The sequence below is a fragment of the Aythya fuligula genome, chromosome 2 (assembly GCF_009819795.1).
Source record: "Aythya fuligula isolate bAytFul2 chromosome 2, bAytFul2.pri, whole genome shotgun sequence".
Taxonomy (NCBI): domain Eukaryota; kingdom Metazoa; phylum Chordata; class Aves; order Anseriformes; family Anatidae; genus Aythya; species Aythya fuligula.
Window position 1 is genome coordinate 80,669,623 of NC_045560.1, and position 576,716 is coordinate 81,246,338.

The following is a 576,716-nucleotide window of genomic DNA, read 5'->3' on the forward strand; positions in this document are numbered from 1 at the left end:
AAAACTACCAGTTTTTTATTACAGCTGAATGGATTTGAAACTACCATTGCTACATAAAATGGCTAATTGTGTTTTACTGCTTCATTTCAAGTACAATTCCATCTTGGTGCCAAATATCAGACTAAGAAAAATGACACACTTTATTGAAAATAATTGCAGTGAAAAAACATGTAGGTTTCTTTTGGCTGTGATTATATTACTGACTTATTTTTATTTTATTTTATTTTATTTTATTTTATTTTATTTTATTTTATTTTATTTTATTTTATTTTATTTTATTTTATTTTATTTTATTTTATTTTATTTTATTTTATTTTATTTTATTTTATTTTATTTTATTTTATTTTTTATGAATGAAAATCCTGAATAATTGTTTCTTGTCAATATCATCTGTCTTGTATCTACTTAGCTCAGAAAATATCCAGATATGTTCCATTTTATAGCCAATAAATTTTCCTGAGTTCTTTGACTTATTATTTTTCTCAGATGCATTTTGAAATCGTAAGTCTGATGGTTTTCTCATACATACTTAAACATCACATCACCCATTTCACTTGGAGGCAAGTGGTGTCTGAGAATGAGTAGGCAAAACAGATGCACAGAGATGTCCTCAGAGCCAGCGTGAAGCAGTGTGTGCAGATCACACCAGCAATTCTTTAACTGCAAATTGCAGGCATATCAATATGCTACAATCTCAAATACTCTCTAAACAAAACCCACCGGCATTCAATGAGCTAAATATAGAGAACTGAGAATAGATTTTTACTTTAGAAAACACCTGGGCTTGCTGCTTGGTGGCATGGCTACATGTGGGGAGAGCAGTAGGACATCTCTCATTCGCTCTGCTACTTAGCTGGGACAACTCCAGTCAGTCACCACACAGTAGGTGCTTTGCCAAGGGCAGAGCTGAGAAGGCTCAGAGGATGCTGTGGGGCCATAAAACTACTCAAACATCAGAGCTGGGGCACTCGGCTTTCATACCAATGTGCCCATGTGCTGCAGACCTGGCTTATTCCAACCCTTTCCTGCGATGCCAAGTCTTACAGCTTGAAATCCTGCCCTGCCTTCCTTGTCCCATGTGGCAGGTGTGTGTGATGCTGCTCTCCAGTGCCTCACTTACAGGATATAGGTCCTGACATTTACAAGGCATTTCCTAACCTCGGGCACTGGAGGCTGTTGTTCCAGACCTGTCAGTCTCACTGAGTTTTCTGATTATATTAATTTTAAGGTGTTGTGATAGGTGGAAGAAAAAGTCAGTAAGACAACACCATTGACAGCCCCCGCTCCTGGCTCTGCTTGTCAGACGTGGCAAGTCGCTCAGCAGAGCAAGCACTGCACCTCCATGGAATGCAGGTAACGACAGAGGATACTTCAGGTTCACTCTCATTTGTAAAATATTTTGAAGTCCCTTGATGACAAGATACTGCATAAATCACTATATTTTATTTGCAAATGTGCTGGTTTGGACAGCAGGTTTTATAGGTAATATATATTTTGCTCTGTTGCCTGGAAAACTCAAACTCTGCTGCAAAACAGTAGTTTAGTGAAATAGCAGTGAAGCCAGAACTCATGTATTTCTGCTGCTATTCTTCTTATAAAAGTATGTAAATACAACTAAGAATGTCGTTCTTTTAAACAGATGGAAGCAATTGTCTTCTGGGTAGATGTTACCTTGACTGTTCAGCTATTCCTAAAACTAGGTAGCACCATTTCTGAATTTGTGTGCGATGCACAATGTTGGTAGTGTTTGAGTGTGCGACTGTAACGTGAGGTGTGAAGCACAGAGACAGCTCCAAAATCCACTGAACTTAATCTGAGTCTTTTAGTTTACTTCACCGGCTATTGAATAACACCTATAAAATGTAGTTTATTGTATACAGTACATTTTGAACATATTCTGAGTTATCGTCAGTGGCAGTAATGGCAAACAGCTGAGGTAACTTCTGTTCTGGGGGAACTGCTTTCCAGCTATTCCTTGAAAATAGCTTTCACCATTTTTCATTGGACTTTATATGCATAAGAACAAAAGTGTTAGGGACATATTATATTGCCAGAATCTAGTGAACTAATTTTTCAGGCACTGATACAGAAACATCATATGGTTTTATTTTAGACTAATAAAATTATGTGGGGGAGTTAGTGTTTATGTCTTTGGCTTGCAAGATGCTGTCCACTTGACATGTCATATGAAGGAAAATAATTTGATGCTGTTTCTCTCAGATGATCAGTTAGCTGGAAGGGTGGAGTGGGGTGGGGGTATCTGTTTTTTCAAAAAACGTTAATTGGCTACCAACTGACTGATAAAAATCTGGTGTCCTAAAACAGGGACTTGAAAACAGAGTAGTGCATCGCATCCTGAAAATCCACTTTCTAGAAAATATCCGCTCCAGTTCAGACACTTTTCGACACTGTCAGATTTTCCACAAGATTTATAATAAGAGCTCTGTAAAACTCTGGCACCTAAGCTGAATACTAAGCATTTACAAAGCTCTCCCTGAGGATTTTTTTTGGACAGCCTTAGGGCCCAGGAGTACAAGGTCTTAACTGAAGAACCTGTGCTGCTCTGGGCTCTGTGCTGCACTGTGCACAGTGACTTAATCTGATCACGACTAAAATGTCTGTGCATCTTGCAGAATGGGGCCACAAAAGGAAAACATGGGATAAAATAAAGCCTTGGGTTTGAAACATTGGTTTAACACTGGTTTTCAATCCTTCTCAGGCTACCACCTGTTCAGGCACATTGTCTCAGTAGAGTTACGTGGGTACATCTCAGACCAGCATTTGGCCTCTGTGGACTCATTTCACTCAAGCTAAAGCCTTCATCAGTTCCACAGGGTGGATCCCAGCAAAGTGGCAGAAGCAAAGACTTACCTTGGCTGCCATGCAAAAATGCTGGATGTTTCCATATTTCAAAGAGTGCTTTGCATCGGCTACACACTGCGTCTGTGCTGTGGCAAAGCAATCTCCGGGAGGGCAGTGTCCTGGCCGCGACGGGGATATTGCTAGCCAATTCTTCACTACACTACTGGAGATTCTGCTTGTCCTAACACATCCTGAAATTAAAGCCAGATGAGAGGCAAAATTTATTCCACCTTTTAGGTGAGTAAAAATGGGCACTGAAACCTTTTGAGCATCAGAGGTGACTGGGAGTGTGCTGGGTCTGTCTGGGATGGAGTTTCCCTGAAACAGCCCATACAGTGCTGTGCTCTGCACTTGTAGCTAGAACAACACTGGTATCATACCAGTGTTGTATTTACATTCTGAGCAGTGCTGGCACAGTATCAGGACTCCCTCCAGACCCCCCAGAGCCAGCAGGCTGGGGGTGGGCAGGAGGTGGGGAGGGGACATCACCAGGGCAGCTGACCTAAACCATCCAAAGGGATATTCCATACCGCGTGGTGTCACACTCAGCAGTAAAAGGTGGGAAATGGCAAGGAGAAGGGGGATCTGGTTATGAAAACATCTGTCCTCCCAAGCAACTGCTACGTCTGTTGAGGCCTTGCTTCCTGGGATGTGGATGATCCCTGCCAAATTAAAAATATTTAACAGACATTGCTTTCTTCCAGAATGTTTCCTAAAATTTAAAGGAATTACGCTAGCAGTGTTTTGAAGCCAGCAGCCTTTGAAAGTGATCAAAAGCTTAGAGGAATAAAATCAGAAATATGGACAGATGAGTAATGGTCAGGCTTCTTTGCCCTGCTTTCAGACATCATCTAAGAGAAAATGCATAAACCTGTCCCTGGCTACATGAAAAGGGCACATGTTCTGCTCCAGTTGCATCAGACATCAGAGGCACCTGTCACTGAGCTGCTCCATGCCCTCCACACTGCGTGGCAGCTCAGTGCTGGCTTTCCGCAGCCAGAAAACATCCGTGACAAGCAGGTTGGCTGGGTGCATGCAGATAGCTTCAAACTGTGCAGGGTCTGGTGTTTTCTTGTTACCACAGAACTGATTTCCTGAGTCCAAATCATTATCCCAGGACCCAGTCAAAGCAGTTAGTTTGCATTTTTGTAGGAGGTTGCCTGGGAGCAGAATCAACACAAACTCTTCTTGCCATAGATCTGAATTAACATGCTTAAATTATAAGAACACTTAATTTCTCTCTGACTAAGGAGGCACTAAAGTTTCTCTGACTAATTTCAGTGGGTGGTGGGCACATCTGTAAATATTTTTAATATCCTAATTTTGGGATCTGTCTACTATTCCCTGTGTAGTCAAGAGAGAGAGAGGGACAAATAGAGAGAAAACCCAAAACACACGCTCAAGCATACTTCTCCACAGAGCGATCCAAGGGAGCAGCCTCTCTGAAGTTTATATAGCTGTAAATGTCAGACCTCCGAGGCATTTTTTTTCATACTGTGGTTGCAATTAAATATATATATATTTCTGCATAATAATATGACAATATTGTACTGTCTGTACTGTTTCTCCCTCCACATGCAGAGAAGTTATGAAAAAAAAAAAAAAAAAGAAAAAAAAAGAGCATTTGTTCAGGAGGAAAAGAAAAAAAAAAAACACAGTAGGGGTAGGGAAGCATCAAATTGTCATAGGTTCAAGAGCTGAACTTCTACCTGTGCTTATAAAATTTGCCTGAAAACCCCCTGCCCTCTAGTCAGTATCCGTTTTTAGTAAAGCCTGTTTTACATCCTTTCAGATAAGATAATGTTTTGCCTAACTAAGGGGGAATTTTGTGACATAACATAGCCATGATGACATGGTGTGCTATAAAGCAGCTACTGATAGGAATCTGGAACTCATAATTCACTAAATTATGAGTTATGACTTACAATAGTCTTCTCAAAACAATGATTCAGGCAAACTCATAGGTTAGCTGGGAGTAGATATCTCATTCTATGCACAATGTTGTCCCAAACCTCCTCTTTCGTGCTGCAGCACACAAAATGATTCAGTAGTGATGCTGAGAGAGGAAGGATGTCTCCTAGTGGTCCCTTGAGTATAGTCCTTGGAAAAGACTCAAGCATCTCAGCTGGACAGTGTGCCTGGAAGGAAGCAACACTGCATTCCTCCTTCCTCTCTATCGCACGGCTCCAGAGATGTAGCCCATACATTCTGATGAACATCAGAAATGCAGCTCTGCCCTGTCCTGACATCAGCTGTGCTAAATCTCCCTGTACCTCATGAGGGGCAGGCAGACTTTATTCCTGCATGACAAGGCTCGGCGTTTCACCTCAGATATTTCTACCTAAAAATGCCTAGTTTAAATGGCACAAGTTTATTAGGGCCTTGGCATTCCTCATGCCAGCCTGTACTAGTTCTCTTCAGAAGGAGAACATTTCAGGCCTTCACCATCACTCTAATTTGGATTAGGTCTAGGCATAAACAGCAAAGATTAAAAATAATCATTCTTACTGTTATCTTTAGTTATCACTCATAACAGGGGACCTTGTTAAGTATCCAGACACTTTCATGCTCAGCGTTCTCCAATACCCTTTCCCTCAAATTCTGAGGTGCAGCAAGCCAAGCAGAAAAAACAACAATTTCAATCACTTTTCCACTTTTTTTTTTTTTTGGCAGAGTAGAAGCTAAAGATTGAGACTTGGTATTATGTGTGACATTGGGTAACTCTATCAGATATATTTTTCATGTATGGTCTTGTTCTCAAGGATAGCTGTGTAAAAATGATTCTTCATAACCCAGTGGTCTGCTCAAGGTGAATTTTCAGCCCCATCCAGCCAACTTTATTTTATTTTATTTTATTTTATTTTATTTTATTTTATTTTATTTTATTTTAAATTAATTTAATTTAATATTTTATTATTTATTTTCTGTGTGAGCTGTGAGAGCTGTGGACACTTCTTTTGTTTTTTCATTGATAGAATGATTTGCTAAGATCCATCACCATACTTTGGTATGGTTAATGCCACTTAAATAAATAAGTTGGACAGACCATTTTTAGTATTTCATTAGCGTACATGTGATCTCTCTAAATATAAAAATATGTGAATAAATATGTAGACAGACCAAAAAATATATATGCTTTTTAAAGATTATTATTACGATATTTACTACTTGTGTCTTTGTTCCATATTTCCAGAATTTGCCATTCTGTACAGGCACAGAATGTGTATCAAGATCCACACCAATACAGAAAAGTCAGGAAAAAACTAAGATAGGGAGACAGAATGATAGAGTCATGAAAGTTGTGAAGGTGAATTACCACAGAAAGGAATTAATCACTTCTTGATATAGGTTGAAAAACAACTACTTAAAATTTAAATTCTTTGGAGTCAGAGGTCCAGAAAAAAACTGTAACTTCTTTCCTAAGTAAAGGTACAAGTAGGAGGAGACCTTGTAGGAAGGAACTGAATAAAAATCTACCTCAAAAAATCACATAGATAATAACAGAGAGCCTAAAAAGAATTAGAAGAAAGATTAATCAGCAAAGAAAGCAGCATCATGGAGGTCAAAGTGCAGAAATAAGGAAAGAATTACCAAAAGTCAAGCTGTGTTAGATCTTACAAAGGAAATAAAACTAATACCAAAAGAAAAAAAAAAAAAAAGTCAGCCATGTAAATAGGAACTGAACACAAAAGAAGAAAAGGGAACTGCCATGCAGTAGTGGAGATTATGACTTGGAGATTATGACTTTCCTACTTTCCTAAAACTGACATACCATGCTTTTTTTTTTTTTTAATTTTTTCTTTTTTTCTTTATGCACAAAGACATTGACAATGGGGGGAGAGACAATATGGCCAGAATCTTATGGTGATAAAAGCAGAACTCAAAAGTGCTACACCAAACTTATTTTGGAAGGAACAGGTTTATCTCCACACCAGAAATCCTGGGGAAGTGGCAGATGAAATCACCAGTTCATTACAAATCCCCTCTCCTGGACATTCACGATAGAGGAAATGACTGAAGAAGAGAAAACATCATATCCATCTTTCAAAATGGGATAACAAGGGAGAACGTGCTCTGGATAGCTTGGGGTCATTTAGCTTGCAACAACATGCAAGTCTGTAGAACAAATTTTGTATGAAAAAAAAAAAATAGAGATAAGCAGTAAAGTGTAAAATGCCATTTTCAGTCTGGTTTGGTCATAGTCTGGTCATGCCAGACTAACATAATAGTTTTCTTTAACATGACTGTTTTCTCTAGACAAAGGAAATACAGTGTTCTGGACTTCAGTGAAACAGTTGGTTTGGTGCCATGTGACAAAGTGTCTGCTTAGCTAAGGAAAAGGAAGATTAGTAGAGAAACTGTAGGATGGGTAGAAAACTGGTTAAAGCAGAGATGACAGCAGACTGTTGAGAGAGGAAGTATTGGGCTGGAGATAGGTTATTAATGGAGTTCCTCAAGGGCTGGTTTTGGCTCAAAAAGTAGGAGTGGGCTTATGAAATGTGTTGATGACACAAAGTTGGAAGGCCCTGTCAATTCAGAGGAGGACTAGAATACCATGCAGAGAGAATTGGATGGCCCTGAGGACAGAAGTAATGGAAATGGAATGAAAGTGAATAGCACAAAGTGCAAAATCCAGCCCTTCAGGATGAATAACAAGAATTTCTGATTGAGAAACACATCTGGAAACAATGGAGGAGAAGGAGGTATACCCGGATATACCAGTCAATTGTAGAATGACTGTGATCTCCAAGCTCAGTGTGATTGGGATCTTAGGATGCACCTGGTGAAATATTTCTGTGACAGGTGTAAGACAATTTCAAGGCTTCACCTGAAGTGCAATATATGGTTCCAATTACCTGTGTTCAAGTAAGATATATTTAAGCTGGCAAAGGTTTACATAAGAGGAGGTAGAAAGACAAGGAGGTAGAGAACCTATTTCAAAAGAAGAATTTTAGACACAAATAAAAATTGTGGCAGAAATGCCCAGAGTGGCCTAGTCCAAGAACTGAATCCTGTGCAGTCACATCAACAGAAAGGTGGCATAGCTGGACTCAATTGCTAGAGTGAAATGCAGCTTTATTTCTTCCAGGGCTCCAGCTAGTGGTGACATGGTGTGGCTCTGCTCCCTAGAGGCCAAACAGCCCAAATTAAGCTGATCTGCTAACTACAGTAACTGATGTACTAGAAGCAGTTATGTTGTTTCTTCATGTATAAGTGAGTAGAGAACTAGTTAGGCAGAAGAGGTATGTCGTGAGAGGCTGTGGAAATAATATGGATATGACATCCATGAATTTAGGCTGAAATAAGATTTCTAACAATCAAGACAGTCAGATACTAGAGTAATGGGGGGGGGGGGGGGGGGGGGGGGGGGGGGGGGGGGAAGAGGGGGGGAACAGACAGACAAAAAAACAAACCAACAAAAAAATCCCACAGTCTTCCTAGACATTTAGACTGCTTGTTAAAATGGAGAGACTGCAAAAGAGCATGTATGATATCATAGTGCCCACACTGTCCTGTTGCAGGTGCCTCTCTCCTCGGAGCTTCTTCTGCCAGGTGATGGTGCAGTTGTTATTCTTGTCCCTATTGGCTGGGAAGACCTTGTCCATCTTTTATTAGGAGGACTATCTAATCATCTTGATGGACAGAAAGGTAAGCTAGCTCTGAAGCATTTTGTCCCCTGTGATTCTGTAAACAGCATCTATATCCTGTGCTGACACCTCCCATAGGAGTACCCTTCACCACCGAGAAAAGGCTTATCTGTTGTATGTGTGTTTGGATTACACTGTGTTTTGTGGCAAGATGCTTTCTTCGTATTTCATCTGTGGTGAAACCACGAGGAGTTACTAACTGAACACAGACTTTTTCATACCCAGTTATTTTCTCATGCCGGGACTTTATAGTTCAGTTTCCAAAGGGCAACACATGCTAGGAGAATTGGCACTGACTTCAGACAATAGCTGGATGTCAGAATTTACAGTTAATTATACAGACTCTGTTCCTGATCTATCTATTAATGAAATGGTTACTAACAATTAAATTATGGTTGACATCATATTGCTGACCAGTGATTTCATTGTTTCATTAATTGCGAGCATCTGAGATAACTGAAACAGTGCTGAGGGGGGAAGAGAACAGCTCCAGTCTATACTCAGGACATGATCCTTGCTAAAGGCATCAGTATCTATCCAGAAGTGCAATTATTGCTCTCCAGGATTTGTTCTAGCAATACTTCTCCATGAGCGAGATGTTGAAGTTTTGTTCTGCCATTCTCTACAAATAGAAATGACAATCCTGAAAGCTCAGTTCTGCAGAGAAACAGGCTATCGGATCAAAACCAGTCTCTGCCTGGCTTTCACGCTCTTTCTTAGATCTTATGCCTTATCTGATATAGATCCAAGTTTCATGGTATCTGTTTGGAAAATAACATTTCAGTCAGAGTAGTGGTAGCACAACTGCAACACTGTATGTCAAGACATGGGGAAAAAACTTCAAGAACTAAGTAGAGCCTGCAAGCCTCCAGCTGACACCTTGTTCCCATTATGCAGTATTTATGTGTAGCATTTATGATGGGAGACAGCGTTTTGGCTTTGGGAAAAAAAGTTAGAATTTGTGCCACAAAATAAATGCTTGGAGCTGATTTTCAATTTGCCTTTTAACATGGTGCAGATTTTATATATTACGTGCCTGTGGAGCTGTACAGTGAGTAATGGTATCACAGTGTCATATCAATTGTAAATCACTGTGAGGTACATCCAAATGCCAAAAGAAGTCCATTCAAAGTGTTCAGACCTTAACCAGCCAGAAATTATCAGTCCGAGCAAATACTGTACCACACCACATCCTCAATTTAACTTTTGTTCAGGCTGCGAATGTATGTTCTGCTTCTTGTAACACTGCACTGACAGATCTTTTTTCACCTGTATGGTGTTTCACAGAGCCTTGAGACATAGCAGGGAAAGCCATGTGCTCAGCCTCTTTTCTGCCCAGGCTAAATTTCTTCAGACAGATGTCCCTTTCCTTTCAGGAGAACCTGGAGTCTAACAACAAGAGAAGGAGAAAATAAATGGGCCGGAAAAAACTTAGTATTTAGTTTAGTAATTCATTGTGGATTGGTTGCATATGCAGTAAACTGAGCACTCAGTTGTAACCTTAAAATATTTTCATATGGATGAAGTCTCACTTTGAAGGGGCTTGAATATCTCGCTATGACATGGCTGGGGTGTTCCAATCTGCTGCCTCCTTGGCAGGGGCAGAAGTCCCTGGCAGTGGGGCAAGGCTGGCAGCTGGACATTGTGGGGTCTTAAATTGCCTTAGGACCATTAACATGAACTCTTCTTTGTTGGATCCATGAGGCAGCACTTCTGTACAAGGAAGATTCTTCTGCTGGATTAAATAAATGCAAGTAGCATCTCCTTAACTCATCCGAAGTTTATATGCAGTATATATAAAATGAACTGGGCAAGGAGGACTTTTGCTCTGATGATAGAAAGTGCCTTGTCATGTTGTATCCTAATGCAATTCAGAGGAGATTTAAAGCAGCCATGAGGCTGTTCTGAGCTACCCATTCTGTGTCCTGTTTACAGAACCAGGAGCTGAAAGGCTAGAGGAGGCAACTCCATCCTCCTGCTCCTTCATGAGCAAGTCTTCTTCCTAGAATTGTCTCATTTACAAACATCCCATTTGCATGGTTCAAGGGATGATGGTACTGGTCCTGTTGTCTTTACCAGTTCCGAGGGTCTCCCAGATCTTGCCAATCCACCATTCTCTTGTTTGAACAGCTGGCAGAAGGGAGGGGGTGGTTTAGAGGAAAGGGATATTTTCAGTTTGACAGCCAGTGAGTATAAGTGATGCAAGTACAGTATAAATTAGCAACTGTTGTTGATCTATATTCTGAGCATCCAGAAGCTCAAAGGACATGAGCCAAGGCCTTTAGTTCTGATCTTTCAAGTTACTGTGAAAGACTCATTTCATAAGGCGATCTGGATCTGAACATATATCATAAATATAACCAGTTTGTGAGGGTGGAAAATATACTGGGCTAATTCCTGCCGATGTTGAATCTGATGTTAGCCACTGATTTCAGGATGCCTCGGGTCAGGGTGATCTTGGATAGAGTTTCAGATCAATCCAGGACTGGCCAGGATTCATTGGTGTTCCTGATGCAACATTCACTGTAGTGGAGAAGAGCAGTTTGGAGCCCAGAGTTTAAAGTTTTGACTGCTAAAGTAATTGAACCACTTCAAAAAATTTTAGCTGCATTCTTCTTCACACAACTAGCTCCAGGGAACATTTCCTAATGCATCCCCAAGCCTTTTTTATTTTAATCTTTTTGATTTCATGCACACTATAGAAAGTCCTTCCATAACTGATTACAAGGCTCCTAAAATTGTCATGCTTTTGTTGTAACCTGTCACTGTTTGGTTTAGTGAGTATGTATTGTGGTACTGCAATGCATTGCATTGTCATGATCCTCTGGTGAAAACAGCTGAGGAATTTGTCTCTGATGACCATTAGTTGGTAATACATTACAAATAAATAAACATACAAATAGGCAGTTCTGCAGTTCCTCACCCTCAACACTGGCTATTTTAGCCTTCTTTTTCTTAAATGACTCCTCTTAGCTGTTACATGGGTGGGTGGACAGATGTTTGCAATTATGTCCATATATGTGGTCCACAGGTATGCCAGAGCTGAGGAATCTGGCGCTTTGTTAAATATTTTCAAGTAACCAGCTGCCGCATTTCTCCGTGCAGCCAAACCACACCAAATGGAAATGTACTAAAAGAGATGGGTAAAGTGAAGTACTTTTTTAAAAACAGAAAAATGACTCATGCTCATAAAACATAATTACTGTAGTAATTCTTTAAATATACTGACCAATGATTGGGGGAAATTTCAATTGACCGTTCATTGGAGTAATTTTTTTTCCCTCAGCAAGGTTCTACATCCATAATTGATGCAGCCTACCAGCAGGCTGGAACTGGAAAAGAAGATGAGAAAGACCTACACATCTGTGAATGAGGGGACCCCAACCTGCAGCAGAACACCTCAGGTACACTCTACCTGCTGCCATGTCATGCACTGAGTTGGCAATCATCTGTGAGCAATGGCAGGCTGGGACTGAACTTTCTTTCACTAAATACTCTTCAGCAAGCTGTGGTGTTTAACATTCAGTCATGAGGTTCTCAGAAAGACAAATATGTTATGAAATAAGGAAAGTGGAAATTCCCGGATTTTATAAATATCTACTAAGTATACACTGATGACATGCTTTCAGTTTTGCTGGCATCACAAACCGCTATGTAATTTTTTTCCAGTATCTTGTAATGGTTCATAGTCCCCTGAGCTATTTTGGGGAAACTACCTAAGAAGACATGGGACATCAGCCCTCTATACTGAAATGTAACCTAGTTATTTTTCACTATTCTAGGCATCATTAGCCATCACAGTGTGCTTTTTGTCTCCCCCATTTACTTGAGCATACAGCAGGTACAAAGCAAGTGTAGAAAATGCAACTAGACAGAGAGGCAAAGACATACAATGAAGTGGAAGTAAGCAATGGGAGTTGAGATACTTTCACGTCCTACACATGTGTACACGTACATGAGCACACACGTGCTGCCTGTTTTCTGCCAGGTTTTTGAAAGAGAACAGAGTCCAATAGTTGTTACCCAGCCTCCAGGGAGCAAGATGTGTGCATTTGTGGTTGTATTTGAGAAGTGCAGACAGAGAAGAGTCTGTATGTGTTATACTTCTTGCTATGAGAAATTATAGTTGTAGAGCACTGTCTATTCAATAAATAGTTCCAGAACAAAACGTCAGCTTGTCAGACACTGGGTGACAGATCAGTTTTCTTCCTTTTTAGAATAAGCCATTAGGAAACTGCTTTCTTCTTGGGCACTTTAGAATCACAGAATTATAGAATATCCCAAGTTGGAAGGGACCCATAAGGATCATTGAGTCCAACTCCTGGCCCCACACAAGTCTACCCAAAAATTCAGACCATATGACTAAGAGAAGTCCAAACTCTTCTTAAACTCCGACAGGCTTGGTGCCATGACTATGTCCCTGGGGAGCCTGTTCCAGTTTAAATAATGTACATAATTTAATATCAAGATGCAATGCTAGTGCATAAGATTGATAGATCCAGAAGAGGAAGGCTAGTGTTCTGCGTTTGGTTTCCTGTGCCTGTACTCTTAGAGAGCAACAGACATAGGTATCCAGAAAGTCACAGCCTGAAGATTTACAGTCTGTATACCTAGCTGAAGCAAGATCTGTTGATTATTTTATTTTATTTTATTTTATTTTATTTTATTTTATTTTATTTTATTTGTTAACCAGGACTGGCTTTATTGGGTGCCCAAATTCATGGTCTCAGCTCCCTAGTTGAGCTCAATTTATTGAACTTTCATTCCTAAGCCATGACATTTTGTGTAGGAGTCTCTGGACTATTTCCATAAATGGTGTCATTCTCAATAGCACGATTGAGCTGTTTCAGGTGACTCTGAAAAGTGTTTGGGGATCTAAATTTGCACCACCAACACTAGCAGGAATTTTTTGAAGTGACTTTAACAGCAAGAAAACTACTCCCATTCTGATTTTATATAATAAAATGGGATTTTATCTTATTGTGAGGTATAGGGCTTTGTAATTAGACAGATAATATATAATATATAATATAATATAATATAATATAATATAATATAATATAATATAATATAATATAATAATTCATATAATTAATAAATAATTCAAATTAATATTTAATTAAATCTGGTAAGAGACTAATGAAACAATCCAGATTTACAAAGCTTTTTAAATTTAGATTCTGCATTATAAATGTTCTATGGAGGGCAATGTCTAGTGAATTTGTGTGTCCTCCGAGTGACTTGACCTTCAGAGTATTGAGACAGAATGATCTCTTAAAACTGAACCTTGTTATGTTCTCTGGCCAGTTACCTGAATGTCGCTACTCTCTAAGACCTGAGCCAAATGTACTTTAACTACAAATTAAAAAATAAAAACATCAAAAATACATAATCTCTAACGATATCATAAATCTTTGGGAAGCAACCTGTATTGCCTTTAAGCTGCTCGTATCATTTCAGGAGACATCTGAAAGTATTTGGGATGCAACAATGCAAAACGAATAGTATTACTTACTTTCATTTAAATCTTGGTATGAATACAAAATTTCTGTTGAATAGTCCAGAACTTGTAGAAACCACAGATGGTGCAAATAGGGCTTGAGGGAAAATGCTTTGCAATGAAACAATGACAAAATGACAAACAACACGCCCACGCCGCAGAACTATAATAAAATGATTTGACGGTGTGTGCTGATGAAGCTGACATTTTGTGGCAAAGCAGAACAGCTATGCTCCACACTTGCTGGCACGTTGTTTTTTTTTTCTTTTTTTCTTTTTCTTTTTTTTTTTTTTTTTTTGAGTGTAGCTGTGTGGGAAGAAGTTCTCTTTGGTTCCAATTATTAAACCAGTGTAACTTTAATAAACATAACAGAACCAAGTAAACACCAGAGCTATTCAAAAGTTGTCTCGTGAGACCAGCATTGATATGTTATAAATACCTAGCAGACACACCATGTTGCAGGAAATGCCATGTCTTTAGAGCATGTACCAAATTGCATGTTCTTCACTGCCTACAGTAAGGGCAGCCTTTACACCCTGTCAGAAAACTCTCAGCAGTTTTGTTTCATTTGGGGTTCTCTAACAAGACTAAGCATTGATATACTTTCAACTGCCATGTGAGATGTAAAGCCAAACAACAAATAATTGCATTTTATTTTCCTAATTTCCAGCCGCATTAAATTATTTGCACAAACTCCTAAATGTACTCTGCTTAAAAAGAACAAACAAAAACTGAGTAATGGAAGCCATATCAAAGAACTGTCCTCTAAAATATTTCCATTTGGCATTCCTTCTGAAAGCAAAATCACTTTTATTTGTGGTAGTGTGGGCCTGTTTTTTCCACACATTCCAGGAATGGTGCTTGAGGTTGCCTTACCGCACTCGTGTTATACCCGAGAGGAAGGTCTGATCCACATGCAACCTCGTGAGTACCAAGAGGTCTGTGTTCACTCCTGGGTGACCACAGGCACTGTGACGATGGGATGCACACACATGTGGCTGTACCCAGCACCTCAGTGCCCTGCCCATAAAATGGGAACCTCTCAATGTGGGAGAGGTGATGTGAGGATAAGAATCCACTGGCATTCCTGGGGTGGTAGTGAGAGAAGACATGTTAACCATTAAAGAATACTGTCGTTCAAGTCACCGAGCAACTTAAATAAGCTGCTACTGAGTTTTCTGGAACAGGTGAAATCTCTCTTACTACACAGTCAAAGGCATGGGTGAATTTTGTAGGGACCACTTAAAACCACCCCTCCACAGAGACTCACTTGGGTAGAAGATCCCATCCCACTTTTATGGATCTTGGTTATCACACGATGAAATGATTTCACATCTCAGAGCAGTTGCAGTTTCAAATAGCATTGCCTGCGTATCATGTTTTCACTTGTTTATTTTCTCAAATGTTTGAGAAATGTTGGTAGACCTGCCATCTTAGAAGAAACTTTTCTGCATTGCCAGTATCTTGGTAGAGGGACAAATTCAGCTGCTACAATATTAAAGGAAAAAAGAAGGGTGGAAGAGAATTTTACACAGGAAAAAAAAAAAAAAAAAAAAGAGGATCCCAGAAGAAAAAGGTGAGCAAAAGCCAAGCTATTCCAAATTGGACCATCCAGCTCTGCACTCTAGTCACTGCCTCTGGGAGCCGCTTACCCTCTTGGCAAATATCTCCCTGGCCTGGGTCAACTGGGCGAGGAAAAACATACGCTAAGATGGCTGAGACCCCTTTGCAAAAGGAGAAAAAAAAACCACACACCTCCTTTTTGGACAGCTTTTTGGAAAGCCATAAAATCAAATGCAGTTCATAACACATGCTGTGTGATCAAGCAGAGCTTCCCCTCACTTGCCAGAACTCTGCCCAGGGACCAAGAGGTCTTTTAAAAGCTGCCTGTGGTATTCTAATGTTTGCTTTCATACACATTGGAATAGATTATTCCAAGGAAATGAACCCCAAACATGTATGTGTTTTCATGTATCGTATTCCTGATTACTGGTATTTACACTAGATTTCCAAGAAGATTCTGCTCCCCTTGCCCCTTCTATTTATCAGACGCTTTATTAAAAATCCTGCATTTTTTCGATGACCTGTTTCCTCAGCAAAACCTTGAAAGTCTCAGATGATTACAGCATCCCGACCTTCTCAGACAAAGCTGTCTGCCAGCACAGCAATTAATTAACCTCGTTGAACAGCCATGCCCTTTTAAATATTTCTTCCATTCAAAAACTATATATAAAACAAACAGCTGATAATATGTTGTGCAAATGGAAATTTGTATTATTGCTTGCTTTAGTCAGCAACTTTTAAGCCTTACTGGTTTACTTACGTGGCTAAGCAATAAAACAAATACAAGCTCATATCTTAATAAATAAATCATCCTTGTGCTTGCCAGGTAGTTAGTAGTGGCAATGAGGGTCATTTGGTTAACTAATTGATGCCTTTTCCACAAGGAGCACTTCCTCTGGTAGAACATCCTGTCCAGACAGCAAATACAATGGGAAAACAAGACCACTGTAAAAGATGCAGAGCCTCAGGAAAACTCAAGTCTAATATGTCCATGAGCAAAGACATCTGACCTGTACTGCCCTGACAAGAAAGTGTTGTGATAAATATAGCTCTGCTCCAGGGTCCACCGTTGATTATTATTCAGTCTGATCTATGATTGTTTACAATACAAGTGAACCTGCTTACTTGGGTGACTGACCTTGGAAGGCATCCCGCCATGACAGCCAGAGAAAGAGATTTAGAAGGTCATTAAAACCTTTTACACCTTAGTCAATTTGATGAATGAGCCCTCGCAGACGCCCACATGCATAAAACTTGACATATCCTGTCTAGAAGTAATACCCACCATGCTTGTTTACTGAAAACTGATGGACATCCTTGTCAGATTCAAGACTAAACAATTTCATACGTGTCAGTTCCACCAATTAACTTCACTGGCTCTAGTCTATCCTACTTAACATTTTTAAAATATATGCAATCAAGAATGCTGTTTTCAGAACTGGGCAGATTTTAAAAAAAGAATAATATTTCAAATGTTTGTTTGCCTTTTTTTTTTTATTTTTTTTTTTATCCAGGTTGTTAGCATTTAAATAACTGACCTGCTATCTCAAGATAGCCCCAGTAGTTTTCTCTAAAACCTATAAGAAAAAACATAGTAATTTAGATTCACTGAAACCGGGAGGGTTATGAAAAAAAAAAAAAAAAAAAAAAAAAAGTATGTCTTTAAAAATGGTTATATTTCATCTAGAACCGCAAATATGGTAGAGCATCAATTATTCGAAAAAGTCAATGAAAGACTAAGTTAAAGTTGTTTGTGACCTATATCTGTGCATGCTTATAAAGTCTGGATTTCCTTGAACCAGGAAACTTTTTCCTGGGCTTTGGCAGTTAAATGCAAAAAAAAAAAAAAACTTGTGGTTTCACAAAGAAAGGTTTGCAGCAGAATACACACATCTCAACATATATTTCTTTTTCAATGTACTGAACTAAAAGCCTTCTGTACAGCAGAAGAGTAGGGAGGCCAAGTGTACAGCAATAGTCCATGCTAAGGACTTCTATTGTGTTTCCTTGAATGAGGGAACAGTGGTGGACAAGTGTCTTTCCGTTGAAAAGTGCCAGAGATTCCCTTTCAGTTGAACTACCAGAGATAGCAGATGAACTACATGAGATGGGCCAGAAAGATTGTAGTTTTTCACAACAACAACAACAACAACAACAATAATAATAATAAAGGTGATGATGTTGGGCTTCAAATTTCTACAAAGGAAATTTCTGGTTAAGAAATGTGTATTTCTAGGGGGTTGTCTGGTTCAAAAAAAGTGCTCTGATATGAATTTGGATTGACAGCATGACTGATTTCTCTTCATTTTCTTGCACAATAAACCTAAGTTTGGAATCAATCTCACCATGATAAATCTTGTATGTATAAACATTTCTAACCAGTATTTTATTAATGCAGCTGGAGGACTATCCAATAAAACAAAATATTTTGCCTTTAAGATATCTTTCATCCTGGAGAGCTTTACAACCCATATGTTATTTCTACAACTTTCCTGTTCTTGGGTGTGCTCAACAGACTGAACCCACAGCCCCTGGTTGGGATGCGGTTACATCCAATGCATATGCATCAGTGGAGTTAGAGACACCAACAGAGGTAAGGAAAGTTTTGTTTGTTGACAAGGTTGAAGACTTTTATTTTGCTGGTTATTTTAATGTTTACCAAGGTTAGGGATTTTGGCGGGGACAGTTGAACTTGCTATTGGTCTTTGAAAGACTGGTATCCAAATGGTTATTAAAAGCAACAGGGATCTTAAAGAACAACTCATGTCACTGTTGCACCTAAACAAAACTAGCACTTCTGCAAGAAGAAGCCAGAATATCACAGTATATGCAATGGTGGGCTGATATCTCTTTTCTTGTAGAAGTAGGAACTAGAGGGTAAGTCCACATGAGTATGACATTGTATGTGTACAGGCATTGTCACCTAGTGCACTTTGCATTTAGACAAGAAGCACTGGAACCTATGAACTGCTGAGCACTTCTTCTATGGCGTGCATCTCTTCAGCTCCCACGGATGGCAGTGTGAAACAAGGACACCATATCCTACACACAATATTTATTCAGGTTTTTAAAACCCAGACCAGGACCTTTGGTGGAGATAGGAGCAGAGCAGTCTTCCTGATCCATCTGAGTCAGCGTGTAACAGGATTGTTCGACAGGAAATAAAATGGTTAGAAAATGGGCATTGCAGCATTTCAAAGCATGCCAGAACAGCCCCCACACAGCAAATTGTAGATGACATAACCTTGCCAAAATAGGGATCTTCACAACTCTAGCAGAGTCAAAGCTAACATTGAGGGCAGCCACAAGGTAAAGGAGATGAGGAGGTATGCAGGAGCACAGTGGCCCCACCATCCCCTGGCACAGGATGTGAAGCACACTTGCAGTATGGAAATCCCCTTTTCGTGTCTTTTCCCTGCAAAAACTTTAGTCTCTGCATAAGGCAAAGACTGTGAAAAGTACCAAGCTGCTCAAACCTGCAGAATGAAAATCCCAGAGGAGTGAAACAGGGAGGTACTTCTGAAAATCCCAGTCAATGGTCTTTTGTGCATGTAGAGTCTTAAAGGACAGTGGAAATCTGTCTTTTAGGGGATTACGCCACCTTCACCGGGCAGGTAAGTATTCAAAATGAAACAGTTTATTAGGCATCAGCACTAAGCTCTGAGCGTGTTCGTTAACCAAAACACGGCTGGTTTCACGCAAGCAGCTATTAAGGCCTATGGTAAATACATGGAAATGTGCTTCTTGGCTGGGAGGGGAGCAGCATGGTCTAAGGGTTAGGACAGGAGTCTGAAACAGAGCTGTGGGTTCTGACTCTGGTTTGGCTGTGGCTGCAGCGCAAATCTGGGCAAGTCATTTCATCCCCTTGTGCTTCCTGGTTGGAGCCCATAGGCACTAATGTAACAAGAATAATAACAGGGAGCAATTTATAGTAGTTATTATTAAATTATGAACAAATGATTAGTTTTTGTTGTTGTTGTTGTTGTTGTTTTGTTTAAACCTTGTTTCTATTTCTCCTCTCACTTCTCTAAAAATAATCTGTTATGTTGTAAATGGGGAATAAATGAGTGAAAATAGTTGAAATGCTTAGAGGTAAAATACTGTGTTTCTCTCTTGTAAAGAGAATCTCAGTATTTTTACTGGCTTTCAGACCAAAATTTTAAAAAATCAAAACACAGAAGAATTACTGTATGCAAAAAATAAGAACTGTACCTAAGGTTTGTGAGAGATATCCTGCATATGCAAGTATTAGTTAGCAAAATGGATTTCTGCTGAGTTGAGCTTCTTAGTAAGAATTATTCATCGTCTTTCATCAGGGACAACTAGCAACATCATGAATGTGCACCTATTCATAACAGATGGTTTTGAAGTAATTGAAGCAAATAATTTCTGAGGGTCTTACATCTTTTATAGTCCATGTTTACATGGGATGTACCTACTTGCAAGAGAAAATGAAGTCACTGGGGTCAACTAAGGGGTCAAATAAGTAAATAAGATTGTTTGGGGTCTGTGCTCTGCCAGCCTTCCTCAGGCAGAGTGGGTTATTCAAATTTGCAAACAAGCCTTAGGAATAAATGAGAGCCACAGTGGAACCACGAATTAGAAAGCATGGGACATCCTGACTGCCACTGAACAAATAATAAACATGTTCCTCAAATTATATTGTTTACCTTCCTTACAGTGAATAGCAAGCAGAATTTTCAGTATAGTGAGCAATTTTGAAAAAACAAACAAACAAACAAAAACAACAACAACAACAACAAAAGCCAAAGAATGATGTATCTTATTTTGAAGACATTATCAGTTCTGTGTTATTACTTGTTTTTATCAGAATGCAATGATTGGATAAAAGTTGTTCCACTCAGAACACTCACAATGGGAAGTCACCTGTAAGCTATCTGACTGTTGTCAGAAAATAAAAAATACATGATTGTGAGGATGTGCATTTTTCAATACTATGTTTTTTGCTGGAGCAGTTACTTTTACTTGTTTGAATCTGCAGAACCTTTGAAGGAAAACAGGAACATCAACCTCAAAATAGAAAGGAAAAAAAAAAAAAAAAGGAAAGGAAAACAAAAAGAGAAAATAAAAAACAGGAAAAGAAACTGGAAAAGGGAAAGAGCAAGAGCAAGGGAAAAGAGCAAAGGAAAACAAAGAAAAAAAAAGTAAAATTAAAAGGAAAAATGAAGAGGAGAAGAAAAGAAGAAAGAGAAAGAGAGAAAGAAAGAGAGAAAGAAAAAGAAAAAGAAAAAGAAAAAGAAAAAGAAAAAGAAAAAGAAAAAGAAAAAGAAAAAGAAAAAGAAAAAGAAAAAGAAAAAGAAAAAAAGAAAAAAAAAAAAAAGAGAAAAAAACTTTCTTAGATGAGACCAGTAGGTGGGAGTATTGACTTTGTCCCAGAGCATTCACAACCTTAACATGAACTTTCCTTTTCTGTGAAAGGGCAATTCCCAAGAAATGAGCAAATTAATCTTATCTGTGTTTTGCTACTTTTAAAGATATTGTCATTTGTATCACATACCGAAGTGAGTCCTCTTTCAAAAGTACTGCATTGTTCATCTATTGTTTTTGGCACCATGTCTTGTTTGGGAGATAAAGGAAATTCTGATTTGTCAAGTTTTTGTTAACCCAAGTTCGATACTCACCACTCCCATAGGTGACTGGGAAACTACTGTTGGGCCTGGCAAATGCACTTCTATTTCACAAAAAATCAGAACAGTGGGAGAAAGGAGAAAAACATGAAAACATCTGCATTTTCATAGTGGAATTTGGGGGCAGGGAGAAATGGCAGCTTTATAAGTAATTATGTTAGTATTGGTTTTGAAACTTGGATATATTTTTTTGGAAGATCAGGTTCATTTGAAATGGCAGAAAGGGAAATAAGTGAAGAAATAAGGGAAGGAGAGCTATTTCTGTGCTAGAATGGAAAAGCTGTGCTGAGTAATCTGTAATGCCAGTGCCTCTAGCTCACCCTTCCTTTGGGCAAGAAGACACCTAGCACAAAGGTTCTCCACTGTGCCATTAATTTGGAATACCTGTGTTTGGGATGCTCGTGTTTATCTAGCTGTGAGTGTTAGCTGTTGTGGGATCACATAATAATTGAATCCATCCTGCTGTGATTCTGTGAGCTGGAATTTAGCCACTACTCTATGTTGCAAAACACAGCATTGCTGAGTGTATCTGAGCTCTGTATCTCTGCAGGGCCCCAAGGGCACTAAAAGCCCTGACCAGCCTCACGGGGGGCCTCCCCCTGTACCTTGCCCATGGCAGAGGCACCCTGTTCCATCTCAGGACTGGGCACCCATATCCTGCCTGAGCAGCATCACAGGTGTGTCTGTCTCCAGTCCTGCTTCTGGCTTTCTCCAGGCTGGACCTCAGGCCTTTGCTGTAGGCACTTTACCTTCCACATGGACCTTTCAGGCATGCACTGTATGTCATCTCCAGCCCTGTCTCTGGTCCTGTCTCCTGCTGCTTCTGACTGAATGGACAGATTTCTCCCTGTGGAGGGACCCAAGATCTGATTCATCGCCTTGCTGGGAATGTTGTTGATGGACTCTTGTTTCCAGCAGGCAAATGAAAGGTGCCCTCCACACTGCTGGGATCTCTGTCAGCAATGAGGGGCTGGAGTATCAGAGATAAAGCAGGAACAGGCAGTGGACCTCCACCAAAATGTTCCTTTTCTGGACCATGGGAGCTCCCAGGTCAGATAAAGGCAGTGAGAGCAAATCTTTGTTCAGCAAGTAAAACACACAAAAGAAATACAAACAAATAAGCTTGAAATACCACCTTAAATAACTCCACATTAGCAGATGTTTCAATAGCTCTGGCTTTAGCCTAATTCTTTTTCTTTTTTTTTCTTTGAAGTTGCTCAACAGTACAGAGGAGACATACTTAAGGTACTAGTGCCACAAATGAGAACTGAAAGAAACTATAAAATGGTAATTTATACTGCTGAGAGAGAGAAGGGTTCTGCCACCCCAATAGGGGTACAAGTGTCACACCAAAATATAGGAAAACCTTTTCCTACTGTCAGAGCAGTTCAGGTATTGCCTTCTGTAATGGGTAATTACCATGGGTAATTATAATGGGTCTACTTCTGAGAGCAAAGGACCTATTGTTTGGCATGATGGCGTTAATGCGCCCATACACCTCTTTGTCTCCTGTTTGCTGAGGGGGACAAGCTCTTCCTTGGCAATTGTGCTTTGCAGCTTTGCCTCCCCCTGGCATGGCTGATTGGTGCAGTGCCTGCGGGGAGCAGTGCCACGGAGCAAAAAAAAAAACAAAAAACAAACAAAAAACAAAAACAAAAACAAAAACAAAAACAAAAAAAAAAACAAAAAAACAAACAAACAAACAACAACAACAAAAAAAACAGAATTCCTGAAGAGCAGAAAGAGGAATATTCTGGCTACACTGCAATTTTATTCTCATCTTTGGCATTGCTCTAGCAGTAAACTTGAAATAACATGATTTAGAGCATAACATTTACATTTGCACTTAAGGCACAGAGAGAAAGGAATATGAATATTTGTGGGGCAGGAAAAGTAGAGAGAATAGAAGCGAGAAGTTCTGCACACAATGACCCATGGTGTTACTTTTGTACAATAAACAACACAAGTCTTCAAAGGCCTACTTTCTTCCTCTGGAAGCCTCCAACTAGTAAGGACAATCCAGCTGCTTGTTGAAACCTAGCCCCTCTACCCCTTCAAAGAAGCAGACCTCAGCATTTCCACAGGCATTCATTAGTGCATGGTTTCCTGAAAAGCCTGTGTGTTAGATGCCCACCTCCCACTGCAATTTTAAGCAAGCTGGGAACTGGTAACATCTTTGTCCACCGTTAAAGATTTACTCTTCATTAAGACTAAGGACAAGAGTTACAGTAACAGAAATCTGCCAATGTCCTCTGCATAAAATGGTTTGTATCTTTGCTACAAATCACCCGAGAGAAATATTATGTACTTCACAGTAAGCCTTTTAGACAAAACATAAAGTAGAAATATTTCAGTATGTAAGAAAAACTGCTCTTATTCCAAAAGAAAATAGGTCTGGTACTTCTTCTTGTCTATCTTTCCTTAAGCATTTGTTTAGGCTCATGTCTATTTATGTTTTAAATAAGTGTGGAGTACTTTTTTAAAGTCTCTAAGTTATTTCCATTTGCAAAGTCACTTCGGACTTTAAGACCTTACAACTGCTAGCCTCACAGGGTGCTACTTTACTGTAGAAAATTGAGCATATGCTCCTAATTCACTTACACCATTCAGAAGATGCTTATACAGAGTCTCTCCATCTAGGTTAAGGCTCTACTCCACACTGGTCACCACAGCATCTCAATAATACTTCCCAATTAGCCCACTTAATAGAAAGAGGACTCGTGGAGCCTTCAGGTGAAAATCTCCTGTCCAATCCAGATGGACCATCTGTTGTTTTTGCTTTGTTTTTCTGTGTTTTTTGTTTGTTTGTTTGTTTGCTTGTTTGTTTGCTTTCAGTCTTTCCAGTGCAGCTTACTTCTTTGACACCCCCAAAAATATTAATCCAGATTTCATGCCTGCATCTGCAATATTATTTCACTTTTCTACATCATTCATTTAGTGCTTTTCAAACTGTCTGTGGATGAAAAATTGGAAAATTGTAAGGGCTGATATTCCTCTAAAATAGCTCTTATATTCTCATATTCTGAAGGGAAAAAAAAAAAAAAATCTACTTACTGAGATTTTAAGTTCAACACATTGTTTTGTAATGAAATCCCGATTCAAACAGAATATTTTATCTCAGTAATATTTTCAGGGGTGAATAGAAGGGATTATGAACAACATGTGCTTTTTAAATTAAGGATAAAACACATTTCTGCACATATACCAAAAGCTATTTTGTAACACACATAGAAGCTGTTACATATTTCTTCTAAATGTTATCGTTATTATTCATGACTAACTACACAGGGAGTTTGACTTTTAGCAGAATACAGATCTTTTATACTCACATATTTTTCAGTCTGAGTTAGTTGTGATCTTGAAAACCAGATCTCTGAGTTATCCTCTGAGCAAGCTTAAAAAAAATGAAATCATTAGTCACGCATTATTTATCCATATTGCAAATTACAGATATGCTATTTCTTGTAGATCAGTAACCCACAAACCTCAGTGGTCCTTTGGGACTTCACAACAACCTGACCAAACAGCTACTGAAGTTAAACTGGTATTCATTTAAATTTCTAATGTATTTTCAGTTAGCTTTGAAGACTGGTCAATTGTGGCACTTTCTTGAAATTAGAGACAAGTTTTGCTTTTGGAGTAGAAGTAAAATTAAGGTTTTCTTAACTCTAGACTACTAATCTTTGCAAGTCTAGCATGGGAAGTTCACTAATACAAAACTACACTTGGAGAGTAGTTTTCAGTAGCTTACTGTCAAAACTAGAATGCTGTGCTGACTGGGTTCTGACAGGGATCAGCCCTGGAACCAGAACTATTCAATATAATCCTAAACAATCTGTAAGTTTAAAAAGTATGTGTTCAAGTGAAATCAGGGTACAGGGTGAGGGTAGGCGATGTTCACTACTGGGGAGGTTAAAAATTCAAAGCAATTTCAACAAAATGCAGAAATGGTCTAGAAAAAAAAAGGGGGGGGGGAGGGATGATATTCGGTGGAGCAAGTGCAAGATGTGGCATTCAGGGAGAATTCATCAGACACAAATGCAGGACAAAGAGCAAATGACAAGGGACATTTCTGTAGAAAATGGATGGAGACTACCTGTTCAAGATAAACCATGTGAAAATCAATATTTCATGGTGTTGTAAAGCAGAAAAACATGGTGACAGGTTGCAGAAATACTGGTACAATTTGTAATATACACAAAGAAATACTTTGCTCTGCCCATCATTAGGAAAGCATGGTGACAGTTCTGTAAGTGATACTACAATGTGGTTTTTGCCAGTTGTTTTTTCCTGAACCATCTCTAGTGAAAATCTTCAATGGTGTAAAGTATGACATGTATGAAAATCTTGAAATAATTGGGGTTGTTAAGCCTAAAATAGGGAAAACACAATAACAATCAGAACATAACAAGTTGCTGTAATGAAGAAGGGAATAATCTGTTCCCTCCATCTTTGTAGATTAGCATGGGAAGCACCTTGCCTGAACAGCAGCAAGGAGCATTCGGGTTAGACATTAGGAAATCTTCTCTTTTGACAGGGGTAGAGTAGCACGAGACCACAGCACAAAAAGGAACACAGGTCCTCCATCTACAAACAGGTGAGACAGTCACAGCAGGAATTATGTATCTGCCCTGGGGGTGAAGGATGGATATAATGAATAAATAAACGTCCATCCCAAGCAGTACTGCAAGTCAGATTTTCTCACAAAGAATAGGGATTTGTGTTCACTTCCCAGAGGAACTGCAAATATGGGTGTTGCAACTGAGAAGGCTGCAGGACAAGGTAGGAGCCATTCATGACATGGGAGGAAGAGTGGAGAGATGGAGGAGTGCCAGTTGCTTGAATGGAAGGAGATATCAGTGCAAGAAGGAAGCCTGGGGGTGAAAATCAGGGAATGGAAGGATGTTACCTACTTGCTGCTATTCAGTGATAGAAGTAAAGGAGATAACAGACTGGCTTGCACCCAACTTTGCATGCCAATAATTCACCAAAGATTCAAGATAATTTCAAGATAATTCACCAAATGGTATGCTGCAACCAGAATGGAAACATGTACACACCCTACTAATTTTCCCCAGTGGTAGAAATTTCTAAGCTTCCAAAACTGTAACTTTGTTTTGCCATGGCTTCCAGCTTTTTTCTTTATAATATTATAATACAACTTTAATAATACGACTTTATAATATTACTCAGAATACTGAAAGCTTTGGTGCTTTGTCAATGTTAAAAACTGCAGCTGACTTATCTCTCTGACAGGTCTTGTATGTTTTACAATTACTCTTTGTTTCCACCTAAAAAAAAAAAAAAAAAAAAAAAGAGGAAAAAAACAAAAATAAAAAAAAAAAAAAAAGGAAAAAAAGGCAGAATAAATGGAAGATAATCTGTTTGAATTACAAGACTCAGTCCTGAAGGGAGCAAAATATGACCTGACACTGATTTTAGGATGAAGTCCACCCTGAAGGAAGTGTTGGGTGTTGTGTATTATAGCCTTGGTATGACATGATGGTAGTTCTAACACAGAAGTTTTCAGAACAGAGTATTCAGTAGAGGACATGTATCAGCTGGAGCAACAGTAGTCTTTAAACATTGGATTTGTCACAAATGAACTGACCCATGAGTATGGTATCCCATTAACTTTTGAGCAGGCTTTTCATCAAGTCTGCCTTTTGGCCAAATTAGGCACAATTAATGACTGTCACATAGTTCTCAATCTTTGAGCAAAGAATTGGAAATGAGATTTCAAGAGCTTATTCCAAGGCAAGAAGCTGAGTTCTGATGGCTACTTAAAAGGCCAAGTTCATTATTGCCAGGGCTTTTGCTGTGTCAGTTGGACCTGGAAGCTACATTTGGGACTAATATAGTCTGTATTTCAGTATCTGTTTTGATCTATTTTCATGTTCTTCTCTTCAGGGGTCTTCTCTGAAACTTCTCTCACTCCTGAGTCAGCATGTGAGAAATTAAGCAACAGCTACCTGAAAATACTTATTAACTTTCTTAACTGGAGGTATTGAGTTAGATTAACATCCCGAAGAGGTTTTGGATGTATCTTGCATGCTCCTTAAGTACCGTGCTCTTTGGTTAGTGAAGGGCCTTGCCCATGAAGCCAGGAGTTCTCAAGTCGAATCCCAGTTTTTATTTGTTTCAGCAGAAGGAAGGAGAGGAAGTGGAAACTAATCCTGGGCCAATTTGTATTTGGACGGGATGTTCAGCCACTTCAAAAATGAAGCCAAATACAATGCAGAAGGGCAGTCTTTTACCCAACGAAAATACAGCCATCCGTCCATCCACACCTACGCACGGCTGAAGTTAGATAGGCCCCTCCAGTCTCACCAATGTTCTAATTAAAAAAAATATGCAGGGCTTAAATTCCATTTAGGATTGTAGAACTGGAGGCCAAAAGGGACTAGATTGTATGGTGTAACCTGTAAGTTACAGGCCATTAAATTTTACTCACTTGCCCTTTTGAGCTCAATAATTTTTATTTGACTAAAGCACGGTTTGTGTTTTGGCTTCCAGTAAGGCAAACAATCCTTGTTTGAATGATAAAGAGGCAGAAAACTGTTATTTTGTTTATGTGACTGAATGCATATGTTGGTACATGTAGGCTCTATTTTATTATCTGAGAACTGGGCTTTAGTTTGGAGGATACAGTCCTGCAAGAGAGTAAGTGTAACCCGCCATGCAGCTGACAAGACTCACAACATGATCAGTGTGGTGCTGGAGAGAAGAGTAGGGGCAAGATGAGGTGGAGGAATGCATGCAAACACCCACCAGTCCTAGTTCAGCTCTGTCTCACGCACACACGCGCCTTTCAAGGTTTCCATTAAAAACAAAACAAAACAAAATAATGGGTCTTGTTATTAATCCCCCTATTAATCCCATCTGAGGAATTTGTACAAATACCTCAGATATGTAATGTTTTCCAAACCACAGTTTAAAGGCTCACATAATTAACCCAGCAATATCAATCACTGCTATTCTAGCTGAAAAAAAAAGGAGATGGCTGGTGTTAAAATGAGATTCAAAAGCAAGAGACTTTCACTAGAGTGAATCACTCACACACATTGCATAAGTTGATTTGGATGTTTTGTTTTTTATTAACATAAGTGCATGCCAATTAATAAATTAACTAAAAATAAGTTATAATTGCTGATATATAGATTCAAAAGTATAAAAAACATCTTTTTGGTAAGCCAATTGACTAACTACTCTTTAAACAAAAACAAAAACAAAAACAAAAACAACAAAGCTGTTGCTTTTATCAGAAGTGGGATGCCTTGTGCTTTATACCTTTTACATCAAATCTTTTTAGAAATCCAGCTGTAATTTGCTATTTTACTAATACCCCCCCTAGGCTTTGCAACACCTTATGAAGCATGCAGAACTTCCATGCAGAGCATTATGAATAAGCACAGTTGAACAGCCACTGAAGAGCAGTCTTAAAGCTACAGTTAAGCAAACTGGTCATACTTTGGCTATATGCCAACAAATTCTTAACTCAAGCCATATTTCAATTGCCCATATTTATGAATCCTCTGCTGATTTGGATAGCTATTGTCTTCTAGGTTCTCTTCCTAATAGCTTGAGTAGACTAAAATATCTCCAGAACTTCTGGAGGAAACTTTTTAGAGCTGCATCCAGTAAAAGCTTGATACAAAGCCATTTAGCTTAATGAAAGTCTTTCCATTGACTGAAGTAGTTTGCTTCCAACCTCATGGTTCACAGGCTCACTGTTTAAATGACTACACTGAAGTTTTGGTTGGTGAAATTAGGTGCCTATGATGTTTATTCCTTTTTATTCAGTGGGCCAAGAAGTGCTTTGTTTACCGTAACTTTTGTTGATTATTTCTCTGATGAACTTGACAGACAATCTCCTTCAAAGATCATGGAGCTCAGGAAGGGTTAATTCTGGACCACTGTGTTTGCTGCACCATGTCTGGTGTGGAGTCCAGGGCTGCAATCCCTTCTTAAGTATGTACAGGTGCCTCCAGTTCTAAAAACCCAAAGTGCAAGCCTGTTCATGCCAGTTGTGCTGAGGACTGAGACACCTAGAGAATTAATTTAAAGGAATATACCAACCTTTCTCTCTTATGAAAAAGGCAATACAGATAAATTATTCATAGCCACAGATCTCCTGATATTTAAATGTTTCCCTGGGTGAAGTTTGCACCTGCCAGAAATTTGCCAGAAGAAAACCATGGCTAAAATGAGGGTGAAAAGTCCTGCTTGGAAATACGGGGACGCCCAAAATTTCTATATACCCCTTTTTGTTAAGATCCTGTCCTGTGCACTGTACATTGCTGGCCATCCCTTCCTTGTCAGTGGGAAGTTTTGTTGGTGTCAGGATTAGGCCTTTACTAGAAGAATAATGCAGGCTAGCAGTACAAGTCCAACAGCTTAGAAATACAATAACAATTTGGTTAAAAGTTCCAGGAGTCTCCTATGGGCTTTTGTCAGACCTCTGTGGTTTCTGTTTAAAATTACAGCAGATTTTTTCCAGTGAAGCATAGCAGCCGAATGTGCTAGCCCCGCGTGCAGAGTGGGAGGTTTCTCACATTTCCACCTTGCAGTCAAAAAGTTTTCTGGCAGCAAGAAGTGCTAATTTAACAAATTTCTTTCCAGTGCCTTTTTGCCAGCAGGCAACCAGAAACATCCCCAGGTATTCAAAGCAGAGGTGATGTCGGGAATGGAAAAAGGCAAACTTTACCCCAAGCAGCTTGAGGCCACTCCAGAGACTTTGTCCTGGGAGCCCCTGAAGGATTCTGCACAAAGCCAGTACATGGCCCGGTACAGGTATGCATCTAAATGAATGTCAGTTCAGCTTCCATCATGGAGAATAAAGTGTATGTACCATTTTGGGTGAGACCCTTGCATGTGCGACACAGAAAACACACCTTGTTTAATCCATTTTGTCCTGTATATACGCTTCCTTTTTGTTCTTTCTGTCCCTCAGTTCTTATTCTCCCAATAGCCAAAATAGTGCTCATACCAGAGTGGTGGCAGGAACCTTCTGTGAGTCTGATGAAATATATTTCCCTGATTGACTCATTTAGCATCCTTGTTTGAAAGTCAGGGCACGACTGCAAAAGCATTTCCTTATCCGTGAGCCATAAGGATTTCCGTACAAACTGACCACTGCCATTTGCTTACCCAGAAAAGACAGCTCTTCCAAAACATCCCTGAAGGAAAGGAAAAGAGGCTGGACTATGAGCAGGGTGGGATTCAAAGAGATTAACCACCAGAATTAGGCAGATGCTTCTGCTAACCATCTGGCTTAGCCACCTCAATGGACAAACTGATCCAGAAAGCAGAGACACTACCTCATAGTCTATAATGCATGAGTCAGTGAAAGCATCTGACAAAGATGATCAAGTAATTATAGTCTCCAAAACTGTCAGATTTGCTGGTAGGATCAGTGGTGTGACAGGCTTAGCTGATGCTGTCACTTCCTTGCACACATGGGCCAATTGTGTCACCAAGGCTGTAGTCAAACACTTCAGCATGACGGCTCAAGTACTGCCAAATACATTTTTCCTCACAGTTAACTACAAAAAAATGTTGGTTTCAATAGTCATGTAGAGATTATAAAACACAGATTAAAATACTGAACATTTGGGACCAGATTCTCTGGTGGTCCACTGCTGATGGACAGCCTGATGATGGGCAAGGGACTGCTATGAAAGCTGGTACAATCTTAGTTGTACTCAGAGAGGTTATGGGTGTAGCACTGGAGACTACAGTAGAGAAAACATGTCAGAAATAGAGTTGTGGTTAGCAAATCTGGTCTCTGGAGCCTACAGATGCAAGAAATGAGGGTATCAGAAATCTCACAGCTATCTCACAGCTGTCCTTTAAAACAAAACCCAACAAACCATCATTTCTTATGGTCATAGCTTTGAGATTATTAGCTAGTTAAAACCAGTCACTGTGATTGGAAATATGTGGTTTTTATTTATTTATTTATTTTTCCTAAGGCTGTGGCTTATCAGTAGCTTTTATTACATCAGCATGTGGCTATCCTTTAAAATCCAAAATTGGTCTGTGATTCTGGGGGAGTGCTCAGGAATTTGCTCTTTTGGTTCTGCACTGCCCTCCCCAGGGGTCTGGCTAGCTTGGATTTGGTGCCATTGCAGGATCTTAGATCACTGCTGTGGAAAGAGATGGGTGAGAAAAAGCTGTGAGAAGCAAGGGCCTCGTCTCCTTTGCTTTGTGCTCTGTTCAAGCTAAGGCATTCACCCTTGGTAGTTCCTTGAGCTACAATGCAGATGTGCCTATGCCTGGCCACGTGCCTCATTGACAGTGGCTCTGACTTGAAAACATGGCATCCTGGCTTGATCTCAGCTCTGCCTCACTGCGACAGACTTCTCTGGTGATCTGTACTTGGCCAACCCTAGTTACTGCCACAGGACCTGCTCCCCTCTTTGTTTTTGGGTACTGTAGTATTGGATGACTTCCTTGTCAGTGAGGCCACTGCCCTGGCAGCCTGGCTGTCACCCTCAGCTCCCACCCTCACCCCAGCTGCTACCTGAAACTGGGATTGTCATGTGTGTTTGTCCAGCTGTCAAATTTATTGCTGAAAAAACAAAGTAGTCTCAAGCAGTACGGATGTGGCACAATGGGTGAGGCAAAAGCAATTTATAGGACCCAGCCTCCTATTATCTGATTGCAGCTCTGCTACCTACGTGTAATATATTTACCCAAAATAAAAAGACTTGTCTAAGAGCAGAAGAAACTTTTGGTTGCAGTAGGATTAGCTACTGCTGTTTATGAGAGCTTGTCTGGCACTTGAAGAGTTGCAGGGAGTCAGTGGGACTCTTCAGCATTGACTTTGGGGAGGTCAAGATCCCACTCCTATCAAAATACTGTAGGGCTGGAGGCAATCTTGAAGCACCGGGTATGACACTGCTTATCCAGGGCACGGTGAGCTGTAGCAGGTTGTTCCTGACGGAACAACCTAGTCTATAAATCATAAATCATATTATCTAGTCTATAAATCAGAGAATTAAGATATGCCACAACCTGCCTATGGAAATCTGTTCCAGTGCTGTAAATCTCTATCTTTAAAATGATTTTCCTTGTGTTTAAAGCTACTGTGTCATGCACTATCCATAAGCAATACAGAGAATAGATCACTCTAATTCTTCATAGCAGCCTTTTATATATTAAAAGGCTGTCCTGGTTCTTTCTTTCTGGATGATATCACCCTTTCTCATGCTAAAAGAGCCCACTTTTTTCCCACCTTTCCTTCCATGTCATGTTTTTGAAAATTCTGGTAATTTTCATGGGTCTCAACATCCAGCACCAAAAGCAGGGCTGCTGTTGAGACCCTAACAGCAAATAAAGAACCAGGAGTACTTGATGCATTGTCAGATTATATATATAATATATAATATATATATATAGAGAGAGAGAGTATATCTATACTGCACTTGCCTATTTCAACAACAATATGCTGTTGTTGACTCCATTACAAGCTTTATACTCCTTTCTATAACAGTGTTCCTTAACCTGTTCATTTGAAAATGCTAAGTCCCCCACAAGTGCAGTATTTTGCATTTGTCTCTGTTAATTTCATCTGATTTCCCCCCCCTTCTTCCCCCCCCCCCCCCCCCACCCCCCCCGACAATTTATTTATTTTACCCAGATCATCTCTGGCGATCATTTTCACTTCTAAGCTAGCTTATTTGCATTCCCCCTCAGCTTCATGGAGACCTCTATTCCATGTTTCTATGTTGAATAAAAAAAAACATTAAATATGTTGTCTAGCCTTCCCCTTCAATTTACAAGTTGACTAACCCTGTTTTTCCTACTATTTATGCATTGTTCGAATGCTTTCGGTAGCCAGGATTTCTAGGAATAACATCTCATTTTCTGCTTTGGCCTCTCTGATGTTGTTTCTGCGTGCTGCTGAAGATCTATCTTTAGTACTTCAATATAGTTTCTACTTCCTGTATAATTTCCTCTAATGTTTGGGATCAAAGTGACCTAAACAAGCTGATCACTTACTCTACTTCCTGCCCATCTTCAGCAACTGGAAAGTTTGAAGTTGCACCTTTAATAACATTTATTTAGAGTTATATAATTTCGTTTGATTTCCCTCTTTACCTTGGATCAGCCTTCCAGGAAATCTTACCTAACAGCCCCCTGGATAACTGAAATCTGTCCTCCTGAAATCCTGTTGCTTTTACTGCAGCGTTGCCTCTTTCCAGTCCCAAGGAGATGTGAATTCTGTCATTTCCCCATCATGGGCACCCAAGTTACTCTTTGACCAGCCCCACTATGCGCCTCTGTTTGTTGGTTTGAATCCAGCACTCCTCTGTGGCAAACCAAAAGAAAGGCTGCAGGGGTCTGACTCTGTCAGCACCTAGCAAACAGTTAATGCATTGTAATAAGGGTAATAAAGAAGTAATTTTATGTATCGTTCTTCTGGTTTTGGTCACAACTAATCACAGAATGCTTTATCCCAGGCACACAAGCCTGGGAGAAAGCTTTTACCCACTTGAAATATGCATGTTAAATATAACAGCATTAATTCTTACCTTACCGCTTTGCCACAAATAAATGTAAAGGAATATATAAAGAGTGTGAATAGCATCCATCTAGCCAAATACATGTATTGCTACAAAAAACTTAGTTTCAGCAATGTTAAGAGTCCCCTCTGGTCCATATCTTTGGTTTCTCTTACGTTCTGCTACTGATTTGTTCAGTGACTGTAGAGACAATTTAGAAAAGCAACCACTGGCATTTTGACCCACCTTCTAAGAGAATAATCCAGACTACGGGACAGCAAAGTGATTTTTTTTTATTTCTCTGCTAGAATTTTTTATAACTTTCTTCTTGCTCTGCCCTCTGTTATGGTGCTGAGTTAAGTGACAAGGAACAGATGCTCCCTTACTGCTTCATTGCGGTTAATTCTTTGAATAGCTAATGCTTGCTTAATGCGGACTTTCTTAACAGACACCACACCACTCTGTGACTGCATTGTTCTTTTCCCAAGGTGGTCTTTTTAATAGTGTGAGAAATACAGTGTTGTTGTTTTCTTTTCTGATTAGAAGTATTTTGGACAAGATTTACACAAGGGCTTGTGTGTATACTGGACTATAGTTCTGCAAGGCCAGACGAAAGAAGAGAACCCCTGTACTATATTTTGATGACTTTCCAGACCAACAGGCTTTGATGTCCTCATTCTTGTTAGAGAGTAGAATAAATAGTTTTCTGAAATAGCCTTACCTGGGATTAACAGTGTGTGTAAACCCTGGCTTGTTCAAACTTACCCCCCATAAGGAAAAATGTCAGTGATAAAAAGATGACATTTGGCATCAGGGCTACAGATGGAGATACACAAGTGCATCTGTGTATATATAATGCAAATGGTGGTGGTTGTGAAAAAGCTGGCCTTCCAGTAGCTACTCATTTCTCTCTTTGGGCAGACTTTCAAGGCTTCCAGCATAGCAACTTTTAGTTCATTCTCTGCTATCCTCTTTAAAAATAAGATTTTAGCCAGACACATTTTTATGCTTTTCAAATGCATTTATTTCATTTCCACAGCATTCGTTGTATGAGGTATGTTTCTGTATCACTGCTATCCTGCTGGAAGCATTGCATCTACAGACCCACATGTGGAGGTAGATGTTTGTGATGGCTTCACGGTTGGGAACATCCTTTGAAACACACAAAGATGTTTGCAAGTGCTAACAATATTATGCTTTTACAGTTTTCTTATCTTTGACCACTGGACTTCTCAAAGAACTTTCAAAATGTCCCCTGAAAGTCCTATGACTCCTTGTACATACAGAAATAATAATGCCATCTGAATGTTTCTAGTCAGTCATGCACGGAGATTTCTCCTTCTCTTCCTGCCAGGAATCTGTGTCTTCCCTAAGGTGTTTAGCTGCATTGGCTCCACCCAGCTGGCACCAGGCTGAGGGACAACTGTACATGCTCACAAGCTGCTGGGCTTGACCCGTTTTGTGGTCATGGCTCTTTGCCCTCTCCTGCGAATGAGAAGGGACACCTATCTCATGTTTCTGACAGAAACAATACCCATAATTAGGTACTTCCAGCTCATGCTGAGGTACAAAGGAGCAATTGTTAATTATTTCCGTGTGCTGCAGGAACACGTTGCAATGAATTAGCTCACTTACAGACCACAAGCAGTGCAACACTAGACTGTCACTACCACACTCTTTGCAAACAAAACTGTTTTTCTTTTTGAGCCAGGGCTTGGCTTGTGTTCCTGGCTGCTATGTCCAAGCCCTGAGGACACCCATAGGCCTCATTTTTGCCAACCACCCCTGGGGCTCCCCCACAGGCCAGGCCCCTACATCAGCCCAGGGGCTGTCAGCCCCTGCCCCATAGAAGCCACAGTGGGGCAGGGCTCCACATCCCCCCTGCCTGGCCCTGCCTGGCCATGGGCCCCAGCATGGCAGCAGCAATTTGCCCACTGCAAAGGCACACTGAGGTATCAGGCAATGATACCTCGGCAGTAAGAGGCACCACAAGGTGCCAGCACAGACAGGCAGGTTGCATCTCATCAGATTCATGGAGTAATGTGACATTTCAGATGCCAGAGGAAGTTAAGGCATGTTTCTGTGGAAAGGGGAACATTCAGTCCCACCCAAAGTACTAAAATCCATGAGAAGCAAGGGGGAAGTGTAATGTAATGGCTGGGTTTTTGTAGGGACCTTTTCTCCTCTGTGAACCTCATAGAACAGGGAATGAGCTGCTGGCCTTGAAAAAAAAAAAAAAAAAAAAAAAAAGAAAAAAACAACTGCTTTCAGATTACACAACTTTGAATGTAAAATCTGATGTGGTGACAGCTGTCAGGCCAGATCACACTCCTGTGCTGCAGCGTGTGTGTCTGAGGCTACAAGGCCATTTTAAAGCTCCTCTTGACCACAGGAAATGTAAGCAAAGCTGAAAGGAGTTCTTCCCCAGCCTTCCTTCACAAAAGGGTGAACACAGGCAAGTTCCTTCCCATGTGCTGGGCTGGAAAGTGGCTTTTTTTGGAAGTCTAGAGGCACCAAGCCTGCACAGGAACAGCTTTGCCAATATCCCCATGTCTTCACACACAATCTGCTTCTGCACCAAGTAAGAGAGGGATCGAGAGTCCTGTGCCCAGTTACGGCCCTGTACCAGTCTTGAGTAAAATTTCCAGAAGCAAGCCTGTAGGATAGAAAGAAAGAGTGGCAAAAAAGATCAGCCTGGATCCTGCTCTTGCATTAGTTTTACTGCAGCATAGCATCATTTCACTGTAGTGCTGAGGATACTGTGAGGGTAGAATGGGGTACTGGCACTGTCTTTGCCTTTGAGACACCACACTACCCAGGGCGCTGAAATCACATCACAACACCGGTAACAGGAACTTGGCCTCTGCCTTTCAAAGGATGGATGCCTGCCAAGGGGTTAGCAAACATGGCCAATATTAACCACCCCTTCAAAAATAAGCAGCCAAGTTTTTGCAAAGAGGAAAGAGGGCTGCAAGTTCTTTGTGGGCTGGGCACAGGCGACAAATGCTGAATACAAGGAGCTCCAGCTGGGAGTGCCAGGATTCCCCTCAACTCCCAGCTTTGTAATGCTGAGTTGCAGCATAGATCTCTCAGCTTCTCATGGCTCTGCTATTTAGAAGGTCAACCTGGAAAGACATATGACAGCCTGTGGGGAGAGGTCTGCAATGCCAGATGTGTCAGAGGCATAAGAATCACCTGAGAGGCAAGGGTGGCCACAGCGTCGCTTACCTCCAGGCCTTGGTCTCAAGACTCACGGCCCAGTATGATCTCCTGAGCCCTCATGTTTCTGCTCCATTGCCATTGCCACATCAGAGCACCAGGAGTAGGTCACTCCACGTGCCCTCAAATGTTCAAGCCAACAGTTCAAACAAATATTTACAGGAACAGACTTCTCACAACTTCCCACTCTTCATTTTTTATTTCCCATGAGATCTGTCTCTCTGTCCTCTGTGACTGGTTACTCTCTAACACCTGCACCTTCTTTCACATTGTGCTAGATCTCCCATGGGCTCTCCATTCCCTCCTCTTTCACATCCCTTTCCAGATCTACTCAGCTCTGTGAGTACTATTGTTTTCTGTTATTCCTTTAAAATAGCAAAGGAGAAAAGAACCTTTTGTGTATTACTTTCTTCTAGGCCTACTACAGCTCCCTCACTTGCTGCCAAGTGAAAAGGGAAAAAAAAGAAAGAAAGGGACAAGCTGCCGGTTTTTCCCTATATCGCACTGAGTGATGCAGAGGCAGAGGACTATACTTGGTCCGATGACAACTTCTAACTCCTGTACGGAGCAGGATATACTGTTAACATGTCATCTTTCAGCAGAGCAGAATATATCAAAGTAATGTGGAAAAAGTATTTCTAGTATGAATAACACAATTAATGAAATAATACTAGGGATGCTTTCATTCCACAACGAATAAAAAGTTTGTTTTAAATCAGTAATTTCTACTTCTGGAGTTAAAGCATGGTTACATTATTTCTCTAAGTACTAACAAGGGATTCATAAGAGATTCTTAAACCTCACATAACTACCTTTTCAAATCCCAGTCAGCAATATGGACAAATCCCCATACAAATAACGAGGTCCTCAGGATTGCAATGTACGTGGTATTCAAGCATAACAAAATTTCAGTGTGTCTATGTTCTCCCTCCTTTTCCCTTTCCCTTAACACTTACAGTGGTGTTTTTTTGCAATCTAATATACTTCAGCCTTTTCCTTCTATTATTCCTTTCTTCCTTATTCTCGGCAACATTTATTTTCTCTTTAATTTTCCTTCCCTGCTTCCTTTTAGCTCATTTTCCATTATTTCCTACTTTGGTCATTTTGACATCAATCAGCAGTGCTTTCCATCCTTCTTTCTCTGTGATACATAATTTTATCCACAACCAAAAAGCAAATTTATCTGCATCTGTTCTCTCTCTTTCTCCCCAGTTCCTGGGGTGGCAGCTTTCATGTTAACACCATACAGGCTATGGCACATGCTTTTACTTTTATTTTTATTTTTTATTTTTATTTTTATTTTGGTCTCTTCAGAGATTTTCAGTTTATTCTCTGGGCTTAAAATTTACTTGACGCAATCTTCTCCTCTTACAGGGATTCAAGGGGACTGAGGGTGCGTGTGTATGTCTATCTGCTGTCTCCTCTTCAGTTAGGGCCTTGCCAATTTTAGAGGCCAGGAGGCCAGAGCCAGGTCTACAGACGCATGAAAAAGTGATTATGGTGTGGGCAGACATAGCTTTAAGTTAGGTAGCACATGTAATGGTACAGGTGCTGGAGACAGCAAGAAAGACATCAGTGCAGGCTAGCGCCCAGAGTACATATTAACCCCCAGATCCCTGGGGTAGTCCAGTTTTCAGCCTATCCTGAAAAATGCTGCAGTCTGTCATAAATTGCTGTCAACACCAGAGCAACTTAGGTAAAACCTAGTACCTGTGCCACAATCGAGCCTTCAGTCTCCTCTGTAAACAATGTACCTTGGAAGATTTTGGTGACAGAACGGTCTTTGTGCATTAAACCTGGAATGTGCCCCAGTGCATGCCAGGGGCAGATTTAACAGGATTATGGTAGCTGGCTAACAGTATCTGTAACTACCAGTGCCAGACTTATAAATGGAACAGAAATTTAAACAGGTTCAAGACATTTTTTGCTTCAGTCAGCTGGAACCTGAACTGAGCTACATCCTGTCTGGCTTCATCTGCCTGTTTCTAGTATTAGCATTGACTAAAAATACCAGTCTAAGCCCTGCAAAAGTGATCTCAGCACAGTCTGACTGAGATGTTCTCCTTGCATAAGTGACACAGATTGCAGTCTTTTGTTCTGAATCTCCCCACTCAGTGGGGAGTGCAGATGCTGAGTAGAAAGGAAGGCAATTGCTCTGAATCTGGGGAGAGCCCACAGTACTTGTCACCTGAGAGAGTACAGTCATAGGACAAGGCAGCCTTTCAGTTGATATAATTGATTAATCATCTGAGTTAGGAAAGGTGTGAGCAGGCTCCCTCCTTTGGTGAAATGCTTTGGAGAGTTAGTCAAGAAAAATGCTATATTTGAAAAAGAGTTCCAGTGGGTTATTGGACAAACAGGGGTAGACAAAATTCTGTTTGGAGGGTGACCAAAAAAAGCCTCTTAATTGCACATGGAAGCCCAGTGATGGGGGCTCTTGATCTAGTCCAGCTTCAGCCCTTGCACTGTCAGCACCTCTCTTTGCTTTCTTGAGCAGAACACAGAAAGAAGGCCAGCTTTACTTTGGAGTACATTTAAGAGACTGCCAGCAAAAGCTAGAAAAGATGAGCTTTTCTTGCCAGAAAAAAGATATTTCTTCATGCATCTGATGCATTGCTTTATGCAGCTCTGATCTATCAGGAGCATGAATTATCTATATAAACAAGTACATAAAGAAAGCCCGTTCTTCATTTTCTCTAGTGCTAATCCTAAGCTTTTAAATAAAAATAAGTTTTGTGCCTCATTCCTAGCATAAGGAGTCCTGCAGTTCTCAGAACTGTGTGTCTTTTTAAGTCTCCAGTGTTCTTTTAAAGCTGAGAAGGCAGAATTCATACTATTTGATCTTTCAGATCTGAGGTTGTACACCTATATTCAGAAATCATTACTGGAATGAAATCAGTTTGCAGAAGTAGTAGGCAATATTGTCAACTTTATAAAACTGCCTGCGTCTAGGAAAATTCATCTCCTGAACAGATATTATGACCATGTAATTCCTGAGAACAGCCAGCGTAATGCGTGGAAGAGACAACAGTCTGATTTTTGGTTTATTGCAGAATTCTCTCAGAAACCTTTTTAATATTCTTCTTTAGTCTTTTTCTTTCTTGTCACAAGTAAGATCAGTGCTGTTTTGTTTCACATGAGGTATAACAAAAACATTTTCTGGCAAGTGAACACTGTGTCTTAGTGACAAGAGTCCAATTTGGTCTCAGTTTCTTTGGTAAATGCTCTAGGGAAATCTTGTAAGTTAACCAGGCAGAAGTGTGCTACAAGAAGTTGGTTTTCATGTTTGCAAAGGGACTTTATCAGCTAAGTTGGTAGGCTAGAGAAGAAACAAACACTTAGCATAAAACTACATGCATAAAGCTGATCTCTCATTCCACTGCACTTTTCCACCACCTCCACAAAAGCTTCTCTTTCTGTTCTTTTATAGAGACCATGGCAGCCAACTCCCCTTCTTACCAGATACTGGCAAGGATAGCAAATAATGCTTGAAATGGCTAAATAGCGTTATATCATCTAAGTTGGCCAATCCTCTTAAAATGATGGGCTTCTTGTAAAATTCCCTGATGCCGCAGAAATGGTGTCACCGTTGAGTTACTCAAAACTTTGTTCCCAATTCTGGGAATGGCAAAGATAGAACATGGGGTGTGCTATCAAGCTAAAGATCTACTGGTATGTTAGTCCTGAAAAATAACTTAAAACTGTCAGGTCTTGCCTCATCCCGGAAAGCTTTGGAAACAAGATGCTGGAATGATACTGCTGGGATGAAATCTTACAACTGATTAACCATTCAGGGCAAGACAACATAGTGCAGGTACTTCACTCCATCCTAGATTACTAAATTGAGACTGAAGCAACAAGGAGATGTAAACTGGGAGTATGTAGGGACAGCGTGCAAAAAAGCTTTAAGGATTTCAGAGTATAGTTCCACTTGAAGAGGCTTTCAATGATGCTGAATAATTTTTGACCATGCACACTAATGACCCATAAAGAAACAATAATAATACACAAAACTCCAATTATTTGGGTATGTAGAGGTCCTGCCATCCAATCAAGTAATATGGAAATCTCTTTCTGACAGGCTTTGGAGATGAATAGTGAAAGACAAACAGGCCTCTTTTTATCGTTTATTACTTTTTAGATACAGGAAAGTAATACCTCAATAAAAGAGGGTACGTGTTCAGCGTTTCATCAGAATAAATGTGTATTATAAGCCCCATTTCCAAGAGCTCGCTCGCTCCAGGAAGGGTCATTTACAAACAAGCGTTTCCACAGGTAGGAAAGCTGATGGGGACCAGTTTTGCACAGCTTTATTTCTCTGGTGCCTGGATGCTCCCGTGCCTGATACGGAAGAGTTTAGATCTGGAGCTTCCTTCCGCAGCCGTGAGGCACTCACTGGCGCTTCTCTAAATGTAATTCTCTAAATATAACGTGCGCAGCCCTTCCTCCAGCGAAAGCTGAGGTTTTGTGGTGGCATATATGTGGCTGCCCAGTCTCACGAGATATGGAATTGTAGATTACTGACTGAAAAATTAGGGAGGCGGATAGGATGAGCGAGAAAACGCTAAAAAAAAAAAAACCAAAAAAAACGCTTCCTCAGCGCGGTGGACATCGCTCCTCCACACCACAGGGGGCGCTGTGACGCGACCACCCCCCCCCCATAGGCACGACACGCGGCCAGGAAGCCGGCACCTCCTCCGCTGGGTCCCTTTAAGGAAGCACCGCTGGCCGCCGATTGGCTGAGAGGCCGAGGGGGGCGGGGCGAGGCTAGAGGAGGGGGGAGGACAGCGGGGCGCGCTCCCGCGGCCGCTACTCCCTCCCTCCTTCCCCCCCCCCCCCCTCCTGCGCGGGAGCGCGCCTGGCGGGGCTGCACCTGCGGGCGGGGCGGGGCGGGGCGGGAGGCGCGAAATGGCGGCGGGGAGGCGGGCGAGCTGGTAGCCCCGGCCGGTAGCCACAGCCCATGTGCAGGAGCTGCGCCTCCCCCGGGCTGCCCCTGCTCCTTTCCCTCGGCGATCAGCCATGGCACGGGCAGGAGAGGAGGGGTGCGGCAGGAAGGTGGCTCTCATCACCGGCATCACCGGGCAGGTACGGGTGGTCCGTGGGGCATGCAGCCAGCCTGCGGGCTGAATGGGTTTGGAGTGTGCTGTGCTGTGCTGCGCTGCAAGGGGGTGTGAGGGGGGTCCCCGCGGAGCTTGCGGCTGTGTTTCCTAGGGAATCGTCAGCACAGGTGAGTGCTGAGCTTTATCAGAAGGCAGCTGCACCTGCTGGAGGCTGGTGGAGCTCTTCCAGCTGGAGCTGCCAGCGTGGTGCTGCAGGGCAGCCTGCCTCCTGGGTTGTGCCTTTGCTCCCTATCCCTAGCCATCCGTGCAGTCAGCATCACTTTTCCACCCAGGATGCATGATGCAAACAGCTCCCGAGGCTGCTTGTGTTGCCTTCCTGCAGGTCCGTCGCAGTCCCTGCTTAATTTTTGGTTGGGTTAATCATAGGGATAGCAGTGAGCTCAGCGAGGGAAAGGTGGCGTGAAAATGAAAGCGTTTGCCTTGCAGCATCTCCTGCTCTGTGAAAAAGGATGTGCCAGTGGTGAGTTTTAACCTTGGGAGACCTGCAGGACTGTTCGTGCACAGCATCTGCAGCTCTCACTGCCGTCAGGCAGCCTGGACGTTTGGTTGGACTGTGTGTCCACACGGAGCCTGACACTGCTGCATCTTTGCTGCCAAGTGGGTGCTAAATGAAAGTTGCCCTGGACTTCCTTAATCAACCTTACTTTGCAACATAGATGCTGCCCGCTATGTGGAAAAACAGCTCTGCTTGCACACTATTTCTTAGAACATGCTGAGTGACTTTTGCTTGTAGGATGTATCTTTTGTGATGGGTAGAACCTGTTAAGTAGGTAACCCGGAACAGCAAGCATTGTTACTTGTCTTAGAATCAGTGGATCAGCTTTCTTTCCCTTATCGTTTATGTTTAACCAATGACACATTCATGCGTGGAAGAACTTCTTCCCCTTCAATGGTGACGTCTCCTGTAATGCTCGAAGATCCATCTGTGGGGTACTGGCGTGAATTGTTTGGCCTGTGGAAAAGTGCATGTGAAAACAAGCATGTTAATCCTTTACTCTGCAATGATGTTAGTCAATGCTTCTGTCTTTTGTAATGGACCTGACCTTTGAGGGAATAAATCAAGTGACAGTACAGTGTCATAGCAGTTTTTGTGTCTTATCAAAAGGAACCTGGACTGTACTTTGAATTTTCATCAGCTGTTTTTGTTTTAGCTTGTTATACCTGTTCTCATGTGTTCTTGAAACATATCTTGGAGTCACCTTTTCTGATGGGTTAGTGACTGTCTGCCAAGAGCAGGTTAAGAAATCCTACCAAATGGCTGTTTGACAAGGAGATACAACTGAGTCTGAGAAGGACAAAAAGATAATCACCAAGTAAAAATGTTAGTGTATACAAGTTGTTTTTAGCAAGAGCACAGGCAGCTTTCCAAACAACTACTTAGATGAATAGTCTTCTGGTTCATTGACAGAAGTTATGTTTCTCTTATTAAAAAGTAAGAGGCCTCTAGCCATAGTGGTATTATTTTTTAGCGTAGTGTTCTGTGTGCTACCTTTCCTTATTCTCAGTGCAGCTCTTCCATCTTAGTTTAGCCTATGTCAGGCATATTTTTTCAATGTTGAAACATGCAGGGATTCAGAGCTAGTAAAGGCCTGGAATACCTAAAAGGTAGCCAAAGAGGTTGGGTGCCTTGGTGATGAGACTGCCAGCTCTTGGCCGAGGATGAAAGCTTTATGCTGAGAGCAACCTCTTTCTGGGTCCTATAGTTTCTCATTATTTTGAGATCTACCACTAGGAATAATGGTCTGTCGTCTGTTCTTAGGTGAAATTTAAAGAAAAGTTGCTCTAGTAGTTGTTCCTTGCCCTTTTTCTTACCTGTCATTATTTACACTTAATGACTGTTTTTGTTTGGAGAGGCCTTACCCGGAAATGGGAGATTTGGATTCTGTTTCTTCCTTATCTGAGAATGGGCAAAGTTGTGTGTCCTACCTTCCGGGAGAATGTTTTTAAGCTTAATTATCATGCATAAAATGCACAGACACATGAAAGTGGAAACGAGCTCAGGCTTTCACTTTTCTAGACAGTGACTTTAATTACTGGGCTAAACGGAGTTGGTCTCTCTCTGCATTCTTGCTTGGAATTGGAACTCTTTCAGGGTGCAGAAATAAAGGCCTGGATCCCTTCAGGCTGAGGAAAGCACAGAACAGCATTGGATAGTAAATTAATCTTATTCAAACTAGGGCCCTTCTGCTGCAGGATTCTTTTTCTTTTGAAAAGTGAGTTGGCACGGTTGTGTTATGTAAGGAGCCCGGCTTTTGTTTGCGTGTGGCCAGCGTGCTCAGAGGCTGTTTGCTGAACCAAGGCCCCACAGAGCCTGGTTCCTGGAACAAGGGTAGGTGGGAGATAATACTGAGCCAAGTGGACCGTGACAGTTCTAGGTGAATGTAGAGTTTCTCTTTTGTGTTAAGAGGTTAAATGAAGTGCTGCTTGAACTGCAGTGGCACCTCCTGAGTCAAGATGATGCCACAGTGGGCATACTTGATCATAAACATCAAGATCAAACGCCTCATTACGTTTCTGAGAACTTCCAAGTAGTCGTGAACATCTCAATTATCCTTCTCTTCTGCTGATGAAAGAGAGCATTTTCATCCTGTTATGATGACGAAGGAACTGAGCCCAGGTACAACTGTATTCTCATGATACAGGAATTGTCCTATGGTGCAGCATTTACTTGAAGTATGCCATGGAGACATGGCACAGCTGCATCTTATGAGTTACTCCCTTCTAATGGGACTCACAAGGCTTTGGAGGATGCCAGAAGAGGGTGGGCTATCTGCACATCTTCCTCTGTATAGTCAATGGAAGCTTATGTCATATGCCACCTTACCTGCACCAGTCCATTAAAAATGGTTCATGCAACTTACTTCCTTCATCTTGTACCTAAAGGAAGTACAGGCTCTGCAGGGTTCAATGCCTAACTGATAGGAAGGAGGTTGTGATTTTGCTCCAGATAGCAAAAGGAGGTTGCAACAACTCCCTCTGTATAGTGAATGGAAGTTTGTTATGTGCCTGCTTACCTGCACCAGTTGGTTAAAAACTCATCATGAGGATAACAGGATGAAGGAAGTACCTAAAAGAAGTACTGGCGCTGCAGGGTTCAATGTGTAACTGATAGGAAGGAGGCTGTGACCTCTGGCCAGATAGCAAAAGGAGGTAGCAACATGGGTGGTAAAGCCATAAGTGAAAACCAATTCTATAGTTGGCACCAGAATTCCTGATCATGCAAGAGCTGGACCATAGTATCTGTGAAATTATAGTATATAAATGAATCTCTATAAATCCTGCATTTACCAGCGGGGTTGGGGTGAAATCAGTGTCCTTCTACCACTTGCGTTACTGATAAAAGACTCTAGTATGTAACCCGTGGTGTCATATACTCCCATTGCAGCATTGAGATTTCCCTTATCTCCCTTCTCACACCACAGCAGTGGGGCAAACTGCAGTTTGCTGTTTTGCTAAAGTGACCTCTGGTCTGAGTAACTGCTGTATTTGGATGGATAAAGTGCTTCTGAAGTTTCACGTAGATATTGGTCTGCTGGTAGGTTACTTCTGAGTAATGTTTAGCACTTCTTTTCATGTAACAAAAAAAATAATTTTGTTGAAACATGCCTCTTGTGTGTATTAAAACATTTTTTTTTTTAACAAACTGTGGATTTTTTTTTTTAAGATGGATTTTTCCACAATGCAAAATGTGGAAAAATGCTGGATTTCTCAAACTTTAGTACTTTGAAGACCTATTATGAAGAACTATTATATGAAAATGAGATTTTTGTGAATCAAATAGCAGCTTAACTAACATTTACTACTGAATATCCAGATCTTTACCTCCTGTCTTGTCTCTTGTTTGGGGAAGCTGCTGAAGCAGTGCTTTCTGACAGCTTTGTTTTCTAGGCACTATGACTAAATATCTGTTGCAGTTGCATTTAAATAACTCTGGGAAGTCTGACTGCACTGCAATCAGTCTGATTGTCTTTCTGTGTACTGATGCTTGTAAGAATACTTAGATGTTTAATTTCTTGGAGAAATGCCAAAAAATATTCTGGCCGAATATCCAACAACTGGGTTATATTGATGTTCCCCCCCCACCCCCCTTCTGTCACTGGATTGTGAGCTGTGAATAGTGTCTATCTTGTATCTGGTGCTATCCTGCTTTACCTGGAGAGATGGTAAGATAAGAGTTTGTAGACCAATAGGATGATCATTTAACTCATAAAGCTAAGCTATGAATCACAGAATCATTTAGGCTGGAAGAGACCTCCAAGATCACCTAGTCCAGCCTCTGACCTAACAGTAACCAGTCCTCCACTAAACCATATCACTAAGCACTACATCTAAACGTCTTTTGAAGACTTTCAGGGATGGTGACTTCACCACTTCCCTGAGCAGCCCGTTCCAATGCCTAACAATCCTTTCAGTAAAGAAGTTCTTCCTAACATCTAACCTAAACCTCCCCTGGCACAACTTTAACCCATTCCCCCTCGTCCTGTCACCAGGCACGTGGAGAACAGACCAACCCCCACCTCGCTACAGCCTCCTTTAAGGTACCTGTAAAGAGCAATAAGGTCACCCCTGAGCCTCCTTTTCTCCAGGCTGAACAAGCCCAGCTCCCTCAGCTGCTCCTCGTAGGACTTGTTCTCCAGGCCCCTCACCAGCTTCGTTGCCCTTCTCTGCACCCGCTCAAGCACCTCCATGTCCTTCTTGTAGTGAGAGGCCCAAAACTGAGCACAGTACTTGAGGTGCGGCCTCACCAGAGCTGAGTACAGGGAGACAATCACTTCCCTAGCCCTGCTGGCCACACTGCTTCTTATGCAAGCCAGGATGCTTCTTGGCCACCTGAGCATGCTGCTGGCCCATATTCAGCTGACTATCAACCAATACTCCCATGTCTTTCTATGCCAGGCAGCTTCCTAACCACTCATCTTCCACCCTGTAGCTCTGCTTGGGGTTGTTGTGCTCCAGGTGCAGGACCCGGCACTTGGCCTTGTTGAACTTCATGCAGTTGACCTCAGCCCATCGGTCCAGCCTATCCAGATCCTCCTGCAGAGCCTTCCTGCCCTTGAGCAGGTTGATACATGCACCTAAGCTGGTGTCATCTGCAAAGTTACTGAGGGTGCACTTGATCTCCTCATCCAGATCATTGATAAAGGCCCTAGGACTGAGCCCTGGGGGACTCCACTAGCGACCAGCCTCCAACCGGATTTAACTCCATTCACCATGACTCTTTGGGTCTGGCTGTCCAGCCAGTTTTGATGAAGTAATAGACTAGAACTCATGTCAATACGAGGCCAGAGGCTTTTGCAAATTGTAGACAGTGAAATCAGTTGTGTTTCTGCTTTGTAAATGAGAGCTCATATAGTAGCCCTACTAGCAGCAGCTTCTATGCAGGTGCCTTCATTTCTGTCAAATTCATCTGCTGTTTGGCAAAGAAATAGCAGGCTGGATCTCACTGAAACTGCATAGGCTACATGTAAAGCTATGGATAAGCAGTTCTGCCTCTTCATTAATACAGGCGTTGTCTGGGTTGAAACTAGGTGCTCTCTATTTCAGCGGCTGTCTTTGAATAGCCAAGAGTTGTCTTGAATGAGACTTTCAGATGTGCTGAACATCCTTATCTTAGTTTGAGGCTGCAGAGAAGGAGGAACAGTAATTTCGGCTCAAATTGAAATATAAATTGATCTTGAGACAGATGCTTGTGTGTGTGCTTGTATTTTAAATGGTGAGAGTGGTCAAGCCTTGAAACAGATGGCATAGAGAGGATGTCTGTCATGATCTATCCATGGAGGTATCCAAAAGGAAACTGGATATGGCCCTGAGCAACCTGCTCTAGCTCATCCTGGCTTGTTCATGGATCTAGGACTGTGATCTAGAGGTCTGTTCATTCTAACATCAACTTAAGTGATTGAGTAAAACCACCACAGTATCAGAAGCTGAACACCCACAATCAGACAAGGAGGTGGTGTAAGTGCCTAGTTAAGTTTTGCAGCACATGAATAATGGCTGTGGGGTGAAACCCAAGCTTACCTAAACTGTAATTCCAGGTCTTTCATTTTACGGAGTATAAAGTATTGCCATCATGTTTCACCCAAAACTCTAGAGAAAATAGTCTTGGAAAATGTCAGAGTGAAACTGGAGGCTAGAATACTATCTGAAAACACAGGCCCTAATTTAGAAAATATGCCATAATTTCTTTCTCTCAGCTCTTCCTTTGAAGGGAGGAGAACTACCAGTTGCTCTAATTCACTTAATGCATTGACTTGTTATCCAAGGCAATTACAATTAAATGGTCTTCTGTTTTACTGCCTTTCAGCTGTTTCATGTTCCACAACTCTATGCAGACTGGCAGGACTCTTATCTTCTCCAGGAGCTGAGAGTCCAGACCATGCTGTCTGCGCCTGCTCAGAGGAGCCCAGCTGTATACCATTACCTGCAAAAATGCATAATGCAGTTAGTGGGGGGTGTTTGAGCACAGGTGAGCTACAACACATTCATGATAAAGTGTAGATGATACAAGGTTAGTCCATACACCTGTCTTGAGGTGTTAACTTCCTTTTTTTTTTTTTCTTTCCATCCTTGTGCAACTTTGCTCAGTGTTTATGGCTGCTAAAAAGTCTATTCTCAGGCTGATTACTGGAAAGGGAAGTCATGGTATAGCAGCACAGATAACAGGTGTTGACTCAAGGATCAGTGGAGAGGCAATCCAGTTCCTTGTGCTCTTGTGCTTGAACAAGATGCCCACAGGATGTGGGCTGTAAAACATTGTCAACAGCAAGTGAATTATAAGATACTGCATACAGTGATATGTACCTGGTATAGAAGTAGATAAACTTTCTGGAGTGTGTTCAGTACTTTACAGTGTTAAGGTATATTCTAACAGTGCGAAGATATGAGAAAGACAGAGGCATAGTACCCAATCTGTGTTCGGGAAGCTGACTTGTGCTAAGCAAGCATGCTAAATAAAGCATGAAGGTTTATGATGTGGATAGCCATGGGGAGCTATTGCCACTGCTGCTCAGATTGACAAGGGGAGCAGTGTATCCCATTACCAGCAGCATATGAATTTCTTAGTTTTGTTGTTTATTTCATTTTTTAAAATGAAGACTGGTGACCATCAGCGTAAACAGTTCCTGTATTTCTGTATTCTCTAAAATGTTACGGTTTGAGCATCTTTCTCTCTATATACCTACAGCCAATCCAAACTGAAGAGATAATTCCCTTCTTCTTGTGCTATAATGCTCTCTCACTAAGCTTTGGTCTTGTTTCTCCTCTGACCGCCTCTTTCACATTATTTTAGCTGTTGAGTTTTGTGCAGAAGGGAGTCTATTTCCTAGAAAACAGGTATCTATGCAGGAGGACAAGGAAAATGGAGTACTGCCTGCTGTGGTGGACTGTGTGAAGAACAGAAAAGTTACTGCTCTTATTCCTGTAATCCAAGAAAGCTGCATAAAAGGTTTTTCTGTGCAGTTATGATACTGGTGTTCATCCTATTGTTAATTCTGTTTTCCACATCTTATTTCTCTGAAGAGTGCCGTGACTGAGTCTGAGTTTCCTTGTGCTTACCTGTGCTTTTATTTGTTCTGTTGGTGAGGCATGAAATACTTTCTCTCTTGACAGTTTCTCACACCTTTAGCCCAGCTTCTTTAGGCATTTGAGTCTGGACTTGAATCCTGATTAAGTTATTTGTTCTTACAGACTTGTCAGCTCTGCTTCCCTTTCTATGCTGTTGCATTACAGCTCAGGCTTGTTTTAGAAAGCATCATTCCTTTGAACCAGAAAGTGAACAATGGTGTGAGAGAAAGTCGACGTAATGGTAGGTGTCTTAACTTTCTCTCACAGGTACATGTTATCTTGCTCTAAATCTCTTCTTGCTAATTTGCTTTTTAGCCAAATGAGCAAAATAAAAGCTTTTTCTTATTGTTTCTCACCTCATATGAATTCTCTTTTTTCAGTACCTCAGTCAAGGAATTCCTTTGGGTTCTGTATGTGTATGAGCCCATTCTGTCTAAAATACTCAACAAAGGAAAGCTATTGGATGGCAAGGTGAAAGAGTGGAATTCTCTCCTATCTGCCTTCTGTTATTAAAGTTCCTACTGTGCTTTTTTGTTTGTTTCTAGGGTGTGCACAGTTTTCACAATCTAAATCCATAATGAAGCCTGACAAACAACTTGATGTAAGCTGTATTGTCTCTTGTCACCTATGCCTTTTATGCGTCCTTAAGCAATTAAACTTCTTCACATGCAATATAAATCTTGTAACAACTTCTCTTTGTTCACATATGCACACAAGTAGTATACCTAAGTCGGGCTTTCTTTAAGAGTTTTTGTCCACTTTTTTAAGATATCAAAAAAAAAGAATGGGAAACAGTTTTGCTTTGCAACTTGAATTTCATCTGACAGCAAGCAAATTGTCTAAGGATGTGTCCGACTTTTATCTGGTTGGAATCTGTTCAGGTTCCACTGAATAGCATTTCTCACTACCAGGAGACAACTCAATTGCATTGAGTAATGGTGCAGCTTGCATCAGACAGTCAAATCGGTCAGATAAAAGTTGGTGGTATCACACCAGCTTTGTACTGATGATCAGTAAAATACAGTGATCCAACAAGTATGTCAGCTACAAAAATTACTTGCCTTGGGTGTGGGATGCTGCAGATCTTTGTTTTTTTGGAAAGTTTCCTAGAAGATAAACTAGTTGGTGCTATGATTACTATAATTGAACACATTTGAAATAATAGGAAGAAAAAATGCTTGATCTGGAAAAAGCTGACTCTTAAATGTGGTAAGATAGTTACCTTTCTATGAAAGCTTTTTGGTTTTAGCTGTCATTTGACCCAGTTATTGCTGCTTGAGAATTCCTCTCTACGGGGAATTCCTATGGTCTGTCATAAAATTTTGTCTGTTTGCAGGGGGGAATTGTCTTTTTGAAAGTCTGTTCAGGTGCTTTTGCTGTAATGAAAAGATACTGTGTCTCTGCTTCGTATCTGACACCTGCATAACTGTTAAAGACCTGCATCTCGGCTTTCTCATCGTTCACTTTAGAGGAGATATCCTTTTGTATGTGAGGTACATAATGCTCAATCTGTAAACTTCCACCTTTCAGGATGGTGCAAAAGCATGTGGCTGAGAGATGCACTGCCAGGTCTACTGTCTGTTCTTCTGTTCTTGGGTATTTGAAAGTATTTTGAGGTGGTATGTCACCAAACTGTATGGGAAGCCTTAAGAACATACAGCCAAAACAAACCAAAAACCACAAACACAAAAAGCAAAGTCACAAATAAAAAACAAACAAAAAAAAAAAACCAACAAACTAGCAACTTGAAAATAGGAGATTCCTACTCAGACTTAATGTATAGACCTATGCCAGAAGTAGCTTGAACATATTTCCCACTCATGAAATGGTAAATGAGCCTTTCCTAAGGTGTATAGAACAATATGTATGTGTAGAAGAGAAGAAAGCCCCAAATCAGGCAGGGAGTGCTTCTGACTGTTCCTATATAGGCACACTGTGAATGACTTTTGTTTCTAGTCTGATACATTGCAAATCCTTCTGACTGCTCCTCTAGTCCCTCTCTGTAAGTGGCTGGTGCTATTCTGGATCCGGGACACACCACTGGGCTGTTTAGGCTGCTACTTGTCAAATTGCAGGCATCCTATGGTAGGAAGTAGGTGTGCCTCTTTTTCTAAACACTTCATGCATGTGGGATCTCCTTAGATGCATTAGGTGTGTCAGGCTTCATCAGTGATGCCAGTGGTGATCCATAACATCATTTTAGTTTCAATTTCCTTTTTTAGAAGGGTGAACAGCTATTTTTTTCTGGTATACTTGCTACTTTTGTGATAGAAGAGATCTGAGATACAGTTCTCTAAAAGCATAAATATCTATGTGGAGAAAGCTGTTTTTTTCAGATGCTGAAATTTCTGGCAAAGTTTTCTGGATTTTGTACAGCTAAATAATTGTGGTTTTCATGTCAGTGTAATTTTTCCCATGATTATATGGTAGTCTTCTGTCAAAATATTCATGCCAAAACTCAGCATGCTGTTTGCTTCTGAAATGAGAATATCATTACAACTCCATAGGATGTGCGGTAGAAAAGGGACACACAAATCTTCATTCAGATTTGCATACAGAAGTCTATATTCCTTCATCTTATAGATGGTGTGCCCGTACCAGTAGCTTTGTGAGATGTGTTTCGTGGGAATGCTTAAGAAGACATGGCCAAGAAGCCTTTTTACTGAAGCTGAACTGGCTGTTCCTGATCAAATGTTGTTCAGCTGAGCCCCAAGCCTGGTCTGCACTGGTGGAACTTGGCAATCTCTATTGCTTACAAGTTGATATTTTTTTTTTATCGTGTCCTCACCTCCTCCCACTGTGCTTGCAGTGATACTAGAGAGGGAAAGAGCAGTTTTGGAATGACTGGCCTTTGAACAGCTTCAGAGGCTCTGCTGTTGTAGATCTGCAGACTCAGTAGCACCTGTCCTTTCATTACTGAAGCTGAAATAGTTGCAGAACTCTTCTTGAAGATGAGAAGGCAAGGAAGTCACAAAGACTAAGAGCTAAACTTCAGTTTATGCCCTTTCCAGCCCATTTTAGGGGAGTAGTCATACTCATAGCTGTTCCTGCATCTGTGGCTATGTGGTTTTGCTTCATGTATTTGATTTCTGTTTAATGCTTATCAGCTCATTGTAGGAAATTTAAGAAGTTTATGTTCCCATGTTCTTATTGCAGCCTTTTCTATTATGAAACAGTGCAACTGTTTCAATCCTTTTTCTCATTTTTGAAACTTAAGGAAACTTACGATTAGAATGAGAAAGTAAGACTCCTATTTCATTCTTTAATAATGAAAAATCAGTGAAAAAATTCCTACCTAATATTTGCTGCGCTTTTATTAATATTCTTTTGCAGAATGTCATGGTGTAAAAAAAAAAACACCATTGCAGAAACATTATGGTATGATTCTTTAATTTAGGGAGTGTGGATAGAATTTCAAATCGTTACACTGTCTATTGTGCTGCTTTTTAAACAGTATTTTTTATTATCTTTCTTTAAATTGGGAGGTAACACTTAAATGGGAGGACGCTGACTGCTTATTCCTCTTGCAGTCCAGTTCAGCTTTGCCACACGCATGCTGACAGTCCTTATCACCTCCAGTATATCACAGCTATCTGTTACCTTCATCAGTTAAAGGGAAGCATAACACGGATTTGGCAAACAGAAGGCATCCGGAGCCTTTACAGTACTAAAATTCCCTGAGCAATAACACTGTATTTGTATTAACACTGTATTTATTTTGATAAAACTGAAAACTGTAAAATAATGGTTTAAGTTATTGCTGATTCATAAATATTTTTCTTAACGTGGTGTCTAAAGAGTGAAATGTGAGAGAGTCCACGTGCATTTGAAATAATAGACAACCTCCCAATCATTAAATGTTGTAGCTGGTGTTTGCAGAGGCAGACGTGCAGCTTACTTTTGACACCAGTTAAGTAGGCTGAGTTTCTGTTGGAAATTCTTTGTGTGATTTACAGAAATGCGATGGTGAACTTGCACTAATTAATTGAAGCTGTTTCATTTCTTTCTTTGTACGAGCTTGTGTTACTAGTGGATGGATTCTGTCACTTCAAGTGGGAACCTCCTTGCTCACGTGTCTACATCTCAGCAAGTTTCTAGGCAGCTGCTTAGGTGGGTGAGAGTTATCTAGCTGATTAAGTTCAGAGTGCAGGCTTGTTTGATCAAGTGTGTGCTCCTACCTCAGAATAAGAAGAGTTGTGCTGTAACCTGTGTTGGCTACACGGATGTTTGCTCTGCTGACTGTGAAAGGTGCTCAGGGTGACCACCTGGTGGTACTTATGCAAATATTGCCCCACGTGGCACTTCATTCTGTAATGCGGAAGCAGTTATTTTATTTGAAGCAATCCATAGGATAGGCAAATGTGAGTTTGACTTGTAGTCTCTTTCCTTGTAGTAAGGAGAGCTTACATTACCTGGCCTCATTGATGTCTCATGTTACTCTATCACGTGTACTGTAACTTTCATCTTAAACCATGTGCATAGCCAAAAATATAATGGTTTTGCTTCCAAAACCCTCTGGAGAATTCAGGCATTTCTGTCTATTGGTTTACTGAGGCTGTGGCATTTCAATGTAAGCTAAAGTCTGTCCATGTTCCCCTCATAAAATGTTCCTATAACTACTTATAAATATTGGCGTCTACCATATGGCCTGTGTGTGTTGAAGGACAGGATGGGGCCGATTTATAGCCCTAGATGGTAGGAAAAGGGAAAGGGTGGCCAAAAATCAATTAGAGATTCCTTCTGAAGGAAGTACAAGCCCACCTCCTTCAGGAAGGTCTAAAATCTTTTGAGTGATTCAGTATGCTGAACAAAATAATACTGGCTTGATCCTGACTAGTTCTTGAGTTTCAATGACAGTGGTTTTGGTGGATTTCTAATTGCTCTCATTAAAAGGATTTGATCTTATAGGAGTGTAATTGGCTAGTTATCAACACTTGCCTCTCAATATGGCTTAGAGAAAGGCTAAAGATTTTTAGTTCAGAAAGTTTTTTGTTTAGTTCAGTATTTTTGTACCTTCAGCTTTCCCTCTAGTATGTCTTGGACTCTGAGGGACAGATGGATGAGAGAGAGGCTTGTAAATCTATGGAATGAAGTGCATTGCCTTTAAATCTTCCTAGTTCCCTGTCTTCCTCTGAGAAGAAGCTTCATTTTAATATGGGAAAAGGGAAGAGATATACAAAAGACCTGGAGGAAAAGCTACTCTATTGTTCCTACCTTTACAGTAAGACTGTACTGTCTTTAGCATTATGTAGTTAAGTTTAAAACATAGCTCTGGTATGTGTTTGTATACAATGAGAGGCAGGTAGGAAATCACATTATTAAAATTCAGTGTTTAATTAAGTAAATTGCTATATTACTGAACATAGCTAAGACATTACTGCTTTTCCTCACAGTTAGCCGTGTTAACCTTCTAAGGTAGCATTTAATGTTCATCATAATTAAACTTGGCTATTAAGTAGAATAAAATCCCAAATTCTTGTAATATGCCCGATGCATCAAACTATACTAGGAAAAAGCCTTTATGGAGTCTAGTTTCATTCATTGTGAATTTCTCAGGACCTTTTTATTTAAAAGAAGGTGCTCTCTCATTGCAGAATCTCTTCAGCAATATATCCCTGATGGGGTAATTGAAAAACTCCACCTTTTCGTTCCTGTGTACAACAGACAAGTCCAGTGCCAGCCTGAGTGGTGCTTTTGACTTTGCACAGGACTAGTCACTCAGTGCTTACTACTTACACATTTCCTTGCTTGAAGAATCTCAAGTGATGTCTTAAAAATAAATGTTATTGCTATTCTGCGTTAAAGCACACAGTGTCCAATTTACAAAGATCTATAGCTGTGAATTCTGTATTAGCACACGGTTTCTGTGGTATGCCTCTAATTCTTGAGGTACATATGCCAAAATAGGAAATCACACATTCTTATTTCCCCACTTCTTGCACTCCACCGTGTTTGCCTTGCAGTATTTACCAAACTGTCCTTTTAAGGTATAGTCCCGTTTGGCAATGATTATATCCAAAAACGACTTGCAAATTTTGGGTCTTATTATCCGGAGATTATGTATTAAAATTGACCCTTGCATTTTTACCCAGTGAAAACAGAAATGTTGCTCCCCATGGGTAGAGGCGTAATATGCTTGGTTCTACTGAAGGCAGTTTTCACAGCTGGGTGTTAAAGTCATGAAAATCAAACTGCTGACACAACCTGAATCATAGTGCCACAAGTAGCACTTCTTTGTTTTTGTGTGACAGTTTCATTGGTGCTATTAATAGTTGGCTCCTTACAGGTGTTCATGTATAATAACTCTTAGAAGACAACACTTGGTAAGTTTTCAAATGAATCATGTTAATCCCAGGATTAATTTTTGCAGAGAGGCCTTCTGACTCTTTCTTCCTTTTGGGGTTTTTAGTCATAAAAATCCGTATGTTGAAAATCCTCATTACTTTTAATTCTTGAAGTGCAGCTTTCTGGTAGGGAAGAGTAGAAAACCTGGCTTGCTTGTGATAATGGGCAGCCTCACTTGATCTGATGTTTCCATTGTCAGTCTCCTTGGAAAAATGCTGATTTCTCTAGTTTTACTGGTGTGCCATTGATACTCAGTTGGCAGGAGATCTTGAGAGTTAGCTACAGTACTACCAGAACTGAGGGAACAGCAGATCTGAGGGGAAAAAGCCTATGTTTCTAACACCAGCAAGGGAAATTGAACTGAATACAGTAGTAAAGATTTTTCTCAGCTATTGCTGGGCATATATACTGACAATGTCATGCGCTTTTAACAGAATGGATGACTGAATGCAAAAGCAGAGTTCCTGTTGCAAGGCTTTCTATTGCTCCCTCTTGGTTCTGGTTTATGTAGTGGTGTTGGGAGAACAAAGGAGTGACTGTGTACGTAGCTTGGATTTGGAATAATTTAGGTGGCTATAGTCATTCCTCAGACAGCTTGGTGAAATGCTCTCTATAAAACAAACTAGAAAACTGTGCTTACTCCTCTGGTTATCAATGAGCCTGAATTGAAATTAATTGAGCATTGGTGCATTGCCTCTTTCAGGTAGTGCTGATTAATGCAATAATGCACAGTTATCCTGACCCCTGGAGAAACTGAAGTAAGTTACTTGTTTGAGAACTGAGCAACTTTCTGTGTGGCTCCTGGCACCTATAAAGCAAACAAATCTTTGTTCAACTCTCGTTATAACCTCCTTGGGACTGCTGTTGAAACATGGCTAGCAGAAGTGGTATGGTACCAATACATTTCCTTTTCTCAGTCTGTGCCTGAGCTTGCTGACATCTGTAAAACACATGAGGCTTATTTGCAAATGATAATGCTTTACTATGGATTTCAAAGATGTGTTGGATACTGTAGCATGCATGGGTATATAGTTGCACCTTTAAACAGTTTGGGTAATGAATTATTTGAACTCCATCTAGCTGTAAGTTGATAGATTTTTAAGAGACTTTATAGGAGGAATGGCTTAATTAGCATGGAGACCAGACTTGCAGAATTAACACTCTTAGCATACTGCCATCTTTGTTAATACATTTAGCCACACTTAGTTCATTAATTACATGGAAAAAGGCTGACTAATTCAATGGAAAAATGATGTTGGGGAGGGAACAAGAGAAAGAGAAGGAAAAACTGTAAAGGTGAAGTTTCTGGTCTTGCTGCCTTCCAGTTCACGTTGTTCTGATGGCTCTAGCAACGTTACTGCTGCCTAGCCCGGCAAAGACCAACTCCTCTGCTGTCAAGAGACAGAAGACTGAAATTTAAAGATGTGATGATCCATTTCAATGGGAGAGTAAAATTCTGTACTTCAAAGATTTTATTTTTTTCAAGCAAGCTTGCTCCTGAGTTTAAATTAATTTATCTGCTTAAATAATAAGGGGGGGGGGGGGGAGAGGAAGGAGCATGAATAAACTTACTAATCCTGAAATAATGGTTAAAGGTGAAAACTGACAGGTTGCTTAAAGGTATTAGTGGTTGTTTAAACAAATTCTGACTTGATTCTCAATTTAGTTGATTTGGTTGTCATTCTCAGTACTTCAACTGTACCTGATTTTTCTTTAAGCTTTTACCTATCAGCTATTTCCTGTGAATTCCTCATGACAAGATACAAACACTAGGTGAAAAGTCCAGTGATTAATATTATTGCTTTAGTTAAGTAATGGGACCTTACATAGACAGAAGGTGCTTCAGGTATCCTAAGCATTATCAAGGAGTGCTGCTCTTCTGGACATCTGTGAAAGGTGTTCAGGCCTGTGGGAGCAAAACTCGAACAGGACTAAGTCAGCTCTATACTTTCTCTATTATTTAAAACTGCCATCAAACACATTGAAGTTTGAGATGGCCATGGAAATTCTTGTCTGCTTTGCCTGATCCTTGTGATTAGTGAAGAAAGCGTGTGCGTATGTGGCGATATGAGCAAGGAGATGAACTGTTGTTGAGATGGAGGAAAGCAGAATGGTTTAGGGAAATGAAGAAAGCCCAAGCTCAAAATCTGAAAACAGCACTGTTCTGAACAGAACATAGTGTTGCTCCCCTTGTTTCCCTGAATGGATGATCAGGATGCTTGCGACCTAGAAGTCCCCTAAAGGCTGTTCTGCTGGGTAGAATTTCATTTCTATGCTGCTGTTGCCTCCACTCGCGTGTGGTGATTTTTCTCTGCTGCGTGGACCAACGTGGACGCTTAATGGAGAAGTATACCCTGACAGACTGACCCTGCAGTAGTAGCTCTCCCCCTCCTATCCCAGCTGCAGCATGTGGGGCTGTGCAGCAGTGGCAGAGGAAAGCTCTCCACCTAGAGGGAGAGGCAGAGACTGCCTGCCTGTAGTCACTAGAGCAAGGCTGGCTGACCTGGTGGGAGAAGGGAAGTGGTGGAGTCACTATCCCTGTAAATCTTTAAAAGACATTTAGATGTAGAGCTTAAAGATATGGTTTAGTGGGGACTGTTAGTGTTAGGTCAGAGGTTGGACTCGATGATCTTGAGGTCTCTTCCAACCTAGAAATTCGGTGATTCTGTGTGAGATCTGCACTTTCTCCAAGGGAAAGAGTGGCATGGTGGTTTACTAATAAAAGAGAATCAAGTAGCTATGAACTTGTTTATTAGTTGATTTCATCCACCAAAAACCAAAGCCCTAGTCAATGAGAAATAATATAATATACTTGGAAAGAAATTGTTTGCTCAGTGACTTTTCTTTTGTCCGCTCCTTGATTTGAGAGCGGGCTTCTAAAAAGCAGCTGTGCTCCTTGCTCTAGCTGAAGGCACTACTCTGATAAATGCATTTCCCAACATGCTCTCTGGATGCATGGCTGCGCCTGCAGAATGGTGTTGGTTATGCCTAAACCTGAGATTTTTATCATAGGTGGAAGGACGCATGTGTAAGCAGTAAGAAATTGGCTTTCTGGTGTCTTAACTTTCTCCACTTTATTCTTGGGTCTCTTTTTCCCATTGGCTCTTTTGTATTTTGAGCTTTATTACACGACCATTAGCTGCCCACCTCCTGTGCTGTTGATTTTAGATTATTAGGAAAATCCCTTGCAGAATTGCTGTCACTGGCAACTACAGCTGCCGCTGTTTTTCCCCCCACCCTTTTCAAGCTTTCAAACTGATGGTTGACTTTAGAGCTGATGTCAGCACCTTAATTTCCCAAATTTGAGTGGGAAGGGAGAAAAATTCCTCAATGAGCAGTGTTCTGTCCAGATACAGAATTATGAAGCATGCGTCTTCCTGAACAGTGTTTCACTGTGTCACAGCTGGCGTGCTGTGCTGTGATGTAGTGCTGGGTAATGAGCAAAGTAATTCATGGTACTTCTATCTGTCCTTCTCAGGGACTTGAGAAATTGCCAGTTTGTTCCCAGACTTAAGTTTTTCATATGCCTGAAAAAAGCCACAAAGTTGGCAAACAACAGCTTTATTCTTTTTTACTTCGGACTTAGTGTTGTCCAGATGTTTCTTCTTCCACGCAGAAGAAACTGTAGAACTGTTGCATCAAAAGGTAACTTGAGGAGGTGCTAATATTTTTATCCGATCAAAATTATCTTGAAAGACTACTTAAAGTCAGTTTCTGAATATTTCCTTTGAAAAGTTTATGCATAAGCTTGTTCATTGGGATACAAAATAAGTTGCTGCAGAAGGAATGTATTGCTTTGGCTTAGTGGCAGCCTTTTTTAAGAATCTTGGATGCTGATGAAGAATACAAGTATGTGTTTCTGTTTTTTGGCAAAAAGTATATTCGCTTTGGGTCCTGCGGAAAATATATGTTAAAGATTCTTGTTCTGTTGTCTTGACAAAGATCTTGGTTTCATTCCTTGTTTTTTTGAGAAGGAAGTCAACTTTAATAGGAATAGGATGGAATCCTTGTGTTTTTACACATGTCTGGGAGTGTTTTTACTTAAGCATTTATTTCATGTTTTGTAGTAGCAGCATATATACTTTCAGATTTCTTATAACCTGAGCTGGTTTTCTGTTCCAGTGTCAGTGAGAAAGCTTTGCTTATGGGTAACTGGCAGGACAACCAAGGATATGGAAAACAAGGTAAACTAGTACTTCGACTACTTCATAGGCTTGCAGAAACTTCCTCCTGAAGACCAGTGTTTTGCCGCCTTTGTCTCCTGCCAGGTTTCTCTGGTTGATCCTAAAATTTCCTACAGCCATCTGTTCCATAACTTTTCAGTCCAAATGAGCCAACTGTAATGAAAAATCAAGTGTGAGGAGGAGGGAGGAAGTTTTAAAGGGTTGCATGATCTTACCACTTTGGGGTAGGGTCAGTAGTTTGGAGCATGATCTCAAATTCTTTTTTGAGATAAGGGCTTTTGTCTCTGGGCTATGCTAATAAAATCTTTTGAAAATGACTCTTCTTGGAGTCAAATAGGGACTTCGTGGTGTTGCCTGTCCGACTTCTGAGGTTTTTCTTCATGCTGGCCATGTTCCAGTCCTTACAGCTTTTTCTTTTGCTAGACTCAGCATCCCTGTGGGCTTGTGAAGTATTTTCCAGACTGTTGTATCTGAGGCTTGAGGGGGCTTTTCTTCTTCAGTGAGCTGAGATGAGGCTGGGAAACCAGACAGAAATCTGACAGTACCTCTCTTTTGCTTTGTGTTCTAGGTAGTTTGGATCAAGAGGCAGAAGAACCGTGCTGTAATCCTAAGTGAGGACTGTTAGGAGTGGGTCAGCATTGTACAGGAGAAGAGAAACAGGGACTGGAAGCCTTGAAATAGACCTGAGGCAGGGGTTATCTGCTGAAGTGGCTGATTAAAATTGTGCTGAGCATTTAGCTGAACAAGCGGCTGGACAAAAAGCTTGGCGCTGTGTGCTGGTGAAATGGAGCAGGGGCAGTCAGGAGATGTGGGGCAGTACGGCTGATTTGGGCTGAGCAATGGGGCTGTAGTAAGATTTTGGGAAAGGGATGGATGGTGTCAGAGGTGGGTGAAGGGCTTGTAAGGGGAAACTGGAAACTGGCATGTGAAGGAAGTAATCCTGGGAGACTGGGAACAGGTTTGGAGCTGGGGAGCATCCTGCAGCTGAGATTTAGGTAAGCAGTAAGAGGGGGGCCTGGACAGGGAGGAAGCTGTGAGGGTAAGGCCTTGAGGAATCTTGTAGAGGGAAGGTGGATCAGCAAACTGATAAAAAAAAGCTAGCAGAGAGAAAGATCAGCTCAACAATCCAGTGGAAACCTGACTTGCCTTTTAGTCACATGCCTTCTTGCATGGGATGCAGAAGGAGAGCAGAGGGCAGCCCTTTTGTGTCAAGTGTGGCTCTATGTTGAGGTTTTTGAACCTCAGTCAACAGAAGTTAATAGATTCCACATGTTTTTGTGTTTTTTTGTTTGTTTTTGAAGATGCTTAATACACTAAGAGCAAGGTTCCTTTAGCTGTTGCTTTGGCATGTTCAGAATCTTAACAAGTTAGGGGTGTCCTTGAAGCTCTCACCTAATACCTTTGGAAAATGAGGAAGGCATCATTAATGACTGTCCAAGTCTTATATGTGATGTGTCCAGCATAGAAATGCCATGGCAGAGATGAGGACTCCTTGTTGGAAAGGATGTGATATTTCCCTGCATTTCACACCCAGGTCCTTAGCATCCAGTGCTTCAGTTTCCCTACGTTCCTGTAGGGGGAAAACAGTTGAGCAAAAAAAAACTACAGCCATTTTTATTGAAATGTTTTAAAGCATTTTGTCCTTAAATACAAACTTCCTACAACACTTATTGCAATGTAATCTGTTCCCTTAATTCAACCCTGAGCGCTTTATACAGTACGCCTGGTAAATCTGTTGTCCAGTGCTAAATAGCACAATAGATGGTCCTTTTATTCGTTTTAACTGCCTGTTTTGATGCTGTTGATCTGAGGTCCCAGAGCATGAGATGTCAGTAGAGCTGTGGGTATCGGTGAGGGAGATGGGGCAGCACTTTGCTCTTGACCTGCCATGATTGACTGCAGCTATTCAATGCTCTGTTTTGACCATAGTTAAAAATGTTGCAATCAAAGCTGCCTGGGACAGGCTGTTCATAGGACTCCTTGATTTCTGAGTAACAGCTCTTGATATCTTTTAATTGCTGAAAACAATGACTGCTATTTCTATGCTTGAAAAAGAAACAGGCATTGTTTGTCACAGCTGAAGTACACAAGCTCTGTAAATGCCACATGCTATGATGATAACCTTCTGTTTTGTGTTAATGTGTTATGCCAAACATGGTCTTTGTGCTGCAGTACAATGACAGCCTTATGTTTTGGGGCTCTTAGTAGTGACCTTCTCAGTTTTGAACAGAAATGTGAAGGAAATACTGGATTTCTCCCACGTACATTGTGTGTGCTGCTGTTCCTGTAGGTCTTCTGTTAATATTTTTCAACTTGGAGAATACAAAATCAACTATTGCATATTGTCAACATGGAGCATAGTCTTTGGTTTAAATGTAATTCAATTCGGAAGTGACCCTTGAGAAATAAAGTATTTGCTGAACAGGCAATCAGGTGCTATTCTTCAAAGGTGTTTGTACAAAATTATAAAAATTCTGTGCAAAATAACAGACCTCTGTACTGTGTTTAATGGGCTGCTGCACCTCATGTGGTGTGTGGGCCAGATTCGGTTCTCTAACTTCTGTCCATCTTATTCCTCTGTGAGAGAAGGAAACGTGGAAGAACCAGGTCAGAGGGTGAAGCAGCAGGAACACTGCAGGGGTGCTGCAACTGCTATACTTGGTACTGGTTGTGGATGAGCAGCTCAGCAGGAGCTCTTTAGGAAGAAGTGTGAGCAATGTAATTAGTAGAAAGATGCTGCAATTCCCTTTCTCTATCTGTTTCCAGAGGTTGAGGACCTTTTCTGACTGCCTGCAGCTGAGCTAGAAAGGGAAAGAGGAAGGAAGGACTTTCTCAATAAGGTGGATATTGAATCCAGCTGAGGCTCTTTCCCTCAGCTTGCTGGTTCCTTTGTTCTTCTTTCTGTCAGCAATGAGGCAGGCATTTAATGTGTCTTGGTGCATGTGCTTTCCTCTCATTCATTTTCTGAGGAATAAACATAGCTTCTGGCAAACTTTTCTTTAAGATGCCTGGAGAGCTCTAGTCAGAGAAGCAGTCCTGATTTTTGAGGATGATCTGAAAAGCTCTTTCTCCCTTGAATGTTGTCATCTGGTGTCTCTTCCCCCTTGGGGTTGTAGGACACAGTGGTGTTGGATTAAAGAGATGGTGATCTGCTCCAGTGCACTGAAGAGACAAATGTCCGCTGCAAAAGCTTGTCAAAAAACTTTCCTTGTCAGAAGTGTATGTGTTGCTCTATTTTGGCTACTCTCTCAATGGAAAGTGAGAGGCTGGGGGAGGTACAGACCTTGGTGTCCTTATTGGTGATACCAACATCTGGTTCAAGTGGCAACTTGTCAGCTTAGCGATAAAATGAAGTCTTACTTTTAATGATTAAATTTGGTGTATGTGGTTTGTTATTTCACTGTTAGTGTGGAGATGGAGGCTGAGGTTTGAGCCCTTCTCTGTGATAGTTGCAGATGGACAAAAGTGCACCAGAGATCTCGTACTCTAATCAGAATGATGTCAGTCAAAAGCTTTGTTTTTAAGTGCAGACTTTAGCCACAAATACTTAAGAGCTCTGAACTGCTACAGGCATTTCTACACTAAATGAAATGAGGTGTGTGTATAGGTGTCTAATCAGTTATGATGGTGTTCAGAAACTGCCTGTAGATTTATAATGTTGAATCAAGTGACTGCAGTATGTTGGATGTGAATAAGACTTTGTTTAACCACAGAAAAGACCTTCACTCTAAATCTTGATTCTCAATTTGAGATTGAAAACTCTCCACAAAACTAAAACTTCAACAGCCCGTTCATAGGAAATGATCTCAGTACTTTAACTGTAATTAAAAGATGACATCTTAAAATCCCAAATTTCTGTTTATAAAAATCTTTCACTTTTAGTAGGAATCGAACCTTTATGTATTTCGGTTCATAGCAAACTTGTTTTTTGTACAAGCAGAGCTTCACGTGAAGGCTTTCTTAATTTAAGCCTGAAGTGATTCTTACACATGCAGTGCACAAACAGTGACTTATGTGTTAGTGCTCCCTCAACAGTACTTATTCTTTCTATGAATGCTAGCAGATTTCATCACAGGATTTCTCTCAGAAGCAACGACCTTATGAACTGCGTGAAAATGCAGTTAAGGGTTAAAAGGGAGTAAGAGCATTATAGAGATGAAATGTGTTTTTTAAAGTAATTTCTTCAGGTTAATGAAAAACTGACTCTTCAGTTTCTACCTTGAAAAGCTAACAGCTTTCAACATTAAATATATTCAAGGTAGTGTGGTAACCTGTGCTAGGTACGTGGTGCTCCAACCATGAGAACTTGTAGAGCTGCATCTTCAGTAAGTTAACGTTGAGGGAGAGTTTATATCTTTAACAAAGAAATAAGAGTTTTTACTAAAAAACACACAAACGCAAACTTTTAACCTTCTCTGGACTTCTCCACCAGCTGTTATTTAAACTTGTGTGCTCCTGCCTCATTAGGCTGCACAGCTGAGACTACTGTACTAGCCGGAAACCAGGGCATTTATGATTGAGTTCCTGTTATTGACTTGCTCTAGAGAAATGCCAAATTCCACTAGGCAAAGTACAGTAGGGCCACTGTGGGAGACTTGTGCAAATGCTGCTTTGACATTTTCAGACCAGGATTTTTATTTTTCTATTTCCAGGGTTATTTTCTTTACTTTTTCTTTTTTTCCAAGATTTTTAAGTCTTGCAAGCAAAAGTGACCAACATTAAACAATTTGTTAGCTGACCTGGGTAAATGGAACTAGAAAAGCATCAGCAAATCTTTTTGTAATTATTTGAGCTCTCATCTTTTTCATACTTTAACACTTAATGTTTCAGATAAATGACTTATTGAGGGGTTTTTGAAACACTGATTTAAAAAGTGATCTGCGGTGTAATCAAAACAATAGAAATGTGAAGTAAGTTTGCTACAGCTTTGTTACATTTATTATGCAGTAATCATTTAATCTGTACTTATTATACAGTAATCTGTATTTATTATATAGTAATCATTTAAACTGTAGCTGTAATCGTTTAAACTTTCACCCTTTCACCCATTCATGAATGGGTGAAAGTTTAAAGTACACTTAATTTTTCAAGACAATCTGTGGCTTTCCAGAAAGTGGTGAAGGCTTCCTTCATTTTAATACTTCTCCCACAACATAGCATTAATTCTAGCTTAATGTACTTTTTTCCTTTATCATGTGTTATGTAGCTCATTATGCACGGTGTTCAGTTTTTTCCTTTGAGTGCTACGCTGAAATCCCTTAGAACTGAATTTGTTCCTGAATGATTTAAATGTTTCTTTCCTTCAAAGCTTTTCCATGTGAAAATAACTTAGTTGTAGTGGACAACGGTTCCTATTATTGGGCAAAAGTAGCTTTGTTTATGGATTTACTTTCTTACAAATAAACATGTACAGATCTTGTTCTGTCTGTACACTTTCTTCTGATGTGAATGGTAGATGTCTTAGGGAAATCAGAATCTCTGTTCCTTAAAAAGTGGAGTGCATATTGAGCCAAACCAGTTTCAATCATACAATGAAAGGCTCTTGATTTTTGTCAAATTCTTCATCTTGACTTTTTTGTATTCCCATACTTCTTGAGAAAATGAGTTAATTAGCAAAGCCTGTACAGGAAAAAAAACCCTGTTTTTGTATGTGGTTTGTGTACATGTATTTATACAGTGCTGTGAACTAGTAATTCTCTGCTTGTCTACTCCATGATAATATTTTCCTGTGACTTGAGCCAACCTGGACTAAATTAAAATTAAAAACCAACAATTGGAAATCCTTTTACGTACAGCAATTTTAACTCTCCTGAGGGGAGAGGAGTGAAGATGTGGTTTCCAGCTCAGGATCTCCAACTGAAAGCAGAAAGGAAAGGTACTGCCTATCTGGTGATCACCACTGTTTTTAAGTGTGGTGGGCAGGGGGGGACTTCTTCCATAACCTGCTTCACTGCCTACAGCAGCGGTGGCTTTATGGTGTTCCAAGTGGAAATGTTCCCTCCAGAAAGTGACTGCAGGTCTCTTATTCCAATTTTAGATTGGAAAACTTGTTTGTCTTCCAAGTGTTCTGTTCAGAGCCACCCTGAGCTCTTAAAGAACTTGTTACTGAATTTAACAAGTCACGTTCAGGTGAAGAAAATATTCTTTGTGCACCTGCTGAAGAGGCTGCTGTTGCAAAGGAATTCAATAAAGCTGTCCTAGGTGTTGAGCTTCCAGCTTCCTTGAGTTCAAAGGCTCCTTGCCACCTTTCAAATATGTGGCAATCACTAGTCTGTTATTTGTGAACTTAAGTCTGCTATAATTAAACTAATTTTTAAGAGCTTCACCTGTATTGAACTGTATAATTGTTTAGAAACAGGGCATTTGTATTTAAACTATATCAAAATCCTTTTAAAAAATGTCTACAGGATGCTGTAGCGAGGTGGGGGTTGGTCTATTCTCCTACGTGCCTGGTGACAGGACGAGGGGGAATGGGCTAAAGTTGCGCCGGGGAGGTTTAGGTTGGATATTAGGAAGAACTTTACTGAAAGGGTTTAGGCATTGGAATTGGCTGCCCAGGGAAGTGGTGGAGTCACCATCCCTGGAGGTCTTTAAAAGACGTTTAGATGTAGAGCTTAGTGATATGGTTTAGTGGAGGACTGGTTAGTGTTAGGTCAGAGGTTGGACTTCTGGATTTTGGAGGTCTCTTCCAACCTAGATGATTCTGTGATTCTGTGACTTGTTCTCCAGACCTTTCATCAGCTTCGTTGCCCTTCTCTGGACTCTCACTAGTACCTCGATGTCCTTCCTGTAGTGAGGGGCCCAAAACTGAACACAGTACTCAAGGTGTGGCCTCACCAGAGCCAAGTACAGGGGGACGATCACTTCCCTAGCCCTGCTGGCCACACTGTTTCTGATCCAAGCCAGGATGCCGTTGGCGGCCTTCTCGGCCACCTGAGCACACTGCTGGCCCATATTCAGCTGACTATCAACCAATACTACCATGTCTTTCTATGCCAGGCAGCTTCCTAACCACTCATCTTCCACCCTGTAGCTCTGCTTGGGGTTGTTGTGCTCCAGGTGCAGGACCCGGCACTTGGCCTTGTTGAACCTCAGCCCATCGGTCCAGCCTATCCAGATCCTCCTGCAGAGCTTTCCTGCCCTCGAGCAGATCAACACACACACATAACTTGATGTCATCTGCGAAGTTACTGAGGGTGCACTTGATCCCCTCATCCAGATCATCAATAAAGATATTAAAGAGAACTGGCCCTAGGATTGAGCCCCGGGGGACTCCACTAGTGACCGGCCTCCAACTGGATTTGACTCCATTAACTAGAACTCTTTGGGCCTGGCTATCCAAATAGCTTTTAACCCATTAAAGCATATGCCAGTCTAAGCCACAAGCAGCCAGTTTCTTCAGGATAGTACTGTAAGAAATTGTGTCAAAAGCTTTACTGAAATCAAGGTAGACCGTGTCTACAGCCTTTCCTTTATCCACTAAGTGCATCACTTTGTCATAGAAGGAGAGTTTAGGCTCATCAAGCAGGACCTGCCCTTCATAAACCCATGCTGACTAGGCCTGATTGCCTGGTTGCACTACATGTGCTGTGTGACGACACTCAAGAAAATCTGCTCCATGAGCTTCCCCGGTACTGAAGTCAAGCTAACAGGCCAAAAAAATGGAACACTTCACGAATTTGCACATCATACACTGGATTGTGGATTTCTTGTCACAAAGTAACACATAGTCTTGCTCATGTCCTGATGTAGCCTGTATGGAGCCTTCAAATTGAAAAACTTTATTGGATAACGAAGTTTTGGGGAGTAAACTAGTGTTATTTGTATGAACTAAGTCTATATGTGTATTTGGAGTTGGGGGGAGAAATAATTTTAATCTGCTGATTAAAGTGCTTAGCTGTGCTGTTACGGGTGATAGCTTCTATTAATTCAGATCATATATGTACACTTTAGTAATTCCAACTAATAAATAAAAAGTTGTGAAACTTACTCTAGCACAGCAGATAACCTGTGACTGGTTGTCACCTGCTAAAGGCTCAGATCTGAGCACTGCCTTGAACCATGAAACTAAGACCCTTGTGCTCAAAAACCCACAACGTTTTTTTTCCAGTGAAAGTTCTCTAGTATGTTCCCATGAAAACGTAGTTGGAATTTTCCGTGTAAGAAACCCTTCTGCATTGTCAGAGAACTCCTAATAAGCTCACAAGTGGAGCTCTTCCTATGCCAGATGATAATCCCACTAGCAATAGAGTGACTATGCTAAATGGTACTTGTCCATAGAAGCAGAAAATCACTTTTGCCGTTTTAAAAATACCTGAATTTCTCTAACTGAATAGAATAACCTATCAAGCTAAATTACATCAAGGCTGTAAGCTGTAGAAAGTTTCAGTTAAGAAACGCTGCTTTTTCTATGCAGTTCTCTGCCAATGACTGCTATTGTCAGTATTGTTGCTTTATACAGCTATTAAATATAGGACGAGGCTGGACACCTCTTACAACCAATTTTTCTAAACTTTTTGGTTTTTAGAAGTATACACTACTAAAACATCTGAGTCAGACTCCAAAAAGATGATGATACAAGCACTTTGAGATATTTGATATGCGAGTGAAAGGTCCAGCGAATAAGGAGATAGAAAAATTGTTCTAACATTTGCTCTATGATGTGATGGCTGTGACTTTCCTCATGTTACTAATTTTCTGTGTTCATAGCAGCAGATAATACCTTAAATTTTATACAATGCTGAAGATATCCAGATCTGCGGCCAGAATGTTAGTCTTGAATTGCTACCTTTTGTTCTTACAACAGGGACACTACTAAATTGTCATTTTTAATGGTCTGTGAGCTGTTAACAAGTTAGCTGTTATGTCTTGAAGGTGTTTATCAGGTAAACATTCTGTTTCAGTGTTTCAGCAGTGCATCAGACACTACATAACGTGGAGCTCAAGCACGGTCTTAATAATAAAATGACTAGTTTAAAATGTCATGTATAACTTCAGAAACAGCTAAGATGCTTTAAAAAAATAGTTGCATGTTTGACAGGTCCCTTGTGTGCAGATTTCACTTTGCTAAAAAGTACCCTACATTTTATAAAACAGCTTATCTCTGATTTGAGCTGTCTCTATTAGATTTTTTTGGCAAAGAATTTTTATGAATACAATTGTTGTAGTAAACGTACTCTTGAGATATTCTCAAATTCTCTGACTTGGGAGTATACCAATGCTCTGTCACTGAGTTGTCTTTGGATAGTGCGTCAAAGGGAAAACATGTTTCTAGATTTCTGTATTCTTTACTACAGAATAAAAATACCTTTCCTTGTTAAAACACTTCAATTGAAAGTAAATCTGTATTGCCAACCTAGATGGCTCTCAGGTTACACTTGAAAGGAGAAATTGGAAATACTTTTAACTTTGTGTTAATTCAGTTGTTATGTTAAAATGAAAAGTGGTAGTGGAATATTAAAAGCTTAAATCTGATGCTGGAATATTCTCTAAAATTTGATCTGTATTTACAATCTAGCACAGTGGATTATCTCAGTTGACTTATAAATCAGCGTATTACTCTGGCTCAGTTATTAGTGTTCCTTTTCTAATGTCTATTGCTGATATGTCACACCCTTACTTCTGTGCCTGCATGTGCCTAGCTTCCCCCATTTCTCTGAGTTCAGTGACTGAATCATAATCTTGATCAAATTGCTGAACGTTAATGAATGTCATTACCAAATAGACTTTTATTGGCATGGGAATACATAGTCCAGAATACTTTCAGACTATAGATTTTCTGGTTTGTTCCTTTCTGTAAAAACAAATCGAAGTAGTCTTGCAGGGAATTTAAGTTTGAAATGTTCTTCATAAAATCATAAATTTCCAACAAACAGGTTCTAGGAAAATCTCAATTACAGAACAAAAGTAATATTTGTAGGTAATGTGTAAAATACTTAACATCACAGTATACTAAACAGGATAAATATTTATATAACTGTGAAAAGCAAAAGCCTACAATATGGTATTGTGTCACTTTTACATGAAACAAGTCATTAAATTTACCAAACTGTCACAGTGAAGGAGAAAATAAATAGTTGGCTTGTATTTACTGTTTTGCTTTCATGAATAAAACTACTGTATGAGTTTCAAAAAAAAAAAGTTAGATAAAAGAATTTACTGGTACATGTGTTCTTTAATCGAAATTGAAAAAGTGTTGTACTCTTTTTAAATTGGATGTCTAGACATGGGAGATGTATTTCCTTTTGCTGAAGAGAGCTGAATATTCTCTGAAGCTAGATTAGAGACTTTACAGTCAGATCAGATGCGGATCAGCTGCTTTGGAAAAGTTAACAGGGGTTTTTGTGCTGCCTAATTCCTTGTGTATAGAGACTCTGTATATATAAGCCCTTTCCTGAGTGCTAATACTATCTGAATTACAGATTTAAAGGCAAATTTCTTGCTTTGCCTGAAAGCAGCCTTCACAATGTTTGCCTGTGTTTTTGGTGATGGGAAGTGTTGATATGATTGGAAGAAGACAGTTAACCATCACCACAAAATAAGATTAAGTTTATGTACGTGACCGTACTTTGATTGAATCCTGGTATGGTATTCAAAATCTGTCTTCCAAAGTTTTAATTTAGGGCAGTCTACCAGCATTTTAGGGTTTTCTTTTTCTGTATTACTATTGACTATTCCTTACTCCTTTTTGACAGACATCATGCTATGCAATTCATACAATTACTTCAGTAGTTAACTGAAGGATAGCAGTCCTTTGAAAATAGCAAGTGATTATAGTGTTAGATCATTAGACTATTTTTATTCTATATACATTTTCCTTCAGTATTAATTGATTTTTTTATTACTATTTTTGGAGCAAGACTAGTACAGAATCCCATGCTAATATATTATGCAGTGTTTACATAACATTCGTTGCTATTTTTGAAATGTTCATGACGTGATAATTTAGACATTCTTAAATATCAGCATAAAGTTTTCAAAGTTTTCTGTTCCTCTAAGAATTAGCAGCTTCAGCTTTAACTTAGCCAACTTCAGGTTTTAATGCTTAACTATTGTAATGTCACTGCAGCTTTGCAAACCTTGAATATTTAACACCATCTCTAAACTTGTTCACTGCTTACACTATAAGGGATCCTGCTTGTTCAAAGCTTATGTTGTTGGCACTGAGGCATTTAGTTTTATTAAAATTGAAACGATTGCATTAGAATTAAGGGTAGTCCTTACCCAGAATCCATATAAGCGTATGTGATCTTTCATGAAATACAGCAGACAGCTAGCCAAGGTAAGATTTACTGTTATTGTGATTTATTATTTGCATCTAATTGATGCAGTATGTCACTACTCAAATTATTTTTATTATTTTATCAATTACTTTATCATTTTATGTAAATCAAAAGCCAAAAAGTGAGGTTTTTCTCCCACCACTAGTGTGCATTTTGCCAAGTTTCCTCAGGACAAATTGTCTGAGTCTGGTGATTGGGATGTAAAATGTCCATGACACCCTCTACCTCTCTACCCGCAGAACCTTTGAGAGAAGGTAAGGTGCAAATTTATCTTCTTAAGGAAACCTTTTTTAAAATTGTAATTATGTGGGTATTGCTGTGGATACCTGGCATATAAACTAAGAGGGAGATAGTGCATCTGTTAGTGAATGCATAAATGGCAATGCTTAGGCATTTATTGTTAAAACCACCCTGATAAAAGATATTGAAAATAATCAGCATGGTACAGGTTGAAAATGTAGGAGCATGCATTTTCTAGCATTAGGAAAAAGCAGTTTTTCGATATTAGCATTAAAGCCTTCGTCCACAGAAATGCTACAGATGCTCTCCTCTTACTGAAACAGTGTGACACTTAACTCTCTTCGTGGATTTGTTCCCAAGTGGTTTCATCCTGAATTTAGGCAGCTTTATTGGTAGAGGGGGAAATATTTTTTTTTCCCCAAACTGGTTGACCTAAGTAAGGATGTTTTGGAGAATTTCACTGCTGTAAATTGAGTTTATGAAAGGCTTTTGGAATCACGGAGGCAGTATCTGGATAAGATTGAGACTGAGGGGTGTCAGGGACTTCTCAAGCCCACCTAAAGACCTGTCCCTATTTTTAACTGTTGTTCACTTCAAAGCTTTCAAACAGTCAAACATGAGAGAATAATTTTTCTTTTGATTGAGGTAGTTCATTTCAGTTGCATGCTTTGAGCAAATGTGTGCTTTAGCTTTCAGCTGGTGCTGCTCTGCCAAAGTCAGGAAGGCTGAAATTGTAAAGGGTCCGGGGAGATTTCTGGTGAGGGGTGGTTGCAGGAAATGGATGGGAGGCTGTGTCAGTATTGCTCTGTATTCATCCTGTATTTTTCTTTCAAATTCAGATTTTTTTTCTAAGTCAGATTTTGGGGATGGAAGTTGATGTTATGCATCTTCAGTGTTTCTCAAGGCTATGTGGGAACTGGAGTCAGGATTACATCTTGTGGTTTCATAAAGATAGTATGGAAAACAAGGCAGTAATTTTTGTTGCTCTGTCAACTGTAGTACAGGTATTCCAGGGAAGGATTTGATGTGTCTTATCCTAATGATGCTATTATTAGTACTTTAAATTTCTGTGAAAAGGCTATAAAACCAGGTAAGGCATTGTAAATCTTCATTACTCCAAAACTTTTGGGGCTGATGGAAAGCATATGGCTTGCTGGTAACGTGTGGAAGCTGTCTATTTCGTTTGTCTAGAAGTTGAGTGTGTCCTTCCAGGATCTTGCCTGGCAGATCTGAATTTTTCCTGTGTTTTGAGGCTTGGAACTCATTTTAGCATGTCCGGCATGGTTTGTAGTTAGCATGATGATGTTTCCATCTCCCTCATATTATATTCATGATCAGTATGTGTCATATACAGCAATAAGCAAGGATCTAAGTGTCTCTAAGTGTGAGGCATTTTTTTTTTAATGGCTGCTGGCTGTTTGTGATATTGGAGGGGGCAACGACAAACTGCAATCATTCCAAAAAGGAGAATCTGCTGAAGTAATGGTTACAGTGCAGTGGGTGAGAAGATTACAAAGTGGACACTATATGAATAGTGACAGGGTATAGAAACACCCTTGTCTTTTGGGTACTGTCTTAAAATTTAGAAGTGGAAAATCAGTCACTAGAATAATAGGTAACCATATGATGGCTCACCTGCAATAACCAATACTTTGCCTGCCCTAGCAATAAACCAGTTAATAACCCCATGTGTGCAGAGTTTGGAGAGTTTGTATGTATTCCCCCCAGATTCACTAGTTCCTAGTGGTTCTGTTTAGTAGCAATGCTACTCTTACTATTTTTTGTTGTCTCTGCTTTTTGTTACATTCTGTTAAGCCAATGATTTCACAGCTAACCTTCAATCATAGGACTTAATTTCAAAGATAGCGTATGAGAGTATGAAAACTCTTGGATGTGAAAATCTCTTGGTCTTCCAAAAATGTAAGAATGCCTCTTCTTAATTCTTTTGGGGAGGAATTTATTAATCTGTATTTTCCCATATGATCAAGAGACTAGTTGTTTCATCCATTAGGAGTTCTGTGTGTACAGCTGAAGTTATGCTGTTAAGAACTTGTTCCTCACAAAGTAATCTGCTGTGCATTTGGCTGGAATTACCAAGTACTCAAATAATGACTGAGAGTAGGAGTCGAATAGTTTTATGTAGTTTAGCTTCCAAAACTCATGTTTTTCTTACCAAATGAGTATTGCTTCATGAGCATGCTGCGTTTCAGCTTTCTACTTTCTTTCTATGGGTTTTGTTGCCTGAATTTGATCAGTGAAACACTGTGACTTGCTAGGTAGCATTGTAATGCAACAAATATGCCACAAGGTGGCTCAACAATATAGTGCCTTAAGCATTTCTTAAATGTTTTTGGTTCACTTCGCACCACAGTATTTCACTGCAGCTCAGCACTAATGTAAAAACACTTGTTCTGCGTAGTGCTGCAACCTGCTATCAAGTTTCAAGGAATTCACAGTTCAGTGCATCACTGCACATTGTTGCACAAGTGCAGAGAGCAAGGTGTTCCTGTACGTACTCCTATAGGGTGGTATTACAGCAGATTTGTATTTTAGTCACTTCTTGAAATTAGTGAGTGGGGTTTGGGTTACTGTTTGTAGGGGGAGAGAAAAGGAAGTACCGATATTTTTATGATGCTGAAATGTGAGCTATTTCTAAAGAAGATTAAATAAAAATGACCATGTAGCTACAGAAAATAAAAACATATTTGGGATCCTAATTTTCTCAATATGGTTAAGACTAAAAACTTACTGTAAAAGCATCATCTGGTTTTGAAACAGAAATGGGAAGTTCTCAGAGAACAGGTTTTCTGTCTGCCCCATTCCCCATTTGACTTGATATATTTTTTTCATTTTAGCTTGGATACCAACATGAATTTTAAGACAGAAATTGGGGGTGCTTGAGCTAGAATATGCAGGAAGCTAATGCATGGAGGTGGGGGAGTGAGGTTTTCCACTGAGGTAGGGAAGAGAGGATATTGAAGATTCAGGCAAAACTGAATGTTTTCCTATTAAGATGGAGCTCTTACAGGTAGCGTGAAAATACAGCCTTATCCTGGGTTATCCTGGGAAGCCCTGGATTCCCTTATGTCTGCTGTTTGTCTAGGATGTCTAGTCACCTCCTGTCAGCGGATGAGTAAGTATGACGATCTGACTGTCACCAGCTGCTGATCTTTTTGGGACTGGAAAGACACGCCAGAACAAGCCTGACTGGAGGAGGCTGATATTATACAATTACCTGCTAAATCTGGAACTATTCTGAATTGTAGTCAGCTTTTTTAGTCTTCACAGCTGGTAAAAAATGAAGCTAACATTTTTTTTTTTCCTGTAGCAATGGATAATGGCCAGTGTAATCAAGTGATTGTGTCTCGTATCAGTTACCATATTAAGGGCTAAAACCATGTGATTAAATTCGAGAAGAAAAACGGGGTCTTGAATACTGAAAGTGTTGTGCTGTTATCCCAACATGCAGTGATGATTAACATGTTTCACTGATATCATGCTGACATGGCATGCTAGGAGTTGACTCAGAAGCAAGTGCTTACTAATCTGTTTTAACTGTGGTACTAAATGCACATGTAGTGTATATGTGGAGTTCATTGTGAATACATCATGAGGAATATTTTTAAATAGAAGTCTTCCTGAGGTAGTCAAAACTTAAGTAACATAGGGTTCACCTAGCACTTCTAGTTCAGTTTTATACCTGGAAATAAATAACAGTTGTTGAACTCTGAGAAGCTTACAAATACAGGGAAGACCGCACAGAAAAAGGCAGAGCTTCCATAGCCCTGTACCAGCTTGTTGGCAGGTAGCTGAGGTATGTGCAGCTTGGAAATTCAGAATAATTCTTGACAGCAGTCTCTAGAAGGTGTTCCTCGTGCCACTAAGGTTTTGTCCAGCACATTGTCATTACTTGAAGAATGATTGTGGTGCCTCGGTCAATGGCAGAATACAAAAACTACTTTGGCATATCGGATGTTTGGATGGCTAAGAATCAGTGGTGGGCCTTGTAGGAAACTGAAGCTGGGAACAGAGCTGGAGCCCCTGAGGTGGAAACTTGTTTAGGTTAACAGTGATCTGAAGTAGCAGGTCCCTGTTGGAGCAGGTGGATTCAGGATGCTTAGTTCTGCCTTTCCAAACATGGACAAAACCTCAAAGGGAAATCTGGCCAACACCAAACTGTACCATAGCTTATTTGCTTGTAGGTTTGTTCTGAGAACAAATTTCCCAGAAAGCTAGCAGATTTTTCCCTTCACAGCCCTGTGCTCTGGAATCTCCTCTGCGTAGCATACTCACTAAAAGATCTTTGCTGGAAGTAGGACCATACTAAAGGAAAGGGGAAATGCTGTGTCTAGACTAAACCACAGCTCTTCTCTGTCTGACGTGGCTAGTTCTACCCAACCCAAGTTTGTAACGGAGGGACTGGCGAGATGGTTGAAGGCTCAGGCTATTTTAGATGCTTGCTCAGGATGCAGGCAAGGCCAGACAAGTCTTGTACTTGCTCCTGTGTAATCACGTGCTTGTCCCGCAAATGAGTGGGTCTTGTGTTACCTGCCCAGGCAAGAGCAAAATATAGACTCTAATGGAGGTAAATGGAAGTGGTCTCTCAACCTAAGTTTACAAGGTTGGCAAGAAGTTTCAACTGAAAAGTTGTTTTATTTTTGTATCTGTTATGGTAGAAAGTGTTTCCTTTCCCCACTCATCTCGTATGAGGGTGGGGGAAAAGATTCATTCTCTTCAGAGGAATGTTGCTTGGCATTACTAACAGTTAAACATCCAACGAAGCCACAAATTGCTATTTCTTCCTATTAGAATACATAAGAGCAATTTCTAATATGGCTTTATTCCATGTAATTTAAACTCAAGTCATCCTTCTCTTTTCCCTCCCTCCATTCCTTTTTTTTTTTTTTTTTTTTGGCTAGTAGACACTCTGGTCCCTGTACAATCCTTGAACAGACTCATGCTAGGCAAACTACTTGAAATCTATCACAGGGTTGGATGAAAGTGTTAATGATGTTATAGTATCAATTTAACTAATTTAATCGTTACTTGGGGATTTTGGATTTGGAACAGATTTGGGCTTTTGATAGCAACGAGACTTGTATTTGTTTTAAAACGTACTGCTTTCTGTAAGAATGAAATTCTGAGCTTGGAACAGCAAATAGAGTTTCAAGAGCCCGAACTTCTGAGTACACCAGAGAATTCAGCTGTAGGCCACTGATATCTCCAGGTAAAAGGCAGCAGTGCTGTGGCGGTGGTTTCTTGTGAGACATCCCCCTCCCCAGCCCCTTACTGGGAAACATGCAAACATCTGCTTGAGGGTAGGAAAGCTCTGCAGGAGGATCTGGATAGGCTGCACCGATGGGCTGAGGTCAACTGCATGAAGTTCAACAAGGCCAAGTGCCGGGTCCTGCACCTGGGGCGCAATAACCCCAAGCAGAGCTACAGGCTGGGAGAGGAATGGTTGGAGAGCTGCCAGGCAGAGAAGGACCTGGGAGTGATGGTGGATAGTCGGCTGAATATGAGCCAGCAGTGTGCTCAGGTGGCCAAGAAGGCCAACGGCATCCTGGCTTGTATCAGGAACGGTGTGACCAGCAGGGCTAGGGAGGTGATCGTCCCCCTGTACTCGGCTCTGGTGAGGCCGCACCTCGAGTACTGTGTTCAGTTTTGGGCCCCTCGCTACAAGAAGGACATGGAGGTGCTTGAGCGGGTGCAGAGAAGGGCGACGAAGCTGGTGAGGGACCTGGAGAACAAGTCCTACGAGGAGAGGCTGAGGGAGCTGGGCTTGTTCAGCCTGGAGAAGAGGAGGCTCAGGGGCGACCTTATCGCTCTTTTTAGGTACCTCAAGGGAGGCTGTAGCGAGGTGGGGGTTGGCCTGTTCTCCCACGTGCCTGGTGACAGGACGAGGGGGAATGGGCTTAAGTTGAGCCAGGGGAGTTTTAGGTTAGATGTTAGGAAGAACTTCTTCACTGAAAGGGTTGTGAGGCACTGGAACAGGCTGCCCAGGGAAGTGGTGGAGTCACCATCCCTGGAAGTCTTCAAAAGACGTTTAGATGTAGAGCTTAGGGATATGGTTTAGTGGAGGGCTGTTAGCGTTAGGTTGGAGGTTGGACTCGATGACCTTGAGGTCTCTTCCAACCTAGGAAATTCTGTGATTCTGTGATCTCCTCCCGTGTTGCAGACAGCATGTCTTAGAACTGTGGTTAGATACAACCCCTTCCAAGGTTGGAAGTGGGATGGACAGAAGATAATACTCCAGTAAATAGACTGATATTTTGTTTTTATGCCATTTATGCAGAGTAGCCTTTGGTCAGTGATTACAGAGCATCTGTCTCCTTTGGCGCCTTCTGTAAATCCTTGCACCTTACTCACTGTGTTTTCATAACAAGTGGAAACACTCTTATTCAAAATACTTTTTTTCTCACACTTGAGCAAGGCATGCATCTATTATTAGTAGTACTGTCAGGCTTTTTTTGGATGAGTTGTGTATGTGTGCAGATGTTTAGGCATATAAATATGTGTGCTATTTTGCCGTTCTTCTGAATCAAAAACTTAAGTTTGAGGGCAAGTGGTGTTAGCAAGGAGTGCCTAGTTTGTGCACTGGCTCCTGGAACTAGAAAGGAAATGCTTGAAGTATTCTGGAGAAGCTATTTTTAAATGACTTCAGCTTCTTGCGTAACCACAGCCTTATGCTTGTGTTCTATATTATAATAGAAAAACTACCTTTCCTCTGTCAGCTTTAAAGAGAAAATAGAAATGCTCTCTCATGCACAGGCAACTGCTTAATCATGCCTTCCTGCCTTGTTAAGAACACCTGAAGATTTTAATGACCAGTTGAGCCATTTCTTACCCTCTGAGTGTGGGTGTCCTGTGCTGTTTTCTGTTGTTGTAGATGAAAGACCAAGAGTAGTGGCATGCATGGTTGGAAACTATTCCAAAACTAATGTTGCCCTATTTGGTTTTTAGTTTACTCCAGCTGTGTTAGATTTGCTTTGTTTTGATGCCCCTAAACAATTCTGATGGGCTAAAAGCTAATACAAGTGTGGTAAGTATGCATTGTTGCACTTGAGTATGTAGGAAGGAATAATTTTCCAGCCTCTACTGTCTGCTAAAGGAGGAGAAACCTTTTGGCAAAAAGAGAAAGGAAAAAGTTTAATTGAAAAGAGCCACTATTAAAATCATGAGACTTGAAAGAAATCTGTAGGAAAAGCTGAAATGAGGGAGGAAATGGGGTTCCCTCCTTCCCCTCCTACAAGGAAATTACTACTGTTCAGTAATGAAGGTGTCCCTCTCATTTTGGATAAGCAGGTTGGCCATTGTACTCTGTTAGGGGGATACTATCGGAATAAAATTCCCCTTTCACGCTGAAGTGTTGTATTTTTCTATACGATATTAACTTACATCGTTGCTGGGATGTGCCCATTGCCAAGTAAGAGATGTCAGTAGTCACTGTGCCTTCTTGAGAGGTGGGAAGAAGAGCAGAAGTTAAGACAAGTACAGTTTCATTGCCTAGAATGTGGTCTTATTAAAAACTAGCTTGTTGCCACATTCCCTGAAGAGTATCTATTACTGGGTAAATATTTGTATGTTCTGATACAGCAATGACTTGTTAGATCTTTTTCTAGTCCTGTGAAATAGTGTTCTTCTATTAGTATGTGTTTTAAAAAAAATAAAAAAAAATGCAGAGAAGTGTTGCAGGGATCCGGTGGCTCTGTCTAGTCTATCTCTAAAGGTAAACTAAGCATCCTTTCTTGTTTCAGAATAACACTATAGATACATGTATGAAGCAGTTAACCTTGCAAGCAAAACATTTTTGCTTTACTGCTCCTGTTTGCAAGGAGGATTGGCTATTTAAAGCTACTAAAAAAAAGTAAAGTATACGTTAAGTATGAATTTCTCTGCCAAGAACTTTAAGTAACCAGACTTCAGTTTTGACAAGGATGTATTTCTTTAATGAAATGTTTAACTTTTATTCATCGGAATCCCATGGAAAACTCATACTCTGTAGCTGCCAATTTTCTTAAGCTTTGTATCAGGCTGTGGACATCAACTCAGACCTTGACAAGTCTGACATGTGACACTCTGCTCATGAGCACCGTGGATCTTGGAGAGGGAGTCTTCTGCTTTTTTTTCCATGTGGACTTCTTGCTAGGATGGATGTCCTTTTGTGCTTGAAACCTTTAAACGATATCAGGTGTAATCTTCTGTTTTTTTTTCCAAACAGTTTCACTACGCTGTATCCTCACCTAACTAAAAGATGTGAGATGAAAATGGACTTAACAGGGCTTGCAACTGGTTCTCTATTCTTAAATTTATTGAAAGGTTGGTCAATGTAATGAAATATTATGGGTGTAGTTTATGCTGGAACCTAAATCTGTCTTGTGTGCTAGACTTGGATTAAGTTATTCTTTTTGGCTTGGCTTCTTTAATGACAGAGGAAGAGAATGATGACCTTAGGTACACTTAACTAAGACACTGTATAATTACCTACTGGAAAAAGCACATCTTTAGCATATTTTCAGATGAAAAGGTAAAGTTGATAAACTGTATTTGCATCACTAAAAAAGTGATGCCTGCAAACTACTCTTCATGATAGTAGTGGAAAGTTGCCTTTTCTTAAAACTCAATTGTTATAAATCTCGAAATTCTTCATCTCAAATCAGGTCAGTTAACAAGTGAGTAATGATTGTAAATGCTAACTGTTGCTTACACTTCTTCCATGTAGTTTTTTCCAGTAAAAATAGTTGGGTTGAACTGTAATAGAGTATCTTCTGACTGGCATTACTTTGTCTGGCATCTGTGGTTGTCAAGAAGTAGCATACATGTATGCTACACTAGTGTTTCTAAATCTAAATTTGTCTGCCGTGGTGACTTTGCATTTAAATGCAACCATATCCTTTACATCTAGTCCAGTATGAAAGCTGAAATCTAGTCTGTTTGGCTTCTGGCTTATTCTCAAGAATCCCTATTTTGCTTTGAAGGAACTAAACCTGGGCTTCTAGGTAGCTCTTAGCTTCTGCCCAACTGTTGCCTTATTTATTTTTTATTTTTATTTTTTTTAAACCTTCTGCTTCTCTTGTTCATCTTAACTTTCTAAGCATCAGGCCCGGAATTGCCTTGCTCTTTCTGCAGCCTTAAAGCACAGAGGTTCAGAGCACTCCTGGTGTTTTTGTTTGGCATCAGAGAAGACACAGAAGAAGGAAGCTGAACTTAGTGTGTGATGCATGGTCAAAAAACTTTATGCTTTCTTCTCTATCATGTTGGATTGCTCTTGAATGGTCTATCTGCATATATATGTATATACACACATGCAATTTCAGTTCCTATTTCAGTATCTTTGAAGTCTTTGAGGATGGATTAACACACTTTGTTTAGGACACCAAAGCTCTCCAGTCTTCATAGTAGTACTTGATTTTCGATAGTAAGTTCCTGTTACTCTTCTTTGATCTTATTCCTTCGTAGGAGGGAGAGAGTGGGTTTTCTTTACCTTACAAGCTATTAAACGCATAATTATGCCACTCTCTGCCATAGTGATTAATAAGCATAGAATAATTTGCTGTTTGTTCTTTCTGGAAGTCAAGTGCTTTGAGCAGTGTTTGTTAATACATCGTAAGATGTTTTAAGCTGCCATTCACTAAGTGAATTTGATATTTACTTACAACATAGGCAAAAAAGTGCGTCAATGTTTCTGCAAACTAACCCATAAAAGGCACACTAGTCAGTAAGGCACGCTGTCTGAATCTCGCACGTAAAGCAAGCATGTTCTGGTTGCTTGTTTGGAACAGGAGAAACTTGACGGTGTGATGTGACTTGCCAGTCTTGGAAGGGCCTTAAAGACCATTCAGTTCCAACACAGGCAGAAACACCTCCCACCAGACCAGGTTGCCCAAAGCCCCATCCAACCTGGTCTTGAACACCTCCAGGGATGGGGCATCCACAGCTTCTTTTGGCAACCTGTGCCAATGCCTCAGCTCCCTCAGTGTAAAGGATTTCTTCCTTATATCCACCTACCCTTTAATTTAAAATAGTTACCCCATGTCCTATCGCTACACTCCCTGATACTTTCCCCCTCTTTCTAGTAGAGGCCCCCTTTAAGTACTAGAAGAACTTCAGAGGAGTATTGGAAAAAACTTTTCTGAAAGGTTATGGGGTGTGATGGCCTAATTTCAGGTAGAGCCAATGTCAAATCAGTTGATCAAATTTTGAGTACTCAGCTCTGTGTTTTCACTTAAATTTCCATGCTCAACAAGCAGACTAAAGCTTTAAGGAATATTGCGGAAATTGCCAATCTTCTATTTTGTGGTAAACTACTTTCAGGGAGCAGTATTGTTCTTCACATTTCTTTACTAGATCTTATTCCCTAAATTACTGTTAACGTTGGCCAAGGGCAGATTTGTAAATACTAACTTCCCTTCAGAAGGATTTGTTTAATACCGTAAGAATAATTGCTGCATCGCTTTATTAAGTATGCTGCACTGGTGTGTGGCTAAGCAGTACAGCAAGTGATTTCAGTCTTGTCTTGTTTTTTTAAACAGTGTATGAAGAAAAGCAGTAATTGCCTAATAGGTAAATTTCTTAGCATATACTTTAACACAACCATTAGCTTGTTTGCTTGTAACAAAGTGGTTTCTATAATGGGCCTATTTTATAAGAATTATTTCTTTCTTAATTCTAGTTAGCATTTTATATCATTAGTTTGGCATGACTGGTTGGATTTTTTTTTGGCTGTAGTATTTTTGTTGTCTCCCCATCTTTCCGTTTGTCCCTGCCTTTTATTTCTGTCATGCGACTGGATATTAAGTCTGTTTTCTTGTGCTTTAGTTATCTGAGGAACCTCCAGAGTTCAAGTGCATTGCAAGAACACTAGTGGCTTGTCTTCTAAATAAACCTGAGTGGTTTTCTTTTTTTTTTTTTTTTTTTTTTTGAAAATACTGATGTTAAGCTGTATATGCTATGGATGTAGACCACATCCTAAAGAGGATGGCCTGGACAGTTGAAATAACTGTGGGCTTTCTTGCAGAAATGGTAAGAGGATGTTGTAGTTGGGTAATCCTGATCAGTAGGCTAAATTGAATGATTAAAACTGATCTAGCACCCCTAGTTTGCAGAAGTCCAACAGCTCTTACCAAGAGGTGGTATGTTTTGGCTTTAGCATGTTAACAATTTAATCTCATTTACAGCAAGTCATTGGATCCTAGTGTGATTGAGATTTGATTTTTCTTGGAAGCAAAACCTCAAAATGAGGAAGACTATAATTATGCTATCTGAAGTCTGTGGCCAGAGACCATTTTTGTTCTGCTACTGATTTTTAGCTTTCTGAAGCATGACAGCTTTGTGAGACTGACATGGCTGTCTCTTTTGTAACTAGGAGTCATCAGGGCACTACTGAACCTGATAAATCTAATTCTGAAATTGCTGCCATGTGAGAGTGAGAAGAGACATGTATGTGAGCTTTTAGTTTGGGAAAGAGGCTGACAGTGAAATAAGGAATGTAGAAATGCAGAAATCCTGAACTGTTGTGACCCTCTTCTAGAGAAAAATAGAAGTTTTTGAATAGTTCTGGTGTCTCTGGAATTAAAAAAAAAAAAAAAAAAAAAAAGAGTAACTAAAAGCTGTTTTAATATGCTTGGTAATCTTTCCTATTTATATGATTTTTATAATAAATGATTTGAGACTGATAATCTTGTTCTTCTGCACTGTGTGAACGTGCATTGAACCATACAGTAGAGTGGAAGTCGAAAATTGTATGAGTTTCTTTCTGTTTTAGTCTTATACAGATTAGCACCAGAGAGCTATGGCACACAGAACGATCTAAGGTCTTGGAAAGTTTTAAAAGGAAGACACTGTTGACTTAGGGGCTGTGAACCTTTGTCTTTAAAAATTCTTTGTCAAAAAAATTCTTTGGAATTTGTCTTCCTTAAATCTTAAAATCTTTAAATGTAGGAATTGAAGGAGTTTTTGTGAACACATTCTTTTAGTGAATGCCAGTGACAGAAACGTGAGCAATTTTTCATCACCCTCCCTCTTCCCTTTGTGGAAAGGGAATGTTTTAAGTTCTGCTGATGCTTTGTTCAGGGGTAGGGGGATGAAAAGAAGTCCCCATGCAACGCAATTTGAATTACAATAACCAGAAGGTTATTTTTAATGTAGTAAAAATGATAGCTAAGTGAAACTGCTTATTCACAAGAACTGAAAATAATTTACCCTATTAAGGTTAAAGGGAGCATTTGGTATGACATGTACTCCATTAACACCTCATTTTTCTTAAGGACGGATTGTCCCTGAGGTGGTATGTTAATTGAAAAAACAGTGGTATTGCTTAGGGTTTTTGTAATTAAAAAAAAAAAAAAAAAGTTGCTGTGAGACCAGTCTCTGCTGTCAGTTTGGATTCAGGTAGGTTGAAATATCACTCAATCTTCTGTTGGAATTGAGGAAATAAGAGGCTTCCTCTTAGCTGCTGAGGGAGTTGTTTATGAGGAATGTCCAGAAGGGGCTGTGAGCTCCTTGTCACTGTTTTCTAACAGGACATCCACCCCGCATTTAATTACTCTCGGCTACAAAATGTGGAAGTTCAGTTCTCTTTGGAACCAATCCAGTATTTTGATTTTCTTGATCAATTGCCAAATTAGTGAAAAAGTTTCACACCAGGTTAGAGTTCCTTAGTTCCTCCACTTTTCCTGTGTCATAATGTAGCTGGAGCAGAACAGCATCAAAGCTTTCAGCCATATTCTGTTATACAAGTTTGATTTCTTTATATTTATATACATGTCAACACAACTAAACGTGTACAAAAGGTTTAAGAGCATAATCAGCTTCCAGCACAGTGACAGTATGTAAGTTTTCCTGTGCAAAAGTGGTATTTCAGTCTGCAGGGAAGGGAAAAAGTTTGTCCTTTCTCCAACATCTGTGTTGGTATATTTGCAGGTGTGAGATGTCTGCAAGAGTAGATTAGATGGTGTCGCTTTTTAAAATATTTTTTATTAAAGTGATAATTTATAGCTAAACTTTGACTTGTGTGTTGGTTTTCTGTGATTTCAAATGATGACTGAAAATGTTGTGCTGCACCAAAACCGAAGGTGTTGCATCAAGTTGTAGCCATGCAGTTCCTGCTCTGGGGACACGTGAGTGAAGAATTACTGTTTCTCGTGATGGAGTGATACCTCTTTCAGCCCCTGCTCTACCACAGATGAAGAAGCTTAAAATCCCAAACACTTACCACATGAGATGAGAGAATATACAGCGGACTGATTATTTGCAGTTGAATCACCCTGTTGGTGATTATTCCATTAATCCCAAGTACAGAGGTAGAAGTGTAGAACAGTATAGGGGTTGGCTTGTTAAGGCTGGATCTTAAAGTTTCTCTTGTATGAGAATGATGCGATGTGGCCTTCATTTGCATCCTTTACATGAGAACATCTTTATTTAATGCAGTGGATAATCTGGGAAGTGTTTTTAGGGGTCTGTGAACTGACACTGGTTCTAAAATCTGTATTAGTCTCCCTGGTATGTGAGATAATCTGTTGTCAAGTCTGTTCAAGTTTTAAAATAGGCTAACAGCTTCAGATGTCTCGATGAAAGCCTTGCAGGAAGATACTTGCAGCCTCTGTTACAGACCTGTTAAGCTGTGCTGTGATCTGTAATTCCATCACTGGGTCTTCAGGATGCCTGTGAGGATAGCCAAGGCTGTACTCTACTATTCAGCTGCGAGAAGTGGTGTTTGTGTTTTAATTCTAGATTATTTTGGAGGTGGAACCCCACATCTGTATAAATAATTCAGCCTAACATAGTATTGAAGGATTCAGCGTTATCTTAGAATTGCCTTATACTTCGAAACACGGAGGAAAGATTCAATTACTTGATCTGAACGCATTTGTTCTGCATGGGGTACTCACATGTTGTGAGTGTTTTGTCTTAAGCAGGCAGACCAATGACCAAGATTTCCCCTGTAATCTGAGGGAATTTATTCACCTTGAGCTAGACATTAATAGATAACATTTTACCTAACATGGACTGAAATGTTTTCAGGGAATTATGAAGTAATGTGCTAATATTACCTACTAAACAAAGCACAAGCTCCCCTTCCTTTTTTTCCCTGCTCTGTTAGTTTTTTCGCAGCTGTGCTTTTCATGAATAGGAAAGTTAGTAACCTTCAGACAGCCCACTGATTTGCACCGTTTTGGAATACTGTTAACCAGTTTACATTTCAAGCTGTTATTTGTGTAACAGCAATTGGGAAGGTTAAAATACTTGCACTTAGTTGATGGAAATGTATATATTAGTCTTAGAATGGCTATCTAATGCGTACACAGACCTCCTGCTTCAAGCAATTTGAGTATATTTTTCAGTAGTGCAGATGTTCCTCATAGCTAATATACTCAAATCATTTTCAGTGGCAGAGATCAGATTTATTCATCTGCAGTTCACAGATCAGTAAACTTGGTGTGGTTCTAGAATTTGGTAATACTATAGTAATGCTATAGCATTCTAGAGATTTAATTCTTCTACCCTTCAGCAAATTCCATCTTCAGGAGGCATAACTGAAATGAGTTCTCCCACTTTGGAAAAGGAAACTGTGACTAGGCTATATAGCCTTCCTTTTCTGAAAGCCATGCAAAGGACGTCCATGGATCTGGGTTTCTAGAATTTTTTAAGTCAGTTTAGGATATTTTTATTAAAGAAACAAGTATCATTCATTTAATATGCATTCTAAAATCTCTAATTACTTGTGTTGTTTATCTCTAATTACTTGTGTTGTTTTTTCTTGTAAATTGTATGGTGTAAAGAAATCATAGAAGAAATCAATAGTTCATACCATAACATTTTTTTCCATAATTCACTGTAAAATACTACAAAACTTTCTGTGAACACCAAGTGACACACTGAAGTTTGGGAAGTTAAAAACAATTCTAAGAATAAGGCATTGCAGTTTAGCATCTATTGTACTTGAACTTCTGTACTTTCCCCTTTTGTAATAACTTGTAGCATTTTTTTTTTGCATGATAAAATAAACTCACTAAGGGCCTCATTTTCTCAGGAACAATATGTACAGTGGCATATGTAGCAGAAGAGTTATGTAAATTGTAGCTGGTAAGCTTTAATAAAATATTCCCAATTCGTGTGTATTGACAAATTGCTCATAAGCAAAAAAAAAAAAAAAAAGTTTTTAAGAGTTAAAAAGAATCTTCTTGTAAGAAATAATGATGAAAAGCCTAGAGAAATGTTGCAATATTTCCTGTATAGGCTTGAATTTCATATGGAAAAAAGATGTGGGAGGATTGCTTTAGACAGCAAGCTTAATTTTTTAGCCTAGTTATTGTGCATCTGGTGATATCAGGAGGAAATAATTTTATAAAGAGAAGGCCAGAGAAAGAAGCGATGAGATGCAATAGAGCTTCTTGCCAACTATTCTACAATGTACTCAATGGTTGTTGACAGGGAAGCTGAAGGCTTCTTTCTGAGCCTTTCAGTTGATTTAGTACTGCTCTCTGACTAGGTTACCCACAGGTCTGTCTTTGTTTTCATGTTCTATCTATAAAGTATTACTATTGTCAGTAGAATAATCCATTAAGACTGTGAGTTAATTAAAACTCTTCACATAAAACGCTGTCAAGGGTCAGTTAGCAGTCTTTGAATGAGTCAGTCAGTGGATCCCATAGAGGCTGGTGACATTTATATTACCTTAATAGTCTTTCCATTTTTCAGTGAAGCTTTTCTTCTGAATTTCAGTCAAATCCTGTGCAATTTGAAATGACTTGGTGCAGTGCCTGTTGCTTCCACTAATCTTAACATCAGTTCATTCTTGTTCTGTAACAATAGATTTGAATATGTCATTTAATGTTTCATGCAGGAAAAGTCTTCCCTCCTTTCATTCTGATGGTGTGAGTTTGCCTGAGTTTCTTCTGAAAAAAGCACTTGTATACAAATGTTAATGAATTTTAATTCTTGAATGTTAATGAATTTTAGTTCCGGATGTGTTTTCAGGGCTGTTTGCATGCATTACTATAGTACGTGGGGGTGTTTTATAACCAATCATTTTACACTTACAGGGGAAAAAAGCTTAAAAACAAAATCAGCCTGCTTGGAGGAGATCAAGTCATGCCAGAGGCAAAAGTCAAGGCACATGAGGCTGTTCTTTGCATGTTTTATACTAAGAATGTCAGTACAGCTAAGTCTTTGCCTTTTGTTATGACATCTTCAGAGCTTTAGTTCTTTTCAGCAGAATGACACAAAAAAACTCATCAAATTACTTTGCAATTTGTACTTTAACTGCATGGCATAAACAAGACAAATTTGTTTTACTTAGACACACTGTGTGTTAAAAGGGGGGGTAGATTGCTTTTAGTATCTTGCATTACATGTCAAGCAAGTTGCACTGTACGATGCATTTTTGTCAATCTGTAAATAAACACAAGCAAAATGAAATATTGTGAAAGTGTTATTAACCTTGTTATTAGCATCTAAGAAATTTGGGTGAGCATGAATAAATAAACTATTTTATAAGAATGGTATCTCTTCTTAGCAATGTGAAATGCTTTTGAGTGACCAGATAGGGGCCTCATATTCTGTATGTATGTGTGGGTATATCGAGAAAAACATATTAAGTACAAGGAAATATCTGAAACCACATATGAAATACCTATTTTCTATGGAAAGTAGCAGAGAAAAATGAAACTGTGACAATAGTAGTAACGTGGTATTCCTCACAGGAACAGATGTACAAAAACTTTCACAGAAACCAACACGTTTACCTCTCCTGCGTGTCAACAGGCATGCAATGAGCTCAACCTTTGCTGGTCCTGTGCCAGTAACTTTGGAGAAATTCTCACATTGCATTTCAGCATGATGGGCACCCCTCCTTGTTTGCCTGTGCATCCAGGTGGTAGTTAGCCCTCTCCCTGGCACCAATGCTGGTTACTTTCTGATGCAAACATCACTCACCTGATGGTTAAATTAGTTTGCCAGGCTCAGATTGCACTATAGAAGTACATGTGAATACCTGGAAACACTTTTCAAATTTGGATCTGAACCTGTTTTCATGTAAACCTGTCATGAGTAAAGTAGAAGTACCTGGAAAAACTGAATATTCACCCTGTGGGTCTAGGACTGTTGTCACTTCTAATTTTCTCAGAACTAGAAGAGTTCATATTCCTGCCACAAGCCATGCAGATATGCTGAGTGCTTGACCTAAATGTTGCGCAGGCATCCAGCTGAAAGGAGATTCTGGGAATTTTGCACCAGCTAATGCTGTTCTAGTCCTTCAACTTGTTGAGCTTCTCTTGAAGCAGCAAAGCCATATTGACAAACAAGACGTCCAAAAACCTGAAGCCGTGGTTTTTTGTTTGGATTTCTGCCACAGAAGCAGAATGGAAAGCTGGATGGCTGCCTGTATTTGTGGATGGTCTGCACACAGCAGATCGCACAGATGGTTGCAGTGCTAATCACAACTCTGGATGAATGAATGAGGCAGTGTTGTCAGATGGGCGGTGTGATCAGCCTCAGCGAGGGGAAAAAGGGAGGTAGCTGTGGTGCCTTAGATCCTGAAGGATGATTTTTATTTTTTTTTTAACCACTATCTCAGAGCAGTTTGTGTAGGATTCTTTCTGAGTTGTCATAAATCAAGTAACTTCCTACAAAAATCCTGCTGGTGTTAACCTTCATTTTCTTTGAGGGTGGAGTAGAGTTAAACCTAGCTGTCTGCTTGTATACACCTATTAGAAGCATCAGCAAATATGCTGACAACTGTTGAGACAAATCCTTCAGTGTATTTCCAGATGCCCAAATTCGATGCAGTCAGCCCCTAAATAGTAAGGATGCTCATCTAGGCAATCCCAGGTAGTACAGTTTGAGGGCACGGGTAATCTGTAATCTGGTGTTTAAGTCACATTTCTGTTACAGTGCCTCTTGAAACATTTCAAGTAATGGATAGTCCTCAAGGGTAGTGATGGGAGGAAAATGGATCATGCCCTTTCTCTTGGAATAAGGTAGAAGGGTAAGACGAATGTTTGATGCAGAGTAGCCTAGTTGGTGTGGAAATGACAAATCTTTAAAAGGCTGCTTAAATTAGTTTTCCTTGTGTGATCTAGTTCAGTGAAAACTTCCTTTTTCTGACTACTTTTCACATGTTTTGATTTGAGGAATAAGCATTCAAGAAGTTTCATAAGATACAAGACGCTATTTCTTGATGATGTTGTCCTGAACTGCTGGAGGGTGTTGTCTTAGCACAGGCAAAAGCCAGGTAGCAGCTGAATCTGCAAATATGAAGCATAAAAACTAATCTAAATAGCCATCTGCATGGTGGTGTTAATCTGTCATTTTTAATAGTGTTAAAAGGATGACCCTGGTACTTTATTTTAGGAACTTCTTTTTTGTGTACACACACACACACACACACACACACACACACACACACACACACACAAAATTATGTTTGTACTATGTTTTATGTGCATGTGATACATGTATTTAACAAAACCAGTGGAGTTTGTTTCCTGTGAATGATATGGAAATTCTAAATTTCTTTAAAAAATAGAAAACATAGTAATAAACTAGATACCAGTTTCTTCATGCTTTACTTCTTTGCAAACTGCTTTATTTGTTCAGTTAGTGTGCCTTCATGTCACTTGGCAACTAAACTAAGGAATTTTTTTGAAGATTTAAGCTGGTAATGCTTGTGATGCTGAATTGCTCGGCTTTGGTATGCCGTTATGAACTCAACCAGGAATAAATGTAACAGAACAGCTTACAAAGAAAGTTAGACAGGGAGGTTTCCGTAGTATTTCCTGTAGTTTCTAGGGCGCAAAGTGATTCAAACGAACTGCTAAGAAACCTTGAGATTAGAGGAAATTGCTATGAATACAGACAAAAATGACTAAAATGTGTCCTATGTACTCAGTCTCTCCACAGCTTGTAAAGTCAGTTAAATTTAACTAGTTTCAGGTTTTGTGGAACAGCAAATGAAAGAAGTTAAAGAAATGTTTGTGACAAGCTCTTTAAAGCAATTTGTTTTGATGCTTCTTAAAGACTTCTTTGTAGAAGTTTTAAATAGTTCTTTTGTTTTCAGAGATCTGTGTGAAATTGCATAATTCATCGGAGTAAAACCGAACTGGAAATACTTAGACTTTACGGTTGCTTTACCCTGATTATAGCTCTGCCCTAATCATAATTAAGAAGCCATTCATAACGGAGCTGCAGACCAGCTAGCTGAAAATTCTTCTGATAATTGTACTTGAACCTGATACTAGGGGGCGATGTGCGAACTCGGACTACAGGTGACTTTTAGTATTTTATGAATTGAATAGGTATTCTGTTGGCAATGTTGTAGTTGCCTATTCCAGATCCTGCTCATGACAGATAGGATAAACAGACGTGATTGCTCACTTTCCTTTTCTAAGTTCCCCTTAGACAAAAACCTTGGCAATTGGTGGAACTGCATGTTTTTTTTCCCCTTTCTAAGCTGACAGGGGAAAACTGAAGTTGGGTACGCAAGGCATTGTACAGGATCTGTAAATAAAAGATGACCTTCGCCAACCTTCTCTGAAAAAACATTGCATCCCTTTGCAGTCTATCGCCTAGATAATTCTTATCCTGCTCGGCCTGCCTGGCTCCTTGCCACCAGGAAGCTCAGTTCATGGGGAATCTGAGCACTTGATTAACAAGAGCTAGTCCACGTGGCCCTGTGGAAGAGAGGTGTCAGGTCTAATGTCCACTTTCAATCAATCTATTTTAATAAATATCAGTGCTCTTATTATATAATTAGGCATCTTCATCAGTGGCTGTCAGCACTTCCAGAGGAAAGCATGCACTGTCTGAATCGGTAGTTGCATTCATTGGTAAATTATGTACCTAATCAAGATGTACCAGCCATGTATTTCTTTATTTACAATTGGACTATAGAACATAACTGCAAAAAAATAAAATAAAAAAAAAATCCTAGACTATATAAAAACAAACAACAAAACTTTTTGAAGTATATTCAGCCTCTTGTCCAAAAATATCTTCAGTGCAGCTTCTGAGCATAATAAAAACGTGTGGCAAAACATGGATTTCAGAGTGTTGTCTTTGGAAAAACAGTTTAAAAGCATTCTATTCAAGTATTTGTAGAGTGTGTTCCTTTGACTTGCCTAATTGTTCCCAAGATTTTGTGAGGATGATCTTTCAGAAGGCATACGAAGGGCTTGTCATCTCAGGAGTCCTATCATTTGTGTGTCTTTTTCATTGTTTTGAAGCATAGCTTTATGTATTTAAGACTCAAAATACTTACCGTGCCCCTGTTTCAGGTAATAAAAACACCTGTAGAGTAGAGATTAAGGAACAACTCCTAATCTTGGTCACTGAAATATTTACAACAGTGTGGATAGTGTTGGGGGTCACCTTTTAAACATCTTGCTCACACTTTCTGATCTTTACTAATAATCCTGAAATGAAGAGAGAGGAATTACACAAACAAGCAGGGTTCCTGAAAAACTGTTTGTGCTTCAGAGGACGTCAGACCAGTGAATGCTGGGCTTCCACCATGCTGAATGGGAGAAGTAATGCCTGAGAGTGGATGATCAGCTCCAGCACAAGGGGTCTTATCCTAGTGTTTCAGATGTCCAGGAAACACTGGTTGCTCCTATGACTTGCAGACTGTATCACTGCTCTGCCAGACCACCCCGACTATGCTGCTGTATCAGTTTGGTGCTGCATGTATCAGTGCTGTCACTCAACCCAAGCAAATACTGCAAGACTGAGAGCTGTTGAAGCTCAGAAATACCAGCTGAGCATTCCTGACTGCATTTTCAAACTTATAACCATGGAAACACTGAAGAAAAATGAAGTTGGATTACTGCACGTTGCTTCTCTATTGCAACTGTAACATGCTTTCCTTCTGTTCTTCGTCTGTAAATAAATGAAGTTTCAGACTAAATTCCTATGTTCGTATTTAAAGCTGATGAGTACAGAAGATTGAATTCAGACCCTTTTTCTCCTATGTACATTCATTTACATCTCCCTCATTATGTTTGGTCTCATGCAAGTGAGATAGCAAGTGTTATGTTTGTGTTGTTTGTCTGAAATAATATACCTTGCAATCCTTTATTTAAAAAAAAAAAAAAAAACAAAGTGTGGGGACAATCAGAGGAGAAGAGGATTTAGGATAAAGTTAAAGTAATATATGCTCAGGCAGTGAACATCGGTGTCAGAAAGCCTACTGGATTGTCAGCAGGGGACTCTGGTGATATGATGGTGAAAGCAGCTCTAACCCCAGCAGCTGTCGTAGGAGGAAAAAAGCTCCATCTGGGAACAAAGTGGGTTCTCATCTGGTATGACACATGTTGAGCTATGGTCATGGGTTCAGGTGGCCTTGCCAGTTGCAGTAATAGCAAAGTTAACTGCTTTTGCTTTGGTGTCTCCAGGTTGTTCATGGTAAAGATGCCATGTTAAGATTATGGCTAAGACTTTGTCTTTTCCTCTTTGTGTCAGTTCACAAAATTACTTACGTGCTGTGATCATAACAGATGCCGTGTTTCTTCCAAAACCCTTTCTGGACTTTATGGCGTTTTTTCATTATAGCAATGAATCCTGACTCTTTCAAAATGTGAGGCTAAGATCCTTCTTTTCAGAAGCTGCCCTGCAGTTTAGTTCTGAGTTCACTGGTTTCTTTGCTCTGTGCAACCAGGTCTGCTTGTCCAGATTTCCACCAAGCAGTGTTTGGTCTTAGTTATTTTGCATTTGTTTGCAGATCAAGAGGTTTCAGCAGTAAGGTCTGGTGGATTAGTCTGGGTGCTAGAGGATGGGCATATCCAGAAAGCTCGTGGCTGCTGCTAGTGGGAATTGCTGCTACTGCTTTGGGAAGGTGAAGGACCATGAGGGTGGACAAAACCATCATCTTGTGGCTGTTAAGTGCTGCAGGTTTCCATTGCAAACACTACGTAGAAGTTTTAATTTTCTCGTGGACTGTCATCCATATGATTTGTGTTGCCGTGTTTATAGAGCTGTTTGACACATTCTTACAATCCCTGTGGTTTCACTAGTGAGACAGAAAAATATAGCTAGGTTTTTCTCAAATTTAGAGTTCGTAATTGGTTTACTTTAGTATACTGCCCACATTCATATCAGAAGAAAGATGTAATGTAGTATGGCTTATTACATGAATTTGGGAAAGGCTTGTTCTTTAAAATCTTTAAAGCTGCTTTACTGATACTTTTCCTCTTTACAAAAATAGTTCTTTGGACACATCTGAAAACTAGCAGTTATTTTTGGGTACCTCAATGTTTGAGTGTTTAGAGGGCATGATTTAAAAAAAAAAAAAAAAAAAAAGCCTGTCAAGCATCTGACTGTCTTCACTGGGAAATTTGTGGTAAGCATATTTGGAAATAACACATTAGGTATCAGATTTTCTTACAATCATTAAAAAACAAACAAACAAAAAAAAAACATACACACGTTAGTGTAATCAGTTTGGTGTAATTCATTTTATCCAAACTAAGTTTTGTGTTTTTTTTTTTTTCTTTTTGTATGGCAGCTGCAGGCTGTTGGATATCATAGAATCTGACTTAGACTGCTTTGATACTCAAAAATGTCTCACTTTTAATTAAACAATGTTTTTATTCTGTTTGTATTGGCTCTAGAAAGGCACAGTAAGTTTTTTAAGACAAGTGTCTATGCCCAGATTCGCAGTAAAATAGCTATAAATATTGATGATGTGGGTAACATTGTTCTGGATAAAGATAACTGCGAAGGGAGGAAGGAAGAAAAACTTTTTGCTGTTGTATGTAACAGCACTTGCGGTTCTTAATATAACTTAATAGTTTACCAGTGGAATAGCGTTGGAAGTCAGAAGGAGCTCAGACTCGGAAATAACATGGTGATTCACTTTTCCAAAGCAACTTCGCTTTTCTTTTAAATGACTCTTAATTGAAAAAGGACAGAGTAATGTAATTAGAATGCCTCTGATGTTGCTAATAGTTCTTCCTCATGCCTAGTTTTTTGTTGTACTGCATTTAATGCATTACAAAAACCTGCAATTGTGAGGAATGTTTAAAAAAAAAAAAACAAAAAACATTTTTTAACATTTATTACCTTTTAACTTTTTCTTTTTTGAGAACAGAAGGACACTTGTTTTCCTATTCTTACTTGGCCAGAATACGAATCTGAATAGCAAAATAGCTACTGCATTTGTAGGGTGGCAGCTTTAATAAATCAGTTAAAAACTTCAGAGTTCATAATTCTTCCTTTTTTCAGTATGGAGGATTTTTTTTAATGCATGCTTTAATGCTTTACCTCAAATGCTGCCTTGAAGACTTGAGACAAAGTCCAGCACTGTTCTGTTTATAGTAGCTACAAAAAATACTTATTTCCTCCATAAATCATTGAAAACGATTAGAAGTATGCATTTTTCAGCAAAAATAACATTACACTGTATTACTCTTTCAGATTTCTTTTTTTTTGAAAGAAGGCCGTTATGTCATGCTATAAATAAATGAATAGTTTTTATTATGGATTGTTATTAAAATCATTTAGATGTTGCTTTAGAATGGTATACGTTCACTGCTCCAAAGAATCTGTCACCGCAGTCCAACTTAAGTCACTGAAGTAGCATTAGTCTATAGTTATATGAAAGTTTAAAATGTGATGAAGCAACTATTTATTGTGGAAGGCTACTAGTGCCACCAGTTCTATGTATCTTAATGGAAGTATATATTATTCCTTTAAATCAGGATAAAGGAACATTGAGATGGTGCAACGTTGGTGGAAAAAAATCCTTTAATTAAGAAATAAAAACCCATGTCCTGTGTCTGAATTCATATCTCTTCTCTTCATGTTCCTTCCCCTGAACAGGCTAATTAAATCTATCAAAATTTGACTTTAGAGCACAATTCAAATTCTGGAATTCAAAAGGAGTTTAGGACTGTTATGAATGACTTTGATAATTGACACCATCTATATTTTGAATGGCCACGAACTCACCTTTGTAGCCTTATTCTTAAGGGTATGTCATTAGCCTTTTTCAACTGTGAACTTTGTAAGTATTAACTATCTTTGGTCTTTGTTGGAAAATTATGGCATTTTTTCCCAAAAGGAAGTCTGAAAACCTGGTAGAGGAGCTGCAGAAAGTACAGAGCAGGTCTATTAAGCATGTGACGTGGATAGATATTTCATCATACCCACTTTAATAATATGATAATTTTTAAAAAGATATAAACCTTCCTCAAACACTGCATCTGACTGAAGTTGTTGTGTTTTATGTTCTCAGGCTCTACTGCCAATATATTTGCAGATGGGCAGGCATTAGGAGCAAGGAAGACAGTGCAGTACTCAGACTCTCTCCCCTGTTATGTTACCCAATGATGTGATGCTTTTTCTATGGCTCTCTCTCTTCTGGGCTGGAGCCGGGTTTTGCAGGTTCTGGTTGATACCTACTCTGTTTTAGAAACAAGTAGAGATCTGGGCTGTTGGTGGACAGTTTCGTTAGGATCTTCAGCAAGATTTCTCTGTGATTTGAATGACTTTGTTATAAAATTGCATGTTTGTGTGGGATGTCATCTTCACCACAGTACTGTGGAGATGTTTCCTCTAAGATGTTCATACCCCCACCCCAATCCTCTTCTTTGAGAGTCCTTTCTTCTTTGTGTAATGGTTATAGTACATCTGCATCACTTGCATTAGGTTTTTAATTCCTTATCCTCCTTCTGTAAAAACAACAAAAAACATCTGTGTTCTTTCCCACAGAATTCGAGGAATTGTAATGAGAACTCTATCTCCTACTCCTGATCTCTCTTCACTTGTTTGTCTGGTGCTTTCTGCTTCTCTTTCTTTAGTAGAAAGGAGCTGTAGGGAAGGAGGATTCTTCTCTAAATTACAAACGTTCAGGTAGGATGTGTAGCTTAGTTCTTGATTCCAGGAACTCTGTGGGAGGTTATTGGAACTGGTCACATCAAAGGAAGATGTCTTGCATTTGGGATTGCTTTTACAGCCTTATCTGAATGTGTCAGTATGTTTGAAATTAGTCCATGGGTACGAGTGTGATTTCCCTGTGAAGAACAGTACAAAATAGAGGAGACGTGGATAGTTAAACAGGCTATTTAATTCCCCTTACTTTCAGTTTTCTGTATAAATGATCCTATTCTTCGCTCATAGATCAAGTCAAATGTTACTTTTATTTTAGATGTTTGTGGTAAGGCTCTAACTCTTGTATATGTCTCAATTTCTTTGCTCTGTTGGAAGGGGTTTTCTTTGATAGCACGTCAAAGTTTATTGAAGTTCTTGACATTAACTACTGTATTAAATATAAAATATTGCATCCTAAGGTTGTCTCACTCTAGTTTATATGACTGTTTTCTTTTGTCTGGGAATTTTACAGACATGTTGTAAGACAGCTGCAGTTGGAAGCCTGCTGCTGTGTATTGGAAGCCAGCTAAGTATCATTCTTTGCATATGCTTTCAAGCTTCTTTGGCTGAAGGTGGCGAAGTGATTCTTCAAGTCTGATATGTCAGTGTGCTGATGAAGAACTGCTTTAACTGAGGCGGTTTATGTAACCAGTCTTGTCAAACTGTTTTGACTGTTCAAAATGGTCTGGAGCCAGGTCTCTCTATGATTCTACCTGAAGTAGTTTATAGCCTATTGTCTTTTATTAAAATGGATGGTTTTTTTCCACAAAAGGAAGTACTTCTGTCTTCTGAGGCTTTGTGACTCGAAGCAAAAGCTGCTACCTCTAACAAAAATTGAACTTTCTTGCTAATTACCACGTTCCCTTAATGCTCCTTTCCTGGTTTAGTGATCCTGGAACGCTGAAAGCTCTGTAGTATAAGTCAAAATACATAGCTTCAGTACTAGAATTTATATGCATAACGTAGGCTTAAACCACTTAACAGAGCTTGCTTAATAATTCATAGCTCCTTGATCCTGTTAGGAAAAGATTGAAGCTGCTGTCCTTACAAGCTGCAAACTCTTAGGCACTTTGCTGTTCTGATTACCATTCTTACTGACAGCTGCTATACTGAAAAGAAAAGGAAGGGAAATGTGAAAGTTGGGGGCTTTCTGTGATAATGTGTCATAGTGCAGGACAGCTCGAATCTGCATTGTGTGCGATTAGCAGACAGTAAATCAGCTGTGCCGTGCTACAGCCAGAAACCAGTAGCTTTCACACTTGCTGCCTGTTTCCCACTCATTGTGAAGCCCTGCCCTATCACTTGATAGACCTGGAAAGGAAGCACAGAGGAAGCAAATGCCACTGCTGGTTCAAAATGTTCCAGTGCGATTGGAAAGTCTGAGCAATGGCCTGGGTGAGAAGAACAAGACCTTATTGACAGGGTTCAATCCTAGTCGAGTCTGTTTCACGTCAACTTCCTAAGCAATCACAGCCTTTCTTTCTTCATCTCCTTTGCACTCCCTGGGTTTCCCACTTTCACCTCCTTTTTGTTTAGTTTGGTCGAATGCATAACCAAGGGGTCTTAGGGAGTTTTCCCGATCCACCTCTGCTAAATCCTGGGGGATTTACTAAGAGAGACAACTACTTGAAAGGCTTTTGGGCCCAACCACATATTTCTCCAGAGTTTCCATTGCCCTTTCTTTGCTTCTCCCTTCAATGGGATCTTGTTCTGTGTGACGTCCAGGAGCACATACTGTTCCACTGATGCCATGGCACACGTGGCTTGTTTTGTTCCAGATCAACCAGTGCCATGGTCTGTTCTGGTTACAGGCACTGGGAAGTTGTGAGTAGGAAGCTGTGAGCACATGCACATTGTACGTACATTGGGAGGAGTACGTGTAAGCTGAGACTTCTGTGGTTTTAGGCTCTTCTAGGCTGTGTAAGACTTCGAAGCATTTGCACCATCAAGGCTTTAATTTCAGCAATGCTGGAGTTTTAAACACACAGTAGTACCCTGCACCCTGCCATGGTGTGTAGATTTAAGCATGATTTTGCCATCAATGTACTACCCTCCATAGGCCATCCTGCTGCTTTAGGGCCTCCTGGTGCTTCTCAAATTTCTTTCTTCATTATGTTATTATCCTTAGGCAGTCTGAGATGAGAGAAGTTCATTTAATCTTAGGTGAGAGGTTGCTCTCTAGAAAGATGGTTTAAAAAAAAAAAAAAAAAAGAGGACCGAAGAGCTGTGTGTTCAGTTTTGTACTTTGGTGTCTCTGGCCAGGATCATGTCAGGGCAGATGCACATAACACAGCTTAAGCATGTGAGCAAAGGTGGTATTCCATGTTTTTATGGTGTTCCTGAGGCAAGGCAATTGACTCTGGAATGCTCTCACATTATTAAAGGAAACAATTAATTCAAGAAAGCAAAAGAAACAGACTATGGGCACGACTGATATTCACTGCATTGGTTAGCCCTCATTCCAGAGGGGTGAACTTTGCTGGATTTGTGATGGTACATATAAATTTGAGGATAATGTGACTTTCTGTATTTTGAAATCCTGGCAATAGTGATGCCAGGAAAATCATTTTCTTTCAGGAAAACACGTGCTTTGAAGCATTTGCTATTGGGGAGTTTTGTAATTTTTTTTGACAGGCATTCAAAAGGGAGAGGAGAGAGGGGGAACACCTCTCTACCCTCAATGATATACAAATTATGGTAGTGGCCTGTATTCAGTAATATAAATATGAAGTGTGCTAGGGATGTTTTTTGAAAAACTCAGTAGGTCAGGCAGAATGATTGCTCTTTAGACTGCTTATGGAAGGAGTGTGAGCACAGAGATGTGTATGACATGGTGCTACAGAAATCTATTGGTGCATTGTCAGTGCACTAAACTTTAGAATGTTTTTCCTTCCCTATCTCCAAAATAGTTCAAATTCAGTAACTGCTGCGGTTAGGATATTTTGGAAAGATGTCCCCAGACACTTTATAATGGAACTTGGGAAGAGATTCAAGAGACAGGAGTTCTCAACCAGCATTTGTAAGCAAGTTATTTTAAAATATACTACTTATTAATCTAAAATTAACCAAAAAACATCCCTAGCATTCTAGGTCAGTGCATAAATCTAGGGAAGTCAAAGTATATGTTTTCTATTCAGTCAACTCATTGCAAAATTTTTCTTCCCTTTTTTTTGAGAGAGTAACCAGTCCAAATCTCCCAGGCCCATTCACTGTGTTTCTAACACTTTCCTATATCTTTCTCTTCCCAGGATGGATCGTACTTGGCTGAGTTCCTGCTGGAAAAAGGCTACGAGGTGAGTGACTCGGTGACCAACTGCAGGCTGATGGAATCACTTGGATGCCGCTGCTCTAGCTTCCTTTGCTTCTGTCCTCTGTGTATGTTTTCCATTCAACCCTAGATAACAAATCAAAACTCCAGAGAGGAATGTGCAACATGGCCTGTAATCATGCCAGCTTATTGTACTATTTATCATCTAATGTCCACTGGTGGATTCCCTCTCCTCCTCAGGGTATAGCTGCTTTGCATGTTTCCCGCCAACTCAGATAAGCAGTAACCTGTGTGAGCCAAAACCGTAAGGAATTAGGGAATAATTTATGATGCAATGCACCACATAAAGGAATAAGGATCTCTTGTTCTTTTTGTCTCTCTCGACACTAATGGCCCTCTTATTTCAGCAGCTGTACTTTAATGAAAACCTTGCATTTTGCTTTCGTTATATTCTTGCTTAGCAAATGATTTTATTGACCTTTCCCTTAAAATAAAGGGAATCGGATTATTTCCTACCGTGTAACTTAACCTGCCAATCACACTTTTTTTTTTTTCCTGTGGACCACCAGTGTAACAATCACATAATTATGGAATGATTCAGTGGGTTTGAACTGTTGTGGACATATGTCTGAGAATGCTAGCCAAATTAGTCATGAAAGATGCTTCCAGAGGTATGATAGTAGAAGAGAAAGGAAGAAAAGGGATGGTCAAATTAATCTCTTCACAATGAAGTATTTTCTGGGTCAGTAAAAGTTTAATGCTCACTAATATTGGCTAATTATGTCTGTGGTAACATTGCTTTGTTGCTTAGTAAGAAGACTTCTCAGCAGGTCAGCACTTGGCGTGCTTTCGCACATGGTTACTCTTGCCTTGCTCATTACATTCTTTCTGCTGCTTTTGTTGATTGATCCAATTCCTGGTTTTTCAGTGTTGTAAATAGATTATTTTTACTATTTCTCTATTCCACTTGGGGATGAGAAGTATCATTATGGTAGCTTCTGCTGTCTTACAGATAAAAGCATGTGCTCTTTTCCTAGTCCATGATGAAATGAGAACTGCTAACTGCAACTAAAATGAAATATTAATTGACCCCATATGGAAATATGTGGATCTTTTTCATAGTAGCAAGATTACAATAAGAGGGTAGAGGGTTTTTCCTTTTTGTTCCTCAAATCTCCATCTATTTGTTGAAATTCTTTATTGTGTTCCTAGCTGGAAACCTCAGTTCCTGAATAACTCAGTGCTGGGCTAAATGTGATAACTGATTGATTGCCTCCCTAACCAAGGTCATTTGTTTTACTGTTCATTTTTTTTAATTGTGATCTATCTAAAAATCAAGCCCTATTGAGGGAAAATCCACCGATCTTACATTCTTAACTAGATTAACCTGTTTGCACACATTTTGGCTTGTCACAAAGTTTGCATTTCACCTGTCCCATGCAGACAAAGGTACCTTTCATCATTTTTTACAGTAATATTGCTGTAATGGATTAAGCATTTGGCAGGCTTTCTTTCTCTTGTATGTGCATACCAGAAAAAGGAGTGGGAGGTTAAAAAAAAAAAAAAAAAAAAAAAGCTGGGGTTGTTTTCTTGTAATTGCTGGATGCAAGAGGCTCCCTGGATTTGTTTGAAGCATTTTGAAGTCCTGGGGTGATTGCATTTAACACATCTCATTGGTCAAATGTTGGTATCGCAGTCATTCAGCTGACTCAAAGCTCTTGCAAGTGCAATCTTTCATCAAGCGTTGAGCTGGCAAGGTTTGACTTATTGGTCAATCATTTGTGTGAACTTGATTTTCAGCATGATTTAATTCAGAGAGAATTGAGAGATCAGAGGCCTCATCTGGATTTTAGGCTAAAATGTCTGATTTTGCTAGGACAGTTGAAGTATTTTGGTTAACTTCCTTCTGAATAACTTGATACTGTAAAATGGTGAAGTCTGTTTTGCTCAGCAAAACAAGATGTTCATTTCAGTAATCAAAGCATTGCCAGCATCTTTTGCAAAAGTGAAGTTGTTATGGAGGTGTCATGTTTGAAAACATTTCTCTATACACCATATGTCCCTATAAATCGTCCACACATTCCATAAATTATCTTGATGGGGGTTTTAACTACAGAACTTAAAATGTACATTGATACATTCATTGTTTGGGAAACAATTTTTCATTTTTTTGTGGCCATGTGTCTTAAGTTCCCTGTTGATCTTCAAGAAATAGGTATTCTGCTTGGTTGCAGGATGTTTAGCGTTTGAATGCTGGAACAAGTTATATTATGAGCCTGTTGTGTATCTGGGCAATAGAAATTTAATGCAAGGAAATCGCATCATAGATTTGATGTGCAAGTTGTAAAGATGAATCTGTTCAGCTATAATTACAGACCTTGTCACTGAAATGTCATTCATAAAGCAGCAAGCTGGTCTCACTCTGAGGTTGTAAATACCTTTTATTTTTTTCAGTTAAATTTCAGACTTAAGATGGAATAAAGTATGCTCTGTGTAAATAACTGTAGCTTGTGCCATGTGTAAAACAAAAACAAAACACAAAACCAAAACAGTGCACCAGCTCTTCCTGCTGGTGTATTCTTACCAGCAGGAAAGTAAAGTTAGCATGAAGTGAGCCTGAAGTGGTGGACCAACTTAACCAAGCTTTGAATGCCTCAAATTGTAAAAGGATCACCCTCTGAAATGAAGGACGGTGAGAAGTGGAGGACGGTAAGATGTTGAAGCTTGGTTTCACTTGTGCAAACACAATTCCTACAGCAGGTAACCTAAGCTAACGTGAATTTGGCAGCAAGCATGGGGCTATCTTACATAAGGAGGAACAGGATCTGTGTTAGAACAATTTCTCTAATGTATTAGGCACAAACGGGCTTTTCTTTTAACATTAGTCAGAAGTGCTGCTTTTTTACCAACTTATTTATCGTGGCTGGTTAAAGGAAATTCCCAACCTGTGTTGCAGTCTTAGACTTGCCTGTGTGTCTTGTAACCCATCTGAGAACACTGACTCATGAGGTGCAAAAAATAGGACTGACTGTTCTGTCTGTTCTTCCAAGACACCAGAGAGTGAATAACAGCTGTTTTCTGAAATATATTTGGGCCTTGCTGCTGCTGCACTTTCTTCCTTATTTTCTTCCCTCCTCTCCTCTCTGCCCACCTTTTTCCTTTTCCTAGTTACAACTCCTGCTTTTTCCATGCCTGTCATCTTTGGCTCCAGAAAGGCTTCTCTGTAAGCAGGTAGAAGTAGTTATCCTGGGATCCACACGTTGCTTCTCCAACTCTACTGATGTTGGCGAGTTCAGCTCACTAGGAGACACGGTGCTCCTGGGCAATTCAGTGGGTTTTCTGTACTGTTTGTGATGCTTGGGCTGCTAATGGTGTCAACAAGGGAGAAGGTGAAACCGCTCAAGGGTACTAAAATAAATGACATCATCAGAACACATCTCAAAGTATTTTGTTAAGATTTGGACTGTAAAGGTCTGCCGTTAGGAATGGAGGCGAACTGATTACCTGATCAAAGGGCAAGGTACATCTGTCTGAAGGGAGAGATGATGGGTCTCCTGTTCTTAACATACCACAAAAATATAAACATAAAAGTTTTAAAGTTTAAATCATTTACCCCTCTTATGTTTACTACTTCCTTTTATATTTTTCCTTGTTTAACCCCCAGGTGCATGGAATCGTTCGTCGATCCAGTTCCTTTAATACAGGCCGGATTGAACATCTCTATAAGAATCCGCGGGCTCACACTGAAGGAAGTAAGACTGTGTTTTTATATTTAATGCTTTTTTAGTCTGCTTGTTTGATGAAGAAAGGTTCCCAGATGCAGGAAGGGAATCCCAGTTTCCTCTGACTGAATTGAATTAATGAGTAGTTATTTTTAAGCCATGCTTCATATAGGATTTGTTGTTTGAAAAAAACAAAAAACAGCAAACAAACAACAAAAAAAACTCTTAATAGCTAAGCCTCCTGTTATGTTAGCTTCTATCTCAGGAAAGTAATTATTTTTCTATGATCAAAATGTGGCGAAGTATATACGTTTGTGTCAGTGTATTACCAAGAGGGGAAAACATGAAGGGCACAGGAAGACACTTTCTGTTATACAGAAATACTGATGTGGTTCTTGCATAAATTGTAGCAATTACAAAGTGGCTGGCCCTCCAAAGAGCTATAGAAGTTTGAAAACATCGAGATATTGGAACGCTAAAATGTTTGAGGCAGGTATCTTAAACATTTTACCTAAAAATCATTTATCAATATGTTACTGATGCAGCTAAATAGGCTTTTGCATCACTGACAGCATGAAATCTCATGTTTAAATAGGTGTTTGTTTAATTGCTAGTTTTCTTTTAGTTTTGTCGTCTCCCTTCATAGTTTCTGGGCCATATTTTGACAGATGGATTTTGACTTCACAATGGAGCTAGTCCCACTCACACAGTACAAAATATTGTACAGTAAGAGAGACAGTAAGAGAATAACATGATATGTTAGTGGGCTCTCCTCAGAACTATTTCTAGAACAACTTGTATCAAGAAGATGCATTTATTTGGTTCTTCAGTTCACCCAGCAACCTCCTATTTATTACATGAACCTTCTTGGAGGGGTAAAATGTTATTGATGTTTTTCACCCCACTTCTGTTTCATCATGAGCTTCTTGGTATCTGATGGAAGTCTGAGGACAGCCTTATGTGACATAAATAAATAAAATGTGATCAGTTCTTCCTGATGACAGAAAGAATGAATGCTCAAACCTTCAAAATGTCACCATCCAAGGAAAGGAGTACCCATTTTTCCTGATGGAAAAGCATTACTCTTAGAAATTTGCTGAAAATAATTTACTGTGTACTTTGCTGATAATTTGGAGATCAGAAAGGATTACACTTTAGTGCACACTCGATTGTTTCAAGGTATTTTCCTGTAAGGAGAGGTTAACTCTTTGTTTAATGAGGAGAAAAATTATTGCATGGTTCCGGTTCAGCAGACGTTTGGAGGACTGAGCTTTTGAATGAAAATGTAGTTCTTCATGCTATGCACATTTTGTAAAGTTGTGCATGCTGACATTGCCTTAAAGAAAGCCTTCCCATTTGAGGTGTTATCGCTAAATATCTCTGTGCCATAAGCAAATCTCATGTCTTTTGAAGTCTGCTTCCCACCATGGTCCAACAGAACATAATTTAACAAATTATAACAAATAATGCAGCTTTTAGATTTGACTTGATTCTTTTCATGTCTCTTTAAAAAAAAAATGTTTTGGACATGACTTCAGTGGAATTCACTGTGAATAGTTACTACTTACTGTACATTGCTGCTTAAAATATCTTCATGAAGAATACTGAACCCTGTGTTTCCAACAAGAGAAACACAAGAACTGTATCCCATGACTTAAATTTATGGCTTACAAGGTAAAATCAGGCTAAACAAGTAAATAAATGAATAAAAGAGCCTATATATTGTGAGGACCATCTTGTGAGTATGAAAAGTGATTTGAGAAGAAAATGCATATCACAAATAGTATGCATACAAACATTTAAGGAAAGGGATAGAAGAAGGGAACAAAGAAAGCAGACCTGAAGTGTTTCACCCCACTTATCTCATTTTCCTTTAACTGAAGAATGTAGCCATGTGAATTGAAAGAGGAGGAATTGCATTTGGAATCTCAGGAAAGGCTGCTCCATGGCAACTGGCTTGAAACAATGAGTTTCCAGGCAGTAGCAGAGGAAGCAAAGAAGCAATAGTAGTTGATGTGAACAAACTCTAAACTTGTTTGCCATGTGTTCTTCCCATGAAGAACTGATTACACATCGCAGGGGGTAGATGATCTTCATAGACAGTGATTCTCTTCATCCCAAAAAAGCAGGAAAAACACGAAGGAAAACAAGGTTCCCAGAAGCAAGCCCTGCAGCTACTGCTTGATGAGGAGGCTTGTAGAATGGACAACTTTGTTAATAACTTTATTAATGCCTACCACTGCTTACCCAAAGGTGTTGATATTTAATCTGTATTTATAAGTCTTTGCACCCAGTAAACCCCATTTCTAGTAGGCCTTCCCACTTAGCATATCTTAGCATATTACTCTTGAAAGACCTCTTTTTCTCATGGGTCAGAAAATGAACGAGACCTACCCTTCAAAAAAGGCATTCAACCAAAAAACTTTGAGGATGGTGGTAGACCAAAATAGGCACACAGTGAGAGCTTTAAATATAAATTAACCATGGGAGAGCATCTCTGCTTAGCTCAACCCAGCTGGCAGTCCCCCTTCCCTTTGGGAAGCTCCAAGACTGCTCTCTGGCCTGGGGATGATGGCAGAAGTGGATGTCCTTAGCATATGAAGAGGGAGCTCTTCTGTGGCACCTCTTTTTTGCTCTGCTGCTGCTGAGCCTGGGGAGGAAGCCACTTTTTCAGATCTGGAGCCTCTTCTTGTAATGGCATCTTTCTCCAAAGCCTTCTCTCCTGAAGGCTGGTCCAGCGCTCAGGGAGATTGCATTTAACTCCCAGATGAAATAAGAAGAGGAAAACAGGACTGCCCCTGTTGCTTAGGGGAACCTTTCTTTTCTGGTGCATTTAAATTCTTCACTGCTCCCACCAGCCCATGGAGTTGTCTTGAAAAAAGTTGTAACTGCCATCAGAAAACGCTTAAGTAATGCTTGCTAGTGGTCTCTAGTGTTGCAAGAAAAAAAAAAAAAAAATGCAGCAGTCATTATGGTGATCTGAACACCAACAGTTTTGAGGATTACAGATTAACACCAATATCCAAATGTTTTTGTTTTACAACTGTTTGGGATGTTGTGCATGCTGCAGTCCATGGGCAGAACTTGAATTTCGTTTTGGAAGCAGAAGAGTTGAATTCCCTGCAAGTGGAAATATGGTGGGGTTCTTTCACGTAGCATTAGTGGCAGTAATGAAGGTAGTCCACATTGTGGTTAATGGATGTGTATACAGAGAGCTTCTTGCCATCCCTCAAATGTAGTCAGTTATTTTTTAAGAGAATGATAATGTGTCTTACTTGTTAGCCACAGTTTCAACTGGGTCTGAAGTCTTTTTCAGAACTATACTTTTTTTCAAGCAATGCAGACATACAAGCAGATTTCAGGAATATATTGTGGCCTGTTGGACTCTGACTTTATCAACTTGAGGAGCCTTAATCACCTGTTGAAACAAGAGGAATGTACAAAACCGAACACCTGAGAACTGTGACCTGTTACTTGCCTTCTTAAACTATTTAAAAGAAAAAGCGCCAGCTTAAAAACGCAACTGGCATACCTGAACAGTGTTTTAAAAATGGTAGTCTCTCATAACAAACCTGGAGTTTTAGTTTGGGGGTTGAAAGATGGTTACATCTATGGATGATATTGCCCCCAAAAAAGTGATCATCGTCAAGTGAGAAGATAGCTGAATTGTACTGAAATATGATGGCCTTATCTCCAAGATAAAAAGGAAATGTAAACATAAATTGAATACAATCAAAAACATTATCAAATGAAAATAAATGTAAATATGACATCTAAGTGTAAAGGCTAATTCATCTATAGTTGCAACATTTTTATTTTTTTGAATAAATATATGAGTAGCAGTGTGGTGATATAATTTGTATGCTTGTTTTTAAAGAGGAAAGTAAGATCTATTTTTATCAGAGTGATTTTCACTTTTGGATGAGGTCTTGACAGGTTAGTATGAAACCAAGGACAAGTTAATAAGCCATTGCAACGCGCTGTATTAATTTTTACAGGGGGTATACTCATGTTCTTATGCACTTTTTCACACACAAATTAGAAACTCAATCAGGAAAGATCTAAACAATGGCTGTCTGACTAACCACATCTGAGACTTGTGTGTAATGCTATGAAGAATGTTTTATTGATATTACAGTTTCTTGTGAAATAACTTTCCACTGTGTATCGAGATCTGTAAAATACAAAATCAGTTGTGCACTGAATTGTACATTAATGTCACCGTAATTGTACATTAATGTTACCTAAATGTTCACCTTACAGGAAGCCTAGGCATTTTTGTACCTTTTTTTGGTAGCTGTGTTATGAAATTATTTTCAGTGAGGGGCTTAAACATGGGTATCACTTTGGAAAGGAGGAGAAAGCTGTCATGTATGCTTAAGTTCGTAAAAATGTCTGCAAAAGAAGGATTGGAAGCCCCAAACTAGAATGCTCTTTTTTTTTTGTGTGTGGTTGAAATTCAGTATGACATTGATCAAATTTATTTAACTTGGGTTAATGAAGTGTAAGCTATTGAAGAGATGATGTAAATGTTGCTAGGTAAATCATATTATTCAAAAGATAATCTAAAATGATATTTATTACTCCTGCAGGGATATCAGTACAGTGCCTAAAGAAGAAGAAAAGCAAAATTTTACTTATCCAATGCTCTCTTAACTTTTACCGATAAGTGTTTATTTGGACTTTAAACTTGGAATAGGGTCTGGACCAAGAATGCTGTATTGTTTTGGCATTAAAGTGTATTAATGGTGTGTTCTTAAACTCTGAAGACATGAAACTGCACTATGGTGACCTCACGGACAGCACCTGCCTGGTGAAGATCATTAATGAAGTCAAACCCACTGAGATATACAACCTTGGAGCTCAGAGCCATGTTAAGGTAAGTAATGTCTAGCACTGAAAATCAAGAATGTTCATTACTGCCACTGGTGGTATACTGTTTTGATTGTTTTGGCCTGCAGCATTTGTAACAATTTTAACAACACCTTTACATTTTAAATATTGCCTTAAATCAAGATAGTTGTGTTTTCTGTGGTGCTGAATTATTGCGTGAGTTTAGAAGTCTGATTTTTCTACTATTTGAAACAACTTCTGCTGCACAGCATGCCACAGATCAACCCTAGTGGAAAAGTTGTACAATATATAGCTAGGTCAGACTATGGTTAGAACCACATTGTTCTATTTGCATTAAAATTGATGCATATATCTGTCACTTGCAAAAATGCTTCACGTATACCAATTATCATGCACATGGCATTTTTTGAAAGACTGATCTATAAAAAGAGAAAACAGCTTTGCTACCACTTACGGCATTATTACTACTTCTGGTTGGAAAGTCAAGTTATGTAAACTGAAACAAAAAGTACGTGACCAGGGCAAATACTGCTGTATCACAATGGAGTATAAACAGTAGAGCAAAAAACTTCCATTTACATTTTGCATGTGTTAGGCTATATTACTTTGTTTTCAACTCATTTCACTAATGGGTAAACTTGCAAAACCTCATTCAGACTCCATGTTGTGATTACAAACTAAAACTGATGGCCAAGTAGCAAATTGTTATGCTTACATCCTTCCTAAATGTGCGCAATAAGAAAGCGTCCTGGTTTCAGCTGGGATAGAATTAATTTTCTTCCTAGTAGCTGGTATGGTGCTGTGTTTTGGATTTGGGATGAGAATAATACTGATAACAACCAATGTTTTAGTTGTTTCTGAGTAGTACTTACACTGAGTAAAGTACTTTCCAGCTTCTCACGCTGCCCTGCCAGGAGGAGGCTGGGGCTACACAAGAAGCTGTGGGAGAAGGGAACCAGTTCAGCTGACTGAAACTGGCCAAGGGGATGCCTTGCACTGTGTGGTGTCGTGATGAGCAATAAAACTGGGGGGAGCTGGATGGGCAGGGGGCTGCTGCTGCTTCAGGACTGGCTGGGCATTGGTCAACAGGTGATGGGCAAGTGCATTGTGCATCTCTTGCTTTGTGTATTCTATTATTATTATTAATTTCCCATCCTTTTCTGTCCTATTAAACTGTCTTTATCTCAACTGACAAGTTTTACCTTTTTGCAGATTCTCTCACCCATCCCACCTGGGGGAAGTGAGTGAATGGCTGCGTGGTGCTTAGCTGCCTGTTGGGTTAAACCACAACAGAATGTATTCTTAAGCAGTAAAATTCCCTAGCCTCTCTTGAGGGGAAAACTGAAGGAGCATTTAGCTTTACGAAAATGAGTTTGGCTTCGGTTTTGTAAGTCAGCCTTCCTACAAAAAGCAATGTGTTGCTCTTATCAATCTGCAAGCCTGGAAACCCATGAGGAAATCATGCTGAAACACTCCAGTTATTGACAAGGCACACGGCAGAATATAGAGATGAAATAGGAATAATCTTGCTTTCAAATTGCTTGCATGATTGAATTATCCAGTTTGCTCTGTGCTACACATGGGTCTGGTTAGGTTTATTAGCTTGGGTACAGCATTGTAGGAACAAGGCTACATGACTCCAAGGGCAGCTCTGGTCCAGAAGACAGTTTATCTGCTGCTTTGCAGAATGAAACCTGAACCAGCAAACCTTGCAAGTTATTTGCAGCCTATGGTTGGGTGTTCCAGCACTTTGCTTCTTAAACCAGCGCGTTGGTTAACAATCTCTGTGGAATTGGCTTCTGCCCCTAGGGGTTGTTAACATGGTTCTGATGTTCTAGACCAAAACTATATCCATATGCTTGCTGCATCTGCCAGCAGCTCAAATCACAGCACTGGGAGGTAGCAAAGGGGTGGTGGTGGTTATGCAGCAGTAGGTTCTTGCATAACGCTGCCATGGGCTCTGGGAAAGTTGATTCCTCAAGTATTTCACTGGATGAACTTTCTGAGCCCGTGTGGATCTGGCGCTGAGTCTTGGTTTTTAGAGATCCAGAGTGCCTCGGAGCACAGTGAAGGGAAATCAAAACAGCTTTTTCAGAAGCTAGCTTGAATGCAGCAGACCAATATTTAAACAATGTTAAGAAGCCCTGCTGCACATAGGTGAAGTCTAGGCAGGGGCTTCTTTAGGGGGTGCTTATCGTGCTTCCTAACATCTCCAGTAATGCTTCTGCTTTTGTAGTTAGGGGAAGAACCTAGGTACTCCAAGCCTGACAGAGCTGACTGGGGGACTGCACTATGGTACTGATAGTACCTAAAAGCTGTCCAACAGTCTTCACAGTTTTAAAACAATTCCCAGTGTTAGAAGAGGAGAGGGGTGAGAACTTGAAAACCTGTTAGAAGTGAATGTCTTCACTCCAAACTGAACATTTCTTGCCCTTAAACTTTGCTTATGTAAATTTACCCCTTCTACCTGCATGCATGGTGTTTGGGGAAGGAAGAAAAAGTCTTCTAATCATAGTTTGCTTCACTTTCAGGTCACTTTCAACCAGTGACGTCTTCAGTATTTTTTTGGTTGTGTTTATGTTGGCTTGTGTTTATGTAGAATAAAGTTTTTTTTTTTTTCTAGTGCTCTCACTTCCAGTTAGTTTTATGTGAGCCCATGCTGAAATGAAGGAAAACAAAATAATAGGAAGTTGGTCTGGTTTCCTGTAGGAAACCAATGAAGATGAAATTGGTTCTTGGAATGAACCCACGGTAGTCTGGGAAATACTGTCAGAGAAGACGTTTTTCTGAATCATAAATAGTGAGGATTATGACTCATAAAGTAGGTCACTGAGAGGCTGATCTGATCTTGTGCATGGGAGAAAGTGAGAGAAGGCTGAAACTTACTCATGATTAAAAACACTAAACTTAACAGAATGATATCATCAGTAGGAACAAATTATCCAGTGTGCATTCCTGTCTGTTTTGATGAGGAATGGGGATTAGCTATCCGTACTGTAACTTCCGCACTGGGTGTTCAGAAAACAGTAGCACATTCACTTCGTAGCTACTAAATAGGCAACTTAGCCTCATGTTCTCCATCCAGTCTTTGTATGTCTTGCTGCTCTCGCTTTTGGTGCTTTGGGAATCCACTGTGCTAATCATGATTTGCTTTCATTGAAGTTTTGTTGGAATAATTGTTCACAGTGTATTGACTCTAAATAATAACAGATTATTGTGCGTAGGTAGCATGCAGATGGCTGAATCTAAATAGTTACCAAAACTCTGCTTGTATCCATCTGTTAAATGCCTTCAAGTTCAATTATCCAAATGCTCTTCTGAAGTCGAGGATTGTCATCCTGCTTTGTGTCTTGCACCCTCCTGTCAGGATCAATGAACTCCACAGTCTCAGACACTGCAGCCAAGGATGCCAGGATGCCCTAGCTAGTTCTTCCATGTCTGTAAGAATCAGGTCTTTATAGCATTTCCCCTTGTTGGTTATTCAGTCATGTATGTCAGGAACTTATTAATGCACTCAGGAAACCTCTTGGATTGCTTGTGCCCTGCTGCGTTATTCCTACAGCAGATACAAGGATGGTGAAAGTCCTCCATGAGGACCAAAGCCTATGAATGTAAAGTTTCTTCTAGTTAGCTGAAGAAGGCCTTCCTACTACATGTTGTAAAGCCTGCTTGTGTACCTGGACTGCTCCTGGCTTGAGGAACCTTATGGAAGACAGGGCTTCCTCCTTACTTCCCACCATACTCTTACAGGTTCCATTTTCCTGCAGTTGTAACAGTGCTTTTGAACACTGCTGGGAGCATGTGGTGCTGTGTTACTTTATGGTGAGGAAGGCTGTGTTTGGGACACAGCCTCGAAGCTAGCATCCTTCTGTTCAGGGTACACTTGTATCAAATACTTAGAAATATTGTTGTCTCTCTCCCGCAGGTTTTATCATAGATACTAGGGGGACGGTTTGGTTTCCTCAACCACTTTATATTCATTTAATTAAATGGTTGAAAATAATTTGAGAAAAATCAATGTAGGAGAGGATGGTGTTACTCTGAGGCAGTCTCATGAAGATGCTGCTTCCACAGTGTATCTGGTGAGTACTTAGCTATGAGGAAGGTCAAGGCACAACTTTAAATAACATAGCCCAGAAGTAAGGCAGAACTGAGAACCAAAGTCTCCTGATTCCACTCTGTGATGCTTTCAGGATCTGTAGCCAGGTTGGGAGAACTTGCATTCTGTATAGAACAGCTCTTTGCTAGGACCCTTATTTTGAAAATCCTTAAACTTGGTTTGGTTTAGCTTTAACCATTTCAGTAACATTGCACTAAAGTAACTTTAAGTTAGGCATTGCCTATTTGGTAGATTAGTTCTGAAAATACTTCTTTTTTTTTTTTTTTTTTTTTTTTTTGTGCTGGAGAAATGCTGTTTTAGTATTGTAGTCTGTTAAACAGAAATGTTCCCTGCTAGTTTGTAGGGTGGATTTTTATTACCAATCAATACCAATCAGTAATATTAATGCCACTTGTGTGCTCATATTCCAACTGTATATTGAGGCAAATAGTTCTAGTTCTGCAGTGCTGACTTGTGGCAAAAGTTGCTTTTTAGTTTGCAGTCTCACCTGTGTGAAATTGCAGGCCAGGTAACTCAAGGAACTGATGGCAATTTTTCTAAAATCCTGCGTTAGTAACAAGGCTTAAATTGTGCATTACATTTTGCATAATGAATGTTTTGTATACTGTACCTCATGGTTCTTACTGTTCACTATACCATGTTCTGCTGTAGTTTTATTGCGTAGGTTTTGTTATAAATGTCACAGAAGCTCACAGCTGCTTGGAAAACAAATGGAATTTTTGCATTTTATAAAACAAGTAGTTTGCCTGTTCTGTGTAACAAGATCCAGTCTACCTAATTGAAAAGAATATTAGCAGCACTCTTTTGTAGAGATGTAATACTTATTCATAGGCAAAAGTAGGCCTAATGTACCTTAATTTTATGGAGTTGAAGAATTTTATAGTTATGCTTTATAGAATATTTTATTGTCTCAAGATGATATCAAATTGCTCCTAATTTAGCATGTATGGCCGTTCATGTTATTAGCCAAGAAGTTAGTTCCCCGACCTGATTTGTGGTATGACAAGGCTATAAATAGAGAACCCTTGGCCCCCGGGTACTTCTGCTTAGGATTGCCCCGTGCAGCCCTCTAGCACCATGCTCTGTGGCATGCTTGGGTACATGTCCATCTCCTGTCACCTGTTCGTTGGTCGTGGCAGCTTATCACACCAGCCTTACAAACACAGCCTTGCATGAAAATTGTTACGCAAAAGAGCAAATTCCGTGCTTTTACACTGCCTCAAGTGATGGTGTCTTGGTTATTAGCCAGGGCAATTAGTATCTCTGCTGTAAATACAGAGGAATAAGAATTGGCTGGGCTACTTTCTGTCCCCCAGAATGCTTTATGGCGTTTGCTGATGCTGGTAGATACCAAGGATATGATCCTGTCAAGTGCTGAGCAATCTTAATGTAGCTCAGCACACCCTATAACCACTTTAACTTGAGGCTGCTGGAATTACTCGGGTGTTTTCCTGAGCTCTGTCCGGGATGCTGTGTCCTTGTGGGATGAAGTTGTAGTGCACCAGAGGGCAGAATAAGCCTCCTGAGTGCTGCTTACTAACGCTTGCATGCAGTGTTCTGTGTGTAGCTTGCAAACTCCTTAAGCAATCTGACTCCTTTTAAGCAATCAAATTTTAGCTAGTTTTACACTTGAATTATTGTGTGATTTTTTTATTTTTAATGTAATACTTACATTACCTGTTCAAACAGATTTTGTGTTTAGCATAGAAAGAAAGGCAATTCCAGTAATAAGTAACAATTGCCATTTTGTATGGTTCTTCATTTGACCCACTAAATATTTATGGCACTTCACACGGTCTTTGTAATTGTGGCCTGTATGGTCAGACTAAATAGACCTAAACCAAAATGTTTAGTAGCTTAGCGCGACTATTAATTTTATTAAGCAGATTAACTTTAATAGCTAAATACAGGCATTATGGCTGCGAATACATGAAAAGAACAATGGAATAACACGCCTGGTGTTACTAGTATGTATTAGAGTTATTAGCAAATATAAGCGTTAACAAATAGCTCCCCAAACCAAGTACTCTTTATGTCAATACCAATGAGAAAATTAGGGCATTAGGTTTATGGGCATGTTTTAACACCACAGAATATCTCATGACTGCTGTGTGTTAGTATTGTCTCTGTGCCCTCCTGTTCTACCTCTCTTGCTTTCTCCTTACCTGCCCCTTCCCTCAACAAAAATCTTCTCCCTGCTCATGCTCCCAGGGAATATTACACCCCCCCCCCCCTTTCTCTAGAAAACAGCATGAATTTGTATGCTTTTTTGGTGGTTTCTATGATAACTTGTTAGGGTTTTGCTTTTTTGATCTTTGCCTTTGTTTTTTCTTACGGATCACTTCCAGGGTAAATGCAAAGCACATTTTTACTAATAAGTTGCTTTCTCTTTTTTTTTTTTTTTTTTTTTTTTTACATGATACATGTAAATAATCATGGTTTTTTGAAAAAACTAAAAAGTATTTCAGATTTTAATCAGATGTCAAAAAGACCAGACTGAGGACTTTTCCACATGGCTTGGAAATTAAATAGTACAATGTCATGGTTCTGTAACTGAAGATTATAGATTTCTTTCAGGTTTCTTTGTGGCTTCAGTGGGTGTCTCTTGCAAATGCAAGTAAGGGACATTTTTTAACTGCTGTTCCTGTGTTGTGCAGTTGCATACAAAGCAGGCTGAACCCTGTGATGAATGAAGTGGTGTTTATCTTTGTGACCCTGATGACGGATAAAGTACCAGCTCCTTCATCTCCTGCTTTGTGTGTGGTTTCTGCTTTAAGGCTCCGTAATTTGACTTCCTGACTGACTTCTGAATTTTGAATCTGGTGTAGTAGCAGGGGGCTGCAGTGGAATCCATGTTCATTCGGTGCTGTGGCCCTGATTAGGTCTAGGTAGCTGTTGTTGAAATCAAGCCCTCAATTAGCTCTGCTGCTACATAAGTAAACTTAAAAAAAAAAAAAAAAAAAAAAAAGAAAAAAAAAAGCTTCAAAACAAATTTCAGAATTGGAATCATGTTTAAGGACATAAATGATGTTAAACTGAATGGTTAATAAATATATGTTCATATAATTTGTGCACCTCTCCTTGAATTGTAGCACTTTCTAAGTGCGAAAATAATTGCTGAACTGATTTCTGAATCTGGGGATGAGCAGGGAGAAGTGATGAAAAGGTCCTTGATAGTTTTTCCTCCAACAGCTGCTGTAGGGGAAGAGAAAGCTGGTGGAAAGGGAAGGCAAACACTTGTGGCATTCATGCAGTTGTATTTTTTCTGTCAAATAGATGGCAGCAGAGTGTTGTATACAATAGGGCAGCCACATCGTGTAATGGGAATGAAAGAGGAATGACACTTTAAGCTGACTTGTATCAACTGCAGCCTTGAACAACTTGTAGTTAGGCATAAAATAGGAAAGAAAGCTACTATTGATAATGCGAGCGCAAAGAGGATGAAGAAGGGTATGAGATGCTATAAAGTACTGAATTTCTGGAATAGTCCCAGGTGGCAAAACTTAATCTTTTAAGGTATGTCATCCACTCATGCAACATGATTGAAATCAGCTAACATAATATGCATGTCAAAATAAAGAGACAGAAAGAAAAAGAAAGTATTCACAAGTTGCAACTGAAAGTAATATACAGCTGCCTTGGGGTACTGTAGGAATTGGCCAGAATGCCTATTTTTTAGTTAAGCAAGTTAGAGAAAGGAAATGTCAGTCCTCAGTCAGGCGAGCATTCTTTGGTAACGTTTGCTCAAATGTCAGCTTTTTTTTTTTTTTTTTTTTTTTTTTTTTTTTTTTTTTTTTGAAAGAGCTGCAGTCTGTTATGCCCTGATCCCCCAAATTAGATTTGCTGTTAAAATGAGCCAAGGTGCAGATCTGTCTCTAGAAGTGTTTGATTAATAATAGCTGTACAATGCTTGACTTAATATTTATTATGTACGAAATAAATGGCTGCAAAACACGGTCATCTAGGTATTAAAGAGGCTTTTGTATGCTCGTCTGCTTCTAAAATTTTGTAGTAGGGCTTTCTCAAGATAGAGGTAGAATTGTCTATATTGAAGGCTTAGACTTTGATGTCAGTGATTGTTCAAGACCTGGGATTTTAAGATCTTGTAGAAGAATAGAAGCCTTAAAAATGAATATTATAGTGTGACTGGAGTAGTCTAGAGATTATGTCAAGGCTGGAAAAGCCAAGATAGGGTGCTGTCTTAGTCATAAAGCACTTTATTTCTGATATGGCTGTGTGAGTGCTACCATCCTGTGTAAGCATAGCTTCAGTGTTTATTTTTCTGATGTACCTCATTAAAGTTTTACTTTCTATAAGCAGATGCTTTTGTAACCAAATTGACTGAAAAGCTGTTATAACAACAGCTTGGTGATACCTGGCAGGTTTCTATTGATAACTAATGTTTCTTTTTTCTCATACTTGGTGTTTTAGCGATCCGTTCACCTCCTTCAGCAGGCTAATATGAAAAAACAACCTATAGCATAATTTATTTCTAAGAAGTTGGAAGAAAAGCATTTAATTCACTTTGAAGTGTATCAGCTAAAGCTAGCTGCTACAGCATACTGAGATCAGAGGGTAATGCAGGTTTACGGAAGTGTAGGTGACTTTTGGTATCGTTCATTCTCCATAGTTTTATTATACATAGAATAGCTTTGATTTCTGGAGTTTATTCATGATGATTAAATTGTTGTTCATGCAGCTGTAGAGTAAGTCTGCATGTGTTTTGGGCTTTTTCTTTTGTTTTTTTCTTTAAAATTGAAGTGCTTTGACAATTCTAAGAAACTGTTGATTATGTGCAATTATATGCTATGCCTGTTATTTGAACGTTAAGCACTGCTGTTACAGAATACATGTGATTTTATTTAGATGAGTAATAACATGAAGCTACCTTAATGCATTTACTCTTGTTAAGTATCAAATTAATTTGTTATATCACATTTTAAAATCCTTATTGTGCCTCGTAGCACACTTCAATTGTTGTACATTAAATTATTGGAATTAAAAATATACTTGTTCTTATATATTTAGAAACCATTAACTAAGTTGCATTGTAAATGAAATTCTGTGAAATACCTGTGAATACATGATAGTACATGTATTGCGTTGGTTATTCAGATAAACTAGGTTGGAAAAACAGATGTTATATTTTTAAAATAAGCAGTTCCGAAGTTTGTTCCCCAGTTCTTCTTGGGGCTAAGTGCTGCAGGATCCTATTTAAGCAAAACACCATTGAAATGAGTGCTTGGGGGGGGGGGGGGGGGGGGGGGGGGGGGGGGGGGGGGGGGGGGGTTGGTGTCTCTTGCCTCCTTTCCATTGAGGTAGGGATGTTAGCTTGAATGACATCATTTAATTTTCTCAATTTCTGAAATGATGTATTTGCATAACAAAGCAGTATTTTTTCCCTTTAGGATCATTAGTACTGCTGGGGTGTATGTGTGCGTGCATGTTTCTGTTCTTCTTGCTGAGTAATGCTAGATTTGTTCTTTGTTCTGTGTAAGCTTGGCTTTGTGGTTTATGCAGTTTTAAAAACGTATGTTCATCCTCTCAGCTTCCCTCATCAGTGGAAGAAATGCAATGTGCATCTTAAAGCTACTTGGTGTGTTTTATGGGCATGCACAACGAAATAAACTATTTTGTTGTAGAAATGGTTTGGCTTTTTTACAGCATAAAGCAGCACAGAGAACGTAAAGCACACAGTGATTTTGTTAAAGAATTGTTGCAGTGAGATGTACACACTTAAAATCACAGAACCTATGATTAAGAAATTCTGTGTGGTCAGTAATGACAGCGTGCATTTACATTAGGAGGGATTAATTTCACTGTTACTGCAGTCTGTGGACACAAGTTTCTATTTTTCCTGTAACATTTTGGAAATTGAAGATGAAACAATTTATATTCTTTAACTGAAATGAAACTTCTTGTTGCTTCACGAGTTTCAGTAAATTTTGGGAATGTTAAGAACAGACATCGTTGTTCAACATAGTGATGTTTTAAAACAAAGGCAAAAAGTAAATTGTCATTTTGGGATGTTTAGGATCATTTACATCCTCCTGTTTTTAGCAAAATTCTATGCAGATTCCCTCAAGGTCCTTGCTTTTTAACTGTTTCTCTTCCATAAATTTGATAACTGTTTACTTCATGTGTGTTTACTTTGTAAACAGTGTCCACTTGGTATTTATTCATAGTCTGTCCAAATCAGGAATCAGATTGTTTAGTGTTGCTACAGTTATATTTTATTCTGATGCTGCTGTGTTACGCTTTAGCAGACGGAAAAACATCATTCAGGAAATGGATTGGTTCTCCCCAGAAATGAAGAACTATGTATTAGGAACACTTGGATCTGGGGAAAATCTTGATCAATGTTTGTGCCCTAATGTGCAGCTTGTTTTGCCAGAGGAGTTAGGTGTTTTTCTGAACAATAAGCTATCACGCAAAATACCTCTTTAAACTCATTGTGTTAAGAACTCTTCAACTTCTTTTATTTTTTTCTTTGACATTTTTTGATGTATAGCTGTATCGAGCATCTTTGGCAACAGACTGACTCCAGAGTGTAATTAGCAAAAGGAGGAGCAGTCTGGTGGCTTTTCTTGCTATACAGCTATCCATACTAGCTTTCCATTACTTTATTTTTTCATTAAGCATTTACTGAATATATTGACTTGAATAATTGCATTGTGAATGCCTAAACTGCATTTTTGCTATAACTGTGATGCAAAGAAATAGCATTTTAATTTTAGCCAGACATTCTTGCATAATGTTGCTTCGTGGTGATGCAATTTCACTGGCATAGCATCAGAACAAAGAACACAGCATCAAACAGGAATATAAAAACAAATTAAAGGATGCTAGAAGTTTGAAGCATTGCTTTAAAGGTTTTAATATGCTTAATATTCTAGATTTTTAAAAGCTTTTTCTGTGTTTATGTAATAAGTGAGTTCTGTGGAGCATTTCTAATTTTATGCTGGTGTAATACTTTCTTCCTTTGACTTGTCTCTAAAACTGCATTGTGGCAAAGAACATCCTCTAGAAATGATGTATTTTAATTACAAGGCATATATATGCGACCTATGTATTTAGTTAGCTGGGTAGTAAAATTTAATTGCAAAGCTTGAAGAAAAAAAAAAGTTCCTGAAAACACTGTATACATTCAGCACACTGAGTGTATGGAGCTAGTAAAAGATTGTTTACTAAAACCATGTTATCTAAAATACCAATTCCACCAAAAATAGACTAAGAATTGCATTGAGTAGAGGATAATATAAGATGCTAATTATTTATGATACTGATCTCTTCTACACTGTAATCTCTTCAATGTATAAACTTCAATTATAGTAGCAGTTCTTGTCAGTTTTATCTGAAATAAAATGGTATATAATTCTTCCTGCTGATTTCAAAAAGTCCAACTTAATTGAAACAATATGGTATGTAAATAGCTGATAAACGAGAATTCTTTTCAAATGTACTACGCAATTCTGTAACAAAAAACAAAACAAAACAAAACAAAACAAAAAAAAAACCATCACCTTTCAGGTCTTTTGGAAAACTAGATTTTTTTCTGAAGGTGGTGGCAGTAATTCTACTTGAAAGAGAATAGAGGTAATTGATTTGTCATGAGGTATGATCCAAAGGCCACTGAAGTCAATGGAGGGGACTCTGTGTACAGTGCTTGGGAGTATTTCTAACTTGTGTTGTTTTTTTTTGTTACTGCTCTGTTCTGTGCCTAATACTTTGGTTTTGTTCAGATGCTAGTATTTCTAGGTAGTGTGAATTTTTCTCTTGTCAAATTTAGATGCTTCAGTATTGTTATTTAATGTATGAAAATAGCAAGTATTTACATGCTACAATGTTACTATATTTGCTGCAATATTTTTATTAAATAGCTTGGTGATGAGAAATATCCATTAGGAAGTTGGACTCTAAACACTGGATGCTAAGTAAGATTTAAAGCAATGCCATACAAGTCAGATGAAGACCAAAACTTCAGGTAGTTTTTGAGAATTGCATACTGTTAACCTTGTTTAAATTGTATGAGTACTCTATTACTTAGAATTCATTGCCTTATATTTGTGGTTAAGGTACTGAACTAGAATTCCTCTATAAATATTAGTGTAGGGTATTCTTTATTTATACTAAAAAAAAATCAAAGCAAATGAATTGAACTTTCTTTTCAGTGCTTCAACTTAAAATAAATAATTGGAAATCTGATGATTAGCATCAAGTCATGTTGAAGACAAAATTTCACAATAATGACATGCAACTGATCAATATAAATAACTTATGATAGTGTCAGTGTATATTTAGTAATCTAAGAACAGTAATACTTTTGCAATTTAATGGTTGAAAATGCATGTAACACTATCTAACATGAAAACCTGTCCTCATTCAAAGGGTGATTTTGCCATTGATTCTGAGGTTCCATATTAAAGTTGAATTATTTTTTTTTAATCCAAGAATGCTTTGCTTTAAAACAAAAGAGTAGGTGGGAGGGGAAGCAAAGAAAGTTTAATATGGTGAGACCCGTAGGAAAAGAAAAAAAAATAAAAAAAAAATTGTCTGCTATATATTATCCTTTCTGTCAGCACGTATAGATTAAAGTTGACTTCTGTAAGCAAATGTTAACTCTTTTCTTTTTTTTTTGGGGGGGGGGGTATCTTTCTTAATGACATGTTATGTATGCATATTTACTGTTAGATGTTAACATGTTCACAATGTGTACTGTTAATAAAGCAAAACATGTGGCTTTCTAATGCCATGGAGTATAAATAATTTGAAGACTTAAACGTCACTAGAACAATATCTTGAAAACATAATTACGTTTTAAGACAAACAGGTAATTGAACCTTAATTTAGATGTAGCTTAAGTTTTAATTTATTTTTTTTTTTTGTTTGTTTTGTTTTGTTTTTTGTGTTTTTTTTTTTTTTGTTTGTTTGTTTTTTGTTTTTAAAGTCGACAGGCACTTTTGTAGGGTGTGGAAGGATGAACGCTTAATATTAAATTCCTAAAGAAGAACTGTTTCTGTATTATAATTAAATGTTACGAATAAAGACTTTTCAAATGTTTTCAAGTGGCTTTCATTCACTATATCTATGAGTTTGAAAAGAACTTCCCAAGGTGTATGTGCATGTGTAGAAACCTGGCTATCACTAGAAATTTGCTTAGGTGTGCCATTCAGTTCATTTGTGTGCTCATCTCTACCTGTTGTGTAGACTATACTGCAAGACTGTCAGCACAGAAGATATTTCTTCTTGTGTCTTCTAAGCTCTGGGAGAGCTCTGGTGTGGCTTATGGCTCTTGGACTGCAGTATGTGATAATAGAGAGGGCTTTAAATGAAGCAGTTGATAAGTAACGATATTTTTGGTCTACTTCCACTAGTGTACTGTTAGATACCTTACTTCAGACTAAGCTTTCTAACATGATTTTTGGTTTTACTTGGACTGCTGTTTGTACAGCATTTTTATTGTATGTCCTTGAACATGAGTTAGTGTTTTTTTTGCTTAGCGTTCAGCCTATGTAAGGTATTTTGTACAACACGATTAGATTTGTATCCAATCAAACTATACTTGTTAAATTAATATAATTTTTCCTTATGCTATAAAATTGTAGTTAAATGTTTGATACCAATGTGGGTGGGTGTATGTTTAAAATGAAGCACCGTTTATTTGTAGGCATAGCCTGTAAATGCAAAGGCGCACTTAGGTACAACCTCTAAATGCAAATCTAAACAGCATAGATCTTTCTGACAGTCTGTACTGGCCTATCTGTACTTTGTTTCTTTAGTAAGATATTTTTTAGTACATGTAATAACATACTTGTACATTGTCATATAACATTTAGAACCTGTTTTAAAAAATTTTGCTTAAGAAATTGTGATTAAAAATGAGATGGTAATCGGGAAATAGTTATTTTGTAAATGACTAATTTAAAGGATTTATGTAAAATGAAAGATCTGTAGAGTTCTAGTCTCTGTATTTCTCTTACCATAGAAACATATTGCAATTATGATTAAAATAGTGTTGTAAAGTGATAAATTGCTTTCCTGACAGACAGTGAAATCTGGAGGGTGTACTATATGCATTGTTCTTTTTATAACTATTAGATGTATGTTATCTCAATTTCTGTTTTCCTTCTCCCTGTTTTTTATAACAGTGTGTGGGAAACTTTTATAAAAGATGCGTGGAATTACTGACAGAGCAGAAAAGAGTGCTCTAATTGTTTATTAAATTTAGTTACTACACTATGCACATTCAACTGCATTGCTATAATGTTTAGTTGCATTGTATGGCACAGATGAATTACTTGGAATGCTATCAAAGCTATTTTTTATGCATTAATAATGCTAAAGATTCCAAGTATTTGTCGTGTCATGAGCTAAATGTAATGATAATAGTACAAGTGTAGTAGATTGGGTGTTGCATTACTATTAAAACTTACCAAGTTAAAAGTACAAAAGCCAGACTGAATGAATTAGTCTTTCATCTTTTTTTTTTCCCTCTTCTTCTGTCACTTTTTGATTTAAGTTTTCTTTTCTTTTTTGTTAGATGGGTGGTAAGCATGGAGAGTATGTGAAAATGTTACACTTTGGAACTGATTTAAAAGACTTTGACTAGAACCATCTGTTCCCACCTCCTAATCTTCAAGCTCTTGAAAAATAGGCCAAACCTTATCCCAGGGGGTCCAGTGCATACAACTATCTTCAACAATAATAAGATGCAAAAATCCAAAATACACAGATACCAAAAGCTCAGTGATCTGTAGCAACCTACTCTTACTTCTGGGTACTTTTTTGCAGGTCTGGCTTTCTTAGGTGGGAAGGGGAATATAGGATACATATGGGGAAATGGGGGAAGCCACCTATTTGTCTCCATGTTAAACAGTATGATACTAGCACAATGAAACTTGAAAAAGAAACATCATCACCTTTCCTGCCTACTACGTGCACATGTTTCCACTTTGACAGAGGAACTGATTTTCTATATACTCTCTGCCCTCAAACTGTGTTACCTTGTCCTGGAAAAATGTTCCATTATTTCTTTTTAGGACTAAAAGTGAGTCTGAACCTCACCTTTTAAAATTAATAAAATAAAATAAAATTAATGGATGCACAGTAATTTGTGACTCATCATAAATACACATCCATGTAGTATGCAAAAGCTGAAGCTGGCCTCATTCTCACCAATAAATGCAGTTATGCTGTGACTACATTCACCCTGAGATCTCTCTTTTTGTATGAAGTCCACTCTGAGAATGTGTTGTTTACTAATGGCATATCTGGGCTTTATCCCAGGTGCTGGAGACATGATCCTCACCTTTCACAACATGAGCTCCACAGCAGCTGTGTACCCACAGTTCAGAGGGTTATGATTTCCAAATGCAGGTCTTAGCAGGAGTCAGATCTTAAGCTGTAGTATTTCCTTCTGGAAGAAAACGATTCTCCAGGCAACTTTCCGAACCAAATTTCTGTATTAAACCGTTTGAAAATGAATGATATTGTGCACCCCTGTCAAACCTGAAGAAAGGTAGCTGTTGGCTAGTGTGGCCCCCTGATCAAGAAAGTCAAAATTTTACCTGCATAGGTGCCTACATGGAGGGAAAGCAGGGAAGAGAGGCTGTTTGTTTGCTGTATATTAAATACTTTGGATACTATAGGTGCCACAGAGAAATCTTTTTTTAACCATACTAACATTGTTATAGAAGACAATGGAATTATTTTACTCTATGTTTCTCAGGTGTTGCTCAGAAAAGAGAGATCTCCAGCATACAGAAATGTGTGCTGTGGAACTGGTGTTGGTACCTGACTAGATTGCTTCAGTCCCATCTAGGACTTGTAACACAGCCTTTATGCCCTAATGCTACTGCTATTTTGGTTTCAATTTTTTTTTAAAAAAAGTATTACCATGGAGTGTTTTAGGAATGGTATTTTTCTGTTTTGGTTTTTTTTTTTTTTATTTTTTTTTTTTTATTTATTTTATGTTATACATAAAGATGAAAACAAAGCTGGCTGCACACCAGTTCTGACCTATTCTAACTGCTGTACCTAAGATGCTGCTGTTCCTTGAGCTAGCTCATTTAAAAAAAAAAAAAAAAGAAAAGAAAAAAAAAAAGAAAAAAAAAAAGCATAGTAACAAAATGCTTCTGTCAGAATTGTCTTTATTTCCACAGTGAAAAGTGGCAGCGCATAACCACATCGACTAGTAGGAGGATGTGTTGGTTGTCCATTGGAAGTGTGCTGCTAATATAAATTTCAAGTTACATGCAGCAAGTACTGTAGCTCCTCAGTGTTACTGCCTTTTCTGCAAGGTCTGCTGTTGTGGCAACTGACGTGCATGGCCATGGGTGTTCTACATGAAGTGAAGAAAGCAACAGCTTTCATTTTCTGGCTTCCTACTTCAAAGCAAAGAGCTGTAACATAGCAATTCAAAGATAAGCAATTCTCAGAACTGCTTACGTTTCCCTAGCAGAATGTATGTGTTGTAGTCATTTAGTAGTAGTATTGCCTGGGTCACTTCATACTTGCATATTCTAATGACTAGGTTATGTTTATAAAACCGCTTTGGAAAAATAAATTCTTTAGTTTTGTTTTTAAGTGTTGTGTTCTGTGGGAATAATTCAGACTTCACGATGTGATAACTGTTTTTACTTTGTCAGGCACTATTATTAGCATGCTCCAGACATGACATGATTGTAAGCTAAGCTAATGGAGGTGGCTGATTTTTTTTGTTGTTGTTGTTTGAAAAACACACATTGGATTTTTTTTTTTTTAGTTGTTCTTTTATGTTGACTTTCTTTTTGTCTAAGACAACAGGGTACTTTGTCATTTCTTTTGCAGGTGCATATAGCACTTGATGTATCCAGTTAAATCAGCACTCCACTTAATGTTTCTTACCATAGCCAGAACGTGATCCTTTGATAGGAGGAAGAAAACATGATTTCTCCCATCTCCTCTTCCTGCAGGGGCAGTTTCTGTAGGGGAACTGAAATACGTTGCTTGGATAGAAAGCAAGGCAGTAATTTCATTAAATGCACCAAAAAGTGAATGTTCACACTGTTTTGTTCAGTGTACCAATAGTAATGGCTAGTTCAGGTAGTCAAGATGATAGTGACTCCTTTCAGGATCAGAAGCATAGGCACAAGGATAGTGGTTATAGCTGTAAACATCTCTAATGCAGATATTGCTTTAGATGTTTGTGCTGAGGGATATTATTTCCATTGTATCTTTGACTAATGTGCTAACTAGTGTGCTCTTCAGAAGGAGCTGCTGGTCCCTGTGTTTTAATTATATAATGTTTGGCTATATGTGAATCCTATCAAACCCACAAATTACGTCTGTTAGAAACAACGACCGACAAAGCTTAGTGTAACATTGATATTGCAGATTTCGGGAGCTAGTACGTTTCGCTTCCAGTTCTCCTTTTGGTCTAGTGAACTGTTAGGATGTGGGATGGTTCTGTAATTCAGTTTGTCACAATTTATTTCAGGATGTTTTTTGTAGATATATTTTTATTTCAGACTTGAAGTATTTTAAATAAGTGATGATAGCAACATTTTAACACAAAATTATTATTTGGATAATTTTATTTAAAAAAATTGGAACAGGTATGTTTTCCCAACTTGCTCATCATGATAGCCAGTTAGACTGAGGCTTTTCAGAAGAGCAGGATTGTGCCAGTGTTCGTAATAGTTATTCATTGTTACAGTGTACCCAAGGTTGCAATATTCTTGAAAGAAGAAATAAAAATTACTTTTTCTTTTTTTTTTACTATGGAAATGAAGTAATTACAATACACATTTAAGTATTTTTAAGTATTAGACGTGTGTAATAATGCAGTTCTCTAGACCTTCTGTGACCCTGTTGGTTTCTTACAGTTAAATAACAGTAGGTATATTAGATACCGTACGTAATTTCATCAGTATGCATTAAAAGTAGATAGTGATTGCTAAACTTTTTCTTGGTCTTTTGTACAATAAAACAGGAAACAATTTGGTTGGCGACATAGAGGTGGAATGCAGTACGAAAATGAAATAAGATAAAACTCCCTATGGAGAAGCAGTCTGCATGTTACACCCTGAAGGGATGAATGCTGATACTGTGCACGAAGGGCTTCTTTAGAGTCTTGGAATTTCTAAATATTTATTATGGCAGTATAAAATGGTTGAATTACATAATGTGTTGCTGTTTCCTGCTTTCTATATCCTGAAAATACTTGATAATCTTAAGCTTAAATACTTCTTGTAGTTGCATTAGAGTTCTGCAGATAGGAGCCGTGAAATAATCAACGTTTTTGAAACAAATTTAAGAGTGAAAGGGTGATTAGAAGGGCACATATTCTAACGGTTAAAGTACTAGGCTAAAAGTAGGAGTCCAGGGTTTTAACTCTTCTCTTACCATTGACTGTAGGGAAGTGAAGGCAGCCTTAAGTTCTGATATGTGGAATGGTGCGATGCTCGCTTGTTACAATCTTTGCAATTCATTGTGTGAAGTCCTGTATAATTCTATTGTGATTTATTTAGACAGCTGATTTGTTTTGAAGATTTATGATGCAAACAGATGCACCAAAAATTGTTTTCATCTATAAAAACTTCTTCAGGCTTTGAAGAACAGAGCCTCTGTTCTTTTACTTTTCTGTCTCGGAGAATCTTTGAGTATTACTTTTCTTGTTGTTCATCAGCAGCAATGTTACGGTAAAGTACAGATGTCAAGCTGTTCACAAAACTGAACAAAAGGCACACCGGAACAACGTATATGCAGTTATTGAGTTACTAGACCTGATATGTTATGCTGGTTTTACCTTGATGTTAATATATTTACTTAAAGCTTAAAATGTATTGGAGATGGTTGAATTGTTAGCAGAGAAAAAGGGGGAGGAGAATTCTGTCACAAGTAACAGAGGATTTCAGTATTCTGAGTAACTTGAAGGGGAAAAACACAGAGTTGTTTACAGAGTTGAAAAAAATGATATTTATTAAAGATCTGCATCTGTAGTTAAAAACTTTTGGATGTACTGGGTGCACATCTTTAAGCAGCCATGTCGTGCTCTAAAACTGAACTTTAAAAAGGCAAGGAATAAATGTGTCTTTAACAAGATCCCACTTGGTTTCATATTGTGTCGTTGCCACCAAAACTGACTTTGTCCTCCCAGATGGAGCTCTGAAATTGCTAGAGTAAAAATCTGTTAGCTGCTTCTCAGTCTCAGTCCATCTAGGATTTAGCCCTAGTATTTTTCTGAGAGTGTGCTGCCTGCTCTGGCCGCTGATGTTATCATCGCTTTAGGGGGATAATGTGTGGAATGGTGTGACTGCAGCATGAGGTTTGGAGTGGGTAGCTGCGTGTTGTCACAAGTGGGATTCAACAAATCAACGTGAGTAGATGTACACATCCTACAAGAGGAGCCACCAAGCTGGGTAATGAACTCTGGCTTTTATTCTCCTAAACTTGTGGAAGGGCTTGCGCGACATCAAGCTTCCAGATATGAATTCACACACTTCTTATTGCATAGAGCTTTAAGGAAGAAAACTCAAATATTCTTAAATCTAAAGACAGATTTTAACTGAGCAATGGGAAGTTGCATTGTAGGACTGCAGAGTTGCATTGCTGTTTTGAGCATACTGTTTTGCTTTTTTGTTTGTTTGTTTTTAAGTGGTAACACAGAGCTAAGAACTACTGCAAAAAGTCACAGCTCCTGATTAGCACCATTACCTTTGTATTAGCTATTCTTGGAAAATGGCCTGTCTCTTTGCTCCAATGACAATTCCATACTTTTTTAGACTTCTAGAGGAACACGTTATGCATCCTCATGAGTACAAAAGCTTTTAGATTGTAGATTTTCAGGGGTTGTGACACCAAAATAAAGGTTTATGAATATAGTAGGCAAAACACTCTTAGCAATACCTTCTCAGTTGGCGTTATTAAAATGATGTGCAGGCACTTTGCCACTACTTGAGTGGGCAAACTAGAGTCCATTTTAAAAATAATGCCCCAAGTCTCTTGGGTAGAATGTGATCACTCCAGAGTTTTATGATAGACTGACAGCTATGTCTTGATGGATATTGATTCAGGCTTCCTGTTGACTCACTGTTCTCTGGCAGAAGACTAGCATGCTTGGTTTAGTTGGTGAATAGCTAACAGAAGGAAAGGGAGCTTGTTATGACTAGGTCTTGTTAATCTTGTGACTTTTCTTTTTTTACGGTGGCCAATAAAGAGCAGCACCACTCTTCACACATTTCACTGGTTACTATGAGTCAGATATTCAGCTGGAACTGAAGAAAAGAGACTTTGATGGTATCCAACCATTAGTCTGCTGTACAAGAAACATTCATGTATTACTAATTTGGTTCGGAAAAGCTACTCCTGGATGTCTGATATAAAGCCAAGTCCTTTCTTAAAAATGAAATGACTAAGAACCTGATGTCAATCTACCAGGTGAAATATATACTGGCATTTATTTTTTCATGGTATCCTTTGCCATCATGCTGGGACAGTGATTCTCACAGTTTCTGTACTGATTGGCTACTGTTTACCCTTTGCCTTTTTTCAGGGAGGACTGTAGGTGATTCTGCTGAGTTTTTAATTTAAAACGTTTGAAGGAGATATGGTTCTGTAGGTCAGAATGTTTGCTTTGAGCTTGTGGACCATCAGAGACAGCGTGTGGAGAACAGTGTGCTGAGGAGTTAACTTAATGTAGCTGAACAGCTATATTTAATAAGCATCAGTAACAGCTTTGTGTCTCAGCTTCATTTCTTGAAGATGTAATTACTAAAAGCTTTCTGCGCCCCAGTGCTAACCCTTCTTTTAACTCTAAGGCACGGATTTTCTACAGTTACCCTAAACTGTAAAAACATCAAAAGTCATTTACAGCTTTTCACCAGCAAATATGAAAGCTTCATTAAAAAATTGAGTATATTTTCCTTTGTCTTTAATCAAATATAATGACCTGTTATAATCCCTTAAGATGCAAATTAGAGTACCAATTAATTATGATATTAAGACTATGGTTCTTCCCCCTGAGCTTTTCTATATTGGCTGAAGATGTTAGTACAGTTCACTTCAACTGCAAAAATCAAAACAAAACATTGTTTACTGCTCAAGGAGAAGTCTGGTATGAATAAAATACTTCTTTAGGATTAGATGAGCACATACACCTTCCTTTCATTAGAAGAAATAAAAAAAAGCATTTTTAGATCTTCGGCTATTACACAGATCATCAGGATGCATTTTTTCTCTACAAATCAGAAGTAAGGTTACACTACTACTAATGATGTGCTACACAATTTAGTTAAGTGTTTGGCACTTTGAGTGAAACCACAATAGATGCATGGGAAAAGTAAAAACCAAGCAGACAACCAAAAAAGCCCCCAAACAAACACTCCTCTCCCTCTGCTGCCAAATTATATGTATGGGAAGAGGGAATGAAGAGAACCTCTGTGTATATAAAGGGAGATGTGGGAAATTTAAAACAATTTTATGCGTGTGATTTAAAAACAAAACATCACCTTGAGATGTACTGGTGAGTTCATTCATTAAGAAATACGGCCAAGAGGACTAGGAGAGTATCTGGCAGATATTTTGGTTCATGGCAGAAGAACAAGAACATATAAGCTTCTTAACAAGACAGAGCGATACTGAGGCATCAGCCAAAACTGTTGTGTTTAGACAAGTATGATTTTACTATTAACACAGCAGATGGAATGCTGCACTAAAACTTCCCTGTATTTAACATGCAAAGTGAAAGTTACTGATGTTCAAAGATTTTGTATGGAGGCTTTCATTTTAACACGAGTTAAAGAGTTAGTTTGCCATATAACGAAAGTTTCTTGCTTCTGCTTGGAAGTAACTGTAACTATGTCGTACAAGTACAATTAATGCTTATCTAAATAGGTAAACAGTGTTATACCTGATATTATCTGTTCACAATATATGCAAGTTATTTTTTATATTCCCCTGTCTTTCATTGCTTTTTTCTTTAAGCAGTAACTTATGTTAGTAATAGTTTTCTTCCTTTTCCCTTCCTTTTGTTTTCAGGGGATGGAGGTGTGGGAAAGGGGAAAGGGCACAACGAAGAGAAAAACAGTGTTTTTATAGCTTTTAAATCGTCCTAGCCAGTCACTGAAGTTCACGCCTCACTGAGATAAAATGAGAATGTTGGAGTGCATATTTAGCTGGTAGTAAAACGTGTGGGACAAGATCGATTTCACAGTGTGGTATCCATAGGCTGCTCCCTCAAGGATGGGTAAAAGGCGGCAGTGCCACATCTGCAGAACAGATGCAGGCAGGAGCAAAATCATGCTCCTCTTGGGAGGGCTTGGACAGCACTGGAGAGAGCATTCAGAAATGCATTTCAGGAGGTATCCTGTCCAATGAGGCAAAAATATTTTTCTCCTAGAGAAAACTGGTCAAAATGTCAATACTATTTAAAATGTTTCCTTGTTTTAGATGTATTTTTTGTACATATGTGCACATACATACTCATGCAGCTAGTCAACTTGCCTGTGCCTTACTCAAGTGGAACTGCTAACTGTGCTAGACTTTTCTCCTTGTACCATATCTTCCTGTTGATATATATGTAAAACAGAATTTAACCATTCTGGCAACCCAGTGCTCGTGCGAGTGAGCACCTCTTCTGCTTTGTAAGTACTCCTGCAGGGGCTGCTAGAATTTAGTCTATGTATAGTTTTCCTGGTATCATCAATACAGCTACTCAAAATTGTGTGGTTTTAGTCATAGTTATATTTTGTCTTGTATTTAAGACCTTAGTGTATTTGTTCTTTCCCCCAAAAAAGCTTCTCTGCAGTCTTAAGGATTAGTCATATTTTTCTTGTAATGAAGCATTTCCTTTTTTTTTTTTTTTTTTTATTACAGAAATGCAGGAGCTGGAGTGTTTATAAAGCACTAGGCTGTCTCCCCATTCTCTTGCACTTGTCCCCTCATTTATGCAAAAGAATTCAGTGGTGGTGACCTTGCATGAAAATTCGGTAGGGAAGACCAATTGGCTTCTGGTTTTGAGATGTTTCAGTAATGCTTTTCTGCAGGCTATCAGATAAAACCCTAAGTTTTGTCAAACCGAGGTGATGTTCCACTCACTGTAATGGTAAAAGGAATTAATTTTTTATAAAGACTGCTAAACTCTTAACAGATGTACTATGTATAGTCTAATTTAGTTCTCCACTGCTGGAACACCTTTTTTCCATATATCATGGCATCTTTAAAAAGAACCATGTTCACAGATACACGATGATTGTTTTGTTCGACAAAAATGCTAAGAATGAAATTCTAATTTGTTGAAATGTATTTTGCCTTACTCTTCTGTGCAAAAACACCTGTTGAGCTTTCCCCTGGTTCTCACAAACAGCTGACTGGAGACCAGTCACGAAAGTTTGTCCTTGACAGAAAAATACTGAGAGGTTTTATTGTCAGATGAAAAAAGTAACTGGCCGCAGCTCTGGTCCTAATTAAACTTTATTGAGCAATTTGTATTACAACTGAAATAATAAAAAAAGGAAAAAAGAAAAAAGAAAAAGAAAAAAAATCAGTTGTCTGTTTTAGCATCTAATTTTCATCTGATATCCATTAGTTTGCTGAAGTTGTTTTATTTGTATTTTCTGGTTATTCAGTTAATTACAGAAGCAAATGACGTATGGGCTCAGAATGCTGAGAAAAGGAGAGCTGGCCTATCTAGACTAAGAAACAGGAAAGAGAAAGGCACTTGTTTTGTCAGTCATAGGCAAGTCATGGTAATTCTTCAGTGAAAGTACATTTCTTGACATCTTCAATGCCAAAATAGGTCTGTAACTGAAAACTACATTTCCTTTTTCTTAATTCACTTTCAAGGAAGAAATTGAGTAAAAAACTTACACCATTAGAGTTTGTGGCATAAAACAGGTTTGCAGCTTCCATTTTCTGATCTCTCATATTTTAGTCTTTAACAAAGACTTTAAGTTGTTTTAGAATGGACAGTTCCATGCTCTGGAGCATCATGAAGCTGACAGAGGAAAGGGAAACAGCAAATTGCAAGTAAAAATTATTGGGGAAAATGTTATAACTATGACTGAATGAAACTTTGAAGACTTTCATTAGAAACACTTTTTTGAGTAATTTTGAGCATCTTTTTGCCACGAGCTGGAATTTTAAGGACAGGAATAAACTCAGGGGCTTTGCTAACCTATAACTCTTCCTAGAAATGAACAGAATGATGTTCTGCGATCAGGTGAGATTTCAGACCCTGTTATGACGTACACATTCCTTAATATTTTGGGGGTCCTGTTGTCCTTTGTTTCTTTGACCAGTGTATGGTTCTACCAGAGGCATTGCGAAATTTCTGTGCGCTGCAGCCAGAAATCAGTTTTGTCACAGCAAACAAGAGTGGGAGATGCCTGCATCTCCTGTCAGAGCTGGGAAAAGCTGCTGACTCTTTCTGACCTCTCCTTTTGGGGCTGCAGCAGCTTACGGGCATGAACACCCTCACTTGGGATTGTTTTGCTGCTCCCCAGCAATCTGCACCTCTGGACTTTTGCCTGCGTGTAAAACCAGCCATGGTTTTGCCCCACTGGGATGCTGCGGAGACCAAATGTAACTGGAGATGTTTGGAGAGAGGCCTCCTGGGAGAGACCAGAGCTGTTCTTGTGAATCCAGCATGCAGGTGGCATGTGCATATATTAACATCACTGGCTGCAGGTGGGAGTTGTATTAATTTTCTCTCTGCACTGACAGACTAATACAAACATTGCAGTGTAAAATCAAAGCTGTTAGCTAATATTTCAATGTAAGGGTCAGTGAGCCTCTGAAACTAAAAATACCTTTTGAAAACCAACAAAATTTTGGGAAGGCTCAAGTAAAATATTAAAAAGACCAAGGAACACTTCAGTTTTCACCTAGCTGAGATAGGTAGGTGTTCACTAGCCACCTTCTTTCCTTTTCTCGTAAAAGGTCTTTGTGAGGTGGAGGGAAGTAGATTTAACTTGGTGAGAGAAGAGCAAAGTGAAAATTTTGCTCTCTTCAGCAACTTTTTTTTTTCAGATATTTCAATCTGTTTTCATTTGCAAAATCCTGATGGAATGATCTTGAAAGAGTTATGCCTGTTGATCTTGGCATTTTGTGATCTTACTCCATGCAGTGTGAAGGACCTGCTGCTTGTCCCAGAAATTATGAAATTGAATGGAGATTGATCTTGGATGTGTTCCAGTATCATTCCTTAAACCTTACGTTTTATGAGCTCTCCCCATTTTCCTCAGATTCACCTGCCCCCCCCTCCCCCCCCCCCCCCACAGTGACCTTTGTAGGACCAAGGATTTCACTTTCACCACTGTAAAAAATGAGAATGTATAGTTTGATATAGACATCAAGACACATATGGTTCATAAAATAGTATTAAAATGCTTTTAAACTCTTGTTGTTAACTACTGTCTCCCAACTTAAGCAGGATATCTGTATGTTATTCCCTTATTTATTTATTTTTTTGGGGGGGAAAAATGTGGTCTGCTGCAGTGACCACAACACTGGATTCCTGTTGGGTTTATGACCCTTCTAATTAAAGACCATGTGCTTAAATAAGTATACAAATATACATGTGACAGTTTAATTTAAAAGAGGAAAAAAAAAAAAAAAAGTATAACTCATCTTTCCATAGGAATTTCTACTGATTTGAAGTCCCAGTACCAGAATGGCTGAACTTCCCTTCTTGTTGAGACCCTCGTGAGTTGAATTCCACAAAGGCTGCCCTGCCCTGGATAGGAATTACTCTTTGTATCAGTCTGTCAAGATCTTCTAAATCTTGGCAATTTTCTTTTTGAATGGAGTGAATGCTTTGACTTCCCTTATGAGATAATTGATGATTTCATTCATTCCTAATACCTTTCATTTTCTAATACCTAGGTTAGCAATATCAGTTAGCTTCCTACTGATCTTAAACAGTGATTAAGTAAAACAACCACAAATTTAGCTCCTGTGCAGCAGTTGGGATATCAGTGACCTCTGGTTCTGGTTTTGAGGTTTTTGAATAGCGCCTTTTTTTTTTTTTTCCAAATGGGTGAAAGCATTTTGAATCGCTTTTTTTTGCCTCCCACTGAATGTAGCTGTCCTGTTGACTTTCACATGCCTCCCTTTCACAGGAGGTGAAGTCATTGGATCAAGTATTCGTCACCGAGTTGTTTCCAGAAGCTTTCTGCTGGTTTCCAATGTTCTGAAAATATTCTAGGCAAAACATCCAGCTAAAAAGGTTAAAGGATTTAGTTTGTTACTTAGCAGTATTATTGAATGTATGCTTTCTTATATAATATTACATAGTATATTTCACATCGTATTTTACTCTCCAGTGTCCAGGTGTAGCTGCTTTAAGAACGTGCCTAGTCTGTGCTCAGTTACTGAACTAAAGATTTTTTTCTTCTCAAATTGACACTTTTCTGTGTATGGCTGTCTTCTTACTTAGGGATCTATGATTCTGTCCTTTTTATGGCATTTTTATTTTCTCTAACACCTTAAGTAGGCAATCGGAGGTAATGTTAAATGCTATAGTAGGTTTTACTTCTCAGTTTTCTGTTGAGTAAAGTCAGTATTCTGAAGTTCATTTCAGTAGTTATTCTTGTATTTTTTGATTTCTACAAATAGATTACATCTTTCTCTGACTTTCTCTGAATCTCATACTCTGAATCTTGTTCCCAGTATTGAAAGACACCCAAAAGTGACAGGAACAGCCACAGAAAGAACTAAAATAAAATTCTTAGAGTAGCCTCCTAGAGAGGAAAGTGGATCTAAGAACTCAAGTAGGAGACTGGAAAGGTTATGGGTCTGATTAAGCGAGTTAGCCTGTTACAAAGGTGCTTAAAGCCTTGAGACCTTGCAGAGACTGCAGATAACATTTCCGTGGTAAATTTATAGAAGTAGTAAACCAGATGAAGAATAGTTGAAGATAGCTGCTTCAAAGATGAGAGACGTTCCTCAGGCATGACTTAAGCTGCTCAGGGAATCTGCTTACACTGCACATTTTTGCAGCCTTATATGCACCAGTGTGATGCAGGACCTCTGTAGCTGTGCAGGTGGCTCCTCTGCCTGGTCTCGCAGAGGGCTTCTTGGACAGGGAGCTGTTAAGTGCTTCTTCTGGCTCCTCTGACAGAGGGGCTTCAGGCTCAGCTGAAGCTGCAAATCTCCTCAGGCTGATCTGGGAATTTACACTTGAGATAAAGGAGAGCAACTGCAGGATGCTTGCAGGCCATATGTGCTCAGATCTCTGGGGATAACCTCAACAGAGTAAACCTTAGGTAATCTTAAATGTGTTCTTGTAACTAAATATTCTTTTATATTTTCCACTTTTTTTTCCCCATATTGTAAATTAATGCAATTAATTTGGGAAGCGGATTGCTTTTATTTTCTTACTAGTACTGACCATCATCATTAAATATTGCTTGTCTTCCACAATGAGGCTTATTTCAGATCCGTAAAGTATTTTGACATCCAGAGACAGAATGGTGATGTATTACCGTCTATCTTTCCATTTATGTTTTCCAACTCTGATTTTTCTTGCCCACCAAACCACGTAGTCTGACAGCCTAAGCACTCTGGAATAAAGTAATTATTGTCATTGCTAGAGACTGTACAAAACCAAGGATTTTAAAACCAATGACAGATTGCCTGCTTCCTTAGTAAGGCACCTCATCTTGTATTGAGACAGAAGTGATCTCTTAGATCACTTTTTGTCCAAGTTCAACATTTCTGTTTAAAATAAATGGAACAGATGACTTAAATAAAATAGAATCTTTAAAAAAATCTGTTTTTGTGAAATTTTATCAGGTAACCAAGAGGCGACACTAAATCATGTTGTCCGCCTTCTTTCTCTGCCTCCCTCCTCTCCTGCCATAGAAAAAAATAGAAAAAAATAAATCAGCACACAAGTCCTAGAGAAATGGAAAACATGAGGTATTACAATGCAGATATTTATCTTTAGATCCCATTTGTAAATTGCAGATAATTTTTCAAGTTGTGGGGTATGTTCCACCCTGTTATCTTCCCTGCATCAATGATGTCTAAATTTGTTCGTTACATGTGTTTATAACTATATTTGTAACATCTGGCTAACAAAAACACTATTTTTGAACATAAACACAAAGGTGGCAAGCATGACTGTTATTTATTGGTTGGGTTTTTAACCTCTTAGAACTGTCTCTACTCTCCATAAGCTTTTCTCTTTTTTTTCTCTTTTGCTCACAGCACACTTGACACACAAACAAAAGTGACTTTTGTCTTGTAATGGAAACATGCCAAGCTGTTTGACATAATGACAGGTGGGATATTATTTAGTGCTGCTGAAATTTGGGTTGTATGGGTGCTTTGTTCCTCCTAGATTGTGTTTTGACTTGCATGTTTCTGGCTGCCATTGTAGCATTAACCTTCTTTATTGGACTTGGAACATGCCTGCAAGAGTTAGCCTTATAAATGGCATCAAGTTTTTTCCTCAATTGTTAATGTGTTTCTGAAACAAATTGTACAATAGGAGTAAAAAGTTTTTTCTTTTGTATATTTTTCCATAGTAAATGACTTGTTAGATTTAGACATGCTTTTTTTTTTTTTTTTTTTTTTTTTTTACATTTCACGCTGAGGTTGGACTATGCTCATAAATAAATTATTTAAGTTCTGTTTTCTTCAGCAACATCTATTAAAACTGCTGTCCAACAGTAGGGAGGAGAGATGAAATTATGCAACTTCCACTTCTGGTTGTCACGTATTTGGAGAAGTCTTCTCTTTTTGTTGGGGTGGGGTTTGGTACTGGCAGAGTGCATGTTTGTTACCTCTGTGCCAGAATAGCTCAGCAGGAAACAAGCTATGATGTCACGCTTACAACAGTAGACACTTGTTGGCCATCAGGATATTAAGCAAATATGCCATTTTTATGCATTGTGTTTTTGTTTAGACTGTGTGTATTGTTGTAGTGAGTTCTCTTGCATGTAATGGTTGGAAAGGTATGTTGAAGGGATGGTCTTCTGCAAGTCAGTAATGCCAAATATAAGGGACTGGGTTACTTATTTTTTCCTGAGGGCTGGGACCGCAGCTCCAAAGGACCTCAGTGTGCTGTGAGCTGACTGGCTGAGGTACCTTTGGGCTTGTCCAGATGTCTGGCATGCTGTGGTGCTATAGCAGGTCTGGCTGTAGCACTCTAGGAACTTCTTCTCAACCTTAGTTTTGCTTAAATGAAAATTTGTACTAAGGCTGGGCTCTTCCATTCCTTTGTCTTAGCTTTGCATTAAGCACTGCCTTCGATTGCTTTTTTTTGATAGCCTCAAGTTCTCAGGCAGGTAAAATATGTAGCATAAAGCAAAGAAAATTATCTGGATAACTGTGGGTATATTGAAAACCACAAGATAACTGGGGACAGAAAGGGATGAAAATTAGAACCTAGTTTTCTGTTAAAATGAAAAAAAAAAAGAAGTTTTAAATTCAGCGATATACAGAGGTGTAAATAACTTAGGCTGCCTTGTATTCGGGTTATTTTAGGCTGTGTTGTAATGTTATAACCTTAAAAAAACATTGGGAAAAAAAGTTATCAGATGTTGGACCACAAGGAGTGATGAGGAGCAGCCTGAGGAGTCAGGTGGATATTAGACTATATCCCTAGACTATAGAAGACTTCTTGGTTTGAATTTAGCTTTTTCAGTGAGTCAGCCTTTAAGCAAGGAAAAAAAAAAAAAAAAAAGGTAAGAACCCTTGACAAAGTTGTCAGTGAGCTAAGGAAAAGGCCAGAGCAGGTAGGGCCATCTAGAAACTTCTTGATTTACCACACAGGAAGCAGACATTAATATAGAAAAAGGAAACCTGGTCTCTTCTGAATCTGGGAACATCGGGACCAAATACTGTGTAATGTTCGTACTGCAGACTTAATCCAGGGTTTGGAATTCATTGCTGTATCTGCAACATGAAGTAAATTAATAAATACATCACTGATTTAGCAAGGAATCAGAAAGAAGTCCAGGCCAGGTGGGTCCCTGAATTAAAAAGGAATTGGCAGTGAGTGAACTAGTGACTTCCCAAGCCTAGTGTGGTGTCAAGAATCTTTATATGAATTGCTGCTGACAAATTTGTCTTCTTTGAAGTTGTCTAATCCCTTTTCAATCTATTTCTACTGTTGTCTCACATATGCCTTGTATAGTTTATTTTCGACACTTGCTGGCTAGGATACATCTTGTGTTGGCTTTGTTATACTTTAGTTTTAGCATGGTCGTTCGGTGAACCATTTAATAAATCCTGTTTCTGTAAGATTTCAGACTAAATTTAGATAGACATTTTAGTTATGGAGTTTCAATTGCTAAGTTTGTAAATACCTTTAAATATCTTGAAATATCTGAATGTTAGCAGGTTGTATGAGTTGGTGTTCTCCTTTCAAGATAAATGTAAAAAAATAAAAATAAAAAAATCCCAAAAATTTACATTCAGAGGTTTACTATAAAGTTATTCAAAACTATATAGCTTTTCAAAGTATATCAAAGTAGATTTCAAGTATTCAAAGTAACTTCTGTAATCTGTTAGTAGTAATGCAACCTTTATAATGTAATGGTCCTTATCTTGTTATAGTGAATGGAAAAAAAAGGCAAAAAAAGCTTCACCTAAAGCTGAAATCTGCCATAATGTTTAAAAGGTAGATTTGTTTCACTGTTCCTCTGCTGAACACTTTGTTCTAACCCATCACTGTTAGCATTTACTGTTCTGAAAATCCACAGAACAGAAGAACACTGTAAATGCTTTTCAGGATGATTACAGCAAATATTCATAAACTACATCTGTTGGTCTTCATTCTTGATTACCTTCACTTTTACGTGTGTTCTTTTGTAAGTCTTTCTTACAAAGATGTAGGCAGATGAATGAATTATCATGTGATAAGCCGGTGCTTGAACTTAACATGCATTTAACTGCTGTATGTGCCTTTATATGATTGAGTTGCTTGAACTGGCGTGGCATGGAATGAATTGGAAATGAGCTGTAGGTATGTGCAAGGAACTATGAAGGACCTGATGCAGTAGAAATTTGTGCTTGGTTTTTACCATTGTAACTTGCTTACATTCTTTGTAAACTGGTTAAAGATCTTGGCATATTGCTACTGCACTGGCTGGCAGAGAAATCTTTTCTGGCTTTCACTGAAATAAATTCAATAAATAAATAGTTGATTATAATGTGAAGTGAAATACAGAATCTAGTGGAAAAATTGGCCAATGAAGCTGAATTTTAGGCAAAATTATTACAAGTACAGTAGTGGAATAAAGCAGCTGGGGTGTCTCAGTTTGCTCTTTGATGCGATTTATGACAAGGGTATAGTACGTATAGTACTGTATGCTTACATATGTGGTATATATGCTAGCAATCAAAAGAGCACTCAGAGTTTCCATACTAATATGAAAATCACACAGCAAAAAGAGAAACATACAAAGATGATCATATAAATCTGAAAAAATAAATTATTTCCCTGTGTCAGCAAACGTGTCGAATTGATTCTACACAGTGCGTAAAACACTGATAAATAATAAGTTGGAATGTAAAAGTACATGCCAATCATAAGGAATAGAAATTTAACCTTCATGTTGGCAAACATACAAGGCTTCACTATTCGGTTAAATGCAAGAAAAGATAGACTGACTTATACCTAGAGTAAAATGTGAAAACCAGGTCTGAAAGCTTTCCCTAAAAACAATTAGGAAATGTGTTCTAACATTTCTTTTACAGATTATTTCAATGATAACTATATATTTAATTTTGGCAACCTATTTGAGGCAGGAAAATTGACTTGGAAAGGCCATCATAACTGAGTAGGTGGAAGTTACTGTTGAGGAGAAATATTTATGTATTTTAATATGTTGGAAACAAGAAAATGACAGCTATTAAAAATGTTAGAACTGCTCTTATATCATCTCAATGAGTGTGAAAGTGTTTTGTGAATCAGGAGAAATAGATTGCAAATACCATTATGAGGCAAACGAGCAAAGAAAATTAAATTTTATTAAATTGTGCCCAGTGACAATTTTTCTATTAATTTTAAATTGGTGAATTTCTCCAAGCTAAGATCCCAGGCATTGTTTAATATGCCTGTAACACTTCTAACATGATTCTTTCCTTAGCAGTGAGCTTTTTAAAGAACATCTAATGCAGCATCTATACTTCTTGAGTATATCAATGTGAGGGCGAGAGCAACACAGTTATTTTCATGATTTCATGAGATAGTTATGAAAATGCGGCTTCCAGACCAAAGCAGTGTCAAAATGACTAGTTTTAGAAATTTGACATTTCAAAACTTTGTGGCCATGGTTTAGAAGCAGAGGCAGTCAGCCATATAGGCCTTTGCAACACTGAGTAAGAGCACTAGGCAGCTTAACAAAATAATGGCAATTCTAAATCCTGGACAACAGAGTAGTTGGAACTGAAACGGTATCTGTATTACGGCCTTTGTGATTTAAGTAGCCTGAAATGAACTTAAGCAGTGATAACTGCAAGCAGTAAACACTGAATAATATGTCCTGTTGAAAAATTAAACCTGACATCGATTTGGATATTTGAAATGTTCCTGTTAATATAGATTTTAATTATATAAAAAAAAGTCCCATTCAATTAGTTCAGTAGAAAAACTCTAGTGGGGCATTACTTTCAAAATTAGCCTTAAATCGTTCAGATGTTTACTTTGTTTACTTTAGAAAATCTGTTCAAAGTGTTTTTTTCTTGGATTCACATTGCAATGATTTCTTGAGAGTTAATTATGGGAAGAAGAAGCCACATTGTTTTAGACATCTAGCTTGAGAGCGAATCAAAGGATGCTCACTGGGAACCTGAGCTCAATGTATATCCAGTGAAGAAGGAAAAACACCTGTCAGGAAGCTAGAGAGAATTTGGGGTGCCACACCTGAGGCAGTGCCATCTCAATGGTGGAACCACCATCTCTGGAGAACTTCGGCCTACTCTGCTGACATCCATTCCACTCATTTTTATTCATCTATTATTTTTTTTTTTTTGTCTGAGGGAGAACCATTTCTTGGTATGCAGCGTGGTTTGGCTATATTAGGCTCTGGAACTTTAGGCTCTTTAATTTACAACTGTTGATTTATCATCAATAATCTAGTAAACAGATTAATTTCCAAAGGATAAATTGGAACTTTGGAAAGTTTAGCTATGACTATCTTCTTGAAAGAAAGGAACATATTAAAATCAGTTGGGTGTAAGCATGGATTCAAAATGCTCAGACTTCTGTCAGCCTCATCTTTTTTCTTGTAATTTGCCAGAAAAGACAGTTGTCTCATTTTATTACCCATATTTTTGCCTTGATCACGTTCTGTTGTGAAAACGAACTGCCATGTTGTGGGACAGATGACGTAGTGTACTCTCTTTGGTAAGGGTAACTTGTTTTATTGAAGCTAAAGTCAAAAAGGGAGTGGAATACTTGGCAGATCTTGGAATTTCAGTCTCAAATGTCTTATGTTAGAAATTAATACTTATAGTTAATTGCTTCTTTTCCTTTTTCTCCTTTACTTCTGATTAGGCTTCTCCCCCTCTGGAACAGACCAAATACTAGTAGAGATATAAATGTTTTACAGTCCTCGAGGCTTTAGGACAAAATATTTTTTAAGAATTGCTTTGTGTGCTTGATACTTTCTTTTTTCACAGGTTTTCATGAAATCTCTTGAAGCTGATTCGAGCTTCAAAATGTTTTTATGAAATCTTCCTATTTAGTAAGAATATGTAAAGCAATAATTTACTCATTAGTTGAAAATTAGTTAAGATCTAAAACTTTCATGTATTTTGGTTCAGTAATACTGGTCTACTACTAGTCTAGTCTGCACCTCCACCTCTGTAGCAGTGTTTTGGCCAAATGTGAATTGGGACCATGAACTTGCTCGTAAAAGGCTCTTAGGTTTTCCAGCATAGTTCTTTTTTTTCGACAAGATAGTTGTGCTTGAAGATCTTTTCTGTTGCTCTTGGATAAAAAAAATGTATTTTATTTGATGCTAGAGTTAAAATGAATATTGTTTCATACTAAAAATTTATTTGCTTTTTCCCCTCTTTCTTGTGTGTTTAATTTCCTTGGCTGACTTGCCTTCTCATTAAACTGTTTAACTGTGGAGCTTAAGCCAATGGAGAAACAAAGTGTGAATAGAAGACGAACCAATCAGTAAAAGTTAAAATCACATAGTAGCCTATTGCTTCTAAGCATAAAACCATACCTTTTCAAATGATTCCCAGTAGAATTTGAGGAAAACATTTTAGAAATGATGACTAAAAGCATATTTTAATATTTTAAGTGACTGGCTTTTCACCAAGTCTGGCCCTGCAAATGTGATAGATCAGTTCTGAAACACCTGTATCCAAGTGAACCAACGATACCTTTCAACACCTCCAACAACTAGCCCGGTCCTGCAGCTCAGGCAGGGGCTGTAACCAAAGGTCACGATGTCGTCACTCTGCCGTGGAGGTGCCTGGATTAAAATGTCCTCCGGTCGAGGGGAGAGAGGAAGGAGGAGGGGGGATCTGTCATCCTGGAGGCAGGATTTTGAACAGTGCAAATACCACAGTCACTATACCCAGACATGACAGCATGCAGCAAGATCGTTACATGAAATCAGACGTACAATGCACAGTGGACTGCGTGACAATAAGGTAATTGTTGTACGCTGAGAAACTAAGGAATGGACTTCTTGTGCTAAATACCTTCAAAAATTGCTTGTGAAAGAGGCACGCATAAAGGCAACATTATATACTAGATTACAGGTTATTACACTAAGTGCTGTGATTTTTTTTTTTTTTCTTCTAGCACGTTGGGCTAGAATGGAGGCTTACTGCTCTCTGTGTCCTTTTTGGCACTGCACGTGAGCTGAATTTCCCTGCTGCCCATATTGGTCATCATCTTCCAGAATTTCAGCTAGGGTGGGTCTTCAGTTTTGTAGCTGCTGGTTTTGAATTGGATGTCCTTCTCTGGTACCATATGCAATGTGGATTTGCTGTTAGCTTGTACATGTCTATAGGTGGAGGCTTGTATAAACTAGTGTTAGAGGAAATCTTGACCTTTAAAGGGAAGCAAATTGGGAAGGGGAAGAAGTTGTCATCTGTCGGGTAATTACTGAATTTTGAAGTTCATAATATGCAGAGGATGACAGAAAACAGCATGTTTCGCTTTTTTTTTCTAGATTGTATGATATGACACTTGGGATTATGAATTTCCAATAGAAATATTATACATCTATAATTCCTAATAAAAACTTCATGCTGATTGTCCTTGAAAAGAAGTCTGTCCTACTCTGTCAAACTCTGCAAGTCATGCTTGTACACAGTTCTAACTAAACATATGCATGTATGTTCCAAAACTCAAAATACATTTTGCCTGAAATTAAGTAGTTTAACTTGATTAGTTATTTCTTTAACTGAATGGTACTGCTTTGTGGTACTACTGAGGATACTACTAATTGCATTAAGACACTTTATGAGCAAAATGAGTCTTTGTTCACTAGATGTGGCCTTTCTGATGTTGTATGATACCACCTGGGTTTGGTAGCAAAGATCGTGGCTGGCTTTAAGAGAGCATAGTCTATTGTTATGGTAAGCCTGTGTGTTATTCTTGTGTATGGAGTCATTTCTGATTTCAGCTACTTCAGCATAATTCCAGTGACTAAATTCTAAATAACTTTTTTTCACTGATATTGCACTAATCTATCAGTGCTGCGGATTCCATACCATTCTTTTTACTTTAGCATTTTTATAAAGGAGCTGTAGAATTATCAGTACCAATGTATCAAAAATGTTTTCTTCGGAAGAGCTATCTTCTACAATACCTTAGTGTTGTAGGAGTCATTATTGTTAAAAATCTATTAACATAACCTATTTTTTTCAATTTGACCAACCTGTGGTAAGGATTATTTAGTTATAAGGTGAGTATTTGAGAATCCATGCTATGATTTATAGGTCAACTATAGACATGTGAATGAAACAAGCATTCAGCTGAAATGAGCCCTTCTCATATTTTAATTCACCAGCCAGAAAACAACACTTTTTTTTTTTTTTTTCCTTTTAACTCCTTCTTCTTGCTCAAAGGTACATTGAGAGCAGAGTGGAGATGCTTTAGCTTGCTATGACCTTTTCTTCCAAAGGATTACTTTTAAATACTGTGTGGCTTGAAACAACTTTAAAAGATTTTTTTTTTTACCCTTTGCATAAAGTCATTCTGCTGTATAGCTTGGAAATTGGATATCTGCTTGATATTACAAGTTGGAATTGTTTTGATATGTAAAAATATAGCTGGCCTCCTGCCAAGAGGAAGATTCCCCATCAGCTGGTGACCTCTCTTTTATCTCTGTGTTTGTTTTGATATGCTTTTGGCATATGCCTATGTAAATGTTTTATTGTATGACTACCATGTTTTTAATTAGCTGGGTACAACCACAAATATGGATATCACCATGAATATCCCAAGTCATGATTTTCCCTTTCCTTGGTCTTCTCTATCCTGGAGGAGCAGAAAGAGAAATGCTAAAAATGCCTGTTTTGTCTTTAAAGCTTGACATGGGGGTTCACACGTTCAAAACTCTGGGCCTTTAGTTATGTTTATATTTCCTGAGGAAGCTTTCAAAAATCTGTTTTTCTCCAAGTAAACCCACATGAAGCAAATTTTTACTTTCCAATAAAAATCGTGGTTCCCATTAATATGATTTTTTGGAATACTAACAGTGTTATTGAATGATGCCTTTTGCATCAAATCACGCTATCAAATCATGTTGTTTTCTTCTGTGTCTAATTTTTTCAGCATAATGAAGTAACTTTGAAAGCACTAGTCATATATATAAAATTATCTGAAATAATGGTTAATAATTGTATGTATTGCTGTTGGCAGTAAAATTTCATCTTCTGCAATATGATTCAGAAATCATGTAAAATGAAGTGCAATAGATACATTTTTGATGTCTTGGATATACTGTAGGTAGTCTTTTTTTTTTTTTTTTTTCATGTTGCAGGGTTGTATTTAAAACAACAGGGCAGATATCTTGCAAATACATTCCATAGCTGTCAAAAAAGTCTGTGAGATGTAGTATAAAAATTCAATATATTATTGTCAGCATAATTTGTATATTTCAGTTTTGGTAATAATCTCTCACTGGAAGAAAATCAGTGAGCAGATGTGCAGACTTCAAAGGAACTGAATCTTCCATTTACTACTCTGTGTTTAATTAGAAAGGTTTCTTAGTTTAGTACTAGTAAAAAAAGACCACATTTTTAAAGTCACACTTACTCTTAAGGTATTGTTTTGTGCAAGTGGTGGATAAAAGAAGTCTGCTGTTGTTCTTCTTTCTACCTTATAAATATATATAAGGTGTATATGTATACATATATACATATATATATAAACCATTTCACTAGCCCTACAGTAGATTTCATAATATCCTATGTATGAAAAAGGGGGTTGAAAATACTGCTATACTGATTTTCTGCAGAGGTATTCTCACATTGGTATGCAGAACATTGTTCTGCCTGTAAGAATAAAGGCATAGTTTTCAAATTGAACAGAGCAAATTTTAGAGCACGGAGCCAGGAGATGTTTTTTTTATGGACACTGGCCAATGTCAATTGCATAAGGGCAGCAATCTGGGGCGTGACTTGGGTATCAGTTTTGTTACACATTCAAACTACTTCTGAATTTCTTTTTTTTTTTTTTTTTTTTTTTCCAATCTTTGGAATTTTTCCAAATGTAACAAAAACAAGCAATTCATACTCTTTCTGTGGCATGCCTTGCCAGTAACTGAGGCATGTATGTATCAGAATTAAATGGCTGGTATAAACCCAATTATCCCCTCCCCCCCCCCCCCCCCCCCCCCCCCCCCCCAAAAAAAAAAAAAAAAAAAAATCTGGGAAAAAAAATTTGAAAGACAAAGGAAATATATTTAATACTTTGGAAATAGTACAGACAATCCATATTGGTGTTTGTTGGAAAAGCACCTCCCTGCAGTGAACAACAATTAGATTTAAACTGCAGAGGAGCTAAAGGTCACTGTAAAGTGGCAGTCTAATACCGTTATACCCAGCAGATGCTTTCTTTTCAAGACTGAAAATGATAATTTCAGGGCTGTGACCCCTTTGCATTTATTTTTCCAACAGGAAATTCTGTTATCTTAACTGAGATAATTACCCATGCTCCTTTTCTGAAATTACAGGATTCCAGTTTTTACAGGCATTTAATAAAACTTCAAGGTTTTAAGTTCTAAAAAGTATAGACTAGTAGATTGTAAGCAGAAATTTTATTATTTTCACTGACTTTTAGCCTTGTGAAAGGTGCTCCATTCTTCTCCATGGTGCTATTTTCTGTGTAATACCAATTGATTGGGGAAGTTTAAATCAGCTCCTATATGTATAATAAAAGAAGAGGCAAAAGAACCTTTATATTGTGATGACACAAAACAAAAAGTTGGCAAAAGCAGACCAGACTTCTTTCCTAGCAATCATAAGTCAGTCCCTTACATTATCTACATTCCTACTGTGTTCCTCTCTTCCAGTACAAGGCAATAAATAATGTTCACATTTCTCCCCTTCACTCTGTATGCTGTGACCAGCGGAAGGTGGGAGCACAGGAGATGGTGGTGATGCTGGAATTCTTTCAGAGCAGTGGCAACCGGCTTTTGGAAAGCTAAAGGTTGAATGTAGACTTTAATGGACCATGGGAAGGAAGTGGCTGCTTTGAAATGGAGGCAGCAGAAATTGGGCGCAGGTATGCTGTGCTCCATGGAAGACCCCTGTGTCAGCTGGTCAACAATAGGGGCTGGGGAAGAGTGCATGTGCAAAGATGTTATGATGTTATGTGCCGTGCTCTGGATATCTTCAGCTGATCCTGCATAGTCATGTGTGATGGGCTAAGGATATACGCTAGGTAAGTTACTCCTGCTAAGGTTCTGCTCAAAGCATCACTTCTAATAACGTCTGTTTTTCCGTAATCCTAGGGAAGTGTTTCTATCTCTGAGGTTTGAATGTTTCAGGGACTGCCACTCAAATAGCTTGAGATAGGGACAGGAAGAGTGGGATCTCAGTCATCTTTCATGTGAGGAGAGGTATAAAGAAGCTGGTCTGGTTCTGACAAGTTATACTGTCAGCAGGTCTTTCTGCCTTGGTTATTCTATCGGCTTCAACATCTCAACATCTGTGCTGATTGGAGTATGCTGTCACCTGCAACTTAGGTCTGATGCTTGAGTTTGGACTCAACTTAATTAGGAGTATTCTTCTGGGCCAATGAAATACTTGAGTCTTGCTAGTTGTAAGCAGGTGATAGTATTATGGAAGATTGACAACTCTGCAACATCTGAACTTATTTTCATAGCAAATCCACATTTCTGAACTATATCCCACCTCATCGTAACTTGCACTCCTACCTGAAATCTCATAAGCAGGGTAGCTCTTCTGTGAAATGGCTGTATTTTAGGTTTTTAAAAACATGGGCAAAAAAAAAAAAAAAAAAAAGAAAAACAACAAAAAAAAACAACCCATGTATTCCTAGCTTTGATTTTGCAAAAAATCCTGAACCGTATTTTTGGGTGTAGTTGGAAAAAAAGAAACAATAAGAAAACAACTCAGCCTTAGGCAGAATGCAAATATGGAAAATAGTGGCTTCATGAATAGTTAATGTTCTGGCAAAGACCATCTGAAAACAAAACCTTACAGTGGAGCATACTAGGCAATCTTGAGACAGGGCATGCCTGTCCCTCTAAATGAATGAGAGCACACTGGTGGTACGATATGAGAAGGTGTGATTTCAAGCTAGTTTCTGAATTTTAGCAGCTAAGACTCAGTTTCAGTTGGAAGTGCTTTTCCTTGGGGCCACATTTGTGGAAATATCATGACCTTATTTCCATAGATGTATGAGTCCTGTGGCGAACATAGGATCTGGATCTAGACATTTGAGTAATGAAGTCAGTAATTATGATAGGTTGTAACAGCATTATTTGAGATGAAAGAGTATATTTTTTCTTAATCTTCAATCTTTTTCTGGCAAGTAATAAGTTTAAGATTTTTTTTTTCCTCCTGTCTTTTGGCTCCCATTTATCCCTGTGAGAAGTGATGTAAAACCATTGCCTTGGTAGCATTTTCTGCTTGTTTTGGGTTCAGTGTGTAGGACACAATGTTTATTCGACCCACAGTTCTGAAGCTTCAGAGGAGTTTGTGACAGGCACGTTGGGGGACAAAGTGTTGATATTCATCAGACTGCAAAGTCAGTATTGAGTGTCTTGGAACTAACCTGGCATCACTGCAAACAGCCATGCTTTTGTGTTTTATAGGCACGTATTTCTCCCTTTGTATCTTTCTCCAAATCTTTCTCCAGTTCTCATAAAGATGTACCTCCATTACACCAATGCTCTATCTCTGTAGATATTCAGAACTCAACTGGACAAGGCCAGCTGAGATTTTATACATGAACGTGTGTGTGCCCTTAATTCTGCACAAAGGATTAAGCATGTTACAAAGAGTTTAATCATTAATTGGATTAAGAAATAGTCAAAGTGTGGGCAGCAGGTTTACTCTATAGTGTACTGCAATGGATCAGACATGCTTGAAATGAGGAGATCTTGGTTCTGCTGGCCTCATTTTTTCTAAATAAGCTTAAAAAGAACAAATTTGTAAAAAAAAAAAATAAATAAAAATAACAATTTAAGTGAATGAGTTTAAAGTTGGTCAGAGACAGAAATAATGCACTACTGTGAAGTTAGAAAATTGTTTAATATCATCATATTTGACGTAAATTCCTTGGATATTCAGTCTACATTGTGTTTTATGGACTGAATGAGCTTTCTGTTGCTCCTTTCACATTGTGTGCTCCCTTCTGCATAAGATCCAGAAGAGATAACAAGGTCATTTTTCAAAGTAAGTTTTTCAGACATTTCATTTTACTGCAATTATATGTAGTATAATGTAGTATATGTATATTTGAGGCTATATTATAGGTAGTATATGTATATTTGAGGCTGCATTTTACAAGTAACCTGACTGTTTTTATGTTGATTAAGAGCATGTGATTTTTTTCCTATGTCTTAATTCTAGAAAGCCCTGCAGACATCGTGACAGTTATGTCGTGATCCTGGCACAGAATTTGTTTAAAGTGTTTCTGGTTAGGTCCTTACAGCTTTTAAGACAATCTGTGCACACTGTTCTTAAAAGAAAGGGTTTCTGTTTTCGTCTGAATATGTGTAAAGCTGTGACAATTTCCTGCCACAAAGTTGCTGTGATAAAATGGACTGAAATACTTCTAACACATTTGGATTTTAATACATCTTCTGTAAATATTGCAACACCAAAACTTTTTCTTGCCAGAATAAGTAGGCAAGTAGCTTTTCTCTTGCCCTGGCTGTTGGAAAAGAAAGGTGAGGTTGGTGGTAGAGAGGCTTGTTTTTCAAGATGATGTGGAGAGGGCAGGTTTCACACCCAAGCATAATATTGTAATACTGTCATCGATGAAAACTTGTCTTGTAACTTCAGAACTAGCAGCTGAAAGATGTGTATTTCAGTAGCGTAATGGAAAACTTGCTTTGTAGTATGCCTTACTTTTTTTTATAACACAATACAGGTTGAGATAACTATCATAATATGTTTTTCCAGAGGTATTTTGCCTCTGAAAGATGAAACTTTGGTTGGTTGGTTGGTTTGTCTCTCAAAATTTATTAGATACTGAGACAGAAAAATATTTAAAGATGCACTTTCTCCTTCATATTTTCCTCAACTAGTTACCATTTGTGTTAGGAGTTACGTTGAGAAGAAAAAAAAACATATTGCAGTTAATTTTTTAAAATGTCTGATGGCATACCAGTTAAAGAATTACATGTACTCTTCTAGTTCTGAGTTATTACCTTTTTTAATAATGAAGTGATCACTTGCATCTTCTGCTAAAGGAAAACTAAACTTACATTGGCTAGCTCATTTGTTCCACCATTCAGCTCTGTGGAAGGAGCTGAATCCGTTTGATAGCAAATAGACCAGGTGAGACTTCACAACAAAGCTGCCTAATAAGGAAAACACCTAATGCCAGGGAAGAGTGTTGCTGGTTACCCTGAGCAGTGCTCCACGGGTGCTGCCTTTTCAATCTGTAAGTGTCCTCTACCTGTAGTGTAAATGTAGGGCCATGTTTGTCATACAATATAATCCTTGAAGATGTAAGTTCATGCTTAGTCTGCTTCTCGTAAAGTGCCCAGGCAACTTCCTGCCAGTAATTTGCAAGTTAAGTACTAAAATATTCCCCCAAATCGTAATGTGCTGTGACTAATCAATACATTGAAGCCCACCCCGATGTCTTGGTGAATGTATGCCTTTGTACAGTGACCTCATCAAGGGAGATCTAATTTGGATCTTCTGGCACTTTTGTAGGCACTTAACATCTTTGCATTCGTAAGAAATGGAAACAGTCTGTTTTCTGGTTTTGGTCCTGCAATTGTTATGTTAAAAACAAAAAATTTCCACTGTCAACAGTAGTTTGATGTGAGTAATTCAGGAGGCTGCAGGCAAAATTGGCTCATAGGGGCTAGAGAGTAGTCCCTACAGAAAAAGTTTGGTTTTGACATTAGTTCTTTGTCCTTTCTTTGTGTTTCCACAACAAACAACAAGCTTCGAGTCTTCCTCCGTTTTCAAATCATTCATTTAAACAAATCATTCATTTAAACCTTGGGAGTTTGCAATGAATTATTTATTGCACTTTAAAAAGATAGTAATGTTCTGGTGAACAAGACTTCAGTCACTATTAGCAGCAGAAAATCTAATGTAAATTAATTTTTTTTTGGACCATGCATCTGGAGAAACCTTTTTTTAATCTACAAATGTGTCTTATTCCACATCTAGGCTATTGTGCAAATAGACATGAAGCCAGTAACTGCATGTTAAGTTACAGCAATAACGTGGCTCTCTTGGGGTCAAGCAACAATTGCTAGGTAACTTTTCTTCCACTTTCAAAGAGGTGGGGAGACAGTAGTACAGAGACATCAAGACCAGAACATTGTGGAAGGTGAATACTCAGTGCATTGGTATATATCTCCATTGCAGTAGACTTAAGTACAGGTAATGGTTTTGCTGGTTTTTGTGTTGTTGGTGGTGTGTTTATTTTGTTATTGTTCTTTTTGGTTTGGTTTTGGATAGGTTTTTAGTACACCTGTGTCCCACTGAACTGCAATTTTACCGTATTGTTTTGGAAGGATGGAAAGTCTTACATAATTTTGTATGCACGTGAATGTTTTAAACAACTTAGGTTACATGGTAAGACAAAAAATTATCTTTGTATTAGTAGTTTTTAAATAAGTACAACTTGTGGACGTATTTCTAAACTGTAAGATTTCTGAAAAGTAGTATAGGTTTTTCATACATGTCTATGTGACATCTGTATTTGATTTACAAGTTTATTTCCAAAAGTGCTTAGTTGAAGCTCAGAAATTAATCCCAAGAAATCTTTTTTCTTTGAATTACTTTTTGTTAATATAGAAAAGAAAAAGGAAAAAAAAAAAAAAAAAAAAAGCCCATGTGTTTCTTGCTTGTGGTTAGCCCAGACTCGCTTTTTCCAATATAGACCTTTTTAAATGCTATACCACTAGTAACATTTTGAATTGTGGAAAACACTTTTATAAAAATGTTGCAGTGAGGGAGACTTTTTAGAGTTTTTTGTTTTTATTTCCCATATGTACAGGATATTGCTTTGACATATCAAAGAATCAGTTCTGCTGCAAACAGAAAGAACAAGCATGTACTAAAAGTAACCGAGGATGGGTGGGTAAAAAACAACAACTGGAGAGCACTGTGCAAGAGATTCAGGTTGCTTCTACCAAACAAGTCTTACATTCATTCCTGAAAATCTCAGCCCTGGCTCTTTTGCTAGCTTTCACCAGTATGGCCTGCTTATCAAAGCACTTTATCAGTGGGGAAGGGATGTGGGTTAACCACTTCACTCAACTTTAACTTCCCAGCTAGCAGTCTGTCACCCAACAGCTGTTTTTCAATATGTACACTATGTGCTGCAGAGCTGGTTCAGAGCTCATGACAAGAACAGCATTGTATTACGGGGCTTGTTCGAGTTTGGGGTTAGTTTCCTATAATCTTTAACGGTAAAGAATTCAAGCGCGGGTCCAAGTTTTTACTTTATTATTTCTAAAAGGTATTCTCTTCAACGCAATTAAATATAAGTGTATGTGTATATATTTAAAATATGCAAAGACCAAACTGCGGATCTCCGAGCACTGGTATTGGGATTTTTTGCTTTCTGGTAAACCCCCATTCCTTGCCATTTCAGCCTTCTGGAAGGTGTCAGCATGTCTATTTCGAGTGCTAATGTAGCAGGCCAGATCAATCACTACATCTGTGGAGTGTTATGTCCTTAATATAGATACAGGGTGCAAATGTGTGCCTATAATTATATTTATTTCCATTCTATTTTTTCTCTGTATATATAAAAAAATAAAAATAGATTCAAAGGTAGACGGAGTTTGAATAACTTTAGAAGGGCAGGTTCAGAGCATGTTTAGCGTGGGGGAAATAATTCACCAGTTCTTCAGTGTTTGCTTTTATACTTAAAAACCAAACACGGGTTATATATCCGGCCTTCATGAGGGTGAACCTAACCCTCTGAAAATGAAGAGATTTAATGCGGTTTCAGGCAAGCAATGGAGAAAAGGTTAACACCACCACGCCTGCTCTTCAGAGTCCAGACATGACTGAAACTGGTGAGCCATGGGCAGTGTCACGGGTTGACACTCAGAGCTATTCCTGGGCCTGGAGAACCCAGAAAACAGAGGTTCAGTGTGGGGAAGGGAGGAGATTAGCAGAGCAAACCCAAGCCCCATCCTCTGCAGTGGCTGTGGGGTGGCAACGTAGAATAACAGACCACCCAGTAGTTTAGAGGGTCTAGGGTGGTTTTAAAAACAGAGGAATGGCAAGTTGCTTTTTTTTCCCCACTTCTGTGCCAGAGGGAGGTATGTGGAATGGGTTTGGGCACTGGATAGTTACTAATCACCTCCCATATTAGCCAGAAATGAATACAGAAGAGCTGTTTCTGAGCAAAGTTCATAGAGCTCACCGAAAATACCTTCTTCATTCCCAGCAGGTGTCTGCAGCACCAGGATTCTTCACTATAATAAAGATGTGGGTGTTGCCTGGGCACCTGCTGCTTTTTGCCTCCTCCTTCCCCCTTACCTTACGTGCCAGTCTCTAGCTCTTAGATGTGTTATATTAACATAAATGTTAATAACTGAAGCACGCAAGTGGCTGGAAAGGAATGCCATCCTGCCAGCACAAATCCCCCCGAAGCACTGGTGTGGCCAGCTTGGGCTCCAGTGTCTCCCTGAAGCTTGGCAGGCAATTCTACATCTCCCAGCTGGGTGAAGTACACTGATAATCTGCTGATTTTTGGCAGGGTACAGCATTAATGCTTCACCTTGCAGACCACAGGCACCTCAAAAGAAGGTTATCCCTGCGCCACTGTGAACGTGTTGAACCTCAGGGTGCTGCAGTCTTCTGAATGCCTTCTCTTTGGTTGTCTTGGTGGCAAAACCTATCCTCAGGCTACGGTTCACTGTTCCTCCTGGAACAGTTTTACAATGACTTTCTGCAAATGCCTTTCTATATGAGGAGTATTTGTCATCAGAAGGCCTTACCTAGGGATAGAGTAGGAGGAGGGGGTGTTAAATATTCTACTTGTTCTGAATTTCAGCATTCGCATGGGATACAAGTGAAGTCTAGAAACGGTTTACCTCGGTCACTTTGACAGGACTATGACAAGTCCTGTTAATGAGTTATATATCAGTCTTTGAACTTGGGCAAATGAGTTCTGTAACCAGACCGTGTTTTCATTCCTTTCCTTGAACATAACAAATGAGTAAGAAATGTGGAAGAATGAAGAACTTAATAGTACTGCTTATTTAATCCACTTCCTTATACGCATAATAAATAACATTCTTTTAACTTCATGGATCCAGAAGACTCTCAAAAAACGTTCTACAGTATTCATTTTAGATTCATTCAGGCAGCTTATCAGAATGATTTAATCTGGCTCTTTATGGAAGTTACATTCTACAGAATGTGGAAGAATGTGCAAATATGCTTACAACAGCTTGAAAGAGAGATTGAGGATATCCGCAGTGAATTAAATCCAGACAGGTTGAACTTACACAGCTTACAATCGAAATGCTCTGCTAGGGCTTTACTGAGGATACAGTGCTATGGAGCCTGTACCCCAAAAAGGGCCCTGGCATCTATCATCATACTTCCTACCTGAAAGATGTTATTTCTGTTGACAAATTGCTAGCGAGAGATTTCCTTCAGTACTGATTATTTTGCCCATTACAATGTTTATGGAAAACATCCTCCCATCGTTCCCCATCCAGCTACTGGCTTGGCATAGCTGTTGTAGCAGATGAGATTAAACAGCCTTTGCAAGGAAGTGGCCTGAGAAGCGTTAGAAAGCAGTTGTGCTGTAGAACTTTTTTTGCTATCTCCATGGCTGATTTAAAGGACTTGATGAGTGCTGTTGGTGATCATACTAATTTAGGATGCTTTTATATTTCTGATGGAGGTGTTAGCTTTAGTTCCTATAAATGACATGGACCTTCTTTCAAGTCCAAGAGAAACAGTTACCCAGGATGAAACAGTCCTCCCAAAGAAAGGAGGCCACTGGATTGATACACTGTTCTTTATTTTGGATGCTCAAAGTACTTTGCTAATGTGAATCATGCCTCAAAGGTAGGAGGACATAAACGTGAGGCATATAAGTATCATTGGTTCTGAGAAGCAGAGTGTAATTGAATTTCAGAGGTTAGCAAAAAATAGGCAGAACATATTTTTTGGGGTACTTTTTCTAATCCACATGGTTCAATGCTGAAGTTGGATTTTGCTGGTGTTCTTTCACCATTGCACTTCCCAAAATTACTTCTGACACAATGTCTGTTTTGATGGTCAGTGCATTTGATGAGCTTCTGATAGACAAAGTCTAGTTTTTGATCTTAATAAAAATTTAGTTTAGTACGTTCGGTTTGTGCATAAAAACAAACAAACACACAAACTGACAGATATTCCAAAATTTGAAATAGAACCATAAAGGAAGATATCCCAGTTGGCCACCAGATGGGGAGTCTAGGGTGGCCCAGATAAAAGATATTAAGATGGGACTCACCTGAATATTCCTGACAGTCTTTACTCCTTATTGTGAGTCAGGAAATCAGAAGCAAGAGGAGCAAGGAAAAAAGGGGTCACCAATTTGTTTTTTAACAAATAGTTGTTTGACTAACAACTATTACTGTTCAATAATGTGAGAAAGCAGTAGTTCTCTTTCAGCAAAAGAAATCAAGCAGGACTTTTCTTCTGAGGATCAGATTGGCATAGACCCATCAGGCATTTTGGAGAAATGGAAACTGTGTCAGAAAGGCAAATGTGCTTTCAGTTGTTAAGCCTTAAGGGATAGCAACAATTCCCAGTGTTCAAGGGTCTTGAGTATTTAGATGGCCAAGGGCCAACCTTGGGAAGGAAACTGTGGTAGCAGGTTGGTACACCTTGAGCCATGGCCACTTCAGAAAATACAGCAATGTGACTAGGTAAACTCTGAGTTTATCTAGTGGTTTATTAACGCCTTGTTATTAGAGCTGCACAGAAAAGTTTGTGCTTTTTTTTTTTTGTTTGCTTTTGCTTTAGAAAGGAAACTATTTTTAATTTTGTTCTGCTGAATTTTATTATTGGCAACTTGTTGAGACACGGAGGCTGAACTGAAATGTTCTACACCCAGAAACATGCCCATTAGATTTCTTTTAAAAAGCTTGTAAAAATAGAACAGCCTAATCTTTATTTTTGCAGGACAAATGCTTGAAAAAAACCACAACCTTGTGTAACCCCCAATGCACATCACCTGTTGTAGTTTATTATAAAATGACTGATTTTAGCTGCAGAAACATTGCCCTACTGTGTCAAGAAATTGTTAACTTTTTTTTTGATGTGAAAGTAGAGACAAAATTCTGTTATATTCTGTTGGATGTCAAAGGTGAGATTTGAATGCTGCTGAAGGAAGTCAAGATTGAATACAGAATTTCCTTTGTATCTAGAGCAGAGAACAAACGATGATTTGTCCAGGGCTATTGTTTCAAGAATTATTGTAAACTTCAGAAACAAAGGGTTGCCATGTGCCCTTTGGAGAATCTTGTTCATTTTATCATTCCTACAGATATGAAAGAAATTCTTCATTCATTACCTTTTTTGAAAATGGTAATGATACCAACTTTGCCACCTTCCCTTTAGGAAGTGGTCTCCAAACAGTCAAAGGGAAACAGAAGAACGTTTTTGCTGCTGTGACTAAATGTAGGTCTTGTTCAAGTATTTGGCTTGCTTTGGTATCTATCCCCTCCTCACCCGATTGTGAAGGTTTACCTGGGCTGCAGGACAAAAATAACATAATTTCTTGCCAACCACTGCAGCCTTTCTTGTAACTACCTACTTTTGATCAAAATTAGAGCTCTCCTTGAAGCGGAGGCTCCAAGGCTTGATCACCTCTGCTCTTTACATATAATCTTCAAGCACATCATCTGTCCCTGATACGTTCCGTCTCTTGATCCATTAGTGCCATTTCAGTTCTTCTTAAATTTACCTGACCAATTCATCCTGTCAGTTCCAAAGCCTTTTTTTTTTTTTTTTTTTTGCGACTTGGTTAATTTTAAATCATATTTCCCAGTAACATCATGACTAGATTGTATTTGTCCCTATGTGAAAACAAGAGATGTTACATGGTGCTTCATTTGTGTCATCAGGGGACATTCAGGTCATTGGATAACATAATTTAAAATAAACAAAATTACTTCTTGAGTTTTAAATGCTCCCCCAAAAATGCATGCTCAAAATAGAGCTGATACATTAGAGTACTTCTTTAAGCGGGTTTTGGTGTTACACTTAAACTCAGTGTGCTTGTTGTTCAACCGTGTTTCACAGTTTGTGAGGCTTCTAGTAGAGACAAAGATTATTCTGCAGAATCTCTGATTCTGAAATGTGGGACGTCTCTTCCCCATCTGTCCTTTTTTTTTTTTTTTTTTTTTTTTTGTATGTGTGGGCCTTTCATCTTTCCCTTCCTCCTTGCCTTTTGTCTTTGCCATTAGCTTCTTCCCCTTCAATTTTTGTTGTTGTTGTTCCTTCCTCCTTGGTGCTGTCTGCACCATGTCTCTGTTATCTCCCCTTCCCAAGCATTGGGATCACTGTTCATCATTTCCCAACATCACCAGGTTAATTCTTATGCTTTTGATCGGTGCTTTCCTCCTTTGCTCACATGCTTCAGGCAGAGTGGGGGGAAAGTGTGAGGAGATCAGACAGTCCAGAGACAACAGACGCGTGATGTGAGAGCAGCGTCCTGGGATGTGGTCAGGAAAATGGCTTAATAACAGGATGTCCCATGAAACGCAGTACACTTGAGAAATGTGACAGCTTTTAGAGCCCCAAAAGGTTGTAACATCTGCAGTTACTTCTTGCAGCTGCTGAAACTGTGATACTGCTTTGATTGTCCGAATACAGTGTTTGATTTTTGACAGGTATTTCAGCCAGCTGACAAATTATGTTCAGAAAAGGGGGAAGATGACTTATCCGTACTAACTTAGCATTTTGCATTTTGTTATTAACTTCTGTAAGCCCTTTTTTGTTGTTCAATGACTTCTAGTAATCTTGCAAATATGTACAATATTTAAGGTTATATCTCTATACATCTTTCAGTCAGCATTTAAGTGCGTTATTTGTTCAGTTAAACATGTATTTTGCTTTGTAAATGTACTATTTATCTGATAAATCCTGTTGGTTTATTTGGAACCTTCACAGCCTGAAGGGCAAACACATATTTTGGCACAGCAGTAGTTTAGAAAACATGTATTATTTACCTATCAGAAAGTAATGGGTCCTAAGGAGCCATTATGGTCCAGCTTGTAAATCCTTCTCAGTTTGCATATTATTGACCCAATAGACAGTAACAGCTCTTGGGACCTGTTGTGGTCTATCCATATTCATTTGGTTACCATACACGTGCGTAAAGTCTGCTTGCTGAAAATCCCTACAAATGCTTGATTGAAAAAAAATATATACAGAAAGTTATACTTATAAATGAAATTGGTTGGTTTTAATTTCCCTCTTTCCTTCTTTCCCATAAATACCTAGAGACACTTTTGAGGAAAATTGTTTGTTTTGGAATTGCACAAGCACCCAGAAGAGCTTTATCCCAGTAATTATTTTTTTTTTTTAAAAGGTGCACTTATGTAATATAATAAACAGTCTTGACTTTCGATGAATTTTAAAAAAATGTTTTTATGCCAGGTTTCAGGTTAACAGCAATTTTCTTTACAGCGGAATAATAAACATTGAACACATCACTGTTTAATGGAAACGTTGACACCTCCAAGGTTATTTGAACAAATAATTCTTGTGTAATGAGACTTCTGCTTTTTAGAATTAGATGTTCTGAAGTTTTCTTCAAATTATTTCCTGAAAAATAAAACCCTTTCAGATTGCATGCATGCTGCGTGTGATCCAAGGAAAGGTGTTGCAGAACTGTCAGGCTCTAGCACCTGAGAAAAAGCTAGCAGTATTGGGTGCTTCTCTGTCTACACATTTCTTGCACTTGTTTCTGCAGCATGGTAGAAGGGGATAAATAAGGATTACAGCCACTTTGGTATGTAGTTGTTCCTAACTCCATGCCACAACAATTTCCTTGTGCAGCTTATTATTGCTTGGAAGACTGGCTGGGGATTTTGCTCTAAAAGCATAACAAAGGCAACCGAAGAAATCAAATGGCTGGCTTTTTGTGGTGTGTGGAGCCTTGTTCTAGCCAATCATGCAGAGATAAATTTCTGTTTTAACGAGGTCCATTGATGTTCAACTTGGAAACAGCACGTGGCATTTGTTAAGGATCTTACTTGGCTCTGAGCTTGGGTGTACGGAGTACCTTGCAGAGAAGAAAGCAAGCACCACCAAAAATGCAGCCCAGCTGGATGTGATGGTCCAAGCTGTGGTGAACTAGTGTGCCTGCTTCTTTCAATCAGTTATAAGCCAATACAGTGCAACGTCTGTTCAGTGTTTTAGGCCAGCCAGAATTTGTGGTCATCTTAAATACTCTAGGGGGAGGAAAAAAATCCGTCTTTGAAACCCAACATGTTTTATGGAGTAATAATAATAATGTAAGGGAACACTGAATCCTGGAATTGTTGAAGGGCAATGGGGAAACTTGATTGTGTGCATTAATCATGATTTTTTAGGCAATGAATGCCTTTTGAGCTTACCCTCGTGTCTGAATCGGAATGTGCACATAAATAGATTTGCATATTTATTTAAAGAATGTATGTGTGCATCTGTATGTCTATTTTAAACTGATTACATAATTATTACGGATTTCTGTACATTGTTACTTAAGTTCCCTATCCAGTCTTAAATCAATTTATCAGGGACTATGTATCATATGCATTCACTTGATCTTCAGTGGTCAAATACGTACTCACAGAGGAGGGAAATGAGACTATAACAAAACAGTCTATGCCTTTATATTTAAAATTTGTCAGATGCTCAATCCTTGCTGCAAAGCGGAATCCTTTTTTTTTTTTTTACATCTGTAAATGAATGACCAATTTATTTTTTTTTTTAAAGTAAAATAATCACTTTGTGATGGTTTATTAAGCTTAAAGAGAGAAATTTACAAATCCTTAGAAGAACTTAAGTCTGGCTAGTTTCTTTAGTTAGGAAGTTTAACTTGAACAAGAAAATGTTGAGAACTACAACCAGTTGTTTTTGCTGCCCCATACCACTGCTGTCATCTCTGGCCTACATGCAAAATCATCAGCCAGTAATTATATCTCTTACAGTAGAGTATAGTAATCAACGTCTGTTAATTCCCATTATTCATACATAAATCAGCTTAAAAAAAAAAAAAAAAAAAAAAAAAAAAGAGGACAATTATTTGCAGTCTGTTTATTTTAAAGTTTTTTACAGGTAATCCACAAGAAGACGACTTCTGCCAAAGCTGAAGAAGTCTATTGCTTTTTCTGTAGACTTTGCTTATCATTAATAGAAAGCAGCATGTGTACATCCTGCAAACTCATTTCCTTATTTAAAGTGGGCATCCTTCCTTTACTGAGATAGGCTTCCTCTTTCAATACAGGAGTGAGGATGAAGCCTTTGTAAGTCCTTAAAGGCACATCCCTTCCAAATGACCTTTTGTCCTGTGCTAGTAAGATGCATTGTTTAGGCGGCTCCATGTTCGGTGTAGCTCCATAAGATGTCTTTGGAAATGAGAAAAAAAATAAAAATAAAAAATGGGGGGCTAATTAAATTTGGAAACACGTCATTTTCCGATTATAAAGCACAAATGAAAGCTCAGGAGCCTGTGTTTTGCCTTTTGGCAGTCTGTTGTGGAACTGAATTCCACGGAGTAACTCGGTGGGGTTTATTCATTCAGCTCTGAGGACAGTTGTTACATTTGGGCAGAACTTTGCCTTATGGTTCTCTAAATCTTCATACAAATAATTTTCTTTAGATAAGTGTGACCAAAAGTTGTCCAAGTATACGGGTAACTACATACAAAATTACAGGTCTATATACCTTTCCTATGGCAGCAACATATAGTGAGGTACCAGCACTACAACACTTCTCTTGCAAGTTCAAATGCATCTTCCAGTTTACGTTTATTTGTCTAGGTTTTCTTTTTCCGTACTTACGGCTTTTGATTAGATTTAAGTTCAAAATGGTGTTCTTTCTGTGCTTAGTTTTCCTGACAGTGTCACAGATCAGATGCTGTGGAACAGATATTAATTGCAGGTGCTGGGTTATATGACATTAAATTAATTGGATAGGGAAAGTTAGATTTTAGGCAATTTCATGGCAGATATGGTATTCACTAATCAGAGATGAGGAGAAAGAAGAAACATGAAAAATTTTGCTCTTGAATACTTTGAGCATTATAACAAGATAGGAGCTCAATTGCTCTCTCCTGTTTTTACAATGACAAATGGTAACTTAAAAGGGAATGGTGTTTTCTGTACTGCCTATTTGATTTGGCTGTATGAATTTCAGAAGCCTTTCTTCATTGTCTCCTCCGTGTCCCTCCATTTACCCACCCAAGAAACAGCCAGGATAACACTCGTGATTAAAAAACACTCATCATCTATGGTCAGTCACATTTCCAGTTCTCTTCTCCGTTAGTAATAATTACATCAGCAAACTTATCTCCATTGATCCATTTTCCATAAATTTACTGGACTGCCACTGGTATTTTGTAGATTCTATTGCTTTGTGTTTTGTTTTTTTTTTTTTTCTTTTCCGTTGTTGTTTAAGGTTTCCATCCTCTGTTAATCCTATGGAGCGTATCTGTAGGAAACTGGTAAATTCTTCCCTTAAAAGGCTTTTTAAATGGTTCCTCTTGAACTGAGTCAGCTAACATTGGCATCTGTACTCAGACCAAGTCTTGTGGAGTTGCCTGGGACTTGCAGAGGTTTCCTCTATAAGATGATGATCCTTCCCATTCAGTATTTGTTGGGATACGTGTATTTGTTTATCGTGAATGGTACTGTTAATTTCCAAGGGGACTTCACACCTGTGAAACATCAGAAGGTGATTAACATGAATTGGTAAATATCTTACTGATTTCACCCCAGACAGTGGGATCTCCATAGGTACCTTATTAGTTACCTGTGAAGAGAGAGAGTTTGCCCTAGAGGGTGAATCGTAAGAAGAGCTCAACCCCCTTCTTCCACAGCTTATTTTATTGACTATACAGCCTCTTCATTTAAAAACCTGGTTGAAGTAGTCTTCTGCTTTTCTGTATGAAGCCTTGTGCTTAAACCACTTGCTCCAGAAGTGGGAAACCTTCATGTTAAAGCTTCTCCATCCTAAAGGTCTTCAAACCCACATTGCCCATCCTTTGCAGGAAACTCCCTAGCTGTGAGGGTATACCAAGATGCGACCCACTCTCTCTGGTGTGTGCCATCCAGCAGCTGTTTGTTGCAGCGACCAAGATGCTACAAGTGAGAAGGATGAAGGGTGTAAACAGGAAGAAAATGAAATACAGTATGGTTTCGATCAAACATGCAGAGGAAAGAATAGCTGGGGGAAAAATAAAGAACAGACATCTTCTATGTGCTGAGTTTGGAGGGGACCTTTATGACCAGGTGCTCACTGGGATTAAGTTGAGGGTGAGATCCTTGCTTGCTTGCAGGTAGTGCAGATTTGCTTTTTGCAGAAACAGGGCTGTTTCTTTAACAAGTTTGAGTGAGTGTTTGTTCTGGAGTTAATTAAGATGCTAGCAGCAAAGGAAATTCATGTGCCCTTCTGTCCTTTCTTCACCCTGAAGAAAGATGTTGAGACAGCTATCTTATTAGATCCTGTTTGACTAACGAGCCTATGTGTGTGAGGCAAAAACCAAGTGGCTAATGACCTTAACACTTCTGGTGTCCTTTGCTCTGGTAGAAAAGGGGAAGAGGAAAAGAAGGGAGGGGAAGATTTTTTTTTTTTTTTTTCAATCCTTAAGGCTGTCAAGTGGGGTCCTTTTTTTTCCTTAAAGTTCTTTAGAATTTCATATCTTCCATCATATATTCAGGGGGATTTTAAAAAATATTTTAATCAAACAAGTTGTTGTGATTTCTGAAGCTGTATGCTAATAATTTTGCCTTTTAGATCTAATGTATAGCTTTTTTTTTTTTTTTTTTCTTTCTGTTATAGAAGGAAAGAGTCAACTCAGACCAGCTGCTAGCTTGCATGAGTAAAGACTATTAAATCTGACTTAGTCCTTATTGTAGGCAGTTTGTTCAGTATGGAAAAAGCTAAGGCGTAGAATGATGAGGTACTTGGATCTTTTGTTGTGTATATTTATAAAAGTAATGTTGATTTGTGAACAATGCAACGTTACCATATGCACTTAGCTGTAAGCACATGAGGGTTTTGGAGGGACAGTTCACAGATTTAAAGATAACATGAGTGTTTTTAGAATACGTATCCTTCCTTGAAAGAAATGTTACTTGGGCTTGCGTAGCTAAGACTGCTAGTCCTTGAATTACACACTTGAGTTCTTAGAGGCTTGTTCTATGACTGAGAAGTGTTGCTTGGCACTCAGTGTTGTATTTCAGTGAATTAGAATACAAGAGAGCTTTTCCCATTTAGGTCAGGATAGCAGAGTAGTTGTTCTTGCTGCTGCTTGAGGAACAGGTTCACAGAAACAGAGGAGCCCTGCTGGAGAGTGTATGTGGAGTTGCACCCATACATGAGACTTGAACTTGACCTAGACCTACAAAAATCATTACTTTTAGTTCTAAATGTTTTCAGAGCCCTTGTAAGCAATTAGTTGAATGCTCTGGGAAATAAAAGTGCAGTCAGATGATTGTCTTGGCTCGCAGAGGCCATACAGTTTGGCAAAACAGATTTCTAAAAAATAGTACATTTATGGAATTATGTATTTATTTACCAAGTGGATTGTACTGGCTCTGCAGGATATATTGCCTTTGATATATGTCAGTAAATATTTTAATGGTTCATTTAATCATGCAAAGGCTTGAGGAGATATTTTTTTAAGAAATACATACCTGCTTTGATGGTTAAATTATGTGTTTGTTTAAAACCAATAAACAAAACAAAGCAAAAACCACCCAGACCTCTTCTAATATACCTTCTAGGGCAGGAAGGAAACTGAGTAAAAACTCAAAACTTGGAATAGTAAGACCAGTACTTGATCTTAATTGCAATTTGTATTGCTGTGTTAAAAATGTGAAGTAGCAACGTCTTCCCAAATCTTCTACTTTGTTTCAGCCTTCATGGAATTGCTAAGCCCATTACTACCTTCCTCCCATTCTTAAGGCTCAATTCTCCCACCCCACCCCCCAAAAAAACAACCAAAAAAACAAAACAAAATAAAATAAAAATAAATAAATGAAGCCTTCCCTCCTCTATTGTATTGAAATTAAGAAATCAAATTTTTCTCAGTTCTTACTCGGAGCTTCAGAATGTCTGTCCTGTGAAGCCTATCAGACACATTTTGAAAGTGAAGGGGGAAATAATTCGTATTTAAGCTTTGTTTTAATATGTGAAACAGGACAAAAGCTCTTAGTCCCAGGAATTACTTTTAAATATAATCTGGGTATTGTTTTTCTATCAGTGGACTGAAATTGGTTGCAGGTTTTGAGAGGAGGAAGCGTTACTCTTGGAGAAAGCTAAAAGTGCCAAAATGAAATAACCTACTTTATGCAATAAAAATGTAGCATAAACAAGTAAGCTCAAATCCAACCTACATAAAATGAACCTGGTGTTCTGCTGCTGAACAGCACTATGCTTGAACTGAATAAATAGTTACTTTTTTAAAAACAGCAGTGAGTGGCTGTTCAGCTTTCAGTGAAATAACGATGGGGGGAAAAAAAAAAAAGCACCTTATTTTTTTTTTTTTGGAATTGTTACTCTCAGCTTCTTTGAAGGTGACTTTTTAATGATTATTTACAGGTGGTCTGCACTGAAGTTTGGTAAAATAATGTTTTTTTAATTTCAGTCTCGATCGGCCACTTGGCAGAATCAGGAACCAATCTTCTTCCTAATACTAATTTCTTAAAAGAGAGGAGGGGTTGGAAGCATCAATTGTTGGTTATCTTTACCTTTTTCATGTAGCAATTTTAAACCTGTTTTCCCCAACCCCAAATTACCAGTATGTTGTGGATAAAGCACTGGAAGAAGACTTTTCTGTACCTCATTTGTTCATGCATGTGAAATGTGAGCAGTGAAGATCCAGGTACTGAAACCCACTTGAGCATTTCTTCAGTGAAAGTCTGCACCATGCTGCTTTCCTCTTTGCCTCATGGTGTATGTGGAACCTTTCTAAATGCAAAGGACCCAGCTGAGAGCCAACCAGGAGCTAGAGAGCTTTCCAGCTTTTGGACTGGTCATAGTTGTCTCTGTACTGCAACAGCTTTTCAAAAGAAAAGCACTGCAGCCAAGAAATCTTAATCTTTTAACTTCCAAGGGTTTCTAGCTGCTGGCCTTAGCAATACATTTCTTGGGAGCTGTCTTATGAGCTACTGTTGGTTTGGTGAGGGGTGGATGTAATCCTTTTGTCTACCTTCTGTTGTACAAAATTGCATTTCATGGTTGAGATGTCGTTAGTGAACATAAGCGCTAGACTGCAGCAGATGATGATATAGGTACGATTTATGATATAACTGGGCACATCTTGTACCTGGGAGTGGATAAACACTGAAAACAATGTACCTTATAGTAGACTTTCTACGCTGCAATAAATCTGAGTAATATATAAAGGAGATCTTTCCAGCAAATTCTTGTTTTGTAGTAAACCCAGGTTGATTAGTATCCAAGTCAAACTAGGTGGCATGTGATACTGAGATTTCCCTTAATGAGTGTGAGTCCTCACTGAAGAGGAAGTTTTTTATAAATGATAAGGATGATTTTGGAGGCTTATTCCTGAATCTAATGCACTTCTGGCCTGGTCAGCGTCTTGTATTTCTGTATTTTTAAAGTGAGAGAATAGAAGGCAGAAAGAAGGAAGAGGATATCCTGTACATGGGTAGGGTGGAGTGTCATCCCTTCTGTGGCTTGCTTCTCTCAAGGGAAAAGAAAAAGTGAAAAGAACAAGTAAAATGCATGTTCCTTCTGTGTACTTGCTATTTTGTAGTGCTGAAAGAAGGAAAATATTCTGGATGGTCGTATTATTTTTCCTGTAGACCTTTTTCTAAATGTGTTTTATGACTGCACTTTCAGTTAGAGAAGCAATTATCTTGCCAAGGACAAAGAGATAGTATTTTTAATGGCTCTTTTGCTATCTTCTAACTATTGGCTGATTTAGTAAAGTTAAATGTTTAGAATTACAGGTTTGTTACTGCTAACAGTGTGGGAAAGCAGGGTGTGCTGAGTCAGTTACATTATGACTGCACAGCCTTTGTAAGAAAGCCTTAAAATGAGAAGACAGAGCAAGGCTTTACGATTTTAAGTGAGGTTTGCAAGGTTAAGTCACTCAAATGTTCAAACTGAGATTATTTAGAATAGATATTAAAGAGAAAATCATTAACCTCACGGGTATGACTTAAAACACATTTCTCTATATATTTATTAGCATCTTGCTGGTTATAGATGCCTGCGGCCTTTTATCACTACTTCTGTTCTCCCGTGCCACTGCTGTGACAGGATGGCTCTTTCTGTGTGCTAAAGGAGAAGAAACTGCATTCTGCTGAAACTCTTTAGAGCAGTGGTTATAAATAGACTTGGAAATAGCAACAAGCTGGGTCCACTGCCTCTGTAATGGCCCTTTCCAAATACTTTAAAACAAATGATTCATCAAATAAGGAACACTAAAAGGAGAAATCTGCCAATTTGTAGAATTTGACTCCTCCTAATCAGAGCAAGGCAACAGGATGTTGAGTTCCTGCCCTGCACCTGATTAAAGCCAAATGCACTAGGAACAGCTGGGAATAAGAGGAAGCGCCAAGCTCTTCTCAGTTGGGGGTAGGACAGCAAAAGAATTTTTTTAAATCCCTTCCACCTTTGTTGTTCTGCTTTCCTGACTCTTTGACAGATAAGCACTTATTTCCTCTGGCATTTGGAGTCCTTAGAAACCACGTACCATGTATAGACGATAGGAAAATGCTACACGTGTATGTGCCTGGCCTAGGCAGAATTAATTGTGGTCACAGTGTTATACAACACTCCTCATCATTGTAGTTTGGCTGAATTGCTGGCTTTACAGACTCTGATCATGCAGGTGCCAAACTCTCTGAGTTCTGCCCACTGACCTTCAGCAAGTCAAGAGCTAGGAGTAGCGTGGAGACCGAGATGCATTCTCCATCTGGATCACTGTCGTAGTTTTCACTGCTGCATGCTCAGGCAGAGCCCTCAATGTACGTGCTTCTCTTACCTTTTTTTAGTAGAAAAGCAGAAAAAATGTGAAATGTTTCAGTTGTTTCTTCCTGTGTTCTAGGAAAACATGAAAGATACAGCTTCTCAAAAATTTAGAGTACTTGCATGCCCTCAGATAAGTGTTAAGCAGTTATTTTTCCCTGTGCAGCTGCAGAATGTGTTGTAGAATACAGATGTGCACAAAAAATTAAGTTTCTTGTGGTATATGCTGTAGATACAGTAATGGTGGAATACTGCTTAAAATACAGCAGTTACTTTACTGTCAAAAATCTTCCACAGCCCTTAAGACAAAGCTCCTTCTTTAACATTTCATGGAGCAACTTATGTGATTATCCCCATGACACCGGCCTTTTGCATTCGTATCACAAAGCTACTTTATACACGCGCAGCTTCCTTTCTGTACCTTATGTCAATAGCACAGACTGTTTGCTCATGCAGTCCCTGGGTCTGATCCAACACGCGGTCAGGTCAGGAGCAAAAGGCTCCTCCTGGCTTCCCTCGGCTTTGGATCAGGCCTCCTGCTGCTAGCGCTCAGTGTGGTGGCATCCGTCACTCAGCTCTTTTCGCTCTCAACATCAGTGCTGCTAGGGGATCAGAGTGATGACCATCACTGTTATGCTGCAGAGAAGCACACAATTCAGACAAGGATTTTTTTTTTTAAAAATGTTCCTGAAACACTTTTCTCGCATCTTGAAACAAAAGGAAAATGTTCCCAAAGTAAATCACAAAGTCTGTCTGCACCCTCTCTCTTGCCAGACTCTTAACTCCTTTTCCATGACTCCAGTTTTTTCTTTTCATGTTAATGTTGGTACCATTTTGTGAGAACTGTTGTGAGAATTGGAATCAGTTTGCCTGACACAGGAAGAAACATTGGGACTGCTGCTGGTTTGTCATGACATGGTGAGAATAGACGCAGCCAAATTTTATGACCTCCAGAGTTGGGTATTTAAGATCTTAATACATGTCAACCAAAACAGCCTGTCTTTACATCAAGCAAAGCAAAGTGATACTTGCATAAACAGTTGGAAAGCCAAGAGGCTGTGTGGCTGCTGAGAGAACAAAAGGATACTTCCATAAACTTGTGCTGTAAAATAGAAACCTCAGGTACTTTATGATCCTCTTTTGACTGGCTTTGGGATGCAGGTTTTTGACTGAGGCTATGCAGACCTTCACTTCATTCACTTCGTATCTAACAACCATTGAACAGGCATCTGCCCAGATCTTTGTTTGCACTGTGCTGCGTTATCTTCTGTGGAACTGGAGGGTCTTGCCTGCTGCAGGAGGTGAGCTGAGCTCTTTGAGCAAACAGGCATTGCCTTAGAAAAGCAGACAGGTTTCAGTGTCTAGCAAGTATCTTTCTGTTGTTTATGGCTTTTAGCACCTGTTAGAAAGCAACCAATTAGTTTTTTCCTTTGATAGTGTGTGTATAGCCTAGCTTGCCTATTAATATGTAATGGGCTTTCCTAATATAGCAAAAGAAACTCTTTATAAATTATTGTTCATGTTACATACAACAATGCAACAAGATTTATTTATATAGGTTAAGTTAAAATACTGGAGCAATTAAACTCCTACTCATCACATAATGTGCTTTTCCTGTCTTGTAGTGCCAAAAAAAGGTGCTCGAAAGCATTGAGAGATGCACTAATTTTCTCTGAGCTAATGGAACTTGCCTGCTGCTATTTTGGAACACACAACCATTATGTATTCTTAGATGTATCTATATTTAAAGCCCAAAGCAGATGTGGGATGTTGAGAGCAGATGTTGGATGTTGAGACAACTTGTGGAAACTTGTATGTCAAGTCTAATTTTTTTTCCCTCTTCAGTTCATTTGTGAAAAGAGATTGCTTTCAGAAGAAAATGCTCTAGAAGTTAGAGGTTAATTGCCCTTCATTTTAAAATTGTATTTTTCAAGAAAGATGTGCAAAATCTGTGAATAAGCATATTGAATTTTTCCATTAGATTATGTTCTTTAAATGGTTTGGTAAATACTCTGTCTTTGCAATGCAAATTATGGCTTGGAACCAGTACCGTTATCAACAAATTTGTATTCCTGTTTAACTTGGGAAAAGATTTTGAAAAATTAATGGATAACACTATTGTAAAATCCTGAGAATAATAGTTAACAGATTCACACAATTCTTTCACTTACGCAGCTGTCAGAATATGACAAGTGAATGTTTGAGTGGTGCTGGTGTGCACATGCATATGCAAATATGGGTGTGTGTGCATGTATACGTCCTCCCTAGGGCTTATTCTGTTACGTACCCCAAAGGTGTTGTGCTGTTGTGTTCAACAAATGAGAGTCAAGGCCTTCTATAGTCATATATATATATATATATATATATATATATATATATATAAAATAATAACTTTAATGCTTTTTGGCTGCATTACAAGCATTCCAAAGTTTACTTCATTTGTGTTCTCCAAATCCCTTCATGCCAGAGAGATAAAGCCAACAAGGAAAAAACAAATATTTTATGATTTCACTCCTACAATGCCTGGTCCCAAAATGAGCCAAAGGAGTGTTTCTTATGGCTTACTTTCCTTTTCCCAGAAAACCCAGATGGCTGTCTCTGGATTTTTGGGGGCCTTTCTGTTCCCCCCCCCTCAAGATACTCAGAAAACGAGTACATCTTGTAATACTTTCAAATACCGTTTTTGTCTGTGTATTTCATGATTTTTTTTGTTTTGAAGTTTATCAAAAGTATATCCTGTGATGCTGGCAGAGATGTGGTTATAACAAATCTAATGCAAATGAAAGGAGGAACTTATCAGTACAAGGGAAAGTGCTTTATACTTGGGAAAACCTTTCATTTGCTTTCAAAATATTGTTAGCTTTTTGCACTATGAAAGCACTTCATTAGAAAACTATTTCCTTTGTCATCTTTTCTGCAGATGAAATCAGAATAGATCCAGCGGCATTGATCTGAACTCCAATAAAGTTTGATTCAAACTCCAGGAAAGTTCTTTCTTGCTTAAACAGGATTTGGTAGGGCACACTGAGGGAATGCCGAGACAAATTTCTTGAATTTCATGAGCTTTTGTCCGGTTCGCCTGCTTTTTCTTCCTGCTTGTAGGTGATTGCTTTTCACAATGTGACTCAGGAGGTAAATGCAGGAGGACAACTACCACAAGAGTGGGAGGGAGGGTCGTCTTGTCTGCTCGATCTAGGGTTTTTTTTTCCTGTTTTCATTTTGGATCAGACCTAGTGAGGTCTCTAATTTAATAAAGATGCTGACAGAGGTAAACTGTGTTCATCGTTGCAGTTTAATCTGGCAAATGAGCTCCAGAGGTTAGAAAGCGCATCTGCTTGTGAACGGGTGATTAGTTGATGCCAGCAGTCAGAAGGAGAGGTTAGTCTGATGCAGCTGTCTTTAAGCTTTATTCCTGTCCACTTTGCCTTTTTGGGAGGCACAGCGGGGGTAAAGCTATGTCCCGCAGCTTTTGTGTGGCACGGCAGCAAGGAAAGCTCCGGTGCCCACAGTAACATGCCTTCAACTTCTGCTCGAGGCCTACTCCACTGGGCCTCCTGTCTGCAGCTGTGTCTGTCACTGCTGCCACGTTGCACGTTCCTGATATCCTTAGCACAAGACCAATATGCCGAAACTTTCTAGGTACCAGTATAAAGACCTGTCTTTAATACAGAGTTGCCATGTAGGAACTGTCTTTTAAACGGATCAGCTCTGTACACAAATTTAAAAGACAAGTTTCCCAATATACCATTTAATTTAAAAACCATAAGAAAACACTGCTTCCAGTTAGCTAGTTTTTCTTATGGAAACCCCAGAGAAACCACAGGAGAACTTTCTTTAACCAGACCTTCACACTTACCAGACCCATAACCAAAGAGAGCTATAAACTCTTTTTAAAAGGTGAGTCTTGAGGAATCATTAGCTACCTGTCTGATGGTTTCTTGATGTCATCAAAACTTCTGTGTCTCAGGAATGAGGCAGAATTTCAACATAGTATTGAAGCTTTTCCTATTTCTTCTATGTTCTCTGGTTTTATGTCTTTATGTTCATGTTATCAGGCAAAATATAAATACAGAGGCCCCTGAGAAATCAGTGCTGCAAATGAGTGGCTGTGCTGGATGTCCGAGAAGTTCAGCAGCCAGGTGGTTGCCCTGTGGAATAGGGGCTGTTGCCTCAGCAGCACAGCGCTCGCTGATGCAGCCTCTGTAGTCAATATTGCCTGTGTAAACTCATAATGCTAAAACACTGCAGCTCTTCTAATTTTCAGTGTGTGTTGACAATTGGAAATGACTTGGAGAAATGATAAAAATGATTTTTTGGGGGACTAGAAAACAAATTCCCGGTAAAAGGCATTAGGAGGCCACTAGAGTTAGCTCATTAAAGTGAATGCAAAGGAGCTATTTGATCCTGTTAACACAGGGAATAAGATGTTTGGTATTACAGGGTCCTTAACCTAGCAGGCAATTATACAGAGATCCAGTGCTGAAAACTAAAGTTAAACAAACTCAAACTGGAGAAGAGGTGCAAATTTTTAAAAGTGAGGACAATTACCACTTTAGAAGCTTACCAAAGGATGTGAAAGATGCTCTATTACTTGCAGTCCTTAAATCAAGATTGGATGCCTGCCTAAAAGAGATAAATAACTACTAGCTATTTATACAGCTTGATAATGAATCACTGAGTAAAGTCATATGGCCTCTGTTATGCAGGACTTTTTTAGGAAAGAAAAAGGAAAATTTTAAAAAATATTGGTTATATATGTATAATTGTTACTTATGATGTCCGTAATTGTGACAAAAAAGGAGCTCCTTCTGTTTTAGTAATCATATTATTATTGCGTTTATCTGTGTATCAGTTTGAATAGTTGATGCTTCAATTTTCTCACCTGCAGACTTGTCCCTAAGTACCCATGTGGGAATAAAGTACTTGACATTTTAAGCTACTACTTCTGACAAGATCTTATGGGACTATACCTCTGTTCTGATAGGATGAGCACAATTTTTAACTAAGACAATGCTTTGAAATTACTACCCATTCCCCATATGTTTTAGGAAGAGGTAGCAGCTGAGCAGAACTGGAGTTTTAAAATGCTTTTTTACTTGCAGATCTTGCCCAAGGCATCACACCTACAAAGAAAATAAAACTAAAAAACAGGCTTTGCTAAAGCTAGCCATGGAGTTTAAAAGTGATTTGTGCATTCTCAGGATAACTGTATATGAATTCACTCCTTCACCCTTGTACATATTTTTGTCTGGTTCATTTAGTTGTTTTGAAGGGCTTTGTGAATCTCCTCTCCCTTTCTGTAAGCGGTTAGTGTCCTATCCCATAGAAACACATCTATTTTTGTTGGAAAGGTAATATTTGCATGGGGGAGAGTGATTACTTGGAACCTACTTGGGGGTATCTCATGGGCTAGATTGCTAGAAGGCAAGGGTGCTTGTGAGAGCTGGGCAACATTTAAATAACACTTCTTCCAAGTGTTGTCGAGGAAGGCTAAAGCCTACCTGGAGATGACGCTGGCAAGGGAGATAAAGGATAATAATAATAATAATAATAATAATAATAATAATAATAATAATAATAATAATAATAATAATAATAATAATAATAATAATAATAATCATCAAAGTGATAACAAAATAATATTTTTATTATTATTATTATTATAGAAATAATAATGACCATGCACCAGGGCATGTTGGGGGCTGGCCTGCAGGAAAGCAGCCCTGTGGAGAAGGACCAGGGAGTCCTAGCAGACAACAGGTTAAGTGTGAGCCAGCAAAGGGCCCCTGTGGCCAAGATGATGTGGGATCCTGGGGTGCGCTGGGACGGGTGTTGCCAGCACGGCAGGTGAGGTGATCCTGCCCCTTCACTCAGCCCTGCTGAGGCCACATGTGGAGGGCCGTGTCCAGTGCTGGGCTCCCCAGTGCAAGAGAGACCTGGAGCTCCTGCAGAGAGTCCAGCAGAGGGCTACAAAGATGATTAGGAGAGCCGAGCATCTCTGTTAGGAGGCAAGGCTGAGGGAGCTGAGTATGGTTAGCCTGGAGAAGAGCAGGCTGAGAGGGCATCTTCTCCCTCTCTATTGATAAGACTCCTCTTATCCTCTGGACTCTTTTTGGTGGTGCCCAGTCACAAGATGGGAGAGCCACCGCCAGGAAAGGGGCCCTCAGCCCCCATGACCCTCCTCCTCCTTCCACACGAGGGCCTCTTTCAGGCCGCACAAGCCCCCTCCCAACACGGCCACATTGGGCGTGGGGCGTGGGGCGCCATCACAGGGGCATTACCGAGGCTCCCTGATGTCACTGTGGCATCCGCCCCCCGCTGTGTTCCGGGGCCTATAAAAGCCCCTGCGCCTGGCCCACCCCTCGCTGATCTCCCAGGCCCTCTGGCGAATGGCAGCAATGGTTGTCCTTAAGAGGTCCTGGAGTGAAGGCTGCCCCCAGCTTCATGGGAGCAACGCGCGCTGGGTTGATGAACCCAAGAAGAAGTGGAGGCGGAGGACAGAGAGCGGAGGCGGAGCAGCCGCGGTGGATGGTGTGGAGCCCATGGAGGTGGATCCACCTGCGGAGGAAGAGCTGATGGAGGTGGATCCACCTCCAAGCCCTCTGATGTGGCACAGTGTCATCGTGCCAGGGCTCCCACCTGCGAGACATCACCACCGTCATCGCAGAACCACCCGGTCTGCTCCGTACTCCCGGCCCTGCCTCCGCCTCCACAGCTAGGGGGGAGAGGCCATCCATTTACCATCTGGCAGGATTGCCTGCGTGATGGCCTCTTCCCCCATCCCCTGCCCCCCATCCCCGCCTCTTGTCCCAAGCTGTGGACAAGAGCGCACTCGGCTTCCTGTGGGCTGCTGCACCAGGGCGACAGGAGAAGCACTCCCAAGGCCACGCTCGGCGTGGGGCGTCTCGGTCTGAGGACGAGAAGGCTGCCCAAGAGGTGCTTGAAGACGAAGCCGCGCCCTGCATGGCAGTGCACAGAGAGGAGCAGCAGATCCCTCAAAACGGTGACGCAGACAGCTGCTCCTCTGAAGAAGCACAAGTCTTCAGGTCTGCCAGCAAGGAGCGCAGGAGTGCAGCGTAAAGTCCTTTCAAGATGTTTGGCCACCAGTTCTTCCCAAGACTGGGCAACAAACTGGTAGAATAATCCTAATAAAAATAAGAAAGAAAGAAAGGCGTTGCAACAAAAACCGCAATAAGAATAAAAAACAACTAGTGAAAACACTTTTCCTCTCTTCTTTGGTGTCATTTTGCAACTGCCCCTGGGCTCCGGTGACCCATTCTGGTCTCCCCCGTAGAGGAAAGATCCTGATGGGCAACATTTAAACAGTGCTTCTTCCAAGCACGGGATCAGTGCATCCTTAGGAAACTGGGGAAGGGGGGCAGGAGACCTGTGTGGGTGAGCAAGGAGCTCATCAACAAGATCAAAAGGAAGAAGGTGGTCTATGAAATGTGGAAAAAGGGCCTGCCCCCTTGGGAGGAGTATAGGAGTGTTGTCATGGCCTGCAGGGACATGATGAAGAAAGCTAAAGCCCACCTGGAGATTAAGCTGGTAAAGGAGATAGGGTTTTTTAAGTATGTAAACCATCAAAGGAAGACTAGGGGTAATGTATTTTTCCTGCTGATCAAGGGATGTGTCTTGGTAATGGGGGACGCTGAGAAGGTGGAGATACTGAATGCCTTCTTTTCTTCAGTCTTTGCTTCAAAGACAACCCCCCCCCCCAGGGACTTCTGGACCCTGAAGGAAGGAGAAAGAGTCTGGGAAATGGAGATCTCCCCTCTGGATTAGGAGGGGGTAGTTCAAGAGCCTCTGAGTGGGATCAATGCACACAAATCCATGGGCCCTGATGGGATGCATCCACGTGTGCTGAGGGAGCTGGCAGAGGTGTTTGCAGAACCTCTCTCTATCATCTCTGTCATCAAGTGTAGAGTCCTGCACCTGGGAAGGAACCACATATATCAGTACAGGCTAGGGGTTGATCTGCTGGAGAGGAGCTCTGCAGAGAAGGACCTGGGGGTCCTGGAGGATGACAGGTCGGCCATGAGTCAGCAGGGTGCCTTGGTGGCCAAAGGAGGCCAGTGGGATCCTGGCGTGTGTTAAAAGGAGCATGGCCTGCATGTCAAGGGAGGCAATCCTCCCCCTCTACTCTGCCCTGGTCAGGCCTCACCTGGTGTACTGTGTCCAGTTCTGGGCTCCCCGGCACAAAGAAAGACAGGGATCTCCTGGAAAGAGTCCAGCAGAGGGCCACAGAGATGTTATGGGGCCTGGAGCATCTTCCCTATGAGGAAAGTCTGAGAGACTTGGGTCTGTTCAGCCTTGAGAAAAGAAGACTGAGAGGGGATCTTATCGATGTTTATAAATACCTGAAGTGTGGCAGACAAAGGGATATGGCCAAACTCTTTTTGGTGGTCTGTGGGGACAGGACAAGGGGCAAAGGTCACAAAATGGATTACAGGAAGTTCCGCACAGACATGTGAAAGAACTTCTTCATGGTGAGGGTGACGGAGCACTGGAACAGGCTGCCCAGCGAGGCTGGGGAGTCTCCTTCTCTGGACATATTCAAGGCCCGTCTTGACACCTGCCTGGGCAACCTGCTCTAGAGAACGTGCTTTGGCAGGAGGGTTGGGCCTGATGATCTCTTGAGATCCCTTCCAACCCCTAGGGTTCTAAAATTCTGAGATTCTTTCTCTCAAACTACAAAAATATTGAAACCTGATGATAGTCACTTGGTATCATCAGCCTCTTGCAATGGGTATAATAGTTTATTTCAAGAAAAGGTATGCCTCTTGATTGTCACGTGTAATACCAGCTATGTCTTTTTGTTTTAATGTAGATGAAACTAAGTAGTTAATGCTGGTTTTAGTTTTGCGTCCAGATTCTTAAACTAGCATGCTATGTACTACAACATTTTAATTATTATAAACATTATTCCGATGTTTAACAAAAAAAGGGAAGAATAGTCCCTCATCTTTTTGAAATTAAAAGAAAAATGCAAATATCTCCACGTTTTATATGGAAAATCAAATCAAAACTTATTCTCTGTTTCCTTAAAATATTTTGAAAGTCTGCATTGACTTGACTGTGGTATGTATATTTGATATCTTAGCCTTTGGATTTCATGTGAATCTACACAGAGGCAAACACATCTTTATCTCATCCTTTCAGATAAAGCACAAGATTACCAGGTTTATTTCCATGCAATGGTGATAGAAATCAATGAGAATAACATCGAATTCCTCTGAAACTATAAAAACAGAAAGCCTACAGGTGTCTCACCAGTTTTCAAAACCTGTTCTAATAATTTCAGAATTAGTTACAAAGTAGTCCAGTTTGAAATTTTAAAAGCTAACTTCTTTAAAGACAGACTTTCCAGAAGTAGTTTTCCAAGTCCTATGTGTCTTCAGCCATCTGTAGTAGATTATTTCCTCTTCCTGCATTTCAGAAGAGGGGTGGTGGGAAAGCGTTGGTGACAATGATGCTAATGCAGTAGCCATGATTCTTTTTTTCCCTTTTAATTTATTTTGGCAATCTTGCAAGAGGAGGGTAGTAGATCTAAATCAGCTACTGTAGCAGTGCGTGCTGAATGCATTTTGATGTATGTTATGTCTTCTGTATGGTAGTAATCAGGCTGGTAATAAAACGACGATCGTCATGCCCAGCTTTTGATACCTTTCCTTTCCAAAAGGACTGCATTAGGGGTAGCAGACATAGGAAAAGCAAGCAGAAAGTACGCCTGGACAATGGAGCTTGGAAACAATGTGAAGGCAATGGCTTCAGTTATGGGCTGTGAGGCGGGCGGTGTTGCTGGATAGATGATTTGAACCAGTGCCTGCTCGAGTCACAACCAAACACTTCAGCTAATTCATCACAGGACTCTCGAGCACTTCACTTGTGCAAACTTAAAAGGTTAGGGCAGTAAATAGTTTATTGCCACTGAGGCCTGCTGAACATTGATCACCGCTGAATTCCCTCTGTTTAGATATAAGTTCTTTTGAAATATGCTTTGTAGGTTTAGTCTGAGAGCAGGATAATTGCCTTGAGGGCTTAAAATTTGAAAGCAGACACTTCTACAGTCAGAATGCAATAGGCTGCCAAGATGGACTGGTGTGAAACAATACACTGTTATGCTTTTTTTCTTCTCGGGATTTGAATGAAGCAATAGCAAGGGCTGCTCTGTGAGGCATGGATGGGTAAAGTCCTGCGTAGCTTGCCCCTTTCGTGCCTATTAATAAAACCCTTGCTATAGTTCTATTTTCAACCTCTCTGGGGTTTATGCTGCAATTTTGAGCAGCTGATGGTTCTCCTTAGCCTAGTGTTGGGGAGTTGCTTAATCAGCATGCAATTATGTTTTCTCAGTGCGTGCATTGATATCGGGAGGTTGCAAACATTCCAGAAAGTACTCCTGCTGTGCATATAGCTTTGCACATTTTCAGTAAGGCTTATTTAACATGTAGGATTTTTTACTCTTACTACTGCGAAGGTCTGCGTTTCTAAAAAGCTGTTGGCAGCATTCAGTCAATGCACGGTGCTGGTTGTGTGCCCAACAAGCTATGTGAACATCAAGGTCTGCCAAAGCATGATCTAATGGCTCCAGGCTTTGGATCCAGATTTACTAATTTTTCTGACTGGCGGGGAGGGGGGGGGGGTGATAGGTTTGGGAGGGTAGATTACAGTGCTAGTTTAAACGTACAGAACCACCCCAAATGTCTGCTTATGCTTTTTTGATCCTAGGGGATATCACCATAGCATCTGTGATGGTACCACGTATTTGGTGATCACATTCCTCCTTCTTAAAAAGGTGAAGTCTCCTAAACTTTGACCCCAGTCCAACCAACAGCTCCACCAAGATAAATCCCTGTGTCTGTATGGACCTTCTTGACTTTGCTGAATATTATGCATGAGCTTAAGGTTTAAAATCAGCTCTGGTTAAGCTGAGGCTGTGCATATTTATATCATGTATTTGTTTTTCAGTAAAAGCCCTGCTGATACTGACACATGCAGAGTAGGAGACAAGACATTTTTGAGGAATTTGAGCCTGTTATCTATTGTTCTGTAGCATATTACATATGAATGTAAACTTTTAAAGAAGACTTACAGTTTGGAAAACACACTGAACAGATCTGGAGCTAGTTATCAAAGATTATATCTGCAGTCCTTTGTTCCAAAAATTGATGTTACTTCAGATTGCAAAGAAAGGGAGCTGAGATGTATTTTTATCCATTATAAATAGAATTTTCTAATAAGTTAAGATAACTGATTTTGTCAAAAAAAAATACTGGAACATCAGTAGTAAATTCAATACTCCAATTTATAATTTATGAATATCGTGATAGCTTTGAAGAAAAGTAGTCCTTTAGAATTCAAATCATAATCCCGAAGAAATCACCTCAAAAAAATCAAATTCCTGGACTTTAAGTTTTCTGTAAAGTCCAAGACCAAAACAATAAAGTGGGGGAGAAGGGATGAAAAATCCGGTGAACAGTCAATCACTTTCTCTGTATGTGGCCGTACTCTTTACCGAGAAAACAGTACCTCATACTTGCCAGCTGTGAAATTTTTAGTTCATCTTTACCATGCAGCATGTTACTTTTTTTCCTTTTTTTTTTTTTAGACAGAGCTATGAACAGATGATGGATGAACTGTAGACTCATTGTGTTAGAAATACCTTTTTCATTTTAAAAGCTAAGTCCCTTCTTGACAGGGCAGTCATTCCCTCTTGTAACAATAGAGGAAACATCGTGAAGTCATAGTTCAGCTCCAGTGAAAGACTTCATTCAAGGGTTTGATGAATAGCAGAGGGAAAAGTAAGCAAAATAGCATGACAGCTCAAATCTTTTTGTTATCCCCTCTTTCACTGTCTTAAACTGCAAAATTTCCTATATATTTAATGGTAGGTAAGAATTCCCAATGCAGACAGAATTATTTTCAGCTGAGGGGATTTCAAGGATGAACTTGCTGATTTTTTTTAAAGAGAGACAAAGATTAATCTGAACTAAAGCTTGTACTGTGTGAGACGTGCATTTCAGAACAACTGTTGCATCTAGTCTTAAAATTTCTTCAATTTCACCACTTCTAATGGATCTGAAGAAAATAAACGTTTATAAGACACTTCCGAGGTGCAGGGTAATTGCTCTACATTGTGCTTCAATATCTTTACATGAAATTTGGTGAGCATACCAGTTTTTCAAATACTGAGTATCATATGAATAATCCAGTGGGTGTTTGCATTTAGAATTTTGGAGAAACGTATAATTTCAAAACAGTGTGAGCAGTTGTTAAATGTTGATGAGAACTAATGTCTCGGGGTAGTGTTGGAGAAAACAAGACTCCTGGGATCAGATTGCTATGTAATTTTGGCATGATATCTAATTAGATCTCATACCTGCATATGATGTTCATAAGCTCGTGTTTTAAGGTGTTGTTTCACGGTGTTACTGTCTGCTGGCAGATAGTGAATATTATCAGTTCAGTAAAGTGAATCAAGTAGCTATGCATTCTTTCGCCCGAGGAAGAAAACGTTGTTTATTTTGCTGTTCTATGGAATAAAAATTCCATGTAAATATACTATTTAGGCTGACACAGCATCATACTTTACAAGAGTAGTAGCTGTTTTCTCCGTAAATTTGGCAAGAGAAAATGATCATCTGCATTTCCATACACTGAAGATGTAAGTGGATACCAGTAACTTGAATGGGATGTATATTTGCTCAGTCTGTTTACCTGGAAAGGAGAACTCTCTGTAGACCGTGGCTGGATTAATAGCCGGTGTAGCTCAGAAATTTAAAACTGATTAAATTTCACTTTTTTATACAACACTTCCTAGCATTATCCACTTAATTTTGTAAAAGTCTTCCTAAAAAAAGAGTCAGAATTAAACTTCAGTGCTCTCCAAGTGTATCTTTTACAACTACACACAGGAATAAAAGGTGTAATTGTTGTTTGTAGGCAGGATTTTCAAATGATATTGCAGATGCGAGGATAGCACAGTTTATCTGAATTTTCTGAGGGTAATAGCCTTTGCAGAATGAGGTTTAATGGGATTTTGCTGCATTTATTAATCCCACGACTGTATTAACTGAGAGCTACTGAGATGTTTGATTTAAACATATGTGTGGTTTGCTTTATCAACTTGTATTTGCTTTAATAGATTTTCTTTCTGCTTTTGCCTGTATGTTACAGATGGGAGACGTGACTTTTTTTTTTATTATTATTATTCACGCTGCTAATTAGGAAAAAATGAGAACTCCACAGTTTGAGCTTAAATGGGTTCACTAACATAAACTATCAATCTTCTGTTTTTCATTATCAGAAATCCACCTCTTTCCCTTTCCTTTTCCCCCCACCCAACAGAGGAGCAAAAGAGACAGTTCTCAAGGGTGTGGTTATCATGAGATAATTGCAACCCTGAGGGATTTGAGACACTGGGGTGCATTTCATACCTTGTAGCTGTCCAAGGATGAGATTTTCACACGAAGGCTCCACCCCACTGTATTTTATTTTTTACTGCATAAATCAGTCTATGTGCTTAGGGATCATTTATCATTTCCCTAATACTCACCAGGGTACAAACAGTACTGTTCTAGTTTCATTCAACCCCTTATTTCTCCCTCCTTCTCCTGCTCAAAAAAAAAAAAAAAAAAATAGTTGGCAAGACTCTAAAATTATATAAAGGCGGTTCTGTATTTAATGCAGAAATCGTACATTACCCTAAAAACCCTTCACCCCTGAGTACTCTTTGTACTTCTGAGAACATGATATACGGCTGAATAGTGCACTTAGCAACCATGACTTCATTTAAATCCTTCAGTTTCTGAGAAAGGGATTACTGCCTAGAACCTAACCAGTATTAAAAATACATATTTTCAGATGCAACTGTAGTTAACATCAGCTTAAATTTGTGTGTGGAGAGAGCACTCTTGCAACATGAGAGGTGTTAAAATCTATAGGAGTGGAAAGTGAAACACTTGCTGAGGTTTTGTTCTCATGCCAGAACTTTTTAATCTTTTACCAATTACAGAATTCTTCATCAACATCGAGTATTTACATTTCTCAGCCTTCCCAGCACAACTTCTTTAGTGTATACTAGTCATGCAGGACCGAAAATTAACATTTCCAAACTCCCAAATGACACTTTTGCAATTTCCTCTGCTTCTCTGGCTAACAGACAGCACCAGTATGTTTCTCCCCTTGTTCTTTGCAGTTCCTGACAGAGCTTCTTGCATCCCAGGTGAGGATGCTCAGAGCCCCAAGGCAGCTTGGGGTCAGCACGCTGGAAATTAGCTAAAACTATTACTGCAGCCGTGAGTTGTAATGTTCCTAGCTTATGTCAGGGCTGTGTGGAACCGTGGGTCTCAACTTGCGTTATTTTTTCATCCAGCCGTACTTCACAGCTATTCAGCGCGTCTCCCTCATGGACAATCACCTCTCATAATGACCTGTGCAGCACGACTATTTCAGTGCTGCCTACGACTTGTAAAGATTCCCCCCCTTTTTGGATGCACGTTTGCTGGCAAGTTAGTATTATGACCCCCTTCATTTGTGCTTGGGCTTAATACGGTGTAACAAACCTTGTGGGCTGAACTAGACTGGTTTTTGTTCCTGACTGACAGGCTCCAGAAGTACAATTTCCTTAGCTCCAGCTGAATTCTGGTGAACACTGCTTGGAAGGACATACAAAACTGAGGATGCCGCGATATGGAGGCTTGCAGGCATTCAGAGAGAACATGTTTGGAAAGGAAGACAGGTTGAAAAACTCCTGAGATAGATTTACGTGTTTCCTTCCACATTTATCTCCCTGTGAGATAAGTGCACCCTGTTGGCATGTGATTACGATCCTGCCACTTCTTGACTGAGAGATCCGTGAGTCATTCGGAAAAGAAAAGCGTGATTGAAAAGTGCTAATTGAAATAAAATATTTGCATACAATAGAGACATGGCAACTGCCTGAGCTGTACATTTTTTTTAAATTAAATGCAACTGTACACAGTTTTATAGACTTCACCTGATTTGTGAAATTTGATGTTCCCACTGACAGTGTCCAATGGCTCGTTCACTGCATTTTGGCAACTCGGTCTTGTTGTCACCATTGCCTTTCCAACATATGCCTCATCCTGAGGCTGCAAAATTCACTTAGAAAAAGCTCCACCAGTTTATAATGTCAGGCAAATTTTTCTCAAAGTGTGTATTTACTGGCACATTGGATACCATGCTCTCATATAGAAGGAATACTGCTTTGTATGTGCTAAGTTGGTCTTGTTTCAGTTCTAGCACTGCAAGGGACAAAAAAAAATCTCAATGCTCTCTCAGGGCATGAGAGGTGGATGAAGGTAGTATAGTATTTGTTGACGTGGGCAAGAGGGGGAAACTCCCAAACTTGTTTTAAGAAATAAGTTGTCTACCACATCCCTATTTCCTGAATGGTTTACTCCTAAGTTCAAGTGAAGAGCAGCTGCTATTGCTATTCCTTTTCTTGGTGGCTCCAAATAGGTGAAAAACAAAGCTGATGTTAATGTTGTGACTTACATTACACAAGTCAATACCAATGTCCTTCTTTGGTTTATTAACACTATGCCTCGTGAGTGTCAAAATTGCCTCTTAAAATCAATGTTTCTACATTATTTTCTAAGAATTGTAATGAACAGGCTTTAGTAGTCAATAATAAACACAAAAAATTAAAGACAAAGGTGATGCCAGCAGAAAATGTGTCAGATTATGATTTGTTTCCTGAGAGAAGCATCCTGCTTGTTCAGGAAAGGGAAGAATAATTGTAAAAGTTTAACCAGTGGTTCTCATCCCTTTAAGCTCTCTGCCCCTTAGCCTTCTCCCCACACCCCCCACATACCTGTCAAGACACACGTTTTTTTCTGACTCATCCCACGAGTTTCTAGCTAGCCACCCACATCCTTTTGAAGCAGATGGGTTGATTAAGTAGAACTTTTTATGAAGGGATCGACTTTGAATTCAGAGGGTTTACTTTCGCATAGAAAACAACAGTCTTCTACCTGAAAGGATGCGACTGAAGAAGTAAGGCTTACGGTGTTTAAGTATAAACACATTAAAATCTGAGCGCTTGCAGTGGTGACAAAAGTGTGTTCCTCTCCTGTAGCTTCCTAAACAGGATGAAGAATTAATCACAGTCCACTCTGAGGTATGTAATTACTGCTATCCACACCTTGCCTGAAAAGGAAAGTTAAAATTAGGTGTTACTACACTGTTACTAAACAGCGAGTTTACTGAAAGCTGTTTCTACAGGTTTATTACATCATTCTCAACAAAACCATCATCAGCTACCTGTATTCATGGATGCTATTAATACTCTGGTTTTAAAATTAATCATATGTAGTGCCTGTACATGCATTACAGGTGAGGGTGTCAGTGCTTATGTACTAGAGTTCACTGGTTTTAGCATTTCAAGGTGAGGTGTCTTTCTTCTGGTTCACTGGTTGTACTTTAAATTTAAAAGACTTCAGTCTTTTTTTTTTTTTTCATAGCAAGTATAAATATCAGCCTGTTGTACTTATTTTTAAAATGTTTTTAAATGTCAGCTGTTTTCAAGAACAAGTAAAGGAAAAGGAATGCTGTTGGTTTTATGAAAAAAAAAAAATATATTGATTTTGAACCGTTGTCCTTTTCTGAGTAAAATTTGGAGTAAGATTTTGGAGTAACATTTGGCAGAAGATGACCTTATGCATTGGAAGAAAAGACAATGACTTGCCCTGTTCCAAAAAGAAAGCAAACAAAAAGAAAACTTATTTTTTCGACCTGCTGTTGCAGATTTATGCACTCTTCATTGTTTCCGCTGCACTGGAACTGTACTGGAGCAGGAACTGCAGATGGCAACTGTGAGAGCCTGCCTTTTGCCAGTACATACAGGTCCATCCAAATTTGCCCCATGCAATTAGCCATCACAGTTTAATTCCTCACGCGCACAGTAAAAATGAATAAAAGTCTCAAATTAATTACACAGAAGTCTGTGGTATGCTGATAATGTTCTAGCTAAAGAGGAGTTGGTTTCGGTTTTGGTTGCTTTATGGCAAAACAAAGTAGACCTAGGTCCACAGAGGTGTAACATGAAGACTAAGCGATTGGCACCTGTGAGTGGACTAGGAATAAGTTTGAAGTAATGGCACTCATCTTTTTTTTAGATGTGTTTTTATAGTTCTTTTTCTCCAAGGGCGGTATCTTTGTGAAAACCTTGAGTACTTTAAGAATAAACTGAGTGCATGGAGCAGAGGCATGTTGTGTGCCTGCTGAGGTGGAGTACTCGGTGTCTCTGCTGCCCTCATGCAAGCATTGGACTCTCAACCTTCCCAGATACTTTAGGGCAGAGGATGTTCCTTAGATAGCTCTGCCCAAGACAAAAAGTTACCATTTTTTTCTCTGCGTGCACGCATGCACTTGCTTATTTCCTCAAGGTTTCATGTTCTCATTTGTCTCCCTGAAGTCCTACCTGTTTGGAAAGCTCAGCCACAAGCGAAGCACCACCAGGCAACAAGCTGCAACGTGTGGTCAGAACGGAGGTATCTGTCTGCTCCTAGACTGTGACGAATTAAGTGATTTGATTTTTAGAATAGCTGACAGAAAAAGAGAGCTAAGATAAGTTGCTTTTATCTTGCACTTGCTGTGGTTTAAGAGCATTCCCCAGGCAGTGTTACCTCAGTTCCACTTGTGTTTGGAAGGAACCAAGCATCATTTTGTAAAAATGTTTTCAATTTTCTAGCAGGTTTTAAGTTTGTACTTACTTGAATTTGAAAAAACTGAAGAACAATTTTGCAAAGGTTCTATATTTGTTCAGTACATTTTATTTCCATGTTAAATACCCTTACAAGAAAGAAAGGTCCTAATCTCCATCCAAATCATATATGCAATATGATTTTAAGTTTATTTTGTCATGGAGGGAGAAACATTTTTGATACTTTGGGTGTACCTGAGAAACGATTGTTCAAACTGTTTTTAAGCTTTCTAAAATGATGTTACTTGGAATGAGGAATTGCAGACTAGGAAGTAATTTTCTTAGTGATAGATACTAAATGCTGAAAAGGTAGATTTTTTTCTTTGGCTGAAAGGCAAGAATTCCAGTAGTGTCCATAAACCTGTGAGATTTTACCTGATGCATCAGTAGGAGTTAAAAGAGTTTCAGGCAATGAAATTTGCAAATTATTTGGAGAAATTCTAGCTTCTAGGCAATACAGGAGTTTTATCAGTATTAATGAGGGTCCATTGTATTAACTCACGTTTTTGCAGTCCTGTAGGATAGGAAGAAAAAGAGAGGTGAGATTGTTGTCAACAAGGCTGTACCATATTAGATAACTGCTTTAATTCAATATCTCTCTTGCCACCCACTGAAAGTCTATCAAAATCATACAGAAGACAGATTTTGAAAGTTTGTTTTTTAGTGTGCTTTTTTTGTTTTTGCATGTGGTGATGTTTTTTATCACCACTGTGCACAACATCTAAGTATTTTGAAAAGATTAAGGAAGCGAGGATGGAATTTTTTTAACAAAAAATCAGAAGTAAAATAAATGTATTTTAATAATAGTATAACCTACTTGTCACGTTAGAATTTTAAAATAACCCGTATGCTTTAAATTCATTTCTTTATATGTGAAAGGGAATAAAAAATGGTGATATTTCTTCCAAAATGACTGTGTTCCCTGCACACATTTTATTCATAGCTCTCAATTCCCTTGGTACATATAAAGCAAAATGAATTAGATATCTTTTTACATCTCCCTTTGAATGTTCTCTAGTAACTCTGCAAGTTGCCCCTTTTTGTCTTTCTACTAAATAGCATTTAAAGCTTCTGGCACAGCTGGACTTCAGTATGTAAGAAAGCTTTTAGGGTATTATAATGTCACTAGCCATTGAAGTTGCAAAATTTCAAACATCCAAACCCATCCTGACTTTGCTGCATGCTCCTTGTGCTTAAAAACTTGGGTAAACACGTATATTGTTGAAAGTATCCCTGAAAAAAAACGGTGCTGAAAAGAAGGAAAGAATCGACGCTTCTTTTTAAAAGCTTCTTTTCTAATCTCTGTAATTTGAAACTAAAGACTTTGAACAGTGGGTTGGAGATTGTTCTGCAAGATAAATTCCTTGCATCACATAACCCTGACAACTCCCCAGTTCCATCAAATTAATAACAAATGGATGAGAAGATAAGCAAAAATAATGGCGAGGTTACATTTTTGTGACAAAGGTTTATGGCCATGCTGAATCTCATGTTCTGCAATATCCCTCCTCCTTCTCCTCCTCCACGTTGGTGTTGTTTTTTTTTTTTTTTTTTATGATTATCAGATCTGAGCATTCCTGTATCTGAAGCTCTTCTGTGGAAAAGATGAATAGCAAGTTGGACTGTGTGACTTCTAAAAGTTTCTGTGAACAGCTCTCTGCAGCCCCCAGTAGAAATGGCTGGTTTTGTACAAGATCAGGCCTCGTCCTTGCGCATTGTGCATCCGGTTTTACTCATTTGGTGCTATGTATCTGAACATTGAAACACGCTGATGTAATGCAATCTCCCTGTTTTGTTAAAATTGTGGAATAATTTATATAGGAGCAACTTCTGAATGTCATGCGGACCAACTTTCCATAAAGCAGAACAAGCTTTTACAGCATGTTGTTTAGGGCCATGTCTGGCTGAGTTTTGAGCATCTCCAAGGGTGGAGATGCCACAACCTCTCTGGACATCCAGTTTCAATGTTAGACTACCCAAACTGTGAATGTTTTTTTCCAAATATCTAATTCTATTTTTTTTTTTTTTATGTTACAACTACTGTACATTGTCTTTTGACCTCTCTCTGGGCAAATCTCTTTTAATCCAGGCTGTTAAATTTTCTTAACGCAGTAAATTAGCCCATCAAAGAGTAGAAGGATAAACAATTTACAAATTATATCTATTCAGAGGGCTGTTCCAAAACACACCCTTCAGTCCATAGTCAGTGGCCAAAACAACTGTATGGTCTGTAGGAGACCTTGTTTTACTATAATAGACCTCAGAGGGAATGGATATTTCTAGTTAAGGACTGTAGGATTGAAACCTAAAAATAATAGGTAACTGGTGGTTCTTCAGTGGTCAGGCAGCTATCGGTAGGCTGCTTGAAATGCAAAGGTGAATGTGGTGACCTCGTGAGCTGGATTTACAACTGCACCTGCAGATGGCCAGGGAATGCTGAGGAGCCACTTATTATAGAAGCTGAATAATGAATCCAGCTATCAACTCGTATACTGGTTCAATAAATAAAATTTTAACTACTTAGGGAGTGTTTCTCCTTGCTTTTTCTCTGCTTTGGGTTAAATATTTTCTCTTTCTTTCCCCAAGAAAAAGTAGTAGTTTTTCAGAAGGAAAAATGAAACGTGTTATAATAATGCCAGGATATTTCTCTTTAGAGATTATTTCAGAGAGTTTGCATCAAAACGTGAAATTAATCAGGAGGGAAGTTCTAAGGAGAACTTTCCCAATTCAAACCATCAGAAGCTGCCATATGGGCATGCACTGTGGAGCGTGCTAGGGGCCTCTTGCTAAAATCCTTGAGTATTTCAGTTGCACAGGGAAAGCTGCTGCCCCTTTGGGAAAAGTGTGCTAAAGGGTGTTTCAACTGCAAGGTAGCTGGGGGCTCCAGGCAGTCTGATTGCATTTCATGGGGGCAATAGCAGTATGGCTCAGCTGCATGGACCTTTTTAGTGCTTATGGAGCTGGAAGGGGATAGCTGCTTTTGGATTCTACAGTGCCTGACCCTTTGGGACATAATGAAAGATGATACATGCTTTTGCTGCTGTTATCCTGAGTTTTTTATCAGACTTAGAAGTGCACTGTTGCTGTGAGGTTTCTGCTTCCTCTCACCCTTTTCTCCCCATGCTTTTCCATATCAGTTGATCTCCATATCCCTGGAGAAATGAATGGTGGGGAGCCATGGATGACCTGGACTCCTCATCTGTGCCTTTTTGTGGGTGCAAAAGCATGTGTGTGTTCGGTGCAATGAACAAGTTTACGTTCAAGCTCCTCTTTTTTTCACGTGATTAAAACCACTTTGGGGTTACATGATAAAGACTGAACTGGTTCCTGAGGGCAGAGTCTGTTGCAGTTTGACCGCTTATTGAACATGAAGACCATGATTTAAGGTCACTAAGCAGTGAATAGCTTAGTTTTGCACCTTGGTTTTGGTCTTCTCATTTAGGAGTGAAAGTGAAATACTATCCCACTGATGTAAAAACCAAACCTCTAGCCACTTCAAGAAGTCTTTCTGGTCATGCAGCCTGCAGCCCAGAGTATGATGTAGCTGCAGTGGAGCTGAACCAATGCACTGGGAATGGCAGAGAACCTGGTCTTCTATCAGTACCACTGATTATTCCTTTACCTCACCAGTAACTTGAAAATTAGAGTTTGCCAGATCTAAAGTTTCATTAAAACAAACACACACACAAAGTATGAGAATCCCTGTTTTCCTGGAGGATATGAACTCTTTAAGAAATACTGGTAACTCTTTCTTTCTTCACTCATTTGCTGCAACAATCTTGTGAATAGCTTGGGCTAGCATGAATTTTAGGAAGAAATGTTGAGTTCTGCATGCATTTGTGAAACTTATTCCTTGCTAATTTTTTGCTTATAATCATTGAGCTAATTTTATGCAGATCACTTTATTATTTCTGTTTTATTAATAAGAGAATGGGGAAGGAGATAGGAAAGAAGATCTATCTACAAAAAAACATTCATTTTATCAAAGTTTTCAGTCATTTTTCAGTCCATGTCTATTTTACTAAGAAGTTGAATAGGGCTTTAATATATCAAGAATGTAACCTAACAATAAGTAAATCAGAGCTATTGAATTGGCCATTTTTCTGTAGAACAAAAATATACCAAAATCTCCCAAACTACTATATATATGTGTGTGTGTGTGTGTGTCTTTCAACTACTACTTTTATTGAGAGAGAGGGCAATGAGTTAAGCACTCATTCATTCTGAGTTAAAGGGTTGGAGGCAGGAGGAGTTGTCATGTTCTCCTGGAAGCTTACCTGATGTTCTTGTAGGTGTATAGGCTGATCCCCATCCTCGTTGACACCCTCCACTTCTCCCCAAATACTTTAGATTTCCTAAAATCGCTAGGACTTTTTCTGTGGTTTTAGGACTTTACAGGAATGCTTGGCCCATACTCTGTGTTAGATTTAGCAACTGGAATGTTATGCTTTAAATGCCTGTTCCTAGGGGTTGAGCAGTTTGTTTACTGAGATGATATAAGTGATCCCAGTGGTTTTTATTGGCAGTGGAAGGCACACTGAATATTCAAAGCAAACAGAATTGATTTTAAAGAATACAAAAAGTAACTGCTATGAAACCTGTAAGGCCTGAGCGGTTTCTGAGCGGTCTTTCTTCTTTGTGATTTGCTTTTCAGGTGTAAACCTTTCTCTGTGTTTAAAGATATCTGATATACATCTTCTACTCTGATAAATCTAAAGAAAACTACTGTAAGTTTTTTCAGGAGAGCAAAGATGCTTCATCTAGTGTTATATTTAGGTTAGACACCTTTGCTTTTACAGTGGAAGAATAACAATTTACATTTATATTATCCTATTTCCTCCTGGGGCTTCTCATAAGCTTCCCTCTTATAACACAGGCCTTCTAGAAATCCCATATTCTCAAACTGAGAAGGCAGTAAGGAGATGAAATTTCAAATTGTTATTTATCTGCCTTAGGTAGAACATTAGAGCATATTCTGCTAGTGCACACTATTTTTTTATTTTTTTTTTAGAAAGCAAATAGGTAGTATGATTGTAGCCCATCATTTGGTTTGTTTTAAATGACAAAAGGAAATTAAGTATCTCAAAGCTGAACCTATGTGCATGCTAAATTTATTTTTGTAATATCACCATTGTTAACAATGCATTGGTCAGAAGCAAGTACTGTAAAGTCTGCAGGCTTGCATATATATAGTACTCATACACATGATAGGAATGTGTTCTTGTGGAGGGTAAGCCCCATATGTTTTCATTTAGATAGTTTTCAGTAAGCTTTTAAATCTTGTTAAAGACCTTGCTAAGCTTAGTTTTGAATGATCAGTTGGGAAACATCATATTTAAAACATTGCTCTATTAAATTCAAATCTTGTGTAGAGATCGAATCTGGCAATTATAAAGAAAGACATGGAGAGAAAAAGGAGTTCACATTCAAAATATATTCAAAACTCATTGTCCTTCTCGAAGCTGCCTGATTGAAGAAACACAATGTGGTATTCAGTGTATTCATATTGTGTCCTGTGATTCCAGAAGCATTGTAACCAATGAGTCTTTTCTTGAAAATTTTATCATCATATGGGTAAGCCTTGCTGTAGAAATTTATACTTGCCTAAGAATGTATTTAAATCGTACAACAATTAGGGATTAGTCTCGCAGTAAAACCCATACGAACTGAAGATACTCAGTGTATAAAACTCCTGATTGATTTTTAATACTCTGAGCCAATTCTGCAGGGTTTTCAGAACCTGAAAACCTGCAATGAAGCACTTTTAACCAAAAATTTAAATATCTCCATTCTGTTCTGTTCGCTTCTAATGATGGTGTTATCACTGTTTATTGAATGGAGTAACTGCTTAGTGAATGGAATAAGGAGAGGCACATCATAAGTGTATATATTCACAGCACCTCCCCAGATCAGCTATGACAGCTCCAAAAGCACCGTGTCCTCATTGTACATGGGAAGGCACTTCCACGTTCACTCTGATGTTCCAAGTAGACAATTTCTATTTTGTTGGTATGCCACTGTCCCTTTGTCACAAAGTCTGTCCAAAGAGGGCAAATGAGTATTGGGTACATGCTTTTCTTTTTGAGAAAACTTTCAGTTTGGAAGCTTCTTACAGGCAAAGAAGCTTCATTTTCCTACTCCAGTCATTACAGAAACTCATGGAGTTGTCCTCAAAGTTGTTAGGTACACTGCTTTCTTTATGCAGTTGACAGTAACTGTTAGTTTGGGATTTCTGAGGCTAGGATGGAGCATCTCTCTTAAGGAGGTAAGTTGAAAAACAGTGTGGATATGGTTTTTGCTAAGCATGATCAAGAGCATCTCTTTTAGGTTTTCTGCTGATTTGCCACTGTCTTCAGTGGTGTACACAGAGATGAGCTTCCTAATTCAGGCATTTAAGATAGTTGTCACAAGTTAGGCTGTGTGAAAGCTCTACTCTGTTAGTATTACCTAAGCTCTTTTCTCCACTGGACAAATCTTTAACCTTTCAGAAAGGAAGGCTTGAATTTTAACCTTTATGCACCTGCCCTTACGAACTGTCATTTCCATGAAGTTTTTACTCTTAGATAAATCTCACTGAACTAAGTACACAAGCAAAGAATCCGATTCCGCAGTTGGTTTCTGTAAGACAACCCCTGTCCTTCTGTATCTTGTACACTTTTGCACATTTCTCTTAATGAGGTCCCTGTGTATTTTATTTTATAACTTCAATCTTCCTGCTGGTCTTGCACAAAATAACATGTTCAGCAAGAGAAATAATGGGCTAATGGATAACTTAGCACTTTTTCACGATCTGCCCTGCTTCATTTGTAACTATTTAGTTGACCTGGTGTTTTATAAAACTTTTACATTCTTAACTTTGGATTAGAATCAAATTAAAACCCAGCGTGAAGTTACACCGCACAAAATGTCTTAACAGTCCCGTGTTTTTGGAGCTGGAGCTTTTAATGGATAAAACCATTTTTCATTTTCTTGAATGCCATTCTGGTCTAACCTGCACTCCAAAATGAAATGAGTTTAGCGGTCTGAGTCCTGTCCCTGGTGAACAATAGTCCACATTACAAAAACACCAAACCCGCACAAAGCTGTCGGTTTCTGCTCGGGAACACTCAGGCCCAGCCAGTGTGAAGGCAGAATTACCTCACACCCTAGGGAGTGATTTTTCTAGGTGAAGATTGAGGTCATTCTTGAGGCAATAGGGAAAAGCGGATCTTGTGAAACTGGTCTCTGCAGCAGCCAGCGAGGGCAACCCCTGGTACTGCTACTACAGGCTCTTTGTTCGCCTTGCTGACGAGGCTTTATAATGTGGGATCGCTCATTTAAGACCACCTGAGATGTGCATGTACCATTTGCTGATGTAGTAGAATATGCAAACAAAGCTTGCATTTTGAGGAGATGTTTTTAGCAGGTTATTTTTGGGGGAAGAATATGTTAATATAGGTGAATTCCTGGTTCTCCTACAATTGTTGTTTTGCCTTTTCTTAGAGGGCTGGGAAGGCACTGTAAATATTTGAAGGGTGAATATGCTAATTCCTGTTCATTAGTGCATAACTGATTGTATGACCCATTCATTAAGATGTTTTCAGAAGAGTTACTCAAACAGTGAAGCTGAGAGGCCTTAAGTGACTCTTATCTTTATGGCAGACGAATTAAAACTAAACAAAACAAAAATGCTCAGCACTTCTTTAGTAGATCAGTGCATAGTTTTAGCTGTGTCATACTAGGTTAACATAGAAAGTATCAAGTTTCATTTTTTTTCTTTTGGTTAAAAAAAGAGAGTTAAATTTGTTTTCATACCAATAGCTATTTCAGATCAAAGCTATGTGAGAACATTTTTATTTTGGATAACAGTAATAAAATTTAGATTATTTTATACTTGTATTAAAATAACCATAAGTGCAAATGAAAAATAATTTAATTATTTTGATTTCATCTGCTGTGTAAATAAGCATCAAACCCCCAGTGATTACTGAGCAGAGAAAGCAGCTTAAGAAGAGAAGTGAATACTGGGCTATCTGTCTGAATCTTCAGAGAGCCTGAAAAAATACCTGGCAAGTGTAAAGTTTCCCATTGATTTCTCTGTGATAGCTCAGCCTGTTGGGTGAGGGGCATTTACCATCTCCATCCGTAGCTGCCCTGTCAGTGAACACTGAAGAAGGGGGCATGGTAGGTTTGTACTCTGCTTTTGGTAGTGTCTCTCTAACCTGTGGACTGGATCATATAACAAGGCTGTAACATTGCCATTGCTGTAGAGCTTGTTTCAGGAAAGTCAATCATTTATCAGCCAGAGAGGTACACCTGAAGTAATTCTTCCTTTTGATGGGGCCACAGAGAAGGTTGCTCTAAATGTCCATTCCCTTGTGTGGTTTCATTGTTTGTTTTTTTTTTTGATGGTGGTATAAACAAGGATTTTTTCATAAATGTTCATGCTATCTTACATACTTTTGGCCAATTTTAACCAATTTCAAGTATGTAAAAGATATTAAGCCCAAGTGAATATTGTGCAAATTGGCAGCTGTGGAAATGACAGAGCACCTGATAACGTTCCCACTGTAGGGGAGGCTTACCCCTTACTTCACATGGGAAAATGATCCTGAGAGAGAGAGATCAGGGAACACCAGTCTTTTGATTCTGCTATTTATGGAGCTACTTGTTTATTCTTAGAAATCCTTCGAGGGTACTTCTGTAAACTGAGCATCTACTCTGTACAAAAGTGTCTAGATGGTTTGTGACAAGTGATGTATTGCTTTGTTTGGTTGTACATGATCACTGCATGTTCTGGTTCTCCTAGCATAATTGGTGTTTTTTTCTTTCTCTCCCCCAAGATTTCATTTGACCTAGCAGAATATACTGCTGACGTTGATGGAGTTGGCACTTTACGGCTCCTGGATGCTATTAAGACCTGTGGCCTTATCAACTCTGTGAAGTTCTACCAAGCCTCCACTAGTGAACTTTTTGGAAAAGTGCAAGAAATCCCGCAGAAGGAGACCACCCCTTTTTACCCAAGATCGCCTTATGGTAAGAGCTCGCTGATGCGTGTGTCAGTAGTGTCTGTCTGTCTGTTCTCCCTTCTCATGTCTCAGGGCTGAAGTCATTTGGGTGTGAGATTAGAATGACGATAGAGCTAAAGTGACTAGACATGTTGAGAGGCATACCTTTATGAATTACTATATAAAAAGTATTTGCTGCCATTGCCCGGGGGTTGGAAATTACCATCTCACTTCACAAGACTCTGTTCATTCAGATCAGAAGTTGAGAGCTCTTGTACGGAGAAGGGGGAAGGGTGGCTCTTCCCTCACAAAGGACTGTAAGATACCACTGAAGTGATAAGGTTTCATGTTTTTTGTTGCCTAAATGAAAAACTCCCAAGAGCTCGTTTCTTCCGTCATGAACTTGCATTAAATTTGAAACACTTATTAAAGCAATGCGCATGGAAGACTTTGGTGATAAAGTTTCAAATCAATTTGAGTGTTAAGGCACCAGATTTTCACTTTTATTTCTCCGAAGTCACTTCTTTTATTAGCAGAGGTCACCACAGTGGTGTATTTCACACGCTCTGGCTGTGTTAATTATATTGTAAAAGAAAAAGTGCTATGCTTGAATGTGCATAAGAAAACAAGTGAGAGAGCGCCCTAACACTTCCTGGCTGGTTCTGGGGCTGTGCAGAAAAGGAGTATTTTCCCCTTCAGCTGCTCTTTATTGGGCTGGATATTCTTTCCATATGAAATGTGACACATCTAGGGAATTAATCGAATTCTAGCGCACTCCGTTGCTGAAACATGGCCTTCACCCTGCATGGAAGAGAGATGCATATATGTGTCTGTGTCTGTCTGTATGTGTGTCTGAGCTGTGTACAAGTGGAGCAGATCTATGTAACGTCTCAAATTATTTTTGTAGGGGCAGCAAAACTGTATGCCTACTGGATTGTGGTGAACTTCCGAGAGGCCTACAATCTCTTTGCTGTGAATGGCATCCTCTTCAATCATGAAAGTCCCAGGAGAGGTTAGAAAATCCATGTAAAACTGTTCCTGTATTTGTGTGCATCTGACAGGAAAAATGAAACAATGCATCCACAGGTTTCATTTAAACTTGCCAAAATGCTGTGCTTGACGGTGTTTGGCTTGAGGTAGCCAGCAGACTGTGTTTAATGTAGCACTCATGTGGCAGTCTCAGAGTCTGCAGTATAACAGTTTTCGCCTTCAAGCACCATATTCCGTTTTGTAGCCCTCTGGCTCTGAAGGGAGGCTGAGGTGACTGATTTTGTGTATCAGTGCTCTCCAGAGCATTTAGGTGGGCAACTGCATAACAGATGCAATTTCAAGTGTGATCTGTACTCAAGATTTTTATTTGTATATAAACACCAAATTAAGGAACATAAAGAGTTGACCCTCTAAATTCATTAGAATAATGAGTACAGCCCAGTATATTTTGGAAACTTGTGGATTATTACCCTTACCTTCTGACAAGATGGCTTTCAACACATAGCTTTAAAATACCTTTCTTTTTAATCCTTAATAGCAACACATTTTAAACTCCACTTTATCATCCTTTTTCCTCTTTATGAACAATTAATACTGGTACTTAGTTTGTGAAAAAGTCCACAGTTGATTAAAAGCCCCTTATACAATGACAGCTTTCCTCCGCCCTTAAAATACCGTGACTTAAAAAACACTCTAAAATTAAACTTTAAATTAACACACACAACTGGATTTTCAGTGCAGAAGCCTTTTATTGTGGTCTGTTTTTAACTGAAAAATAAATTCAAACTTTACAGGAATGCAATTATGTAAATTATAGCCTGGCACAAAATATAATAATTTTACTCATACTTACAAATATAAAATAGACCATAATTGCAACTGTTTGGAAAAAAATATGGAAAAAAGAGTCAATTTCAATAGGATTTAAATAGAGATTTGAGTCTTTGGGAGTCACAGCTGTAAAACCTTATAGTACACTGGGTAGGCAGCATTTACAGTAAGTGATGCATCAAATCTTCATTGGCAAAAGTTGGTGCAGCACTTCTCACTGGAGCAGATGTCAGTATGAGTTTAAAATTAAAAGAGAATCAAATTCACTAAATTGTTGCATTGAGAAACCCTAATACTTTGCTTTCTTTTAAACAGTTCACTGCAGTATATTCGTGGTGCACCATGTAAACTAATGTCCGAATTGCTGAGTTATAACGATGCAATAAAAACCACCTGAACAACATAAAAAGGGGGGGGAAATGCAATGGCAAATACTAACCTGGCATGATTTCTTGTCATATTAAAGAGCTATAGGATGAGATGGAAATTACAGGAGCATATATGATTTGTGCCATTTTGAAGGAGAAAAACTTCAGTTTTATTATTAAATTAATAAGTTTTTATTAAATTAAAATATTATTAAATTAATAAGGTTTTTTATTATTAAATTAATAAGTTTTATTATTAAATTAAATATTTCTCTTGTTAGGCTTGTATAAGTTGCTGCATATGAAGCTAAACAGGAAAACAAAGCTCTTCTTACATCATCTTTGAGCCATCAGTTAGTGCAAGGGAAATACACAAATAATATCTTTTATCTTTGAACCATGGTTTATCACTGCACCTGCATAATTCTTCACTGGTATGTTTCCCTTCAAATAACATGTAAAAGGTTTGAAAAATACAAGCATAACTACAACATGTAAACCTGGTGCAATACAATGGGAAACTTGGAGGGAAAAAAAAAAAAAAAAGTAGAACTGTTAGAAAATAGATTTTCTGCCTTACAGATTTATAGGGGAAACACTTTTTTTATTTGTTTGTTGAACCCATATTCTTCTAAGGGCAGTATAGGAAAAATCAAACAACACATCTTACTTCAGAATACTGATCCTTCTCTTTAGCTTTCACAATTTTAGTTTGGAAAGGATATCCAGTAGTTAATCTCACGTGTCCTGTATAATATAGGCAAGTCTGTGCAGAGTTCATAAGGGTAGAGAGTGCTTAAGTCTACTATAAGAGGTTTCATATTTTTGAAATTATGAAGACTGGAGAGAAGTGCTGGCCTTGAGAAGCTTGTTTGATTTTCTACTTTTATCTTGCTTTTATGCCATACAAGAAGAATACAGTATCAGGAGTAGCTCTTAAGATGTGACACTGTACTGCAAATCTGAATGCTTAAGCTCATTGTTTGGGCTTGCTTTTAAGTCCGGTGTTTCTTGTTCTGATATCCCCTGTGACTTAAAAAAAAAAATAAAAAAAAAAAATCACCAGTGATAAATTCCAGATAGACTGAACCTGCTACTTGAGCCTTGCATCTTAAATTGGGAATAGTACACTGTTACCAAATTGCAGAAATACTTGGATCCATGCTCAAGAGATACATACATATGTAGCAACAGAGGACGTTATCTAAAATCTCATATGGAGTAGAATAAGTGGCAATGTAGTACTTCCCTTGCAAATTTTCTACTTAAGAAATGAGGGGCAGTAGGTATAATAACAGTCACTTTTTTTTTTTTTTTTTAACAAGTACATGTTTTTCTTCTCACACAAATCAGCATTGCTGCACTGAAGTGAACAGGGTCATGTTGATTTGTTCTGGCTGAGCATAGTATTTCAAGTGATGGTCTGGTAACATCAGATGAGTGTAATCTGCCTATTTTGGGGAAAAGACCAGCATTGACAATACACCTTGCTAAAGCTGGTTTCTCGATTGCTGTTATCACTTTTTATTTGGGTATAACTCAATTGTTTCCTGATTTATGGCCATGCCAAGGGATAGTGGGATTTTCCATTTCTGAAGTTTATTGTCTAAACATTATCTGAAAAGCAAAATGCTCTCTACCAGTGCTAGTATGCTACAAGATGGTCTCGGTTTCCAAAATCAAGCATACGAATGAAACCCTAAAAAGGTCTTCCCAGAAAAATCAGGGAGGTGTACATTAGGATAGAGCTGAACCTCCCTGGTTCTCTTTTGCAGCCAGATGTCATAACCTACTGTAACAGGGTGTTTTTTCTATCGTACTTTAGAGAGCCAGCTCCAAAGTCATGACCTACCAGGCTCCAGTGGGCGATCTTGTACAGAAAGCTTGTACACACGCTGTCAGAAAGTTGGACACACGATATTGTGGGGGGTTTGTTTGTTTTTTTCAACAGCATTATGGAATACCAAATGGGGAAGCTGGTGCCCAGCAAGTTTCTATTGGTGGTTGAATGTGGCTCCCAGTATTACCAGTTTGGAAATATCTACCCTGTAGCAATATTGGAAAGGTATTTCAGTTCAGTGAGATGACGGTTTTGACAGTGGAAGAGTGAGGCAATTAGCAAGTCTAGTTTTCAGGAAAGCTGGGGCTCGATCCAAGCCTTTTTTACACCATTGGAAAGGTTCCTGTTCTTTTGTTGGGCTCTGGATCTCACTAATAACTTCTTTTTTTTTTTTTTTTTTTTCTGAGTAAGAAAGCAAACTACTTGTTGACAGTATCATTTGTTTCTTCCCACACAAGCTCTTACTCTTTTGCTCCTTGGTTCTGCGTAGAGTTTTCTCAGGTTTACAAGATGTGCCTTTGGATGTCTGAGATAACTCTCCAATTTGGTTAACCACTTCATTGCTTGCCTCATCTGATCTTTATCTGCCAAGATGTACAAACATGTACTGCATGTTTCCTGACACAATGCAACAGAAGTTTTGTTTTTTTGTTGTGTGTTGTGTTTTGTTTTTGTTTTTTTCTCTCCAAGTAATAAATACTTTGCCTCCACACATGACATCATTGTGTAGATCATTCAGTAGGGAATTTTTGTTTGTCTGATACCAGCTCTGGTAAAGCAGTTGTCATCAGACCATTGCTGTGTAGCCAGAGGGAAAGGATACAACTGCTCATTTCTATGATCTCTTTCAGCCAGGAAGGAAATGGCTAGGTGTTAGATTGCAGGCTGAAGGTTGTCAAAGTACATGTAGCAAGATTAAAATGAAAAGAAATCATGATTGGAAGAGAATGGGGAGTGTTCCTTGCTTTTGTTGTGCAACTGGATCATGCTTTTGCCAGGAAGGAGGGGGTAAGGGGTTTCTTTGCTTGCTGTAAATGTGCTTGGATGTCTTGAATTCTCTTGTTATTACCTTTTTTTTTTTTTTTACAAGCTTTCAGTCTCCCTTTTGCCTCTATTTCATAGAGAGGGCAGTAGCAGATGGTGACATCTGCTACTGACTTTCACAAGAAATCCTTCCGAATCCTGACAGTAACAGCTGCTCTTCTGCATCTCCTATAAAGAGATGTAGCCAACATCTGTCAGATTTCCCTTTCTCAGTTCTGTGATTGAGGTGACTAATTTGCTGGTGTCCTTACAAATATTCTGTGCAAGAGGGACTTGTCAACCTAACACCACTGTAAGTACTAAGGGCCCGCTTTTTATAAGTTTAGAGAAAGATGCAAGTGTATAAAATCTATTTATCTTTCATTTACTATACAAATTTCTAAACCAAACAAGTACATCTGTATAGCAAAAGTCAGCAGAGCATTGCTTGTGCCTTGACGACTCCTTGCTAGATGAGAAGAATGCAAGCTGGCTGGTTATTGTCAGGGATCGTCTGCCTAGCATATTGAAAACTTGGTGTCAAGGTACCAAGGCCAATGTAAGAGGAGTTACTCAGACAGTTGTGTACTGCGTCGCAGCCAAGATCATTTCATGCTTTTTAGTTTGCGTGTTTCAACAGAGAAAGCATGCAGTGTCCTGAAGACATGCATTCTTACTGGCTTTTTCTCCCTGCTGTGAGACTGATCCTGCTAAGTGATCCATGCAGGTGTTTTCTTATCTACACATGCAGTCATACGTCAGTGGGGATAAATACAGGCATTAGGGTCTACTTGTACAGATGGATTTGTGGTAATATTGACCGTGATAAGAGAAAATTGCCAGGTAATACCTCTCTGCTATTTTAGCTAGGTGCTTGTGTTTTCCTATGAAAAAGAGCTGACCTTCCAGGATAAGTGAATGCAGTTAATTCTGATTTTGAACCTGATACTGACTGACTAGATAGTACTGATAGGGGCACATCACAGTATGCAGGGATCATTGTGGGTCTGTCTAATTTTTCTGTGGCTAATAAGTCATCTTCATCTTGAGTTCTAGGCAATCCTCATATATGAAGGCAATGTAATCAAACCAAAATATGAGCAGGCTTCCCTCTGTGAGCTTGGGTTTTGGAAGCAGTGCCAGACTTCTGATATGAGAAATGAAGGCTACGAACAGTCCTGCATGTGCTTGGCTTTGGGCATCCAGGTTGTCCAGGTCAGACGATGGAAATTGAAATAAGAACTAAACAATCATGTAAATGAACTGAATCAGGATAAATATATTTTTTTCTCAAGTGAGTCACTGATAAAGGAAGATGCTGTGTTGAGCTGGACATTTACTAAAATCTTTTTTATTAAGTCTTATGAACAGTAGTTTGTGGAAATCTTTCTGTTTTTTTTGTTTGATTGTTTTTGTTTTATTATTATTATTATTATTATTTATTTATTTTTCTTTTCCAATACTATAGTGTATCCCTGGTTCTATACTTCTCTATCTGATGTACTTTTCTGGGGTCTGTCACCAGTTTATCTAAATAGTTATGGATATAGCTCTTACAAAATCTAAGTAATTTCTTGCCTGTGGGTTTAGACTTTTGGAACAGCTGCATTCGCAACCCAGATCTCTCCTTAAGCAAATTATTATCTTATCAGATACATCTTCTTGTCATTAAATCATGTGCTCCCTTGTGGCTTATTCCATGTTGAGAAGAAAGTAGATTACACTTTTTGCTGTTTCCCGTGATTGATTTAACTTTTTTGTGTAATCACAAAACAAAAACAAAACAAAAAAAAAGCACCCTCTCAATCTAGAAAACCTTGCCATGTTTCATTTCTCAAGTTATATTAGCTGATAGCAGGGTTATTTTCTTAAACTGAGTGATTGTGGACTTTTTTTTTTTCATCTAATGAAATACCAACTTGAAACAAAATGTGGAAGATATAGAAGTCAGCAATTGCAAATGGGGTGGTCAGAGTATGTACCTCATCTGTAGTGTTCTTGTGGCTTCATTAATGCACAAACTAGTAGCAAGGTTATTAATATGGATTACATGCCTGTTTCTCTGTTTTTCTTTTTTTCCAACAGTTTGCAAGTATTTATTGTAATTAAAACTGTTACCATATGTAAGTAGATGTTACCGTAACAGTGTATTTCACTGTGTTCTATCTCATCCCTATAAAATGATAGCTGCTAAAACACAGGGTTGTAGGTCACAGTTAACAGGTTTCCCTCAAAACCCTTCAGGGTTGTTCTTTGGTGTGGGAAAACAAGAGAAACAACAGAAAATATAGTACTGTGTTCCCTCTACTTTCTCATAACTTTTGCCATAGGACATGTGAGTTTGGGAACCACTGCTATAGAAATGCTGCAAGATTTTTATTTTTGATGGAAATAATTTAATGACATTAAATGTGAGTAGATTACACATGTAATGAAAGAATTGGCCAGCTACATAACTCAGACCTCCCAGTGACATCCTTTTTTTCTCATTCATATTAAAAACTTTCCTTAAGAGAGATTAAAAGTGTTTATTACATACATCAATATTAATCAATAGGCTGCTTGAGAAGATTTACAAGAAACTTAAAAAATAAAATGAAATAAAATAAAAATCCTGTGGTAATCCCAAGTCTAGGCAGGGTGAATCTGGAAAATTCAGAGCTCATTTTGGACTTAAAAGAAATCCAGATGAAATGGGAAAAGTATTAACCACACACAAACATTTTACTTTACCTTTCTTTTAAAATTTCTTGCAACATTTGATTTTAAGTACTAACACTCCTTGTGTTTGTTGTTTTAACACCTTTCTCTTTGCCACTCCACATCTTGCCCATATTCTCAGCTATCGGCAGGCATGTGTATATCCATTAGGGATACTTAAATTGTCTGGCAAGCTATGTATTCTCTTTTACATTGAGTTTCTTTTTGCTATAGACTGTAAAAAAGGATACAAGGTCTTTTGTTAGCTTTATTGCACTTTCTAAACATAAATGAAAATACTGCATGCCTTCAAAGATCAGGAACAGTCCTTATACCTCCCAAATTCTACATAATTCTTGAAAATGGAGTGAATTGAAAATAATTCCTGGATGTAAGCGTTTTGTTGATTAGGGATGGTACCAGTGATACACTTCATTTTACGTATTTATACTGAAGTGCCATTGAATCTTGAGCCAAGCCAATTGCGCAACCATAGTAGGCATTTGAGTTTGTAAATGCTCCTTCTGCTCTGCTTGGTTACATAAATTAGGTGTAAGCTATTGCATATATCTGTAATTGCAAAATAGGCCATTATGGCTAAATTTAACATGTTTTTTCAGTAGGAATATGTCTGTCTTTTCTCAAGTTTTTCCATTCACTTTGATATCCTCTAGGTGTATTGGTGTATTGTAGGAAAGGTGGGAGGTAACAGAGGTTTTCTGTCACTTGTTGGATTGGGAAATGGGATAGTCTAGTGCTGGGAGTGTGTTTTGCTGTCGTGTTCTATTGGAGTAGTCATTGAGGTATCATGGACAAAAGTCTGCCCTTTCTGAGAAACTAGAGAGCATGCTTATACCTTTCTGTTTAGCAGGAAGCTGTGTAGCTATGTTTCCTGGACTGTAATCCTGTTCAGGTATGATTTCCAGGTAGTGGTATGAATCACCCCATCCTGAGGAAGGTGAGGTTTTATTACTTAATTTAAATTAATTTAATCTCCTATTTTCCTCCTAAACATGCTCTAGTAGTGAGTGCTTGAATCCTGAACACATCTGCTACAAAATTCAAAAGAAGTTAGAAGCAAAAATTGCTCTGACTTGTTGAAAATAAAATGGCTGTCATGCATCTGGAGTAGAAGGTGGCTCCATGGGTCTCCTTTGTAGCTGGTGTGTCCTCACAGAAATGCTAGTGAGAGTCTTTCTCTCGTCAGCTTGGCATGGCCTAGCACCGCAGTCTTGGTTCATGGCCTCCGCTTACGACACTCTACAAGCTTCCTTTTTCTAAAAAAGTTTTTATGTTCTCCTAGTCTCAAGTCCATTTCTTTAAATCTTACTCAGTGCATCTTCAGGTGAAGATGCTACTGTGACTGATTCTCTTAACTAGTAAAATGAGTAGGTAGTGCAAGTAATATGCATTTTTCTTTAAACCTGTTTGAATCCACGCACATACACAAAAAGGTGTAGCATAGCATATATTATTACAATTCTCCTAGTGTTAGGAGATTTAATGACAAGATTTTGTGTCCCCACAGACCATGCAGTATTTAATAAAAATATTTAAAGGAAGATTGGTGTAACAGTAACTCAGGCTGTGAACCTGAAAGTTTGATTTCATCTAACAATAACAGTAGGCAAATGCTACCTTTGCTACCTAGTTCTACTTGTGCTTGTGTTACTAAAGAACTGGCAGCAGTTTTTGTCATGTCGTTGAATCCAAGATGAATTGCCAACATAGCGTAAGGAAGCTAACCAGTGAATAACAGGTCTTTATTAAATTTTTACTTGTCTCCTAATGGTGCTTTTCTTAAAAAAAAAATAAAAATCTTAAACTATACTTAAATGAAAAATAGTCTCTTTATTTTGAAATCATGGAATTAAGCAATTCTGGGTTTGAGTTCATTAGTGTGCTGCAGTTATTGCACAACTTTGGTCTACTTGCAAGTAAGTGAAGTGTCTGCTGTCACTTCAGTTCTACAGGTTCCTTGTGGGTTTGGTGGTGGGGTGACATCATCTGGTTTACCGTCACATTTATAGACAATGATAACCAGGCATCAACACTCAACGGAGGAACCCACAGAGTCATCAGGGAACGTTCATTCATTTTTTCCAAAATTATCTATGTGTGTGAGTATGTGGATGATGCTTGCAAATGGTTGCCTGTACATGAAAGTCTGATGAAAGAATTTGTATGTTAAGTAGAATTTGCTGTAAAAGCAGAATAAGTAGAATAATAAAAAGAATAAAGTGTTCATTGTCCAGAGTGATCACGTACATGAGGATTCATTCAAGCTTTGTTGTTTTTACAAATTAAAGTCAGGTGGTTTAATATTTAATACAAAAGATTTGGTATTGAAGAAAAAAATCTGAAAGACTTAACACATTTTAAAATATGCTTTTCCTCTAGAGTATTAAGGGAAAACATCAGCTTGGACACGGTTTATTTAATCTTTATTGTAAAAGTAGAAATAATTTGGAATATTGAATTTTTTCTTTAACCGAACTTTACTGGCTTGGCATAGTATATAGTGGTTGTGTTTTCCTGTTGAGGTGGTTTTGTTTGTTTGTTTGTTTTATCCTGATATCTTTTTTGGGTCTTGGTTATTGTAAAAGTTAGGGAACAGTTCCCCATCTAACCAAGTTATGAACAAATCCTTTTTTCAAAAAATCTGAGGCATTGCTCCATTATTCCATGCAAATTTAATTTAATTATAAAATTCTGAATCTAAACATACACTGTGTAAGAACTGTAAAAAAATCAGATTCACATTTGTAGATCAGATTTATGTTTTTTTAACATTTATGTGAATTTTCCTGCAATATGCCTTTCTGTCAAGAAAAGCTTTCATGACTATCTGCTTGTCTGTCTAGAGTACCAGATCTCTACCCTCAGGTTTTTTTGGCAGTCAAGAGTAAGTTTTTGTCATTTGATGGGCTGTCATTTTATTGAGTTTGCTGCTTCTTCACAGTAATCCAGGTAAAAATAAAGGTTTGTTTTCCAAATGCACCTGCCCCAGGAATCCGAAGTTTCTGTTTCTTGACAGTGTTTGAACCAGGCTCCTCTAAATCCAGTATTCCTCTGTGAAACTGCCATATCCCATGCTTTCCACAACACCTTCACTTCCAGTTTTTTTCTTTTTTTTCCCCATTATCCCATGCTTGAATTGGATTAAGACATTGCCTCTTGTTGCCATCAAGTGAATAATACTGGTCAGATTTTCAAACCTGCTATTTAATAACAAGCATTCAGATTTTTAAAAGGGCTTTGAGGTGTACATATTGAAAGGATGGGTGCTTTAAAGAGTCCTTGCAAGACAGAACCATGATGGTAAGAAATATTTTTCAGAGGACATGATAATTCCATGCTACTAAAAGCAGAACAAGTCAACTGTGTAATGATGAATGATTTAGGCAGTGGTTACCTGGAAGTGTTTGCTTAGCCTCATTTCCCTTTTACTCTAAAATAATGTTTGTGTGGAAAACTGCTAATTTTAATATATTTCATTTAAAAATGAAAGAAACATTGTGTTTCCTGAAGTGCAAGAACATGGACTTGTTATATTTGAAAAATACCAATAATTGAAAAAGAAGAAGAAGAAAAAAAAAAAAACACCAAAAAAAAGAAAAAAAAAAGTAGAAGAGTGAAGAACAGGTTTGGTTCAGATCTGATTTGTATCTGACTTTGACTCAAGTCAGTTCAGTTTCTTCAGATCAATAATGATTGATATGTCTGTATCAGTTCAAGATGGAAAATGTAAAATTTTGAAATGTAAAGTACATATGATAAGGAAACTTCCTCTGGCAAATTTTCTGCTCAACAATTATTCTGATCTGTAATCAGAAGAATTTTGGTTTTGGTTCAGTTCTGAATTAGTTCAGCAAAGACTTCAGGTGATGGTGCAGGTTCACTTCCCATTTTAGAAAAAAATAGTTTTGAACAATTTTATATTTCAGTTTGGTTTGACTCTGAGGGAAACAAACAAAAAAAAACTTTTCCATACTTGGGCGCTACTTAGCTACATTGCACACTTCACTCTGCTTGGGTAAGCTGCTTTATTGGGCTGTAGTATACCTCCTGGCTGGCATGCAATAGTACAGTGCTGTAGTGTCTGGCTAAAGAGCAAAATAGGGGGGGATGTGTTGGTTCGAGGGGATATATCTTACTGGGATTAAAATGTGGGAATAATCTGTAAAAGTTTTGGTATTAGGCTGAAGTGGTTTGAAGAATGTTTGTGTTTGTGTTTAAATCCACATGATGATGTGCCTATGAGAAGATCAGGGAAACATGGATGTTAAAAAAAAGATGGATGATATAAAAATCTGAACCTCAAACCTGAATCTTGGACCTGCGTTTTTATAACCTTGTCATCATATAGACAGCATAAAGAGAATGCTTTGTGATGAATAAAATACTGTTTACTGAATTCCATTGAAACTCTTGAGAATAACTTAAGAATTTAACTTCGTTTTAGTAAGCTGATATGCCTATAGTGCTGGCTACTTTTAAATCCCTTTGCAAATATTTTTGTCGTGTTTAAGTTTATTATTCCTGTATAATTGCTCACAATTTGATTGTTTTTTTCTTTTTCAATAACTTAGGGCATTGTTGTTTTTTATTTGTTTTCTATTGGTGGGTGAGATGTCAGGGGACATGACTGGTTTCTTCAACAGCCTGTTAGGGGCTATGCAGAAACGTGACCAAGAAGCACTTTTTTCTGTCGTGTTACAATTTAACTATTTTAAAAGAAAAAAAAAGAGGATTAAATATTTAATATAATTTTATTCCTGTGTACTTCTAAAGGTGGTGTAAAACTGATTGGTGTTAGCTGATGTGGCACAGTTCAGCTTCATTAAGGATCTGCACGATCATGACACTCAGCAGCTCAGAAAGTTATATTGTAGAGAGCTTACACAGTGCCCTTTTCCAGAACAATGGCAGGGTCACTGTTAGTATTGTGCGGGGGCATAGGAAGAAGAGATTAACAGATGAGAGAGGGCAGAACCATGCCGCAGCACTGGCAAAAGGACACCGTTGCCCTTGCTGTCTGCAACCCCTTTTTGGAATCCCACTCAAAGACATCAGACTTGCATGTGAGTTCACAGCACTGAATGCAGTTATTCCAGGGCTCGGTCCTGAAAGACACGAAAAACTTTACATGTTCTAACAAAATATATAAGATTTCGTTTAAGAGTCGTCCGTATGACACCAGTGGGTATATTTCAGAGTACATTTGAAGTCTGAGATAAACCTGAAGTCTGGTGACACAAAGATGTTTGCAGTGACCTCTAAGTAATTCTATTAAGAAATGGGGCCTTCAAAATTTCAGTGTTAGACCAGTATCCTAAGTGATTTACAAGGTCAGGCTTTTATGTCCACACAGTCTAATGTGAAAACAAAAAGATGTGAAGCAAGGCCACCAGCTTGACGAAAGAAGTTTAACTATGAGGAATGCCTTTAAATATAACTAGGACACTTCAGCCATGGGGTAGGAGTTAAAATATGGGGTAGGAATTAAAAACATGACCAATCTGAAGTGGTTGGGAGAAGGTGGATGTGAAATGATGCTCCCTCTCATCAGTTCATTTGATAGTCCCTGGTTCTCATCTTGCCAAGTGACAGGTTCAAAGCAAATAAAGAATTTGACTTCACAGTGTGTTTGAGATGTTAACAATTTGTTGCCACAGAATTTTGTAGGTGTCAAAAATTTTTATGGCTTTAAAAAGCAATTAAAGTTTGAGGAAATGTGACAAAAAACATACTCAAATCTCTAAAAACCAGAAGAGAATAGCAATAAAGGGTTTCTCAACAGAGGTTAGGGATTTTGTATGTATATTTCTTAAGAATTTGGTGTTGCCAGTTTTTGAGAGAAGGTACCAGACATGGACTTTTGTCATCCTCGCTGAAGCTGTTTTTGTTGTGCTTGCATACATTTTTAAGAAAATGACATCGTGAGGTAAAATTTTATTCTTAATCATTTTTTGCTCCATTGTTTTAAATAATAGAGAACTTACACTTTCTTTTCTGATTTAGTGCCATCTGTCATATTTATTTTTTTTAGCTATTTCTGTGTTACTAAAATTAGATTTTTATCCTAGTTTCCCCTTTGTTTGCCTGCCCCTTCCCTCCCTGCTTTAATAACTGGGAAATGTTCAATATTTGCCATGAAAATAAGTCCTTTATTTTCCAATCTTAATTGTATTTCCTCTTTACTTAAATCTTTGAAGGAGCAAGAACATAGTTTTCTAAGCAGGGTAAGAAGTCATTGTATTAACGTTCCTCCTGAGAAAGGAGCAACAGTTGTGACCTAATTGTCACTGAGGATGCTGATGTCCTTTGGGTACGTGGCATCAAGAATCGTTAAGTAATTTAGGTTGGAAGGGACCTCTGAGTTTTTCTGGTTAAGCCCCCCCTACTCAAAGCAGGGTGAGCTTCAGAGTTGGTTGAATGAGGTTGCTCAGGTCCTTATCTAGTCGAGTTTCAAGTAACTTCAAGGATGGGGATCCCCAGCCTGTTGTTCACCCATCCCATTCCAGTGCTTAGCCATCTTCACTATAGAAAATACAAGTTGTGTCATATCTGAAGAGGATTTCCTGTGTTGCAAGCTGCCTCTGTTGCCTCTAGCACAGATGTGCAATAGCTACCTCAGAGGAGACTGGCTCCATCTTCTCTACAGCCTCCTGTTAGGCACCTACAAGCAGCAGTCCTGGGCTCCTTAAGGGTGCACAAGTCTCACTCCTTCAGCATCTTCTGTGTGCCCTGTGCTCCAGCCCCTGGCCATGCTGGTGGTCCTCTACAGAGTCCCTCTCCAGTATTTTCAAATTTGTCTTGTAGTGGGTACACCCCAACTTGACCCTGTATTCCAGTGCTGGTGAGATGGGGTCTCACCAGTGTCAAAGAGGAGGAGGAGGAATCGCTTCCTTCAACCTGCTGGTGATGCTTTTGGATGCAGATGTGAAAACATGCCTGTCCTTAGCAGCCCTGCTGTTATTGCCTAGTTCTGCCCCTTACTGGCTCCATGGGCTTTAATGTAAACATGTTGGTCATCAAGGAGGAAAGCCTCTGCTTCTTCAAGATTTGGGGAAAACTTTATGAGAAGATCATTTTCACTATTCCTCTAGATTTCTTCTGGGGGGGACACCATGATCAAATCTATTATTTGCCTGAGGCATGTGACATGAAACAACTATGCAGCTGATTAAATTTGAATTTAAAAAAGCTGTGGAAAAGATGGGGAATCTCTCTCTGATGGAATAATATGTATGGTCCAGAAAATCATAAATAGAACAGATTTTTTTTTTACTAGATCCATCTTGTATCATAACAATTGCCAAAGTGTTTACTCACAGGCGCAAAATACTTAGAGAGTCTCCTTAATCTATGGTTATTGTTGCCCTCTCGTCTTGACCTTTGTTGAAGTGTTTTATAAACAATTTAAAGAATAAATGAAGTATTAGAAACAGTTATTATAGAGGAGGCAAAGTTATTTGCTTTCCTTGAGTGAAGGGATATAATTTATAAAGGACTGATTATACTAATCTGTTTTCTGGGTAGCCTGTAAGTTTACTTTACCATGGCAAGGGAGAATAACAGAGAAATTGTGTCATGGGAGCCAAGTAAGATATTGTAGCAGTAGGAAATCCAATTGCCTTGTTTTACAGCCATTTGTCTTGTCCGTCGTTTCTGTCAAGTGATCATTTGAATCAAAAGCATTTAAAGAGATTTTCTTCCTTTACAGTAATGAGAACAACAGAGACTTCAGTGCTGCAGGACATTCTTACTAGGTCTTTCCTTCTTTAACATGGCTACCTGCCAGCCCGTGTTGTTATTAAAAGTTGCTTCATTTAGTACATTTTATGAAGTGGCTCTGCCTGGCTTCTTGACTGTCACTGAGGCTATGAGTCAAGAAAGAGAGCAGGAGTGGAGCTCTGATTCACTGGAGCCCAGCAAAGAAGCAGTTTAAGCTGAGAATATTAATGGGAAGCTTTCTACTTCAAACATTTTCTTTTCAAGGTATGCATTCGTATCAAAAGAAAAACACTGCAAAAAGCAAGTTTGATCTCTTTGCCTTACCGATATTAACAAATTGCTCCTGCCTTGCCTTTTGTTTACAAAGCTTAGTGCTAGCAAAACTCCCTTGTGACCCATGAAGGTTACACAGACGCGGAGCCTACTACCATGAGGTTGGGGTGGAGATTATTTGATTCCAGGTCTGAGAGAAAAGGGCCATTTCTAGGAGGGGAACGGCTTCAGGATGAGAAGTTCCCCTGGTAAGTCTGCAAGCCGTTCTCACCTCAGCTTTGCACTTCTGTCAAGCAGGGATGAAATGAGACTTACAGGTCCCGGAATCATCAAAACAACGGAGCCTGTTGGCTCCAACACAGCTGGAGCTGGGAAAGAGATGTCTGTTCCTCCTCTCTTATGTGGCTTTTTCTGTCTCTTTTCCGATCTCCCTGTGAGGCAGACAGAGTGGAGGCAGTAGAGCAGCAGGGAAGAAGAAAGGGTGACAGCGGCTGTCTATTCCAAGTCAGAGGACAATTTTGTAGTGTCCCTTTGCAATTAGAAGAACATTTGTCAACCCTGACATCTGCCAACCATAGCTCTGCAGCCCCGAGAGAAGCTTATCTTACTGAAGTGCTTTTGACTGTTTTCCCAAGCAGAGATGAGAGAAGGCACTGCCATTTCCAAAATCAGTATTCGAGTGAAGAAATAGGGCGGGATGTTGTTGTAGACACATACAGAATTACATCTTCATTTCTAGTGCTTCTGGCAGGAGCAGAGGGGATGGGGCAAGATACCTTAATAACATGCGGTTGGTGTCAGCATTATTTGATTCTACCTCCCACAGGAATTCTGTATCCTACAGTAACTTTCCTGCAGGTCTAAGACTCTTTTAGAAATATTCCTTGGCTGTTTTGAGACACTACACTATTGCTTAGCAGTTTTGAGACACTACTATTGAGACACTGAATATTCCCTAGCTTTTACAGTCATCATTTTGAAATAGTCAGTAAATTCCACGGGTAAGCATTAGGTACTTTGTCACCGAGAGGGTTGAGGCCCGTGTCCAGAAGTATGTGGTCAGGGGAAGCCAGTTTCTGAAAGCTGATTCTTTGCCTGCTTCATCCAGAGCATATGGGGGTGCTCTGGGGAACAAATGTAGATTTGGCTCTGGCTCAAGGGAGGTCCCTTGTCATGAGATGACATATGAGGGTTATGCATAGAAGTACCAGACCCTCACACTCCCATACTGTGCAGCATTTCACAGCCTGGAGATAAACAGACTGTAGCTGTTTTAAAATAACAGCTATGTTTTCTCTCTGTTTGCTGGGCTATTAAGCCTGAGTCATCTTCCAGGTCCATCTTTCCTGTAAGATATGATACTTTCTACCATATACCTCTTTTACCTGAAACGCTGGGCATTGTAAACGTTCTTTAAAAAAAAACCTTTCATGAATAATTGCCAAAAGGTGGTAGCTACAGTATCCCCAACAAATGCACGTTATGAATGGTCCTCTTTTTAAGCCCAGAATTCCTTTAAACATGCCTGTTGGGTTTTGAGTACCTGCAGTTAAATGGTGTTGCTTTTGGCAGGGCTTGGTGAGCAAATGAGGCATAATCTCTCTGATCTCAGTAGTCTGGTCAGCCAGCCATGACATTCTCAGTGTCTTTTCTTTCTACACCCTGTCTGAACAGAGCCATAGCCCAGGCAGCTCTCAGTGGGGTTGCCAAAGATTACCATGTGCAGTGAAGCAGCAGATGGCAGGACAGTGGAAAATATGCAGTCCCGATCCCTGGGTTCACGTGGGGTTCAGGGTTAAATTTCAGCAATTTCCCTCCCTGCTCCTCGAGGTCCCTCTATAAACTGCCCTTTGAGAGACAAACTTCTCTGTGTACACTTGGGAACTGTTTTAAAATTCATTTTTGTATAGTTTTGAAACTGGGTTCTAGACTGCAGCTGGAAATTTAAGAAGGCTGTTTCTGTGACCACATAAGTTAGTTTTTTTCACCATCCAAAGACATTTGTGTGAGCATAAGCAATGAGGTAAATATGAACACATCCTGAGGACTATGAAGGGGGAGAAGGGAATATTCCAAGCTTGCTTAGCTCAAAAATTGTGTAATGAGTGAAAAAGGGTGTTTCCACAAACTTAATTCAAACTTGTACCTGTGGGGTCTGATAAGGCTGTTATTTGCACTCCCCAGAAAAGATTAGTGTCTGCATTTATTTTTTGGTTGTTGTTAAGAATAAAACTGAGTGCTTGGTAACCAAGTCCACAGAGGAGTCTGATGCAGTGATTAAATGAGTACGCAGTGAAGTGCTGAGCACCCATTCAGAAACTAAGGTATAAATCATTTTTCCGTAGCAGCATTAATAGATCGAGCTGTGCATCCATAACTACTTTTTCTGCAGTTCTTTACTTTGCTGAGCTTCAGACTCTGTAGGACTCCTGCTTCATTCATCACAAGACAGTAGTTTCTGCTCCCAGAGCAAATCCTGCACCTGAACAGGGCACAATCTTATTAGGAAAAAAAAAATACAATATATAATTAATCCAGGGTTATTTTGTGAAACTGTATTATGGTGCATTCAAAAAGAACACTGACGCACATAGTGCTAGAATATTTAGTGCTAGAATTTACGGCTTTCTTCCTGAACACGCACAGAGTGTTTGTATGTGCATGTGAGCGTTTCGGAGAGCATGCACAGCTACCTATGGGGATGCTAAAATTATGTGAAAGGTCCCACTAAAAATACAAAGCCAGGAAATTCGGAATTGGGCTAACTTTCTGTCCTGGTTTCACCCCATTGTGCTTAAGTATTGTAGGCATCTCAGAACAGCAGGTGATCTGACTGCCTCTTCTGTTCCTAGAGGAAGTGTAAACTAACTTAAATGGGAAATATCACAAAAACAGGATAACAATGAATTTCAGGAGTCCACAAAGGAAGACGTGTTCTTAAAAATATTGGTATTAAAAGAGCAGTGAGAATAAAAAGCTGAACTTTGGAAAATGGACATTTTGTTTAGACACTCTTGTTATTTAATTGCTTTCCAAATGTTTTGTACAGCTGATTTCTGCTCTGTTTTCTGGTTTCTTATGCAAAATTATCATGGTAATTGGACGTGTTAATGGTGGAATATATAAGTTTGGGTTCCTGCTTCTAAACTTCAGTAATCTAATCTCAGTGAAATTGCACTTAGCAGAAATGCATCTCCTGCATTTACTTCCTCTTAGTAGGAAACTGGGTTCTCTATGTATATAGCTGCATATTTATCTTTAATTTAAGAATTAATTACACTAAAAATACATTATTCCCACATGGAAAGAATGTGCAAGAGTGGGATTCGATTTCAGTGACAAAGTCAGAAAAAGAGAATATTCATTGAAATGCACATGCGTTTTAAACAGCTGCTCTAATGGTACTGTTTTCCTACATTCAAGTAGCTTTCTCAGTTAAAAGGTGTCTTACTTATTCACCTCAGTGTCTTTTTCGATTAAAAATGAAAATTAATTTTATTCCTGGGATTTGTCCCAGAGTGGGGGTTCGCTTGCAACAATGGCTTTTATGCAACCTCCTGACGTATCTTCTCATGTGGGAGAGCTGCCCTTCTGCCTGGTCACGTTTTCCATTCAGGTTTTGGATGTGGAAGCTGTGAGCCCTTGCTTAACTCCACAGTCCCCTGAGAGTGATTGTGGCCTGCTCTGAAATACGGACAAAACTTTTTATGGTAAGTTTAGGCAACTGGCAGCAGCTGCAGCTAGGTGAAATGATGTTTTCATTGGCTCTCTGAATGCAGGAGGTCAATGCAGCTTGGCCAAACATGTCCAGGTTTCTCAGGAGCAGAAGGACCGTGCTGTTTTGTTGGCTTTCACTCTTCCTGATATCTCGTCAACTTGTCTCTGCACTTCCTTCCCACTCTCTTCTTACCCTGATAGGTTTTGGGGTTCCTTTAAGGTATAGGTGTTTTCTCTGCACAACTACTTTGAAGTGCATTTCAAGCAGGTTCGTTGTTAAAATCCTGCTTTTGAGGGGTGTTGCTTTGGTTTTGTCCAAGATCATCTCTTCCAGCGCTGTCCTGCTCTGGTGTTCTCAGCACACCACTTGTCCCTGTGCAGAAGCAGAGCTGAGGGAAACAGGGCAGCTGGGGCAGGCAGGGTGAGCTGAAAGCACTGAGAGTCATTCTGGCATTCCTGGCAACACATCTGTTGTGAGTCTGAAGGGGAATCTGTAGCTGGAACAACTCATCCTTGTAATGGTAATTGCAGACGAGCACGATTTATGCATTGAATTCTTGGGATCATCGATGGTGTTAGAGATGTACTTCTCGCTGCACCCTAGCTGAGTGTCCAATTATTTGTAACACAGAAAATGGAAGGAAATATAGTGTCTTGATTTTATGTGTGCTGTTCAAGTGCTAGGAAAAAAAAATATTTCCTGTATTTGCCAGACCTTAGATTTCTTTCTCTCCTCCCCTCCAGCTCTCCATAGTCCCTTGTTACTTCTGGGTGAGCTCTTTGCCCATGGCTCTTCACAGCTCCCTGCCAATACAGTTTGACAGTGTTTCAGGACCCCCTCTTGGCTGCTCCAGGACACCTGTACAAAGGGTGGTTTACAACAATTGAGACATATTTACTAAATAATGCATTAAGGGCTTTCTACAGGGTGCCTTGAGGACTACCACTGTCACAACGATATTCAGAAGAAAGCCCTAAGGAAAAAAAAAAAAGAAAAAAAAAAAAAAAAGGTTGAGCAACAAAGCTTAAAAGGAGAGTACGTAGATTTTGGAATATCTCGAGTTTGTCTAACCCATCCAAGACTGTGTATTAGTTTGTGTGGGAAGCAAAGCTTCAGATAAGTTATTTGTCTGTAGCTAGCCCATTTTTCTCTCTCCACAAAAATACATAAGCACTGACTCAGCAAAGTTATATGACACTGTGATTGGTTTTAAAGCTAGCTCTTATTACAATCTCTTTTATCTTTTGTAGAAGTACATGAAAGTTTTTATTTTTTATCCTTGACTTGAGGTGAAACGACACATTTTACACTTGGAAATTTGCACATTAAAAGCTGGCACTAATGTGTGTGTACAGAGAGAGACACAAGACCTGTGCAAAACCTTGATTATACAGTAACCCACCATAAGCTAATGTCCCAGCCACCTGGAGAGGCTGAGGGACCAACCAGACTTAGTCTCTCAAAGGTCAGAAGGTCCAAGAAACCGTATTAGTCAGTCATGTGTCACCAGGTAAGATTAAAAGCCTTGCCTGCTTCTTCTCAAGGGAGTGCTAGGGTAAAGGCTGAATGTCGCAGCTTGAGCCATTGAACAACACCTTTTTTGATGTGCTACTGGTTGCTGGGAGCATGGAGGAGGGGAAAGAGAGAAAGGAAGAGAAAGGGTGTTAAATTTAGAGGGCACAGATGTCCGAACTTTGGCTATTTAACAAGCTAAGTTAAAATCAGGTTTTTGTGCAAGCTGCCTTTGACTGCATGATATTCCTGTTTTGTACAAAGGCTGGATTTTCCTTTTGGTTGAAACCATTTCTAGCTATTGTAGACCCAGATCAGCAAAGAATTTGGTTAACTCCAATTGTTTACACACGCCTAAACAACATAATAGACCGTGCTGATGGGGAAGCACACTCATGCATGCCCATAGCACATACATGCAAGGGCTTGTCGAATTCTTAGACAGCTTAAATGAATGGGTTAATTCAAAAATATTAGCTGTACAATTTAAAAGATACATGTTAAATGAGTGAATAAATGAGAATGGCTAAATGCACTTACCTTTGTTTTAAGATGCAGTGCGTATGAACTGTGATTAAGAAATCAAAGTGAATAGTTTGGAGCAAAAGGTTAAGTTTTCTGTAAGCAAAACGCTGCTCTGTTTATGTAAGTGCCATTAGGAGCATAAACTTGGGAACAGAAATAACACTTTTACATATTGTTTTCAGTATTAATGTTTGGTTTTTCCTTTATAAGAATCTTTGATGCCTCACCTTTTCCTGTTCAGTGAACAGTTCCTGAGGGGAAAATATTTTAATTTAAGAAAAATTATATGGAGGAAATATACTAAAATAACACTTCTGTGCCCAGCTATTATTGCTGGTTTGTCACCATATCCTTTTAACAAGCCCATGTGATAGATCTGATGCATGTATTTAATCCCTGAATAAGGTCACTTTTAATGTGAAATCTAATAGCTTTGTGTTCCACATTACACATGCAAATTGACTGCTAATTAAATGTCATTTTTTCATAGTCACTGCAGAAAACTGCTGTGAAGTCATAGGAATAATCCTGTCATTGTTCTGTGCAGAGGTGGAAACATATATCTGTTTGTATGCAAAACAGTTGTGGAGACTTTAAAGCTCTGCTGACAGATCCCAGCATGGACGGTTGGCTGTACTAAATCACTGAGGAATGTAGCTTTTGCTGTGGGGAGACCTAGTGACAAACGTTATGCCTGACTCTCATCCTTTCATGGCCATCGGTACATCTCTTGCCCCATGTCCTTGCCCCTCTGTTACAGTGCCTGCTAGTTATCCCCTCCAGGCAGGCTTCATGCTATATTTCTGCCCTCTGGGAAAAAGGAAAGTCTTCTCTTCTTTCTGTGTTCCCTCCCAGTTTCTGTACTTTGTCCTTCCACGCAAGATAAATGACTCTTATTTTCTCCTCTGATTATGAAAACCATTAATTTCTGTTGCCTCCATGCCAAGTTCATATGACCCCCTGTTGCCCTCATCAGTCCAAATGTCCTGAGTGCGCTCTTGGGTTGGAAGAGCAGGGCCTCCCTGTGTGTTGCACTCCTGCTGCTGATGCTTCCTGCCTGGGCACACCTTTACCTTTCTGCCTCAGTCTCCCATTTTTTTAGATAATGGTAGGACATCTGCCATTGTGCAAGAAATTCCAGTTGAACAAGGATGGTGCAAATGGGAAGTAGGGTCAAACTCTCTTTCCTATATTAGCACATTTTATTTATGGCATTGGAAAGTTAAAAAATGTCTATCGATATATTAAAGAATGTCTTTGTTCCCAAATTTAATAGAATGAGTGCTACTTCATTTTCTGGAAATCACACATACTAAAGTAATACCAAATGAGAATCGCTTGATAAGGAGGAACAATATTGTTATTGTACAGTTGCTTTCAAAATGTGATCTGTGAATTTTATTGTTACATGATTATTCCCAGGAGGACAGATAAAGAATAACTTGTAAAAACAAGCCTATTATCAGTAACTTTTTTTCCTTATTTAGAGATCCTGTGTGTCCATTGAAAAATAGTTAGGGGTATGTATACTGAAAATGTGTGAAATATGCTACTTTTTATATATGTATTAAAAATCTGAGAAATGCACTATCATAAGAAGATATTACAATTTTAAAGGACAGAGAAGGAGATTAGAAAAGCTATGATGAAGCATATTTCCAGCTATGCTATACAGGATTAAAATGTTGGGATTAAAGTTCTATATCTCATGTTTCAGGAAATAAAATGATTTATCACTCAGATCAGGAAGATGTTTCCCATGCAGTGCATGACTTTGCAATGAGTTGCTTATGAATCATTTTGCCCTCATTTCATATATATTTCATTTTGCAAAAATCTGATTGCAGACTTTCTGGCAAGCTCATCCAAATGCAGCCAAGTTTGCTGTGTAGAATTAGTAGGATATTAGCTGGGAAGGAAAAAATCACCGTCAACGTTGATGTTTCCTTTATTTCCAAACAGTGATTTTTAACTTAGTATAGTTTTTGTTGGGAGATGAACAATTTGCTATTGTAAATTGAGAGTGGATTGATAATTCAAATGCTTTAGTTTGTGTTTAACATCTACTAAGCAGCTGCTTTACTCTATCAGTTGTTTCAATTAAGATACAGTTGAAAATTCCATTTAAACCTCAAAACTAGAAGGTTAATTTAAAGATCTGTAATTTGATTTTTCGTCTGGTTTACATTAACATAACTCCATTGATTACAGAATAGTTTGTGCTGATTTTCATCAGTACAAACTAAAGGAGTCTCTGGACTTCTTTTCTGAGAAAAACTGGGTGCTGCTTTGCTTTTTAATTTCAGCTTGCCACAAAAAAAATGGAAAAGCTTCTAATAGAATGGAAATTATGAGCAGTGTGGATTTTCAGGCAATCAAAACATTTTAATGATCTCATTAAATGTATCATTTACAACATATATGCTAAAAGAAATATGTTCCTCTGGGTTAGTAGAAGCACCAGGTACACAATGTGTTTGAACATGTTGGGCTCCCACTAGAGTCTATGCCAGAACTGTAGAAACTAGGAGAGGAAAAAAAAAAAATCCCCTTTTTCTTGTGCCAGCACTTTAGAGGCAGAAAACTTTAATATTTTTATGCAAAATGAAGAAAAAGATGTTATGGAAACTTGATAAACTGTTCTAGTACTGCGTCTCAGCTGATAAATATTGCTATTAAATGTTATTAGATTGTTATTGCATGACATGGATTAATTATGGATATTTCTTACACATGGTATAACCAGTGTTACACACAGCAGTCTTTCACAGACAGTAGTTTGTCATCTGTTGAATTTTGTATTAAGCTTTGAGAGATGGGAAAGTTATGGTTGTTGGAGAAACAAACAAAACAGCAACAGTTACTGTAACAGCAGCTCTTCAAGCTGATTCATCCATTTGCCTGCTTCTTGTAAACCTCTCAATCTTGAGGAAAACATCAGTTCCCTGATAAATACAGGAAGGGTGAAATTCCAGTGCTGATAAAGGGAATGAGGTGTACTGGTGCAGGGAGGTGGATTATTTTTTTTTTCTCTTGGGGCACCCAGCTTTGGAATTGTAGGTGCACCGAGATTGTGCTTCCTAAAGCATTGGTTTTAAATGTGTGCCCAGCTTTCAAAACTGTGACTTTGCCAGGTGTAATCAGCATCCATCTTAGAGGGATGAGCAAACCTGAGCCAGGTGGGTGACAGGCGTGAGCTGGAGAGCCCAAGCTATTGCATTATACCTCTGCTATTTCTTCTCATTGCAGTATTGTTCTTATAATGGTTTGCTGACAGGGTATGTGTTTTACAGATCAGGTCTGCTTAATGAGGAATCCTTGCTTAGAATCATGCCTAGGATAAATAGAGTCTGTAAATCAGACCTTATGCTTCCTATTGGGATGCTAATGGTCTCAGAGGGAGGGCTTGGGTTTTGAAAACAAACCTCAGCTAATGCCCAAGGTTCTTGAAAAGCTGTTAATATCATGAAAACTCATGTTTAAGGCCTCTTTAAAACGTAAAATCTTGTAAGGCAGTCTTCAACTGAGGAACTGCCAAAATGTGAGGACATACCAAAGAGACCTTTGCCATGCCTGGCCAGACCTCTGCCGCAGCACTCCAGTAATTCCAGTGCTGTCAGTAGCAGTGTGACACAACACAATTTGGCCCTTCATGGTTTGGATATATTTTCTGCCTAGGTAACAAGGATAGCTGTGCAAGGCAACTTATCCCTAGTGAGGGAGCAGGCATGACTCTTGTCTTGGTTACTGTAGGGTAGCAAATTCCCAGAGCAGTGCCAGCCTCACACACTTTGAGGACGTATTTGAGCAAGTCAAAATGCATCATGCATTTAATAGAGATGTGAAAGTTTATTCCTGCGAGGTGTGAGCAGTGAATACAAAGCCTCTCTGAACTGAGGAAGTGGTACAAAGCCAGGGGACAAACGTGGGACTCTGATCTCTCTCTTTATGGGACTCTGGTCTCTTTCTTCACCACCAGTAGAAGTTAGTTTTCTCACTAAGTGATGCTGGTAGCAGCATACGAATGTAGGCCTTACACAGCTGTAACTATGTTACAGCTACGTTACAGCTGATATATCATCCAGAGCTGATGAAAATCAGACTGAAGGACAAAGTGATTGACACAGCAGCAGCTCTCTTGATCCTCTAAGTGGTACCAACTTGCCATTCTGTGGAGGAAAATGTTCATGTAGGTTCAACATTTCAGTTAAATCTTCAATACCTCCTGAGAAGGAAAATAACCATTTCAGTGTCTCAAAAGGTACTTTGTATTCAGTTATATAAGGATATCTGTAGAAATTCACACAGATCTTTTGATAGTCATTCCCGAGGATAGAGACATTACGTCTGCCAAGTTTCAGGCCAAAGCAAGATTTTATAGCCTGATTGCAAACCCCTACGAGAGGGCTTTATAATGGAAATGCTGACACAGCCTTAACTATTTTGTATGCCTCCAGTGGGCATCAGCTGAAGTTCTAGGCATGATGTTCATTTAATGGCATGGGATCAAACATGAAGTGTAATGGGATATTTTAAGATACTGTGTTTGAAGAGAATCGGTATTTAAACTGTATTTATGAACCATAAAATTTAAATGTTTTTTGAAATGTGCCATTCGGTCCTTGGTTGCAAGAAAAAATCACGTTTCAAAATGAACAGTAGTAGAGTTTTCTTCCACAGCTTTAATGCTAAAGCACTTCCAAGAACCCTTACTGGAACATTTCTGGAAAATAAGGGTTTTCATTTTTTCACTCTTGATGCTCTGTCTTAAATTCTGCATTTTGAGGTGTATCCTGATTTTGCTTGGAGAGGATCTTTAAGGATAGTTTCTCTCCATTTATCAGTGACTCTGTGAGAAGACCGCAGTTTTTAGTATTTGTTGCACATGCTCTTTTTCCCTGCACAGCATCATTTTTACTTTTATACATTTCAAGTTGATTTCATAGTTCCCTCACACATTACCTAATATACTTCTTTTTTGTGTTCAGCAAGTGACTGCTCCAAAATGGAAGCTGATGTTCATTATTTGTGGAGGTTGACAGTAAAAAACTTGCTTTAATGCAGATGATGATTAGAACTCTCACTGCTTTTGCTGCAAATGGGAATGTAGCGTTGAAAGCTGATAGGTTTGCTTGTTACTTGGTTGCAGTCTGGAACATCAAGCCACATACTTTATCCAAGAAAAAAAAAAAAAAAAAAAAAAAAAAAAGCTTTTCCCATTGTTTAATATTAATAATAACTGAAATTATTTCAGTGCAGAAGGTTAAGAAACTTCAGAGCTACTGTGAATCCGTTTGTGTAATAGGTTGAATCTATTTTAAATTGATTAGTAATAATCTGTATGAAGACCTTAAAACACTTTGATAACATAAAAAAAAAAAAAAAAAAATTGAGGAAAAAATCTTTGGAGAAGTGCCAGCTAGACTAACCAGAGAGGTTCTTTCACTGGTTGCTCTTCAGCCAGAATTCCACTCCTGCTGCAAGCTTGTCCAGCCAGGAAAATGGGAACTTTCTTTCAGGAATTTCAATAGCAGAATCGTAGTATTGGTCCTGTGGTTTACACTGGTTTATCTCTGGGATAATTATATTTCTCCTACTGAGTATGCAGAATGCAGCCAGAAAGAATGTCGGGCTTTTATCCTTCCAGATGACTCTCATTTGTCCAATTATTGAGAAACATTGATTTAAAAAAGACTCCCAGTAATATTTTTATTTATGAACTTGTGCAAATCACTCTATTTTGTAAACTTCCTTTTATATAAACACTGTTTCAGGGAATATGTTTTTTTTTATTTTCATCCTTTAAAAGAAAAGCGCAAAACGATGATTGATTCCAAATGCGTAATTATCAGAAGTCCAATTAGTTCAACAGTTGACAGAAAATTAAAATAGTATCTTAATCCTGTGATAAATTCTGAATTTATTAATTGCTTCATTGAATATGATGTTGACAGGTATACTCTTTTTTTTTTTTTTACATTTAGCAGGGTCAAATGATGAAAAATGCACTGTAATACTTTTAAGCAAATACTTATAAGCAAAACTTAGAGCCTGAAACACACACTTCACATTATTTAGTAATTTTGCAGCAGCTTGCATTTCTTTGACAGAAAACATTCAGATGCGTATTTCAAGAGCAGAGTTCCCATAAGGAAAAAAAAAATACACATGCATTGAATGCACAAGCTGCACTACTTGGGGCTTGTTAAGTTTGCTAAGAGCATTTTACAAGTGCAGTCATTTTCACTAACTTTTCTGCTTTCCATTTGGATGAGGTATCATCTGTCACCACTCAATCATATTTTTTAGCTATTAAAAAGGCATGTAATTTTAATTTTTGTGGCCCATTAGTGTGCAAATGCCATTGGGCTTGTTTAGCCTGCACTCATGGTCTAAATTTAAATCCTTCTGCTTTTGAGGAAACTGTTGACCATATTTTAGAAAAAGAGCAGTCATAATCCAAAATTCAGGTTATGAAAATAACTAAAAGCAAGTACAATTTAAAACAACTCTAGAGGGAGCAGAAATGGGTGCACAAACTTCCACTGAAATATAGTGAATGAATAAATAATAAAAAATATTATTAAAATAATAATAAAAATATTATACAGCCTTTGATAAAGGTAAAATCACAGTTTCATAATCTCATTGAAATCAGTGGATGAAGAACCTCAAATAACTGGAAAAGTAGAGCATGATTAACTGTTACAGTTTTTTGGATAGACTTACTTTTTTAATTAATAAACTAATATATTTAGAAGTATGCATTCCTTAAAATAAAATGGGAAAAAAAAGAAATGGCAACAAAAAAACATGAGGGTGGTCTAAGATGTCTGTCTTCTTTATGTAACCTTTTGCATTTTGTGTTTAAGAACTGACATTCCAAATGATTTTCTTTGGCTTTATGCCTGGACTGAACACTGAGGCAGCAAATTAGGAATGCTTAGAAGTCCCACAAAGAAAGATGTTTGCTGTGAAAGTGAAGCTAATGTGACACTTGCACTGGAAGCATCTTAGCCCACTCAAACGATAAATGATGGCATGGGTCTAGGCAGTATGAGGGGAATGAATGAAGACTGAAAGAAAATGCGATGGGCAGAGCAACAAGGTGTTTCTTGTGGCTAGTTTTTCAAAGTGCAATTATGCTGATGCTATCTTGTATTCCTGTTCCAGGAGCTAACTTCGTTACTCGAAAAATTAGCCGATCAGTGGCAAAGATTCACCTTGGACAGCTGGATTGTTTCAGCCTGGGTAATCTAGATGCTAAGAGAGACTGGGGCCATGCCAGGGACTACGTTGAGGTAAGCTGTGGGCCACATGCCTTGTTCTGAATCATCTTTGTGGTGGGGATAATGCTGTTACCTCAGTTCATGATCCATGGAGGGCTATCTCAGGATTTTTTTGCCTACAAAGGCCTGTTAACTTTGTGTAACTCTTGACTTCAGTCTAGGGGGCTTAGTTACATAGCAGTCTACCCCAGGCATGACCTGAACAGAAAAATAAATCTTTGGGTTTACATTCCCGTACTGAATTCCTTGGGGGAGGGGACTGACTATAAACTGTATCTATTTTAGAGTATTTCTCCTATTGTTTTGACAATTTGTATAACCAATATTAAGATTGCAGCAAGATGCAATATGACCTGAAGTCAAAGATCCTGCAGGAGGTTGGTAGCCTTTTATTATAATGCGGCAAGAATGGTGTTTATATTAATGATCAAAGGTCTATCTCGTTAGGAATTTTTTAAAAAAAATATCATGGCATACTAGTGATGTCAGTATTGCCGTGCATGTACCTGCATACCTGCATCTAGCATTTGAAATGTTTTTGTAGTCAGGAGTTGTTTCTAATTTTATTCTGTGCATCTGCTTAAGCAGACAAACAGACAATACCCCTGTATTGTATTACAAGGAGACATGAATGACCATGTAGGAAATATTGTCTTTTCCCCAGGAGACTTTTGTCCCCATTTTGGTGCTTAAAGATTTCCTGTGGTCATTAGACTATTTCTGTCTTTTAATAATTCCTTGCTGGGAAACCGGATCTGGCTTCAACATTCATTGATGTAGTTTAAAAAGACGATGACTGTTTGTTTTGTTTTTCTATTTTACAAAGTATGAAGTACTATAGAAGGAAGAAAAGTCTGAGTTTTATCATAATTTGAGATTTAAAAGGTCAAGTAAAAGCTGAATTTCCAAAACTTGTTTATGGTCAAGAAGAAACAGCAAGAAAATGAAATGGCGATACCACAACATAAATTTTTGTTCTGTGTGATATTAAAAAAAAAACTAAGTAGCCATATTTCCTTTGCCTCAAAAGAAATATGTCAAATAAGCTAAGAAGGTGAGTTTCAGTAGCTGGCTGTAAACTTGGCTTTTGCTTCTGCACTGCATTTACATGTAAGATGGTACATATTGGTACTATATGTACCAAGAGAACCACAAATGTCCTGACTACATTTCCATGAAAATAGCTTTATATTTGTGGATTCAACAGTATTTGAAGTAGTTAATCCAGTAAACTATCCCAATCATCTTTTAATTGATAAAACTATAACTGAGTCCTCACAAAGTCATTTACCAAGGTTCAGCTGAAAGGAAGCTACAGATGAGCCAAACAAAATGATCAGTTGCAACCACATCATCATAACTTTCTAAAATGCATAGGATATTCCATAATCTATCTCAAACTACCGCATTTAAAGATGGCTTGCACCGGATCATAAATCGTGAGATGAAATCTAGTGACCTCGTTCATATGGGAAACTCAGAATATAACACTCTTGTGCGTAGTGGGTCAGACCCTTGTCTTGTGTCCAAAACTTTAAAAACAAAGAAAATAAGAACAAGTCTATTCAGAAAAATGACTAGCTTTCAAAGTCTTTGGCCTCCGTAAGGAATGTAGTTGTCCGAGGTCTACAACACGAACACATGTTTGTTGTGTAAGTAGCATTCCAGACCTTTCAGTTAACATGTTTTGGGCCTGTCCCAAAACCTTCTGGAAAGAATTCCTCACTAAAATATAGTTCATCTTGAGTATTCCTCTTCCCAGAGAGATACCCCTTCGGATAATGGGAGAGTTATTATCAATTCTCTAATTCCCCAAATATCATGGAAATGTGCTTACAGACATCCTTCTAATGGCTAAAAAAGAGAGTAACTTTAAACTGGAAATAAACAATTATTTGAGGCTTTAATGGGCTGGAAAGTAGGGCTTAGAGATTTAACGTTGTTCAAATAAATACGTAGTATGTTAGAAAGCATGATCGTATTTACAAGCATTTGGGGAGCTTCCTTAAGCATATGGCTGAACACATAGGGATATATCTTATCCTCTCCATATGTATTTTTAAATCCCATTGATATTAATACAAGTAACACATGTGCATATAGACTGGACCATATACTGTCTTTCCTTTCTCTATATTTTCTTAGGTGGGATAATAATAAAACCATAAATACATTCCTTTTTGTTGTTTTATAAAACATGATGGGTCAGTTCCTGATCCCATGAAAGCTGATGACCAAACCCTCATTAACATCGTGCAGAGATCATATCCTGTATGTATTGGTGTGGAGAAGGTCCGGTGATTAAAAAGCAGAAGCAGAAGTTCGGAATTAAAAGTAGGTTCATATTAGGGGAGAAGCGTTGAGTTTGATTAGGTTTATGAACTGGTACTTAAACTGCCATATTTAGTAACTGAGAATCAGGTACAGTGGCATTGTGCTGCTGAATAAAAAATGGTGTTTTTTATAAAACACTCAAGAAAGGTTTCCGTTCAGCGTTTGAAAAAAGCAAAACACAACCGAGCAGACAGTGAACATTTGGGCAGCTTATTGGTTTTATCCTAAAATTCTGTTAGTAACTCCTAACATATCTGAAGAAATTGCTGCTGCCTCTTACTTCCCCTTTCTCCATTTTTACTTAAACGTGATCCAGCACAAGTCCCATGGGGTAGTGTTATAGATGACGATCAATGCCACTGAATTGGAAGAGGAAAAACAATGTATCAGCACTTAAGATATATGAATCTTCTGAGTGCTGTTTTGTTTGGTGAGGGTAATTTATACCTTTTATTTGTTGCAGAAAGTTCCAGTAAACCATCTGCTAGGTATTTTCAAATGCTAGTACAGCATCAAGCCTTAACAGTCTGACTCATTTCTATGGCATTTACAAAACACAAGGCATCATACTCTTTTCCTCAGATATTCACCTAGGAGTCTTTCATATAGGTGTAGGTTCTCACAAACATTTAACTTGGATCATTAAAAAAAAGTGCATTAATCCATCACTGATTGTTTGTGTTTTATCTCCTACATGCTAAGTACTGTAATTGCTAGGGTCCTGAAAGTATATCTGCAACTGCAACCCTAAGATGTTGTTGGGGAAGCAGTAGGTGCATTTATTTGCAAGATTGTAAGGGAATAGCCAAAAAATAGGACATAGCTACATTGGAAAGTGGTTTTGGGAGAAGAGCATGTCCGTCTTCATTAGAGTTCAACAGGTGAGGCCTTTTTTTCTTCAGTCTCCTCATTTTGTCATCTGCTGATGCTCAGGTTGTCATCCGCCATTGCACTGCCCACACCTCTACGTTGTCCAGCGAGCAGAAAAACTATGAAGAGAACTGCTGTCCCACTGCAGTTTTAGCTGGTTTTAGTTTTTGATCCCAACAAATCACCAGTATATTGGCATAGTATATGCTTATTAATTATTGCAGGATGTCATAGATGTAGCACTGATGAATACTATAGGTATATCTATCAATATATATTTCACAGAAGTATTTTCTAAAAGAAGGCAAAGGTAATAGTTTTAATAGCCTTTAAGCATTGGTACAGATCAGAAATGTTTTCTTTTTCCTTCAGTAGAAATTTGGCACTGTTTCAAGCAGTAATTAAAGAGGACTCGTAATTGGCTCATAATTGGCTCCAGTTCATTTACTTAGCGGTTTACTCAAATGCTTAAAATTAAGCATGGGCTTAAATTCATTGTGAAGTCAGGAACCATTTGATATTCCAAATACATGGCAATCAGCTTTCATTAATTTATATTTAAATCATTAAAAAAAGCATTCAGAGAATAGTTCATAAGTAAGGTGGTAAGTTATTTCTGTACAGTCCAACCAAGAACATTAAGTAAATGTTCAAACAGAGCCTTTCTATCCTATTTATATTTTTTATTGGTACTGGTGCTGGTTGGTATTTTTATTTATGATCAAAATGCACAAGACACTGCACAGTCGTTTTTAGTGCTTAAGCCATTTTGTGCATGTTCAGATTAAGACAGTAAAATCTAATCATCTGCACTGTGATGTCATCTGTGTTCAAATCTCCAATTTGCATCAACTGGTTGCTCTTTCAAGATTGTTCTCTTCACTATTCTAATACATAGAGGTCGACCCTTGGAGGCAGTCATTACCATTTCTGTTGTAGGGAATTCCTTGTGTGTTTGTAAGTACGTTTAAAGATAAAAGTTTATGCATAAGAGTAAAGTAAAATTCTAAATCGTTTAAATAATTTTAAAATCTCCTTTGTTTTTCAATGCTGGACTTTTCTGAGCATGAGGGATAAAGATTTTTGAGCCATCCAAGTAGTTAAGAGTATTTTCTGTGTGTCAAAATGAGAATGTTTTCTTTCCATCAGCTTGGTTGAGCTGGGATAATTAATAGCTCTATTAAGCCAAATCGATCTTAAAAAGATATCCAGTCTGCTCTGATTGATGTGACGATCCACTGCACTGATTATCTTATCACTGCCATCTAGGTGAAGTAATTGTGAGAGTGGGGCTTGTATGAACATTTAGTAGAAAAGCTTGATAGATTGTGCTCCTTTGTCTGGAACAACTATTCAACATTCATAACATTCTTGACAGATACTTGCTGAAGCATCATCTTTTCTAGAGGTGTATGTATCAGAGACAATGACTATCCCAGCTTGTTTTTTTCCTGCCACTCTTTTAGTTCTCTGGGTCTAGTTATGAACTCGGTTGGCAAACTCAAGACTTGAAATATTTTCTCAAAGGCTATTGCTGAGCAGTACCAAAATGAACTGTCACAAATGATTAGCTGATAGTGAACTTCTCCTCTGTGTACATTTCTTCTCCATTGTCCCATGCAAATAGAGAAAGAGTTGATATTTAAATGATGATTCCATACCAGCAAAATGTAGATATAACTCTCAAACATCTTTCAGATTTTGCAAATATGGGCAAAGCCTCTCTTATGAAGAGAAAGTATGTTTTAGAACAACTGATAGTGATAGTTTTGCTTTTTTGGTGACAAATAAAGGCTTATATTTTGGTAACTAAGGATGCACAACAAAAGAGCGTATAATACATTTCTTTCAGCACATGTAGTTTAGATTTGACTTCTTGACTTGGAAATAGTTGCAATTCCCAGCAGACTAACGCACTATCAGCTTAATTTCAGTTATGTAGAGGATGTCTGCTCTACAGAAAAACAAAACCAAAACAAGTCCTTTATGGGTTTTGGTTATAAGCCTCCTGAAGTACTGATGTCTGTAAAAATAATGTGATTCTAAATAACTACAGCATAAGTGAGAAAATTCAAACATGCTTTACACACACACACAACTTATATGTATTTGTGTGAATGTGTGTTTCTGCGTATGGGTGATTTTGGAACCAGACAAATTCAAATCTCCATGTTAAAGGAAATTATTTTCAATTTCCACAAATGTATTTTGTATGATTGCTCATAAGAGCTTAAACAAGAAAGACGATAGTTTACTACAGTAGACGTGAATGGTCTCCATATTTAAAGAATAAAAATGAGGAGAGGGTTTTAATTACAGTACGTAGGTGTTCTGTCTAACACACGTCATATGGTGTTGATTTCCAGCAGCAGTGCCTACTGTAAGTGTTGCTGCTAGACCTTTTCCTTTCAGAAAACTATCCTGATCTGTTTCAGAACTCCAACACCATTTTCCCCTTTTTACTTTCTTGCGGCCATTCTTTATGTGAGGGGAATATAACTGTAAAAAGATTTTTTTTTCTTATTTACATAAATTTTCCTTTAACTTTCTTTTTCACCACTTTTGTGTTTGACCTATTAGTGTTTTTAGGCTTTACAAAGCCAAAAAAGAGCTTTCTTCAGCAAAACCATCTGGTTTAGTTTCCTGTGCCTCAACAATGATATGTGTATTATTATCAAGGCCACCCCTGTGGTTTTTCTAAGTGGTCTTGTTACAGTGGTGGTCTTACAATTCAATTGGAGTGATGGAAAGGTTAGACTAAGGCTTCTTTCAAGTATAAGGTTTCCAGATTGATAAATTATGTATTGTTGTCATATTTTTGAGGCTGACCTGTTATGCCATTGTTAGCTTGAGTGCAGCATCTCTTTAAGTAACACAACTAATGTAGTCCTCCTGACAAATTGTGCTTTTGCAGCACGTTCGTCTCTTAGACTACCAAATTCAGGCACTTTTCAGAGGTAACTTTAAATGCATGCTGTGCTACCATGATTTTAGTTTTCTGCTATGGCTGGCAATCTGTGGAAGAACAAGATTTCCTATTTTTGTGGCAGGACTGGAAGAAAAACGTATGGAGACTGGCAAAGAGACTATGTAATATACGGTATATATACTGTCATGGTGTTTACTCATTAGCAGTGGCAATATAACATTGGGATGAAAACAAAAAGTTCAAAAATGGGGTGTTCCACCTTCCAGACAGTCTCGTAGTGGTTTTCACTTGGGGCAGCTGTGGATGAGACTGTGGGAAAGAGGTGAATCTCACGAGGCAGGTGGGATTGCCTGGGCTGGGGAGCAAGGATACCAGGCAGCCTGCTTGAGGTTGTGGCTGCACCTGGAGGGAAACCACTGCCCCATCACTGGATGCAGCATGCTCGTGTGAAGTTGGTTTTCACAAACTTTAGCAGCAAAAGTCTCACAAGTCTCTCCTGAGTGTATGTAAATCATGGGTATTTTTTCCCCCTTTTTAATCTACATGAGGTTTATGAATTGGACAAGTTTGGGGCAAATTTCATGGAAATGTTCACATAAACATCCCTGGTCCTCTGCATGCAGAATTTCAAGTGCTTGCTGTAAAGCAAGGAAATCCTGAATTCATGGAAAAATAAATTATTGAGGTTTATGGGGGAGTTAATACAAATGAAACATATCCTTTAATCAGCTGAGTCACTTCAGCTGAGATTTTTCCTTTCTTTCTTTGCTCTTTCTCCTATCATGAGTGGGGAGGGGAAATTTATTTAAAAAAAAAAAAAAAACAAAAAAAAAACAACCAGGTGTGTCTACCTTTGAACTTTACTTTTTTAATTGATTCAGATGGTATTTGGCAACATTCTAAAGAACTGAAAGCATCATCTTTTACTGGGAAATGCTTGGCAACGTTAATAACAGGTACTGCTACCAGCCCCACCTATAATAATCCAGATAGTTTCTCTTTATTAACTGATCTGCAATTTGCAGATTTATTTGAATCTTAGAGTAATGCACCACACTGAGAAAGCTATGTAGTGTAGTTGGTTTTAATTTTAATAGTGGGGAAAAAATCCCTTAAAACAGATCATTAAAATTTAATGAGGACATTTTTAAAACCCCATAATGGTTGAATTTACACTGGAAGTCAAAAATAGTTAATGGTGTTATGTCTGTGTGGTAACATCCTCGCTACACTATAATTGTTTTCATTTGAAATCAAGCCAGTAAAACATTGTGGGCAGTGCATTCCCAGAACCAAAGATTTCAGCCCTCCAATAATATCGGGTCATTCCACTGAAAGAAGAAATATTTCCGAGGATAAATTAAAACGTCAGGGCTCGCTTTTATTGTACTCTAGCTGTTAATATTCTGTATATTATTAAGAAGATGGTTGATTATCAGCATAGTGACTGCTCATTCCTTGTCTAGGTATGGAAAAAATAGGATTTTTATTTTTTTTTGTCGTTGTTTGACTGGGAAACATTCCCCAAACCCACAGGGTGCACTTAATATGCCACTTTTAGTTTTAGCAGAAACGCTTGAGTTTTAGCTGTAGGTGTTTTCGGATGAAGCCTTGACCTAACGACCAGCATTAATGGCCCAAAGATAGAGCAGCTGAACGCTCCCCTTGGCCTTCTGTGGCTGACATTAGGCTTTCCCCGGGGAGGGCTAACTTAGTTACCAGGTTAAGCATGCGAAGAAAGCTTATTGCTGTCATGTGCGTGACTCCTCTCTTCCTCTGAAAACCCATGCGATTTGTACAACAAAACCAATTGTTGGCTTCCTCGGGAATATGAAGAATGGCGCGTTTGCAAAGCAGATGAGCAGCCTTAGCATTTTCTTTTTCCCTGTCCCCAGTCAGCTCAGCAGTGTGGCTGGGATGGATTGCCTGCAGCCCTGGAAGAGGAGAATTAAGTAGACAGTGATCCCCAAAGTTGTCCTGGGCCCGCAGCTTACAGGAGAGCTGTGTATAAAACAGCTGGTGCTTCCCTCAAGTGCTCTCGGTGCTTCCTCCTTCCTGCACGTGGAGGCTCGCTGGTGCCGTGGAGCCCAGCAGCTGCCCCTTGCCAGAGGAACAACACCTGTGGCCAGCAAACTTGCTCGCCATTTCATTGCTTTTAGCAAAATCAGTGGTGTTCCTTAGCAATACCAAAGTTGGTGGGCTGGATATATGATATATGTTTTCTTCATTTTCTGCCATGCGGTGGGATTAAAGGATGCTGGTGCTGGATTTGAGGAAGCAAAATTTACGGGGGAACCCCATCAGCTGTATGAAATGTTACCCCTTTCTGCAAGGATAAATGTAGATAAATGCTGTTTTTGTTTGTTTGTTTGTTTGTTTATGTAGAGTTGAATGCACTTATCACATTTTCTTTTTTTTTTCTCAATCTTTTCTTTGTGCTTAAATGGCAGGGCAAATTCAATCATTTGACACCTCAAATAACCAGGACCTCCAATTGGGAACCTCTAATTAGTTACCTATAAGTAACATATCACAAACATGTAAGTGTCATGTCAGAGACTGCTGTGCCAGTGGTTGGCTATGGGAGCACTGAACAAACTTCTTGCTCCACTGACATTACTTACATGCATGCAGTTCTTCTATAAAAAGAACAGGCACTGTCATGGAAGATACGTTCACTCTCAAACTTTCCTCTTAATAGCAAGCTTTGTACTTTTTAGAAGCTGATCTTTCTAATGCAAGTTGTGTGTTATTTCTTCTTGATCTGCAAATGGGTTAGATTTTTTTTTTTAATACCAACAGATGTGTCTTTTTTTTTCTTCCGTGCACACTTTACAGATTTCATTAAGCCATGGCAATTGCATTAGTAGAGCATTAATTCTTCTGCCTTAACCTCTAACATGTGAGATGTACTCTACACTCTGTTTGTCCAGGCAACGTTAATGCTCTAATACCAAGCATGTTGCTTTTGACATAAGGAAAAGTTGTTACAAGTCATATAATCGTGCTGTGCTGTGTGTTATTTTGCAAGAAAAAGTAATGCATTGTGTTGCTAATGCTGTATTTTCTCCTTATGTAATACAGGCATATTTTCCACCTCACCATTAATTTGTTTTGCTGCACTTATTTCCAGACAAACCTTACTTTTCAGTATCTGGTGGCAATTTCTCTCTTCCTCTGAGGTGTTTTAAATTCAAGAAGCATAAGGCTTTTAATAGATCATATGCATGCTAATGGAGAAAAAATTGACAAGGGAAAAATATGCAAGTTCCCTTTTCATTTCATTGCCAATATCATTATTGATATCCAGGGCAGATGTATATTAAAAATACTACCAGTTGAAAACTGTTCATCTCTCCGGTTGTAAGTGAATCCCAGGTTGTTGGCAAGAGGCATGGGAGAGGGTGGTCATTATGTGACAAGTGTGCGTGCAGGTGTGACAGGTCTGTCTTCCAACAAGGGGAGGCTCAAAAAGTGCTGGGCACCGTGCCTTGTAACAGCATAATCCTCTGGTTGCTGGCAGCTGCCGAGAGCAGGTCGGGTTTTAATTCGGACCGCAGCTGGGAAATTGCCACTGCTCCTATCCATGTGCATTCCATGTATGCATTTGCAATGTTTTATTTTGGCCCACGATACCATGTAAACCTTTCCAGTGACTTCTGTGCCATAACGGTGGAGAGGGGCCTTCTGAATCGGTCGTGCTGGTAGCAGAAATCACCCTGATTTGCAAGGACAAGTCTGCCACAGGGCAGGCCTGGCCCTGCGCTCGTCCTGGGGTGCGAACATGGAGCATGGGGTTTGCCTTGTGAGACACTTTCCCAGACTCACTGCACTATCTGGTGTCTCATCTCCAGGAGAGTCTTTTTTTCTTTCTAAAGCAATTCAAGACTAGATGAGTATCGATTAAAAACCATTGTTGGTCAGAGGTTTGTGCAAGTTTTGATGGTATGAGCACATTTAACAAAATACTTCATGCAATGTATAGCATTTTAGTGGAGTTTTACAAATGGAGGTTCTAAGAAAACATTTTCAAAACCAGGCTGTTGGATCCAGACAGTGAAAAAAGGTGAGAGCACACCCTTGAAGTGCTGGTTTGCCATGGGGGATCCGGGTTCACCAGGCATGAGTCTCATGAGGATTGTAGGCCTGTGTGTCCCTTCCCTGCCCTCCTGGCAAGCCCGAGGACCGAGTGTTCTGCAAGCTGACTGCTGGAACTGGTCTGGAATGAAATCTTGCGCTAATAATATGATTATTGACTTCCGTGGGATTGACTTCATGCGTCCCCACATTTATACGTGGGGAGGCGGAGGCTGGCAGAAGAGAAAGAGCCTCTGTGCCCGCACTGGGTTACTCAGTACACCTGTGATAGGGACAGCCAGTATTTGGTTCTAAAAGTGACCTCAGGAGACATTAAAATTCCATGTAATGTGTTACCAGTGTAAACAGGAAGCGCAATAAAGAGTTTTCACCTGGCCTGTTCTCTGCCAGTTTTCAGCCTCAAGTATGACAGAATGATGAAATTGGTGCGCAACTGCCCACTCCTTGTAATTAAGCAAATTATACTTTCCTCAAAGAAAGCTTTTTTGTTGCTGATTTTCATAAGGTCACATCTAAAGAAGGGCAGCGTAAAAACAACAGGCACATGTGTAAAAGTGTAGCTGGCTGAAGAACAAGTCTGAGTAAAAAGTCCAACCAAAAGTAAATTAAATTAATCATTGTTACCACATTCATTTTGAGGATGATTACAGAAAATAGTGTTAAATAATAATAGAATGACACGCATGTCATTTGCTTTTAAAATACACTATATGGTGGGGAAAGAAAAGCCTCAGTTACCTCGGTTGAATTTATTCATATGAGGTTTCTAAACAAATTGTGTAATGAAATTGCATACTGACGATAGGCATTTAGTTGCACTGATTTGTAGCAGTCAGATCATTTAAATACAATGTGTCATAAATATTTCAAGCTGGGGAAAAAATCCAAATTCTGAAAACACTGTTTTAACAGTGTCTTGAATAGTTGTTTATGCTCTGTAGTTGCTTGTAAAACAGCTGACTCCAACCTAAGTTGATAGTTTTATTAGTAGTATCTTAAAGTGATCCTTTTTGCCTAGATGGGGGTTTTCACTGGGATGCTGGTTCATATAAAGTCTGTTTCACTGAAATAGTCCACTAACTCGTCACTACAAATTTTGGCAGTGTTAGTATTAGAAAGTACTTCTGGACCTTACAGTGTTATTACACTTTCTTGGAGGGAAGAATAACACAAACTTTTATACTTCATGAAGGCAGATAAAAGCTGGAAAATAAAACTGCCTGTAAACAGGAGTGTTCAAGCACAGGATGAAAACTTGCATCTGGAATCCCACCCAGAACCAGCTCTGCAGAAGCTAGAAGGAGCACTTGGCTGGCAGAGCAAAGGAAATTTACACTCAGGAGGAGCATAGCTGACACTTGTCTCAGGGGAAAATACAGGAGAAGGTTTAAGACCCTGTTGGTAAGCAAGCACTGCGGTCTTGTCACCTGCTCTTATACTCCCGTGGGGAAGAGGGAACCATCACCTGCTATTGGGCTTGATTCTGCCTGTGGAAGGAGGCCAGCATTCTCCAAAGTGGGACACACAATGAGAACACACAAAAAAACAGCAAATATTTACATTGTTTTGACAATTTATTTTCTTAAGAAGTCATGAGATGTGAGAGAAGGGTGTGTTCAGCAGAACGCTTTGACTTGAGAATTTCCTTTAACAGTAATTTGACTTCTGAAGCTCAAAGGGACTGGCTCTGCAGGAGATCCTTTAGTAACACGGGAATATTCTGCATTTCTGCAAAACTACTGATTTTGTGTTGGTCATGGAGAGCCAGCTCAGACATTCTCTGTGGTACTCACCCAGTAGGGGGAACAAGACAAAGAACACAAGTTCCCTGTGTAGCCCACCAGCAAAAACAGGCCTACCAGCTACCACTGTTAAAAAACAAAGGCATCTTTTTTTTAATAGATAATAAAACTAGCTGATGTGGCATGGATCAGGCTGAGAACACAAGGTAATTGCTTCTCAATTAGCAGAAGCTATGAGTAATGGTCAGCCAGACGGCCATCTCAATCCTACTGCTTACCTATGTGGTGGTAAAGGCCACAGCTGGCCCATGGCTTTCACTTGCACATGTATCTCACCAAGTACAGTAGACATTTCTACCAGATATCACAGTGAAATTTAAAAATGAGCACACAGACGTTGTAATGTTTTAATGTTTTTAAAGATGATGTACATATATATTTCCTCCTTATGTGTCATCTTCTGCTCTATAGCACTTGCAGGTGCCTTAGAGCAAGCCTGCATGCTGATGTTGCTGTTTTTTTCACCTTGTGTTGTGGAGAATGACAAGAGTGCATAGATTTGTCCCCCCTGGCTTTGCACGGGGACTGCAGAGGTAACATCCGAGGTGTTACTGAAATTTTAATAGGTGTGGGTGCCAAGTTTTTAACAAAAACATCCTTTTTGTTAGCAGTCCAGTAGGCAGTATAGCCTTACAGGTGTCAACAAATAAAAAGTGCCAGGCTTTGTTTAGGCTAAAAGAGTTTTGCTTTTCAGTTGCTGAAACCTCACCCTTTCCTTTCTTTTGCCATAAATTCTCTAGTTCACGCAGTTTGAAGGAAAAATAATAAAAACAGTTTCTGTTGGTAAAAAACAAGTACAAGGGAGGGAGAAATCAGACTATTTGAATTAGTAATTAAAAATACTTAAAGGAAAACAATAAAGTTACTTGTTTTCGTTAGAGTTTCTAAGTGATTGAGTTTATTTATCTGTGCACACAAGATTATTAACCAGAAGTATCTGCAGTAGTATTCAGAATAAGCTTGCCAAGTCATCTGTACAACAGAATTTGGATTAAAAAAAAAAAAAACAAGAAAGTGAAGAGGGCCTGAGTAAGAGAGTAAGCTTGCCCATAGAAACATTAAACCTTTATACTTGGGCAGACTGGATTTGTTTTTCAGTAGCTTGTGTTGTTATGATGTTTGTTGCTTTATTTAGATGAACAGTTTGGCTCTGGTTGCCTTTGTTCTCAGCACACAGAAGACTTGGCACATTGCATACTGTGCATGGTACAGTTAGAGAGGGAGACCTGCAAAAGGACATCCACCCGAGGCGGATTGGCAGACAATAGCAGAACATCCTTTTCATTGAAAGCAACTCATCAGGAAAGCATTGGTCCTGCCTCTCTGTATTTAGCTGAATGCAGATGAGAGGCATGATTAACACTAATGAGTGTCCGGGGATTTATTGTTTACTTAGAGATAAGGCATGGGCTTCCTTCGTTGGCACTTTCTGCCAAATAGTTTGATCCTAGTCCACTAAGCCTTTTATTATTTGTTGTTGCTTTTTTTGGTAGTGGTGGTTGTTGCTTTAAGTGATTTCTTCCACCAAAATCTTTTCATCACTTGAGCTTTTTTATTTTTATTGCAAATTGTCTGAGCTGTTTGTCATTTGGGCCGCAGAAGTCTGGAGGTCCTTTACATGCATCACATGTTTCTGCATCCAACAGTGCTTTTTCTGTTCAGTGCTTGCCCTCCTCCCCAAAGCTGAAATAAATCAAAGTAGGTTGAGACTCAGTCGCAATAAATCAAGACCTGTCCAGAACTGGAGCCTGCCCAGTCAAAATGTCATAGCTTGGCTTTCACTGAGGATTAATTAAAGGCCTGATATAAAGCCCAGATGTGCTTCAGGAGAGTAGCAAACTGCCTGGTGGTGGCTGCACTAAAAATCAAGTCTCCCCATGAATCTGCCCACCCAAGAATATGGAGGAGGATAAGGCTGAGGAAAGGGAAGAAGGGAGGGGAGGGAAGAAGTAAACTGAATCAAGCATGATTTTATAGCATCTATGTTGGCAGAAAACAAGACAAGCTCTATGCTAGAACACCTCTGAAAAAATACAAAGCAGACGTGTGTATATTTCTAACAGCAGTGAAGAACATAATTGTTAAAATGTTCAGCATTAATCGGGAGTGGGAGAAAACTAACACAGCGAGTGAACTTTTGCACTTTTTGTGTTTAAAATATATATATATGTGGCATGCCCAACGACTTGAATTTGCTCAATGCCTGTTTTACATTAAAGTCCTGAAAGTCATCTCAACTAAAATAATTTAGCTGAAGATTCCCAAAGCTCTGACAGAGACAGATATGAAAGTGTGCATGTATCTAAATTCAATATATTTATATGTAATTATATGAAATACCTTTAAATGACATGTTGCTCACCTTACTGCCTTTGTAGAACCTTTTTTCAATAGTTAAATTAACAGCGTGCACAGATTAACTCCTTTTGAAAAAGTGGCAAGCACCGAGAGTGCTGCAACTTGGTTTTGACACCTGGTGTATGGGTACACTCACTCTCTTTTGCAGGCACAGAATTATGAGGTTTTTGCAAAAAGAAGTTTTCAAAATAACAGTATCTGTTTAGATCAAAATGAAATGCTTTCCTTGAAAAAGATTCATTCAATAATAATTGTCCTGTTTTCAGTTTCTTTGATTTTATTGTATGTAAGTTGTGAGTATGCATACATGCTCTGATGAGACGTGGTGTTAAAATTTCCTAAAACTGAATGCGTGGTTCTGGGATGGTGGGAGTGAGCTGCAGGGCTGTCCTGGCCTGTTCAGTCTGGGCCACTATTTACATGGCAGTCAGCTGTGATACTCTAGATATTCTTAGGCATGGGATGTTCCTATGTGTGTATATGTATATGCTTTTGTATTCATATGTATCTTTGTATAGCTTTTCAGTAAGACCAATCTGTAAGTTTGTATGCTCAGAGTTGTATGCTCTTTGAGACATGATAGCCTGTCCAATCTCTCCTCTACCCAGAATAAATGAGAGCCATTTTACAAAGCTTGCAGAAAAGGAGGAGGTAAGGAGCTGGAGGAGAGTGGTAGATTAAGGCCTTATTTCTGTAAAACATGAACCAAGAGTATACAGGTCTTTGTTAAGGACCCAAGGAGGATTGATGGAAGCTGAGGTGTGAGAGTAGTTCAATGGGAGTTTTCAAAGTCCTGGTGTCTCTGTGGCTTGTCCTTGTTGCACATGGTAGATGTGTATTTGTGCCAGCTTGGCAAAGTGGATTGTGACAAGCCCTGGCTAATATCAGATGGCTAGGAAGTAACAGGCATTGCTCTTTAGCAGTTTCTTCTATGCAGCAAGGGTAAAGCCTGTGATCCTGATACCTTTCCTCTTGAGGGTCAAGGTGTCTCAGAAACTTGCAACACTCATAGAGTCATATAATCATTAAGGTTGGAAAAGACCTCCAAGATCATCTGGTCCAACCATCCCCCTACCACCAATGTCACCCACTAAACCATGTCCCTAAGCACCATGTCCAACCTTTCCTTGCACACCCCCAGGGACGGTGACTCCACCACTTCCCTGGGCAACCCGTTCCAATGCCTGGCTGCTCTTTCTGAGAAGAAATGTCTTCTCATTTCCAACCTAAACTTCCCCTGGCGCAACTTGAGGCCGTTTCTTCTAGTCCTCTCACTAGTTATCTGGAAGAAGAGGCTGACCCGCAGCTCCCCAAACCTTCCTTTCAGGTAGTTGTGAAGAGCAATGAGGTCTCCCCTGAGCCTCCTCTTCTAACTGAATAACCCCAGTTCCCTCAGCCGCTCCTCCCAGGACTTTTGTTCCAGGCCCTGAACCAGCTTTGTAGCCCTTCTCTGGACATGCTTCAGGGCCTCCATGTCCTTCTTGTAGTGAGGGGCCCAAAACTGAATGCAGTACTCGAGGCACAGCTTCAGCAGAGCAGAGTGCAGGGACACAATCACCTCCCTTGTCATAAAAGAAGCCCGCAAAGCATCCCAGGACGGAGCTCAAACCTGCGACCCCGGTGTGCAGTGAGGTGGGAGGCGAGTGGTGCAACCACTAGGGTACCACCAGCCCCTTACTTCGCCAAAAAGCAGCATATGTTAGGTTGCCTCACACATGGTCCTGTCTCCAAAGGAGCACTTCAACATTATTCTAGCCACCTGTAAGCTCCCTCCTTGCATCTCAGACTTTTGGCAGTTTCTTTGTGTTTTCTACACAGTCGTGGTAGTGAGATGTTCTCCCTTTCCTCCATCAGACTTCCCCAGCACTGTCTTCTTCACATCCTACTTTCAATAACATTTCCTTATTTTTAATTCTGGTTTCTCCTGTGCTCCTAGATGAATGTCTCTTCATATCTGCCATGTGTTTATCCTGTTTTAGATGACAGACTCTTCATGCATTTTATTGCTATTGCTCCTACTACTGCCACAAATAACAGGTGTTAAAAGACCATTTGTCCAGGAAAGACTTGTAACTGGCTTCTTCTCAGGTGCTGGAGAGTGCTGAAGAGAAGGTCCCTGTCACATTACAATGGTTGCTGGTGTCAGGGAGCAGCAGAAGTGGGGCTGCTCCATGAGGGGGATGAACGACCCCAGCACAGGCCATGCCCTCACCAGTCAGGGCACAGTCCTGCAGCATCTGTGCTGGATGGGTAGAACTAGGTGTGGGTAACAGGGTCCCATCAGCAGCCCCAGCCAAGTTGAGGTGATGAATCTAATCTGGGGTCCACTCATTCATGAGCAATAGGAGATGGGGCTGGAGGCAGTGCTGGAGACCTTCCAGCAGAACCAGTGAGTGAGCCAGGGCAGCAGGTGACAGCCCTGGGCCAAGGTAAACCTACAACACAGCTCAGACAAGGTCTGGGTGTCCAGGGCTGGATAGAATTGGAACTGTGGATAGAAAGAGCTCTGACAGGTGCAAGAAGGGAGAGAAGGTGACTTCTTGGGGACCACTTGTGCAGAAATGGGAAGGAACCATCATCAGAGTAAATTTTTTTCAGTTAAATAATAATAAAATATAATTGGAGTTAGAACGGGAAGAGTCTGGAGTTTCTTTTTAATTAAAGTGGGGAGTTTACCTAGTTAACACCAAATTACAGTGTTTCTGTGCCCCAGAATATTGGGCAGTGGAGAATAAGCCCCATGCAAACGTTCCCCCTGGAGATGTGGAGCCTGTGCTCCTTGTGTGGCTGCAGTGTAACTTGCCTCTGGAAACAATAGGTGGCTTTCAGGCAGCTGGCCTGGCTAACTCGCCTCTTATAGAGGCTGCTGTACATGTTTGGGAGTATGTAACTGTGCCGGGGAAAGCCTGGACCAGAGAGCACTGGGGGAGAGACACTTAGTGTTTGAGCAGGGACCTAGGTGTTGTGACACCAATACTGCAGAGCTTTGTGACAGCAAAGCATGTACAAGAAGCACCGCTGTGGTCCTTCTTTACGACTCTATCGTTTTCAGTCTATAATTTCCTATAAAAATTTTGCCATGGGTTTAAATTTAGCAAAGCCCATCAAAGTCTGGGAACTTCTTAACATTTTTGTTTGTAAGAAAATTTAACAAAGTTCAGCCTTTGAGCCAGGATTAGAAAACACTGAGAAGGCTGTGCTAAATTTAAAAACCTGCTTTAGTTTTAAATGTCTTTGCAAGCTGTTACTTCTGAATGTGAACTATGCCTTTGCTGTGTGTGTGTGTAAGGAAAAAAAAAAGATTTAAAAGGCTAAGTGGTTAAAATTTAACAATTAGCTACTGTACAGGCTCAGGAGCTTCCCCAGCTTTCCCTTCAACTCATGTTTTCTTTATCTCCTGGGTGGTCCCTAACATCTCTGTCAGTTCTTCTAAGACCCCCCCTCTTCTCCTCTTCTTTGCTCTCCCTGTAAAGGAGGCCCTCTCCCAGTCACCGTCCTTCCTGCTGGGAGCCCTCTGGGATCCATCCAGTGATGGTCTTTGTTTTATACTCGTGGAACCAAAGAGAGATGAGTGGTACAGAAGATAAAAAACATTTTTTTTTTTAGTGGGGGAAATAATGTTGAATCTTGATCCTCCTGAATCTGGGCCCAGATGAATAGCACAAGGAGTGCATCCTGGCTGTCAGGGATGCCGGGCGATTTTTCCTGGGCAGTAGTGGAAAAAAATGTTTCCTCTCTTCCTTTGAGAATCAACTATTCAGGTGATGCAAATCAGCGGTTCCCAATCAAAACAGCAGTATTATGCTAATTTATAATGGCTGGGTAGCTCTCTAGTGTAAGGTGTAATTCCACGGACACAAAACCATTAAGTTATGGGTGGACATTTTTCCTATGCTTTTTGGGTGGTAGAAAGTTTATTAGTCTGTACAGTGTACCTCTGGGCCAGGCTGAGAGCAGAGAGACAGGGAAGCACCGTGTAGTGTGCAAGCAGATTGATATTAATGGTGGGTCTCTGAAAGCAACCGGAGCTTTGGATCAAGCTGTCTCTACTCTAGAGAGCTGCATCACTTAATTGGATTAATTACAGTAATAGAGTATTTCTTCCCTTCAGCTTGGAGGCAGTTAGGTTTGTGTGAAAGCGATGATAGCAGATCCTGTCCTGTGTGTATGCAGGCCAGACTCCTTGGGAGATGCATTATAGACTTTGTTCACCAAGGAAGCATTTTGCAGTGCTGGAAGAAGAAATAAATTCTCCTCAGTCTCTTTTCAGGGTCTTGATGACATCTTGCCCAGCAGTTCCTGTTGACTTGAAAAACTACTGAAAGATATTACCTGAATCATCTTGTCAGTTAGGATAGTAAGAATGCGATCTTTGGAAGGTGTAAGTAGTACCTATATTGTGGAAATTGTTCGGTGTAGTAAATCACACTCACCTAGAAATAACATGAGTCTCGACTCTGTCAGTTCAGTAACAGTTTATGGAGACTATTTTTATCTTTGCTTCAGAACTTTGCTGTGTAGAATTCATCAATTCATAAGCATCTTCAACATAACTTTCCCTTTCTTTCCCTTAACTTGAAATTAATGTACTTGAAAATCTCTAAGACTGTTTCCCAATTTGATTGGTATAGAACATGATACTGCTGTCAAATGCTTGTAACTGTGGTGTGATTAAGGAATTAACAACTTAAAGGACTTTAACATATCGTGTTCAGTCACCTGGCCTGTGATGCCTCTGAACTTTTCACTATGTAAGATGTTGTACTGTATTTTCTTAATGCAATTATGGAATAATCCTTGGTCCAGTTTCCTGGAACGATACAAATAGCCTTTTCTTCTCTCCATGTGTTCCTGGTTTACAGCCTAACTTGGAAGGGAACTGTGTTTGTGAACTTTTGTTTCTCTTCACACTGAGGTCCAATTCCAACATACTTCTTACTCAATTTTGTTTTGAAAATGTTTGTGCTCCATTGTCAACCCAATGTATGTTTTTGCTGAAATCTCGTCCTAGGGTTTTATCTAACAGAATACAGACTGGAAGGAATATTCATTTTATTAGATTAAAATATTAATAGTGTTGTGTTTATTTTCTCCATTTTCGTTTAATCTCTTCATCCAGGTAGAAGATTTCATGTATCCTCAATCTCAAATTACTTCCTTATTTGTTGAAGTTTGAACAAAACCAAACTTCTGCGTCAACCAGCCCATCTTCAAAGCAGTTCAGGCTGGATCAGATCTTTGTAGTTAGTTTCTATCTCCTGTTGAAGAAGACGGGGTAAATTTCTAGTTAAGAAAACTGATTCTGGCACCTCATAATTTTCTCTTCCATTGAAACAGATTAAACTGTGAAAGGGAAGGAACAGGAGAAGGGGATTGTCTGAAGGTATTTTTTGAACTTAAATTTGAACTTAAATGTAATTTAAAGTTTTTATATTTGAAAAGTATTACTTCCATGAAAGTACAAGGATTCTACTAATGTTTTTATGGGCTGGATATATTTTGAAAAAACAAAGTAATTGGAAAATGTTGGATCTGCTGTAACCACCATCTGCCCCTGCCTTAAAAAATGTGCATGGTTCCATACACACATTTTAAATGATCCATCATATATCATCACTTACTACAGTACTTCATTCATGTAGGTGTTAGTTTTTGTGTGCAAAAGGTCAAATCTTTTCAAGCTTAATTCTGAACGCCTGCGTTTTATAAAAACCTAACTTTTCTTTGAAGTTAGAATATATATTTTTAATATACTTATTCATCATTAGCTAGAGGGGAGAAGTAGAAAAAAACACCAGCACGTTCCTACTTCAGATCAAGTTGACAAAGGTCTTTTGGTTGATTGTTCGTAACTCTAACATTGGAATTCCATAGTATGGATGATACATATTAGTATTTGTAAAAATGAGGTTACTCTGCACTCTCAGAATGTTTCTGCCCTAAAGAAAAGACAGAGCACTTTCAACTTGAAAGTTGGAGGAAAAGCATAGTTAGTGAATTATTTGTCTTATATGCTATGTTTTAAAAAATTAATATAAGCCTGAAGTTTACACTTGGCATCTCTTGAGCTAATTCTTCATAAATCCCTTTAAAATGCACACTAGACCTGGAACATTTATTTAGGGCCAAAGAGTATCAGTGTAAAATTAGAAAAACAATGTCTTTGAGTTTTCTTGGCTTCTGGGAGCTGAGTGGGTGGTGAGGAGTCCCTTCCTTGTAATAATGTTTTTACAAATAGAAATTTTGTAACAGTTTAAGGAAGGTAACTGAGTTGGAAAAAGAAGAACATGTCAGTGATTTTCATTTGATTATAATTGCATTTTATTTTTGAAAAACTCTTTCAGAATAGAGAATTAATAAAGAAAATGATCATGGGTGAAATAATGAAATGTAGGGATTAGAAAAATATACAAGGAGATCTGTTAACTTTGTTTAGACTTAGTAACTGGGCTTTTTAAACGTGTTTCAGAAATTTTACACAGTGCTGCCTGTTCGTGTCATTATAATTAGGAGTCTCTTGGTATTTCCATTACAAGAGAATGTTTTCTTGACTTTTTTTTTTTAACCTAACATTTAAAACAGGGGAAAAAAAAAATCCCTGGGTCATTTTTTGATATGCAGCATCTGAGCACAGGCATAAGGTTTTATACTGAATTTAATTTGTGTTCGTATTAGGTTTGCAATGTGCAATGCAGTTTTTCACCATGTTTATTATTATTACAAGTGCTTATTGTTCAATATACAGTCAAGATCCTCTGCCGTGCCCAGATTTTGCTCATTTTTTTTTAAGGAGGTGGCACAACCATCATTCTGTTCTTGGCAGCAGTACCTTCGGGCTGGCTAAGGACTTCACCATCCTTCAGAATGAGCCCTTCAGGACTCATTCCAGTAGCTAGACGATAGGGGAAATCAGGCATGGCTTGCACACACCTCCGTCCCGGCCAGGCACCATGCCTCTTCCAGGAGCTGGTGAGGACGGTGATGCTGCTCAAGGGTCTCTGTGATGCTGGCAGGCTTCCCCGTTTCTGTTTTCAGATCAGCTTAGCAGTTTTTCTGCCAGATATGCAACACTGTGGAAGATGACCCCCATATATGCTTGTCATGTGGTAATTTTTTTATAAACTGATAAAAGTAGCTTGAGTTAAATACCAATTTACGGCTGGCACAGAAGGTCTGGTAGCTAGTCTGTCAATGAGCAACCAGATAGAGGTTCCTCACTGGATAAAAGCTAGGCAGGCAGGCCAAACTTTCTCCCTTGGAAAAGTAGCACGTCCCTTTCCAAAAACCAGAGGGGCCAAGCTGAGCATTTGTGCACTGCTCTTTGGGCCATGGCACACGTGCTGGTGGTACGCATTGCTGAGGGCCAAGCATATGGTTGTTGCAGTTTTGGAAAACTTTGCTTTTGGCTCAGGATACTATGAACTCCATTTCTTTTAGCTGGAATTTACTCAGGGGAAGGAAAATTGAAATTCACAACATGAAAACATTGAGGAACTTCAGCTGTGGTTAGCACAAGCTCCCAATGCTAATTTATACAGTCCTGCAAAAGAGCTCAACTGATTTCAGTTCCGCAGTGCCCACAACACATAATGTACGCTGAAAGCCTAATTGAAAGTAATGTGCAGTGGGTCCCTTTGGGCTCTCCACGTTGGGGTGTATTTGAAGTGGGCAGGGATTCTCTTAGGACTCCAGCCACAAATTCTGGATCACGATGGTGAGCTGAACGGGCCAAAAGCTTTGTCCCGATCTGTTTCCTTCTCATCTCAGGATCAGGATCTCCGGCCTTCAGGAGGCAACGTAAACTGCCTGCCTAACTCAGCATCCTCCTAGACAGCGGGGTTACCAGCTATACAAGAGACTACATCAGGGCATCCTCAGATACGCCAATGCCTGCCAGGAATTCTCCATTGTTCTAAGGAATTTGAATGAAAACATTGGAACTGAATTTGAGGCAGGGAAGAAGGTAACATTTAGAAGTATTTGTTGCCCACAAGAGCTGGGTAATAGTGACTGTAGGAGCCAGTCAATAGAGTAAATACAAGTTAGTGTCTAAGTCCCTTAGAAACTATCTTCTTTTTCCTTCTTGTCCACCATTAAAACCCAGGCAGTAATTTCATGTACAAAGAACGCATCTCCACTAAGAGGCAATGAAATTAAGATATTTCAAGTTTTACACATTCTTATTTACAGTGTGTTTTACACGTGCAGTAAGAGACAATTTATTGGATTAGATTTTTGCAGTCTGAAACCTGGAGTCATAACATCTATGAAGTTATACGTTCCTTTAAACATTTTAAGACCTGATGTGATCGTATGCAGAGAGACTGGCTGGCTGCTGATGGGACTCAGGATGCCTGCCACTCCATCAGCTCCCTGTGCCCCTAGCAAATCTTCAGCTGGTGTAGCTGGGAAGATGTCACTACACAGGCACAGAAAGTATATTGTTATTTTCAGATGTACTGTAGGTACCTCTGTTGTGACTGGCTTTGGAGGAACTGACTCTCCTGTGGCTAGAATTGGGGCTGGGAGAATGATGAATAATACCAAGGTCAAGATTACGGTGGAGTGATGGAAAATCTGATTTCTCCCATCATCGAGCTCATAATATTATGACTCATAGCTGGAAGGAGGTGGCGGGGGGAAGGTGGCACCTCTTGGCAAGAAGAGAGCAGAAATAGGCAAACCATCACCCCACCCTAAAAAGCACTCACACTTGGGAAAAAATGGCACAAAATACTGGTATCTCTGGAAGTTTCCCTCAACAAACGTGACTTAGTATATCTGGCCCCTAAGCATGTTTTTCAGTAAAGGTTTTGTATTTTTGAGATGCCGTGGGCACCAAAGGCAGTGCTGTGCAGATAAGGTGTCAGAAATGGACGAGCAAGGTTTCCTTGAAACATCTTTCTCGGTTTTTACACCTGTAACATGAGCACAGTGTGGATGCCTCACAGCTATATAGCTATAAAGCCAAGTTCACTAAGAACCATAGTTCAGCTGTACGGTGTCACATGAGTAGGTATTATTAAAGGTCTTATTAAAGGTATTTGTCAATATCGTTATTCTGGATGTACAGAGGAGTCTGTAGGACTTCAGAAAAAGTACTTGCCCTTGTCGTAGATATAAGAAATACAATATTGGTTGTGGTCCCGAGGGAAACTTTGTGACAACCAAGTGGCTTTTGTTGTGGATTTATCTATATCAGTGTAGTGGCTCCAGCTCTTCAGGAGCATGCAATTTGACTATTTCGTTGTGCAGTAAGGAAGGAAAAAAAAAAAAAAAAAGGGGGTGTGGGGGAAGAAAAAAAAGGGGGGGGGGGGGGAACAAATCATTTCAAGGTAATTTGGGCTTCCACTTCTGCATTCAGCCACTTAAAAGTCCTCCATATAGTCATATAGCGTTTCTTTCATTGGAACAGGTCCTAGACTAGAGTGTGAGTAAAATATTTTTCTAAATAATTATGATATTAATATTTACAAGGTTAATCAGTAGTCTTTCCAAAACAGGCTACACTATGATTTCTTTTTATTTCAGCGGAGAGAATTTTGGCAACTAGGATGAAAGGGTATGTATGCTTTTTCTCTAGGTATCTGCTGATTAGTTAATTAAATATTTTCATCAGGCACAATGACCTCTGTATTTGGACTGCGTATTGGTTTACACTAGATTTCCCATAGCAGAGACTTAGTGCTGCATTGCCTTCAGGTTACAGAAATAAAGTCTGCCCCATCCATTGTCAGCCTGGTTTCTTATCAGGCTGAGTACTCATGAGCATCCTCTGAAATCTGTACCTTTGGCAGGGAAATGAAACTGAGCTGAGCTGGTCCTGCTAGCCCAAAGTTCCTGCTTTGTTAAAAGGTTCAGAGCAGGTCAGGTATTTTTCAGTATATTTTTAAAAGCGTGGTTGAGCTAATTTAATTTCTGTTCATTAATTCCTCCCCCCACGCCCCCCTTCAGAATAAACGGCCCTTCACACGAATCCAATTTAGCTTCAATATACCTTATTCACACTGCCTTTTATTGCAAGCCACAGTTCAGCCAGCTGTAAGATTGCCCAGCTGCCTCAGGTTTCCCAATTTAGCCCTGGAAATGATTTCAGCATGGCTGAAACTTTTCACTGGCCAATTTGGAAAGGGGATTCAACTTGTGAAAAATGTCCCAAAATGGCCACTGAAAGCAAAAGAAAACAAAACAACAAAAAACACATGCAAAGAAAGGTGGGGTGTAAGGATGTCTGCTTGGGGATTTTTTCCTAGGGCAAAAGGATGTATAGGGGTGAGGGAGCAGAAGTTGAAAATCAATTCGTAGCCTTGCACTTCTGCTACCCTCTGAGGGACTTCTCTTCTTGGCCTGGGCTTAATTGCAGCACTGATATAAACAAGGGGCTTAGTGTGAAACTCTGTACAGGCAGCTGGAGGTGAACTGGCAGTGAAGACCAGGATTGAGTTTAGTATGGAGGCAAAATAGCTTGGTTTTATCTGGGAGCAATAGCAGGAAGGGAAAAAAGGTTTGCAGCTGTGTGGTGAGAATGCATGTCTAATCAAAGAAGTCCAGGGCATCAAATGTTCATATTTACATGGCTAAGGGGAAAAAATAGTAACACTTCCATTTCTTAAATGCCGTTGAACTCGAAGCTGTGAGCAGAGGTCCTGCCATTAGATTTGAGCTGTATTTTACAGTGTCCATGTGTGTGCAGCTCAGCAAAGGGTTGATTAAGCATGGATTTATTGTTGCGCTTTTACAGAAAACCTTAGCATGTCTTGCAGTTTCTAGAGATGGACATGTTAATGAAAGCCCTTTGGCAAACCTAGAATTCCAAAATAGGCAATACGCAGAAAGTCTGGTCTTGCAGCTAGGAAGAAAAGTATGTGTATACACTGTGATTATGTAAATACTTTTTGATCCTGTGTACAGATCATCATAATTAGGGGGCAGAATGCAAGACTTACTTGCCCATGAAACACTTTGACCCACAGACCATCTCTGTATTTAAGATCAAGGGGGTCTTTCCTGATAGATCTGGTAGAATCCTATTTAAAAAAAAAATGTTGTTTTTTTTTTTTTAGATGTGGTATTAGTTATAACCCATTTACAAACAACTTAGTGGAGGTAAGGAGAGGCATACATCTTTTGGGTCTCATGGAAGTCAAAAAGAAGCCGTCAGGAGGGAGTGGGAGAAAAGCACAGCTTTCCATACAAGCATCCTCAGATGCATTTGTAGGTTTTTAGGGGTGGAATTTTTTCCCCAACACTTTGCAAATCTTGGTGGGATTAGAAAGTTCTGAAAGGAAAATCTGGTCCATTGGATATTTTATGTAGGAACTGTTATTTGATTTTGAAAGGAAGGGAAATGCCTGCTAATGATGATTTAACTAACAGCTTCAAGTGTATGTCTGCATGCATCATTACCTTTACCACGTACATATTTTTGTCCTTCTCTGTCTTCTAAAGCTTAAGTTCCCCCTCAAATCTTGGATATCACCATTTTAGGAGGTATTCCATTAGACTCAAAAGAGTCTAAAAGTCCTGGCTGCACAAACTGAAGTTCATGGTCATAACAATTATGTGTTGGTATCTATATACAGGGAGGGAGGGGATTAAAAATATGACCACCTGGTAGTAGATGAGCATTTCCAGTGAAATGAATTTATACCTTTGCCTAACATTAAGAACATGCTTTTTTTTTTTTTTTTTTTTTTTCTCAATCAAAAAAAAAAAGCCTTTTTAGAAGTATAGAACTTCATGGTAAAGGATGATGGTGGTGGCTTAAATTGCTATTTCTAAAATAAAGCAGGGCAAAAAATAAAATTCCTTTTCTGTCGTGTTTAGGTTTTAACAAATTAACCTGGGGATATGTGATATGTTACAGCAAGACAATCTTAAATATTTCTGGAGTTTTATTTCCTTGGAATTATGTATGGAACTATTATGTAGGCAAACAGTACTTACACTGGTTATTGCACCTAGGGAGAAGAGCCTCTGCTTGTTGTGTTGTGTGGATTTTCATTTTTATTATAGTGTGAAGGATTTTGATCATTTCCCCATTCAGTGAAAAAAATGTGATTTTGCAAAAATGTCTAATGCAGTGATCACAGAGTTGTTTTCCATGTAATCTCGATTATATGGACATCTAGTACATAGTTGCAAAAGTGCTGGGGCAGCTCTGGAGCAGCTGACTCATGCTGGTTGTTAACTTCGGTGTCATCTCTGTGAAGCTGACCCACGCAGCTCCTCTGTGGGAATTGACGTCTTTAAAATTACTTGCAGATAGTCTGCACTTTTTCAGGGAGGGAGAAGCACTGTGGACAGGTTTTCAGAAGTGCTCATCATCCCGTTGTGTCCCCAGAAGTTGTAGAGATCTTATCACTCACCAGGCTCTCGGTGCAAGCTACCTACTACTGAAGTATGACTGCGTGTGGGAAGCAATGACTGATTGTGCAAATGCTTTAGATCACGAAATAGATTGTTTATTTTATGGGCTGCCCAGACCGAGATCAGAGCCCCAGTCCAGCAGGTACTCCTCAAGGAGATCGTGGCAAGCCCTGTCTGGAAGGGGTTTGCACTTTTACACAAGCCAGGCTGAGCAGCATGAACATCGTGAGGCTTTTAACTGGATGTGGGAAATGGGAGGGAGTGCAAAGACAGGAGGGTAAGAAAATCCGACGTGAAAAAGTAGAAAATGGCAGACATGGAATAAGGCTGCTGTGTAGATGCTGAGGGAGGAGTGGGAGGGGACCTCTGGAAACAGCTATTCATCATGGGGAAAGAATGTGAGAGCTGGTTTGCTGGTTGCTTTGCTTTTTTTTTTGTTTTTCTTTTTTGTAAGAAGAAAAAATTTGGACACTGATGACGACATTGTTGTCCCAAGGTTCCTTTTTCAGCATGGGTCTTGCCAGCTCATTTTTTGGCTTTTTTCTCTCAGCAGCTTTTCTTCCTCATGTTCACATGGCCAAAGGAAATGAGGAGGCTGCTTTACCTGTGATGCTTCCGAAATGCGATCTCCAGTGAACTTGTCTCAGTTATACATTGTGTAATGTTTCATTGAATGTTAGTGATGTCTTGATGCAGAAACAAACCATTATGGGTTTTGTGGTTTTTTTTTCCTTTCTTCTTTTTTTTTTTTTAACTCAAGATGGGTAGCTATACACTGCAAAACATTATTCTATCCTCACACTGTCTCTTTCAGAATAAAATCATGTTCAGTTATGAACATTTTAAAATCTATCTGTAAAAGGAGGCTTCTTAACTGTGTTTCTTTTTTCTGAAAAAAAAAAAAGGTTAGAGTAAAGGTATAACTATATATTTTATTTAAGAATTACACGTTCTTGGCTTTATATACTTTGCCACAGCCTTGTTTGCCTTTGAATGCTGTTTTAGTTTTGTTAATAAAAAAATACTTGTAATGCTTTTGCTCTTGAATGCCTTGTAGTTTCGATTGCAGATCCTTGAAACTGCTTGTGCCAAAAGGTGCTGAATGAATATACATATTTCAGAAATTCTATGCAGAATACTGCTGAAATGCCTTTCTTTCTTTCTTTCTTTCTTTCTTTCTTTCTTTCTTTCTTTCTTTCTAGATCTGCATTTTAAAAGTACATAAAGCTCTGGACTTCTTTTCTATGTTTAAGCACACCACGATGAAAGAGAATTTGGGTTTTCTATTCCAGTTGTTGAGGTTTGTGTCTGTTTTCCCATTTGCCTTCTTTCTTCAAAGTTAGCTGTGATATGTGATGGGAAAATGGGGGAAGAGGAAATGCAAGGATCACCAAATTTTGTGGGCAAATGCCCTTTCCTATCTTCCTTATAGAACGTCAAAACACTGACTTCAAAGCAGTGCTATACTTTTTTTTTTCCCCTCTCCTTAGGCACACATACCCTTTTTTGTTATCTATGATGTATGGTTATGTTCTAGAAATGTTTTGGATAGTGAGTGGAGCCAAAGATTAATAAGAAAAGCAATTTACAAGTCTGTATACAGAATGTAAGTGATCATTTGATTTAATTTCTTAAGCATTAAGCAGATTTTCTTAAATATAATTGCTAACATAGATTAAGAAGATAACTATGAAAAAGCCAATTGGCATATTTGATGGGAAACCAATTCATACACTTTTTTATTCCAGAGAGAAAGAAGGATGTTGTGCTGGTAATTATTTATTAAAATCAAAGCCTGGTTCAGACTGTCACAACTAAATTTTACACAGACTGTTGAAGCATTCAAGTCTACTCTCTCACTTAAGAAATCAGGCAGTTACCTCTTCCACGGGAATGTTGTTCTCTGCTTTTTAGTTGAATGTGTTGATTGCATATTAAAATAAATACCATGAATTTGGGGGGGAGACGAGGAAGGAGAGAAAGGTAGCAATGACTCCTGAATAAGTACTTCTTGATTAAATTGAGCAAAGCTGGAAGTGTCTGACAAAATGCAAGTATTTTTCTCCTATTAGATCCAAGAAACTATTGACTTAATCTGAGGGTGATTAGATTTTTTTTTTCTGAAATTCCAGTTTTACAGTGATCTCTGTTTTTCTTTTTAAGATGTTATTTTCATGTGAATGTGTACCCAACTCATTTTTTTAATAATTTTTAATGCTTCTTGAAATATCTAGACTTCACATTGCAAAAATAATTCTATGCTGACAGTTCCTGTTTTATCTGCATAGTGCCATGTGATAGAACTATGTGATATGGATGAATCCAGTCTTTGCAGGCATTCACAGCTTGTTTGGAAGCTCCACTGAAATTAAATAAAATGCTGCTTTCGGAAAGATGCAGTAACTGTAATTTCAGGGTGTTTTTTCTTTTTTTTTCATTTTTCATTGAACATCTCATTCACTGAGGTTATTGTTTTATTGATGGTCAGAAGTGAATCATATACTCGTAGAGACAGCAGGAAAGTGCACCTCTTCCTGACTTACAGGAACAAAATAGTTGAGGCATGAAGAGTTCTGTTGTCTGTACAGACATCCAGATTTGTGTTGTTTGTTTTTTTTAAGTCACTGTATGTCCATAGAAGTAGTGAAAATCCCTTTCCTGGGCTTGAAACAGATTGCATCTTGGAAACATGCATGCTGACTTTCAGTGGTCTTATGAAGGCATAGATGGAATATAGTTATTCACCTCTATTGAGAACATGAATTGAACAAACTTGTACAATTTATTTTTATTTTCAAAGAGACTAGTGCTGTAGAGCTTGAACACTTCCATTTTGGTATGTGGACTCAGTCTACCTATTGAAAAAGTGAGGACCATTCAGTTCAGGAAATCAAATTCCTTTACGGTATTTGAAGTTGAGCATTCAGGAGCTAAGGTGCCTAGAGTAATAGGCTGCTTTGGAAAATGCAGAGCTGATGTTTGCTTCTTTACCTTACTGCTTTTAAATAAAATTTAAAAAATAAGAGTAAAATTCCAGGCAGATGCTGGGCTTCTAACATGCAATGAAGGGGCTGATGTATCTGGCGACTTAATTGTTGGCTTCAGGATTTGCTCTTAAGGTTTCTTCAATTCTAGTGCTTCAGTGAGTGGCATAATTAATTGGGTCTAGCAGTGTGGTACGTAGCTAGAAAAAATCGATTTTGCTGATTTTTGAGGATATTTTGTGTTGGGCCTGAGATGTGCTCAGACCTCTTTCAGGTGTGGAGTTCTGTCTGATCTGGGTATGGAGGGGGCACTGGCTCATGAAATATATCAAACTGTGAAGGTATTAATATCTTCGGGCTCTTCAGGCACTCGTGCTGAGCTGCTGTATTTCAGCTGCAGTTGTCTGCCATGACTGGTCTGTAATGCTCTCCCTGCAGCTAATGCTTCATTTGGCCAGAAATTAAAATGGAGAGTTTGCGCTGCTGCGTAGGTCTTTCTTTGGGGTTGTGTCTTTCTTTTAGTTGCATTTTACTCATCACTGTTCAGCCTCGATAAGAAAGGAACAAAGTCCGTTGTGAAGAGCGTTAGGGGAATAATTTTATGGTCTCTACGGCATTGCTTTAGGATCCAGTCCAGCAAAGCGCTGGAGTCCTCCTGCAGCTGCTCTCTCTCCATAAAAAAGCAGTGTTTAAGAAAGCACAACAGGTTTTCTGTAAGGTCACTGTCATTTTTTATATTCTTTCTTTGTCTTTTGTATTTATTTATTTTTTTATGTACTTCCTAAAAATATCCTGATGTCAACTACAGAGTTTGTTGAAGTCCAGGTTTGGGGTTTTGTTTACAGCTTTTTTTTTTCCTTTTTTTTTTTTTTTTAAACCTTCCTGTTTTTTATATCTTTTTGAATACGGGTTTAAATTAAAAATTGTAGCTCTTTACTGGGATGTGTGGACACATTAAGCTGATATATGTGCTAGATAAAGGTGTAGTTAAAAGTGCGGGAGGACTTCATTTTTCCTAGGGTAACTCTTCTTTTTTGTCTTTAAAATGAGAAGTAATTGCACTTATCTCTGTAGCATAAAGCTTATCTCCACCATAATTTAATTTTTGTCTGGTGTATTCTAATAAATTATAGACCCTTATTATTTTTCCAACACAGATGCCCGTCATGACATTTCTAGGTCAGATGACTTCAGATCTCAGACTGTTCTTTAAAAATTACTGTGCTGGTTCTACTTTACCCATTAGGTATCCAAAGCATCCTTTTAGCTTCTCGGAGGGGAGGTGCCAAATTATTTAAGTATTTAATGTTTTCATCATGCAGTTATGTTCGTTTTTCGTTGACATCGGCAAAGTTTCCCCACACTTCTCTGTTAGGTCAGTATTTTGAAAGTTAACATTTGGTGGGGAGTTTATGGATGAATGATAAAACCTTGCAGCCTGTAAAGATAAATCTTGAGTAGCTGCCAGTAGGTAAATGACTAACTTCAATTCAAGCAATTTAACAGCAATCAGTGTGAGGTCAAGTAACTCTGGACAGTGTAGTGTAATGTATCATCTTTTTTTCCTTTTCTTTCTTTACAAGTAAACCACTGCTGGCTTCTGCTCTCAGAAGTTAACTTTTTTTTTAGTACATTTCCTGTAGATTGTGTCCCTCAGAAGTCAAGTGAGGTACTGCCAGGATTCTGAGGGGACATCAACAAATGGAAATGACGCTAATGTGAACCAATGGATTATTTGCATTCCAGTGCTTAAGTTATCACTTAATAGTTATAGGCTCTGGTGGCAAGGCTGGGCTGTGTTATGTTAGACTCAGGAACAAATGCTAATATCTCCAATGTTTTCAAATTCCCAACCATATTTGGTAAATTGTGCTAGTGTCGACCCTTGGAGGCTGCCAAGAGTCCTGTTGGCAAAAATGCCACTTTGGTGAAGAAATAACTTCTACCACAGCTTTATTTGAAGGCTCTCCTCATTTAAAGGGGTATCATCTCTCTTTTCATGACTCAGGTTTTCTCTTTTTTTTTAATTAAATGCATTCAACTCCTTAATAATGGGTTTAACGTAAATTACTCTCATGTATTATATGCTTTTCCCTACTTTGAATGTTTTAATCTTTATATAATCCTTTCAGCAGTAAAGAATCCAGTTAATCTGCTCTGCAAACTGTTGTAAATTGTCGTACAAATCCTTCTGACCTGCATGTGTGTGCTGACACTCTGTAAGAACAGAGCAAAATTAAAAGTTCCTTTGCATTGCTGAGTGCAGCAGGTCTGACCCAGACGTTTGAAGGGACAAATTCCTGTACATTTAAATATAGGATACGCTGTACGAGCCCAGCCGTAGTTCAGTCCAGTTCTGTCTCTGACGGCCGCCAGCTCATCGCGCCTACCAAGAAAGGACGAGAAACTTGGAGCGGGCAGTTGTGGAATAAATGCGTCATGGGGGAAACTTCTTCATCTTTCGCTCTTTTAGAGTTGCATTTATGCCCTGAAGCATAAGGAGTCCAACCCAAGTTCTTGTGGATTTCTTTTAATTGTGTGTTTTTAAATACAGCTAGTGTTGATCAGGCATTATAAGGGGTATTGGCTGTTCTGTGTTTACACAAGTAACATACATTTAAAAAAATAAATATAGAACGTCTGGGTTTGAATAGTGTTGACATGATAGAGTAAAATAACCTAAATCCCTTTTCCTTTAAAAAATTTAAGGAATTGGGTTTCATGTGTACAAGCAGAACTGTAAATCCAGTGTTTAAGAAGATTTGAGAATGTAGTCCTGTGTTGCTGCACTTGCAGACATCAGGTGGAAAACTGCCATTCCTGTGGTTATTCCATGTCAACCCAGAGGTTTGGTTAAATGTATACAAGTCTTCAGGATTGGAAACCCAATGGAAATTATTTTTGAAAGGTCTTGAAATAACCCATTTCCTTTTTTACTTTGTTAAGAATTGAATCCCCACGCAAATGGTGTCTCAGACTCCTTGCTGCTGCTGCAGAGATTTTGCAAGAAAGTCACAACTCTCATCCCCTAAAAGATATCACGTGCCCTTGTTGGAGCCACTTGTTGGATCACTGCACAGGGAGTGATACCTTGATATTCACAGTGAGACCAAAAAGGTTACCATTAGCCTTCAAAGGGCCAATGCAATAGCAGCATACATGTGCTAAAAGAGAAAAGGAATGTTATATTATAGCAAAATGAATCCTGTGATTCTCTGGCAAATGGAAAATTTTCACATTTGTTTTCCAATAGTGTCCTGGTCAGTAGCTGAAGTTGCTTTCTTCAGGTTGGGGTACATTTCGGGGTGTTTGCTGTGTTTATGCTCTCCACCTGTCAGAGGACCTCCTTATTTTAAAACGCAAGCAAGGGTACGAAAAACTGTTCAAAAGAAAATTGAGTAACTCAGGACTTAGCCCAGTAGTTGTGCAGCTGGGAGAGTCTGCACATTGTGCCGCCAAACCATAAAGTCCCCTAGTAAATTTTTTTAAAGCAGTTCTTCCACTTAACCGCATTGCAAACAATCCTGCATTTCTGTGAGATTTTTACAGTTAAAGTTACAGTTAAAATAAATCAACACTGATTTGATTTCTTTATTTTTGTTTTGTCTTACACTTTCTTCCATGTACAGAACTGGAATATGCTTTGTGTGCTTTTGTGTACACACATACACATATACACTGCGGAGTCTTTCATTAAAAAAAGCAAGCAGGACAGCAAAGAAGCAAAACCAAAGGAGCTGATGCTGTTTTGCCTCCATTCCCACTAGAGTGCTCACTGTGCCATGCTAGCTGCTGATTCACTTTTCAGATCGTGAATGATGACTCTTGCCTTGTCCCTGCTGTGCCTGAGATGAAAGCAGATGCCCTTGATCATATGGTGTAATCTGAATCCTCAGATTTCAGTTTGACCTGGCAGGATTTCTTATGAAGACTGTCTATATTATACCCAGAGCTGTTAATGAGGAAAAAAAAAAAAAAACAAAAAACAACACGAACACCACAGAAGCATTGCATATGGGTTTGTGTTAGGTTTGTAAGTTTCTGTCACTGATATCAGTGTGTTATGACTTCAGACGGTCACTGCTGTAGCTAGGATGCTTCACCTCAGTAATTTTAAAATTCAGACTGTGTGCACTGAGTGCAGAGCCATGTTCAAAACCTGTGGAAGTTTCTTCAGCGACTTTTTGTGATGTTCTCTGCCATCTTTTCTCTGCCCATTAGAACATGAGATTACCGTGTACAGCCTTTCATTTCAGCACCAGCTCCTGGTAAGCATGGTTTCCTTCTCGTGACTGACAGCTGCCTTCAGCAAGAGTTGTGCTTACCAGAGAGATGCAGACCCTGTCCCATCTGGGCCATGTAAAGCAGGAAGCAAACTCCTGTTCAGCTGCTGCACATCTCACTGCTCTAATTTTGTCACCTGACTGGTTTCTGCACAGCATTTAGGCAGGAAAGCTGATGTTTTCTGTGGCTGACTGTCCTGAAATATTTGGAAGAAGGCAGTAGAGTAGCGCAACCATATCTGATGGCAGAAAGAAGGGAACGCAGCTCTATGATGCATCTAGCTAGAAGGTAGCTGACCCATTCAAACACGAGCCAGGGGGCTAACCAGAGGCTTTGTTTGGTCTAAATACTGTCTGTGTTGAGCAGAGTGACTAATATTTTGCCCTTTCAGTTTGCTGAATCGCTTTCTGTCACAGCAGTGCCAGAAGAAACACTGCCTACACCGTCCTGAGGATTTTCAGGTTCTCAGAATTCTCTCACAGGGGTAGGCTTTGACTAGATACTGTCCTTAACATCATTTAACAATGCTTTCCAAATAATTGTTGTGTGTTCTTACCCGATCTTCAAGGTATGCATGTTCTATATGCACATAACATCTTCCTATGATAGTTATCCACTGAACATGCCAGTCCAGTAATTTGAGACAGGCGGGCTAGGAAAAGCAGCAGAGTGGAAGGGAGATTGGTAGGCATTAGATAAAGACATTGCACTTCAGGAACATCTGGAGTGAAAAAATAGCTAAAGGGTTACTGAAAGATGCAGACTCAATTCGATCAGAATAATGCAGCTGGAAAGGAACAGATATGGTTGCGTGAGGTGTTCGCAGTCAGGACTGGCCTTTTTTTTTTGTTTTTAAATGTTCAAATGGAAATAGAAATAAAAGAAAGAGTGGAGTAGGGAAAGGAAGAAAGTCACTTCAACAAAAGGTCAGAAAGGATTTGTAAGATATAAGTAATAAAAATCTCATTGCATTCAAATAAAGACAACTGGTTTTGATAGGAGAAGAAAGGCAATAGACAGGCTACTCCTCAGGATCACGAGGAATAGCCTACTGACTAAATCCAGTGCTTCTCCTTGGACTACTGGCAAGGACAGACACCTTAATCACAAGGGAGAGGCCTTATTCTGTTCTCATTCATGTGCTCATTGGGAATTGTGACCTTATAATATCCTGACTGGTGGTTTGGAGTAGCTGAAGCTTATTTCAGAAGACCAGGACTCCAGTGAACTTAAGGAATAATTTTGTGTATTTTCAATTGTTTTCTGCTGCTAACTGTAAATCCTACGGTTTGGGCTATCATCTCTGAAAATTTGCCCCTTGCACCTTGGCTGAAAAGGCTTCAACCACAGTCTTGTTTTGTGGCAGCTTTTAATCTATGCATTACCTCTTAGTTCACAGGGTAATAGTTGGTTACTGGCTCCTACAGTTTCTAATAAATAGCTGTGGACACAATCAAACACCTGCAAAATAGAGGTGGCAAAATACAAAGTGTAAATTCAGAATAATGTAATCATCTATTTAAATTACCATTCCTTTCATCAAAGGCATGGTCATCTGCCCTTCCCCCAAAGCCCTGCTTTCTTCAGCTCACTTTTCTGTGAATAATTTTTAAGTTCTGCTTTCAAAGTATGAACAGCTCAAAAGCAAAGTTCAGAGATTAGTTTTGCCCACCTCTGAAATGTGTTTTGGATGCATTTGTCTAAGTTGTGGCTGTTTGTCAGAAAATAGGAGAGCCTGAAGGATTTCTGCACTAGTGAGTAGTATTCAAATAATATTTTGGCTGTTACTGAATAGGCACCATTGTACCATTAGTCCTTTTTTCCCCCAGATCAGACAAGGATCACAAAAGAAGGCTGTTTTGTTTTCCTTGATTACTCTGAGATTGGATGTTGGGAAAAAGCAGTCATGATGATTCAAGAAAAGGTGTTTAAAAATATGACTAAATTTTATGAGTCTCACTGGAAATAATTATCCTGATGAAAAGTACCTGTAAGGAGTATGAGGTTGCCCAAGATATTATGACCTGTTACATTCATGGTGGATTCCTTCACAGTGTTAAAATAAATTAATAAAAGTGAAGTGGATCCTGAAAATGAAGAGATTAAAAAAGCTCATGATTTAACCTAAAAAGAGTAAGTATCAATTTTCCAGGGTATACTTGAGTTTTGCTTTTAAACTTTCCCTTGAAACTAGAGAGACTTTGTTTTGCTTTGGTTTTGTTTGTTTTCAATTATTTTAAAAAGAAAGCTAAGAAGCCTCTGCAGTCTTACATCACTGGGAGGAAGAGTTCTAAGGAAAGCACCAAAGATCGCAAGCAACAAAAATCACAGCTCTGTGTTTATGCTGCAGAACATGAAGTCTGTTTTCTGCCATCGGTGGCTTCTTGTCAAACGGCTGAACTTGTAACTGGTTAGTTTTAGAAATACCACTTTAAGAAAAACTCCCTGACCACTTCTCTTTTCTACTTAGCCATTCTTCTGCCTAATGTGAGCTGGAGTCTTCCCCGACCCCAACCTAGCTTGTCTAGAAATCCTTTCCCTTCAGAGGATAGCTGTTTTTATAAGTTAGAACAGCAGCATAAGTCATTCATAGACATCCACAATTTGATTGATGAGTTATTACATTAATGCAGTAAAATGATCTTTAGCACAGTGTTCGGATAGTTCTACTTTGCAGCTTCTGAAATGCTAAGCAGCATGGCATAAATGCATGGGAAGAAAAGCAAACCTTGACAAAGATGAAGTGATACCAGAAGAAAAAAAAAAAAGAAAAAAAAAGAGGGGGAAAAAAGGACAAGGTGCCCAAAGATTGATGAAACGTCAGGTTATTAAGGAACACAGTGAAAATCGGAAAAAAAAAAAAAAAAAAAAGCCAGCAACAACAACAATGAATAACCATATTACTGGAAGATTGCTGTATGATTATATGAAGACCTTAATGTGTTGCCTTTTATTTCCCAAGCAACTGGAAAGTACCTATAAAACACTTTTAGAAAACACATTGTTATGCTACAGCGATTTATAATGGTATTCATGTCATTCAAACTCCACACCTTAAAATAATTTTGAACTCGAATTTCCCACATTTTAAAGCAATGTCTATATGCAAATTCAGGGTTGGAAATAGAAGCTTTTGCTTACAGATGAAACATTTGCACTTCTGTACTTGGTTTGTATTGATTTTACAGCAAAGAGGAGTCCAGCACTTTAGCACAGTGCACTAAATTAAGCTTTTCCATCGAAAGTCTGATGTTGTGTCAAAAGCACAAGTTAAATCTCGTGGATGATGTCACTGTGCAATTAAAGGCAGAGGTTAGCACTCCTCTGTGCAGGTACCTTCCCCTCAAGCTATCTGCAATAACAGAGTTGCTATAATACAGCTGTGGCTGCTGAGGAATGCTGAAGCACCGTCAGAGACTCGCTGCGTTTTAAAGAAGAATGTGTGTGGCAGAGAGAGGTTTAATTGCTCCTGCTACACATCTTCTGGTGTGGGGGAGCCTTTCCTTGGATGGCTCTGAGTGACTGCCTTCGACTTGTGAGTCTGTGACATCTGCTTTTTCACCCTCTTCTCCTCTCCTGAAATAGTGCAGTTGTGGCTGATTGTGGCAGCACGTTGTGTTTTCTCAGTGTCACCCATTCATTCCCATTGATTAATTCTGTCTTTCAGCAGGCAGAGCTATGCAATGCCCTCAGAGCTGCAGGTACAGCCGTGAGGATAATGGCTGGTCCTTAAGTAGGAGGTATTGCTCTCCTCATCTCTTTGACCTTAGCTTTATCGCCTGGCAGTTCTGCAAAGTAATGGTTTAATCATCCCTTCCCCGAGTTCCCTCTTCCACCATTCCTACCCTCCCCACTCCCCAGTATAGCGTATCTGCTAATAATCACCAGGTTTCTTAACCCAATGCTACCACGTTATTTTTTATTTCTGCTCTGATCATACACCGTCACTGTGTTCACTCGAATAGGAACGCCCAAGTGATCTTCACTTCTGCATTGGCCCATAATTGACAGAGGTACATAGATTGGGTACAGCTGGGAAGTTGTTTTAACCGAATGTCCCTGGAAATGTAGAAGAGGACTCATGAGGAGACAGGAATACACTTACTTTTCAATGGGGTGCAAAGAAGGAAATGCAAATAGCCCCCAGCTGCAGTATTTTGTTACAGAAAGCCAGGGGCTGAGTGCTAGAAGCTGGTCAGAACCCCAGAGCCTGGGGTCCAGTCCTGAACATTCCCAGACCCTGACTAAACTCAAACTGAGAAGTTTGGTTTTCTGTGAAGAATAGTCAGAATAACTTTTACAGAGAATAATCTAGAAGCAAACTGGAAAAGGATTCCAGTTTCCTTGTATGAGGGTCAGCTCATTTCCAGGTGCAACCAGCAGATTTTAGCTGTGGTATCACTGCCAACTAACAATCATACAGCTCTCCGAGCTTCTTGTAGGCCCGAAGACTTATCCACAGAGCAGCCTTGAACTGCACTTGCCCTGTTGAAATGTGATGCAAGTGCCTCGCTCTCCATACTTCCAGCGACGTGCAACTTGCAGGAGAAATGCAAACTGCAAACATGTAAACAGCTGTTGGGTGAAGGGGAGGAAGCCTCGTGTAACAGAATAGGCTGCCAAATTCATCGCTGCCATGTGTGCTGTGTAATGCTTGTCATCTCAAGTGAGTCATTAAGAGGTTCCCCCCTAATGGTACTTTGAAGTGCTGTGACAGCTTGAGAGCATCTATAAATTGCCACAAACAGCCCTCATACTGCGTTAGCTAATTGCTTGCTCTTTGACTTATTAGGAGTCACTGAGTTAAATAATTTGTCACATGTGTGGCTCATAATAAATAATGTGACTAGCCAGTTTGTGAGCTGTTTTGGTGATATATAGTGCCCTTTTTGAATGTTGTCACAAGCAGCTAACAAATATGACCCTCTGATTGTCAGAACTTTGTGAAAATAATAAGGCCTGATAGGGTAGCAGGTTTAAAACAAAATGCCTCCTGAGATATAATGGAAATTGTGTGCATTTCTTCCTTAAGTTTTCAATATGACATGATTATCATTTTACTTTCTTCTAGCCAATTAAAAGTGAGTAGAATTTTATAGCAGAATATCTTTATTTAGATTTATGTAGGAAGGACTGTGAAAGAAAAGGGGGTTGTTCTTTTCCCAGTCACTGAAAATGCCCTGCGTCCTCTGATGAAGTCTGCAGTATCCTCTCTACAGACTATGCGTAGCTTCTGAAATATGTTGGTTTTGTTCGTTTGTTTGTTTTCTTGATAAATCTTACCACTTTCTCAGCAGCTTATCTAGATGTTTTTTTCTGAGCATCAGCCTCGGTCCTGATTGCTTGCTTCATACCCATGCCTTTTGGAAGCCATGCTGCTTAATTTGTGAGCACAAACATGGTACTATTGCAAGCAATTGTGCTCAAGTAATGTTAGAGATGCCCTTAGAAAGAATGTGGTAGAGCATTGACGTGTGTATTAACGTGCTCTTGGCATCTTCAGTTAAATGGGAGTTTTGTCTGGCTTCTGCGTGGGAGGAGAGTCCCCAACATTTTGCCCAAGAAGCAAATGTGGTTTCTCTCACAGCTAAAGGGTGATTTCTTCCCAAGGGACAGGACTTGTCATGCACACTTGACTCCTGGTGTAGACTGGATCACTGGGCTATAAAACCTTCTTTTCCCACCATTGTGCCAAAAGAGGAGTGATGAGTGATGTTTAGTAAACCTTACCAGTTCCTTACAAGCCTGTTCCTGCAGTGACCCCTGCTATTGCATTCCTCTTACTTGAACTTTGAGGTGTTCGTGCTGTTAAACTGGTTCCCAGTTTGGCAGTCACTTTGTTTTTGGTCATGTTGATTCAGCAGAGCCCACTTGCATTTGTTTCATGTAGAATACTCCCCTTCAGCTGTCCCTGCAGAGCAGCTCAGAGGTCCCATAGCTCTTTCTGAAAGTCCACTTTCTCAAAGGTCACCAACAAAAGACCTCCAAGCTAGGGGCTTGCTTACAGTTTTGTATACTTTTTTCTTTTTTTTTTTTTTTTTATCCTTTTGCCTCTCCCATCGTGTAGGTGTTTTCTGACCGGTTTGGTGAGAAGATCCTCAGATGTGTTGTTTCATCAAAAGAGAGGGCAAGTTGGTGATGGATTGTGCCTATCAGTTTTGGCAAGGATAAGGAATGGTGGTCAATGTATAAAAGGGGCCGATGTTTACCATCCTCAGGCTTAATTAATGAGGTGGTGGTTGTGCTACTTAGGCAGAGTTAGGTTGGAGCCTCTAGGGACTTGCACCTCTGTCTTTGGCATTCCCAGGGAGCCTCTGAGCCCACAGAGCTGCTGGCTATTTCACTTTGCCTTTTATCTCTTTCCCATGGAAAACTGGGAAAGGTGTTTTGTTTGTTTTGATGTGCAAGGCCTTGGAGAATTAATCTGAGAATTTTCTGTGGGATCCTTTCTGCCAGGCCAGGATTTTATCGAATTTTTTAGAGCTTTGAGTGCATACTGCTATTTTGAGATAAGGCTCCGAGCAGCCCTGATGACAACTAATGGGTACGTCTCTTCCAATGACAGCCTTAGTCATGTTTTTTTCCTTGGGAACTTACAAAGCTTGAATAAGAGATATATATGCATGCCTTCTTCTCATTAAAGGCACTTCTAATCATCTCCACTCGAGCAAAGAAACTGAGGCTGCATTTTTAATTTTGCAGTGAACAGAATAACGAAAATATGTTTCTTCACATCATTAATGGACAGACTCATTATGTAGGAGTGAAATGCTAGGGCCCCTGAAGTCAGTGAGATCAGAATTTCTTCCTATGTGGCCTGGGTTTATTTCAGGCTTTGCTTTTATTTTATCTTCTTTTAGTTTGGCAAGAAGCCCACTTTCAAGCATTCCAAACTTGTTTATGTTTGTGAAAGAATTTTCCATAATTTCATTAGTTGAGCAAGTAAACAAATATAACCATAGTTAATATTCTAGCTCATTGATATTTGCAAAGCTCTATGTCCAAAGTCTGTAATTTTGACAAGAATCTCTCCATCCTTCTTCCATAGACTTTTGTGAGATCTACGGTAACATCTGGCTCTAAACAAGAGACATTTTAACCAAACCCTAACATTTCCAGGTTTCGTTATTATTCTCATTAGTTAGGAGTGTGTGTGCTTTCTTTGTTTTTCGTAAAGCGTTAGCACTGGAGTTGAGTGATTTCATGAAAATCCCAGTTGCCATGTGGAAAAAAAGGAGGGGAGAGCTGCTGGCACTCAGGGTTATCGAGCAACTCCTGAGAGCACAAAAATGAGAGGAAAAAGGGGGGAAAAAAAGAAAAAAAAAAAAAAAAGGAGGGGAGAACCTACAACCAAACAAAAAAGCATAATGTATATTCACTTTGTCAAATGACCAGGGTGGACTAGAAAAGCTTAAAGCACTGATTTCTTTGAATGCTTGCTCTTACAAATATTAAAGTTCCCTTTAGGCTTTCCAGGAATATTATATTAGTAGCTTATTTACTAACTTCTAAAACCTTCTAGTTTATTAGAAAATGACTGATGTGTATCAGTTACTTCAATCTGCTGCTTTTTATGTGGCTCTTACCCCCCCACCCCCACCCCTCAGTTTAATATATCTGCATGCTTACATATTATCACTGGGATAACAGGCAATAAAAATGCCAGAAAGTCTAAAGGAGTGAAACAGAGAAGTCACAAACAGCTCCCAGCTGCTATAGACTTGACTTGTTCATAAGTTTGGCTTTTTTTTTTTTTTTTGGTGGTTCTCCCACCCCTCAGGACCGCACTCTTACCTCACTACGGTTTGGATGGCTGCAGTAATTAAGTGCCTGTTCAAATTACCTCTCTTGTGTGAAGAGTGATTTCTCCGTTTAAACCTCAGGATTGTACTTAATCCAGCGGAGCTGACTGCAGATGAGGCGAGATAGGAAGCATTTGCCCAGGGTGGAGAAGAGGAGTATACCTATTAATCCAGAGATCTGCATTTGCTTTAATGTGTTCTGTCATATTTGTTAGCTTAACAGGACTAGGTTAGTCCCTTCCTGCTCTCTGACCTGGGAAACTGCACCAAGTGCATTCTTAGGGAATTTAGCACAGGGTCGATTTGAGTGGCCTTTTGTGCTGTGTCCCCTTTTTATTAAACCTCAGCAGTTTGGTAGGTAGAGGTATGCTTATGGCACTCAATTAATACTAAATAACGTTTCAGTTCTGAACTACGTATTCTGCAGCTGAATTTTTTGTGCTTACACAAAACTTATAAATTTGACACTGGTTACCAGTCATACATCCTACCTTAAGACACACATGTAGATTTCATCTGTATGTCTTCAACAAAATACCTAAAAGTTTAATTTGCTACACTGTTTGCTAAAATAAAATGGCTTTCAGGCAGAAGAATTAAAATTAGAGATGTTCTTCAATAAAAAAAGTTCATATATTGCATCTGAGTGTATGCAAAATTCAAGATCTCAGGAAATCTTTGCATGTGCTTGTCCTGTTTACATCTGCCTCTAATCCACACCTAACAGTATGATGTTCTTCAGTGATAAGCTCACTAGAACTCATTCTTTATTTGGGCTTTTTCTTTTTTCACAGTCCTATTACTATGAGAGGCACAGGTAAAAGAAAAACAACAAGATCCTCTAATTCTGTGCAAGATATTTATATAAAGAAAATCTTTATTACAGTGTTGATGCAGACTAGCAGTTTACTTTATTGAAGAATAACAATAATGCTTCAGTTTTGCCCTTTAGTTGAAAAAGACTATACAAGAGTGGTAACAAGTTTCATTTTTTGCTAAAATAAACTACATTTCTCTGCTATTCTGTTTCTAAGTGGATGCATAGTACACTGCTCTTCTACAGTTGTGCTTTCTGCAAAGATGCACATTGCTGCATGACCAGAATACTTGAATAGCTGGATTATTCTAGATTAGTTATTCAATCAAGACATTGGATTGACTTTGAAGTTGTTCTACTTTGAACTGCGTGTTGGACCAGATGACCTCAGTAGGTTCCCTTCTGTCTCAGTCTGTGATTCCGTGCACTGTAACACTGGTTTGAGACTTTGATCTGCATCACCTTTTCCTTGGATCCAGTTACTGATGTTCTCTGCAGTTCTGAGGGCACTGTGAAAGCCAAAAGTGGGTCAGGATTATTGTGATGTGCCATTCCTTTCTGCTTGCCTCCTTTTCTGCTCACTGCATTGTGGAAGGGATGGAATGATGCTTGCTCTTCTCAAAATTTGAAATAGGACGTAATTCTGCTACTTGCATTTTAATTTGAAATTTTGTGGCTTTGATTTAAGGTTTTTTAATTCTTACATATATTATTATTGCCCTGAGAAGGACCACTACACTCAGTTGCACACACTCTGCTACAAATGCATATCTACTTCACATGTATACAAAGTGTGCACTACTGCAAGGTGAGCTGCATTGTCTTAAAAACAAGAACAATTCTGTTTCTCTGAGCAAGCAGCCAGGACTGTTTTGTGACTGTGTACTGTTGCACACAGGAGTCAGATTAGGAATTTACAGTAATCCTTTAGCAAACCTGTTCTTTTTGAACATGAGTACTCACACATGCTGTCCTCTGAGTAGTTTAATGTGCCATCTGGAAAGTGCTAGACACTGCAAGATGTATACTGCTTCTGTGAGAGTCACTGTAGGGTGTTCAGCACCAGCAATTATATCCAAAAATAATTAAGAAACAAGCTTTGAAGATCTTTGCTACATGTGATTTGTCCTGGTCCTTTCCTGTTCTGCTAGGTGGTGAGTGGGCTGAGAGCACGTTGCTGGAGATTGCTCTGAATCCCATGCAGGGTTTATGGAGCTTTATGCCCTTACTAAATCAGGAGCAAGGTCAAGCCATGCAGCAGGTAGCAGCTTCAAAAAACAAAACAAAACCAACCAAACAAAAAACAGTACTGGCTGAAGCCTCCTTCTTTAAAGAGACTGGGAGTGCTACCAATGCAAAAGAGCCTGGCTCCAAGCATGGGTTAAATAGGCTGATGATTTGGTTCACTGAAGCATATGTTTTCAGTCTTGCATACGGGCTATTGATTTAAACTTGAGAACATCATTAGCTGCTGTTCTGATTTGGAGCTACAAATAATAAAACCTCCTAAAACACATCTAAGGATGTGCTCCTTAGCAGCGGTTTAGTTCCAGCATGGCAAGCCTACTAGTTTACCGGCTTTCTAGGTTTAGTTGAGCACTATAACATCCCAAATGACACAATTAAAAAAATCTTTTACTGTTCAGATGCTTCTGATTATAAAGCTATGAACCTTATATGAAGCAAAGTTAATTGAATTGTATTTGATTACTTCAAATAAATGAAATTATATAATTAGCATAATTGGTGTGAATTCAGTAGACAGACATGATTCAGCTATTCCTATGGCTCATTATGACTGTAAAGACGATGCTTCCAACCTCTGTGGTACAGTGTGCCACAAGTTGACAGGCAGGAAAACATCTTTTAAAAGAACCTTACAGGAAGTACGGGTAGAGCTTCATTCAAAGTGCAACAGAATGCAAGTAGAGCTTCCTTATACATTAAAAAAAAAAAATCAACACAAATTCATTAAGCTGTTTATTAACTTGGTCAAACATATTTTTAAACTGGACAGATATTAAGGAAAAGACAGTCTGTCTCGATTTTCTTGAAAATAGTCCTTTCACTAGGGCTTCTTTTTAACCTCTTATTATTGCACTGTGTCTGGCCTTTTTATTTTGTGTATATTTTTGCATAAGGAAAAATTCAGCTATAAAGAGTTCTTCATTTATTTGTGTGTGTATACGTGTACCTATATATATATAATGTTTGTGTGTATAAACATACAAATTATATTTTTGTGTGTAGTTATATGTACAAAGGTATATACATAAAGTATATATATATATATATATAAACACCTTGGTGCACTCCAGCCTAATACATTTTATTACAGGTTCAGCAAGTCTAAATCATGCAAGCGTCATCACGTGTGCCTACTATAGAATAGCGATGGACCATAGCTGTCTCTGCCAACAGCCATAATTATAGGCCATACAAGTGACCTGGCTCTAAGTTGTCTTCAGTAATTCTTCCTACTGACCTACTGCTAGCATCTTTTACAAATGTGTGTAATGTTATTTATAGCAAAGCCTAAATGTGACATGGCTTAGGCTTCTTAAAACTGTACGTTTCAGTACTCTTAGGTAGCCCGCTACAGTAAAATCTTTGTTCCTCCCAGAATGCGTGCATGTGTACAGTACGTATTTATCTGGTCTGGAATAAGCATTAATCTTTAATTACTGAATAAACATATTAAACAGGTGTGGAATAACTGCACTTTCAACTGCGCAGTGTTTACCCGCTAACGTGGTGGATCCGTCGGCTCCGCCGGTGGAGAGGTTTCACCTCACGGTGCCCAGGCCTGAGCGAAGGCGGGAGGGAGGCCACGCGAACGCCCCGAATCCCACATAAATCAGAAATTTCCAGTTATAAATTATGCTCCATCATAACATCCCGTTAGCGCAGCCAGCGAGCCGGGACTGGAGCGCTGGGTAGTTTATAGCGGAAAAATGGCTTTTCAATGGGGAGCACACCCTCGGACTCCTTCTCCTCCTCAGCGCGGGGCCTGTGGTGTGAGGAGATATAAAGCAGCATTTTTCTCGCTGCCGGGGGAAACAATGGAGGCTCTGTTAGCACCAGCCCAAACTTCTGTAGCCCCTGCCTCACAAGGTTGGAATGACTGCTGAAACCCAGGTTCAAAGCCCTTGGCCTCCAAGTGCTTTAATTTAGCACTATTTTTGCTTCTCTAGCCTCTGTTTTTTCTGCTTAAACCATCTAAGGTCTCCTTGTTTTGCAGGGAACTAAGCAGCTCCTTTTTATAATTAGATTAAAGATAATCAAATGAAGGCTTGGATATTTTTTAATGTCATTTAATCTTTTTTTCTTTTTTTTTTTTTTTAAACTTGTGCAAAATTGCTTTTTATCACTGTTGCCTAGCTTCTTGTAAATTTACACCTTTTTTTTTTTTTTATAGCTGTATTTCAAGCTTCTGTTTTTTTTTTTGTTTTTTTTTTTTTTAAATATCATTTGACAGGTATTTTTCAGCATTTTTATTTGATGCCATAAAATAAACCTTTACCAGGTGTTTTTAGGTACAATTCACAACACTTTCATTCTTTCGCTGTCAGTTTCCCAAAGCTGACCAGTATGAGAGTTACACAGAATCCAAAAAGAAGTAAGAAAAGATGCAAAGACATAGATGAAGTAGAAAAAAGAAAAAAAAAACAACAACAACAACAACAAAAGATATAGAGTAAAAGGGTAGGGAGGTGCACAACACTGCAGCTAAAATATTGGCTGCATTTTAATAACAGTAACAACTAAGTGCTGGTGCAATTTGATTAGATTTTTAAAATCTAAAAACCTGATTCCCAAACGTAGATGTTACTCAGGTAGCAGCCACAATCTCAACCAATCTCAAAACTCTGTTAAAAACACCACTTAGCATTAAAGCTGTGAAGAATACAATAGTTGATCTCAAGTTCCTAAAAGAAAAATTGCTTCAAATCTTTGAAAATTTTTATAAAGTGTTTCAGATCTTTCCAGTTCCTCCATACTGCATGTGAACATATTTGAAGTAGGAGCTAAAAATGTGACTTAGTACCAAAGAGTCAGTTCAAAAATATGATGTTAGAACACAAAGACGCTGCATATGAATAACCACATTTAAAATAAAAAAATGGGGGAGAGGGAAGAGTGGGGTGAATGAAAGATCATCTGAATTTCCCACGTATAGGTATCTCTGTTCTCTTTGTCTAGTCAAACAACATTGTGCTGGAAAAGACAACAGGAGATTCTCTCTCTGGGTCTTGACAAGAATCTCTTTTACAGACAATACAGTGGAGGTAGAGATTAATTTTCCCGTTGATTAGATCAGTGGGTCCAGAGGTTCTGGTTTATAAATCCTCTTCTTATCTTAAAGGAGGTGCTAAAAATCCTAATATTTGCTCTTCCCCCTTTTTTTGTAATAAGATCATCACCAGTTTTTTGTTCTACTTTGTGACTTTAACTCATTTTATTTTTTTTACAGTTGTGATTGTGTAATGCATTATAATGTGTAGACGTTTTGCCTTTTTTTTTTCCTTCCTTATTGCAGTCTTGTGTTGTATCCCGGTTGAACTATAAGTAAGCTTTCAGAAGCAGACACCTTCAGATCTGGTACATACTAGATATTCTAAAAAAAAAAAGTATAGTGAAGAGTTTATGTTTGTTGTTATTATTTAAACAGCACCACTTATGTGTATTAAATAAAACAGCCGCCCAGTCCAATAATTCTCATTCCTGAGAATAGTTTTATGCTCAAGAACAGGGTTCATAACTCCAGTGGGACTGTGGGTGAAAATGCCTGAAGTAGAAATAGAGATTTGCAGGGCCAGATCCTGCAAATCTGTATGGTTTATTTTGAGTGTGTTACAGAGTATTATGTTTACTGCTTATAATACAACATCAGGTTTGTTTTCCCTCTTTGCTCTTATAATACAACATCAGGTTTGTTTTCCCTCTTTGCTCTGAAGCCCTGTTAACCTTTTTCATACAAGACACCTGGTGCTGAATTTTGGTGTATGGGTGTGTCCAATGTCTCGTGATTGAGATTTCATGAGGCTCCCTGTGGTGAACAATACAGCAGTTAAAAGAAGAAATCTGAATGATCCCTGCCACAAATAAGTATACTATGATCTGTCTTTTTTTTTTTTATAGTTGTGAAAAATATTCTGAATATGGGTTGTAAACATCAAAATTTACTCATTCCATTTTTTTTTAAATAGTGCTTTGTATAAACATACCTGTAAAAAGACACGAGTAAGGGCAAAGCTCATTCAGCGTGGTGATATGATTTCACTTTGTTTTTTGAGTTTCAAGTTGAGCACATTTTTCTTACAAGATTTGATTATTCCAAATGGATTTTTTTTATCATTATTACTGTGCTCTGAAAGGTATCTTTTTTCCTTTTGAGAACTCATCAGAATGTTGGACTCCTCCAAATATGACTCAATTCAGATGGTTTCATTATTGACTCACATATTCTTACGACCAGAAAAATCAGAGAGACATGGCAACATTTGGTCTGTGTTTTCAGACCTAAATATATCTCCTTAAAAACAAAATGCCTGCAATGACCATTTGAAATTCCTGATTGCAAAAACAGTTATCACAGCCTGTTTCTTTGACATTTAGTAAAGGTGAACTGCATTTTGACCAGTAATTTCATAAAGAAAGTGTCAAATTAAAGAATATGAACAGATGTTGAAGGTGTTTGCAAATCACAGTAGCCATTTATGTGAGGAGAGGTTGCAGTTGCGGCTTTTCCTGTGAAGGAGCCCATCAGGTTTTAATAGGGGATGCACGCATGTAAGAAACTATGTTTCACAGTGATAAGTGTACAAAAAAATGGGAGGGGGAAATGAGAAATTATTAGAACTAGAAAAAAAAAAAAAAAAAAAGAGGGATTACTTTCCAGAATTTGTCGTGACAATATTATGCTAGAAATGGCAAGACACTGAAAGCAGGGGTGAGAATACAGTTTTCTAGCCTCTAAGGCTACTACTATGCATTTTCACAAATCAAAATAATGGCAATTCATCTGTATCTTAACATATTCTAAAATTCCAGAAAACTTATACAACTGTGACTTGAGGGAGAAATAAAGTGAATGCTATCTTAAAAGCTGGGTTAAGTATGCTTGATTTCTGAGATCACAAGGAATTTTTAGCCAGCTGGAGCCTTCAGGTTATTCAACAATTCTGAGTAGAAATATAGATGACTAATGAAATAAATAGTTGTCTTCCTCTTAATTTTTCATTTATAGGGCCAACAGTTTTTACATTTCCTGAGGCACTCTGCATATATTATTGAGGTAGTATGTTAAAATGATCTCGCCTCATTTATCCTCCCCCACAAAATAGTTGAGATGTAACTCTCCAAAGAAAACATCTGAAACATTTAATTTTACCTGTCACTTTTTTTCATTTTCCCTGTTAAGAGTAAAACACTAGGCTGTACGTTTCTAACGGAGGGTTTTCATGTGAAGGGTAGAATAAACAAAAGTATGATTTAACATCCAGAGACCAAAAAATGACTAATGGGCCACTCTAATTCATTTTCCAGGTCCTAGGTACACATAGTTGAAAGCTATAAAGGTAACAAAGGTTATCAAGACTTAGAGATAAGAATTAGAAGTTGTTAAGTTTAGTGTCTAAAATCAGTGTTTCCTCATTTTTCTTTCTACTGTGTGAAGTAGTAATTCCTTGGTTTTATGTTATTCACGCTGTCAAGTTAATACTACGTTGTGGTTTATCTTTTTCAAGGAATAGATATTTCTATTAATTAATTTGGTTCATCTAGGAGTATTTTGTGTTACTGTCTGTCTAGATACAGTTCATTATTTTGCGGAACTGTGTTTGAACGTGTTCTCTATTATATTGATGAATTTTGAAATCTGGAATAGGCAATTTTCTGGATTTTATTTTATTTTTTTTTTGTAGATTGTATTGGTTTAATGTTGTGTACTAGTCTCTAGCAAAGTCCTGTCCACTTAGCTGCATTCAAATTGTAGATCACTCTGTTAGTTAATACCACTTTACGTTACAGCCACTGTGTTTCTGCTATAGGCAAATGCTACCCTATCAGAATCTATTCCAGTCAATTTTTCTGTTCAATGCATATTAGACATGCATCCTTAACAGATTGACTTGCCTTTACTTGGGGCTAATGTCAAGCAAGCAGAAATAGTGATCAAGCTCTGCTAATCACAAGTTAAAGTTAGGTTTACTAAGTCCCAAGTAGACTTGGGACTTAAGACCTTATACTGACTTCCCAATACCTCAAGGGGGGCCTACAGGAAATCTGGAGAGGGAGTCATATCAGGGAGTGTAGCGGTAGGACAAGGGGCTTTGAAAGTAAAAAAGGGCAGATTTAGATTAGGCATTAGGAAAAAATAAATTACTCAGAGGGTGGTGAGGCACTGGCACAGGTTTCCCAGAGAAGCTGTGGATGCCCCATCCCTGGAAGTGCTCAAGGCCAGGTTGGATGGGGCTTTGGGCAACCTGGCCTGGTGGGAGATGTCCCTGCCCATGGTGGGGGGTTTGGAACAAGATGATCTTTAAGGTCCCTTCCAACCCAAACCTGTCTATGATTCTGTGAAAATGATTTCATGGTTAAGATGAGCTAAGCTTTAAAATGCATTATGCACATTAAGTCCCTACTGAAATTGTTTGCCATATCTCTTCCTATTACTTTTTGCTATATAGTGAAGGAACCACTGAACTACACATTTCTTTTTTCACTCGCTAACACATTACAGTCATAGGAATACTGTCAAGTAAGACGGAGCTTGTTCAATGAATGGATGTACTTTCAATCATCAAATGCAACACTGTTTTCACTGGTTTGACTTACGGAGAGTGAATATTTCTTAAGATTTGTCTTTCATCTTGTCATCACTGTCTTTTTCCTCCTCAGTTATTTTGTGAAGTCCTGATGCAACTCCTGTTGAAATCAGTTGGGAACTTTAGGCTGTATATTGAAAATTTTCTACTGCACCTTGCCTAAGGTGAAATAGGTTTAAAGTTTCCAAATGTAACTACAATTTATCCCCTGTGGAAAAATCCTACCTCTAGGAACAGATAGGCAGAGGGAAACAGTTTGGAAAAACATATTGACCTTTGCTGTATTTGTGTGCCTGGCTGTATATGGCCAAATGAGTCTGCCACTTCCCTGGCCAAATGTAGTGAACACATCTTCAGCCAAACCAATGAGTTGTACTAGAGACTCAGTTGATTCATTCATGCTCTCCGTGCCTGTTTGTTTACCGTGTATAGGTTGGATTTGGGGTTACTTTTATTGTGGAGATGGTGGGATCCATCCCCACCATGGACCTCAGTAACTTCCTTTGTCATTCTTCGTAGCGATGTGCAGGGGTGGTGTAACACCAGGGAGATTGAGGAGGGCAGTATCGGTCAAACTAAAACCAGCCTAGGTTATTCATTACAGCTCAATACGTTCAGTGCTGACAAAGTAAGACTACTTAGTTGTTACTCATTGGAAAATGGAAAAAATGTCCATTGCTTTCTAAAGGACCTCGTCACTTTCTGCATGCTGCTTTTCACCCTCTGCCTGAATAAGTTGGGGCATAGCCAGCAAAATCCCCAAATTATAACAAGTTGCAACATGCAAGAGCTATTTACAACAGGCAAAAAATTTCCATAAATGATTTTGTTGTTTAGCTAAAGCCTGGGCATGCTACAGAGTTCTCATGTGTTTGTGTGCCTGCACAGTAGCCCTAGTAGGGATTTCAGTGTCTAGGGAATATTGTGCTTCATGTTTAAATTTTGTCCAATGTCTTTTGATCACAGTTTGGTTTCTGAACATTTTAAAGTTCCAACAGCGGCAGAAGACATGAAGATATTTTATCTGCGAAATAGTATGTGTCATCAAACTACGCAAATTATTTTTGGCTTTGCAAAGTTGATTAGAAGCAGCGCCTGTAATATTCTCCTTAGAGAGAACTGACTTCTCAACTTTGTTTTTTGCCTCAATCTACGCTCCGTAAGTTCGCAATCCACTGACCTCAATGCCTGCTTATGGATTGAGACTTTCTCTGATAGACATCGTTCATTTGTGGGTAAGGCATGGCTGAGTAAGAGCCTGCTTTCATCTTTACTTTTCTTATTGGTTTCTAGTTTGGAACAATGAGAATTTGCATCATTTTTGTGTGGTGTAGGGATTTTTGGTTTTGATTCATGGAAATAATGACTAGAGTTTGGGATAGCCACATCTTTTCTTCTGAGAGACAGTTTAAATCTAATTTAATGGACCAGTTTCTGTGCTTTTAGCTTTCCAAATGTGCAATTATCCCATTAGAACTCCACCAGAGTCAAGGCTAGTCAGAGAGCAACAATCTCATTTCAAGGGAGGGGAGAGGAGCTTTGGGACTTGTGTTCATTTTGATGCTGAACTCTTTCTCACACCCACTACAAATTCCAGCCTGAATATTTTCACTGAAACAGATACATTTCCATGAAATATTGCTGTTTAAAAGAAAAGGTATTCTAAAGAAAAAAAGCTTCTTCGAGTGTATTTTTTTTAATCTCCTCTATGTAGACTTTTATTAAGCAAAGACTGTAAGCTGAAATGGTTTCTGGACCGTAGGAATATATTTTTGTATGACTACAGCACTGAACAGTGTGTAAGTGGGAATGAAGGATTCCATTTCCAGCGATGCCGATTCACTTGAAACCCAGGGCGAAGGACGATGATCAGTCTTGCCAGAAGTTCTTCTCAATAATATCTGAGATCTATGGTATGTTTGTCACTATGTAAGCTTTGCTAGCCTTAAAAATGAATAAACGAATAGTAAATAAATATTTCACAGCCATCACGGAAGGCTTGCAATGTAAAGTCTCAGCACACTAAACTTTGCATTTTGAATTCCTAGCAGCCTTGAGCTAAACAAACTGGTCCATGTTAATCCTAATACAAATGTTATTCCCCTTTTTTACCTGTATACTTCTGATCAAGTCGGCATGGGTCTGGGACATATCCCCTGTGCACTAGTACCCGTTTGCTAATTGGAGTGAAAGTCCTACCTCAACTTCCAGACTGACGAACAGCTCTTGGCACTGATCATGGTGGTAGCTTTTCCTACTGCTAGTTTTCACTTGGAAAACAAGGCAAACTTGGAAGAGTTGCACTGTTTTGCCACCTTTTATTTTATCGTTCTTTCATTTCCTCCGATGTCATGGTACAACACTGTACTTAATGACAGGATGTTGTGTTGTGACTTGACATTGCCCAGCTCCTTCACTTCTCTGCCAACAACATTGCTGTGGAGCAGATTTGGTACCCAAAGAACAGGGCAGCTGATGGATTTTTATAACAAATATGTATATATTATGGGAATATTTTTATAGACTTATAATCCAATTGAGTTAAAGCACTAATAATGTATTTAAACTTGTTGTTTTTTTTTTTTTTTTAAAGAAACATCTGGTTTTAATCAAGGTTCTTCTTGAATAACACAGCTATCTCTTTATAATGAAAAATGGCTATAGCATAGTGTAGCAAAATGAAGTGTTTCTTATACGCTTAAAGTATAGCAGTTGACCAGTAATCTAAAAAGCATCTCTTTTGAAGCTGGGTAGAAGCTGGTACATTCAGAAATGTATTATACAAATTCTGCACAAAAATGTATCGACAATCATGTTTTGTTATTGGGCAAAAGTAATACAAAATTTCAAAGCATAATGGGGAGCGCATTTTCCCATTCCTGCACTGTTGATAGCAGCTGTCTTGCTAGTTTGTACTTAGTCTTTTATTTTACTGAAGAGCCTGATTTGCTTAGAGACATTTCAGCCTGAAACGGTTTTTCCTTATTGTTCTTACTACACAGATTTATTTGTTATTATCCATCTTGAAATCCATTTTTAAGTAATTATTAAATTGACACCAATTTATCCTGGCTGAGGGTTCAAGAGAAGCCATTTCTGCCACCAGAGCTGAAAATAGCCTTAAAGAGTTCGTGATGCTGAGCTCTATGATGCAGTATCAATATCCACTTGCGATTTCCTAGGTGAGGTCTGTGTCTAGATGTCAGAATGGATCATGTGAAACTATGTCGGTCAATTAATCACTGCCAATGAGCCATGGCGTGCCAAAGCTCCATTTCATAACGGCCTCCTTGTTAAGTTCACAAAATCTAAATCCGCAAGCCAGACCTCCTCCTCTAAGACCTCCAATACAGGCTACAGAAATGTTTGCAGGGAAATACATTTACTGCAAGAAATGAATGTTGTAGGCTTATAGAGCTGAATTGGAGGGAGGGGGTGAAGGGGAGATGAAAAATGTGGGATTACCTTGATAACTAGTTGAGTGGAATTGATTATGCCGGGTAGATCTAGAAAAAGGCTTCTAACATGAATATAAAATCCATACTGAGTAGTACATAAAGTGTAATTCAAAATAAGTTGGAATCTGAATTTTATGGATAATAGCAACGACTGCTCTAAGGCAGCAAGTGTCATTCAAGTTTAATTCTTCTCCTTCCTTATCTGTTTCTTCAGCCTGATCTTGACAGATGCAAGAAAAGTAGGGTAAGAGAGGTAAGGAAAATCAGAAGTGAATAGTAGCCTGACATGGTACAAAAATAAATTAAATTCCCGTGACAAGTAAGTCATTGTTACGGGGGGAGGGTGTGAGGGGGGAAGGGAGACCGTCTTTTACTTCACTGGCCCATTTAGGAAGTTTGGTCACTGGTATGAAGCCATACAGCTGCACACAATATAAAGTAAGTTTAACAGCATATTTGGTGAGTTTATAACTTCCCCAGGGCATTTTAACATTAAAAATAGTGATTGTTAACCTGGTCCATCTGAACTTAAATATGAGCTTACTTTGCAAGAAATGAGGGGTAACGTCTCAAGTACTTTTCTTTGTGTTTTATTATTGCTTAAGGGCTTACATTGCTTTATAGCTGCATTTTGTCTGTTTTTGCATTTTGTACTCAACAGGGATATTCAAATCCATGGTCTCAGTAAGGATGGCAATCCCAGTGCTGGATTAGAAATACCTTCTTTTATAGTTATGCACGAATATTCAAAAGTAACCAGACTATGATAAAACGGCAGTTGTGTATGACTTTGACGTTAGTAGTAAGTGCAATACATGTGTGGTATCTGGTGACTTTCACAAGAGGCAAAAACTCTTTTTAAAGCACTGGTGTCTCAGATTGGCAGCCAAAATAAGACCAAAAAGTATTGAAAGGCACGCGAGAAATCATTGTGTGCTGAAAAGAATTACCATTGCCTTCTAGGCTGAAGTAGACTGCAGGATATTAAAATGAGGTCCCATGTAGAAAAGCATATTCCTGAATGCTGGGCTGTCTTTCAACTTCGCAATGGGAAACACCCAAGTCTGCAAAGCCATGAGTCAGAATCAAAAAAAAAATCATTATAATGGCTCAAAGACAATTCATATCACTTAGGGTCATCATCTTGTTGGTTCATAAGACTTTAGGGTTCATAGCATCAGGCATTTTTCTGCAAATAGGAAACCTCATTGATTGTTTATTTATGAAAATGAAGAGTCTTGTGCACTGGAATTGAGCTTTGAAAAAAAAATAAACCAGTTATTGCTAGAAATTGGGAGCATTGTGGAGGTGCAAGACCTGGCTGGACCCCCAAGTTGTATTGCATTCTTCTGTGTAGTGCTTGCAGAAAGGGGGCTTCTCCTTGCCAGCGTGGTCCCAATCAGTCCCCAGCGTGAGGTACTCCTGGTGCTGTTTCCAGGGTGCAGTCATTGCCTCCATTTCAGTTTTCTTGCTCTACCATTTCATCATGTTAAGAAGCAGATTTCTAAAATACATATTTATCTTTTTGGGCCATGACTAAATTCTCTCCTCCCGCTTTATCAGTTTCCGTTGCTCCTCTTTCAGATGGAAGCGAAATCACGCTGGAGTTCCTTGCATATATAATGTATGTATAAAATATATATATGTATATATATATACATATATATCTATATATATACAGTTCAAAGCTGGTTTGAATGGGTAGTGCGTAATTAATCGAAGTAACAATCCTTGGTTTTGTTTTTGACTGGCTGTTATCAGCTGAGGATTGGGATGTCAGTTCCTAAAGCTGTCTGCTTAAAAAGAAGAAATATAAATTCCGCTCCATGTGCATGGTAAGAAAATAAAAATATACATTTATTGTATATGCACATCAGTATCTTGACTGTGTGCCATAAAACATGATTATAGTCCTAAACTTCAAGTAAAGCAGGATCAAATTTTGGATGACACTGCATTGCTTATAGATTCTTTTTGGGGAAAGATCCTGTAATGTTACAAGCGTAACAAACAACTCATCTGAAAAATGTTGCAGCATTGCTGGTATACGATAAGAATTATAATCTACATAATGACATTTGGTGCAAACAAAGAGTTCATTGAGTAACTTTTTAAGAATTGTTCTAATTATATGGAATACCCAAGCAATTTGAATTTAACTATGGAGTATTTTATTCTGTTTTCCTGATCACTGGTAGCTGAAATGAACATGGACAGAGCCTAGTGTTTTCTTGTATTTGACATAAACTGAAGAAGTTTAGGCAAACACTTGTCTTAACTGATGTATTTCCCTTGAAATAATTGGAACAACCTTTTTATTATTTATTCTTTTTTTATTTATTTTATTTTGAAATCTCAAAATGCAACAGAATCCTGTTTTGGAAACAAACAATTAAACTGGTGGATCTGAAGGAAACGTTTGGCCTGGGCGGAAAAGGAAGGGGAGGAATGATGAGCGTTGAGCATTCAGATCAGCAACAGCCAGAGCTGTTTATCCTACTGCACCCTCTGGCATCTATCCAGGATTTACAGTCTCAGGGTGTATCTCTGCAGACCTAATGTAATTTGTTCTCAGTGCACAGGCAGCAGGGTGGATACAGAGGCAATGCACATGATGCTTTTCAGTGGTCAGGTGAGTTATAACAAAAATATGCACATGCACACAAGCATGAATGGCAGTGAACAGAACTGGCAATTCATCAATAATAAGTTAGTGTCCACACCTGAAGGAGGAAGCTGAAAATCTGACATGAAAATTAATGTGAATGTCAAACCTTTACCATACCTAACTACATGGATCTATCACAGGGGTGTTTTGAAGGAAAAATGCTGTGAAAGTTGGTGTGGAGAAGTCAGGCAAGACTACAATCCTCTCCCTAGTACTGGAGGCAGAGAAATACAGCCTTTGTGTTCCTAAGAAGCTTTCAAGCCTAAGAAATGCACACAGAGAGATGCACTGGGTTAAGTCCATGTTTTGCTGAGTCTCTGTGCTTAGTGTCTTAAAGAGATGCTCATCTACTTTTCTCATTCAGTCTGTCATCAATTCACATCTTAAGTGAGGCAGCATCCTTTTCCCTGGGCTTGGTGAATGTGATACACAAAACTGCTTACGTTTGCTCAGAACATTTCTGGGAAGATGTTTCCCTCACTTGCTGCTTTCAACATGTCACATGTGTCTTTGTTGGCTCATTTTCCTCTATCACATCAAGCCAGCGTTACTTGTCTTCACTTCACATGCCTTTCATGTCCTGTATTCACGCTATCTGTCATCTCTCATTCACTATCAGGTGGCCAACTCCTGCCTGCAGCCAGCTTCTGACACCTGTATTCAGCACCCACTTCCTTAATTTTCAGACCTTTTCAGACCTCCTTCTCCCATGCTACTGCTCAAGCCTGGGAGGAACCTGCTGTGAATACTCTCCGATTTATTTAATACTGTTCTTTAAATCTATGCCTAAAACCTTTGTTCTGTGATACCAAGAGCGATACCATCTTCTGAATGGTTATACATCTGATGTACTGCAAATGTTGCCTGTCGTGACAAACTTTTTTTTATGTCCTTTTTCCAGCATTGCTGTTTGAATGAAACGCTGTCTGTATCCATATCATCTATCTGAGACCTTTTGTTTTATGTGTATGCTACTGCAATGTGAACTACTTTGGCAAAGGTAGTAGCAGCCTGCCCAGGCCGTTATTGTCATGCTACAATAATGCAATAAATAATTTGGGGGGTTGCATTGGGGTTCAGTCTAAATATCAAGAATGACTACAATTACTCCTATGTCTAATTAGCCTGTTGGATAATGAGTCTGTTGCCTCATTGACCGTTGCCTGATGCCAGCCCAAAGGTTCCTCATGAAACTGTCTGCATGTCAGCGCTGATTGCTGGACTCTCAGGATTGAGGAGCCTCATGTATTTGTCCCTAGTCAGACAGAAAAGATAGGAGAGACACATACTCAGGTGTGGAACTACTAACTAACTGTTAAAGCACTGGCCTGTGGAACACAGAGGATAAAGACTTGCACATTATTTACAGCATCCAGTCCAACTGGCAAGGCTCATCAGTTATTTCCTTATTTTCCCTCCCTGCTTTATGGAAAAACAGTGACTATCAATCCAGAAAGTGACTTAAAACATTGAATCAGACAGCTGATCTGATTCATCCACTTGACTGTAGATGAAAGTTGGAGAGATGAAACTGAGGTGTTTTAACTTGGGAAGTATGAATAACCTTAGCACTGAGCATGGTATTTCCAAGTCAAGAGTATAGAGTAATAAATAGTGGGACATGCCATGATGGCTCTTGTGAACTTGTGCACTAGTTCATCCTCCACATTGCAGCATATTAGAGAGCAGGACCAGAAAGTCTGTGGAGGAGGGTTAATAGAGAACAAGAAAGTCGTGTCCACGACCCAAAAAAAAGTTTTGACTGTTGTGTCGGGATGGTGCATTCCCATTCCCATTGGTGTATTTAAAAAAGTGGAGTCAGAGGGTCATTCATGTTGAAAGGGACCTCAGGAGGTCTGAGCCCAACCTCAAGCTCAGGGCAGGGTCAGCACTGACTTCAGTCCCAGTTGCTGAGTGCTCTGTCCAGCTGAGAGGTTTTCACTCCAAGGACAGTGATTGCAAAACCCCCTTGGTTAACCTGTTCCACTGCTTGTCTTGCCTCATCATGATTTATTTTGCCAGCTCCAGCTGACCATCTTGGCAGCCCTTCACTGGACTTATTCCAGTTTTTCAACATCTTTATATTCCAGATTTTCAACATCTTTATTGTGCTGTTGGCCCCAAAACTGGACATAGCATTACAGATGCAGTACGATGAGTGCTGAGTAAAGGGGAATTGTCACTTCCTTTGATCTGTAGGACTCTTAAAATAGCCTAGGGTGTTGTTAGCCGTCAACACTGCCAGGGTGCAGTGCTGGCTAATGTTCAGCCTACTGGCTACCAGGACCCGGGGTCTGTTTCAGCAGAGTTGGCACCCATGCTCTACTTCAGCAGTTGATTAGCCTGTCCCATTAGCATCTGTCCTTGCTGAATTTCCTCCAGCCTGTCCAGATCCCTCTGATAGGCAAAACTTATAAATTACTGCCCCCAGCTTGGTGCTGTCTTCAAATTTGATGAGGGAGCACCCCACCTCTTCCTCCAGGCCACTGATAAAGATAATTATCAGTGGCATGGGTGTCATGCAGTGTTGGCTTATAGCCCTCTTTGTGAATTTTTAAAAGTTCTGTAAATTATGCATTTTAGAAAACCAGATCGTGGGAGACAAAAGGCAAAGTTGTACAGTAGGAACCCTTTGATCAAATAAGTTCACATTGCCACGAACTGTCCCAAGCCTGGACCTGACCTCACAATTTTCAAATCACACTGTGTGTCTGAATGTTACAGAGGAGACAGAATTCCACTTTAAGCTGAAACCATCCTGCACCCTTAATTACAGTCTCATTATAGCTTACCCTTAATAGATATATTGACTTACATGTGTGTTGTTAAGTTTTCCTGAAAGAATGTGTCTTAATGGCTGGAACCCTCTGTGCTGAGTTTCTAAATGGAGTGAGCTTTTCCAGCAGTTACTGACCTCTGAAACAGGGTTTCTATCATGAAAATGCTGACATAACCTTTAACTGTAGAGCCATGAACAGCTTTGTTATATTACTTGTTCCTAGCTTATGTCCTTGCTCTGGGAACAGTGGTGGCATTGTCTGCTGCTAATCGTGTTAAGGGGTCAGGGAGAATTGGCACTTGATATCAGAAGGGAAAAATAATTTAAAATTAAAAATTCACCTTACGTGAGTCATAGAAACTTGGAGGATTTTTAAATGAATGGCTTTAGTTGGATCTATGTATATGATACTCTAATTTTTGTACTCTGTAGATATATCAGATTGATAAAGAATATTTACTACATCTAATATATTTTGAGTATTTTAAGCCCCCTTACATTTATAAATCTGGCTGGTAGATCTAATCGCCTTTTTTATGTGTTGTTTTTCCTCAGTACTCCATGTAAAGAGAAACCAAAGCCTCACACAGCGTTTCCAGCTCTCCTGATTTTAGTGTGAGTCTTGTAATATCTAGTGTTTTATTAAAGCCCCAGCTCCTGGAACTAGACGATTACCTCGAGATCTCAGCTTTTTGCTTTGTAGCCCTTGAGATTTCTCAGAAAAGACCAAAAATCTGAACGTTAAAAGATCAAAAGCAACAGGCAAGCAAAAAGAACATAGAAACTGCAGTTTTGAATGTTTTTATGACTTTTGCAGAGGACTTGTTTTTTAAAGCCTTGTGGTGGCAATACTTTGAATACAATCAATTTGAATAAAACTGCTTGGAATGGAAATTGCCTCCAGCACTTCAGTTGTTAGTGCTGTCGCCTAGAGGTGTTCAAAGCAGAGTCCTATGCCTAATTATTCCTGAGTTTTACACTCCGAGATGGATAGGAATCCTGCTTCGGGATTTATCTACTCTAGATTGTCCCAACCTAAAACCTTAGATCAGAATCATCTTGAAAGTTCAGACCATGACCCAAGTTTTGTTTTTTGTTAATTTATTTCAAAAAAACATTTAAGGGTAATTTGTAAAATCCTTATAGTAGGGGAAAATGGAGGAAAATAGCTAAAAAGGTGTTTTTGGTGGTGTTTTTATTGTTTTTATTTTTAGTATGATCCTTTAAGGATTATGAGGAGAACAGAAGAAAGTGGTGCCACCAGTGGTCATCTACTACAGATAAAGTAGCACAGCAGCTGACACTGCCTTGCCATTAGCATTGCAATCAGTTCTAGGAGGAGTCAGAAAGATCCATAACACTCTCCTGTAAAGGCTTCTGTTGAGCAGACGGTCAATATTTTCTTTCCAGAGGTGCTAATTTCTAGAGATAAAGAGCTGATTGCTCCTCGTGAGAAATGCAAAGGAGCTTGCAAAAGCTATTAGGGGTAGAAAATTAACAAACATGGGAAGCAAATGGCTGATAAATAGATGAGTTTCAGCCAATTAACTTTTTACCAAACAAAACCTTCAGTAGTTCCCATCTATTCCAGCTGTTGTGTGTTTGGTGTCAAGCTCAGTGTAACTTAATTTTGGCCCCTGGGAGGGCAGGAGGAACTTTGTCAGCTTTGCAGCAGTTATCTTTTTGAGGATGAATTAACCACGCAGAAAGGGTCAGCTGTTTTATTGGGATGGGAAGACAGGTAGGTAGAAGTAGTCTTTAATGTATGACCCTACGAGGCTTCCAAGGAGTTAAGAAGAGGGTTATGCCTTCCATGTGTTTCACAGTCCCTGCACTTTCTTTCTGTCTGTAGCCATACAGTTCTAATATATTCTGAAGTCTTGTGTAACCTGATCACTGGATGAGATGATATTCTTAATGACATCAATAGCCAGCTACTGAAAAGGTTTGCCATCATAAAAGTGCTCCTTTCTGGTTTTGCTCAATAAATACATTAATCATAATTCAGTAGGGAGAAAAAGCCAATCAATTACAGTAAAACCATCTGCCCCTTATTTCTTTTGTTCAAAGAAGACATAAACTTGAAGTTCCTTTAATTTTTTCCATGATATGTGTTTCTCTGCTTTCCTTTTCTAGTTTCTCTAATTTGCATGAATGAGACTTTGATTGATTGAAACCCCCTAGTAAATCTCAAAGTCCTTAACCACTTACTGCTTGCTTGATATAGCATTTGCTGTTGTTTATAGTCTGCTATCCATGGGATTGGTTTTCGGTGTAATAAAGTACTAAAAATCTCATAGAGTTGGATCAACTTGGGTGTTCTGCGGTTAGCATGGTGGTTGTTATGCCTAATTCCCACAGCAGAGCGGGGGAATTAGGGGGAGCATCATAAAGAACAAAAGTTAGTGGATTGCCAGCTGAGTAAAGCCCTCACTGTGAACAGGTTTGGGTAATAGCAATATTTCTAAAGGGGAGGGTAATGACACTTAAGTGAGGTTGGTCTTAGTAAGCAGTTGCAGGTCTGGATCCAATAATGTATCATTTACTGCGTCTGGAATAGATCGCTTGAATAAATTAAGTGAACTCTTACCCTGCTGTGAGCTTTCTTGCTGTGTGCTCTGTGCTTATTAGCCTCCTAGCCCCTAGTTTGACCCTGTTCCTTTCTTAAATTAATGCATCTCCAATTCCCTAATCTAGACGTTTCTTTTTTTTCTTTCTTTCTTAATCTCATGTTTCTTTGTTTCCACCCAACTTGAGGAAATAGCTGAGGAGTTTTCAACTGTTTACCCAGAGGCAAAATTAACAGGTGCATTCGGGGTTATTGTAAGGCTCATCAGATGCACTGGGGGCTTGGCTCGGCTCCAACTCTGATAAACAAAACAGTATTGTAAATTAATTGAAAACTGACCAAGATGAAAGTATCACTTGACACATAGGCATAGTACTGACTTTTTTTTTTTTTTTTGATTTTTATAATCACAGAGGGACAATAAAAAGGGGGCATTTCACCATGTCGGGATCCAACTCCCAGTAGTGAAGACAGAAAACATTAGTGACTTTCCATCCAGATTTGATAGAGGGGTGCTACTAAAAAAAAAAAAAAAAAAAAAAAAAAAGCATTTAGAGATTTTCATTATCAGCCTAGCTGACAATACAACACTCAGGGAAGACATTTCAGCTTTAGAGAGGTTCCTCCATTATTTAAAATGGACAACAGTCTCAACACAGGAATATTCTTAGCGTTGTATATACTGATTTTTGACAGACATTCTTCATATATGATACAGTTGAAAGGATATAAAAGTGCATTTCCTGCCACTTGCCTGTTTTGGAAGAATTTAGCAAGACAACAACGCATAGAGAAGATGGAAGGGTTAAGAAAAAATGCATTATAATATGTGCTATGGCTTCATCCAGAGATCACTTACAGGAGATTCTAGCCAGCTCCACTTTATATTCAGAGGCTTTGCAGTAGGGACAAAAGCTCTTTAAGATTCAGCTTCCTCATTGTGAAAACTAAACCTCATATTTTTTGGAGAGTGCTGTCTCCCTCCAAGCACTTCTAGCACTAAAGACAAAAGGCCTTGAAACGTTCTTTGTTGAAGGGAGTTTTGCAATCACGCATGTGTCACAATATGTGAAGGCAGCCTAGTTTATAAAATACCAGGAAGTTCATGATGAGCCGTTTAGTGACCTTGTAATAATCTGTCATTTCAGTTAGATTCTGTGGCATCAGATCATTTTAGTAGTCATTTAGAAAACTGAAATCAGTAAGACCAGAAAATAATACCTGGTCTGTTTGGCAGATAAGGATATGTTGGAAGATGCAAGAATTTGGGGCAATTTCCTTATGATGTCTTGGAGACAACAAATTTTGCGAAGAATTATAAAATGCTCGGCATGTAACAGCAGCACCAATTCCCAAAACTGTTTTTCCTTGCTAGTGTTTGTTGACTGGCTTTTAGTTTTGCAGGGGGAAATGGGTAGGATTGCACTCTGGTATCTAGAGCTCTGGATTCATTTGCAGTGTGGAAAATGGAACAGGACTGGAACACCAAGATGATGGTGATGCCTCTGTGGTGAAATGCTGAGTGGTGCAATATGCTGTATTTAGCATGCAGCCTTGATCCCCACACTTGCACTCTGCCCGGTGGTCTCTTCCACAAGGCAGTTAGGTGTTCCAGATGTCAGAGTGGGTTTCTAAAACTAATCATTAGAAGAAGTGGTTGTGGACATTGTCCCCTGACCTTTCCTACCTTGAATACATTGAGTGAATTCAGAGCCTACACAGGGAGAACGCACATTTCATAATACAAACAACACACCAGAGCAGCTGAGGACACCTCTCCTCCTCCCCATTTCTCTATTTGGGCTAATCCTTGCAGGTCTGAGCTGATTTTGAGACCCGTGTTTCCCTGCAGGATCCTGTGTCAACACAGGTTGCGCTGAAACTTGAGGGAGAACAAGGTGTTTTAGGTTGGCTGAAGATGAACAGGACATGTCCTCACTCATGATTTCTCCACTCCTTATACCGCCGTTGACGGGTTTCTCACGTAACATCTTTTCTGTGGCCTTGTTTCCTCTAAGTTTTGCACCTCTAATAAAACTTCCATTGGTTTAACTCCTATTTAGACTGTTCAGAGATAATGTGGGGGCCTACAACATTCCTACTAAAAGAAGAGGAAAAGAAAAAGACTACGCAAAGAAGGGCTTCCTCTGCTCAAATTCTGTCGTTTAGGTGGTGAGCATGATCAGAGAAGACCAGACTTGATTAACTCATTAAGATAGGCGAGCAATGACAGAGAGGTCCAGGTGTATTTATGAAGGCTGGAACAATATTTTTCCTTACAGATCAGGTCAGACTGGAGGGAAGGATGTGGTATTCTTCCAATGGCACAGATTTTCAGAGTGCTGGCATAAGAGACTGTTTTTCTCTTCAAGTTACTAATTCTGCAGTTTTTACAACACAGCTGCACGTTTCCACCAGGTTTGCAGACCTTGGTTTGCTGTTAATGCTCTTGTTCTTAATGAAGTTTGATGGATCAGTGTGTTTCTCTTGGCATCCTTGTGTCACTAAAGGTGCTGTGTAGGACTATGATTGTTTCAGAGTTGGCTTCATCTTTGAGATAAGCATGAAGAGGTAAGAGCCTCTCAATTGTCCATCTCCTAAACGCTAGAATGAAATCCTATTCAAAGAGTATCTCTGTTGGAGACCCCGTGACTTCGTTCGTGCTTTTGATCACCATGAAGTAATTCATTTAGATGTCAGAAAGGTTAATTAATATATCACTGAAATTAACATGGACACTTTTCTGTTGCAGAGCTATTGCTCTGTGTACTATCCAGACTCAGGCCTTGCTATAATGTTTACTTTTGCTCTCAGTCAAGAATTTCTTCCATCTGTAAAGAACAAAACATAGTATGGTTTACATTTTTATAATTGAAGTTTGAATGCACAGCTATAGCTATGAGGGTTTAGGAACATTATTTACAAAAATTTATGGACAAACTGATATGTATTTGAGAGTTTTGTTGTTGTTGTTGTTTTGTTTTGTTTTTTAACTCATCAATATATTTCTCTCATACACTGGAGATTTACTTAGGTTACACCTATTTATAAAGTATCTTATGCTAAAAATGCAAAACGCTTTGCAGAACTGGTGAATTTTACCTGTGTTAGAAGCAAGGGTAAGGTGAAACAAGGTAAATCAAAGTAGTGCTTAAGTATTGCAATGGCTTAGGCCATGTGAGCATTCTCCTCTAGGTAATAAGTCATGCTGAGTAAAATTGAGGGTAATGGTTATTTTTTTTCAGGCTCAGATCCGCTGCATGTCATTAGGTTTTCTTCCTCAAACTTCTGCATAATTCTCTTGCAGAACAATACTGGGATGGAGACTGTTCACCGAACAGCTAAGCTATCTCTGAAACATCTGTGGTTTAGCACATTGAGAGCCACTATAATCTTGGCAAATGAAAGTCATGTACTCTGGGAGCTATCCTTCTGCAAGAAGGTTGCCAATAATTCATTCTCCTACAGTCATTAATAAGACTACACCCACATTGGGGGAAGGAAAAGAAACATTGGAACATGTTTTTGAATATGAACAGTTCAATACATAAATTTATATAGAGAATTCAGAAACTGCAGGACAAACAGAGTATACTTCATCAGAATCTGTATTCCTGCATCTGAAGCATCTCTTAGACTTCCAGAAAAACATCATCACATTGTAAATTATTCTGAGAAGTGTAAAATACACTTCAGAAAATTCATGTAGCTCAGATAGTTTCAAGAGAACCAACAGGAACAAGCAGCAAGGAGGATATAAGAAAGAATGCTTGAATAGCAAGTATGACTAGATCCATGTGGATTTGATGAGTTTGCAAGGTCAATGACTGCCTCAATTATTCTATAATTCCCTGATCATTATATGAGCTGGATGGTATTTTTTTGGTTAAAAGAGATGAGTGCCATGTATTAGATATCTTAATTTTCAGCTTCTTATAGGGCTGTTTCTCTAAAAAGAGAAGTTCTATACCAGCACAAAAAAAAAAAGATTTTAGCTAGTTTTCTCGATGGTTTTTAGTTTGCTCAATACTTGAATATAGAAGTGTGTTATGTATTCACTTTAGGCGTACACCTTTTCTACTCTCCCACACAGATAGTAATCTCATATGTATCAGTGCCCACTATTCATTTTAGAAACTGGGGATAAAGGATTAAATTCCTTCCTCTTTCCTTCCCTTTGTAACTCACACTTATAAACATGCATTGGATTGACAAACACAATATGAATTAGGATGCTTTGGGTCGGGTTTTTTGTTTGTTTTTTTGTTGATATCTCAAGAGAGAAGGATGTATTTTTAGTTAAAATCAGAGAAGTCTAAAAGAAGTAAGTTCATTAGTTTGACGTTGGTTTTTCCCATAGATACAAGGAGTGTCATTCACATGGTGAATTCTTGTACACTGAAAAGAAAATGAAGTGTAACAAAAGCTTTTTGTTTTGGGGGGGGGGGGGAAGTTGTGAAGTACACCTTGCAATTTTAGTTAGAATGAACCTTGTCCTAACAGTGAAGTTACCCTGTAGCAGCAAAAAGAGAGGACAGATTGACTTAAGCCATGCTACACTACTCTAGTGGCATGCCAAATTTGCTATTTTTTCTTTCTGTTGGTTTTGTTAGCCCACCTGCCATTGAGGTGGAATAAAGTAATTGCTTGAGGACTTCCCTGAGTATTTTTCTCTAGTATTTTCATGGTTTTGTCTGAGGCTCCGTCCTATGACTTCTTGCTCTGAGTGAGGCATATGTTAGCATTTGCAGCAAGTCCAGTTCACAGTGAAGAATTTGATCCTATAAATGCTTGTAATTTCTTAACTATGTACATGGAACCTGCATGTCCTTTTCTACTTCACAAACTATAGAATGCAGGATCAAATCCCAGAACAATACCTTAAAATACCTCTGAAAAGACATACAGTGTACATTTTGTTAGTTGAGAGTCCTAATACTTCCTTGTGCATGGTAAAAACATGATATTAAATAAATTAGACTTTCTTTGAAGCCAAAGGAAGAAATAAAAATAATGCTAAATCGGTAGAGTAAGAGTCATTTTGTTCTATAGCTTTTTAGTTTTTACTCTGGATTTCAGAAATAGCTTGAGGGAGGAATGAATAATCGCTCTCAACAGAGAATCTCTGAGTTTGAATTCTGTGGTACATTCCAGTGATGTTGAATAATCATTTTTGTTTTCCTTTTGTGCGTGTGTGTGCGCATGCATGTGTGTGTTTGAAGGCCACGAGGCATTTCATTTACCTATTAGCAGTGAGCATTGTGTATTTATTTATGAGACAAGTGAAAAATTAGATTAAAATGTTTTTGATTTAGGAGATGCTCTCTTTAGAAGTGCATATTACTTGTATGCATTATCTAAACTAGCACGCTTTTTTAAATACATTGTACAGAGTGCAAATTACTTTACAACATTCTTTTTAAATTAAACCCTTTTGGAAGTAAGATAGCTACATTGAAATAATTACTTAACTTGCAAACTTCTGAATATGTGTTTTGTGGAGTGGTTTCTTTTTTGTGGGGAAAGCAACAGGGTTTGATTGTACTCTCTTTTGAGCCAAAGTGCTGATCAGCTATGGTAAAGGAATATTGTGAAGCTCATCCATCTGCTGAGTGCTACTTGTAAATCATTTTGTGTGTCAGTGGCTCTGCTCCTACCAAGACTTGTATATATGCTTAATGCTGTGCTGTGTGAGCGTTTCCCTCGAGGTAATAACTCACACTGAGTAAAATGAAGGGTAATGGTAAATCTTTTCAGGCTCAGATCCTGTTTGTGAAGCTATGTATGTGCATGTACATACCTGAACACTGCAAACTGCCATGTGTTATGCCTTAAAAATCCCTGTTTACTCTTCAGCAGTATTTCCCTGTGCTGTTGGGTAGGTTCTTCAAATTTAGATTGGGCTATGGCAGCACTGGTAGTAGAGGAATAAGTCTGTGTGTCTTAAACAAGGTTGCCTGCTTCTAAAGAAGGAAGATTGTAGATTACCTAGGAACCAACTGTTCATCTTGGCTAAAGCAAAGGTCATGTTGTACTCTCAAAAACCTTTTTGGGGAAGCACAACATACCATGCCATTGTGTAGGATTTTACTGTACCAAATTTTCTCTCTCCAGCCCTGCACAGAACCTGAAGGTTTCAGGGGCCACAGAAAGGCCCTAGGTGTCTCCTCAAAATGCTGCTCCCAAACCTGGAGTCCTTGCAGGCAGACTTTGACTCTAGGAGGATGCATATTACTCCTGCCTGCATGGGAAGCTTTTTGAGGGCCATCAGCTGCCTCTTCCCCGTAGGCTACAGAGAGGCATCTGGAGGAGTTAATGCAACTTAAAGAAGCATTGACTCTGTGAAGCTATTTGTGTTGTTTGAAGTATGGCTACTCCCTGGTACTGTCATCTTCTCACCCATGGGAACTTGACCTCACGGAAGAGCTTGTGTGGGCTCGGCATCATCACTTAAGCATGTCAGAGATTGTTGTTCTTCACCCTGCACTCTACTCTTGTTACCGGAGAGGAACGCTGAGCCCATAATCGGTAACAGAAATCTTGTTTGATGCTCCTGTTAATAAATGTTGCACACAACTGAGTTTATTGTCCCTCTGATACAAGTCATCCTCTAATGCAGTAAAAGTGCAGTTAGCAGATGCTGACCATATCTCAATTCAGTTCAACGGTATATATTTTTTTATTTTTAGAGTGGAAATTAAATATTCCCTTTTCATTGGGAAGGAGAAGATGTATCTGATTTAGAATGACTGGAGTAGTAAGTCATGGGCAGGATGATGGATCTGAGATATACTTGAAGGGATAATTGTACACAACCAGTAAAGCTGGTAAATATTTAAGGGTCATGGGTTAAATGTCAGAGCCACAGTACTTGAGCTCAACTCCATAAAGTATCAAGAATGACTGGTAATTAAATCCAGGGTATATTTCACCAAAGGGAAATAAATTTGACAGCTAACAACCAATACTGGATTACCACCTCTCAGAGGTTAGGGATCATGCTAGTAATTGTAGGTGGTTTACAGTTGTTAACATAATAGTAATAGGTAGAATGATTGCTTACTCATAGACATCACAATACCAACCAAAGCTAAATCTTCTGTGTGTTAAAGAGAAAAAGAGCCCACTAATCATTAGAGTGACTTCATTTTACTTCACTCAGCATTTTACTGTTTAAAATAAACATCCTTAGGCTGTTACTGCTTGAACCTCAAAAGCGAATGTAATCATGATACACTCTCCTCACCTCTTTCTTGCCGCTGAATGTCATGTAAAAGTGGCTTTGTAATATCTTTTTCCATGTTGCATTATATCTAGAAAGCAACAGAACATAGATGTGTCTGCATCTAATGATTGTGACAAACTTCTTTCCCTGACCCTACTCCCAAGCAGATTTTTATAACTGAATGATCTCCTCTTAGTAAGTGCTGCTTGTTAATCTGCTAATAACTTATTGAACATGCTTTAGCCAAAATTTTCCATATACATATAAAACCATGATTAATAATTAGCAAAATTTTCACATACTGGTAACTGATGCATTTCATTCTTGTTAGTGAAGTGAAATATATCTAATTTAGATTTATTAATTAGAAAGATTCCTGTTTTGCATTTTAGGTGTTGAATTTGGACACCAGTTTTTTCCTCAGCAGGATTCACTGATCATTAACTGGATTCTATTTGTCTGCAGAACAAGGTGTTTAGCACAAGATGTGGCTGGAACAAAGATTCAGTTGCAAGATTTGAGTGCAGAGGTGGGAACTTTGCTCTGTTCCAATATTAAATAAAGTTTTGAATTGTTTAATTGAGTGGTATGGTAGCTTCACAAAACTGCTTCACATCCTGTCTTCAGCAAGTGATTTCTGTAGTTAAGAAGCATTATTTTGAGAAGTTTTAAAGAGCAACTTCTCTGCTCCTGCCTGCTATCCCATTCATTTCAGACAATTTGGTGGTTTAAGTCACCAAAGGTTTGTTGTAATCACGTTCAACTTGCATAGGATAATTTGGCTGGAAATGCAAATGCCTTTTCACATGTACAGCAAATGTGATTTTTTTTAATGAGCATCAAGCAGGATTTATTAATTTGGGGTTTGAAAGAAAGAACATAAACTAAGCTGAATTTGTGTGATCGTGAGAAATTGTCATGAATAAATAAGTGCACAGGTACCTATGTCTAGTGTTTTGCAAATAGGCATAGGCTGTTCATGTGCCAGGTAACAGTGATGGCAGAGATAGGGGGGGTGACCCAAAAGCATCCCAGCTTACAAGACAGAAGGGTGCAGTTGGTCTTTCTGCTGATCCTGCTCCTTCTGGCAGCTTGCACTGCATGCAGGTGGACAGCTCTGGCTCGGGCTGGGCTAATTTAACTGGAGTGGTAGTGCTGTATGTGAACGGTAACGTAAGCGGCAGAAAAGACAAAGCAACTTACTGTCAGCATGAATAAGTTTAACTAAATCCCAGCGTGCTTGCAGGTCTCTCTACAGTTTTTGGCAGAATCCTCCCGCTTAGTGCAATAAAGAGGACACAGTTCGTACTTTCAGGCTATCGCTTGCCTCGGAGTCCCAGAGGTAAAACTCTGAGGAAAAACAACCTTGACTCAAGTGTGTAAAATGAGGTGATTCGTAACAAACTTGAGAAGCGTTATTTATTTGTTTAGGGGCTTTTTGTTAGTTTTGAGGGTTCTTGGGTTTTTTAATCCTTTCCTGTATCGGCACGCTTCCTGCTGGGACGGGACGTTCCCTCAGGTTCCTCGGGGGAAGAGCAGGGTTGCACGAGTGGCCTCCAAGTGGCAGCTACCTGTGGTTGACATCAGTGCTGCCCTTGCTCCCCTCTTCTCTTCCTCCATGTTTCTCTCACTCCCCCTGCCCCCCTTTTTCCCCTGTGAGGCCGTGGGCAGTCATAATGCATGGCACGGCCCCTGGTTTGTCTTTCAGGTCCTCCTGTTTCCTCCTTGTGAGGCCCAGAGTTTCCAGCGTCTGCGGCGGTTTCGGGTCTTCCTTTCAGAAAGGCAAAAGCCGCTGTGGAGATCCTGTCCAGACCTGTGGGAAAGTGTAGCAAAGCAATAGCTATTAATACTGTTCCTTTCCCACTCCTTCTGAGAGGAACTCCCAACAGGAAGGTTTCGGCGGTCTGCACAACTTAGCGGCTTCGCTTTAACTCTTTGGCTCCTACATCATTAGGCTGCCTCAACAAAGCCGCCTCATTTTTTGCCAAACGTTCATTGTCTCTCAAAATAATTGCTAGCAGAGGTTTGCCATTAAGAGTCTTTACAAGAGCATTTTCCCACTTCTCCCCAGGGGGATGTTAGTAGTGCCTGATTCAGAGATTATTGATGTCGACTTCAGTATTTGGAAATACATCTGACTGTCATCAAGGTTAATAAAACTGCTTTTAAAGGGTAGCATCAGCAGGTTAGTTTGGCTTACCAGTAAATGGTCACAATGTGTGAAGGAGTTTGCAGGCTAACCTTTTTGGACTGTGGTTTACTCTGTTCCTCGGGGGTCTGCTCTCCCTCAGCCTTCATGTTGAACTCGAGTGAGATATTGCAAGGGCAGAACAGGGCTTCTCGTGGCTCCGCGGTGATAGCTAGCAGCCTGTCCAGGTTTTTTGGCCCGTAAGATAGATATCTGCCTCTTCTGGCCTGTCTTATAGGAGCTATCAATTAAAAAATGTGGAGGAAATGTATATATTTATCACTGCAACATAGGTTAAGCCACTAAAAAAAGGTGGTTTATTTTAAATACATTTCAAAGTCCTGGCTATTCATGACACAATTGTTGAAACAGTAACACTGCAAGTTTTCTTTAGGGCTATGTGCTACAGTTTTTGCTCTGTGTTTTTGCTGGTTTTCCCCTCTTGGAAATAAAAGTAGTGTAGTCAGTTTCGCTTTTGTTTCCAGTCCGATTCTAATCAAGGTCATCCTCGTTTTTGTGGCAGGGTACCATATTACCACATTTTCACCTTAACATGAAAAGAAAATACTTCAGCTGTGAAACTGCAACGCTCAGCTAGGTTTTTGTTTCTTATCTCCTTATAACATTTATGCTTCTTTTTCAGACGTTTTAAAAACTACTCTCTAGTGTTGTGGAAAAATCAGTTTTGGAACGTCATTGTCAGTGAAGTTCTTGGTAAAATATCTTTCAGTGGCACAGTCTCAGTGACCATTGCACAAACAGTGAGAAGTAATAAGCGTAATGATAGCCACATTCCTGGCATTTTTAATTTAGAGTGGATTGACCCTTTTTAAAAATGTAAGGAAAGCTATAGGACTGTAGCAGTGTCACATACAGTGTTATGATTAGAGCATCCCAAAAACAAAACTGCAAATTGTACTGTGCTTTTTGTAATTCTGATGGTGTGTTTAAGTTACTTCATTCTTCCACAATCCCTTCCTTTAAATCTCCCAACAAAAATTAAAAAAAGCTGCCTAAAAACATGTACCTAAAATGCACATCTTAAAATGCTGCTTCTCTTTTTTATTAAAAAAGAACAAAAGGCACACATACACATTCTTTTTGGAAAACTACATTATGTAAGAAAATAAATGCTACTTAAGAGGAAATGTAACAGATGAAGTATAAAGAGTTTTACTTCCTGTATTTTGATTTTTAACCTTTCCCAAACTTTCTCTATTGTAAAGTTAAAACAAAGTCTTATCAGCAAGTGCCATATAGCAGCAGCTGGATAGCATTAGAGCCCTCTGCACAAGCTATTCTTCTTCATTACCTTTTTCATGACAGCTTTTACTTTGCACAGAAAATGTTACTTTGTATTGGAGATTTATGTAATTCAGGTGTCTTCCATTCTGAATTGAAGCATGGCCGCAGTGGAAATGAGTGGTTTACAAGTAGAGTCAATAGAAATTTATGGGAGAAAAAGATAAAATTTACAAAGTTCAGTGGAAAAACATGAGCTTATACGAGGATGTTAATGACTACCCTTTCTCTTCCCCCACCTCAAGTCATCCTGCCTCCCATGTGGGGGCATTTCACATCAGTGAAAGCAGAACATTATTTTGGTTGTTTTGGCAAGGGTGTTCAATGGCAAATCTGCTTCTGGTTTCTATGTGCGTTTAAGCTAAATAATCTGATGGGTGCATTCCTGATAGAGCAAAAACGGCACACACTCTTGTTAATTACCTGATAAAGTAATGTGGTCAATCTCTAACTCCTGATGTTTATTTTTAAAATCTCTAATTTATTTTAACAGCAATTTAAATTTGGAGCCAGCAGAGTGGTCTGCTACTAGTACAGCACTCAGCCTGGGAGGAGTCAAATTGCATCTTGGACTTGTTCCTCTAAGACTGCCCTAAAGATCATGAGAGTGCTGGAAAAGTGTTACCTCTTATTCCCTAGAGCAAAAAGGCTCTAGGTTTTTGTTATGGTTTCCAGTGACTAGATTGGCTTAGGATCTCTCTGATTAAATATTTTATCACAGAGGGGGAAAAAAAAAAAAAAAAATGTTGAAATCAAATATTTGCAGAAGCATACCAATTTCAGTAAAATTACTGAGAAATGCATGTTCAGCTCTAGGACAGAGAAGACAGACCTGTCTCACAATAACTACAAGGCCAGAAGCCTTGTAGTAGCCTTGGAGGTTAAAAACACAGGTTCAAGCCATCATTTCTTCTATCATTACTGCCCAGTTTAGACTAATGACCTTCAAGTTCAATCCCACATTACAGCAGAACATTTTACCTTATCACTGGGTACTCTAAAATGGATATTTACAGATCTCTTCAGGGGAATTTTTTTTGCAAGCAGTGATTCGACAGTGGTCTACCACATGCCACCTAAAACTTTTGGTGTCTGCTCTGTAGAGCCATATGCCTGTTGGCCTAGAAATATGAAAATATTTATACAAAGGTGTCACAGCTCCAACAAAAAAGATGCATGGGGACCACCTGAAAATAGCCACTCAGATGTTTAAAATATGCATCTGAAGTGCTATGTTTCAAGCCCCCACCGTGTTTCCATTGGACTAGGGATTTGAGGCAGGGGTAAGCGCTCTCTGCTTGTTGAGCCACAAGTGGTTACGGGATAGGTCTCTCCTGGAACAGCTGTTTTGTTTTGTCTTCCCTCGTTTAACTTCAAAAGGCTTGGGTTCACACCGGTGTAAAGTGGGAAAGTTGCAAACCTTGTGAAAAGGTTATGAGGAGCAAGATAGTGATTTCCCACCCAGATCTGCCCGTAACCTTCCGGCTGTTTTGAAAGGGCATTCCCTTACTGTAGCTGTGCTCTCAGGAAGACCTTTTTGCAGAACACAGAGGTATTGATGTTAGTCAAAGAGGCTCAGAACAGTAGTGATGTTTTAAGGGGAAAACCTTCCTGGCAGTGAACTTCTTTATACTCCCCTGTTTCCACGCAAGTATTAAGTTAGCTGATTAAGGGAACAGAACAGAGGAAGCCTACGGTTGGTGTTTCTCATTTGAATGTGTGTTTAGGCCAGTTTCCTAAGGCAACAAAGCTTAGGCAGTCACACTTCTTCTGTGCCTTCCACTTCCCTGGGGGTTTTTGAACCTGCTAGACAATATCAAATAGGGGTCTCACAGGTAATTAATTTTCTCGAAGTCTGAAAATCAGTGGCTGGGGAAGGGAGAGGGACTGAAATGAATGTCCCTCTGAGGGAATGGCGAGTACAATTTTGCTGTTGTCCACTCTGTTTAACTGGAGTTGCCTGGTTGGATGGCATACGCGGATGCACTTGCCTGTCTCTAGCATAGGCTCTGTCTTACCTGGGGAGGTGCTATAGGGAATATAAGAAGAACAGGAGCAGCTGAGAGCTTCTGTAGGTGCCCAGACAATACCAGACAGAGCAGTTGTATTTCCTGTGATTACATTCTTTTGAGGATGGCAAAAAAAAGACCTTTTTTGAAGACACATCCACCAGCTAGAGCTCTTTTGTGTCTCCTCTCATATCTACACCTGTGCTTTTCATTCCTCATTGTTGAGTCTGGGGTAATGCTCTAACTCAAGCAGGATGATTGACAGCTGTCTGTATCTGCCAGTGCTGTCACTTCGTAATCCAGAGAGCCTATGCTTCCAGCTCTGTGCGCCTGCAAACAATAAACTGTCACCATTATAGCGTAATTACTTTTATTTTTTAACATGCTTTAAAATATGTAATAGCATTTGTATAGCTCATAAACTTAAAATACATAATACTGTCATCATGTAGGGGCCAGATGATCAGTACTGCATTAACTTTGCTTTTTTTTCCACACTACCATTTTTACATTTGAAAACTTTTCTCAACAGATGGAGCATATGTTATGGTCTGATGGCTGCCAAACTCCAGCTGCAAATTTCTTGAGGCCAAGACCCTCTTCTAAAACCCTTTGTCATTTCAACCTCAGACACATATTCAAGGACAGTTCTCCAATCTTTAAAGGTCTTCAGGGACAAAACGCAGAAAGTTAGGAAAGAGCAATCAGACCCAAAAAGAGACTGTGAAGTCTGAAAATGTTTCGGTGCATGTCCGTCTTGTTCTTATTTGAAAAATAATTATGTAATTTTAGAATTGCTTGTTTCCTTCTGTCAGGATGTCAATCCTGCAATCCATAACACTTCAATCTCTCTATTTGGATTGTCTGTATTTTGTTAAGTTTCCTATTTATCACAGACCTTCCTTGCATACCACTCCTTTTTGTTGTTTCAGGGTTCTTAATTCCTCTATAGAAGTGGAATGGAGAGCCTGGCAACTGAGTTTGGGTCCTTACCATTGCTGGGAACAGGTTTGGGACTTTGGGACAGCAGATGCCCTAAACTGCCCAAAGTAGCACTAAGTTTCAACAGTTGTTGAGCTAGGACTCTGAATCTATACTCATCAGCCAGGTTTTTGTGCTCTGCCCTGCTATCTCTTCCTGGTCCTGGCACAACAGCTGAGAAGGTTGGGAAGTTCTTACTAAAGACATTAACTTGAAATAGGAAGGAAATGCAAAGAGTCAGAGAGACAGTTTGTTCTAAACTGAGAGGTAGGAACAAGAATCAGTGCACAGAAAGACATTTAGCTTCCAAACCATTCTTCTGGAAACCTGCATCAGCCCTATGCTTGAACAAAGACCAGCAGAGTGACCGATGTGAAGTGCCAATGCTTTCCTAGCCAGAGGGAAAACAGAGAGAGATGAACCAAAACAGTCAGCAAAAGTTTTCTGTGCAAGTCAGTTTATATATACATTAAAGAAACATCAGACCAGGGATATATCAGGTTAAAATTCCAGCTGGTCTACAGATGGAGCAAGGATTAGAGAAATGTGCCATCACAGAGGATTACAAGGAAATGTTGAGAGTAATTAGTATGAAAATACTGAACTTTCAACAGTGTATTAACTATTCATAGGCACTGCCATGGTGGCTCAAACCAGAACTTCATCTTGCTAAACACCCTGTCACTGTGATTGGCCAATAATAAAAGCTTGGGAAAAGCATATAGAAACAAGGGGGGATTACAAGTGATCCTTTCCAGCTTCCACAATGAATAAGGTGTTCAACACCTGTGAATTTTTCAGGGCCTGATTTTGTTTCAGCACTTATGTATGGAATTATATTTCTAAATATCTGTGAGATTACTTGAAAACATTGACATAATTGTTTGTAGCCAAGATCTTGGAAGATTATCTGACTGGGTCAGATAAGATATTCTATTTCTCTGAGTGATACGGCAGTAGAGCTGAAAGTAGATGTAGTACACAACTTGGAGAACATTTGGAGAACAACAATTGCTGAATATGAGCTATTCTTTTTTTTTGAACAGTAATAAGCACCATAGAGCACCCTAAGCTCTTCTGCTGCTCAGTGAACCAAAGAAAGGTATGATTCAATCCCAACTCTCCCCAGTCCTACATTGCCTCAAAACCAGTATTTTCTTGTCAATAAAACATTCCTGCTTCTACTAATGTGTTCAAAGTAGAATCTCAGCATGCTTTAGTATTCGGATTTTGTAAGTGGGTGGGAGTTACATGTAGGTCTGGCTTCACATTAAATTTCTGTTAGATTTGGGCAAGACAGAAGCTTGTTTGAAATTTGGAATTGCTTGGACAGCAGAAGTAAGAAGTAATCCTGAATTTGTAGCTGGAGAAGTGAGCATGTTGAGGGCACAGGAAAAGCTTTTTTTCCATTTGTGGTTCTCCTATTTTTCTGTGAAAATTTAGTGCTTTAAATGCGTAATTTGTCATTTTGTGATGACTTCTTCTGATTTTCAGATGTCACTAAATGACTTAATTCCTGAGTTAATCAAATATGTATGTGGAATATTAATGCGTTGCTATTGGCTCATCAGGTCTTGTCAGGCAGATATATTTCTGCTTTGACCCATTAAATTTTGCGTAGTACTGTTGGAGGTCCTACCTTTATTAGTACATTTGAAAACTTAATCAGACAAGTAATGCTAATTAACAGATATTTGTAGAGAGTTAATGTATCCGCACAGCTATACTTCCATATTTATAAAAAACAAAATAGATTATTTTTTCTCAGAAGTCTGTATATTTACACAGGGTTTGGTGGTTTGCTTATTCTCCCAAGGAGACATGCAGCAGATGCTACCATGTTTGTTTCATTCCATCTTTTTTGTTATATTCCTTTAATAATTAAAAGATCATTCATGGGTAGCAGTTTGCAGCATACTTTTCCGGTTTAAGTCTTTTGGATTCCTTCTTAAGAGTACAGGTCAACAAAAATACATGTGAGTGCATGGGTAACTTTCATAAAGCAGGTGTGTCAGGAGCATAATCATTTCTGCTTTCGTTTCAAGAAATTTACAGTTTAATTACAACACTCTCAGCTCTCTTGGGGGGGGGAGGAGAAAAAACTTGAGAAAAGACAAAAAAGGCTTTGTAATCCTGTGCTGTGTTCAGGGTTTAGATCTCACCTTGTAAAAGTTTTTATTGCAGCCTCCTCCTCCACTTGTGCCATGAAACAGTGAATCACTCCTCCTTGTCTCTAAGTACAACTGCAGCTCTCATGTTTTATCCTGACACCTCCTAGATGAGCTTTCCATACCAGGGAAAGGGAGGACATTTGATGCTTCTAATATTATTCTGACGCCTCCCCTTCTCTGAGGAGTCAACCTTGCTGGCTGCGTTGGCTGTGAATCCCAGCATGAGACCCCATTCAGGGTGATTAATGTATGCGGGGGCTCAAACCACCCCTCGGCTCCTTCCAGTGCATTCATTTTCGTGGCATAACGTTTCGTGTGTTCAGCTGTAGGATGACCTGGGCAGAGGCCCAGTGGCGCCGATAATTTTCCGTCCTTTGTACGAGTATCCAGAGAAACCAGTCCAAACCAACTGCTGGTGGCCTCCCTCATTGCTGCTAATGATCTTCAGTAGCTGAAGACTTCCTTCCTTGTGTGGTCGTAACACCTTGATGTGTGAATGTGCAAGCTTGATCCTGGCTGTGAAGGCCAAAAATGCTAACTCTTCTTCCTTCGAAAATGATAACTCCTCTCGTCTTTTGGTTTTACTTGGTTTGTTGGTTTTTTTTTACCCACATATCATGTTTTTCCAAATTATTTTTTTCTCAGGAGCTCATCAAATGGTTTATTACAGAAGCTATTCAGCAGGTTTTACATTAGCTTTCCCTTTGGTGCTCTACTGTGTTTGACTTTGGCTAAATACAAAAATCTAATTTAGCAAAGTCCTTTTTTTCCCCCTCCTTCCTTTTAGTACTTATGTGACAGCCAATACTACAGTTAAAACATTGTCTTTTAATAACCTGCTTGTTTTAAGAAAATATACTGACTTTCAGTTGAACAAGAACATTTCTGTAATAACATAATAGTCAGCTCAAATAATGTGGACACAATTGTGCCCATAGGATGAGATACATTACTGAGAGAGATTTCCCCTGTTACTTTGCACGTGGCTGTTTCAGATTACCTTAACAACAGGGCAATGCACACAATAAGAAATGCACAATAAGAAGGTATCTTATCCAAAGCAAATAATGGCTGCATGCTCCTCAGAAGCTGCAAAAGAGGCAAATGTATAATGATGTGTAGGACAAAACATGAGGGAATAGCTTGTAACCTAAACGATCAGCTAAGTTTAGACAAGGATTGTATTTAACAATAAGCATTTCTGAAGCACCCTTGTACAGATGAAAGCCACAGAAAAGGTTTTGATCATGTTTTAACATTTCTTCCTACTTCCCTGGTCTGTAGAAGGTAGGTGCAAAGAGTAAGTCTTGGATCTCCAGCTAGCTGATTTGTGGAAGCTTGAAGAAAAGCCAGGCCTGAACGTCTCCATGAAGTTCACAGTTTGTCTTGAAAACTCATGATGTAGCATCCTTCCCAAGAAGCACCTGAGAGCTGCCTCCTTGAATTTAGGCAGGTGAGGCCTGTGCGGTTTTTGGCAGTAGAGCCCGGGTTGTGCCAGGGGACGCGATGCCCTCGTTGAACAGCCAGAAAGCCTTCATGGTGTCCACAGCTATCTCTGGTCCCTTTACCCCAGTGTGGTTTCAATCCCTGCAGGGAATTATTAAAGTTTTTGAGATGATCGCTCTGAGGTGATGAGATCAATGACAAGTCCCTTGGTTTCCTAACCCCATGAGGAGGTAGAGAGAAAAACTGAGACGGTATCAGAAAACACAATATATATCATGAACACAAACTTATTCCCAAATGTGAGAGAAAGGGTGCCTTAGGTTTCCTGCTTTCCATCGCTGCTATATCCTCTTTTCATCTTAGTAAAGATGGACTCTTCTTTGCCTGAAAGCAGCTCTAAAAGTGGCTGATGTTATACATAAAATAATTTCTCAGGATTTTTTTCCTAGGTCAGGCCCAGGCAGCTTCAATGGAAAACTGAAAGGTGTTGCTCTATTTCCAGCCGGGTATTTGCACATAGTTCTGAATTCAGCGTACTTCAGAATCCCTCAGTCTCTCTGAAGTTTCATGGGGTTACCTCAAATCAAACTACAGACGTTGAACATTCCCAGGAAAGCAAAAAACTGCCTGCATTTCTCTTTCCCAAGGAGAAGCTCCCCTGAGTTAAAATCTGTGGCCCAGAGAGCCCATGGGAGCACTCTGCATGCAGGCCTTTCATGTAGAGCCAGATGCTCGCAGCCCTTTAGCAAGCAAGTGGCCTTTGATTTCACTAGGAATATTGTGATTTGACGAAATCAGCTCCAGAGAGCACAACTCGTATTTAGGAAATAGAAGTAGATATGCCATAAAATACCGCAAAAAGTCTTGTGCTGAAAATTAGTTTAAACTGTTTACTACTGGGAGGTGGGAGGGGGAATAGCAGATATGGTATCAGATGCAGAGTCCTTGTCTCTGATACCAGTAAAGCTTTTTCTTGCTCCCGTTTATAGGATTAAAACTGAAACTTCATTGTCTTTTTTTTTTCTTTTTTTTTTTTTTAATTTTCTCTTCAAGGATGATGAAGGTAATATACAGAGTGCATCACATCCCTACACTGGATTTAGATATTCAAAAAGTAAAGTAAAAGATTAAAAAATAGGCAAATATATACAGTTTGAAATGCAAGAAGACACAAGTATTAACTTCTTACCTATTAAACCTTTCTGTCTTGAAAAGACTTCCTGCAAATTTTGAAAAACTACAGGAAACTTTATAGAGATTTTATGTGTCTGTGAGGACAAGCCTGTTATTTGGAGCAACAAAAATAGGCCAATGTGCTCAGCTTTGAGATGGCACATGGTAGTGAATCAAGGTTTTGTCTCCTAATTTATAGAAATTCCAATTAATAAATGTGTTTACAGTAACTTTTTAATGTTATTCTCTGTACCTTGATGCACCAAACTTGCAAACATTTATACATGTGAAGTCGTTCAGGCTGGAGTTCTTGGGATTATTCATAGTCATCAAAGTATTATCTGCCCTTTGCTGACATTTTCTAACAGCATTTTGTATGCTGTTTTATATTCTCATCCTTATATCTTTGTCTTTACAATGTTTTAAAATATTTCAGCTACTTCCATTGTAGGCTCCTCCCTTAGAAAATGTGTGTAAGAAAAATATATTTTTTTTTCCTTTGTGTTTTTTTACTTACAGGTAAAATGGGATCCTCTTCCCAAACTGAATTTGCAACTCTGAGGCAGTAAAGATTTGAACCCAATGATATATGACAAAGTTATAAAGTCATTTTTAAATATGTTTTTTCCCCTTTTCAGTAATTTAAGTATTTTAATTAAAAGCTTTCAAAAACTGGCACACTGCTAGTAGCATGTAATTTAGTAAACATTTGCATATAAAGAAGTGTTCTTTAATTAAGTGCTTTAAGAATAAATTAACAGTTGTGTTTCTTAAGAAAATAAAGACATAAAAATGTTCCTGCATATGACTGTAATACAGCAGATCCAAGTGATGAATAGTTAAAGGTGCATATGATTAAAAGACAAAGCAATAAAACATTTCCAGAAACGTGCAATTTTATCACTGCCAGAAATGTAGAAGTTTCTTTTTTCTGAATTCCGTTAGTAGCTAGAAATACTCTGTCTGTTTCAGCTTCAGTAGGCAGTTTTCCCTTACATCCATATTACTATAGGGGTTTTGAGTGCCTTAGTGAGTTTTAAACTCTTGTGATGAATGAAATATGGAATCAGACTGTTCAGTTCCTTAGAAGCTAATGGCTGGCGTTGTTGTTGTTGTATCAATTAAAAAGAACAAGCAAGGAAGAAGTAGATTTTGGAACAGTCTGTTTTATGGTAGTTCTTGCAGCCGAACAGAAATCTGAGAACAAGACTTGAAGGAAAACAAAGAGCTTTACAGTATTTTTTTTTTCTTTTCAGGAAAACACACAGAAGCTAATTTTAGCTTCTTGATCAAATTGACCCAGTCTTTAACCCTGGCAAACGTTACCACAACACACTTCCAATAGACAATAGTTTGCATACCAGCATCGCACTGGAAACAGATGTGCTTGCAGGACTGGCTTTTTTGGGAGCCTCTCTGAGAATTCCACTACAGTGAAAGCCTGAGAGTGCTTTCTTCCTAATTGGGTTATAAAACTGGGTCTTCTTTCAAACCCAGACTGTGATCTTTTCAGCGTCGCTTGTGCTCTTTAAAAATTTATTATGTCACAGCTATGTTTTGACCAGACTTTCAAAATATCATTCACTCGGAGAAAAGTTGCTGGCACGAAGCTTGATTATTATCTTGGAAAAAAAAAAAAAATTGTTAACAGCTGGGCTATTCATGGGCAATGGTTGCACAGTTTATATATCAAAATGTTTGGAATGTGAACAATTACCTCTTTTACTTTCTTACAAAGTCTCTTATAGTTTATAAAGTCTGGGTTTTGTTGTTTGTTATCAAAAATATGTAGTTCATTCCCGGCTGCATCTTCTCTGTGCCCCCCTCTTCTCCCCCTACTGCCCCATCCATTTTCCTAGCCTGATCATTGAAGTTTCCATTACAGCTGCTGCTACCAACCTCATCACAGTCATCTCTTATATACTGCATTGTCACAGTAGGTAAATTTTGCTTCTACTGGGGGCAACGGAATATTGGTGGTCCCCTGAGATACGTATTTTTGAACAACAAGGCTTAGAAGGGATTCTCCTATTCAGATTTTTTATTCTTCTGTAAATTATGACCTTATTAATTTTCAAAGTATTAGTATAGATTTTTTTTTTCCTGCAAAGCCTGAATAATCCTTAAACTGTAGGACACATAGTTGAGAGATGGGCTGCATCTTGGACATGCAGATAATGTTTTTGAGATCACTATTCTTGTCAATAGTTTTTGTTTGTTTGTTTGTTTTTTTCCCTAAGTAGTATTGGTAACCCATTCCTGGACCAGGATTTAATTATTTAAACTGCTAAACACTGCAAAAGTATAAACTCACTCCAGAAAGTTTACAAGTTTACAAGTAAAAATACAAGTAGATGCAGACAGGCAGTGGAAGGAGGACAAAGGGGCATAACAGCAGTTACAGGACTACCATCAACAGTATTTGCAACATCTCTGCAAAGAATAGTAATAAGGCAGGTTTTTAGATGGTTACTAAAAGCACTCTTCATCCACTGAGACCTATGTGGAAGGAAATAAAGGTTCATAATTTCGTAAGGTTGAATAATTTCAATAAAGGTTCAATAATTTAGTCTGAACAGACTTTCTTCTTCCATTGCTTGTTGATAAAATGAAGATCGAGAGTCTTGCATTTTTATTTGTACAACCTCTGTGCCTATGTCTGCCCCAGCTCAAGCAGAGTATTTAAAATTTAAATTCTTAAATAACAGGTACTTTTTCTTCCTAATTCTATTGAATATTGTGTAGAATAGTATATATATATATATATATGAATATTTCTTTTATTTTTAAAGTCATTAATATCTACTACAAGTATTAATGGATCATGTGACATGAGAGAATTAAGGCTGGGCTTTGGCGCGCTAAGTGAGGATTTTCTCTTCCACTTTTACTTTTGTTAATATTAACAGACCAAGAAAAATACATATATTGAATTTAGCTATTAATTCAATATGAACCCAGTTTGCAAATAAATTTGAAGGAATTAAAATTGCATGTTTGCGTTATGCATAGAATATTTGCTAGAAGTAACTGATGAATCTCTACCTTGGGTGTTGATGGTGCAACTCATAACCAGTAAGGCTGCACAGGATACAATACCTGGAGCGGAGGCGGTCAGAGAACGCTTTCTTAGGCAAAGATACATTTTGTGAAAAGCAAGACAATTTGGACCACTTTGATCAGCTGACAGTGTGTTTTGCTTCTCTCTCTCATATGTTAATTTAGCCTGCTATTTGCCTGTGAAGTTATATCCTTGTCTGTATTTGAGAATTAGTCTGTCTTACAGGACAGGAAAAAGTGGCATTGAGTGTAAGCAGTATTTAAAAGATAACATTGATCCAGCATTGCACTGATTGAAATCCAAAAATGTGCACAAACTTCAGAGGTTATCACATTTAGGAAAGCACTGTAGAAAAATCACTTAATGCAGGAAAGCCCTGAGAACTGGCAGAAATGAAATGTTACATCTAGACAGACAAATGATGTTATTTGCCAATACGTCTTTGTTCATCTCTGCAGTAAAGGGTGGCTGCAGTTTATCACTAAATTTGATCAGAAGTTAATTTGCGTTCCAAGGTATACCTATTTCTGTTTTTAGCTTTAAGGGAAAGAATGCTAGATATAGGCATTTAGTCATCCCCTGTCCTTCCAGCATTTCTTTAAAAGTCAGTCGGGCTTGCATCAGAGAATTGGCATGTTAGTGTTGTCTTACGTTTGGAATGCGTGATAGCGACATTTTTATTCAGCCTATTAAGGGTACATTGGTGAGCGTGAAGGCAGATTCTGACTTGGAGTCAGACGCCCTGAGAAGGGGGAAGTGTTTGGTATGCTGCCTTTCTTCCAGCTTTACTGCAGGCATTCCTTTAAACTTCTTTACTTGTGCCTTCTCTACAGCCTGATGTATGTTCATGCAAGCATTTGTTACCTTCACAGTAAACATCTTCCACAGTGTCTGTCTAGGACAAATGTCCTTCATCACTCGGTGCCAGGCTTGAACCTCTGGCTTGCTGTAAAAGGCTGGAAGCATCCCCTGGCCGGGCAAGTAATCTCCTTCAGACACAAAGCTGACAGCACAGCTGAGAAGGAATGTCAATGAGGTGTGCCTGCTGGTGCTATTGGTAAATGCTGGCTCAGAGGGCCTTAATCCCAAAGCAAGCAGAAAAATTTATGCAGTTTGCCCCACTACAAGTAAAGTGCCTGCAGTGAACTTCCATTTGTAATTATTGTGTTTGTTCTAGATGTTTCAATTACAGGTGTCAGGAGTAAACTTCTCTCTGAAGCTTGTTGCCTATTTCAGGGAGTTCATTCTGTACTCAAGGAGCGTTATCCAAATGCAGCTATTTTATGTTGAATTCAGAAGTGAAATATCTTGTGAAATATTTAATTACTGTAACTTTGGAAATGAAATGACAAAAATGATTGCTTTAAGGAAGGACATGAAAATTAGCAACTTATATTTTCATCCCTGGCAAGTGCAATGGCAGCTTGGCTCAGGTGACTGGAATAACAAGTCATTATCCTAGGTAGGGGAGTCTTCCTTTTGTAAAGCTGTGCAGTGTATTTTGTGGTGAAAGAGGAGAAAACATATCTTTATTTCTTAAGCTGCTTTGGCTCAAAGTATTAAGTATTGCAAAGAAGCAGATTGTTCAGACCATCCCTCTTTGAAGAAATCCAGACCTATTTGAACTAAGCAGAGAAGTGTATTCCAGATGATTGATTTAGGAAACTGGCTTGGATCTTAATTATAACTATTAATATTATCATTACTACTTGTCAAGGAAATACTGAAAAGAATGTGTGAACCCTTAATGGATAATGAACTTTTAAGTCATATTTTTGATCCAAGTAGCAGCACAATTGCACCAGAAGAGTAACTTTCGCTAGGAATGGCTGACGTGTAGTCATTGTGACAACAAATAGCTCATGGTTTCTGCGGCACTGAGCATCCTTGTGGCTGTGTTGCTAAACCCTGAAGCTTTCGTATGGTGGTCTCTTGGCCATTTTGGTCATCTGATTCACAAGGCTTGGCTGGCTCAGAGGCCCAGGTAGCCAGCTTCTGCATTTGCAGCGGTGTAGATCAGGGCAAATGCAGGTGAAGGCAGTCTGTGTGCTTCTAATTTGGGGGCAATGCAGAGTTTACTCATTTCTCATGGGGTAGCTTACCCGCTTTCTATTTACAACAACATCTGGGCTTGTACTTAAATGCCTGTCTGAAGACTTGCTTGAATCGGAGCCAGGGCAGGTCATGCTGGAACGGATTTCTCACGTGAACAATACTATTTATTTATTTATTTATTTATTTCCATTAATTGCAATTTCTCACTACGGTTCTGAAATTTGCACTGCAACTTGTATAAGTAAGGGTCCGGAAATAACACTGAATATTTTTGTGTTTAGAGAAGATACCTGTTGGCAGAGTAATTCTTTAGAAGGAAGTACCAGCTACGTCTGCTGTGAGTTTAGATAGGCTAAGATCAATCCCAGCTTGTTAAGTAAGGTACAGGAAATTAAAAATAAATAAATAAAAATTGTAACAAGCATGAATAGTGCTGATTTTCCAGTATTTTCTGTCCTGATGGTATAAAAGTTTTCCCATTAGACTGCCAAAATAACTTACCAGTTAAATGCTTGCCTGATTTCATTTGAAAATTTTTACATTAACATATGAAAATGAGCTGAGTTTAATGTTGCTAAAGAAAAACAAAGAAATTTGCTATTTGTGGAGACTTTTTATCCATATAAGCATGGGGAAAAATTGCAAGAACAAGGTAAATTTTTCTAGTTAATAGGTCTTTAAGTCAAATATTAAATAAAAAAAAAATATATATATATATATATATATATAAAAGCTGTATTTCTGGCCATCTTACTTCATGAAAAAAGGCAAACGGTGCATTCTTTTCTTTTTTTTTTTTTTCTTCTCTGAGAGGAAAACATGGCAACTGTTGGACTTGAGGATACTTCTGGGCTCTGATCCTCCAGACAGTGAATTCAAAGGATAATATGACTCATGTGACATTATTCCTGAGCATAAAATTACTCACATATGAAAGTAATGGAATGTGTTTGAAGTTTTGGGCCAAGGTTTTGGTCACTCAGCAGGTGGTTAACTTGTAACCTGGAAAATCTTTGTTGGTGGTGGATGTTTGGACAAGGGAATAATTATTAAAGATAGTAGAAAGGCCTGCACATCGGATGAAGCGGCCAGTGACTTAGCAGTGGTGTGCACGGGGAGGGAAAGGTGCTCTGCATAACCAAACAGTGCCAGACACTCAAAGGAAAGGACCATGATGACTTCCTTGTGCCACAGCATGCTCTTTTCTGCAAGTATGCCCGTGAGCTTGCTGGCACCATTTGCTGGGTTAAGTCCTGCTTAAATGAAAAATAACCTGGCACCGCATATGCCTTTTATGTCTCTTTTGTAAATCTCACCACTGCAAGGGAGTTATGAGGTGATTTCTGCTCGTTTGGAGTGAACAAGGCTCGTTGGGGATGAAATCATCCCCATCGGTTTCAACTGGAAGCGTGAGCAAGTCTGTCATTTAGTAAAGGGTGTGAATCCTTCTGGTCTGGACTCTCTACCTTGCCTCAGTGGCAGGTGAGGCTGGCGGTGGCACCTTCCTCCCCTGCTCTCTGGCCCCAGGTCTCACCTTCTAATGCAGCCAGAGCAGCAGGAACCGACCTGAATCCACACTGCTGGTGTCAGGACAAAGCTCGCCCTCGCCAGAGCAGAGTCATGGGTAACAGAGCGCTGATGCAGCACATCTCTTCAAGTCTGTGCCTCCCTCCTCTGGTCCACGCACCAGCTGTTTCATTTAGGTCTTTGCTTTAGGCACGGGGCGAATGAACTCCTGTTTTAGAAACAATTTAAGTAGAAGCAGATTTGGGCATAAATCTTCTCTTGAAATATTTGCTTTAATATCAGCTGAATTTCTGCCGAGTGATGAATATTAGTGTTCTACTAAATGTACATGCAAACAGCTTGAGTACATGCGTAGACATTCCTACATCTCTGTTTCAAGCTGTGGGGAAGTATCTCCAAAGCAGTCCTGCTCATTTGTTATTCTAAGATTTCATTCCATAACACACCTTTTAGGAATTTGGATTCGAGGAGTTTGGCTGTGCTTCTCCTGTGTCTCTTTCCATCCTGTGAGCTTTTCTGCCAGAGCATTTTCTGAGACAGAAGTCTGGAAGAAAAAGTCTGGAAGTTAAAAAAAAATAAAAAATAAAATAAAAAATAAAAAATAAAAATAAAAAACAGCAGTTTGAGAGCAGTGCAAGGTGTAGTGTGAGCGGTGACCAAGTAAGCACATACACCTGCAGCCCTTAAAATTAGGTGCTCATATTCTGATGTCTTTGTGCCTTCTCACGTGTTAAGGGATGATTGGGGGTCCACCTAATATAACGCCAGCACACAAGGTACTCTTACGCCCATGCAGCACTTCACAAGAGAGTCGTGCCAGTGCCAATGTGGTGCCATTCCAGCAAAGCGTTTAAGCACAAGAGCAGTCCACTGAGTTCAAAGGACCTATGGGAGACCTTAAAGAGAAGGGCAAGCAGAAATGCTTTGCTGGGCCCTAAGCAGGTGGAGGGGGACGATGTTGCTAAACAGGTTTAGAGCTGCACAACTCACACTGCAGCAGTGGTCTTGCTTAAAATAGTGTAAGACCTCGTGGAAATTTAGAAAAAGGCTCCTTGAGCCAGCCATCGGAGCTTCCTGCCCTCGGTGGAGACAGCTGCGTTTGATTGATGGGTGCCCCCCCTTCCCTTCTCACCACGTATGCACGGCAAGGGTGTGAGATTTCCCCAGTTATTCTTGCTCTGAGGTTGAAGCAGATGTGCTGCCTTGCTTCCTTCAAAGAGAAAAATGTCCATTTCTTTGCTCTGAAAAAATTCAATTGCTGGGACAACAGGTCCTCTAATTCTTCTTGCAATTTATCATCTGTCTGTTCCTCTGACTGCATGGCCTGTGGCCTGCAAAGGGAAAGTGATGACAAGGCCAGCTGGCAGTAAGCACTCATTGCAGTTTAGCCCAGGTGGCCACAGTGCTTAATGGACAAGTCAGCTCGCAAGATGCATTGCTGGTGGTGAGGACTTCTGATTTCATTTTTGCCTGCTCAGTCAGCTTTAGACTTCAGCTAATTGTCTGGTTAATGCAGTTTTCTGCTCTGTCGTAAGACCTTTTGCCAAAAAGCGAATTAACATGAAGAAGAGGAAATGTGGGGTGCCTCCAGAAAGCCAAAGCTGTTGGCTCCTCGTACGAAATTGTGACGAGCAGACATTAGCTGAAGCTGGATACAGCTCCCTCCCTGCTGAACAGTGGATTGGGCCGTGAATCTGAGGAATCAAGCATCCTTCTCAACAGGACACACGTGTCTCGGAGGGGCTGGCTTCAGTCTTCACACAGATGCGTGAGCCCTCTTTTCCAGGCTACTACTACCAGATGTCTTCTGATAGCTATAGGAAATGCAAACTCCCAGTCAGTACTTGGTGATTTTTTTCCCCTGGTTTAGTTCTCCCTCCTGAGAAATCCAGAAGCTTAAGTTTTGAAAGGAAATGGATAAATAAAAGAGAAACTGAACTTAATTGGTTTGCTGTCCTTCAGATTTTCCTCTACTACAAAAAATTAACAAACAGAAAAATATTTCTTCAGCAGAGATAAACCTGCTCTTTGGCCTCCTCAAGCTCAAATAAGAGTTTGTTTTGATAAACTGATTGATGGAGCAAATTCTGCATTCAGTACTTCTCACCTTTATCCTGCCACTGTGTCCATGCAGACTGATCCATGGGCCCACAGGGACTCCTGTTGTGAGGATTCCACCTTTGCAGATGTCACCAGAAGGAGAAGGAGATCTTCATTGCTTTTTAAAATCAATTAGAAGCAGCTGTGAGAAGAATTAATCATTTTCTCCCTCAAAATGACAATAACCAACAGTACCAGGTTAAGAAGAAAATCACATTTTTAAACACTTCTATTAATGTAAGGCAGCCTTAGTACTTCCAAAACAGTTCTAATATGCAAATATTCTGGCATATTTCTAAACTTGAAAAACTTGCTGGGGAATTGGAAATGGAAAATCTGTTGTCTGAAACAGTGTTCTAGGTGTTTCATCCTTTAAAGCTTGGTGGCAATCCTTTACGCAAGAGCTTTCCCGAACAGACAAGCATATTTGAAAAAGAATGGGTGGGGGAAGTAAATGCAGGTTGACAGTGTAGACAGATTATTCAATCAAAGAGAGGACAAAATGGGTTGGATGAATAAAATTAGTGGTTCTTTCTCACTGGGCTCCATATCTTTAACCAGAGAACTAGTTACAAATCTTTGTGTTATCTCTGCCCGGTAAAGCACTGTGCACGGAGACTGACTTCACTGGTAGACAGCTGATTCCTCAGAGGAAAGCTTAATGCAGTGGTGTCTAGACCAGTGATATGTTATGACTCATGCATGCACAGCCTATAACCAATTCCACGCTGTCTTCCTGAGTCTGCAAATTGCCTGAAGCTATAGCTCAAAAAGACCTATATATATGTGTGTGTGTGTGTGTCTTTCATATGGGATTTGTTATACAACTGCTGATTTTTGTAATCATTTATTATTTATTCTATTCCAATTATTTTAGATGATGGGAGATGGTTAATGAGGGCGAAGCTATCCGGAAAGCAGAGGAAGAAGTAGAAAGATAATAGGGCGGAAAAGCCTTGACAAAGGCTTGGCAAAGAATGAAGTTGAGAATTAAAAGGGAAAAAGATCTTGGTGGGAGCAGTGATGGAAGTAGACTGAAGGTGGTACATATCCAGATCAACATAATTTTAAAATTTTAAAAGCATAATTTAAAAAAAAAAAAAAAAAAGGTGACCATGCTGATGGAAATACTTTTATATTTCTGGCCTAGACCATTCCCCAACATTTAAACAAACAAACAAACAAAAAATCCTTCAGAAAATAATTGTCAGTGAAGTCCTTGGTAGGACAATCAGCAAGTTAGCATTCTTCCAAAAGGATAATAGGACTCAGCTATGTAGAGCAATAAAATGGCATCAAGCATTCAGGTTTACGTCAGAGCGTAATGTGGGTTCTGCCATAGCTGGAGAGAAAAGGAGCAAGCTAATAAAAGCAATGTGCATTTGCATACAAGGGAAACCAAGCCACCGAACTGACTGGTGGAGCAGCCAGGCCACACTCCCAAGGGAACAGCAGCTTAACCAACAGCTGTTTGCTCAAACAGCAAACATGTGGAATCTTCTGGTGATGGATTTATTCAAATCCAGGTGGCCAGAAGCCAGTAATATGAAAAGGGAACAGGGTAAAAAAATATATTTATAGCTATTTACTGGCCCAGTAGATTACAATTCTCATGAATGAGAGAGATGTCAGTTAGCAAGCTCTACAAGGTCCTGATTTTTCAAGGTCTTACAGTGACAGGACACAATTCCTTCAGACATGGAAAAAATGTTAGTTGACTAGGAGGTGGCAAAATTCATTCTTCAGAAATGCCCTTGACTCATGCTGCTGCCCTTGACTCAGCTGGGATTCATGACATCCGTGGAAGCATAGGAAATATCCCAGCTCACACCAGATCTTTGGCCAATTTTTTTTTTCCTTAGAATAAATCTATCGTACTTTCTCCATGAACTCCCTTGTCAGATAATCTCCAGCTTTCTAAACTTCTCTAGATAACTGTTGTAGCTCACCGGGAATTCAAATGCTTGTGTGTCTACTTTTAAGGTGAGGCAAAGCTGATTTAGTTCCCCAGCCACGTGCGTATGGGCAAGAATGGTGGTTGATATTTGACTATTAAATCTTCTCTGTTTCTTTTTATGTTGAGGTAATACTTTGGAGCCTGTCTCCTAGAACAGGACCTCTGGTCTATAGGTACAACATGCACACAGCAGGATAAACTGTTCTCAAAAGATTAGATCTAAGAGACAACAGATGGAAACGGCAGCCAACAAAGAGTACATGGTAACATTGGAACAGAACTGCTCAAATCCAAACAGACTGGCCATATCCCATTTTCATAGTTTGGAGTCCCACTATGCAAATTTATAAGCAATAAAAGTCTCCTGAGAAGGGCTCCCATTTATTCTGCCATAAAGTTGGTTTATTCTCAATTAAGAGGATAGAAAAATGACCACTGGAGAGTTCAGAGAGTTTTAATGAGGGCCTTCAGAACTAGGTAAAAGCTGTATTTCATGAAGCAAACCAACATTTAATGACTCTTCATTTCAGACAGACCACTTTGAGCTCTGCGTTAACTCGTGGTTTCCATCTGTTTGATGTATCTCTCTGTTGTCTCTTTCCTGAGATTGTAAAGTCCCAGAGGAAGAAGCTGCATTTTTAGTTGTGTGTTTGCACAGTGCTAAAAGCAGATTGGGATTCCTTTGTGTTAGGCACTACACAAAAAAATGTAGGAAGAGAGTGGATTTTGTCTCAAAGGACCTTCAATCTGTTATAGACAGGCCAGATAAAGGATGAAAGAGGGAATAGTTAGAAAAATACCAAAGGTCAAATCATGGCAGGGCTACACGTCTCAGTCTGGTATACTGCCACTGGACTACATTGCTGCTGTGATTGGCCTGGGAGCACTTTTCCTGCACTATGTTAATTTATTGAGGGAAATGTTAACTGTTATGAAGCATCTTGCCCTTATTTGTGAAGAGAAAGTATAATTGTTTGAAACCTTGCAGGTGACGTATAGTTTGTGAGGAAGATGTAGTACTGAAGTAGTTCAAGACCTAGAAGAAGGCTTTTGTGTAAAAATATTAGGTGGATTTTCTTTTTTTCCAAACTATATTGTTTGGCATGGTAAATTCTAGAGCTTCTCCCTAAAAACCTTACCTTGCTTCATTCCTGTACCACCACTACAGCTGTGATAACGTTAGTCAATGAAGGCTTTTGTTGTGAAGGTGGTTGTCACAACATCTTCCAATCTTCTACCATGGCTTTTGTCCAAAGAATTGGCACATTTCTCAGTAGAGAGATGTTTATTAGATACTGAATGAAGCAGCAGAATGTAACCCCCAAGATGTTCAGGTGCTTGTTCATTGCATAGCACTGGGGATGTGGAATCATTTGTCCAGGACATGCAAGATTCAGCCCAAGCAAAGACAGCTTTGAAGCAGTCCAGACAGAGCAGACAAAACCTCTTTTTTGAATGTCTCCATGAGAAGCATGGAACACAGTGTGGTTCCTGCTCTGGGCATCTTTGCATTTCACTAAGCCAATTTACTATCTAGTGAGAACCAACCAAACCAGCCTCAGTGCTTGATACTGCAAGCCACTGAGGCAGAATCCCAGTCCTGTTGAACTTCATGGATATAAATAACCCTACCAACGGACCTCTGGCCAGGTATGAGAGAATGACCACAGGCTGAGGACTTTTTCTTGGGAGCTGAGAGGATGCTAGCCTGTGTAAAGCACACAGAATTTCACAAGATTACATCCAATGATGTAGCAGAACTGGTGTGCGGTATCCTCTGGATATTAATGTCACTCTAAGAGAATGAAATATGCGGTGAAGGAAAAGCCTCTCTGCTTGAGTTCCAAATGCTAAAAGGAAATGCTGTGAAGAATTTTGCAAGTCTGTATTGGGCAGTTTCAATGTATTTTTTTCATATGCTGATGAAGTATGTAAATGCATAATACAAAAGCATCATTATGTGTGTCTTTAAGAAAAAAAAATAAATTAGTTTATTTAAAAAGAAATAAGGAATTTGTTTAATTTTCTGGGAACATTGTCCAGTGAAACATTTATCTTCCCTATGGTCCAGTAAAATTATTGTAGAGCTGCCAAAACTCATCTTGAAAAGTAAATAGAAAATCCTGCAACTTTGGCTCATCTAAATGAGAATAGCTATTCTATAATGCTTTTCCAGGTTTAATTAATCTTACTTTGGACATTAAAGTTACTTGAAATGGAATCGATTTTAAGATTTTTATGTACTACCAGGCACAGTTAACTTATCTGTCTTCAGCAGAGAGGTCTATTAGTGTTTTTTCCATCAGCGTAAACCACTTTTTGCTGTAGTTAATCCTTATCCGTCTATCTTTATGATTTCAGTATTGTTTCATGTAGTCCCACACTTTGCCCGAACTCTTAATTTACACATTTGGCTTGGCTGGGTCCCTTTCACCCTGCCTACAAATTTATCCCATGTCATCTCCTCATAGCAATTTATAACCTCTATAAAATGTCATGTAGAGTCACTTTTTATGTTTCTGAGTAATGGTTAGAAAGAATTGCACAGGGAATCAAAAATCTAATGAGTTGTACATTATTTTACTATTTATAACCAGAGAGCAGCCATTGACAATATTTGGCAATTTTACAGCTAAGAGCCCGGACTATTGTGCTTTTGAATGTAATTTATTAAGCAAATAAAACTCTTATTGGTAGCGGGCCCTGTTAAACCTGTGGCACCGCATGAGTTCCAGGCCCATACAGCTGTGGACGTTTCACAGTACCTGCATACATCTTGCGTGTCTGGACACTAATATTTTACACTTACTTCATAGTTTTATTTATTCAATTGCTTTTATGCTCTTGATTGGGCTGTAAGCAGCCATTTATAGCAGAAACCTTGGGTGGGGAGGGAGGGGGCAGCACAAGAAATAAAATGCATTTATTCTGGGAAGATTTAAATCCCTGTTTTATGAGGCATGGTATTTAGTAAGTCCAGGCAGTGGAGAAAATGTCCGAAATCTTAGTGGTTTACACTGGCCTAAAAATAATCTCAGAAAATGGCACTGAGGGGAGAGAAAAAAAAAAAAAAAAAAAAAAAAAAAAAAGAGAGAGGGAGAAAAGAAAAAGACCAGTGCAAAATCACCCTGCAATAAGAGAGAATAAATTCAGGCCTGTTCCAGAACTGCCTGTGGAAGCTTAATTCTTTTCTCTCCCTGACTAAATTCTCCTAATGAAGTTGTTTGACTCACTAGAAGGAAGCCTTGTAACACTGTAGGGAATTAATATAATCTCATTGCATGAATCCGCAGTTATGTGTAGGTAAATAAGTTTGGCTTTATTTCTCTCTCAGTGATTTGTATCTAACAGGAAAAGCTTTTCTGTTTGTTATTTTTTAATGCTTAAATGATTGTGGTTCTTGTTGCCCTCCTGACACATAAATCAGGATTATTTCCCCTTCAATTAGTGAGATTACACCAGTATAAAATGAGCGTAACCAAGGCCCACCTGTATCATTCATGTTAAAGAGGAGCAAGAGCAAAGGCTGTTCTGTTATTCATGTGGCTAACGTGCTTGCCATTGATTAGATCTTGCTATTTGCATAATGCCTTAACCAATTAAAAGAACAAGGTGATGCGGTGCTTGCATAAACGTTTGCTCTGGGAATTAAAAGCAGTTATTAAAAACCTTATCTCCTCAACGTCTGCCTTAATCTGCAGTAATTTAACAGAGGCCGAGGGGCGACAAAGTAGGGGATATCGGAACAGCGTGGCCTGTGTTCATCTGTGTTAAAATGGATGCTTTGCATTGCTATGCACTGCTGGCTGTTGTTTAGCATCGATCACCTTTCGGTTCTCCAGCGGCTGGCCCTGTGTTGGAGAAACAGCGGAGGGGCTGGCATAGGCCTTACTGTTTGTTGTGGGTTGTTTCCCTGCTTTTTTTCTGTCACCTACAATGGCCAGTTGTCTGTGAGCTCGTCCACATTCTGGAACCAGATTTTGGAATACTTTTTGTCGTCGTTACTGCTTTTAGCAGTATGCGCTTCAGCGTGCAGCTCTGCCCAGAGGCCGCACGGCCTTGGAAACACGCACGGCACGGGGCACCCTGTGAGGGACTACGAGTTTGTAATGCCATGCTCCCTCCTTTTGTGGCAGCTTTTGCCTTTACAGTCCTTTCTGCCTCATCCCCACACACGCCCCTGAGAAGGAAAGAGTGCCTTAACCTGGTTCAGAAGGCACCAGTGGGTTGAAGAGTCTGTGAGAATGAGCAAGCCTTCTTCCCACATTAGTATTAACCAGGATATCCTGTTCCTTGATCACTGCCTCAAGGATGAGGGACTTTTTATGTACGGTATACCTTGGTTCGTAGCTGTGAGAAAAGAAGAGGCTTCATCCATTTTAGGAATCTTGAAGGGGGTGGCCATGGCAGGGGGGAGGACAAGTTAATAGGAAACAGATTTAGAAAAATATTGTATCTGTCCTTCTGGGTGAATAAATCAGCGACCGAAACAGCTTGATAGCTGTAACCATAACCTACAATGCTCCACAGAAATAAATATTCCCTTTAGGTCACTGTCTACATACCGTATCGTATCTGTGCACTTGGCAAGAAGTTCCTGCAGCACACAGCAAACAGTTGTGAGAGTGCAGACGGGACGGCACGGCACAGCTCGGTGTTTTGAGCAAAAATAATTGGGAAAGTATCATTGCTGGATATTAGTAACGCATCACTTAGGTTTCACTGTGCCGTGTTTGTATGCTGTGTGCCTGGGATATAATTTGATTGCCTGTGCAAACATACAGTTAAGCCCTACCTGAAAGATCAGGTAGCTGTGCTTTCTTCACTAGCATGAGTAATTTTATACGTGGATCAATTCTCTTCTCAGCTACGTTTGTTTCACTATTTACACCCACATAAACAGCAGGAGAAGCTAGCTGTTCTGATGTCCTCCACATTGCTAGCTTGAATTATTATTATTTATTTTTTTTCTACACCCAAAGTCATTCTCTCATCTCTGGGAAGTATTTTCAAATTCACTTGAAAACAAAGCTGGCAAAGGTCTCTGGATTTTTTTTTAATTGACTAGTTCCTGCATTTTTTCGATCCTACCCTGTAAAACAAAATACCTATGCTTTGCATTTCACACCTAGCAAGCTGCTTTTCTTCTTCATTAACTTCTTCCCCTGCCAACCCCCTCCACATATCTGAAGTGTGGCAGCCACTGTAGTACCGAACAACTGTGTTACCTTCAAGTTCTCATTTTTACTGACGCAAGAGTGCTAGAGAGGGGGAGTGTTGCCCATCGCCTCTGCAGTGTTTCTCTAATTATTGAACTAGTATCTCTAGGGTCTAGTAAAGCTTTGCACTATTAGTTAGTAATAAAGTAACCAAACTACTTTTTTTTTTTTTTTTTTTGCCTTCTTTGGTACCTTCTGGCCTTCCTAAAGGGAGCCCCCACCTACTGCAGTAAATTGTAGCTGTAGCCTTGATAATACAGTGCTTGGACAATAAGGTCTCCAGGGGTGCTTACTGAAAGAGATTAAACTGTAATTAAACTGCCCTATGAGTAAGAAGGAAAGGGGAAAAAAAAGATTTGTGGTTTTCATAAAGCAGAGAAAAATACATTCACTGGTGTTTACAGCCTAGAGCCTTTTTTCCTTTTGCCGTCTTGACTACAAAACAATCTTATTTTTAGCTGAGCAGGGTTTGCAGCAGTGCCATATCAATCCCACAATCCTCCTCCTTGAAATAATTGCGCCGGGTTAGTCCCCAGTCAGCACTAACTGACTGCAAAGCAGGAAAGAAGCATTTAACACACATGCATGGAAGTGGATGAAATTTACCATAAAAGTATGAATTTATGTAAGCGGTTTGCAATTCTGCATATATACATGTTTTTAAATGGGGCCTTAATTGACCACACAGCTATATAATATCCTTTTGTTTAGGCTTAAAGTTTTGTTGGGTGGGTTTAGGGGACATTTGTTTTTTGTTTTTTGTTTTTTTTTTTGGGGGGTGGGGGGGTTGGTTAACCCCTCCTCTTATCAGCTCAGCTATTAAATATTGTGGCTTTCCAGCTATCAGTCTCCGATCAGCACAGTTAGTGCATTTTACCTTCCAAGGAAGTGCACTTTGAGCCAGCTGGAGCACGAAAAATGTAGGAGCTGGAGAAAGTCATAATTGAAACAGGCGACTGCTCCAGTACAGACAGGAAATAAAAGGAAGACGGGGCCCTTCAATGGATTAAATTAGATGTTTCAAATTCAGACAGTATCAGGAAAAAGAAGACTTATGCTAGAAAAAAAAGGTAACAGTAAGTTCATTCAGCTGAACACCCAGCCCTCCCTTCTCCCCCCCTCCTTAACATGTGTTTTTGCTGGAATCTTGCTCTGATGCTCTGAAGGGTAGAAACTACACAGACCCCTCTGCTTGCCAAACAACAGAGTAGCAGGTCCCTGTACTGATGTTATGCTATCCGTATTTTCTGCCCCTTCAGACAGTCTTAGGGTATTCTCTTTCTGTAAATTAAGCATGAAATTACATTGGACTGAGGAAACAAGATTTCAGCTGCTTGGTAGTTAGAAAGAAAAGTATGCTGCACCTAAAGCAAAAATTTTAAATGTATGCATTTCCTGTGCATTAGTTTGAGATATGCCAATTACACCTCTTTATACCTAGTCTATGCTTGCATCCATCGATTATAATGTGAATTTCTTGCATTCAGGCTAGTTTCTTCTTGCTGTGCAGCCACCATCTAGTGTTGCAGACTTGCATGGTTTATTATGCCTGCAGAGATTTCTCCTTAGTCATTTGCGTGTGAATATATACAGTACGTGATGACAAACTGTGAAGACTTTTGTTCACTCAGAGTTTAAAATGGACATATTATTCCTGAGTGAGCTCCACACGTGAGCTTTGTGGCCATTCCAAGCAAGCGCCACCAAAAATCCAGTGCGGTTCTATGCCATCAAGCAGTCAGTGAATCTGTGACTTACATTTTTTGTATGTAGCTGGTTTTCTTTGATTTTTACCATTCACTAGCAAATTACTTGAGCTAATATTTGTACTCTTCATCCTTGATTTAAGATATTTCAAGCTTTGGAAGCATCTAGAAAAACTTCAGGCAATGACTTAACATTAGAGCTGGACAAGATTTTTTAAAATCGAAATGTAATTTTCTTTTTGATGAAAAAGCACTTTTCAGATAATAATCGAAAAGATGGCTTGCATATCAACAACTGAAGTTATTCCTTGGCAGACTAAAATCTTTACATTTTAAAACATGAAGCAAAACACCCACCAAGGTGGGCCAGCATCTGTTACAGTCTGACCAACGGGATACATCTTGCTGTGCACCTTCAAGCTTCCCAAACTTGGCACTTTGGGAAAAATGAAATCTTTGACTCAGAACAATTAGGGTTTACAAAGTGTATAAATTACATCAGGAATGCCTCTAATCACTCATTTACCTTTTAAAATGCCTCAAGGGTTTTGGATTAGAAGAGAACCATCGCAAAGATTAAGAAGTATCTTATAAAGGAATGGATATAGAGAAATGTATTTTTTCCCAGTGTTTGGGGTTTTTTTCTTCATCATAAAAAACAGTTTTGCGGCATGTGGCCTGTAAACAGAAAGCTTTTTCTTGGAACAGGACTTTCAAAAAGTGAAACAGGTACATGGAAGCCTGATAAGAAAGCTGGAGGAGTAGAAGAGAGAAACTAGACGAGCCATGAGATGAAGTAAACTCCCTAGCTGTGCTATGTTTCTGTGTGGACTTTGGTTCTCACCAAATTTCTAGAGTTGATCCAAGGTAAAGAACTGATTTGAAATACTTTCTTCATTTGAGCTATGTAGATTGTTCCCTCTTTCTGTCTTTTGTCAGCTTACATGCACGCTACCCTTTGTATACCCACACAAGAGCTAATTAGATCCCAGAAGAATCAAAGGATGAGGAGGTAACATTTGGTAGAATGATATTGTGCATTCTTACAGGGTCAGGTGAGGAGGTGTTAGAAAAATCTGAGTCGAAGAAATTATTTGGAATGAGGGAACAGTTGGCTAAATAAAGGTGTATCTGCACCTCAGTTTGCAAATGCCTTTGTCTATCTTCTAGATTCCTAAAGTATTATCATTTCTCAGGGGGTAACCTTATCAATGTTTTTACAGCACTACAGCACAATTTTTGTGAGGAGTCTCTCATTGCAACTGGTTTTGTAGTTTGCCCAAATGTGAGGCAGGAAGGAAACAGATGAGTAACAAAAAGGTGTGTAACTAGACAGGACTAAAACTCACTTGTTAAGCTTAGGAGTTCTGGAAAGTTGCCTAGACATGGAGTAAAACCAGAATGTTTGGTTGAATTCTTGCTGCTGAACACTGGGGACAAACAATATTTAAAGTTAGATGGCTTGGGTTCTTTTTTTTTTATATGTAAACAAAAATACGTAATATACATAATGTATATATATGTATGAGATAGATGGGAGATGAAAAAGGCCTTTTTTTCAGCTTTATTTTACCTAGATGTGATTCCATATACATGCATGTTTGTGTAATTATGTAATTCAAGAGATTTCTGTGTTACACATTTCCCTATCCAGCCATCTCTTATTTATCTCAAAAATATAGGACATCACACCATCTGCTTTTGCTGCTAAAACTGATCTCAGGAAGCATCCCTAAAATTGGACTTGAAAACATGTGACTGTGCCAAAGAATACCCCATGTTATGAAGATGCCTAAATAATCCTTGTTTACATTTTTGAACAGCAGTCATCCAGTGGAAGTATTTTCAAAATAGGTATTTCAGGAGACATTTCTGGTGCTTCAGTTCAAAACTGGCTCTTTGCAGGAAAAGTGTATGGTGCCAGAAAGTAGGCTTCTGGGAAATTATTATGGCAGAACCTGTGGGGGAAAAAAAAATGACATTTTCTCTTGATATTGTGAGCAAAACAGTTTTGTGGAGTGAGAGCCATGCCTGTGTGCTGTGAGATGTAGGAGACGTTTTCAGGGCTCTGCCAAGGCCCAGGGCACAGCAATAGATATGTTTCTTCAGGCCCTTGGGTCTCTGAAGAGAACCTCAGAACAAAACCACGCCGAAGCCAGGATTCCCGAAGACTTAGGGAGCACTTGTAGCTTTGTGTGGGCATAGCTAAACTGGCTTCTTGGTAGGTCTTTGAGGAAGTGAAATGCTGCCTCTGAGGCAGCCCTGGTTTCAGCCACAGAGTATTTCCTTGAAGAGGCAGAACCTCAGTAGCTGTGTAGGTGTGAGAGCGGGGAATCAATACAAACATTTTCGTCTGGGAGTTGTTAATTGTGCTGTAAGCTAGTGGCATTTAAGTACTGTGCCAACAAGAATATTTGCAGGTGTAGACACGGGGTGCATCGTGATTAGCACGGTCTCCAAGTCAATGGTAGGTCTAACGCCTGAATTCGGAGCTGCGTCCCCACTAGGAGGAGGAATGCAAGCAAAACAGCAGGCCTGGTCAAAGCAGTGCCTGGTGGGTGCTTCCATTTGGGCCTGCAGATCATTCATCTGGAGAAATTCTCAGGCTCATCGCTTACTGATAGGTGAGAGGTGTGACCTTCTGCGCTGTTGACAGACGGCTGACTGCAATGTGGTGATAAGGCCTTGTGATCGACGAGATGTGCAGCACCAGTCTACCAACAAGGAAAAGATCTGGGTATAGCTCACAAAGCTGCGGAACTGAACATGCTTAAGCACTGACAACATCCTCCATTTGTCCAATAGTCCTGCTACCTCTGAAAAATAAATTTGAGTTCAGTCTGGTTTCAATGCTAACTTCCTTAAAAGATTAATCTGAGGTCACTCAACTAAGGGTGTTACTGGGATCCTGCTCTTTTTTTTCTTTTTTTTTTTTTTTCTTTTCCCCTCAATTCCCCGGTGTTCTACATTACTTTATAGTCAGGAATGTGAACTTTAAAAAGTAGTTAAAAATTAGTAGGTTTTTTTCAGTCAAGCATAAGGCACGTTTGCGCCTCACAGGTACTGCTCCCATTTACATCACTTTAAATAATTTTTCTGCCACAGTCAGCGTAAAAGTTTTTTGCCAGATTCACAGAAACGAGAATTTGAGCCCACAGCTTGCATAGACATTTGTGCAATTCCCTAATAGTTTCTTATACGCCTACAGCGGAAGAATGAATCAAGAATTAATTAGCACATCAGGAGATTCTCACCCTAGCTTCCTGTCTTTCTTTTGTATTACATTATTATCCCTGCCTTCCAAATTGGTGTTCCAAGGCATGTAACAATATGCAGCTTTCGCCTGCAGAGGTTGGTAGGAAATACTCTTTGAGTTACTGTCTTGCATTTTTTGTTTGATTTCGGAGGTTTGGTGCCAAAATGTCAACAATTGCACAGCTTCAGGAAGAAACACAACTAGAGTTGGTTGTTGTTTGGTGGTGGTTGTTTTTTTTTTGTCTGTCTTTTTTTTTTTCCTTGCCTTTCTTTCTTTCTTTCTTTCTTTCTTTCTTTCTTTCTTTCTTTCTTTCTTTCTTTCTTTCTTTCTTTCTTTCTTTCTTTCTTTCTTTCTTTCTTTCTTTCTTTCTTTCTTTTCTTTCTTTCTTTCTTTCTTTCTTTCTTTCTTTCTTTCTTTCTTTCTTTCTTTCTTTCTTTCTATTTTGTAACTTGTACCTGATGTCATAATTTGCCCAAAGCATGCAGAAAGGTACATAGATCTTTGTGAACCTTTTGGCAAACTTGGCATGAAATTCGTATTTGTAGAGAAGCTGAAATCCAGAGAATATTTGTAAGTTCACTGTGAAAAGTTCTCACCTCTCTGTGGGCATGTTGGCTGCAGCGGATGCCAGCTGGATTGCCTGTTCTTCAGCCTCCTCTTCACAGGCACTTACAGAGCCAGTTTGGGGAGATGTTCAGCAGCACATGTAGGAGCAAGGAGCTGGTAGTCAGTGGAAACCAGGCACCTGCTTGCCCTTTTACCTTAGAAAACTTCCCTCATAAATTTTGAGTCACGGTGAAGACCTGGAAGGGAGAACTATTAAGTTGAGTGAGCTTGGGTGGAAAAAAGGCACAAAGCATCCATAACTGGGCAGAGCAAAAGCATATTCTCATGCCTCAGCTTGCTAACACAAGGAAAAACTGTTTGGGGAAAACACCAGTCCTGGATACAGAACGCATTACCAGAAAATACCCAAGGCATTTCAGCTGCTCCCTGGTAAATGCCTCTATGTATTTTGTTTTGTTTTGTTGTATTTTATTATTTTATTTTATTTTATTTTATTTTATTTTATTTTATTTTATTTTATTTTATTTTATTTATTTTATTTTATTTCTCTTATGCACTATAACATTTTCTGCACATGTGCTGCTGCCAAGGTGCCATTGACATGCCGTGAAGCCATGCCCTCATTTACCCTCAGAGTAATTTGTTCCCGTGTCTCCCTTCCTACGTACTGGACTTCACCAGTCTGGGCATAGCTCCTCTCAGATCTCTTGCTCAGCTCTGGTGGGTTGTGTCCTCCAAGAAACAAGTATTGCAGTAAAGTTCTGCTTCCAGCTCAGTGGCATCTCTCATAGCACCTGGTCTTCTTCTGGTATGAAGTTCTTCTTGACCAGCACACCAGCTTTGTGTCAAGGGAACGGTGCTCCTAGAGTTGTCATTTTTTTCTATGGTGTATAAATAGCATTTTCTGACTGCTCGTCATCTGATGACCTTTTGTGAAATGTCAGGCCAGTTTTGTTTCTGCAGCAGCTCCCATTCCTTACATCCTTCTCGCTGGACTTCCCCATGCATCTGAAAGGTCGTCCTACTATTTCTCTTCTCTTCCCATAACGTGCTCTCTAACATAGCCATACCCTTTTAAACCTGGCTGTGCTTGCTCTGGTCCAGTGGCATTGCAGCTGTGCTTTTTGTGGTCCTTTGTTATGCATTCCTGTGTACAAAACAATTCTCAGCGCTTTAAAGAGTTGGGATAGTAACAATATTGATAATCTGCCTCAAAAATGAGGAGAAAAGGAGCTGTGGCAGACTGCATTCTCAAGGGTAGAGTAGGTAAAAGGCACAGAGAAGCCTCAAACTGAGACTGAAGGGCCACCTTGTTTAAAAGGCAAACAAACAAACAAACACAAAACACCCCCCCAAAAAAGGCTATATAGTGAAATAGAGTTCTCTACTACTCGAAATGATTGCTACTCTCCTTCTGAGCTGGAGTGATTATTCAGGATCTGGTTACGGTCTGCTTAAACTCAGCAGTGTTTAAATCAAGGTGATATTTAGTTTCTGTGAGCCAGAGTCTCCTTTCAGACTGATAACCATCTAAAGTAACCACAGATTTACACCTAGGTAAAGCAGTGTGTTCTGGGGGGCAATTTTGGACTTACACCACTCTAAGTGCGAAAAGAATGTGGCAATAAACGACAACAATAAAAATGCTTTATTAAGCTGATATGAGTGCACTAAAGTCATAATAAGCACATCTATTTACATTAGCATCCATTAAAACGTAGCACACACATTATCTAATAAAAAATGAAGTTTAATGCGGATGCCAGGCTGCAACATTGTTGAACTCTTGAATTTTATCAGCTCAGTGAAATAGGTCCCATTTTAAAGAGCTCTGCCTCCCATGTCTTGAGTGGTAAGCAGGAACTACTAACAAGTTATCTCTCCTCATTTTCCTGTTCTAAGTTGTACTAAGAAATGCTCGGTATGTACAGAGGTTGTGATAGCAAGACCCAGAGTCTCGCTATGATACATTGGCATGGAAGACCAAATCATGCCTATCACAAGTCAACCTTGCAATTTCTCCTCCTCATTATTTATTACAACACGAACACACTGGCAGTGCTTGAATAATCATGATGAAACTACAGGAATGAGTCAGGTGATTGGGATTTGGAATTTAGATGTTGCCCCAGATGATTTGACTTCAGAAGTGCTCTACCAGGCTCGAAGTTACTCTTCCATTTCCAGTACGTGAATTTTACCAAAGTTCTCACTTAGTATAATCACTATTTTATATCATTGCACAGTAATAACTGTCTAATATACTGTAAATTATTATAGCTCTCTTCCTCTAATTTGTTTGCTAAGAGGAAACAGGCCATTTTTATGAGAGAGAAATGAAGCGGCATTTCTCAGAAAGCAAAGCATGCAGATGACCATCTTATTATTAGAAAAAAGGAAACATCAAAAGATGTGAGCCGTTTGTTTAATCATCCCAAGCTACCGTGGTCACCCTTTCAGCGAGCCTCCTTCAGTTTTCCCACCCCTTCCCTCCACGTCTCCTTTGTACAGTCTGCAGTTGTTCACCATACAGACCCTGAGAAAAATGCAAAGAGTATCGTGCCCCATCCTGGCAAAAATGTCTGTGTGTCCCCCAGCGTGGAGATGCTGAGAGCATCGAGTGGGGGCTGCTCCCAAGTCAAAGCAGAGCTGCCTTGGAAATAACTCCAGGGGCAGGAGGGCTGCAGCTGTAGCTTATCTCAGGTTGTGGCTGAGAAACATGAATTTGGAACAGCACCTGGATTTTTTTTTAATTTTATTTTTTTGTATTTCTACAAATAGCTGGACTCTTTTTTTTTTTTTTCTTTTTTTTTTGCCTGGTTCATTCACCCCTGCATGTCCAGTGTGCTTCACTTTGCATGTCCCCGACGACTCTCCGGGTCTGGATTTCTTTGTGACCACATGGGACCTAGTCACATATGCACTCACCTCCAGCCCAGGCTGTCACATTCTTTCTTGACTACTTATGTGTGCAAAGTCTAGTGTTTTAAAAAGTCTGCCATTTGTACATGTGTTTTTTTTAAACGCTTACGCTGTAATGATTTTAAAGCTTTTGCTTTTTAGAGAGTAAATCTGGCACTGTGAACGATTATTAAAAGTAGTTTCAGCTTGTGTTACAGATACTTGATGTAGGTCTCCAGAGAAAGGCTTACAGACTCTATGAGTAATAATTAAGTTTTCCTTTAAGAACATTGCAAAGAGATTAAAAATGTTCAAGCCTAAAACCACTGCATACTGCTTTAATACACGGTGTTGTCCATATAATTGTATAGATAAAATTAAGGGTTGTTTTTATTTATTTTATACTTTTATTTTGTTCTGAAATAGGCACTCCCTAATAGTCAATATTCCCTTTCAAAAATGGTTTTATCACAGCTAAGCATTTAATAGAATAGGTTTTACAAAACCTCCATTTAAACTGGGAGGAAAGTATCTCCTCATTTCTCCAGTTTTAAAAATTTTATTTTGAACCATCCAAGAGTACAAAAATCTGTTAGAGAGGAGACAGAGTGATGGAGAGACAGCAACACAAGTTTGGAAGCATTTCCATGAAAAATATCAGAATAAATTATTTATTACTTTTTTTAGAGGGGGACAAAGTAAGTAACAATTTTTTGCTAATTAACCAGCAAGTAAACTGTTTCTTTTGCCACACTCCAGTTCATAGGGTCTGAACTACACTTCTCCTCCTTTTCCTCCTCCCCATGCAGGGAAATACTTGTTTGTGCTGTGGAACCACCACCACCTGCTGCAGTAAGAGTTATGGAGCAGCTGCACTGAGCAGGATTTTCTTGGTGTAAAATTGCTGGAGAAAGACAAAAGTTGAGGGCCGTTAGTATTTTTCTAAGGATCGGACCCTTAAGACAAATGCAAGAAATTTTACATAAAAAATTGGAATAACTGAAATACAGGGGAAAAAAAAAAAAAAAAAAAAAAAAAAAAGTGCCATTGCTGCATTAAAGCAACACAGAAACTTGCTGTGTAGTGAAGCCCCAGGATCAGTACCATACCCTGTACAGGGTTAAATAAAATTAGGTGTTTTTTTCCGTAAATCTAAAGGTTGTTCATTCACACAGCTCACACGTTATAATCAAATGGGAGCCCAGGAAAAATGGTCCACGGGATCTATTCTGACTTTAGTTTGTCTGTAACTCCCGGTGAGGTGGATGGAAGTCAGGATCACACCGTGGCAGGAGAATAGAAGCCCTTGTGTTCTGAGATGGACTTATCACATGGTTAGCAGCTGGAATTTATGTGAAGTCTTATTAAATAAAACAGCAGTAACCAGTCACCTCCTGCTGCAATATAGTTGAAGGTACAGTACCTGAATGTTTTCAGAAGCACTTGACCTCTCTGTTTCTTTAGCATCTCTGTATTTTCTCTTGCTTGCACTTGACAGTTTTGGACGTCATAGTAAAGTTTTATTATTGTTTTTATTACAATTTAGGATCATGATAATTTAAGGGTTCGAGTTATATGATTGCAAGTTCATTAAAAGAAGATTAAGACATGCCCAGAGAACCTCTATTAAACGTTAGTGTTTAATGTTAGTTTTTATTTTATTAAGTTGATTTTTATGCACATATACATTTGTTTATATACATTTGAATTTAAACATGTATGTGTGTGTATATTTCTTTTTTTTTTTTTCCCTAAACAATATCTTGAGATGGTAGGTAGAACATCTGGAATAATTGTGTAGAACAGAAGTGTGAATGGAAACAATACTGTATTTACATAATAGCACAGGATATTTCATTAAAACAATTCCGGTAATATTTATAGTTGGCAAATTACAACACTTAAAGATCTGATCTCCATATGGGAGCACTTAGACCTTTGAAATATTATATTGTTTTTAATTGTCTCTCATTCAGTGAAGGGATTATAATTTTGAGGGTGGTGGGTCACAGTGCACCAAGCCACTACACTGCCAACAGAGAAATCCGTGGATTATTGATGTATCCCCTGGTAATGGTAATTTTGGTGTTTTATAAACTTTATCCCTCCTTCATTGCCCTTACAGGATTTCAAACACACACACCCTTCTTTTTTGTTTGCACTGAGACACCTTGCAGAGGTGTGAGCTGTGGAGTGAAGTAGGCTTCTTGTGAAACCTGGGGACTTCTCCAGAAGGATGTCTCAAAGCTCAGGTTATTTAAAACAACTGGAAAGCAAGGTGGTAATTAATACTGTCAACCTGATCTGGAACATGATATGAAAAAGAAAAGGGGGAAGAAAAAGGGGGAAAAAAAGACTGGCACATCAGACAGTCCATGTAGTGTCATTTGCTTGCATGGAGTTTGTCTGCAACGTGTTTCCTGTGGCTCCCAGCAGGTCAAGGCACTGATGGGGAGGGCAGGTCCTCTCAGGCAGGCAAATGACAAAATCAGCATTTTCGTGTGTGCATATGAATGCACAGCAACTGCGAAAAGCTGATTCACCTGCATAAGTGTGCCTTGAACTTACTCACAGTGATCAAGTCAGCAGGAGAGGATAAGTTATATTGAGTGAATGACAAGCGATGAAAGAGCAGAGTGGCACAAAATACTGGTTTCTTGCTCCTGGCTTCTTCTGGCTTTATCTCAGTGTCTGCTATGAAGTGAGTGGATTAAAAGCCCATTGGAAGAGTATGTCACATCACAGTAAAAGGCTGGTGAAATTGCTAGACAGGATGCCCAACCCACGTCCCTGGAGGAGCCCGTTGACGATCTCACACTCTCCCTCTCATTCTCTCTAACTTTTAGAATAAATGCGGCCAAGCCTCTGCTGATTATGCTGAGGAAAGCGAAAGAAAGGCTCAGAAGGCAATTTGCGCTTTACCTCATGTTGTCGGATTTCAGGGCAGTGGAGTTGGGGAAAGTGTATTGTTCGTACCCTGCGCTCTGCTCCCAGCAGGCAGCTCCGATAAGCTGTGCCTGCCCCTAAGAGAATGTTATCTAAACAGCAAGCAGTTTATTTCTCTGTAAATAAGGAAAGGGACTGATACAGACCTGCTGAAGTAAATGACTATTGTTAAAATAGATGTTTTTTTCTCTTTAGGGGAAAAGTAGGCATCCCCTTTCTGGCATCGCAGAATAAGCGCTGCAGGAAGTTTAAGTTAGCATGTCACTACCCACCAGTGGGTCTGCTCCTGCTTCACATGCCTGGGTAACTCGTACCTTCTGTTTTCAAATTTCCTGTCCAGTTCAGATTTTTCAATAAGTGACTGCATACTAACCCCATCTCTCATGTCACAGTCTTCTACTTATTTCAGAAGCCCTTTAAAGGGACTGTTGTGAAAAAGAAAGAAGGCAGCAGCCCTTAGTTTTTCTCAGTGAAAATCTAAGTCCGTGCGTCAGAGGTTTTTTCTATTGCTCTCACTGTTTCCTTCAGTGGGAATTAACTTTGTCCCCTGTCGGAGATTTTCTCAGCATTCACATGGCATATCCAAGCCAGGGGTAGGTTGCCATTTTTTTTTTTAAGCTCTGTGAATATTAACCTCATGAAGAACAGCAGGAAAGATGACTTCATTATAATCTGTATATTAAAAACTTGAAAGTCTCAAGTGCTCACTTAAACTGCTAATTAATCTTTCTCCTTGCAAGCCACCCTTTAATCAGAGTTTAGCTATTGACGTAAGTATATTTGGTTCTTTCTCTGAAATGTGACATTTCACTCTCCTTCCTTCCTCTTCTCCCAGTCACCATAGCCCCCAAACCTATAAGATGCCACAAAATAACTTGACAGAAAACTTGGCTTCAGATGTTCCCTTCTGCATGTCCCATTCACATTTCTTCTCCTGACTTCTTTAAACCTCAAAGCAAACCCTCCTTTCACAGCTGCATTTGTGTATCCTGGCTTCTGGGTTCCCTGTTCACGTAAGGGTCATGGGAGGCAGACAGGGAAGAAGCTCTCTAGGGCATATGTGCTGTAAGGTTTTAAGGATCAGAATGAGAAGGGAAACCTATTGTGTCACGTGAACTAATGCCAAATGTTAAACTGTCGTGCCAAAGTTAAGCTGGGATGCTGTTCCGGATGTGTTTCTCTGTTCCCATGTCTGGTTTTTGTATGATGAAAAATTGGAGAGGTGTCAGGGTGCCTGTGTTGTTTGTGATGATGATGATGGCTGAGAAGTCTTGTGGTGAGGGTTAAGAATCATCTAAGTCAGGCATGCATCTTTTTCCTGTGTAGTTATGGTAGTAGTTTAGCACAAAAACAGCATATAAATGGTTCATCAGAAAAAAAAGAAAAAAAAAAGAGAAAGGAAGAAATTGTGGAGTGTTGACATACTGTCTAAAAACAAACTGAATGCTGCTTTGTCTTCAATCCTTTTTCATTTTTAATAAATACAGCATGTTTTTAGTTTAGGAATCAGCTTCTAAGTTTGTTTTTAATCACACAGGCTGTGAAGCTTCAGTTTTGTGTTCAGTAACATAGCTACAGCCTGCAAAATTATTCTTTCCAGGAAAAAAAAATCAAAGACAAATGGTACAGGAAAAAAACATCATGTTTTTCAATGATGTTGTACGTATAAGAAAATGAGAAATTTTCTGAGCAGCTCTAAACACCTTGTTCTAGGTGGTTCCTTGCAATAAGTTCACTTTTGACTTTAGGTACTTACCATCCAAATTATTGTAAAGTCTTTTTTGACGTCTAAGCTTTAATATCCTCCCCTTTTTTTTCTTTTTTTTCTTTTTTTTTTTTTTTCACTTACTGCAATGTAAATGGTAATGAGAACACAAATTAAAAAGAAAAAAGAAAAAAAAAAAAAAGAAAAAGAAAAACCTCCTGGCACCATGACAGTTGGTATTAAACGAAGCCCAACAGCATTAAAATAATTATTGGGAAAGAATTCTCCCAGTCTGCTACCTAAGGCAAAAGCCCCTTTTACCTTTCCATTGTCTGCAAAATCTCCTTCAGAGCTGCATTAAGCAATTCACAGCATACTCAGCAAACACTCAAATATGAGGCTATTTTAAGTTGACATCTGGTGACTTAAATCCCCATGAGTGATTTTTAGAATTTTGCCAGCTTACAGAGTAGACTTATCAACTTCTTCACTGATAAAGATCTGTTTGATTGTTGTTTATTCCCATCTTTCAAGCTATGGGAGTTAGTTGGAGATGGGATAACGTTAGGAATTGGTTTCTATTATGCAGAATGTCTCCATTTTCCTGCTGGCTTTCAGCACTTGGTCTGTCTCAGTTGTATTGGCTGTTTCTGCAGATGTGTTTGCTATTCCAAAGTTACCTATTCGAGCTGGATTTTGTATACAGCAGATCATGTTCCTCTTTCATTCTTAATTAAACAGCAGATATTTTTCTCCATTTAAAACACTCGAGGGTTCATTTTCTTCCTTACTCATCCACACACCCTGAATTCCCAGGTTTCTGGTTCACCACTACTCCAGATTTTCTTCCCCTTACTCTACAGAGATTTCTTTTCCACAGTCTCCGTTGAATCTCTTTAAAGACCCCTTCAGGTGTTTGTTTTTTGATAGACCGCTAAAAGATTTACAGTGATTTGGAACTGTCTGCATGAGATTTGCTCCTCTGGAAGGGATCTTCTGGTCCTCTGTAGAGAAGCAGCCACGGGCTCTTGGGGCAGAGCTTGCTTGACACGGCCTGTGCTGTGCAGGCAGGCAGGCAGGCATTGACCAGCAGCTCCTTGCCAACATCCACGCCATGCAGAGGAGCTGTAGGAACCAACACCAGCCAAAAAAGCCAACGCTCAGAGGTAGCTCCTCTGGGCCCTTGCTGAAGATGCCTGCAGCATGAGGAGCATCCCTCTTGAGTTGTATGGATAGGAGCTAAGGTTGTAAGGAGGCAGAATCTAACATTGAGGAAAAAAAAAAATAGTACTACCAGATGTTACATTTGTCCCTGAGAGAACCAGCCAAGTCCAGGGTTTTACGAGCTTCTTGCACACCGCGTTTCTCCAGGACAGTAGTTGCCTTTTCAGAACAGGCAGTGAGGTAGGATGGCCATGGTAAAGGCAGCTGCACCATGTCAGAGCACCGCCAACTCTCACCCTTTGCAAAATCCCTGCTCACCTCTTCTGTACGTGAGGTATTTGTCTCACTGGTACAGGAATGTTCAGTTCGCAGTTTTTTGTGTGTGTACTAACAAATCAGTTGCCCTCATACCTAGTTTTTCTATTCATTCAGCAGTGGCATTTCTTTTAAGAGATCTGTGTAGTCTTAACTGTCACTTTCCACGTCTTACCTGGTGGATGTTACTCACTCGTCGTGCACAGACCTGCTCTTGAAGGCTCGATTATGTTGTACAAGCAGCCTCAGAACAAGAATCCTCTGTGGGACTTGTATAGAATGAAACTGCATGGTACTTTCCGGAGGGCCCTGTGCTGTTTTACAGTAGTAATCAGTTCCTGTAATTTATGAAAATTCAGGCCCATGTTTAACAGTTAGCACAGCTTATGCAAATTTGAAATGTCCAGCGTCTCTCATCACAGCTGGGCTTAGGAACAAGCTTTGCTTGGGGATGCTTTGCCAAGACAGCAGTGTGGATCCCTCGTGTGTAGGGGGCCCTGCCTTCCGTTTTTGGGCCTCCACAAAACTTGCACTGGATCTCTGTGCTAGAAACCTTTGTGCATCCCTCTCAGAGTGCCAGCACCCAAATGTGGGACAGAGAGAGAAAATACATTTGCATGGGAACTGAAAACACTGTGGGATTTATTCCTTTAAGTCTGTGTCTCTTTCTCTAAGCTCAGCTTGTAGAAGTTTTTTAGGTGGCTCTTTTTTTTTTTTTTTTTTTTTTTTTTTTTTCCCTTGCCATGAAGGGTTTTCAATAGCAAAAGCACAGAGGTAGCAAATTTTCAAGGAAGATGAATAGCTTTGAGACTGAAAGGAGGGCCATTCCTGAAATGTGGAACATTTGAGAGGTATGCTCCCTGCAGAAGTTAAATGCAGTGGAAAAGAAAATACATCATATTTGGAGTAAGAGCTAATTTATCCCCACACTGGAAGAGATCCCAATAATCTTTTAAGCACTGAAGACTTCAATGAGTTTAAGAGATCTCTCATCGCAGGCGGATGGTCTTTTGTCATATAGGAGGATCGTGAAGGTTTTGGCAGCTGCAGGAAAAGGATGCCTCCTCTTTCTCTCTGTTGGCCTGCACACAGTGATTCATCTTGTCTGAGGGAAAGCAAAACCAAAGCAGTAGGGTTCTAGTCAGAAATTAGTCACTGTGAGACACCGTTCAATCAGTGGCCCAGGGTTGGGATTTTTTTGTTTTGTTTTCTTACCCGAAGTCATGTGACTTACTCTCCTTCCTTGTTGTTCCTGCCTTGGGTGCTTCTGGTGGGACACTTGGGTTCTTAATAGCTTGGTTTGGTTTAAGCCTTCACCTTGCAGCTGAGGGGGTTTCGTTGTGGATTTGAAGCTCCTGATCAGCATCAAGGCTGCTCTTCCCGTAGCTGGCGATAGCGCAGAAGAGGTAGCACCGTTCCCATCAAAACAGTTGCAGATGAGAACCAACCATGAACTCCTCCTGTGGTTTGGTCGTTCACCTTTCCCTGGCTTGCATAATGAATACAAATAAATAGGAACACTGCGGTATGCCAGTAGAAGAAAAGAAAAAGAGTGTACTACTGCATTTATAATCATTACAGATGGAACTCTTTACAGTGGTAGATTCGTGCTAAAATATGAGGTTACTATCTTTGCCAGATACCACCTTCCCCACAGCAGCTAGATGAACATTAATCTCCCAAATAAGTAATGATCTGTATACACTGTGCTAGCCAAACCGGGTGCTAGCCCTTAGCAGTACACTTGTACAGCGTTCTGGTCCCCTTGAAGGTGTTGTGGTTTCATATTTTCATTTCCTTAGCAGCCTGTTGTGTTCTAACATATTCTCTTGATGACAGGGATCCAGACATGCCTTATTCCTTCTCTTTACAAGATCCATGTTCACAAAGAGACTGCAGAGAAAGAGCCAGCAAAGTCCTCACATTCTGCTCTCAGAGAGAGTGGGGAGAGGCTTTTATTTAGTTTTGTGTTTGTTTTTTTTTTTTTTGTAGAAGATTCCCTGAATCCTTGTCATCTCACTTAAGTGAAAGATCTTCTAGTAACATTTTTTGCTGTGGCATACTTTTGATGTGAATATTAATTTCCAGATCACCTTAGCAGTGCTCCACTGTTCATGGAGAAGGATTTCTTAGTGCTCATTCGTCTGATACTGCATGAAGATGGACCTTTCATACGATATGGAAACTTTTTTGGCACATCCGAGGTGGACTTTGTAGGTGTTGGGACATTAGCTGTCTGCCTCTGGGGAGGACAATTCCTAAGCATATTGCTCCTTCAAAGCATTGTAGATGCTGATGTGCTTTCATGCAGTGAGTAGTGACTGACCTCTTGTTGGACTGTGAACCTGAAGAAGGAACAGTTGTGCTTTCCTCTTAAAAATGCCTTTTCCGAACCCAAACCATATCCTGTCATTATGTGTTTAGAGGAGGAAGGAAAGGTATCATTCTTTTGCTGGGCATAAGAAGTAGCATGAAACCAAAGTGAGGAATGAGCCTGCCAATTATCACACCACCCAAAAGAAACGCAGAGCAAAGTAACTGAGCTAGCCACATGTGCACAAAATTCAAGAGGTTTTATGGGCAAAATGCAGTTCTTTAAAAATTCTCTGAACCACGGTGCCCCTCCACAGTAGTGGCTTGATTGGTGTTTCTCCTGTGCTTGGAATTAGAAACACAAATGTCAAGGCTGGTTTTCTTTATTTGTGTAGCAATGGAGGAAAGTTCACTCCAGAGACAGAAGAAAGAACGAGTCTGGAACATGAGGCACAGACAAGGGCTATAATGGAAATTAATTGGGTAGCATGTTAAATAATATTACTTTAATCCTGCAGCTTTGGGCAGTTGAGCTGAATTTCTATTTTATGGCATGTTTTACAAACTAAAATATTTTAGGGCTTGGAAACTGCTCAGCTTTAGTAGTTTAGCTCAGGAAATATGCTTCCCTGCTATCAAACGCCGCAGTCTGTACTCTGCATTATTAGCCATGGCATGGTGCGTGCAGACAGTTCTCCTCGTTTGCTATCTCTGCTGAACCTTTCACATCAGCTCATTTATCTTTCAGGTGTTATAATAATTGACCCTCAATCAGTATTCCATTATCCTAAACAGGCAATTATCCACATTGTCACTTTTGCATTTGCTCTTTTGACCCAGAGGTCACGGAGGCCTAGTGTAACTGAATCCAACAAAATTATTCCCTTACCTGTCATATAAATAGTCATCCTAGCAAAATGAGACCCATGGGGGCTTTTGCTGAGGTGTTGAGAAGGCCAGTCTAACTCAATCCTTTATTCTACTCTTTAAGGAATGCAGTACTGTTTTGGCACTCTATCAAAATAAAACAAAGTTTCATTTTTTAGCCTTCTTTTTTTTTTTTCTTCTTCTTCTTCTTCTCTCTCTCTCTTTTTTTTTCTTTTTTTTTTTAAGTGAGCACCCCTGCGCTTACAAACGCTTCTTTGTGGCCTACTTTATTGAAATTTCCATTCAGCTCTTCCATCTGTTAGTTGTGTTTACCACTATTCCTGGGGAAAGAATTCTGCATTTCACCTTCATTTGGGGGTGTAAGGTCATAAAACTGTCTGGATTATTTCAGCTATATTTATACCTAAGTTAATATTACTTCTTTAACAGGTTTAAAGCTTTTAATTCCCTAGTTCATTATTCACGGTGAGTGAACTGAAGTGAACGAAGTTTTTGTTTTACGAAGAGGAAAACTTTCGGTATTCAGAAACTGGTCTGCAAATGTGAATTGTAACCACTTCACCTCAGCTCCCCAGTTCCGATTAGGCTCGTGTTTCACACCCTCTCTCTGCCGCTCATGGCCACCAAATGTTTTATTTCACTAGCTTCTGTGACTAGTTATGTGGACACACACTAGGGTTACCTTTACAGAAGCGATTTTGTGTCCCGTCTTGGTAAAGCTGGCAGAGAGGCAGGGTGCATTGACGTGAAGAGCATGCATGCAGCTCACCTCATTTATAGGGCTTTGTTGGATTGGTGCCTGGCCATCTCAGAGCCTTTGGTACACCAGTGAAGGGGCGATAATTCCTGTCTCATTGGAAGAAAACTACATTTGAGAGAGATGGAGTGACCTTCCTGAGGTTGCAGGGGGCAAAGGAGGGAAGTGAGCCTTGGTTAAGCAGCATACGGTGCAAGGTATGAACCAAGTGCACCGTGGTTCCCTCCAGCTGCTCTGTTTGTATGCACACATTCTGAAATCCAAGGTAGGCAAACTGGAAAGGGAGAGGAGAGAAAAGAGTTTTGCTCTGATGCAGGCCTTGTGTTTACATCTAGCTGCCGAGTCCCAGCCTCTCTCCCTGTTCCATCTGTTCTGGTTTGCTAGGAGGAGATAGTCAGCACCTTGAAATGTTGGCCTGGCACTACTCCAGCGAGAAACTGGGAGTTGAAGTGAGAACACAAATGCAATTTATTTTTCTTTGTTGAAATGTGCGTATTTTCCCAGTGGCAACACGACTCAATAGTTGAAATAATGTTATTGAGAGTAGAGAGTGGAGTCCCAGTGTGAATACTCTGCACACAGGCCCTCAAGTTTAAGCCAGCAAATGTCTGGGTAATATTTAACTTGCTTTTTCCTAAAAAAAAAAAAAAAAAAAAAAAAGTGAGGATATTTTGGGACTTTCTTTTCATACTGGTATAGGAAAACAATTGCTCTTGCACTCTTGCATCTGTTATTGTATTGCCTGGTAGAAACACATATTTTCTGCTTAGTCACTTGGGCTTCTCATTTTTGTAACATCCTTTCCCAACACCTTCAGTGTTAGAGGCAATGCTTTATTTTCCATTAGATCCAAAAGCCTGATCCAGGCATAAGAGGACAAGACTTGCCTACCCTCTACAGTGTCTACAGACCACAAGAATGTACAAGTGGCTGAGACATTATCAGTGTTGTGGGAAACACAATGATGCCTCTACAGTTGTTTTTTTTGTTTAAAAAGACCCAAGAAAACAGTGGATGTCTGTATCATACCTGCTGTATATCAAACTCCATATTTATCCTAAGAAGGAGTTATCTGAAATTTAACCCACACTTAGTTTCTCAGATAATTAGCAGCAGCTTAAAACTATATTAAAAATAAATAAATAAATAAAAATAATAATATTAAAAAAAGACTTTTACCAAGAAAACTTGTTTAAAAAAAATAAAGAAGAAAAAGAAGAAATGACAAAACAATGATCAGGAGAGTATCTCAGAGGCAAAAATATTTCAAGGTGAAAAGTAAGCCAAATTATTAGGAGGCTCAGCCAAAAATCTTTAAGCAATTAAGTAACTTGTATAGAAACATGCTGCTTCTGCATGTTCTTCTGTCTGAAGCAGGCTTTGTTAGAATGACGCTGCTGGCTTTTTGGAAACAGCAAGTTCGAGTTTGTTGTGGCACTTGTTGACATCAATACTGCAGTTTGCTGAGTCTCAAGCAAAAAGCCACCATGGGGGGAAACAATTGGCCCCTCTTCTCCTCCCCATCTGCTCACACTGGCAGCAATAAGGTGAGGGGGAATTGAGCTGGCCTTTGAGTGGCTGGTTTTATGCCAGAAATTGCATTTGCTGGATTCGCAGAGTATTTTAACTTGCAGTGAGACCCTCTCAGTGACAGCTGACGCCTAGCAAAGCTCTGTCGTTTCTGGATGCTCACTGTTGGAAGGCAGCAGGCAAGCCCTGAAGAATCCTTTCAGGATTTCCTTCAGCGTAGAGCTGGACCTACAACCCAGCTCGTCAGCCAGAAAGCCTAGCGCTGTTCCCAGTCTTTTCCATATTAATGCATTAATGTCAGCAATGTCCTCAGCACACGATTATCGGTTCAGTCACTCAATCACTGTCTGTGTCTATCTGAGAGCATAGAGTCTCAACCCGACTGGAAGTATTCTGAATGACAGGAATCAAATAGTATAATATATAATATAATTATTATTGCAATTATCTTTTTATTATTACAATTATAATATAATAATTGATATAATAAACAGTATAATAAATAATGCTGGGCTAGAGCTCTGATAACATGCACAGGAGTTCGTCTTTAGGAAAAAAGAAATTGAGTCAATTCTACATATGCAGAAGCAAGCATTAGTGTAATTTTTCTTTCATTGTAACGCACATTTTGAAGGGTTAGTAAAAATGCATGTGACAATATGGCCTTGGAAACAGACCTGTATGCTGGGGTCTACAAGTGCTGGAGTTTCACTGTGACTGCAGCCGTGAACCATTGACTATCTCTGAATGAGTTCTTTTGCTTTCCATTCTCTTACTTTCTTCATCAATGAAACAATAATAGATACTTCATTTTCTTGTGCTATTTTGGGATGTACTGGTAAAAACATTGCAGAAGTAGAGGGCAGTTTTGTATTGCTTATTACAGCTAGACATGAATATGAACTTATACTGAAAGAGGTGATAATACCAGAAATGTTGGCTAGGGGAACCAAGACTGTCCCCTGTGTTTGGATACCAAATTGGTGAACGCATGAAGACTGAAGTAGCTCTCCACAATACTTATGACAGTCTATCTCTAACTTAAATACTTTACCTATCATAATATATTCAGTCTGTTGTTTGTTTTTTTAAATGACACATGCTACCAAGATGTAGTCACTTCTTATTTCATACAAGAATATACCAAGCTAGTGAAGTTACGCTCTGCATATGCTAGTGTAGTGGAATGAAAGAGACAGGCATTTTATTTTATTTTATTTTTATTTTATTTTATTTTATTTTATTTTATTTTATTTTATTTTATTTTATTTTATTTTATTTTATTTTATTTTATTTTATTTTATTTTATTTTAATGTATTTTATTGTATTTTATTTTAATGTATTTTATTTTAATGTATTTTAAGTTTTCCACTTTATATGTGTAAAGCCATCTACATTCACACAGTTATACAGTGGGAACAAAAAACCTGTATATGCACCCCACACACAGTATACAAATTGTGCAGCTCCATTCGCACCCTTACTGGGGGCTCACAATGTCTCACTATCCACTGCAATAGCACAGCAACTGATTTTGTAGTACGTCATCTTACAAAGCACGAGAGCTTTGAGCATCTGTGAAGTCATGGGATGCATAATTTAGCTGAGACTTTCATCCCACCCTTCCTCTCTCTTTCTCTGACTTAGCCGATTTTTTGTGTTTGGTATCAACTTGCCCATGTGTCCTTTAGGCTTACAGACAACCAGCAGGATAGTGTGTAATGAAACACAGAAGCAGGGCAGGAGTGCAGGTTATGTTCAGTAATGTGTGAGTAGCAAAGCCAGAAACTGAGATAAAACCATGTATCTCTTTGTTATAAATGCAGAGTAGTATGCACATATTACAATTAAAAAAAAAAAAAAAAAAAAAAAAAAAAAGGCACAATAAACCAAAACGCTGCTGTGTGCACACACAGCTCTCCCCTTGGGGAGAGGATGAGAGAGAATGAAGAAACCACAAATGAGGGAGGTTAGTCATGTTGCTTAATGAACTACTGGAAGCTTTTCAGATACTATGGTGATGAGGGAAATGTGCATACAACAGTAGAATGTTCCTCAGCTGATACTATCTAGGAGTTCAAAAGAAGAACACAGTAAAGCATCTCTCTGGTATATTATTAAAAGGAATCTTGAGTTTTCCTGCTTGACAGATATTTCTTGTTTTAGGTTACACTTCTACTTCCATTATTTAAACCCAAGATAACAAAGTAATAATTGCTACTGACTAGTTAACAAAATGGATTTATGCAAATCAATTGTTTTATGGTAGAGGCAGCTTGTTAATGATATACCTCTGGCAATTAAGTCCTCATAAATGACACTACTCCTTATTTATCTGTTCTCGGTTTTGTGATTTTATTTCTGTAATTTCCTACTGTTTTGTACAACAAACAGTCAGTCATCTCATGTTGTGAGTGCTTGACTGGAAGGAAAATATGCATTTTTGTTTTCGGATACTAAAGCAGAAAATTGCTATATTTACTCCTCAATGTAATATAGCTTTTTTGTGTGTGTGTGTTTTCTGTCAAGCTGACTAAACTAATGGGAATAATGTGTGTCATCTCAGAAGTCATTTTTTTGCAACTTGCTATTTTTTACACTCTTCTGTTGATTAGATTGCCCGTAAGGCTGCTTCAGTAGTACCAGCCCTCTGAAATCTCAATGAAGCCTCTTTTGCATCTAAATTTAGCATATCTCTGCAGGGTCCCTTGTTATATAAAGAGTAGCAGGAAATTCTGATGAAAATCTTCCTTGCTGAGAACAAAAGTTCATGATCGGTAAGGTAACTGGATGTCAATACTGGAGACATGTTCTTCTGGAAGAGCCCAATGAGTGTCACTGGAGTATCATGTCAGTAAATCCTCCTTTCTTCTTTAAAGCCACTCTGAAATTTTGGAAAAGTTTTGATATCCAGACTTTGCTATTGCAACAGCTTGGTGTTTTACATCGATACATGTAATTAAAGATATGTATGAATCACGTTTCCTGTTATGAAAAAATGTGGAAACTAGATGAAGTGTGAGCTGAAATTTAAGGCATGACAGTAGTATTACACAAGACTATCAATAGAGAGTGAAATACATGCGATGTAGTCAGAACTGCAGAGAGGACAGGGCCAAGTGTGGCTACGGGAGTGGATGGCGCATTGGGGAACTACACACAGTGGATCCTGTGTACTCGAATGTCTGAGATATGCAACTCAGTTAGCTCAGATAATTCAGAGTCCCTTGGTGCCTTGTCATCACTCAAATCAAGGCAGGTTCCTTGAATATTCCATCTCTTACTTTGAAGAGTGAGTTAGTGAATTTATGTGAGATCATCAACTATTTTATGAAGCTAAGCTTGAGGCTAATCCAAGAGGCAAGAATTTCTGTTAGTACAATCTGCCCTATTTGTGGTTCATCTTTGTCTTTGCAGTCCCACTCTCCCAATGCCAAGTAGCCAATTATTTAACCCAGGTACTACTTGACTGGGAGCTGCTCCCTTTCTTCTCACGAAAAGTATGGTGAGATCTCTCATGATTTCCCAGAGAGAGGGGCTGAGCTTTAGGTCTCATCCAGAATGCTGTACCTCTGGTGGCATGCTCTTTCAAGCCTGACACTCTGCAGGAACCCTCACCTATATGGTGGCCCAGCAGAAACCTGGCAAAGGTTGTTGTGCTTCATAAATTGTTTTTGTTATTGCTAAACTCATTCTTTTGATTTTCAAATCATTCCTGTAACATCAATTTAAGTTACCTACATGACTTGTATTATGTCTGAGACCTACTTATGCTAACATAATATGTCTTTTAAGTGTGTTTTAAAAGTGGGGTTAAGTGTAATGTCAGCAATTAATTTTAAACAGTCAATGTCTCTTACCAAAAAAAAAAGGAAGAAGTCAGGTTCAGGGGATTTTTTTTTATTTTATTCATTCTGTAACCCATGTCTAGCTACTTTTACCAGAGAAAAAACGTGGTGTGTGATCCTTTTTCCCTTTCATTCTCCTGCTCAGAAATATATCCCAATTTAAACATTAGCAAAATCAAACATTAACATGGGAGTTAATGTTTTAAAATAATGACCTCCTGCCGGAAGCCTGTTGGTCCTGACATGCTGCCAACTACAAAATCTAAATGAAGTTAGAAACCAGAAGAAAATAAACTTATTCTATTTTCATTCTCCACTAACATCTTTTGCACTATCTGAAAACTTGATCACTGTATTTTATGGTACTGAGTTCGTCTTTCAGTAATGGATTGCAGGTGCCACATTTCTGCTAAACAATATTTAGGCTGCTTAGTTTTATTGTTTGGTTTAATTTCTTGAGTGAGTGATTTCACCAGGTCATCAAAGTTTCTAATTCCTGTTCTTGCAAATAACAGTGAAGGGAATTGAGACCACTCAGTATGAATCTTGGAGAGATGGTAGGTTTTACAAATCCATGTAAAAGAGAAGTTAGTACCAAACCATTTAAAATATTTTCATGCATCTATGAAGACACTGTCCAGAAATGCACAACAAGTAATTGCAGTGATAACTTCCTGGGAATTGAAGAGTCACTCTTTATTTTCATAACAGCATTGTAGATTGAAGTTCCTGTCGTCATCGTATAGAATATAGTATATAAAAGTGAATTAGAGGGCTTGTGATAAAACAAGCTTGGGAATTAGCAGCAGATAATTCCAAGCTACTCAGTATCCAAGAGTCTGACCACCCCATAGACATAAATGATGACCCTGAGCACAATTTTTAAAAAAGAGCAGATGATATTTGGCCTTTGGAGCAGAACTTGGACAGCCTATAGTAAGTACATCAGTGGTACACATAGCACAGCAGTGGGTTGTTTTATTCCAGAGAACACTTTATAATGATGTAAGAGGTAATAAGCAGGATTATGAATGCAACTGGGAGACATTACTCTGAATTTTAATTTTGGGTTTACTTGGCCTTTGGCACATGATTTCATTTCCCATAGACAATCTAAACTCACCATAAAGACTGTCGTGGGACCTGGATGCATTCACTAATGTAGGGTGTGGCAATTTCCTGTCTGTCTGATTTGAAATTACAATTAGTATCTTGTTCTTCTATGGAGATTGCTTCACTGGTCATTCTTTTTAAAATAAAATTGTTAAGAAGACCTAATACAGTATGTATTTAGTAAAATTGGCACCAAACCATTTGAAGTATATCCATAGGTCCGTAAAGACAGTGTCCCGAAATGTCACAAGTAACTGCATAAGAAGCACAATATTACGATCTACAACAGTCTTTCTCTCTGTTCTCCCAGGACTAATTCACAAGGAAAAGAGTTTGCTTTTTGTAGTTTGAATAGCTAGTTATCAGACTTGATACAAATGTGAGATTTTTTACATTGGAGATGGATAATATAAAATAGAGGTAAAAGCATTTTGTATCATATTTATGGGTGATGTTGTAGGCTTTAAATACCTAATGCATACAGAGCATGTAAAAATACAAAATAGTATTTCATATTAAGATGGTAATCGGAATAGGCTCTCAGGTTTTCATTCAGTGCTTCCTGTTTCAAAGCACTATACTTCACAGGCCTCAGTTCAGGAAAGAACTTCAGTCTGGATGTAAATCTTAATAAAATCAACAGATTTAAACCCCTCCAAGCAACAAGCATGTACTTAAGTCTTTTGCTTAATTGTGGTGGAGTAAGATATGTTGAAAAATAAGCACATGCACAGCTACTTTGATGAGCTGGAGATTTATCTTGGAGCATCAAACCTACTATGGAAAATTCATAAAGCGAGGATTGCCTCCTAATTATTATGCTCATTTCAGCAAGTGCTGTAATCATAAGAACAAATTTACATAGTATTTACCAAGAGGCAAGAACATCTGTATACTTTTACTGGCATGGAGTTGTAAACTGAATGCACACAGACAACATCTGAAGAAAAATACTTCTGATCCTAGTTGTGAAATTGTTATGTAGGGATGATGGCATAATGATTTTCATAGGACCAATATAACTTACTGCTCCAAACAGCTATAAATGCTTTATGTTCACAGTGTTGATGTATGGTATTATATAGTGTCTAATTGTAAAAAAAAATTCAAAGGGATTTTGGTAGATACCACAAACTGATATAAAACAAAAGATCTACCAGCTGTATGTTGCCATGAGGACTGGACATAATATCAGATGTTTCTTTGTGTCTAACCGCCTGCTCAATAGCCCACGGGAATCTGGGCGGATTAGCAAGTGTTTGTGCTGCGCTGCATCCTTCCTCTTCCTCAGTGGCATTCCCAGATCAGAACGATGACTGAAGACATGTTTAGAAAGGGCTATGTTGGGATTGCACCAGGAAAGAAGGGGTCCATTTAGAGACTTGCAGATACGGACATTTTTTACTTCAATTAAGAGATGAAATGCCTTAGCACACATACAAAGAATTTATGTTCCAGTTCAGTAGCTATGCCTGCTGGTGAGATCAGGGCTGATCCAAGGCAAGTGCCTTGATGACAGCTTATTTGGGACTTTGGCAGATATTTATTCTCTCCTCGTGGTTGAAGAATGTTGTAGGCTCCTGTTGTCCAGCAGAGTAGTCATGGTCAGAGCCACAAGTGCAAGCTGTAGGACTGTCTTGTCACTGAGGGCTTTCTGTTCATCTGGGGTGAGGTGGGGATGGGGTACAAGGGAAATAGGCTCTCTGAACCCATTTTGTTGGAGAGTGCTAGGAAAGGAAAAATAGTTTGAACCGTCTACATTGTATTGCTTACCTGTTCCCATGTCCTTGATCAAACTAACTTCTATGTGTCAGCGTACTTAGAAAAACACTGAACTGGGTGCCCCCTTCATGTTGTATTTGGGGCTACACCGTTGATGTCCAGTTCTGCCTTGAATTAGGATGAGCAAAGGGATGCTGTCAGCAGACAGCAGACCTGGGCATGAACTGCAGTGCTAAACCAGCAGCATGTTTCCCAGTTTAACCCTTGCTCCTGGCAGGAAGCAATTTGCTGTTGTTGTGGCCCTCCGGCCTAGCTGCCAGACCATTCTCTTTGGGACACCAGAACAGCTTTATCCAGCTGACTGGAAGGGCCAAAGGGTTTCCTTGCCAGCATCCCCTGCACTGGCCTTGGTAGGATGGGAGCAGCTGTCGGGAAACTCTCACAAAGCCTCAAACTGCTGCTCAGGTAGATTGAGCAAACCTCTGCCTGTCTCTTTGTAATAATTATGTGTTAGTTGTTACACAGGCCAACAGCGTTTAAAATGAAACAAATTAAAAATACAGACTATGTTCATATGTAATAAATTTCTCACTAAAGCTGGCAAGTCCAAACTTCACTTTTTTTGAAGACAAGCAAGCCATTTGCTCTATAACACATGGTTGGGTCTCTGGTATCTAATGAGCTGCAAACCCCACGTGAGGTTTCCCGTGAGCTATGAGCGTTTGTAATATTCCATGCATTTGGAGCACTGTTCCTGGGTTCATCCTCTGGTACCTGGTGAACCTTCAGGCTTGGCCTTTCCCTCAGTGGTCTGATCTCTGCCCGTGACACCTCCTACAACTACCCGAAAGGAGGTTGTGTGGAGCTGGGGGTTGGCCTCTTCTTGCAGAAAACTAGTGAGAGGACAACAGGGAATGGGCTCAAGTTGTGCCAGGGGAGGTTCAGGTTGGAAATTAGGAGACATTTCTTCTCAGAGAGAGCAGTCAGGCTTTGGAACGGGTTGCTCAGGGAAGTGGTGAAGTCACCGTCCCTGGGGGTGTTCAAGGAAAGGTTGGACATGGTGCTTAGGGACGTGGTTTAGTGGATGACATCGGTGATTGGGGAACTGTTGGTCCAAATCAGCTCAGGGTCTTTTCCAACTTTAATGTTTCTGTGATTCTATTTCAACAAGACTTGTAGTCGTTTCATATTTTTGCTGTTGTGTTTCTCTCAAGTTTTGATTGAAATGGGCCAGTATGTAAGCAGGAGTAATTGTACACACAAACATGTGCAGGTAAAGTGCGTAAGCTTTGTTCCAGAAGTAAACATGACTGAAAGTCTAGTGAGATGTGTCTGTTTTACACCTAATATGTAAAAGGAGAGGAAAAGTTTTCTGTTGCAGACTTGGTTGACTGAACAGTAGAGGTGACTCAGGGAAGTTCATGGTTTGAAGTTATTTATCCTCTTGTTTTCAAAATTGTCGTGCTCAAATGGCATGGAAAGTGTTAAATCTGACCTGGATAATAAACCAATAGATTACTTTTACCTTACAGAATGAGTTTTTGATTACAACATACAGTCTTAAGTGTGACTTGTGAGCTGGTTTATTTCTAGCAGCTACTATTTTGATTTCCACATTAGCGCTATTGGGATGTCCCTAAACAGGACAGATTAACCTTTGTAAATTTACTGATTAACAACAGGAGTTTTCCATAATACATTTTCAGTTGTTGAGCTCTATGTTTTCCGTATATATCATTTAACAAGATTACTATAAAATTCTTGAGTCGTACAATTGTTAAACACAGGCTTCCTTTTGAAGATGTACAATGCATGCCTGTAATGTAGGGCTACATGATTATTATTATTGCTATTATTACTACTACCCCTACTAATACTAAGAATTTTCCATTTAGTCCATATTTTAATTTACTGAATAAGTTGTTCGTTCTGTGTTTTTTATCAAGACTTTTACACAGTTAGGGTGTCTGTATTTCTTTGTCACTGATGCAGACAATGGACTTGACTCTGCTTTCTGTTACAGTAGTGCAAATCTTAAGTAATTGAATTGCCAATGTAACAGTGCCAATGAAAGAGCAAATTTAGGTCTGATGCATGGTTGCCAATGACCTTAAGAATTAGCTTACTCGCTTCTAAGTGATTCCATTCATAAATGATGTGTCATTTTAGCGACCGTAATTGCGTTCTGAAACAATGTTTTCTGTTGTTTTTCTAGGGATTTCCCAAAGTTGGGAGGAGTGTTTTGTTTTTGTTTAAGAAAATGAAGCACAGTTTTAAAGCTGGGTCAGATGCCAGAAAACGTTCTCCTGTTCTCCTCCCCCTCCCTCTTCTTTTGCCTTTTGCTTTGAGCCCCATATCAGCTCTCTTATTTAGCTGCAGAGCCTGAACTTCCTCATTAAGGGTCTGATTTTGCAGAAGCTCCTGGCCTTGCCTCTGGCCAGAGCACTTCAGTTCACCAGTAATCCCATTTGGTATACACCCTGTGTTTCAAAGTATTTGCAAACCCAAGGCCTGTGCTTGACTCTACTAGACGTTTTGGATGGGGTTAAAAAAAAAAAAAAAAAAAGAGGCAGAAGAACAGGCACTCTTAGTGCTGAGTTACACATGCAAGTTATTGTGGCTTAGCAAACTGCCATGTGCAGATGAGCCAGAATAACTGATTCTCTGTGTGCTCTTAACCCATCACAAGTACAAGATAAAATGCTTTCACTACAGCTCTCCAACAGGGTTTTTGCATGATACTTTTTACACTGACTTTACAATAGACAAACCAAAAAAACCTAACTGACCTGCTGTCATGATTCGGTGCCATGTGGTGTCTCCGTGTGGTGTTGGTAAAACAAGCACATCTATTTCACCCACATATATCTGCATGAGACCCCTAAATTTAAATGTGTGTGTAATCCATTCAGGATCAGGTTGTCAGCTGTGTTCTTATGTCCCTGATGTTCTCACATCTTTAATCTTAAAAAATAAAAATTCCTCTCGGATGTCTGGTTAATTTGCTTCCTATTCTTTTAATGACTTTTTTTCTCCAAAGTAGAGGGAATAAGCTTTTGCTGAACTCCATTCTGATAATTGGTTAGAAGAGTTTCAGAGCTACCTTTAGAACTAGTACTAGGAAAGTCAGCATTTTCCTTCTGTGTGATATTTTTCTCTATGCATGAGACATAGGTTTGTTCCACATCTGCCAAGTTTAATTTTTTTAGAAGGTTAAATATTTTTTATAAGTTTAAATTCAAAGAGCAAGAATGTTAATATGCCAAAAAACAAAGTGTTTCATAAGGTTGAAGCAATACATAAATCATATCTTAAACAGAGTTATATCTTACTTGCTCAATACAGCAATTATGTTGTTTTGATTTTGTGTGGACAACTGGAAACTTTAACTTGGCAACTTTTCTATCCATTCTAATAACAAGCTGACTCCTGAGGTTTCTGAAAGTCGACTCTTCCTCCTCGATTTGTATGGTTTGGGGGTAGAGGGTGTAAAAAGAGAGAGACAGAGAGAGAGAGAACTGGCTTAAGGGCTTCTTCCAGCGGTAGGTACTACAGTCCATAAGCAATTCTTCTGCTGAGCTGGCAGCTGCTTCCATAAGTTCAGAGAGGTCACCATGCTTTCTTTCCTGTTGCTCCTCCAGGCATTGAATTGCTGGGGGAGCTGGAAAAAAGGCATCTTCCTTTCTTGTCCTGCAACAAAATCCTTTCTCACTATGTGGGTTTGTTCTGGTAAGGCATATAAAAGCTTGGGTATTGTGAAAACAATTCAAGTTTATGTTGTACCTTTACCCAGAAATATCTGAAAGCTTATTAAGGACTAATTGACATATCTGGATATGTAATGATATATGAGGATGGATACATAGCGTCATATGTGTCCTTTCATGCTGTATTTGAAAATTCAAGGAATTTCTTCACCACTGACTTTCTGCTTTCTCAGGAGACAAAACAGATCATTTGGTAAATACTTCAAAATACCGTTGTTCATCATTTAGGATGATAAAGATTATTGTATCCAGTTAAGATTCAGGGAGGAGAAGCTAGTTTTTTCATGAAGCAGAAAAAAAGGTGAACTTCCCTTAGAATAAAACAAAAGAAAGAAAATTCAGTGCTGATTGTAATACCTGACTGTTATTCACCATGGGAGTTGTATTGTTTTTCACATCAGCCTACTACACTGTGTCTGTCCATGGGTCCAGGAAAATCAGCCTGAACTAAATTGTAATCAGTTCAGTTACATTAAACATGAATGCAGGCTTGTATTCAAGACTGAAGTGTACTGAATTTAGGTAGGTAAAAGGTAGGACTCTTATTCTGACAAAGGATGCGTGAGTTTAATGCAGTTACAAGTAGAGTTGTTGAGATCACACCTTTAGTTTATTTGAATTAATTTTCCTATTTGCACCTTTCCAGGAAGCCCTGCAATAAAGACGAGTCTTTATCTGAAAATGTAGGTCTTCCTCCTTGTGGTTCTCATTCAAATATTTGAAGTTAGCTTGATTATTTTTTGGACACAAATATGAATTATTGTCTCTTGTTTTGGCATTAAAGAGAGGCAAGAATCTTATTTAGCCATGTTCGTCTGCCAGCTTATCATATAGTTCACATGCATGTTTTTTCCTAATTATTCACTTACCAGACTATAGCAGCTCTGAACTGTTTATATATAAAGTCTGGTGTTTGAAAGAAAGTAACTTATATTTAAAATTTCCTTCTCTTTTTTTTTTTTTTAAGTACATAAACTTTTTAAAGTACATAAACTCACATGCAGTGCCAAATGTGCCCTTCCAGTATATAATAATAGGGATCTAATTGCACTAGTTTCCCGAGGGGCATAAAAGTAGAAAAGCAGAGCCTGTATGGAAAACACCCTTTTTTCCCCTTTGGCCGTGACAGGCTCCTGCACTAGGAATGAAATTCCATCCTCACAGAAGTCTATGGCAAAGATTTGAGTGACTCCAGGGGGCTAGGATTTGGGCCCACATGCCTGATTTCAGGGTATGATTTCAGTGACAAAATAGGCTTTAGGGAGGGGTAAGGAGTATTCGCTGAGGAAGGAAGAGCTGATTTTCATGCATTTTCTCCAGTCTTGGTCCCATGCAGAAATAACTCCCTCCTTTGGTCTACCTAATCTTCTTTCTGAGGAAGACTAGAAAAAGTACCTACTGCACAGATACCCAGATCTTCTGGAAAAGCTCAGTGCAGAAGATTGTGTTGATTTTTTGACTGTGCATGTACAAACTCTCCTCCACAAAGCAGCAGAGGTTCTTTGAAAGGAGACAATTATGACAAGAGTAAGAAATCTAGGAGAGCCTGTTGGTGCCCCAAGATCTGTTGACTTGAAATCATGTTTCCCAACAGACTGTTGCCCTCAGAGTGTAGCTAAGAGGCCATGCTAATATTTCCTTCCTGAAGGGAGAGCACATTGGGTTGTCCTTAACATGAACTGCATGAACTTTTGTGCCTTTTCTTCTTGCCTTCTCAGAGGCAGAAGTATTTGTCCCAAAATATCCAAAACATGCGGTTATGCTGTATTGACTTATAAACAGCATTTAATAAAGTACAATTTCACTTTTTAAGTTCAGGTTTATATGAATAATATGGTTTTCATTAATATTGCACTGTTAGGTGGTCTCAGTTTATGACTACTAATACATTTAATAATACTTTGAAGTGTGAATTTCTGAGTCTCACCAACCCAGCTTTTCCAAAAGATCTGGCTCAGGCAACAAGTTTTCTCTGTGCATTTTTATTTCATCTTCTGTTTCCCCAGAGTCAGCTGTTATAACCTCAGCCTGAACAAAAAGGTTCTCATTCACTCCACATCCTGTTTGTATACAAAGCACCAAACCCTTGTTTCAGAGGTATTTGCTGTGGTATTTGCTACAAGTCTATCACTGGTGGAAGATGAGGTGGGATATTGCTGGCTGTTGAGCTACCTTTGTGTCCTACCCTGCCCTTGGGTTGCCTTGGAAACATGCTATGGCAAAAGGGTATGCAGACGTCAGTGCTCACTCTCACTCTAAATCTTCTTTTTCTTTCTATGTCCTGAGGTAGCTTTTTTCCTTCCTCCTCTGAGGGAACCTAAACAAAACTTTGTGTACAGAAGTCTGAAAAAATGCAAGTCTGGAACTGGGTAGTGTTTGCTTTGCTAATAAGTACTAAACCTATATGCGTATATGTATGAATTATAATTCTGTTGCATGCTAGAGTTCATGTTTCCTGATTAAAAAAACGCGCATACAGACTGAAGTACATCAGTGTTTATCTTTTACCATTTACTTAGTGCCCTACGTAGTAACACATCAACAGGCAAAACAGCTACTAATCAAACCTTTTAGAGCCGCCAAACCCACTTTTTGTCTTTAGTATGAAACTAAGATTTGGTCAACTGAGGTCAAGTTGTGCACTTAACACAGCTTCCATTATAGTCGGTGAACTCTGTAACAGAGAGTAAAGTCAAAATATAAACAGAGAGCATTTCTGCAGCAGCTCTGGGCTGGGATTAACTTGGATCACCTAGTCTTCTGCTTTTAATGAAATTCTCTCCCTTGTATTTTCTTGTTTGGAAGAGAGTCCAAAGTTATCTCATGCTAATTTAGTTAGGCAGTGCCCTCCAGGGATGTCACAGGCCTCTGTGACCTCTCCAGAGAGACTCAGTAAAGGGATGAGGAGAATTAAACATTCCTGAGAAATTGCAAAGCAGCAGCCCCCAGAGATTTCGCATAGAAACGAGCTCCAGACTAGCTGCCAGAGACCCAAGTCACCTTTTCAGCACTTCCTTGACATGTCTCCGCCAGTCCCATCTGGCTTGATTCAGGGGGTCAGCGTGGGGACTGAGGAGAGGTGGCAGCTCCAAAGAGCAGGGTTTGAGGGAGGTCCAACTGCGGCGGTCCTGGGCTTTAGATGTGCCCATGGGATGTGCAGCTAGATGGTTTTATTTCCTTCTCTCCCCGTCTCTTCAAGTTCTTCTATCTTTTTCTTTGTGCTGGAAAGGGGAAGAATGCTAAGTGACGAGGTTTAATAAGAAGTTTAGTAATTGCTTCACCATTTGATGCAACGGTTCATTTCGTGCCTGGGTTTACAGCCACCACTTGGGCCTGGTCCTGAAAGTACTGTGATGTCAGAGAGCTCCTTACGTTGCTATGTACTGTGGGCCCCATTTTTTCCTCTTCTGCATCTACAGTCAGGCTGTAGAAATCCATGAAATGATTCTCATGTGAAGTCAGAAACGGACACGGTTGGCAGGACAAAGCTCATTTCTATGGGAAAAGATTCAAAGAGTTTATTTTCAGGATTCCATCAATTATTGGGCAAAAGGGAAAAAAAAAATGTTAAATTTGCTGAAGGTTAGGCAAGAGAGAAAAAGACAATAAACCACTGTAACTTGCTTATTAGTATCTTGATCTCCTGAGTAGTTATCTCACTTATCTCTTGCATCACAATGGAAATGTGCAGTATCTCAAGAAATGGCTATTTCATTGAGTTTTGGAATGTGTAATCTAATAATCATTTCCATGCTTTCTCATCCTTAGGTTTCCTTGCTCCTTTTTTTCAGTTTCTTATTAGTCCAGAGCTAGCCAGTATTATGAAAGGATGTTTGGATTCCAACCTTTAGAAGGAAAAATAAAAGTTGTTGTTGTTTTGTTTTGTTTATTATGAACTGTGGATATAGGCATCTAATTCTATAACAAATAATGCAGTTCTTTGTAAAATTCCTGTGCTACCTTCAACTGACTTACAGCACTCTGGTCACAGAAATATCATCACACTAACCTCACAGGCAGCAAAATTTAGGAGGTGAGATTAAATACTTTAGTCGGAGCCATAAGAACTAATCATTGTCACTGCTGAGGTTAGGTTGTCACTCGAGATGGTGTCTTGCTCATCATTTGCTTTGACCAAACTTGAACTAACAGGCTGGACCCATACACTTAGAATATAGCTTGTGGTGCAGCTATTAAATACGTATATATATTCGGAGTAGAAAATAGTGTTCATTTTCTGCTCCAGCCTGAAATATGTTTCAACAGTTATGTTATAAATCTCTGAGAAGAGAGAAAAAAAAAAAAAAAAAAAAAAAAAAAAGCAAAGGGAGACTTGCCCATGGAAACAGGCACATAACGGATGATAATGTCGTTGTGGTGATAAATCTGTTGCGTTCTGTAATGATTCATGCATGTGCCACTGTTATTTGCCCAAGAACAGACTTCTGGCCCTTGCCAAGTAATGCTTGTGGGAATGTTGTTTCTGGTGTCTGGCCTGCGGAGGTTATTCCAGCCTTAACGGCAGCATACCTAGCGAGGAGTCTCCTTCACATCCATTGAGGAGGGAGGGCCCTTACTCTGTCTGGATGCGATATGAGTGATGACTTCTGACGTGCCTCTAGCACAGATTTATTGCAAGCAAAAGCTGAAGTGGGATAATGCTACTGGGGTATTCTGTAATAATATGGTAAAACACTTGTCAGCACTTCATCTCAGGCAGTGAAAGTCAATTGTATATGCTACACAGAGACAGATAAAAAACATAAGTATACTTAAAACTTCATATGGTTTGCATTTTTAGTAACAGCTCTCCTGACTCTCATATAAGACAGGTTTTAATTTTGTTTTGGGTAAGTGGATGTGCTTACAGTCTCACACCCACAATTCCATGGCTTTAAATAGAATCGCTCCCAGGGTGCATGAAAGAACACATGCTGTTATGTGGAGGATTTATCCAGGATGCCAGGACTGTATTTATTGCTGGGAACAAACTGAATAAAATTTTCTATTCCATTTTGACACTGGCCCGCGGAGAGCAGCCATATCTCCAGTTTTAACACAGACCCTTTCCGCTGCCTGACTTAGGATTCGGTGTGATTAACAGCCGCTGCAGAAGCAGCAATTACTGCTAATGGTGGAATTAGAATGACCAGAATAAGCCAAGGGAAGGTCAATGCGAAGTGCCCTGCGAATGTATTTTGAGCATGCTCGAATAAAAACTTCCTGTTGTCTTTCCACATCTGCGCTGCACAGCCAGACTTCTAAAATACATTCCTTGGTTTCTAGGATCATTTTACCATTGACTTTTTCTAGCTGAAATTCCCATGCCCCAGTTGAGATGGCACCGACCATGTGCCAGTATTCAAGCCCTTGCAGTGAGCAATTTGGTCCTCGTGAGAGCAGCGGTAACAGTACCACCATGGCCACAAATCTGCAAAGCGCCTTTCTCTGTCCTAGGGGTTGGGTTAAAACCACCAGACTTTTTGTATAAGCTGCTGAATCACATGGTGGCGAGCTTGGGTACTGTTGGCCTAAAACTGAACTTCTGACATGAGGTAAAAATAAAAAGAAAGAAAAGAAGTCTCTCTGTATTGCATTACCATATCCCTGAGGCATCAAGGTTGTGCTCTTGACTCTGTATTCAACCAGGAGAATTTAGCATCAAATTCCATAATGTTGTCACCTGAAATGTTCTGTTAAAGAAAAAGAAAAACTCCACGAAATCGGGAGTGAGATTACTTTAGCATCTTGACACTTTTTGAGGTTTATTTAGTGCTTTTCATAGTTAATAAAACACTGTTGCATGTATATTTTTACCACTGCCTCATGTTTAATGATGACTTAAATATGAAAAATTTCTACTTCCAACTCTGGTGGACTGAAAACTGGAGTAAAATCAGAAGGTAGAAAATTTCAGTGATGTGTTAAAGGCAGCACCCTCTTTATTTACATGGATTATTCAGACAATGACAACTCATTTTATAAGAACCCACTGAATAGCAAGCTTTTTCCTCAGCATGAGTAAATTAGCATTTCAAGTTAACCATTGTAGAGTGTTATTCAGGAGTGTAACATCATTAGGATACTGGGTCTGAGGAGAAAACGCCTTACTGTTCAAAAGCATTAAATGAGAGTTCTGGAAATTGGGAGGAAATGTAAGTTATAAAATAGAAACCAGGTTAGTAATTTCTGTTATTAACTCTTTCACTCTATCTCCCTTTTTTTTTTTTTTTTTTTTTTTCCTTTTTTTAAATCTCACTAGTTTTGCTTTGTTACTTATGCTGCCATAAAGACTTGTTCTCCTTCCCTCCCAATTATACCCTCAAATATGTGTAAACATTGTGAAGTACCAATTTATTACCTCTAAACCTATCTGGCCATGCTCTGGCAGTTCCCTGCGGCTCTAAGCACTTCTCCACCGTAATTCAAGTGGTTTCACCCACGCCAGGGCCCTGCTCTGATAGACACCATGCAGATCCCTGCAGGCCTCCAAGCCTCAAGGAGAGAGGCCAGCGAGGGAGGGAAGGAAATGGAGGTTGGGAGAGAGAAAGTCATTGCCCGAATTGTGCTACAGATCAACAGCATTTTCAGGTGTGTTGAGATCAGTAGCACTCAGATCCACAGATGGTGCTGCTCCTCTGGCCTCCACCAAAGGAAGCACATCAGCTTATGCCTGAAGGTGTCTGAGCAATCCAAAAAAGCAACAGGGGACAAACAGGTGTCACAAGCATGGGCTGGGGGTCTTTTCATAGTCCAGTGTTGCCCTGTAAGCATTCTGTGATCGATATCTACACGGTGATCATTATTTTGGGGCTGATCATTTGGCTACAGTAAACATGCTGGTGCTTGACTTGAAAGCCTCGTCTGTTTTCTTGTGGTTGGATCGTGGCCCCAACCAGTCCTCCTTGGCACAGATCCCTAAGACTTCTCTACCCTCACCGCAACCTGGGTACAACCCTTTACTTTAGTGGTGAGTAATCCTGTCAAATGGGAGTCTGCTCCTTTGTGAAGAGGTATTTTGTCTTTCATTCAGATAAAAATAGCAGGGAAAATTAATTCTGGAAGGAAAAAAGGGAGGGGGAACTGGGTCAAATATCTTTGAGAATTGTCTGCTAGGTGGAGCCTGGGAAATGTGTACTTGTTCTATAGTTTTGTCTAGGTAATGCAAACTTGAGTACTTAAAACTCACATGTACTTTCTGTAATTTAAATTTATCTAATTTTTCTCTCTTCAATTTTGAATTTCTTTCTTTTTTAATTAGATAGAAATTAAAGCACCCATTTTCTAGCAATTGTGACAATATCCTCCCAAAGTAAAACGAAAGAAACCGAGCATATATGCATCCTTTCTGTATCTTTTCATTTAAATTACTTTGTGTCATGCATGTCACTTTCAATTTAACCATTTGAAGAATAAACAAACCATTGTGGACCTAAAAAATCTGTTCAAAATTTTTTGGCAGGAAAAGAAGACTATATTAATTTTCATTGTTGGTGAGGTTTCCCAACGCGCAGCTTTACTGTTTCTTTTTGCCTCCAGCTAACAACTAAAGATCGGCTATAAAACTGTATACAAATGCTTCCATGTATTGAAAGAACAATATTTTGACACTGAGTGACACAAGAAAAAAAAATAGCAGTAATTTAGTTTTTGATAACACAGTAAGAACTTTTGTTCAACTGCTCACCTGAGGTACCTATGAGAAACATTGTGTTGTGCTAACAGGGAAGGGCGACCTTTAAAGTTTATCTGGATTATAATTCTTCTGGTCTTTATTAATAAAACTGCCTACTAAAGTTTCATGAGTCCTCACTGGGATCTGTAAAACAATTGAGCTATCTGCTTACAAGAGAAAAGTTAGACAGTATTTCCTAGTATTTCCTACAGATGTGAGGGCTTTTGTTTCAGAAGACATTGATATTGTTTTCATTCAAGATGCTCCACAAAGATTATCAGGTGTTTTATTATTTTAGTAACTTTATAATTGTTGGATTATTATCTTTAAATATATCAACCATACCCTTTTAACTTGAAAGAAAAAAAGTCAAGGAATGGCGCACAGTTCAGCTCCGAACAAGTTCATAAAGCCAAACCATATAATTTGACTATATCAGCAAGTGTGCTTCAGATGGCTTCTGGGGCAATTTATCAATTGCGACTTCAAAAGTCTGTGAGAAAGTTTATAAAACGAGTTGCAATGTATTATCTCTGTGACTATAGCCTAGGAGACTTCTAACGTATATATCAGTAAAAGAGACTTCTGTTGTTTGTTTACTGTCTTGGGATTCTTAAAGTAAATTTCTCATTGTTTCTGATCAGCTGAGGTGTTTTTACTCTTATAGGAAAATGAGTTCATCTTGAGTCCGTTCTCATTTTATACCTTTTAGTCAGTGATGTAACTGTCTATGGTTTCCAAACATCTCTTTTCTGAATGGAAGCAGCTGCCATGTCATAAGCACTCAATGTCTCCTCTTCATGAGTAAAAAGGACAACACTAAAGGAAAGCTTTGTACACAAACATTGGAGTCCTTATGTTCAGCATTACACTGTTAAGGAAGAAGCATATCAAAATGTATTTATCCTGATGTGATCTGATAGATACTTAAATGGTGTTCAGAGGGGCTTTTTCATGAATGGAGGTTCCCTGAGCAGCAGATCTTGCATTGATGCTGTGATTATTGGCAATCTGAGCAGAATGATTACTCTTCAGGAAAAGGAAGAGGCATGTATCCCACACCTCTTGGTCAGTATTTCTCTTGCTGTGGGTTTTTGGAGAGGGCTGAGGTTATGAAAAGCATCACCCTTGTTGCAATGATGGGCATTGACCTTTCTTCTTTCAAATGCAAACTGTTAACAGTGTAGTAAGGTTCTTATTGGGTGTGCACCTTTATTTTGTGATTAACTGAACGAAAAGGGTTGTATTTCAGGAAAAGGAGCATAGGAATACATTGATTATGCATGCTCCCATATTCCTGCTGTCACTGGCTTCTTGAGACTATCAGCATGCCTGGCAGCACATCCCTGTGGTTTTCTTTGGCAGGAGTCTCCCTGCCGTGCTTGCCTTATAACATTGTCAGAAACAAGTACTAAAGCAATAGTCATTACTTAGACTGAACTCCCATTGCGGTAGGGAGCATGGGATCATGCCCAATGGTTTTGGGCTGGCTTTCAGGCAGAAGCTTTTTCCTTTACTCTGATCAGAACACTTTTTTTTTTTTTTTTTTGCTGCTGCACTTGAGCTTCGTTAGTGTTTTTCAGCCATGCGTGCCATTCCCCTATTGTGTAGCAAATATGTGTAAGGATATTCTTTGCAGTCTGTTGTGTACTATGTGTACGTATCACCGTCTCTTTATATAATCTCCTTATATAACACGCTCTCATGCCTACTGGGTACACCCAGTACACACCTACGCTTTTAACAGTTGCAGAAGTCAATCAGATACGGGTGACTCAGCCAGTGTAGCACCACTTCTTCCTTCCCTGCCCCTCCAAAAGTAAATAAATAGATAAACTGGAAGTCAGCTAGGGTTCAGAGACCTGAGTCGCTGTCCCCAGTCTCACTTCTCTAAGGCGCAGTCCTCAATAGTGGTCATTTTTGTAGCAGCGTGAGAAACCACAGCCAGTCAGCTGGGTTGTGTCAGGAGGAGCCGGGCGATGGCATCTGGAACTGCTTCTCATCCAGGCAGGCAGGAAGCATGTGGGCACGACATCTCCCCACGTCGCACAGCGCGGAAGATGCCGAGCAGCCCCGCTCCATGCCAGTGCAATTGAGCTGGGACAATGCAGCGAGGGAGGTGATAAAATAGCCTTGTCTTTTGTGGCGCAAAGGGAGTAGTCCCTCATGATGCATGCAGGAACAGCAGTCATGCCAGGCCTTTGTGCTTGCCATATGGGGAGAAGGTTCTCCTTGCTGCCACGTCCGTGTAAAGGCTCATCATGCTTTGGCCCAAACTGCTCAATTCTCCTTCTCAGTGGTGACCCCAGCAGGATAGCTAGGTTTGGGATCACTAGAGAGTACCATGTCCAACCCACTGAATTCCTCTGCCCACTTCTAGACAATAGAGTATGGAATACTGTAAAGAGAGAATTTCTATAAATGGTGATAATGTACTCTTGGGTCTCTCTGGGTGGTAATGTTTTCTGACTTAGTCAGAAATTGCTCCCTAATTGTTGACAGCCTTGAGGTAACCCATGCCCTCTGCAAGTGATAAGTAAGTAGAGCTAGACATTCACCAGTCGCTGCTCCTTTGTCTCTGCAGCACACGGACAATGCACCCTGCATCAGGCTGCGACTATCTGTTCCGTCTCCTAAAGTAAACGTTACTGATTTGGTTTAATTTTGTGTGTGTGTGTGTGTGTGTGTGTGTGTGAAATACACAGGAAGTCTCTCTGCATAGTACTTAGAAGTACGTATGAAATTTTTTTTTGACATTATAGGACTTGGAAAAAATGCTCAGTAGCAGTGTGAGGCAATAGTAATACTACCAACAGGAATATTTTCCATTTATCACATTGTGAGTCTCCAAATGTGTATCACATTCAGTCATATCTGTTTTGGGTCTGGCATCAGATGAGACATAAGAAAAAGCTTTACTCATTCTCTTGAAAATTCAACTTTTATTTCTAGAGCAGAAATCATCGGTTGTGCTTTAAAACCTCAGAAAGTTGGATTCATATTTGTTTTTTCTCTTAAATACAGATATCTGATTACTGATCCCATTTTAACAATATACAGTATTAGAGTGGACAGTGAAGGAAAAGTATCAAATAGAGTTAAACATAACCTCAGCTATCGAGTCTTTGTTATCCATGGATGACAGCCCAGTTAATAAATGTTTTCTCACTGCGATGCTGGACTGGAAGTTAATGGTGAAACACAGCTTCAACATACTCCAGATGCTCAAGACAAGCAGACACATCACAACCATAATGGCAGTGGCATGCACAGAATGTATCTATAGGGGGTCTGTATTAGTCCACATTGGGTTTTCCCCTTTTCTAGCCCAGGTGCAAATGCTGTGTAAGCTAAGAAATTTGGGCAGGGAAAAGACTGGTTCGTGTTTTGGATACGTTGCTTGAAAATGGTGCTTAATGCTGGCAGGGGTTTATATACAGAAGAGGGAAAGATGAAAGAGGAAAGATTTTGGCAGAAGCTGTAGTTCAGGCATGCAGAATAGATATCCTAGTCCACATAATCATAAAAGTGTGTCCGCTTGCTAGACTTGCTACGTATCTCTCTCCAGTTAGGTTTCTGTCTTTAAATGTAAATGACATAGTATTGCCTTTAGACTTTGTGAGTCACTAGACTAGAGCCAAAAAGAGTTCAAATATGAAAAATATGTTTTGTTACATTTGCCATTAAAGGAGCAGTGTTATTTTAAGAGAGATGAAGACTGAATTGTTTCCATAGTACTTTTCTCCTCCTTTTCAGCATTTGCTCGCGTTTTGTTAACAGGATCAAGCTAAAAATTAGGGAGCGGGTGGCAGGAGTAATTTCTTGACTTGCTGTCAGCCCATCCACAACAGCCTTTACAGAGAAGGATAGGAAAATCCATGATTCTCCATTGCACTGCAAGAATTCCTGAAATATGTACGACCTGATGACGGTTAAAAGATAGCCCAGCCGAAGCTGGGCAATGTTTTTATCCCAGTTCAGCCATGTCATGGGTCATGTGGTTCAGCATGTGAACAGGAAGGTGAGAATGGGTGAACTTTTGCCTCAGTCGTGCAGTCCATCAGAGAATAAATGGACCAAATCACTCCGCAGCTGTATCAGGAGGTGAACGGCTGAATACCTCTCACACAGAGGCCTTTGTGTTCTGGACATGATCTAGCATTATGATGGGACGCACTAGGCTGGGGCTCTGTAGCAATTACTAACCCATTATCACGCTAGAACATGAGATCATTTATCTTCTAATTCAGAGTGTCACCTGTTCTTCATTTACCAGTCAATAACCATTAATTACTTTCAGTGGAAATTTAAACAAAGCTTTTCCCCTCTGTTAAAACCAGTAAGCCATTCAGTAATGACAAATAAACCTGGAGCTGTATCTCCCCCTTTCCTCTCGTTCTCAGCCTGGAGTCTGGTACAATATGAACTCTTGGAGGAAATGCCTAGGAATTGATAGGTCAAGGGCCTTTATTAGTCTGAATGGGGGGGGAAGCACATTCCTGGCACTTACTGTAGGGAAAGCGTGTAGCTACCGCGTGCACATAGTTTTCACATTGGTTCCACAGGCTCTACCTGTGGAAATGAAGATCCGAATGTGGAGTGTGGTCAAAAATTTTCTATCCTCTGGCTTGCCTTTGCATTCTTTTACGGGCTGTTCGTGCAGACCCATTCAAAGCGAGAGCATTTGGTCACCTTTCTCAAAGCAAAACAGAACTATCGCTTACATTGTTTGTAATTTTAAGCATGTTGATTTTGTTCATACCTGATTTGATTGAGATAATTGTAAGTTCCAACAATTGTGAATGCCAGAAAAAATAAAAGAACCAGCAGCAATAGATTCTCAAGTAATCATTAATCTAAACATTCTTTCCTGGTAGGAGTTGAAGCAAAAATTGCTTTTAGCAACTGTATCTGCACTGTTTGGCTGTTGCTAAGCTGGTCCTCTAGAAATTTACTGTAGTTAAAGTTGTATTTCTAGAACAGTGATTGCTTGCTCTTTGAAATGGTAGACAGGAGTCGGTACATCCAAACATGTAAAACCTGTTGGGGCCAATTGTTAAAAGCTGTTTTCTGTTAGTATTTTGTAGCTGTCACCTTCAATGCAATACATGTTTTTAAAGTAAAGAAGGATGATGTTACAACACTTTTATATTAATAGACAAAATCAGTGTAGAAATATTTGAAATAATCACTGGATTGTAGAAAGTCTCAGCATAAGAGCCTGCACTAAGATTATGTCAATGAGTCCCAATATTGAGGTGTTTAAAAGTGGAAGGATGACAAAAAATATCGTAAGTCTGATCCTGATTTTACTTAGGCATATTAATACTGCTTTACAGAAGTGCATAGTGGATAGCAGATCCTTGTGCTAATATAGCATATTAGGTTAACCTACGTGGCATCTGAGGCAGGGGTATTTTTACCAATAAATGAGGTTTGGTCATTACATCTCTGCCAGCTGTGCTGCGTGCAATTCCAACAAAAACGGGGGCAGACCTCGGATTCATTAGGTACAGCAAATATCCACTAAAGTCAGGAGGAGAACCACTATAATTGTTGACTGACTGACTGGTTGTCTAATCCTGGAAATCCTTTTTCACTCAAATAGTGCCTTTGCATGTGAGGAGGCTTCTTGTTTTCAGGGCTGCTTAATGTAAAATGGTCTGTGAAATAAGGGATTAGGTTAGGAGAACCAGAACTATCAATTACTTATTTAAAATTTTACCTTCCCATGAGGTTGTTACCACTGAGAATCCTGCAAGTTTGTCCAGTCATGAAGAAACAGGCTTTGGCAATTTACCGCGACCTCTCAAATCAGCAGGGAAATGCCAATGTTCCAAGAAAGCTAATACAAGAGATACGAGTTAAGACATCTCCTCCCCACAAGAGGAGTTTCATCAGCCAGTTGGATATTTCTGCGTCATTGGCTAGGATGTTCAACCCTGGAAAGGAAAAATAAAGTTGCTGCCATTGTCCTGCCCAGCAGGTCGTATCCCTAAAGCACAATTAATGTCAAGGACTTACACAGCAGTTGCCCAAAACCCAGCTTGCCATGCACGTTCAAGAAGCAAAAAGGTTCAAAAGGAACATGTTAATAAAATCTTGTCAAAACTTTGGAAGATGCATAAAATAATAACCGGGAAGAAAAATGACTTGCAAATAGAACCATTTAAGCAGAATGCATTGCCTTGCTATGCTGGACACTGATTTATTAAGAAGGGGGGTGGGGGGAACTGAGTATTTCAGGTGGTATGTACCAAGAGAAACTGAGCTGTCCCAAAGCTTTTATTAATCTGATTTGCAGAGTATCCACTACCATCAAGGGACCTACTAAAGTTGTTTTCTTTAAGGCTGATGTGAAAAGGTCAATGCAAATAGTGCTGTGGATTACACTGTGAGAAGATGACAGTCCTTTTTACCATATGGAGAGAAAGTTGAATTATTTTGTTTTCCTTTTCTGGTTATTTATTAAATGAGGATCATACTGTACAGGTATTCCCTTTTCCTTTCTAAAGGAAATTAAGTGTTTACATCATTTTGATTGATCTAAAGTAATAATTATTCTGTCCACCTATAGCTCCTAGGCAGTATTCTAGTGGCTAGAGCAGTGTCTTAGGCAGCATAAAACTGAAACGTACCTGCCGTGATACCTCAAACAAGTCACACGTGTCTTTGTGCACCTCTATTTTCATCTGCTTTCCTGCTTTCTTGTTGATTTAGCTGGTCACCTAAATAATGGTGCTCATCTGTCCCTGTGTTTGTGGGGAGGGACTCTGAAAGATACTGCTGTGGGAAGTTAGCGTGCCCCCCCGAAATGCAAAAATGTTGGTAGTCCCATCAAGTTGTGCTTCAAAACCTGTTGTGATCTTTGTCACTGCTGCCCAAATGGTTCTCTGAAAGAGAAATGTTAATGGGTGTCGCACTTTTCTACCAGTATTTTCTGTGTTCTTGTGTCAAAAGAAAAAGTTTCTGCTGCAGTGTTGTAATACGTAATATTCAGTGCATATTCAGCAGGAAAAAAAAAAAAAAAAAAGATAAATTTGGTCAAATACACCATTAACTATTCTTAGTTATGTTTAAATTACGTGTTCATAATTAAAATCCCTATTTAGCCAAGACAAACATGACAGAAGAAAGAACCAAAAGGACCTATATTTTCATGATTTAGTGTTTGCCATCATTCTATGACAAACAGACAATAGTGCTCTGGATGGAAACGTTACAAAATGCTGTTTACTTTCCCGTATCTATGTCAATTCATGCAGTGTTTAAGTAAGTGAATCCATGCTTTTGAGGGCTAAACCAAGTCTCAGTGTTCAAAAGTAAACATATTGAAGTCTCCCCTGCAGAAATCCCTGCTGTGAAACAAATTGAATATCAAATACAGCATTGTTTTCCATAATAAGCAATAATTGAACTCTTGTCAAAGTTGCACTGAACTGGTTAATAGCCACCATGTTAGGAAAGTGCTAACTTCCCTAGCTAGGGGTGTGTGTGTATGTGTTATCTCCAAATCTAAAATGCAGCAATATAATATCATGTACCAGAGAGGCCACTTACATATGCACTGAATCTGACTTTGTTTGTCTTCCCGCAGGCCATGTGGCTGATGCTGCAAACGGATGAGCCAGAGGACTTTGTCATAGCCACTGGGGAGGTCCACAGCGTCCGTGAATTTGTGGAGAAGTCATTTAAGCACATTGGGAAAACCATTGTGTAAGTATGAATGTGAGACAGTAGCCACAGGTTGAACACTTCTAGCCTTTTGCATTTGCTGTGTTACAGAGCACTGTTTCTCTGTACTCCTCTTTTTTTTTTTTTTCCCTCACTTTCTGTTCTGTAGCGTGAGGGTTTCAGGACATAAATGACTGCCACAGTGAATATATCCAGTACCTAAGGGAAAGTTGTAGGAGGGTACATCTTCATTTTTGATTCCAAAACTTCATTTGCTGTTCTCCCATCTTGGGGGCAGATGCCTGTTCAAAGATGTTAGTAACAGGGTGCTTTTCATTACCCTACTGCAAATGGGGTTTTCTGCCCAATTCTGCATTTTGTGCCCCCAGATCCCAGATATCCCCACAGTTCTGCTCCCATCCTCTGCGGTCTCAAGAAATGACACCTGCCAACCCTGTTCTTTCCACATGACAGCCCATCAGCCATTCCACAAGGATTATGTAGCAACTCACCCTGCGTTCCTGCTAGCTCTTCTCCTACCAAGCCATAAAAATGTTGAGCAGTGGGTGCAGAATGTTTACAATGCATATTCCACATAGTTTGATTGAAAATACAGAATTCCTTCTCAAGGCCATATAATAAAACCAGGATGGCTTGGTGAGCGCTTTCCGTAATTTATATTTTTATTGTTTATTATTTTTTCAATTTCCCTCCTTCTGTATCTTCTCTGGGCCCCATGCATCAACATACCGATCTCAGCTGGAAAAGGGAGAGGAAAGCCACAGGCTCTTCCATGACGCTAGCGCCAGGGCTGTTCCTCAGGCCATCAAAGTCACTTGTGCAGCTGGTGAACTTTTGACAGGGCCAATAAGTTTTACTTGGGAACAAAAACTTGACAAATTCAATAAATATGCAGAAGTGCACAGATATATACAATATTATTTGAACAGACAGTGGGTGGCTGGGGAGGTAATAACATTTTCTCCTCAATGAGTTTTTAGTCTGGTTTCAATTTTTGGCATCAACTTCCAGAAAAAAAAATGATAGCAGGAAAGAGAGACTATATAAATAGAATTTCTAGCCCAAATGCTCAATTTTGGGAATAAGTTTCTCTCCATATTTTTAACATCTCTTCACTGTGAGATGTCCCTTTATGATCACTCATTCTCCCATATGCCTTAACAGTAGTGAGGTAGGACAGGGCAAAAGGGAGGGAGCAGGAGCTCTAGTATGCTTTCCCTTTCTTCTTTTTCCCCTTTTTCTATACTTTTGCTTCTCATGTTTATAATCTAATTCTTCCTAATAAGCATTGAAATTGATATGTTGCAGATTCACTTGTTCCATATAAATAAGAATTCTTGTGATATCAAGAACTTTTTTCCCTATCCAGTGTTATTTGCAAAAGGAAGAATGAATATTTGGTGGTGGTGGTTTGTGTTTTTTTTTTGTTGTTGTTGTTGTTTGTTTTTTGTTTGTTTGTTTGTTTGTTTTTGTTTTTGTTTTTATTACATAAAATTAGAAACCAAGATGTATCGGTCAGTGTCTAGCTGAATGCCTTTTTTTGCAGATGTTCTCATCACTGCAGTTTCTTTTGACATCAATACATTTAACTGTTAGCTCAAAATTAAGCTCCCTGCTCTGGTATTAGCCAAAGAAATCTCAGGGTGTCCCAAGGCTTACAAATCAACATGTACTTTTCAGAGAGTAAATTAAACTCTTGACAAAAACAGAAGAAAAGAACAACAATTACCCAAATGCAAGTGAAAGTATTTATGAATAGCTTTGGTTATAGACAGGAACCTAAACGCTTATTTTAGATTTAGTTGGTCCAAATACACATTTTTTTTTGTCTCTTTTAAATTTTTTTTTACTCATATATGTTTTCATGTGGTGGACTGTGTATCATTCATGGTGGTGATTAGTGCATTCAGTGTTTGTACTGAATCAATCACTCTTAAGTTTCACTCTGGGGGAAACTTTAGAGTATTACTCCAGCTGATGAGGTAGGGCAGGTATTCTGTGTGTGCAAAGGCATATTCACATTTTTTTTAATTAAAAAAAAAAGTAATTTTCAAAAATTGTATAGGAATTTGCATGACATCTAGTGTCATGGATTTTTAGGAGCCTGAATCTCCAAACCACTTTAGAAACAGGGCTTAGGCTGGTAATCATCATGGTTCTTTTGAAAATTTTCTTCACTGTAAATATGTTATTAACTTCTTAAGCCATTTATGGGTGTTGTGTAAATAGCTGTACATATTTGTACAGCTGAGGTGACACTTCAGGCTGTTTATTTCCCCTGCTCCTTGGATGGGAGTAGTGTCACAACTGACCTACTACCATCCTACAGCCATCGGTCATCTTTCAAGTTGTGTTAGATGTAGAGCATTTTTAAGGATTTGGAAAGTTTCGTTAAGAACCTCCATAATTTTTGTAGATGTCGGCCTGGCCCATGCTTTACACACTCCTTACCCTCACTGTCTTCTTGGCTGGGCAGCTGGTAACCTTTCACATTCCTTGAAATCCCCAAGGGCTTTCTACTCCCACCTCCTCCCATTTGGATATATCTTCTTCAGGGAGTAACCTGGCAGCAAAATCCTCCCCTTTAGTGTTGTGGGACCCCACTGGCGAGTCCCATTGATTTGTTTCTTTACAATTTATGACGAGGCACCTAAGGACATTGCACCAGAGTTGCTAAATGAGTTCATGCAAGAATGGCTGCTTTCCTTCTATCTCCCATCCTGAAAGTTTGGATGTGATCTCTTGGGGTTGTTGCTTTTTTTGCAAGCGTTAGGAACTTTTGTAATCCCAAAAATTTATCTGGGAAATTTCCAGCAGTTTTTTCCACTTTTGTAAGTGATGGCACAGCTTCCCAGTATGGCAGTACAGTACACCTTTCAAAATCAACAGAATGATGGAGAAAATGCCCAGAAAAGATGTAGGGGCAAGCAGCAATTGACAGAGCTCATCACACACCTGCAAACACTGGGCACATGTGCAGGGACTTACCAACCCTACTTTGTGCTTTAGCAGGAAATGTCGCAAATGTAACAGCATCTTAGCTGTCACATCTTGATATTGCAATAGAAAATGGGAAGAAAAGCAATCCTGACTGCCCCACCAACCAAGTAAAAATATATTTTTTAAAGTTTTTTTTTTTTTTTTCTTCCAAACAATTCACATTAACTTCTACAGCTGAACTTCCAGGGCAGCCTAAAAAGTCTTTCCAAAAAGATAACATAATACTCTGTCAAAGCTAGTCATTAGCACGTCAGGACTATATCTTCTTGCCAAAATGAAAGACAGAGAAACTTTACTACATTTTTGTAAGTAATGAAACGTACAGCTGCAATAAGACTGACTGATTCCCCTCTGAAATTGACTGTGAAATGTACACAGAGGTTTCTGTACACTGTACGTTTTTACCCTCTAACACTTCTTTTTCGAGGGAGAAATTTGAAATTATATTTATATAATCCTCTGAATCATTCAAATCCAGCCCTTTGTACTAACAGGAAAGCCTCAGAGCTACAAATATTTTCCCCCTGTAAGGATTACACTTTTTTTTTCTTTTACTTTCCCTGCTACTTATTACTAATTAAGTAGTACTTGGGGGAAACACTTCCCGCCTATAATTTGAACTACAGCAGGGTAAACGAAACAGGCAAACGCTTGTCTTGACTAATTTTCTGTCATTAATCTTATTAAATTAGAACAGGATTGCGAAGATAGCCCGAAACCACTACAGCACTCAGAGTTCTTCGCAGAGTGCTACAGAGACTGCTGTCTGCAATGTCAAAAAAAAAAAAAAAAAAAAAAAAAAAAAGTTCTAGCATTGGAAAGATTTATTGTGTTTTTTATTAAAATAAAAATACATGCACATTTGTTACAGAAATATTCATTGCTTCCAGGATCAGAATTAATTTGGGGAAAAGTGAATATTTTACTCCAGTCTTTTGGCTGTACACACAAATTTTATCTTAACTAGCATGCATGTTGGTCTTCAAAAAAAAAAAAAAAAGAACCCCAAAAAGGAGAAGTTTGCAGATAAGTTGTGAGGTCTAATGGGGTGAACTACTGGCAGAACTGGAGCAGTGGCCTCTTCGGTGACTGTGAATGTTGATCTTAGCGAGAAGTTTTTGTTTCATTTTTTCTTTCTTCCTTGAGATGGAAGTCGGGGTCACAGACACACGTGAGATTTGAAGGACTTCTGTAAGAAAGTAAAGCCAACAATGTGTTGGTAACGGTGCTGCTGGGAGGTGAAAGAGGAGCCATCAAAAGTCATCATCTAAACAGCTGCTGTCCTCAGGTCTGGCTTTTGCCCACCAAACATTGCTGTCTGGCAGTGCTGTGTGTTGTATTTAACAGCTCAGGAAAATCAGAAGCATTCAAATGAGGAAGAAGGGAAGAGAATCTCATAAGTAAATTAGAGATATTTGGACAAGTGAGTGACATAAGGAGCCAGCCAGGCCAGTGAAGAATGCACAAGGCAAAGCCCTCACTTGGGACTGTACCCCTTTTTACACTCTTCTTATTGTAGACTATCTGTTTTGGGGAGGCATTTAACCTGATTCAGACAGAGAATTAACTCTCAACATCTGAGATTACTTTTTTACGTTCTTATTGATTTAAGCTTTTATCTTTGGCAGATCTAATAACTGTTTCAGAACTCAAGTTGGAAGACTGTAACAATTTAATATCTGATTTTGTACGTTGTGAAGTATGAGAGTTTCTCCTATATGAAGGCAGGTTGAAAATTAAATATGATGTTTCATATTCCATATTTTTTCCCCCACGTGGGATGAAATTAGTTCTCACAAATGCAGTTTGGAAAAATATCTGATTTCAGGTCAGCTGTAATGTTTTGTTTCTGTTCAAAAGTCCTATTAAAGAAAGAATAATGTAAAAATATTTTTAATGCCATTCCAAAAGGAAAAACATTCTGAAAATTTCAAAGCTTCATTTCTAGATCTTATTAATAGATTTTTCTTGCAAATTGACAGTAATGTAACTTATTTGAAACTAAAACTTTTCTTTCCAGAGCATTTTGATTTTCACAGAAGCATTAATTTCTTGGAGAAAAAAAAAACTTGTGAACAAAAATCTTGTTAAAAAGGGAGCATTATCAGCTGCTTTCCAGCAAAGGGGGAAGAACTTGAAAAGATTTCCAACACACTGGAAAAAAAAAATAGGCCACGTAGCAAGTATTCTTTCCCAAAGATTCAGAATCTGGGGATTCACAATTTGGGTTTTTGAAACTTGAGCTTGGCAATGCTGGGAATTTAATACCAATGTTTTAACTGTGTTCCTTGAGCAAACAGCCACTGAGGACCAGAATCGTAAGAGCACAAGAGCAAATGTTTAAGTACATGCCTGCATGGTAGCATACTTGTTCTTAGATCTAAGCACAAGGTATCAGTTAAGCAGTCTCTGTGCCCTTCAATGCTTTGTTGCATCAGAGCTTGAGTTGGTAGCAAAGGAACTTCCAGAGAGTCATATTGAAAATTTCTCTACAAGCGATTACTTGCAAGAGACATCAGTGGTCTGTTGTATGGTGTCAGTTTTGCTGTTTATAAAGCAACAGGACAGATGGACTGCTCTGTAATCATGTGTGTTGGCCTTCAGGTCACAAATATGCAAAGCCCACACAAATAGTATTGACATTAGCTGTGGAGAATGAGCAAAACTTTCCTAAGAAGTCACTTTTAAGTAATTTACTGTTTGGTTTCAAATGTGAAAATATTTTATATTGGCATATATTTGATTTTTAAGGTGTGATAGTTGGTTTTTTTTGTTTGTTTGTTTGTTTTCCCATATAAAGGCTGGGAGTCTTTAGCTGCTAATGATTCTGAATACTTTGTGAAATGTTCTTAGTTGTGCCACTCTGTAAAGATTGTGACAGGATGAAATGCACACGCCAGTTGCATCTCTGTGCTTTTTGAAAGGTTTCATTTGCAGTTGATTTTGTGGCCACTTCATCAAAAATGCACACACTTTGCCTTGTTTGCTATTCAGTCCTAGCCATTTGGACCTTTTGGTCCTTTGCAGTGCTATTCCTGCCACCCACTGATTAACCTGGCTCCCCTGGGTCACTCCCTGCCCTCCTCACATCCCACCGAATGCCCCAGCTCTTTGTCCTCAGAAAGTCCTCTGTCGCTGTTGATGTTTTTATAGCTTGAAGCTTGCTGTCTTACGGGATAGTTGTAGGAAATGGAAAATAATTGACATCTCCCAGAGTCAAAGAGGAAAAGAAGCATTCATCACAGCTAGTAATAAGTATTAAAACAGTAGTAATTTGCGGATATAAAACTAGCTTTGAATTAAATGCAGTCCATTCCTCTAGAGAGTGTAGAAGTTCTTGAGGTGAAGAACCTTTTACACAAGTGAATTTGTGCATGCACTTGAAATATGAACTTCTTAGTTCTATGGAAATATGAACTTCATAGTTCTATGGCACTGCTTTTCGTCCTAAGCAATCCCAGGGCACCCGTCTCCAACAGTGAGGTGCTCACTGTAGCAGCGTGGATGTAGACGGCATCAAGCTCCCTTGGCAGTAGCAGGGAGAATGGTCTCATGCATCCTCCTCTGGGTACAGAGCAGTCAGGCATGTGGTCAATGCCATCAGCTTTGAGAGCAAACCCATCCTTTGCTTCAGTGAGAGCGTGCAGCTCCCCAGCATGGGGCAGGTGATGTAGAGGCGAATTACCTGCAGGCTCCAGGACCAACCTTCGGTCAAAAGCCTACACTATGCCATTCTCCTTGAATTTAGCCCAGTCCCAATTAGTCAAAATTTCTTTAGCCAGGGTCCCGTTACATTTTCCCCAAGGTATACAAAGCTCTTTTCTTGCCCACTTGGGCCCTAGGGAGCAGAAAACCCACTAGTCCTTGTGGCTGGAGCTATCTAAAACCACAACAATGTGAGGATTCCCCATGCCTCTTCGACCACGCTCGTGCTTCAGGATAGTCTGGCATTACATTCTCCAGTAAACAATTCTGATTGCAGTTTGACTACAAATTAAGGGGTTTGTTGGTGCTTTTGGTGGGATTTTTTCCCCTTCTTTGTTGTTAAAAGAAGAGGGGAGAGGGAGTTGGTTAGCTAATTGGACGCCTTGCTCCTGGTGTCGGGTTGGCCCCAGCACAATCCCTTTTATCAGCAGTATGGTGTCCCCAGCTGGGAGCGCAGAGGTGCCAGGAATAATTAAAAGTGCTGCTATCAAGTTCTACTGTGTTCACAATGAGAATTACTTTTTTCCTTGTGAACTTTTCACATTGCCGGGCTGAGCAGAACGGGTGGAGCTTTCTTCTTAAGTTATTTCTATTGTTATATAACTTCGATGGTGACATTAAGTGAGTCTTTACTGGCTGGGTCGAGCCTTCTGGAGACTGTTGGGTGTTAAATGGGGTTCTCTGCTCAGTGACCTCCAACAACAACTGACGTCTCCTGATCTAAGCACTTCCTGTTGTTTTACTGGTGACGGTTAGTTTTCTATTAAGCTCATTTGAGTCCTGCACATTTTTACCCTCTGCCCTTTAAAGGGAGGGACTAATGTTAGTTTTGGCTTCTGAATGGAAACTTTACAGTGCAGGCTTCAAACAGAGCAACTGTGAAAGAGAAAGGAAGAAAATTTAAGTTATAAATCATCTTTAGCATCATGTCATGACTATCTACAGCTGACTTCATCATGGCTATTATCTGTTGGAAATTATTTCAATGTGAAGTGTTCCCAGTATCAAGCATCCTACAGGCTTTGCTAGTCATCCAAAAGTCATGAGTTTTGCTTAAAAAAGAACATGGGATTTAAAAACTAGTAATAATACATATTTGGTACTTCCTTCTGCTTTTTGGTGTTTTAACCTTCATGGGTACACAGAGGTCACATTTTCAAATTTTCCTCCATAGCCCTTGGGGCTAGAAACCCAAAAATGAAGGCTGAAATTGTCAAAGAATTAAATTCTTCTGAAAGCCTGGGGGGGAGGGCAGGGGAGCAAAGAAAAATCAAATCTGTGGCAAAATCCCAAGAACTGGCGGTACAATTAGTAAGTGGGATGCAAGGGGCAGTTTTCTTTCATTGCTGATGACTGAGGCTAAATAGTCTAAATCACAGCGCTGATTTAAATTACATAGATTTTACTTGAACAGAAAAAAGTAAAGGATTTCATCACCGTGTTTTTGTGCCAAGCTGGTTCAGAGCCCCATGATATACTTAGAAGCAAAAAGCAAGGAGCGGATAGGGTTTCAATAATAACTCTGGATTTTGTACGTTCGGTGAATTAGTTTTGAGACATCAATGTATGTTCCCAAACGTTTCATCCGAAACATTTGTTTTGAGAGGGAGCATTGTCCTCAGGCTTCCTGGCTGCAGTCTGCCCCTTGCAAAGGCAGAGCCACTCACCCATCAAACTGTGCCTGTTCAGCTGCCATACTCAGCCCAAAAATTTTGACCAGGACAGATGCTAAGCAAGTAGTCCAGGGCAGAACCAGATCACATAAATTACAGCAAATTGCAGGCTGTTCAACACATATGAAACTAATTTAGACAAAGGAGCTGACTGTAAGCTCGCAGGTAGTGAGTATTGTTTACAGTCCATGTATGTGAAGTGCCATGTCAAGCTAGGACTGAAAATTCAAGAACTGTTTTTGTTTTGTTTTTCCTGGTTAAGCACAAATTAGATTATGCAGCTTAATGCTATTCAAACAGAGCTTCACTTCCATAAAATTAACAGATTAAAGTGTTCCTGAAACTATTGGCTAAAATACAAGAATTAAAAATATTTTAAGAACCATTTTAAACAACTTTGACCCAATCCACAAACGAAAAGGTTCACTGTCATATTTATTTGAAGATACATGAAACATTCTGAAATCGGGATGTTTTATTTTCCCCTCACATTATGTGTTTAATTTGGAAGTCCTGTATTTTAGACCTTCCACTGAATCAAAAACCAAAACAAAGAGACTTCAAAAGCCATTGTTGCTCCATTCAAGTCTGAACTCTGCCTTTGTTCCTATAGCTAATGAGTTTATACTGTCCTGCAGGGAGAATTGACACCAGCCTCAAGTAAATGAAAGCAGGCCAAATGTTGGTAAGATCAGAGCACTAAAGTAATTATGGGTTGATTAAATGTTTATCTTCTTTACAGGTGGGAAGGGAAGAATGAAAATGAAGTAGGGCGATGCAAAGAGACTGGCAAGATTCATGTGACAGTCAATCACAAGTACTACAGGCCAACTGAAGTGGTAAGAAAATGCCCTCTCTTAGCTTTGCAAATGAATAATCCAATCACTCAGCCAATAAATTGCTGCATTTGGCTAGCAGTCTGTGAAAACGGCTTAATTGCACTCCTGCTGCCAGCTTTTAGAGCTCTAAATTAGCCTGCTTGATGGCCCCTTTGCAGCCAGCTACCTGGGAACTAGCAAACAGCACTGCCCAGGAGGAGCGGGTCTGTCTGCCCTGCTGGGGAGATGCTGCTGTGCCTCGTCACCCTCTCTGAATTGCAGAGGGGAGGCTTGGAGGAGTGAAATGTCACCCTGTGGGTAACAAAGTGAAGTATAAAACAACTTATGATGCCTTCTGGTCCTGAATTGGTTCATGGTCATCTTTTCTCCAGATGCAAGAAGGAAAAGTAGAGGAAGATGGGCACTAATAGGCTTGATTTTTGAAGTCCTCCTTCTGTGTCTTTGTAGCAGTGTTTCAGTTCCATTCAGTGAGTATCGCCTGTTCAGCTTAGATTTTTGCAACGGGGAGCATCACAAAATGCCCATTTTAGAAGTGCAAGCATGCTTGTGGATTTTGTTTTCTCAGGCGTTTTGTGAGATCCCATTTAGAAAATGCTCATTTGCAGAGCGTGTCTTCGCTCCCAGGAGTGAAGTCTGGCAGACGCTCGCACTGCTGGCAGGCCAGGCCTCTAACCCTGTGCTCAAATCATCTAGTGAGCATGCTAGGAGACAAAAAAAGCAATGCTCCCAAGTCAGGCAGGATGGTGGCAGTGCACGGAGATGGCACAGGATGGAGCCTGGTTTCTGGACACGGGGAACAATAGGCCTTATTGTGCGGAGTGAGAGAGGGTGTGCCCAGGAGAGGATGTTCTCCTCTCCTGGGGAGGGTGACACCAGCCCCGCTGGCTGCTGACACAGCATCAGCTGTCAGTCAGCTCGTTCAGAAGTGCTGGCTTCAGCTTCCCGATATGAGCAAGGTGTGACGAGCACATTTGTCTTGACACAGGTTGCAGGGCGTGAGTGGGGAGCTGTGTGTGTGTAAGCGAACATCGGTTCTAAAGTGGAAGTTCAGAGGGGAATAAGAGGCTTTCGTGGTATGCGAAAAAGGGCTGGGCCCGTGTACCAGAATCAAATGCTAGGAAGTCATTAAGAGATGTCCGTCATTCTATGCTTTGGTAAGGTGTCAGGATGATAAGGAGGACACAGAGACAAAAGGACTTGCCAAACAGGAAAAGGACACTTGACCCAACAAGTCTGCGCTTTGTGAGACCCGCTTTCCTGCTTTGTCATACTCCTTACTAATGAGTACATATTCCTCAGCATCCACTGGTTGCCCTCGCTAGAGCTTCACCTTATTTGTGTGCCCAGACATTTTCTGCTGAAATAGTTTTGTCCACCATCTTCTCTTCATCTTTATTGGTCTATTTTGGGAACACGATTTCTGGATTTTAAATTCAGCTCATGACATGCTTGTCCATTTTGGGACGGTGTGTAAACAGAAGTTCTTCAGGAATGCTCATGCAATTGATGTTGAGTCTACACATGAAAACAGTGATGTATCAAATACAGAGCACAATGTGCCTTTCAAATAGCACTGCAGATAGAGATCAGTAGAGATCTTTATCTGAAATTATCTGGTCTGCCCTAGACAACCTATTTTTCCCTTGGGCTCTCTTCCGCTGCCCCCATCTTGCCTTGCATTTAACATGCTCCTTACTCGGTTCCCATGGAATCCAGGAAGGCTGTGAAAGCTGCTTGAGCACAAGCAGGGGTCGAAGCACCAAATGGGAATCACATTTGTGAGATTCCAAAAGGCCAGACCAAAACCTAATCCATTGCCAGAAAGCGAGGAAAAGCAATGAGAGAACTGAAATAGACTGACGGCGCGTGTCCCCTCCTGCTACCCTCACCAAGATCGCTGAGGGCAAGGACGCCTCAGGTTGACATTTTTGCAAGAGGCTTAGCCAGATCGGTTAATGGGAATTCTGCTGTTGAATCCTAGCTGACACACAAAATCCAGTGCTCAGATTCTCATGTCTTACTTGGAAATGTTTCTGTCTGTCTCTCTAAAATTTAACATGGTATTCTGAAAAGTGAAAATAAATAACATTTAATCTTGTATACAGTCAGTTCTGACAGTGCCAATACATTCATTTGAAAACACATTTGTTTTCTTCAGTCAGTGATCCCTGGGGTCAAGGCCTCCCATTGAAAAGCTTAGCCGTACTGAAGAAGAAACCTTGAAATGTGAGACTGTCTTCTGGTCAAACTAAGTAGACTCTTTGAATGCCTCGACTCTAAATCTCTTCACTCTGCTTTTTGACTGCTTTGGGGCCCCCTGATATTTACTGGCCTTGGGAATTGTTCCTGCTAATGCTTCTAATGCCTGTCTTTCTCCTTCAATTCTTGTGCCTTGCTAACGACAAACCTATTGCTATCATTTCTTTTGGCTAGTATCCTCTCAGTATCCTTTTTGACCCTTCTTTTAAATTGTGTTTGGAGACTGTAACCTGCTGTATGGTTTGGAGAAAAATGATTACTTCTGCCTTTCTTAAAATCAGCAATTTTCACAAGAGCTCCATCACAAGCTTGCTTTTTATACTGAAATTGATACAGCAATAAAGATGCTTTCATGCATTTTGCAGTCTTTTTTAGCACATGGCTGGTAAGGGTGTATGTTACATTCATTTGCTGCTCTAGGTATGAAAAGATAAGTTTCCACTGCAGTTTACTCACCTGTAGAATTTAGAAATGATCTCACTAGTCTTTTCAATTATTGCTACAATCAGAATGCAGGTAGGCAACTTAGTCTATCCTTGGATTTGAATAATCCACTTGACTTAAAAAATATATATATTTTAAAAATTCAAAACACGATTCTGTGAGCCAGCTCATTCAGTTGGAAACAAGCAACCCTGCAGCAGAGGATATTGGAACCATCACATCTCTCAGACCCTGAAGTGGGGTAATTTTTATAGAATTTGGTCCTGTCTTTAATTTTCTTATCTTTCAGCAAGATATTAACTCACTGTCATTTCTTGCAATATATTTACATATATTAGAAAAAATGGAATAATCCTAAAATTAACAACAGAACAATGGCATCTGAAGAAATCAAGTGAGATAGTCAAGCAGGTATTTCCCTCCAAGAGTTCCACAATCATTGCTTCTAATCAAGTTAAATATGTTTAAGTGTTTGAGTAAAATTGCTTCTAGTATTTTTGCATGGCAAATATTAAGCTAACAGTTCTTCTTGGTGCTTCCATCATTTAATTGTGCTTTCTCACAACAATGAAAATCAACCTCAGGTCTCATTGGTCTGACCCGTCACCAGAGAACTTAAGATGTGTATTTTTCAGTTAAGAATTTAATAAATTCTATCTTAATATTTCTTTTAAAGAAAAAAAGAATGAAGGGGAGAAACATTTCAACCATGTGGAAGTGTTGTGTATGTTACAGGGAATCCTTCTGCTTCATCCCACCTGTTTCTGTAGGTGTCCCACAGCTTTTTTAGATTAGGAGCTGCAGGTTGAATTCATGCATTGCATTTGTTATGGACTGGCATGGCTGTAACTCTGAGGATGTACACAGATCAATGCAAATTTCCTTCCCTCATGCAAGCCCTAGAACCTCTGTCACAATGTGATGCTAATGTTTAAGCACACATAAGGCCTCTTATTATTCTTCTTCAAAGAAAAAAGGGTATGCTAACTTCTTCTTTTTGTTATATGCCTTAAGCAGTTAAGCATTTTTCTCCCTGTACTTTCTAGCACTGATATAAATGAAACTCCATGCCATAGTTAGCAGAAAAATTCACAGCAGCACAGTGTCCAAGGATACTTTGTCCTCCTGGAATTATTTCTCTCAAGCTGCTCTAACTTCTAAGAAGTTCCATATCCCTCTGCACCAGCTTGGTTACTTTTCAAAGGATTGCTTGTCGAATCTAAATATCTACAGAAATATATGAAAAAAGAAATTTTCCAGGTTTTCTACATGTTGCTTACACTAAACTTTACATCTTTACTTAACTACATGTGGCCTCAGTTGCCCTTTTTCTTCTTTGGAATTAAGCAGGACGGCTTTAAATTTCAGTCTCTTCAGATGTTTTTTAAAAATTCAGCTCTATGTTTCCCATGTTTCATAGGATTCCAGTAAAAAATTCCTTGGGGCATATCACATTCTCCCAAAGTCAGCTTTCTTAAAGTCAAAAACATTTGTGAACTCCTCTAAGTGTTCCTGCCATAAAGACCATTTAGACTCTAATGAAACCATGGTCACAAAACCCTGACTGCCTTGTGCTTCCACTTCAGTTTCCATGCAAGCTTCATTTCCCACTCTTAAGTTTGGAGCAGCCTGTGCTTGTAAACTGTTTAGATGTCTGTATGAGGAAACACGTGCTTCCCTTCCTTAAGGATCTTTATGCTCATCAATGTCAACGTGCGACCTGTATTAATAGTCACGAAAATGAAATGAGAGCATTCAAGGAAGAATAATCTTCAGATAGTTTTCCTGTCTATTTTCCTCACTGGCAGCCAGGTGAAGAAGTTGCATGTTGTCATAACTCTGGCAGTCTTCTCCTGTCTTTTTGTTTTGTTTTGTTTTTTATTTTATTTTATTTTATTTCTTGTTTTGAAAACACATGTCAACATCTGAAAACTACTGCTTTGGTAAATGATTGCCTCTGTTGTCCTTAATTCTCCTCCAAGCTGGCTTTGCTGCTGTGTCAGCCAAAATATTTATATCATTCCTTACTTAAGACTCCACATTATCTCTGCATTCCTTTGCCACCCTCTTTCTTTTCTTTGTCTCTCCTGCTAGTAAAACCTGCAGTAGATTTTTTTCATTTTAGTTACAGGCCTTACGTATCAGGCGTTTCAGAAGCGTCTCTGAAAACATACATGTCAAATTCAGCCAAGTAAAATAATGATCAATAATAACTTGTCCCTGTGTGCCATCCACAAGGCACTGAGCACTTTAAGCGTTTCTCTATGAGCATGTGGAAGAGGTAAAAAGCAATATCAGCACGTTTCAGCTCATGAAACACGTGTATGGCAGAGCAGAGGGACTGTGCTGCGTGAGGGGGGCCGTGAGGTGGTAGAGGTAGGAGGAGGAGGGCTGAGGGCACTGCGCTCTGTGCAGGAGCCACTGTTCCTCCACAGGTAGCACTCTGCTTTTTTTGTCTCATCCTGACTTCGCTTGCGTTAGCAGTTCCTTGAAAGATAGGAAGATCATTTTTACTCACAGGTTTTCCCCTCTCAGGTTTGAGGTCATTAAACCTGAGAATCTTCAGCAGGTTCATGTCTAGCGTGTCTCCCTGTCCTGTTTAATCCTCCTCACAGGCTTGGCGGGAGCCCTAGCTTACCTCCTTTTTTATGGGAGCAGCTACCTAATACGTACCCCTCCAACACTCCCACACACATTTCTGACTTTTCGCTTCATAACTAGCTCATTACATCAGTATTAGACAGCCGCATCCAGTAAAGGAATCCCTCTGGACACTGCTGTTTGCAGTCCTCATATGCTGTGCTTTACTCAGTTGCTTCTCTTTGCGTCATCCTGCTCCTCCTCTGCTGTGCCTCCAACAAAATATGTCTCTGGCAACTTCTGCAACTGGCTCTGTTCCCCTTCTTCCTTCACCACCTCTTTCCCTGCTGTCATTCCTGAGGTTTTGAAGCCAGCCATGTGTCATCTGTGACCTTCACATCTTCACTGATCTTCCTGAGAACATCAGCCTGTCTCTCTGAGCCTGCTCTCTGATCCCCTAATACCACAACTATCCGACAAGAGTAGCCAGAGGAAGAGGATGTCCCAGCCTCCTGGGGTGTAAGTTGGAGTGACTTTGCACCCTGACTGTTGCACCATATGTTCATATGTTACAAGATCCGTAGTTTTTTTATTCAGTAATGTTAGACTGGCTGAAGAAATCTATGACTAACTTTGGGCAAAGCTATTTTCCACTGGGGGTAGGTAAAGAGATTGCAAGCCCACTGAAAAGCTCATGTAAAGATAAAGCTGTCATCCAAGCAGAAGGGTTGGTGGTTTTAATTCATTGCTCATTTTTCTAAATGATGCTGACACGTAGCAATTAGTGGCAATCTTAGATGTGACAGATCCAGGCTCAACTCCTGAAAACAGATTTTTAAATTAAACTTAGGTGACTGGAGGATTAAGACTGAGGGAGAGGTGAATGAGGACAGAAGGCTGTTTAGCTCCGTAATTAGGCCCTGATTCAGCCAAGCATCCAAGCAAGTGCTTCACTTCAAGGGCATGAATACTTAATAGGGACAGTTTCCATACTCGGAGCTATGGACATGCTTACGTGCATTGCTGCATCATAATGTGAAGTAAAGCAATTCATCTGTGATGGATGGGAACTAGATGGTCAGCCCAAACTCTTGTGGGAACTCAGGAGGTGCCAGCTGACTATTCTTGTTTGCATGCTCAGAATGTGTGCTCACATGTATGTGAGCACAGTATGCAGGAGAGGAGATGCTGAAATACAGTTTCTTTACCCAGGTTGTCCTAGGATGGTTTTGCAGGCAAAAAGGGATTAGACCAAGTTCATGCAGTCTTTAGTTTTCATCAGCTGCTCCTGCAGTGACATTTCCTGTCCGTAATTCTTCTCCGCCTTCCTGGTGGTAAGAAGTCTTACTGCCACCTCTTCACTTATTCATGTTTATTCATGCACAGAAAGCCTTTCTTTATCTCACCTCTTATCCCTCTGCCTCCCCCTTCTCTTGGCTTGCCATTTGGCCTCCTCCCGCCTGTTATCTCTGTCTGTTGTCTCGCCTTGTTTTCTTATCACCGCCTGTCCCACACAAACACTCCCTGTGCTTCAGCAGCTGTGGTGGGAAATGCAAAGCTCCTGCAGGGAGGTCACAAGGGTGGGAGAAAGCCTGGAATGGGCTAAAGCCACAACCGAAGTCCAGGCACAGGCAGCACCAAAGACACATTCATCACAACTGCCAAGCATTGCTTCCCATCAAGGGTTCCCACTACCTACAGCCTTTTACCTACAGCCCTTCCCCATTTCCTTCATGAGATCAGGTGTTCAAAAGAGCTGAACTATGGTTCAGACCACATTTTGGAGTGCCTAGTGACTTGGGTGAGACTGGAGACCTGGTGGAGCACTCAGCGTGAAGCTGTTCCCACCAGGGCTTTCCAAAGACCTCGTTGTCAGAGGTAGTGGAGGTCACTTACTGACCTGATTGCTTATTTGTGTTCAAAAGTGTGAGCATTTCTGAAAATCTGTCTCCCTTTTGGAGCCTGTTTCTTTTATTTTACAGTAGGATTTTAAAAGCAAAAGTCAAGCAGTATGTTAATAATACTGTTCATTGTGACTGTGGTTCCCACCATGTTATAACCTCTTAAGTATGCTGTGCCAACACAACATTTGCTATGGTTTTAGAGTGGCAGCACAGAACCATAAAATACATGATTTATATGACAATAAAAGTCGCTTTTGAATACTGAGGATATGAGACAGAGGTGAGGTTTTCTTCAGCAAATCTGGATTAAACTCCTCTCTTGCTAATTTCTCCAGCATTTTCAAGAGCTTGCCTGACTTCTACTGTATTTTATTTTATGGGTGAGTGGGTGCATAAAGGAAGAGGCTGTTAGTGTGTTTCATCTGAGGAACCAGAAGATGGTTTTAGTGCTGTTTTAAAAGCAGCTTCTGCTGGGTTTGGGTCAGCAGATGTCTTGACATCAGCCTTTTCAATATTGAGTCAGTGGCTGTCTGGGGGTGCAGCTGTCCCTAGACTGGATATGCTGTGACAACTAATATTCCTGTTTGAAGGATGGTACTTCAAGCTACCAATTCTCAAAATCACATCCCTCCTCCTACATGTCTAAGTGTTACTTTCTTGTTGTTGATGTTGTTATCAGAGTGAGTTCAGTTGTCCCTCTGAGGGACACCTCAGAGCAGTGAGAAAGGGCCATATGGACAAAGCCGAGGAGAAATACATAAACACGCAGCCAGTTCTGAGGAAGGAGGAGGGTTTGGGGGTTGGTCTCCAAGAGCTTTCATTTTGTGTTTTTCAAGTTTTTCACAGTCCAGAAATGACAGTAGGTTTCTTTCGCTTTCTTGTTCTGTTTCTTTAGTTATTAAAAGTTTATTCCTCTAAAAAGTGTGGAAAGTTTTGACTTTACGTTGGAGATGGAGAAATATTCAAGAAGCATTCTGCTCAGAAGGAAAAAAAAAAAAAAAAAAAAAAAAAAAGAGAGAGAGAGAGAGACAGAGGGAGACCAAAAGACCAAAACTGCTTTTTCATTTTTTCTAATGAAAGCCTAATTTGCAAGAGGGAGTACCTTTTTGGTGGTACTCAGGCTTGCTTTCAGATTGATCATAGAGGTCCTCTGTCTCCCCAAAAAAAATCCACAAGAAGTTTTTTTTTCAGACTCATATCTTTATCCTTCACTATTAGCAATTTCTTTTGAAGAGGCAAATGGTTGAAAGGAAGTGGAGGTTTGGAACTGGTCGTTTGCAAAATAAACAAACCGTCACTCTTCCCTTCTTCCACTTTTAGAGTCATAATTTGTAAATTAACAAATTTGTGATGGAGGTAAAATGAGGTGGGACCTTTGTTATTGTTGCCACCCTGTGATGATGATGCCAATTAGTGTTTAACCACCTTCCATATCTTCATGTCTCATCTTTGTGTTCCACTATAAGCCTGTAGTGATGATACTTGCCTTATCAAAACTTTAAGCATTTTATTTATTATTTAGTATCCTTAATACTTCTCTAGTGTTGCAGGAGAGCTTCTGTGGCTGAGTTGCAGGAGAAACTGAGCCTTGTCGGTCTAAGCAACTTTTTAAAAGTTTGTTGTTGTATAAAACCACAGAAAATGATCTTTGTGGCACAAGCATCAATAGTACTTATCATGAACCAGGAAATGGATCTTTGTGCCCATCTTGGAAGCTCCCCAAACTGTCTGATGTCCCAGCTGGATGGGTGAAAGGGGAGACAGTATTTATCTGCAAGGCAGGAGAGACTTAAACATTAAAGAGCTTTATGCCTAGGATCAGCTGGAATTTTTGCTCATTCCTCACATATAGAGTCTGAGCTCACCAAAGCAGACAATATAAAAAATATTAACAGGATTCAAGAAGACATTAGTAATAGATTAAGAGTGTAGGCCTCCCTTGAAAGACTTTTTTTCTTGAATTTTTTTTCCCTTTCAGCCTGGAAAGTCTGAAGGTGAGTAGGTGAAGTCAATTTTAATAATTCACAGACAATAATACATCTATTCCTCACTTGACAGAGCTAGTGTTTAAACTATTAGCATTGCCTGGCATGACATAAAACAGGATCAGTCACTCATCCCTTTGAAACATCTAACCTGGCTTGATTTAAATGTCTTCCTTCCAGCCTTGCCAGTGCATTTTAATAGTCTTGGTAGAGCTCTCAGCTGACTTGTGACTTCAGACTTTATCTGCTGGGCTGTGGTTAGGAATGGAGTATGACAGCACCATTCCTCCTCAGCTCTTTCTGTATGCAATGACACAGAAACCTCAGTGCTGCAGATAGCCATTGAAATTCAAAACAGACCACTTGACTGCTGAACAGAAATGTCTTTTTAAATCAGATTTTCTTTTTGGAACATTGTTCTGTAATTTTGGAAAACTCTTTTTTTTTTTTTTTTTTTTTTTATTCCTCCAGACTGCTGAACCGGTACTACTCTGCAGTCATGCTTCGTATCGAATAGCTGTAAGGGGAAAGGTGGATTAACAATAATGAAAACAAAAAATGTGTTTTAAAATAGGACGCCTGCCTGGTTTTTTTTACAGTAATCTGTGACAAGTTCATGTTTATAATTCACTACATCTGTTACTGAGTTAGTGCTTTGCAGACCTTACTTTTACAAATTTCCAGATTGGGTGACTAGGAGTTGAATTGCTTTTGTTTTTATTTTTTCTTCTGATTGACCCATAAAATACTACACTTCCACCTTCTGATTTAGAAAGCAAAAACATATATATTAAAGCTTCTTTACAATAACAAAGACTTCTGACTAAAGCAATTGGCTCCCACTGTAGTTTTCCCTTAGATAACAGTTGTAAATTCCCAAACCTCTAATCTTTGGCAGCATTTCCCCCTTGATCCTAGTTTCTGTTTCCATGTGTTGGGAGAGATTAAAAAGTTGGTTGTGAAGGTGAAATTGGAAACAGAAGAAATGTGAGGTTTTAGGAAAAGCGCAGGTGAGTGATATGACCAAGTTTGTTCTGTGCACTGTTTTCTTAACTAGGAAACAAAGCCTACCAGGGCCTTTTCTTATACTGCAGTGTCACCACTGATCACATGTTGTGACATTCACTCCTCACTCTAAACAATTCTTCTGTAGTGCTAATCCTATATGGTTACCACAGTCTTTTATCCCTCACGTAGTTGGCTTAAAGGGCTTGCAGATGAGTACCCAAGGTAATATTTAGGTGTTTTTCCTGACCTTTCTTTCTCTGTCTCCTCCCCAAGGCGCTTATTGGTATTATCTCTGCATTTCACGTATTTGTCAGAGGCCTTCTGCAAGGCTTCTAAGCTTCAAATAAAAAACAAAATTAGTCTTGACTGAAGAAGTGAATCCAGAAGAGCCAGACAGCTCTGGCACTGTAAACAGAAAGTTGGCATGATTAGAATCTGACTAGCCCTAAAGGTAAGCCACCCACTTGTATAATAACTCAATAGCTGTGTGCCGCAGTGAACGCAAGAGAAAGGTGGACATGGGAGTGAGAACAGAAATACAGGAAAGCACATCATTCACTACAGTGGAGATTCACAGCAATGAAGACTTATGTGCACTTGAAGAACAGCCAAAGGGAGTTGGTGATGGATGATAGGCAGTTTGCGTGCCAGAATACTCACAAGAAGTATTCTTATTTTTGTCTTCTAGTATTAGTGACCACAATTAGTTCTACTTTGGCTTAGCTGCTGGATGGAGTTTTTTAAAAAAAGACTTAATTAAGTTCTTAAATGTGGCTTTGTGAAGGATTTCCTACTCCAGACTAATGCCTGGAACAATAATCTTTGATACTCTTGATAGCAGAGCTTGCTATGACTGAGAATAGTCTGGATGCAGGCATCTACATCCAGCAGCCACTTCAGCTAGCGATTTGCTTGCAGAAGAAGCAGGTGTTGAGGCATGACTGCTAGGAGGGAACTTCTGGGAGAAACCATCCGTGTGCACAACTGTGAGAGGTGGCAGCTGATGTGCTCGCAGTGGTTTTTGTCAGGATCAGCATTTATGTACCAGAATTCATCAAATGGGTATTTCATACCTTGACATACAGACAACTGACTGGAAAGTTTTGCGATAGCACTGGGAGAACACAGCTGCCATTCATATATCTGGGTATAAGTTATCACAGCTTTGAGCTGGGAGGGATGTGATGAAGTGGTTGGAGTCACCGTTGCTTTTGTCAGGGTCTGTCAAGGCTTGTCCCATCTGTGGCGGTAAGAGGAAAGGGTTTGCTGAAGGAGTATGCCCTGTGGTCAGAGAAGTTTAATCAACAACTAATTTTCCACGCATCAATGAATGCCAGTGACTGCTGGAGACAGAAGCTAAATATGTTAGAAGTAAATGCATCCTCGATTTGTGTGTCAGCTTTTCCCTTGTTGCTGACTTCTTTTTTTTTTTTTTTTTTTTTTCTGTAAAGCCTGAGGAAGTTGGGTTGTCCCTCAGGCCTCCCAGTGATGTTTTTTTAATTGCCAAGAACTCAGCTTGACTCTGCTTGCAGTTGCCTATGAGCAGAACTTAACAAGACATAGTACAGCCAGTGTGCCCTCAAACATTTGGTGATGTGAAGACTTTCTCAAGGGTCATGTGTAGCCTAGCAAGGACAGTTCAAGACACTGGCATGCTCCAGCAAATGTATCATACCTGTGTCTCTTTTCCAAAAGCCTTGAGAATGTTGTTGAAACAGGGTAATGAACTTTTTATCAAGTTCTTATACAGGAAAATGTTAATTTTGGATCAGGATTCTGAGTGAATGAATATCCAGTTATTTATTTTTTTTCCCTTTATTTTGTTTCCCTTTCATTCATTGTTATCACCTGGCTAAATTTTGATCTTCTCAAAATCAGTACCGTCTAAACATTTATGGAGATCTCTGCAGAGCAGCACCTTGAAAAGAGACATTCTGTTGCTATAAATTATTTTATTGTGGGCCGTAGATCTATTAGAGAGATGGAAAAGGAAAGGGAGGTTTAGACTTTTCTGTAAGGATACCAATTTGAATTGTAATATGAATGGGAAGAGATGACTTGACAATGCACTGGTGGAGGTAAACAGACTCATTTCTGTGGAAGGGGTGTTGACAAGCAGTGATTTTTGGGAAGCCTCCAGACAGAGTCCAGACACTGACTTTGGGGATTTAGGCAATATAAAAATGATTATTAAGAAAAAAAAAAAAAAAGACATTTACATCATCTGTGCCTATCTTTTTTTCTTTTTCTTTTTTTTTTTTTCCACAGACTTTTGTTCTATTAAACATTTCCAGAAACAGTTGTACGGTTAAGCCTAGCACTGTGAAAAGAACTAATATAGTTTTTTTGATAGACTCTTCCTGTGTTGCTTTTGTTTCTTCAAATTGAATGTGTTTCAGCTGCAAGTTTACATTTAGGCTGCTTAAAAAAATAAAAAATAAAAAAAAAAAAAGAATATATAAGGCCTTGAGCATGATAAAACTATAGAATTCACATAGACGTGAACTAAAATGATTGCTTTGAATATTGTGGTGGTAAGTGACCTTGCACATTCACATGGCCTTAAGCATAGATATAGAGATGGCTTCCTCCAAAGCTAAGTTCCAGGCATGCTGACAAAATCATTTGCTCATGTCCCAAATATTGTCTGTTCTCATCCCCCTAATTCATTGTAGTTTGGCCTAATAAGGTGATGATGTATTAGAGAGGGGGGCTTACAAGTGTGTTCTACTGTTTTGCTGCTTCTTTTTTACCTCCTATACAAAGCATCCCATTGATTGCTGATTCAAAGCAAGCAGATTCCTCACTATGTACCCTCAGATCCCTCCTGAAAATTCTTCTCTTTGATGCCCACAGAAATAATTATCCTACTGATACGCTGTGACTTACTGTGTATTGTGATGACCACTTTTGTTTTATGGTGCTGTCTCCTCTTACTACCCTATATCTCGATTAATTTTGTCCCCCATTTCACATATTGAGGGTATGCTGAGTAAGGGAAGCAAGCAGGGTAAATTAGCTCATCTGAAACCTTGTTTTTGTCACAGTAGCAGTAAGGCTTCATGTTGCTGGCTAATTGAGCCATATGCAGCATGACCTCAGATTATGAGTTTTTGTGCAGAAAAAGTCATTTTTGTCCACATTTGCAGCAGTTAGAGCAGGAAGATCCTTACTGATGGCAGAGGTTTTTAGAGACAAACTGTAATAATCACTGTGATTTCTCTGCTTAGTTGAGAGGAATGTCTGCAGGAACCTGCTTATTACGCCTACTAAGGTTCAGACCCATAAATGCAGACTTCCATCTTCATGAAAAGCTGAAGTAAGCAAACCTGATTCATTGGCTGGGTAACAGGACAGCTTTTGAGAGTTCTTAGACCCAAAGAGCTCATGGTCTTACTGGAAATTCCTTGGATACCATCTTTAAACGTTTTGCAGTATTTTTATTAGTACTTTCCACTCCTTGGTGGATCAATGGAAGCCTGTTCTGAAATTTTAAGCCCCTCTTTCTTTGCATTAGAGTTTCAAATTAATGGTCTGCAACTGTAAACTCACATATTTGCACTGACACATTTTTTTTGAGGTCTCGTGTGCCTGCAGTTTAAGGAAGATCCAAAGAAAATGAAAGTATCTGACATGGGGCCATGATCTCCTATTGCTATCAGCTCATTAGACAAATTTTACAAATATAATCAGGAAAAAAAAATGCAATAGTGGCTTGTTGGCTATATCATACAAGTGTTATACTGGTAACTGTGTTGCTATAAATGTCAAAACAGTGCACATTTTTGGCAGTTGCAAAGAATCTTCAGAAGTGTTCCTGGAGGCGTACTTTAAAAGGTGTATTTTATATTCAAAACAACAAAAGTATTGTAGGATATAAATGTTGTTTCATCTAGCCCTTGTAAGAGTTTTATGGCATCTGTTTTTTTCTCTTTCAGAAAGATGCAGCTGGTATCTAATAGATAGAAATAGATCTGTCCCATTCATTTTCTATTAAAAAAAAAAAAAAAAAAAAAAAGAAAGAAAAAGAGTTAGGGGTCAAATAGGTTAATGTTACAGATTTGGTGCGTCCCCTGAGGTGTGTTATCTACACTTTCTGATGCTAAAGAATCAGAAAGTTTTGTGTGGAGAGTTTGGGAACGCATTTCATTTATACTGTGACCTGGTTCTACGTACCATCTCTACATTAAAATGTGTCTTACAGTGGAAGGTTGTTACTACCTGAGTACGCTCACGTATCAGCTTAATTCTGCTACTGGTGCATGTCATGTGGGCAGCGTAGAGGTTTTTTGTAGGGCTAAGGCTTGTCTCCTGTCCTCTTTCCTTTCACCATGTGCTTGTGCACAGCGTGAGTATACATCTCTATTGACATACATTGTCTTGATATTGATTTCTTTCCCTAGCTGTCCACCTTAACTGTCTGTACTGTGATCTTCTAATCACCACCTTCCTGTATGACCATTAGTCATTCCAATATTTTCCTTCTTCTTTCCCCATAGTTGCCCGTTATCCCTTAGTTCTGCTTTTTGAAACGTAGTCCTTGCATTTTTACACAGGTTTGGGTGCGTTGCTTGCTTGCTTTTAAAGAAATCTAGGACCCTTTCCCCAGAACTCAAATTCCCTAAATCCAGCATTGCTCAATTCTTCCCTGACTAGTCCTTGTTCCTTCCCTGTTTCTGCCTGCCCCACTGATGAGTCTGCTGGAGTGAGTCCCACTGATCCCCAGCACCAACCGCTGCTTTCTGCTTTTGCTGCCCAACTAGCTGAACACACAAGTTTCTTAGTCTTTTAGTAGAAACAAAACTATGGGTCTTATTCTAGAAAATGCCTTTAAAAAGGACCCTCAAGAATCCCAACTCTTGCTCACCGAGAATAAAAGCAAAAAAAAACTCAGCCTGGAAGTATTCTACATACAAAAAGGAAGGAGGGTGTCCAACATTTTTTGCCTTTTTTTTTTTTTCTTTTATTTTTTTTTTTTCCCCCCAGATATTGATAAGTGAAACAGAATTTCATTTGGTGTTCATTCTTGATAAGATGCATGTGCCGCACGCATACATGTGCTTTCTCTCTCTTTCTTCTCTGTTTAAATCCCATTTAAACAGTGCTCAGATACTGCTGGGAGTTGTAATCCATGTGCAGCTCTGTCAGGAGGCAAACACCAGCTGGAGGGACGGCTCTGCAGGACGCTTTGCAACCAGTTGGGTTGCTGAGGAGTTATAAAAGAGGGGGAAAGCAGTTCACGAGGACTCGGCCAATGCCTTTTGGAAAGCATTTGTTACACTCTCTTATGAGCTACAAAATCTGTGTCTTGTACAGTTTCTTAAGCGTAGTGAGGGGCAAGATTGCGAAACACAAAATGACAGAACTTCACAGCCAAATTGGTACTTTCTCAGATTTGTTTGACAGTTTATTGCATACAGCTTCAGAGTAGGCTGAGAGCACCTATAAAAAACTGCTGGTTAGTGCATAGATGGAAATTCAAAATAATTTGTTCTTTATTGAAGTATTTTTCCCCTGCCAGAATCACCAGCAATGTGAGCATTTCTTGTTAGCTCTCTCTTTCTGATACGTCTTTCCATTACCCATCTCTAAAGTCCTTGTCTGGCTATATTTCCAGAAGGGTATCTGAAGCAGCACAGATGTTTGGAAGTTTACCATTCTTCTAATTAAACAGTGTATTAAGATGCATTTATAGCTTTGCCAATTCAGAGGTCTAGGTTAACATACTTGTACTCCAGTACTAATTGAGTAGTTGCCCAGAGCATTATCCTAACACTTCTGTAAAACAAAGTGCTAGGGACTGTTAGCATATAAAACCATAGAATTTTATAGAAGAATCTTAATAGGAAGCGCTATTAAAAATAAATACCTGTTTTTGTGAGTATTGGTCATTATTGGTTAATGAGTGGAATGCTAAAAAGATGCTAAGCAGTTACAGCTTCAGCAACAGAGAAGATAAATGACAATAGATAATTTTATGTAGTGAATATATCATAGTTACTACTTTCTTCCTGCACTGGATTCCTTGGTGTTCTGCTCAAAAATAACAAAGTAATGGGGAACTGTGTTATAGCAGAACAGATCTAGGGAATGTTTGATGATGCTCTGAGTTACAGCCTAGCTACAAGGGTCTTTGGGCTTTGGTATCTTTGAATTAAGCATACCCCATTATTTCCCCTTCCTGCTTGTAGCCATTCGCCAAAGGAAGCGAGCTCAAAGGTTAGTGAAATGAGAGTCTTGAGAACTGTTGTTAATGGAAAATGGGAAGAGGCAGCCTTACTGATAGTGTATGTCCTCTTAGGAAACTGCATTGAACTGACACAATTGTAAGCTGTGGGATGTGAAACAAATCTTCTTCACATTCAAATACAAAACAAATGGGGCCGTTGGTTCTTGAGATGAAGTTGATTTTAATGTCAGTGAAATGGATGGGTTACAGTACAGCATACAGTGACCAAAGTGGACAAGTATGGAAATGATCGCCGTCCAGCCGAGACTGAAATGGTGGGCACGGCCTTCAGGGGAACCCCGGCCACACTTGCGTGGTGTGTGTTTGCAACAGGAATCCTACTGCTGGAAAGTGAATGCTCTCAGCAGAAGGCTTCAGACCCTGCAGTCAGGGTTGTCAGTGGGGTGACTGTGAGACAGAGGGGAATGGGAATTACAGCCTGCTTTCTTTTATTAAGGCAAGTTCCAAAAACTGCCCGCACACGCTGTCCTGTCCTGTCAATTTGTAAACCTTTGCCACTGTCTTTCCCTCTGCTTTTTTTCTAATGAAATGCTGTAATTAGAATGCTTATGAGTATCACTGTACAGCTGCTCTGAAGCGTTGGTATAAAGAAAAAAAAAAAAAAAAAAAGAGAGAGTTTATAAAACTCTTCCCCTCTGTCTGACTACAACAGTGTTATAGCCTCAGTGCTATTCAGATTCTTTCACTTACTTGTGTGAGCAACTGAAAGTCCACTTTGATGCAAAACAGTAAATCATTCCACATTTAATTCGCTCCCAAGCTCAGTCCCACATGAAGAGCTGGCAGTAATCATCGTAATATTAGAGTTGATGCTTAGAGGGACACTGGGCCACGTAGCTGCGGACAGATCCCCAGGATCTTGAGTGCTGCTTCAGGGGGGATTTATGAGCTAGGCATCCCCTCCGAGGTTACTCGCAGAGGAAGCAAGGGGGCGGCTGGTGTCTTGGCCCTTAGGGTTGCAATGCTTGCCAGCAAAGCTGGAGCACTCTGAAAAGGTCTGCAGTTCAGCAGGGTTGTGGTATAAATACTCCCCTGCAGCTAGGATTGGTGGAAAGACAGAGACACAGAGGGAAGGCTTGCTTTAGCTGTAAATCTTCATCCTTGGGAAAATAAGTATTTTATTTCACCAGTCTTACCCTACTCAGAGGCTCGTGATATAAACATGTCAGAAGTGACCTTGGTTTTCCAAATCAGTTAATACCGACTGCTGGCACTGTAGACATGATAAAGGAAAGCAGTAGATTTACTGCAAGTAACCTTACCCAAGCATGACTGTCTTCAGAAGTGGCTAAGGTGGCCACTAAGTGTTTTCTGTTGATCACCTTATTCAATTTCCCTTGCATAAAATGCTGCTGTTTTATTTAGGGGTGCGATGAGCTGAGAATAGTAAATCCTGCTTACGTGACATGGAAAAGTACAAGTACAAATGACATGCAAAAGTACAAGTACAAATGCATCTGTGACAATTCTGACCTTGGGCTGGAGAAATGTGACATCTGTGCAAACAAGAAGACGAGAGACATTGTACATCTTCAGAGTTAAATGGACTGAAGTTTTTCAGTGTCCCAGTTACTTACATTTTGAGGTGAAAAGGGATATTATTTCTCCAAAATCAAAATGTTCCTTGGGAAAGCAAAACAATAATTATTGCTTCAGCCAGATTTTCAAAGCAAGAAGCTTTTAGTGACTTCAGAGTTCTCCATGTTTCCAGTCCTAACCTCACAATCTAGGATTTAGGACTGGTGTAACAACACATACATTATGCTTGGCTTTTTAAACTTTTTTTTTTTTTTAATTTATTATGTTCTTTGCAACCTTGGAAGCATTTTAATTCTTACTTTACATTTGTGCGTTTACAGCTATCTCTGTGTGCGATGCAAACACTGTCTGTAAAATAAGCATGTAAAACACCTCCCTGCAATTAAGAAAGGAGGTGGTTTCCTCAGTGGAAATAATCTGCATTGGCCGTAGCAAGAGCTGCAATTCAATTCAAGCATCTCATTTAACACTTCAAATTGTCTTTGCATATATGGGCAAGAGTCCAACAACATTAGGAAATCCTTGGTGGATAGTAATCTGGAACACAAAAAGCAGCAGTCATACTTCAACACAATTGATAGCCTCTACTTACTAGCAGTCTTCAGGCTAAATTATCATGGAGATGCAATTAACTGTCTTTACAGAGAGGGTGGGTCCTTCCGGATGTAGGAGAAGAGGTCACAGATGGGGCAGTGTGGCTGTGTGGTTAAGCGTAATTTGACTTGCTCAGAAAGAGGTCCAGACCCTGGGATCTTAGCCTTGACACACTGTGAAGTCAGGCTGTAAGAAATGCCATACACCAGCAGCCCACCATGTCTGCCACCAGACGCAACCCATCCAGACTGCAGATTCAGGCTATTTTTTTCTTTCCCCTTATGTTTTGTGTCGAGCAAGTGGCTTTGATTGCATCCCTGAGTCGCCCTGAGGAAAGGAACACAATCAAGTGGGTAGTCTTGAGTCTTTTTGACCCTATGCAGGAGAGATGGATTATAATCTTTGCTCCATGTATTTGTTCTGCTGAATTCCCTCTATGGGTCCTGAGTATTTTATTATGCATTTCATGGGCCTCCTAAGCTTGACCTCAAGCTAAAAGCTCCAAAGTGCAGTGGAGTTTCATTATCAAAGCTGTGATTAGTGCCATGTCCAAAATGTGAAATAATCAAGTTAATAATTTGTTTGTTTACTTTATCCCAGGACAAAGCAAATAGAGGGTGTCATTTCTTGCTGAGAAAACACACTTTCTTGGCACAGCTTCACATTGATGTTTCCAGCAGAATCTTCTCTCTTTTGAGTCTGTCTAGTGTAGGAAGACTAGTGTTGGCTTCCTAGTTCAGTTCAAGATTTGACAATGCCCAAGGGAAGGGATGCGTCAGTTTTAAGGAATCCCCCACACCCCACAAAACTTGGAAATTTTACATTTATAACATCATGTCTGCCTTGAGGAGGCAAAACGTTGTTATCAGGATTAGCCTTTAGCTGTTTTTTGTATTATTTTGTATTATTTTGTCTTTTCAGAAGACTGCATTTGACTAAAGTCTGCCCAACTACCACTCTGTGTAAATTCTCAGTATTATGTGGACAGAAGCATTTATATATCATCGTAGCCATAAATACGCAAGGTGCAATGACGCTTTGAAGAGGTCTGAGAGCTGAAACTTTAGCTGATTTGTTGTACCTTCCTTGATTTTTGTTGTTTTTCAGTGCAGTTTTAAAGGCAGGTATAAGGATTTGGGATACAGTTTTATTTTCACAACCTATTCAGAGTTTCTTTTCCTGGAGAATGTCCATAGGCTGAGAGGGATTCATGAACCATGTTGTGAAACACGTCATCTCAGTTGCACCGATGTTAGTGTCACTTGGTTTTATTGGATGGGCTCTCCTTGCAAGAGTTTAGACATCAATTTCTTCCATATTTATTAATATATTATTTCCCTTATTATTTGCTGCAGGGGAATCAGACTAGTGTATTTGGGATCCGAAGTAGCTGTGTGATGACAGAGATTGACATAGCTGCAGAGACTTTTACTTTCCATCCTTTCTGAAGCAGGTTCTGAGCACGGCAATCAGTCTGTCCCTGATTCACTTCACCCGTTATGTCCCAGGAGTACCTTCCTTCAGTCCTGGCCTGCAGAGATGAATGCTGAGCTGTATGCTCCCGATGCATGCTCTGATTTTTCCTTGGACTAGGCGTTCCCAAGAAAAAGGCAGTCCAAGGAGTGACACAAAGTCCCAAGTGGGACTGACATGGAGTCTCAGTGAAGGTGCAGTGCTCATATTCTGCAGAGATGAGGTTCTCACAATGCTGGGTTGAGGACCAAGAAGAACTTGCAGAAGTGGAAGATTCAACAAAAATCTTCCCTGGTGTCAAGAGAAAAAAGAACAGAGAGCAATAGGGTTTGTGTTTGTTTGGGTTAAAAGGAAGAGCTGGAATAGCTTTAACTCCACTCTTGTCCTTCAATAGCCATTGTAGAGTACGTGATACAGGCAATAGAGACTTGCAGAGGTTAAAAGTGTTTTTGAGGGCAAGGAGGAGAGCAGTATTGCTATTATTTGATTCTAGAGAAACATATTCTCAGCATCCCTAGATGTAGAAAATTCCTTGAAAAATCCCAGTAGATTAATATTTTCCTGTCTGGTGAATCTGGCACAAAAACTAAGATCTGGGAATTAGGATCAGTTTTAAAATTTTACAGATCATGAGAAATCAAACCATAGGAATGTCACTAATTCATTTCATGAGGTGTTCATCTCTGCACTGCCAGGAGAATAACTGCTATATTTAACTAAGCAACAGCTCTTCAGCCAAAAACAGCGGATAGCCCCAACTCATTAGTTAGCTAAGCTTCATTTCTCACTCCCACTCCCTTCCATCATATCTCTGGTGGCGCAAAGCCCGTTGTAAAATTGAAAGTTGCCTCTCATATGGATTAGCTGTGCACACTAAAGGAGCAGCATTAAATGCCTGTCACACATTCTGCTTTTGTCACTAAGATTTATTAAAAGGGCAGACTATTTCCATCACTGCTAGCCGTTGCTGCTTTTATCCATTAATTTAATTAATATTCAGATATTAATTTTAATTAATTCCCTTAATTGTGCTAATGTCAGATTTCCAGTTTTCAGACTGAAACAAGTTAATCAAGTCACCATTGTAAAATGACAGTGTTTGAGAGGTATCCATCCACATTTTCAGCCTTGAGTGACATGCTGTGCAGGGGTCAGCATGAACCTCAGCAACCAATGTTAAGGCTATCCTCTATTTGAATTGTGGTGTGCTGATAAATTCGGATGTGACTGAGGCAGACTGTGAGGGTTGTGTTTAATGCACCTCCAGCCTTTGGAAGGTACAACCAAACCAGCCTGCCCGAGTGCCCTTTTTGCCACAGATCTTCCACATATGTGTGCCATTCATTTCTCCCATACCTTTACCAGGATTTTAAATACAATGTGGCCTTTATACTGGAAGAACTGCAGGGATTGAAAGGGGCAAGGTGGCTCAGAACTGCGATTTACAGCTAAAACACTCCTCTCCTCAGTACTGTGTGCAGCTTGTGGTGGTAACATAAGCAAACTGGATAACCATGTGCAGCGAAGTTTTGCCATAGTAGTTCACCTGTGTAGAATAATGGAGAAAAGCTGTTGTATAACAAGGTAGAAGAAAACAGATCCAGCCAGTGGATAGAAGGAAGGCATCAATCACTGCTGGTGATCATCACTGAAGTTCATGTTAGTCAAGGAGCTGCCTGAGGTTACACCCTCAGAAAGTCTGTCCCCAAATGCTGTGAGGAAGTAATCTGCATCAGGCCAAGTTCAGATTTCAGAGGCCCGCAGAAACAAGGTCACAGACATAAAAATTCTGTTGAAAATACGAAGGGGCAGCAGTTTTTGGAATGAGGGATTTTCACGGGTGGCGAGGATCGGTGTGAAAACACAGGTTTCACTCCCAGATATGGCAGCAGCCTCATGTCTTGGTGCTTAAGCCAACACACATCCATTGAAGTGAGCATACTGTTCCAGGATGAAATAGGTGCTTGGGTAGATCGATGTCTCACTGAGCAGCTGGACTCAGGGCCACATCTCGAGAAACTGGAAGCACAGTGACCAGTTTCTGAGAAGAAGCTGTTCTGAAAGATTGATAGATCTGGGCTTTGGGTATACCAGTGCATTTGATGCCGTTCAGTTCACATGCTCTCAGATTATGTGTCTACCTCCTACTGAAATTATTATGCATGGGTAGGTATTTGACCTAAAAAAAAAAAAAAAAAAAAAAAAAAGCCATTTTTTCACAGAAGTGCTTCATGTGCTATTTACCCCTGAGGAATCCTAGTTACATTGCACATTGCAAAGTCAGAGGAACCTCAGCTGTTTTATAGACTTGTGTTGCATTTGTTCATACTAAAGAACATTTTTTCACCATAACCTCTTCATTCTGTCATCAGTACCTTTCCATGATATTTTGTGTGTGTGTGTGTGTGTGTGTCCTTCACAGCTTTTCTACATTTGCTGGTCCTAGCAGAGAATTACTCTTGGTATATGAAGTTTCTCTTTCCAACAGGTTTGCTCGCATGGTTTCTTTGGCTCACTTCTTGATAAGTCTTAGAATTTGAGGCACTTAAAGGCTTTAACTTCCCTGCTTCCAACTTGTTTGTATCCACCTAAAACAGGACGTGATCAAACTCCACCTACTTCTCACTTTTCTGACTCACTGGTATATATTTACACATGAGTTTTTTGGTAGATTTAAAATAACAGCTTTTATTTACGTACATCCCGTCCTTCCCTTTTTCTGTGCCAAAATGATGCAATAGTAAGAATTGGCAGTTTTAGCATTTCCCTTGTATGAAGGCTTCTGGTTTGTTTGTGTCTTCTAAGCACCAGCATACATGCATTGTATGGATCCATTTAGTTTTCAGGTGAAACTAATTTGCTCTGGTAATCAGCAGATGTCACACAAATCTGAAGTACAACCCCTTCACAGCTGACAACTATACATGCATGACTGCATATGTGCATGTATTTTTATACAGGCACCCTGCTAATGAATTCACATTTCCTAGCAAGGGCGTTTTTTTACAGGAGCTTTATTATTGCTTTACCATGCACTAGGTAAGGGCTGATAGTGTCCCACTGACTCTTCTACTGGTCTCAGTCTACTAAAGTGTTTTTTTATGATCTGCAGAATTTTATCACTTTCTTCTTAATTTGCCCTTGCTAAATGTGTCTGACCAAACCAATTTAAACTTAAAGTGGGTCATCAGGTGAACCACATTTACCAATACGATCGTCCCCTCAGGGAAATTTGGTAAATATCGCAATGCCTCAAGAAGTGGTTACAAGCAAAGCACCACACAACATCTTCAGGGTCTGTCCTGCGTACTTCAGACACAGCTGATGGGGCATCCCAAAAAATGCAGTCTGTTGCTTTGGCTGCCATAGGTCTGTGAGCCTTTTGGGCTTTATGACAGTCTCAGTACAGCTCACACGAGGCAGAGGAAGGAACAGTACTAGCAAGAGTGGCCAGGATCGGCCAGGTGGGAGCCACAGCGCTGCAACAGGAGCTGAGCCCAGTGTCCTCTGTGGGAGGGAGCCAGAGATTTCAGAGAGTGTTTGTGTCCATCTAGTTGCAGAGGAGGCAGGGGGCAGCTGCTGAAGTCCAATTCTGTATCTGCTTGGGCTCAAATTTACTAGTATTTTCCCACCCGGGGACTATTTCCTCTCTGCAAAAAGATTTCTTACATATCATATTTATAAATGTGTATAAACACAATATGTGTATCAGCAGAGAGAGAAAGATATAAATGTATACATATGTGTGTGTGCCTATATATGTAAATATATGTATGTATAATACACACAAAACTTAAGTATACATTAACCAAGATAAGCTGTGTTTGCCAGTGCTTTAATCTCAGTGGGAGACTGTTATTGCTGGAGTCAGACTCTTGAGCACCAGCTGAGGATAGGAAACGAGATTCTGGCATGCAGGGTGTGGGAGGAATATCTCTTTGTCTACCCCCCTTATTTTGTTTCAGAGTACATACACAAATAACATTCACATGTGGCCGTGAGTGATGTAATGCATGCAACTGACTCCAGAAGAAGCTTTTCTTGTGAGCATGTATCATTTTATACTACTAGTAAATAATACCTTGCCACTCCACAAGGTAATAGAGGTCGTTTCAGAATGCAAAGTGCTTTTTCTGTGGGAAGCTGGAAATCTATTTTCATTTCTGTCACCTATCTCTATATATAGAAAGAGCCTAGGTTTGTATACGTATGTCTGCATATGTACATACAGAGGGAGATACACGAGACAGATTTCTTCTGGCTTGCCAGACCTTTATGTTTGAATCTGGTTTTGTTGCCTTTACCTTTTACTTAGAATAGCAGGAATCCTGTGGCACACAGATGCTTGTGTGTGTAGCTGGATTGCCAGGTTCATTCTGTAATTTGCTGTATCAGGAGTCTGCGGCTGCAAGGAACCCAAAGCACTCGAAAGCCAGTTTCCTTGTAAACATGCTTGTGCTCCGGCACAGTCCCCACAGCATAGACCCATGTCCAGTTGTTTAAATTAAATACCACAGAGGCAAAATTTGCCTGAATTGCCTGTGTACTGGGTGGGAGGCGCAATAATAGGAAAATGACAAATTTCTTCTGGCCCCAAGGGGAACACAGAGCCAGTGTTTGGAAAGTAATCAAAAAAACTGCAGCATCTGTTATTAAAATCTGTATAAAGTCATACAAGGTTTGTACACATTGGTTCAAGAAACAATAGTTCAAATTTTCTCTGGCTCATGGAGGGTCACTGGGAGAAGGCTCTATATGAAGTGCAACTGTACTGAAGACAACACTTACATCAGTGTGAAACGGGGCATGTAAATCAAATTCAGAGCCAGCATGAAAACCCTCTTAGCAAAGGCGGTTTTAACACACATGGAAGGTATTAGCACAGTCCCTCCCCAGATAGCACAGATAGTGTCAGAAAAAAAAACTGGCTTTCCTGGATCAAGTATAGATTGCCAGGGCTTAAATTGCATGATAATGAGCCTGTATTGCTGCTATTTATTTTAAGTACTGGCAATATATTTGGCACCACACAAGGCAAAAGTAAAGAATGTCTTCATCCTAAAGAACTTACAGTATGAAAGCAGACAAAGGTAACATGACATATGAAGGGACATACAGGAAGTATTGTAGTCAAACGTAAATTACTTTCCTTTACAGTAAAATTACACTCTGTGTGAATAAGTTCTCTGTGGCCCCAGATAGATTTCAGCTCCCAATAATCTAATGCTGTAATACGTTCTAATTGGTTTCAAAATACAAATGCAATATTTTATCTTTAAAAGAGAAAAAATACTTGGAAGGGCTGGATGTCAAATACAAACTTAAAAGACTGCCTCGCTCAGACTCACCAACCTAAAGAGAAAAAAAATCACCCAATGCATTCTCTTTATTTCTTTTTTTTTTTTTTTTTTTTTTTTTTTTTTCCCAGCAATTCAAATAAAAATCCTTTATTATCTTTACTTTCCAAGTAATTAAATGACTATAAAAAGTACTGGAAACCATAAGACCCCAAGGACCCTCATGACTTGTACAGTTTGCTGCTGGAAAGCAGCTTGCACTTGGATTTTGCTCTCCTTCCCTTGCAACATACCCTTTCTAATTGCTGCAGGTGGAGTTAGAGCTGGTCTTTAACACACAGCCAGCCTTGTTCTTTCAATTTGGAATGAAATGTGAAAATTAAAGGTAGCTTTACAGGGCTCTGTGAACTTCAGTCTCAGGTCAGTGGAAACCCTACCATTATCTTCAGTGGGCACAGGAAGAGATCTTTAATGCTAAACACATTATTTTGGGGTTATCAGTGTATGTGCCTCAAGTTGAGATGTATGTGCCTCAACCTGAGACAGTTGTTTGAAGAGAAGTGATGGTGGCAAGAGAGGATCTGTGAAGCACTGCTTGTTTGTTTGCTACTCTGGAAGACAGGGTGCATGAACAGTGTACGTCTCTGGGCTCGGCCAGGAGCCAAATCTAGTGGGCTGTTCCTGAGAATCACACCCTGGTGTCAATTATCTGTATATAAAGGATAGTTGTGGGCAAGAGCTGTGCTTTTGTACTATTTTGTTGACTTAGCTTTCAACCCTGCACAGGAATGTTCTCTATCCAGAAAAAATAAATCCCATGTCTTTTTGCCAGAATCTGTTTTTTGGTTGACTAACTGGCATCCTGACTCATTTGTGATGGGGCAAGGGTGTAGGTTCGAAGAAGGTTTACTGAAGAAGTTGTATTATCTTAAAGCAGATCTATGCAATGAAATATTTCAGCATTACTCTGCATTTTTATAGAATTTCGGCCTAAGCCAAGTTTCAAATGGGTTTTCATGGAAGTGTTTTCAGTATTTTTGTGGCGATGGGATTGGCAACATTTGTTGAATCTGAAGTGTGTTATATGGGATTAAATTAACACTCAAGACAGGAAAGCCACCTGATACCAAGCTGGAAGGAAAGACTCACAGTTCAAAGTGGTCTTGACCATTGCAGAAATGCTCTGACATGAATAGGGTATGATTGAATGAGAACACATGCGAGCGCTTAAGTAAAGAGTAGTTTACTTAAGGAAGAGATATCAAATCAATCAGGATAGGATGAAAAACAAGCTAAAAAGCCATTTCCCAGAAAAGGGTTTACGAATGTCATAGGGGATTGCCATCTAAAAACTTATCAGTGTTGTAGCACTGTTGTGGAAAAGCAGATGTCCTATGAGATATGATGAACAGGATCACTGTGTCTCAAACTTGTCAAGTGATCCTCCACTTGGTGCTGGCAAGGCGTCCAACAGGAAGATGGAGTCTGGTTTTGCACACCACATTGCAGACGAACATAGGCTGATTGAATCAGGGAAAATCTGCAAAAATTACTGAAAATTTAGAAAGAAAAAAAAAACTTTAAAGAAAGTTAGGGGTTACTGGTTTGGTTAGTACAGAGAGGAAGCATGATAAAAGTCTTTGAACAGGTAGGATACTATAATGAGGAAGTGTGTAGGCTATTCTCTAGGTTCACTGTGAATGGGACAAAAACACCAGCTTAAATCACCACAGAAAATGATTTACTTAAATATGAAAATATGTTTCCCTCTGCAAGCTTGCCTGGCAAATTAAGGGAACCCAGTTCTCCCATGTCTTGTGTTATGATGTTGTAACTGCTCAACTGTAGCACAAAAACTGAATATTATCTCTTGTGGCCTCAGGAATTGCTTTGTGCTGGTTTCAAGTTGGTCATCATGTGTTCAAGGTGTGTGTAAGCCGCAGGCATGAGGCCTTTGTGTTTAGGTACCTCCCTATCTTAAATGATGATGGAGTTTCATTGTGAGTTAGCCACATTCCAGCCCACAGAAATGCAACCATGCACATGTCCGCCCACGTTGGCCTGGCTGAATCTAGGACACTGGAAAATTGACATCCTGAATCATTGTTTGAGTTATTATTGCCAACAAGAAATAGTCTGAATCTTGTCTTCAACAGAGGCAGCAAAGTACCCAAACAATGAGGTAATCATAAAACCATAGAGTTACTTAATCAATAATGTTACACTTCTGAATTGCCAGTGAGAGGTAATCAGAAACTGAGGTACTAGTGATCTGGTTATACTGCAAGGCAGAGTCACGAAGAATAATGTATTTGTGCACAAGCTGTTAATTTTGTGCTTCTTTTTATATAAGGAAGAGTTGGATCAACAACTCCTGTTTTTGAAGTGTTTTGTGTTACCATAGTATGTTATTTTTCCCATAATATGATCCAGATGTATATTAAGTAAATTACTGAGATATTGCTAGAACTTTAGGGGAAATGTATTTATAGCTATCATGAGAACAAGTAATCTATTTTGGAAAACCAAAATCTGTTCCCCAAACATGACAAACTGTAGGCCAGTTAAGGTGAACTATTTCCACCCATTCCTCCCCACTTTTTTTTTTTTTTTTCTCCCCTAACAGTGATAGAATATGAATTAAGAGCACAAAGCTCTTAGGCACTTTAGATTAAAGCTAAAACATAGTAATGATAGCTTGATGATTGAATGACGTCTGCCAAACTTCCTCGGGGACTTCAATAATATGAGGGTAATAGATCATTAGAAGTGTTGAACACTGTGTCTGACATGTTTAAATTTATGTATCACATTCCTCTAAAATAATAACTAGTAAAAGGTTAAAAGCTTTGGAGGGATGTGGGATATACATGCTAAACCACAGAATAGGTGATAGTTTGAACTGGTGGTGCCAGTTAAGTAGCTCAAGATTACCAACTAGCATATTTTAAATATGTTAAAGGGGAACGTAATTATAACAACATTAACTATGTTTTCTTTATTTTTTATTTGTATTTTTTGAATATGTAAGTGGTTTATGTGAATTTATCTCAGTTAGGAACTGATATGAGCCAGGATTGTGAGCAGAAATGGGAATGGTAGATGCTAGTGGATAGTAACCCATGAACTATTGTAAATCCATCATTTTGGATCATGTCCTTATAGACCTCTGTAGTAAGAAAATGTATAATAACTTGGTTAGTTTATGACAGCTAAAAGATTGTCAATAGTCTTAGCATTGGATACTAAGAATATTACAGTTCATCCTCTGATGTTTAAAGGAAAAGACACCTCAAAGGGAAATGTAGCTTTGTTTCCAACAGGATGACCACCTTGCCTGCTGTTTTAAGTGCAGCAGGTCTCTGCAGAAACAGTGCCAACTGCTGTAAGGGAATCCTGAGTTAAACAGGAGCATCTCTTGATGAAAATACAGAAGGGTAGTTCTTGCATTTTTCCCTCACTGAACTGGGAAAGTCAATAATGAAGTTATTGAATGGGTTGTGGAGCAAAGATTAAAAATGCCAAGTAAAAGAGCTCTGTAAAATAACTGAGTTGACATGTATATCATATCTTATGAAAAAGTGCATAAATATACAACCATGTTGGGCTGTTGATGTTTCTAATGAACTGCTTTAAAATGCATTTCATGCTTGACACACAAAGCAGCTAGTGGACTCAGTAAGACCACTACAGCCAAAGAGAAGAAGCATAATTGCAATAATTCACACTAATGAGAAAGTCGGTCAGGTGCACTGTTGCTCATGCCCTTGCGTTGTGTATTCATGTACCATTAATGCTGTAACAGATTATGTCCATGTGGTTTCACGTTGCTGGTCCAAGGAGCTGGCTGTGTTTCTGACAGACTGATGGTAGGTGGGCCCTGATCTCTTTGGCCCTGAAGAATCCTTTTCTTCTTCTCCCCAAACTCATCAAATCTCCTCTTTCCTTCTTGTGACAGGCCTGCCACCCGCTCTCTCTCTGTGATACCCTTGATGGTTGATATATGGCATAGCTCAGCCACAGTCATGACACTGCCATATATCTGAAACTGGGATGGAATGACATCAGGCCAGACTGGCTGGCCTTTGCCGTGGGTGTTTTCTGGGAATATCATTTGCTTTGGACTTCCAGCTTGCAAGCAAAGCTCAAAAGCCTTTGGGAATCCCAGCATTTCTACTCTCCATAGAATAGAAGGGTGGATATTACCTAGACTTGTGCTCGTATTTCACATGAACTATGTGGTATGAATCCTCCTCAGGTTACTTTTTGGCCGTGGAACTCCATAGTACTAATAGATGTACATGTATGTGATGCCGTACATCACTCCAAAAAATGTATCAAAACTTTGAGTTTGGTTTCTGTGAGACTGTTTTCATAGTGCAGTATCATGTAACTTCATTTAACATCTAAGTATCATAAAGTACATGTGGCTTAGGTTTCTTTTTTTATGTAACTTTGGTTATAGCATAGTCATTATATTGGAAAATTATACTGAGAGACAGAGGACAGAGAAATAATAATGGCTTTGGAAAAGTAAGGATTTCAGGAAATACTGCTGACATAGTTGCTACTACTCTTATTAACTGACTTCAGTGTGACTAGGACTGGGACCTTGAGATTAATTAGAACTATTCATATTTATACAAATGTCTGTTAGTTTGCTCAATGATGATTAGAGTGGGATTTTTATTTAAAAGGGAATCTTAACCTATGTCTCTTCATACTGAAGTCTTTTTTTCCCCTTTTTCCTTCTTTTTATATGTACAAATTTATGACAGAAGCAAATGATGGCCTGTTTCTCCTTCCTTGTCCTCACGTTGATCTTTACACCGTGGGTGGGAGGCGTGCCCAGCATTGGTAGCAGCCGGCCATCTGACTGTGTAAACGTGGCCCTGGAGCTGGGAGCGGCGGGCGGCTGCATACCTCGGGGTAGCTCTCTGGCAGGAGGCCTCCTCCTGCTTCACGCGGACATGTCAGGACAGCAACTTGAAATGCTTTGTGGAAATATAAAATGAAATGAAAAGCTGCTCCCATGGCTTTTCAAACGCTGCAGCATAGATGTCTCCAAAAGGTGGTACTAAGAATTACCCCAGCACCACTGAAGTTGGGCAAGGGGTGCAGGCATATTCCCTTGGCAGCTGTGTAGATATTCCAGAGCTTCGCATCCTACACAGCAGAAAAAATAGTATCTCATTAGGACTACTACCTTAATGAAAGTCAACAGTGAAGTTAGAAGGCCACATAGAAGAAGGGAGGTGTATTTTCTAATTCCTGAATGTTTTATCAAAGATTCTGTGGCATGCAACAGCGGTAGAAGGTTTACCGTAATTTTGAAAGAAAGCCTGTCCGTACCTAACACAGTGGAACAATGAGTTATGAGGTAATATTGTTAACATAATCTCTGTCAGAACAATGATTGTTTGAGTTATCCATGGCAAAAGATGAACCTCTCCAGAGACAACCATGGGAATTGTTAAATTCTCCTTTACTTCCTTCACATAAGGAGGTCACCAAAGTCAATAGTTCATTGCACAAACAAAGGGAGCAGAATTTGTCTTTTGTTGAGGAAACTCAAAACTAAAAATGAGAGTCTCGTATTCTTGAATAACAGGGGCCTTCTTGATGAAGTATGAAGTCCTTGTTTTACTTTTTTTTTTTTTTAAATTTATTTTATTTCTAAGAAACATGGCCAATTAACTGCAAGGAGACACATTCCTTTTTCTTTCTTTCTTTCTTTTTTTTTTAATTGAACATAAAGCTGCTGTGTATTTCTCTAAAATTTCCCCTTTTCTTCCTTCTGAGCTGAGAGATACAAAGTCATTCCAACCTTTGGGTTCAGTAATCAACATGAAGCATCATCTCTGAGAATGAAATCACTGGATAGAGGAGTAGATGTTTTTGTTCTCAAATGAAAGGAGAGATTCTCAATAATATTCATCATGTTTAATGTTTATTAAATGAGAGTTGAGTTAATTAAAAATGTAATTCTTTTGCAAATCTCCATCACAGAGCATATCTGCTGACTTAAAGATATCCTGATAAATATTTGCATTTAGAAACCTCATATGAATTTGAGGCATGGATAGTGAAATGTCAGATCAATGAAATTTTTAGTGTATGTTGGTAGCTGGCAAGAGGGAAAATCATTTACATACTTCTTGACTAATGAGAAGTAGTTATATTTGTGTTTTGTTTCAGACAGCTCTCTGAAAATTCAATGAATAACAAAAGCTTCCCATGGCATTAAAAAAAAAAAAAAAAGAACAGTGCTGTATAAGAATTGAGATGAGATCCCATTTTGGAACTAGTATGTGAGATAGTGAATAAGATGAAAAGGCTGTGGAAGCGGTTACAGCATACATGAAGGAAAGCTACTTTGACAGTGGAGATTCTATTGCACAGATCAGGTGCTTGCTCCAGAAGAAGAGCAAATGATGTGCTTTTTGCTTCATTTATGTATTCTTCATATGCCACAGAATATTGTAGTCATACCTGCTTTCTTTTGAAGTTTTGAGGTATTGTCATGACAGCAATTGTGCATTGCTTGAGAATCTTACTAAGACCCTATCTAATGTATGTTTTACTTTGGTGTCTGATTAATCCTAGGATATGCCATTAGGTTAATTTTGGTGTTGTTTTTGTAGTTTCTCACTTTGAGGAGTTAGGTTCCAGCTCTAAGACATGCCATGAAAGTGCCTGTTTTTCTCTCCTATGTAGCTTTGTGAGTGTTCTCTTACTCTCTGACTCCAAAGTGATTGTTTCAGGAGACCTAATCCAGAGGAATCTCCATCTCTTACTTATTCTACACTGGCCTTTTTATGTGTCAAAGAAAGACGTTGATAAACATTGTACACCCTTGAGTATGCATGTGCATAGAGAGAGGATGAAAAAGGTCTTCCTATTTAAATGCCCCTTATGCTTTTGAAATCGATAGGACTCAAAATACTTTTGGACTGTCTGCCTTCACAGGGATGAATTTCATCCATGGAGGACTCTTAGCAACTCAGGAGTTAAATGCTGTGCTTTCCCAGAGAGTAGAATTTCCTCCTCCCTCAAGTCTAATTGAAGGGTTTGTATCTATGATCTACTCTGAACAGATTTTGCATTCACTGCACCCAATGTAATATGTCAGATTAAAGACTAATTGATATTAATTGTCAGTTTGACAGGTATTTACGTAATACACCTGTGATTTGTCCATGCTGCAACATCAAAGAACAATGTAGTCCATTGTCAGTCTTGTTGGTGGTTTTTTTTTTTTTTTTTTTTTTTTTTCCGTCTGGAAGACCAATTCATTGTTCAAGAGCAAATACGAGGTATCTTTCAGCAGGTTTGAATTGGCATGTTTCCTGCCCAATTATCATCTGACTAACAATAGAACCTATGCTGATTTTGTAATGGCAATTCCAAAATGATCAGGAATCACTTTGAAGCACGTATTTTCTTATAAGCAAGTTCCAAACCCTCATCATCCTGCTATGAAACGGTCCTGTTACATTTTGTAGCACATGGGATCTGATTCACCTTTGCAATATACTCTTTTATCTCAATGTAACCCCCATTGACTTAATTACACTGGCATAAAGACAGTGGTTTGTGGGTGAATCACACCCACAAACAAGTCCACCGTGAAAATACGGGAGTTGTCCCTTTGTCTTTAAGGAGGTTTCTCAGATGGACTACTCACCAGAATGGGGTGACTCTGCTAGACAGTGTCAGCTATGCTTTGCTATTTTTAGCAACTTGAAAGAAAACAGCGATGTATTCACCCAACCATATCTCACAGTGCAAAAAGAAGATATACATCAGAAGTCTATATGCATAGAAAGTACTAGAAATGGGAAAATACAAAGTAGGAATCTGATCTAGTTGATAAGGCAGGGCATGGTCTTTCAGTGAAAGACAGTATTGAATGTAATTCTGACATCAGTTTTGGCCAACGTGCAGCCTATGCAGTGTACTGGCACCTGTAGAAGCGATGAGGAAGAGAGACAGTCTGAATGGTAGCTTAGGGCCACACTAAAATACGATGGAGAGCATGCAAAAATTAATGTACTTTAACCATCTCAGCACTAGGATAAACTACAGTCCCTGTACTGCAGAGGATACTAGATATGAGGCTTCAGAAAGATTTGGGATTTTGGCATTCTTGAAGCTGCAGGGGCTGCAGCATGAATTCAGCAGAAGAGTGCAGCAGAGAGTATGAATTAACCAGCCCTGGGATCTCTGAGGGGTGTTGGGAGGCCCGGGTTTCCTCTGAGACATGTAACATGATGCCCCATACCCCAAGCTATGTCTAGCAGGCAGGATTTAACCTTTAACTGGCATGATTTCAGCTCTATCAACAAAAGATCTCGGTCTTCTGCCACAAACAAACAACTCTAAATTATCTGGTCTGAATAATTGAACGGGGTTTTGTTTGTTTGTTTATTTCAATTACTGTTTGTGGTAGCAGTGGGTGTAAATGAAATCTTGCCACTGCTTTCTGCCTTCTATCAGATTTGTAGCATTGTATGTCTCTGAGCCTTTGTTTTACATGTCATTATTCATCATATTTATCCACTACTTCTTGAGTCTCCCTTTATTTTTCATTCCTTAGTAGCTAGTGTATCCCTAAGAACACTGTTGTTTTCTTCAAATCATCTTTTTCATATCTTCTGTGAGAGCATTATTTTTTCTCCTAGCATTTCCTTTATTAGTTAATTCTATTTCTTATTTTTAAAAATCTTTTATATTCCTCTGAATGATTTTTTTGCAGGCAATGTCTTCTCCAGTTTTCTTATTTCAGCATCGTGGCCTCTAACACTATTGGCATATCAGTGGTGCCTGGTTTTTTGGTCTCAAGATGTCCTTTGTTTAGATGTCCTCTGATTTTCTTGAAGCGTTACTTTTACCTGTACTGTTGTGACGACAACTGTCTTTTATTTTAAATGTCATTGCTACCATGTGAGAATCATTATAATTAAGTGTCATGTGAGCTCTGCTTTTCTTCATGCAAAAAATATTATAATAAATGTCATCTGAGCCTGGATCTTCTTCAATTTAGCTTGCCATGCAACTTTTCTGGGGTTTACTGTTAGGTCCAATGGCATCAGTGTCAGATACTTGTTCATTTGCTTTGCCCTCTCACTTTACATAAACAAGTGATTGCTGTATATTTTTAATTCCAGCATTACTTCTGTGAGCACATGCCTACTAGAATGCCCTCTGCTCCGTGCTCTTGTGCATGTTTTATTTACGCTGCAAGGCCAACACACTGTTCCCAGTTCTGCTTGTTGTTGCACAGATGCAGATGCCCTCCTTCCGCCTCCTTCCTCGTTCCTAAGTAATGAATGCAGCCCTCGTTTACATAGGTAACAACTGAGCTTTGAGCCTCTGTTCCACTTTCCATTCTTAATTTGGTTTCTGTGACCTAGTATTCGTGCCACGGTTAGCCATCACCTCATGGCTCTAGAGCTAAGCAGCACAGCATGGTCCAGCTCGACTCGCGGGCATTTTCCCAGTGTTCAGTATAGCTGCTGAGGTTTTATTTTGAATGTCATTTCACTGGTACCATGAGGCAGCCAAGCCAGCTGCCTGTAAAACACCTGCCCAGATGATGCCTGTGGTACAAAAATGCTTCCTTGACCCTGCCTCGTCCAAGGCTGCCACTGTGTGCCTGTGTCCACCTGAGAAGATGGACTATTTATTTAACTATTGGTGCAGCATGTGTGTGTCCACCTGAGAAGGCAAACCAAGTCTGTTAAACACTGTTTCATCAGCTCTTGTTGGCTGAAAGTGTGAATATGCCTTGTTTAAGATGAGTGTCCAGGCTGTTTACTTTGGGTTTTGAACTACAGCCAGATTATATTTCTAAGGAGGTAAGGAGGTTGCTATTGCTTTTTAAAGATGTAACCCCCTATCTTTGTTCATCAGCTCAAAGGTATTTCCTAATCATTGTCTGTGTCTGGCAAAAGAACAGCAAGTAAAATAGGAGCTTTGTATTTCACCCGGTCTTGGTAAACATGTATATTAAAATGCAACATCCTTTTATTTGAACAATATTCATAAGAGAAAATATTAATTATTATTAATGTTAGAATGTTATTATTTTGCTTTATGCCTTAGGAGATGGCAGTCTCTGCGGTAGCATTAATTAATATGTAGCTTGGGTGTGTAGGCAGAAAGCAAATCATCTCCTAGCAGATTATTCAGCATTAGCATGTAGTCTTCCATCTCCTACTGCACTTTCAAAGCGATTCTCATCCACTGTACTGCAACCTTGAACTAACATTATGTTAACAAATTTATAACTTGGAAATTATTCTGCTGACATCAGTGGTGTTACACCATGCAAAACCTGTTTAAAATTAGATCCACGGTATTTTCATTTTTTAAATTTTAAAATGCTGTGTTATAAGTAGTATTCGCACGCTTCAGTAATTGATGGTTTGGAACTACTTTTCTTTTTCATGTTCTAAAATTAAAGTTTCTAAAGGCTTTTTTGTCTGTTTTCGCCTCTCTCCTCTCTGTGATTGCTCCCTCAGGCAAAATCACTGATATCCTATCTTTTCCTTGCAATCAGTCAGTTATATTATGAACCAAAAGAATGAATTGTATGCTAGTTCATTCTTGAATATGGATTATTTTCAATGTGATGAGCATGCAGGAATCTCCCAGTTTAAAAAAGAGAATCTGCCTGCCTGTCAATCTGTCTAGGCACACATAGTATTATAAACTATAAAAAAATACGGAAACCACACACAAGTTGAAGAACATTATTAAGGTAAAAGCCACTTATCTATGAGCTAGGTAATGCAGACATTGCAGGACATTAATTTGGCCTGATTGCTTTGTCTAGGCAATGTGCAGAGCCTGTGAGATGTCTGAGGGAGGTTGGACTGTCCAGAAATTTTAGTTTTATCAGGTCCTGTTGGGTCTCTGTGGGGCACGTGCAGATCAATGCATTTCTTTTTTTCCAAAGGCACATAAGTTGGCTAGACTTGGGTGAACTTTCACAGGGATGGCAGAACACATACACCTGGCAAAGCTGCCAAATCCCTGCTTTATTTTGAGTCCCGGCTGCAAAATATGGGAGAGTTAGGGCTTTCTAAACATTCCTCAGCTTTCATCTGGCAGCAGCTGAGGCCTTATGGAGAAATACAGCCCCAAGGGAAGTGCCTGGGGGCCCTGGGACAGAGCCACACGCGGGTCCCATTGTTCTTCTGCTCCATCCAGGCTGGTACGAAAAGGGGCCAGGGGGCAAGAGGGACATTTCCGACGCAGGTCGTGGGACACAGCTTTTCTCCCAGTGCCCTGGGAGCGAGAGACCAAGGAGGTATGGATGGGCATGTGTCTTCCAGTGGGTGGCCTTGGCCAGAGGCTGGATGAGGCCTTGCAGCCCTGTGATGGGAGACAGTAACCAGTGACCAACAAGGCAGTGTTAGGTGGCCTGTGAAAGGGGGCACAGTGTCTTTGCTAGTGTCTTCACACCAAATTTTTCTGTCATGTTAGAGGGATGAACACAGTTTATTTTCTTGCTGTTTCTTTTTTTTGTTGTTGTTAATTATTCCTGAATATGTCATCTTTGTGCATTCCAAAAATAAGGCGAGCCCACCTCCAGCCCAAAATGAGCACGCGTTTTTCTTGTAAGAGGGGCTTCGTAGTAATTTGCTGAGTGACACACCAGTTGTACTGTCCTTATGAGCCTCGCACCAACCGCTGCTGCTTACAAAGGAGCCCATGTCAGATACTTAGCAAGAGCCGATGGCCCGGAGTCATCTCAGAAGTGTGCGTTCCTTGGGAGGAGAGCCTCGTGGAAACGAGTGAGCTCGTCTAAAGTTTCCCAGAGCCCCGCGGCCGTGCTGTGACAGTCAGGCTGTCGAGCAAAGTCAGCCTTGGGAGTGCGGGAGAGATGAGGAGGAAGTGGGAAGGGGGAGAGGGGAGGCAGCAGGGGGGCTCGAATAACAACCGCTGGTGGAAATCCAACCCACACAGGTTGTGTGTGTAGCCGGTGTGAAGATACATTTTTTTTAATTGTATGAGTAACACCTCAGGCAGTGGTGTGACCTGTGGATGACTTCTTCATTTGGAGCTATGGAATGCAGAATAAAGAAGGGGGGGAGAAAAAAGCTGTGGAGGAGACACAGATAAAATGATCATCTGTGACTAGTTCAGCTGTCCTGTAGAGAAACTTTCATTCCTTCCAATTAAAAGGGAAATTTCCTTATTTGGCGTATCTTTAGTAAGTTATTTCCAAGTTTTGCATCGCATTGGATCCTTCTTATCATGATTTCAGATTGTTCTGAACATTCAAGTATGCCGAGCTTTTACTGTAAACTCTTCAAGAAGAGTTTTCTTTCTTGTTTTTTGCTGCTCATTCTGCATCTTCCAGAACAACAGACCTCGAGCCTACGACAGCTAGTCATTTGCCCGTTGTTTCAGGTGTTCCCGGTAATGGTAGTCCTCTCTCTTCAGTTTCTAAATGTTACTTCTGTTTTGTAGCAGTAAAGAATCACAATTGTCCTGGGATTTCTTTTTACAGAGAACTGACTTGACTTTAATAACCTTTTTTTACTTATATCTGATAACGGGATGACCAATGTGTTGTCCTGACTGTTTGCCAAAGTCAAGCAGAATCTAATGGTGCTAGCTTTTAACTCTTAAACTACTGCTCTCATAAGCTCACAGCCTTCTTTGCAGTCACTTCTGATGAAAGACAGCCACCTACAACAAATCTTAGTGATGTCTGATTTTTACTCCTACTCCTACTATATGTCATGGCATCACTGAAAAAAAATAATTTCTCATTTTTTTATCAATACAAAGAACTTGAAACAATCCCAAAGACAAGGGAGCATAGATTATTCTGATCATAAGCTAAGTTCACAATTTTGAAGGCTTACATTTGATAGCTAGCCAACCCTTTTTATATGGCCTGCAAAGGTCTGTCCCAGTTTTGTTTTTTCATGCATAAAGATATTGTGTTGCAGGGAAGGTAACCTGCCATTGTGCCACCCTTTGAAAGATCCTGCACTATTCTCTGTAAGTTAGAGAGATTCATTTGATCAAGTCCTAATGACTCTCCCAAGATAACATTCCCTGAAGAAGTTAGGGAATTCCCTAAAATAAGATGTGTTTGCAACATTACACACAGCAAAATTACTTTTGTGGGATGTAGAACCGTGAATGAGGGAAATATTTTTGCTGTCATTCTACTAGGATTGCTGCACCTTGGTCCCTCCATGACATCAACATCAGAACTCCTGCCTGGAGAAGAAAATAGGAAATACAGAGTGCTTACATTTTTCCAGTGAAAATAATTTCTTCCCCAAAAGACCACTTTGGTCTTCCCCATTAGAAAATGTAAACACTTCTTTATAGTTTGAGTATAACCACACTTTAAACAGCTGCTGCCTCTCACCTGTGCTGCAGCTCTATTTCTGCAGTGAAAGAAGCACTCTCTTCACAGACTGCACATCAATTGCAATTGTTAAGTGTTTTGGGATCCTTTGGGATGAAAAGTATGATATAAATTTAAGATATTAAATCATTAAGAGGAATAAGAACATTACCAGATGCTGATGCTCATGTAATGACCATGCTGCTAACAGCAAGTCAGAGCTGGAAGAATCCTTAACTGGTGCAGGTATATCATGAAACCCTTTTCACTAATTGCACATTAAAAGTCATGAGGATGTTTAATCCCATCAAATCCAAATGTGTAGCAGTCTAGAACCTGCCTGATCTTATAGTTAGGAATTTTCTTCTATTCTCCCACCATACTGGTGCTTTTGGCAAACTTATATTCATCTGGTCTTATACCATTCACTGGTCTTCACTTAAATAGTTCTTTCCTTGGGTGATGTAACTTCTTCTTCCAAGTGATTATATAGCATGTAGTCATATTGTCTCTCAAGTTTTAGTATGGTTGACTAAACAAACAAAATTCTTCCCTGTGTTTTTATAAGAACACATCTCTTTGACCATCCTTATAAGTTTTCTCTGTATCTGCTCCAGTTCCAGTTTGTTTTCTTTCAACAGCACTACCAAGAGTATACACAGTCTTTGAAGAAGACGTATCAGTATATCTCATATGCTAGCAGTAATACTTCCCATCTTTAGCTGGAAACGCCTTACGCTATGCATGTTAAGATTTTGTTTCCCTTCATGGTTGCATCACACTGATGATTCAGTCACCTGTGATGAACTGGTACCTCCAGGTTTTTATTTACATGAGTTATTTCCAAATACAGTGAGCCTTTTGTTTCTAGTCTCTATATAAATTACCTCAAGCTTTTTCCTCCTGATTTTCAATTCCTTTTTATGACAGCAGCCTGCATATTGAGCCAGTTCTTTCTTCCTGATAACCAGAGCCACCCCTGTACTGATATTTCTCAAATTTAGCCCTTACCAAATTTCTTCAGCTTGTTTGTAGCATTTCTGACTTAATAGAAAGTGCCTGTAATGATTCTTGAGACTGATAATGATAGACCCCACCAGTAATCTCATGCCTGCCTAAGACTTCCCCTTTTGTGACCTGTTGTCAACACCCTTTATACATTTTATTATCACTCTGCTGTACCTCATTGTCTCCAGCTCAGCTGTTACTGTAGTTCTTGTAAGGATTAATTGTTGTGCCTTATCATGTCACTGCTAGACCACTCTTCATAGTAAATGTAGTGTGAAAGTTAGCTCAGATGTTTCCACATTGTGCTGCAAGCTTTGTGACAGAAGTATCTTGTGTAGTGATAAGGCATGGCTATGTAAATCAGCTTCAAAAAATTTGGATGGAAAAGCTGATAGTTTTTCATATTTTTCCCCTTCTCTCTGGATGGATATTTATAGTCAGGGTCACTGGGTCTGTTCAGTCTCATCTGATCCCAAAAGGAAAGAAACTAACAGAGATGCTTTCTGCAAGGCAAGCTATTTGTGCAAGTCTTCTTTTAACATTGGTTTTAGTTTTCATAATTTAGACATGTGCTTTACTTACATGCTGAAAAGGATTCTGCTTTAATTTGAATCACGGCAGAACTCAGTATCAAGTTCTAGATTACTTACTTCTTCTGTATTGTGTAAAATTATGCACCAGATTTTTTTTGCTATTACTCGTGTTTTCTTCCCACACTGGAATACCGGCATTTGTTTAATTTAACAGAAGTAAGATGGTGTTGCTGCTAAGTGTAACTGGGATAGCAACTCAGGTAAATTAGATCTTGAAAAAAAATCTCCACCAATATTTAAGTAGCTATAGTTTTTGGCTGGGTTGTTTTTTTGTGTGTGTGTGGTTTTTTTATTTGTTTCTTTCTTTCTTATATCCATGTTCTTGCTTTGTTAGATTTCAAAAGAGTAAAACAAGTTGGTATTTTCTGTTATTTTTATGTGCTTTATGTTTCCGTGCTCTGAGTCATGTACTGCATGAATATCCTTAAGTCTGAAATCATTACATTTTGCTTAATGCACTTCCTCTTTGTACTTCTAGCAGCAGCTCTGTTGGCTGGCCTGTTAATGATAGCATAACCAACATAGGGCACGAAGCTTCTGTTCTAAAGTGAGGGCCTCTCAATGCAGAGAAGTTGTGGATGCCCCATCAGTGAAAGTGTTCGAGGTCAGATTGGATGGGGCTTTGAGCAATCTGGTCTAGTGGAAGGGGTTCCTGCCCATGACAGGGAGATCAGACTAGGTCATTGTTCAGGTCCCTTCCAACCCGAACTGTTTTATTCTATGATTCTGTGACTCTATGATTTCTTTAATTTTTCTTGTTTTCTAATTCTGGGCCAGAGATTTGATCTTACAGAGTATTGACTACTTCTGCTAGAATTAGCAAGAATACTCATTTGCTTAACTTCTAGTGTGGTTTTCTGCATCAGAGCATTTGCAACCTGGCAAGGTGAAGATCAAGATCCTGCTGCTTTACCTCCCATTGTTTTACCAATATCTGTAGTACCAAACTGGTATTTTATCATTCTATAGGAGACAATGCAGCTTCCTAAAGCATGATACCACTTTTATTCTTATGCTTATAGTTAATAAGTATGTCCCTCTTTCTTCAGGCTAGCCAAGGCTTGTTGGCCATATGCTATACCATATGCTCATGTGCTGCTACACAGTAACTTTTGATAGGATTAACTGAATTATTCTGAATATGAAAGAGACCAAGCTTTATTAAAAATATATCTGAAATGGCAGGGTAAAGATGCTCTGTGTTTTATGGGAAATCTCATATGAGTTTTATAGCCGACAGGGCTTTGAGTCATGGAGTGCTGGAGTTCTTTTTACTTAGCAGTGAATTAAGTTGGGGAGATTTTTTCTTTATTTTGTCTTTTAACTCTAAATCTCGGTATTTGGGAGCAACTGTGTGAAACAAACACAAATCTGTTGCATTTTTAAAAACTATTTTCATTCTGTTTCCAACTCCTCTTGTGCTGACATTCTACAAACTGGTTTTCTAAAAGGACTGTCACCATCAATTTTGCTTTTTTAAAGGACTTTAATTCTTTCAGCATGTTCATATGGTTTTATAAAGCCCCAGATACATGGCAAATCCCCTTGGTGTTGTAAGACAAGATTGCTGTTAAAAAATGTTTAGGCTTAGTCAGCTTCTTCTCACTACTGAAGTCATGAGGGACTCTGGGAAATGGTGTTTATACTAAGCTTAAATTGATAGGGCAAGTTTAATGCAATCGGGTCAAAGGTACAACTGCTTAGCTAGTCTCATCAACCACTCGGGTTTCAGCATCAGTTTATAAGAAAAAGCCTGTAATGATAACATCTGGCTGCTAGCGCATGGGCTACATTCTCTGTGCAGTGATTGAATGTAATTTAATGGTGGGGAGGAGCAAACTGAAGGGCAGCTTCGTTCCTGAATTATGATCCCAGATAGATAAGGTACAACTGCCAGACTTTGATCACCCCTGTTATCAATTCACTTGATGAAGAGCCTTTCTCCAGCAGAACCGGGATAGAGACGTCTTCCTCAAATGAAGGAGTGCACTCTATTACAAGGGTTTGGGGGCCGGGGGGAGGATGTCAGGTCCAGAATAGAGCTGCATGATTTCCTAGCGTGTACTTGTGAAGCTGAGTGGTGGTCAGGTACTGTTATCAGTGAGTAACACGTGACCTGGGATATCATCGAGGAAATGTGCTAGACAGAATAGTGAATTATGCTGCTCTTCGAGTGTGAGAAAGCATAATGTTTAATCATACATTTCTTGTCTTGTACCATCCAGGTTGGTGTGTGGCAAGCTACATTTTCAAGACTACTGCCAGGCAGGCCCCAAAATATACCCTTGTTAGGAGACAGTAGGTGCCCAAGATGCCCTGAGGGATTTTAGTCATAGGCAAGCCTGGTCTGTTGATCTCAAATCAGGCCTGAAGAAGGGCTTATGCATTCAGAATATGTCTGGTTTTGCCATCCAAATCAGACTGTCAGCAGAAAGGTGTTGCCTTTCTGTTGTTTGTGTTATGCAGAATTTCCCATCGTATCATTTTGATTTATTTTCCCAGAAAGTTTCTAGATTTTGGCCCACACTGGCCGAAATGTTCTGTGTTAGATGTCTGCACCAGCTCAAGAATTTGGGAAATTTCAGCCAAAATCATTTCCAGTAATTGTTAATCTGTAATGTCCTGCTTTGGAGGGGGGTGGGGAGGCCAAGTTTGGCAGTGCTGTGGCTTATATGTCATTGACATGCATTGTTTTATTTTCCTGTGCATGTTTTTCATAACTGCATGTTACGAAATTTCAAAAGAAATCACAGTTTATATACTCTTAGCAAAAAGTCTTTAATTTTGCCAGGTAAAACCTCGGAATGTTTAATTCCTCTTGAATGCATTCAGTCTTCTGAGGATGCTAAATGAGATGTGTTATTTCTGATGATCAAGTATGCTCCCTCCAACCAACAAACACTGTCAGGTTGAGTTCAAGTGATAAGACAAGCTCAGTTGATCTAAGACAAGGAGTTCTGATGTTAGATGGAACAATTGATACAGAAGATCAGCACCATCTCTTTTCCCAAGTGCATTGCCTACACTGAAGAAACACAGACCTTAAAGCCTAGTAGGATGGTGATTATCTGACCTACGTGTTTACAGAAAAGGTCCCGTGAAAATTTTCTTTGCTTGCATACAAAATGGAGTAGCAGGTTCACAATTGCATGTCAAAAAAGGAGTATACTCTCCTTTGTCTCTAAGAGCACATATGGGTGGATTCTCTGTGAGTAACAACATTAAGAAGATCCATAAAAGTCAATATGGGACACAGATGTTAAATATACCCGGGACACTTTACATGTCTCAATCACATATGGCACAAGCTTTACTCTGGTTGTGGGTGTACATTCTTACATTTTTTCTGTAAAGTAGCACATGCACGTGGACTGTTTCCATGTTTGTGTAAGGATGTTCTTTATGATGTATGTATGTTGGTTTTGCTGCTATTCAATGTGTGTGCAGTAAGGGATGCCTTTCATTTCTGTCAAATGGAAATAGGGTAGTTCAGGGTAGTTCTTGCCAGTCAGCAGATCTCTGTGCTTTTGAGACTTTCATGAAGTAAGAAACTTCAGCATACACGCTAGGTTGGTACAGTTTACCAGTGCTTTCGAGGAACCAAAACCCAGGTAAGACTGGACGATTTGCCCACAGATCAATGTCACGACAGACTGGTGGGACCCAACTCCAGGCTCTGCTGTCTAATCAGAAGGTAGCGTAGTCCTGCTCCTGGTCTGAGGCACACCTCGTTGTAAGATCAGCTCTTATGCTTAACAGTGGGTAGCATTTCAAACTCTTTTGTCTTGATGAGGATATGTTGCTGTGCATAATTATAAATCATGTAGTAAAACAGTTTCTAATGGCACAGAATGCAGTTAGCCAAAGCTCGGCTCACAGTTTTTCCACAGCTTTGAATTGTCTCAGTAGTTTTCGGTACTTAGCTTAGCACGTGTCATGTGTTGTCTCAGGCAGATGGGATACCTACTTGAAGCAGTAGTGATCATTTCATCATACTTCTAAATGTCTAAATTTCTTTTGAACATACTAGAAAAGCTAAAATGCCGACTGTTACAACCATGAATCATACTTTGTAAGGGAGTGTTTTTATATATAATATATAAAATCCAACTGTATATGCATAGGGAGGGTGAATATTTACACATCACATGTGTAAGATATAAATGATCCCGATGAACATGACTGAAGTAAATTATGTTAATGCTCCAGTTAGAACTATTTCTGCATTAGTTTCAAAATGTTTTTATTATACTGTAGTTTCAATGTCAGGAAGATGAAGGAATCTGGGCTTTTAACTGCAACCTCCACACTGCCGTGTGACTCTATGGGGGATGTTCAAAATTAAACATTTGGTTTAAGCATTAAACACCAAAGTTTTCTTTTTAATTCCTAAGCCTGTATGAAAGTAGATAGGGAAACGGTTTACAATACTTCCTACTGGGGGCTTCCACACTGACAATGTCAGAAATGACATCACTTTTCTGCTATTTGCTTTTTTATTGAGATTTAAAAGAAAGATGCTTTGGCCCCACCCCCAAGTTAGTTGACTTAATCAAGAGAAGTCACCATCCTTGCCCAAATCTTGCCAGTCCTGAAGGATGTGGAAGTATTCATCACTAGAGGGAGTCATTGCGTATTCAGTTACCCTTCTCCTTAGCTTGTGATGGATGGTTTTACAACTGGTCCAGTGGTGGATGGTCCCATTCAACTATCAGCAGGAAGGATGGTCTAACCCAATCTGGCAGCTCTGAGTATGGAGACCCTATTGACACTTTTCTTATGTCTGTGCTTCCCTGGTGACCAAACAAGGCGAGAAGGCAGCCTTCATGTTCGCTCTGCCTCCACTGCGTTTAGGCCTTGTGTTGAAGGCTTTGCAGCTGGGAGAGGCAGTAGCTAGCATGTGGTCTTCCTATAGAAGGGTGATGGGATAAAAGCCAAAGTGAGAGGAGAAATCTCAGTGGACAAGGGAAAGTGAAGAAACCCTTCAGAGAAATGGGAAAGGGAAGAATGGGCATAAGTCTGCAAGTACCGGTAGGAGTAATGAAATAGATAGCAAAAGAAAGGCATATAAGGGAAAGAGGGTGGAAAGAAGGTGATTTGCAGGGGAATATGGCAAGTGGAAAAAAGCTGTGCAATGTATGAAACAAAAAAAGGCAAGGGAAAATGAGGAGAGATCACAAAATTTTAAAAGGAAGATAAATGAAGATATTAGGGAAAGGAATAAGAACGTTTTTAAGAATATCTGTGTCATTGAAATAGAATGCTACATTAATCAAAAATGTTCAGTATCCATTAGCGAGAGCTGAAGTGCCAGACTTACACTGATTTTTATATAGCAAACTGAGGAATGCACTAACTGAGGACAAAATGGAGTTTGGAGGACCAGCTTGAAAACAGATGGACGAAAGATACAATACGGGAAATAAGCCATCTAGGTTTCATCTTGTTTAAAGTAGACTCTGCCTGCCACTGGATGGAGTAGCCAAGTATACCCAGCAATGGCTAGGTAGAAAACAAAATCTACAAGGGTTGCTTAATACAGCTTTATGTCCCCCTCAGTCCAAGCTCGGCATGTTGACTAAGGCTGCTCTAAAGCACAGCTCTTTCCAAAGTGGCATGAGGTGCACCAGAGGTTGACGGATGCTTTTTCTCTTTGGGCCAAGCCCCTGCATACCCTTCCCTGGTCTCCAGGCTCTTGGAGAGGTACCGCTACTCTAGGACACTCCTCTCATTTTCACCTACTTGAGCATACTGCAGCCTGCACCCTCTGTATTTAGTCTGCTGGAGTGTTTCCGTGCATGTAAATTATATGGGAAATGTCAAAAAGCATGTGGATTTGGTACGGGCCTATTCATATTTTTAAATAGAATGTAATTTGCTATTGGCAAATTAATCTCACTTATCCTAGTTTTATTTGTTTAAACCACGTGAGTAGAGTTATTCATGTGCAAAGAAGTTGGCAAATGCTGCCAAATCCGCTAATACATCTGGCTGCTGAGCATAGCTTTTGGAAATGGAGTTATTTGCCATCCTCATTCTGTAGTATGCTAATTTCCATGACAACCCACTGTGATATCAGAGAACTCTATGGCTTTTCTTGGAGAAAAACAAACAGAAATTTTTAGCCTACCATATCACATTGGGACTACCAGCATGCTATACTGAGCAAGACAGATTTGCAGGACTTGGAGCTTTTTGTCAGTGGTGGAAGTAGTCCCACTAACCTGTTTCACAATATAGTTAAAATCCAATTCCAGGTCCTTCTATTTATCTTTTCTTTTCTTTTTTTTTTTTTTTTTTTTTTCAATTTTCACTCAGGAGAAAATATTGACACAGCTCCAGCTCTTTTGTGCCTATGTGCATGTGGCTGCAATAAATATACAAATCTTAATCATACTTAAGGGCTCCAAGTTTAGGGGATCCCACATGCTGCAGGTGACACTAAAGTGGCTGCAGCATTTTGATGGATTTCTCTAGAATATCATAGCAGTGCTGTCTTCACAAGATTGCTGTGGGCTGCCCTTAACAGTTTGCCAGAAGCCCCATGGCTGTATCAAATTTACATGAAATGGAGCGTATTGCCACCCTTGGCATTACCGCAAAGGTGTGTCCTAAAAACCATGCAGGTCCCAACATGTGATGAGCCATCTTAATCCAAGCAGACAGGCCAGGAGCTGTGTGTTTTCTGCAGCCCATGTACCTGTCTGCCTGCGAGTGTGACAGCAAGCCTCATTCCAGCTGCGCTATTTGTATGCTAAGCAAACAGGTAAAACAAAGCAACAGTGCAGCCAGTGTAATTATCTTTTATCTCACAAGAGTTCAAAAGGAGGGCTTTCCCACTGCAACTCTATTTTCATAGCTGTCTGCTCCAGAACCATTTTGGCTGGTGGTGTTTTATGTGGAAAATTAAAGGGGGAAGGACTGTCATAACTTCCTAATGACATCTTGGGGTTATTTTATATGCTAAGTCATTCATATCTTTTACAATTTAAAAGCATGCTGACGTCATACACATAATAATCATACAAGACTGCCCGCATGTTTGCAAATAAATGTTAGAATTCATGGTTATCATTTTTTCTCATGCTAAAGAAGGCTAAATGATTCACATCCATTTTCTTCAAGCACTTTTTCTGTAAACGGAAATGCCTCCATCTCCTGAATGTTAATAGGCAAAAGTCTGCAGACAACTATATTTTGCAAGCTTTTATTTATTAACAAATGACAATTGGAGAAAAATAAAAGTCATTGTTATGCAAAATCAATATCTATCAACTGTACACACTTTCAGATAATAAGTAACATTTCAACTCTGCCTAGGGTCTGTTTTATGAAGAACAGTATTGAACTAATTACAACTTCAGGTCAATAACGTATCTTTTCTTGGTACCACTTAATCAGTATTGCCTGCTGTCTTTTGCTGTTGTGATACTACGGCTCTTTGGCTTGTTGATATACTCTAAGTATATGCATTTCACACACTCCAATGGCTTTGTATCACCATAGCATATTTCATTAGCTAATGAAGACAGAAGCCAGGCAATTTATTTTCATTATGTATGCAGTTAATGTTCAGTCAACCTGAAAAGTGAAACAGAAATATGCTAAAACATGCTTGTATCATTTTATTACTTTGATTATATCTCTGTGCATGTCTGTATCCTCATGTGACTCTGATTGAGGGTGTATTTCTTCTTTCTCTCATGTAAATGTACCTGTAGTCTGCTAAACGGAAGACCTGTTGATCTGTGATTTATTTTTATTTTTTTAATCTGACAAGAAATTATATCAATATAAACTATTTTAAGGACTTTTAAAAGCTAATCTGTGTCACAAAGTGTCTTTACATGTAATTTTGAATCAGTTTTAGGGAAGCAAGTTGGTACAGTGATTAACTGCTAAAGCTCATGAAACTGTAAGATCAGACTACAATTTATCTGAAACACCTGGAAGTCCTACAGTCGTATTCTCATATCTGAAATCACACCAGCACCTAGACCTGTTGTGGTCATGCTGTTCAGCTCCAGATCTGCAGCACGCCATGTCAGACCCACCTGGCTGTGTGAGGGTGACAAAGCAAAATCCACTTGTCTTGTATGTGCTTGACTTTGGAGAAAGATGTAAAGAGGCGTGTCTTACAAGCAAGTCATGTCAGCAAAACAAAGCTGGGTCCTCACATTCTTAAAAGCCTAATTTTAAAATCACACTTAAACAGACATCTTAGCATTTACTTTTATTAGGTGTACTTGTGGTGTTTGATGAAACATTTATTCCCTGTCCATGACTGGTTGTGTCATGTCTTGCTGTATCAGATAACAATGCTATTCACAGCAACAGGGGCTTCATGCTGTGTGCCTCTCCAAGGATTTAGCAGTGGACACCCACGATGAAGCTGCAGTTTTCTCTCCAGACCATGTGCAATATTCCATTAGCATAGTAGGTGTTCTTTGTAATGATTTCAGCAAATGCAAGGTGCGGTCAGAATCGTCCTTGCACCAGCATGGAGAACGCAATCCCCAGTTGCTAGCAGATGAAATACGACTCTCTTAATCAAAGAGATCCACTGCACATCTATTTCAAATCTGACATATAATTTAAAGCTGTGCATCTGCTGTTTGTGACCACAGTGCCATTTGGCATGTTTGGGTTTCAACACAATAAAACGGCTTCAATCGAAAGGGAAGTGTTTCTTTTCCACTTCACATGGAAGCAGTGATGCCATGGATATCCTTCAGCCTAGTAGAAAACAGGCCCGATTTATCTAAAACAACTCAAGATAAAATACAGCCAGTTGGCATCGCATGTCATATCTTCCCAAGCACAATAAGTTTTAAAGAGAATAGGCCAGATTCCTTCCTCGTGTAGCTCCATAGAAACCCGCTGGTTTGGTTCGGCAGATAGCCAAATATAAACACTGTTACAGAAAAGGTTCGTTTGGAATCGAACGTGGAAAACTTTGGAGTTAGGAAGATATCTGAAAATATTTGCTCAGTGGAATTAAGACATTTAAAATACTTGGCTAGATTCGCCTTCGGGTTTATACTAGTTCCAGTGTAAACCTTGTGGTAGATCAGAGCCACAGATACCCAGATGGTGCAAGTGACAAAGGGGAAAAGGGACCATAGTCCAGTTTGCTTCAGAGATCTGCCTGAAGATGACCCCCAAAGCTGGGCACACTCACTAGGAAGATGAAGAGACTGTGGGGTGAGCCTTTCCTTCAGGAGATGCTACCTTTTGGAAAATGCATGGACCTTGACTGAGAATTAAAGCTTCAGTGATCAGAGCCTCCAGCTTCCATCTACTAGTAATTCCTCCCTGAAAATAGGTTTCCTTAAAGGTTTTGGGTGTCTATTTTATTCCAGTTCACATTTGAATGATGCAATGGCAGGAGACACCCTAGGGTGTTACCATACTTTGAGAGGTGACTTCAAGGCCAGCAACACTCCCTGCATGCAACACTATCTTGCAGCATTGTCTCATACCTTTGTTCTCTATTGCTTAAATATTTGGAGGGGCCTGTCATGCTTTGTCATTGCACTTCAGCCTTCTGGAGAGCGTGGAAGGCAGATTTCTAGTGCTGAGTGGAATAGTTCAGAACTTGACAGCGTTTCAAAAAATTTTCACCCTTGATTTGTCCAGACCAAGGCATTTAGCGGGACGTACTAAAAGCTCCGCACACTTTTCGTAACCAATTATGTTGTACCTCCCCATAATGTATGATTTATTTGGATTCGTCGCTGGTTCAAACTGCATTTTAGGAACTCAGGGAAGCAGATGCTAATTTTTAGACCAATATAAACCACTAGGAGCTCTCTTAAAGGAAGAGCTGCCAAAAATTATGATCAGGTTCCTATGGTTCTTGGCATAGAGAAAGCTGCTCAGATTTGGTTCCCATTAGTTATTTAGCATTTTAGTACTTTTGTTGCTTCTGTTGCTTCATTCAACTAATTGCCAGGATCTTGAAAACTTATTCCATGGGGACAAATACTATATTATTTTTTTCAAGCACTGTTAAATCAGTGGGAGTTAATTGTACGCAATGCTATAATAGCAGTTGAAGTAATGTGATATTATGTTTATGCCTCTGTTAAAAATATGCCAGTGGCCAAGCTATGTCAAAATGATACCGTGATTCTTCAGTCACCAGTGAGAAAGTAATCATAGGCTCCAATTTGTTTGAGCATTGTTCCCACACACACACTCCCCCACTCATCAGTGCTACTTATTAAACGCTGCCTTCTTTTTGGCTGCCAGCAGTGAAAAGTAGAAATGCCTCCTCACATGGGTGCCCATTTCAAACACTTCCTTGGCCTAAGTATTTCAGATGTTTGCAGATCCTTTTTTGTAAACTCTATCAGTCATAATGCATAAGGACAGCAACAATCTTGGTGATAGCCAAAGCATGCTTTTTCAGGTCTAGGCCTTAACAAAAGTGTAGTAAGCTATAAAAACGCACACTGACCTTTCAGTATCATGAATAATAGCAAGCCAGCTGTGAAGCAGAGGGGTCAGCAGCCATATATTCATTACCTTTGACTTCAAACTGCTTTGCAGAGATGTATCACCAAGCCTCTCACTCAGCTCTTCGCTGCTGTGCAACATCTACACTAAAATTTTAAATTTCCATTATATAAATTTTAACAGAAACCAGGGTTCTCTTACAACAGGGTTGAAATCCCTGAGACCTGGCATAAGAATGGATTTTTCTCCGAGGTTCAGAGTAACCCCTGAGTCATGCAGCAGATGGATCCAGTTAGCTCCAATTAAAATATGAGGAGAACATTGGGCTGGCTTGGCAGACAGATACTGCTGCAGGGGTGGGAAGAGAGCCTTCAAGGAGAAAGAGTAGGAGTAAACCCCAGCACAGAATCTCATCGTACTGAAATGTATGTTTTGTTATTGAAACTAACCATCGTGGAAAAAAGATTTTGAATTTTGTGCTAAGAGAAACATGAGTGGCCCTCCCCAGCTGCAGGTATCAGGTAATTTCCTGATTTAAAAAAGATACAAATCTATTTCCATTTGCTTGGGGATTGTTAGAGAGTACCCCCACTTACATAATGCATTTCTTGATCTTGTACGTTTAGATCTGTTTTTCAGAGGTTAACTTTACAAATATGAATTTTTTAATGGAAATGTTTCTTAACTTGAAATAGCAATGCCTCATCCAAAGGACAAAATAGCAGCCCTATTAGATAACCTGAAGATTTTAGACACACAGAAGGAACATTTGCATGCATTTTACTTATTTTCTGTGGTTACAGGTGAGATATTCGTTGCTTTTTTTTTTTTTTTTTTTTTTTCAAAACAGGGGAAGGAAGTTGTTTCACTTGTTTTCTCTATTTTATTCTGCAGTTTAGGCCCTACTTTATCCCCCTAGTGTGTTTGTTTCCATCTAACAAGTACTTTATAGCATGATCTAGGTCTTGATGATGGGGATAGTGTTTACACACAATCAAGCAGGTGTTAAAGCTCCTTTCATCACACTAATGACACATAAGCATCTAAAGGATCTTCAGTGAGAACACCTATCCAGCAACAAGGAGCCATCCCATTTGTTTTGTAAGTGCAGTCCCTATTCCTGCATATTTTATTTTTATGGATCCAAACCACAGCACCTCATCATTTCATTTTTGTTTCTCTTCCTCTGTGCTGTTCCCCAATATCTGTACAAGGGCAAGATGCCAAAGAAAAAGGCTCAGCACCTTTATTTCCATTTCTTGCTCCTCAGCATAAAATAGTTTGGTGATTTAGCAGACACATAGGCACAAATGACTTTGCAGACAAGAAATCTGCCACCTAGGAGTACCCTTAGGAGCTGGCTGTATTTACCAGAATCATTAGAAAAGACAAAATACATTTGTGCAACTGAGCAAAATGCAGTGGGAGTTTGGTGCTCAGCCAAGGGTGCATGAGATCACCAGCCTCATCGATGGCCAGCCTGGACCCCCATCAGCCTGGGCAGAAGGAAGGTTTTAGGTGCAGGCTACGCAGTTCTTCTCAGCTGCCAGTTGGGAGGAAGGGTGAGATTTGGGGTGAAGGCCTGGTCAGACTGCCGTAACTGCAGTGGGGGAGGTCTGGATGTAAAATAAGATACTTAAGGGTCTGTTCCCATGGTGCATTAAGAAAGTGGGAGCTTGACACGGCCTGATGAATTTGAGCTGGCAAAACACATTTCTTTATAACTCTCCTACCCCAGGCTGGTCCACTCATAATTTTCTGAAGTAATTGTTGTTTATACTGAAGTCTTCCATGTTTGGTCTTTCTCCAAAGGAAAATTTCATTGTCAGGTTTTAGCAGAAACCCTGCTGCTGCTGCTTCTCCTTGGGTGGGCACATGTAGGGAAGAAGGACCTTTATAAAACATCTGAATTTTATCATCCAGTTAAAAAAAAAAAAAAAAATCTGAAGTCTGGTGCTTGGAATGAATGAAAGCCTTTACTAGTACCAAGCACAATTGAGCTTTTCCAGGGCAATGTGAGGTATATATTGCTTTAACCCATTTCATCAAGGTCAAGAATGAAGTAACTCAATGTCCTGGCTGGTTACAGAAATTCTGTTCCTCCACACAGAACTGATTTGAATATTGAGCTATGGTTCAGTGTTGTTGATTTCAACATGTGATGGATCAACCCCACAATTTAGGAGCAACCTCAATTGTCCAGAGAACTTGCAAGCCCTCCTGGCAGAGTTGTGCAAGAGCAGAGGGTTAGTTTGTTTTGCTTTGTTTAATGGGGTTGTAACCTTGCCAAGCAAAGAGGCAAACTACACATCAATAAGCATGACTTTTTTGAATTGTAGGGCTCTACTGAGATCACAACAATCTTCAAGAACAGATCTCTTTAAAATTTTCTTTGGGTAATGTGTCTTTTTGGGGTGTTGAATTACAACATAGCTCATATTTCCATTATATAGTCTTAGATAAATCAGGAATTTGACTTGAGGCTTGCTCTGCAACTTTGGAAAAAAAAAAATCACCTTTTTGCCTGCCTTTAGGAGGACAAGAATTAGAAATGGCCTGACAACAAATACTATGCAAAGATAAGAAATTACTGTTGTTACTACAGAAAGATGGAACTATATGAGTTACTACAAATACTTATTTTTATTGCTATTATTATTGAATTAGTAGTTGTGGAGATCTGTAACGTTAGAGGAAATAGAGGACTGAAAAGGAAGAGGAAGGTGTCAGACAATTAAGCATCTTTATGGCCCAGTCCAAGAAAAATATTCAATAAAGTCATATTGGTGGTGGTATGGTAATCTTCCTGGTAGCAAAACTGGAGGTAATTCTGCTATCATTTCTCATTCTTATTAGTATCTACTATTGCATAAATAGCAATCCAAAAGTGCCCTGAGTCAGTTCATACCCAAAGCAAACATGAGTATCCTTCTTGAAAGCATTCCAGATGTAACCAGGGTCGTAAAACAAAATAGAAAGTTGATGGTTTTATTGTGATGCACGTTACAGTCAAGTAGTTATCTGATGGATCATCTGCTTTTTATGATCTGCGATGAGAAATATAGCTGTCATATGAGGAATAGATTTCTCATCATAAAACTTACCTCTGTAATTTCAGCACCTGAATAAGTGCTGCCTCAGGTGCTGATTGTGCTAGTAAACACTGTCTGAAGAGTGATTTCCCCATCTGTTTCTCCTCCTTCCATTCAAATGTGAAGTTTGGCAACAAGTGTTTTTCTGCAGTTTCCTTTCCTTCAGCAGCTGCTGCTCTTAGAGATCTCATGAGGAGGCTGCCATTGGGTAGCTGGTGATGCAGGAGTTCAGCTGGGGAAAGAGAAGGCTTTGAAAGGTATGTAGGTCGGTATTTCTGTAGATAGCAGGTAAAGCAATCTCTCTTCGGGAAGTTGCCACTCTGGTGGAGCAAAGTATCTCAAGTCACTGCTGCCATTGGAAGGGGCAGAATTCAAGCACATCACAATAATGCGGCTTTCCAGTGTAATTAGTGAGAGAGGAGCTCCTAGCTTGTATAGATTTTGTATCTCTGCCTTGGTTAGGCTCTTAACTCGGCATCTCGGTTAGAATTCTAAAATTACAGCTTTCAAAGCCCTAGTGCCATATTTATATACACCGTTTTCTTCATGGGAGAATATAAGGTACACATTTGAGGGCAGAGATCAAAACATTAGGTCCCCAGAAAGCTGCAGTGGTTTCACCACTGTCCGTAAGATTTCTTCTGTATAAATTGCTTGGATGTTAAAAGCAAGGAAACCTCCTCACCTAATGTGATGATTGAACCACGGGAACAAATTTTCCTCTCGGATTTGTGTTGCAGACCCCCTATGTTTGGGAGAGGTTATACATTCAGAGTGCTGACAGACACTATTACACGTTAAGCTTTATTCACCCTGGTTCTGCTGGCCACCAAAAGCTCTGTGCGTCTCTGAATCCCTCCGCCTTTGGCGCTTCTGCTGGTGAGACTCCCAGCTGGGGTGCGGTTTAGCTAAAATGGGTGCTTTTCACCAAAATAATAAATTATGCCTATACTACTGTCTGAAGAGTGTGGATCTGGAGCCAATTTAGTGAGCATAAGTTACAATTGACTTTGGAAGTAATAACTTACACTTTGAGCTTCCTTAGATGTATAGCCAAGGAGCTGTCTGACTGCAAGTGTTTTTACACATCTTTCAGCTAAATTAGAAATCCAAGTGCAAAACTTAATGCTCAGAGATATCTTGGAGATCTGTGACCGTCCCAGAAAGACTTGGGTCCATAAACCAGCCAGAGGGTCTCCTGCTTTCATATACATTCTTCCCCACATGTGGCATATTGGTAAATAGTAAAAGGAGTTTATTATAGCTGAATTAATGAATCTGAGGATAATTTGCCCCCAGTTCTGGCAAGCAAACTATGCTGGAAAGCTTGAGAGTGGAAGGAGCCAACTTAACTGAACACCTTCTCCAGAGATGGGACCAGAGATTGAAGTATATATATTCATGTGTGAGAAAGGTAGAAAAGCCTTAGGAGAGAAGAAAACAAGGTTTTCAGTGGGCTGGGGAGTGGGAAGGCAAGGGTAAAGCCTTCAAGGCTGGAGAAGAAAGCAATGGTGAGAAAGGAAAAAGGTGTAGTAGAAAAAAATCAAAGGGAAGATTTAAAGAGTCACGAACTGCAGATGCTGAGAATATCAAGGAATACAGTCCAAGGAGGAATGAAGCTTCGTAGGCCTCTCATGTTATATGTTCATGCTGAGAAAGAAGAGCTTAATCCAAACCTTGACATAAAGGAGAGAACCTGCTGTTGTGTTTAGTGATCTTTACATTAAGCTAGTGAAAACAAGAGTGAATAATGGAAGTATTATGAAGAACAGGAAAAAGGGCAGGTTTAGACTGCTAAATTCATTTCTTGCTATTATCGAATTTGTGAGTTTATCCTGTCAGGATGGTACCAGCAGTGATGATGGACATTACAAAGCTAGGGTGTATATAGCCCACTCAGCCACTGCTTGGCCAGGATCCTGTTGATTTCAGTGAGAGTTTACCTGAGAACATGGAAGTGCCTCCTCACCAGAAATAGAAATCCCAAGCCATGGTGTTCTGCTAGATAGCTTCAGCAGGTGTATTGAACTGCTGGCATGCTTTTAGTACGCCTATCGTACATCTTTAGTACATCTCTGACACAGTAAGCTCAACACTTTTTATCTTAAATATAGAAAGTGAAACATTAGATTTATGGGATAAGAGCTTTATTTCAGAGAGGTGCTGAAGCTTGCGTGAAAACACAGAGCTTAAGGCACTCACCTGAGCAAAAATTACCCAATGAGAACAAGAACCACCTCTAAATGTGCTTTTAATATGTGGATTTGAATGTATTAAACATTAGGTATGATGTTGCTCTTATTTTTCTTCTTATGTAGACAGGCACGAGTCTTCCCTACATTGTATTCATTATACTTTGTCTAATTCATTTCCATGCAAAACAGACCAAGTAAGGGTAAATTGAGTTGGTTGCACCTTTTGGTTAGATACATAAGTAACTATTCAGGATGCAAAGCAGCTGAAAATTATGCCCTTACCTAATATTTGCATGCCTGCTGAAGGCATGAAGGACGTGAAGGATAACACATTTCACACAGATCCTACAGAATAACAATTGCAGATGGCAAATGCCCCGTTAACTTGTGTAGCTGGTCGTTTTCCTGTGCAATTACAAGAATCCCATGCTTAGTTCCAGTAAAAATGTGTACAAAAAAAGGTTGCAGCAAGATGGTTAAGATTTTTAATAGCATAGTCCAACCTCTCAGTCTTCTCTGCTGTGTGGTTTTATGCAGTTTTTGTAACAGAACTGAGGTAGGCATGAGCTGGTTGTTGACTATTCTAGCCAAAGCAGGCATACATGCACATGGACTGGTGGGGCTGCAGGACTGCAGAATTTTTGCACTGACCTGCATATGGTTTAAAAACCAAATTTGATGAAGTGAACTAATGTGCCAGAAGTGCAATACTGCACCCATTGACCAGCTGTAGCACGTGGTCTGAGTAAGCAACAAGCAGCTTCTGAAATTTTGCGTTTACAGTACACACATCTAGAATTAGCAATGTCATAGGGAAGAGTGAATCTTTGCCATAGGCGATTAAAAATCAGGCTGCAGTACTTCAGAGAATACTTAATTGGTGTTTCTCTGTTTTGCATATCGCTTTTCTCATCAGTTCTAATACCTTTTTTTTTTTTCTTCCTCTATAAACTTCTTTGCCTTAAAGGACTCGTGAAGGAAATAATTAAAAGGTACACAGAGGAAAACTGTCTGAGCAGGAGGGGCAGAAATCCAAGGTGGTTTAGGGAGGTGCCCCAAACACTCTTTTGGATTATTATTAATTTTTTTCTTACTATTATTTTATGATGTTGCTTATGTTTAATTACTCGTGTTTTCCTAACCCGTGTGACAGGCATAATTTGAAAAGCAATAGTAATGATCAAGCTGAGGAAGTGCCAGCTGCTGCCTACGTGCTCAAGCAAGCATAGAGCAGGCAGTGTCAGGAGATGGTGCCGTCTCTTGATTAGATCTGAACTTCTTTTTCATGTTGATGAAAATGATCCTGACTGTTATTATTTAAATACAAATGATGCCAAAAGGTGCTAGAAAAAGTCAGAGCTCTCTCTGTTCGCTGCCTGCAAGGAATAGTAAGTTCATGGGACTTTGCTGCAGTATACTCTATTAAAACGTGTAATGTTTAGTATAAAAAGGTACAGTTGGTTTATTTGGGTCTTCTTAGTGGAAACTGCTAGGCAGCCCATCTAGATCAGTATCATCCTTCTTTTATATCAGTGAACAATGTCAGTCTTTACATTTTCAAAACAAACCTCGAGGCCACAGAAATAAATAGCTTTCCTGCCAAACACTGTGTGCCAGGGTATTGCAAGTCTCATTTAGAATCCATAGTATCATTTTGGTTTGGGATTTTCTGGTTACTAAAGCTTGCGGTTGTTTCCTGTTTCAGTTGCATGGTAAAGCAGCAAGATGCTGGAGGCAACACTGCTGAACAGGATGTCATCAGAATGTGAAGTCTTTTTGGGTAGTTCTAATAGTACACAGAGAACACGTTATTAATTTGTGTAAATCTTGGTAATAGTTTGTAAAGTGTTGAGCATCTGCCGTGATATGTTTGAAGGCTTTCATACTTCTTTTTCAAAAATTGCATTGGATGATGCATTTCTAAAAGGTTTTTGATGGCCTGATGTCTTTTGGAGTGAAAATGGAATCAGGAAAAATGGAAAAAATACTGCTGTAGGCTGTGGCACCAGTGTGCTGCAGGGTCCTGCCTTGCAAGTCAGAGTGAATCCTTGAATGACAGTGAAGTAAAATGAATTTTTGTTTATTCTCTGTTGCCAAACTTTGCAGTCCTGTCATGAATATTATATTACCCTTTTTTTTGTTTGTTTTCATAGAACAGGAAGTTCTGGTGTCCCATGATTGCACAGAGATCTCAGCTTTTTGACATGTTAAGTTTTTGCTCTGATGTAGTATGTGAAGAGAAAATCTTTTGGAAAGCTATTTCTATTTAGTCTTTAGAGCACAGAAGGCAAGTAAACCAGTAAACTCTTGAGTCCTGTTACACCCAGGTCAGTAATAGACCTGGGTGTAACAGGACTCCTTGGTGTAATAGGCCTCCAAGGTGTTGGGTCAGGTCCCCAAATCTTAATGCCTCCCAGCTTTGTAAAGGGGGAGGTAGCAGTGTTTTCTCACCATTGTAATGTCATTATGATTGTTTAATTGTATAAAATCTGCATCTTTCTTCTCTGCAGGTCCTTCATAGTCATTGTAGTGCTGCTGTAAAACAGTTCTATTTTGTCTTAATGGTATTATGTCCACTTGAAGTCTTGCTCAGGTTACAAGTGGAGTGAAGCTGCCAAGATGTTTATCTGGCTTTCTTCAGCTGCTTTTAAGATTCTCAATAGGTACATGACAATTCTGTCATTCCTGGCTTTATATATTCATATATATTGCCTGTTATGTTGGAATATATCAAAGTAAACCCAGCCCCAAGGTTTATCTTAACCTACGCTGAGAAAGAGCTGTGTGCTGCAGAAGAATTCTAACAGAATATTCAAGGAGGCAGAGTTTGACTTTGATAGATTTTCAGAGAAAGGACTGCCATTTTTGTGTTTGTGCAGCGTATAATGGGACCCTTACCTGGTGTCCCTGTGCTGCCAAAACGTGAATGAAAAATAGGATTGCTTGTCTGAGGTACAGCTCTGTCTTTCGTATTGAAAGTTGGCAATAGACTATTACTGTGTGAATGGTCTCAAGAGACGCTTTCCTTGTAAGGGAATCAAGTGATGGATGAGGCATCTCACATTTTAAACATTACACAGGTGAAAGCACTGGAGTATTCCAGGCCCATGCCCATTGCTGTGTGTCTCTGAGTAGTCTGCTTGTTCTTTAGCAGTGGAACTAACGGGCATTTGGCAAGTAGGGCAGGACCACTAGAAAATGTTAAGTTTTTCCCTTCTGTAATGCTCTCTCATATTTGATTGCTGCAGGGCGAAATAATGAAGAATTTTTTGGTAACAGATCAAAAATTCCTTTCTTGTTTAATTGAAGGTGTTTAAGCTAAGAAGGTCATTGAGAGGACAGATTTAAAGAAGTGGTATTTGCATTTAGTGATGCTTTGGAAAGAAACAGAGCATATTATGCATGCTTTTCAAGTGTATATGGTGAATGCACTGCCAAATCTGTGTAAGTTTATAGGCAACTACTGTGAACTGCAATAGCAATAAACGAATCTGCTTTTTTACCCCTTCTGAAGCTGTCACTGTAAGCTTTAGGAGATCTTTGTGCTTTTTAAAACTTATTTCAACAAAGTTTCTGCTCTGTCAGCAAGCGTCTGCTGTGCTAGTGGTGATATAAATTGTCTTCCAAATCCTGCAGTCTCACTGGGAGGTGATGTATCTTGAGAGTGAAGGAGAGGTGGTGAAGTAAAGCCAGGTTTAAGAAGATGTTTGTGTGGAACAGGAGAATAATCCTCAAAAGAGAAATGGGAGGAGATTGAATGAGAAAAGTTGTAAGAGACACCGAATTAGGATAGAATATCATTCTAAAATGAGAGGAGAAAAATGGGATTTTGCAGAAATATAAAGTAGCCCAAAATGTGAAAGATTTAAAGAACAAGGAAAATGAGAGAAATTAAATGGCCAAGGAAAGGGAAGGACAAAAGAGAACAAAAATGCTTGGCTTATCTCTAAAAGAAGAAAAAAAAATATCTGTATTTATTTTATTTATTTCTTGGAAGATTTTGAGATAGGTTGAATGTTTGTTTTGAGAGAAAGTCAAAGATAGAATAGGAAAAAGTATGATTTTTTTTTTCTAGGCTTTCGTGTGCAGGAAATGTAATAGGAAGTTATTTTTATTAACCAAGATCAGAGAACATGCAACAACAAACTACAAAGAATGTTGTGGAAAAGCTGGTTATTTTTCAAGTCAGACCAGAAGAACCTGTGGCCATTGACCAGTAGGAGCCTAAGGCTCAGATTATTAAGCAGCAAGATCAGTGAGCTGAATGACTATTGGAGACTATGCACCCACTGACTTATATTACAGACAAAAAAAAATCCTGACCACCAAGTAGCTGATGGTTGTAGCCATTCATTAATCACTTGATGGTCTGTTTTGTCTATGTAATCAACACAAAAAGTGGACTTGTTTGATTTTATTTGTGTGAGACCAATTGATTTTATGAAGATACATCCCTCGTTGGAGTCGAGCAGGATTTTTCCAACAAGATAGTCAGGTGACACTGGCCACTATGGAGCCAGAACTGTGAGAGCCTTGTATAGACAGAGGCAAGTGTCTTTGGCAAAGTGTTTTGGGGTTTGTCAGGTGCAGTGTACCCCCTCACTTCAGCATCACCATGATGCTGAGTGTCTTGGGAGGGCTTTGCTACGTTCAGGTTTTGATTTTCAGGTGAATTTTCAAAAGCTGTGAGATGCTATGCTGATACTCAGCCTGCATCCCTAACATACCTGTAAGGGACTGTGAGACGGGGCAGTGGGGAACACAGCATCTGTATTTGCAGCAATAGTGTATTTTGCATCTGTTAAGGAAATATTCACCTGGCTACTTTGCTTGGACTTACCAGTGGCCAGAAATACATTTGTTTATGGACGGGAAGTGCATAAGCCTTTTAATGGGTAAAGAGCGAGTTTGAAGCATTAAATGTGACCTGCTGTGTTGTGCGCCAGTACCTGCAAAGGGTTATTCTTTGTAGTGTCCTACTTGGACTCAGGCACTAAAGCTTTCATCAAAGTAAATCTGATTATTTTGCACATGGTTTTCCTGAAAGGATGTTATGATTTTCTAGATGTTTGGTGGCTGGTGATAAATTAGGCTTTTATGATGTCATGTGAAAGGCCACCGCTTGGACTTCCTTCTCCATCAAGCACACTGGAGAATACATTTGGGACATACTCTGAATCAGAAATTATCCTACCTTGTTTTATTTTAACCCTTTTGTGGGTCATTGCTTGCTTTGTAACTAGAGGTGCTTGAGCAAAGATAGCTTCACTTTTGCAGACAGGAGCCCCGTGGTATCCTGTCTCTTTCCTTGGGTAACAAAGCCTTGGCTCATGAGTTGCCTTTAAACCTTTCAAGGCTTAAATTCTTCCCATATATCGTGTCTTCAAACGGGTTTTCAAATCTGGTGGGTGTTTTAGTGAGAAATTGGAATGTGGTGAGGGGTGGTGGGAAGGTGATGTGCCCCATAAATTAGGTCAGGTTTATGACCATGCAGAGGGAGGCTGTTTCTAGAAAAACAACCAGCAGTAAAGGGCAGTGTGTTGCTGCTTTGCCCAGAGAAGTGACAGCTGCCTTCTTCATCCCTCTTACTGCAAGGGAGGGAGTGTTTACAGCTGGTTTTCAAACAGTGAGAAATGACTAACCATTCTCCACGCTAACTCTTTTGTCCTCGTTAATCCATACTGGGGAGGAAGACAGGAAGTGACAGGTATCCATCCCCTCTCTGTCCTTTTCACCTATAGCCTTACCACAGGCAGCAGGGTGACAGAGGTTCAAACATCAATACAACATGCCAGGGAGGGAGTGTCATCTCTCCTGCCCACCCTGAGTCACAGCCAAGCCTTGAGAGTGGTGAGATGAGCACTGAACATAGGTCAAAGAAAGCAACTGGAAATTAGAGGTGGGTTAGAGTTTTCTGATGACATGCTCTTTAGATGAAAGATGACCTTTTGAGGAAATTAATATTATTATTTGGGGAAAAAAATAATGGCACACCCTTCCAACATTCTTAACATTACAATTTTAATGTTAACAAAGGCCTTGATTTTTTCAGAGATATGAATGTTCTTAGGGTTCGTAAAATCACTAATTTGTCATCTGCAAGATAGAGAAATTCATCCTATGCAGTAGTGATATCCTGCTAATCATAAACCTGCATTCACTAAATTGCTGCTTAATGCTCTAAAGGTACATAGATAAATATCTAGAGGTAGAATAGAAGTCTGCTGTCCTAATGTTTATTGGTTTGTTGCTTATCTTTTGGTATCCAGCTGGCAGTGATCACTAAACCTACTAACAACATATCCGATGTAATTTGTTATAAACGAAGTATTTTTTACTGGAAGCAGAGGAGAGACTAAGCAGCCTTGCAGCATGAATCTGTGGGGTTATCAGTCTTCCTGTTCATCTTGACATGCCTGTCAGTGAAGACAGCTAACCCTAGGGGCCATATTCCATTTCCAGTCAGAAAGGCAGCCGTTACTGCACAATAAACCCAGATGAAGTCTAACAGCTACACGGAGTGATTTCCTGATGTTTGCAGAAAATGCAAAAGTAGGGAGTGATGAGAAAAACAGAGTTGATTAATGAAACTGTGAGAGTTGCATTCATTAATTTGAAAAGGTACCGTGCTTTGGCTTAAACAATAAGAATTGTGTGTAGCAATAAAACCATGTGTGATGAAGGCATGATTATTTTACTCTTCCTCCCAAAAGCATTGTTGGAGTAGAGAACAGGCCGCAGTGAAGCAAGAGGCACCACACTGCAGTTAAACAGTGAACAAAATCAGGGCTCAGAGGTACCAGGAAGAGAAGGAAGCCGTTCTTTTCCTATGCTGCAGCTGATCTCTACCCTCACAGGGTCTTATTTTTACTGATAGGAAGGTCGTGGACTGACGTTCTCTCTGGCCAGGCAGCCTGAAGAAACATGCTCGTATGCAACTTCACCAACACCTCTGCTGGGAAGAGAAAATGTGCAAATGTTTCTAAGCCATGTTGTGCAAAATGCCAGTTATTCGGACAGCTCTTTATCCGTAGGTTAGTCGAAAGCAGTTTGCAGCAGCAGGGTTTTCTCTGCTCTGGGGGAGCACCCCCTGACCTGCCCCATGGGGCTGGTCCTGAAAAACACCCAGAGCCTGGCTTGAGGGATGCCATGGAGCTGCTGATCCCCAGCCGAGCGAGCTCTGCTCTTGATTCAAAGAGAGTTAAATTCAGCACTGGCTTGTGGGGGATATCAGTCTGTAATTCGGGAGGAATTTTATCTGGCTCAAGGGACAGCACTGGCCGAGACGCTTTCTCAGGCTTCACTTGGCAAACAGATAGGCTTGAAGGAGGACTCAGCCCTGCTCGGGTTTTGGCCGTGCAGCTCCGCACCGAGGCGGCGAGGCCCGCACGTGCTCTCCGCGGGCCGCCTGCCGCGGCCCCACGGCCATCAAAGCCACCAGGCCCTGGCCACGAGGCCTCAGCCCCAGGGCCAGCTTGGCTCCATGCGACGCCTTATCAGTGGCCACGGCCCCGGCAGAGCCCAAGCTGGTGGAGCCGAGCGGGGCGTTGCTGCCGGCCGCCTCCCGGCCCCGCCGAGGGACGATGCCGCCGGTTCCCCGCTTCCTGAGCAGGCCAGACGGCTTGCTGTTTTCTTCTCGTCTCTTATCACCCCCCTGTCATTGCCAGAGAGGTCTGGCTTTGCCGCTGCAGTTCGTGCTGATAGGCAGCACTGAAGTGGAAAAGGCGCGGGAGGGAGGGGAGGAAGGGGGCGTAGAGGAGGAGGAGGAGGGAGACATCTCCACCGCCGTTCTTATTGCCCTAATGTTTATTGCCGCTCCGAGCTCATTTGCCTTAACTCTTTGGAAGCGGGTCCCATTAAAGATCATCAAACGATGATAAGATAAAGCTGCTGCTCTAACACCTGTGATTCCTGGTGGAAAAGCAAGGACTGTGCCCGGGTTTTGTTGGCCGTGCTGCTTGTGGTGGCTCCTTATGCGGGCGTGCAGAGGGTCCCGAGGTAAGACCTTACCCCGAAGGTGCCCGGTACTTGCAGCCTGCTGAGGTCCCTCAGAAGTGCAGGTGCTCAGCGCCTCGCAGTGTCAGCCTGGTCCTCTGGTTTTTCTTCTCCCCTCCCTTCCCCCTCGACACGGTTTTATTAAAAACCGGGGCTTTCTGAATAGGGAGGGGATTTGCACATGAAAACACGCTGGGGAGAAAGCATGCCTCTTATTTTAAGTGACATTTTGTTATATGTGAGTTTCAACCTATTGGTTGCTTTTGCCTTTTGCCTTTTCCTGTGGTTCTTTGCAAACAATACTGTCTTTCTGTTAAAGACTGCTGACCCAAGAGTGGAAAGCAGTCTGTTCATGCTGCATTAAAACAAATTTAGATCAGAAACCAAATTCACTGGCATTCCTCTATTCCCCTGGTACCCTGACTGCTCCACAACTTTGCTTTTCTAAGAACAGAGGAAAGAAAAAATGAAAACGGAGCGACACATTATGGCTCTTCTGAAATTCCTGAAGATGTTTACTGTGTTCCTCGTTAGACTCGGGCTTTGCTCATCGATGTGTTTTATCTCCAGTCTCCTCATATTTACTGCGGTGATAGGAGTCACTTGCTTTATAATTACACTGTTTTTTCCTGTTACTATAGATATTATACCAAACACTGCACTTCGCAAAGAAATCGAGCCAGTGCTCTCTGCGCTTGCAGAGTAGGGCCCGCAGCCCAGCAGACACAGTGCTTGTTTCTGGGACTCCTCCTGGGTTTCAGTGCTTGCTCAGCTGAGCCCCGCATCGGATTTTGCACCAGCGAGATGCACATTTACAGGCTCTACAGCTCCCATCTAGTGAGGTCTTGCTACTTTTCCTGAGTGCACTGGGAATAGCTCAGCTGAAGTCGCAGCAACTGCTCTCCAGCTTTGCATCTGCATTGGGACACAGTGTCCTGGGGCCTGGTGGCAAGGACGGGTGGACGCTGGGGGACAGGGGATAAGGGTGACAGCAACAGAGCTGCGTAGGGAGCAGGGCATGCAGTCTCTTGTTGGCAGTGAACGCTGCAGCAAGGCTGTTTCCTGAGCAAGGAGCTGCAGCAAATACCCAAGAATACATATTGACGTTGTTACTGAGGTGTGCTATTGCAGCCCTCATTAAAATTTCCTACCAAAAATGCTCCAAAAGGTGCTTGAAAGAGGGTACTGATCAAATAAAGCTTGATATATGAATTATTGAGATATAATGGTGGAAATGCAACGCTGTAAGCTAATGTCTGATTAAATAGCTATGTTTATTAATTTTTCTGTTAGCAGGACAAGTTAAAGTTTAAAGGCAAGGGTCATAAGAAAGAGACAAGGAAAATAAAAGACAGACGGGGTTTGCAGGAGACTTTGGCCCCTAGACTCTTGAAATCCTTCTTGACAAAACTCCTTGAGCAAGAGTGCAAGACTAAACACGTAAGCCAGAGCCTCCGCTGAGCTGGGTCTGCGCTCCTTACTTGTGGGAGCTCTGCTGTAACAAATCATCTTCCAAGCAGTCTTGCTGATTGTGAATGTAACCCTGGCCACTTTTCAGATGCAGTAAAACTGTTGTGTGCTTAGATCAAGTCTGTTTATTTTTAGAGGTAAAGCCTTGTCTCTGCCGCAGCGAATGGAGCTGGGCACGATTCCATCGCAGGTGTTTTACTGAGGACTTGGTCTGCATTTTATTCTGGTGTAACAGCGAGCAAAGTCTGGCTCTCGGTGCTGGCTAAAACGAAGGACTATTTTAAAGGCAATCAGCTGAGCTGTGGTAATTAAGGAAACCTTGGATTTCTTTCAGGCCACATTATCTCCTTTTTCTCACATTGTCTTGAGGCTTTACATTTTCAGTTAAAGTTAATTGAATGAGACAGTGATGCATTGCACAGTGAAACCAGATCAATCATTGCACGAGTCAAAATAGAAGTAGTGATGACACTCAGAACAAGAGCTTGGGAAATGTGATATTTACATTAAAATATTCTACATTTTTGTCTCAGGGCTTCAAAACCTAATTTTAAAATGCCCTATCACATTGTGTAACAAATTTCTCCCTGCTTACCTGCATGTATTTGTGTCTGTGCATTTGGACAATGAAACTGAATCGTCATAAAATCAGATTTAATAATAACGGGGTATTTTCTACACAGTTAATCAGCCTAACTTACAGAAAAGGTAGAAGAGAAGATAAAATCATGTTGAACAATCTCATTCTTTTCTCTGAGAGACAGTTATAGTGACAGTGGAGTGGATATAAAACCGTAGGAGAGTTTATTGTCATATTCATTGGCAACAGAGAATTTGACTGCTGTCTTTTCCAACTTCCTTCCCTTTAAATATTTACCTGGATGTTTTTCCCAACTCTCAGCTTCCAGGCAAAATTCATCGTTAGTATTCACTTATGTTAACTGTATTTGCATGGAAAATAAGGGATTGTTCCTCCTGAAATCGTTCACTAAGAGCAAAGACTTAATTTTATGTTTGTGACCTGAGTATAATAAAAACAACAGAAAGCCTTAATCAGTGTTTTCAGGTTTGCAAACTCCCAGCACAGTATCTAAATCCTTCATGAAGTCAAAGGGCTTTGTTTTCCTATCAGTACATAAAGCACAATGCTAAGGAAAAAGAAGTTGTCCTGCAGGGATACCAAACACGAAGTGGTGCTGTTTCATCAGGTGCCGTTCCCTCGGACGCAGGGATCCCGGGCAGCCTGGATTCAGCAGCAGCCAGCTGTCTTTCAGGAACAGCCCCCACCCCCCAGAAATCCAGATTTTCTCCAGCAGAAGCTTACCTCTTCTTTCTTTGCGCTCTGATCTGGTTGTACCTCCAGAAACTGAAGCCCTGACACTGAAGAACCAATGCACTTTACGGATCAGCATGCCAGAGGTTTTCTGATGTGTGTATTTCTTTTTTTTTTTTTTTCCTTTTTTCTTTTTTTTGGAAGCCTGACAGATGCATCTCTGGTTTCAGTGAAAGACTTGAATAATATAAACAAGCAGTCATTCTGTTCCAAGAGGAGCTTTTTTTAATATTTTATTGTAATTACCTTATTGTTTTCATATTATGAGCTACTTGTAGAAAAATACAGGAAACATGACTGCAATACAATCCTTTAATCAGGAATAGCTTTGTTCCAGTCTTCATTTCCATTCAGTGCTGAAACTTTGCCTCAAAAGAATACAACTCAACCTTGAATTTAGATGAAATACAGCGTTAATACTGTGGTATTATACAGCATTTTATCTCTGCACTTAGTAACTTCCATAAGAGAACCTTTTAAAAAGTGCATAGGGGTTATTTTGTCCGTAACGCTATTTTCAAGTGAATCTTACTACGAAGCAGTGTTTCCCAAAAGTACATAAACTTCTGCAGGAGAGCCACTTAAAAATCTTTTAACCTGAGTCAGATGGGGAATTTGTATTACCATATATATTAAATCTGGTATCTTTTTTTTTTTTCTTTTACTCACAAATTATGCCAGAATGCATTTTACTGTATCACTCTTAAAGCATGTGAATTTTTTAAGGAAGAACTACAAAAAAAAAAAAAACATTTTTAATACAGAAATGGATTTAATACACTAGTTGTTTGTGTTATCTCTGTGTATAATCCAGCACTGCAAATAACTTTATTACTGATTTGAAATCTCCCCCCAACCTGATTTGCCCCATTCAGCAGCTGAGTGTTTATGTTTTTGAACGAAGGGCTGGAATTAGGTAAAGCCTTTTTTTTTTTTTTTTTTTTTTTTGATACTGTTTTAACAAAAAGCATTTGTCCAAGAAAGCTAAAAGACTGCTCCCAAGCTGTTTGAAAGCAGAATGCAGCTATGTACAGCGGGCAACGCAGCACTTCATTCAACGCAGCTCCTGGTCCACTTCTCAGATGGGAAACCAGCATCCTAAATAGGCTCAGTTTTCAAGAATGTTTTTGGTATGGAGATGGTGGACGTAAAATTATTGCTTACACAGCATTTCTAAAAGTGAAGCTAAGTTTTATGATAGGGCTTTTATGTCTTAAAATGAGGCGGTATTAAAACACAACTTCTAGCTAATGGCTCGAATTAGAACTGAATAAAAGGCAATTGTTTTTTATGCTGAAATTTATTTTAAGAGGGATTTCCTTGTTTCCAGGCACGTACACACACACAGATTTAATGTGAATTTAAGCGAACTCCAGATAAAAGGCATGCCTCCATGAGTACCTCAGGGCCCGATCCAAATTTTATCAAAGTTAGTGGGAGCCTTTCCCATTTCAACTCAGAATTTGCAATCCATATTCACACGACCCTCAGGGGGATCCCTCAGGCTGATGCGGTTTTGCATGCCTTGCCCTCAAATGTCTGCTGCAGTTTCTAAAAACCCATTACAGGGCTGCAGTAGGAAATCATTTAGTCTAATTTAAGGAAATCGCGGCGTTTTTATTTTCACATCATTTTGTTCCGACCCATCCGTTTACTCTTTTCTGAAGGCGCACTGAAATGTTTTCGGCATAAAGGCTGAAGTATTACAAATGCTGCCTGGAACAGCCTCAGCAGACGTGTTTGTTCCACATCCCCTTCTGCAGTGCAATATTTCCTTTGGTGGATTTCCTCTGCTGCTGGAAGCGAGCTGTCTAGCTTTCTGCAGCACAATTACGAAGAAGAATTTCCTACGTTTTACTGCACAGGATGAGGTGATGTTGGAAGTTAGCACGACCTGAACCGCACACGCACAAAAGATAGCGTCTGAAAAATGGAGGCAGCAGCAGCAGCAGCAGCGCGGTGAAAAACCTGCAGCCACAAAGTGCTCGTCAGCCCCGCCGCCAGTCAGAGGGCGAGGAGGGAGAAGCACGGCCCGGGGATCTTTTAGGAAACCCCGCCGTGCTACCAGCGTCAAGTCGAAGGCAAGAGCAGGATTTGGCCTTAGCTCTGTTGTCCTGTAACAAAGCTTGTGTTGTTTTACTCTAGACACAGGCCAATACATTTTTAGTGTTTACTACTCCGGAGAAGTGAAGTGAAGAGAGGTGACATTTTATTAAACTGTCACATACAATTGCAAAAACTAACTGTTAAACCAAAGTACTTGGGTTGTTTCTCAGGAAGATTCGGTCAGTTCCTTTGTTCCTTCAGAGATGCAGAAAAAGGAGTTGTTTTCCTTGCTTAATTTTGTTATTTTTGATGACTACTTGCGGGATTGTTTTGGTGTGGTAGCACTTTTAAGAATAATTAAACAGCGAGGTGGATATGAACAAGCTCTTGGTCTCTGTAACAGTTTCAAGATAATTTACTTTAATTTATGAGAGATTTAGACTATTCTTTCCATGTGGATGCTCAAAGCACTGAAGAAAAAAGATGCAGGCGTTCAAAAGCTGGCTGTTTACTGCCATTGCGTGTGGTTACCCATATTAACAACAGTCTTTCAGCATCGTCTGTCTGTGATCACATTTTTATTTGGAAGAGATTAGTTGTCATATTTGTTCTGTGATTTACGTTATTTAAAGAAGGGGGAGGGGGGGGAGAGGGAGAATTTGGAACAGCTCGTTCAATAGCATGACTAAGAAACACGACAACTTATTACAAAACGTTCACCACCGCAAGGCAGTGAGGCTGGAGCTCAAACCCCGCACACGCAAAAACAAAAGAGTAACTCTTTTGCTCCAAAACAGCCTGGTGAAAGGATGCTGCCTCCTGGTGATTTATAGGCATATGAGCTTCCACTAAAATTGCATCTTAAATATTTTGTCCTCGGAAGGTGGCCGGGCCCGAGAGCCCTTCCAGCCGTGCTCAGCTGGCGGGGATGCGCGTGTGGGCACGGCCGTGCCACACCTTGCCTGATGCCCACCAACCACTGAGCATGATCTGCAAAGGTTTCCCTCATTCTGGAAGCTTTTGCTCGAATTTCATTCCTTGGGACAGGTTATGGCAAAGGGGGGGCTTTGGGCTGGGAACGAGCACCACAGAGGTCAGCCCCGCACAGCGCCAGACAGGGAAGGGGAACGGTTCTCGCAGTGTTTTTCTCTTCTTTTCCACAGGATTTTCTTCAAGGGGATTGTACCAAAGCCAAGCAAAAGCTGAACTGGAAGCCCAGAGTCACATTCGATGTGAGTGGTGTGCTTTGTACCTACCCAGGGGTTCGTGTCCTCCAAGAGCAATCCACTGGGGGGGGGGGGAGTTTTGCTTGGGCACACCTAGAAGCCGCACTGTCGGTGGCCACCCCGGGCTGTTGTTCTTGCTTGGAAGACAGCAGCCACCACAGCAGCGCAGGGCATCCCCCGTGACTCTGCTAACCTGCCCTGGAAAGGGCCCAGCAGGCGTCAGCATTTTAGGAAGGAGTGCGTGCCTCGCGCTGAGGTGCCAGCATGGCAGCACAGGCCGCGACTTGACCCAGCGAGTTTCGGGAGACCCGGCACTCCCGCGGTGCAGCAGGGCAAGCATGCGAGCAAACGTGCTCCTTATCCCCTCCTCATCCTGCCGCGGGGACCCTCACCCACTTTTCTTCCTCCTTGCAGGAGCTCGTGAGGGAGATGGTGGACGCCGACGTGGAGCTCATGAGGAACAACCCCAACGCCTGAGCCCTGCCGGGACCCGTGCTGGGGGCGCACCCCACGGCCAGCACAGCCACCCACACACACCACCGGGGCCAGGGTGGGTGGCCACCCCCCTCAAGGTGGCCTTATTGCTGGCCTGCCTGTGCGTAAAAGCCCGGTTTTGTCCCCCCTCCACCCTCCTGGTGCCTCTGGCCCCACGAATCATCCCAGGGCAGCCCTGCTCCTCCGCACAGGCTGCCTCTGGCACCCGCTGTTAACCAGGGTGGATCCCCCCAGCACTGTACCTGGAGGAGCCACCGGCTGGCAAGCCCACTGATTTCCTTTTTTTAATTAAAACGCGCCTTTTTATTACCTAGGACCTCCAGCACCTTTTTAGTACTTTCTCCCATTTTGAATGACAGAAATACACAAAAGCATCCCCTGCACTGCCCCCCAGCAACAACAGCAGCGACCCTCTGGCGCTAGCATGCGCCCACCATCCCTCTGGCCCTGGCTTCCCCTAGTCTTCCTCTGCTGAACACTCCTTGTTTTTCTTTCCTGCAGCTCACCTCCACCCCAGCGGCCCATTTCCACCACTTGAACTCTGTAAAAAGTTTGGATAACTTGATCTAACTTGCAGTGAAATTGCCTTTTGACCATGCCGAATTAATTCCTAATTGCTGGAATCGCTTTCAAACCAGTCAGAGGGGGCTTGTAAGCATTTTTCAGATCTTCATTTCAGGGTGTGAGTGAGTCACAGAAAGCCTTTTTGTCCAGCACCTTCCTGACCCTGGGGTCTGGGTTTTTCTTTTTTTTTTTTTTTCCCTTTTTTTTTTCCCATCAGTATTTCCCCATTCCCCTTCATCCTCTTCCCGCTTACTATAATTAAACCTCGGATGGGAGCTCGAATGATCTCAAAAGATGGCTTAAGAAATAAAAACAAAATAAATAAAAAAGCTTTAAAAAAATATTAGAAACTTCAAGGTGAGTAAATATTTTTGCACTTTTCGTGCCAAGGTACCCGGGTTATCCAGAGGTCGTCGAGCCCATACATTTCCCGTTGGTTTCGGATCTTCCACCCACCAATTACTCCCATCGTTTTAGCTTTATGCCTCGAAAATGAGCGAAGCCGCTGCCTCGCCGGGCACAGCTGAGCAGAGAGAGAGCCCTTTTTTAGAGAGGGCGAGAGGGGGGAGACGCAGGCTCTCCGAGCGCGTCGCTTTGGGAAGGGGGGCCCCTCTCCGACAAGGAAGGGGCGAGGGCAGAGTTTCGTGATGGACGCGGAGCTGGGGAGGGGACGGGGCTGGGGAGCAGGCTGCGAGGAAGCGGGCTGCCGCGGAGAGAGGGCTCTTTGTGCGCCGTCGCCAGAGGTGCGGTGGAAAATGTGCGAGCTGGCCGCAGACGGGCACGGCGGAGCGCTGCGGGGCTGGGCAGCCGCAGCAACCCCTTCCTTCTGTTCCTCGGGGCTGGCCCGGCAGGGTTTGGGGCGAAAAAGCAGGGAAAAGGGAAACGCAGAGCCCCGTCCATCCGCTTCCTACAGGTGCACCGAGTTTGCGCTCTGGGGCTGTGCTGTGCAAACCCTGCGGGGGTGCTCCCTGCGGTAGGATGCAACTTGGTTGCTGTTGATTTTTTTTTTTAATACCCCCACTCCATGGCACACGTAATTTAAAAAAAAATAATAATAATTTTTCAAAAAAAGCATTAAAAAAGCATAAAGCGCTTTTCTCACCTTTTTTTTTTTTGTTATTTTTGTACAGCTGGGAAGTATTTAGTGCTTGCAGTGATTGCCCGGCCGCTTGCCGCTACCACTGAGCACCAGTTCGCGCATCTCTGCGGAGGACTGGGAACCTTTCCGCAAGCCGCCGGCTTCCCTTCGACCTCAATGGGTTGGGTTTTTTTTGTTTGTTTGTTTTTGTTTTTTTTTTTTTTTGCCTTGGCACCTCCAGCCGTGGAGCGTTCAAGAGAAGCATTTTTGATCTCCCTTTTCGGTCTCCGTGTTGGAGGACGAAAGAGGAAGGGGCTGGGGAGGCAAAATCAGTTCTAGAGCAAGCGGTCCCTCCGTGGCGACTTTGTGTTGGGTGCCTTTGTGCTTCTTTCGTTAAAAAAAAAAAATAATAATAACCGCTCCTGATGCCGACGGGGACAAACAGCGCAGAGTCCCGCTGCTTTTTTAAATTTGGGAAAGAGACGAACTGCTTTTCGGTTCCCCCCTCATCACACACTTTCCTGCGGGATTTTCAGTTCTGCCCACAGCACTGCCCTTCGCAACGAGCACGGAATCGCGTCTTCAAAACGAAATAAAAAATAAAATACATAAATGAGAAGCCACGCGGCGATTTAAGCGGGTGGTGTCCACCCGTGCCATTACCACACCGCTCTCAGGCTCAAGTTCCTTAATTACAATGCGGGTGTCAGGCGTTTTGTGCGCGCAGGTACAGTAAAAAAGCTCATTCCCTCCCTGCTCGTGCTACGTTTGGCCGCCTGCTCCGGGGTCATTACGGCTCCGTTAATTAAAGAGGGCAGCAGCCAACGCAGCCCGGGCCCAGGGGGGGCTCATACCGGCTGCCTGCAGGGGAAAAACGAAGGTTTTATTTGGGGGGGGAGCTGCACCCGGGGCCGGCGGATAAAGAGGAGCCCGGGTCGCCCCTCGACGGCTCGGACGGCGAAGTGGGGGGCGAGGGGAGTCCCCGCAAGGCGGCTGTCGGGGCCGCGCTCCCCGCGTCCCTTGGTGACCCCCCTTCACCCCCGGTGCTTCGCCGGCGGAGCGTCGCCTGCAGACACAACAAAGCCGGAGCAGCGCCGGAGCAGGCAGAGCTCCAACGTTTTGACGGGTGGAAGAAAAACATCAACAGATACCTCGCAATTAGCCGGCGATGGGGGGCTAGGGGAGGCGGGCGGGGGAGAGGTCGCTTCGCAGCGGCGGACGCTAATTGCAACCTTTGCTTTGCTAATGAGCTCGCCCCGCTCCGTGTCTCCCACCCCCCCCCTCCCCTCCGGAGGTTTTTTTTTGGGGGGAGGGGGCGTGGGGAGCAAGCCGTCACTTTTGTGCGAGCAGCAATTCGGCTCTGAATCCATCCCGTGGCCGGGAGGCCAGGCTGCAGGCACTGGCCGGGAGCGCTCCCGTTCCCAAACCGGGGCTGCGGGCGCGCCCCCTGCCCCTGCACGGCCCCCTCGGGCAGAGGGAGCGATGCCATCGGGGCCGGGAACCCTCCCGGTGCCCCACACCCTACAAACGCAGCGCCGGAGACCCCCGCCGAAACCCCAAGGCAGCGCCACTGGATCCGCAGCGGGCGCCCGGCACTGTTTAAACAATCCTCTTTCTGCTTCGGACGGTATTATCAGGACTTTGGCATTATCGGTCAATGGAAAACATTCTTCTTTTCCTTATTTCAAATATTTATTTAAATATATATATTAAACTCGGCCGCTCAAATGTTCTGGCAAGTAAATAAATTCCAGGAACGGGGGCGAGGGGATTGCTATGGCGTTTCTTCTAAACGGAGCACTTGTGCTCCGAGGGCGATATGACCTGTTTATTCATCGATTCCTAATACCTAAATATCCCGAGTGTAATAATTTGCGTCTTTTTTTTTTTTTTTTCCCTTTCCAACGGAGGAAATTCAGCTATTTTAAGAGTTAATGGCTCTAAACGCGTTGGTTTTCCTGCATCCTCCCCAGAGGTGACGGGGGCTGGAAAAGGAGGGGGGATTCCAGTTTGGGGGTTTCGCTGCTGTTGTTTTCGTTCTGCCCAGAGCAGCCCGAAGCCGCTGACCCGAGCGGGGGGCCGTGCTCCGAGCAGCGAGCCCCCTGACACCTAGAGGTCAGGTGAAAGTCCCCAGCAGGTAAGCCGCGGGCCGCCCGGCGCGCTCGCTCCCCGCCCCACAAATTGTTCCCTTCTGCCCACCCAAGTCGCTTCAAGCTGTGTTTATTTAGGGGGCAACACAAAAATTGCCGACCACCCAATTCCCGCTCAAGACAGAGACCTCTCGCCGGTAGCCGGGGCCGCATTCCCCTCCTCACATCCTCACTCCACCACCCCCCCCCTCCACAAATTTCACCCTCTCCGGGGCTCCGCTTTCCAAATCTCCGCACGCCACCGGGGGAGACCCGGGCAAGCCGTCAAGGGAAGGGGAAGCGTCGGGCTCAAGCCCTTTTGGGACACCCCCCCAAGAAAAACAGGGGTCCCATCCACCATCCTGCAGCCTCCAGGAGCTGCCCTGTGCCCCGGGGGGGGGCGCAGCGCCGCGGCGGGCAGTGCCCGGGGTGCGAGGCTGCAGCCCGGCCCCGCAGAGTCGCCCGGAGCCACCCCCCCCCCCGCCGGCACGGCTATTGTTTCGTTCAATTAGGCTCCGCTTGATAAAAAACAATCGCTCGTTAACCCTCGCCCTCCTCCCTGCCGGCTGGTGTGTTGTGAATGGCGACATCGTCTCCCTTGACCCCCGTCTCCTTTTTCTGTCTTTCTGTCCCCTGAAAAATGATTCCGCGAGCTCTGATTGAATTTTATTCCTTCCTGACCTGGCCCGTTTTTATTGCATGGACACCATCAATCTTGACCTAACGCGACGTTTGTTTATTACTTTGGAAAGAAGCGAATGGCTTTATGAGCCCCGGAGTAATTAAAGCAGGAGGGCCGCATTCACCGCGGCACCGCACCACCTTTGGGGCGGACTCACGACGCAGACGGGGAGGCGAGGGAGAAGGGGGAAAAAAAAAATAGGAAAAAACATAAAGAAAAGGGAAAGGCCGACGGGATGCCGGCGGTTCCCAACTCATGGGCATCCCACGGCCCACTTCATGCTCGAGTCCCTCCCGCTAAGCGGGCGCGCAGTGCCTCTTGCGCAGCTCACCGCGCAAATTTGCGCTCGGCGCTGCCCCGCACGCCACCTGCGCCCCCGCGCAGCCCCAGCTCGGCCTCGGCACCCCGTGCGCCCGCTGCGCTGCTCGCGGCCCTCCCAAAATCCCGCGCATCCCAAGGCGACCGAACCATCCGGCCAACGCCGAGGCAGGCAAGTGGGGGGGAAACGGCCCGAGGTTTCAACGGCTTTACGACGGCGTTAATTGGAAGCTAATGTTCAATTAGCGGTCACTCCTACGGCAGAGGACGGGGCCGCGTTGCGCCGAGGCGCGCAGGAGCGCTCCTCTCTCGTTGCGCGCGTCCCGGCGCTCCGGGCTTCTGCCTACGCAATCCAGAGGACGTCATAACCACGGTGAGCTGGTTGTGACCTCAGACTCATCCTCGTGTGGGCGCCCAGACGTGCTCAGCCCCCCGCGGCCCCTCGCATCAGCGCCTGCCCCAGCCTGCGCGGTGGCAGCGCGCAAGCGAAGCCCCCCGGCGCGCAATTTCCAGCTCGCCCCGCTCCGGCTGCGCCGTGTTTTGGGGGGCAGAGGACTGCGCGCTGCCGCGGTGCAGCCGGCTGGGCGATGCGGTGCGACGCCAGGGCTGCCGAGCGGTACAAAGTTGGGCCGGGCTATGAAAATAGACCCGGGTGAACTTTGAGGCTCTTTCCCCGAACTTCGCGACTTTCAGAAAGGGCCCCGGCTACGGTGAAAGGCTCGTTTGCAGCCGTTCCCTGAAGGTCTCCGTCCACGACACAAACAGCCTTCCCGCAAACTGGCGTGTGGAGGTAGGGAAGGGTTCAAAACGTCCTCTTTGCATGCACTTCCCCGCTATTTTTGGTTATGACCTTTCAGGAACAAACCCCGAGCTGTCAGTCACTTCTAGAAAAACTTTTTGCATAGGAAATTTAGGCGGAGGGGTGAACACTGCCCTTCTGCCGGGAAGAATTTCACACTCCACTTTTCCCTCGGTTTCGGGGGCAGATGAGCAAACACGAGTTAGAAACCACCAGAACGGAACGGCCCCTCAAAGAATAATTTTTAAAAATATGCTGCGCCTTTTTTTTTTCTTTTTTTTTTTTTTTTCCTTTCCCCCGCGGACGGCGAGCAAGGCGAAAGCCCTGACATCCAACCTCGAGCCACAGACACGCCGCGAAGCTGCGCGCTGACCTGGCACCCAAGGGCGCCGCTCCGCAGGCAGGGCCGGGGCCTCGCAGCCGCACCGTCCCGCCGCCGCCGGCCGCACGTCCCTCGCACCGCCGCGGAGCTCTGCTGGGAGACAACCAGAGATCAGGAGGGACCCTCCGCCTTGCCCCCTGCTCGCCATCCATCATCATCGTCACCACAAAAAAATAATAGTAATAACAGCTAGGGAAATAATAATAATAATAATAATAATAATAATAATAATAATAATAATAATAATAATAATAATAATAATAATAATAATAATACAACCTGCGTGTGATCTCCGCAGGACAGACCCCCCTCCCCAGCCCCCAAAATGTTTCTCGGCCTCCCCGCTTCCAGCCTCCTTCGCCTGCCCTCCGGGCCTCCGCCGCCCGACGGGGAGCGCAAGTTGCGCGGCCGCGGCACTTGTTCGGGAGCTTCACCCCCTCCTCCCCATTTCTCTCCCCTCCACACACACAGACATCCCCCCGGACGAGCCGAGCTGACTCCTGTTTTCCCTGCTCTTTTATTTTCCCCGCATCACCCCACCGCTGGAAAAAAAAAAAATACTTAAAAAAATAAATAAATAAATACGAAATCCCAAAGAGACCGGCGTCCAACAAGAAAAAAAAAAGAAAACTAGGCAAACAGCACATGCAGTCGCAGCTCTGCCCTCTCATTTCTTTAATTTTCAGCCCGGTTTTCGATACCGGGAGGGGAGGAGGCGGGCACGGCGTTTCCACGCAGCCCCCCCCCCGCCGCCGCCGCCTCCGGGGCTCTGCTTGTCCCGGGGAAAAGAAGCGAAAACGGGAGGCGGCCAAAGGCCCCGGCCACCCTGGGCCGGCAGCGGTGCGAGGGGAGCTGGGACCCCCCCCAGGACCCCGCAGCCGACCCGCTCGGCCCCGCTTCGCCCCCGCTTCGGCCCCAGAATAACCGGGCGGCGGGGCGCTGCGCTTTGTCGGACCCGATTCAACCAGCAAACGGCTATAAAGAAGGCCGAGAAACTCTTCAGCAAGAGCCAAATAATTAAAAAAAAAAAAAAAAAAACGTATCTATAATAAAATAAAAGGAGCGAGGTATTTCCACAAACGCGTTTCAAGCCAGCTTTATGCAGCGAGCCCCCGGTTCGGCCGCTCTGCTTAAGGGGTTTTCTAACAGCGGATTATCGCTTTGGAGAGGAAGAGCAGCTCAAAAGCAAGGTAATAAGGTTTAACTGTAAATACCTTCGTATTTATTTACAGTGTAACCCTTAACAATGCAGCGGCAATTACTGCTAAGTGTTGCCTTTAGATAAGAGGCACTGATAGGAAACTGTATTATCTTGAAAGCAAACTTTAGGCCTTAAATATCTCTAATCAAATAATCTTCTTCCCAGGTCTGACTGACAAGGCAGATTCTTTTTAAGTTAATGAATTTATTGCGTTTTTGGTGGTTATTTACAAAAGGGGGAGGTGATCCCCCATCGCCCGTAGGTTCGTAATTGCAAATTGTCCAGAAGGTGAGATTCTCGGTCTGACAAGCAGCACTCATCTGCTCCCCTGGTAACATTTTTTTTTTTTTTCTACAGGTTTAAGAAAAAGGAGGGAGGGGAGAGGCTAGAGAGGAAAAAAAAAAAAAAAAAAGACTATATAAGAAAAATTCTGCCACACCAACTCTTTCTAAAACAATCTCGGGCAGAGCAATTAGGGCACTCCCAACAGAGCAGAGCGGCAATGTCCCTAAAGGACAGGAGTAAGAGCTACAGAGGTGTAAGGCTAGAGCGCAGAGGCACCCTTTTAATCCAACTTCTTCATCATTATTTTTTTCCTGACATAAAAGAGGACTTTAAAATATATTTCTACATTACAGAAGCGGCTTCACGGGTGTGATGGCGCGCGTTGCCACCAGTTCTACAAAGTAGGCTTACATTATATTTACGAATATCCGTGTTACAGGATAGCTGCCATCCAAAATACACCGTGGAGCTCAGAAACACATGCGACGCGTATATGAAGCCGTGAATAAATAGGCAGTCCTTTTTCCAATACGGCTCCGTATGGAAACCCCAGATATAAACGCGTATGCCCTGCACCCACAGCGATCGCCAGCCCGATGTATGCTCGCAGCCACACACGGGCGCCCACTCGGCGTTGGCGCTTCCCATAGCTTTACAACACGGGCACCTTATTTAAAAAGCCGTGAGCTTGTCCTGCCGCTGCGCACGGCCAAATGTTTCCAGGTCTTGCCCATTAATTGCTAAGAAAACGTGTTTGTTTATTTGCCAACTCAGAGCTGCCATGGGAAAGTATTTTTTTTTTTTTTTTTTTTTTCCTAGCGGATAAGGCGAGCTGACTAAGTGGAACATATTGCAGAAGAGACCGAAAAGGGATTTTTTTTTCGACCTGGCAGATCCTAAATGGACTCTGGAATTTGCGCGGAGGGGAACGAGCTGTTCCATCGGCAAAGTTAGTTAGGAAATCCCTTTCCCCTCTCTCTGCCTCGCTCTGAACGAAAGTATTAAAATATACAGACGTGTGGAGGAGCATTCCAACTGAATGGTAATTTATTAATAAACAAACAATGCAATACCTTCAGAATATTTTCAACAAAAAAAAAAAAAAAGAAAAAATATTGATAGAATAAGATTAATACAGTTTCCCTTTTTTTATATATAGTGAAAAAAAAAAATCAGCGTTTCAGTCAATTTTCAGGGAAGGGGGGAAACACTTTCTGGCGTTTGGTCCGCAACATCCAACTACAAATTAAAAATAAATTACTATGTCGCAATTTACATTTTAAAACAAGTCCTTGTAAAAGAGGAGGGTCCGGGACGGGGGAGAAAGGGGAGAAGCCGGTACTCTACGCTGGGTTTTTCGCCCCCTTTAAACACAGGGCCTGGCGATACCTTAAGGGCCGGGGCGCACGGGGTGGGAGGGTGAGGTCGGAGGGAGTATTTCTCAAAAGCAAGGAGGAAAAAAACAACAACAACAGAAAAAAAAAAAAAAAAACTTACGTGTTATCGGAGTAACACTGTCCTTTAACAAAACCAAGACATGCTTTGGAGCTGTCTCTGTACAAAGGCTTTTCGCCCGCGCTCTCCTCTCCCTCGGGGCGGCCGCGGGGACCCCCGAGCGGCGTCGGAGGGGGTGAGGGGTGGGTGGGCGTCGGGGCCGGAGGGGGGGGGGCGCTCAGAACTTGCCGCAGTCGTAGACGAAGGCCCCGGAGGTGCGGTAGAGGGGCTGGCTGCCGGGGAAGGCCATCTGACAGCTGCCTCCCCCCGCCCCGCCGCCGCCTCCTCCGCCGCCACCGCCGCCGCCGCCGCCGCCCGGGCCTCCGCCGCTGCCTCCTCCTCCGGGCGAGGCGCTGAGGCCGAGGCGCGGCGCCTCGAAGACCTCCCTGGGGGCGGCGGCGAAGCCTTGCTGCGCCCCCCCGTAGCCCGGCGCGCCCGCCAGCGGGCCCAGCTCCCCCGCCGCCGCCACCGCCGCCGCCGCCGCCGCCGCCGCCGCCGCCTGGTTGAGGTACCAGGAGGCCAGGCGGCCCTGGTGCGGGTGCGGGTGCGGGTGCTGCCCCTCCTGGTGGCCGCCCGCCGCGCCGCCCAGCCCGCCGTGCCCCAGCGCCCCCCCGCCGCCCCCTCCTCCTCCTCCGCCACCTCCTCCGCCGCCGCTGCCCCCCGCTCCGCCGCCCCCCGACGGCAGCGCGTAGTCGGGCAGCGGCTCCTCGGCGGGGCTGGCGGCGGCGGCGGCGGGGGGGGGCAGGTGGCCGGGGGTCCGCTCGGCGCCGCCCGCCGCCGCGTACAGGCTCATGGCTTGCATGTTGCAGTGGTAGGTGGCCGCCGAGGCGGCGGGCTGGCCGCAGGGCGAGCTGTAGACGGAGCTGTGGCCCGGCGAGTAGCCGCCGAGGGACAGGGCCGGGGGGATGCCGCTGCGGGGGGCGGCGGCGGCGGCGGCGGGGGGCAGCAGGCCGGAGCCCAGCTCGGCCGCCCCCTGCGGGGAGCCGCGCAGCGAGGTCATGATGTTGTCCACGCTGAAGCCCGGCCCGTGGTGGTGGTGGTGGTGGTGGGGAGGCGGCGGCGGCGGCGGCGGGGGCGGCGGCGGCGGCGGCTCGGGGGCTTCGAGGCTGAGCGAGCGGGCGGAGGGGAGGGCGCTGCGGGGGCTGCCGCCGCTCGACAGGCTGCTGCTGCTGTCGGGGCTCTCGATTTTGGGCACGGCGCCCAGCGGCGGAGCGGCGCCGGGGGGGGAGCCGGCGTGCGGCGGCGAGGCCGTGCCGTTCTCCGTCTTGATGTCCTGGATGCGGACGGGGGGCGGCGGCGGCGGCGGCGGGGCGCTGCCCCCCCCGGCGGGGCCGCCCTCGGGCTCGACGGCGGCGGCCGAGGCTGCGGCGGGCGGCGGCGGGCGCGGCGGCGGCGGGGCATGGTCCTTGAGGTGCAGGCGGTCCTTGTCCTCCTTGTCCTTGACGGCGTCCTTCTTCTTGAAGCGGCGGCGGCGGCGGAGGAAGCTGCCGTTCTCGAACATGTTGTAGGAGTCCGGGTCGAGGGTCCAGTAGGAGCCCTTGCCGGGCTTCTTGTCGTCGCGGGGCACCTTGACGAAGCACTCGTTGAGGGAGAGGTTGTGGCGGATGCTGTTCTGCCAGCCCTGCTTGTTGTCCCGGTAGAAAGGGAACCGCTCCATGATGAACTGGTAGATCCCGTTCAAGGTGATCTTCTTATCGGGCGCGTTCTGGATGGCCATGGTGATGAGGGCGATGTAGCTGTAGGGCGGCTTCACCATATCCTTGGGCTGCGGCGGCGGCGTGTAGGGCCCGTAGGCTCGGGCCATGCCGCCCGGGTACTGCTCGTGGGCCGGGTGCGAGTACATGCTCATCGGGGCCGGCATGGCCGCGTAGCCCCCGCCGGCCGCCGCGGCGGCGGCTCGGTAGTAGCTCTGCTCGCCGCCGAGGTACGGCACCACTCCCAGGGAGTTGGGGCTGGACACGGAGTAGCGAGCCTGCATGTCCCCCCGGCAGCTTTCGCCCTGCCTCCCCGCCGGCCCGAGCAGCTCGGCCCTTTCCCCTCCACCCCTCCGCCGCTCCGCCGACCGAGCCGCACCGGGCAGCCCCCGGCGGAGCGCGGGGAAACGGGGCACGGAGCCCGACGGCGGCGCCGGGAGGCTCCGCTCCGTCCTCGGCCGCCAAAGCCCACCGGCCCCGGGGGGGGGAGGAGGGGAAAGTCAGAGCCGGGGGGGGAAGCAGAGCCCGGGCCGGGGGGGGAGGCCGAAAGCGTTTTCTCGCAAGAAACCGGCGGAGGGCGAAAAAAGGAATCGCAGCGGAGAAAGCAGCTTCCCAACGCAGAAAGAGTAGTAAGGAAATAAAACCTTCGCGAAGAGGCTCCCACGCTCCCGGTTCCTCGCTCCACGGGGATCTGCAACAAGTTGTCTGCAAAGGAGGGACAAAAGTAGAGGGATGTGTTTTGTTGGCTTTTTTTTTTTTTTTTTTTTTTTTTTGTTAAGCGAGCGGCAGCAGCGGCAAAAAATCCACCTTCCCGGTCTCCCAGTGCAAACTCGCCCTCTCTCTCTCCCTCGCTCGTTTTTCAGTCTCTTTTTCAGTCGCAGGCTGCTTTGCGAAGCATCGGAAAAACTCCTGAACTTTTGAGCATCCGTCACCGCGGCGAGAACTTTTTTACGCACTTACAGTTTTCTCTTTTTTTTTTTTTTCCCTCTCTCTCTCCCCTCTCTCGCTCTCTCTCCTGTTTTTTTTTTTTCTTTTCCTCCTTTTGCAGGCGGCCTGGCTCCGCCCCGCCGAGCTCGGCCGGCCAATGAGAGCCGGGAGACACCCGGGGCTCTGAATGAGGAGGGAAAAAAAAAAAAGAAAAAAAAAAAAAAAAAGCGAGCTTAAAAAAAAAAGAGAGAGAGAGAGGAAAAAAAAAAAAAAAAGACGGGGAAAAAAAAATCCCTGCAGCAGCAGCCCTGGGAGTCGCAGCTCTCGGGGACCGGCCACACACGCTCGCCGGCACACGCGGATCTCCGGGGCACGCGTGGACCCCCCTCGGTCCTGCGCGCGTTTTGCGCGCCCACCCCCACGCCCCCCACCCGCGCAACCCGCCCCGGGCGCACGCAGGACGTGCGCGCATCCACATAGCCCCATATTTAAGCAGTGCACATACACATGGACGTGCTCCCCCGGAGCGCTTCCCACCCACGCGTGCACCCCACTCGCCGCCGCGCGTGTTCCTCCCCTACTTTTATTTTATTTTATTTTATTTTATTTTATTTTATTTTATTTTATTTTATTTTATTTTATTTTATTTTATTTTATTTTATTTTATTTTATTTTATTTTATTTTATTATTTTCACTTTTTCATTTACTTTTTCCTTTTTTTTTTCATTTATTTTTAATTTCTCTTTCATTTTCTTTTTTTTTTTCTTTTTTTTTTTTTTCATTTTACTCTTATTTTTTCCCCCTTCGGACTCGTTCGCCTCCTCTCCCCGCTCCCTCCCGCCGGGCTCTCTCCACCCTTTCCCTCCCGGGGCCGCGGGCAGGCTCCACGCCGCTGCTCCGGCTCGCTCGCTGTTCTCCGAGGGAGGCTCAGCCTCACCTCCCGCGGCATCGGGGACGGTGGAGGAAAGTGCGAGGGGGTTGTGCGGGTGCGGGCGATCGGATGCCCCTGCCCCAGCCCCAGCCCTGCCTCCAGCCGGCCGCCTGCCTGCCCCTGACGTTCCCGAAGGGATCGCATTCCTCCAGCTGACCAGCTCCTGCCGAGTCCTCCCTCCACAGCTCCCTTTTATTACTCAGCCATGAAGGGCTTTCCTCTGACGGCCCGCAAAGAAAGCGCCCGCTGCCTCTGCTGTTTATAAACATGAGCGCCTTGCTTTGTGCCGGGTCTTTAGCTCGCTTGTGCAGGTAAATCTCTGCAGACCTTAGGGGATGCGGCGGAGCGAGCGGCTTCTTTATTTACTGAACGGAGCCGCAGACAGCGCTCTTTTGTTCCTAATCTCTTTCAGAGTGGACTCCGTGGCATATCAGGTGTGTCAAAAGCGAAAAAAAAAAACAACAAAAAAATAATAGGTACAATAAAAGGGATGCTCCTGAAATTGTTTGGCCGGATCTGCCGTAAAGACTTGATTTCTGCGGTTGTTGCCTTTGTTTAAATGTCTAAAAGCGTATTTGGGCTGTCACGAGATGTTTAGAATAACACTTTAACGGGAGCTCAGAGGGAGCGGAGATTGAGGGCTCGGTGATTTATTTTTTAACATTCCCTTTTCGGTTTCTATTGCCTCTCAGCGAAGATTTAATTTTTGAGCTTTAAACACGAGGCGAATCGTAGATAGACGTGCCTGCCCAGCGGCGTGTTTCACCAGTTCTTCGGATATCTGAAATCCAAGCCGGTACTCTTCCTTACCTCCCAGCCTGTACCTCTGCAGCTTCATTAGCGTTAATAATAGATCAGTTAAAGGCAACGAGCTGAAATCTATTTTAAGGGGTGGAATTTGTACGGGAAAGACGTGCCCGCGTGTGTGTGTGTGTGTGACTGGGAGACGAATTGCCTACCCTGAGCTTGTGACACCACCGAAACGTGAAAAGCCCCTTTTGGCTCCCCTGATTTCTCCCCCCCTCCTTTCCCCGCTTTTTACTGTGATCGATTGCTTTGGGGAGTGCGTCTGGGGAGCGTGCTAGAGGTGCATCGTTTGCTAGGTGGTGTTTCCACAGGTCCGTCCTTTGCTCCCAAACACAAACCCGTTGGTTATTCAGTATAGACGTATCTATTTTTAAACGAGATGCAAGTAATGCGAAGGAGGTAATTTATACAGCCCCGTATCTGCTCCTTTTCATATTCAAGCATAACGGGTCTCCTTTTGGTAATAAATGTCAGTCCTTTAATGGTGAATACATTATCCCGTTTAGCCTGTTGTATTTCATCGTCTGGAATCTTTCACCTGCTCCTGCCTAATTACACGTTTTCCCCTTTCCTCCCACCGCTGCAGAATTATTAAATGTGCGAGCACCGGACTGCACGTCGATCCCAACACTTTGTGTTTCCAAAAACTCTTTCTCGCTTTGCTGAAAAGCAAAAAAAAAAAAAAAAAAAAAACAAAAAAAAAAAAAAAAAAAAAAAGAAACGGGGCACTTCAGCACGTTTCCATGCAGCCCAGGTCATCCGGTTTTCCCACGGCGTTACCTGCAGCCAGAAACACTTTCCACCCGCTCCCCGCTCGCTGCCCCGGAGGCGCAGCAGCCGGCCCCTCGCTGCCTTTGCCGTTTTGGCAGGACGGTGCTCACAGCAGCGGGGCTGCCCTCCCGAGCACGCTGCAGTAAGGGCGAGAAGTTTCAGCGCAGGGCAGGGGAGGGGAGGAAGGGTGGGGGGCATTAATCCGGCGCGGGTTTGCATCTGATGCGTTTTGCAACAGCCCCTCCGATTCCCTAATTGCGACCTGACGCAACGCCTGGTGTGTGTTAAGTTGCGTCCCTTACAGCAGCAGGACCCTGCTTTCTCTCCTGGAGGCACAAAAGTCACCATTGTGAGGGTTGTGATTGTGTGTGTGTGTGTGTGTTGGGGGGAAAACAGCCGGGGCTGGGTAGGCTGAGGGCTCACTTTTCCCACTGCCTCCTTGGGCTGCCACCCAGAAAGAGCCTTCAGCTTTTGGGTTTCACCCCCCTGCCTGCTCTCCGGCGCTGGGTTTGGGCAGTGCCCTGGCTTTGTCGCACTCGTCGGGGCCTCTACACGGGCGAGGGGCGCGGAACTGGAGCGGAACCGGAGCGGAGCCGGAGCGGAGCCGGAGCCCCGACGGCAGCGGCGGGCCGGGAGAGCTCCGGCAGCGCTCCGGGGCTTGGCTCGTGTGTGGTCATCCGCAGCCTTATTTATGGGGATGTCAGAAAGAGAGATGACATCGGGGCGGTAGGCGGAGGGGCTGCCGTCTGACCTGGGCAAAACCTAGGTGGACCCACGCTGCTCGCTGGGGGTTGTCCTCTCCTCTGCTCTTTTCTCCCAGACCTGGAGGTGAGCTGCTTGCCAGCCTCGGGCTGTTTATGTTTAGACGTAGTCAGAGCTTCGTTTCTCTCTCCTTCTTTTGGCTCCAACATCACAGCAGCATCCCTGTGACTCCTGAAACCAGCCGCCCGGCTCTTTGCAGCTCAGGATGCAGCTTTCCACGTTCCTGCAACAGCGGGCGACACCGCAGGAGAAAACCGCTTAACAAACATCCTTTCGGGGGGCAGGAGACGGTAACAAATCCCTGCCTCACCGGCTGAAAATCCACCCGAAGCCGAAGCCCCCTCTCCGTTTGCAGCCGCTGGCCACCGCTGACAGCCCCCCCCTGCCCTGCAGGAGCACCTCTGCCCCCTCAGCCCCAGCAATTCAGGCGGGCTCTAAACACAAGGGCTGTTCGCTGCCACTCGGTTAAGCAAACAGGCGTGATTGTTGTTTTGTTAACGTGGGTTAGCAATTTCATAAATAAGCCCGGGTAGTCTTCCAGTCCAGGCTTCTATCTTAAGGCGTAAATAACACAACCCAATACGAAATCGAGCTCTCTGTCCCTTTGGCATCTCCTAGGTTCTCGTTCCTGAACGACAAATAAAGTGCCCTTCGCAGCAAATGCGGCGGCGGTCACGGGCTAAGTGTGGTTCCCAAGCGAAATGCCTTAATGTCACCTTTTGGTATCTAAAAGCGAATTTTGCATTCAATTTACAAGGGAGAACCGAGACCACAAATAGGCTGGAGCCCGCGAGATTCCTCTTCCCACGATAATTATCGCGGTCATACCTATAATTCGTCCCTGTGACACAGGCTGCGTCGCAGAGATGTCACGGCGCCGGGAATAAAAACAAAAACCAGGCTGTGGGAAACTGCTCGTGTTGTTGCTGCAGTTCAGGTAGAGCGGTGCCACACAAGCAAACACAGGCAGAGAAAAAGGAGAAAAAGCCCACAGCAGAGCAAAACCCCTTTAATTTGGCAGATTCTCTAGCTCTGCCATCTCACAGTGAAATACCAACATATGGGGGGCTTGGAGGGGGGTTAAAACTCTCTCCAAAAACGACAAGAAGATAACCAGACATGATTTTTTTTTCCCTTTTACTTTCCAAGGTCCCTTGTCCCTTTTGTGTTCCTTTTCCTCCCTTATTTCCTTCCTTTCCCTGGGAGGGGCAGCGAGGGTGGAGGGGGGCCGAATCCATCGGATTCTCTGGAACCGTGTAAATGAAAACACGCAGGGGGCAACGGCGCTGGGAGCGCGAACCTCTTGCAGCCCGCTCCTGCTCCATCCCCACCTATTGCCTCGGCGAGCCGGGAGGAGAGAGACTTATTTGTACGAAGGCTTTATTTACATTAGAATGAAGCGACAGCTCCTACTCGGGGAAGCGATAAGCACTTGGCAAGTCATTAGGCAGCAGATAGCGATCAGCCCCTTGATACACCACATTCCCCACGCCCTGCGCGCTCCTTTCAGAGCGCTGGGGGCTTTTTTTTCGGGAGGGCGCGCAGCCCCCCGGGCTCTGGGGATGAAAAGGGAGATGGATGCGAAGGGCGAGCAGCCCTTTACCATCCCCAGCTCTTGCGAGGGGGCGCCGGAGCCCGGGGGACCGCGCAGCACCCGCGCAACACCCGCGCAACACCCGCGCAGCGCCCGCACCCGCTGCCGGCGGCCACCTGCGCGGCGCCGAGCGCTGCGCGGGTCTCGGGCGCCCCCTCCCGGCCTTTGCGCGCCTCTGCTGCGCCGCTCCGCGCCCCCCCCGCGGGACCTGCGCACCTGCCGGCCGCGCAAATGCTGCTCCCGCTGCTGCAAAGGGATCCCCCCCCCTCTCCCGGCCCCCCTCCCTGCTCGAAGCGGAGCCGAGGTGAGCGCCAGCGCGATGCCAGCTCTGCCGGGGCCGTGATTTCTCGCGCTCTGCCAAGGAATGTCTTTATGGGTTGCCAGGCTGGCCCGTAAAAGTTGCGAGCGAAAAAAAGTGTCGGTTTCCAGGAAAAGTGGGTCTGTTTTTTAACCTCCCCCTCGCTGTTTAATTACTGGCGTGCTCGGCCTCCGAAGAACAGCTTCGTAAAAGTGTCTGCTGAATCCAGAGGCAGAAGCATTTTTTGCGCCTTTTGTACGGCTGGAGAGATGTGTAAATACACACAGGGTCACACATACACGCGTAGCTAGATGCACGCATGGCTTTCACAGTTTTACGAGGCATTTATGTATGTTAAGTACAATCGCACCAAAGAACCAGCCTCCTTTAAGGCTCCTACGAGCTATGGTAATGCAGGTCATAAAACTTCGGGATCTGCATATGCACTGTTAACGAAGCCACAAACGCTCTCGTTGCACAGTTACTTGCGCACTGCTAGGAGTAGCCCATTAAAGTTGTTTACACGCAGAAAACAATGGCTCACTCTGCAAACACTACGGTATAATAATCATAAGAGGTGAAGGAATCATTAAAGAGCGGAGCACTCAAGATGTGTCTGCTGTTTTCCATGAAATGCAGGGAACGCACCAAAGAGAGGGATTTTTAAACGGTGCTTGCATAATGAGCACAAGCAACTTGCAGCTGCAGGGGTCCCCAGGCAAGACCAGCTTTCTGGTAGAGCTCTGTCCTCAAAACTAAGCAGCGTGGTGCTTAAAGGTACGAGCAGCCCCTGAGCAGCCCCCGAGTATGCCAGCTCCATCTGCAGTTTCCAATCTGCTTGCTCTCTGTTTTTTCCCTGCCTCCACCAGGCCACATGCGGTACCTTTCCCGCACATCTACAAACAGGCCGGTAGGCATGGTTTGAAACAGAAAATTTGCACCGAAGTGGAAAAGAGTTTTGGCAGTGTTTACTATGATGTCCCTTCAGAGCTCTTTGTTCTCAAAGACCAACTGAATGCAAAGCTTTCACAGACACGTTTCCGTCATCCCTGTTTGCCCAGGTGACATGAGCCCCCTTCACGCAACCACAGGGCACTGGCCCTGTGGCTCAGGCTTGCTGCCTGCCCTGCTGCACGGCTCCTGCCCTGATTTCTGCCCTGGCGAGGCCGGCTGGCCAACCAGGCTTGGTGGTGTGGTTCATGTTTGTGTGCAAGGATGGCACTCGCCAGGCCAAACAAGGTCAAGTCCCCTGTTTTGCAAAATAGAAGAGGTTGCAAGCCTATATCTGGTGCCTGACGACTGCTTGAGAGGTGCTGCACTTGTTAAACACAAATATGGGTCTTCTAAGATGGTGTGGCATGGAGAAAAAGACAGTTGAGGGATTACTTTAAAAAAAAAAAAAAAGTTTTTTGTTTAACTCAATAACCCCTAAAGTGGAGCCAGGCTTACATTTAAAAACAATTACATGTGAATAACTGTGGGGTAGAAGTGTGGTTGGTTGGGCAGATAGGCAGATACAACTTTCTTTTAACAAACTCTTTTTTCCTCTTGGTCTTGCGGCTGCTGCAAACAGCAAGTCACGGGCAGCATACTTGTGGTAGGACGCTCTGCTTGGTGGCCTTTCCCCCAGGCTCACCAGGTAGTAGACAACAGCATTTCCCTGCTCAGCCAAGCCTCCGGAGCGCTGCAACCTGCACCCTGCATGACGGGGAGGCCCATGGAGGCAGAGGGAGGCTGTGCATGGGATGGAGGCCGAAGCTACTGTAACCGTCCCTGTGGCAAGAACACCCACAGTAACAGGTAATTTGCCCCTCCCACACCAACTAACAGCCAGAAGCAAAAAATGTTGAAGTAACTTACATCATCGTTTGCCTGTGTCATTACTAAGGAGGAACTGAAAGCTGTTTTATGAGGAGCAGACAGACAAGACTAGCTTGAGCTTGAGACATAAAAAACCCAAACCACTAAGATACCTGAAGGCATCCCAATTAAGTGATATTACCATCCCGATCAAGATGCAGTCATTGTTAGTAAGCATCCCTGATCTTTAAGCGAGATATTCCAATTAGGCAGATTTCCTGATTAGGTGCACTTAAATTAAGGGGGGAGAACTGCGTGGAGGAAATGTGTATGGCTTCCATATGGGCCAGCGTTGGAGGGGGACTTTGTCACCTGCCACAGGACTTAGGTAGTGCTTGGACTGCTAAACCACAAAGGTCAGAGGTGCCTTTTTGCTCGGGGACGACTGACCACCTAACCTTGTAGGCATCCAAGGTTGGTAGATGCCTCCGTCTCTTCCCGGTGTGCTCCCCAGGCACCAGTCGCTCTGCTGCTGGGCATGCCCACAACCGCCTGAGTCAGAGCATCTTGGCACCTGTTTTCAGCCTAAATCCCACGGGGATCCAAAAAGTAGGCAGAGTGGCGTCTAAGTACCTGCAGGGGCTGATCCAATAGATAACGGCTTGGGCTTTGGGATAGGTTTGAAAGGAAGGTCCTTATCAGCTCTGCACCTTGTGTCTCTGTTTTTTAGAGGTCTCAACTCTGGTCAAACCCTTGATTTTGAATGGAGGGACCCCAGGTGACATGTTTTGGCAGTAGCACATAGCTTTTCATTCCATTGCCTCTCCTCTTGTTGCTTAGGCCTTGAGCTTGAAGGGCTAAAGCACAGGTTGGGGAGGAAAAAATGTGGACAGCTAGCCTTCCAGACACTGGTTCTTTTGAAAGCCCTGAGCTGAACCTGCCAAGTGAGCTGAGTGAAGAAGGAGAGAAGGGCATTAAGTTTAAGCCCAGCTGTGCTGTCCTCCTTATCTTCCACCGTGGGCACAGATGCATCCAAAACAGCTCCTCTGGTTAGGAGAGCTGGGTGAAAGGAGGTGGCAATGGACAGGGATGGCCTCACTGACCCATGGGGAGAGCTTTGTGTTTCTCCACGCATCTCTTTCTCTCCAGAGGCTGGGCTCCTCTGGCATCTCCACACTGAATAAGGCAAGGAATGTGAGCCCTCCACCACACCTCTAGCTTTCAACATCTGCTGAGCCTGTTTGTCTATTATTATTATTTTTTTTTTTTCCCCTATGACTTCTGAGATTGTAATCTTGGCAGGGTAGGTAGGGACTGCCTCCTGTTCTGCATTTGTACACCGTCTAGCTCCTGATTGTGCCCAGGATCTTGAGCTGATCTGCTAGTAATGAATGAGCATAGTTATCTTGGGGGCCAAACTTTAAGGATTCATCTGAAACCAATGGGACTGGGAATAAAATATGACATTTCCTTTTGAAGAGGAGGGCTTATGGTAACCACTTGATTAAAATGATTGCTCTCTGCAGGGATGAATGCAGAAGTTGTCTTCAGTGCTGTTCATCAGGGATTTGCATACGATGAATAGTACACCGTGTCCCTCTTTCTTTTAAATTTAGGGGATGGCAGCAGCCATCTAAACCTCTTTGAAGAAAAAGATGACACTGAGTTTTCTTGCTGACCTGCAGCAAAGGTGTGCTCTTGAGGTGTGCCTGTTTTTCAATTTGCCTACCCATATACATTTTGAATGTGGTTGTTTCATGCAGTTACTTCATTTCAGAGGTCCTCTGCGCGTGTGTCATCCTGACCTTGCATGGCTACGTGGCATGCAGTAAATCAGCCCAGAAATCCATGTTTGAATCCCTTCTTTTTCATTTTTCTTTTAATATTCTGCTTTTCCTTTCAAACGAGGCCATATCCTTAAGCCACTAAGCTGAATTGCATCAGCTGTGGCTCTGGCTTGGAGAAATTAAAGGCAAGCACCTGTGCCAGCTCAGCATCACCATGGTGAATGAATGTGTGGAAGAAGTTAAACTGCTGGAGAGTGAGCAAGACTTGAGCCTTGGTGATGCTGCAGGACTTGGTGTATGTATGTTACATGCCAGGTAGCACCTTGGGGTGGTAGTAGGGCAAGTGGCCGTTTTGGGCAGCTCTGGTGTTAAGACTGGTTCCTTATTCTGTTCAGGTTGAAGACTGTCCACCGTAAAGTGTAGTGTACAATGGTAGAATAGAGTTATTTTTGTGTGTGTGTTTTTTTGTTTGTTTTGTTTAGTGTGCAGAACTAAGTATACTCATTAAGTCTTCAAAATAATGTTATCTCTTTCAGTACATTTCCCATTGAAGTGAATGGAAATGTTCCCATTGACTTCAAAACACAACTTCCTCCACCTCCTCCTTCTTAAAAGACTTAATCAAGCATGTTTAGTAGAAACCTATGAGAGCTGTCTAATGACTGGCTCACTTTGCCCAGGGAAAAATGTAACCATAAACTGAAACATGATGCTGAAAACTAAGTTTAGTAGAAAGTGTTTAGTCTAGTGCTAGATGAATGATGGAAGCATGTATTTGTGAATAATTTATTTGACAATTGCTGGTGGGGGAAAATGACTAAGTTCTCTGCTCATTTTTCTTTGCCTATCTACGAAACTGGCTGAACAATGCGCAAACAAATAGCTAATATTTATTCAGGAGCAAAAAGGTCAGCTTTTGTCAAAAGCATTTCTAGCAGAGGCTTGGACTAGCACCAGATCAGCTCAATTTTCTTGTGTTCTCTGCATAGTAAACAAAGGAAGTTGTTCTATTCGGTACTAAATCCACTGTGAATATGCATCTTACCAGCAATATTCATTCCCTATTGCAAATCCCACGTTGTGAAGACTGCAAATACTGGAGCTCAGCCCTTGTGCCCATGGACAAACTATTGAGACTTTAGAAACCTGGATGAGCTTCATTTATAGCACTTATAAGTGGGATGTACCCAACTTCATCCCCTCAGAGGAGTTGTGTGCAGCACTGTAGATGGCACTTAGGTCCAAGACTGAACCAGGAGAAGCTACACTACTGAAGAAAAGGTGTGCTTTGTGATCAGGAAGGCTGCCATCTCCATATGTGATGATGCAAACTGTTTCTGATTGCCAGACAGAAGCTGCTTATTAATTATTTTTCCTCTTGGTGAAAGAGGAAATACAGGCAGACAGTGGAGTCTCTGAAGAGCTGGCTTTATTAGCTTGACCTGACAGCAGTGCAGAGTTGTTTTGCTTGGGGACAAAATCTACACTTTGCCTTGCAATTTAGCGAGCTTGTCTGCATCACCTCCTACACTTCCTCCTACAACCTTTCCCTTCTCCTGTGACGCACCCAAGCTTCTCTCTTGCCAGTCCTTCATCCCTTGCCACCTTTGCAACTCCTCCCAGGCCACCAAGTGAGCTGAAAAATGTTGTAAAATTAAGATATGGTTTTTAGTGTTTTTCTGTGCTCCTCACCCCTTTTTGGGGAAAAAAAAATAGTACAGAGATCTTTTTACACGAATCACTGAAGATACAAAAGCATGACTAATGTCAGTGATCCCAAATTCAGTACTACTGCTGTCAGTAGGCTTCAGATCAGGCAAGGACTTCTGAGGGGCTGTCTTCACATAGGTGCTTGTTTCATGTATGTATTTTCTATTCAGGTAGGAATAGCCCACCTTTTCTGTGGCTTCACCTCTTCAGGACTGCCTGTGTGCATGTGGCTGTGTCTGGCAGTGGAGGAAATGGGTGGCAGCAACACTTCATGGGGCATGGGGGCCTACCTGCAGTAAGGCTCAAATTGCTCAGGGTTGTGGCAGGACAAGGGAGGGAGGCTGAGATGTGGCGACAGCAGGTCGTATGATGTCTTGTCAGCCTCAGCTTAAGCCTGGCTGTACGTGCTGTGTCACAGAGCCCAGAGGTGCACAGAAATGTTCTTAACTCTCGCCCACAACCTAAAGCGGCCGCTCACGGCTCTGTCCTCAGACGTGACCCAAATCCGGCACGGCCACGTCTGTGCTTGGCTACAGAAAGTCAGCTGGGTGCCAGCCCAGCTCCTGGCATGATCTGGAGCAGTTTCAAGGCAGTAATGAGGAACAGAGATGTGGACTTCAGGATCTGGTGCTTGTGGGGCTGCTTGTATGCTGCTTGTCTGAGCTGAGCGTATTTCCTTCAGCCCATTTCTTAAAGGATTGAGCCCTGTTGAGCTGCTGGGAGTCACTGCTGCCCCTCCTGCAGCCAGAGGCAGCTTGGAGTAATCAGCACGTACAGGAATAAGCTCTGACGGAGGAAGCCCGGTAAGAGCTCAGTTTAATTTCACTGTGGTATGCAGCACTCCAAGAAAACTCCCAGACTCGGTCTTTTTCCTTCAAGCACAACCCCTTATCAAGGTCCTTGGCAGCGATTCACTTACAGAAAGGAGCAGCTGTCATGGCATTCCCACATACAAACATGGAAAAACAACCCCTCCCTACTACCAGTGCAGCAATGTTATGTAGTAAGAATAATTACAATATTTAACACTTGTATCTGCACTTTCAATCTTCAAAGCACTTAACAAGCACTAGCTACAGGTAATTGTAGCTGCAGAGTGATGGGGCTGTTTGCAGAAAGGGGAGAATCGTGTGTGCCACTGCTCCAGTGTCCTGCTCAGGGTCCCTGCCCAGAGAGAGCAGGGTGATAAAGGCTCAGTGACAGGGACCCATTTGGACGCCAGGAATACTTTATTTTTCCTACCACTGGCTGTTGCCCTCCTGCCAAAGGTTACTGACCCTCTTGGGTCTGCTGGTGGAGTTGCTCACATTGGGGTTTCCCATCCTGTTCCAGTCCTGATGGGCTGGGTTAGGAAAGACTTATATTAAAAGCCATGCTAGCTGACCAGGCTCATTTCCTCTGGGGTAGAGGAGGGCGAGTGGTTCATCAGGCAGACCAGGGAAAGTGGTAACTTCTGGCGGATGGGTAGGGAAGAAGGTGACTGTGGAGAGGCTTGCAGGAGGCTGGCAGCTGTGGCAGCTGGCACAGGAGGTATGTGTCTGAGAAAGAGAGACGAGCCCATGCTGGTTCCTCCTCCTCTGAGTTTGTCTCTCAGTCCTAAGGAACTTGGCATGGACAGCCTTATTGTAAAAGGCGTTATTTGTTTCCTTCTTGTCACATTCATGTAGCTCTTGGCTCACTCTGGAAGGCTAGAAGGGGTAGCAGAGAAACTGATGCTGCTTTCAATGTTGTCGGGTTTTGTTTTTTTTCACCTATGGTCTTGGTGAGGAGGAAGGACCTAAGTCAGCCCTTCAGCCCTACTGCTCTTATGGCCATCTGTTACTGTACCAGTCTGCAGAACTGGCCATTTACTCTTGCACTATTGCCTTCTCTCCTATTTTGCTTCCTTACCCAGTCTGCTCATCTGAAACTGTTCAGGCAAAGCGTCTGCTCTTGCTTAGAGTAAGGCAGGTAAGATTGAAGAGTGTGAAATGTGTTGTTTGAGAGCACCTTGCATTCACAGGCAAAAAAACTTTGTATTTATGAACATAAACTGTTCCCAGGTGAATAAATAATGTCTGTGGTGGATGAGATGATCTTGAGAGGTCCCTGGTCCCTTCCAGCCTCAGTGATTCTGTGTACTAACCATACTGTTTAGGTAACTTTGAGGCCCGTATACCCTGCAATTTGATTTTAAACAAAACAAATCCAAATCTAACTCCTGGAACCCTTGTTTTCACTGGAAATCCCACTCTTATCTGTGCAGTATGAGTAACTGTCCTTCCTGCCGTTTAAGAGGAAAACTAAGGTACTACATATTGTAAGGCAATAACAATGCATTAAGAGGAATTGGTTAATTCAAAGGGGTTAGCTCGGGTTTTGCTTTTATTTTAACTGTTCATGCACATTATCATTTTTCCCCTTGAGGATTGTTTTGGGGAATAAAAGATTGTGAAACTCTGAGCTAGTTCTCTCTTGTGCTGCAGCTTCATTATTATGTACATAACTCCAGAAAATAGAGCCTTTGCTTCATGAAAATATGCCCCATAACAGAGTTGTTTCTGTCCCTTTGATTAGTGGAGTTTAGTCATGTCATTCTTCCAGATTTCATTATTATGAATTGGATGACACTTTTCTTTTAAGAAGCTCCACTCCTGAGATGAATGGATGAGATAAGAATCTTGCTCTTTTCTTAAAATTTAAAAAAAAAAAAAAAAAAAAAAAAAGAGAAAAAGGAAAGGGGGGGGGGGGGGGCGGGGGGGGAGGGGAACAAAAAACCTAAATGGGTTCTAGACCTTCTAGTTACAGAGGAAAGCTCAATTCTGAACTTCCCATAGAAATGAAGAAAAAAGCTCAGGAAAGAAACATGAGCGCAAACCAAACTCTGACTCTTAACCTTGTGACTCCTGAGTTCCTCCTCTTTTTCGAGGCCTCATGTGTAGCAATTGGCAGTGCTGTGTGAGGGGTCAGCTCCCCGCACCAGCTGCTTCCATGTGGGCAATGCCCAGGGAGAAGGAGCAAAGCTCTGCTCTCCTCGAAGCTGGGTAACTGAGCTGCTGCCGGCGGAGCTCCGTGAGACCAGGAAAAAAACCTGAAATCCTCTCCCTTCCTCACGCAGTTCCAATTAAGTGCAATCAATTGCTCAATCAATCTTTTGCTCTTAATAAAGTCAGTTATCTTTTCCTTCTAATTCCCCTCCAGGTTTTTGAACAATTGTTCAGACAGACACAACAAGCAGCTTTTGTAAAGGAAGAGTGTAGGCGTTTCCTTTGGCTGTTTTCACTTTCTGCCTATTATGATGTTATGCTCCGCACCCTCCCTGAATCCTAATCATATACAATGAGTGTTTTAGGAGTCCATTTTTTTTCATCCAACTGGCACGGATTGAGTACCCTAATTTGATAGCAAAATCACGCCAAAATATTTGGGAAGGGGAGGGGGGGAGGAGAATAGACATTTTGTCATCTTTGTGTTGCTGATGAGTCAGAGCATTTAAACTAAGGAAAGGTTTAAGAAAGGGAAGGGAAATGCTCCATGGCCTTATCTACTCCAGCATTAATTTGGGTAGAAGGTAGGAGTGGAGGAAGTCTGAGTAAATTTGTTCCTTGTTCAAGTTGCCTGTAGATGGTTAATGTTGTTTGCGAGCTGAAGGGAGATGAATTACCTTGCTGCCCACTGCTGTGCACTTGTGACAGAGAGGAAGAGTTGCCATGCATGCTTGCCTTGGTTTTGTGCGTGAAAGCCAGGCGTGCTTGATGCACCGATGTAAAAACCATCAGCACTGGCTTCATCTGTACTGCCATAACTACCCTGCATTGCTGGGTGGGAGAATATAGCATATTTGTACCTGAATAAACCCGCCCATGGTGGGGATAGTTCTGCCTAGCTCTGCTGCCTTAAAAGCAAACTGTCCTTACCTGACATGGTCATGCAACTGCTCAGATTATACGTGGGTCAGGCAACGTCAAGAAGCAGGACTGGCTGCTCCCATCCAAAGTGGATGAGATTATTAGATTAAGCTGACACCATATAATTTAAGGGGAAAAAAGTAAAGAGAAGAAGAAGAAAAAAAAGTACAGTCAAGATTGGTGCGAGTGACCTGAATGAGAAGAGGCAAGAGGGTGTGGTGCTGCAGAAGGTGCCAAGAGCACAGTCCTTACTTAAACTTTACCTAAGCTTGCCTGTGTGTTGATTTTAATGCAGGGACAGTCAAGTCAGGCCTCTACATTTAAAGGAAAAGAGAGGGGAAATGTCAAGAGAGTGGAGTTACCTCACTGTGAAATGAAAACAAACCAAGTTAGTGGGAAACTCGGTGTCCTAGGGGGGCTGGTGGAAATCACGTTACATAAGGGTGCACTTGCACTGCAACAGCTCCTGCCCGTGTCAACAAACTCAAGCTAGCCTTATGCTTCCACGCAGTCCTGCTCCATTTACATTGCTGTCTGGCCCCAAGGATGCTGATTTGGAGCTAGCTCAGCTGGGCCTGTCCTGGTTGCAGTGGTGCAGACGTGCCCTGGGAAGTTTAAAAATGAGTAAAACCCAGACAATATGCTGAAGGTGATAACATGATAATGAGAGGGAAGTGCTACCCTACCTGAAGGGCTATTTTCAACTCTGTTTTTGAGGCTAGATATGCCGGGAGGTGAGGGAAAAATTTGCTTGTTTATTATCCACCCAGTTCTCCCCATGGTCACAGGCCCCAGCTGAAGGCAAGTCCCCCAGCGTAGCTTGAAGGAAGGCTGCTCTAAAGGATCCCAAATGGCAGTGGCTCCGAGGCGAGGTGCTATTATGGCAGCGGAGACCTGTTGGGTATTGAGATTTCTCATGAATGCCCCTCCGCTTGGCTTTAGGGATGGAGAAGCTGTGCAGGAGCTGCTCCACTGGTTGCAAGCCAAGAGGCTATCTCCTCGCACTGGGGTGATCCTCCCTTGGCTGGGTCTCCTGGCCTCGGGGCTGTTTGCATTGTGAGGATGGCACAAAGCAGCCTTACTTCAGGGAAGGATTGGGGCCCATGCCTTATCTCGCTTTGATTATATTAAATAATCTATCTGTCTGCCACGTTATTTACATAACTCTTATTTAAATAGTTTTACATCAGACACACTGAATCATGAGACTGAAAGTCTAGACGATGCTTGCTAGGCTCAGCCTGCCTTTAACCCCCCTGCTTTGCCATTTTTCTTGTCCCTCCCTTCAGGATCGCCCTGCTCAGTGCTTGGTCTGGCAGGGCAGAAGTGTCTGGTGGTCCTGGGATTTAAGAGTGAACAAAGTTAACTAGTTGGGGTGAGAGGAGAAATAGGGGAGGACAAGAAGGAGGCTTGGAGGCCTGTCTGAGTTGCTTGTCTGGTTTTACTAGGTCAGCTTTGAGCGAGGCTGCAGGGCAAATGGCTTTGAACAGACAAACTTATGAAAGGACTTCACCCCCTGAGCTTGCCTTTCGGCAGGCAATGCCTTGGAAAGCTGCTACAGGAGATATTTCATGTGGGGATGAGCAGAAGGAGGACATATAGGGTTACCTCATGCTCAGGGGGCTTATAGGTGAGGGTGAAACTCAGGATTTGGGAGGGAACTGATGGAGTAAAAACGCCACTAGCCATTTGAGGGGAAAAAAAGCCAAGAAAACCCATTCATTTCCCCGGCTTCTCCCAAGTGCCTTATGCGCCCCTAATAATCGAAAAGAGCCTTGTGTCGCCGTGCTCTTGACAAGTTCATCCCCCTCTCCACCGCCCCGCCGCATGCAGGTTTGCATGCAGCCGATGCGCGCTCCCCGCGGCACCGTGCGCGCCGCCGCCTCCCGGCGCGGGTGGAGCAGCAGCGGCACCCGGCGGCTGGTGGGGGCAAGGCGCCAGAAACCCACCTTATTATCATTATTGCTGTTATTCTTATCGTTGTTATTATTATCAGAAGCATTATCATTATCATCGCCGTCATCGCATTTATTTGTTTATTTTCAAGTCAATCCTTGGCCTGGGGTCTCTGGAAGGCTGTACGATTTGTTAGGTCACCAGTTTGGGGTCCCACAGCAGCCAGGTGAGGTGGAAAGGAATTGTGCACGCTCCCAAATCAAAGAGCAGCCGGATGTACTCACCCCTAAATCGAAGAGCATGGGGATGCGTGGTGTGCGTTGCGTTTGCACGTGAGCCCCGAAGTGTTTGGCGAAGGTCAGTGTTTTTATCCTTAGTTTATAGGTTGGGGAAGCAAGGCACGAGGGAGTATGGCTGGTACTTTAACAAACAGCATCTGCCCTAAAGCCTTGCTTCTGGGTGCTGAGTGCGGCTGCGGTTTTGCAGAGCAGTTGAGCAGTTAGCTGGGTTTGGTAAGGATTTAGAGCACATGTGGATCCAGCATGTCAGGATGCAGGTCTGTAAGACCATATAGATAAATAATCTCCACAGTAACAGCAATAGCATGTATGGGTGTAATGCAACACCAGACACCATGAAAACCAGACCTAGCCTCTCAAGGTGAGCTCTCAAAGCACTGACACCTTTGAGATGCACAGATGCTTCTGCAAAAGACCTAGGGGCTACACTCAGAATAACTCAGTGGGGTTAAATCGCGCCAGTGTGCCTGTCGGTAGCAAAAGTCCTATAAATTTCTAAAAGGATGGCCCAGGTTTGCTGTCTCCTTCTGTAAGTGCCAAGCTGTGCTGCCTCCTTTCAGCAACTGGCTGTTGTGAAAGAGGAACTTGCTGTTCTGCAAGGGCAGTTTCCCAACAGGGAGGCTCAAAGGGTGGAATTGTTATTTTGGAGACTGGGGAATTACACACACGCTACAGGCGCACACACATACACACAGAACCCCCGCCCCGAATTTCTGTGAAGGAAAGTTGTAAGTTCAAAAGTGAGGATCAGAGCAACTGAGGTGATTCTGCCTCGAAACGTCAGGCCGTGATTGACACCTCTGGGCTGATTCAACATCCAGGCATGGCACGAGGTGTGTTGAAGTTATTTTAAGGTGCTGTGGCCTGCCTTAGGGTATCGCAAAATTCTGACACCCTGCCAGATAGATTTGACTCCCTGGGGGAGGGGGCGATCTGCTGATAGCCACACCTTCCCGATTGGCTGCCTGGGTGCAATTATATATATATAAAAAAGTCTTTATTGACAGAGAAAAATGAATAATTCGTACTGGAGGAACACATGGGTCATTGTTCCTCTTCTGTTGTGTGACTCATCCGGATCAAGCTGTTGGTTTAGTATACCTACTAAGGCAGCAATGTGGGAAAGCCAACCTGTAAGTGCTTCTTTTGTTTCCTAAAAAACAATTGCTGGGTGCCTTTCGATATTTTTCAAATTTTTTTTTTTTTTTTTCAGCCTGCCATGTTTTGGAATGAGAAGAGCACAGGCACTTTCTTGGCAAATCTTCCATAACCTCTTCTGTTCCACCCTGAGACAGTGCACTCTTTTTGGGGCTTGCAACAGAAGTGCTTTACACCTCTGAAGAGAGGGGAAACCTTACTGCCTGCCTGAAGCTGAGCATAACATCGTGCTGGTCAGCATTACATCAGGTTCTGAATACATCCCTGAGGTCCAGACCCCGAGTGTGACCTGCCCTGACCTGGTGTATTGGTGCTCAGCAGTGATCTTCCTGGGCTAGTGGTGGGTTATGAGCTTTGCCCCGGGCACCCCCTTCCCTCCTTCTTGGGCTTTTCTGCCCACAGCCCTTCTGCCATCCAGGTGGCCACGGCATTAAGGCTCAGTGCAGGTGGGAGCTGTGTGGGTGCAGATCCACTCCAGCTGCTCTTTTCTGCCCACCCACCCATTGCACAAGGCAGCAGCCCCAAGCAGGGACTTTGCAAGCGTGCTTCGCCTCCCCCAGCTCCCCCCTCGCACAGCTGCCTGTGTCCTGTCCCTTTGGCACAGCCAAATTGTCCCATGTGCTGTGCATCTGGAGAGCGCCCTGCCCGCAAAGGAAGGATGACAGTCATCCCTCAGTGCAGGAACACTTTGGAGAGCTTTTTCTCTCTCTCTCCTCACTCTCCTCTTTTTTTTTTTTTTTTTTTTTTTAAAAAAAAAAAAAAATTAAGGTGGCTGACTTGTCTCCTACATTCTTTCAGATGATGTATTAATCAGAAGCAGGCTAATATGCAAATCTATATACTACCCCCAATTAGAGAGAGGAAAAAAAAAGGGACTTCAGAGAACGCACTTATCTCAATGCTGCTTGGGTAGCTGAAGCAGCTGCAAGAGAGCTAATAGCAGGGTTGAAACCAGACTTGCCAGCAATTTCATTCTTGGCCAGACAGTCAATTTTTTCATGCTTTTGTCTGGCTGCCTCTCTGTAGGGCTGCACAAGGAGAGCAGTTTTACTTTCTTTCGTTATTATATGTATATTTTTCTGCTGAATTCATCTATGACTGCCATAATAACTCAGTGGCACTCTGTTTCCAAGGAAGCTCGAGTGACTGAATAATGAAGATGAATCGGGATTCCAGAAAGAGAGAAAATCCTTCTTTTCCATGCAGCCCAAACCCAGTAACCTGCTTTTGCCAACCTGTCCCTACGAAATAAAAAAGAGGCATTCATTTGTACCTCCTCGTTTTCCTCTGTGTACGGTGAAGGGATTTTTTGTTGCCTTCTGTCACCCTCGTGTGTGCTCTCTGAGCAGCCTGTGCCCCCTTCCACTGCAGGCAGCAGGCAGAGCAGTTATTTTTAATAGGAACTCGTTTCACATACCTATGCGTTGCTTTGTAGCAGAGGTCACACTCTCTGGACTTCGATTCGGCTGGGATCCTCCTCTGGACAAAGGTGATGTGTCTTAGAGCGTCTTTGGCTTGGCAGGAACACTTATTAAAATACCACAAGTTCAGACAATGCTGGTTACGAGGAGCACACAGCGCGCTGTATGTGGGAGGACTGGCGCAGAGTTTCCAGTGAAAATGAAGTGACTTAGAAAACTCTTCTTCACCCTGGCACATCCCAGGGAGTGTATTTGGTGTCTGTGTGTCTGAGGGAGCCTGCTCGGTGCGCGGTGTGTGTTTGTACATGTCTCACTGAAAATCTTGGGAATCGCTTAGCTCCTCGCTAGCACACAGCACAGGTTTCAAAGCGTCCCAAAGAGTATTCTTCTGTGTCCAATGAAAGCCTGCCTCGGATTTTAAGCATAGCAGGGGCCAGGGTTTCAGCTGCTGTAAATCAATAGACTTCCAGGGAAGCTGGTGGGGCTACGCCAACTGGGGAAGGCTGAAAGCTCGGCCCCGCATTGCTCCCGATGCCCTGCCTCGGTGGCTCAGGCCACATGGGCAGAAGGCCCCGCGCAGTGACAGCCTGTGAAGCTGCAGCACACTGCCCGCAGTGAGGCACCTGGCTAATGCAATGAGGTTTCATCAGCTGTCCGGGCAATGTGAGGATGCCAGTGTTGCAAGATGGTCTCAAGCTGTTGCCACAAGCTATTTTGTGTCTCTTGGAGGCCACCTCTTAGACCTCCTTGTCAGCCGTGAACAAGGAGTCCTCTGCTTAGTCCCTCTTTCTTTGGCCTCCGTGCGTTTTGCAGAGAGGAGAATGTTCCCCCCCCCCGTGGATTTTCTTGTTTGCTCGGTGCTACCTTTGAGCTCCAGAGAAGCTCGGGGACTTTTTGTGATCCTGGCAGTAGGTCCCAAGCAGCCGATGGGAGGCTTGAGGAAGAACAGCCTCTGAAGGTGGAGGTCAATGGCTTCAGAAGATCAAAGCCACTTTGCACCAGCCAGCTCTCAAGTCCGGCCCTTTTTCAGTAATCCCCTGGGACTTGACTTCGTGGCTGAACCTCTTCAGCTATTGCCCTGTCTGTGTTGTCATCTTTGAACTCACTGTTCAAATGATAGTTCAAAGTGTACGTCCAATTTGTTTTGAGGTAAAAAACAGCAGAAGTAAAAGAAAAAGAGGAAATAATTTTCAGCTTAAAAAAACAAACAAACAGAAAAACCAACCCACTAATGACATAAGATTGCTTTTTAACTTCATAGCCACTTGTAGGTTATCCTGCAACTGGCTCAAGTCTCTTCATATTGTACCTAGTGAAAAGTTAATGGAGCCGTACTCATTTGTATCAGCTGACCCAGTGCCTTGCCATTTGTTTCTCCTGTTTTTGACCCACGAAACCCAAAGTGGGTTGGGATCTGACAGCCTGAAAAAGCACACTTGACTTGTCGAGGCATTTTTTCTGCTGATGGTGCTTGGCTGACAAAGTTAGAGCACTCTGCAGCTCACTGGCACACCTGCCTGTCTGCTGTCCCCTGTATCTGAAATCTAAAAAGACTTTGTGGGGGCAGAAGACCCATGCCAAGGATTTAGGAAGGTCCAACCCTACCACAGTGAGCCATGACTTCGGTTTAGTCTAGTTCTTCATCTGTGCTCTGGTGCTTGGGTTTTGATAATACTTCCCACTCTTTTGAGAGGAATGCGAGGTCAAATGTAGTCATATTTGTGAAATGCTCAGAAGTCAGGGTGGATAGACTGTAGTTATAAAGAATTGTCTGCTTTTGGTGGTGTCTTAAGTCTTTGGGTGATTTTTTACCCTCAGTTAAGTGTCCAGTAGCGAGGTACCTGCTCACTGCCACTTTTGCCAGCAGCAAGCAGACAAACCCAAATCTTTCAGTCTGGGCAGTGATCTCACTGATGCCTTGTTAGTCTGAAATACATGTGAATATGACTCTGTTTCAGATACCAAGTTGTCTTTCAGCACCACAAGGTGTTTCATCTTCAACAGGGCTGGAGGATTTTACTGACCAGGAGTACTGTGGGATTTCCCTTTATCCATGTACTCTGGTTATACTGGAGGTAGCAGTGGATAAGGGTGAGAGAATGGGGTCCTGGCACCACAGTTCCTTTCCTCTCCTTTCTGCGTCCTCCCACAGGTGGCACAAAGGTGCAGGAGGTGGCTCTGTCTTGAGTGTGGACTTGGAGAAGGGATCTCTGGAGATCCCTTCCAGCTGAAGTTGCTCCCTGACTTAGATCTTTTTTTTTTTTTTCTACTTGATCTTTGACTGTGAAAATCAAACGCTGAGGATAAATCAGAGTTTGTGTTTGGAGATGGCCAGTAACAATACACTTTTGTTTGTTTGTTTTCCCCCCCGAAGATATAACTGGAGGGAATGTACCTAATGCAGTCTGCTTTGTTTTTTAGTGTCCACCTTTGACACAAAGCAAGCCCGCTTTATTCCTTGCTTGGCATATGTTCTAAAGCTGTTGCTCTGTTTTTTATAACTAGGATGCTCTGCAAAGAGTGGCATCTGTTGAAGATGTTGCTATTTTCAACTGCGGTTTGCTATTCACCTTCTGAAGGTCCCTCTCACTCTCCTGGAAGATTTACATAAGCATTTTAGTCAAAATGGATTAGCTCTGCAATTTAAACCATTTTAGAGACTTTGGTGCAATGTGCTAAGGATGGCTGAGGAATTCCTAGAGCTGAGAGGACAATAACTGCTGGCAGTGATGTGTAGGTAAGGGGACTGGAGACTGTACTCTTTGTGGATAGCACAGCTGGAAATGGGTATTCAGCCAGAATGGTTGGTAAAGTCAGACATAGTTATGGACCTACTGTTCCTCCTGTGGTACAAGTTTTATGCTGGCAGACAATCTAACATTGAAAGAATCACTCCTGATTTACAATAAAGTGAGGAGAATCAGAGCAGCCATCCTTATCTGCCATATATTTTATTCTACATGTAACTCTATAGGCCTCAGAGGGAAGACTTTTGCCCTTAAAATGTATATCCAAAGCTGCATTCAAGAGTAGTATCCTTCTAAACTTTGATGTGGACTGGGAAGCATATTCTGAATGTTATTTGCCAAAGCATGTTATTATAAATAATATGTTTATACTGAGAGGTACCTGTGGGTGAAGCACTCTTGAAGAATTCAGAAATAACATTAGGACCAAAGTGATTGCCCTGAAGAAGGTATTCAGGTGTACTTTCCTACCTATCACGAGCTGACTGGATAAAGATAAATACGCTGATCTGGCTCAGCTTGCCGTGGGGAGATCAAGTGGGAAGGAAATATCCAGCACGTACCTTTCCACCTTCCTACACAAAGGATGCAATCTGATCCCTTTTTAGCTGTGTGGTTGCCACATTCTGGGACGCTGTTGTATCATTACTCACATGGGAAAAAGACAGATGCTGAGGCTGAGCCTGTACTAGTAAATCCAAGCATGCCTGGCAGCCTTTCTTGGCCCTGGAACATGATTGTCTATGCTAGTAAACTGCGAGCACATTCTCTGGCGTGAGCATGGCCCTTTGCAACTGACACTTGCTCTGAACAATTTTTTGGCCTGTTCTGGCAACTGGAGTGTGTCAGGGACCGTACCCAGTGGGCAGTTTGCTTGCTGCCACCTCGTTTAGGAGACTAGTTCACTAGCAAACTGTGTCCTGCCAGCTGGCCTGGATGCATGTTCCTGATGCAATAATGGCCAAGTTTACTGGTATAGATACGAACTGAACTGAAACCCAGAGTGTGTCATACTGAAATTCAGTATGGTGCATGCTAGCTATGTGGATATGTCAGTAAAAATTCTGGGCTTTCATGCTGTTAGCTTGGAGGAGAGGGAGGTAGGACATGGGGGTCAAATTCTACCATGCTGGGTCTTGGGAACTCACTAATAAGGGGTAGATAGAGGTGCCCAAATCTCCACTGTGTTCAGTTGGCATTTGCTGACCTAAGATTCTTGTAAATGCTGCCTGATTCATGGAATGATGAGAAGGAAAACCACAAAGGGAATGAGTTTTCCATGTGCTCAGTCCTAGAGGTGTTCCTATATGCAATGGCAGAGCTGGAGTATTTTCCTCATGATACCAAGTTGGAGGCTTGACTGCTCCATGACTACTGAAGCACCTTGGGACAGGCTCTTTAGAACACTCACCTGATGAAACTGAGCTCAAGACTTCTGTCCAAAATCTGCTGAGGCATTTGTATCATGCGTTCACCCTCATGGCTGCGCTCAGGTTTTGACATATTTTTTTATACATTCATCATCTAGTCAGAGTTGCATTGCTATTTTTTATGGTACAGAGTATCTTTGGGGCAGGAAGATAAAGAACACTGTAGTATTGAGAGCTGTGCTGTTTCCCAGGTGGTGCTCAGTTCAGGATGAAGTGAATGCCTGGGACAAGGATCTGAGCACGTTTTGGAGGAAAAGAGGCATTGTCGTTTCTTTTGTCTTGTGGCCACAAAGAGCAGAAGGGGTAAGACTAAGGTGTCCACAGGGGGTTGTGCTGGGGCAGGGAATCTGTGAAAGGCTGCAGGAAGAGCAAAGTGAGCTCTTCCTCCAAGAGGAAGGGGAGTGAGCTTGGGACAGGAGCCACTATGGTGTCCACACCATGGTATGTCATCCTTAACCAAGCACCACCTGCAATAGAGGACAAGAAAGCCAGGCTGAGTACAAGGAATGAGCTATGAGCTGGTAGTGGGGAGACAGAAATGAGCAATAGGCTGCAACCAGGGTAAGAACAAGGCTGTGTGTGCAATTTATGGTTCAGACAATTCATCTGAAGTCTGTCTGCTGACCTTCAAGCTGGGTATGGGACAGGGTCCATTTCCTGTGCATGCCAAAGAGTGATGTGCTGGGTTTACCCCAGCTGGGCAGTGACTCACAACAGCTGCAGGTCTCTGGGACCTTGCAACAGCTCACAGTGTTGAGGAAAGCTTTTCCTGCAGGGAGTACTGATCCTGCATCCGGCACCTACGCAGCATAGTCTGTAATTCTTATGGACTCTTCTGTACTAACACTCCTGAGCTATCTTGTCTTGCATAACTGCTCCTTCTTTTCTAGCTCTCTCATCTTCTTTTGCACATGTTTTGTCATTTCACATGTAGACAAATCTGGGTTGCAATAAGCTATACTTTACATATGGCACTTAAGACAGAGCTGCGCAGGTGATCTGTGATCATTAAGTAGCTGAATTTCACTCTTCTCATTGGGTTATGGGGGCAAACTGCACATGCAGCAGTTGTTTGAGTTTTTCCATCATCTCTGTTGTTTTCCTCTTTGGTGGTATGTCTTTTCTTCTGCTGAGATCTCCATGCCTCTACTAATTTATACAGCATTTAAAATACTGTGTAAAGAATGGATAATCCAATTGGGGGTCCAATATATTACCATTGTTCTTCTGTGCAAAGTATCTTCCATGGTATCACTGGGTTATCCAGATGTGATAAGAAGCCAGTCTGCTTGCTGACATATTGTAATTATAAATTTGCAACATTTAAATAATGCTTGTCTAATTCTCAAATCCTCATAAACTGATTTACATTTTCCCTGTAAACTTCTAGTTTTCCCTCCCCTTCCCCAGTCTTGGTGTCAAATGTGAACATAATTAATGTTTTTTTCTACTTCTGCTTCTAGATAACTGCTGAAAATGTTAAACAAACCAGAGCTCTGGCAGGACCCTGCTAGACGCTTCATCCAAACATATCATCTTACAACTCTGATAAAAGGATCTGCTGGATTTTCTTTTGGCTGAGATAATACATTTGTATTCATTGCAACTGATGTTAATGTGAGTAGAAAGCACCGAGATCTACATTAGATAGATAAGTTGTTAAAGTGAAGTTATTTTGGAGAAGGAACAGTATGAAAAATGGAGAGCCAGGAACAATTTGCATTGAGCGTGGACTTTATTTCATGCTGGGTGGTGCTAACACAGTATGTGTTTGCAAGTTATTGAGTAACAGACAGTAGGAACTGTTGGGCTGTGAAGACTCTTGTATTGTCCTATTTATTGGGAGAGGGCTGGAGAGAATTGCTCTGAGACATCTCCTTCTGGCTCTCTGGTACATGCAGAAGAAAAAGGGGAACGAGAAGAACAATAGATGTGCCCCCACCCCCACCCCAATTTCTATATGGGCTTTTATTTGGGGTTTCTTTTTGACCCTCCCAAACATCTTCAATTGGCATATTTTCCACTGCCATTTAAAAAATACTGCTTTGTAATAATAAGACTCGTAAAAAGAATAAACAAGACAATAAAATATATATTAAGCAGATAAATCTGACAGATTAAAAAAGCAAGGCAGTGCCCGCGCCCTGTCTTCGCCTCGTAGTTCAAAGCCGCCGCCAAGTGCCTCAGCATGTGGCTCGAGTGGAAGTCACGAAGAACACAGGCTGCTTGGCAGGGCTTCCACTGCAGAGAGACTCATCTCAAAAAGGATTGTAAGCTTGGCCCTCAAACACGGCTTTCTCCTTGTGGGTCTCCCTGTGTTTTGCCTGCTGGCAGGCAAGCTGCCTTTCGTTAGTGCCTCCATTCCCGTCTAATTGTGTCCCTTGTTTTGGGCCCACTCCAAGGCCAATGGGGAGACTTTCGCTGGCTTCAGTCAGCTTTTGGAGCAGGCTCTTTGAAGGGAAGGGCTGGCAAAAAGGCTGCGTGGAGAGCTATGAAGTGCTCATGCATGTTCTCTCTGAGCTTAATGGCGCACTGCTGTCTCTGAAGTGTTGCATGCATGAGTATAGGGAAAAAAAAAAAAGAGAAATAAGTGCTAAGCCAGGAGAAAGAGGGCAGGGGAACCTGATCCTGCATGAACTGGAGTGCAGCTGCATAGCCTTGAGCATTAATGTGCATAGTAGCAAAAGTGAGGCCCAAAAGGGGAACGCTTAACTAAGTGCCTCGCCAGCACTACGAGATGCTTGAACGCATGTCTCTTCAGACGTGCCTGCTGTGAGCCTGGGTGGGAGCATTAAGGGATCCTGAGATTTAATGCGTTGTGGTGAAAAGGACCAAAGGACCAATGAGTTTGGCTTGCACCTGCATGCAGTCCCTGCTGGGACTGGCATGAAGACATTCTCAGCACGTGTAATGCCGCGTGGCTGTGGCTTTTTGTGGATTGGTGGGTATTTTCTTGGATAGCAAACTTGGTGTTTCATGACTGGGAGGAGGGTGATAACCTGAATTACACTAAATAAAAATGTAGATAAAGAGAGAATAGGACAAGCTAAAGTCAAATTAGGTGCTAGAAAAAATCTTCCGCTGTACCATCAGCAGTGAATGTGGCCAGCCAGTGAATATTATGGAATGAGTTTTGGTGAACTCTAACGTTTTGCACCTTTTCAGAGTAGGAAGAGCAGCTACATACAGATGTAGAAAGAGAATGATGAAACACATCAGGAGGTGGGACCCCTACTTAAACAGGCTCATGTTGTATCTGGATGTGCCAGGGTTGAGCATGGGGTACATCCCCATTAGTTGCTGCCTCCCAGTAAGGAGCAGCTCTCTGACAATATTAACCAGAGCCTCAGTAAAGGACCCAGGAGCAGAAATTTCAAAGAGCATGGCACATCTGAGGGGTAAAAGAAATTTGCCTATGGACAGAACCTAAACTGGAGTTTTCCCGTTCTGGGTTCAAGAAATCCAGCTGGGATGCTTGAAGACAGCTGTTGTGGATGGCAGGAAGAGCAAACTTCCTTTCCCCAGACCCAGGGCTCACATGGTCCTTAGCCCAAGGGTATAATGAAAGCTGGAGAAACTGCACTGACAAATGTGATGATGTGGAAGGTTTCCCTGACTAAGAGACTTTTGACTGTGAAGGAGCTCCACGGGGAACCCTGAGTTAGGCTCCACAGAAAACGAGAGGAAAATCAAGAAAATATGGAAAAGGAGAGGTAAAGAATTAACTAAAGATAACATTTAGAAAAGGGAGGAAAATTGCAGGTATTAAGTTAAGGGGAAGAAATACAAATTAAGGCCTGGGAAGGAAAGAACCCAGAATTAATGGTTGCTCTCAGGTGCTGCTGTTTTATTTAATTTCTAGCCATTTTCAGTCAATTTATTTAAGGATGAACTGGTTGTCTAGTAAAAAATGTACAGCTTTTTGTGACAGTTTTTTGATACTAACCTACGTTTGGAATTTAAATTAAGAGACAAGCATGTTTTGTTGGCTGTCTTATTTGGATGCTTATATTTGACACATTCCTTCAGGCATTGTTTTGTCAGTGGTCATTAGGGTAATGTTTTCATGAAGTGTGTGTGTGTGTGTGAGCCGGGGAAGAGGAGAAAGTGCAGCTTTTCCCAAATGGAGGTCGTGACCTTCAAGCTTAGTGGGTCAAAGTTGAGAATTTAAAAAAAAAAATAAAAAAAATTTAATTTCCTTTCTTCCATAGGATGGTGACTGAATGAAAGTGCGACAGGCACACATTCTACTAACTGGCCTTGATTTCCTGTTTTTGGGAGATTATTATTATTATTTTACCATTAATGCTGAAATAAAAATTGTGAATATTGATAGCTCATTACAGCCCAGGTAATGAGGCAAGGATATTCTTCTCAATGCGAAGAGCCTTTATAGGGCAAACAGGCCACTGACACATCCCTCTGAGCTGCTGCTGTGTCCCTGATAGTCCAGTGCCAACCATATTACCACATCCTTGGTGTGCAGCACAGATGTCTCCATGCTCGCTAGGATGGTCAACTGCTTTCCAGTGAGATAGAGTCCCCCCAGCTTGAGCAGAGGAAGAACCTCTTGGAGCTCTGGTGGTTACAAGGGCACTAGGGGCTTCCCAAACCCCAGGAGAGATACACACACATCTGTGAGCCCATCTATCAGCCAGAGGGCAGTTGCCTTATGTGCCCAGCCATTACCTTCCCATTGCTACTTGTTCCAGAAATTTCCAAAGGTTTTAACAAATACAGATTTCATAGTGCTTGAAGTGAGGATTGAATCAAAGTTCTGGGTGCTGGACATTAAAACTGTTGTTGCTTGGATTGCCTAATTAAGGATTTATTTGCTTATTTCTGGCACATTAATAAGCTCGTGGGAGAAAGCTAGCACAATCTTTTAGCCAGGGAGAAGTGATGTGGTGGTTGTTTGTTTGTTCAGAAGTATGTATGTAGCTTCCAAGAAAGCCAGCAGGGCTGCACATGTGTATCTGCAGGGAAGAATTCCCACCTCCTATGTAAAACGCATCCTTATTATTATATATTCACTGGGGAGGCAATCCACTGGTCTCTCTCCATCAAAATGCTTTGTGCTAATCCAGTGGGGAACATTCTGATGAGCAGCAGGTGATTTAAACCTCTTGTGGTATCAGTTGAAAAATGGTGGTTATTCAAACCTGGCAGTAGTCCACACTGGATGCTGGTACAGGGCATGAGCATCTGGCTTCTGTAATAAATCTGAAAGGCCCACACAATAGGATGGATGTGACTGGGCATTGGGTCCCATGGCCAAACCTGCAGGTCTAAAGAGCCCTTTTCTGGGCTAGATAATGTGGAAATTGGGTGCAGTGGGTCTGCACCCCTTCACAAGTACATCGAGGAAATTCATACCTCCTTGTGCAAATATATAACTACGTTAGACAGATTCACAAGTGGCTATATCATTCACTTTGGGAGGGAGGTGCAGAAGTTTTGCCTAAACATTTCTTTTTCTTTTCCTCCAGTATGGATCTGTGTAACTGATACAAACCTCAATGACACCTTGAGTAAGTTTTGAGCAATCACACCTTACTTTGTGTTGCAATGGCCTGGAAGCATTGTATTGCTGTGACTCAGCAGAAGGCAGAGGACCTTTTTGCTCAGGTAACATCCACCTGAGGTGTGCTATCTTTATTATCTGCTCTTGACAGTTCTGTTGAAATCAGTGAAGTGTATTCTTTCAGTTTGAGTAGCTTGTTCAAACTGTTCTTTTTGTTTAAGCTAATTTATGCTAATTTGAAGTAGCCCTATTTCTACCCAAAGTAACACGCGTTTTCCACAGGTTTGATGAAAATGCTTTATGATATCAGACTGTAAGTCAAATTAAAAAACCATGGCAGCAAATACGCACAAACCCAGCAACGACAGTGCCTTGCCTTTCATATCATAATAAAAACATACTCATATTTAAAAAACAATACAAAGCAAATGCCAAAACGCTACAATAAAATGGAAAGCTTCAGGATACAGTGATCTGAAAAACAACTCATGATGCCTCCAAGATTAAATACTTTTATTTCTTTAAATATAAAGGAGAATGAAAATGCTGTATAGCCTTGAGATTATAAATAGCAATCGCAGAAAATTACGACGTATGTGCATTTGTTGGTGTTGACTCAGAGAGGTCTTTTGGCTCTTCAATGGCTCACAGCTGGAAAATGTTTAGAGATAGGGAGCCTTGTTAGCCTGTTATTAGTTTCTCCTATCATGTCTCATGGGTAACATCAAAAATACAATGTGGCTTTATTCCCCTTTGTCACTCCATTAGATTTCCATTTAAACTCCCGTTCTGCCATGAACACTTAAACAGAACCTTGATTTGCATCTTCTCCTGTACTGTAGTAAAAGCCATAAGAAACATTACAAAAATATGAAGGGAGGTCTGAATTATGACCACTTTTAGATGATTCAGTTAGCTACTAATAGGTGTTCACAGTGGTATGTTGTAATGGGAAGTCAGGTTGTAGTTAATGGTTACCATAAGCTAGGACGGTGTTAAAAACAGCCATCCTGTTTAGCTCAGCCATACAATCAGAGCTCTGTCTTTAGAAGTTAGTGTGGTATACTGAATAGGCAGGAACCTGGGCTTTAGCTGGTAATTTTATTACTTTTCCTCTAGTGCTCAGTCAATATGAATAGGAATGGCTATATAGAACTGTGCAAAGAAGAGCCCTATTAACCCCCAACAATCCTCCTGAGGAATTTTGCATCCCTGTAGGGTGCTTGTTACTGCAATTATGTTTTCCATTATGGATTTTCTCTGGAATGTGCAATCCATGTACAAAAATCAGATAGCTGTGAGTATGACTTAGTTCATCACCAACATGAAGAATGAGCCCGTTGATGGTTTAGGATTTTAAAACACGGGTAGCCACAGTAGAAAGTTAAAAGAAATGGAAGAGACTTGTCATCTGATCTTTCCATCTATGTTACATTTCAAAGATAATTTCATGATTCTGTCCAAACTCGTGCTACTGTGTTACAGAATGTTCTTAGTCAGGATATTAAGTGACATCTGATTATGAAAGAAAAGGATAATACATGAAAAACATACAGTGCACAGACAAGCCAAATATACAGTGGTATTAACCATTGCAGGCACATTTACGTATCAGCATGTGCAAGCACAGCGGGGGTGTGTCTTGCAATATGTCTGGTATGTGGATCTGCTGATCCTGCTAATCAATATTTATTTTTTATATTACAACAGCATCTAGAGACCTTAATTAAGGCCCCACTGAACATATTGCTGTATGCATGTGGCAAAAGATAGGCATTGCCCCGAAGAGCTTCCAGTCTATCCAGGTGGCATAAACGAACAGGGCATGTGGACAGGGGCACAAGTTAAAACCCAGCCAAGGAGTTGCAGGGCTGAAAGCAACTCTTCAGCACCAAGCAAAGTAGCTGAGCTCCACAGATGCTGCACAAAAAGAGCAAGGCACATAAGACAAGGCATGACAGTAGCTAACATGCTAAGCACAGGGCTGTGCCAGCTAGCTTGTAGGAAGTGAGGGAGGTTTAGTCCTTAGACCTTCCCCCTTTACTAGGCAGGGTTCAGAATACAGAGGGCTTTTCTGGAGACAAATACCACACCTCTCTCCCTAGATGTCATCCCCACCCCCTGCCCAGGCTGGGGGGCTGCTGAGTGCTAACCCTGCCACTGCACAAGAACCTCTGAACTTGCATCTCTCAAACAAGCATCTGGCAGTGAGAGGGCTTCTTCTGGAGATGAAAAGAAGTGGGGCTGTCTCTCAGCCCAGCTAGTGCCTTTCACCCAGGACTGTGTTGTGGGGAAGACTTTGAAAACAGGGTCTGGAAGCTCCCCATCCTGCCCCAACTGTGCTCCTTCTCCCTTCAGACACCCTTCCTCCCCCATGTCCCCTTACTGGAGAATGGTCCTTGGGGCAGCCTAGGGAAGGAAAATCGGTGGAGGGCTTTACAAACTGGAAAACATGAATATTGAAATAAAAAGTTAGTGAGTGAATCCGCCAGAGGCAAAGGAGAAAGGCTGAGCAACGTACCTAAGAGGCAACTTAATAGGGAGGGGCTAGGCCTAATTAATCTTTGGGATGAGGAGGTGGGTCAAGCGACAAGTGTACTGCTGAGCATGCCTCAGGCTGAGCCTCTCTTTCAACACCTGCTTTATTAATGCTCTGAAAGCAGTGGCACTGTGAATGGGGAAAGACGGGGTTTGGGGGTGTGGTGGAGCTCTTCTGACTCTCTTCCTTCCTTGAGCAAAGATGTCTCATGCAGGTAGACCATGGTAGTTCTTCTACTTAAGAGGCAAGGACGGGGTTTCATTTGTTCTGTTTTAGGCCATAAAGTAACCTCCAGAACGTGACTGAGTTAGGTGAGAGAGCTGCTAAAACAATGGAAGACTTAATAGGAGTAAAGAGACAAAACCTCTTGAGCTGTGCTTTGCAGTTATGATACTCAAAGCAGGCAGATAGGTTATATTACTAATTTTAAGATGGTGAGGCTCTACCACAAAGTAATCTGAGCCAGGTCTGTTTGCTTCCACTGGAAAGAAAAGGTTTGAAATGCATTCTGTTACAAAAGTGCTGACCCTTCTGTAAGGTGCCGTTACAAGTCTATCACAGCTGCAAACTTAGCCCTTATTTCTAGGGCCTGACAGTTCTGCTGACTCTGCTTGGCTGGTCAGCATTTTGGGCTGAAACAAGCCATGTGTATGTAGACTTGCTTGCTTTCTGATTAAAACGGGAAGTTGGTCTTGAATATGTTGTATCTCCTCAGGCCATTTGAGTGGCAGGTAGAAATAACAGATGTAAAACTTAAACAGCAGCTGGTAGCCACTGGCTCAAATCAACTGTGAAAGCTTTCACCCTCATAAAGAAATGGGAGCAGGGGGAAGATCGTTCTGCTCACTGATCTTGCCATTAGACTGTTTCTTTCTAATTTTATTTTAATGTGGGAATTCAAGGTCTTGTTGCTTCATTTTAATGTCACTTAGCATGACTTAGGTCTTAGCGATTTGGAAGTGCTGCTGTAACTTGTAGGTTTGGCCAAAATACAGGGCACTCTGGAAGGATTTCATGAAAACTTTTAGAAGTATTCAGAACAAAACCTAAGGGGGTAGTTTAGTTCTGTGAACATTGAGAGAACCACTTACAGCTCAGCAAGATCCACAACTTGTTTCATGAGGGATGGTAAGAAAAAATAGAGAAGGTCCAGAGGAATGTTATGAAGACAACTGAAAGACTGAAAAGAAACAAACAAACAACAAAACAAAACAAACAACAACAACAAAAAACACACCTCAAGATAGCAAAAGATGTGAGGGGAATTCCACTTCTTTTTCCTTCAAACAAGCTGTTTGTCACAGTCTAAAGATACCTAAAGAGGATCTGTAACGCAGTATAAGGGGTTGTGTAGTTCAGTAGACATAGGTGTATTGGTATGTGTTAGCCAGGAGCTGAAGCTACACAGCTTCAGACTGAAACCCAGGTGTACTTTTTTTAACAGTGAGGGTAATTAACCATTGGAACAACTTACTAAGAACTGTGGTAGATTTTCCATGATTGCGTATTTATTGTGGTTGTTGTTCAACCACAACTATTGTACTTGAAGTATGAATTACCTAGCATAATCTTACAGTCCACGTTGTTCTAGATGTCAGACACAAAGATATCAGTAAGTTCCCCTGGCCTTAACATTGAAACATTTGTGCTAGGATGGGGAAGTTTATTTTCTCCATCCTAGCACAACAGCCACAGGCACTGACATGATTGCTGATGATATTATGGAAAGGGAAGTCTGAGTCTCTAGGCACGCCAGTTCAAATCCAAACAGGCTAAACCAAGACGGAGAGTGGACTGTACCGAGCATGGTGTTGAAACATAGGCTGCATTTAATAATCCTATTCCTGGATGGGTGTGCCACCTGCAAACTGGAGCTGGGTAATCTGGATCTCAGAAGAGACTCTTTGGTCCTTGGAGAATGGGTTTGGAGTGAAGTCCTCAGAACTGAAGTTGGCTTCACATTGTTTGTCCTGTTTCAGTGCTGCTGAAGTGCTGCTTGACTGCTGATAGGAAGGATGGGATAAAGATGATCTTGATTAAAAAATAATAAAATCATGTTTGGTCCTAACCCATTTGGACTTGGTAGCAGAGACAGGAACATCCTTGAAGGAGAACCTTTAGAGCTTCTGACAGCCTTTGAGAAGACTAGAGGGAGACTTGAGGCTGTGGCCCTCGTGCTACCATCTCATTTTACATATACAAGTACCTTCAGGGAGGTGATGTTTGAAAGGATAAATAGCACAAAGTCTTCAAAAGTAAAGCGGCAGAAAGATTGTGTCTTACAGCTCAAATAAGCCTGTGAAGCCAAAAACCTCCAATCCACTAGGGCATAGTACAAGCAGCTTCTGATGTTTTCCTTCAGTCCACCACAGCGTGAAGAGAGAAAGGTTGTGCCCAAGTGAGTACTGCCTGTAAAATTACACTCATGCCAGCCTATATGAGGTAGTGATGGTGGGCGATGCCTTTATCTGTCAGGCTCCCCCGCCTTTTAAGACATCTTGCTCTTAGTGGCAGTCTCGGCATGCTGTAGGGCTGCATTAATGAAGTGGAGGTTTTTCCTCAGTAAACCAAAGCAAACAAACCCACACATACACGTGGTCAGCACACTGGCTGCCAGGGCTTGAGGGAGAGACCAGCAGACAGTCCGCATGCTGAAGGCTCCCTCCTTTATTCCTCTGTGTTACGTGGAGCCAGGGTCTTAGGGAAGAGTGGGAAAGATCTTCCTAAGGCCATGAGAGGGTAAATGACCAGCTTCTTTACTGGAATTTCTGTGGGTGAATTCTGAAGGATTTTTGTATCTTGGGGTTTGTATCAGAAGTGAGACAGCTGGAAAAGAAATTGGAGTAAAAATATTCTAATCAAAATAGTTGTGCTCCTGAGGATGTTAAATCTTCTTGTAATCATTTATGAAATCAAAGACTGACTTCCTCTCTAAGTGGAAACTTGCTTCCAGCAGATGGGAGTGGGAAACAGGGGACTGAACCTGATTTAAAAGAGATCACTATTAAACGTCATTCTCCAGAAGAGAGACCCACTGAAAATAAAGAGATTTATGTGTGAGATTTAAAGTGTCCATGGTGTAGGAAGACTACACCAGAAGGAAAGTTTTCTTGATAATTACACTGGGAATACAAGAAGGAAAGCCTAATTCCTGTGCTGTAAGGGAGGCACGGGTTGACAAGTAGAGGAGAAATGCAGGGATCTGCGTACAATTATTTATTAAGGAGTCCCATCTAGGTGTGTAGGACTGTGTGTAATGGAGCACAAGAGAAACATGTGGAGATGTTGAGTACAAATTCCCAGTGCCTACAGGGAGGTAGAGAGGAAGACTGATCATGTGCGATTAGACACTGAATGCTGGCTCTCAGGAAACAGGGGGTCAGTTCCTGCCTTGGCTGCAGACTTCCTGGGGCTAGACATTTAATATCTTTGGTCCTGGTTTCCCATCTGTAAAATGGGAATAACACTTCTTTAGGCCTTATTTGTTTGAGAAGACAGGTCTCCCTTCCACTATGTGTGCATGCAGTGCCTAGGATAATGGGGACCCCAACTCTCCTATCTGCTTGGTGGTATGCTGATACCATTGTGAAAAAGAGGAGGGATAGGCTGGGAAGAAAGCTTGGTTATCGAGAAAGTCTTTTCCATCAGCAAGGCAGAGGGCTGTGTCTCACGACAAGGAGAAGTATGGAAGATGAAGGAAGTTGAAGATAGGGAGGAGATAAAAGGATGAGATGAGGAAGTGGCTGAAACTGAAGGCTGGATTTTCTGAGCTCACCAAAGGTTTGTTTTGAGGGAGATTATGAGAATCTGAAGCCAGCACTTGCAGATTAACCTCTGCAATAGCTGTATTGTCACAATTCTTGTGAAGCCTGGGTCACTTACTCAATACTAGCATTAACTGGGCTGGGATCTCACACTATGGGATGCAAGAAAGGTGTGCAGGTGGTGCTGTCCATTAGGAAGGGGCTTGGGTTTTGGTTCAGTGTGGTTGTCCTGCCATGACTCTTCCCCCCACGTGACCCTTGTTGTCACTCACAGTAGTGCTTCAGAGCACCAGGATGATGAGGCAGAGTGAAGCGCACAAGGTGCCTGGGATGAGTGACTCTTTCTAACCACATGCAGACCAGAGAAGACTTGTCCTGGTCAGGCATCTTGCACTGTTTCCAGATTAGGTTTGATCTATGTCGTTGCGGAGTTGGCAGACTCAAAGGGGAGTTACGTGATACGCCTGTGTGGAAAGATTGGCGAGGGAGGGATGGAAAGGAAGAGAATTAACAATAGCATTGTTCCTGGCGTGTCTGGACCATGGTTCTAACAGCGTAGGCTTCTCTTGATGCTTGTGGAGGGACAGGACTGTCTGAGAGTCTCACATCATCTGCACAGTCCTAAAAAGTGAGCAACCTGCTTCATTCTCTTCTTCAGACTAGAATCTGAGAAAGCTCAGCCTACTGTGGCTCTGCCCATGTGTATTTTTTTTTTTTTTTCTGGCATAGAAGAGAGACCAGTGCCCATTCAAGGGATATTTGCAATTGTTGTTTCTAATTTGTCTAAAAACACATGTATCAAAGGTTCTTCCAGATCTCAATTTGAAATCAAATACACATTTTGCTTGGAGAAAAAAAAATCTTAGGAAAAATAAAAGAGAGAGAGAAAATTTATTGCTTGTATATTCCAGGAGTAGCTTTTTCACCCCCTTTCACCCCCACTCCCCCACCCCAAAGACCTGCCTAGTTATGAGTTTGAGAGTCTCAGGGCTTGTCTACACAGGGAAATTTATCGGCCTAATTATGCCACTATAATTAGACTGATAAATTTGCCTGTGTATACAAGCCTTAATTTTAAAAGCTCCATTGTCTCCGAACGCAAGCCTAGTGAGCAGTTGTATTTTAGGCCCCTGAACTGTGCTTGCCAGCTGTGGGCTGACTGCCTAAGTCTTTGACCGAGTTTCCTGATTTCAAAGCAGTGGGGTTCTTTGGATACTAAAAGTCTGTATTAAATTAAACAGGAAGGTATCAAAGGAGTCATATTTTGCTGAAGCGACTTGCAGTTTCTTGTGAAATGTATCGACGGGGGTATGTAGGTCACCACTGCCTCCTGCTTGGTGGAATGTTAAACCTGCTCGCATCCGTGTCGCTGGTCCCTGGGTTATTTGTGCAACCAGGACCCTTAGCACAGAGTCCCCTTTAAGTAAAAGGTGGAGAATTTGTGGATTTGAGGGTGAATACCCAGGTATTCGGTCTTCCTGTGGCATAGGTGCACAGCAGAGGTGATTTCTAGTCATGGAGATACAGGCAGCATGTGCATTTTTGTTTTTAATGTGTGATTGTCTTTGTGCATAACCAGAGTCATTGGACCAGAGGTAGACAAACTCCTCCTGTGAGTTTTTAAGAAGAAAAAATGTATGTAATTGTGAAGATAGTTAGCTCTTTCTCGCTGTGGTTACATAAAAAAACGTCTTGGTTTACATACACAATGAGCTTGACAGATGTGAAACCGGGTATTTACAAAGCAAACACACAGTATGGTCTTATGGCTCAGGCGTGATTGCTACTCCATAGCCATTTAAGAAAATAAAAACTCAGATGAGTTAGACTGCACTACAAAATGAACTGCCTGAAATAACAGCTTTGCCTTTCCCCAAAATAGGCATTGTCCAAAAAAAAAGGGTCAAGTTAGCTTGTGTGTGCAGAGGTGTTTTGCTAGTGGTTGCTTTGTGAAGGTTTGCACTTCCCTGGGAGAGACATGGGAGAGAGCTCCTCAGGAGCATGGATGGATGGCAGAATAAACAAGGTCCTAGAAAGTGATGAGTGTTTAAAATTATCCTGAGAAAAATGGAGAGGAAGAGCCTGCCAGCAAAGGCCTAATCTGAAAATGAGCCTGAATATGAGAGTGGCAATCTACACACTTGTGTTCAATTTCCATTGTGGGTACTGTTGGGGTGTATTGGTGTGCAGACCGAGTTGGTTGCTGAAAAAATAGGTGTTGATGCCTTGGCTCAATGCAATGCTTGCGCAGAGCTCTGTATCTTCAGTTTGGAGAACTTGTTCTGTCTGCTCCATCTTCTTCCTGCTGGAGATGTCTCCTGAATTCCTGGGGACATATCTGGATTTAACAGCTAGTCACAAAAACACTTTGCATTTCTAAGCCCATTTAACCTGCTTTTCTTCGTATTTTAGGAAAGCTCTGGGGACTGGTCATAGTGCAGAGAGAACACAATTTTGGGAAGAGTGAGGGGTGCACCTCTTAGTTTCATCTTGTGTCTCCTCCAAATAACAGCAGCCAGGCACACGTTGGCTCTCCTTCCCTTTTGCAAGAGTAGGTGTTTTCACATTTTCCAGTGCTGAACAGTGTGGGGTGTCCCTGGAAATGAAAAGTGTCAGCCTGACCTTGCTTTTCCTGTGCCAGTGCTTCAGTTCTCCTTCAAAGCACAGCTCGCCATGTGTAGACCTGGGAGATGTGCTTTTTGGGGCTGAATTTCTGAAGCTCCACGTGTTGCTTTGCTGGTGCTAATGCTGGAAAGGAGCAGTCAGGCTCCATTTTGTTCATAAAACACGGTGCAGATTGCCCACCAGTCATGCACAGACATGATTTATCATGGAATCAAGCAGCTCCATGAGCTGCAGACCCAGTGAAACCTGGTTTCCTGTGTATTTGTGTCTTTAGGGTATACTCCTGTCTCACGAGAGCCAAGCTGATCCTGCTACCTTTCATGCAGTCACCTTGCCAATTTCCTCTATTCAGATGTCTGTTTTCACAGAGCCTGTGGGAACTTTGTGTCCCAGCATCATTTGCCCCTCTGTCAAACTTGGTTGAAATTGGAAAACAGGTTGAAAAATTATAGGGAGTCACAGACGCACATGCCTTAAACATCCAGCGCGTGCATGATTCATCCCATTAATTTTTATACGTGGTGCTGAAAGATCTCATAGAAGTGCAGATCCAAATAGTTCCCAAATGCCCCAGTGAGCATGGAAGGACAAGTGGAAGATGCGAAAAAACACGTTGCTGTGGCAAGCAGGCACAGGAGGGCTGCTGGGGGCGTCTGCCAGGCTGGAGCTGGGTGCTGTGGGCTGTATGGCCCCGTGCATCAGGCACGGGATGGAGCTGGTGAGCAGTCACTGGAGGGGGCCCTTGGCAGGCAGGCGGATAGGGCATGGTGTGAAATCCGCTCACCCTCTCCATGAGGGATGCCGACTTTCAGGGAAAGAGGCTTGTCTGCTTGTGGGAGCAAACACTTGCTTTTTGGAGTCCCATTCATCTTCCCAGCATGGGAAACCATTTCGTAAAGGAGAGAGGTTGCCTAATCACGCTCTGGCGTTTTCCTTTGTCCGCTTATCTGACATTTCCTAGCCATTGATGGATAAGTAAAATCTTCCCGTCGTGACGCTGTGAAATCCTACGTACGCAGGCTGGTATGCAGAGCTGACACAACACGAGCTTGCCGTGCTGGGGCGATGTTAATGTGCCTTAATGACAGAAAGCTCCAGCAGCAAGGTGCAGCACAACCTTTTCCACCCATGAAGGTGCTGAATGGAAGTCTAAAGAATTCTCACTGCCATCTAGATCTTCTTTCTCATCTCTTACACACTGATAGTTAAATAAGATCCTGTTAATGACCTTTTGTTAAAACATTTTTATTACAGTCTTCCTTGTCTTCTCTCTCTCTCTCTCTCTCTCTCTCTCTTTCTTTCTTTCTTTCTTTCTTTCTTTCTCTTTCTTTCTTTCTTTCTTTCTTTCTTTCTTTCTTTCTTTCTTTCTTTCTTTCTTTCTTTCTTTCTTTCTATCTTTCTTCTTTCTTTCTTTCTTTCTTTCTTTCTTTTCCCATTTAAAACTGTATCTGACTGTGGTCTGTGTGAAGTTGTATAAAATAAGAGTTCTGTAAGGACTGAAGTTTATCTTGTTTACCAACTTCTTATAAACCTAACATATTTAATTATAATTAAGCTTTTTTTTTTTTTTTTTTTTTTTTTTTTTTTTAATCACATTTTTGTAGGAAAAAAAAAAGGAAAGGCATGTTTCCAGGTAGAGTAGCAGAATATTTAATATGTATTTGTTCCATAAAACTTTGCTGTGAAATAGAATCACCTCTCAAGGCATTTAGTTAATTGTTGTTGTTTAGCATCCATATTCCTGCACCAGGTAGGTGCCCCAAAGGAGTTGGGCTTCTTTTGTGCTAAGTGCAATACAGATACACAGTGAGAGGCAGATCGAGACACAAACACATTACAGCGTAAGTATCATGTTAGTAATTGGGCATCCATTCTCTGTAATTTTAAAAGCACCTCATCTTATGGTGTTGTGATGGGTTCAGGGACGACCCTTCCCCAGGTAATTCCAGAAGTAAAATGAGAGTTTAGGTGTGTTGGTATTTTACTGGAGAAGTGATTCAAAGCTGTAAGTTAGAGCACCCCAGTAGCATTTCTGTCCCCTTCTGTGTCGGTGCAATGTAGAGTTTTATCCTTCCTCTAGATGCAGTAGCATCTAAGGGTGCTTGCTCTTTGAAAATTGCAGGGGAAAATTAAAGTTTCTGCATTCAGACTGCGTAGTGGTCAAGACTATTCACATTGTTGGGTGAAGAAATTAATTTTGCGAATCTTTTATGTATGGTAACTTATAAACTAGGATCTCATTTTTGATGGTACTTTTTTGCAATGTACTTTTTGCAGTATTAAAAATCATAGGGCATCCCGGGGATTTTACTAAACTTTCTCAAACACTAAGTCCCATGAAAAATTTAATGGATTGTGTGATCTTGTATTTGATAGCATGTCCTGGGACTTTTATAAAGATCTCTACAGCAGTCTAATCATTTAAACTCAATTTCAATAATGTTATATATTTACTTTTCCAAGTGAAATGTGCTGTTCCCTATAAAGTCTCTGTAACAATTTACATCTGTTAATTTGAACTAGTTTAAAGTTACAGTTTTACTCTGATCAGATGATTTTCTAATAATGTGATTATTTCTTAATAATTGCATTTGAAAGACAATTTGAAACAACTAAAACATTGTTCTTAGTAGTCTTCTGGAAAAAGTAATTATAACAAAAAATGGTACATGTACTTTATTGTCTTACACTGTAAAACCTTGCTATTTTTTGCTGCTTTTCCAGTAGTTTGTAGTTGATAGTGTTCCCATCTGAACATTTGCACCCAGCTTCTTCATTATGGACTTTTTTTTTTTTTTTAATTTATTTTTATTTTGCCTTTATCAACATGGCTTTTCACAGCAGCCAATGTGTCACGTAACTTCTCTTATGAGCCTCCTGAAGTCCTGGGGGTCAGCCTGCAAAGTGAAAAATGCAGAGATCTAGGAATGGCTCAGCCAGCTGAAAGTTACGGGAAGGGAAAGGCTCCAGTTTCACTGAAGGAAAAAAAAAAAAAAAAAAAAAAAAAGAGAAGAAGAAGAATGGCTCCTTTCAAAGCAGACGGAGGCAGTCTGGCTGAGAGTCAGGGAGGTTTAAAAATCCAAGAGGTCCAATAACTGAAAATCTGTATAGATTCAAAGCAATATTTTAAATACCGCACAAGTGCAGATAAAAAAAAAAAGAAAAAAAGAAAAAAAAGTGATGGTTTTTCCGTCCTCCTGGTGCACATAGCCAACCACATACCAAAACTAGTCACTATTTCTTCCCCACAAACCCTGAGTGCATGTGGCTAAGGCCAGTCCATGTTGTCAAAGGATGTGGGTGAAGACCTCCTGTTGGAATAACTCTTCTTATCACTTTTCAGTGGTATGATGGCAGATTGTTCCCAACCAAAAACCCACAAGAAGGTCCTCTTATTATTTTGGTGAAATATGAGTGTTGCTGTTGTCCTAGTAGTGGTGCTGAGCTGGTGATCCAGCAGCGATGCTGCCATTCGCATCTCAGGTGGTGTTACTTCTGCTGATGAGGCTCCAGTTCATGATGCCCATTTCACAACAACAACAAAAAAAAAGACACACAAAGCAAGAGCCATCGGTTCTGGAGAACCTGGTTGTGGGTTTATACTGAGAAGCTGCCTCTCCTTCTCCTCCCTCTCCCTCCTTCTCCTTGGGTCTCTTTTTCCCTGTCTGTTTGCCTTCCTTTCTCTCCTTTTACTGCTCCTATTCACTGTTCCAGCTTCTCCCCGTAGTTCCAGACAGGCTCCAAAGTCTTGTATGAAAACACGGGGAGAGGGCAAATGATCAGTGAATAAAGCACTGAGGACTTACCTCTTAGAGCCTGTTATACTGTCAGCTCAAAGTTAAAGCGCAATAAATCTGGCGGTCTCACGTTGGTCCCCTGTGTGCTGCAGTCCACCTCATAAAACTACTACATAATTAAGTACAGTGCAGCACAATTGGCAGTCTCTGCTCAGCGAAGGCCCAGCAGCGAGCATATAAACCTGCTGCCGGTCCCCAAAGATGGATGCTTGAGGTGATGGGGAGGTGGGGGAAGGTGCTGCCTGCCAGCGCAGCCCCCCTGCCTTCCTGTGAGGAGGGGGCAGCTCAGCCTTCCCACCGCTGGTACGGCACCTGAGTGTGAGTATTTAAGCAGGGGAGAGGAGAGTAGGCAGCAAAGGTGATGCTGTGGGGGGAGCAAGAGCAGCTGTGCAAAGGTGGCCACAAGGGAGTCAAGGCAGCACCTGCTGCAGAGGCTGGGGCAGCCTGCGGGAGCAGGATGGGGGAGAAATGGGCAGCCCAGAGGAAAAGGAGGCAGACTGGCAACAGGTCTCCATCCTGCATCTTCTTTTGCTTCCTTGGTTGCCTTTCCTGACATCAGGCTGTGAATGTTCTGAATGTCAAATTCTGCTAAGAAAGCAGTTTTCCTGCTCTGTAGGGATGTTGCCCAGATGTAGATGTACGGATGAGATGTATACTGCCCAGACTGCCTGATGCCCCCCTCATGCTCTGCACCTTGGGTATCTAAAGCTTGTGCTACTCTGTGGAAAGGCAGGGAGCTGCAAAATCTCTCCATTTATGGAATTAGCACCCAGCTTTTTAACAGCAGGACACTTGTGACTGCGCAGGGCAGAGATGTGTGTTGCTTATGGTAGTGAGCTAAACCTCCTTTTAAGAAATGAAAAAAAAAAAAAAAAAAAAAAAGAAGGGGAAAAAGGAAAGAGAAGTGTTTAATCACCAGTTAGGCAGCTAGCTCCAGCAGCAAGACTGGCCCTATCCTGCTGGTGCCCTCTAGTGCTTTGCTCCCCAGCTGCAGGAATGATTTTCGAGCTGTAACTGCACATTTTGGGTCAGCAGAGGCTTGGGAGGAAATCCCCCAGTACAAATAATCCTCAGTTTTCATTTGTGTTCGTGGTACTGCTGGTTTTTCTCTCTGGCATTTTTGCGGCCTGCTGCATGCAGATGTGTACTTTGCCCAGGTCTGTGCACATGTGGTGTTTCTGCTGTTTTGGGGAAGGACTGGTTTTATTTTATGCACTTGCACTGTGTGTGACTGGCTGGTCCTGTTATACCCCATGCCACAGCTGAACAGTATTTTCCAGGCTATAAGCTGAGCTGCCAGTTCTCTCTGCCTCCCTACAAAAAGAAGGTTTAAGGTTAGCTTGTCTGCTCTGTGGAAAGCTGCTTGTCACAGTGCCGTCTGTTGGTGTCCCATTAATGTACCCTTTTGGAGAGAAGGTGCCCTACATACAGACCTCATCTGTGTGTGCAGCTGAAATCAAGGAGATTTCTTGTCCTCATGCAATCAGCATGCAATACCTCTAGAAAGTCCTGGAATATCTCTGAGAGCCTTAAATTCCACATGGACAAAATTCCCAGATGAAAAAAAGGGGGATGTGTTTGGGTAAATCCAAGAACATACCTAAATAGTAATATCTGGAGGCTCTACAACTTATTTCTTTATTTTTTATTTTTATTTTTTAGAAGTCCCCTCCATGAAAGTCCTCATTTCTTATGGAAGGTCTCATTATCCCAGTGGAGATGGTGTACCCCAGCCAGCTGCAGGCAGAAGAGAGCATGCATGGATGCTGTTTCTCAGAGAAATCTGCTAGGAGAGGTAAGACGAACGTGTGAAGAAAGATGATACTAAGGTTACATATTTTGGGGATGAGAAATGAAGGCTCAAAACCCTTTGAAGAGAATTTTCCATGATTACTTATGGCACAAAAATTTGTCTAAAGAATCTTGTCCATGAAATTGGCACATGAGGTGGGATTTGTTCTTGCTTCTCTTAGTTATGATGTTGCTTTTAGCCTGTTTCATTTGTAGATGTCCAAACTCTCTACGAAACTAATTTCAACATAACTAGCCCTGTTTTTTTTTTTTTCTTGTTTATTTTTTTTATTTTTTATATATATATTTTTTCATGAAATAAAAGTATGGATAGACCTGAAACACTTCAGAGAACTTGATCTGTAAATTCTCAGCCCTGTGATGTGAAATGAATGATTTCAGATCTCCATGCAGACTTCATGGGTGGACCTTATTTCAGTAGATGGAACTGACTTACACCCCAAATATAAAAAGCCCTAATGCCGAGAGGTGCAAGATCTGCACAGAGAGCCAGACCCCAAATGTATGCCAGAATAACAGACAGAAGCTAGGCCATTAGCCTTTTGGTTCTTTCAAGCAGTTTTATTCCTCCAGTTTTTAAAGAAGAAGCAGAAGTTAATGAACTGTTTTTTCCAGAAAGCAAACTTTTTGGTCAAAGTCACTTTGGGTATTTGGGGAAAAGTATTTTGAATGATCCAGTGGTGGATTTCAGCTGTAAAGCTCTCTGAAGTTGTCTTCTGCCAGTTTGTCTGCCAGAAGACAAGTTGCCCAGGTGGTGCTGTGGACAGACTGCCACTCTTTATTTGTAACACCCACCTCTGCTATTATTACTGTCATGAGTTGTGACTGGTGGTTCTTGTCTCTTCTTGCAAACTTTTTTTTTTTTTTTTTTTTTTTTTTTTTTTTTTTGTGAGCTGGAACACAGCTTCTAGTTCTGCTTTGAGTGAGCAGTGGGAGCAAAGGGGCTGGATGGTGTTGGACGCCAGCAGCCCGTGCTCCTTCAGGGTACCACTGACACCACCACAGGTATGAAGTGACAATACTTTTCGAGACTGTGGGGCTCGTTTTGCCCAGCAGGAGGTGCCAGAATGGAAGTACTTTACTGCCAGAGTCCTGGATTTGGTTGGCTGAAAGCAAATGCAGGTGGGGAAGTAAGAGTTTTTCCAGATTGCCCTGAGACAGCATGAAGCCTGATTATGGCTAGCAAGATCACATCACAGTATCAGAGTAGAAGTTTTTCTCTGCCAAATTACGATAGACTCATGGAGTTCTTGGGTGACATATTCAAACTTGGGCTGCTGAAGCAAAGTTACCTGCTATCTGAAGCCACAGCACTTGAAATTTAGGGCTGGAGCTAAGGCTCGTTCTGCTGGCTTCAGGCCCCTTGGGTAGCAAAGAGTAATTTTAGTTCATGTCAAAGAAAATGAATGACTCTTTGCCCTGCAGAGGTGACAGCTTTGGGGTTTTCTGCACTGCCCCTCTGCCATGTCGCAGAGGGCCTTGCTGTGGGAAAGGACTTATAGCAGAGGGTGCCCCAGGAAATCGGGGGCCAGGTACCCCTTGGCCCCAGGAAACCCTTGCTGCTGGTGTGGGCTGAGCAATAGGCTGTTCTGTTTTGTGTCAGAAGACTGCCCTGGCAGCCACAATAAAAGTATACACAAGTATGTCTGTACCGAGCAACCCAGCCCTTGGTGTCCATCAGGATTTACGCTTCATCTGTGTTATGGATTAAGGTAAAAAAAATCAGGCTAAACCATAACATATATTAACTGTATATCCGGGCACTTTAATCTGGGGAGAAAGTTCCTTGTTCTGGGTAGTGCAATTGTCTCTGAGAGTGAATTCCTGAGCTGTTACTCCTGAATAAAACCCTGTGGAGAAGTGCCCTGGAGATAATCAGTTGCAGCTCTCCTGTCACTCATGGGACTGAGAGTCTGTTGTGGATGGATGGAGCTGACTCCACCAGCTTGTAGTTGCCTGTATTAATCACATGTTGGGCCAGAGTATGAGAGCACTGCCTGTAATGGGTCTAAAATGTTACTGGGTGTAGAGCTGAGTTTTTCTGTGATCCAGACCTATTGAAGTTTGACTCTACACAACAACTCAGATACCCATTCACTTCTCCTGCAGCCATTTTATTCCTACTTTTTATAATAATTCCAGGATTTTCTGGAAAATGCCTCCAAAATGGTGGTAATGTCCCACCGAGACAAACAAGAGCCCACTCATTGGAGCGAGATACAGAAGAGGTGAGTATTCTTTTAAAAGCAGGTTTAAAGCCATTCTCCCCCAGCTCCCATTCCCATTCCTCTTGGACAGATGTCCATCTGGCTACCCAATGCATCACAGCCTTTCTTGGCCACAGCAGGAGGTACCCGGGGAGGTTGGGCAGCGCTTGCTGGTGGGGAACCTGCTGTCCGCAAGCCAGTGGTGGAGCCTGACACCTCTGCAGCCATAAAAGCTGGGAATTTTAACCCACAGCCAAGGATTACAGACCCCAGCAGCCAGGCATCGGCAGGACGCCACCTTAATGTTGCCATGCTGGGCACTGGGGTTTTAATGCCTAACTGTGAATTTCCTACCTCGTCTTTCTGCATGCACACACACACTTTTTCTTTTTTGGAGGGGCTCTCTTGCTACATTAGCTTTCTTGCAATGCGTTTTTTGTTGTGTGAATACTGCCGCCCTGTCAGCTCGGCACCGAAATGCCATAAATCTGGTGGTCTCGTGCCTGTCCCCTGTGTACTGCAGTCCACCTCATAAAACTGCTACTTAATTAAGTACGGCGTGGTACAATTGGCAGTCTCTGCTCAGCAGCCAAGGCTCAGGTCTGAGCACACACATGTACGCCTGTCGGGCTTGTGCCGAGAGGTGTGGCGAGGGACCTGCTGCTGTTGGAGTGGGGAGGCGTTTCCAAGTAGAGGTGGCTGAGAAAACTCTTTAAAAGTGTAGAAAATGTCTTATAAATTGTTAAAAGCCTACCCCTCTAATCACAGGCCAGGGTTTCTAGGCCAGCTGGGGAGAGGACACCTTTCTTTGAATAAAAGACTTAATATACTCAGAAATGCTTAAGAATTAATTATGATTGATTTGGGAAATGAAAATGAAAGAATGTTAATAAATTGTTAGTACTCAGTGAAAGCAATACCTTAAGATTACCCAGAGGCCTTGCTTCCATCTATGTCACTCAGGATAAGTAAGAGATCGTTAAATTTTCCATTTTAATTGACCATAGAGCCAATATCTGAAGGAACTTTATAGGCTTTAGTTCATTGTTCCTCCTGCTGATCTTATTCTTTCCTTTCTGTTTGTAAGGATGCAAACTGAGTGGTGGAGAAGTTATGTAGCAAGTCATGGGTACAACTTCATTCTCTTGACTCCTAATGACTCTCTAAACTAGAAAAATGCCTTTATTGATGGCCCATAAATTATAAGCACTTTAATTAGAGCATTGACCCTCACCTCCTTTTAACACATTTTACCTTCCATCTCAGTAGTGTAGCCATCGCTGTGATGCCAGGGCTCTCTCTTGTGTTGGCTTATAACAAATCTCTGCAGTCTCTTTTGTAGGCAGAGCCACACTTGCTGCCTCCATGCTCTCCCCATGAGTCAGCCTGGATCCATCCACACACCACTCAGGACAGGCAGGCAGCACACATGCAAGCCCAGCGTAGATTGGGTTGGAGCTTGCAGAATTTGGCTGGCTAGAAACAGTGTTGGAGAGGGTATAGGTCTTTGTGAGTGGCCCTGTTGACTGGGTTCGTGAGCTGGCAAGCGTTGGCATTGACTTCATATGGATATTTAGAAACCCTGCATTTGGAGACCAAATTTGGATCTGCTCCTTTTGACTGAGCACAACCATTATTGCAGTTAAAACATTGCTACTATTAAAATAATAAGCTCTGAATAGTTATAATATTGACTTGTTCTTTCCTTGTTAGTGACGCACGATGACTGAATAACTGATGAAATGTGATGCTCACCACAAGCTTTATTTTTCAGACCCCAAAGTTCCACATCTCCTCAGTCACGAATGCTGTATTGCCAGGGCATGGGCTGTGCCCATCCTGGTAGGCTCAGAGCTGTGGTGGGTTGTGAAAATCAAGAGCAAACAGCGAGGAAAGACAAGTCTTGTCAGTCTGGAGAACGAGTTGGTTGAACTACCAAGCCCCGGATGTATGGCAGCGGAAGCAACGTTGGAATTGTGTCTTGCTGTGAGTTCAGCTTCTTTTCCAGACCCTTTTCCGTTCACATGAAAGCCCTTCAGACTCAATGGGGATTTTGCTCTAACAATAACAACAGACTTATTCCCAAAGTCACTGGCATGGGAATTTTATTTAGTAACAGCTTTATTCTTTGTGAGGTCTCCAAGGAAGGCAATTGTTTTCTTCTGTCTGATGTTGGAGATGGAGATCTAGGGACAGGTGGTGGATTTCCTTCGCCTTCTGGTCTTGGTGGTTGAGGGAAAGATCAAGGCCATTATTTTCCTTTCACTCTAGTGTCAGTGCAAATGCATCCAGAGCTTACTGAGTACACAAAAATTATTAGTTTTCAGTGTTTGTTCAAATGGATGCTATTCAAAACAATCTGTACCAGCAAAAGCAAATAATACCCAGTATGGATATTCTATAAAACCAAAGGAAAAAGAAGAAATCCTCTAATTCACAGAACATGGTTTTGCACATTGTCTGAAAGCTATTATAATTTTACAGTTATTTACGCATAATAAATCTAGAGTTGGAAGAGAAACTCAAGGCCAGCAAGGTATTTGCCATCAGACTAGAGTGCACAGCAGCTCAAGGCAGTTGCTCAGAGCTGTTCACGTTCCCCTTGTGCTGCACTGCACTGGTGCAACGCCAGCGAGAGCACCTTTCCCTCAGATGTTGGAGGAGTGGGGAGGAACAAGGAACAAGTAGCACGTCTGCCAGCACTAAAGAGGTAAACCGACACCGGAACTCAGCCTTTCTGTAAAATAACTCTTGCTAATATCATCATGTGTTACAGAGATTGAAAATCAGATTAAGGTAATTGAGAGTAGTCAGGCAGCATAGCAGTGTGTGCAAAGAGTTTAGTAAAAAAAAGTTGTAAGGAAAATATGGTTGTTAGGGTTTGGTTTGCCTTTCCATTAGAAAGGAAAAATGAAACTAAAAGGTGGTTTTATGCTATACTCTCCTGTGGGTGTAAGTATACAGGAAACGACCCAGCTGATTAGGCCAGATGGCAAGGATGAAAACCGGTGTGCAGACACTGCAGAGCAAATACTGGAATTATGAAAATGGTGATGCTGTATTTTGCCACATAACACGCATCCTTCTCAGCTGGACCCCAGGCACCTTGTGCCAGTTACTGTGACGCTGACGAGATGCCAGCACCCCATGCAAGCCAAAAGCCATGGGGCAGGCGTGGGTGCGATGGTTCCTGGGATGAGCAGTCACTCAGGCCTGATCATGCAGGGGGAGGCGCAGAGCCCAGGAGGTGGCTGGTGATGCTCTGCCAGCCAGTTCTGGGCTCTGGGATGGTCACACAAGGAAAATGCCTGTGCTACCTCCTGCGGGCGGTGGCTGAGGGTTTGGCTGGGTTTCAGTGGCGAAGCACTGACATTTGCTGGAAAATATGCTTCTAAATGTGAGACGTTCTCCTAAACTTTCTTCTGGCTTAAGATTTCTGCTGCTTCCAGAAACACAGTTTCTGCCTCAAAAAGGCCTAGCAAATGCTTTGTGAATAGCTCAGATGACAGAATATCATCATCGTTTTCTTTCCCTTCAGTATTGGGCCCTATCATGTGAGGAACTCTGCCAGCATAGAGGTAGGCAGCATCCTTCCCTTGCAATTTGGTTACAAAAATTGGTATCTAATTATGTGGGCCCGGCGTGCCCCATCAGTCTCCGATTTGGCCAAGCTCCCAATGGATGCCTGCCCTAGGTTGGCTGCTCCCACGCGCCCGCCAGTGTGGGTGGATAAATGACTCAGATAAAATTTGACTGACTGGTAGAAACCTGGTCTGGGGGTAATTCAAGACAGGGACTTGGGGGAGTCTGTTGTGTTATCAAACCTGGACAGATATGGCAAACAGCTTTGTGAGAGTGCTCTTTCACCAGCTTGCTAATATCCTGGCCAGAATTCAGTACTCACTGATCTCATAGTTTCTTACCTGAGATTAATCTTTATTTTGGAAAAAGTCTGTGAAAAAGAAGGTATCTCTTTGTAGCGCTGTATAGGAAAAAAATAATTTAACCTCAGGAGCTAGATCCTCTACTGGCAGATGTCAGCATGAGTCCATTGTCCTAAATCATTATTATTATGACCTGGTATGTCTGAGATATGAAACAAGATTTTGTTGTTAAATGGAAAATGTTGAAGTCAGTGGCAGAAGTCTTGTTGAAAAAAAAAAAAAGTCACAACAAAAAAACCCAAAACACATGTTCCAATTTACAGGTCAGTTGATATCCTCCCCCGAGGCTGCCTTAATTTCTAGTTTGGGCATGTCAATAAATCAATGCCACAAGCCATCAGTGAGGCAGTATCCAGCAAAGCAGCTGCCATATGAACACCACGCTCAGAATCCAAGTATGTATATAGCCAAAAATCTCTCAGTACGTTTTCTTACTTCATTAGTTTCTGTTTTGCATAAAAATAGCTGTCATTTCTGCAATGAATAATCATGTCTGCCTTGAGATAGATATGTCTACGTGATAAGTTTGTTAAATCATAATGAGAGGAAATAAGTTCCTGTGTGGAACCTTTAATGCAATTCTGTTATGGTACTTTTTCTTGTTAATAGATGTCCTTTAAGCACTATTTTTTGTGCTTGTTATACGTAGGTGAAGAAGCAGTTGATAAAACAACAACATCGTTTTAAAAAAAAAAAAAAAGTGATGACTTTATGCTTACACATCCCAGGATAATATCACAGCTATGATTAATAGAGGGTTGTAACACAAATAAGACTATGGAGACTTTCTGCCTCATGCTGTGTACATTTTTCACTGCTGTGCAGTGGCTATAAAATGCTCTCTTATGGGATCCTTAAGGTTTGATTTTCCTCTACTTTGGGTTATGAGATGAATGCACTTGAGCAGGTGAATTCAAGTCATTACCGTGTCTGGACTCCTGCTGTCCATTCAATCTGCAGCATTGCAAATGACTGCACGATCTGCAAGGCCAGGAGAGCTGTGACTTGGTTATGCTGGAAAGAAGGGATCTGGGAAAGGATGTTCTCCCAGTGCACCCCAAAGTGCACCCTGAAACCTTGCTCCAAGAAGATAAAAATGTCAGGAAGACAGGAAGATGGGTGACAAAAGCATCAGAATTTCTTCAGCCTTCAAAGACCAGCACAATACCTTCTCAGATCTCTGAAAACATCTGTAACTTTTGAAATCCGAAGTGGTCAGGATCAAAAAAGGTATTATGGGTACTGACTGCCTGAAACCTATCATGCTGGACACTTCCTGCAGAGGTTAAACTAAACAAGTAGTTCCCGGAGCAGAGGAACTAACACCACCCGGTTTCCTCCAACCTGTCTCACAAGATCTCTTCCTCCTCTGGATTCTCTGTCTCAGACAGAAAAAGCACATGGTAAGGCTTGTATCTTAGGGGAGACATAAAGAACAACAAATGATTTCTCTTCCTGGTCACCAAGGTGCAAAAAATAAATCTTGATGTATCGGAGACTGCAACCCTCTCTGTCAAATCTGGCTGAGACGAGTAATGAGAGTTGCCAGTGGGGAACAGAAAGAGACAAACGCAGCATGACTGTTTAGACCTTGTTTCCTTAGGAAACTGGGCTCAAAACAAACTGCACAAATCTGGTATATTTATAGTGAAAGAGGTGGGGGGCTTTCCTTTCCAGAGGAAATGGACTGCTTTCCTGGGCCTGATCCTCACATTACTGGAAACTACTTCAGTTCACACTGACTGCAGATCCTGTCCTGCTCTTCCCGATCCAGGAACCTGTATAAGTTCTGGAAGAAGTTAGCAGTGCCTGTAGCACCACCAGAAGATACCTCAGGTGCTCCAGAGTAACATTTATTTCTGTATTAATACTATGCCTAAGGTATGTATAGGATATTTATGATGTATACAAGAGTCAGTCAACTGAGCTGAAAATCAGGGAAAGAGAAAGGATCATACTGAAGACAAGTTACCTCAGCTCCAGTTCTATCCCATGCTACAACTTAGCAGACAGACTACACTGCCAAGTACAAATTCGTACCTTTTTGGTGGCATGGTGGTAGCTCCCTGCAAGAGTGTTTGGTTCTCCTTGGTGGGAGGAAATGTAGGAAGAGGAGGGCAAGATTGAGGCAAATTCAACCCAAAGTCCCTCTGAGAAAGCAGAGACCAGGCAGACTGTTTCTCCTCTCAGATGTGAAGTTTCCTCCCCAGGGGGAAGGAAGAATTGGGCGAGCTAAAAGAGGCAGTATTGTTAAGCAAGGTAAAACACTTGGAAATCTAGAATTTTTCTGCTCTACCACAAACTTTCCAATCTCTACGTACCGCAGATGCAGCCCAACCTCTCAGGAAGCCAAGACATGTAGATACTGGGATACTGAACACCAAAGACACCTATTAAATCTAGTCTCTGACAATGCAACATTGTTCCCAATTTTAAATTTGTTGGAGTTCCTTTGTATTTTGGGTTCTTGTTTTTAGAATTGGCTGTGGACAGGTTTTCTGCTTTGTACTCAAAATACCCAAACTGGGCTTAAGTTACTAGTTAAACATTATGAAGTGTCTTTTAAAGACCTGTAAAGTACAGAGTTACTTGTTATATAGCAAGGCTTTTGTTATTTGGCCTTTCATCCAGAAGTTTTTGAAAAGCCAAGAACAAAATGTCTTTCCTCATTGATACCCTGATCTTATGTCTACTGATCACAAATGCAGATTAGAGTAAAACTCTCCGCTCTAGCTGGTACTGGGTGTTTCTTGACAGCCCCCTATAGCCAAATACCTAATAGCCTTTTTTTTTTTTTTTTTCCTTCTTTTTTCCAGGAGGTGATTCCAAGACTAAAACAAAGCATAGTTTTCAGAGATATTTCTGAATTCAGAGATATTTGTCAGCCTGATTCCTCTATTACTTCTCCATGAATTCTCACAGCCATACTTTTCTGGCCCTTGTGTGGGGCTGTATGTGAGATAATCTTACCTGATCATTTCAGTTAATTCTAAAACGATCCTGAAGCAAGCTTAACCATAAAACAAAACAAAAAAATTTCTCACAGTTTGCTCTTGCATCTTTGCACTGACTCAAATAGCATGTGCAGGCCTGTCTCTGTGTTTAAAGGTAGCCAATACTGTCCAATCACAGTTTTATGCCCAGAACCAATATACTTCCTTAACAATAATTTTTGAGATTTTCTCCACGAGTCTTGTCCAGTATTTGCTGACTTGAGCCATCAACAGCACAAATGTATTGTGGTGTTCAGTGAATGTCTAAGGTGTTAACCCATCATGGGCTCACTATGTATAGTAGCAGACTACAGCAGAGGAGCTCTTTGTGGTTGTGAGCAAAAGTTAATAGAAGGTGTATCTTCCTCTTCTTTTGGTACTCATTGTTCTTCCTGACACCGACTTTTTGTTGCTTTTCATTAGGATCCATTTAAGAATTAGCAGCCTGATTGCCTTTCTTCGTATAATGTCACGTACGTTATGGCTCAGTGGTGAGGCATGCTGTCTTTCAACAGAAGTGCTAACACATTCTGGGAATGGTGTCATGGAGCTAATTGGACAACTTGCTTTCAGTTGTACTGGATTTTTTAAAGTCAGGTCTGAACACATCTCAGTACAACTCTATAATCAGGATTAAAAGCAAAGGCCTCATCCTTTTCTGGCTTCTACTGGACTAAGTGAAGACAGCATTTGGAGTCAGTGTAGCTGTATGAGTGCAAGTGGATTGTAAGACTCAGTACTTTGAGATTTGTATCAAAGGTGTTTTTAATAGCCTGCAGTTTTCTTGGCATGAACTGCTTTCATGACTCAAGACATACATGGTGGGCTGAATTTACGCTGTGTGCAGTTTCATTCAGGTGGGATTTAATGCGAAACTTGTAAATGTTCACATGCGTATGTACTGGCCTATGCTGTGTAACTGCCACCAGAGCCACATACAGGAATTTCTCTGAATCAAGGTGCTATCTAAGAGTATTAGTGTTGGCAAGGCCAAATACAGAAGCCTTGTACAGTCACTTGTGCAACACATGGCTGGAAACATGCCCTCCACAGCACATCCAGCCTCTTCCATTAAATCCATGTCTGAGTGAGGATGTGATGTACTGCAGTGACCATTAGTGCAGACACGTGTGTGTATCTGTACTCAGACTGGGAGTGGGAATAACAACATGTAGACGATAAAGATGGAGTTTCATTCACAGACAATGGATTTGGAGTCCTTCAATAAAACAGAACACCATGGATAAAAAGGGTATTTAGGAAGTTTCTGTGTATACGGTATTTGTGCTTTTGTCGCTGACTTACTTCCAATAAGATAAATAACAAGGAAATTACAGCATTTTTATAACCAGTACGGTGAAATAGTATTTAAAGAACCTTTTATTTCAACATCAAAGCATACATAAAAGAATAATCCATTCCCAATGGAATAACAAGACAAGACAGGACACTTGCTGTCTTTTAAAGCAAGAGGTTTTTCTTGCCAAGAACCTGAAGAAAGTAGATCTGCTTAAAATGACAAACTGATGCTTTTTGGCCTGTTAGCAAACTAATGCCCTCAATATGAAGAAGAGTCAAATCCTTATTTCTAAAAAGGATAAAGATGAGTGAGGTAAATCACATGGGAAAGGACTAGAAATGCGTAAAGGAATACCAGCATTCAACCAAAGAGGAAACCATAGCAATTTAGGAGCCTGGAATAATTTTCCTCATTAAATCAGCTCCAAATCCCACTGCAATCAGTGCAGAGGGATCCTTCTATTCCTTTCTCCTTCCTGTCCACCACCACTGTTGCATTAAAGTGGGGGCTTTGGGAGGTCTGTACAAGTGTCTTGCAGGCAGCCTGTTGGTGCCAGCAGATTGTGCAGGGTCTCTTTGCACCCACCTCATGTCTGAAGTGGCTTTGGAAGAGTCTCGGATGTAAGGGACAGAGGAAAGTCTGGTCTGGGGGGCTGCCTGTAAATTGGAGAGCGTGGACGTGGACTGGAGGAGTGAGACTTGCATGCTGTGTGCCTTGCAGCCAGGCCGCTGTCTCAAAGGGCCTTTCCTGCAGCAGCCGGCACGTGCAGAATGTCAGCCCCTGCGCTCCTGCGTGCGCATGTGGGCTTCCATCACGGCCCCGGCGCTTTGAACAGCCACTTTGTAGACAAGCAGGGAAGAGGTAAATTGAGTGCTTGGGAGGGGGAAGGAGGGTGGGGAGGAAGGAAAAGAAATGTGAGAAAGCCTTAGATGTAGTCCAAGCGTCCATCTGGTGGGTCCTTCTGATGTTCCCTTGCCGAAGCCCTCCCACTGAGCATGTCTCAGAAGGATCCCTCCTTTCTTTCTCTCCTGCCAAAAACTGAGTCAGAGGCGGGTTTTGTTAGAAAAGGGGTCATGAAAGCTTTGTTCAGCCTGCCCCCATAGGGTGTGCGTTTGTTTAGGAGGATATTGAGGCTGTCCGAGAGCTGGTGGTTTGTATTCACACAAAGCTGAGCAGCTTCAGCCTGACTGGGACACCAGCGCCTCTGACACTCATCCAGAAGGTGCCATGCCAGAAAAAGCCCAGGATTGCCCCAAACCCTAAGTGGACCGATGCATCAGGGAGGGTTTTTGTTGCTGATTAGTGTCACCAGTCATATTTCAGGTTGCTCTTTTATTCTGACTTACCCAGGGAGCGGGGGAAGTGCCTACTGTGGACACAGCAGTCAGGCCTCTGACCCACTGCTGCTCCAGGGGAAGAAAAGGCCTCGCAGCGTGCCCACCCATGTCTCAACAGAGCTGGCTGGGGTGGGGAATTCAGGTTTCAGCCCTGCACCTCTTCCTCCTGCTTCCCTAGGGCTCTCTGGAGCCTGCATTTGCAGCTGTGCTGCTCCTGGTCATGTAGGTGGGTTTTGCAAGGTTTTACAAGTGACTTGAGTGGCTGTCCTTTTTGACCTTTAAAATTTAAAGTTTTTTTGTTTTGTTTTGTTTTGTTTTGTTTTGTTTTTTTTCTCCAGGGGTGGCGGGGATTACCTTTTGCAGGTGTACATTGGATGGGGTTTTTAGTATTTGACACACAGAGGGAAGAATACATGGTGTAACTGACTTCTAAGGGGACATAGTACAAAAGATAAAAGAAAGAGAAATACCAGAATGAAAGCAACTGATTTCCATAAGACTTTCATGGAAGTTTGGGTCATTTAATAGTCAAATATGGGAATAAGAAATAAAGGAATAAGAACGGAAATTTGCTATTCTACTTGTTTTAACAAATACACACAAAGAAAAAAAGTTTATTTTTTTTCCATTTTACTTTCAGTTCAGAACTCTTAGGTTCAAATTAAATTTAAACAGATGTGCACCAGCTATTTAGTTTCAAACTCTTGAAGAAAGACCACGTCTGCATTTCCACTGATATAAAGTGACACTCAACCACTATAAAATGAAAGCCATTGTATGATGGAGCTATTTATCTTGCTCATTTAAGATAGAGAAACATTTTAAATGAAAATGTAAACAGGCCATTAAGCCTCACTGAAGGAGGATGCCAAAAAGGTTACTTTTAAAAACATACGCTTGAAATCAGAAAACAGAAAATGAAAAATGAAGCATCGTAGCAGTTAGGACCTCATCCTGGATGGGAGGCAAAATGCAACGCCAGGATGAAGGGAGATACAATAGGATTTCAAGAGAGTCTTGTGTCCAGTAGTTATTTTAAAGACTTGAAAGAAAATACATGGAATTTTATACTATTGAATTGCTGCTGGGAGGTTTCTTTTATTAATACAGTGCTCAGTTTGCTTCTCAGTGAGGGTCTGGACTCAGAAAAGAAACACATGCTCTTTCCTGCGAGTGATGGGAACACAGGGACAGCTCCTCTGCGCTGCTGTAAGTCAAGAATCTCCAGTGATGTCTGTGGAATTAAGCCAGTTTGTATGAGCTGAAGATCTGGCCTGGGGTTTCCAGCCAACTGAATGGCTGCATTTGGGATCCTTTTTTTTTTTTTTTCTTTTCTTTTTCCAGTGCCTAGCAGTGTGCTTGGGTAACTTTGGTGGGCCCTTAGGACACACAGCTTCTGCCACAGCTCAGGTCCAAAGTGGGGCTGGGTGCTGCTGCTGTGCACAGAAAGAGGAGTGGGAAGGGGCTGCATGCGTGCAACAGTGCAACCAACCATTCCACATATACACATATCTTTCCTTCCTTTAGACATTTTCCAACCTTGCTTTGAACTCTTCTAGGCCTGAACGACTTCCTTGTCTCTCTTTTAACCATGGCATTCCTGCTTCCTCATTATGCCTTCCCTTTAAAGGGAACAGGAACATTTCTAAATGGCTAAGTGAAGTTATTAATTGAGACCTTTCTCTTTCCACTGATCTAAATTGTCTTCTTTATCTCCTTAGTGCTCCAACAGGAATAGCCTCCTTACTGTCCCCTCTGCCAACACTTGAAGCCTTTCTCTGGTCATTTCTTGCTCCAGCTATCACATCTCAGTCTTTAGGCTTGGCCCATTTTGCTCCCAGTCCCTCAGTCTGCTCCAAATCCCTCTGGCAAGCTTGCCACCTCGTGCCATTCATTCCCTGTCTCCCTGGCTCTGTGCTGTCTTCATCTCTTGTTCATGGAGTTATGGAGTTCAAACACCTCTGGAGGTGTTTGAACTCCATAAGCCCTTCACATTTCATACCTTACCTAAAATAGTGCTTTTATTTCTGCTCTGTTCCTTCCTGCCCTTGGTGATCTGCCGTGACTGCTCCTTTTGTCTGCTTCTCCCACTCCTGCCTAGGGGCCCCTTTCCATGCTGCCGTCTGATTAATGTGTGTCAGTGCCCTCCATTTCCTTCTCCAAATCACTTCTTGAAAGCCCACCTATTCCATGAAATGTAACCACCTGAAAGTTACCTCTTTGGGTCTGGCAAGAAGCAATTCCATCTTATTTGATGGCGTGAAGCCATCAAAACCATTACAACCATTGCTTTCATGCTTGATATGATCACTGATCCCTCTTCTGCTGCAATACCAAGCCCTTGCAGTACTGATTTTCACCTGTGCCATATACACCTTCCAAGCCATTGGGAAACAGAAGAAAAATGTCTTGATGGCTTCTCCATTCCCCTAATTTCCTGGGCTTACAGGGGGAGGAGTGGCTGTGGCTGGGTCACTGAGCCTGCTCTGTGCCTTGTAGGCCATCACCCCAACTGCTATCATCTCTTCCCATCCTCTACTTCTTTTCTGGGCGTGCTAGCTGCACTCCATGGTGGACAAGTTTAAAGGGTGTGAAGTCTTTCCACCACGGAGGCTGTGTGCCAAACAGGCATTTCCCTGTTGCGGAGGAATTCCCAGATGGACCAAGATGGGGACTGGGTCTTTGGGCCAAGGTATGGCTTTTGATTTTTGCTAAGTATTGTGTTTCTCTAAGGGCAACAGGCAAAGTCTCAGTGTTTTATAAACACTGTTAACTCTAATAACTCAGTAATAATAATGCTTTTCTGAATGACTTTATTTTTATGGGTGTAATTATGTTGCACATATTTAATAAATTTAATTTAAAGACATCTCTTTGCAAAACTCCTCAAATTAAGTTGCAATTATCCCTTTTCCTATGCAACGGATTATGAGTGTACATTGGATCTAGTCTTATTTTTTTTTCTTCTCTCTGATCCAGCCAAAGTTTTATAAGCAGTATTTTATTTATATTAAAGCTGTGTCTCATTGATATTATGGGCACTTCAACCTGACAGTGTTTGGGGGTATTTATTTTGGCTGTTGCATCATCACATATTTAGACGAGAGGAAATAGCTATGTGCCTTCTAAATTGCTAACACTAAGGGGAGCACTTAATCTTTAGAATATCTTAACTATAAATCCAACATCAACACGTATGTCAGAAAACACACAAATTCTTTGTGCCTAAATATTCAAGGATCATGATTAATGTTTAATGCAAAACACACACTAAGTGCATGGAAATGGAATGCCAGTTGCTTTAGGTCCCATTAAAGAACTTCAGAACCTACATTTAATGATATTCTTGAAATATCCTCTATATACCTCCTGAGAAATTTGTGATTTGTTACTGCTTGCTTGCTGTAAGCCTCCTAGTGTCAAGCACTGTGCCTTTTCTTCCAGTTTCTGGGCTGTGAGTCAAAATTGCCCCCGAGACAGTGAACATGGGGAGGGAGACCGCAAGTAAAAAGAAAGGATTGTGCCTTGCCTACGGCTCATGCCTAGCTGAATCAATGAAGGGGATGCAAGGGGGGGTACACAAGTGGCAGGAAAAATGGACCACTATCCTGACCCTTAGATGTGGTAAAAGGTAAGTCAGGGACTTATGGATCTTAATTCATCAGCCTCTTCTTCCTGCAGCTCCCAAGGCCCCCTCAGAAAGGGTGCTCCTTACTGGTTCCTGTGCCTTATAAAGAGCTGAGACTGCATGGGCAGCCCCATCGTGCTGCCAAGAGGCTGGCCTTGAGGCAACCTGTAGCTCACCTCTGCCCTAGGATTATAGCAATGATGGCTCTTGGACTACAGAAGTTACTAGGTGACATTGCTTTCCCCTGAACAAAGGGTGTTTTGCAAATGATGCTTCAGCAGCTCTTAGAGCTGTACCTTTTTGCATCCAGGAGTATGGCAGTGATTAGTCCTTGAACATGGATGTGCTCCTTAGATTTACTTGTGTTTTGCAATCTTCATTTTCTTCAGGTATCATGCATATGTAATATTCTCTAATATGTACTGTGTACCGAAGGAGAAGTTCTCATCTCATTCCTAAATGCATTTTACTGGGACTGTATGTAACACCTCTTCAAAGAAAATTGTCCTAATTTTACTGCATTTTCCCCTATACCTCTTATTGACTTGGTAAAACAAAAGTTGCGTCTTCTTATAAAAATGAGGAATTGTGAGTGTTTGGAGTCTTATTACATACCTATTTTAAAATATGCAGTTTCCATGTGGTTTATTTAACTATTTAGCAGTGCAAGATGAAGACTTATATCATTAGCGAAATGCCCAGAGGTTTCAATGAGATGTGAGTTTGGAAGTCTTTGCTGCCCAAGCAGCACTCAGAGACATGTTGTCTCTTCTGAGTGAAGCAGCATTTGTCAGCATCCTGTGGCCATCAACACTGTAACAGGTGTGGGGATGTTTATTCTGTATGAACATATCTCAGGTTTTTTGGCTTTGTTTTGTTTTGTTATTGTTGTTATTTTGGCTCCTGAGATAACCTCACTGGAGTATCCTATGGATAAACAGTTGAACATTTTTACTGAGGAGGATATACCTGCCATGCTATATGAGCAAATATGTACAGTGCATTGCTTAGGCTGTAACTTTATTTGTTGATAAATTGGGGAAGGTCTTAACTATGAAGCTGCTAATAGATATGGCAGTTCCACACTTCTGTTACCTCTGCAGTGCTCTTTTATAATTCACTATTTCAGGGAAGCTGCATTTTTAGTCCCCTTTAAATTATGGTAGAATTCATGGGCATTTTTGTGGGGATGCTATAGGCAGACCAAGAATAAAGAATCAAAAGGAACTGGAGGAAACTGTCACCGAATGTCTCTTCAACTCAGGTCAGAAACTCTACGAACATCTTTCCTGGGTTTGGAAGGGAGAGGGCAGTGATGAAACACAGGCACTATCCTGTTGCAAGCATAAAACTTATGTTCCCTGTCTTTGTCTTTCAGTGCAGTATGCCTACTATTATCCATGATTCACAAAGTGCAAAATCTTTCCTGACCTTGCAAGGAGAATGCTGTGGTTTGTGCGAGAACTATGGAAAGTGAATTAAGAAAATCAGAATTAATTTTGGAAAGGGATGGTGAATATCACCATAAATTAGGACGTTCAGCTACCTGTTTTTACTGTTGCAATTTAAAGACTGATTGCTGTCTTGGTTCAAAACATTTACCTTGGCAAAAGAGAGTTAATGCTTCAGTTTTCTGCTTTATTGGCAAATGTCTTGCAGTTACCACTGCCTACTGTTGGTAAGTATTATACTGGAAAACAAGCAGAAACATTTTGCTCAAGTGTAGCTGTTGCAGCTACAATTTATTTTGATTGTTGTGCACATGTGGACTATTCAAGGAGGAGAGCTGATTTTGGATCCTACCACCACATTATGACTTACTAATGTTATAATTTAGGAACACCAGCGATAGCAACAGTCTTTCTCTCACTCCTCTTGTAGTTTTAGATACTTTCTTGCTTGCTTCCTTGCTTTTTTTTTTTTTTTTTTTTTTTTTTTTGCTTTTTTTTTTTCCTTCTTCTTGTTTGTTTGTTTGTTTTTGAGTTATTTGAGTGTCTTTTTTAGTTTTCTTTTTATGGTGGAGGCTTGCAATGGTTCAGTTCTACTCCTGAATACTGCCATGTGCAGTTTTCTGCAGTGTGAGCCATTCTAGGTCCCATGATGAGAAATAATTCATGGAGCATTTAAATTGTTCATCGACCACAGGCATGTGATGAAGAGTGACTTGAGTGAGAAGGTCCCATCTGGGCTGCTGAGCTACACTGGCTGCATGGTCCTGCTCCAGCATTCAGAGCGGCAGGAAGCCCAGCCACTGTGCAGACAGATGAGAAAAAGGTAAGTCAGGCACCTACAGTGAGTTTGCTTCAGCTGACAAATAAATCCAAACTGTTTCTCTCAGTAAGTATTGGGCTAAATAAAGACTGCTGGAATTTAACTTTATTTGAAAAACATGAGACAAAGCAAAGTGTGAAATAATGGTTTCCCATTCCTTCACTTTGCCATCACATAGTTTGTATAGCCTGGGCAGAGATGTTCAATTTAGAGGAAAGGTTGCATTGCTGGTAATGCGTATACACCTCTTACATCTTTTGGCTGTGGTCCTTCAGTATGTCTTGTGTGTCATGGGACTTGATTGTTATGGAGACTCTGCTGCTCCTGTGGGGAAGGACACATGTTTCAATTCAATGTGATCAATACTGCAGAGATTTTCAGTAGACGGGTGCTACTTTAAATAAACAAGCACATGTCTTATATAACATTTACAGAGCCTTTCCTGTTCCCAAGCCTATACAATCACAGTATGAGAACAGGCATGTCTGTGCTCCCTTGCAATTTCCCTTAGAGCTTCTTTTGTCATGGTGCTCGGATTAAACTTAACCAGAGAACCTTAGAAAAAACCTAGAAGACCTTCTTTCAAAACACAGCAGCTTAGCATTACATCTATCCTAAACTATTAGAAACAGTGCTAGCAGTGTGCTTAGTGACAGACTCTTCGTTGACCAAACAAAAGAGCTGTAGTGGGTAGGCAGACTGGATGGGCTACCGGGTATTTGTCTTTATCATTACGCTGTGTTAAAACTGACAAAATGCTTAACCAAACTGGCAAAATTAATACTTTTCCCACTCTAAAATGTGCTGTTGTTGCAGGTTTTTCTGGGCGGTACTGATAAATACAGTTTTCGAGTTAATTTCTCTAGTGTGAGTGTAAATGTTTGGTCTTGGGAAGAGATGCTGTGTGGTTAGCGGGTTTTGCTGTTCAGAATTATGTGGAAAGGCAGCAGTCCAAAGTGGACTATGTAAGTAAAGGAGAGTTTGCTGCTTGCCTGGGTCTCTGATTAGAGGAAGCCCTTGAGGCAGAAATTCTTTGACATTCCTGAAAGAATAATTTACTCACACATTCTATGACCTATGCTGTGCCAAGACTGGCATGGATGGGTAAATAAAATATTTTATGTTTTGAGGCTAGTTAGGTGCAGTATCACTTTCTCTTCTTCTTATTTTTTTTCTCTCTTTTCTCTCTCTCTCTCTTTTTTTTTTTTTTTTTTTTTTCCTCCAGGAAATCAAATGGTGCTGCCATTCAGTGCCAGAACAGGGCTATCATATGACAGAAGATGTGCACTATCAATTGCATCATTATTGCTTGATGTATAGTGTGTATCTCACAGAACAGAACCTAGCTAGTATGCTAGTCTGATTTCATTATTCCCATCTGATTTTCAGGCCTCAGCATATTCATGCCCTTTTTTTCAGTGGAGGCAGGAGTTGATATTCTAGCCCAGTACAAACAAAGTTGCTCTCACTGAACCACAGCATGCCATATCACCATCTGGAGCGCATTTCTGAGAGAGCAATCAGTGCTGTTGTCTATCACTTTTCTCTACCAGCAGCTGTTTCCTGCCAAGCTCCTTCCCTCCAGCTCTCCACTGCTGCCTGCTCAGTTGGGTCCTCCTAGGCCATACAGGCCACGAGCAGCCACCCTGGGACAGCTGTGTAGCACACAGATAGTTCACTACACAGAGCTGAGCTGTGTATCTGCTCCTGACTTTATCTGGACCCCTGTCACCTGGATTCCAACTTTACTGTATTAAGACTGTAAAATTATTCATGGAAATACACTATTAGTATTCCATGATTTAGTTTTCCCTTGGGAATTCTGCAGGGGAAAAAAATGGTGATAATCCCTGGTTTGTTAGCACCTAGATGGGTAGCTAATGTCTACATAGCTTATGTTTCCTTATGACTTAGAGCACTAGTGTTGAAAAGTACAGGCTGGGAATGTATCTGTAATTTACATCACCTCCACCCTCAGAAAAATGTTCAGTAGAGATATCCTATTCAAAATGCTAAAATTTTTGAAAAAAAAAATTAAAAGAATCACCATTCCACTTATTTCTGATAAAGTACTAAACAGTTTTACCTGTTACACAGAAGTCTCCATTAAAAGTCATGGTAAAATGAATACTGAAAAGCTTAGTTCTTATACATGCTATGACCATAAGATGGAGATATTGGGCTACAAAAGAAACTAGGTACTTCATTGCCTTACCGTTTTGGTTACTGTGGGCTTATTTGAAGAAAACAATTACGATTATTATTAGCTAAAATTAGTGTTGTGGTAGGGATTAGAGACCAGCCAAACCAGGATGTCAGAGTGCTAGAAATATGAAATTTTGGTTTCAAGTGCAGTGTTAAATGTGAAAATGTGAGCTGCTATTGTAATATTTTCAACAGTGGATTAGGGTGGTCCTTTGTTTCACAAAAATTGTTGAAACATCATACTTCTAAATAGCAGAAGGCACCCTCCTTTCTGATGAGTAGGAAATTATAATATAGCTCTCAAATGCAGTAAAAATATCTTATGGATAACATGATCCATACATACTGTCTATAACATATATTTATTTTCTAATCATTAAGTACATCATCAAAGTCCAAGGTCTAATCAACAATTCACTCTCTGCTAGAGGCCCCAGGTCTGCAATAACAGAGGAGGAGAATTGCCTATGGCACTGAAGGGGAGGGAGGGAGGCTCAGTAGGGTAAACTGTAGGAGAGGGGTTTCAGCCAGCCACTCTCAAGGTGGATCTCCAACAGGCAACCTTTGCCAACCTCTGGCTCATCATTTTATTGATGAGTGTATGATTTCACCTTGAAAAACATCTTAAAAATTGTTCCTTCTTACTCAGTTGATCCACTTTTCTCTGTGGGTTGTCATGTCTGTAGTTCCCTTCTCAAGCTGTCCCCACTAATGAGGCTGAAAAGCAAGCTGAACCCAGTTCTTAGGCATGTGTCGCCCTCAGAAGTGTTTGGAAAGTTTAAACCAGCTGTACTTGGGATGAACTCAGTGCAAGTAGTAGTTGTGCAGAAGCAGAAATGGGAACTTAATTTTTTGATCGGGGAAATGTTCAGTTATTAGCTGTTTGTTAATGGGAGACAGTGATGATTAGATAAAAGGGAGGTTTCTTAAAAGTGAAGATAATTACTTGAAAGATAACTTAACCAAGGGTGTAGTGGATTTCCCATCCCCCCAAATTTACACCCCAGTCCAGACATCCATCTAAAACCGAAGCTTAGTTCAGTTAGCATTTCTGAGTTTGGTGTATGAGGAAGCTGTGAATGAAATTCTGTGGCATGAGATCCAACAAAATGATCTCAAAGGCCACAGAATCACAGAACAGATGAGGTTGGAGGGCAGCTCTGGAGACTGTCAGGACCAAACCCCTGCTCAAAGCATGGTCAGCTACAGCAGATTCCTCAGGGCAATGTTGGGTGTTGAATACCTCTGAGGAAAGAGACTCCACAACTTCTATGGGCAACCTGTGCTAGTGTCTGACCGCCCTCACAGTAAAAAGTGTGCGTGTGTATTGTTCTTGTGCTAAATAGATTTTCTTTTGTTTCATTTTGTGCCTGTTTCCTCTTGTCCTGTCACTGGACACCACTGAGGATGGTCTGGCTCCATCTTCCTTACTCCTTCCCTTCAGGTATTTATACTCATTGGTAAGCTTCCCCCCTGAGCCTTCTTTATTCCAGGTTGAGCAGACCCACCCCTCTCAGCCTCTCCTCTTATAAGAGATGCTCCAGTCCCTTCAACATAGTCCAGTATGCCCACATCACTCTGGTACTGGGGATCCCAGATCTGAGCCCACCACTCCCCATGTATCTCACCAGCACTGAGTAGAGGGGAAAGATTATATCCCTCAACCTACTGGTAACACTCTTCCTAGAGAAGCCCAGGACGCTGTTGGCCATCACTGATGTGAGGGGGCATTGATAGCTCATGGGCACACTGGCATCCACCCAATCTCCTTTCTGCAAAGCTGCTTTCCAGCTGGTCAGCACCCAGCCTGCATTGGTGCATGGGGTAAATTCCTCTCCACATGCAGGACTTCGAATTTCCCTTCCATGACGGTCTTTTTGGTCCATCTCTCCAGCTTGTTGAAGTGCCTCTGAAAGGCAACACAGCTCAGAATGGCATATCAGCTGCTAACCCCAGCTTTATATCATCTGCAGCCTTGCTGAGGGTGTACTCTATCCCATCGTCAAGGTTATTAATGAAGATGTTTACCACTATTGGACCCAGTATTGACCTCTGGGGCACACCATTAGCGACTGGCCTCCAGCTGGACTTTGTGTTGCTGATTACAACCCTTTGAGCCTGGCAGCTCAGCCAGTTTTCACTCTATCTCACTGTCCACTTATCTAGCTTGTACTTCATCAGTTTGTCAATGAGGATGTTATGGGAGATGGTGCCGAAAGCCTTAATAAAGAAAAGATAAACAAAATCCACTGCCCTCCCTGCATCCATTGAGCTAGTCACTTTGTTGTAGAAGGCCATCAGTTTGGTCAAGCATGATTTCCCCTTCATAAACCCATTCTGACTACTCTCAATCACCTTCTTGTCCTTAATGTGTTTGGAAATGATTTACGGGATAATTTGCTCCATTACATTCCCAGGGATTGAGATGAGACTGACCAGTAGTTCCCTGCACTGTCCTTTTTGCTCCTTTTGAAGTTAGCAGTGATACTCTTCTTTTTGCAGTCCTTAGGAATGCCCTCCAGCTGCCACAACCTTTCAGAAATTACCAAGAGTGGCCTCACAATAATGTCAACCAACTTCCTTAGCTCTCGTGGGTATATGTCATCAGGGCCCATAGTTTTGTGTAGGCCTGATTTGCTTAAATATTCCCTACTCAGATCTTTCTTCACCAAGGGTAAGTCTTTCTTGCTCCAGACTTCCCCATTGGTCTCAGGAACCTGGGACTGCTGAGGCAAAAGCAGTATTCAGTACCTTGGTCTTTTACATGTCTTTTGTCACCAGGTCCACTGCCCTGCCCAGCTCTGGGGCCACATTTTCCTTAGACTTCCTTTTTCTGCTCATGTACTTGTAGAAGACCTTTGTTCTTCACATCCCTCAACAGATTCAACTCCAGGTGGGCTTTGGCTTTCCTTACCCCATCCCTTCACACTAGAACAGTGTCAGTGCGTTCTTCCCGGGTCACCTGGCCCTGCTTCCACTTATTTAACACTTCCTTTCTATGTTTACATTTAGTCAGGATCTCCTTGTTCATCCCTGAAGGGCTCCTGTTGCCTTTGCTTGATTTCCAGCTTGTTGGAATGGGCCACTCTTGAGCTTTGAGGAGGTGATCCTTGAAAATCAAACAGTTGTTCTGGACCCCCTCTCTCTCCAGGACCTTATTGTGTTGGCTTTTTCCAAACAGATCCCCCTCTTGGGGGAGATCTGTCTGCTCTCCTGAGGTCCAAGGTTGTGACACTACATTTTGCCTTGTTCCCTTCTCTCAGGACCCTGAACAATATCATCTCGTGATCACTGGAGCATAAGCTGTCCCCAGCCTTCACATCAGTTCTGATCAGGTCAGTTCTTTGTTGCTTGCAAGTAACCGGTCCAGCAAAGCACCTCCCTTCATTGGCCCTTGATCACCTGTGTCAAGAGGTCATTTCTGACCTTAACAATTCGTGACTCCATAGGCATGCAAATTTGGTTTTCAGAGTTCCATTTTTATTTGGATGCCACCAAACGGTGATAGGGAAACACAGAGTTTTACTTCTACATTCATTTTTTTTTTTTTTTCTGGCTAGAACCACAATTTGTCAGCAGCATTAAAATTTTATTCCCTCTTCTGTGTTAATAGCAGAAACTAGCCAAGGAACTAACTGCATGTGATTATGATTTTAAAGAGAAATTCTCTTGAGGAAGGTCATTTGTTTGCGACAGACTGGAGGGATATTGAATTTAATAGGACCAGCGTGTATGCGTGAAGTTCAGAATAAAATGTTTTTATGAGAAGGCCAAATGGTATAATATTTTTATGTGACTGCTTCTGTAAGTGTAAACTTAAAACTAAATTAGGAGTTATCTAAAAGAATTTTGTTACTTTTGATATAACAGAGGAAGTTGGGGGAATGCAGTTCAATGAAATTTGTAGAATATAACATGTAAGAAAAATATTGGTCTGCTTGGTGTGTGCTTGGTGTGTGCTTAGTGTAGCAAGGTATAGGCAGACAAATATTCACATTTCCTAGGTGAGGTAGGTGCCAAAAATGCAAGCACAGTGTCCCTAGACTCTGTATGGAGTCAGTGGGGAAAGACAGGATACCCCCTGGGGAATCCAAATCTATTTGCTCTGGAAAACTGAGTCATGTCATTCAATTTCCTGCATGTGTGTGTGATCACCCAGATTCAGTACAAGCCCCTTTAATCTTCAGCCCTTTCTTCTTGTGATCTGACTTCCATAAAAAAGTAACCTGGGCAGGGAGGAGCAATAGCCTGTTCCAGCAGATGGCCAAACTGGATGCTTGGGGCACTGGGAACATAGGGTCCTCCAAGAACCTGAGTGTGGCTCCTGATGTGAAATTCCTTCAAGCACCCCCCTCTCCTTACACAGACTCTCCAAAGCTGTGCAAGTTTGGCAGCACAAATGTCCAAACAGGTACAGTACCATACAATGGTCTACGGGAGCTTTGTTCTGCAAATCATGGGGCTTACTTCTGCCTGTCGATATGGAAGTAGGTGTCTAGCTGCAGTTACTCCTTTTTTTTTTTTTTCTTTTTTTCTTTTTTTTTTTTTTCCCTTCTGTCTGAAGATAAACAGTGCTATTGACATTGGAAATTACTCTTGCCAAAGAGATTTTGAACTTCAGGCAGGCAAGCTGGGGAGTAGTGGTATAAGCAACCCATCTGGAGTTATATGATAGATGGGCAGCACCGCCAGGAAAAGCACCCGGGTGCCCTGACACTGGGCCCGTGCTGCCTCCCCTCTTCAGCCACTGCACTCCTTAAGGTATTTTATTGCTTATGTCTTTCAGGACATGTGAAAAAGGCTTAAAATACACAAGACAAATTATCCAACGTAATTCTCTGGAAAATGTTGTGTATCTTAAATGCAGCCAAAGTGCAGAGTGTATGCCAGTTGTAACAGTAATCACTCATTTTCTGTTTTGACCTAGCTGAGAAATTACAGACTTGGAAAGCAGTAATTTGAATGTAAGAATCTTTGTCGTTTCAAAGGTTTTATTTTATTTTTTAATTTTTATTTTATTTTTTTTCCCTTCTGAGAGCAGCATGTACTGTGTGAGCTGTTTCTCCATTTGTTCAGAACACGTTCTACTTATCTGACCCTGCTCCCCAAAAGTAGTTAATTTATTGGAAATACATAATTATATCTCACTTCCTGTGCCATAATTCTTCCTATCAGCTATTCACTGACAAAGCAGAAGTGGAACTGGTAAGGGTTAAATATCAGAAGATCAGTGAACAGCAGAAGAATTTCTCACTGTTTCCAGGTCAAGTATTCATAGGTTGTTTTGTTTTGAGCTGTGGCTTCTAGACTTGGATCATGTCAACATACAGAGCAGGGCTGACACTGAGACATCCATTTAATAAATATTTACTTTTATATGTGTGTGTGAGCGTGTGTGCGTGTATGCTTGCATGTGTAAGTGTGTTCACCATGCTCTCATCCAATATCCATCCTTAGTGGATGGATACATCCCACTCTTTCAAAAGTGTCTTGCCCACAAAATAAATCCAGTACACATATTTACCAGAAACAATACCCTGGAACGCATTTGTGGTTGTAGAATGCATTTCATAGTATCCAGCTCTAAACTTTCTATTTTTAACAGTAAGGTAGCTGCATCTCTCAACTGTTGGCACAATGAACTGAAATAGAAAAAAATGCTCTTTGCACCACAGTCTCCACCAATACAGTAAGTTGTGTTAAAAATAGTTCCTTACATTTATTGTCTCCTTAGGAATTATTAAACAAACAAACAAACAAAAAACACTTGAAAGGTTTTCATCCTTTGTTTCAAAAAGCTTGTAGTAATGTAAGCTAAAAAGAAAAGCTGAGAATTTTTTACAACGTGTACAAAAACTATGGATACCTCAGTATGCAATGATCAAAATGACACAAAAAAGTATAGGCAATAAAAGACAGTTATTTTCATATGAACAAGAAAAATTAATGGTGAGACTTACATACATATGTTGGGACAGTGTGTTTGTAGCAATGACAGTGTTCAATAGCCTTTGTAAATAACACTTCTTTGAAATAATCTTGTTTCTGAAAATCTGGCCAAATCACTTCAGAATTTTAAGTTAATTTGTCATGCTTATGGTATTTGTATGTTCATTGAATTTCCTGGATCAGACTGTAATATCCTTTTATTTAGTTATTGCAAAATTTAATCTATTGCTCATTGTATTGATAGTCACATTCTAAATTTGAACTCGAGGGTCCAAATGTGAGTATTGAAGTCAGGAAGTGATCTTGCATGTTTTGCAAGGCACAGCTCTTTATAACATGAATTGTTGCTTTGAACAAGCCATTTTTCTTCTATGCACATTTGTCTGCCACTACGTGTCCTTTTCTGATCCTTGCCTTTTAATCAGAGCTATATCTCATCTCCTCCCAAGCCACATCCATGGCAGCCAGGCCACAAGGTGTATGGCAATGGAAAATCTGGAGCAACCTGTAACGAGCTGTTTTAACTTCATAGAACTAAACGAGGAAGGTTTCTCTTTCTGCGTTATGGTCTCTTGGGTAACTATTTTGTACCACTCTTGCAATAAAGCTGATTGAATCTGATTCTCAGATTCAGCATGTAATTCATCTAACAGCCATTCACTGCTTTGTATATGACAAAACAATAGAATTTTCATCTTGATTATGATCCCTTAATCTAAAACAACCGGCCATAATGGACGCTAACATTTAAATCTATCCAAACCAGAAAAATGACTCTTCAAAACGTTCATTACTTAGAGAGTTATGATTTTGCTGCAATCATGTGAAGCTGGCAGACTGTTTATAAAGAAAAGTTTCACCTGAATTACTATAGTTAAAATCCTTTCCTCCAGGGAAATGTGACCTAGAGAAATGTTTCATATTATCCCAGGAAAAAGAGCCATGCTGAAAAGATTAGAAAACATCCCATGCACACATGCACACATATGCTTACATGCACGCACACTCTCCCACCCCTAGCAGTACTGCGGGTAGCAGAAGGAACAGTGCACTTTCACAGACTCCTGCCTTGTGCTCAAAGGAAATGCAGCAGACATTTAAATATTTCCAAACCAAACAAGACATCCTGAAGGATTCTCCTCCTGTGGCCTCATTATCTGCTTGCATCTGTGTTTTGAAAAATCAAAAGCAAGGCTGGAGCAGGCAGAGCTACACTAGACAGGAGCATGAAGGGGAAATGGAGAAGAATGGAGAAAAAGGTTAATAACATAACTCAGACTGTCCTCATTTGTTGGAGCTAAATATATATATACATATACACATATATATAAAACTAGAATGAGCATTAAAACAAAGCATCCTTCTTTTTTAAGTTTTCCCTTGGAACTGTACAACTTTTAAATTGGAAGGCTGAAGCTGAAAGACAATGACAAGATCTGTTTGTAAGTACTCAATCACCCCTCTAGAGTTGAGGGAACAATTCTTCCCTGAAGTTGCACCTATGCATTTGCTTTCCAATAGGAGAACTCTGGGGCTCAGCTGTTCTGCCTATATGAACCCCAGAAGCCCAGCAAGGCCCAAGGCTGATGTGATGAGCAAGCCATTGACATGAGTAATGGACTGATTCAGACAAGACTTTTTTTCACTGAGTGCCAAATGTCATTCAACCCCCATCCAAGTCTGAGGAGAACCTTCCAAAGGGTGTTCCTTGCATCATCTACTTTTACAGTGCCTCCACAGTTTGCCTATTTCCACCACTGCCACGAAGCTGTGATGTTGGGACTGGGTGCTTGCAGAGGGAGGGAAGAGAGGGCAGGCATGAGAGAGGCATTTCAGATATGGCTGAGAGTGAGGTGGAGAAAGAAAGAGAGAGAAGAATGAAGTAAAAGAGATGAAAAAGGAGAAAAAGAGGACAAGAATAGCATTCCTGTTCCTCATTCCAGCCATCTTCAGAAATTAAACTCCCACTGGTTATATGTTCCTTTTTTTTTTTTTTTCACCTTGAGAATGTGGTCATTCTGTAAATAAACTATTTTTATTTTTAAACATAAACAGTATCTCTTACTGTGACATGTCTGTAGGCTTTTGCCTTAGCAAAACCTTGAGCAGCTCTTAGTGACATAATGTCATGGTCTTCCTTCATAGATGTGCATGTATGAGTCAGTCAAGGTAGACTTTTTGGCTGCCTGTATTAAAACTGAACACAGTAAAAGCCCCAGGTACCAGGTTTGGTGTAGTTTTATGTCATAAATCACCTCCCATCCTGCATCTGAATCACCCCGCTGAAGAGACGAGGGCTGCTTCAGGCATGCCAGGCAACAGGCAGAGCAGAGCTAGGGAGAAAGGCATGCAAGTGGCCATGGGCACTAAGACTCAGCTCACCTGGGCTGGAGGGAACATGAGTGGAAAAAGTTGGCCTGGCCCACTGGAAAGCAGACAAGGAGTCAGCCTGAGGGCAGAAGCTGGCTCCTTGCTCTGTGGCCATCCCTTCTGCAACAGCAGCCAAGCCTGGTGGCTCTACTCCAAGCTGCCTACTCCAAGCCATTGGTCTCCTCCAAACTCATCGGCTGGGTACCCCAAGGTTTTCCTCATCCCCAAAACCCTGTGAGTGATCTGTAACAAGCAACCTCCAAGTTTAAGGCAACAGGCTTCTGGCCCCAGAGCTGGTGTATCTTGCTGATGCAGCACACGATTCCCATAGCAAAGGTGTCTTTGGTGTCCTAAATGAAAGCAGAGGTCTGTCTTGCTCTGACCACCCCTCTATGCCACTGCTTGTGCTGCTGATAGCTGTTACCCTGGCGCTAAGTCCTAATAGGGATCTTGCACATCTGAGCCTCTTCCTACAGCAGGGAGGCGGGCTCTGAGTTTTGGCTGTCCAGAGGCCACAGATGAGGATTTTTACAGCCTCAAACTAAACACTGCCTCTTTCCTACTAGGAGAGCTGCCATCACTGAAGTCCAGGATCTACTGGCTGCTGACATTTACATGAGGATTTATGACTGTAATAAATTATGCTTCAGATTTACCTTATTTGGAATAATTTTGGAATATCTTTTCCCTGCATTTTTTATAGCAATGTAATAGACTACATTTTAAATGACCAGGAAGACGTTGATGTTACCTTTACTGCATAAAGAGCTTGCATACAAAGCTTTCCAAGAAAGGAGTTTTTGGACAATGCAATGTTATTTATTTACTTAAGCCATTTTATAATATTCTGGCAGCCTAGTCTAATGGTGAGGTTCCAGAGAACTTTGATTTTTTATTTTTTTTTTTAAGTTTCTGTGCACAGGATGTACTTATTTCACTGATAAGACCAAGAAAAAAAAAAAAAGGCTTTTCTGAAGAAGCAAATCTATATTCTTTCTCAGTGATTTTATCTCTGCAAGAAGACTACAGGTATAAGGGAAACAGGAATACTGAAGCAGCTAGAAGGGCTAAGGCTCATCTTTGTAGGAATCTGCAAATGTTACCCACGTGTGAGCTAAATTCACTTTCATCTGGTAGCTAAAAATGCTTTTAAGAGGAGATACTATACATTGCAATGTCCCTGTCCTCCCTGCACAGAGAAACCATGTGAATTTCAGTAGCATTCTAATATGTTTGCAGCAACCCTTTTAGCTACCTAGAAATATTTTGGAGAGAATGAAAGAGAATAAAAGAAGACCAGAGGAAAAATAAAAAACAGGAAGTATATGTTCATATGTATGATACCATACTTGTAGATATACATCCTCCTCCTCCAGAATAAAGGAAGGATCATTTTCATCCCCATTCAGACTTCTCTTTTTTCCCATTCCCTACTGCCCTTTCATTTTATGCATTTCTGCATTTCCTTTTCTGAACTGAGCTCACAAGGAAAGGTGATGGCTGTTCTCCTTTTACGTGTGTACCAAAAGGAAAGGACTTCCCATCCTGAAGGTTAGACATGTTAGCTTCCTTCTTCCATTCATAAAAGGCCTTCCCAGCATCATATTTTCATTCACCCCCTTCATCCTCCTCAACTTCTCTTTGTCTGAGCCCACCCTTTGCCTAAGTCTTTTCCTTTCCTCAGGTTTCCCACCCCATTTTCTCACTGGAGTCTTCCCAACCACCTCTTTTTTTTGTCCTTTTTTATGTACTTTTTATTCATATTTATTTCTGAACCCTGGCCCCACATGATTTCCCCACCTGTAGCTCAAAGCCTTTTATTTGCAGGCTCACTTTTTGTGAAGCCTTCTTACTAGCCTTGAAGCCTTCTTACTTCTCCAGTCATTTCTTTGGGCTCTCCTGCTTCCAGGACACACCATCCGTGACTCATCCCCTGGGTGTCAGCCCACAGCACCAAGTGGATGTCATGCTTTCCAGGTCCCCAGGCAATACTGGGTTTGCAGACTGTAAACCCACATCCAAAGGCACTCTGTTAGCCAGGATTGGCTCAGTACATTGCGATGTCATGGCACAGAGCTGTGGAAGGAGCCTGTACCCATCTGTCCATGTCAGCATGGTCCCACCACGGCCAATGTGCCTGCCACTCTCTGCGTACCTCCAGAGCCTGTGTATGGGTTTATCTGGCCTGGTTTGCCTTGGATCTCTGCTGGAAGTCCCCCTCTAGGGAGCTCTGCAACAAGACAATGCATTCAGTGACGCCGTTTGGCCTTTCCAACACAAAGCAGCTACTCAAGAATCAACAGGAACACGGTGCTCCGATAACTGGGTTAAAATAACAAAGGCAGGCCCGCACGCGTGAGTATGACTTAAACTTCATTCTTTCCTCTCAAATTTTGTGCAAGTTCTTCTCGGCACTCCCACTCTCTGGCTGGGAGAGACAAGGCACTGCTCGCTGCCGTTCTTCTGGGAATGGTTTTAGACAGCGGTACCCATCAGCTCAGGTCCAGACAGGGTTGGTGACAGACCAGCTTGCTCTCCAAACCAGCCAGTGCCTGGATGGATAGCTGCTTCCCACTCCTCCGGGCATTGGTCACTCTCTCATTTGTGGAGATGTCTCACAACCATCCTTATTTCACTTCCTGCATGTTTCCTCCCATCTGCCTCTTTTGTTTTCCTCTGTACAGTCACAAAGCAAGTCAAGGTGCAGTGACAACTCTCATACCAACATTTTTTTGGTGTGTTTTCTATCAGGTCTTTGTATTTGCTGGTTTTCTTTCTTATTCTTCTCTCTTCTTATCATGCTCTCCACAACACCATTAACTCTCACTATGATTAACAGGTGCATTTAATAACAAAATACTGATACTTGTAAGTACATAGTCTTCCCAGTGCATTGGACAGGGTGATATTATAAATAAGATTGCTACTGATAACAACAGCTCAGTGTATTTACAATACAGTATCTGATCAGACTGTAAACTCAGAACTTTTGTAACAGGTTTTTCTTGCACTTATGCCAACTCTCATCAAGTAATCAACCAAAAGTAATAAAGCTTTTCCATGTTTGCATCAGTGTGACTAAGACGAGAATATGTTTATTCATGTGCTTGAAATGCACTACATCCACTCTGGGCACCAAGCTTCCAGTTGCATCTAAATATTTCCAACCTGAAATAAATATCTGAAATAATTATCTGAACTCTAGCATCCACCATCCTTACATTAAGAGCTTTTGACAAGGTCCTGTTTAAGTTTGAAGAAAGACCTGAAGAGAATAAATTTATCACATGATGAGATGCCATGAACCAAAAGCTGGCTAAGAGATTGGAGGTAATAAACAAGAATAAATGGCTAATTTCTGTCCCTGAAAAAAGACTGGCAGAGGAGTGCCAAGGTCTGGTATTGTTTAACATAGATATTGGCAGCCTGGAAAGGGGAATTGAGCTGTCTAAATACAAACAAAGTTATTTATGTCAGTCAAACCCTGGTACTTCAGTGGGGGAGGCATGTAAGTGGGACTTAGCCAAAGCAGGCAAAGGACCAGTGCAATGGCAAATAGAGCTAAATTGGTGGCACATGCAGAATAAGACATACTGGAGAGGAAGGCAAAATATTTGTGTGACTGGGAGCATTTGAAACTTGTTCCGGAAAAAGACTTAGGGCTTATTGAAGGCAGCTTAAGAGAAACTTCTGCTCTCCGTGCAGCTGTCAGCTGCAGTTGGAGAGTGCTGGGGACTATACAGCATTATGCTAGAAGCCAGCGGAGCACTTTTGTCTATCACATGTTGTACAGGACCTGGCATCCCAGCCACTGCACATACAGTTAATCTGACTATATTTTCCCATGAGCCCATCACCTGAACATAGTCAATGGAGAGAAATACACATGCTGAGCTTAAGATTCATGTTTTCCTAAAGCAAAGATCTCTAAGAGGATTGCTTTTCCTCTGATGCCAATTTTGACTGTTTTTTGTTTGTTTGTTTGTTTGTTTGTTTTTGTTTTGTTTTGTTTTGTTTTGTTTTCCTGCAAAAGGAGCTTTTACAAAGAGCTTTGATGTCTATGTTACAGAAAACTGTGGTCTGCTTAAGCAGGTTTTGCTTCTTGTGAAGTGGGGGTGGAATCACTGTAAGACTGTAGGGGCCAGAAAGTCTGAAGATGGTGGTTAGCTGCCTCAGGAAGAAGACAGGATGAGATGTGATAAAACCACTTTAAAATGAATTAAAAATAGTTAAGATGAAAGAGGAGCTTCTGTTCTCCCTTGCCTTGGCATTACAGTCAGAAAAAAACATAATGGACAGAAAGAAACCAGTCTTTTATATGTCTTCTAAGCAGCCTCTGGCACCCTCCAGCACAGGATGCCACAGACCAAGAGCTAAGTTGAAAGCTGAGTGCAGTCTTCACCATCAGAGTGGTTGGTGTGGATGCAAGTTATCTCATACTTGTCTACAACAAAATTTCTTACATCTTCTGAAGCTTCTAGTGCAGGTGAAATGGGATGAACAGGTGGAAACAATATCTTATTTGGGTGCAGCACTCACCTGTGGGCTTGGAAAAGAAATTCATGCTGAATTGGGTAAGCAGTTCTTCAACTGCCAAGTGAGTATTTTGGGAAATGGGTGATTTGGAAAAATTTTAAGCAACAGTTGATCTTCCTAAAACAGTGACTGACATTTGGGATGTAGATCACTCCCTCTTGTGACACTCCACCATGAGCAAGCAGGGGGTGCTAAACCCCTTACCACTTTTTTTTAAGTCCACCGATTTTCTGCACCCCTTCCCTCAAGCACCGGCTCCTGGACCATGCGAACTTTGAGTCCAGACTGATGAAGAGCTTGCTACATTTCTTAGTGACGTGAGTCCACCTAGGAGAACATGAAAGCATGTGCTTTTTATGGGGCCGATGGTGTTTTTCTAGACCTCTACCTGCTGTCTGTGTCTGTAAGGATGTGGAAAAGCTGCATTGGGTCCTCTTTCTGGAGGAAGGAAGTGACTTTGTCAATGCCAGCTGTGCAGGCAAGAGAGGAATTTATTATTGTCTCCACAGAGCAGGCTATGCAGAACGTATGCTATAACTGGGGGCTTTCCCAGCTCCTCTGTCTGCTCTCCCTGTGCACAAGTCCCTCCTGAGGTACTGAGCTTGGGATTTTTTTTCTAGCTCGATGTTTCTTCTGTTTTTATTTTACTTTGCATTCAAAGAATTAAATAGTGAGAAAGGGTTCTGGCTGTTTCAAACAGTGCACAGGAAATGAACAAGCTGAACGGTGTGTTTGCCAGCACACGGATCTTTTTGGCATATCTAAAGCCTGTCTGGACTATAGATTTGCCTCATTGTTAGCCATTAGTAGCCAACCATCAAAAGCTTTTCCATACAGAAGGAAAGCCATGATTTGCTGTGGAGCATGCTCCTGACTAATAAATATGTCCTGAGATGCCCCTGGATGGGATGGTCTGTTTCATATGAGCATCTGTTTTCTGTTTTTCACCCTCGAAGTGTGGTTCCTGCCTGGGGACCCTGGGGGCACTTACATCCAGAACTGACTATGGGCAGGTGGAAACTGCTTTGATGTCTAATGCCCTTCTGCACTGCTCTCAGAGACGTCCCTGGGGAGGCAGCCAGCCCCCAGGTGAGGGACAGTGGTGGCTGAGGAAGAAGGCAGGGCTCTCCTGGGACAGACAAATGTCAGCTGCTTACTGCCGGTGGTTTTCTACTCACTGAGAGCATGGCCTTTTAATCACATTTCCTTCTGATGCCAAAGGATGGATCCAAGAACGAAGCTGAGAAGGTAATCAATGAATACACTTCGGACTGGTAGAAGAACTTGCTCATCTCTACTGGACTGAGTACCTGGTTTGTGCTGCTTTTGCTCTTCCCAGTGCCTCCTCTGGGCCTGAATTGCTGAGTTACTATGAGCCTACCCTCATCACTTCTGGCTGTCTTTTCTTTTGACCTCTTCCTTCAGCAACCAAGTTGGAGAGCCCATGTTATTTCCTTTGGGCAGTGGGAACTTTGGAGGAGAGAATCAACACACTGCAGTAAAAAGAGCAAGTTTCAGGACTCTTTCTCTTTGGAGTTGAGAAATGAGCATATATGAATATCTTTTCTTTTGCTGAGGGGTGCTTTAAACCCTGGTCATGTAGTAGGGCTGCAGTGTGAGTAATTCATCTGTAACAATAAGGAGGAAATTAGTGAGAATATGTAGAGGAAATGTCAAGAGCTTGCAGAGATCTGTGTATCTGCTTTTATTATATTAGAAGAGAAACAGTGATGTATGAATCATTCGTGGCCACTCCTTGCCCTCATGGTTTTGGTAACAAAGGCCATTGTCTGAAGCAGTACAGGAGCAAGGCTTGTATCGCAGAATTCGAAGAAAATTCACTTGGCAGAGGGAGAAATCTGCTGGGGCAATCAACAGGCATGGAAAGGTGGGAGGGGACAGTAAAAGAAAGATGAAAATACTAGAGGACTAAGGCTAATGCATACCAGGGGAATACCATTCTGCACTCTGTTGGCCAGATTAGGCTCTTGCTGCTGTCATCACCTTCCTGGATGTTCACCACTGTTATCCTCACAACCCTGCTGACATCAGGCACCACTGCTCCAGCTGAGCTCCACCTTTGTCCTCCTTATGCTCTCGCTGAGAGCAAGCACAGGGCTGTGGTCCTTTCCTCTCCTGCGTGGAGGTTCAGGCTTCATCAGCCAGTGTTATCCATGGGGCTGAGCATTCATCATCTTTTGGCAAACCTACAATTGGGAATATCCAGGGATAGAATAATCATATGAAATACAGGCAGTTGATTGATTTTCACAGAAGAAAAATTGCTTTTAAAAAGAAAAGATACTTGAAAAAAAAGCTACCTGGTCTGTACATGTGTCCATACTGCCAACTCTTAGGAGCTTGAGTAAGGCTGGGCTGCTTCAGACATGCCAGTTTCTCAGACAGATTTCCCCAAACAGCTCCTACTGCTTTCCTGACAGAGCCTCTGAGCCTGCTGAGTAACTTGGCTGAGTCCTGGGCCCTGGTTCTGCTTATTCAGGCTACTTTGGATACTTTCAATGGGAAATCGAGCCAGATTCCTCCGACCCCCTGCTCCTCCGCTGTCCTGCACAAGCCTCTGTTTGTTTACTGGAGGTCGCTTATCTTGAGCTATTGCCTTTTTCCTGTCCACTTCTCCTTGCCACCTCACACTAAGCAAAACCAATACATTAATGCATTCAAGCATCCCAGTTCCCAGATCAACGCGGGAGTATTTGTGAGTCATTGCAGAGCAGCTCTGTCCTGCCTCAGGAGAGAAAAAGGGGTGCACTGCAGAAAGGGGGGATTTTCATGTGTGAAAACAGGGGTTAGTGCATGATGTGAGAAGTGGAACTTGATGGTTATTTTAAGCAATGCAATTCTGCCTTTCATAGCTACACGGTGGAGCTTCCCACGATGTCTGCACTAGTTACCCTTTCTTGCACGCATTTTATCAATTATTACTCAGGTCTGATAACATTCATATTGCTCACCCTCTTTACTACAGCTCTGCCTGTTCAGTCACCTGGAATCAAAGTACACTTCCTCCAGTGCTTTCCTGCTGCTCCTTGTCCAGTGACAACTCTGTTCTCCCTTCCTTAATGGCCAGCCGACCATCCAACCTTACCAGCGCTAAGACCATGTCCCAGAGGAGACGTGGCAGAGGCTGGAAACATTTCTGTGCTTCAGCAGTTCTAAAGTCAAAAGCATTTTATCCTTTTTTTTAATGGAGTGAATCATGCTGCTGACTCTCATCTTCACTGCATCTTCCCACTCCCATTTGTTCCTATTCACCCACCGCAAAGGATGAGAAGCACTGTCCTGTAACCAAAGAGCTGACTCTAAGCCACCAGCAAATGCTCTGCAAACCACCAGTGGTCAACAAATCTCTGAGGAGGAAACCTCCAGTTTAAGAAACAAACAAACAAAAAAAAGTCAGTGCAAGAAGGGCCAGAAGCTGACTTTAAAGCCTTGAGTCCGAAAGTAAAATTGTCCAGAAGTTCCCACTATGCTCATGTTTAAGATCCAGTTTCTAATATTTAGTTTTCTTGTGAAGAAAAGTTGCAGCCCTTTAATGTAAGGATTGCACAGTCACAGACACTGTGCTGTTTAATTTCAATAAGCCTTAGGGAGTTGATACCACTTTAAATTTGGTTGTATTGGCATAGCTTGCAGCTGTACTTGTATAAACGAGGGATTACGGTGATGGAGTGCCCATAAACACCCGTTATGCAGTTTGAACTAAATCACACCTTTCATCATATCAGAAAACTGCTGTGCCTGAGACTAAGTCTCAAAGAATAATTTTAATCTACTTTGAACTGTTAAAAAAAAAAAAAAGAAAAAAAGAGTTCTCATAAAGTAAAATGTGTTTGATGTATGTTAATCAGGACAGGTATAAACCAATCCAAAGAGGATCTCTGAAAATGAGATAAGATTGAGTACATGAAGGATTTCAGTAGCTCAGCTGAATCAGTTATAAAACTTCTATTTAAACTAATGCTACCTATATTTGGACAGTGAGAATTAATGGGCTGCAACTCTACTGCAAGGAAAATGTTACCAGTGGAGATCCAGTCCAAGGAATCCATCCGTTATCTGTTCCTCAAAAGCAGCTCAGTCTTTTCAATGTACTCTGAAAACATCAAATTACCTGTGAGCCCAATGGTTCTTTGCACAACACTGCAAATTCATTTTGCAGTGGTTAAAATAACCAATGTGATGCAGTTAACATTTCTCCATAATCTCTCAAATAAATCTAAATCCACTGTCAAATACCTCTAATTCCAGCTGCAGTTTAGTAGTGGTGTCCCAACAAATTTTAAAACCTCCTCCACCTCCCAGAATGTTTCTTTTTAGAAATGACCAATGGAGAAGCCAATAGATTTCTATAAATCACCACTGGATAAAAACAAGCATAAAAAGGAGGCTTGAAGTTGTTTAATATTACAGATGTTTTGGAGCTCTATTCAGTAGTTGGCAAGTCAGATGAAGCTGCTCTGAATTCTTTATAATCTAGACACAAAGATCATTGAACTCTGAGAGAACCTCTGGGCTTTTATTCAAAAATATGTTGGCTTCTATTTACCTCTTTCTTCATTTGTATCTATCAAATGGCTCAATATATAAATAAAGCCCGGGTGTTCTTATTAGCTAAGGCAGTATTTCATGCAGATTAATGCCAGCAGGTTTTGTAAAATACATCTCTATTCAAAGCCAGAGTATGTTTTGAATTAATTTTCGTTCTGTATATGAACCAGGTATATTCTACTCCAGTTCTTATAGAGTGCGCAGCTGCAGCACATCAGAAGAACCTGTACTGTTTGATTCTGATCCCATCGTCCTTCCTCAGCAAAGCACTTCTAACTCCAAGCAGCTGCTCAGTCCCATTGAATTTAATGGGACTACTCACATGCTCAGGTATATTAAAATTATAATTGAAAGCAGTACCTGGCTTTCTCAGGGCCTAACTGAAATACCTACCATTTCTCTGACCAGGCTTATTTAAATATTACCTCATGCATATGTTACGAGCAAGTCTTTCTACTTCAATAAAGTCACTCATATTGTTACTGAGTTTTGTTAAAAAAAGTATTTTCTTTGCCTCGAAATCAGACTAAAATTCTCACACTAAACTGAAAATTTTGTGTTACTCAAAGCACTTTGCCAGCTGGGACAAAATGCAGCAAGATATTAATCTTGTGTTGGTCTTAATAGAATAATAGGCAAAGGGATTTAATGGGATTAATAAACTGGCTGTTTAAAAAAACACTTTGGTCAAATGTCAGCGAGAAATTTGATGTTCCGCATAAGATATCTCTGCATTTGGCTAATTTTGTCAACGTTAAATTGATTGTTCAAATGATCCCAGCTTTGGAGTGGTTGAGTGGTTTTTTCTGTGTAACATAAACACCCTCACAAGCAAAATCCCTCCACTGAGGCAGTAAGACTGTGATGAAACCAGAGAATGGAGAAAATATATATATAAGATTATAGCAGATCACATGCAAACTGTTTGAGGCGCTCCAGCGTGATTTCATTCCCATCCTGCGGAAACTCTGGCTGGTGTGCTCTAATAATGGAAATGTTTGGATTAGCCTACACTCAGTCCATTTGCCTCAGTGCCTCACCAAATGGGAGCTAGGCGATCAGTCGAGATGACTAACTATTTGTAATTTAGTTGTAGCTTTCTTGTAGCCGGGATGGACTGAGGTCATTAGTGAGGCAAGGTTTGCGGGACACGCATTACTGAAGCATTAGACCAACCGATCTTGCTGGAAAACATAACGCAGACTTTTAGATGTGCAATCTAAAAGTCTATCCTATTCTAATCTATTCCTCAGGATAGACTAGAAGCATACCTAGAAATAATATCTTCTCATCCGCCTCTGTGCTCACCTGAAAGGAGAAAGGGTTTGTAGAGGCTGTAGCCCTAGGCTGGAAGCCAGAGGTGAACAGAGGTGACCAATGACTCTGTCAACGGAGTTGGATGCTTGTTGGGTGCTACTTGGATGAAAACACTGTAAAGAAACGAAAGGTGGTACTTAGGTATCTGGCAATCCACATACAGAGGACAGAGCAATTAGGGACTTCAGCTGGCAAAGAATGAGAAGATAATGAATGATAAAGAGGATGAGAAAAGACTCTTCTCATAAAAAAAAGCAACAACTCAGAAAACTGCAGGGATGAAGACCTTCCCATGCTGTGCACCAGCTGATGCTGATTTTAGCATATCAGCTAGAGGTTTCTTCACATTGTGGCTGGCAAATACACACTCATAGTCAGGTGTGTCCTCCTGGGCTCTCTCACAATGCTCAGACTACATCTACACATCTAGATTTCTGGGTTTGTGTTAACACTAGAAATTCCATTTTTCTTTGCTGTTATAGACCTCTGCACCTTTAGTACTGTGATTAGAAGGCACAAGGTGCTGGGTCTCTAACAAAGGTTTTCTTTTTCTAGGATAGTTAGCACTCATGCATGTTCAGTGATCATTTACAAATATAAAAAGACGCAAAAAGTTTTTAACTGCATGGCTAAAACATAAATACCTTGTCCTCTCCATGGCGTAGCTCTTGGTCTTGGCTCTCATGGGCTCTGCAGCCACTGGAGTTCTTTAGACTAAACAAAAACCGGGTTTCTAGGCTAGAGAGTACTATAATAAAATCAAATATCAAAACAAAATCAGATCAAATTAACTTAAAAATCTGGCTTTTTTTTTTTTTTTCCTTCCCCAGCATTTGCTCATCACCCTTAAATTGAGGGGAAAAAATAAAATTAAAAAGAAAAAAAAAAAAAAAGAAAAGAGGCTGGGTTCATTTTACAGACAGCACCCAGAAACATATCGGTGTCTAGAGGAGTACTGCTTCTGAAACGTCCTTTGTCTGAGAAGCTTTACGGGTGAAAAGGAACCTTAGTCTGTTAGAGGAGAGAAATCCTTACGGGCGAGCCCAGAAGCCCCAACCCGCAGGATGCCCAGCAGATCCTTCCCCTTTCTTAGGAGGACTCAGTCCCCTTCTCTGCCCTGTAATCACGTTCAGGAGCCGGGGCGGGATGGGGGGGGACCACAATGCCCAAATTCATATAATCCACGAGGCTGCGAGCCTCCGCCGCGGAGACTGGGGAAGAGGCCGGGGCTTGCGGGAGGCCGATGCCGGCGTCGTGCCGCTGGAGGGCACTGGCACCCCACGCGAGGCCGCCGGTGAGGCAAAGGCAGTTTTTTTCTCTTTGAGGTCCTGTCATTCCTGTATAAACAAGTTACGTTCGAGTGTTTAGGATATAAATTACGACCATGCAGGCTTGCCTCGGAAAGAATGTAAACACAGCACTGTGGTCGGAGCAAACTCTGAAACTGACTTTATAATTTATCACAGGCCCTGAGAAGCTCAGGGAAGAAAAGGGCATGTTTGAGCATAAATATATATTTGAAAAGATGAAGAATTATATATGTGTGCGCGCCTATATGTCATTACGCATGTATAAGTGCATGTATATAATCGATAGGCATGTGCGTATATCTGCATGCGGGCGTCTACCTGCACAGCTACCTATTTTGCCAAAACTCACTCGCTCTTCAGCCTCTTCGGGCACTATGGTGAGGGGCTGGACCGCCGGGGGTGCCCCGGGTCGGGGGGCGCAGAGGGGGTGCTTCTATCCCCACCGTTTTTTGTTTTGTTTTGTTTTTTCCACTTTTATTTTTTTCATCTTTATTTTTCCTGGCCAACCTATTCTCGGTTCTCCCCCTGCCCAGCCCCTCGATGCTTATCAAGCCATTCTTTTATCAAGGATCCTTCTCGCCCCCCTTCCTCCCCATGATGCCCCCTCCTGCCTGCAGCCCCCTGGCGAAGCCTCTCCGGGGTGCAGGGGGGCTGCGTGGCCGTGGGGAGGGGGGCACCTGCAAACAGCCCTGAACATTTCGAGGGGCAAGGAGCCCTCGGGGGGAGAAGCAGGAAACCTGGTCCCTGCTGCTTGTGTGTCCGCTGCCCCCGTTATCTTCAAGTCTGCCCACGAGAACAGCCTGGGATCAGGCAGAGCAGCCCCCGACCCTCGGGCACAGGTCCCCCCCCTCTCCTTCTTCGCTCTCGTCCCCCAGAGCCTTCAGTATTTGGGGTTGCAGCTTTAACAACGGGGGATGCAAAGGGAGAGGAAATGTATCAGAAAGGGGCCGAGGGGAAAGAAGTGCCTGCCCAGTGTGTTGTCGTTTATATACATTTTATTGGAAAAAAAAAAATTTGTACATCAAAATATTTTGGCAAACTGTAAAAAGTATACATAAGTGCAAATATATTCTCCTTTTAAAGCAATAGTGTGTGAGTATACACGAGATTTATTTAAAATATTTCTTTAAAAATACTGTGGTAGAAAAACAACTTTTGTAAAAATAAAAAACAAAACGTTGTCTTGCTGCAATACTGGAAAAAAAATGAACTTTTCTTAAAGTCTATACACGAAAGGGCTAAACAATACTGTTTTAATAATATCGATCGGTCGGTGCTGGAGTCCATAAAAAGTGTCCTCGGTGGGGCTCGGGGAGAGAAAAAAAAAAAAAAAAAGGAAAACGGAGGGGGGTGTCCTCGCAGGTGCTGAGCTGGGAGACTGGCTTTTCCTATTCAAAGAGACTTTCTCGTACAAAAAATATTTCGGCTCGTTCACTTTCCCAAAGCTCGGCTCTTTAGGAGACGACGGAAAGGCGTTTTACCACCGGCGCGCTCAGGGACACTCGGTCTCACCTAGCGATGCGCGATTTTGGGGAGCGCTTCGGAGTTACACCGGCTGTACGTGTCGTGTCCTTCAAGGAGTGGAGGGGCCCGAAAACTGCTTCCTTAGGTAATTTTTGCTAAGTGACTCGTGTACTATCAATGCTATCAGAGTGCACATTATATTTCGTCTGCGTGGGTCCGTCTATACCTCGGCGCTGCTCGACGCCACCTGATTGTCTCTGTTGGGGCGCTGCCTTCACATCACGCAGGGCTTGATGTCCTGGCAGACGCTTTGATGGTGGTGGTGGTGGTAGTAAGAGCCGCTAGCCGAAGGGTGAAAGGAAGAAATGCCGTTAAAATTGAGGACAAAATCCTTCCTGTCGCACACCGGGGACGGGTGATGCTGGTAGCGAGGCAATCCCACTGCAAGAGAAGGAGAGAAGAAGAGCTGTTCAGAAACCAGGTAGCTCACCCGCACGGAGGAGAGGCTTTCCCCTGTCCCTGCTCTGTGATGGAGCTTCCCTTCCCGGGGAAGCCTGTCCCGTGTCCCACTTGTAGGGCGCACCACAAGCCGCAGAGCCACGGGCACACGCGTGAGCGCGCCCTGGGCGCATCCCTGCGTATGGCAACGCGGGCACAGCCGGGCATCTGCCCCCTGAGTGTCCCTCGGTCGTGCCCGGGGTCAGGTGAGACTGGGGATGTGAGCAGAGGATGCCACTTGCGTGGTTTTCTGGGTGCGCTGGGGACATGGCAATCGGGTCCTGATCCTCGTTGACTTCCCCTCCCTCGTCCCCAAATCCCACTCCCGGGGGGGAGGTGGGGTGGAGTGTCGGGTGGGACGGGGGGGTTGCTTTTGACTGGGGGGCTGCAGGTTGAATTGCCACCACTCATTTGTGGTCATTCGTTTGTGTGCTGATGATGTGTATGATTTTTTTTTTTTTTTTGGGGGGGGGGGGGGTGCGAGCTGCACCCCTGTACACGTGTGTGCTCTCGTGAGCCTCGGATACAGGGCAAGGACACCCCACGCCTCGTCAACAGCAGCGAGAGAAGTACATCCGCGGCCCCGACATGTAAATGACCTTTCAAATTCCGATTTTAATTTCCCACAGCCTAAGGAAACCCTTGGGGGGACGGAGCGCAAGAGGCCCCGTGGGAGATCGCCCTCCAGCCCGCGCCGCGAGGGGATCTTTAGCCTGGCAGGGATCCTACAGGACCAGTGGGGAGGGGGGAGATCGCCTGGGCAAGGCCTGCAGGACGGAGCCAGAAAGGGATTTGCTTTGCTTTGCTTTGCCGTGGGGATGTCAGGCTCGGCTGGTGGGACCCTGTCAAATCTGACCGAGGTTAAAAAAAAAAAAAAAAAAAAAAAAAAAAAGGAATAAAGAAAGAAAGCAGCATGGAAAGAAAGAGAAGGGATGAAGGGAAAAAAGAGGGAGACGTGCACGGTTTTCCCCAGCGTCACGGAGCCGGCACCTTTCGCGATTTGTGCAGCGAGCCCCGGCGGCGGCGCGCACAGCCCGGCTCCTCCAGCACTGTCCCCTCCTTCACCCCGCAGAGCTCACTTTATAAAAGTGATTATTTCGCTGGATTTCCTCGGCTTTCTAATAACCCTGCTGGTATGCTCACCATAAACCAGGGCACTTTATTACAATCCTGATTCAATCATTTAGCAGGATTTAATAGTGTGCGAAAAAAATCCGTACCACCCCCACCTCCCCAGCTTCAAAATCCTTTTAGCAGAACCGAGCCTCCTGTTTCCAATTTTTTTCCACTCTTATTCTTGGGTCTGATGCAAATTCAAGGTTTCAAGTCCTCCCCGTCGCTGTCACGAGCAGGAGGTTATTGACCGATCCGCAGCGATTGCCACCGAATTTGCTTTTGCATTTAATTAAAAGAAAGGGAAAAGCGGAATTCACTTGCTGCTGCTTTCGTGGGGAGAGGAGGGGATAGATTATTGCTGGAAATAATTACGAACGAAAGAGCTCGGATCGTTTTTCCCTATCTCCTTTAATTCTACTGAAACAATTGCACCACAGAGATTTTGCGGATCACACACGAACGAGGAGTGGTTCTGCGCAAATAATAATAATAATAATAATAATAATAATAATAATAATAATAATAATAATAATGGTTTTTATTATTATAATAAAGGTTTTTATTATTATTATTATTTTAATCTAATCGAGGAATGGGGACGGTTTGCTCCCAATGGGGATGGTTTGCTCCCAAAGTCCAGGGCCCGGATCCCTACTCCAGAGCAGAGGCTGTGCAAAATAGCCGGAGAAACTCCGCTTCGCAAAGCGGAGGCACTAAATCTGAGCTGCTGGAAGCGGACGCTCTTCGTCGGCATTAAAAAAGCGTCCCTCGGTCTGTCTGTACATCCGTCCTCCAACAGAAAAGAGCCGCACTCAAACCGCCCCAGCCTCGGAAACCGTGGTGGGAGGCTTCGGGGGAAGCAGAACCCTTCCCCTCTCTCTATTTCCCTCTCTCTCTCTCTCTGCTTGTTGTTTTCAGAAGCTGCTCGTGAGCTGCCCCGCAATGAACGTTTCTCTTCTAGGAATCGCCTTTGGCACCTCGGGTGCCTGGCAGGAGGAGGGGGGCAGCCGCCACGCAGCCCCTCTCCCTCGCCACGCATGTCCCCGCGGGGCGGCCGGGCCACCGCCAGAAGTAAAACAAACAAAGAAAAATAAAAACAAAACAAAAGAAAAATCCGAAAGCAAAGCAAACAAACAAACAGATAAAAAAAAGATCCAAGCAACAACAGCGACAGCAACAAAGCCAAGCCGAAGTGGCTAGCGGTGAAGGGAGGCATTTCGGCGGGGCAAGCCCTGGAGAACCCCTCCCGGCCACCAAGCCCCGTGGAAGGAGCGGCTGCATCTCCGAAAAACGGATTGAAAGCGCAGCAGCAGAGCCCCGTGGGCACGGAGCAGCCCTGCGGAGGACGCGCAGCCCGGCGGGTAAGGCACAGCGACCCGCTCCTCTCCCCTGCAGCCACTGCAGGGCTGATTAGTGTTTTGTCACCTTTAATTTTTGATGATGATGATGATGATTGTTGTTATTTAAAAATAGAGGGAAGGCGGCTCGCTGCTGTGCCAGGCATCCCCTCCGCGCCCCCCGGCTGCCCGCTGCGGGGCTCCCCGCACGCCTGCCCCGCGGGGAGGCCGGGGCAGGGTGCGGGGCTCGGAGGGGGACCGGGGGGTGATTGACAGGAGCCCAAGGCGGGGGCAGGAGGGGACCCAGCGCTGAGGGTCGCCTGTATTTGTTACTTGTTGAAATTCCCATAAAATTGAACAAGACCCCGCTCTCATAGGGGTTAAGTCAGGCTAAAATCCTCTTCGGTGTGGTCCAGCCCAGACTGTCTTTGTTTGCTTAACCTCCGGGACCCACGTTTAAAAGGGCTATTTGGAAAATTTCCCCGTAAGAGCCCAACATCTTTTACCCATTTTTGTGCTAGGATTTTTTTTCTGAGCAGACATTGTCTGTAATCACCGGCCGGGCAGGGAGGGGGTGAGAAAGAGAGCAGAAGAAACCCTTTTTCCCTCCGCTTGCAGAAATGCACTGGATCTGCTTTAATCTCCTTCGCATTTCTCGAGATTAGCGGTTTTTTTCTTTCGTGTTTTTTTTTTTTTTTTTCCTATTTTTTTTCCTTTTTCCCCGCAGCCCGCAGGGCTTTGGGGATAATATTTAACGCCTTTTCCGATGCCTCCCCCTACGAGTCCCCACGGACCGCGGTTTACCGAGGCGTCCCGGGGGGGGGAGGGAACGAGCTAAAGCCGGGACGGAGTGATGCCCTACGCCCCCAGCCATCCCCCCCGATCCCGAAACAGACCGGCTCCGACACCCTTGCCACCCTGTCCCTCTGGCAGACCGTGCCCCTCTTTCCCCCCTGCCCCACCGCGGCCGGGGGGTCCCCGCCGAAGCCCCCCGCTACCGGCGGAGACCCGCGGCGGGGGGGCCGGGTCCGGGGCCTCTCCGCAGCCCCCCGTACCTGAGAGGTCGTCGCGGGGGCTCTGGTGCAGGTAGCCCTGCTCCAGGGAGTAGGAGGGCACGCTGGAGTGGATGCCCGAGGAGGCGGCGTTGGCGGCGGGGAGGCCCTGCTGCTTGAGGTAGGGCGAGGCCCCCGAGGCTGTCCAGTGAGCCGAAGGGCTCGTGTAGGGCGAGTGACACTCGATGGCGCTCGCCATGGCCGGCGAGGAGGGCACGGGGCTGCTGCTGCTGTCGGGGCCGTAGTCCCCGTTGGCAGTCACCGGGCAGCTGGCCATGTAGGTCGAGCCGGGGTTGGGCGACATGTGCGGGACGTGGTGGCCGCCGCTGAGTCCCTCGTAGCCGCTGGCCATGGCGTTGGGCATCATGTCGAGGTTGTAGCCGTTGGAGTGGCAGGCGAGGGAGGCGGGGGGCGCCTGGAAGTCGAAGCCCTGCGGGAGGATGGAGGCGCCGAAGCCCAGCCCGTTCATCATGCGGTACATGGGCTTGAGCGCCTGGCACTTCCTCCTGAAGCCGCGGGGCCGCCGTCGGAAGGAGCCCTCCTCGAACATGAACTCGCTGGCCGGGTCGATGGTCCAGTAGTGACCCTTGCCCGGGCGGCCCAGCCCCTTGGGCAGCTTGATGAAGCACTCGTTGAGCGAGAGGTTGTGGCGCACCGAGTTCTTCCAGCCCTGGTAGGAGCCGCGGAAGAAAGGGAAGCGGGCCTGCAGGAACTGGTAGATCTCGCTGAGGGTCAGCCGCTTGGAGGGCGAGCTCTGGATGGCCATGACGATCAGGGCGATGTAGGAGTAGGGGGGCTTCTCCGGCCGCCGCAGCCCCGAGCTGGCCTTCTTGCTCTTGGAGGTCGCCGCCGCCGCCGAGGAGGAGGAGGAGGAGGAGGAGGTGGAGGTGGAGGAAGAGGAGGTGGAGGTCTCCAGGGCGGAGGAGGGCGGCCGGCTCATCTGGAGAGCTCCGGGAGCCGGGCTGCAGGAGCGGAGAGGGACGGGGGGCTCCAGCCGCTGCTGGCCGCTGGCGGTGGTCATCTGGCGGAGGGAGGGGAATGGGGCCGGCTGGGGTGAGGCGGGGAGGGAAGGGGGGGAGCCGGGCGGGGTGGGTACCGGGGCGGGGGGTGCCCCGCGGAGGAGGAGGAGGAGGGGGGAGGTTGGGGAGAGCAGGGGGGGGGGCTCCGGGAGCCGCTGTCCTGCGGGCACCTCCTCAGCGCGGCGGCGGCGCCCTGCGCATCCCTCCCGGCCGGCCCCTTGCGCCACGGCTCCTCTGCTTTCCGCCGGGGCGGGATGGACCGGCACGGCCCCGGCACGGCCCCGACACGGCCCCGGCACGGCCCCGGCCCGGCCCCGGCACGGCCCCCGCCTTCCCTCCCCGCGCAGCCCGCCGAGGCTCCGCTCAGCGCCGCTCCGCTTCCTCCTCTGCCCCCCACCTGGGCACCGTCCCGCTGCCTAAACCGGCACCGGGAGGAAAAGCAGGAGCCCCCCCGCCCGCCCCCGGCCCCTTTCCGCACCCTCAGCCCTTCACAGGCACTTTTTTCCTGCCTTAGAGGCTCGGCCGCCTATCGGGTTCTTCAATCTCGCTCGCTTTTTTTTTTTTTTTTTTTTTTAATATATTATTATTATGATTTTATTTCTTTCCCTGCAGACCCCCCTTGAATCCGGCTGAGAAATCAGCCGGGCGGCAGAGATAGAGGGGGAGCGAGCGGGAGCGAGAGACCACCCCCTTTCCAGCTGGCCTGTGGCCACTCTTCATCTGGGCAGGAGGCGCTGCTGCTGCTGCTGCTGCCTCCGCTCCTCAAGCCTACCAGACCTCCGTTTTTCCTTTTCCTTTTTCTTTTTTTTTCTTTAGGATGGGGGCAGCTTCTCGGTACCCCTTGACACCCCCACCCCTCCGCATATAAAATGAAATGAGGAGCAACCCAGGGGTCGTGTCGGAGCACCAAGGATGCGCCCTCCTTCCCTCCCTCTCTCCTTCCTCTCCTCGGAGATTTTCTCCCGGTGCAACCTCAAATGGGGGGGGGGGGGGGGGGGTTACCCCCTGCTGGGAGCCGCAGTTTGCCGGAGGAAACGGGGCAGGGAGGAGAGGGGCCGTCGGAGGCACAGGGCTGCTCCCAGTTGCCTTGGGAGACTCCAGCATCAAGCTGGAGAAGGGATGAAGAAGGCGGCGGGGAGGGATGCTGCAGCAAAGGCACGGCGGTGGGAAGGACCTGGGCAGAGGGGGACGCCGTGCCTGCAGCCTTCTGTCTGTGCGTGTGTGTGTGTGTGTCCGTGTGTCCGTCTGTCTCCAGCGCAGCTCCGTGCTGGGAGCTCGCTGGTGGGTACGGGCAGGGAGGGGGTGGGGCTGGTCCCAGACAGTGACCTGCAGTTGAGTGGAAGCAGGCTTTTTCCATCAAACTCTGCCTGGATACCACACACAGAGCCCAAGTGTCAGTTTACTGCCCTGAGCCCGGCTCCTTTTCCCTAAGCTCCCCAGTAATTAGACAAAGAAAACCTAAATTAACTGAACAGGCGTCGACAGCTTCCTCCAGATCACCACTGCTACGTACATGGGAATGTGTCCGAAAAGGGCTTGATTGTACCTGAGAATCAGCTAAGAAAAACACTGCGAAGTCCGGCAAGGTTTTCTACACATTTTTAATAGGAAAAAAAAAAAAAAAAAAAAAAGACTTCTCTGTCAATAGATCGTGCTCACCTTTCCTGAGACATCGGTTTAAATTGTTCCCGGTGTAAATTAAGACCCAAACCCCCCACAAAAAACACATATCTTTTCTTTTTCTCGGCGGGGCGGGGAGGAGGCCGACGTGCGATTCCCGATCTCGTTGCAACGACCGATGGGGAATATTTTAAGAAAATCCGTGCTTTTGTGCGTAAACATCCTTCCCTGCTGTAGGTCGGCGGGCGAGCGTCCTTTGTCGCCTTCCGCGGCGGGCCGTCCGGCTGCAAATCACGGCTGTCCCACTCGCGGGTGACATCCCCGGGCCACGCGTGGGTGACATCCCCGGGCCACTGCGGCCAGCAGCGGGAGGCTGAAGCCGGTGCCGGGGGGAAGAGGGCTGAAGATGGCTCTGACCTGGCCACCTCTCACTCAGCTCGCCTTGCTCCGTGCTATAGCGGCGGGGTGGCAAGGGGCATTTAATTCCCAGGCAGATGTCACGGTTTAGGGGGATGTCGGTGTTTTGCCACGGGGCAAACCCGCTCGGACAATGTACCAAAACCCGAGGGAAGAGAGCCGATGTCGGCGGTCATCTCCAAGCAGCCCTGATGAGGGAATCGGGGCTCACAAGCTGGGTCATCTCCCTCCTACCTGCTAGAAACGTCCTCTTCTCCGCAGACGATTGTTTTAAACATAGCATTAAGAAGTCTCCAAGACATGGTACTGAGGCTTTAAAAGATGGTTTGAAGTGCCTCTGATTAAACAGAAGTGCATTTGCTGTTTGGTGGAGATGTTTATTTTGGTTGGTGTATCCATTTCTGAGCTGATCCCAGCTTTGGAGCACAACTGGTTTGTTTTACCAGAGTATACGGAAATTAAACTTTTTGGCAGATTTGGTTACTCAGATGTTGTTCTATAATCATCGTTTTTATTCTAGGAAATCTCTTCATTATTGCGGTTTCAGTTTCATGTTCATAACACTGTCCCCTCTGCATCGTGGGCTAAATGAAATAACGTAGACTAAACCAGTTAAGAAAATGGGAGACAAATATGAAAGATAAATGTTTACGGTTATCTTGGAGTCCTTGCTTTTTTTTTTTTTTTTTTCTGCCCCCCCCCCCTCCAATTTTATTTTTTTTTAACTGTGTGCTTGAGGCTCTTTCCCTTGCTCTGAGGTCCTGCAGATGAGAAGCGTTTTTCCAATTAAACCCGAGACTGAAACTTAAACAAATCCCCGCAGTATTGTAAAAGTGCCTTTCCTTAAGCCCCGGAGGATTTTCCTCCGACTGTCAGTTTCAGGGTGCCTGGGCTTAGCTCTCGATCCACGGCGGCTGACGGCGATGCGCTGCCGCATGGGGGACATGCGGGCATTTTTTCCCGAGCGGGAGGAGCCCACCGGCCGCAGCCGAGCTCCGGGAACCGGGAACCGGTCCCGGAGGCACCGGGAGCCCTCCCGGGACGGGACCAGCCCCGAGGCGGCGGGAGGACGCCGGGCGGAGGGGACAGAAAGGCCGGGATGGGAAGGGGCTGGCAGCGGTTCTGCCCCGTCCTTTGTGCTGCTCCCGGGACCTCTTGACTTCTCGGGACCTCTGGCAGTAGCCGTGCGATCCCAGTGTTTGTTTGGAGAGTTTTTTTTCCCCTTGTTTTTCTCCACCCCCCTCCCCTTCTTTGCGTACGCAAAGAGGAGCAGGCGTGACTCTTTTTATAGATGGCTCCCCGCAGGCTGCCGTCGGGACCCTTTTTCCCAGCTCCCGCGGAAGAGCTGGGGGTCTCTCTCCTTTCCGGAGGCTGAAGGAAAAGGGAGAGGGTCTCGGCATCCCATGGTTGGGGTTGAAGCATCCCAGGTCGGGAGAGCACCTCCCGTCCCCAGGGCAGGCGAGGAGCAAAGAGCGGGGGCCTACCTCTCCTTGCGAGACAAAATAATAATAAAATAAAAGAAATATAAAAGAGCAAATTAACCACAAAACCAGCCTAGCCCTAATAGCATCAGCCCAAGTGCTAAGTGCCCAGAGCAGGCACCGCTCTCAAAGCACTTTGCAGGGGTTACCTGGGGGATCACCACCTAGCTTTGGCTGGCTTCCCATTAAGATGCCTTAGGATTTTTTTTTTTAGCAGTGCCTGGGTGTGAGGGGAGCTAAGGCCAAGTCGGGACACCTCCGTGAAAGTAGTGGTCGTGAATTAGTAGGGCACCTTTCTCTTTCCTCCCCGGTCCGGGGCGGCTTTGCTCAGAGCCTGAGGAAGGAGAGAAAGACCAGGCGAGAAATAAAGTTTGGGCGAGAAGCCAGGCGAAGAGCAGCATCTATTCGCCTTTGGGGAAGGTTTTTTTAGGGGGAAAGCCACCTCAGCAGGTGGGAGAAGAGGTCTTCCTCAGTGCACGGGAGCTCTGCAACCCCCCCGGGCAGCCGCCCCTCGGGCTGCAGGCGCCCCTCGTTGCTTTCCCCGAGGTCCCAGCCTTGCTGGAGACATCCAAGAGGCCCCCCAGGCTCCGCTCCGAGGGATAGAGGAGGCAGGTAACGAGGGTGTTGCAAAGCAGAGCTCCGCTCCACCGTCCCGCAAGAACAGCGTCGGGTTTGCAAGTGTCACCCCCGAGTACTTCCACCAAGTGTTTGTGTGGGTAGGCTTGGCTTTTCCTATGCCAGATGAGAACGGTAAAGATTTTATCCCCTCCCAGCTCTGCACAGCTCCCACTGAACTTCCCGGAGCATCAAAATAAACCCCCTACAGTGGTCAGGATATAGGTCACCTCTTTAAAAGGAAACACAACCCTTCCAAAAATATAAAACATCTTTGACGTGGAAAAAGAAAAAAAAAAAAAAAGGCAAAACAAAACTCTTTTGTCTCCGAGCATCCTCTGCGGGTGTAAATAAAACGTGACGGGCGCGGGGTAAAATAAGAAGCGGAAAGTTTGGAGACCGGCGCAGGTATCTGCGTTCCTGCAGGCTGTAGGGAAAGCTGTAGGATCCCGCTCCACGTACCCCACTGACAGCCGCGAGTAAGGGCAAAACAGTGTTTGGCCCGAGATCTGAACGCGCGGTACCTTTTTTTTTTTTTTTTTTTTTTTTTTTTTTTTTGCCTGGCTTCTCACCCGCCCGGGTTTACATTCCGATCAAATGAGATTTCTGACTTTACACATTGTCAATAATTTTCATGCGTGCTCCGACCTTAATTACTTTCCATACCATTTGGAGCAAACTGTTTGGCCGCGGCGGGCGAGCCAGCGGTGCCCCCAGCCTCCTGCATCCCTCCCTACATCCTTCTTCCCGCTCTGTCGCGGACCCCAGCCCCAAAAACGTCCCCATCCCGTCCCCACGTCCCCATCCTGCAGGAACCCGGGGGAGCCGCCGTGCCGTGCCGTGCCAGGGCGGGGGGGCTGGCTGGGAAAAAGGATCCAGCATCGGAGGGTGCTCGCCTATGAATTTCGGGGAAGGCCCTAATCAGGAGCAGGTTTCCCTGCTCGCTCCCGCTCCCCGCCTTCCCTCCACCACAGCCCCCCTCTTTCGTGAGAGGTTTTCATTAATTTCTAAGTAAAGCCCGTAAAACATAACGACCCACTCAAAGGTAGGGCCGGGTTACCGAGTGCCGGATTATGACATGATTTACGAACAGAGGTTGGAAAAAAGTAATAATCCGAGCTCGCACCTAAGGACCGAGCCTGCCAAGCGCGGGCACGGACTCTGCGGCCACCTCCTCACTCATTAGGGCCACTTCGAGGTGGCGAGGGCAGAAAACCCTAAAGCCCCTTTTACATCCTTTTTTTTTTTTTTTTTTTTTTTTTTTTTTTTTTCTGTATGCTTTTATGGGCTCGATGTGTCCCCTTCTCCCCCCCCCGCACACACCTCTTTACACCGGTGTCTCCAAAGCCTTGGGTCTGCTAGGGTCCCCCACCGGATCAAAGGGGAAGGGGGGGGGGTGATGGTGCCTCCGGGGACCCCCCCGCACAGAGTCCCAGCGCCCTTTTTCTCCCTCTCTCCTCCATCCGGGAGGCTTTTATTGATGAGCTGCCTCCGAGCCCCCGCACGAAATGTCCCTGAAGGGTTTAGACAATTCATCAGCCATCACTTTCGGTATCTGCTTCCTCCCTTTCAAATACAATCCTCGCACACCACGCTAGGAGGGGAGGGGAGCATACTTGGGACCAGAACAGCTACATAATCAACGTCAAAATGATACCACTGACCTCTCGGAAACACGGAGTCCGGGCCAAAAAACCCTCCGAATGATTAACTTTTTTTTTTTTTAATTATTAATATTATTTTTTTTTTAAACTTCCACTGACAGAGTTTATACACACCGTTATTGCTTGCTTTCCCAAACTCATTAGGACATTGCGGAACAGCAGATCCATCTCTTCCTCTACAGCAGAGAGGGAGGGGAACACCAAAATAAAATAATAAAAGGACCCAAATCCATACCCAAATCCATCCATATATATATATCTGTATGTAGAGGGAGAGGTTTCTTAACGAAGCCCCTCGCAGGCTGCCCCCTCGCTGGGGGTGGCTCTGGGAGCCGCAGTGCCTCCGGGCGGCAGGGGGGGGCCGGGGCTGCCGGGACCCCCTCCCCGCGGCGGGGAGCCCCCCGTGCCGCCGGCCCGGCCTCTCCGCTGGGTGGCGCTGGGCTCCTGGAAATGGGGGCCCCTGCACGGCCCCACCTGCCGGGACAGCACGGCCCCGGCACCCCCGCAGCGACCCCTCCCCGGGCTCTCGGCTTCGCCCCCGGCGCGCACCTTGCTGCCACTGGCCGGGAGCCGCTCGCTTGTAAACCCTCTCGGGTTGGTTTTTGGCTCTTGGAAAGGAAGAAGGACCCCCCCTTCCCCGACCTCGATGATTTTCAAGGCCCCCTTGTTTGTCTCTCGGGTCATCCCTGATGATAAGGTCAGCCATGCCCGCTTTTTGCCACGGAAATTAGTCCCCCGGCAGTCAGGGGCCAGGCAGGGACTGAGCATCCCTAAGCAAAAACTCTCGCCTGGGATTTGTCCCAGGGCTGGGTAACCGCGATGCCTTTGGAACACGAGGTTGACACCACACTTAGGTTATGAGTTCGTATTTATTAAATACTTGGAGGAGAGCTTTTATTGTTTGGAAGTGGAGAGGAAGGCTGAGAGTTGTTCCAGGATCCAGGCCGCGTGGCCCTAAATAACCCCGCTGTTCTCGGGCTGGGGGCTGGAGAGCAGCGCCTGGATTTATCCTTCTCCCAAGGGGAACCGTCTGGGGGCCAAAAATACAGTGCGGACATCCCCTTAGGAGGTGGTCTGACCCACGGAGCCCCCGGTGCCGGCAGCCTCGGAGCCCCCCGGAGCCTCCCCAGTGCAGCCTCTTGAAGGGCACCGGAGAAGATCCAAAGAAGTGTCCGGCACGGGGACGAAAGCGTTTTGCTCCTCCTCTCCCACAGAAACAGCCTGCCGATACGGCTGTGTTACAGATGCAAAGCACAGAATCTCTCCGAGCACCAGATAAGGTTATATCCTTTTCACTTCCTTATTTTCAATTGCCAGAAAAATAAAAATTCAAACAGCAGAATAAAATGGTTTAGAGAAAGAGCTTTCCCTTTCCCTTTCCCTTTCCCTTTCCCTTTCCCTTTCCCTTTCCCTTTCCCTTTCCCTTTCCCTTTCCCTTTCCCTTTCCCTTTCCCTTTCCCTTTCCCTTTCCCTTTCCCTTTCCCTTCCTCTTCCCCTTCCCCTTCCCCTTCCCCTTCCCCTTCCCCTTCCCCTTCCCCTTCCCCTTCCCCTTCCCCTTCCCCTTCCCCTTCCCCTTCCCCTTCCCCTTCCCCTTCCCCTTCCCCTTCCCCTTCCCCTTCCCCTTCCCCTTCCCCTTCCCCTTCCCCTTCCTCTTTCCCTTTCCTTCTCCCTTCCCCTTTTCTTTTCCTTTCCATTTGCTTTTTTCCCTTTGCCTTTTCACTTCTGCCTTTTCTTCTTTCTTCCTTTAATTCTTTTCTCTTCTCTCCTTATTCTCCATTCTCCTTTCCTTCTCCTTTCTCCTTTCAAGCAAATCCTTGTGCTTCCCCTTGTTCTCCCATGTCCTTCTCCATGCAAAAATATTATCATCTTCTTCCCACCCAGAGAACACTATCCTGCCTTTGCTATTGCACATGAAGAAGTTTGCCTTTCCTTGAGCCAGTGCATGCAGTAGCAGGACAAGACGGCACCCTGCTAGCTCACAATTTAGCAGGTGGGCTGCATTGAGCACTTTTTCTCAGACCTGTCCGTGCCCCACCTTGCAGCAATGCTGGTTAAAGGGGGAGTGATCTGGGTAAGTAGGCACCATGGTGGCACTGCCTGTGGGCTGGGATTTTTGGCTTCTAGGTAAGAAACGGGTCCAGAAAGAAGGAGTGGAGCCCTGCAAGGGCAAGGTACAGTTGCTGAAGTGGGGAGTGATGATATTGTGAGAGAGAGAATGCCTAGTGTGTGGAACTGGGATAGTTGTGGGCTCCTCTCTGCAGGTTTCTCCCCTTATTACTGTTTGAGGGTTGCTGGTGGAGACTGCAGAGGATGAAGATGGACCCTCCCAGAAGCAAAGCAGGGTCTGTGTCAGAAGGGAGCTGCTGTGGATTCAGACAGGTGTCAAGGAGGACATCCTTAGGTGTGCTGGTTGAGGAATACATCAGGCTGAGTGGCCAGCAGACCCCAGGGTGGGGGGTATGGCTCTCATGGGCAGTCCTGGCCCCATTGACAGCTGTCACCCCAGACATGGCTCTGAAATCCAGTAATATGCATGAAAGATGCTGAGTCAGCACATTAATGTTACGGGAGCTTACAGCTCTTTGGATCTTGTCACAGCACTTCCAAAGCTGTGTCTAAGGACCAAGACAAACGCTCTGTAATCTCTGCATAGAAGGATGCCTTTCCTGCTAGGTGTACGTCCAGCCACGGAACAGTGAGGCTGGAATGTGCAGCAGGGATCTGCAGATGCTCTTGCAGTACAAGAAATAACCAGTGAGGGATATAGTGCAGAGCCTGCAAGCCAGCCACCTCCGTCCTGCTGCCCCTTTCCCAGAGGATCTGCATGGGAACTGTGCTGTGTACTTTCACGGGGTGGAGGTGATGTCTGGTAAGACATTAGCTAAAGGGTCAGAGTCCCATCTAATGGGTGGGACAATGTGGTATCCGCCTAATGGATAATCATGCATCTGATTATGATCAGGTGCTGTGGCTTGGAGGCTCTAAAGACACCTGAGAGAGAGCAGAAAAAGAAATGAAACAACAGCCATGGAGTGGGTAAGAGGCAGGGGCTTCCCATGGGGCAAGCAGCAGATCCCCTGTGCCACATGGTGCATAGGATATCATGTCCTGCATGTAGTCACACAAATCCTACTGTTACTTTCATTAGGCTTTTTTCTCTCCTCCTCTTCCTGTTCTCTTAAGAAAAAGAAAAAAAAAAAAATCACGTGGGCCTTAATGGAGAAGGAGCTTATCATTTTAAGAGAAAATGTCACATCTTTTCTCCTCCAAATTGAGTCTGACTGCAAGCTTACCCTGAGAAACGCTAGACCCAGGAGGACGTTCCCTTTTCTCCAGGATAGAAGAATGCTAGTGGAGCAACTGATTGGAAGATTAAGCTGCTGCCAAAGTTGTCCTGCCAATAACTAATTTATTCTCCAATGGATAAGTTATTCCAACTCCTGAAATCTGCAGCATGAATCCAAGGGGAAATCTGGCTCAAAGGAAGTAGCATGTTCAGCCTCTGAGCTCCACATAAAAAATATGAATCTGATGCTGGGGGTGGAGGCCTTTAGAAGTCTGAGCCCTTGTAGTTCTCTGGACCATTCATCTCTGTGAGACATCTGAGTGTAAAACTGACCAGCAGTGATATCCAGATTATTTGTACGTCTGGATTATGTCCCAGTGGCTATCTTTCTTTTCAACCTGTCTCCAGTTTTATCCCAAAGTTATTTCTTCTCTGAGATTGGACCTAGCCTGGTGAAGTGGTGTGTTTTGAGCCAAAATTTAGGAAAAGCAGGGTTATTTCCAGCTACTTTGATTCTAAATCAGAAATAATAGGCTTTTTTAATACATATAGGTACAGATATATATGTTTACGTACTTATACATCCTTTATTTATGTCTCTTTACATATTGACACATGTAACAAACACACACATGTATGCAACACATATGTAAAATATTTCTATAAACTAGTGCCACATACAATGATTTTTCTTGCCCTGGTGTTTCTTCCCCTGAGGCTTCTTTGGGTCTAGCAGAGTCTATACACATTGTATTTCCATCAGTGGCAGTCAAGCTGCATTTTCAGTATCCTGAGGACCACAGGGTGACAAACACAGATGAAATCTCTGCCAACCCATTTTGAAAGTGGTAGTTAGGCCTGAGCTAGGTCTAATATAACTACACTTGTATTGGCAGAATGGATGCATTGGTGATTTCTGTTACAGGTAGAAAGGATGTGGCGGTGTAAGGAGCACTCATGTAAAGCCTATGGTTTACAGGGTCAGAGGCATGTGAGAGGAACTTAACTATGTTTTGTGGTCACATTACCTATGCATACTGCTGCCTTTTGGAATTTCTAATGTGTATTGTGATGGGCACAGGGAAATTTCCAGTTTTGGAGGATTTCTGCCAACTTGATATTTATTATTTGCTGCTGTCTGAGTGGATCGCTATGCACAATATACTGCTGGTGAGTTACTTACGGCCCAGTTAGATCTGGTGAGGAAGCACACACAGAAGAGGAAGGAAGGAGGAGAACATGAAAGACTGAGCTGAGTAAGCTCACCAAAGTGGCTGTAGAGAGAGTAAGGAAAGGTGTAAGAACTTATGTGACAAAAGAAGCCCATGTTAAACCTAAATCTCAGTTCTAAATCCAGAGCAATTTTGCTGGGCAGGATAATAGGATTATTTCTTATCCTGTTGGCCTTGATTTTCCACTCACTTCTGCTGCTATAAACAAGGAGTAATTCAGCTAAGTTAATGAAATTATGTCAGTGTAAGTCTGGTGTACAGAGCTTATTGAAGGCAATGGAACTTTTAGTGTGAACATGAGTAAAAGCAGGAAAAAGGCTTAAAGCTATCCCCCATTTTGCACATTATTTATATAGCAGAATTAATCAGTAGTAATATCTCAGTGCTATTGGAACAATGCAGACGCATTGAAAAAAGTGGAAGTGGTGCAGTTATTTTTGGTCTTGTGCCATTGGGCGCAGTCCATTTCTGCGGCCGTGAGCTGGTTCCCCATGAAACCACAATGAGAGTGTGTTCGATTGGCCTTGCTGTCAGGAGCTGGGGTGGAGTTTGAAGTAGCTGACAAGTGCATTAGAAAAAATAAATAAAACTAGAATGCTTGGGAAGTTAACTCAGTCGGAGCTAGAAAATCATTCGGGCTGCTGTAAGAAGGAATATTTGAGAAAATGATTCAGTAGGAAAATGCTTGGATTGGCTAGGAATCCCCAACGCTGAGCACATTTTCCTACATTTTTGTAATTATATTATTTCCAGCTACTGTGGGACAAATGACAAACAACACCTGGCCACAAAACCTTTCCAGAGTGATGGAAAAATCACTATAGCAGCAATTAAAATGCTTACAGCTGAAGAATAAAACAGCATGCAGCAATTGAGGGAAACAGAGCACACCGCACTGAACAGATTTTTCCCCAATTTTAAACATAAAATGTCAGTCTCAGTGGTATGGACTGGAGTAACTGCTTTCTTACGGAGTTCCTGTAGACCTATCCTGACCCAGCAAAGTCAGCAGCATTTTTGTCTCAATTGTTGGCTGGACCTGGATAAAGCATCATGTCTCTGCAATTCTTCTGATAAAAAAAAAAAAAAGAAAAAAAAAGAAAAAAAAAAACAACAACAAAACAATAGAAAAATTTACATTTCAATAAATATTTCACCATTTTTGACAAAACATCTTTAGATTTAAACAGCTGGAAATATATTTGTTTGTTTTCACTTTTAGTTCTTCACCCCCTGCCTTTTTCTTGATCTTGGGCTAAAAGGGGAAATGATAATAGGGCAGTGAAAATTGTTTCCAGTTTGTCTTCTGAACACCTTATGCACATGTTTTATTTATAGGTTTACCCAGATAACTCTTGAATAAAACTAAAGACACTACACTTGTCCCTGTGCACATATATAACTCAAGACCCAACACATATGAAGAAACATGGGTGGATATTTACTACTTAAGCCATATGATTTTTTCTTGGTTTACACGGAACCGTTTAAAAGATCTGTTCAATAGCTGAGGTGTATACACCAGTAGAATGATTACCTTTAAACTTTTGAAACCATATTTCAGCAACAATTTCCTTGTCTACAACTTTACAAGGCTGTAAATAGCCCCTGTGTGCATAATGAATTCTGACATCATAGGCCAGGGCTCTTACACACAGCAGGTTTTCCAGAACTTTTATTAGCAAGTTACACCTTGAGGCGAAACTAAACCCCCCAACTTTCTATTATAAATGTTACAATAAAATGTTCCTTTGAGTTTTCCTAGCACTCAGAGTTCCTCCTTTCTTCCCGTTCCAAGTCATTCTTTCTGTAGAGTATACGAATTTGATACAGTCAGATTACACGGAAAGTGTGTTTTGTTGCAGACATATTGGATATTAGGTATTGTTACAAGGCATTTTTTATGGCTAGGCTTGCAGGACCAACATAACAAGGTGATAAAGAACAAGGTTTCTTGCTCTTGCAACACTGTACCGGTGACTCTTGCCATTCCTACGTGTTGATTTTATTTATCCAAGAGTAATGAAACTCCAGGATGTTATCATTGAGGACTGGGAGGACAAAGAGTCAAAAAGACCTTTCTAAAGATACAGGCAGAGATAGACTTGCAATGAAACTGTTCCTCTCTGTGTTTCTTTTTGCCTACTGTTGCTGCCAGCCCACCTCACAGTGCTGCTCCAGGTTCTTACATAAAACAGTACAAAAATGATGCAGCTGCAATGGTCTTTCTCCGCTGCATTCCTGCAGTGTGGTATACAGCAAGCCCAGCCTTTGAGAAATACACAAATATTGAGCTGGATAAAACAATGTGTTTACATGTGGTTGGCTTCCAATCACTAGTGTGGTTCCTGGCAGACAGAAGTGAGAGCAAAAGGAGAAAACAAAAGGATGTTGTCAAGCCCTCTGCGTTGCCAGTGGGCAAGTCACTTCAGTACAGATTTCCAGACTGTAGACTAGCTAAGGTGATGGGGATGCTTGTATTAGTCAAGAAATGCATATGTTAGTTTCTAATCAAAGACTTGATGTGTTTTCTGAAGTAGACTAGGTGAAAAAGGAAAAGGTTGGCACATGCTTGCCATGTAACCTCTCCTCACAACTTGCAACAAAGGACACTTTACTGTCTACTAGAATAAGAAACCTAGGCAGGGTGAACAATGTTCTTCCTTTTCTTTGCCTGATAAGGTATTTACACAGACAGCTGCTTACTAAATGTACAATATAAGATATTGTCAAGAAGCCTTGTAGAAAAACTTTTCTTCTGTTTTTAACATTTTTTCCTTCCTTTCCAGTCTGTATATACTTCTATGTTTCTGAGTCTCCCTTGTCTGAATTTCCGTATCCCGTGCTGAGAGTGTGTATTTTAAGGTAAAAGGGCTTGATTTGCACACTCCCTTTGTGCCTTTGGGATAAAAAGCTGTGGACAATGTGGAACCACTTTCTTTTTGGACTCCATCTCACCCGAGTCTGTGGAAAAGCAGAACTTTTGGACGAGAGGATTGAGACAAGCGTATGCAGCCCCAAGTCTCAGCGCTAGTGACTGGGCGCCAATGGGGCAGCCAAATTCACTGTGAATCTGTCAGGAAATGGTTTTTCTAGCAAGCTGATACTCTTCTCCTTTTACAGACTCATCAAATGAACATCAAAAATGATGAGAGAGTTTTGTTTGGCCCATTTCCTACGGCAACAAAGCATCTTCCCAGCGTTGCCCCTCCGCCTCCCCGGCATACTGTAAGTTTCATTGTTGTTGAATAGGTTATCTAGAGGTCACTAGGCTAACAGGTTACTTGAATTTCCTAAAATTGTGCCTGTCCTTAAACGTAGCAAATCAGATTGTTTACATACCACTCCATGAACCTGGACTGCACACTAAAATCTGCACACAATGCTGCTATTTCTGCTTCTCCTCTCCCTTCCCCCTTGATGTAGGTATTGCAGCTTTCTGTGGGGGCTCATTAAGGTTCATAAAACACAGTAAAGAAGCTGGCTGGAGACACTCGTAATTCTACAGGTTCCCCAGGTCCACCATGTGGGACATTCAATAAAAGTGCAGAGTTAGAAAGAGATGTCCTCAATAAAAGACTTAATTGAAAGCAGCCCTGATGGTCAAAATGGTATTGAGAGGAAGGAACTACAGTGACACTCAGGTTTGACTTTGTTTCCTCTGACACTGATTTCCTGAATGGCTTTGAGCAAGGCACTTAATTTCTTCAGGGCTCCATTTCCTACCCATAAAATAGGTTTAATAAGATTGCTTGTCATTTATTTTCCATCTTACCTATTTGGACTATGAGTGCCCTGCACAGAGCCTGTCCTTAACTAGCTGTCACTATTCATTTGGTTGGTTGTTTAAGGTGCCACCTTTACACCGTCAGAAACCAAGCAATATTTCTGTCCTCTTCTGCTACCCTGTGGCTTTATTATCAAGTGCAGGGAGTGCAGGAGCAGGTGGTATGTACCACTCTTCTTCCTAGACCTGCAAAAGAGCCCCTGTCAGAGCTCACTTATGAGGCTCAACTAAGAACTCCTTTACCCCTCTCATCCCCCGTGTATTCTCAGTGAAAGAAAATCACTGGTTTCACAGTTTTTTCCCTTCCATAGTTTCTCAATAAAAATATACCCTTGAAAGATTGGCCCGATTCATATTCTAATCTGGAAACTTTCCACTAATGTCAATGGCTTTGGAATGAGTACTAGAAACAAGAAAGAACCTACTCCCCAAAATAATTTTTAACTTCTAAAATTGTAATAACCATAAAAAAGCCATAGTTGCAGGGAGTGACATTTCTATGGCTTTGTGCTCTTCTTAAATTCAATATTCAAACTCAATCTTAACTTTGGCTCCTCTTTCATCTTGAAAGTACAGCATAGCCTGAGCACATAATATTCCTAATATGTCTTCTTGCCCATTTGTGCCGTAAGGATAACATCAGAAATCTCACGTTACAAATTCACTTGCAGATATTGACCCATTTACATAAGAAAGACTCTGTGTGTGCCTGGGGAAATTTTAGGGCAGGAAAGTCATGAGGGTTTTGTTTTGGAGCTGCTGAAAAACCACAGGGATTTTCATAACTTTTCTGTTTCCCTCAAAGGTATAGAAAATTAAGAAACTCTTGCTGAAATACTGGGAAATGTATGGTTACTTGAACTTATGAAATTCCTATTTTTCTGTCTTTTTGTCATTGCTTCATGCTCTTTCCCTCTTCCTGTGCTTGCCTGGAACAAAGCTAGGAACTATCCAGGATCACTGTGGTGATCACTGGGTATTGCAAGGAATTCACGTACATGCAGAAGAATTACATAGTATAGCAAAAGCCATTTCCATAGCTGATACCCATTAGAACCCTTTTAATTATTCCTGTTTCAGAACGGTGCATGAAAGACACCATGACATTGAAAACTACACTATCGACAAAGGAATGAACATCAATTCCAAACCACATTTGTATAAACGAGGGAAACTACCTAAATGACCAACATCTGACCGCTGTATTGAAGAGATTGGCCTGAGGGAACATAAAGCTAGGAGGGGTGGATACAAAGGGCTCTGGAGCCTGAGCAGCACAGCTCTTTCCAATGCACTGCTGATTAAGGCAGCTAGAAGAGTGAGGGTTTTGGGACCTGTAGGTTTTCTCTGGTTTGCAAGCAGAGGGGTTGCTATAGTCCTTGTGTGAGGCATTTAGTGCTATCAAGTGGCAGGTAAATAGATGCTGTATGAGTTGTAGTCATTTCCACTGGGTAATCCACAAATAGTGAAAGTAAAGGAATTGCCTTCTGTAGCGGGAAATGATCCATTGGATGTCTGAGCTTGGCTGCTGTTTAGATTTGGCAGTGCATAGGCTAGTTCTTGGAAGCAGTAGAGTTAAAGTGGAGCGATTCTTTTTCAGTGTACTGCTGTTTAAATGTAGTTAAAGCAGAGGGTGTGGGTAAGGCAAGCTGCGATCTTATATGTAAGCCTCTGAAGGATTTAGTGCAGCAGAGGAGGAGAAAGTGTCATGACTGTACAGTCCAAAAGGCTGAGATAAGAGGGGCTGTTGGTGATCTCATACTGTTTTTTAAGGGCACAGAAATAGTCCTCAGACTGCTTCTCCTGTTGTCCAGGGTACTAGAACAGTTGCTTAAGTCAAACAGAAAGCCAGGCAGGTGCCAGAGGGAAAGTGTAGATGAGCAAAGGGTCCTCATGGAGTTGTTCTATTGGCAGTGAACCAGGGCTTTGAGAAAGAAGAAACAGAAGACAAAGGCAAAGTGAAAACAAAGCAGGGGAGGAGCATTTCTAGACCAAAGAAGGCTGAACTAGGTTTGAAAGGGCAATGATGAGAATCCACAGGTAAGTGAGTATCCTGCCACCTGTGGAGGGGAGAATGGGGAGATATTAGAAGGCCTGTAGAGAAATAGGACTGAGACTAACATAGTGGTGAGCTGAGAATTTGGGATATCTCTAGCCCTGAGGAAAGGGCAATAAAAAAGAGTTCAAAGTCTTAGATCACAGCCAAGGCTATGATATAACAAGTCCCACAAAGACCTGGCTGATAGATCGTGTGACTGCTGCGTCAGAATAACATCTCTTGGAAGAGAGACAGGAAAAGAGCAGGAAAGAATTGCTCTGGATGCCAAGAATACACATACTGTCTGCAGAGTAAAATGATGAACAGCAAGTTATTGAATGTTTCTGGATAGTAAAAGAAAAGACACAGAAGTCTCCTGGAGGTCACATAATAGAGTGTAGGAGGTAAAGCAGAATCTTGTTTTGAGTAGCTACCAGGAGGATTTAAAAGGCAGGCCATGGAGGAATTTCAATAAAATATGAGGACAAAATTAATCAAAATCTTGGAATGTGCTGAGAATGCTTAACTGTGTAAGAATGTGGAGAAAGCTGTAAAAAGATGCTATTATATTTCTGGCTGTTATTGCTTGGAGGAACTGACAAAGCATCTGAAGTGCTGAGGTAGTTTATGTGAAGAGGGTGACATAGTGTTTTGAAAAGGGTACTGGTAGAGTACCTGACCTCTGAGGATAGGACAATAGACTTGAAAAAAGAAACCTTCAACTGAGTAGGTGGACTGTTTTGAGATCAAATGTCTAAATCAAAGAAGGCAATGGAAGAGTTAACTCATTTGGTCCCTATCTTCTGTGATCATTTTCAGTTCTGAGTATCTCAATTTCCTTCTTATGTTCCCAGTTCTGTGTACAACTGCATGATTTAGCTTTTTGAGGTTTTTAGCATTTCCCATATAAATAAGATACAAGCATTAAAGGTAAAACAAAGAACTGTAAAAATAACCTTTACAGATGCATTCTGTTACTTAGAAAGGGGGGAAAAAAGGTAAGGCAGCATTTCCTCGTGCTTACAAGCCCACCCTGAATAATTAATTTTGTTCTGCTTCACTCTGTCAGCTCTCTAAAGTGACTTCAAAAGGTCTTCCAGTCTGTCACTGCTGGTGTGCTCTGTGGGAGTGGAGAACAGGAGTATCCAGGTGTGTCCTGGTGTTATCTTAAAAGGTACCTGCAGGCTGCAGTATTGCCTTGATTATCTGCACACCTCTACAAACACGTTGCTTGTTTTTTCTTAGTGGGTGTGCCAATTCAGCAAGGAGTTCAGCAAATGGTTAAATTAAAACTAAGTAGACTAGTAGTTACACACTTCAGTCGGTGTTTTTCAAGCTAATGGGGGAGGAAGAGCAATGTGTTTTTTTTTTTTTTCTTGCCAGATATGATAGTGTGTTTGCTACTATGATAAAGGCTTAAAAGTCACAAGGTGTGTAAAGGCTGGTGACATTTCTATTGGAAAGCAAACCCCTTTTGGCTTAAATTCTTTTCCTACGAGCATCTAAAAAAATTCTTTTGATTGAAAAGATGTTCATTTTTGTCTAGTTATGCTGGAGAAATGATATCAAATTCTCTAATACTTTGATTTGTCAGGATATATAGTGCCTAAAGAACAGAATGAGGGCCAAGTGTCTTCTACAGGAATAGGTCCTCCTTTTGTAAGGGTGAATAGTGGAAAAGACTGAGCCTCCTGGTCTGTGTGGAAAATGGTTAACATGTCCAGAGATGGTTGCTGAAGAACAAGAAAGATTGAGTATCCCAGCAAAAAGCAATTTGATGGATTAGTCTTTTGGGAAGTGGGAAGAAAAGAAAGTCCTTTTAACCGATGGGTGGGTGTGGGTTTTTGTTCTCCTCATGATCCTCGATGGCAGCATGACTCTGCCTGTTGAGAGTACTGCCTTTGCTGGGTCAGATTTAGAAATCACAGCATCAGAAGATGGGGCACCTTCAGTGGCCCCATGGAGGTGAGTCCTTAGCGCAGGTCCTTGATGTGCCTGGTCCAGGCATGCAGACCATAACCTCTGTGCTGCTCCCCTACAGCAAGAACCAGAGCAAAGAGAATTACAAGTGGAAACTGGATGTTTAGGCAGGACCCCTGATTACTCAGCATCATTATGAATTATGATATCTAGAAAGCAGCTGAACAAGACAAAATGATTCTTCACTAGGATATTTTGTCCCCTATTACTGCTGTCATGATGAATTTGCCAGCTGAAAACTGGTTCCTTCTGTGAGGCTACAGATAATTTGTGTCTGGAAAGACTGTGGAAGTGTATGTTGAAGTAATGTGCCTGCAGGCCTTAGATGAGGCCTGGCTTAGGGTTTATGACATATATTGAGGGGATTGTGGGCTAACAGAATTTATGAAGCTGGATGGACCAAGAATGCTCTTTCAGTCCTGAGTGACATTGTGGCTTGACTGTCAGACCTAGGGATGCAGGTGTAGATGTGGCAACAAAATCAGGGGGTCCAGAAGCCCCACCATGGTCTGCTAGGCAGATGCATAGGTATCTGCCTAGCAGGCATGCCCTACTCAGTTGTGGTGAGACCTCTTGGAATGGGGCTATAAAACTTTATTTTTCTGGGATGGAACAAACCACCTGGATTCTACCAGTTTTATCGAATATCCTTTAGGTTATTAGAAAAACAAGAGGTGTCCACTTTCCACCTTATGGTATTCAAGGTTCTATTGATTTCTGATGTATTACGAGGTGAATTTTCTTACTCTCTTTCCCTGTGAAAGATGTTAACTCTAGGTTTAGGATAACTGCTACAGAGCAGTGCTTCAGATGTGAGATCTTTGAACCATATCCTGCAGATTGCTCCCTGCCAAATCAATTTGAACTACTGTTTTTTTCTTTTTTCTTGGAGTCTTGTGTTTTCCAGGTCAATTTGTAAAATTGTATGTTCCACAATGCTATTTTTCTTCCTGACCATAGCACACATCTTCTCCAGTGCCCTTAACATGTGTGAAGGAAGGAAAAAATCATCACCTGCAAGCTTACAGATGAACTGTCTCCCTAGGCTATATGTTCTTATTCAAAGGGGCTTCCTGGTGGATGCAAATACAGTTAAGAGCTGTATTTGCATGTTGCAGATGTTAACTTTCTGTTAAAACAATACAACCAGTCATGTGTTTTGCATTTGTCTTGTCATAAAAGTGCACAGGGATAGATATATTCACCTACATCTGAACAGTTCCAGGCACGGTCTACAGCCCCTTCTGTGACTGATTGCATAGGTCGGTGTCTCCAGACCTAAAATACTTAGAAAGCATCTAAACCCGTATTTGGGAATCTGGATTGATGGCCAACAACTTTTTGGAAGGATGTAAAGCAAACGCGACTGCCACCAAAACGGGTGCCAGTTTTGAGTTCTCAGCTCTGACAGAGATAAATGCCTGCTTTTATTTCCTCTACAGTCCTCTGCATCTCATTGTCTTGATCCACAAACTCTGAAAGGAAACTCTGCAACATGGAAAATACTGAATGTCTGATCCAAAGCACATTGAAATGCACAAAAATCACTATGATGGGCTTTGGATCAGGTCCTGAGTAAACTAATTCTTGGATCGTCACCTCTGGTCATAATAGCCCTTTGTTCTGCCTTTTTAATGACTAATGATTGTTATAAAAAGCCTTATGTAATTTCTGGCATGGTTAGACATCATATATGAGAGGTGTATAATCTTAGAAATGCTCTAGCTAGTTTCTTGGGTTGTGTAACAAATAATTATGGAATCTTGCTGAGCCTCACTTTATTATTATACAGCTCCAGGCTCTTACCCCCAGTGGCTTTACAAGCTTGTTAATATTTAAGCTATCTTGTAGCTTGGGTAAATTGTAATGACTTTCTTGTTACAGAAGCTAATATTAAACAAAAGAAGTTGTTGGGGGAAAGGGGAAAAGGTATGATGGATGTTATATTCTCCTGAAGGTGCTTTTCCTTGCTTTAATAGCTTTTGGCTGATTCACAAGTACAAATGAAATAGGAATCTCTTCCAAAGCCTTCCTTCTGTGCCTCTCTGGATAAGCAGAAAGACAGCCTTGCTCTTCACAGCGGATAGGGTAATGGTGGGCATGCAGGCTTGCCCTGAAGAATAATTTTGTACAAAATCCAAGTGACTTAGAGATGTTTTTTGGTGAATAAGACTAAAATCTAGCCAAAATCTATTAAAATCAGGAAGTCTTCTGACTACAGAAAGTAGCCAGGCCTACAGAAATGGCCAAAATAATTCAGCCACTCTGTTATAAAACAAGGTGGACAAGATAGCTCTTGTTCCTGCTGCCTCTGTCCAGTCCTGTTATGCCATGGAAACTTTCTCTGCCTACTCCAATTAAAAAAAACAATCCAGTCACTTAAGATATCTATAGCTGCTATTTAGGGTCAGAAGAACAGATCTGTGGTTTAATTAATATCTAATTTGTGTATAATTAGATTTGGTCTTCAACTGGGCTGGTGCTTCCTCTGCCTGCTCAGGTGGTAGACAAGGCTTCAGGAATGGTATATGCAACTATAGATGCCCCTGGTGTGGTGGTGGGTTGGATGATTGCCTATAGGGTTTTCAAGCATGACTAACTTCATCTGGCTTCCACAAGCTTTTAGTCTTGAAAGGGAACTCACATGGTGTGTTGCAAGATTTATAAAATCTCATGTAGTATAAAGATGAAGGGCAGAGCCACACACCTAGTACTGATGGCATACGTAGGTCCAAGATGACCTGCCAAAGCTGGGTGGGGTGTGCCTGGATTTTTCATGTAGAGCAGCTCAAACTTTAAAGTAAAAAAAAAAAAAAAGCAGCAGCAGGTGGGGCTCTGAAACAGCAATTACCACAGGAGAGAGGCTTTGATTTTTCTAATGAAAACTAAAGGTCTGTAGTTAGTTGTAGCTGGAAAAACAACAAACAAACAAAAACAATAGCACCAAGTAAAGATTATTTATTGATGGCTATTAATGCATCATATGTACTTGGATTATATGGATCCGTGGTATACCCAGCTCTCAAATGTGGTTCCAGGCCTCCCAACCCCGTGCAGTTGCCACCACTTCTACATCTCAAAGTGCCATAGTAAAGGTAGAGTTTCACAAATAAGGTCAAGATAAGGAATGAATGTACTGTGACTCTTCAAGGGATGCCTCAGAAAGGGAATGTGATAGAGGTCTCTTGTGAGAGGAGAAAAGTGCTTAGAAAAATGGTTGCTAATTTCTCTCAGCTGACACCTGTTTATCCTGAGCTTTATGTGGCACATTCAGTGTGATGAAGCAGAAGATGCTTCATTATAAGACAAGACTACCTGTGGATTTGAACTGAAAAAAAATGGTATGGGCTCAAAGTGATGGGATATTCCTGAAGGAAAAGTTCTTCAAGGGCTAGGGAACGCAAGGGTCCTGTTTTGACTTATGGTTATTGTAAGCTTCATGTAGGCTTAGAAAATGCTTTGGGAATGTTAACCTGCTGTTGTACATTCTTTAATCTAAGGAGCATAGCTGCCTCAGATGGGAGTCTGACCTAAATAGACCCTTGCTTTGATATAGGATAGGTTTTTAAAATTGGACATGTCTGAAGGGATTTGGTAATTGCATGGATTCCTATGAAAAGATGTACAACTCTTCTCACAATCCAGTTTGGTGTTTCCTGTAGTGTTTTTTACCAGTTATAGATCTCTATGATGGACTCACTTAGGTCAGAAATAAACTTGGGCTTTAAGTAAGATGTGTGAACTGCATAGTATACAGTGGAGCTCTCTTGGACAGAGCACCTGGGGAAGAGGTTGCCTACCTGACACGGTGTGCTGGTGGTATCTGACAAGCTACCTGCCCTGCTGGGGTTTTTCCACATCATTTGTGGGTACAGGAAGAGACAGCATTGCCTCTTATGTTAAAATGAAATCTATGGGGTGACGAACAGTGTGGTCACCTCCACCATCCTCAGTGCAGGTACATGCTGCTGTACAGAAAGGAGACTCACTCCTTTCTTATGTCAGAGGGCTGGATTCCCTCTCCTTTGTAGCCTGTGGGCCCTTCTCTGGTTGCACAGCAAGAAACTGGATCTCTAAACCTTTTTTCATGCAAAATTTTTCATGGTACAATTTACATCAGTGAAACAGTACTTGCAGGTTTAAGTTTTTATTTATTTTTTTTGTCTACGGGCCCTGTGTTCACAGTTCAGATGTGACCAAGTGTAACCTACCCTTCTCTATAATAGCATACAGCTTTTTACCAAGATAAACTATTTAAGTTATTTAAGTGAATTGGAATACATGTTTGTGCAGCCAGAAATGAAGTGCAGTCATTTTTGTCATGTTAATGTAAATGGCAACTTGCCAAATAATTGAAACTTCTATTTGTAAAAACAGTATGGATGTATTTTTCAAATCATGTGTTGAATGCCTTGATGTGAACTCTATTGAAATGATGTTTATTAAATGACAGACCCCAAAATTATTTTTCATATTTTTCCCATATATTTTGCAGGAAGGTGGTAAATAAAACTGCTACTGAAGAGAACAAAATGTCAGACATTGGCATACATGCCACTGCTTTTCAAGTCTCTCTGAATAAAAACACTTCTGAGTTGTTGTTGATTTGTTGATATCTATATTCTCATACCTCAAAAGCTCTTTGAGACATGAATGATTTCAAATAGGATAATTTTTCCTAATGGAAAGTTATCTTTTGGCTTTGTCCTCACTATATTCTTGTTCAATAAATACACGTAAATCCTATGTAAATCCTATCAAATAATTATGCACAATCTTTAGAACAGAGTAAAAGGAGCCTTATACAAAAACGACCACCAGTCAAACTTCTCTACCAGTCTGTACATGTAAACATCTTGGAGCTCAGGTCTTTTTCCAACCTGATATGGATGGTTATCACATATCAATGGAACTTGAACAGTAGTTAAGTTTACATGATAGAAAATGATAACATATCTATATCAGTGGGGCAGAAGGGAACCCTCGGGGTGGTGTGCTCAGAGCTGCAGAGTGATAAGTGTTTAAACTGGAAACTTACAAACCTGTTGACTTGTGACTGTGCTGTCAGAGCTGCAGCATTACCTTGAGGGGATTCTGTTATTCCCTCTGTTATTCCCTTCTTTCCCAGGCTCCTTCCAGTTGCTGCTGTAGATGACAGCTGATCATCCCAAGAGGCAGCAGTGGTTGGTAGGACTTGGGCAAAGCTACTATGCCTTCAGACAGCCTGTGGAGATCAGCTCTGGTAAGAGGAGAATGAATCACTCTAAATGTCAGGGTTGGCTGCAGAGTCTGGGCCCTCATACATGAGGGAGCAGCTTTCCTTTATTTTGGTACAGAATGAGAAGCCATTGTCCACAGCTTTCTAACTACTGCCTATTGTGAACCACCCTGGTGGATAAGAGTGTTTTAAAGCTTTAGTGTCTTTTATGCCCATCTAGAATATTTGCTGCTGGGAGGCCTGGTCTGGCAGATCTTTTGACATCCAAGTGTTGCTCTTTGCTTTCACTTCCCACTAGTTTCCTTCTGGTATTGGTAAGGATGGCATTGCAGAACTTTTGGGTGTTATCGTGTGACATCCTTGAAGTGACACTTTTCCTGCCTGTCAGGGGCAGAACCTTACGCAGTTTGTGAGCTGTTAATGCAAGAAAGCAGGCACACTTTTTTCTTCAACCTATTTGTTACATGCCTTGGAAAAATTGGATGTGGCCTTGCTTATGGTAAGCTCAGCACCCTGAAATCATATTGGCCCCTCACAGTTTCTTGTTGTGGCCTTAAAGTTCTTTGTAATCAACGTAAGATACAGAAAAAAAAACAAAAACAAAACACAAATGTTATGTAAGTAATCAGCATTTTCAGCATCTTAAGATTTCAAATATGGGTCTTACATAGGAGAGCTTAAAGAAACAAGGCAGCAAGAGATGAAAACATGGAGCAATTTATCAGATTAAAATGACTTATATTTTTGGCTTTATGCCAAAGTGAGCCTCTTGCTCAAAACAAAGTTTCATGTCAGTATTCGAGCCTTCTAATTTGAACATTCATTTGGCCTTTTAATAATGCGGGGGACAAAAAAAATACCCCCATCATGACTCTGGTTGCTCAATTTGGCTGGGGTTTCCCATTAGCTTCTTTCCCAGACTATTTATAGAATAGCAATTAAGATTAATGTATAGCTGCTCACATTTAGTTCCTGGCTCTACTGGGTTTTGAGCCACTCCCAACAAGACCTGAATGACTGAGGTATTTAGTGTCCATGAGAACTCCTGCTGAAATCAGCTGTAGCTATCTATCATGTAGATGTGTGTACCTTTAAAAGTTAATTTTTTTGGTATCATTAACTTTTTTCTGCTATGGAATGAAATTGTAAAGCTGGAGCTAGATAGGCAACATACTTCCCGGTTAATATATAGAAATATGATTTTTCAAAATTTGTCTACTCATGTTAATGAATAGGAAATCTTTCAAATAAAAGAATTCATCATTACTCGCATCTACTCCTACTAGTCCTTTTTAGGTTGTATGTTATTGATACAATTCAAGTGTCTTATACCAGTTATGAAACAGTAAAGTACAACGATCTATTTGTGATGTTCTTGACTTCCAGCTTTTAAGGGTTGTGTATATGGTCTGAGAAGTAATTGGTATCAGTAGAAACTGCGTGCATTGAACAAGCATGGTCCAAGAGCAGTATATACCATTTTGAGGAATGGACATTATTAACAAGTTTATGGATATCAAGTCCTCCTTTTAGTATCATAAATATCAGCAGTGCTCCTGTGCTGTACTTTGCATAGTGCTGGCTGATTGATTTGGGCTATGAGGACAGTCTCCATTTGTAGGATGCTGCTCATAGGCCTTGCATCAGAGACGGATGGATCGTGCTTATGAGAGCAACCAGCCAAAATAAATTGAGCAGTGTTCAATCCTGTTTTGCAAGCAGTTTAATAAGAGTGAATGTGAGGGTGGGGGTACAGTTTTGTCAGACCTCATCAGGTCAGGGAGACCTATAGGCACCAGTGTGCTAAGTCAGGCTTCTTTTCCTGGTGAGGAAGAGCAGAACTGTGCTAAAGGGAAGGATCCCATGGCTCAGATTACTATCTGAGCTAGACTTGACTCTAGGTGCATGTGACTGTTCAGAAATTGCAAAACATCATTTCTGAAAGGATACTGTGACAGATTGTGCGTGATATCATAAGGAGCCTGCCTTTTGATTTGTGTCCCCTATATTAGAACAAATTACGGTAAAGTAATGACTGCGTGTATTACTAATATAGCTAGCTACAAGAAGTACCCCCAAATGAAAAAAATACAGCTTAATTTGTAACACGTTTCTATATATACAGGTATTAAGCTGGCAGAAAAAAATACTTTAGCTTGTTTTCCTATGTACCTCTATATTTACAACCCTACAATCTAAATGATGAAACATCTTTTCATTTTTTCCTCACTTGAAATAAACCACCTGAGTTGAGGTTGAGTCAGGACCCTAAAAACAATATTCTTTTTAGTTGTACAAGGGTGATTCCTTCCCACAACTCGTTATTGGATGATGCAGGAATCCTATAGAAAGACAAATAGTTTGATCCTGTAATTTAAGCAGCATGTTTTAGTGGTATATGCACATAAAATATGGATGTTTGAGCACAGTAGTCCTATTTTTATTTTTGAATAATTAAGTTTAAGGTGTGTGTACTGGTTTTGGCTGGGATAGAGTTAATTTTCCTCCTAGTAGCTGGTACAGTACTGTGTTTTGGATTTAAGATGAGAATACTGCTGATAAAACATTGTTTTAATTGCTGCAGAGCAGTGCTTACACTAAATGAAGGACTTTTCAGCTTCTCACACTGCCCTGCAAGGAGGAGGCTGGGGCTGCACAAGAAGCTGAGAGGGGACACAGCCAGAACAGCTGACCCAGAACATACCATATGGTGTGCTCAGTTAAAAATAAAATAAAATAAAATGGGGGAATTTGTTGTTGGTCTTGGGGGTTGTTGTAGTGAGCAATTGCCTTGTGCAGCACTCAAATATTTTCCCCCTTTTTTCCTTATTAAACACTTTTTTTTCTTATTAAACTGTCTTGATATCAACTGAGTTCTTGCATTTTTATCACTTTTAATTCTCTCCACCATCCTGCTGGGAGGAGAGGGAATGAACAGGTGGCTGTGTGGTACTCACTTGTCTGCATATTAAACTGCAGATTTTTTTTTTAAATGTAGCACTATGTGAAACTATTTTAGTTACCAATTGTTGATACCACACTGACTTGAAAATAGTCATGTGTTGTACCTCAGAACTAGATAAGCTTCAAAATCTGTTAATTGGTGCAAGCACTACCCCTAGAATTATTTATCCTGTGCTCTTCTCTGCCAGACCAGCTTACTTGTCCAACTAACAGGCTCTCGGCACTGTTCCAGTGTCTCACAAAACAATGTCAACTGATTGATTTCTAGCTATTTCAGAAAGTTTTCCAGTCTGAGGACTCATCTCCACCCTGTAGGAAAACCCAGCATAATTCCCCAACGTTTAAATCAAACTATGCAAATAGCTGTCTTTCACTTCTTAAGCTAGTTACAGGACTTCTTGGTCTTGAGGGGAATTATGTACAGCTTGTATCTAATTCCAATGGTACTGATGCAAGCATTAATTTGAAACAATTCAAGTAGCCTTACTGCTCCTTGCTCTGGTGGGCTGGCTAGAGAGAAAGAAATAAGGTAACATGCTGAGCTTGTCAAGTCAACTGGTCAGGTTTCAACCTGTTGTCTGTGGAGACAGAAGTGATAACATGGAGGTAATTCTCCCTTGTAGTAAGTCACTGCGAGCAGTATGATGTGGGGGAAACTTTTACAGCAAAGGGAAAAACCAATCTATGGTTTTCCTTTTGAATAGGAAAATTCAAATCTGATTGCTCTGGTGGAGCTCTGACAATTGTTTCATTTTCTTGTCTATACAAGACCCAGAGGTTGCCCGTGCTTTCCTGGGACTGGCACTAATAGTGACATATGCTTATTTTGGTTTGACTGAAGTGTCTGCAGAGACTTTGTCTCAGCCTGGGTGTGCTAGCTGGGTTAGGAGCTCTGACCCAGAAGTTCATACGCTTACCTTTTCTTCCCCATTCAGAGGTGGTGTCTGCAAGACTTGGGCCAGTTGTCTTAGCAAAGGATGCTAGCATCAAGAGTCTAGTGCCTATATACGCCAAGTTCAGTCTTTCTGTGCTCTGTGTTTGTAGACTAGACCTAAGGGATAAAGTGCCTTTGCTTCCTCAGGAATGGCCTTGGAAAAGGACAAGATAAGGGAGCAGAGGGAGGTGAAAGGGGAAGGACATTCCTCTGAACAAGACTGCTGAAATACTACACTGAAGATTTTTTTTTTTTTTTTAGTTGCTACTGCTGATATGGTTGGGTAATTGGAGTCTGTGTACTCTGTCCTGTGTTAGTCTGGCTGCTTGGGAAGATAACTTTTGTCCTTCTTTAACCTGCTGTTTCTGGAACTGGGGGGCGTGGGAAGAACCTGACATGACTCCAGGTATTATGACACAGAAAGCTATGCCTTCGCTGTGTCTTCTGATTAGTCAGAAAGAGATGATACTACGGAGAAGTTCAGAGAAAAACAGAAATGACTAGGGGGCTTCCTGGACTGACTTATGAGGAAAAGGCAAGAAAGCTGCTGTGCATCTGTACAGTTCTGCTAAGTGATTAATGGGGAATGTGATGATAACATACAACTAATTGAGGCTTGTATATGCCAAAGAGAGGAATTAGTTCTGTGTTGTGCGAGGAGGATGAGTAATGAACACATGCTACTATCCTGAAGATGGCTGTATGATGTACCCAGAACAGCAGTTGTTTGATGGTGAAAGAGAACTGCATGATATACTTTGTTTAGGAATACCAAACAGTACTAAAATTCTGTTACTACATGGTGATGCAAATTAACTTTTCTCACAAAGAAAACCATTTCATCCCCTCATAGCTTGAGATACTGGATACTGTCTTGCTCCTAAGTTATTAAAAATAAACTGGAAAAAGGTGAATCAGGTAATTCTAGAAGTCTATCATGCCTCTATTTTCATAGATTCCTGTTAGAAATCTAGAGAAAACATTTTCTTTAATAAGAGAACACAATTTTTAACAGCAAATGTTGTGGAAGGAATTGAAATAAACATTTGGTCATACGTCTGTTTTGAAAGGCCACAGGTAACTACTGATATCTTACAAAAAAAAAAAAAAAAAGGAAATAAACGTTTTCAAAGCCTTGAAGTAAGACTGTTGCAACTTCTATTTAAAGTACGGAAGTTACTCTGGCTAGTTGTAACAGCTACTGATAAAAATACAAGGTTAGGAGATCAGACGCCCGGGTTTCTGCTGAAACTTTAAGGTCTGTAGTTCAACTTGGGAAAATTCTGTAAAATGAATGTCACAGAAATCTTGCTTAAGAAATTTCTATCCAGTGCAGTAGCCTGGGATACTTCATGGAGTCGCAGAATACCAGTAGTTAAGCGCAGCTTGGGTCTGGCATGATATTGATTAACATTGCTTCTACACAGCAGACTAAATCCTTTAGTAGTAATAAGGGTAACAAGCAAAACACTACTTAGGAATGGTTACAAGTTGTTTATCAGATGCTATTGGAGGATTACTCCAATGCCAAAATATTGCCTTTAACTATAGTTCAAACACAGCTAAAATAAACCTACTGGACCCTAAACTAGATAAATTATACTTTTAAAAAAAAAAAAAAAAAAAAAAAAAAAAAGAACCCTTACATACTGCTTATAAATGTACTCAATAAATAGCCATGATCAGGAAACAACTACAGTGGAATTTGGAAAATGAGGTGTCAACCTATTTTTCTTTTGTGTACCTTTGTATCTAATAGTCCTTGATTCATTTTTATCTAATAGTGCCACGTACTCTCTTCAAGACATCATACTCAAGAGGAGAATTGTACTGTTCCAGCTTGAATATTCTCTGCTCTCCTATTAAGGAGAGGAAAGAACCCACAGAAGCATTGCTTTTCCTCATAGCAAAGGAGGCTATTAGTATGCCATCCTGCTTGAAAGAGCTCAGAAATTTTGAAACATGTCATAACAAAGAAAACAATACCATGGTGCAAGAGCACAAATATTATGACAGTGTGTACTCTCAGTCCTTCCTTATACACACCCCCTCTGGCTCTGGAAAAGAGGACAAAGGCCTAGTCCATCCACATGTATGGAGGTTAAACTTCCTGAAGGCAATAACAATGTTTAGCTCCTATGCAAGGCTGGAGACTATGTAAATTACTAGTTCTTGAAACTGGCAATCTATCTAACTTAAATAATGATGCGTTAACGTTGGCGTGAATGTCTAGGAAAGGCCAGGCTCTCACTAGCCCTCTGACTGATTTTATGACAGGGTATTTGGTCTTCAGAGATGTCTTTTTTGAAGTTGGTTTCAAGACTTCTGAGAGTGTCCGTGAAGTCAGGACAGTTTATTCAAGAAGAAAATATTTCCTTTCCAGAACATAAATGAAAGATGGAGCCATATTCATCCCATTATTAAAGTGCTATTGCAGTACTCAGCAAAGTTGCAACAGGATACAATCACCCTTGCCAAAATCACAGCTGTAGCATGTTGAATTTGGCTGGAGGTGGATTTCACCTTTGGTTTTATGTCTACTTCAGACTTAAAAGGCGAAAAGCCTGCCACAATAAATGAACTCTCTTGTCTGTTATTAAACAAAACACCTCCCCCAGCTCCATGAAGAATTGTGCAAAATTTGGGCTTTGGTTGAGAAGCTCTATCCTTCTGTATGTGGACATGCTCCTTGCTTTTGTGTAGGAAGTTTCACCTTGGACTTCTTATGTTGTGGTGTAAGTGATGGGGGACCTGTAAATCCAGGTCTTTTCTGCTTCTAAAACTTCCTTGTGAAGGGTCTTCTGTGCCTGATGCACCCTGCCACTAGGAATCCCCTTTTTGAAAAAGTTTGGGTCAGAAGAACTGGACAGGATCCTGAAGCAAATTGATGTCCATCTTGTATCAGTCTACTCAGTAACCAGCATGAAATTAAGCTGGTACCAAGGCTGCACTTCTGCTTAGAGGCTATCACCAGAGATCTGCATTGAACTGAGTCTAGCTAGTGCTGCTGTGCTGAGATGGCTCTTGAATAAAGTGGCTGCTTTGAATGGATTTCTTCCTGAATAAGGATTAGGGATACTAACAGGCCATTTATCCCATTTTATGGGTCATTGGGTGTAAAGGCGAAAGCAAGTTTCAGGCTTCATCAGATGTAGCTGGTGAATGGGGTTAGATAATCTGATAGGAAAACGACACAAAAGGCTGCCCAACTGACAT

General features: G+C 41.0%; 3 protein-coding genes across 3 annotated transcripts; 1 reads left to right on the forward strand and 2 right to left on the reverse strand.

Moving 5' to 3' along the window:
* Nucleotides 1-41,857: 41,857 nt before the first annotated feature.
* On the forward strand, nt 41,858-445,834 carry GMDS (GDP-mannose 4,6-dehydratase). Its single transcript, XM_032182378.1, has 11 exons — nt 41,858-42,034; nt 99,796-99,840; nt 103,480-103,567; nt 108,307-108,416; nt 193,878-194,070; nt 194,950-195,054; nt 222,736-222,863; nt 364,987-365,105; nt 374,205-374,301; nt 444,372-444,440; nt 444,849-445,834. Exons 1-11 carry the CDS (start codon nt 41,969-41,971, stop codon nt 444,909-444,911), a joined length of 1,083 nt encoding a protein of 360 aa, XP_032038269.1. The 5' UTR covers nt 41,858-41,968; the 3' UTR covers nt 444,912-445,834.
* An 8,103-nt stretch (nt 445,835-453,937) lies between these two features.
* On the reverse strand, nt 453,938-455,933 carry FOXC1 (forkhead box C1). Its single transcript, XM_032182617.1, is given in 3 exon segments — nt 453,938-454,102; nt 454,104-454,219; nt 454,222-455,933. Coding segments are annotated over 3 exon segments (1,797 nt in total). The 5' UTR covers nt 455,840-455,933; the 3' UTR covers nt 453,938-454,039.
* Nucleotides 455,934-541,141: 85,208 nt separating this feature from the next.
* FOXF2 (forkhead box F2) lies at nt 541,142-546,350 on the reverse strand (the record flags this gene model as incomplete). Its single annotated transcript, XM_032182616.1, has 2 exons — nt 541,142-541,683; nt 545,249-546,350. Coding segments are annotated over 2 exons (1,269 nt in total), but the record flags the coding sequence as incomplete, so codon positions are not given.
* Between the last annotated feature and the right edge of the window lie 30,366 nt (nt 546,351-576,716).

What these genes read in the sequence shown, in the direction of transcription:
- GMDS (XM_032182378.1), top strand. Translation starts at nt 41,969, where the DNA reads ATGGCACGGGCAGGAGAGGAGGGGTGCGGCAGGAAGGTGGCTCTCATC. An exon ending in TCACCGGCATCACCGGGCAG is followed by an intron (nt 42,035 to 99,795) that starts GTACGGGTGGTC and finishes TTCTCTTCCCAG; the next exon opens with GATGGATCGTACTTGGCTGA. An exon ending in TGCTGGAAAAAGGCTACGAG is followed by an intron (nt 99,841 to 103,479) that starts GTGAGTGACTCG and finishes TTTAACCCCCAG; the next exon opens with GTGCATGGAATCGTTCGTCG.